Raw genomic sequence first — 526,778 nt, 5'->3', positions numbered from 1 at the left:
CAGTGTTGGGGATGGGGGTGACTGTGTCCCAGTGTGGCGGGTTGTGTGTCTATGCCCCAGGTTGGGTGTGGGGGTGTCTGTGCCTCAGTGTGGGGGGTGGGGTGTCTGTGCCCCAGTGTGGGGGGGTGGGTGTGGCTGTGCCTCAGTGTGGGGGGTGGGGGTGTCTGTGCCCCAGTGTGGGGGGTGTCTGTGCCTCAGTGTTGGGGGGTGGGTGTGGCTGTGTCCCAGTGTTGGGGGGTGGGGGGTCTCTGTGCCCCAGTGTGTATGTGTGTGTGTGTGGGTGGGGTGGGGGTGGGGGTGTTGGGGGTGACTGTGTTCCAATGTGGGGATGGTGCTGTCTGAGCCCCAGTGTAGGTTGTATCTGTGTCCCAGGTTGGGGGGTGGGGGGTAGCTGTGTTCCAGTGTTGGGGGGTGGGGGGTAGCTGTGCCCCAGTGTGGGAGGTGGGGGTGGCCGTATTCCAGTGTTGGGGGGTGGGGGTGTCTGTGTCCCAGTGTCGGGTGTGGGTGTGGCTGTGTTCCAGTGTGGGAGGTTTTGTGTCTATGCCCAAGTGTGGGGGGTGCGGGTGTCTGTGTCCCAGGTTGGGGGGTGGGGGTGGCTGTGTCCCAGTGTGGGGGTATCTGTGCCCCAGTGTTGGGGTGGGGGGTGTCTGGGCCTCAGTGTAGGGGGGGTGGGATGGCTGTGTCCCAGTTTTGGGGGTGGCTGTATCCCAGTGTGTGAGAGGGGGTGTCTGTGCCGCAGTGCGGGGGATGCGTGTGCCCCAGTGTTGGGGGGTGGGGGTGCCTGTGTCCCAGCGTGGGGGTGGGGGTGGCTGTGTTCCAGTGTTGTGAAGCGGGGGTCTCTGTGCCCCAGTGTGGGGGGTGGGGGTGTCTGTGTCCCAGTGTTGGGGGTGGGGGTGCCTGTGTCCCAGTGTTGTGAGGTGGGGGTCTCTGAACCTCAGTGTGGGGAGGGGGGTGGTGGTTGTGGCCCAGTGTTGGGGGGTGCGGGTGTCTGTGTCCCAGTTTGTGGGGTGGGGGTGGCTGTGTTCCAGTGTTGGGGGTGGGAGTGTCTGTGCCCCAGTTTGAGGGGTATCTGTACCCCAGTGTTGGGGGGTTGGGGTGGCTGTGTCCCAGTGTTGTGAGGTGGGGTTCTCTGTGCCCCAGTGTGTGTGTGTGTGTGTGTGTGAGGGGAGGGGGCGGCTGTGTCCCAGTGTTGGGGGGGGAGGGGGGTGGATGGGTTTTCGCAACGTCCCAGTGTTGGGGGGTGTCCATGTCCCAGTTTTGGGGGGTGGGGGGTGTCTGTACCCCAGTGTGGGGGGTGGGGGTGTCTGTGTTCCAGTGTTGGGAGGTGGGGGTCTCTGTGCTCCAGTGTGAAGGGGGTGGGAGTGTCTGTGCCCCAGTGTGGGAGGTGGGGGTGGCTGTGTTCCAGTGTTGTGAGGTGGGGGTCTCTGTGCCCCTGTGTGTGTGTGTGTGTGTGTGTGTGTATGTGGGAGGGGGCGTTGGGGTGGCTGTGCCCCAGTGTTGGGGGATGGGGGTGGCTGTGCCCCAGTGTTGGCGGGTGGGGGTCTCTGTGCCCCAGTGTGGGAGGTGGGGGTGACCGTATTCCAGTGTTGGGTGGTGGGGGGTGTCTGTGCCTCAGTGTAGGGGGTGAGTGTGGCTGTGTCCCAGTGTTGGGGGTTTTGTGTCTATGACCCAGTGTGAGGGGTGGGGGTGGCTGTGTTCCAGTGTTGGGGGGTGGGGGGTAGCTGTGCCCCAGTGTGGAGGTGGGTGGTCTCTGTGCCCTAGTGTGGGAGGTGGGGGTGGCCGTATTCCAGTGTTGGGGGGTGGGGGTGTCTGTGCCCCAGTGTCGGGTGTGGGTGTGGCTGTGTTCCAGTGTGGGGGGTTTTGTGTCTATGCCCAAGTGTGGGGGGTGCGGGTGTCTGTGTCCCAGGTTGGGGAGTGGGGGTGTCTGTGTCCCAGTGTTGGGGGGTGGGGGGTGTCTGGGCCTCAGTGTAGGGGGGGTGGGATGGCTGTGTCCCAGTTTTGGGGGTGGCTGTATCCCAGTGTGTGGGAGGGGGTGTCTGTGCCGCAGTGCGGGGGATGCGTGTGCCCCAGTGTTGGGGGGTGGGGGTGCCTGTGTCCCAGCGTGGGGGTGGGGGTGGCTGTGTTCCAGTGTTGGGGGTGGGGGTGCCTGTGTCCCAGTGTTGTGAGGTGGGGGTCTCTGTACCTCAGTGTGGGGAGGGGGGTGGTGGTTGTGGCCCAGTGTTGGGGGGGGTGCGGGTGTCTGTGTCCCAGTTTGTGGGGTGGGGGTGGCTGTGTCCCAGTGTGTGTGTGTGTGTGTGTGTGAGGGGAGGGGGTGGCTGTGTCCCAGTGTTGGGGGGGAGGGGGGTGGATGGGTTTTCGCAACGTCCCAGTGTTGGGGGGTGTCCATGTCCCAGTTTTGGGGGGTGGGGGGTGTCTGTGTCCCAGTGTAGGCGGTGGGTGTGGCTGTGCCCCAGTGTGGGGGGTGTCTGTGCCTCAGTGTGGGGGGTGGGGGTGTCTGTGCCCCAGTGTGGGGGGTGTCTGTGCCTCAGTGTGGGGGGTGGGGGTGTCTGTGCCCCAGTGTGGGGGGTGTCTGTGCCTCAGTGTGGGGGGTGGGGGTGTCTGTGCCTCAGTGTGGGGGGTGGGAGTGTCTGTGCCTCAGTGTTGGGAGTTTTGTGTCTATGTCCCAGTGTGAGGGGTGGGGGTGGCTGTGTTCCAGTGTTGGGGGGTGCGGGGTAGCTGTGCCCCAGTGTGGAGGTGGGTGGTCTCTGTGCCCTAGTGTGGGAGGTGGGGGTGGCCGTATTCCAGTGTTGGGGGGTGGGGGTGTCTGTGCCTCAGTGTGGGGTGTGGGAGTGTCAGTGTCTCAGTGTGGGGATGGTGCTGTCTATGCCCCAGTGTGGGGGGGTGGTGGTGTCTGTGCCCCAGTGTGGGGGGTGTCTGTGCCCCAGTGTTGGGGGTGGGGGTGTCTGTGCCCTAGTGTGGGGGGTGTCTGTGCCTCAGTGTTGGGGGTTTTGTATCTGTGCCCCAGTGTGGGGGTGGGGTTGGCTGTGCCCCAGTGTTGTGGGTTGGGGGTGGCTGTATTCCAGTGTTGTGAGGTGGGTGTCTCTGTGCCCCAGTGTGGGGAGGGAGGTAGTGGCTGTGTCCCAATGTAGGGATGGTGCTGTCTGTGCCCCAGTGTAGGGGGTATCTATGCCCCAGTGTGGGGGGTGGGGGTGTCTGTGTCCCAGGTTGGCGGGTGGAGGTGGCTGTGCCCCAATGTTGGGGGTTGGGGGTGGCTGTGTCCCAGTGTTGGGGGTGGGGGTGTCAGTGTCTCAGTGTTGGGGGCGTGGGGGTGGCTGTGTCTCAGTGTTGGGGGTGGCTGTGTCCCAGTGTTGGGGGTGGGGGTGTCAGTGTCTCAGTGTTGTGGGGTTGGGGTGTCTGTGTCCCAGTGTAGGGGGGGTGGGGGCGGCTGTGTCTCAGTATTGGCGGGTGGGGGTGGCTGTGTCCCAGTGTCGAGGGGGTGGGGGTGGCTGTGTCCCAGTGTTGGGTGGTGGGGGGTGTCTGTGTCTCAGTGTAGGGGGGATGGGGTGGCTGTGTTCCCAGTGTTGGGGGAGGGATGTTGGCTTTGGGATGGCACTGGGAGACACTATTTAACCTTGGTATGCAACAAGGTGCATACAATTTCATCCAAGTATATTCTTATTGGGGTCTCCAACAGACTACTTCTTGTGGTTAAAGACCGGCCTACAGCTCCTCTGGCAACCCTCCAGGTGAGTTGATTATAGCAGGGTATTCAGCTGGAGTGTTGTCACAGCCTGGCCTGATCAACCACTTGACAAAGACACCTCTGTTAAACAGGGAAAGCTTTAGGACAGTAATAGTGTTGAGATTGAGCTCATCAGAAGGCCTGATCTGCTCAGTGTGTTTGAGCTGCATACTGTACCTATCCTGGGAGTGACAAGTGGGAACAGCGTAAAGGTAGCTTTACTCTGGATCTAACCCTATATTGTACCTGTCTTGCGAGTGTTTGATGAAGTTAGTGTAGAGAGAGTTTGCCTGCAGTTTTAAGAGAGTACTTTGTATCTAACCCTGTGCTGCCCCTATTTGGGAGTGTTTGATGGTGACAGTGAAGATAAAGCTTTACCTTTGTTCTAGTGAACGGTCACCAGGCTGATTCCCAGAATGAAGAAACACTGGATTGACTTGGAATTTAGAAGGATGAGGGCTAATTCTCATTGAAACATATGAAAATCCAGATGGGACTAGACAGGCAGAATGTTTCCAATGTTGGGGATATCCAGAACCAGGGGTCACAGTCTAAGGGGGAAGTCATTCAGGACTGATATCAGGAAGAATTTCTTCAGAGTTGTGAACCTGTGGAATTCTCTACCACAGAATGCTGTTGGGATCAGTTTGTTAGATATATTCAAAAGGGACCTGCACACAGCCAATGTGGCTAAAAGGGTCAAGGGGTACAGAAAGAAAGCAGGAATGAGATATTGAGACTGCAGGATCAGTCATGAAGGGGCAAAGAGCCAAATCTTGCACCTAATTTCCATATTTATATGCAAAAGAGTGAACAGAGATTTACTCTGTATCTAACTCCATGCTTCCCTGTTATGGGAATGTTTGATCAGAGACATTGTAGAAGTTGCTTTACTCTGTATCTAACTCCATGCTTCCCTGTTATGGGAATGTTTGATCAGAGACATTGTAGAAGTTGCTTTACTCTGTATCTAACTCTGTGCTGTCTCAGTCCTGGGAGTTTTTGATTGGGATAGTTTAGAGAGGGCTTAATAGAGGAAGCTTTAACCCATTTTACAGATCTGTAAACAATTGTATATTTTCACCAATCTAAAAAACACTTTGAGGAACTAAGCAGTGGCATGGCAGTCAATTTTATACCCACTTTTATACTGAACCTTATGTGGCATGGATTTCAAGGGTGAATACAGATATTCTGAAAAGTTAGAAAGAAGAGTGCAGAAACAGGCAATTTGATAAGACCAGGCCTCGAATATAAATGCTCCACATGCATACTACTTAATCCTATGGTTGATATGGTCTCTGTTTAAATCCCTAACTCAGATGGTGAATTGTGCAGCCCAGACCTGTAAGCAAGAAATCTGGATGAGGTCTGAAGCTGCAATTCAGTCTCAAACTATCAATGAATTTGTGCCACGCCCTCTTCATCAATACTCATCCTATCACATTCAGCTGAAAACTACACACAAACCTAACTATTGAGGTCCCTGGATAGATTATTCACCCATTTGAGGTGCTGCTTTTAATGTCTTATAAAACTGAAACCCCCCCAATCGCCCAACTAAACCCTTCTTCGGGTGCAATATGTTCTTCAACATGCTCTTACTCCTCACCTGCTCAAATGTGTGTCATCTGGGATTCCTAACACTGAATTTTCAGTGATAGAGGGAGCACGGAGCATTCACTATTACCAAGAGTAACAAATGTCTTCAGCACCGCCTAGCACATCCCAGAACACCACCCAGTCACACTCCATCAAACACTAAACTGGTAAGCTGAGGTTCAGACCCTTTAATACTAAACTAAAATTCCTGAAGAAGGGCTTATGCCCGAAATGTCGATTCTCCTTCTCCTTTGATGCTACCTGACCTGCTGTGCTTTTCCAGCAACACATTTTTAAGCTCTATCCCAGCATCTGCAGTCCTCACTTTCTCCTTTAATACTAATACAGGGAACCATGTCATTTAGATCTCTAAAAGAGAACCAATGCCTCACTAATGTAAAGAGCAAAGCACAATGACTGGAGTCTTGCAGCAATTTTATTAATTTATGTTTTGTACAAAACAGTAGAGATAATGATTGAGCTGACCCTCCACCCCTTTGAAGTTCACAGATGTTGTTGTTGGCGACTATCTGGTCAATCAAATCCCATGCGTCGGTCTCTTTTGATGGTAGATTGAATCCTCTTCTGCCGTAGCCGTTCTCGTTGCATATTCTCCACCCTGGAATCATCACAATTTGTCAGCAAAGACTGTGTATTTTCCCTCAAGCCCATTGCTAACCTCCTTTATCTGGCTAAGTACTGGCCTATGTGGATGGGGGGGGGGGGGGAAGCTTTGGACAGGTTCCACAGAACCATTGAACCTGAACACTGAGTCAGGGAAGACCTTTACAGCTCGTCTTGCAGCTGATTATGCATCACCTATAAGTCCCTTACACTGTGACCAAAACACAGCACAGCTCAAGGTCCACAGTGGTAGTACCAAATGAACCTTCAAGGCACATGGCACTCAGCTATCAATGTGCACTGAATGCTGAGGGGGTCTTTTAAAAAAAATCTTCCAATGGAGTGAGACCTCTCTTTAAGATACTGTCTTTGAACATTTATGTTTAAGAAATTACATTTACACAGCACCTTCCATGACCTCAGAAAGCTAAAAAGAACTTTCCAAGCAATAAAATAGTTTTGAACATTTATCGAAATCCAGGAAGTTGTGTAATGCAGAAAACACAGTAATGTATGGGTGCACAGCAAGATCCCACAGTTATAGCCATCAATCTGAGACTGGTACAGTCGGGAGCTTGACAAACAGTCAGGGCAGGCAGGAACAAAGCAGAAAACTGCATTTATTTCATGCAGACAAGGGAAGGCAGACAAACTCAGGGCACGGTTAGGAACATGGGACTGGGATATCATAGCAATTACAGAAACGTGGCTCAGGGATGGGCAGGACTGGTAGCTTCATGTTCCAGGATACAAATGCTACAGGAAGGATAGAAAGGGAGGCAAGAGAGGAGGGGGAGTGGCATTTTTGATAAGGAATAGCATTACAGCTGTGCTGAGGGAGGATATTCCTGGAAATGCATCCAGGGAAGTTATTTATATGAAAGTAAGAAATAAGAAAAGGACGATCACCTTATTGGGATTGTACTATAGACCCTCCACTTCCAGATTAAGAAAATTGTCTGATTCAGTGTATGGCTGTACCTACTAGAAATTCTAAGTTGGAGGAAGGCCAATTTTGACAGTATTAGGCAAGAATTTTCAAAAGCTGATTGAGAGCAGATGTTCGCAGGTAAAGGGATGCTGGAAAATGGGAAGCCTTTAAGAATAAGATAACGAGAGTCCAGAGACAATCTAATCCTGTTAGCGTGATAGGCAAGCCTGGTAGGTGTAGGGAATGCTGGGTGACTAGAGAAAGTGAGGTTTTGTTTAAGAAAAAGAAGGAAGCATATGTCAGGTATAGACAATAGAGATTGAGTGTACTAGGTGTATTCTTAAGAGGGAAATCAGGAGGAAAACAGGGGACATGAGATAGTTTGGCAAATAGGGTTATGGAAAGTCCCCCAAAGGGATTCTATAAATACATTAAAGACAAAAGGGTAATTAGGGAGAGAACAGATCAGCAAGGCAGCCTATGTGTGGAACCGCAGGAGATGGGGGTGATACTAAACAAGTAATTTGCATCAGTATTTACTGTGGAAAAGGATATGGAGTGGAAAAAAAGATGGTGACATCTTGAAAACCGTCCACAGTACAGAAGGGGTGGTGCTGGATGTCTTAAAATGCCTAAAGATGGATAAATCCCAGGAGCTGAGGTGTACCCTAAAATTCTGTGTGAAGTTAGGGAAGTGATTGCTGGGCCCCTTGCTGAGATATTTGGATCATCGATAGTGACAGGTGAGGTGCCAGAAGACTGGAGGCTGGCAAACGTGGTGCCACTGTTTAAGAAGGGTGGTAAAGACTAGCCAGGGAACTACAGACCAGTGAGCCTGGTGTCGGTGGTGGGCAGGTTGTTGGAGGAAATCCTGAGGGACAGGATTTACATGTATTTGGGCAGGCAAGGACTGATTAGAGATAGTCAACATGGCTTTGTGCATGGGAAATCATGTCTCACAAATTTGATTGAGTTTTTTGAAGAAGTAACAAAGAGGATTGATGAGGACAGAGCAGTAGATGTGATCCATACGGACTTCAGTAAGACGTTCAACAAGGTTCCCCATGGGACACTGATTAGCAAGATTAGATCTCATGGAATACAGGGAGAACTAGCCATTTGGATATAGAACTGGCTCAAAGATAGATGACAGAGGGTAGTGGTGGAGGGCTGTTTTTCAGACTGGAGGCCTGTGACCACAAGAGTGCCACAAGGATCGGTGCTGGGTCCACTGCTTTTCATCATTTATATAAATGATTTGGATGTGAACATAGAAGATATAGTTAGTAAGTTTGCAGATGACACCAAAATTGGAGGTGTAATGGACAGCGAAGAAAGTTACTGGAGTACAACGGATCTTGATCAGATGGGCCAATGGGCTGAGGAGTAGCAGATGGAGTTTAATTTAGATAAATGTGAGGTGCTGCATTTTGGAAAGGCAAATCAGGGCAGGATTTGTACACTTTATGGTAAGGTAATGGGGAGTGTTGGTGAACAAAGAGGCCTTAAAGTGCAGATTCATAGTTCCTTGAAAGTGGAGTCGCAGGTAGATAGGATAGTGAAGAAGGCGTTTGGTATGCTTTCCTTTATTGGTCAGAGTATTGAGTACAGGAGTTGGGAGGTCATGTTGCGGCTGTACAGGACATCGGTTAGGCCACTGTTGGAATATTGCGTGCAATTCTGGTCTCCTTCCTATCGGAAAGATGTTGTGAAACTTGAAAGAGTTCAGAAAAGATTTACAAGGATGTTGCCAGGGTTGGAGGATTTGAGCTACAGGGAGGGTGAACAGGCTGGGGCTGTTTTCCCTGGAGTGTCAAAGGCTGGGGTGGGGGGTGACTTTATAGAGGTGTACAAAATCATGAGGGGCATGGATAGGATAAATAGACAAGGTATTTTCCCTATTGTGGGGGGGTCCACAACTAGAGGGCATAGGTTTAAGGTGAAAGGGGAAAGATATAAAAGAGAACTAAGGGGCAACGTTTTCACACAGAGGGTGGTACATGTATGGAATGAGCTTCCAGAGGAAGTGTTGGAGGCTGGTACAATTACAATATTAAAAAGGCATCTGGATGGGTATATGAATAGGAAGGGGTTAGAGGGATATGGGCCAAGTGATGGCAAATGATTAGGTTAGGATATCTGGTTGGCATGGACAGGGTGTGTTTCCATGGTGTACATCTCTATGACTTTATATGATAATGGTCAGATAATCTTGTGATTTCTTTTTGAGGCCGGAACACTTGGGAGATCTCCCCTGCTCTTCTTCAAATTAAAAATATGGGATGTTTTACACTTGCCTGGTGTGAGGGGAGACAAGGCCTTGTTTTAATGACTTATTCGAGGTGTGGAACTGATGACAATGTGGCATTCTCTCAATACCACAATAGGACCACCAACAGTGTGGCAGTCCCCTGAATATTGCAGTGGGACCTCTGACAGTGTGGCATTTTCTCCATACTGCACTGGAGCTCAGCCAGGATTTTGTATCCTACTGTGGCTCCTTGAAAGCAGATGTTCTGCCTCAGAGATGAGCAGGATGAGACTTCACAGCCAGAAAGGAGACAGCCTCAGGAGGGATCTGAGCAAACCTGCACCCCTCACCTCATTCTCCGAGTCTCAGCATCCTCTTTGGATGGTTGTTTGGGTTGTTGACTTGCTGCTGCCACTATGTTCCGAATCTTCTGCAGACAATCAGCAAGGTTCTTCATCTGGTACCTGCTGACTTCCGAAGTGACAATCAGCTGCCCAGCCCGATTAATTCTGTTCTGGTACTGATGAGAGGAAACGAAAAGATGAAGCACTGAAAGATAATGTGTCAAATTGTCTGTCTGAGTCATGATTGTGTGTTAGCATGTATTTGGGATTTTTAAAGAATGTAGTTTAAGGTACATAGTACTTGAGACATCAGCTGTACACAAAATATATCAGGGATTTGGAGGCTATGGCTAAACATAATGTTTAGAATTTGCAGATGATATGAAGCAGAGGGGCAATGTGTGTGTGAGGAAGATGTTCAGTACCTTAAGGAGGATATGAACAGGTTTAGTGAATGGGCAAGAACATGACAGTTGTAATATAATAAATTCATTAGATACAGGAACAAAATTAGGCCACTCGGCCCATCGAGTCTGCTCTACCATTCGATCATGGCTGATACATCTTCATCCCCCTTTTCCTGCCTTCTCTCCATTAATTACCAATTAAAAATCTGTCAAACTCCTCCGTAAATTTACTCGCTGTCCCAGCGTCCACCGCACGTTAGGGTAGCAAATTCCACAGATTCACAATCCTTTGGGAGAAGTCATTTCTCCTCAACTCTGTTTTAAACTTACTACTCGTTATCCTAATTCTATGGCCTCTCGACCCAGAGGAAGCATCAGCTCCATGTCTATTTTATCCATACCTTTTATCATCCTGAGTATCTCAATTAGATTAGGGCAGCATGGTGACTCAGTGGTTAACACTGCTGCCTCACAGCACCAAAGTCCCGGGTTCAATTCCTGCCTCAGGCAACTGTGTGTGGAGTTTGCACATTCTCCCCGTGTCTGTGTGGGTTTCCTCCGGGTGCTCCGGTTTCCTCCCACAGTCCAAAGATGTGCGGGTCAGGTGAATTGGCCATGCTAAATTGTCCGTAGTGTTAGGTGCATTTGTCAGGGGTAAATGTAGGGGAATGGTTCTGGATGGGTTGGCCTTCGGAGGGTCAGTGTGGACTTGTTGGGCCGAAGGGCCTGTTTCCACACTGTAAGTAATCTAATCTAGATCTCCTCTCACTCTTCCAAATTCCAGAGAGTTTAGGCCTAAACTGTTCAACTCTTACTTAAATCTCTGGGATCAATCTAATGAACTTTCTCTGAACTGTCTCCAATGCCACTACATCCTTCCTCAAATTAGGGGACCAAAACTGTGCACAATATTTCATGTGCTGTCTCACTAATGCCTTGTGTAGTTGCAACAATACTTCCTTACCTTTATATTCTATTCCTTTGGCTATAAAACCAAAATTCAATTCCATAATATGGGAAAACGTGAGGTTATCCATTCTGGTAGGAAGAATAGATGTGGAGAGTATTTATTAAATGGTAACAAGTTGGAAAGTATAGATGCACAAAGGGAGCGAAATGTCCTTCTCGATAACTCACTAAAGACTAACGTGCAGGTGCAGCAAGCGATTAACAAGGCGAATGGAATTTGCCTTTTTGCAAGAGGATTTGAATACAGGAGTAGCGAAGACTTAAGCAGAAGCTTGGTTAGACCAGACCAGGAGTATTGTGTGAAATGTTGGTCTCCTTCTTTCAGGGAAGATATTATTGGCGTAGGGGGAAGTGCAATGAGGGTTCACCACATTTGTTCTTGGGACGGTGGGACTGTCCTGTGAAGAGTGATTGGGCAAACTGTATTCTCTAGAGTTTAGAAGAATCAGAGGTGATCTAATTGAAACCTACAAAATACTTAAAGGGACACACGTGGTCAATGCCAGTAAAATGCTCCCTCCGACTGGGGAGTCTGGAACCAGGAGGCACAATTTCAAAATAGGAGGTTACACCAGTTACAACAAAATGAGGAGATTTTTGTTTAGAAAACTTAGAAGGTGGGGAATCTTTGGAATTCTCTATCCCAGAGGACTGTGGAAGCTCAGTCTTTGAGTACATTCAAAATAGAGATTGATAACTTTCTGATAATCAATGATGTAAAGAGCTATTGGGGATGGACTGTGTAAAAGATATTTAAGTATTTGATTATTTATCATATTAGATGACAGGGCAGGCTCAAATACTGAATGAAGGGCCAATTCTCCTGTTCCTCAAATGCTGCCTGACCTGCTGTGCTTTTCCAGCACCACACTCTCGACTCTAATCTCCAGCATCTGCAGTCCTCATTTTCTCCTAGTTCAAATACTGAATGGCCTACTTTTGTTCCTAATTGATTAGAAACTCGTTATTTATTGCAATATTTATTAAAGTTAAGTGCACTTCAGTAAGTATAAATATTTTCTGTCAATCAGTCAAGCTCGTGCTTTTGTCCTGACAGCAGTCAGTCTGACAGATTAGTCACCCTGGTGGTTTAATTGGGATTTGTTACATTGTGGAACAGTGGGGCACCATTAGCACCCTCTTCCCAGATAAGTTGTAAGGCTTCTTAACATTGATTCAATTAATGTCATTTCACTTGTAAGGTCTTCTATAAAATAAAGAACACATAGATCCTTTCACTATTGTCCATTGCAGTCTAACAGTCACAGTCAATTCTGTAGCCTACATGTGCACACAATGTTTGTCCTGTGCCGGCTCCTGCCCCAGCTCCCTGCGCTGAAGCCTGCCTCCTGCCCCAGCTCCCTGTGCTGAAGCCTGCCTCCTGCCCCAGCTCCCTGCGCTGAAGCCTGCCTCCTGCCCCAGCTCCCTGCGCTGAAGCCTGCCTCCTGCCCCAGCTCCCTGCGCTGAAGCCTGCCTCCTGCCCCAGCTCCCTGCGCTGAAGCCTGCCTCCAGCCCCAGCTCCCTGCGCTGAAACCTGCCTCCAGCCCCAGCTCCCTGCGCTGAAGCCTGTCTCCTGCCCCAGCTCCCTGCGCTGAAGCCTGCCTCCAGCCCCAGCTCCCTGCGCTGAAGCCTGCCTCCAGCCCCAGCTCCCTGCGCTGAAGCCTGCCTCCAGCCCCAGCTCCCTGTGCTGAAGCCTGCCTCCAGCCCCAGCTCCCTGTGCTGAAGCCTGCCTCCAGCCCCAGCTCCCTGTGCTGAAGCCTGCCTCCAGCCCCAGCTCCCTGTGCTGAAGCCTGCCTCCAGCCCCAGCTCCCTGTGCTGAAGCCTGCCTCCAGCCCCAGCTCCCTGTGCTGAAGCCTGCCTCCAGCCCCAGCTCCCTGCGCTGAAGCCTGCCTCCTGCCCCAGCTCCCTGCGCTGAAGCCTGCCTCCAGCCCCAGCTCCCTGTGCTGAAGCCTGCCTCCAGCCCCAGCTCCCTGCGCTGAAGCCTGCCTCCAGCCCCAGCTCCCGTTCCCAGTCCTTTCTTACTTCAAAGGCCACAATGACCACTGCCACCATAAGGAATATCTTCAGCTGTTCCCTCTTTCCCTTGCTCCCCTTGCATTGACAGCGTGGGATTGCAGCACTAATCAAACTTGGTCACTGCACAGAGCTGAGTTTTATCACTGGCTGGATTGGCCTGTCACCCTCACCTTGACCTCCTTCCACCTGTCACATCTCCATCAACCCTCCCCCAAGTCCCTCCTCCCTACCTTTTATCTTAGCCTGCTGGACACACTCTCCTCATTCCTGAAGAAGGGCTTATGCCTAAAACGTCGAATTTCCTGCTCCTTGGATGCTGCCTGACCTGCTGCGCTTTTCCAGCAACACATTTTCAGCTCTGTATTGGATTGTACTCTATTTCCTTTAGATGTAGTGTTTTTTTTTAAATTTGCAGGAACACACAGTAGAGCACATTGACAATACAGTATTTAAACTGTACATCAACTTTCCCAGGATGTGATTTCCAGCTTTAACATTAATTCTTATTAGCACCAGTGATTAACTCTAATTCATTTCACTTTATTCGGTCATTTTCAGGAAGAGGGTCGCAGCTTTAAGTGAGGAGTCCCTGCCGTGATGAATGGTTGTTTTTCAGACTGAGACAATGTATAAAGGGAGGATTACATGCCTCAGTCAGGAGGAGAGGGAGAGGGAGAGGGAATGAGTAATACAGAAGGGCTCTATGATCTGACCACTCTTTACTGTCGGCTGTCACCGGGCAGAAAGACTCACCTTGGCGGTGATTGTGCTCCGCACATCCTCAGAGAGCCAGTCAGCTGTCGCTACATGGAACCTTACTTCTGCCTTGGTGTTCACTGTAACAACAGAACCAGCGGAGCATCCATCACTCACTCACACCCAGCACAAAGAACACTCCAACTAGACCCAGTACACCCCTGAGAGACATGACACCCAACCCTGTCCCAAGGGACAGTGTCACCCAGACCCTTCCTAAAGTACAGCGCCCACGTACCCCTCCCCAGGGTCAGCTCCTCCTGTACCCTCCCCCGAGGGACAGCTCCTCCCTTACCCCTCCCCCCGAGGGAGCAACCTCCCGTATCCCTTCCCAGGGTCAGCTCCTCCCAAGGGACAGCAGTCTCCTTTGTCCCCTCTTGATGGGCTGCATCTCCTTTACCCTTCCTGAGGGACAGTGTCTCCCATACTCCTCATGATGGTCATTAACCCCTCTTACCACCCCCCGTGGGTGTTGTTCCCAGTGATACTGGGAGGCCAGGTGTCCCCTGGGTGGTCAGCCCTGCTGCTCATCTGGAGCAGAATCAGACTAAGTGCCTGGGTGGACAGAGAACTGAAAACCAGCCAGGACTCAAGCTCCTGATCATGATCCATTAAGCTCCCCAAGCAACCAGTCGGAATTCCAGAGGACAACAGGATACAGCTCAATATGTTATCACTTCCGGTTAAACCGGAGGTGAATCCCCTCAGATGAGGGTCACACAGCACTGAGGTGAGGCGATGGCGAGCTGTAGCCAGTGAGAGTAGGAAAATCAAATGTTATTGAGCAAACGGTCTCCTCACCCTTGTTGACGTTCTGTCCCCCAGGGCCACTACTCCGACAGTAGGTCACCGAGAGTCGGTCTGAGGACAAAACAAATTACCAACAGTGAGGGTCCAAGCTGATCACAATCCAAACAGAAACTGCAGACTGATGGTAGCACAAGAACCTCACACCTAAACATCTGTTGTCAGCTTCAAACGTCGATGTGATAGAAAGACCAGTAACCACAGTGTGGGACACTGAACATGTCATCCAGGTACAATGATGGTGGAGGGTTACAGACAAGGACAAGGTCATTATGAGCTAGTACAGAGGGACAAGCAAAGTCTGACAGTGAACAGGGATGAGTTAAGTGTCAGACTGGCATGGGCTCAAGCGTGCTGCCCTTAATGGTGAACTGTGTACCAGTGCTCAGTGTTTGTAAGTGACCCAGGCCTCAGTTGATACTAATCTAACCTAGGAGCACCTGTGACACCTATTGCTTCCTCCAAATTCCTTACCAAGGAAATACCTTCCTAACTCCTCACTCACCCCAATTCTATTCCACCCGTTTTGTTTCATCCCTGGAAAGCCCTCACCACCTTGAAAGGCCTCCCTCCCTCTCAGATTGTCCCACACCCTGGTTACAGCAGCTGAGTCACAGCTTCATCAGAAAAAGGAGTGAAAACAGATCCTGAAGCGAGAGACAATCGGGAGAGGGAGCAATACTTGCCAGATTTTGGGATAAAATCTCGGCCAGGTCAGCTCTGGCTTGATATACAGCAACGCTACCTGTGCACCAGGAAATCCCAGTTTTAGGGCCCACTTCAGGGCTTCAGTATAAAATCCAAGGCCGATATCCTACAGCAGCACCTTTCACTGAGATCCCCCCATTGTCTGGTCAGGTTGATGTGAAGGTCCAATTACATTAATTTGATGAAGAGCAATGTCCTCGCCAATATTTAACCCTCAATCAATATCACAAACAAAGATTATCTGGTGATTACCACACTCTTATTTGTGGGATTTTGCTGTGCATAAATTAATCAGCATGCTCCCTACGCTTTTTAGAAGTTCTTTGTTGGCTGTGAGATGCCCAGTGGTCATGAAAAGTGTCATATAAAAACAAGTATTTATTTCCTACTGCAATATAACATCGGGAATAAGGTGAAAGGTTTGCAGCATGATCAGGGCTGAGGTGCAAGAGAAAATGCAGGTAAAGTTTTACCAGAGAATTGGAGGACAATGTGAAGTCAGAACATCAGAAAAGACCTAGCGAAAAGGCAACATTTGGTTCACTAACATCCTTCAGGAAAGGAAATCTGTTCTCCTTGGCCTATGTGAGGGTGCAGACCCACAACAATGGGATTCACTCTTAGCCCTAGCAAGCCATTCAGCTCAACAACAATAATTGTCAGAAACACCCACCTCCCATGAAAGAATACACTATTTTAAATATCCACAAGCTAATCAGTGTCTGCATTTCAGTTCAAAATATATCCTTAATGAGTCTGAACTGGTGTCCCTCTCTCCGATGTGTACAATTTAATTGAATGCTCTGGATTACTTGTTCTAAACTGTTTGACTATAACTCAGAGATATCATCTCCGAAATCACCTGTTCAGGATTGATATCTTGAATTATTCACAAATACCATTTAATATTTCACATACCTATAGGTATATCTGTGCTGGAGGTATTCTGCTGTGCTCCCTCCTGCAAAGGAAACCACAAGCATTTTACAGAGTTATGTTTCACAACGCAACACATCACAGAGTAATAAGACTCACAGTTATGTAAATGATACAGGGCACCTACTTTAATAAAATTAAACCTCAACAGAAAAGTCGCTGTAGTGACCAACTTCACCCAGTGTGATGGAATGTCTTTACAACATGAACTAATGTGATACCAAACCATAGGAAGAGTTATTAGGTCAGATGGCCTAAATGTTGGTTAGAGGGTGGGAAATAGTAGCACAGAGTCATACACCTGTACAGCATGGGAACAGAACCAATTTGTCCATGCTGACTAGATATCCTAAATTAATCTCATACCATTTGCCAGCATTTGGCCCATATCCCTCTACATGCTTCCTATTCAGTTACCCATCCTGATGCCTTTTAAATGTTGTAATTGTACCAGCCTCCACCACTTCCTGTGGCAGCTCATTCTTTACACACATCACCCTCTGCATGAAAAGATTACCTTTTAGGTCCCTTCTAATCTTTCCCCTCTCACCTCAAACCAATGCCCTCTAGTTTTGGACTCCCCCACCCAGGGAAAAGATGTTGTCTATTTAACCAATCTATGCCCCTCATGACTTTATAAACCTGTGTACTTCACTATTCTGTCTACCTGCAACTCCACTTTCAAGGAGCTATGAACCTGCACTCCAACAATCCGCAGGACCTTACCATTAAGTGTATAAGTCCTGCCCTGATTTGTCTTTCCAAAGTACACGTTTATCCAAATCAAACAGCAACTGCCACTCCTCGGTCCATCTGATCTAAAGTTGAAAAATATGTTGCTGGAAAAGCACAACAGGTCAGTCAGCATCCGAGGAGCTGGACAATTGATGTTTCATGCACAAGCTCCTCATCAGGAATCATTCCTGATGAAGAGCTTTTGTCTGAAACATTGACTGTCCTGCTCCTTGGATGCTGACTGACCTGCTGTGCCCCTCCATTGCCATACATTTTGACTCTGATCTCCAGCATCTGGAGTCGTCACTTTCTCTCCATCAGATCAACATCCCGTTTTACTTTATGGTAATGTTCTTGGCTCTCCCTTACACCAAAAATGTTAGTGTCATCTTTAAACTTACTGTCTGTAAACCACACCTCCTATGTTTACATCCAAATCACTTATATAAATGACAAAAGCAGTGGACCAGCACCAATTCTTTCAGCAGACAATTGATCACAATCCTCCAGTCCAAAAAAGAAACCGTCCACCACCATCTTTATTGTCCCTGTAATCCATAAAGCGAAAGTGAGGACTGCAGATGCTGGAGATTAGAGTCGAGAATGAGGTGCTGGAAAAGCAGAGGAGGCCAGGCAGCATCCGAGGAACAGGAGAATTGATATTTCAAACCTGATGAAGGGTTTACATCTGAAACATCGATTTTCCTGCTCCTCAGATGCTGACTGACCTGTGGTGCTTTTCCAGCACCTCATTCTCAACCAGTAATCCCTAAGGCCAGGCTAATGTCCTGGAGGCACAGGTTCAAATCCCACTACAGCAAGTGGTAGATTTGATACGATTGTAAATACCCATCTGGTTCACAAAGATTCTTCAGGAAGGAAATCTGCTGTTGCTGCTTGACCTTGCCGACCTGACTCCAGACACACAACGATGTAGCTGACTCTAACTGCCCTCTGAAATAACCAAGCAAGTCATCTAGATCAAGGGCAAACAAGGAGTACAACAAATGGCCCAATACAATAAAATTATTACAGAATTTAGGGCAAGGTACCGAAAAGGCGTTTAGGGCATGACAACTAAGATGGGATTGGATGGGGGGGGGGGGGGTACACAAAGGAGCAGGATTAGATTAGAGGAGACATGAGAGAGAGAGAGAGGAGGGGGGGGGAGAGGCTCAGAAACACAGGGGAAGGTGAGGCAATGCAGGGCTTTGTCAACAATCAGCTCAGGCTAGGGGAGGGAGCGAGGGGGGTGTGGGGCCGGGGAGGGGGGTGTGGGGAGGGGATGGGGTGGGGGTCGCGGGGGAGGGGGTGGGGGGTGTCCAGCTGTGTTCCCGGGTCCCTGTCACATTTGCGGGAGGGGTCGGGAACGGGGACAGACCGCGGAGTGAGGACTTCAGAGGCCGATCAGCTTCCCTCCACCGCCCGCACCTGGCCCTTATAATCTGCTCTGCTGTTCGGGTAAAGCACCTCCAAACTGTAAACGCTGCGGTATTGGCGTTGCAGCAGCCGGGGCCCGGAGCGCACAACAGCGCCGGTAATTCTCCGCAACCCACTCCCGGCGCCCAACATGGCGCGCACACTCCGGCCCGACCTTCACAACATGGCGCACACACTGCGGCCCGGCTCGACCTTCACAACATGGCGCGCACACTGCGGCCCGACCTTCACAACATGGCGCACACACTGCGGCCCGGCTCGACCTTCACAACATGGCGCGCACACTGCGGCCCGGCTCGACCTTCACAACATGGCGCGCACACTGCGGCCCGGCTCGACCTTCACAACATGGCGCACACACTGCGGCCCGGCCCGACCTTCACAACATGGCGCACACACTCCGGCCCGGCTCGACCTTCACAACATGGCGCACACACTGCGGCCCGGCTCGACCTTCACAACATGGCACCCACACTCCGGCCCAGCTCGACCTTCACAACATGACGTACACACTCCGGCCCAGTGCGACCTTCACAACATGGCGCACACACTCCGGCCCGGCTCGACCTTCACAACATGGCGTACACACTCCGGCCCAGCGTGACCTTCACAACATGGCGCACACACTCCGGCCCGGCTCGACCTTCACAACATGGCGCACACACTCCGGCCCGGCTCGACCTTCACAACATGGCGCACACACTGCGGCCCGGCTCGACCTTCACAACATGGCACCCACACTCCGGCCCGACCTTCACAACATGGCGTACACACTCCGGCCCAGCGCGACCTTCACAACATGGCACCCACACTCCGGCCCGGCTCGACCTTCACAACATGGCGTACACACTCCGGCCCAGCGCGACCTTCACAACATGGCGCACACACTTCGGCCCGGCTCGACCTTCACAACATGGCGCACACACTCCGGCCCGGCTCGACCTTCACAACATGGCGCACACACTCCGGCCCGGCTCGACCTTCACAACATGGCGCACACACTCCGGCCCGGCTCGACCTTCACAACATGCCGCCCGAATGACCTCACTAGTTGGAGCTAACAATTTGATCCTCCGGCTGAAACAAGGGCCGACGAAACGGTCCGAGGTGTCTTTCATAGTCAATCACTGGATCAATTATTAAATATTAACAGTTCAGCTCTTCCCATTTGTTATGTTTCTGTGAATACGCTGCAGTGAATATTTTTATTATATAAAGGTGTCATCCAATTACGTTATTACCGAAAGCAGCTCAAAAAGTTAAAAAAAACTACTCCCCTATCAATGTATTCCAAATTTTATAAAGTATATTTTATCCTCCTTATTTATAAGAATATAAACAGGGCAGTGAAACAGGTTGACAATTACACATAAACCTTAATAAAGTGAAGTAATTTATGTGGATGGAAGAACAAAAGACCACAGTGTCAGGACAATCCTGATCACCTCTTTACTGAAGCTCAGAAGTGACATTCCAGGAAAACAGTCAGTTCATTTGTTGGTGATAGCAGCATAATTATAGGTTACTTTAAAATTGAAGATAAACAAGGGAAATACTTATGGACGACAAACTGAAAGACCAGTGCGAAAATTTTAAAAATCAAATTAGCAACTAACTAATTAAAATAAAGAAAGATGACGGGTCAGGCGATGTGTTGTACCTGTATGATATCTGAACCGGGTAAAATAGACACTGTTCTGTGCGGCGAGGATCGAGAGTCCCAAAGGTTGTGTTGCCTGCCTGGTGATTTCTGAAGAAGGGCTTATGCCCGAAATGTCGATTCTCCTGCTCCTCGGATGCTGCCTGGCCTGCTGTGTTTTTCCAGCACCACATTTTTCAACTCTGGTCTCCAGCATCTGCAGTCCTCACTTTCTCCTCCTTGCCTGCCTAGTGCTCAGGTTCAGGATACCTTATCTGGGCTGCAGAGGAACATGCAGTGGGAGTGGAAAGATCCAGTTACCGTGGCTCACATAGGTTTCAATGATATAGGTAGAAAGATGAAAGAGGTTTTGCTGAGGTAACATGAGCAGCTACGAACTAAATTAAAAGCAGAACCGAAAAGGTAATAATCTCCGGATTACTACCTGACCCACACGGGGTTAACAAAATTAAACACGTGACTCAAAGATTGGTATAGGAGAAATGGATATGAATTCCTGGGACATTCAGTGTTAGACAAGGAGGGAGCTATTAGTTCAGGATTCTCTGAAGGTTGATACAGGAGCAGAGATGTACTGTTGAAACTGTATAAGGCTGAGGTCAGACTTCATTTGCAATATTATGAGCTGTTTTGGGCCCTGTATGTAAGGAAGGATGTGCTGGCATCACAGAGGGTCCAGAGGAGGTTTACAAGAATGATCCTCGAGATAAAGTGTTTGTTGTATGAGGAGCAGTTGAGGACACTAGGTCCGTACTCAATAAAGCTTAGAACGATGAAGGGTGGATCTCATTGAAACTTACAGTACACTGACAGACATAGATATAGTGGATGTGGAGAAGTGATTTCCATTAGTAGGAGAGACTTGGACCTGAGGGCGCAGCCTTGGAGTGAAAGGAGTGTGTGTGTTTGTATGGGAGAGAGAGAGAGAGAGAGAGCAGTGCCAGGGATCTGGGTTCCATTCCATACTTGAGCGATTGTGTGGAAGTGTCCAGGCATGTGCAGGCTAGGTGCATTAGCCATAGGAAATGCAGAGTTACAGGGATAAGGTAGAGAGGTGGGTCTAGGTGTGATGGTCTTTGGAGGATCGTGTGAATTTAATTGGCTGAATGGTCTGCTTCTACATTGTAGGGAATCCATGATCTTCAATTCGGTAGTTGGTCAGTTGGACTTAGGTATTTCTTGAGTTAGAATTATTGTCAAAGTATCTGTGGATTGTTTCTTTTTCACTGTCAGAGGGTAAGACAGAGCGAGAGAGCTGTCTTTGCAAGCTTTCTGCATGCCTGCGAGCAACTGCTCCTTCTCATTTCTGTATGTTACATTTTTCTATTTTTTAAAAAATGTGCCATTTCAGTTCAGAATAATCTGGTGCCAGATTGTCTCACACAATTATCAAATCCAGATGCAGCAAAAGTAACATGATCTTCTGAAAGAGATTTTCAAAATTAATTGATAAATTGTTCCTTGCAAATTGTAAATGGGTGAAATTGTTTCCATTGGTAACCAAAAGTTATACATTTAAGATGACTTAGAAAGGAAGCAGAGGTGAAATGAGGAAACATTTTTTTCCCAGTATAAACTGGTTTTAGTTTGGAGTTAACCTTCCGTTGCAGCTGACCTGAAAACATATAACACTTAGTGAAGAAATGAGATTGTGTATGTGCTGAGGCAAACCAGTCTGAGGTGGATAAACTTCCAGCAAGCCAGAATAGGAATCATGACATTTTTCTTACTGAAATCTTGTCTTCAATTGTTTGGATAGACTGACCTTCAAACAGTGATTCTGGAGAGACGGGGACAGCAAAGGCATGATCAAGAGTTTTTCAATGCATACGTGTTGTGGCTTGTTATAATGCATACGTGTTGTGGCTTACTAATAACAGCTGGATGTTGCGGATAACCCAAATGTTGACCAATATGTGGGAGAAAGGAAAAGAGTGATATCGCTGACCAAAGCAGCCCCAGCAAGTGAAGAGTCCTCCTGCTCTCTCAAGCTGAAGCTTTCCTCATCATCTGTCCTTAACTACTCAGATTTACAACTTCCTTTCAAACAGCTATCCAACACCCGGAGTTCACAATCAAAGTGGATCATGCAGCATCGATGGCTGTTCTGAATTCACTGGCTCAGATAGCTACTTTTGCCGCAGCCCAGATACAGAGGTGGTCTTTTACAGGCAATGGGAAGATTATTGCAACGATGATGCATTGTTTAGATTACAATCCCCATTCAATGTAGGACCCAACAAATTTCTCATGTAAATGTGTTGTGAAACTTGAAAGGGTTCACAAAAAATTTACAAGAATGTTGCCAGGGTTGGAGGGTTTGAGTTATAGGGAGAGGTTGAATAGGCTAAGGCTGCTTTCCTTGGACCGTTGGGGGCTAAGGGGTTACTTTATAGAGGTTTATAAAATCATGAGGGGCATGGATAGGATAAATAGACAATGTCTTTTCCCGAGAGTGGGGCAGTCCAGAACTAGAGGGCATAGGTTTAGGATGAGAGGGGAAAAGATATAAAAGAGACCTAAGGGACAACTTTTTCACACAGTGATGGTATGTGTATAGAATTAACTTCCAACGAAGTGGTGAAGGCTGGTACAATTGCAACATTTAAAAGGCAGCTGGATGAGTATACGAATAGGAAGGGTTCAGAGGGATATGGGCCAAATGCTGACAAATGGGACTAGATTAGTTTAAGATGTTTGGCTGGCATGGACGAGTTGGACTGAAGGGTCTGTTTCCATGCAGTACACCTCTACGACTCCACTTGCAAGGAACCTGTACTCCAAGGTCTCTTTGTTCTGTTACAACACAGGGTAACTCCATCTGCTAATTTAAACCAGATACACAGAAAAGCTCACCTCCCGCTGTAATCTGTTAAATTTTGAATAGCAAATAACTATCCCAAATATTACTAAAGAAAAAATTAACAATTTTAAGTCCAAAAGAGAACATCTAACTACAACTATTTACAACTGCTGTCTCTTAAACCTATTTTTAGCTGCCACTCTACAATACTGGTCCAATAAATTCCCTCTTAAATTTTCAAATCAATTTTCAAAACCAGTTGTTGACTTCAGATGTCAAATATCCTCTGTAGATTCCTTGAGGTTGTCTTCAGTCTTTTGCAACTTTCTTCTGGACAGGTACCTTTCAGAGAGCTATTTTGCAGGTAGTCTGTTGGAGCTTGGCTGCTCTTTGGGTATTTTGAACAGTTGGAGAGAACAGCAATTTTATAAACCCCAAAACATCGGACCAGCTCATTAGTTTGATGTCATCCAAAACAGTAAAATTCAACTTCGTTTGGATTTTGGTGAATGGAACATAATTTAAACTGATTGGCCGAATTTGAATTTGTTGTGAACCATAGCAACGCAGCTTCAGCCATTTGTTTGACAACCAAATATTACATTTTAAAATTTTTCAGCACACTCTGTGCCGGCCAGACGTTACAGTTCCCTTAAAGGTGCAGTACACGTCTACAACTTCATAACAGTTCATCAACAGCCCCAGTGATGTTAGTATTCAGTGTATCAAGTCCTGCTTTGAATTGCCTTTCCAAAATGATGCACCTCACGTTCATCTAAATTAAACCCCATCTACCACTCCGCCACCCATTGGCCCATCTGATCAACATCTCGTTGTACTCAGAGGTAACCTTCTTTACTGTCCACTACACCTCCAATTTTGGTGAAATCTGCAAACTTACTAACCACATCTATGTTCACATCCAAATAATTTACATAAATGATGAAAAACATTGGACCCAGCACCGATCCTTGTGGCAGACAGCTGAAAAGCAACCCTTCACTGCCACCTTCTACCTTCAAGCCAGTTCTGAATCCAAATATTAAAATCATACAAGGAGCAGCACTCCAAAAGCCTGTACATCAGTTGGACTATAGCCTGGTGTTGTGTGACTTTTAACTTTGTCCACCCCAGTCCAACACTGCCACCTCCACATCATGTGTCCAAATGAAGTTTTGCAGTGCATTTTGTACATAGTACACACTGCTGCTACTGAAGTGGTGGTAGAGGCAGTGAATGTTGGTGGACATGGTGTCCAATCAAATAGGCTGCTTTGTCCTGGATGTTATTGGGAGTCGGAAGCGGTGGTACTGGAAAAGCACAGTAGGTCAGGCAACATCCGAGGAGCAGAAGAGTTGACATTTCGGGCATAAGCCCTTCAGGAAGCCCCTCATCCAAACAAGTAGGGAATATTCTATCACATTCCTGATTTGTGGTGGACAAGAAGTTTTGTTACCCTACAAGGTAGCATCTTCAGTGGGCCTCAGGCGAAGCAATGCTGAAAGTTCCTGCTTTCTATTTATATGTTTGGGTTTCTTTGGGTTGGTGATGTCATTCCCAAACATATAAATAGAAAGCAGGAATTTCCAGCATTGCTTCGCCTGAGGTCCACTGAAGATGTTACCTAGTAGGGTAACAAAATGTCTGGAAATAAATCTTCCAGCTCAGCGAGCAAACCTACATCCAAAACCTCAACCGGAGCTACAAATCTTTTCAAAACTTGCTATGGTGGACAAGACGAAGAGTCAGGAGGTGAGTTACTCACCATAGAATTCCTAGCCTCGACCCAGCTCTTGCAGACACAGTATTTATCAGGGTAAAATAAAGTCATACAGCACAGATTTCCTAAACCAAAATACTCCTATTTGCATGCATATGGCCCTAATCGCTCCAAACCTTTCCTATCCATGTACCTGTCCAAATTCTTTTAAATGCTGTAATTGTATCCACCTCTACTACTTCCTTTGGCAGCTCATTCCATACACACACACCACCCCCGGTATGGAAAAAGCTGGCCCTCACGTCCCTTTTAAATCTTTCTCCTCTCACCTCAAACCTATGTCTATCCTGGGGAAAAAGACCTGGGCCATTTACATTATATATGCCCCTCATGATTTTAGAAACCTCTGTCAGGTCACCCCTCAGCTTCCTAAATAACGAACAGCAGATGCTGGAAATCTGAAACGAAAACAAGTGCTGGAGAAACTCAGCAGGTCTGGCAGCATTTTTAGAGAGAGAAACAAAATTAATGTTTTGAGTTCAGTGACCTTCTTCAGAATTGTGCTTTCTTTCCACAGACTCCCAGACCTGCTGAGTTTCTTCAGCATTTTATGTTTTTGTTCCTTATATGGCTAGTTCCATTTAGTTTCTGGTCATTGAATTCCCCCATTATCAACATTCTGGGGCTTACCAGTGATGGTAATGCCATCGAATGTCAATGGCAATGGTTAGATTCACTTCTTAGAGATGGTCATTGTCTGGCATTTGCATGACATGAATATTCCTTGCTATTTTTCAGACGAAGGCTGGATGTTGCCCAGGTTTGAACATGTACTGTTTCAGTATCTGAGGACTCATGAATAGTGCTGAACATGTTCGCCAATGATTGCACAATCCCTACTTCAGACCTTAATATGGAGGGAAGAATCTGAAGAATTAGATCAAGACAAGGGAGACTGGTTTCTATTGGGGCAACACCTTGAAAGATGGCGGAGAAGGCTGGCATAAACCGCCCCGTGTTTACTGTGGAGCAAGGCCCACATCGGGAAAACCAGCAGTATCCATTTTAAAGCAAACTGTATTGGGAGAAGGGACCCAAAGACAGATCCAAATACACACCAGACCAGACACTAGTCAGGACTCCAGACAATGGTCATGACTCACAGATCAAAACCCACCTTATAATCTCGTCAAGACTCCAACTGACACATACCCATAACCTGATCATGTAAAACAGTCCTACACAAAAGGATGAACCTAACACTTTGGAAGTAACAAAGGGGGGTGCTAGCCTCCAGCCCTCACGGAGAGACAAGCAGATAGCACCCGGACCCATTCACATAAAAATGAACAACACACCTTTTGTGTATGCTGCCGAGGACGGCAGGAAGCTTGACATTCACACATACTCCAGCCATGAGTACCACCACTCACACTCATTCATACCCAATCTCCTACATCCTGACTCATGAAGTATATAACTTGTAACATCGCACAGGAAACGTTAGAGCAATCGAGATTCAAACCTCAATTGGTCTCCGCTGGCGTTACATACTTTAATAAAGTTACTGATTGTCGAACCGCACTCTGGGCTCGGACTGAAGATCATTTCATCTGCGCTAACAGCGGGGAGAAATTGAGGAAAGGGTGACTTGCGGATGCTGACGTGAGATGGATGTTGGGAGGTAAGTCGGGAGGGGGAAGGGAATGATGATATCCAGACAACTGCGAGGTACTGCATTCAACATTGAGAATCTGACCCAAAAATACACCAGTCACAAACACAGTCAAAATAGTAACAGCAATGTCTCCTTTTAATCTCTGAATCATACAAGGACCGAGAGGTTTAGTACTTATTCTCAATTTATTAACCAAAAAATGTTTTAAATACAGTTTGGCACTTATCTGTAACATATGCTAACCCCATGTCAAGGAGAAGGAGCAGAATCAACATCAGGGACCTCTCACACATTACAGTATCCACGTTTTGCCACTCAGTACCTACTTGATTGGATTGGATTTTACACTCTCCATCTTCCATTCCATCAACTCTAGGCAGCCCCATAGAAATGTCAATTTTGAACTGGTGATATTTGACCACAGTGTGCTTCGTCTCCAAGCTCAGCCCATTCAGACAAGCCTCCTCCACCACACTGTAAACTGTAAAACCTATAACAGAGTAAAGAATGGAGACTGGAGCTTCGAGCAACTCACTTTTTGTGCCATGCGACTCAGCCTCTGGGTTTGTTTTTGCCCTTTGATCCTGCAGAAGATGCCAATTGGCTGTGAAAATGGTTGATATGAGTCCCATGTTTCGGTGATGTCAGCCATGATCTCAAATGGAAGCAGCAGCAGCAGCAAATGAGGCCTGAGATTTCTTTCTTTCAGAATTTTTTTTCCCGACTGGGTCAGCCTATGGAATGAGATCGTCCTGTGCCAAAAATCCTCAGTGGAACAGGGTAATGGGTAAAGCTTCCCCACCTACCACAGTGCAAAGAGCCAGCCCACTCCCCCCCAAGGGTTTCAGAGAACATAAAAGGGGTTTTGTGAAGCTGTAACTGGCATGGAGACAGTAGCCCCATGTTTACTGGTGTTGCCCATTCCCTAAGCTGGTTGAGGATATCATAAGGCCTCTTGCTCCCACTTAGGCTCTCACTGACCTGTACAGCCCGAGGTCCATTCCATTCCCAAACCACATAAGCTTTTCCATCATCTCTCTACTTGCTGAGGGCATGGACCTCAAAGTTTGGCTGGGCTAGGCTCTGTTGTCAGTAAAGGCCCAGAGGGTTCCTTTCCTTAAATTTCACCATATTGTCTCTGGGAAGACAGTGCTAAATTACACAAAATACTGTCATTAGAAAGTATTGCACATTGACTAAAATACAAGCACCATTAACATAGTGAAAACTGAACCACATTAGCCCAGGAGCTGGGATTGAATGTGCACTTCTCAATGTAAATGGAGAGACACTGACACAGAACAGAGAATTGAAAGAGATTCCTGGTTAACTGTTCTCCATCTGCAATCCCACCCTCACCGTCAGGGTTTACCCGCTGGGTGAGCTCAAAGAAAGACAGTAACTTTAGGAAAGATATGGAGCAAATGAGAGAGGCTCTCTAGACCATGAAACCCATCAGATACCAATAAGTAGTGAAGGCAGAGACAAAACAAACTGGACCAAACCTTTACCCTCTCTAATGCATAATCAGGAACCAGGTCCAAAGCCAAATTACTGTCTCTCCCTCCCACCCCATACACAGAATTACATTTGTGAAAGCAAATACATTATTGCATAGCGTCCCCTCAAACACCCCCTCCCCCCACACCAGCAACCCTCATCAACCCGTCCCAACCACCCACCAAACCCATCAACAGTCACATTAGCAGAACCCAGAGAGTTGGTCTAATCATTAGGTCAAACAACAAAATGTGTAAATGCAATAAAAAAGCTCACTCTGTCCCTAACCCAAGTGGACAGGTGGTAACAGAAAGAAGATAGTGAATTGCACTGAACAGCAATGGTCGCTGCAGATGCAAGATCGATCTTCTGTCAGCCAACTTGTCAGAACCACTGACCCCCACATCTGACACCAAGTAACAGTCGCACCAAGTCTGCAACACGTTCTTGTGGTTTAAAAACCCTACAGCCCATGAAGATGATGACGGTTTTACCAGAACCTGGGTTTCAGGAGTTTGTTTGTAACACTGAACTTCGAGAAGGTAAAAGAGGCGACTGTCTGGGTGCCGTAAGCAGACACGCTGCCTTGCCAGGAATGCGGTGAAGCGGCCGATAAGAAGTTAATCCTGGAGTAATACTGAAATGGAGTGCATTCAGGAAAAAAACACAAGTGTGCCTGGGATTCAGTCCAGGGAGTGGGTACCATCACCATGGTAACAGGACAACATGCATCCTCCATGGCAGGGCAAGTGAAGATCGTGTGTGTGTGTGTGTCAGCCCCGCCTGGAAAATACCGAACACCCTAAAGAGTAAACATTTTGCGGTGTCTTTCTGTGAGGTTGTGTTTGAGTGGGAAGGGTAAGGTAACGGTCAGTAACGGATCAACCCCGTCACCTGGACATACCTAACAAAGACCTGCCTTCCGATTGGCACAGCAGTGAGAGAGAGTTCAGTAAGAGCGTCTCCTATTGGAGGGTGCCCTTGGCGCGGGGCTCGCGGCCCGGGGCACGCGGCTGTCAGTTGGAGGCGCGGCTCTTGGTCTTGCTCGCGCTGATGTCGGCCTTGGTCTTCTGGATGCGGGAGAAGATCTCCTTGAAGAGGGCCTTGTACTCGGGCTGCGAGTGGCCCAGCCTCTTGTCGGCCGCCTCCACCTGCTGGCTCAGGCTGAGGCTCTTGTCCGGGGCCTTGAGATCCGCCTCCAGGCACTCGAGCAGGAAATCCCGGCAGGAGCTGTCCCGGGAGACGGGCCGCGAGGTCTGCACGGCCGCATGGCGCAGGCCCTCCTGGTGGCGCCGGCACTTGCCCAGTAGCTCCTCGTACTTGTCGAGCAGGGCGTGGTACTGCTCATCCACCTCCCGCAGGATCGACATGCCCCGCTTGCGGACGCTGTTGGCGTGGAGCGTGTAGTTGCCCTCATGGCGGCTCACATCGTCCCGGCTGATGATGGCGCTCAGCGCGGTGTCGCTGCAGCTCTTCCTCACGCAGCTCTGCTCCGAGGCGGCGTCATCGTCGGCCGGCGCCGGGGCCCCGTCGTCCGACTCCGGCGCGTTGTTGAGGGGTTCGAGCAGGGCCTCGGACAGGCGGTCCTCGCCGCTGATCAGGTACCGCTTCACCTGCTTCATCTGCTGCAACTCCCGCAGCTCGGCCTCCAGCTCCCGCACCCGCAGCTTGCAGCTCTCCATCTGGCCCAGCCTCCGCTCCAGCTCCGTGTACTCGCCGAGCACGGCCGCGCACTCCCGCTCCGCCGCCTCCTTGCGCTGCCTCTCCTGGCTGATCTGCAGCCTCAGGGCGTTCGCCGTCAGCCGCAGCCTCTCGTTCTCCTTCTCCAGGCGCTTGTGCTCGGGCTCGGCCGGGCTGCCGGTCCCGAGTAGCCCCGTCTCCTCGGGACAGCCATACCTGAGCGAGAAACATGCCATCAATTACAACAGGGCATGGAAAGAGGCCATTCAGCCCATTGTGTCTGTGCCAGATCAGCCCCCACTCCTTCAGTAACCCTTGAAGCATCCTTTCAGATAGGTATGCTCCAGATTACCGTAACAGTTTTAAAAATAAAACAATTATTGTCTGAAAATGAAGCAACTGCAAAACATTCAGCACCATATCTTTTATCTCAATTCCACTCTCCTCCACTACTCCCAAATCCCTTTAATCTCGTGTCCAAAGATCCATTCACCTTGGTCTTTATTACATTCATCAAGTAAGCTTCCATGACTGTGTTGGGAGTATAGAATCCCAAAGATTTACAACCCTTTGTGAATAAGTTTCCCATCAGCTCAATTTTAAATGATCGCTCCCTTATCCCAAGTTTGTGCCTGCCAGACTTTCCTCTTGTGTGTTTAATAATCCCTGAACAGTGTAAACTCACTCAGAAGTCACTCAGTATCAAACTCATTCTAAACCTTGAACATTTCAGTGAGATCACTTCTCATTCTTCTAAACTCCAAGGAATATTGACCTAAAGGGTGGCACAGTGGTTAGCACTGCTGCCTCACAGTGCAAGAGACCCAGGTTCAATTTCTGCACAGTCTCCCTGTATCAGCGTGGGTTTCCTCTAGGTGCTCCGGTTTCCTCCCACAATCCAAAAATGGGAAGGTTAGGTGAGTTGGCCATGCTAAATTGCTCATAGTGAACAAAGGATGTGTAGGTTATTCAGGCGTAAACGTAGGATAATAGGGGAATGGGCCTGGGTGGGTTGCGCTTCGGCAGGTTGGTGTGGACTTGTTGGGCCAAGGGGCCTGTTTCCACACTGCAAGTAATCTAATCTAGTTTCCACACTGCAAGTAATCTAATCTAATTTCCACAGCCTCTTATCACAGGATAACCCATCATTCCAAAATCTAATGTAATGAACTTCCCCTGTACCACCTCCAGAACAAGTACATCCATTCTTAAATACACTGTGGTTAACACTGCTGCTTCACAGCGCCACAGAACCAGGTTTGATTCCAGTCTCGGGCAATTGTCTGTTTTGAGTTTGCACATTCTCCCCTTGTTTGCGTGGATTTCCTCCGGTTGCTTTGGTTTCCTTCACAGTCAAGATGTGCAGGATAGGTGAATTGGCCATGCAAAATTGCCCATAGTGAACAAAGGATGTGTAGGTTAGGCATAAATCTAGTATAATAGGGGAATGGGTCTGGGTGGGTTACTCTTCAGTGTTGGTGTAGACTTGTTGGATCAAAAGGGCCTATTTCCACACTTTAGGAATTCTATGATTCTAATTGTAGCAAGACTTCTTTATTTATTTATGTACTCAATCCCCTTGCATAAAAATCTTTAAATACCACTTGCCTTCCTAAATATTTGCTGTATCTGAATAGTAACTTTCTGCATTCCTGACAAGTGCATACCCAAGTATCTTCTAAAAGTTTATTTTCAATGTGTCAACTCCATAATAAATTAGGAAAACAGATATGTTCTAATACCAAAGAATAACTAGATGTAGGTTTGCTCACTGAGCTGGAAGGTTCAGTTTCAGATGTTTCGCCACCATACTAGGTACCATCAGTGAGCCTCTGGATGAGGCTTCGTCACCTAGTGTGGTGATGAAACATCTGAAACCGAATCTTCCAACTCAGCGGGCAAACCTACATCCAGAACCTCAACCTCAGGTATAAATCTTCTCAAAACTCACGAACCAAAGAATAACCTCACACTTCCTCACTTCCTTTATATCAGTAAATGTAGCCACAAAACTGTCTCTTTGTCCAAGTTCTTAATAAAGAGAAATAGCTGATGCCTTAGACCGATCCTTGCAACAATATTAGTTACAGAAAGTCACCTTGAAAATATCTCTACTGTTTCCTGTCCATTTGCCAGCCATCTATCCATGGTCATAGAAAGCATAACTTCATGAATATTTGCATATTAACCTGTGCGAGTCGATATGCCTTTCAGAAATCCAGTAGACTACATCCTTTTTATTTATCCTACTAGTTGGGTCCCCCCCAAAAAACTAAAATTTATCCAATACAATTTCTTTTCTGTAAAAGTATAGTATGCAACCTGATCATACTATAAATTTTTTAAGTGGATTGTCAAGGCTTCTTTAATAAGGTATTCCAACAATTTCTTGAAGATTAACTGGCTGCAGTTCTTGGTTTTATCTCTCCCTCCTCAGTGCTGCATAGTCTTTAGTGTTAACTTTCATACTACTGGAGCCATTTTAATCTAAGGAATTTTAGCTCCTGCGATGAGGATTTTCTATTTTTTAAGAACATAGAGTGTAGGCCATCAGATCCTGGAACTGGTCATCTTTAAATGTCATACATTTCCCTCAAAAGTTCTTTTACAATATTAATTACCCACACTTTCTGGCATGTAGAGTCATAATTATATAGCACAGAATAAGACCCTTCAGTCCAACCAGTACATGCCAACCATAATCCCAAACTAAACTAGTTCCACCTGCCTCTGCTTGGCACATATCCCTCTGAACATTGGGTAAGTACATGAATCAAATTTCTTAAATGTAATTGTGCCTGCACCCACCACTTTCTCTGGAAGTTCATTCCACACACGAACCACACAGTTTTAAAAAACAGATTGCCCCCAGTGTCTTTAAATCTTTCTTTACTTACCTTGAAAATATGCCCCCTAGTCTTGAAATCCCTCACCCTAGAGGAAAGACATCCTCCATATCTATACCCCTCATGATTTTATAAACCTCTAAAAGGTGATCCCTCAACCTCCTACACTCCAGTGAATAAAATTCCAGCCAACTCAGCCTCCTGATGACTCAGATCCTCCATTCCCAGCAACATCCTGGTAAATCTTTTCTGAACCCCAACCAGCTTAATAATATCCTTTCGGTAACTGGGTGACCAGAACTGGATACAGTACTCCATAAGAGGTGATCTCCAACATCCAGTACTCAAAGGTCTGAGCAATGAAGGCAAGTGTACCAAAGGTGTGGAGATCAGAGCTGAAAATGTGTTGCTGGAAAAGCGCAGCAGGTCAGGCAGCATCCAAGGAACAGGAAATTCGACGTTTCGGGTATAAGCCCTTCTTCAGGAAGGGCTTATGCCCGAAACGTCGAATTTCCTGTTCCTTGGATGCTGCCTGACCTGCTGCACTTTTCCAGCAACATATTTCCAGCAAACCATTCCCTAAGTTTACATTTGGTCTCCCAGGTATCGAGAAGACCACATCGGGAACACCTGATGCAGCAAACAAGGTTGGAAGAGAGGCAGGTAAACCTCTAGCTCATCTGGAGGGACTGTTTAGGGCCCTGGATGGTAGTATATGCTGGCTGGTTTTGCAGTCTTTTTGGTTGCAGGGGAAGGTACCTGGGGGTTGGTGGGCAGTGTGGCGCAAACAAAGGATGGTTAAAGGGAACATCCTTGCAGAAGGGGCTAAGGAGAGGGAAGATTGTCTTGATGGTGGGGTCTAGTTGGAATTGATGGAAGTGTTTAAGGATGATGCTTTGGATGCAGAAACTGTCAAGAGGTAGGTGAGGACAAGGGGAACTCTGTCTTTATATCTAACTATACTGTCCATGTCCCTCATTCTTACATGGTCTCATCTCGACCTTCTCTATTCCAAAGAAAACAAACTAAGCTTCTCTCTTTGTAGCTGAAATGGTCCATCCCAGGCAACATCCTGATGAATCTTCTTTTGCACCCTTTCAGGACTATCATATCCTTCTATAGTGTGATGATCAGAACTGCACACAGTACTCTGGCTGTGATTGAACCCAAGTTCTGTAGAGTTTCAACATGACCTCTCTGCACTTATAATCTGTGCCTTGAGTGATACAGGCAAACATGCTTTATGCCTCCTTTACTACACTATTAAACCGCCCTGTCATCTTCAGGGACCTGTGGACATGATCCCTCTGTTCCCCTTGCCATTCACTTGCTCGTCTTGTTACTTCTTCCAGAGTGCATCACCTTATATTTTTCTGGGCTAAATTCCATGTGCCGCTGATTTGTCCAATCTGTTTATATCCTGTTACCTAACACCTTTCTCCTGACACTAGTTTGTGCCATCTGCACACTTACTTAACATCTCTCCCACATTCTCATCTACATCAGTTACTAATATCACAAACAATAAGGGACCGAGCAGTGATCCCTGTGGTTTGCCACTAGCCACCACTCTCCAGCCACAAAAACAGTCTTATGCTAGCACTCTGTCCTCTCACTAAACTAATTTTGGATCCATCTTGCTAAATTAGCCTGGATCCCTTAAACTTTTATCTTCTTTATCAGTTTCCCACGTGAGACCTTGTTGAAGGCCTTGCTGAAATCTATATAAACTACATCAACTACCGAAACCTCATCCAAACACTTGGTTAAACCTTTGAAAAATTCTAACAGATTATGTTAGGGATGAGTGAAATTCACAGTGACCATGGAGAAACCTGTATGCTCACAGCAAGGGTGCAGCTTAAGTGTTTTTTTTTAAAAAGTTAAGACTACAACAGAACCTTGATCAGATGGGCTGAGGAGTGGCAGATAGAGTTTAACCTAGATAAATGTGAGGTGGTGTGTTTTGGTAGGGCAAATCAGGCGTAATACTTAATGATAAGGTCCTGAGCAGTGTCATTGGAGTGCAGGTTCATTGAAAGTGGAGTCACAGTAAACAGGGTAGTGAAGAACACTTGTCTTTATTGGTCAGTGCACTGAGTATAGGAGTTGGGAGTTCATGTTGCAGCTGTACAGGAGATTACAAAGGCCATTTTTTGGAATACTGCGTTCAATTCTGGTCTCCCAGCTACAGGAGAGATATTGTGAAACTTGATTTACAAGGATGTTGCCAAGGTTGGAGAGTTCGAGCTATAGGGAGAGACTGAATAGACTGGGGCTATTTTCCATGGAATGTTGGAGGTGGATAGTCAAGGTCTTTTCCCCAGGGTAGGGGAGTCCAAAACTAGAAGGCACAGGCTTAAAGTAAGAGGGGAAAGATATAAAATGGATCGAAGGAGCAACTTTTTCAAGCAAAGGGTGGTGTGTTTATGGAATGAGCTGCCAGAGGAAGTGGTGCAGGCTGGAACAATTACATCATTTAAAAGGCATCTGGATGTGTAGATGAATAGGAAGGGTTTAGAAGGATATGGGCCAAATGCTGGCAAATGTGACCGGATTTATTTAGGATATCTGGTTAGCATGGACAAGTTGAACTGAAGGGTCTGTTTCCATGCTGTACCTCTCTGACTCCTGCTAACTGCACCCAGATGAACTCAACCTCCCAACAGAAAGGAACCTTCAATGGACATGGACTATCAGGACTCAGTCAAAAATAGAGTGAATTAAGTGTCCATATCTTTTGAGTTTTAAATTATTCTTAATTGCAAACTCTTTTCTAGCCATCTTTTCTTTCCTTCTATGTGTGTATATAATATATATGCATGGTGACAATTGCGTGGGTTTGAATACATGAATAAACCATACTTCTGGCTAAAGTGTAAGAAGAGTTTGTGTGTTATTTAAATAACATTGTAAGTAACAGACACGAAGTATTGCCAACTGCTTACTTCTTATTGGAAAATGAATGTGTGTGCAAACTGCCATGATTTCTACCTTACAACAGTAACTGTCCTTCAAAAGGATTTCACTGGTTGTAAATCGACTCTGGTGGTTGTGAAAGGCGCTACATAATATAAGTCTTTATACTTCACACACTGTACTCCAATCCAGTTTTCTATTACTGAAAGAGTAATGGTCCCAGTACCAACCCCTGGGGATCCAGTGTATTGTCAGGCAGAAAACACTTCACTACAATCTCCATTCACTATTTACAGCTCAGAGTTAATACTGCCTCTTTACTATGTGTATTTCCAAATCGGTCTGTGGGGAGGCTCTTTACACAACACCCACTGCGTCACCTTCATCAAACCCTCTCTGCTCCTTCAGAGACTTCATGCAGTATAGTTCAACAATATTAGCTTCCAGTTAATTAATGTAGAATATCCCTCATTTACACATCCTTCTCCAATGATTAATTAATAGAGAATCACAAAACAGTATTGACATTATTCATAGATTCCTGGTATTCAAAGTGGAAACTTTAATCATGTTACATGATTTGGACTCGGGGATGACAGAGTTACAGGGCTGTATTTATCCCCGTTATCTTTATTATACAGGGCTGTAAACATTTACAACGCATCAGTCATTTGTTACTACTCCTACACCCTCCTTTAAATTATTCCCACATCTGAGGAGGATTGAAAACTGGTCAGATCGTCTGTTATTTCCAGCCGAGTTTCCTAGCAACCCAGGCTATGTCTCACTGACACGGTTTGGGGGTGGTAGGGGGGGTTTTGTTAATTTTGAACCTATTTAAGATCTCTCTTCAATCTATTTTTATCCTATCAAATACGTACTCCTGCTGTGACTTTCATCGTCTCATGCAAAAAAACTCACTCAGCACCTCGATCATGCCCTCTAACTCTGCAAGAAACTTTCCTTTTTGTAGAACTTGAATTAGCCTTTCACTGTGTGTTTATGAAAGGTTTTGGGATTTACTTTATATTACTCAATAGACTTTTCTTATATTTTGTCCTTGACCATTTTATTTTTACCTTCTACTCAATGTAACCGGTCTGATTTTCTACTGTATCCTGTCTCTAACATTTGTCCAATACATCATTTAAAAAAAAATTAATCTTTACTTTCTTTTTCATTCCGGGAAGATAGAGGTTGGAATATTGATCTTTCCTCCAATTGGACATGTTTGAAAGGCAGTCAAAAAGGGCAGATCCAGATCCACTCTTTATTCACCTATCCCCACTTTGTTTCCAGTCCCTCCCCTGCACTTCACCTGACCTCAGTGGGTCATCATGTGCCATCACTCACTCAGTGTGCACTGTTTTGAGAAACAGTAAGCTATTGAACAGTATGAGGCATCAAAGAGCAGTTCCATTATCTCCTATTTCTGAAGAACTGTAGCAGATTCAGACTTGATTGGATTTACAAGTAAGGATGTGATGGAGACCTCAGCCCTCAGTGTTTGGAGATATGATAAGTGTAAATGATGGGTGTTGTAAGATGCAGCATCACATAGCTGACTCCTACACAAGCAGCTGGCAGCTTATCAAACTATTGCTGGAGTCTCTCTCCAAGAGCAAAGACTGTTCTCAACCTTCTTACGTTCCAAAACCTTGCCCCTCCCTCAGACTCCTCACTCCTGCTCTCCCATTCGAACCTGTATATCCAAATTAACCTGAGACTCACTGGTGTTCTCTTCTTCCCTCCATCAGTACTCACTGACCATTACTTTAATAGCAGCTGAACAGAAGAGTGGGTGGCACAGTGGTTAGCACTGCTGCCTCACAGCGCCAGAGACCCGGGTTCAATTCCCGGGTTGGTGTGGACTTGTTGGGCCGAAGGTCCTGTTTCCACACTGTAAGTAATCTAATCTAATACTGCACTCAATTCCGACCCCTGTGAAGCCCAGAGTGAGAATCACTAGCCCACTGAACCAGAATAGGAATCATCTGAGAGACTCGGGCAGTCATGTACAGTTTTCAGCTGTAGAGCAAAAGGAGAGGATGTAATTAAAGCAAGAACCATGGCTGATCTCCCCGTCTGCACCCCCCCCCCATTTCTCAGAAACTGATCCCAAACCACCATCTCCCCCTATACACACTAGTTTATCCAGGGAGCTTCTAGTCTCTGAGTTGGTCACAGGCTCCGCAGCACACACAGAAGCTTACCTGGGCATGGTGCACAGTTCCTTCAGGCACGGAAATGTGTGGATAGTTTTCCGGCGTTCCCGTTTATCTCTGCGGACTCGCAGCTGATCCATGTTCCTCATTTCCTGAACTTGGCTCTGAAGAGCATCGACTTGACTCTGTAAACTTTCAATTGTTTCTGTCAACCTGCAGCCAATCACAGGAGAAAGGTTTACACTAATTCAATCTATCCAACAAAAAAAGAACTAGCATGGTATGTAGTTAGTTAGATACAGATTAAAACTCCTGCTATTCTTTTACACAGAGTAATGTTCTCTCTACGCTGTCCCAAGCAAATGCTCCAAAGACAGGGACAGCACAGGGTTAGATACACAGTAAAGCTTCCTCATCAAATACTCCCAGGACAGGGGTTGGATACAGGATAGAGGTCCCTGTGCATATAGCTCATACTTTGCTATGTAATTCCGACATAAGCCTCATGTCAGTGAGATCAAGCTGAACAGTTTATAGCTTCCTACACACTAGAAACTGGAATCTCATTTTATGCCAGATCCCACAGTGAGCAGGGAACATTGTGAACGGAGTGCCTCAGAGCATCATTGATGAGACAGAAAGAGGCCTTTCAGTCCATCATGCCTGCAGTCTCTTGCAAAGACATATCCTATTAGTGCCACCCTTTCCCCACAGGCCTGCACTTATTTATTATTTAAATACTTATCTCTTTTCCTTTCAGAAGGTCCGACTGAATCTACACCCCAGTCCAATACTAGCATCTCCAAATCATGCTTTCAGGAAGTGTAGTTTAGATGGTAATAGTCATTGTGTAAACAGATTCTCTTCATCTCTCTCTGGTTATTTTCTCATCAATCTGTGGTCACTCATCTCCTGCTACTGAAGTCACTATCAAAATCTTCCAACATCTCGTTCAATCTCCTCTTCACCTCTCTGCTCTAAAGAAAACCATCCTATTTTCTCCAGTATCTTCACATAACAGATCTCTCCCCCAACCTAGCCCTTGATTCGATTCTACTGAAACTTTTCTGCATCCTCTCTCAGGCCCTTATCGCCTCCTAAAGGGAGATGCTCAGAACATATTCCAGCGGAGACTTGAGTAATTGACGAAAGCCTGGTCTAACTAGCTTGCTTTTGTAGTCCGGACTTTCATATCTAATCAAACATTTCCCACGATGTGTGTGGTGGTGCATCAGGCTCTGCCAGCATCAGCCCAGTGTCCGAGGGTGGGTATGCTCTGCCCCAGGTGTACTCACCGGTCTATCTTCTGCTGTGATGCCTTGCTGTCCAGCACCAGCCTCTGGTTGTGGAGCTCTAGGTCCCGGGCAGTCACATCCAGCTGTTCGTACACCTTGGCATGCTGCTCGTTCATCTGCCGCAACATCTCCAGCTGTTTACTGAGGTACTGCGAGATAAGGACAGAAACTAAACTGCATGGCAGAATCAGCTAGATGGACTGAATGGCCTACTCCATTCCCACATTGAAGTAAAGTCTGATCATAGGCGGCAGCAGGAACACTGGCTGATGCTACCCCATGGCCAGCACAGAGATACTGAAGCTAATTAGCACACTCTGGACCAGACTGATTTACACAATACCTCTCATCCAGCTCTCATATTCATAGAGTCAGAAAATACAGAAGAGGCCCTTTGGGCCATCAAGTCTGCATAGACCTATCTACACCAATCCCACTTTCCAGCACCACACCCATAACCTTGAATGTTGTGACATTTCAACTCTTCATCCGAGTACTTTTTAAAGGTTATGAGATTTCCTGCAGTGCATTCCAGATTCCCATCACCCTATTTCCTCCAGTCCCTTTAAACCTCCTGCCCTTCACCATAAAATTATGCCCCTCATTACTGACTCTTCAACTAAAGGGAATGACTACTTCCTATCAACCATGTCTATGATCCTCAATCTTATTCACCTCTATCAGGTTCCCTCACCCAATCTCCAACCTTCTCTGCTCAAAAAAAAACTACCTGAGCTTATCAAGCCTCTCTTCGATGAAATTGTCCATCCCTAGCAACATCGTGACAAATCTCCTTTGCGCCCCTCCAGTGCAATCATGTCCTTCCTATAGTGCAGTAACCAGAACTTCACACAGTGCTCCACCTATGGCCTAAACAATCCACATGGCCACATGTAGTAGAGCTATTTTCCTTGGAGCAGAAAAGGCTGTGAGGAGGGTGAAATCGGATTGAGGTGTACAAAAATTATGGGGGGGTAAAAAAAGTTATCTGGGGCATAGCTATACAGTCTCTTTCTCTGGCTGAAATTTTCCAGCCTGGGCAACATCCAAGTGAATCTATTCTGAATCCTTTCCAGTGCAATCTCATCCTATTGTGAGGTGACCAGAATTGCACACAGTACTCCAGCTGTGGACTAACCTATATTCTGCACTGTTCCTTCATAACCTCCCAGCTCTTGTACTTACTGCCTCAACTAATAAATGCAAGTATCCAATAAGCCTTCATAACCATCCTGTTCAACTGTTCTGATTACTTTAAGGATCAACATACATGTACAAGTCCTCACCTGAAGATCTTATACCCCGGAATAACTTCCCACAATAAGTTCAAACATCTTTCCCAAGAGAAATTTTGTCTTGCTTTGGTAATACACCCAACTTGCCTGGTTCCCCCAACACAGGGTGACTGTACTGTGACAGTGAATGGAGAGTTCTCTCTGTCCACAAGGTCCCCAGTGTGGATAGAGGTCATTCAGCCCACTGTTTCTGTACCAGCTCTTTGAAAGATATTTCAAATTAATCCTACTCTTAACCATAGTACTTCAAGTAATTAAATAGTAACTTTTGGAAGGAAATTAGATAATCTGTTCTGAGTTCCTCATCAGGCAACTCAGTGTGTAAAATGTTGCACATGTGTCTGGAACTGATGCCAAATTCCTTAAATATTTTTTACTGAGCCTCCTGCAGGTGGAATCCTTTGCTTCCTGTCTCCTCTATCAAAGCCAATCATAATGCTCAAAATGTAAATGAAACTTTCACTCATCTTTCCATCTCAAATGAGAACTACAGATGTTTCTCCAGTAACTGAAATTCCTGACCATGGCACATAAATCTACTCTGCACCTTTTCAGAGGACTTGACATCATTGCTAAATGTATGCCCAGAGTTGGACACAGTGAAATCAAACAAACAGAATCATAGAATTTTACAGTACAGTCGGAGGCCACTCGACCCACTGTCTGGACCAGCACTCAAAAGAATTCTCCAACTCTATCTCAGAGCTCTCTAAATTAATTACTTTCAGCTATTTTTTGAAACCTCCCAAGGAATCTGCCTCTACCATTCTCCCAGGTAGCACATCCAAATCCGAAAATCTCTGAGAAAAGAAGGTTCTCCTCATCTCACTCCTAGCTGTCTTGCTAAAAATCTTGAAATTGTGACCCTTAGTTACTGACATACCAATTAGTGAAAACACAGCATAGTTTTTCACCCTGTCAAAATTGTTCATAGTTTTGTATAACTTAAGAAAGTCACCTCTTCATCTTCTCTGTTTTGAGGAGATTAAGCCCAATTTGTCTAATCTTTCCTTGTATCTACTTTCCCTCATTGCTGATATCATTGTAGTAAATCTCCTTTGCACTCTTTTAACATCCTTCCTTAAAAATGGTGCCAGGAACTGAACACTATATTCTGACCAATGATTTGAAGAGGAGAGGTGTAACATCACTTCCTCAATTTTCACACGCACTCACGTGCACGCAGACACTGGAAAAACACACATAGTAAGCTGGTTAAGACACTAAGAGCCCATGGTAGCCAAGGCAATTTGTCAAATTGTCTTCTACAAGTCAGTCAATTTTGGAACCAGAGGGCAATGGCTGAAGATTTTTTTTGTGACTGGAAGCCTAAGTTCAGCCTAGCGCAGCACAGGGTTCAGTGTGGGTCCCATAATGTCTGTTGTGAGCATTAATGATTTAGACATATATGTAGGAAGTATGATTAATAGTTTTGCAGATAACTCTAAAATCAGGGATGTGGTAAATAATGAGGAGTAAATCTCTCAACTGAGAGGTTGATACTGGACAAATGGAATTAATCTTGAAAAGCATAAGGTGATTCATTTTGGCAAGACTGACATGGTGAGAGAGTACACAATAAGGAGCCTTATAAGTACAGAGAATCAGAGGGACCTTGGTGTGCATGTCCATAAGTCATTCAAGGCAGCAGGAAAGGTAATTAGAGTCATAGAGATGTACATCACGGAAACAAACCCTTTGGTCCAACTCGTCTATGCTGACCAGATTGCTTAACCTATCCAGTCACATTGACTAGCACTTGACCCATGTTCCTCTAAACCCTTCCTATTTATATACCTATCCAGATGCCTCTTAAAATGTTGTAATTATACCAGCCTCCACCACGTCTCCTGGCGGCTCATTCCTTAATTAAGGCAAACTTGCCTTATAAGTCAAAGCATTGAACACAAGAGCAAGGAGGTTGTGATAGAGCTGTATGCAATGTTAATTAGACCACAGCTGGAGTACGTGTCCAGTTCTGGCCACCATACTGTAGGAAGAATGTGATTGCACTGGAGGGGGTGAAGAGTAAATTCACCAGGATGTTGCTTGGGATGTGTCAATTCATAAAGACTAGAAAGGCCGGTGTTGTTTTCCTCTCTCTCACACACACACACACACACACACACACAAAATAGAAAGGTCTCAGGGTCTGATCAGAACAGGGACTGAGTCAAATGTCAACTATCCCCTGCTGGAAAATGTATGCCCTGAATGGGTTTGAATGCATTTCCCCACTGTGACAACCAGTCCATTAAGGAAAGGCATGAATGGGGAATTCACAGTCATGGTGAGTGGTTGAAGTAGGTAGTATTCATGGACTTAAAGGAAAACTAGATACATCGAGAAGAAAACAAGGGTTATGATGATACACTGAGCAGAGAGAAGATTGGGGAGGCTTGAAAAGAGCATAGACATGGAGTGGTTATGCCAAATGGCCTGTTTCTGAGCTGTAAACCTGTGTAAGGTATTCAGTGTGTTAGCTCACAAAGTGACCGCTAAGCAAAGTGCTGATCAACAGGTAGTTCCTGTGAGAACAGGGCTCCTTTCTGGTTTGAGCAGATGGAGAGCTCAACAGTGTTATTTATGAATCTTCCCAGCAGTTCACCAACTCAAACTCAAAGCTAATGGCTTATAACATCAGGATCCATAATGCTTAGGAGAGAGCGGTAGCTGTGAGGAGAGGCTGAGGGAAGAGACGTAGAGGGGGGAAACGAGGGAATTGAGAAGAGAGATATGTGTGTGTGTGTGTGGGGGGGGGGGGGGGGGGGAAGATGGGAAGGAAGCAAGAAAAAGGAGGAAGAGAGAGATACAGGTGGGGGTAAAGAGAGAGGGAGGTCGGGAGTGGATAGAGAGAAAAGTGGGGGGGCTTGGAGAGAATGAGGTGAGATGTTGGGGGGGGGGGGGAAAGATGGGGATGAAGAGAGAGAGGGATTGGGGGAAGAGAGACAGCGAGGGGTGGGGACAGTGGGGAGGGAGAGAAGTTGAGGGGATAGAGAGAGAGCGCGCATGTGTGAGAGAGAGAGAAGTGGGGAGGGAGCAGGAGTGAGGAGAAAAGAGAGGTACATGGGGAGGAAGGTGGGGGAAAGAGAGAGAGACGGGTGAGGGGTGAAGAGAGGTGGGGGGGAAAAGAGAGAGAGGAGAAGGTAGGAGTAAGACACGGGGAGGAGACAGAGAGCGCGAGAGAGAGAGTGCGCGAGAGCGCGCTAGGATGTGATACAGTGACTGAAACAGAAAGAGAGAGAGGGAGGGAGGGGAGAGAAAAGGAAGAGTTGGAGAGGGGGTGGCTTCGAGGGAAACAATCCAGAGTGATGCCGACATGGAATCTCATTATTCCCAGCTGTAAGACAGGCCGTTGCTTGGTTAACAATGGAGGTGTGGAACATACAGGAACCAGAATTTTGGCAGCACGCTGCAGGGAGACAGCCAGCTGGCAAAGTGCCACCATGAAGCATTCCTTCTGCTGCTCATGCTCTCCCCATGTCTCAGCACCATCACGTTCTCCCTGTCCTATAAGTACAAACCCCAGATGTCTCTGAAATCTCATCGATAACAGAAGCTCCCTCCTGTGGCTTCCTGTATTCTTTAAATTTCCCTGGAGAGAGGTACAAGCCATGACAAGTCTGGAAGCTTTGACTCCCTATTATGGACTCTGCCGAGCTAGGAACAGTGGGCCAGGTCCAGCAGGCGTGGGTACCTCACAGGTTCATGGTTAGACAGGCTTCAGGCTACAGTCATCTACTGGATATACACATGGATAGCAGCCTGGTGAGGACATTGCAGCAAGTAGGAAACAGTGTCACATTGAATTAGTGGCCCGGTGAACCATTCCAATTTGAAGGGCAGCCAACGAGGAATTTCTGAAGATGTTTCACCCTAGTCCTCCACCTTGACTCGTTATCCAGGTATCCTGTTTTCACACACTCCCAGGCAGGGACAGCACAGGGTTAGATACACAGAGTAAAGCTCCCTCAACATTGTCCCATCAAATACTCCCAGGACAGAGAGACAATAGGATGCCTCAAGGACCACAAGTGGACATGTCTGTGCAGAACCACAGGAGATGGACAAGGTCCTCAATGAATATTTCTGCTCTGTGTTTACTGTGGAGAAAGACATGAAGATTTGGGAACTTAGTGAAGATAGTGGTTATATCTTGGGGATAATCTATATTACAGTCGAGGTTGTGTTGGATGTATTAGAATGTATGAAGGTGGATAAATCTCATGGTCCTGATGGAGATATCCAAGAACACTGCAAGAGGCTAGAGAAGAAATTGCAGGGGCCCTGGTTGATATTTTTGCATCATCGTTAGCCACAGGTGAGGTCCCAGAGGACTGGAGAGTAGTGCACGTTGTGCCCTTTGTGCCCTTATTCAAGAAAGGGGCTGCAAAGGAAAACCTGGGAAATATAGACCAGTAAGCCTAACATCTGTGGTAGGTAAGTTACTTGAGAAGATTCTGAGATAAGATATACATGCATTTAGAAAGACAGGCTTTTGTTAGGAATGGTCAGCATGGCTTTGTGTGGGAGATCATGCCTCACAAATTTGTTAGAGGCTCTTTAATGAAGTGACCAGGAAGTTGCAATGGCTGGGCGGTAGACATAATCGATATGGATGTCAGTAAGGCCTTTGAGAAGGTTCCACATGGTAGGCTGCTCTGGAAGGTTAGATCACATGGAATCCAGGGAGAGCTGGCAAATTGGATACACAATTGATTTGATGGTAGGAAGCAGAGGGATGCTGTCAGACTGGAGGCCTGTGACAGGTGGAGTGCCTCAGGGGTCGGTACTGGGCCCACTGCTGTTTGTTATCTATATCAATGATTTGAATGAGAATGTAGGCCTGATTAGTAAGTTTGCAGATGACACTGAAATAGATGGTATCATGGACAGTGAGGAAAGTTGTCAGAAATTGCAGCAGGATCTTGATCAGCTGGGGAAATGTGCTGAGAAATGGCAAATGGAGTTTAATATAGATAAGGGTGAGGGCTTGCATTTTGGAAAGTCAAATCAAGGTAGGAGTTTCATAGTGAATGGTGGGGCCTTAAGGAGTGGAGTGGAACAGAGAGACCTTGGAGTTCCGGTGCATGGTTCTCTGTAAGTGGAGTCACAGGTAGACAGGGCAGGGAAGAAGGCTTTTGGCACACTGGCCTTCATCAGTCAGGGCACTGAATATAGATGTTGGGAAGTTTAGTTGCAGTTGTACAGGATGTTGATGAGGCTGTACTTGGAGTATTGTGTAAAGTTTTGGTCACCTTGGTATTGGAAAGAGGTTATTAAACTGGAAAAAGTGCAGTACTCAAGGGTCTAAGTTATAGGGAGAGACTGGACAAGCTAGCACATGTTTCTTTAGTGTAGGAAACTACACATCTATAATATCATGAGAGGCATGGATAGGGTGAATGCACTGAGTTTTTTTTCCCCCAAGGTTATGGAATAGAGAACGAAAGAGCATCAGTTTAAGGTTAGAGGGGAAAGAATAAAAGGGAACCTGAGGGGCAACTATTTTTTTATTTACACAGAGGGTGATACACATATGGAATGAGCTACCAGTGGAAATGGTTGAGGCAAGTACATTAACAACATTTAGAACATAGAAAAGTACAGCACAGAACAGTCCCTTTGGCCCACAATGTTGTGCCGAGGTTTAATCCTAATGTAAATATAGTAATTTAACCTACGCACCCCTCAACTCACTACTATCCATGTGCATGTCCAGCAGTCGCTTAAAAGTGGCAACTTTGAGAGATCTGTGTACTTGCACACCCAGATCCCTCTGTTCCTCCACACTATCAAGAATCCTGTCTTTAATCCTATATTCAGCATTCGAGTTCAACCTTCCAAAATGCATCATTTCGCATTTATCCAGGTTGAACTCCATCTGCCATTTCTCAGCCCAGCTCTGCATCCTGTCTATGTTGCGCTGCAGCCTGCAATAGCCCTCGATACTATTGACAACACCTCCAACCTTTGTGCCATCTGCAAATTTACTAACCCACCCCTCAACCTCCTCATCCAAGTCATTTATAAAAACTATAAAGAGCAGAGGCCCAAGAACACAGCCCTGTGGGACCCCACTCAACACTGACCTCTAGGCAGAATACTTTCCATCTACAACCACTCTCTGCCTTCTGTCAGCCAGCCAATTCTGAATCCAGATAGCCAAATCTCCCTGTATCCCATGCTTCCTCACTTTATGAATTAGCCTACCATTGGGAACCTTATCAAATGCCTTGCTGAAGTCCATATACACCACATCCACTGCTCAACCTGTCTCGTCACCTCCTCAAAAGAACTCAGTAAGATTTGTGAGGCATGACCTGCCCCTCACAAAGCCATGCTGACTGCCTTTAATCACACTATGCTTTGCCAAATAGTCATAAATCCTATCCCTCAGAATTCTTTCCAAAACTTTGCTGATCACAGACATAAGACTGACTGGTCTGAAGTTGCCAAGGATTTGCCTATTACCCTTCTTGAAAAGAGGAACAACATTCGCCTCCTTCCAATCCGCCGGTACAACTCCCCTGGAGAGTGAGGAGACAAATATTCTCTCCAGCGGCTTAGCAACCTCCTTTCTCGCTTCCCGGAACAGCCTAGGATAAATATGGTCTGGCCCTGGAGACTTATCAATCTTAATATTTTCCAAAATTTCGAGCACATCAACTTCATCAATCTTGATCCGGTCAAGCTTCCCCTACCTGCTCAGACTCCACGCACAAGTTCCCTCCGCTATCCCTGATCAGTCCTACCTTCTCCCTGATCATTCTCTTATTCCTCACATGAGTAAAATGCCTTTGGGTTCTCCCTAATCCTTCTTGCCAATTTAAAAGGCAATTGGACAAATACATGGAGAAGAAAGGTTTAAAAGGATATGGGCCAAGTGGGAAATAGGGTTAGTGTGGATGGACATTTTAGTCAGCATGGACCAGTTTGGGTCTTAGGACCTGTCTGCGTGCTGTAGGACTCTATGACAGGGACAGTACAGGGTCAGATACAGAGTAATGCTCTCTCTACACTGACCCCATCAAGCACTGGGGATTGACAATGTGGTCTGCATTATTATTGAAATGGGTGAGCATTGATGATCTCTTTGTTGGGGTTTGGTGCTGTGTAACTGCCTTATCTCCATTCACTGCGGTGTAAGAGCCCTTGTTGTTAGATGGGGGCATGGGCATGGTCAAGGTCAACACGACAATGAGTAGCCTGACGGCACTGGCCAGATACAGAAAGCAGGACCTCAAGTGGGAGACAGCAATGGGGCATCGAGCTGGTCACAGGGTGGGAAAGGGTCAGAGGGGTTGGTGATAATAATGTAATCCACTGTGTTTCTGGCTACAGTGATTCCGTATATGGCACTAACTTGCAGTGAGCTGTTTGTAAATCGAATGAAAAGAGTACAAGTGCAAGGATGATATTGTGAGCCTTCAGAAATCATGAGCTTAGCCTCAGCAGAAATATTGTATCCAGTGCTCAGGACCACATTCAGGAAGGATGTGAATCAGAGAGAGAGCTGCTGAGGTTTACAGAATTGTTCCCTGGTTAGAGTGAAACTACCCTAACCAGTAATAACTATCCAGTTACGTGGATAGGTTGGAGAAGCTGCGATTGTTTTATCTGATAATGTTTTTGGGATCCTTGACAGGGAGGGGGAGCTCCCCCCAAGTCGTGGTCTACATAGGCACCAATGACATAGGTAGGAAGGTGGGGATCTAAGTCAGAAATTCAGGGAGCTAGGGTGGAAGCTCAGAGCTACAAGTCTCTGGTTTGTTGCCTGTGCCACGTGCTGGTGAAGCAAGGAACAGGGAGACAGCAGGGCTGAACACGTGGCTGCAGGGATGGTGTAGGAGGGAGGGTTTTGGATTCTTGGATAATTGGAGCTCTTTCTGGGGAAGGTGCAACCTCTACAAACAGGATGGTCTTCACCTGAACCAGAGGGGAACCAATTTGCCAGGGGGGCAAATTTGCTAATGCTCTTTGTTGGGGGGTTGGGGGTGCGGTTAAACCAATGCAGCAGAGGGATGGGAACCTGAATTGTAGTTCAGTGTAAAGAAGGAAGGTTGAGCAGAGGGAGGTCAGGGACAGGTTTATAAGGTCACAAGAGGACACCAGCAATCAGGGTGTTGGTTTGAAATGTGTGTACTTCAATGCCAGGAGCATCCGAAATAAGGTGAGTGAAGTTGCAGCATGGGTTAGTACCTGGGATTTTGATGCTGTGGAAAGAAACATCCGTAGTATCCTACAGAAAGGTAGTGGACTGGGATTGAACACCGCTTCAAGAGGGACAACAGAGTCATGATGGCCTTAATAGCCTCCATTCAATGACTATAAGTAGCTCAGCAGCACCTTCTCAAAGGCAACAAGGAATGGAAACTAAGTATTGCTTTCGCCAATGAGCCCCATGTCCCAACAATCAAAAACAAGGACAGATATTCCAGCAACTCAATGAAATGCTAGCACACAGAAGAGAGATCAAGAGCGCCATGTCAAATCAGACTCACCATTGGTTGCTATCTTTCCTAAATTCCACCAGTGACTATAGAATAACCTCGGTTATCTGAATGTCAATTATCCGAATTTCAGATTATCCAAACAAGATCTCAAGGTCCTGGAAAAACGTTATCCGAACAAAATACTCCCCACCTGTCTCATTCGGATAATTGAGGTTTTAAGATTGAGATTCCCTACAATATGGAAACAGGCCATTCGGCCCAACAAGTCCACACCAATCCTCCGAAGGGTAACCCACCCAGACTAATTCTCCTACCCTATATTTACCTCAGACTAATACACCTCACATTATGGGCAATTTAGCATGACCAATTCACCTGACCTGCACATCTTTGGACTGTGGGAGGAAATCGGAGCACCCAAAGGAAACCCACACAGACACGGGGAGAATGTGCAAACTCCACACAGACAGTCACCCGAAGCTGTAATCAAACCCAGGTCCCTGGCGCTGAGAGGCTGCAGTGCTAACCATTGAGCCACCATGCTGCCCCTCCCTTTTTTTTAAAGTGGAAGACAAGGTTGTTCTGTATTCAGCTGTAAAGCACTTTGGGACATCCTGAGGTTGTGAATGGTGCTATATAAATGAAGATTCTTTCTTCATTGACAGTCCCTCCTGCATTCACATTTAGACTGAACATATTGTTTCGTCATTCCTTTCCTACAGCTAATCCTCTTCATATTTTCTTTGCACTGCGAGTTTTAGGTTATAATTTAAACCCAAATCCTAAAATCTGTGTTTGTTTGAGACTTTAACCATTCAGAGACCAGGAGATGACCTGGTGGGGTAACTCCGGAAACTAAGGAAAGAGTCAATAGGCACAGCTTTCAGTGATTAGGGTGTGCACTGGGTGTGAGGCTGAAGTTAGGGAGTGGTGTAGGATGCCATTGTCTGGATACAGCATTGGCTGGCCAAAAGAAGACAACAAGTGGTAGTGGATGGAAAGTATTCCACCTGGAGGTCGGTGACCAGTGGTGTCCCGCAGGGAGATGTTCTCGAGTCTCTGCTCTTTCACTGTTTTTATAAATGACTTAGATGAAGAAATGGAAGGGTGGGTTCGTAAGTTTGCCGATGACACAAAGGTTGGCGGTGCTGTAGATAGCGTCAAGGACTATTGCAGGCTACAAGATATTGACAAGATACTGTATAGAGCTGGGCTGAGAAATGGCAGATGGAGTTCAACCTAGGAGGCACTGTGGCTAGCACTGCTGCCTCAGTGCCAGGGACCTGAGTTCAATTCCTGCCTTGGGCGACTGTGTGGAGTTTGCACATTCTCCCAATGTCTGCATGGTTTTCCTCTGGGTGCTCTGGTTTCCTGCCATGGTCCAAAAATGTGCAGGTTAGGTGAATTGGCCATGCTAAATTGCCCATAGTGTTAGGTGAAAGGGTAAATGTAGGGGAATGGGTCTGGGTGGGTAGCTCTTTGTAGGGTCACTGTGGACTTGTTGGGCTGAAGGGCCTGTTTCCACACTAAGTAATCTAAATGTAATCAAAAAAAATGCAAAGTGATTCATTTTGGAAGGTCGAATTTGAATGCTGAATCCAGGGTTAAAGACAGGATTCTTGGCAGTGTGGAGGAGCAGTGGAATTTTGGGGCCCATGTACATTGATCCCTCAAAGTTGCAACCCAAATTGATAGGGTTGTTAAGAAGGCATATGGTGTGTTGGCTTTCATTAACGGGAGGTTGAGTTTAACAATGTGTGGTTTCGCTGCAGCTGTGTAAAACCCTGGTTAGACTACACTTGGAATATTGTGTCCAGTTCTGGTCACCTCATTATAGGAAGGAATATCAATGCTTGAGAGGGTGCAGAAGATGTTTACCAGGATGCTGCCTGGATTGGAGGGCTTGAGTGAGCTCGGACTTTTCACACTGGAGAGAAGGAGGAAGAGAGGTGACTTGATAGAAGTGTACAAGGTAATAAGAGGCATAGATAGAGTAGATAGCTAGAGACTTTTCCCCAGGGATGTCATGAGGGATCATAATTTTAATGTAATTGGAGGAAGACATAGGGGAGATGTCAGAGGTAGATTCTTTATGCAGAGAGAGAGGTGGCTGCGTGCAATGCACACCAGCAATGATAGCAGAGTCAGAGATATTAGAAAATTTAAGCAACTGCTGGACAAGTACATGGATGGCAGTAAATTAAGGGTGTGTAGGTTAGGTTGACCTTCGATTAAGATAAAGGCTCAGCACAACATTGTGGGCCGAAGGGCCTGTACTGTTCAATGTTCTAAAGTAATACCACTCACAAATAGGCAGGGACGGGGGTGTTGTCTCTGCAGCAGTACCTTGGAATGTGACAGGCAATACAGAATGAGAAAGGGAAGGTAATCTTGAGGATTTGTCCAGGAAATGAGAGGCTGGGCTGGTCTTGGTGAGCATATCTGTGCATTGAGTTTGGGGGCAGGGTGGGGTGAGGGGAGGGGTGTGGGTGTTGGGGATAGTGCTAGAAGATCATAGTATGGACCCTGGTCTTGGTCATTGGATTAATGATTGTTGGATATAAGCACAATTGGAAAGGTGATAATAAAGATAGGGAGGGCAGTAAAGATAAGAGAAGGTTGTTTGAATCGATTACCTGACCAGACATGCAGAGAATGTGAGAGCATGTCAGAGTAACAGGGAAAAGTAAACAAACAATAGAAACTGGTCCAAGCACAACAGAAGGTGTGAAAAAAAAACTTAGGCTAACCAGGAAACAGCAATCTACTCGTTACAAAATATATTCATCAATTAACCTAATCTTTTATCCTGCCTTTATGGTACTCAAGTGTTTTTCATATTATTCTCTTTTGGTCATCTTTTGTTGTTTTTTTAAAACACGCCCCATCCCTCTGGCTTCCCACATATCTTTACCATATTGTATGTTTTCCCTTGTCATTCGATGCTATCCTTAGCTTCTCTGGTTAACCATAGCTGGTTTATCTCCTTCCTAGAATACTCCTTCCTCTAAATGATATCTCTTTGCTATGTGCCTTGAACAGTTTTCTCAAATGTCTGGTCATTGTTCCTCGACTATTTTTTCAGTCCACTCCAGTCAATTTTGCCTTCATTCCTTTGTATTTACCCTTAAGTTTACCACTGTTGTTAACCCAGGTTTCTCTTTCTCAAACTGAGTGCTAAACTTGACAGTATTATTCTAAACAAAATGGCAAGTAAACGCTCATAAAATAAAGTTAAAAACCACACAATGCCAGGTTATAGTCCAACAGGTTTAACTGGAAGCACTAACTTTCGGAGCACTCTGAAGCACTACAACCTGGCATTGTGTGACTTTTAACTTTATACACCACAGTCCAACACTGACATCTCCAAATCATCTCATAAAATAACCTCTTTTCATAGAAAAGTAACAAAAGTAGACCATAGTGAAGAGGATGTGGTCATGAACATATGAATCTTAAGAAACCAAGATATCACCCACTGAGAGCCAATCAATCACAGATTGGCCAATAAAATAAAGCAAAGAGCTGCAGATGCTGGAGATCTGAAACAAAAACAGATGTTGCTGGAGAAACTTAGTGTGGCAGCATCTGTGGCGAGAACACAAAGTTACTGTTTCAGGTCCAGTGACTCTTCATCAGAATGGATGGTAATTATGAAATGCTGAAGTGTGCAGATGTGTAGTAAGCGTGAAGCCTAGAGAGACAGAGACAACAGCAGTTCGGCAGACAGATCTATTATGCTCCCCTCCAGCCAACTATAAATGAGCCTTGATTGGACCAGTAAAAATGTCACTAATTATGCTGTGGATTATGGTTTGGAAAGAAAGTCAACAGGCACAGCTTTCAGTGTGCACAGAGTGTGAAAGTGAAGTTGGTGGAGCCCTACTGTTCGGAAAGAAATGGGTGACGGAGTGTTGACCCCAATGCCAAAGGTCAAACTGGGAATCAAAAGCTGTGCCAGCTTATAATGGCACTGTCCTGCTTTGATAGATATTACTTTATAGCCTTAGTTTCCTGAGTTACTCCAGCAGGTCATCATCTAGTCCCTGAATGGTTAAAGTCTCAAATAAACAAATTTTGGAATTTGGGTTTAAAATATAACCTAAAGTTTGTAGTGCAGAGAAATTATGAAGAGGATTAGCCATAGGAAAAGAATGGAGAATTAGTACACGGGAGACAGAAGATGGTTAAAGAAGTGGCTTCAATGTATTCAGTCTGAAAGCAAATGCAGGAGGGACTGTTTCTGCCACTGAAGAACGAATCTGCATTTATGTGGCACCATTCACAACCTCAGGATGTCCCAAAGTGCTTTATAGCCGAATAGTTATTGGTGGAATTTCGGAAAAATAGCAACCGATTTTGAGCACAGCAAAATCAAATAGAACACAATGTAATAACAGCCCTGTAACCTTTTGTGATGTTTGAGGGATAAATAAGGGCTGGACACTGGAGGTCCCTATGCTCTACTTTGAAGAAAGTTTTATAATCTTTTATGTTCACCTAAGAGTAGACAGAGATTACTTTGAGGAAGAGGAGGCAGTGGATATCATCCTGTTACCTGGGTGAAGTACAGTACATTGTATTTACTGGTCAGTATGTCGGGTAGCCATTTTAGAGCACCCGACTTAAAAGAACAGAGTGTGGTAAGGACAAAAAGGGTAACTCGGGAGAGAATAGGGCCCCTCAAAGATCAGCAAGGCAACCTTTGTGTGGAACCATAGCAAATGGGGGAAGATACTAAAATGAATATTTTGCATCAGTATTTACTGTGGAAAAGGATAGGGAAATAGATGGGGACATCTTGCAAAATGTCCAGATTACAAAGGAGGAAGTGCTGGATGTTTTGAAACGCATAAAGGTGGATAAATCCCCAAGACCTGATTAGGTGTACCCGAGAACTCTGTGGGAAGATGGAGAAGTGATTGCTGGGCCTCTTGCAGAGATATTTGTATCATCGATAGTCACAGGTGAGGTGCCAGAAGACTGGAGGTTGGCAAACATGGTGCCACTGTTTAAGAAGGGTGGTAAAGACAAGCCAGGGAACTATAGACCAGTGAGCCTGACCTCAACAGTGGGCAAGTTGTTGGAGGGAATCCTGAGGGACAGGATGTACATGTATTTGGAAAGGCAAGGACTGATTAGAGATAATCAATATGGCTTTGTGCATGGGAAATCATATCTCACAAACTTGATTGAGTTTTTTGAAGAAGTAACAAAGAGGATTGAGGAGGGCAGAGCAGTAGATGTGATCTATATGGACTTCAGTAAGGCATTCCCCCATGGGAGACTGATTAGCAAGGTTAGATCTCATGGAATACAGGGAGAACTAGCCATTTGGATACAGAACTGGCTCAAAGGTAGTAGTGGAGTCCTGTGACCAGTGGAGTGCCACAAGGATCTGTGCTGGGTCCTCTACTTTTTGTCATTTACATAAATGATTTGGATGCGAGCATAAGAGGTACAGTTAGTAAGTTTGCAGATGACACCAAAATTGGAGATGTAGTGGACAGCAAAGAGGGTTACATCAGATTACAACAGGATCTGGACCAGATGGGCCAATGGGCAGAGAAGTGGCAGATGGAGTTTAATTCAGATAAATGTGAGGTGCTGCAGTTGGGAAAGCAAATCTTAGCAGGACTTATACACTTAATGGTAGGTCCTAGGGAGTGTTGCTGAACAAAGAGACCTTGGAGTGCAGGTTCATGGCTCCTTGAAAGTGGAGTCGCAGGTAGATAGGATAGTGAAGGCGGCGTTTGGTATGCTTTCCTTTATTGGTCAGAGTATTGAGTACAGGAGTGGAGAGGTCATGTTGCGGCTGTACAGGACATTGGTTAGGCCACTGTTGGAATATTGCGTGCAATTCTGGTCTCCTTCACATCAGAAAGATGTTGTGAAACTTGAAAGGGTTCAGAAAAGATTTACAAGGATGTTGCCAGGGTTGGAGGATTTGAGCTATAGGGAGAGGCTGAACAGGCTGGGGCTGTTTTCCCTGGAGCGTTGGAGGCTGAGGGGTGATGTTATAGAGGTTTACAAAATTATGAGAGGCATGATAGGATAAATAGACAAAGTATTTTCCCTGGGGTCAGGAGTCCAGAACTAGAGGGCATAAGTTTAGGGTGAGAGGGGAAAGGTGAGAGACCTAAGGGGCAACCTTTTCACGCAGAGGATGGTATGTGTTTGGAATGAGCTGCCAGAGGATGTGGTGGAGGCTGGTACAATTGCAACATTTAAGAGGCATTTGGATGGATATATGAATAGGAAGGGTTTGGAGGGATATGGGCCGGGTGCTGGCAGGTGGGACTAGATTGAGTTGGGATATCTGGTTGGCATGGACAGGTTGGACCGAAGGGTCTATTTCCATGTTGTACATCTCTATGACTCTACGAGAGGGATGAATACATTTTTAGAAACTCAGAATACCAAGGGATCTAGGAAGATGGTATTGAAGTAGATGATCTAGAATGGCAGGGCTGTCAATGAGACACTTTACAGACTCAACAATAAATTCAACAATTTCAGATAGATCATCTACCCTAGGATGTCCCAATCTGTGGGCTGCACTCTAGCCATACAAGGCTATGGGCCAAGTGCTAGAAAATGGGACTAAAATAGTAAAGGGCTTGTTTTTGACTGGTGCAGATTCAATGGGCCAAAAGGGCCTTTTTCTGAGCTGTCAATCTCATTGACGCTTCTATAGGTCACTCAAGAACTTCCACTCTTTCTTATTAAGGTCTACCCAATCCACCCTCCCAACCACAGGTCTTCACCGATCTCCTCTCCCCACCACTCTCTTTTTTCCTCACCCTCCCTTACACGTCACTTTGCCCCACCCCCTCTTTGCCACTCATCACTCAGGATTTGGTAACCTGCAAACAATAAAAACTGGCTCACAATCTTTCCCATTAGCCTTTCCTTTTGGCTTGTACTATTTATTTTGTTTTCATCGCCCCCACTTCCCTCCCCATCCCTTTAAACCCCTCCCCCTCTCAGAGCTGCTGAACTTCTTCAAACCTCTGCTATCTCTGAAACTTTTCCATTTCTGAAGACTGATCATCGAACTGAAACAATAATTCTCTCTCTCTTTCCAGGAACTGCCAGGATTGCCAAGAAACAGGTTTCCTGTGAGAAAGGCCACATCTTTCAGATATTTGGTTAAAATAAAGTCCAAAGCAACAGGAGGAGAATTGTTCTTCTGCAATGAGTTCCAAAGATAACCGAGGAAATAGAATGGGATCATGAGAAATTTGTTGCTTCTGCCACATGAACATGCAAAAAAAATTCATTACATTAGAGGCTCATCAGCAGAGTTATAGCTCATGGAATAAATTGGATAGTAGCAACGTGGACTCGGAACTGGCTGAGGGATAGGAATCAGTGAGTAATGGTTAACAGATGTTTTTCAGGCTGGAGGAAGGAGAGTTCCCCAGGGGTCAGTATTGGAATTCTTGCTTTTCCCGAGATATATTAATAATCAGGATCTTGGCATGCAGGGGACAGTCAGAGGCCAACTCCAAGCCCCTTCCCTTCAGATCGGTCAAGCTGCTCTCGATAATCATGCCACCTCTCCTCAAACAGCTCTCACCTCAATCTCCTGGACCTGTTCCTGGTTGGTTGCATACATCTGCTGCAGTGAATCTTCCAGCTCCTTGTTTCGCTCGAGAAGGGTTTTCCCCAATTCTGCCGCGAGATGCAGGTCTGCAAGAAACACAACGTGGATAATGCAGCACAAAGCGGAAAAAAAAAACTTGCATTTATATTGTGTTTCTCATATCCCCCGAGGCACCCTAAAGTGTTTTACAGTCCATGACATTCTGTTGAAGTGCAGTCATACAAACTTAGAAAATAGGAGTGGGAGTAGGCCATTCAGTCATTCAAGCTGGCTGTACTATTCAACATGATTATGGCTAATGAGATCAATCACTGTTGTACAACAAGAAACACAGGAGCCAATTAGCAAGGTCTCAAAACAGATATCAGGTCATTATTAACAAGGTTGGTTGAGCGATAAATGTTAGCCAAGTCTCTACAGGGAACTCCCACTCACGCTCTTCTGTGTATAGTACTATGGGATCTTTCTCTCCATATCAGAGTTTTCTTTATTAACTGAAGGTGCCATTTCTGGCAAGCAGCATTTCAGTGGTGCTGCAGTGCCAATCTGGCACCATCATGTGACACAGAAGTGACAGGGATACCTTTAAGGAAAGGATTCACTCCTTGTGCAACTTGGATGTTCGCCCATTACACAAGTTTCAATGTTTGGAAGGAATTGACACAGAAAACTTAGGATGCTGGAAGCAGAAATATGCCATTCATGCCTGTTACACCACTCAGAGATAGCAGCTCATCTGACTGGGATCACACCTCCACAGGGTTAAATGGATGACTATTCTGTAACGTGGTTTGCACATCCTCACCCCTCAGATATCTCAGCTGTCATAATTAAATATTTTGTCGGTCAGGAATCTCAGACAAGTTGAATGAATTGACAGTGCTTACTAAAACTGAAATTTATTTCATATATAATGGGCTGAAGTAATTAGTTGATAAATATAAATTCACTCTGGACAAAAAGATAGGTAGACGGGTGTTCGAACAGAATTTGCCAAGGCTTGACCAGCCCTCCCCAATAAACTTGAGAATGGTAAACTATGAATTATCCAAAGTCTTTTGTAACTAATGTTGGAAAACCTCACTGCTTTCTATCTGCTTCCCCCTCTAACATAAAGTAAGACAACCAGGTGCTTACTAAGACAGATATCTCGAAGCTTTTTAACAACACAACTTACATTGCCGTAAGATCTCTGGTTTACACACAGGTTGGGTTCTGTACCTATTGATGACACTGAGCAAAGATGGAGCTGACTATTATTACCACGACCGAAGGTGCAATGGGTACCTTTATACTGGAATGGGAGATGTTGTGGTTGCCTCTAACTGTCTTAAAGGTACACTGCCTGCCTGGGATCTGTGTCAGTAGTACAACACAGTAGTAATTCTCATTGCTATCCACTCTGAAAAACAATAAAAGCCTTAGTGTTGCAAGGGAAAAGTTTCTATTCTGTCTGTCTTTTTTAACATAAGAAGGGGTGATCCAAGAGAGAGAACAAGAGACAGTGAGACAGAGATCTGAAATCAAGGGGCTTTAACTAGGCTGGTGACTGGTTGGTAAATGTTAAGTTTTTTTGAATTGGGCAGATCTTAATTAATACCAGAGAGGTGCAAATACTGGATTAAGATATATCTTAGATAGTTAATGTATTTAATAGAACTACAAATGATGTATATATCTCTAAACATGAAACATCAATTAGTTAGCTAAAAACACAATCAAGATGGCAGGCAAGCATGTGTTGCAGCTGTCACAGGTGGGAGCTGCTGGACACCTCCGTGATCCACAGCAACATATCCACAGTCTGAGGAATGTCGGAATCCAGCCTTGGACATTGTGATACATCAGGGAGGGGGATAGTTGCCAGGACACTGTGTCAGCCGTGATCAAGTACTTCCAATTAGCATTGCTGCCTCACAGCGCCAGGGAGCCGGGTTCAAGTCCCACCTCAGGAGACTGTGCAAATTCCACACAGACATTTCCCACCCCCACCCCCCATGGGTTTCCTCCGGTTTCTTCCCAGAATCCAAAGTTGTGCACGTTAGGTGAATTGGCCATGCTAAATTGCCCATAGTGTTAGGTGCGTTAGTCAGGGGTAATATAGGTTAGGGGAATGAGTCTGGGTGGGTTACTCTTCGGAGGGTTGGTGTGGACTTGTTGGGCCAAAGGGTCTGTTTCCATACCTGTAGAGAATCTAATCAATTCAGGAATATGTGGCGATATGTGAAGCATGTATGAGGATCCAGTAGGTAAAGGAGCCTCAGCCCTACTAATTATCCAACAGAGCACAAGGGCAGGGACTGCAGGGAGGATGAGCAAACTGACCTCAGCACCTTGGTACAAATGCCCACTCAGTAAAGAGGAATGTAACAGTATTGGACAGTATATGGGCTGAGGGCATCTCCCTCAGGGTTGGAGAGGAACTTGGAGTGGGAGGCAAAGTATCTGGTTGCCATGGTCCATGTGAGAACCCGTGGCACAGAGAGGATCAGGAAAGAAGGTTCTGTATAAGGAGTATGACAGCTCGAGTTATAGTTCCTTTTTAATTATCTCCAGATTACTATCTGTCCCATGAGCAAATTGGTAAAAAGTGCAAATAAAAGCAGATGTGAAAATGTGCGACTCAGTTAGATGAGCTCTGATTTCAAAGTCTCATTCTGCAGCATATATCTTGCCTTACCGCTCAAAGTAAAATCCAACAGACTGCTAGGCAATGTGCCATTGATTAATGGTAACATCATTTCCAAATATAAAGATATCCTCACACACAGGCAATGCTGGGGACACATATGAAAAGCAATAGCAAATGAAATGGAATGGCTTAATTGAAAACAAAGTTTTGGAGGTCATCAAATGTAATAAACAGCTACAGAAATATATGGAACACTGCCTCAAGTTGTATCCACGGACAACATGGTATCCCAGGAAGCCCTCAGCACCATAGAAAGATTGGCTGCCAGAGCAGAAGCTGGATACCAAGCTTATCAGGCACAGGAAACAGACACTCCAGTCTCTGATGGAGGGAGAGGGCACTGCCACAGGATGTGTGTGACGCAAAGAATGTGTACAGTAACAGGACCCTGCACAGGAACAAAAGTAATTGCACTAAATACTGGAATATCTCCCCAACGGGCATAGTGAGACAAGTGTTTAGCCTCGTTAATCTGCAGATTTTGTCTGAACTTCGCTGTTCCGAATCAGTGTGGATTCAGAACTGAAAGATCTCAGTCCAGCAGCTGCAAGAGAAACACTCTGAACAAAACAGGCCACTATACACTGCCTTGATTGTTCTCTAAGGCATGCAGCCATGTCAGCATGCTCAGGGTGTTTAAGCTGCTGGAAAAAATGAGTTGCTCAACATGAATCCCTCTCTCCAAGACAATAGGACAGATAAATGGCAGCATCGACAGTCACATCAGAATTATTCGAGTGACGTCAAACAAGGTTACATTCTGGCATTGACATTCTTTAGTGTATTCTCTATGCTGCTGTTCTAGGTTTTCAGATCTTCAACAGGATGTCCACTATGATCCGGAATGGACGAAGTTGCTCAGCCTTGCTTGTCTGAGACTCATGAAGGGCTTTTGCCCAAAATGTCTATTTTCCTGCTCCTCGGATGCTGCCTGAACTGCTGTGCTTTTCCAGCACCACTCTAATCCAGCATCTGCAGTCATTGTTTTTACCTGTCTGAGACTCAATACAGGGTGCATCAAGTCTTCATCAGCGAGCTTTTCGAAATTGATGGTTCCATAATATTATTCCATGAAAAAAAGACTTCCGCAGCAAAAAGGTACACATCCTCATGCCCATGAAGAGTGTGGTTTGATTCCCAGCATCAGGAAGAAGGGAGTCATTGACTGAGACAGCATCAATGCTGATAGACGGCAGCATTAACCTAGGCCATACAAACACCAGCAATCTGTCACTCAACGCTGAAATGATAACGTATCACAGAAACTGCTGCTATTATCTCCAAACTGGATAAGAGAGAGTGTGTGGGATCACTGTGACCCGAGTGAGAACATCAAACTGTGAATCTACTAAGCGTGTGTCCACAATGCACTCTTCTCCAGTGGATAAAGCTGAACAACCTATGCCAGGCAGGAGAAAGTTTCCCCCTTCACTGTCTCAGACCTTTGACATCTCTTGGTAGGACAAGATCATTGATTCAGTGGTTCTAGAATGTGAGTAATACCAGCATCAACCACTCCTGGCTGAGCCAACAATGTCTGCTCTGGCTCAGCCATCTTCATCAGATGGATGACAGCCATAAATCCATAGTCCTTTTGTCTGCTGAGCTGTCCACTGGGGCACAGCCTCCCAGGCACCAACAGCTCCAACTGCAACGGGCAAACTCTGACTCTGTTTGCAGGGGCATGGAAAAGGGAGGGCAGAAAGAAGGAGTTCAGCTGCAGAGACAAGGACAGAGGAAACAGAGCAGCGAGACCTACTCCTTCTCAATCTGCTCACTCAATACCAAGTGTAGCAGAGAGGGCCATGTCAGCATGGGGCCCCGAGTCACACCAGACAATACTGAACAGAGACGACCATTGTGGGATACAGACCATGTCTGAAATGAAGGCTGCCAAAAGGAGAGTTCTTCTCAGAGAATCATTCATCTTTGGAATTCTCTTCCCCAGATGAGGTTGGGTCATTGAATACAGTGAAGACCAAATTAGATAGACTTTTGATATCTAAGAGAGTTAAGGGTCCTGGGCAGTTGAGATGGAGGCTGAGGCATGTGAGTGGAAATAATGCTACAATGAAATCAGTGTAGGTTCGAGGACCCTACTGCCCCTCCTCCTCCCACTTTTTTATGATCTTATGAGCATAATCCACAACACACCCATGATAAAGCAGAAACAAGATTATCAATCTGGATCCAAACTAGGCTGTGAGATAGAAAGCAGACATTTTCCTTCGTGGATAGATTTTATTGACTGCTCCATCTTACTGTTCTCCTTCTACCCACCCCCCACATTAGAGGGGTTCCCTCCATGTACAGACGTTTTAATCAACCTATCCAGACATGTTATGACAGATGTCTGCAGTAGGTGGGACTTTAACCCACATCTTCTAGCCCACAGGCCAGGACATGAACAGCACCACAAAAGCCCCTCTTACATGTATATGCTCAGCTAATTAATAATCATTGTCTGTTTCTTCTTAATCTTAAAATGAAGAAACTAACAAACATATCAGGAGGACAGTGGGGAGCAATGATAATAACTGATCTGGATTGTCTCTATTGGTCGTTTAGTTGTAAAAAAAAGGGATGAAAGATAATTTCACTTGCTACAAACTCCAAGCTGCAACGTCTGAGTGGCACTGGACAGTTAGCTGGGACATAATATTTAACAAAGCAGATCTTCACTTGTTTGGAGCATATTCCATCAGATTTCGGGGTTGTGCACACATGTTTGGAGCAGCACAGTGGCTCAGTGGTTAGCACTGCTGCCTCACAGCACCAGAGACCCGAGTTCAATCCCAACCTCGGGCGACTGTCTGTGTGGAGTTTGCATATTTTCCCAGTGTCTGCATGGGTTTCCTCCGGGTGCTCCGGTTTCCTCCCACAGTCCAAAGATGTGCTGGTTCGGTGAATTGGCTGTGCTAAGTTGCCCATAGTGCTCAAGGGTATTTAGGTTAGATGCACTAGTGAGGGGAAATACAGAGTGATAGGGGAATGGGTCTGGGTGGGTTATTCTTCTGATGGTCAGTGTGGACTTGTTGGGCCGAAAGGCCTGTTTCACACTATATAGGGGTTCTAAGAAAAACTTCCAAGCAACAACTCCACTCTTAACATTCCATAGTGAACAGATAACAGCCACATGTCCAATCCTCAAACATTGTTGCACAAATCTTGTGGTTATGTTACGACATCAGTAATCCACAGAACAGAAGGTAAATTCCATCTTGGCAGTTTGAGAAGCTGATTGAACTTTTAAAATCCTAAATGAAAAGGCTGGAGTCTCAGCCATAGTAAGCATTTAGCTATTAGATTTCCCTAAAGTACACATTTAGTTCATGAATATTCTTAAGGAAAAAGTGAAGCAGCTATCATTCCTCCATTTGATCTATGAATTACCCCGCCCCTAATTTTTATGTTTACTCCCATTTGATTTATAATGTTTCCCCAATCAGACCTATATACCCTATACAGCGAACAGAACCACACCTATACACCCCTTACCTGATCTATACATGGCACCTCCCAGTCTGACTCTACCATCCCCCTCCAGCCCCAACCCTGTACCATTCCCTCTCCATCACTTCCCCCAGAGCGAGCAGAAACCTTTCCCCCACAGTGCGAGCTATGCAGCCTTAGTTCCACAAGATGGTCGTGTTTTACTAATTGGAACAAACTGCTTTGCTTCAAGATAGAGGCTCACCATCATCATCCTATGGAAAGAAACGAGGACCAACAGATACCCACCTGGTCAGTGGTGCTGACATTCTAATAATTACCTTTTAAAAATCGTTACCAAATATGCCAATGTTGCATTTATATTGAAGAAACCAGAACTACCACAGCCCAATGATCTTCCTTGTCACTCGCAATCAACAGGATCAATTATCAACAATAATCTTGAGTGAGAATCAATTCAGTGAACAGATATCATCGCAGATTGTAGAACTGGAGATGGAGGCTGACAGACATCCTCGAAATTGTTAGAGAGGTGATAACCTAACTAGACTGTGAGGGGCTTGGAAACACTATGATAATAAATGGTTCTAAATTCTACGTTTGTAAAACATTTCAGATAAAATTTTGAGCTATGTTTGACAGCAAACCTTTGGGATATTCAATATGAGCCTGGGGGATGTACAAGAATCTGAAAAGTAGGAATCGAGAATCTATTAAAGAGGACACATCTGAGGTATGGATGGATGGGTGGAGGTACTGAGCAGGCTCAGTGATGGAATTTAAACGGTTTCCAATTTATTTGAAAAAGTTAGATTCAAAAGGCCAAGGTACTGGCTTAATTAGAGATGGTACCAATGTGGGACAAGCAGTGGAAATAGATCAGAAATTGCAAAGTTGAGCAAAGTCAGGAAGTGAGAAGGACAAAGATGGATGGAATTTAAGCCGCACTACTGGAAAACACAGGTCATAGGAAGGGAAACTATGATGAACAAACAAACAAACTCCTCAAATGGGGTTGAATGACTGAGGTTGAAGTTGAAAGAGACATATTCAAAACTGCCAGGCAATGCAGCACAACAGTCAATGTTTCATCACATGCACTACACAGAGAGAACAAGTCACAGGAAACTGGGCTTGAACAGGACAGGGTTCTGATTAGAGTCATACAGATGTACAGTACAGAATCAGACCCTTCGGTCTAACTTGTCCATACCGACCAGATATCCCAACCCAATCTAGTCCCATCTGCCAGCACCCAGCCCGTATCCCTCCAAACCCCATTCATATACCCATCCAGATGCCTTTTAAATGCTGCAATTGTACTAGTCTCCACTTCTTCCTCTGGCAGCTCATTCCAAACATACACCACCCTCTGCATGAAAAAGCTGCCCCTTAGGTCTCTTTTATAGTCTTTCCCCTCTCACCCTAAACTTATGCCCTCTAGTTCTGGGTTCCTCTACCTCAGGGAAAAGACCTTGTCTATTTATCCTATCCATGCCCCTCATGATTTTATAAACCTCTAGAAGGTCACCCCTCAGCCTCAGACACTCCAGGGAAAACAGCCCCAGCCTATTCAACTTCTCCCTACAGCTCAAATCCTCCAATACTGGCAATATCCTTTCAAGTTTCACAACATCCTTCCTATAGGAGGGAGACCACAATTGCATGCAATGTTCCAACAGTGGCCTAACCAATGTCCTGTACAGCCGCAAAATGACCTCCCAACTCCTGTACTCAATAGACCATGTCTCGGTGCCCCGGTTGGTTCCAGTCAGAGTGGGCCTTGGGGCCCCAGATGGTGCGGGCCTTGGGCCGCAATCAGATAGTTGTATCGGCAAAGTGAATCCAAGGTATTCATTAAAATAGTTAGAATGTAGATGAAGGGATGATGTCATGGAATTTATCTTCACACAGACGGAAATGAATTTTTGAAGAGAAGAGTGAGAACAAACACTTTGGAATCAGAGAAGAAATAACTTGATGTTGCAATTGTGGTGTTCCGTGGGTGGTTAAGATTCCAAATGGGTTGAATAGCCTCCCTCAGTGTAATTACTGTGTGATTACAGAATGGAATGAAATCTCAGCTATCAAGGCAGCCCCTAGATTTAACTCAGGTTCCTGCTGAGTTAACTTGCATCAGTCAGGTATTATGATTCTAACTGAAAAATGTGTTGCTGGAAAAGCGCAGCAGGTCAGGCAGCATCCAAGGCACAGGCGAATTGACGTTTCGGGCATAACCCCTTCTTCAGGAATGCCCGAAGAAGGGCTTATGCCCGAAATGTCGATTCTCCTGCTCCTTGGATGCTGCTTGACCTGCTGCGCTTTTCCAGCAACACATTTTTCAGCTCTGATCTCCAGCATCTACAGTCCTCACTTTCTCCATTGTGATTCTGACCTAGACTTCAGGAGAGAGGGAATAATAAACAGATAGACTCAACCAAGGTGCGTGCTCATAATTCAGTGGTCTGCAGGTCAATGGAGGCAGCTGGGATGTCTTCCTTGCTGGACAAGCATGTTGACATATTCACTGTTGATATGAAGATGGGAAGTTTAGTTCAGGGGGCAGAGACAGCTGTAACAATGGGAATTCATGATGTGGGCATTAGTGGTAAAAACCATCACTTGTTGCCCTGAAAAGAAAATACAAGCCTTCTATTCAAAATAGAGGTGGCCTTACAGGTTAAGACATCGAAGTAGCAACTGGACTGAAGCCATATATAGGCTGTAATTGACTATGGGCAGCTGCTTCTAACCTATCAGTGCACCAGTTGGGGTTTTAGAACAAGTGTAAATCTTCATGATCACATTACTGACGGCAGATTTGTAAATTAAATTAAATTTGACAAACTGATAACATTCTGGCAATAGGACTGAAGATTTATGCCCCAGAACTTACCACTCCCCTGGCCAAGTTCTTTCAGTACAGTTACAACATTGGCATCGACCCTACAATGTGGAAAATTGCCGAGGTATATCCTGAATGCAAAAAGCAGGATAAATCCAACCTGGCCCATCAGTCTGCTCTTGATCATTCGTAAAGTGATCGAAAGTGTCAATAACAAAGCCTATCAAGCAGCACCTGCTCAGTAATAACCTGCCCAGTGGTGCCCAGTTTGGATTCTGCCACTCAGCTCCTGACCTCACTCCAGCCCTGGTTCAAGCATGGACAAAAAAAGATGAATTCCAGAGGTGGGGTAGAGTGACAGCCCTTGACAAAAAAGGTCACATTTGACCAAGTACGGCATCAAAACTGAGCCCTTTCAAAACTAGAATAAATAAGTATCGGAGACAAAATCTCCACTGGTTGGAGTTATATTATTGGAGGTCAGTCATCTCAGGTCCAGGACATCTCTGCAGGAGTTCCTCAGGATGGTGTCCCAGGACCAACCATCTTCAGTTGCTTAAATTTTCCATCCATCATAAGATCAAAAGTGGGCATATTCCTGATGATCGCACATTCCTCGGCACCATTCCTCAGATACTAAAGCAGGCCATGTCCAAACAAGATTTGGACAACATCCAAGCTTGGGCTGACAAGTAGCAAGTTAAATTCGTGCCACACAATTGCCAGGCAATGACTATCTCCAATAAGAGACAATCTAATTACCACCCCTTGAAATGTAATGGTGTCACCATCACTGAATCCCCCACTATGAAAATTCTGGCGGTTATCATTGATCAGAAACTCAACTGGATATGCCACATAAATACTGTGGCTACAAGAGCAGGTCAGAGGCTACGAAAACAGTGGCAAGTAATTCACCTCCTGATTCCCCAAAGCCTGTCCACCATCTCCAAGGCACAACTCAGGAGTGTGATGGAACACTCCCCACTTGCCTGGTTGAATGCAGCTTCAACAACACAAGGAGCTTGACACCATCAAGGATAAAGCAGCCCCTGCTTGACTGGCACCACACCCACAAGCATCCACTCCCTCCAACACCCACATTCAGGAGCAGCAGTGTGTCGTATCTACAAGATGCACTGCAGAAATTCACCAAAGGTCCATAGACAGCACCTTCCAAACCCACAACCACTTCCATCTAGAAGAACAAGGGCAGGAGATACATGGGAACACCACAAGTTCCCCTCCAAGCCAATCTACAGCAGATCTTATTCTTACATATCTTATAACTGTTCTCCTCTTCTAAACCTCAATTCTCCATCTATCAGAACTACTAACAACGTTCTCTAAAACCTACCTTCAGATTTAAAGAATCCATAACTGATAAGGCTAGACTACTTACGACATCGAAATCGCAAGCCCAGGAGAATTAAGGACCAACCGGCTTCCCACAAACCAACCACTTCATGGAAACCCAGACCCAAGGCCCAACCAGAGTGGGAACAAACTGACTGCAAGGCCACCTACCTATCTACCAACTCTTCTCTCCCCCCCCTCCCCACCCTCTTCAATGAGTCTGCCACTACCAAATACAGGCTACATTAGTAAGTGTGTAGAAGACTGTGTGCCAAAGAAGTTAATCCAAATGTTTCCCGACTGGAAACCATGGATGAACTGGGACATCTACTCCCTACTGAAGATCAAGTCTGAAGGGTACAAGTCAGGCAACCCTGACCTACACTGGAAATCCAGGTCCAACCTTCACAAGGCCATCAGAGACACTAAGAGGCAATTTCAAACTAAGTTTGGGATCCAGACCAACTGCACAGACACCCGTCGTTTGGGACAAGGCTAACATGACATAATGGGCTACAAAGCAAAGTCAAACAGAATCGCAGGCAACAGTACACTCCTACTCAACGCGCACAATGCATTCTATGTTCGTTTTGAACACAAGGTCAGTGAAACCATATCATCTATCCCACAAGCAATATCATCTATCAGATTCACCGATTCCCTCGGTCACTGCTGCAGTCGGCCTTCTTGAGACTGAACCCATGGAAAGCAACTGACCTAGATGGAGTCACCAGCCGTGTGTAGACCAGTTGGCAGGAGTACTTGCAGACACTTACAACTTCTCCTTATCCGAGCTGAAGTCCCCACCTGCTTCAAGAAGACCACCATCAACAGGATGCCAAAGAAAAACTATGTAGTGTGCCTTAATGAATAGTGAAGTGCTGCAAAAGGTTAGGCAAGCCTCACATCAACTCTAACCTACTAGAAGTGCCTCGATCCCTTGCAATTCATCTACCGGCACAATACGTCCACAGCAGATGCCATATCTCTGTCCCTACACTCATGCCTGGAACATTTGATAACAAGGATACCTATGTCAGGCTTATACTTATTGACTAAAAGTTCCACCTTCAGTATGATAATTCCAACCAAACCAATCTCTAAACTCCAAGATTTCAGCCTCGGCTCTCCCCTCTGTAACTGGATCCTCGGCTTCCTAACCCATAGAGTGCAAATCAGAAAAAAATGCAGGCAACAACACTTCCCCCACATCAGTGCCCTACAAGGCTGGGTATTCAGCCCCCTTACTGCACCTTCTTATACACTCAGGGCTGTAGCCAAATTCCACCCTAACTCCATTTACAACTTTGCTGATGATACCACTATTGTAGGTCAAATCTCAAACAACGGTGAGACAGAATACAGAAAAATGATTGAGTGCATGGCAGCATGGTGTGAAGAGAACAATCTCTCCTTCAATGTCAGCAACGTGAAGGAGCTGGTCATTGACTTCAGGAAGTGGGGTGGAGGGCACTCCCTTGTCTACATTAATGGTGCTGAGGTGGAGAGGGTTGCAAATGTCAACTTTCTGAGAATGACGATCGCCAACAATCTGTCCTGGTCCATCCATGTCAATGTAATTATCAAGAAAGCACAACAATGTCTCTACTTTCTCAGGATGCTAAGGAAATTCAGTATGTCCACAAGGACTCTTAACAATTTCTATAGATGCACTTATGTGAATGCATCACAGCTCGGTATGGCAATTGCTCCTCATTAGATCGCAGGAAACTACAGATTTGTGAACACAGCCCAGTCCATGTGCAAGCCATCTTTCCATCCATTGACTCCTCTATACTTCCTGCTGGCTTAGAAAGCAACAATGTGATAATAAATGAATAAGTCCATCCTGAACTGGAAATATATCACCATTCTTTCACTGTTGCTGGGTCAAAATCCTGGAGTTCCCACCCTAAGGGCATTGTGGGTCAAGCCACAGCACATGGACTGAGTCGTTCAAGAAGGCAGCTCACCACCATCTTCTCAAGAACAGCTAGGGATGGGCAATAAATTCAGACCAGTCAGCAACACCTACGTCCCATTAGTAAATAAAAAAGAAAACAAATGAGGACAATGCACATGCAGAATTAATATAGAGGTTGGGAGGATGCCTCATTTGTGTCCACTAACTGGGAAATCAGTATGGGATACATATGCTCTTAATTGGTTCCCCCAAACTGCTTTCTCCACCAGTACTGTACCCCAGTGTTATGCAGAGACAGACCTGCCCCCACCAGTACTGTACCCCAGTGTTATGCAGGGACAGACCTGCCCCCACCATTACCTTATTCCTTTTTTTAAAAAGCATTCAGGCCAGATACATTCCACGTTTGGAGGAGCTAAATATTGAATCACAATTTGAAAGGACACAACATTCCAAACTGTGTATCTCTATGACTCCATGAACATTTAACCATCATCTTACCTTCCCACATATATCCCATGACTCCTGAAAAAGCTCATTGTATGTTAAAAAGCTACTGAATTGTAAATAAAGCTGCTGTGCTCTGTATAAATCCACCCTGACATGAATAAATAAATTTGAAGGTCAAGTATGCTTGATCTACTTAAACAGCTTGCTGTCATATGATTAAGACTAACACTGGGTGAGTGCTACAGGGCATCCAGTTCACACTTGTTCCATGTACAGAACAAATAATGTCCCCTTAAACATGAGAATTTTATTTTAAACCTGCAACAGTGAAATTTCCAGCACTCAGAAAGAAAGAGTTCCCATCTCATCCTAACATACCAGTGTATATAGTCTGGATTGTCACAGAAATGCTGCCAAGCACAACACAGCATCCCCAGATGACAGCACACTCAGTGAGCAATTCTCCTTCACAGCAAAGCAAAAATAATCCTCTGAGAATTTAAACTTAATTTATCAGAATATTCATCAATTAGATACACCCAATTCAAATAAAACATTATCTCAAACCTTTAACCTATTGTATTCCAAACTAGCAGCTCATTACCTGCAGGAGGTCAGGTCTCAGCTCCTAGTGTGGTTAGTTAACACAGCATTGTCCTGGGCTGAGTGGCCTACCCAGTTCCTGCTGTCATCTCTTGCAAACTATCCTTGATTTTGTCCCCAGCACATTCCAGGGAAGAAGCAGCCTAGTATACAGGTTACATGCTCAGGAGAACTGTGCAAGTGTTGGAGGGGATTGTGCACTCATGGTATTAAAAAGGTGGCAGAAACTCATTCTCTTGCCCTTTGATTAACTATTTGGTCTGTTACTTTTGTCTGTTCTCCTTTGCACCTCTCTTCAGCTGTCTCTTTAATATTTACAATTAATCTCCTCTCCAGCATGTCGCATTTTCTTGAGTCATTCCCATGTCCTGTTTATACACCTCATCAGTTTTCTCTGCTCATCGGCTCTCCCTGTATACTCCAGTCTCTCTCTATCAGAGACACATATTTCTCATTCCTCCCTTTCCAGCAGTCCACCATCTTACACTCACTGTCTGAGGGTTTAATTCCTTTACACTATATCACACTACAGTGATTCTGTTCAGCTCCACAAACACCTAAACATATATGGCAGCTTCTAACATCTTAAGCAGATGATATTTTTATTTTTGCAAATAAAAGTAAAAATGATAGCACTTTGAAATTCTCTCTCTCCACCTCCACCTTTCTCTCTTTGTCCCTTCTCTTATTCCCCTTTCAACCATCTTTAGTGGTCTCCTATCTCACCCCTGTCTCGACACTAGATTTTCACGTTGCTGTTCTGGTGCCCTGCATTTCCATGATGTGCTGCAGTCCCGACCTTTCCCATTTCTCCCCTCCACCCTCCCTAATCCCCTCTCTCCCATTCCCCTTGCTCTGCTCACCTTGTTCCAAATCCTGCTGATCATACCAGGGTTCGTCCTCCTCAGTCTCGAAGTCGTCCATGCTGTGGTTATTGCTGATCATGGGGAAGCGGTTTGCAGGAGTGCCTGGTCCTGCCTTGGTGATGCTGAGCCCAGCTCCCGGGTTGGTCTCTCTCTCTCCCTCTGCAGGGACTGAGATGCTTTCGGTTTGATACAGATAGCCCAGCTGTCTGCAGCTCCCCCAGTCTCTCCGACGTGGCAGCAACAACAGGCAGCTGTAAGCCTGGATCTCACTGACTCATTGCCATCCTCCACAGCCCCCCACACGAAAAGAAAATCTTTTTCCAACTCGAAAGCAAGAAGTTCCCAGGGCCTCCAGCCCTGGCCTCCCAGCTCCCCACTGCCATCTAGCAAAGTCAGCTCCAACTTGCAACTCCTGCAATCCTTAACCCTTCCACCGATAGAGGAAGAACATTTCCAACATTGCAAAGCCTATCTGGTGACGAGGAATAACCTCCCCCTCCCTTCCACTCCAAATCACCATGCAACAACAATGTATATTTATATAGCGCCTTTAATGTGACAGAGTGCCTCCTATGGAGCATTGTAAAGATAAACACGGAGCTAAGGTGGGGTCAGATGCTGATTCATTTTGAGCAGTTTCTTAAATGTGGAAGGCAAGATTGAGAGATTTTGAAAGTTTAGGTCATGGGTGACTGAAGACGCCCCGCCATTGGTGAACAGATTAAAATAGTTAGAAATCACACAACACCAGGTTATAGTCCAACAGGTTTATTTAGAAGCACAAGCTTTCACAGCACTACTCCTTCATGATGCGGTTGTGGAACTGAAATCACAGGACACAGAATTTATAGCTAAATATTAGTGTCATGCAACTAAAATGATATTAGTTAACAAACCTAGATTGTTGTTAAGTCTTTCATGTTTTAGAATGGATTGCAGGTTTTGGTTCAAATATGCAACTCTCAGAACATATTTTAAGTCACACTCTACAGATAACAAGGTTTTATCCAAAAAAGTGACAATGTTAGCTAAATCACATGAGTACCTGCTGCATACATGGTGGGTGGTGTACCCATGAGGAAAGGTGGTATCCATGTTGATATTCTGACATGTCTTGCAGTAGTTGCCATGACAGGTTTGTACAGTGTTGTGGTCGATGTTGTCCTGAAGGCTGGGCAGTTTACTGTGAACAATGGTCTTTTTATAGATGAGGACGAGCTCCTTGCCAAGACCATCCCCATGCCCCTACTTCTCACCTTTAAGCAACCGCCAAACCTTTTTGGAGTCCCCCACCGCAAGGAAAATAACTTGTCTATTTATCCTATTCATGCCCCTCATGATTTTATAAACCTCTATAAGGTAACTTCTTAGCTTTCAACGATCCAGGGAAAATAGTCCCAGCCTATTCAGCCTCTCCCTATAGCTCAAACGCTCCAATCCTGGCGACATCCTTTCTGAGAATCTTTTCTGAATCCTTTCAAGTTTCACAATATCATTCCTGCAGCAGGAGAACAAAATTGAAAACACAGTATTGCAAAAGTAGCCTAACCAATGTCCTGTACAGCCACAACATGACCTCCCAACTCCTGTATTCAATGCACTGACCAATAAAGGCAAATACAACCACCTTGTTCACTACCTTACATAACTGCAATTCCACTTTCAAGGAACTATGAACCTGCAACCCAAGGTCTCTTTGTTCAGTAACATTTCCCATGACCTTACCATAAAGTGTATAAGTCCTGCCCTGATTTGCTTTTCCAAAATGCAGTACCTCACATTTATCTAAAATAAACTCTATCTGCCACTTCTCACCCCACTGGCCCATCTGATCAAGATCCTGTTGTAATTTGAGGTAACCTTCTTTGCTGTCCACTACACCTCCAATTTTGGTGTCATCTGCAAACTTACTAACCATAACTCAAGGATGACATGGTGGCTCAGTAGTTAGCATTGCTGCCTCACAGCACCAGTGACCTGGTTTGAATCCAGCATTGGTGACTGTCTGTGTGGAGTTTGCATATTCTCCCCGTGTCTGTGTGGGTTTCCTCCAGGTGCTCCAGTTTCCTCCCACAGTCCAAAGATGTGCAGATTAGGTGAATTGGCCATACTAACTTGCCCGTAATGTTCAGCGATGTGTAGATTAGATGCATTAATCAGGGGTAATGTAAAGTAATCGGGTAGGGGAATGGGTCTGGTGGGACACTTTCTCCATTCCAGTAAGCCTGCATTTCTCATGACTAATCCATCTAACCTGCACATCCCTGCACACTATAGGCAATTTAGCATGGCCAATCCACCTAACCTGCATATCTTTGGACTCTGGAAGCAAACCAGAGCACCTGGAGGAAACTCACACAGGCACAGAGACAGTCACCTGAGCATGGAATTGAACTTGGGTCCCTGCTGCTGTGAGGCAACAGTGCTAACTACTGAACCGCTATGCCATGCCATGGAATGGAAAAGTGACCATCTTTCAGAACATATCCTACATAAGACTGAGGTCATCCAAACCTTTGCAGCTGTGTCTTAATTCACACCAAGCACCTAACCTGTACCCACTAATCAACATTGGTGCTTGATCAAATAATATCTAGATTTAAACATTTTCAAACTTGTTTTCAGATTCCTCCACAGCCTGTCCACCTTCCAACATTTCTACACCTTGTGCATCTCCTATTTTAATCTGATATGGAGGTGTCAATTTTGAACTGGGGTGGACAAAGTTAAAAATCACACAACACCAGGTTATAGTCCAACAGGTTTATTTGGAAGCACTAGCTTTCGGAGCACTGCTCCTTCGTCAGGTAGCTAGTGGGGCAACATCATAGGACACGGAATTTATTGTAAAAGATCAGTGTCATACAACCGATGTGCCTGGTGCCTCAGTGGTTAGCACTGCTACCTCAGCGCCAGAGACCTGGGTTTGATTTCACCCTTGGGCTGTGAGAGGGTTTGTGTATAGTATGGGGTCATCTGCTGAGTGACCTGAAACCAAGATCCCAGTTAAGGCCATTCTCATGGGTACCGAACTTGCTATCAGTCTCTGCTCGATGACTCTGTGTTGTGTATTCCAAAGTCTGAAAATGATACCACTGGAACAAAATGAGGACTACAGATGCTGGAGATCAGAGTTGAGAGTGTGGTGCTGGAAAACCACAGCAGGAACCTGATGAAGGGTTTATGCCCGAAACATTGATTCTCCTGCTCCTCAAATGCTGTGCTTTTCCAGCACCGCACTCTAAATGCTGCGACAACCATTCTCACAATTTAAAGATTTTACAGCAATTTAGGTTTGTTCAATACATTGCATCATAGAATCCCTACAGTATGGAAACAGGCCATTTGGCCCAACAAGTCCACACTGACCCTTCAAAGAGTATCCCACCCAGACTCATTCCCCTACCCTATAACTCTACACTTCCCCGACACACACACACACACACACTCCATCATACTCATGCACACTCTCTCTCTGCCTCACATGCGCGCACATATTAGTCTATAGGGTGAAGTAATGTTTGCAGATTTGTATTTGCAGATATAGTCTATTTTGCTCAAAAAGTGCATAATCTGCAGTGAGTCAGTCCATGTGACATTTCATAAATTCTTACTTTGGAAATAGAAACAGTCTGACTCAGGCTTGGAATACAAACAGACTCTAACCTCACACCTTTAATGCATTGTCTGAGCTGAGATGTCACCTTTTTTTAAACCTTACGTTATCTCAGGAATGTGACTTGAAAGAAGCTCTGAGATTTATATATGGTGAATTGAAACTTGCATCCCCATTTTAAGTGATTAAAGACTTAACAGCAATCTAGGTTTATTCAATAAATCACATCAGTTGTATGACACTTTGATCTTTTACTATAAATTCTGTGTCCTATGATCCTGCCCCACTAGCAACCTGGCGAAGGAGCAGCGCTATGAAAGCTTGTACTTCAAATAAACCTGTTGGACTATAACCTGGTGTTATGTGATTTTTAAACTTTATATAGTTAGTTCTTTTTAATTCTTTGCAAAGTAATGAGAATGATTACATTTCATTTATCGCATGGGGGATGGGACATGACCTTGAAATTCTGTGGACATTTTTAAGTTCTCAGGCCAAAATGTGTTCTTAAAATAGGACTGATACAGCTGAAATGAGTACAGATATAAATTAAGTGGCTACCCAGACAGAGAGAGAGAGAGAGAAAGAACTGTAGAATTTAATGTCTACAGATGAAAAGAGAATGTCAAACAGCAGGTCTTCAAAACATGGAGGAGGCAAGTCAAAACAAACAGAACTGTCATCTCTCAGACTTACAAGGATAATGAGGAGCTGATAATCCCCTGCTCAACAGCACACACTGCCACTGCACAACAAGAGCTTTCTAAGGCAGGCTATATACTTCATAGGGTCCCTACAGTGCAGAAAGAGGCCATTTGGCCCATTGAAGCTGCACCAGACTTCCAAAGAGCATCCCACCACAAACTGTGCATTTACCATGGCTAATCCATCTAGCCTGCACTTCCCTGGAACACAAAGGGGCAATTTAGCATGGCCAATCCGCATAACCAGCAGATCTTTGGACTGTGGGAGGAAACCCACATAGACATGGGAAAAACATGCAAACACAGTGAGCTGCCTGAAGCTGGAATTGAACTTGAGTCCCTATGCTAACTGCTGAGCCACCATACCACCCTTGTATTTCCTTGAATATAAGTTGAGTGTAATCTAATCAAGGTGTTTCAGACAATAAAGTAATTTGGTAGGAAAAATAGAAAGCAACAGTTTCAGTGGAGAGTCAAGAACAAGGAAGATAACTTTAAAACTTGATCCAGGTCTTTCACGGTGATGTCACAGAGCACTTCTTCACACAGGACAGGGTTGGAAATCTGAATCTTTCTCCGTTAAAAAGTTACCAACAGTTAATGGACTAATTCAATATGTAGATTCTTACAGTATTGTTAGGCAAGCGTATTGAGGATTATAGAACCAAGTTGGGTAGATAGATTGGAATCCACACACAGGCTTGAAGACTGAATGGCCTCACTTGTTACTGTTTCTGAATTCCCCTGTCTACTCTCTCTCATTGGGTTCTCCTGCCTGTCTACCCTTTAGCTTATTCCTTGATTCTCTCTCATTAACTTCACTATTTGCTTCCCCCCTCATTCTCTCTCTCCTCCACCATCCTCTCCTACTCTTTCTTCCCAACAATCTTCTCTTCCTTGTTTGTCCTCTCACTCCTCCCCAATCTCACTCAATCACTCCACTCAGTCCACACTCTCCCACCCCCAATCATTCTTCTCATGTATTCCCTGGCCCATTCCCACGTTTCTTTGCCCCATCCCTCATATTCTTCTCCCTTCCATTCTCCACCCCTTCTTTCCCTAATGTGCCCCTCCCTTCCTCATATTTCTCCCTGCTGCCCTCCTACATTCCACCCCTCCCTCCCTCAAACTCCCCCCATATGCCACACCTCCCTAATATTCCCCCATTCATACTTATCCCTCCCTCCCTCATATGCCCTTCCTCCCTACATCATATTTCTCCCTCCCTCCATGCTCCCTCATATTTCTGCCCCTCTTCTCATATTCCCCCTCCCTCCGTCATATTTCCCCCCCTCATACATGCCTACTCCTTTCTTCACACTCCCCTCTGCCATATTCTGCCCCACCCTCATGTTTCCCCATCTCTGATATTTTCCCCTCCCTCTATCATATTTCTCCTTCCTTTCTTTGTAAACCTCCTCATAATTCTCCCCGACATTTTTCTCCCTCTAACTTTCATATGCCTTTCTCCATCATACTTCCTCTCACTCCCTCATGTTTCTCCCTCCCTCCTGCATATCTCCATCTTCTTTTGTATTCTGCCCTCTTTTATATTCTCTCCCTCCCTTCCATTCTTCCCCATCAAATTCTCTCCCCTCCCTCATATTCCCCCATCCTTCCCTCATATTCTCCCCACTCTCCTATATTGCCCCTCCCCTCTCATTTTCCATCCTTCCCCTATATGGTCTCACCTTCCTTCATATTCTCTCCATCATACTTCCCCCTCCATGTCATATTTCTCCCTCCCTCCCTCCCTCATATTCTCTTCCCCATATCCCTCCTCTCCCATATTCCCCCTCCCTCCCTTATATTTCCCCACCCCTTCTCATATTTTCCCCAACCTCACATTTCCCTGTTCCTCCCTGCCTCATATTCCCCTCCCTTATATTCTCTCCTCATATTCATCCACACCGTCCCCCATATTTGCCCTCATATTCTGCCTCTCACTCGTATTTCCACTTCCTTCGTCATTTTTCCTTTCTCCCTCCCTCATATTCCCCCTTCTCCCTCATATTCCCCCCACCATCACAATTCACCCCTCAGATTCCTCCTCTTCATAGTTCCACTTCCCACTGCATATTCCCCTCCCTTCCCCCCCTCTCATATTCCACCCCCCATATTCTCCCTCCCTCCATATTCCATCCCTCATGTTTCCCCCACCCTACATCTTATTTCTTCCTCGCTCATATTCGCCCAGTTCCTCCCACATATCCCGCCCTCGTCATATTCATCATCACCTTCCTCACATACCCCTCAAATTTCTCCCCGCAATTTCCTTTCTACTTCCATCATATGTTCCCCCCCATACTTCCTCTCACTCCCTCATGAGTCCCCCTCCCTCATATTCCCAACCTCTTTCATATCCTACCCTCCCTCATACTCCTGTCCTCATAATTCCCCTGCCTCCCTCATATTTCCCACTCCCACCCTCACATTCCCATCTTCCCTCCCTCATATTTTCACCTCGCTCCTATTTCCCCCTCCCACCCTCATATTTTCCCTCTTCCTCCCTCCTACTCCCTCGTATTCCTGTTCCCTCATATGCTTCCCTCCCTCATAATCCCCTCTTCCTCCCACATATTTTCCTCCTCTCTCCCATCCCCCTTCCCTCCCTCATTCCCCCACACTCCTCTCACATATTCTGTCTTTCCTCCCTCATATTCTTCACCTTATAATCCCCTCCTCCCACCCACATTTTTCGTCCTGCCTCCCTCCTATTTCCCCATTCCCCTTTTCCTCATACCCCCCCATATTCCATCCCCCTCCCTCCTAATCTTCCCTCCCTCCCTCATATTCTCCCCCCCCCATAGGAAGGATATTATCAAGCTGGAGAGGGCTCAGGAGACTTTTATCAGGATTTTGTCAGGTACGGAGAGTTTGAGTTATCAAGAAAGGCTGGAGCTTTTCTCAGTAGAGCGTAGGAGGTTGAGGGGGCAACCTGAAAGAAATTTATAAAATAATGAGAGGTATAGATAGAGTTTATGGTAATTGTCATTTTCCTGGAATGGGGGAACATTTTTAAGGTGACAGGAGAGAGATTTAAAAAAGACACGAGGGGCACATCTTTTTACACAGAGGATGGTTCGAGTGTGGAGTAACTTCCAAAGGAAATGGTGGATGTGGACACAGTTACAACGTTGAAAAGACATTTGGATGGATACATGAAAGGTTTGCAGTGATATGGGTCAGGAGCGGGTTTAGTTTGGGAGATATTCAGCATGGACTGGATAGACCGAAGGGTCTGTTTCTGTGCGTATGATTCTGTGACTCTATGACTCATATTCCACCTCCCACTCCATATCCCCTTCATATTCCACCCTCTCATTTCCCCCTTCATATTACACCTCTCTTCCTCATATCCTCCTACATATTACACTTCTCTCCCTCATATCCCTGTTCATATTCCCCCCATATACCCCCTCATTTTCTCTCTCCCTCATATTTTCATCTCCTATATTCTCCCCCTCCCACCTATTCTACTCCTCCTCGCTATCTCCCCCACCCACCCTATTTCCCCCTCCTTTTCCTCTCTCCCTCCTATTTCCCCCTTCCCTGATATATCTTCTCCCTACTTCATTTTCCTCACCCTTGACTATTCCACCCCTCTCATATTCCCCCCATCCTATTTCCCCTCCTCTCTCCCTCACGTTTACCTCCATATTCCCTCCCTCTATCCTCATATTCCCCCATATTCCACATACCCCACATCCCTCTGATACTCTCCCCCTCCCTTTCTCATATTCGACCTTTCTCCCTAATATTCCCCTTCCTCCCTCACTATTCTCCCTCCCCCATCTTCCTCCCTCCCTCATACCTCCTCCCCTCCCTCCCATTCACCCCTCACATTCCTCCTCCCTCATATTCTGCTCCCTACCCCATCCAAAATGTACCAAAAGACTGTTGCACCTAAGATGGCACTATAAGCAGTGGCTTGTACAGTTTTCACTGTACTCATTTGAATACACGTGACAATAAAGTGTTGCAAAGTTGGGTAGAGAACTTGTAGATTGAGAGGCAGGAAGTTAGAATTTGGTGTTTGTAAAGTGCTGGGGGAGGAGGGAAAGCATTGCATGGTCCCTTTAAAAGGTCATGTGCTTTTTCTGTGCTTCAGATTCAAAATGGATGTCTGTGAGCAGCAGTTTGAAAGTACGTAGAGAGCACCCTCATTTGTGTCGAAAGGCTGTACAGATAGCAGGGCAAGTAACCATTATTTTTTACCAAGACATCTGGCTTTTGAATGTAGCAAATTAATTTGAACCAGGTACTCAGATACCAAAAACCTACTAAATTTAAGACTGATAGTTTTGATAACACAGGATAATAAAAAGAAGGGTCACTTGGACAAAGACCTCAGAGCTAACGGCTGTCAGCTCTCCAGAGAGAATTGCTGGCTCTCACAGACCCCTCTATGTCTCAGAGGAAGCATCATCTAAATAATAACAGAACCAACAGCACAACTATTTAACATTCCTAATCTAACCTAATCGAATTCCTGACAGAGGAATCAATGGAGAAGGTATGAACATTGCGGAAGACACATAACCTGGCTGTAATTCAGAGAGACTAAATTTATTTCTTTATATATGAGTGGGAATTATAGTTATTGGAACAGCGTACCATTAGAATCTTGCTTTATTCGGAAATTGTTAGTAGTCAGTAGGAATCTATTTGGATTTGTTAATAGTTCAGTTAATTTGTTTACTGTTAGAGTTAGATAAATAACTTGTTACTTGTTGATTTTAAAGTGAGTGTCAGAGATTTATTTTTATTTAACCAGTAGAAGTTGCTGAAAAGCAGGTTACATCACTTTTATACACGCCTTCTACAGATTATGGCATGAGGTGTTTTTCTTTGGGTGCATGGTTTTAGATCATAGATCACAGAATCCCTATAGTGTGGAAACAGGCCCTTCAGGCCAGCAAGTCCATACCGGCCCTCTGAAGAGTAACCCATCCAGACCCAGTCCCCTACCCTATATTTACCCCTGCCTAATGCACCCGACCTACACATCCCTGAACACTACGGGCAATTTAGCATAGCCAATTCACCTAACCTGCACATCTTTGGACTGTGGGAGGGAACCGGAGGAAACGTACACAGACACGAGAAGAATGTGCAAACTCCACACAGACAGTTGTCCGAGGCTGGAATTGAACCTGGGTCCCTGGCGTTGTGAGGCAGTAGTGCTAACCACTGAGCCACCGTGCCACCCTGAGAGTTCTCAGAGGGGGGTCAGCTTCCGCTTTGTAACAAAGACTAATACAATTCATATTCCTCCCCTTTCTCATACTCTCCACTCCCTTCCTCATATACCCCCTGTATATTTTCCTCCCTCACATAGACCCCCAAACTCATTACCCCTTCCCGCTGATTCCCTCGTATTATTCCCTCTCTCCTACCACCCTCTCTCTTCTCCCCATTCCACCCCATCATACTCCACCCTCCCTCATCCCTCTCCTTTCTTTCTGCTTCTCTCTTATTCCCCCTCCACCCTATTCCCTCAAATCCTTCTCCCTCCAACCCACTCCCTATTACCCCCCTCCCTATCAATTCCCCCCTCACTCTCTCTTCCCTACTCCATCCTATTCCCCATCCTTATTTTGTCCTCTCTCCCTCCTATTTCCCTCAACTGTTCCCTCCTCCCTATTCGCTCCACCCTGACTCTCCCTCCCTCCCTCTGTGTGTGTGTGTGTGTGTGTGTGGGGGGGCGGGGCGGCCTGGGCCTGCCCCTGGGCCTGGGCCTCTCCCTGTGTCCCTCCCCTTCTCTCTCTCTCTCCAGCTGCCGGTGTCACTCGGGCCGAGGCGGTGGCGGGACGATGGGGAGCAGCGACTCCAAGCTGCACTTCAGGAAGGCGGTGATCCAGCTCACCACCAAGACCCAGGTAGGCCGCCTCCCCGGCCCTACCCTCACCCCCCCCCCCCCCCCCCCCCCCCGGCCCGCGGGACCCCGCTCCATCCCCGTCCCCACACCGAGCCCGGGCACAGCCGCTTTCAGCCCGAAGTCGGGACAGGGACGGAGGCCCAGTGCCCACCCCCGAGCCCTCCATCCCTGTTCCCCAATCTCTCTACCCCCCCCCCGGTGATGGCTGTATCTGGGGGAGGGGGCTCACTGTCAGTTCCCCCCCAACTCCATACCTTGGGGAGCCTCCTTTGGCACTTTCTGTCAGTCTGTTCTCCACCTACTGGCACCTGTTTCCAAAACATCCTCTCCACAGGGCTGCCCCTACCCCAATCCCTGCCCCTACCCCAACCCCAACCATCATCCTAACCCCAACCCCAACCCCAACAGTCATTCTAACCTCAACCCCAATCCCTGCAGTTACCCTAACCCTAACCCCAACCCCGATAGTCACCCTTACCCCAACCTCAACCCCAACCCCGACCCCAACCCCAACCGTCATCCTAACCTCAACCCCAATCCCTGCAGTTACCCTAACCCTAACCCCTACCCCAACCCAACCCCGACAGTCACCCTAACCTCAACCCCAATCCCTGCAGTTACCCTAACCCCAACCCCAACCCTGACAGTCACCCTAACCTCAACCCCAATCCCTGCAGTTACCCTAACCCCAACCCCGACAGTCACCCTAACCTCAACCCCAATCCCTGCAGTTACCCTAACCCCAACCCCAACCCCAACCTCAACCCCAACCCAGACAGTCACCCTAACCTCAATCCCAATCCCTGCAGTTACCCCAATCCCAGCCCCAACTCCAATCCCGACAGTCACCCCAACCTCAACCTCAACCCCAATCCCTGTAGTTACCCTAATCCCTGCAGTCACCCCAACCCCAATCCCTGCAGTTACCCCAATCCCAGCCCCAACTCCAATCCCGACATGCACTCCAACCTCAACCCCAACCCCAATCCCTGCAGTTACCCCAATCCCAGCCCTAACTCCAATCCCGACAGTCACCCCAACCTCAACCCCAATCCCTGTAGTTACCCTAATCCCTGCAGTCACCCCAATCCCAGCCCCAACTCCAATCCCAACATGCACTCCAACCTCAACCCCAATCCCTGCAGTTACCCGAACCCCAGTCCCAGCCCCAACTCCAACCGTCACCCCAACCTCAACCCCAACCCCTGCAGTTACCCCAATCCCAGCCCCAACTCCAACCTCAACCCCAATCCCTGCAGTTACCCCAACCCCAACCCCAAGTCACCCCAATCCCAATCTCAATCCCTACAGTCACCCCAACCCCAATCCCTGCAGTTATCCCAATCCCAGCCCCAACTCCAATCCCAACAGTCATCCCATCACCCCAATCCCAATCCCAATCCCAATCCTAATTCCTAATCACCCCAACCCCAATTCCTACGGCCATCCCAACCCCAACCCCCCCGCCTTCCCCCCACCCCGTCACCCCTGCAGATAGTCCAACCCCAATTACTGATGGGAGAAACCCCTCCTATGCCCTGCCTTTGTTTCTGGTTTAGTGTTATGTCAATGTGAATGGAGCAAGTGTTAGCCTTGGTAATGGACTGAGTCAGAGCTGAAAATGTGTTGCTGGAAAAGCGCAGCAGGTCAGGCAGCATCCAAGGAGCAGGAGAATCAATGTTTCAGGCATGAGCCCATCTTTGGGGCTCATGAAGAAGGGCTCATGTCCGAAACGTCGATTCTCCTGCTCCTTGGATGCTGCCTGACCTGCTGCGCTTTTCCAGCAACACATTTTTAGCTCTGATCTCCAGCATCTGCAGTCCTCACTTTCTCCTAATGGACTGAGTCAGTAGGGTGGTGGGTTTGAAGTGCAATCAAGAGACAGACCTCGTATGAGAAACTGGCGCACCACCACAGTACTGAGGGAATGCTACACTGTTAGAGGTCAGTCTTGGAGATGAGATGTTATATTGAGGTCCCTGGAGGCAGATGTAAAAAAAATCCATGACATAATTTAATGACAAAACGGAGGAGCCTGTATGGGACTGGGGTGGACAGAGTTAAAAATCTCACAATGCCAGGTTATAGTCCAACAGGTTTATTTGGAAGCACTAGCTTTCGGAGCGCTGCTCCTTCATCAAGTGGTTATGGAGCATATTCTGTGTCTTATTCTCCATAACCACCTGATGAAGGAGCAGCGCTCCGAAAGCTAGTGCTTCCAAATAAACCTGTTGGCCGATAACCTGGTGTTGTGTGCTTTTTAATTTACTGACAAATAGGGGAGTTAATCTTGAACAAACAGATTATCATCATATTACTGTGGAACTTTGTTGCGTGCAAATTGGCTGCTGCTTCCTACAAGTGAGTAAACTTCAAAAGCATTCCATTGAGGACTTGCCTGGATTGTTCTTTCTTTAAACATTAACCTGCTTACCATTCTCTCTCTGTGTCACCTCAGAACCAGGAGTTTGCATCTTCTCCCTTGTATTTTGTGTTCAGATTGGGGGTGGAGGAAGCTCTTCTTAGGCATTATCAAATTGTCCCAGTTGGTGATCTGCAGCACTTGCTGAAGGACACTATAACCTATGGCGTGCAGACCGATGCCAGTTTAGCAATCCTTTCAGATGTGGTGTGCAGATTCAGTTGATTTGCTGAAACAACATAAACCCTATTAATCATGTGTACACGCTGTGTGTAAACAAAGTATTCAATAAAGTTGTTACTGTGATATCTTAAGTAGTAGCTCTGGGAATTTTCAAACTGTGGTCATTTAAATTGTGAAAAATACTCAGCAGCACAATACAGTTTTAGACATCCAGCAAACCTGGATGATGATTGGAGAGAACAGTTTGTGCAGTGGAACAGTGGGGTACAGTATTGGTGGGGATAGGACTGTCACTGTACAATGCTGGGGTACAGTACTGATGGGGGCAGGTCTGTCACTACAATACTGAGGTACAGTACTGGTGGGGACAGGTCTGTCATTGTATAACACTGGTGTACAGTACTGGTGGGGGCAGGTCTGGCTGTGCATTACAGTATGAAGTGTTACCAGTCTGTGTATTTGAAGTAGCAAATGATATGGGTCTGGTAGTAGACAAATTGAGGCAGGGATAGATGCAGACAGTGCTCTGGTCATGAAGTTAAGCCATGAAAGTTCTCTGCTGGCTATGTGGTTGAATATTAATTTCATGGTCAGTAGGTCATATCACAGTTGCAAGCAATTTGATTCATCCTCAGACAATTTCACAGCTGGAGGTGAAGATGGCTGGTGAGGGAACAATGCCTGTGGCAGGAATGACAGACAATGGCTTTTTCCTTCGGGAATATTTGATTGGAAGAAATATTTGCTCATCCAGGAGTGGATGTGGGACAGGCAGTGGGTCAGATCCAAGGCAGCGGACATGTTAAGGGAGGTGATGAGGTGGAACTTTGCTGACCTAGTTGTGGCCTGCCTTCCACTGTTCTGCCTGTCCCAATGAATCCTTAACTCCCTTGTTGATGAAAATTACGTCATGGAAACAGTGGACAGACTGAGCTTGAAGAGAACGAGTGGGGAAATAAAAAGAAAACTAGACAAAATTGCAAGCTCAGGGCTAGCCTGGAGAGAGCATGGGAGGCGGTTTGGGAGAGTGGCAGTGGTAATTGATTGGATGATCTCATTTCATAAATTCCCAGTTCCCAATTGTTGGAGAGGGACTGAAGGGGCAGGTAGAGTGGATTCAAAAAGACAGGTTGCTCGAGGAAAGAAGTGGCATTGTGTTTTGTTGTAAAATAGTGAAGACGTCAAACTGAAGTGTTCCTTGATTGGTCACTAAGTGTTAGCATTGCTGGTATGAGAGAGCGCCCAGAAACCAATGTCAATTTGAACAAATCACGTGGCTGTGAAAGTAACCACAGCGAGAGGGAACCTTTCACTTAAAACATTCCCCGTGAGTTGGGAGCTTCAATGAATTTTTCCTTTTTTGTTTCCTCTGTGAAGTGTCAGAGGTTGACTCATTGTGTTAAAACACTTGATAAAATGTAAGGTTTTGATGAATGAGTAATCTGCTTGAATATTGTGGGGACATTATGTTTGCAGTACTCCTCCCTTGATAGGGAGTGAACTGAAAGTGATCATTTATCCTGAGGTTTTACTGATGTGATCAGGCCCCACCAGTCTCACCTAGAGTTATCTGATTCGACTGATGAAGGATATTTACAGTAATTACTTAATTACTATATTTAATAATGTATAGATTGTTTATTAACTAACGAGCTCTAGCATAGGGGAATGGTTAGAGATAGAAAGGGAATAAACAAGATGAATTAGGTGGTAATTATTACCTCAAAAGAAGACATTTTTAAATTAACTCCTTCTAATCCAGGCCAGAATAAAGATTGAGAGCAAAACTCGAGGCATAGCTGGTTTAGTTTCTCTCACAATTATGTCATCCCTCAACCACTATTAACTCAACTGAGCTCAGATAAATTGTCATGGACCTGAAATATATCTTTTAGATAGGATATAAAGCACAGAAACAGGCCATTTGGCCCAGCCAGTCCATGCCAGTATTTACACTTGAGCCTTTTTTCAAATCATCTAAGCCTGTCGAGAGAATCCGTTCCCTTCCTTCTCAAATTCTTGCTGTACCATTTCCCACCTCCCAAAATACATCCATCCCACACTCAACCAACCTGTGGGACTGAATTCCACATTGCTCAAACAGTAGTGGCATTCTTCTGGATTTCCTGGTTACTGTCTTAGGTTAATGGCTTCTAGCTGGACTCTTCTCCACATTTGTTTGTGAAGTAACTCCACAGAGACCAGTATCCTGACAATAAGTCACCTTTTATTTCCACCACAGTCCTTAACACTGATCCAGCCTAGCCCTGAGTGAACAGAACCTCTGACACTCCTGTTTATCCAGGGGTCCCTGATTGGACTAAATTACGAGCTCCAATTAGGGAACTTGTATTCCATGAGGTCCACCTGGCTACCTCATGACAATCACGACAGTTTGTATCATTCCTGTTCACTCTGTGGCAGCCTTCTGTCTTGTAAGACCCTGTTTTGTATCACAGTGGTCAGCTTTGTCTTAATCATAATCTGGTGTGCCTTTAGAGTCCCAGTCTGGCCTGGCACTTGATGCAGACAATGACAGTGGGCTGAGATATCGGGGAGGCAGTGCTGTTGCGGTAATATCACTGGACTAGCAGTCTGGAACCCCAGGTCAGTGCTTGAGCTTGAGCTTGAATCACACATTGACACGTGGTGAAATTTGAACTCAAAAATCCTAATGGTGACCATGTTTGATTGTTATTTTTAAAACAAAAACTCCACTTGGTTCATTTCCTCCTTTTTGGAGAAAGAAAACCGACTGTCCTTCCCAGGTCTGGTCTACCTGTGACTCCAGATCTCCAATGTCGTTGAGTCTTAAGGATGGCCAATAAATGCTGGTGTAGACAGTGACGCCCCCATCCCATGAGGGAATAAACATTTTAACCTTGCCCTCCCATCTTAAGAGGTTTAAAGTGGTGGGTGGGCTGCTTTCTATGGATGGCATCAAGCTTCTTGAGTTTTGTTGAAGCTGCACTCTTCCAGATAAGTGGAAAGTACTTTTTCATACTTCTGACTTGTGCCTTGTAGAAGATGGACAGGCTTTGGGAAGTCAGGAGGTGAGCTACAAACTGCAGAATTTCCAGCTTCTCTCCTGCTCTTGTAGCCACAGTGTGTTTATGTGGCGGGTCCTATTCAGCATCTGATCAATGTTAATCCTCAGGACGTGGATAGGAGGGAATCCAGCAAATGGTTATGTTCTGTCGTTGAAGATGGTCACTGCCTGGTACTTGTGTAGCACGAATGGTACTTACCACAAAGGATGTTGTCCAGTTCTTACGGCCAGTTTTACTCTTGTTCTTAAATTGGGTCAAATGCTGCCCTGATGTTTCCTCACCTCTGGAGTTCAGCTCTTTGTGCCGAAGTTTGAGCCAAGCCTGTAAAATGGGGGCAGGCGTTGAGTGGCCCTGGAGCAACCCAAGGTTAGTGTCAGTGAGCAGATCATTGCCATGCAATTGGTGCTTGATAGCACTGTGAAACGTTCCATCCATTACTTTGATAATTGAGAGGAGATTGATTGGGCAGTAATTGGTTTTTCTGCACAGGACATACCTGGGCAATTTTCTACATTGTTAGGAAGATGCCAGTGTTATAGCTATATTGGAATAACTAGACTAAGGGACGTGAGTACTTCTGCAACACAAATATTCAGTTCTCTTGCCAGAATGTTGTCAGAGCCTATACCCATTGCAGTTTCCAATGCCTTCAGCTGTTTCTTGATCTTATGTGGAATGAATTGAAATGTTGAAGACTGGCACTGGTATTGGTGGAAACCTCAGGGGGAGACTAAGATGAGCATCCTCATGATAATTCTGGCTGAAGGTTGGTGCAAATGCTTCAGCCTTGCCTTTTGCACTGATGTTCAAGTGTGACATTCCTACGGACATCTGGGAATCACTGGTCCAAGACCGTCCAAAGTGGTGGATGATCATCTGGGAAGGCATCGTGCATCTCGAGACTTGCTGTCGGGAGAAAATGGAAGCCAGGCGAAAACAACGAAAGGAGTGTGCTGCCCCACCAATGCCCCACCCACCCCTTTCCCGTGACCACAATGTCCTCCTCAGAGCTTGTGATACCTGTATTGGTCAGTACAGCCACCTTACAGAATCACCCTGAGAGTGGAAGAGACTCATCCACGTCTCTGAGGGCCTGATGATGACTGATGTGTTGAGCTCACCCATCACTGAGGATGGGGATATTTGTCAGCCTCCTCTCTAGTGAATTGTTTATTTGTCCACGACCATTCATGACAGGGGCAGGACAACAGAGCTTAAGCTCTGTTAGTTGTGGGATTGCTTAGCCATGTCTATCACTTGCTTCCTGGTCTATCTTGGACAAACCTTTCCTTCCATCAACAGTTTTTTGAAGAAGTGTTTTTTGCCTGAGGTTTCTACTGTCATTTTTCTTTTGTCTGTTGTGTAGAGTGTTTGTTAAATCCAGTTCCAATCATACAAATCCTAGCTATTGAACCAAACAGCCTGACCACCAAGTGAAGTGTCGTGTGGCTGATTGTATCTGGGCCTGCTCTTTGAGTAATCTCAAATGTTTCCCATAACCAGGATCAATCTGAAACTGTCCCACTCCCTATCACCCTGTGTCAATGCAAGCTAATACAATTGCTCTATTCTCTTCTCATCCTCTGTCAATCCCAAACTAATCCCTTCCCACTCTGTCCCCAAAGCTCTGCATTAATCCCAAACTAATTCCACTGGCCCTGTCCTCAACCAATAATAGCCCTTTGTTATTCCTAAACCAAGCCTGGGATTCTACTCTGTCTCCCCCCCATAACCCTGCATCAATCCCAATCTATCCCACTGCCTACTTCCTCACTGTCAACTCACAGTCTCACTAGGGCGGCACGGTGGCACAGTGGTTAGCACTGCTGCCTCACAGCACCAGAGACCCGGGTTCAATTCCCGACTCAGGCGACTGACTGTGTGGAGTTTGCACTTTCTCCCCGTGTCTGCGTGGGTTTCCTCCGGGTGCTCCGGTTTCCTCCCACAGTCACAAAGATGTGCGGGTCAGGTGAATTGGCCATGCTAAATTGCCCGTAGTGTTAGGTAAGGGGTAAATTAGATTAGATTACTTACAGTGTGGAAACAGGCCCTTCGGCCCAACAAGTCCACACCGACCCGCCGAAGCGCAACCCACCCATACCTCTACCCCTACATATACCCCTTACCTAACACTATGGGCAATTTAGCATGGCCAATTCACCTGACCCGCACATCTTTGGACTGTGGGAGGAAACCGGAGCACCCGGAGGAAACCCACGCAGACACGGGGAGAACGTGCAAACTCCACACAGTCAGTCGCCTGAGGTGGGAATTGAACCCAGGTCCCTGGCGCTGTGAGGCAGCAGTGCTAACCACTGTGCCACCGTGCCGCCTAAATGTAAGGGTATGGGTGGGTTGCGCTTCGGCGGGTCGGTGTGGACTTGTTGGGCCGAAGGGCCTGTTTCCACACTGTAAGTCTAAGTCTAAGTCTAAGTCTAAGTCCTCATCGATCCTAAACTAACCTGTTCTCTTTCCAATAATTCCACTGCCCTATCAGTCTCCTCATGTCTCTGCATCAATCCTAAAATGTTCACCGGGGTGCGATTAATTTTGATCTTGAGTTCAGTGTTGCTGACAACTATATTTATTCCCAGTAATCTTGCAAAGGTGGTGGCAAGCCACCTTCCTGAATCACTGCAGGGAGGAGACTCGAGTGGTGACGATGAAGTCAGATTGCTGTCTGCGATGATTTGGAGGGGAGAGTGTTTAAGCTGTTGCCATGTGGGGTGGGGGAGAGAGACTGGTCCCCTTGCAAGGGAGATGTTGGTGAGTTCATCCGGGCAAGTAGCTGTGCTCTCTCCTGTAGATAGTATACTTTACACCCACATTATTACCGGTGATAACGACGAGTCTGGTCTTAAGGTTGGCAATTAAGCAAACTGCTTTTTTTAAATGTGTGGAACGTCTTGAACAGTATTGCAGCTGTATAAACATATTTTGCTGCTTGTAAACTGAACCTGAGGGGGTCAGGGGTCAAGCCGGATTGAGCCACACGTCTCAGCCCTGTTTATGTAGCCAGAAATTAACTGTAGCCAGGTCATTTATTTTCTCACTAAAGGTGACCCTCAAGATATTCATGTGGGAACCTTTCCATGAATGATAAGTCTCTTGAAGGTCAATGGTTGATTGTTGGCATTTGTCATGTTAAGACCATAAGTCACAGGAGCAGAAATTAGGCCATTCAGCCCATCGTGTCTGCTCCACCATTCAATCATGGCTGGTAAGTTTCTCAACCCCATTTCCCTTTTTCTCCCAATAACCTTTGATCCCCATGATACTCAAGAACCTGTCTATCTCAGTCTTAAATGTACTCAATGACCTGTCCTCCACAGCCCTCTATAGCATTGAATTCCATAGATTCACCACTCCCTGGCTGAGGAGGTTTCTCCTTATCTCCATTCTATAAGGTCTCCCCTTTACTCTAAGGCTATGTCCTTGGGTCCTCGTGTCTGCTACCAATGGAAACATTTTCTCAACAGCCACTCTGTCCAGACTATTCAGTATTCTGGAAGTTTCACTTAGATTCCCCCTCATCCTTCTAAACTCCATCGAGTATAGACCCACAGTCCTCAAAAGTTTTTCATATCTTCTAGATGATCCTTATGAACATAAGGAGTAGGAGTCTGTGCCATCATTTAATATAATTGTGGCTGATCTCCTCCCTCAACTCCACTCTCCTGCCTGCTCCCCATATCCCTTGAATTCCTGACAGACCGAAAATCTGTCTGTCACAACCTTGGGTTTATTAAATGATGGAATATCAACAACCCTCTGCAGAACAGAATTGCAAAAAAATTTGCAGCCCTTGTGAGTGAGGAGATTTGGCCACATTGTCACTTAAATGTTCAATCTCTTACCCAGTGACAGTGCCTGTGCTTTCTAGGATCCCAGCCTGGGGAAACAATCTCCGTGTTGACCTTGCCATGCCCCTTCAGAATATAGAATGTTTTAATGCCAGGGGGGTGGTTGAGTTGTTACCAACAACTCCCCAGCCACAGTCTGAATGCTACCCAGCTTCTGTAGACCCTGTGCTACTTCTCTATTAAAGGGAGAACCTTTTTACAGTGTGTGGTAGTGGACTGGAACTCACTGCTCACAACTGGGTTGCAAGTGAAGATAATCAATGTGTGCAAAGAGAATTTAGAAATGCACTCAAGGGCGATGGGGATAGCATGGGGGAATAAGGCTGACTGAATTGATGGGGCTGAATGGTCTCCAGTGTCAGAATCACTTTGTATATGTGAATGGGATTGGCCGTTGTGTGATTGTCAGTGAACAGCTCCAGTTCTGACCTTCTGCTGAGTAGAAAAGTCATTGCTTTACCAGCTAAGGATGTTTACACAGGACAATTCCCTGAGGATCTTCAGCGCTCAGTGCTAGAAAAGGGAAAATCAGCTTTGGTCCTTGCTCTTGACCTCTCCACCGACTCCTGTTTGAAGGGGCATACCTGTGTGCGTGTCATAATCTGGCTTAGATGTGATAGCTCATGAGTTGAATAGTTGGATACACATGATTTGACATTCTAGGAATTCCTTTAACTGGTGATGTTAAGGTTTGACTGAGTGGAAACTCGACGCTTCACTGTGTGAGGCCTCATTGTGGGCAGTGGGTTACGAGAGGTGCCCACAACTGCTCCTAAAATGTAACCTCGTGAGAGTCAGGAGAGGTCCACAGAAGGAGGAAGAAAATGGAGGCATAGAGCAGCAGGGAGGGGTGCCCCTGTCAGGCTGTACAAGCAGTTTCTGCTGTGCCCTGCTGTGTAAAGGTGCTGTATTTCACACAGTCACAGCAAGTTGCTGGTGCTGAGTGCCAGCTGCTGTTTGGATTGATTGTGTAGTTCCGTGTCACAGACACTGGAGAGCGGAAGGCTGGATGTTATTTAATTAACATCTGTCCTCCTTCCATGACGTAAGGGAAAATTGTACTGTCCTGCCTGACCCTGCCACACATGAAGAGCTTCCCCAACCCCCACCGTGGTCTTTATATTCATAAATAGAAGAATAATCCACATCCGAAACCTTGCTGAAATTGTCAGATCAGTTGTCCTGCTCAATCTCTGACCTTCTGTATTAATTTGTGTGAGGTTTCTCTGGATATTGGGTGAATGTCCTGGTGGAGCTGGCCCCTGGTGGGTCAGGATGTCTGCAGAGTGCCCCCACCCTCTGTGGGTGAGGATGTGTGGGGGTCTTCCCCCTCCCCCTGTGGGTGCGGATGTATGAGGATCTTGCCCCTCCCTCTAGTGGGTGAGGGTACCCCCTCTCCCTCTCAGAACCAGGCTGTGGATGACACTGGGGAACAATTGGCCATTATTCACAGTCCAGCCTGACTCGGCCTCCCAGCTGAGCCAAATGTCATCATTTCTGACCCATGTGAGCAGACTGGGAGGTGAATGTGTTGTTCTGTTCTCCCTCCTCTCCAACACTGACATCAGTGAGAGGGCTTCTCTTGTCAAGTGACTAACTCTTTAGGTTGCACAATGTGGTGCATTGATTTCTGCTTTGAATTCGCCCACATTGTGCTAGCTGTGGACTTGGGACAGTCAGTGGGTAGAAAGCTGTGTTTCCACGTGGGCAGCTTCTGAGTACAGCCACTCCATGACCAGAACATGAAGGTGGCTTGAGGTGTTTCTGAGTGCTGGCAGGTCACCTTCACTCTGCCCACACCACCTTGTGAGTGGGTGATACCTGCTTTCTTAAGATGTGCAGTTGGATTTACCCACCAGTTTTGTGCTTGCTGATCTATACAGGCTTATGATCTGACAGTGCCTCAGTTTTAAAGTTCTCATCCACACATTCAAACTCCTCAAAGTCTCACCTGTTTATCATCTGCTTCAGTTCTGCAATCCTTTCAGATGTCTGTGCTCCCCAGTTCTCTCTTGTGCATCTGTAATGTTAATGACTGTAGCATGGCACGCTACAGCCTGTCAGATGTGAAGCTGTAGATCTCCCTGTTCTTCATCACTCCACCCAGATCACCTTCAAGGTGCACCTTTAAAACCATGTTTTTGACCAAACTTGGTCATCTTTCCTAAAATCACCTAATGTGCCTTGGGGTCGCTGTGATAAAGCAAATTAGAATATTTTACGCCGTTAAAGACTGGTGTAAGTCCAACTTATTTTTAAACCAGAAACATAACATTAATGATTGAAGCTCTCAGCAAATCCACACTTAGGACATGCTCAATACTGGCCTAGTTTCTTCAGTGCTCTGGTTTCTTCCCACAATCTAAAGGTGTATGGGTTAGGTGCATTGGCCATGCTAAATTGCCCATAGGGTTCAGGGATGTGTAGGTTAGGTGCATTAGGGGTAAATATAGGGGAGGGGGAATGGGTCTGGGTGGATTATTCTTTGGAGGTTCAGTGTTGACTAGTTGGGCCGAAGGGCCTGTTTCCACACTGTAGGGATTCTTTGACCCTCCCATAGAATAATAGAATGTTTATGTCACAGAACAAGGCCGTTCAGCCTGCTCCATCTGGACTGGCTGTCTCCAAGATCAATTCACCCAGTCCTCCTGACTCAACTTTTCCCCCATAATCCTTTGCTTTTTAAAATCTTTTGATAACTGTTCACTGCTTTGATTGAACCTGCCTCTACTACTCTCTTAAATAGTGCTTTCCTGGTCCCAGCCACACTTTGAGTGGGTTTTTTTCTCAAGTTGCTCCAACTTTTTTTGACAGTTGCCTGAAATTTGTGTGCTTAGTTCTTTAACCTTCCACCATAGTTTCATGGTTTCTCCATACCTATTCTGTCAGAGAATCACCGAATCCCTGTGGTGGAGAAGCAAGCCATTTGGTCCATTTGAATCCACACAGACTCTCCAAACAGCATCCCACCCAGACCGGCCCCATATCCTGCATTTCCCATAGCTAATCCACCTCACCTACAGATTCTTGGATGCTTTGGGCAATTTAGAATGGCCCATGCAAACATTGGGAGAATGTGAAAACTCCTGAAGGTAGAATGGAACCCAGGTCCCTGGCGCTGTGAGGCAGCAGTGCTAACCACTGAGCCACCTTGTGATGTTGAACACCTCTAACAAAATCCTTTGTGTGTCAGTCAGGACACAATCCTCATTCTTGGAAATATTCTTATGAATCCTCTGTGACCTCTGTATTGTCATCATCGCATCTTTCTGAAAAGGTAGTTTTCTGGTCTGGATGCTGTACGCTCACTGAGTCTGAATCATTGTTTTGTACAGAAGTACTGTAACATCATTTGTGATATTGAAAATTCAGAGGCAGGAAGAGATGGAGTGTTGAAGAGAGAGTGTAGGGAGAGATCCACACTCCTAGGTGAACATAAAAAAATCCCATGATCATGAGAAGAGGAGCAGGATGTTCTTCTGTGTATCCTGGCTCATATTTATCTTTCCAGCACATCATTAAACCAGATTATTTAGTAACTGTGATTGGATTATGTTTGTCGTTTTTCCTATATTAAAGCAGTGAGTACACTTCCAAAAGCAATTAAGAATTGCATCTGTGGAACATCCTGTGATCATGCAAGACGATGTAAATAAAAATCTTTCTCTCATTGTTCAGTAACATCATAAAACAAATATACCTGTTGCATGGATTTTACAGCAATGTAAGGCTCTCTACTGTTGTGAATTTTTTGATTCTTACTGATTCTAGATGTATTGTAATTAGTGATTCAGATTTACTAAGATGAGCACTGAAACTAAACCCGTTCCTGGTGGCAAAGTGGTTAGCACTGCTGCCTCACAGTGCCAGGGACCCGGGTTCAATTCCAGCCTCGGGCGACTGTCTGTGTGGGTTTCCTCTGGGTGCTCTGGTTTCCTCACACAATCCAAGATGTGCAGATTAGGTGAATTGGCCGTGCTAAATTGCCTGTAGTGTTCAGGGATGCGTCGGTTAGGTGTGTTAGTCAGGGGTAAATGTAAGGTAGGGGAAATGGGTCTGGGTGGGTTACTCTTCGGAGGGTTGGTGTGGGCTTGTTGCCTAAGGGCCTATTTCCACATTGGAGGGCTTCTAATTGTAATGGGGATCAGCAATAAAGCCCCTCAGTCCTCCCTCCCCCCACCCCTGTATTGTTCTGAATTGGGTGTTAATATGACAAAGCCTTGAGTAGGCCATTTGCTCCTTCAAGCCTGTTACATAGTAATCTCCGTGCTCATCTGGTTGCAGTGTCAACTCCACTTTTCAGTCTATCCCTCATAACCCTGACTCTATCAAAAATCTAACACCGCCTTGTTTAAATTGACATTTTTCTTCTTGGGATGAGCCTTTCATCCTAAGACTGAAGTGGGTGAGCCTTCTCTGAAGTGCTTTGAAAAGAGTTTCAGGGATCTTGGGGTTGAAGTCCATAGCTCCCTGAAAGTATCCACTCAAATAGATAGGGTGGTAAAGAAGGCATATAGCATGCTTGCCTTTATTGGTTGGGGCATTGAGTACAAGAGTCAGGATTATATGTTGCAGCTTTATAAGACTTTGGTTCGACCACGCAAAGTATTGTGCTCAAATCTGGTTGCCACCTTTATAGAAAGGATGGTTTTGGCAAGGGCACGAAAGAGGTTTACCAGGATGCTGCCTGGATTAAAGGGTATGAGCTGTAAGGAGGGGCTGGAAAGACTCTGGTTATTTTCTCTGGAGTGGCAGAGGCTGAGGAGAGACTTGATAGAAGTGTGTAAAATTAGGAGGTGCATAGATAGGGTTGACAGTCAGAATCTTTTTCCCAAGGGGCATGCATTTAAGGTGAGAGGGGAAAGTTTTTTTACACAGCATGGTAGGAGTCTGGAATGCGCTGCCCAGGAGTGGTGATGGAGGCAGATACGATAGGGGCATTTAAGGGACTTTAGAGAAACGCATGAATATGCAAGGAATGGAGGGGTATGGACCAAAGTGAGGGAAAAGAATTAGTTTAAGTTGGTATCTTGTTTGGCACAACATCATGGGGCGAAAGGCCCCTCCCTACGCTGTACATTTCAGTTTCTATGTTCTTGCCTTTTTAAATAAGGAGAGACCAAAACAGTCCATGGTATTCTGGATGTAGTCTCGCCAAAGGCCTGTACAGTTGCAGTAAAATGTCCTTCCTTTGATGCTCCATTCCCTTTGGAAAAACAGCAACATTCCATTTGTAATTGTGAACACTTGTACATACCTGCAGAATAAAGGTTTGTGATTCATGTATTTGGGCACCCAGGTCCTTTTGAAAGATTGCTGCAATTTCAATTTCAACGATATCCCGATTTTCTATTCTTTCTGCCAAAATGGACAACTTGGAAATTTACCCGAGCTCTGCTCGATCTGCCAACTTTCTGACCAGTCACTGAACCTATCTGTGTCTCTTTGCAGTCTCTCTCTACCTCCTCTCAATAACTTACTTTCTGACCTTTATTTGTGTCGTCATCAAACTGAGCCACCATATACCCTGTAATTAGTTGCTCTATTCACATGCTCATTGTAAATAGTTCAGAAACCAGCGCTGACCCCTGTGGCACTCCACTAGAAACAGCATGCCACCTTGAGAAAGGCCCACTTATCCCCACTGTCTGCTTTCCGTTGGCCAAACCATTCCTTATACCCGAATATCCCTTCATTAGAGTTTAGGTTAGATTAAATTAGATTACTTACAGTGTGGAAACAACAGGCCCTTAGCCCAACAAGTCCACACCGACCCGCCGAAGAGCAACCCACCCAGGCCCATTCCCCTACACTTACCCCTTCACCTAACACTACGGGCAATTTAGCATGGCCAATTCACCTGACCTGCACATTTTTGGGCTATGGGAGGAAACCAGAGCACCCGGAGGAAACCCACGCAGATACGGGGAGAATGTGCAAATTCCACAGACAGTTGCCTGAGAATGGAATCGAACCCATGGAATTGAACTCCTTGTTCAAGGAGCAGCTACTGCGTGTCCTCGATAGGTATGTACCAGTCAGGCATGGTGTAAAGGGCCTTGTGAGGCAGCCGTGGTTTAGTAAGGAATTGGAGTCCCTTGTGAAAGGGAAGAAGGCGGCATATGTAAAGATGAGGCGTGAAGGTTCAGTAGGGGCGATTGAGAGTTATAAGGTAGCCAGGAAGGAGCTAAAGAGGGAGCTAAGAGAAGTGAGAAGGGGACATGAAAAGTCTTTAGCTGGTAGGATTAGGGAAAACCCAAAGGCTTTCTATAAGTATGTCAAGAATAAAAGGATGACTAGGGTAGGTATCGGTCCAGTCAAGGATAGTAGTGGGAAGTTGTGTGTGGAGGCGGAGGAGATTGGAGAGACATTAAATCAGTACTTTTCATCAGTATTCACTCAGGAACAGGACACTGTTGCTGATGTGAATATGGAATCACAAATAATTAGAATGGATGCCCTGGAAATATGCAGGGAAGAGGTTTTGGGAATATTGGAAAGGATGAATATAGATAAGTCTCCTGGGCCTGATGGCATTTACCCCAGGATCCTATGGGAAGCTAGGGAGGAGATAGCAGAGCCATTGGCCTGGATTTTTATGTCGTCATTGTCAACGGGAATAGTACCAGAGGACTGGAGGATAGCGAATGTGGTCCCATTGTTCAAGAAAGGGAGTAGGGATAGCCCTAGTAACTATAGGCCAGTGAGTCTGACTTCAGTGGTGGGCAAAGTCTTAGAGAGAATGGTAAGGGATAAGATTTATGAACATCTGGGTAGGAATAACGTGATCAGGGATAGCCAGCATGGTTTTGTGAAGGGCAGGTCGTGCCTCACAAACCTTATTGAGTTCTTTGAGAAGGTGAGTAAGGAAGTGGATGAGGGTAAAGCAGTAGATGTTGTGTATATGGATTTTAGTAAGGCGTTCGATAAGGTTCCCCATGGTAGGCTAATGCTAAAACTTCGGAGGTATGGCATTGAGGATACATTAGAGGTTTGGATTAGGAATTGGCTGGCTGGAAGGAGACAGAGGGTAGTAGTTGATGGATTATGTTCATCTTGGAGCGCAGTTACTAGCGGTGTACCACAAGGATCTGTTTTGGGACCATTGCTTTTTGTTATCTTTATAAATGATCTAGAGGAAGGACTTGAAAGCTGGGTAAGCAAGTTTGCGGATGACACAAAAGTCGGTGGAGTTGTGGATAGTGAGGAAGGAAGTGGTAGGTTACAGCGGGATATAGATAAGTTGCAGAGCTGGGCGGAAATGTGGCAAATGGAATTCAATGTAGCTAAGTGCGAAGTCGTTCACTTTGGTAGGAATAACAAGATGATGGATTACTGGGCTAATGGTAGGCTACTTGGTAGTGTGGATGAGCAGAGGGATCTTGGTGTCTATGTACACAGATCTCTGAAAGTTGCCACCCAGGTAAATAGTGCTGTGAGGAAGGCATATGGTGTACTGGGCTTTATTGGCAGAGGAATTGAGTTCCGGAGTCCTGAGGTCATGTTGCAGTTGTATAAGACTCTGGTGAGGCCTCATCTGGAGTATTGTGTGCAGTTTTGGTCGCCATACTGTAGGAAGGATGTGGAAGCTTTAGAACGAGTGCAGAGGAGGTTTACCAGGATGTTGCCTGGAATGGTAGGAAAATCTTATGAGGAAAGGCTGAGGCACTTGGGGCTGTTCTCATTGGAGAAGAGAAGGTTTAGGGGAGATCTGATAGAAGTGTATAAGATGATTAGGGGTTTAGATAGGGTAGATACTAAGAACCTTTTACCGCTAATGGAGTCAGGTGTTACTAGGGGACATAGCTTTAAATTAAGGGGTGGTAGGTATAGGACAGATGTTAGGGGTAGATTCTTCACACAGCGGGTTGTGAGTTCATGGAATGCCCTGCCTGTATCAGTGGTGAACTCTCCTTCTTTATGGTCATTTAAGCGGGCATTGGATAGGCATTTGGAAGTTATTGGGCTAGTATAGGTTAGGTAGGATTCGGTCGGCGCAACATCGAGGGCCGAAGGGCCTGTACTGCGCTGTATCCTTCTATGTTCTATGTTCTATGTAACCCGGGTCTCTGGCGCTGTGAGGCAGCAGTGCTAACCACTGAGCCACCGATACATGATGTGCTCTTGAGCCTCACCATTTGAGGAGTTGACTTAACAAATACCTTTTCAAAATCCAAGTACATTGTGAATATTGCTTTGTCAAAAGACTCCAATAGGTTAGTAATACACAACTTCCCTTTTGCAATGCCATGCTAACTTTGACTGATCAGGATTTGTTTTTTTAAAATATTCTACTATAACCACCTCGATAATGGATTATAGCATCTTCCCATTGACAAATATTAGACAAACTGATTAGCATTTTCTTTTTTTTTCTGGTCCTCCCGTGCCTCCACTCTTGAATAAAGGCATTTAATTTGCAATTTTCTAATCCACTGGAATTCTTCCAGAATTAAAGGACTTTTGGAAGATTGGAACCTCTGCAGCTGCTATCTGTGCTGCCGAGATGGGATGACAGATTTTTGCATGATTATAAAAGGCCATCAGGCCTGGGGGAGGTGTCAGCTTTTAGATCCAATTGCTTTCCTTGCACATTTTTCTCTGGTGTTGGTGATTATTTTAAGATCGTCCCTCCTTATCACCTTTGATTCTCTTTGGGAGGTTTTTGGCGAATTAACAAGGTAAAGGATTACACAATGAATGGCAATACTCTGGATAGCACTGAGGATCAATGGAACCTTGGTGTGCATGCATGTGGAGCCTTGAAGTCATCACAACAGGTGGTTATGAAGGCATATTGGGTACTTGCATTTATTAGTTCAGGCCTTGAATGCAAGAGCTGGGAGGTTATGAAGGAGCAGTGTAGAACATAGGTCAGTCCACAGCTGGAGTACTGTGTGCAGCTCTGGTCACCTTACTATAGGAAGGATGTGATTGCACTGGAAAGGATGCAGAATGGGTTCAGTGACTTGAAGACAGTAAGGACTGCAGATGCTGGAAGCCAGAGTCCATAGTTGTGGAGCTGGAAAAGCACAGCAGGTCTGGCAGCATCTGAGAAGCAGGAGAGTGAACGTTGACTTTCTTGATTCTCGGATACTGTCTGACCTGCTGCGCTTTTCCAATTCCACATTTGTCGACGTAGAAAAGACTTACTTGGATGTTGCCCAGGCTGGAGCAATTCAGCCTGAAAGAAAAAGATTGTATAGCTCTGCCCCTCATAGTTCCTTTTACCCCTCATAATTTTGTATGCCTCAATCCGATTTCCACCCCCCCCAGCCTTTTCTGCTCCAAGGAAAGTAGCACGAGTCTATGCATCAATGTGGAGTTTAAACAGATTAGCTATTCTCTCACTGAATGGTACAACAGCTTTGAGGAGTAAGATGGTCTGCTCTTGTTCCTGAATTAATACATGCTGGTTGAATCTCTCCACCTTGCACGTCCCAGCCCTTCACAACTGCTGTAAAGGTGGTCTTCAAACATTTCCCACTGCTGCTGTAATCCATTTCCATTTCATAATTCTATCTGTTTCACTCCTTTAGTAATTACAAGTGCAGTGATTCTGTCTTAATGAGCTAAATCTATCCTCGTAATAGTTGTTCGTTTAAGATATATGACAGTGTTAGTGTGGGACATTTGGGAGTTTCTGTTTGTTGTATTCCATTTCACCAAAGGTTGAAAAGTTACATCCTTATTTTCAAATCCCCCTGTGATTTCACTTGTTCCGAGCTCTGTAACTCCCTCTCATCGCTATGTCCCTGCGCTGCAGCTTCTTGTGTCTCTCCAGTGCTGGCCTTCTGGACTGTGTGGATCCATTTGTCCATCATCTCTGGCCATGCCTTCAGCTGTGTAAGCCTTTGTTATGAACTTTGTGCCCTAATCCTCTCTCTTCCCTTTGTAAAACCTCCCTCTCTGACCAGTTTGTTTTTAGTCCCTGTTGTCATACCTCCTCTTTCAGGTTTCATCGGATTATATTTCCGTGAAGTGACTTAGGACATTGTGAAATGTTAAAGACAAAGTTGTTGCACAGCATTAGGTTGGGCATTGTTGGATTGTTTCGGGAGTTTCTTTTGTAAAACCAGTCTTTGTTCTGTGTTCAGGAACTAATTTTAATTTTGAACTGCCTGGGAGGTGTGATTCTGAGAATGTATTGCATACTGCGGCAAATTTTATGAAATTGTTTTCTGAAATAATGATCATCGCTGCACTCAAATTCCTCAGTTGTGTGGTGTTTCAATTGGCTTTGAAACAAGGATTGATTCACAGCGAGTCCTGTTCATCCAGTATCCCCTGGGCAGGTTGATTTACACTGGTTTCTGGTCTCGCTCCGCCTCAATTTTAAGATTCTAATCCTTGCATCCCTTCATGACCTCACCCCTGTGCTTACCTTTTCCCAGTCCTCTGGGAACTCTGTGCTCTTTCGCTTCGGAATTCTGGCATGTCCCAAATTTTCAGTTTTGGGAGTCGTGCCTTCTGCCTTGTCTGTAAACTGTGAGATTTGTGTCGCTAAATGTCGCTGTTTGTCCAGATTCCTGTCCTTTTGTTAAGGTGCTCCTTAATATTAACCTCTTTGACTAAGCCATCCTATTATCACTCTTCTTCTTCTTCTCCCCCCCCCCCCCCCGGTCAGATTTTATTCGAAGATACTGTTGTGAAATGCCTTGGGAATTCTACTAAAGGAGTAATCTCCAAAACAAGTTATATTCTTTATTCTTTGTTCATGGGAAGTGGGTGTTGCTGACTTGATCAGCATTTACTGCCAATTCCTAAAGGCCCAGAGGGCAGTTCAGAATGAACTGTATTGCTGAGAGTCTGCAATCATATGTAGGTCAGGATGATGAATTTCATTCCTGAAAAGACATCGGTGAACCAGATGGGTTTGCACAACAGTTGTTCTTGTGGATGCGATGAGCTCTTCAGTCCAGATTTTGTTTAATCCAAATTTTGCCAGCTGTATCGATGGGATCAGAACCCATACCTAAAAAAATATTAACCTGGGTCTCTGGATCACGATTCAGTGGCATTACCTCCGGGTCCCCTGTTGAGTGGTTCAGTTTGATGTTATTGTTTCTCATGCTGTTTCTTGTATTTTGCAGCCAGTGGAAGCCACCGACGATGCATTCTGGGATCAGTTCTGGGCTGACACGGCTACATCCATCCAGGACGTGTTCACCTTGGTGCCAGCAGCTGAGATCCGAGCAGTCAGAGAGGAGTCACCCTCTAACTTAGCCACCCTGTGCTATAAGGTATGGAGGCCATCTGTCCTTTCCTGTGAACTGTGAGCTCAATTGTCTGAGGAATGTTTGTCATGTGAGTCAAATTATTTCTCTTTTCTAGCACCCCTGTTGAGGAGATGTGCACCACAAGTTAGATGTAGGGTAAACCTCCCTCAACAATGTTCCCATGAAACACTTCCTGGGCAGGTACAGCATGGGGTTAGATATAGCTTTCTCTACATTGTCCCTGTCCTTGTGGTGTTTGATGGGGACAGCACAAGGTTAGATACAGATTAAAGCTGCCTCAACACAGAATAAGATGAAGCTATGATGATATTGTTTCCAGTACTGATTTAAATATTGACCCAGGAATTTTGTTGTATCTCGCATCAAGTTTTTAGAACAGTCCGAATCGTCTTATTCTGGAGCATATGCCGTTAGCATTAGCATCCCGACTGGGTTTGACAAAATCTCAATTTTAGCCAAAACAGAGATATTTTTAAACCATTGTCTAAACCAGCCCTTGATTTTTAAAGATTGTGCATTTTAAATCTAATTAAAGCTGTTTGCAATGAATAGTTTCTAATCAACCCTTTCAGAGATGTTGACATACCTCTGGAGCAGGTGGACTTGAATCCAGGTCTCTCAGTTCAGAGATAGGGACACTACCAAGAGGACCCTGTGAGAGTCGCTCCTCAACTGTGGGTGATAAGATTCAGCTAATGTCTGCAAGTCTCACTGAACTTTCAGTGAGAGACAGGAGACAGTTTGTAGCTAATCAGCTGCAATATATTAATGATTTAGGAAATGAAACATGGTACATTTTATGACATCCCAAATGAGAATGGGATAAAGTGCAATCTTCAAATAAACATTAACTGCTGTTCATTACTATCCCCTATTATCGCTGAATCTGGAAGGACTTAGCGGTCATCAATTAAGAACAGCATAATACCAATTGAAAAGGACTATTTGTCGGGTTGTGATCTCTGAGCCAAGAGATCTAGGTTCAAGTCCTACCTGCTGTAAAGGTGTGTTGTAACATTTCTGAGCAGGTTGATCAGAAAATTTTCTTTTTGACACTGATTGAAATTATATTTCTTGAACTGTCTTTTCCTTCATGTGTACTGATATCGTATAGTTAGAAGCTGAGTGTATGCTCAGACTGGCGTATTAAGAGTTTGAAATTATCCCTGTTAGTTTACCAGTCTAGAAAACAGGCGGGCTTAGTATAATCCCGGACAAACGTGTACCTCACACTCTGTGTCACTGCACCGTGTTTGGAGCATTGTTCAGTAATCCCCCCAGCTCCCAAATCCAGTATGTGAGCTTGCCCTGATCTGAACTGTCACCCAGCCAGGTCAGTTCCTTCCCCCAGTCACCTTTGGGCCAGTAGGGTCTGTCTGTAATTTCTTCCGTCCCCAAAAGCTGTGTGTATATTAGTGGCTGAATCAGCTGTCCAGTTTAAAGTCATTGGAAGCAGTGCATTCATAGGCTGAACAGGAATGAGGGCAGGCTATTGGCAGTACTGAGTGTTTTTAACACACGTTGCTTTGTCTGTTCTCTAGTATTTCAGTACAATGGTCAACAAAAGCTAAAGTTTGGCTGAGTTGTAATTCCTCTTGTGTCTAAGTTCAAGTTCAGCATATAATCTGAACCATTGATCCCATACATGACTGAACGAGGTGACTCTGTTCAAAGTGGCATTCTTTAGATTTGAAGTGAATGTGTCTGCCTGTTAGAAGAGCTGATATTGTTCTGATGCTCTGGCTAACGTGCCCCTTCCAAAGAATGCCACTTAAAAGCAGATGATTTGGTCATTTTCAAAAAAGAATCGTTCACAGGGTGTAGTCCATCTGGTCCAAGTGATTTTTTTTTCCACCTTTTAGTTTTCCCAACACCCTTCTCCTTAGTGATGACCACTACATGTACCTCTGCTTCTTGATTCTCCTGAAGTTCTGGTATGCTGCTGATGTCTTCCACAGTATGAACTGATATAAAGTACCTATTCAGTTAGAGTCATAGAGATGGAAGCATGAAAACAGACCCTTTGGTCCAACCTGTCCATGCCGACCAGATATTCCACCTGCCAGCACCTGGCCCATATCCCTCCAAACCCTTCCTATTCATATACCCATCCAAATGCCTCTTAAATGTTGCAATTGTACCAGCCTCCACCACTTCCTCTGGCAGCTCATTCCATACCCATACCACTCTGTGTGTGAAAAAGTTGCCCCTTAGGTCTCTCTTATATCTTTCCCCTCTCACCCTAAACCTCTAGTTCTGGACTCCCCTACCCCAGGGAAAAGACTTTGCCTATTTATCCTATCCATGCCGCTCATAATTTTGTAAACCTCTATAAGGTCACCCCTCAGCCTCCGACGCTCCAGGGAAAACAGCCCCAGCATGTTTAACCTTTCCATATAACTCAAATCCTCCAACCCTGGCAACATCCTTGTAAATCTTTTCTGAACTCTTTCAAGTTTCACAACATCTTTCTGAAAGGAAGGTGACCAGAATTCCACGCAACATTCCAACAGAGGCCTAACCAATGTCCTGTACAGCTGCAACATGACCTCCCAACTCCTGTACTCAATACTCTGACTAATAAAAGGAAGCATACCAAATGCCTTCTCACTATCCTATCTATCTGCGACTCCACTTTCAAGGAGCTATGAACCTGTACTCCAAGGTCTCTTTGTTCAGCAGCACCCACTACCATTAAGTGTATAAGTCCTGCTAAGATTTACTTTCCCAAAATGCAGCGCCTCGTATTCATCTAAATTATATTCCATCTGCCACTTCTCAGCCCATTGGCCTATCTGGTCCAGATCCTGTTATAATCTGATGTAACCCTCTTCGCTGTCCACTACACCTCTAATTTTGGTGTCATCTGCAAACTTACTAACTGTACCTCTTATGCTCGCATCCAAATCATTTAGGTAAATGACAAAAAGTAGTGGGCCCAGCACCGATCCTTGTGGCACTCCATTGGTCACAAGCCTCCAGTCTGAAAAACAGCCCTCCACCGCCACCCTCTGTCTTCTATCTTTGAGCCAGTTCTGTATCCAAATGGCTAGTTCTCCCTGTGTTCCATGAAATCTAACCTTGCTAACCAGTCTCCCATGGGGAACCTTGTTGAACGCCTTACTGAAGTCCATATAGATCACATCTACTGCTGTGCCCTCATCAATCTCTTTGTTACTTCTTCCTCCATCATTTCATTGTTCCCCATTACTACTTCACCAGCCTCATTTTCCAGTGGTCCAGTGTCCACTCTTGCCCCCCTCTTTCCTTTCTAAATATCTTAAAACAAAAACTCTTGCAATTTTGTTTTATATCCTGAGTTAGCTTACTGTCATGTTACTCTCCTTCCTGACCGTGCAAAATCCTCTGATATTCCATCGCGTTCCTAACTTTGTGACATCAGACTGCCCCACTTACCTACAACAGTGACCAGACTTTGGAGTATTGGGACTAATTGCAAAATCATGGTATGAATGCATATTCCACCTTTTTTTGAAAGTGGTGAGGAAAGTTCCCTACAGGCTACCTGATAGTTGCCTGTCCTGCTGTGGATTGGCAGATCTTCTTTACGGACATTGGGCAAAGCCTTAAGTGATTTGCCACACAGCCAGTGACACAAATCTGTTCATCTCCTGTGAGTGCAGCAGCCAGACAAAGACTACCCTGGCTTCCTCGTTTGTACTGAACCCATTTGCATTGTTCCTTTCCATTGTGGTAAACATTGAAGTGCTTCTGTCAGCTATGTGTCACTTGAAGAATTGAACAGCTCTAAAGGAGACCCTGAACCTATCATTTTCTTGCCTGCTTGTTTTAAGAGCCATCCACTTCGTATCCCTCCTCTGCTCTTCACCCTTAGCTGTGCAAACTTCAAACATTTCCACTTCAAGCATTTATCTCATTCCCTTTGGAACTTAGTGGGAACCCCCAGTGGGTTCCAAATTGTAATTTGCTGGGACAATAAATGTTCCCTGTTTCCCCTCTACTTTTGTAAATTATTTTTGCATCTTTGTCCTCTGGTTGTTGCTCAAACTGCCAGTGAAAACCTTGTTTACTCTGTTAAAACCATTCATGTTTTTTTACCCCTCAATTTGTTCGTTCCTTAACTTTGTCTGCTATTAAGGAGAACAATCCCAGTTTCTCTACTGTCTCATTTCCTTGTCTCTGGTGTAAACGGAAATTCTTCTCTGTATCCTCTCGTCTCACTGTTCTGTGTTTTATGTCTTTGCTGATCATGTGATTTGTGTCTCCATGGCTGCCCCTCTCCATGGTGACCACTACGTGGTTTGAAGAAACCACAACTTTTCAGGAAACGGAAATGTCTTTGTGGAGTGTTTCCTTCCTCAGTCTAATCGCAGACCCCACTTACCGCAGATACAGTATGTTGCGGTTCTAAGAAAATGCTTGGGATAAATAATGTTGTCCAGTTTCCCGTTAATAAACCAGTGATGACAACGTGCGAGTTACTTTACCAGTGAGTAATCCAGAGGCTTGCGCTTGTCACTGACAGTGTTGAACACTGACCATATCAGTTTGTGGTTGATTCAAGCAGAACATCAGGAAATATAAAGTTCTTCTCCTTGAAGTGACGGTGAAGCTGTACGGTTGTTGTAAAACCTAACTGTCCTAGCAATTTGCTTTGGAGAAGGAAGCCTAATGTACCACCCCAGCTTGATTCATATGTGACTCCTATCCCAGAGCAAGGTACCATAATAAGTAAATTAACAAATAACTCTGTATCAAATCAAGACTAGCACTTCAAGGTGAAAGCCCACCACTATCTTCTGCTGGCTTTATCAGCACCACATGCACGGCAAGAATATACCCCAGTGTTACACAGTGACCGACCTGTCCCCACCAGTACTGTACCCCAGTGTTACACAGTGACCGACCTGTCCCCACCAGTACTGTACCCCAGTGTTACACAGTGACCGACCTGTCCCCACCAGTACTGTACCCCAGTGTTACACAGTGACCGACCTGTCCCCACCAGTACTGTACCCCAGTGTTACACAGTGACCGACCTGTCCCCACCAGTACTGTACCCCAGTGTTATACAGTGACCGACCTGTCCCCACCAGTACTGTACCCCAGTGTTATACAGTGACAGATCTGTCCCCACCAGTATTGTACCCCAGTGTTATACAGTGACGGACCTGTCCCCACCAGTACTGTACCCCAGTGTTATACAGTGACAGGCCTGTCTGCACCAGTACCTGTACCCCAGTGTTATACAGCGGCCGATCTGTCCCTATCCGTACTGTACCCCAGTGTTATACAGTGACAGACCTGTCCCCCACCAGTCCTGTAGCCCAGTGTTATACAGTGGCAGACCTGTCCCCACAGCACTGTACTCCAAAGTTATCGAGTGACAGCCCTGTCTCCACTGGTAATATAGGTTGTATAAATGTGTTTTTTCTGGTCCCTCCAGGCTGTTGAGAAGTTGGTCCAAGGTGCTGAGTCGGGCTGTGCAAGTGACAAGGAGAAACAGATTATTATTAACTGCACTGAGCTGCTGACGCGCATCCTGCCTTATATCTTTGAGGATCCAGATTGGAGAGGCTTCTTCTGGTCAACAGTTCCTGGAGCAGGCCGTGCTGGGGTAAGGTCTATACCAGGTCCTTCCCTTACATTGCTTTGGAGTATTTCTCAGAACAGCCAATGCCAGCACCTTTGTTTGGGCTTTTGCTGAGTTTTTATGACCAAGGGCGTTCATTGTACATGCACAGTAAATCTACCATGGGACTTCTCAGCAAAGAATTATATAGAAGCAAGGAGGGAGAGACTGGGGGTGATGACTGAAAGCTTGGTGGTATCGACATGCATTTCTGGGTGGAGAGTGAGATGGTGAAGGGTCTGGAAATAATGTGGCTGAGTCACATCCAGCAGCAGTTTGATTCTTCTTCCCCCTCCCCCTGTGCTGAGCATCAATTTAATCCTGAGTCTGCAGTGAGTAAGATCCAGCCTTACTCACCATTGTGAGCAGGATTAGAAAATCCACTCCCTGTTATGACAAAGATCAATTTCTCTCCAGTCCAGTCTTTATTGATTGAAATCGGTTACCCTATGACCTTCGTGACCGAGTGAACCCTGTACATAGTAAGAGGGATCAAATCCAAAACCGTTGAAAACCAGGGAGCACCGACTGAAAAGGAGCCAAAGGCAACACGAGGAGAAACTTATTTTTTAGCAATGAGCGGTTATGATTTGGAATGCCTACCTGATGGGAAAGTGGAAGCAGGAGGGTTCTAAAGGGAATTGCATAAATACCTGATTGGGAAGAGATTAGCAGGCTGTGGGATTAAATTAAATTGCTTTCGAAAAGAGCCAACACGGTTTCAGTCAGCTGAATTACTATATTTTGTGCCATCCTATTTGATAATTTTATTCTGATAGTTCGGCAAATCACTTTGTTAAAAGTAGTGTCAACAAGATGAGAGTGGAGGAGAGGTTTGGGTGGATGATTGCAGAGTTTAATTTCAGATTGAGCAAGCAAGACACACACACAACCAACTCCATTACTCGTTGTGAAATCCATCAGCTGGAAATTTGTACCTAATGCACTGCTGAATTGGCTTCATGTTAAAGAGCCACACCCTGTGTCTCACACGCCCTGAGACCTCGGGCAGCTAGCTCGGGCCTTGCCACGATACTCTCTGAGAAGAAACCTTCCATTTTCAGGTTTGCCTTTACTCCACATTTTATCTGTTCAAATTGGGAATTATTTGCCAGTTATTCCTGGAACCTCCAAGAATCTTGAGACAACTGTTCAGGAACTTGGTTAGGTTGCAATGCTTGAAACAGCCACTGCTATACTACTGGCCAACTCTCAGAAGATTCAAAACGCATTGCAGGGATTCAATGCAACAGGACTTGCATTCATACAAGCAGATGTGTCAATCCTCCCCAGACGCGCACACGCACACACACACACACACACACACACACACACACACACACACATACATATAACCATACATGCAAGTATGTATATACCTGCGTGTGCACGTACACCTGTCCCCACACAGACAAGCATGCACATACATACATGCATGCACACACAAACAAGTTTGCATCTATCCCCAAGCACACACCTACACACACAAACATACATATACCCGTCTCACCACACACACATGCAGGCACACAGGCAAATGTGTCCATATGTGTATATATCTCCTCTCACATACAAGCAAATATATATCCTGCCGACACACAGGCGTGTACATGCCCCTTCCCCCAGATAAGTGTACATATTCCCCCCCCCTCTTAAAACGCAGAGGCAAGCATGTACATATTCCCTCAAACACATGGGGCAGGCGTGTACGTATTCCCCCCCTTTCCCCAACATGCGGGGACAGGCGTGTACGTATCTCCCCCCTCGCCCTTCCCCAACACGCAGGGTCAGGCATGTACGCGTCCCCCCCCCCTTCGCCAACACGTGGGGTCAGGCGTGTACGCGTCCCCCCTTTCGCCAACACGCGGGGTCAGGCGTGTACGTCCCCCCCCTTCGCCAACACGTGGGGTCAGGCGTGTACGCGTCCCCCCCCTTCGCCAACACGCGGGGTCAGGCGTGTACGCGTCCCCCCCCCTTCGCCAACACGCGGGGTCAGGCGTGTACGCGTCCCCCCCCCCTTCGCCAACACGCGGGGTCAGGCGTGTATGCGTTCCCCCCCCCCCTTCGCCAACACGCGGGGTCAGGCGTGTACGCGTCCCCCCCTTTCGCCAACACGCGGGGTCAGGCGTGTACGCGTCCCCCCCCCTTCGCCAACACATGGGGTCAGGCGTGTACGCGTCCCCTCCTTCGCCAACACGCGGGGTCAGGCGTGTACGCGTTCCCCCCCTTCGCCAACACGCGGGGTCAGGCGTGTACGCATTCCCTCCCCTTCCCCAACATGCAGGGACAGGCGTATACGTGACCACTCTTCTCCCCCCCCCACCCTCCCCAACACGTGGGGACAGGCGTGTACGTATGCCCACCCCTTCCCCAATATGCGGGGACAGGCGCGTACGTATCTCCCCTCCTTCCCCAACACGCGGGGACAGGCTTGTACATATGTCACCTGCCCCCTCCCCCCTTACCCAACATGCGGGGAGAGGCATGTACCTATCCCCTGGCGTGTACATATCGCTCCCACCCTCTCTCTCCCCCCCCCCCCCCCCCCCCCCCCCCCCCCAACACAACACGTGGGGATGGGCGTGTACGTATCCTACCGCCTTCCCCCACCCCCATGCACATATAGGCGTGTATGTATCTCTCTCAGTTTCACATACAAAAACATCCATTTTCCTGTAGTTAAAATGAAGAGAGCCACGGTGTAAATTGAGAAAGGGTTTGTGTTTAAAGTAAAGAGCATGAAGAATGTCTGAAACGTGATTCGACTGGCACTTTGAAATGCTTCGAGATTACGAACACCTCTGTTCATTTGCAAGCCTCTGTCATACCTTTAAGTGAGTCATTAACAATGGGCATTGCAAACTACAATTCTGCTTATTGTGTGCCGTCCTCCGACAAATGTTCTTGGTCCAGTAAATGTCTACAATCTTTCAACACTCAATAATCTTGAGTGTGTTTCAGAATCTGATCAGCAGCTAGTGAAGAAACAGCAGAAGCCCCTGTAGTAATAAGCTGCCTGGACTAACATACTTGATGTAGCCATAGTGGAAGTCTTGACAAAAATCATCAGTGGGCTATTTACAGCATGACCTGATCATACCAAGTGATGTCATTTCGCGGAGATATTTTAAATCAAACCATTCAGATATGCTGAGACAGAGCTCTGACTCAAAAGTTGGGACATTGCCACAGTGTCACAAGAACCCCTATTGAGATTCTGGATACCAATCTCAATAAGATACACCAAATATATTCATCTAATTCAATAAGACTCGGGCATTCAGTTCAACTGGATCTACACTAGTGTTTTACATTTGACAAGGGCTTCCCCCTAACCTATTTCATCTGAAGCCCTCAGTAGGATGTACCCTTGCTTTCCTTTAAATGCTTCTCAACTATTTGCCTTAATGTCTTCATGTAGGAGAAAGTTCCAAATTCTCACCACCCTGTGAATTCTCCTGAATTCCATGTTGGATTCATTAGTGCCTGTTTGGAACTTCATAACAAGAGGAACAATTTTATTTATCTGTCTTCATAACTTTAAAGACCTCTGTTAGATGACTCTTCCCTTTCACGAGAAATGAGACCCAACCTCTCAGTTCTAGTTTCTTGTACTCGCTCTAGTGCCTCCATGTTTTTTTCTGTCACATAGCGATCAGAACTGGCCAACGTACTCCAAAGTCTAATCAAGCTTCGAGACAAGTTTAACATAATTTATTTGCTTTGGAACAAAACCAGTAATTGCTGGCGGAACTCAGTCGGTCTGGCAGCATCTGTGGGAAGAAAGCAGAGTTAATGTTTTGAGTCCATTGACTCAGCAGCAGAACTGGGAGGAGAAAGTGAAGTCGGCAGATACTGAAGATGAGAGCTGAAAATGTGTTGCTGGAAAAGCACAGCAGGTCAGGCAGCATCCAAGGAACAGGAAATTCGACATTTCGGGCATAAGCCCTTCATCAGGAATCCTGAAGAAGGGCTTATGCCCGAAACGTTGACTCTCCTGCTCCTTGGATGCTGCCTGACCTGCTGTGCTTTTCCAGCAACACATTTTCAGCTCAGCAGCAGAACTGTGTGTTTCTTAATGAGAGCTGAAGTTAGCAGGGAATGGGTCGTCTGTGCTGAAAGCAGTCCATGCGTTGTGGTAATTGGTCTCAGTGGGTGAGAATGGGTTGGCTGTGCTAAACTTAACCCATGTCACAACAGGACTGGTTGTGGGGTTAGTTTAAAAAAAAGACATGGTGAATGTAATCAGACTGTAGAGTTATTGAACTCCATGTTGAATGGTAGAAGCTGCAGAGTCCTCAAGTGGGAAATGAAGTGTTGTTCTTGTGCTTAGGCTTGCTGCAACAGATCTGTGACAGAAATGCTGGTGTGGGAACATGTGGGTGTTTCAAAGTGACAGGCGCCTGGAAGCTTGGGTTTTTTAAAAATTGGGCACAACATGGTATACCGCAGAGCACTCACCGAGTCTGCATTTCATCTCCCCACTGTGGAAGAGATCACTTTGTGAGCAGCAAATGTAGATTAATTGAAAGAAGTACAGGTAAATCATTCCTTCACCTGGAAGGCCTGTCTGCAGCCTTGGAGACTGAGGAGGGAGGAGGGGAATGGCTGGGTGGTTACAGGGCAAGGTGCCATGCGGATGTGGGGAGATGCTGGGAATGGAGGAGCAATGGACCCAGTATGTTCTGGAGGAAACAGTCCCCTGCACAGTGTTGACAAAGGAGAGGAAGGGGATATGTGTCTGGTTGTAGCATCTCATTGGAGGGGATAAAAATGGCAGCCTACAATCGTTTGGATGTGGAGTCTGGTGGGATGGAAATGAGGATCGGGGGACCCTATCATTGCTGTGGGAGAGAATGGAATGGGTGAGGACAGAAGTGCAGGAAATAGGTCAGGTATGGCTGAGAGACCTGTCAACCGTGGTAGCAGGCAATCCTCAGTTGAGAAAAATAGGTGGATGTTTCTGTGGCCTCACTGCAGAAAGTGGCATCATCAGAACAGATGCAACAGAGATGGAGAAACTGGGAGAATGGAATGGAATCCTTACAGGATGCGACGTGTGAAGATGTATAGTCAAGGTAACTGTGGAAGTCTATGGGTTTGTAGCGGATATAGGTGGCCAGCCGATCGCCAGAAATGGAACGAAAGATATCGAGGCGTGGAAGGGGGAAGTCAAGGTGTGGGCTGGGTGGAAGTTAATTGATAAATATTTCCACTTGGGAACGAGAGAGGGATGCACCGATGACTATGAGCCTTTATTCTTTCACAAGAATATTTGATGTGGCTTTTATCAACTGCCTTCTTGAAATCTAAGTACAGATGATCCACTGGTTACATTTATTCCCAACTTGTGTTACCTCCTCAGAACTCAAGGATGATCATCTCGCCTCCACAAAACCATGTTGACTGTACCTGATTATCTTGAACTCTCCAAGTGTCCTCCTATAGCCTCTTTAATAATAGCTTCAACCATTTTCCCCTATGACAGATGTTAAACTAGCCTCGGTTTTCTGCCTCTCCTTTTTTGAATGAAGAAGTCACGTTTGTTCATTTGCATTGTGATGGGACCTTCCCTGAATCAGACAAAGTTTGCAAAATTAAAACCAATGCATTAACTGTCATCGGAAGCACACTAGCTTTCGGAGCGACGCTCCTTCATCAGATGATTGTGGAGGGCTCAATTGTAACACAGAATTTATAGCAAAAATTTGCAGTGTGATGTAACTGAAATTATACATTGAAGAATTGATTGTCTGTTAAGCCTTTCATCTGTAAGAATACAGTGATAGTTTCACTTCTTTCATGTGTAAATCACAAAACCCTTCTTTTTAAAGTTGCATTGTCGGGTTAGCTGCTAACAATGGTGATAGCTAGACAATATATTGAAGGTGTTAGCCCCCTGTGTTCTCTGTCTATGACCTGATGTTTAGATTGATTCTAATCTAATTAGTGAGATAACAGTGTTTTACATAAATTCCTGCAGTTTTTGAGCTCAGAGCTGCAGCAATTTACTTAGTACCATTGCTGGGTAATTGTGACTTTCCAGAGTTTCTCTTTCCCTATCATTTCCAGATTTATCATTTCTACTGAGATGTTAAGTATATTCTGTCATGAAGACTGATGTGAGTCGTGAATACTTTTATTAATTTCATGTGCCATTTCCTTACTTTCCTGAAAGGCTCAACACTCACTTTATTAACTTTGCTTGAAATATTTAGAGAAGCTCTTACTGTCTTTTTTAATATTTATGGCTAGCTTGCACTCTTACTCGATTTATTTTCTCTTTGTTCAGTCTTGGATCGATTTGCTGCTTTTTTCTTTGTATTCTGACCAATCTTCTGACCTTCCACCTGCCTTTACAACATTGTATCTTTCTCTTTTCATTTCATGCTCTCTTTCACTTTCCAGGTAATCACTGATGGTGGGTCTATGCCTTATTTCTTTCTTAGTTATTGTAGCATGTCTATTCTATGTATTCTGAAAAATCCCCTTAAATGTATGCCACTATATCTTTATCGACTTATCTTTAGCAAATTCACTTCAGCCAGATGTCTTTTTATGACCTCATATTTGCCCTTATTTAAATTTAGAATATTATCTTGGACCCGTTCCTCACTCCTTCGTGGCTCAGTGGTTAGCACTACTGCCTCACAGCACCTGGGTCCCAGGTTTGATTCCAGCATCGGGTGACTGTATGGAGTTTGCACATTCTCCCCATGTCTGTGTGGGTTTCCTCCGGGTGCTCCGGTTTCCACCCACAGTTCAAAGATGTGCAGGTCAGGTGAATTGGCCATGCTAAATTGCTCATAGTGTTAGGTGCATTAGTCAGAGGGAAATGGGTCTGGGTGGGTTACTCTTTGGAGGGTCGGTGTGGACTGGTTGGGCAAAAGGGCCTGTTTCCACACTGTAGGGAATCTAATCTAATCTAATACTGAATGTAAAATTCAGTCATGGTATGTTTGCTGCTACCTAGGAGCATCTTGTCTTATTGCAAAATACCACAATACCTTGAAATTTCATGTGGGAGATCCTACTGTGCTCAGTAGCCTTACGTGCTGGTTACTTCAGAGTATTTTCACAGGTTTAGTTTGCCTACGGTTGATTTTGAACTGATGAGAGCTGAACACATTTGAAAGTCACAGCAGAGAATGACCCACGATATTCAGGCAGCCAGCTCCTGAAGAGCCTTACTGCCTGTTACAGAGTTCCGGGCAGCCAGCATTGGAGATAACAAGTCTTATCATCACAATACCATCATATTTTCAATGTTATTGCTCCTAATTGCGTGTGGGCACAAAGCCAGTTGAAGTTATCCATTAACCAAGGTAAAATCCCAATCCCAAAAAGCACACATCCTGTATAGTTTGAAAACGCAGCTGGAATGTGTCTGAACACTTACACTGCCATTGTCCTGGCCTGCAATTCGTATCAAGAATAATTCCAAATGCTTTCACTTGCATAGTTTCAGTTTTAGGACAAAAAGATCCTTCTCAAAAGAGTTCCAAGTTTCTGAACTTTCAAAGGATTTATTGCAAGTCTTTTTAGTTAGGTGGTTACGAAAAACTGTCAGCAATGCTTCAGACTGTGTTTGAAGAGTGTGGAGACATGGAGCTCAGAACCTCAGACAAGGTGTTGGGTTGAGCTGGCTTTCAGTGATTACAGAGGTTCTGCTTTCTGTCTTGGATCCGTAGGTTGCAGATAAACCTGTTTTATAGCTATAATGGGAGGAATGGGCTGGTACTCAGCCCCATCAGTCCCACCAAGATATAACTCGAAACACAAAAAAAAGCTGAAGTACTGCTGGAAATCAGAAGCCAATATCAGAAATTGCTGGGAAAACTGAGCATCTGTGGAGAGAAAGCAGAGTTAATGTTTCGGATTTAGTGACCCTTCTTTAGATCTCTGAATACAACTTCCATCACTGAATTGTCTAATTGATTCTCCCTCATGTTACTTTTCAGAATGAAAGAGTTTTTTTGCCAAGCTTCTTCAATTAACTTAAGATAGTTTATTATAAGCAAAACTTATCCTTTAAACAGAAGACACCCAAACTATAATCTGGAAGTAGAACTGTAGCTCATTAAGGAAATTCTCACAATGTAAGAAGACAACGGCCTTTGCTGAGATGGTGATATTTTTTTAAAGACGAAAAGGATGAAAAGCATCCCTGTCAGCCAAGGGTCTGACGAAAAAAAAGATAGAATGTGATGACTTCCCACAACCCACCCAGACAAAGTTGAATTGCTGATAGCCTTAGATTTTCATTTTGGATTCAAATCGAGATTGATGCAAGACTTTGGAAAGTGGCAATGGTTCAGCTTTTTGAGGTTTATTAGGTAGTCAGCAATACTGGTTCCCAGGTACTTCTACTGAGGGAAGGAGAGACTTTTGCGGTATCCTTATTGATTACTCAGGTCTGTAACAGAAAACCAAGTCCAGAAATAGTTTTGAGGCAACTATTTGCATAGTTCCTGGTAGTCTTTTCAGAAACCGTTTTTTTTTAGTAACTAAGCATCGTAAACCTCATTTCTTATTTTTTTGAAAGCTTTACTAACCTTTTCTCTAAATTTAATTGATTTTCTGTAAATAACATCTGGCTTATAGCACACATTAAAACTTTGACTTTGTTTCCAAAAATAAGCCTTTTCAATGCTGGAAAATGTTGACACAGTTCAACTTCTGCCAGTTTTTCTCATTGTTTTTAAATATTAATGTGTATTTGCAATACATAGATATTGTAGTTCCATACCCCCCTAATTGAATTGGAAAAGAAACGTGAGGAGCCAATGGCATAATGGTAACTTCATTAGACTGCTAATGCAGAACCCCAGATTAATGTTCTGGGGACATGGGAGATAGCATGATTTGAATTCAGTAATAAACAGAGCCAATGGCAACCACGTAATCACTGCGGATTGTTATAAAAACCTATTTGTTTTCCCAGTGTCTTTGGGGAAGAAAATCTGTCATCCTTACCTGGTCTGGCTGACCTGTAACTCCAGACTCACAGCAATGTGGCTGACTCTTAATTAGCCTCTGAACAATTAGGGATGGGCATTAAATCCTGACTTGTCAACTCCACCTCCATCCCAGGAAATAATGTCGATGTGCTTTCAGTTAATTATTGGATCGTTCTATGCTCTGCAGCTGGTGATATACTTGTTGAAATAAAAACAAGATGCTGGAGATACTCAGCAGGTCTTGCTGCATCTATGGAAAGAGAATTTTCATGTTTAATGTCAAGAGGAAGGAAGCTTACATAAACATTGAGGCGGCAAGGATCAGACAGGACTCTAGAGAGTTTACAGGGTAGCCAGGAAGGAACTGAAGAATGGTCTTAGGAGAGATAGAAGGGGTATGAAAAAGCTTTAGTGTGTAGGATTAAGGAAAACCCCAAGACATTCTACACTGAAGTAAGGAACAAGAGGATGGCCAGAGTGAGGGTAGAGCTGATCAGGGAGAGTGGAGGGAGCTTGCACCTGGAATCGGAGGAGGTGGGGAGGTCCTTAATGATCACTTTACTTCAGTATTCACTACTGAGAGGGACCTTGACGCTTCTGAGGACAGTGTGAAACAGGTTGATGCTAAGAAGATGAAAGTGCTGAAAATTTTGAAAGACATAAGGATAGGCAAATCCCGTGGGCCAGCCAGGATATATCCTACGTTGTTACAGGAAGCGAGGGAAAAGATTGCTGCGCCTTTGGCAATGATCTTTGCTGCCCATTGGAGTAGTGCCAGATGATTTGAGGGTGGAAAATGTTATTCCTTTGTTCAAAAAAGGAAATAGGGATAACTCTGGGAATCCCAGGCCAGTCAGTTGTACGTCAGTGGTGTGCAAATTATTGAAGGGGATTCTGAGAGACAGGATTTATGATTACTTGGAAAACATAGTCTGCATGGCTTTGTGAGGGGCAGGTCATGCCTCACAAACCTTATTGAATTCTTTGAGGATGTGACAAAACACATTGATGAAGGTCGAGCGGTGGATGTGCTGTACATGGATTTTAGCAAAGCATTTGATAAGGTTACCCAAGTTAGGCTTATTCAAAAAGTAAGGAGGCTTGGGATACAGGGAAGTCTGGCTGTCTGGATACAGAATTGGCTGGTCCATAGAAGACAGAGGGTGGTAGGTGATGGAAAGTATTCAGCCTGGAGCTTGGTTGATGGAGTTGTGGATAGTGTGGAGGGCTGTTGTAGGTTGCAGTGGGACATTGACAGGATACAGGACTGGGCTGATAGGTGACAGATGGAGTTCAACCTGGAAAAGTGTAAGTGATTCACTTTGGAAGGTCGAATTTGAATGCAGGGTACAAGGTAGGATTGTTGGTAGTGTGGAGGAACAGAGGGATCTTGGGGTCCATGTCCATAGATCCCTCAAAGTTGGTACCCACGTCGATAGGCTTGTTAAGAAGGCGTATGGTGTATTGGTTTTCATTAGCAGGGGGATTAAGTTTAAGAACAATGAGATTATGCTGCAGTTCTGTAGAGCCCTGGTTAGACCACATTTGGAATATTGTTTTCAGTTCTGGTCGCCTCATTATAGGAAGGATGTGGAAGTTTTAGAGAGGGTGCGGAGGAGATTTACCAGGATGCTGCCTGGAGTGGAGGGCATGTCTTATGAAGAAAAGTTGAGGGAGCTCGGACTTTTCTCATTGGAGCAAAGAAGGGTGAGAGGTGACTTGATAGATGTGTACAAGATAATGAGAGGCATAGATAGCCAGAGACTTTTTCCCAGGGTGGAAATGTCTATCGCAAGGAGGCATAATTTTAAGGTGATTGGAAGAAGGTTTAGGGGAGATATCAGAGGTAGGTTCTTTACACAGAGTGGTGGGTGTGTGGAATGCACTGCTAGCAATGGTAGTAGAGTTAGAAACATTAGGGACATTTAAGCTACTCTTGGATATGCACATGGATGATAATAAAATGAAGGGTATGTAGGTTAGTCTGATCTTAGAGTAGGATAAAAGGTCAGCACAACATCGAGGGCTGAAGGGCCTGGACTGTTCTGTGTCCTTTGTCTGTTTTTCTGTCAACAATTGCTACTGGCCTGCTGGGTATTTCCACTTTTATTTCAGATTGAGCAACAGCTGCAATATTTTGCTTGAATGCTTTTTTGAAATGCAGTCAGTTTTTTGATGTGGATCATCTGGCGACTGGGGATGTCCAACAATCCAATGAACTCCATAGAACATAGAAAAATACAGCACAGTACAGGCCCTTTGGCCCTCGATGTTGCACCGATCCAAGCCCACCTAACCTACACTAGCCCACTATCCTCCATATGCCTATCCAATGCCCGTTTAAATGCCCATAAAGAGAGAGAGTCCACCACTGCTACTGGCAGGGCATTCCATGAACTCACGACTCGCTGAGTAAAGAATCTACCCCTAACATCAGTCCTATACCGACCACCCCTGAGGGTTAACCTCCTCAGCCTAGCAAGGCTGTCTGCAAATCATTCTCCTAAATGCAACGAGAAGCAGTCTGCCTAGCACCCTCTAATTACTTGGGAATGGCCTTCTGGACACAGCGATTTCCACTCCATGTCGGAGGTGGAGGAAGCCGGACCAGCTGTTGGCAGATTTCAGGAAGTGGTGATCTCAGGGTTATATAGATGGCCTTCAGTGGAGACAAGAGGCGAGTTCTCTGAGAGGCAGGGGAGGTTTAACACCAAAGATTGGGCAGTAGCTAGGATCTTGGTACAAAGGAATTGGGTCATTCAGCCCATCAAGTCTGCTCCAACATTCAGTTCGCTGATGGGTGCTGATTGTGCCACTTTCCTGTGCTATCCCCATATCCTACATAGAAGAGAGTCATCCTCAACCCTGAAGGACTGTCTAAGTAGCCAGTAGTACTCTCTTAATGTCTGTCCTGAACATGATCAATGGTTGAGTTTCCACAGCCTCAGAGAATATTTAGTTTGCGGTATCAGAAGAAAGAGAAAGGAAAACCTGAATTTACAAAGTGAGGGCATCACAGAGCACTTCCAGTCAATAATGCAGGTCTCGAGGTGTAATCATCATTGCTATATTTAGGAGCCAAATAGATGTGCACCAACTTGCCATGGATGGTGCTGGTGCTTGTGCTTGGTTGGAGTGGATTGATGGGAAGTTTGTTACTGTGCCCATAAAGGAAATGGGGAAGAACTTGTGTTGCAGTCTGTAATTGAGGTTTATCTGATCTCTCTGTATCCAGGCTGACGAAGGAGATGATGAGAATGCCCGGCCTCTCGCTGAATCCCTCTTACTGGCCATCGCTGACCTTCTCTTCTGCCCAGACTTCACCGTCCAGAGTCACAGGAAGTCGGGGCCGGTAAGACACACTCAGCAGCTTCTTGCCACTTCATTATTGGAGTTAATTTTGTGTTTGTCAAAGTGAAGGATGTTAATGCTGGAGAATGGCACTTTCTTCATCTCAGAAACTGCTGGAAAAGCTCAGCAAGTCTGGCAGCACCTGTGGAGAGATATCAGAGTTAACGTTTCTGAAGAAGGGTCACTGGACCTGAAGCATCAACTCTGATTTCTTTCCACAAATGTTGCCAGACCTGTGGAGTTAGAACATCGAACATTGCAGCACAGTACAGGCTCTTCAGCCCTCGATGTTGCGCTGTCCTGTAAAACCAATCTGAAGCCCATCTAACCTACACTATTCCATTCTGCCTATCCAATGACCATTTAAATGCCCTGTAAAGTTGGCGAGTCTACTACAATTGCAGGCAGTCCATTCCACGCTCCTATTACTCTCCAAGTAAGGAAACTACCTCTGACATCTGCCCTATATCTATGACCCCTCAATTTGGAGATATGGCCCCTCGTGCTAGCTATCACCATCTGAGGCAAAAGGTTCTCACTGTCCACTCTATCTAACTCTCTGATTATCTTAAATGTCTCAATTAAGTCACCTTTCAACCACCTTCACTCCAATGGAAATAGCCTCAAGTCCCCAGCGTTTCCTCATAAGACCTTCCCTCCATGTCAGGCAACATCCTAGTAAATCTCCTCTGAACCCTTTCCAAAGCTTCCACATCCTTCCTATAATGCGGTGACCAGAACTGTACACAATACTCCAAGTGCGGCCACACCAGAGTTTGTACAGCTGCAGCATGACCTCATGGTTCTGCAACTCCGTCCCTCTACCAGCAAAAGTTAACACGCCGTACACCTTCTTAACAGCCGTATTAACCTGGGTGGCAACTTTGAGGGAACTATGTACATGGTCACTGAGGTCTCTCTGCTCATCTACACTACCAAGAATCTTACCATTCGTCCAGTAGTCTGCATATCTGTTGCTGTATCAGAAGAAAGAGAAAGGAAAACCTGAATTTACAAAGCGAGGGCATCACAGAGCACTTCCAGTCAATAATGCATGTGAAATGCATACCAAAGTGAATCAGCTCTCACTTTTCCGCATTAAACCCCATTAGCCACCTTTCCACCGAGCTCTGCAGCTTATCTATGTACCTCTGTAAACTGCAACATCCTTCGTCACTATTCACAACTCTACTGACCTTCGTGTCATCTGCAAGTTTACTAGCCTGTCCTTCTATGCCCTCATCCAGTTCGTTTATAAAAATTACAAACAGCAGTGGACCCAAAACAGATCCTTATGGTACACCACTAGTAACTGAACTCCAGGATGAACATTTCCCATCAACCACCACCATCTGTTTTTTTTCAGCTAGCCAATTTCTGATCCAAACCACTAAATCTCCCTCAATCCCATGCCTCCGTATTTTGCGCAGTAGCCTACCCATGGGGAAATCGTGTCAAATGCCTTACATAAGTCCATAAACACCACATCAACAGCTTACTCTCATCTACCTGTTTGGTCACCTTGACAAAGATCTCAATAAAGTTTGTGAGGTACAACCTACCCTTCACAAAACCGTGTTGACTATCCCTAATCAACTTATTCCTATCGAGATGATTATAAATCCTATCTAATGTAAATTTTGCCAATGCTTTACCCACAACTGAAGTCTTTCCAGCAATTTCTGTATTTGTTTTTGTTTCTGATTTCCAGCATGGTTCTCGATCATTAGTAGTCTTCACTTACATTGACTCGTAAGTAGTGTGTTACAGCTCATTACCACGTGCACTGTTTAAAGAAAACATTCTTCATCACATCTCCTATTTCTCTCGCCCAAAACTTCACATTTGTGTCAACAAATGGAAACAGTTTTCCCTTACAAAAATCTGTCCTAAACTTGTATCAGTCGACCAACTCTCCCCTCAATTCCTCTGCTCCAAGGGGAAGGAAGTGAGGACTACTGAAGAGCTTATGCTCAAAACATCGACTCTCCTGCTCCTCGGATGCTGCCTGACCGGCTGTGCTTTTCCAGCACCTCACTTTTTGACTCCAAGGAGAACAACCCATCCCTAGAACCATTCTTGTAAATCTCCTCTCCACCCTTTCAAGGATCGTCCTAAATTGTGGCAACTCGTGTGGGATATAAAGTTTTAGTTTTGGCCTAACCAGAACTGTATAAAAATTCAACGTAACTTCCTTTTGCATGGAGAGTGAAAGATTTCTGGTGATGAATACCATCAAGGGATATGGAGACGGTATGGCAATATAGGATTGAGGGAGATGATTAACTATCTAGAATGACAGAGCAAGCTAGTAGGCCTGAATGGGCCACTCCTCTGATGTTCCCATGTACCCAATATACCTCTGTTAATGAAGCCCAAGATTTCACACAGTTTGCTAACCACTTTCTCAGTGTGTCCTCTCACTTTTGAAAATGGATGCCCAGGACCACTCAGATCTGCCTGTCCTTGCTACTTGCTGTCTGACCCAATCCCTTCTCCATGACGCATCAGCCTGCATTTCTGTGTATTCAATTCTATCTGCCACCTGCCTGTCCATTCTCCAGGCCTGTCGTGTCCTGTTACAGTCAGTTAAAATTGTCCTCATTTCTGAGTTTGAAATTGAGACATTGAAATTTTGTTTAATATTCCAATACCCAAGTCATTTATTGATATCAAAGAAGCACTGACCGTTTTAGAGCCCCACCATCCAGTACTCTGTAGTACCATACACCTCCCTGCAAACCAATACTTTTACATTGGACACTTACCCCCCTATTCCTTGAGCCTCAGTTTTGTGAACCATCCTCTTCTGTGGAATATTGTCAAATGTTTCCTTAAAAGCCAAATTGACAACAATCACCACATGCCCTTCATCCACATTCTCTGTTTCTTCATTAGGCATTTCAATTTAATTAATCGCTCAAGATCTACATTTACAAATTTGTGCTGGCTCTCCTAAATTAACTCCGACTTCTCCAGACATTTCTTGATATTTTTTTCTCAAAGATGATTGCTCCTTAATCCTTTGATTCCTGACGAAGGGCTCATGGCCCGAACGTCGACTCTCCTGTTCCTTGGACGCTGCCTGACCTGCTGCACTTTTCCAGCAACACATTTTCAGCTCTGATCTCCAACATCTGCAGTCCTGACTTTCTCCTTAAACCTTACTCACCACTGATGTAAACTGATTGACCTGTGGTTACTCGGTAAGATCTTGCATCCTTTCATAAATTCAAGTGTCACATTTGCCAATTTCCAATTCTTTGGTACCTCCCCTGTATCTTGTGAAGATTAGGAAGATTATAACAATCCTTTCCACTATCTCCACCTCCTTCAGCAAACTGTGAGCACCCACCCTAAACAGAGCAGCCTTTCCAGCACATTCTGCCTATCCATTTTCATGCCATCCAATACCTGTATGATCTCAGCTTCTAATGATATTTGCCAGCATCGTTTTTTTTCAGGTTCAACTGTGAATGAGAGTGGTGGGTGGCATGTGCGATGGCCTTTTGTTGTGCTTTGCGAGTCAGTGTTGTGACAGACTGGTGAAAGGAGGAACAAGCAATGTGCTGACTTTTGGTGGAATGATCCACTCATGCCTGCTGGCCACTAACTTATCACCATTTTCAGCCCATCAAAGGAAGCAGGCCACTTGCCCACTGGGAGGAATTCAGTTCTCCCAGCAGACACAACCACACCCTCTGAATAGTGAACTGTTTTGCTATCACTAGCGAGTCCTGACACCGAATGTCTTTGATGGGGACAGGGTAGAGGACCCTTCACTCGGTATCTAGCCTTGAGCTGTATCTTTCCTAAGTGTGTTTGATGTGTGAAAGATGTGAATTATCTGATTGATAATTGATGCTGGCACTGAGTGCTTAGTGTGATTAAAGGCCCCATTCGTGACATATTATACCCCACTGACTACTAAACCCAATACGTTTCTGGTTGATGATGGTGGACAGAAGGAGAGTATAGTGTACTGCTTACTAACTGGTTTTATTTATCCCCGTCAGGAAACTGCTGAGGATCTGCACTGTATCGACAGCTGTGAGTACATCTGGGAGGCTGGGGTAGGATTTGCCCATTCTCCACCTCACAGCTACATCCATGACCTAAACAGGTGAGGAGCCAGCTCCATGTAAAGGTGTGGGTCTGATTTGACTGTGGCCCATCGTTCACTTGGCCTTGGAATCTCCTGCAGGCAGTGCTCTGAATGGGCCGTGACTGGATTTGACTGGAGGGGGGGGTAACTCGAGATGAAATAAAATGCAGGCACAAATCTAAATTCTTGTTCTGCTAGCTAACTTGGGGTTTGAGTAATTCACCTCTTGAGTCTCCAAAGCCCCTCCTCCATCTTAAAGGCACAATACTCTCCACTTATCCAAATGGGTGCGGTGCCAGTAACACTCGAGAAACTCAACTCCATCCAGAACAAAACAGCCCGTTTGATTGGAACTCCATCCACCGCCTTCAACTTTCATTTCTTTCACCTCCGATGCTCAGTCGCAGCAAGATGTACCATCTACAAGATGCACTGCAGTAACTCATCAAGGCTCCTTAGACAGCACCTTCCAAATCAGTGACCCCTACCTATCTAGAAGGACAAGGAAAGCAGATCGTTGGGAATGCTACCTGCAAATTCCTCTCCAAGTTGCTGACCATCCTGTCTTGGAACTCTGTTGTCTTTCCTTAAATGTCACTGGATTTTTTTTCCGGAATAGCATTGGTCCATGTGGACTGCAGTGGTTCAAGGAGGTAACTCACCATCACCACCTCCAGGGATGGGCAATGCATACTGGCCTTGTCAGCAGGTCACATGAAGAAATTTAAAAACAAAATTGGTTTTAAAATTTGAAACCCCTGTGGTGGGATTTGATATCACATTCTCTGGATTCCTGCAATCTGAAAGATTCATTATAAAACAAAAAATATTCACAGTCATCGCTGTCCTGGTCTCCTCTGCAAAAGCCCATTAAATACTGGAGAGAGTCATTTTCAAGTTTTTGAGAGGATGGGAAAGATTGAGAAGGCTCTTTTCCTTTGAAAAGGGCAAGGCATGGTGTTCCCTATTTAAAGTCTTTATGACAAAGTAGTTCAATGTGGAGATGCTGTTTCCATTAGTAGAGTCCAGAATAATAGGCGTGAACATAAGTTCATTCCTCTAAGATCAAATACAGACTTGAGTACTGACCTGAATATGGCCCTTGCTGTCGCAGTAACCGATTGAGGCAGAGCACATGCACAGAATGGGAGGCCTGTGCTGTCAAGAAGGAGAATTGAGTGGATTAATACAGGACAGGGTGGGAAGAGGTGATTAAAATGGGAGTTCTGGGGTTTAGGCACCAGCCCAGACCTGTGAGCTGAAGGGCTGTTATTGTGCTCTAATTCTCTGGAAGGGTCATGGTGAACACTGGTGGGGCGTGAGTTGGGTGATTCAGGTATTAAAACTTGATCCCCCCATCCCTTCCTCACCGCGCCTGTCTCTTGTTCCCACAGGACAGAGCTTCTGAAGCTGCTGCTGACTTGTTTCTCCGAGGCTGTGTATCTCCCACCCACCACCGAGGGAAACATTCTCAACCCCTGGGTCCAGTTCTTCTGCTCGACAGAGAACAGGTGAGGACCAGGTAGGAGAAGGAGCTATTCAAAGTGCTGTGGGGCTGCTGTGATATTTCTGGCTGCTGTGAGTGTCTTTACTGAGGTACTCTCCCTCCCACCCAACCAACCCCCCCCCTTTCTTGAAGCCTTCTCTGATCAAATTTCCATCCATATTTTTCAGATTGGTGGGGGGAGGGATTTCAGATCTGATTGTTCAGGAGTGAGTGTGCTGAACTGGATAAAGGTCCCCCGGTTACAGCCCAGATTAGGTGGTGATACCCACTGAGAGTCGACTCCATTTGGAGGTTTTGAGAAGTTTGCCATGGCTCGCTTACCTTCATAAGATTTTAGGTGCATCACCCCAGCAGACACACTGATGCTGTACTGACAGAGTTGAAGGTGCACTGTTGAAGGTGCCGTCAGTTTGATGAGACATTAAACCAGAGGCATGTTTGTACTTTCAGGGAGTGCGGGCATTCCGAGGAGTTTACTCCCACCAGCTTGAGGGGAATTAGGGACGGGCAATAGGTTTTATTCTCACATGTCCTCAAGTACAGAAGTCAATGAGTACAGTGAAAAATTCATAATGTTGCCTCCCGTGGCGCCATCTTCGATACAAAGTGCATAGGTACAAATCTTAGATTCAAAAAGTGGAATAAAAAAGAAAAGTTGCTTTGCCTAACAGTGATTCATAGAATAAGTTAGAAATAAGGCATAGTTAAAAGGATAAACATTGCAGTCTGATAAACAGATTACAGAAAAAAGTTACACCGTAGTAGACCATAAGACATAGGAGTGGAAGTAAGGCCATTCGGCCCATCGAGTCCACTCCGCCATTCAGTCATGGCTGATGGGCATTTCAACTCCACTTACCCGCATTCTCCCCATAGCCCTTAAATTCTTGATGTCACAAGGAATTATCAATCTCTGCCTTGAAGACATTTAGCGTCCCAGCCTCCACTTCACTCTGCGGAGCGTTGGCCTAGTTGTGACGTCCACAACTTGTTGTGAATAAATAACGTGTGGCTGGACCATGGACTCTTCATGCAGTGCTATCCTGCTGTTGCAATGATTAATATCCTGTAAGGTTGAGTGAAATAGGAGTTGATGGGAAGGGTGAGGGCAGTAATAAATTAAAAATGCTATACGTGAATGCACAAAGCATTAGAAGTAAGATGGATGAGCTTGAGGCTCTTTTGTAAATTGGCAGATACGATATTGTGGGGATAACTGAGACGTGGCTTCAAGTGAACAGGGCCTGGGAAATGAATATTCAAGGCTACACGTGCTATCGTAAGGACAGACTGACGGGCAGAGGGGGTGGAGTGGCCATGTTGGTAAGGGATGATATTCAGTCCCTTACGTGGGGGGACCTAGAATCAAGGGATGTAGAGTCAGTGTGGATAGAGCTGAGAAATACTAAGGGTAAAAAGACCCTCTTGGGAGTTATCTACAGGCCCCCAAACAGTACTCTGGATGTCAGATGTAAGTTGAATCGGGAGCTGAAATTGGCCTGTCGCAAAGATGTTACTACAGTTGTTATGGGGGATTTCAACATGCAGGTAGACTGGGAGAATCAGGATGGTATTGGACCTCAAGAAAGACTTTGTGGAGTGCCTCCGAGTTGATTCTTAGAACAGCTGGTGCTGGAGCCGACCAGGGAGAAGGCAATTCTGGATCTGGTATTGTGCAACGAACCAGATTTGGTCAGAGACCTCGAAGTGAAGGAGCCATTGGGACGTAGGGATCATAATACAATAAGCTTCAATCTGCAATTTGAGGGGGAGAGGATACAATCGGAAGTGACAATATTTCTGTTGAATAAAGGGAACTATGGAGCTATGAGGGAGGAGCTGGCCAAAGTTCAATGGTGCAATACCTTAGCAGGGATGACAGTGTAGGAACAATGGCGGATATTTCTGTATATAATGCAGAAGTTGCAGGATCAGTTCATTCCCAAAAGGAAGAAAGATCCCAGGAGGAGGCATGGGTGGCCGTGGCTGACGAGGGAAGTTAAGAAACATATAAAGTTAAAAGAGAAAAAATATAACATAGCAAAGATAAGTGGGAAAACAGAGGACTAGGAAGCTTTTAAAGAACAACAGAGGATTACTAAGAAGGAAATATGCAGAGAAAAAATTAGGTATGAAGGTAAACTGGCCAGTAATATAAAGGAGGATAGTAAAAGTTTTTTTAGGTATGTGAAAGGCAAAAAAATAGTTAAGACTAAAATTGGACCCTTGAAGACAGAAACAGGGGAATATATTACAGGGAACAAAGAAATGGCAGAAGAATTGAATTGGTTCTTCAGATCTGTGTTCATTGGGGAAGACACAAGCAATCTCCCTGAGATAAATGGTTGAAGGACCTGATCTAAAGGGCATTTATATTTGCCAGGAATTGGTGTTGGAGAAACTTGGGTCTGAAGGTTTATAAGTCCCCGGGGCCTGATGGTCTACATCCCAGGGTACTGAAGGAGGTGGCTCGAGAAATCGTGGATGCGTTGGTGATTATTTTCCAGAGTTCGATAGATTCGGGATCAGTTCCTGCGGATTGGAGGGTGGCTAATGTTGTAGCACTTTTTAAGAAAGGTGGGAGAGAGAAAGCAGGAAATTATAGACCAGTTAGTCTGACCTCGGTGGTGGGAAAGATGCTGGAGTCTATTATAAAGGATGAAATTACGACACATCTGGATAGTAGTAACAGGATAGGGTCAGAGTCAGCATGGATGTATAAAGGGGAAATCGTGCTTGACTAACCTTCTGGAGTTTTTTGAGATTAGATTAGATTACTTACAGTGTGGAAACAGGCCCTTTGGCTCAACAAGTCCACACCGACCCGCCGGAGCGCAACCCACCCATACCCCTACACTTACCCCTTACCTAACACTACGGGCAATTTAGCATGGCCAATTCACCTGACCCGCACATCTTTGGACTGTGGGAGGAAACCGGAGCACCCGGAGGAAACCCACGCAGACACGGGGAGAACGTGCAAACTCCACACAGTCAGTCGCCTGAGGCGGGAATTGAACCCGGATCTCTGGCGTTGTGAGGCAGCAGTGCTAACCACTGTGCCACTGTGCTGCCCACTAGGATGTAACTGAAGATGGACGAGGGAGATCCAGTAGATGTAGTGCATCTGGACTTTCAGAAAGCTTTTGATAAAGTCCCACACGGGAGGTTAATGAGCAAAATTAGGGCGCGTGGTATTGGGGGCAAAGTACTAACTTGAATTGAAAGTTGGTTGTCTGATAGGAAACAAAGAGTAGTGATAAACGGCTCCATTTCGGAATGGCAGGCAGTGACCAGTGGGGTACCGCAGGGATCAGTACTGGGACCGCAGCTTTTTACAATATATGTTAATGATATAGAAGATGATATTAGCAATAACATTAGCAAAGTTGCTGATGATACTAAGCTGGGTGGCAGGGTGAAATGTGATGAGGACATTAGGAGATTATAGGGTGACCTAGACAAGTTAGATGAATGGTCAGATGCATGGCAGATGCAGTTTAATGTGGATAAATGTATGGTTATCCACTTTGGTGGCAAGAACAGGAAGGCAGATTACTACCTAATTGGAATCAATTTAAGTAAAGGGACAGTACAGCGAGATCTGGGTGTTCTTGTACACCAGTCAATGAAGGTAAGCATGCAGATACAGCAGGTAGTGAAGAAAGCTAATAGCATGCTGGCCTTCATAACAAGAGGGATTGAGTATAGAAGCAAAGAGGTTCTTCTGCAGCTGTACAGGGTCCTGGTGAGACCACACCTGGAGTACTGTGTGCAGGTCTGGTCTCCAAATTTGAGGAAAGACATTCTGGCTATTGAGGGAGTGCAGCGTAGGTTCACGAGGTCAATTTCTGGAATGGCGGGATTACCTTACACTGAAAGACTGGAGTGACTGGCCTTGTATACCCTTGAGTTTAGAAGACTGAGAGGGGATCTGATTGAGACATATAAGATTATGAAAGGATCGGACACTCTGGAGGCAGGAAACATGTTTCCGCTGATGGGTGAGTGCCGAACCAGAGGACACAGCTTAAAAATACGGGGTAGACCATTTAGGACAGAGATGAGGAGAAACTTCTTCACCCAGAGAGTGGTGGCTGTGTGGAATGCTCTGCCCCAGAGGGCAGTGGAGGCCCAGTCTCTGGATTCATTTAAGAAAGAGTTGGATAGAGCTCTTAAGGATATTGGAATCAAGGGTTATGGAGATAAGGCAGGAACAGGATACTGATTAAGGATGATCAGCCATGATCATCTTGAATGGCGGTGCAGGCTCGAAGGGCAGAATGGCCTACTCCTGCACCTATTGTCTATTGTCTATCCGATAGAACCATCTTGTCCCTGGTATTGGGTTTGACTGAATCCATGGGAGAGTTTTCCCCCTGAGTCCCTACCCACCTCTGATTTGCTAGCGCTTCTTGATCCCGCAGTTAGTCAAATGCTGCCTTACTATTAAGGGCAGTTATCCTCATCTCTCCCTTTGTCCTTGTCTGAGTCATAATGGTCATGAGGGCTGAGAATTACTGAACAGAATCTTTGTGGTAGTGTTACTTTTTGACTCTAACAGAACCAAATTTTTCACAGTACCTTGCATATTATCTTGGTAAAAGTGGCGACATGGTGGCTCAGTGGTTAGCACTGCTGCCTCGGATTGCCAGAGACTGGGTACGATTCCACCCTCCGGCCACTGTCTTTGTGGAGTCTGCACGTTCTTCCTCCAGGTGCTCCGGTTTCCTCCCACATTCCAAAGATGTGCAGGTTAGGGTGGATTGGCTGTACTAAATTGATGATAGTGTCCGGGGATGTGCAGGCTAGGTGGGTTAGCTATAGGAAATGTGGGCTTACAGGGATAGAGTAGAGAAAGTGGGTCTGGGTGGGATGTTGTCAGTGTGCTCCATGGGCTGAATAGCCTGCTTCCACACTGTAGGGATTCTGTAGATTATAAGTTAACAGGAAGTATTGATTTGGACCCAGCCAGCCTTGCACTACATGTGGTTACCATCTGAACCTTGACCCTCTCAGACTCTCTGCAGTCATGTTTGATACTGACCCTTGAGGAACCAGTACTTGGTGCCTCTTCCTTCCTTCTGGTATGCTGCACTCTTTCTCACCTAGACACGCACTGTTTGTACAATTAGGTATTCTCTCAACTCTCTAACTTGGCCATGGTTGATTGCTGTCTTTCAGACATGCACTGCCGCTGTTTACCTCACTGTTGAACATTGTATGTGCGTATGACCCTGTGGGATATGGCATCCCCTACAACCACCTCCTCTTCTCTGACTACCGGGAGCCCCTGGTGGAGGTGGCTGCCCAGGTCCTCATTGCGACCCTGGACCACGATGCCTCAACCAGCCTCAGCCCATCTGTGGATGGGACCACAACAAGCACGGCCATGGACGAAACAGAGGTAGGACATTCGGCACAAGCCCCAACTGCGATTGTTTCCTTCACTATAATCTCAGTGCTTCCAGTATGCACATTGTCAAGATTTGTAGGAAACTATTTTGGCTGGTGACTATTCCGTCTGACTTGGGGACACATCAGGATCTTCTGTCCCCACCCTCTTCCTCACTAACTCACTGATCATGCTGGAAAGGAAGCTGTCGCTGTGCTGTTTACTTTTGCCTACGTGACCAGTACTTTTGCTTGGAGCTCTGAGAGTGATTACCAGCAGGTAGCTGAACTCTGTGAAGAGGTACAGGATTAATAACATGGTGGAGCTGGCTAAGGGGTCTCCTTCTATTCCTCATCCCTAACTCAAACATTGAAAGTAGATGTGCACCGGGTTGGTCAACTCCATGTTAATATCTTATAAATTCTGCCCGTGTGTGTTGAAGGTTACGAGTTAAACAAGTGTTTAATATTGTTTAGTTAATTATGAAAGGGGGCTCCTGGCGTGTGCTTATCGCTGGGCCAGGAGGTCTGGGTTCAAGTTCCCTCCCACTTCCAGGAGGTGTAACATAATATGCCCAAGCAAGATGCTTACATATTTAGATGTATGTAGTTCCCAGGTGCATTTGACACTTTTCCCCTTACTAATTACATTCTGATTTAATCCCCGAATTTACTTTTCAGTTATTGCGCGCGGGTGGGCTGTTTGATTTTTGTTAATTTCAGTTACAGTGTGCTGGTGGGCTGTTTGATTTTTATTAATTTCAATTACTGTGCGCTGGTGGGCTATTAGATTTATGTTTATTTCAGTTACAGTGCGCTGGTGGGCTGTTTGATTTTTATTAATTTCAGTTACTGTGCGCTGGTGGGCTGTTTGATTTTTGTTTATTTCAGTTACAGTGCGCTGGTGGGCTGTTTGATTTTTGTTTATTTCAGTTACAGTGCGCGGGTGGGCTGTTTGATTTATGTTTATTTCAGTTACAGTGCGCGGGTGGGCTGTTTGATTTTTGTTAATTTCAGTTACAGTGCGCTGGTGGGCTGTTTGATTTTTGTTAATTTCAGTTACAGTGCGCTGGTGGGATGTTTGATTTTTATTAATTTCAGTTACAGTGCGCGGGTGGGCTGTTTGATTTTTATTAATTTCAGTTACAGTGCGCTGGTGGGTTGTTTGATTTTTGTTAATTTCAGTTACAGTGCGCTGGTGGGTTGTTTGATTTTTGTTTATTTCAGTTACAGTGCGCGGGTGGGCTGTTTGATTTATGTTTATTTCAGTTACAGTGCGCTGGTGGGCTGTTTGATTTTTATTAATTTCAGTTACTGTGCGCGGGTGGGCTGTTTGATTTTTATTAATTTCAGTTACAGTGCGCTGGTGGGCTGTTTGATTTTTGTTTATTTCAGTTACAGTGCGCTGGTGGGCTGTTTGATTTTTATTAATTTCAGTTACTGTGCGCGGGTGGGCTGTTTGATTTTTATTAATTTCAGTTACAGTGCGCTGGTGGGTTGTTTGATTTTTGTTAATTTCAGTTACTGTGCGCGGGTGGGCTGTTTGATTTTTATTAATTTCAGTTACAGTGCGCTGGTGGGCTGTTTGATTTTTGTTAATTTCAGTTACTGTGCGCTGGTGGGCTGTTTGATTTTTATTAATTTCAGTTACAGTGCGCTGGTGGGCTGTTTGATTTTTGTTAATTTCAGTTACAGTGCGCTGGTGGGTTGTTTGATTTTTATTAATTTCAGTTACTGTGCGCTGGTGGGCTGTTTGATTTTTATTAATTTCAGTTACAGTGCGCTGGTGGGCTGTTTGATTTTTGTTTATTTCAGTTACAGTGCGCTGGTGGGCTGTTTGACTTTTATTAATTTCAGTTACTGTGCGCGGGTGGGCTGTTTGATTTTTATTAATTTCAGTTACAGTGCGCGGGTGGGTTGTTTGATTTTTATTAATTTCAGTTACAGTGCGCGGGTGGGCTGTTTGATTTTTGTTTATTTCAGTTACAGTGCGCGGGTGGGCTGTTTGATTTTTGTTTATTTCAGTTACAGTGCGCTGGTGGGCTTTTTGATTTTTATTAATTTCAGTTACAGTGCGCTGGTGGGCTGTTTGATTTTTATTAATTTCAGTTACAGTGCGCGGGTGGGCTATTTGATTTTTGTTTATTTCAGTTACAGTGCGCTGGTGGGCTGTTTGATTTTTATTAATTTCAGTTACAGTGCGCGGGTGGGCTGTTTGATATTTGTTAATTTCAGTTACAGTGCGCGGGTGGGCTATTTGATTTTTGTTAATTTCAGTTACAGTGCGCGGGTGGGCTATTTGATTTTTGTTTATTTCAGTTACAGTGCGCGGGTGGGCTGTTTGATTTTTGTTTATTTCAGTTACAGTGCGCGGGTGGGCTGTTTGATTTTTGTTAATTTCAGTTACAGTGCGCGGGTGGGCTGTTTGATTTTTGTTTATTTCAGTTACAGTGCGCGGGTGGGCTATTTGATTTTTGTTTATTTCAGTTACAGTGCGCTGGTGGGCTGTTTGATTTTTGTTTATTTCAGTTACAGTGCGCGGGTGGGCTATTTGATTTTTGTTTATTTCAGTTACAGTGCGCGGGTGGGCTATTTGATTTTTATTATTTTCAGTTACAGTGCGCTGGTGGGCTGTTTGATTTTTATTAATTTCAGTTACAGTGCGCGGGTGGGCTGTTTGATTTTTATTTATTTCAGTTACAGTGCGCGGGTGGGCTATTTGATTTTTATTAATTTCAGTTACAGTGCGCTGGTGGGCTGTTTGATTTTTATTAATTTCAGTTACAGTGCGCGGGTGGGCTATTTGATTTTTATTAATTTCAGTTACAGTGCGCTGGTGGGCTGTTTGATTTTTATTAATTTCAGTTACAGTGCGCGGGTGGGCTGTTTGATTTTTGTTTATTTCAGTTACAGTGCGCGGGTGGGCTATTTGATTTTTGTTAATTTCAGTTACAGTGCGCTGGTGGGTTGTTTGATGTTTGTTAATTTCAGTTACAGTGCGCTGGTGGGCTGTTTGATTTTTATTAATTTCAGTTACAGTGCGCTGGTGGGCTGTTTGATTTTTATTAATTTCAGTTACTGTGCGCTGGTGGGCTGTTTGATTTTTATTAATTTCAGTTACAGTGCGCGGGTGGGTTGTTTGATTTTTATTAATTTCAGTTACTGTGCGCAGGTGGGCTGTTTGATTTTTATTAATTTCAGTTACAGTGCGCTGGTGGGCTGTTTGATTTTTGTTAATTTCAGTTACAGTGCGCTGGTGGGCTGTTTGATTTTTGTTTATTTCAGTTACAGTGCGCGGGTGGGCTGTTTGATTTTTGTTAATTTCAGTTACAGTGCGCGGGTGGGCTGTTTGATTTTTGTTAATTTCAGTTACAGTGCGCGGGTGGGCTGTTTGATTTATGTTTATTTCAGTTACAGTGCGCTGGTGGGCTGTTTGATTTTTGTTAATTTCAGTTACAGTGCGCTGGTGGGCTATTTGATTTATGTTTATTTCAGTTACAGTGCGCGGGTGGGCTGTTTGATTTATGTTTATTTCAGTTACAGTGCGCGGGTGGGCTGTTTGATTTTTGTTAATTTCAGTTACAGTGCGCGGGTGGGCTGTTTGATTTATGTTTATTTCAGTTACAGTGCGCTGGTGGGCTGTTTGATTTTTGTTAATTTCAGTTACAGTGCGCTGGTGGGCTATTTGATTTATGTTTATTTCAGTTACAGTGCGCGGGTGGGCTGTTTGATTTATGTTTATTTCAGTTACAGTGCGCGGGTGGGCTGTTTGATTTTTGTTAATTTCAGTTACAGTGCGCGGGTGGGCTGTTTGATTTTTGTTAATTTCAGTTACAGTGCGCTGGTGGGATGTTTGATTTTTATTAATTTCAGTTACAGTGCGCGGGTGGGCTGTTTGATTTTTATTAATTTCAGTTACAGTGCGCTGGTGGGTTGTTTGATTTTTGTTAATTTCAGTTACAGTGCGCTGGTGGGTTGTTTGATTTTTATTAATTTCAGTTACAGTGCGCTGGTGGGCTGTTTGATTTTTGTTAATTTCAGTTACAGTGCGCGGGTGGGCTGTTTGATTTATGTTTATTTCAGTTACAGTGCGCGGGTGGGCTGTTTGATTTTTATTAATTTCAGTTACAGTGCGCTGGTGGGCTGTTTGATTTTTGTTAATTTCAGTTACAGTGCGCTGGTGGGCTATTTGATTTATGTTTATTTCAGTTACAGTGCGCTGGTGGGCTGTTTGATTTATGTTTATTTCAGTTACAGTGCGCGGGTGGGCTGTTTGATTTATGTTTATTTCAGTTACAGTGCGCGGGTGGGCTGTTTGATTTTTGTTAATTTCAGTTACAGTGCGCTGGTGGGCTGTTTGATTTTTGTTAATTTCAGTTACAGTGCGCGGGTGGGCTGTTTGATTTTTGTTAATTTCAGTTACAGTGCGCGGGTGGGCTGTTTGATTTTTATTAATTTCAGTTACAGTGCGCGGGTGGGCTGTTTGATTTTTGTTTATTTCAGTTACAGTGCGCGGGTGGGCTGTTTGATTTTTGTTTATTTCAGTTACAGTGCGCTGGTGGGCTGTTTGATTTTTGTTAATTTCAGTTACAGTGCGCTGGTGGGCTGTTTGATTTTTATTAATTTCAGTTACAGTGCGCTGGTGGGTTGTTTGATTTTTATTAATTTCAGTTACAGTGCGCTGGTGGGTTGTTTGATTTTTATTAATTTCAGTTACAGTGCGCTGGTGGGCTGTTTGATTTTTATTAATTTCAGTTACAGTGCGCTGGTGGGTTGTTTGATTTTTATTAATTTCAGTTACAGTGCGCTGGTGGGCTGTTTGATTTTTGTTAATTTCAGTTACAGTGCGCTGGTGGGCTGTTTGATTTATGTTTATTTCAGTTACAGTGCGCGGGTGGGCTGTTTGATTTATGTTTATTTCAGTTACAGTGCGCGGGTGGGCTGTTTGATTTTTGTTAATTTCAGTTACAGTGCGCTGGTGGGCTGTTTGATTTTTGTTAATTTCAGTTACAGTGCGCGGGTGGGCTGTTTGATTTTTGTTTATTTCAGTTACAGTGCGCGGGTGGGCTGTTTGATTTTTGTTTATTTCAGTTACAGTGCGCTGGTGGGCTGTTTGATTTTTGTTTATTTCAGTTACAGTGCGCGGGTGGGCTGTTTGATTTTTGTTAATTTCAGTTACAGTGCGCTGGTGGGCTGTTTGATTTTTATTAATTTCAGTTACAGTGCGCTGGTGGGTTGTTTGATTTTTGTTAATTTCAGTTACAGTGCGCTGGTGGGTTGTTTGATTTTTATTAATTTCAGTTACAGTGCGCTGGTGGGCTGTTTGATTTTTGTTAATTTCAGTTACAGTGCGCGGGTGGGCTGTTTGATTTATGTTTATTTCAGTTACAGTGCGCGGGTGGGCTGTTTGATTTTTATTAATTTCAGTTACAGTGCGCTGGTGGGCTGTTTGATTTTTGTTAATTTCAGTTACAGTGCGCTGGTGGGCTATTTGATTTATGTTTATTTCAGTTACAGTGCGCTGGTGGGCTATTTGATTTATGTTTATTTCAGTTACAGTGCGCGGGTGGGCTGTTTGATTTATGTTTATTTCAGTTACAGTGCGCGGGTGGGCTGTTTGATTTTTGTTAATTTCAGTTACAGTGCGCTGGTGGGCTGTTTGATTTTTGTTAATTTCAGTTACAGTGCGCGGGTGGGCTGTTTGATTTTTGTTAATTTCAGTTACAGTGCGCTGGTGGGCTGTTTGATTTTTATTAATTTCAGTTACAGTGCGCGGGTGGGCTGTTTGATTTTTGTTTATTTCAGTTACAGTGCGCGGGTGGGCTGTTTGATTTTTGTTAATTTCAGTTACAGTGCGCTGGTGGGCTGTTTGATTTTTGTTAATTTCAGTTACAGTGCGCTGGTGGGCTGTTTGATTTTTATTAATTTCAGTTACAGTGCGCTGGTGGGTTGTTTGATTTTTATTAATTTCAGTTACAGTGCGCTGGTGGGCTGTTTGATTTTTATTAATTTCAGTTACAGTGCGCTGGTGGGTTGTTTGATTTTTATTAATTTCAGTTACAGTGCGCTGGTGGGTTGTTTGATTTTTATTAATTTCAGTTACTGTGCGCTGGTGGGCTGTTTGATTTTTATTAATTTCAGTTACAGTGCGCTGGTGGGCTGTTTGATTTTTGTTTATTTCAGTTACTGTGCGCGGGTGGGCTGTTTGATTTTTATTAATTTCAGTTACTGTGCGCGGGTGGGCTGTTTGATTTTTATTAATTTCAGTTACAGTGCGCTGGTGGGCTGTTTGATTTTTATTAATTTCAGTTACTGTGCGCTGGTGGGCTGTTTGATTTTTATTAATTTCAGTTACAGTGCGCTGGTGGGCTGTTTGATTTTTGTTAATTTCAGTTACAGTGCGCTGGTGGGCTGTTTGATTTTTGTTTATTTCAGTTACTGTGCGCGGGTGGGCTGTTTGATTTTTATTAATTTCAGTTACAGTGCGCGGGTGGGCTGTTTGATTTTTGTTAATTTCAGTTACAGTGCGCTGGTGGGCTGTTTGATTTTTGTTTATTTCAGTTACAGTGCGCTGGTGGGCTGTTTGATTTATGTTTATTTCAGTTACAGTGCGCTGGTGGGCTGTTTGATTTTTATTAATTTCAGTTACTGTGCGCTGGTGGGCTGTTTGATTTTTGTTTATTTCAGTTACAGTGCGCTGGTGGGCTGTTTGATTTATGTTTATTTCAGTTACAGTGCGCTGGTGGGTTGTTTGATTTATGTTTATTTCAGGTTCTTTTGAAAGTGGTGCCTCCTTGAGTTGCTTTATTTTTGTTTTGATTAGTTACATTTATTCAATCTCTGCATAAATGTATTGAGATGTCTGCAACATTTTAGTTTAAAATTCTCCTTTAAAATTTGGAATAAAGCCTTAGTGCCCCTAAGGTGCTGTTCTTATTTTTATTTGATTTGATCAAATTTCGGTTTGTGGACAAAACATTCCCTGGCAGTGTGTATAAAGTGCGAGGATGTGATTGTTTGAATGGTAAAATAAGGTCTTTCTCAAACAATAAACAGCCTCCGCAAGGCATTCTAGTTGTGATGAATGTTTCTTTAATATACTTACTAGTCTATAATGTTGCAGTCAGTTTCCCTCAGCGACCATCTACAAGGTCAGAAATTAGTACCATGTTGGTCAGTGCTCTCCCACAAGGCCATCAGGAAAGGAAGATGAGTTTAAGAGTCTTGGAACTGGTTACATATCCCTGAATACAGCATTAATTTCTTAAATGGTGAGGTGCTGAGAAATGGCAGGCTCCAAAGGGACTTGGCTGTCCTTGTTGGTGAGTCTTTGAAAGTTAACAGTTCGCAAATGAGAAGGCAGATTGTAAGTTGGCTCTTAATTCAAGAGGATTTGAATATGGGGGAGTGGGAGGGGGTAGCAGGCGGTGCTCCCCCTGCTATTGGGAATCTAGACTCAAAATAAGAGGCAGGTGATTAGCACTGAGATAAGGAGGTGTTTCTTAACACACAGGCTGGTGAATCTTGGGAATTCAGTGACCTTGAGGGCTGTGTGAGCTCATCTTTGATGTTTAGGAGTGAGTTGGAGGGATGATTTAAATATAACAGACAGGATATTAAAATGGGCAGGGATATGGTGTTGACTTCAAACTGTCTCATTTATCTTTTACAGCCTCTCGGCCCAGAGAATCTGTTTGTCAACTACTTGTCTCGAATACATCGGGAGGAGGTAAGTTTCCTTCATTAGTCTGCATTAACAAGGAAAGCTTCTTACACAGGGGGTGAGAGCTCCGTTGATGTAACACTGTGAGACGGACAAACCGATCTAACAGTGACCCAGTTAGTGCAGAGCCAGGTCTGAGCAAACTGAGCACCTTTAATTCAATCCAAAAGTCAGGAGGGTGTGGAAGTGTGCAGTTTCAGGTGCATCTAACAAGGTCAGCCTTGGACAAAAAATGGCACCCCAACCGAAGGACGAGGCATGAGAGTATGTGACTGAAGACTTGGCCAAAAGGGCAGAGAGGGAGGCAGAGGTTTGTGGAGGGAATTTGGAATTTAAGGCCTCAGTGGCTGAAGGCATAGGCATCAATGTTGTGGTGATAGAGCTGGCAAAAAGCCAGAATGGGAGGCGAGCGGAGGCTTCAAGATATTGAGGGTCTGGGCTCAACGATGAGAATTTAAACGCTGGCACTTTGAAGGATCAAAGCCAGTTGAGGTCTGCCCGTTCAGAGATGAGTTTGGATACAGGCAGCTGAGCTTTTGGATCAAGTTCCGTTTACAGAGAATAGAAGATGAAATGCTGAGTAGGACAGCATTGTAATTATGAAGTGAGGAAATAACAAATTCATACGTGAGAGTTCCAGCAGACAGCTGCTGAGGCAGGGCAGACGTAGATGATGTTGAGATGGCAAACATACTAGTCATTGCTGGTGACGTAATCTGATACTGGTCACTCCCTTAGTGAATGGCAAAGTGGTTACCGATGGGCGGAGACAATGGAGCAGCAGTTTCATTGATCCTGACAATGTGTATCAGAAACATCGAGTCACATTGCACTCCATCCCTCAAAAGATTGTACTGAGGATGTACACAGGTGAAGTAGTACCTTTAAACTTCAGTGTGAATGTTCAGTTATACACTCAGTTTGAAGGTTTGCCTTGGAACATTAGCAAAGGGAATTTTACAGCTTATTGGGAAGAACGTGGTTGAAGAAAATCAAACTTAACTGGGCTGAAGTAAATTGCTGGTCAGATTTGGAGTCTGATGTAACACATTCTAAATAAACAAGCCCGTTGTTTTCAGTTGGAATGGCAAGGTGTCAGAAAGGCAAGGTCACGGTGATCATGGGGGACTTCAATATGCAGGTGGACTGGGTAAATAATGTTGCCAGTAGATCCAAAGAACGGGAATTCATGGAATGCTTACAGGACGGCTTTTTGGAACAGCTTGTCATGGAGCCCACAAGGGAGCAGGCTATTCTGGACCTAGTGCTATGTAATGAACCAGACTTTATAAAAAATCTTAAAGTAAGGGAACACTTAGGAAGCAGCGATCATAATATGGTAGAGTTCAGTCTGCATTTTGAAAGAGAGAAGGCAAAATCGGATGTAATAGTGTTACAGTTAAATAAAGGTAATTATGAGGGCATGAGAGAGGAACTGACGAAAATCGACTGGAAGCAGAGGCTAGTGGGGAAGACAGTAGAGCAAAAATGGCAGGTGTTTGTGGGTATAATTGAGGACACAGTACAGAGTTTCATCCCCAAGAAAAGAAAGATTATCCGGGGAGGGATTAGACAGCCTTGGCTGACAAAGGAAGTCAGGAAATGTATCAAAGAAAAAGAGAGATCCTATAAAGTGGCCAAGAGCAGTGGGAAATCAGAAGATTGGGAAGGCTACAAAAACAAACAGAGGATAACAAAGAAAGAAATAAGGAAGGAGAGGATCAAATGTGAAGGTAGGCTAGCCAGTAATATTAGAAATGATAGTAAAAGTTTCTTTCAATACATAAGAAACAAACGACAGGCAAAAGTAGACATTGGGCCACTTCAAACTGATGCTGGAAGCCTAGTGATGGGAGATAAGGAAATAGCAGGAGAACTGAACAAGTACTTTGCATCAGTCTTCACAGTGGAAGACATGAGTAATATCCCATCAATTAAAGGAAGTCAGGGGGCTGAGTTGAGTATTTTTAAAGAGAAAGTGCTAGAAAAGCTAAAAGGTCTTAAAATTGATAAATCTCCTGGCCCCGATGGGCTACACCCTAGAGTTCTGAGGGAGGTGGCTAAGGAAATAGCGGAGGCGCTGATTGAGATCTTTCAAAAGTCACTGGAGTCAGGGATAGTCCCGAATGATTGGAAGATCGCTGTTGTAACCCCCTTGTTCAAGAAAGGATCAAGACAAAAGATGGAAAATTATAGGCCAATTAGCCTAACCTCGGTTGTTGGTAAAATTCTAGAATCCATCATTAAGAATGAGGTTTCTAAATTCTTGGAAGAGCAGAGTCTGATCAGAACAAGTCAACATGGATTTAGTAAGGGGAGGTCGTACCTGACAAACCTGTTGGAATTCTTTGAAGAGGTGCCAAGTAGGTTAGACCAGGGAAACCCAGTGGATGTGGTCTATCTAGACTTTCAAAAGGCCTTTGATAAGGTGCCACACGGGAGGCTGCTGAGTAAGGAGAGGGCCCATGGTGTTTGAGGTGAGCTACTGGTATGGATTGAGGATTGGCTGTCTGACAGAAGGCAGAGAGTTGGGATAACACATTCTTTTTCGGAATGGCAGCCGGTGATGAGCAGTGTCCCGCAGGGTTCAGTGTTGGGGCCGCAGCTGTTCACATTATATATTAATGATCTGGATGAAAGGACTGGGGGGCATTCTAGTGAAGTTTGCTGATGATACGAAGTTAGGTGGACAGGCAGGTAGTACTGAGGAAGTGGGGAGGCTACAGAAGGATCTAGACAGTTTGGGAGAGTGGTCCAGGAAATGCCTGATGGAATTCAATGTGAGCAAGTGCGAGGTCTTGCACTTTGGAAAAAAGAATAAAAGCATAGACTACTTTCTAAACGGTGAGAAAATTCATAAAGCCAAAGTACAAAGGGATCTGGGAGTGCTAGTCGAGGATTCTCTAAAGGTAAACATGCACCTTGAGTCCGTGATTAAGAAAGTGAATGCAATGTTGTCATTTATCTCGAGGGTTGGAATATAAAAGCAGCGATGTGCTACTGAGACTTTATAAGGCTCTGGTTAGGCCCCATTTAGAGAACTGTGTCCAGTTTTGGTCCCCACACCTCAGGAAGGACATACTGGCACTGGAACGTGTCCAGCGGAGATTCACACGGATGATCCCTGGAATGGTAGGTCTAACATATGAGGAACAGCTGAGGATCCTGGGATTGTATTCATTGGAGTTTAGAAAATTAAGGGGGAGATCTAATAGAAACTTACAAGATAATACATGGCTTGGAAAGGGTGGACGCTAGGAAATTGTTTCCATTAGGCGAGGAGACTAGGACCCGTGGACACAGCCTTAGAATTAGAGGGGGTCAATTCAGAACAGAAATGCGGAGACATTTCTTCAGCCAGAGAGTGGTGGGCCTGTAGAATTCATTGCCGCAGAGTGCAGTGGAGGCTGGGACGCTAAATGTCTTCAAGGCAGAGATTGATAAATTCTTGATGTCAGGAGGAATTAAGGGCTACGGGGAGAATGCAGGAAAGTGGAGTTGAAATGCCCATCATCCATGATTGAATGGCGGAGTAGACTCGATGGGCCGAATGGCCTTACTTCCACTCCTATGTCTTATGGTCTTTTGGAATTTGGGAAGCATGGAGAAGGTCTCTGTCAAATTGAAAATCAAGGATGAGAATCAAGTTTGAGATTTTGGAGAAGGTTTGAGGCTCGGGTTGTTGGTTTGCTCACTGAGCTGGTGGGTTTGTTCTCGGGCGTTTCGTCACCATGCTCGTTTACATCATCAGCGAGTCTCCGGTGAAGTGCAAGTGTTCTGTCCAGCTTGCTATTTATGTAGCTTAGTTTGTTGTAGTGGGCGATATCATTTCCGGTTCTGTTTCTGAGAGGTGGGTAAATGGGGTCCATAACGATGTGTTTGTTGGCAGAGTTCTGGTCTGAATGCCAGGCCTCTAGGAGTTCCCACATGTGTCTTTGTTTACCCTGTCCCAGGATGATTGTTTTGTCCCAGTTGAGCTGGTGTCCCTCTTTGTCTGTGTGTATGGATACTAGTGATAGTTGGTGCTCAAGTATCCTGGTGGCTAGTTTCCTGCCCGTCTGCCCAGTGTAACATTTGGTGCAGTCCTTGCAGGGTATTTTGTATATGACGTCCTTTCTGCAGGTTGTTGTTATGGGGTCCTTTAAGTTCATCAGTAGCTATTTCAGTGTGGTGGTAGGTTTGTGGGCTACCATGATGCCTAGAGGCCGGAGTAGTCTCCTAGTTATCTCTGAAGTGTCTTTGATCTATGGCAGGGTGATAGAATCTCTGGGCGTGTGGTGTCTTCCTGCTTTGGTTCATTGTTCAGGAATCAGATACCCGGTAAGCGCAGTCTGCCAATTTCTGCACAACAGACCAAAACAGGAAGACACCACATGCCCAGAGATTCTAGTCACCCTATCATATATCAAAGCCATTTCAGAGATAACTAGGAGACTACTCCGGCCCCCAGGCATCATGGCAGCCCACAAACCTACCACCGCACTGAAACAGCTCCTGATGATTTTAGATGACCCCATTCCCACAGCCAGCAGAACAAGCATCTATACAAAATACCCTGCAAGGATCACAACAAACATTACACTGGGCAGACGGGCAGGAAACTAGTCACCAGGATACATGAGCATCAACTATCTACCAAAGGACATGACCAACTATCACTAGTTCCATACACACAGAACAAAGAGGGACACCAGGATAGGCACACGAATAGGAGAGGGTTAGAGGAATATGGGCTAAATGCTGGCGAATGAGACAAGATCAGGATGTCTGGTTGACACAGATGAGTTGAGCCGAAGGGTCTGTTTGCATACTGTGTGACTCTGATACTAACCCGCTCACTGACAAATATGAAATGAAGCTGAAAGGCTTCATCCTGGCCGGACAATCACAAAGTTAAACCAGAGGACAGGGGAAGATCGACTGCTGACATTGCAGACCAACAAATCAGTGCTTCCTTGAAAGTTAATCTCTTCTGGTACATTTCAGACAAGTTCTCCAGGATAAGAAAGCTGCTGGAGGAAGCAGCAACACTCGATGCTGTGAGTTTACTCAGCTTGATGCTCCTTTAGCATGGAGAAGGGAGTTTGTTGCTGCATTCCAGTGACCAGGATGGTGTAAAAAAAAGTGGGTTGTGTTACTGAACGGTTAACCTGCAATTGCAATGGGAAAATGCGGAAAAGTATTTAACCATGACTCAGTAAATCATCAAACCACAACTGCCATTAAAGTGAAGGCAAGGCCTGGGGCCTTCATAAAATCTTGGATGACATTGTTGGGAAGGCAGAGGAATCGTGTGTGAGATATCCAAGTCCAAAGTCAATCCTATCTGGCAAAAGGTGACAAATATAGACTACTACCTGCGAGAAAATCACGTTATTTTCTAGTACATGACCTGAATAAAAGTGATGCTGGGTTGTATACTTGTGATATAGGCATTGATGGAGCAAGTGATAAGGTCACCATCTAAGATCTAAACATTGGAAAACAGCTGAAGAGCAAAGGGATTAAAGAAGATAGGAACATATCTTTTGAATGCATATGTTCTTACAGAAGTGTTGATGAATATTACTGGACTGTCATTAGGCTGTTCGTGGAAGGCAGTGAACAAATTGGCTGACATTAACCTTAGGAAAATGGCTCTGCCAGATACTGGCGGGGTAATTTTCCATGTGTGAAATCTCAGCTCTAAAGCTTCCTCAGTGGTGAAAACAAAAACAGAAATTGCAAAGCAATTGAAGAACTTGTTTGCGATAGAAGCTGAAGAAATTGCACTGAGCCTGTGAAACCTCTAAGACTGAATTTTCAGTGAAGTGGTTTAACCATAACAAAATTAGAGTCCTACATATGAAATATCTCAGCAAGGAACTGTAAACAAATTCATAATGTATCAGGTTCCATGCAAAATGATCAAGTCATCATACTACAGTATTGATCTCTGGTTCCAAAGATCGATGTTGTGCACAGGCCTAGGAGGGAAAAAATATTAGAGAGAATGCTGCAAGTCATGGCAAAGGGCATAGAAGAGTGTACATGTGAAACACAGACTTCTAAAACCGGAGCCACTGGTGTTCACCCTATTGCCTTGTACTGGTGTTCCCACTGACCCCTGTGATGTTCCCTGTATTGAATTTACCATAAAACCATTCATTTTTGTCACACAAGTGCTTTGCTCCGGATTAAATTTGGATAGGCCACAGCTGTGGCCATTCAAGATTGAGTTAAAGTGGTAATAGAGCTCCACTAAAGATGCTATTATACGATTGTGTGTTGAAGCTGTTAGTCTGTGGCAGCAAGAGCAAGCGACAAGAGACAATGGGCAGCACGGTGGCACAGTGGTTAGCACTGTTGCCTCACAGTGCCAGAGACCCGGGTTCAATTCCCGCCTCAGGTGACTGACTGTGTGGAGTTTGCACATTCTCCCCGTGTTTCCTCCCACTGTGCCCCGGTTTCCTCCCACAGTCCAAAGATGTGCAGTTCAGGTGAATTGGCTATGCTAAATTGCCCGTAGTGTTAGGTAAGGGGTAAATGTAGGGGTATGGGTGGGTTGCGCTTCTGCGGGTCGGTGTGGACTTGTTGGGCCGAAGGACCTGTTTCCACACTGTTAGTTATCTAATCTAATGCTAGCACCAGTGTGAGGGATAATGCATAGGATAGCAGGTCAGGCAGCATCCGAGGAACAGGAGAGTCAACATTTCAGGCAAAGGCCTTTCATCAGGAATGTTATAGTGTACAGGATATCACTGTGTATAGTTTTGACAGAAAACAGTACAGAAACCAGCAAAGGGCACACAGAAAGTACAGCATCAGAACAGGACGAAGGCAGATGCATGTGGAACTGTGCACATTATGAGCGCTCACTTTGAACTTTATATGTGAACTGTCAGTGTTGCCTAAATATGGGATAGGTGACATTATTACATAATGGTGTAATAAAGTGCATACTGACAGGGAGTTTGTCTGGGAATTACTCTGATGCAGTCAGTCTGTGACTGAATGATTGTGAATGATTGCATTTGTTTTTGGCTTCCCAGGATTTCCAGTTTATTTTGAAAGGTCTGGCTCGTTTGCTAAACAACCCACTGCTCCAGACATACTTACCCAATTCCACCAAGAAAATCCAGTTCCATCAGGAGCTCCTGGTGCTCTTCTGGAAACTCTGTGATTTCAACAAGGTAGGACCCCAGCCCTGGCAGGGGCACAGAAACTAGGGGAGGGGGCACTGCGTCAGACTGGGGGGGGGAACGCAGGGGGTACTGCATGAGACTGGGGGCACAATGAGTGAAACTGGGAGTGGCGCGGGGGGGCACTGAGTGAGACTGGGGGGGGCACTAATTGAGATTGGGGTGTCGCGGGGGTGCACTGAGTGAGACTGGGGAGGCACGGGGGGCACTGAGTGAGATTGGGGGAGGGGGCGGGGATCCCTGAGCAAGACAGGGGGTCATGGGGGGGTTCCTGAGTGAGACTGGGGGTCACGAAGGGGGAGCCTGAGCGAGACTGGGGGTCACGGCGTGGGGTGGGGGTGGGGGTGGGCCCTGAGTGAGATTAGGGATAACGGGGTGGAGGGAGCTCTGAGCGAGACTGGGGGTCACGGGGGGGCTCTGAGCGAGATGGGGTGAGGGGGGTGCAAGGGGCTCTGAATGAGACGGGGGGGGGGGGGGTCACAGGTGGCTCTGAGTGAGACAGGGGACTCTGACCAAGGCTGGGGGGCATGGAGCATTAAGTGAGACTAGGGTAGGATGCTGGGTGGGGGCCTGAGCGAGACTAGGGGTCACGGAGGGCCCCTGAGCAAGATGGGGTGGGGGAGGGGGTGCAAGGGGCTCTGAATGAGACGGGGGGTGGGGGTCACTGGTAGCTCTGAGTGAGACGGGGGGGCTGTGACCAAGACTGGGGGGTCACGGGAGGGGCTCTGAGCAAGACTGAGGGGGCGGGGAGCACTAATGAGACTGGGGGAGGGGTTGGGGAGGTCCTGAGTGAGACTGGGGGTCACGGGGTGGGGGGTCCTGAGTGAGACTGGGGGGCACTGAGTGAGACTCTGGCACAGTATGGGGGTCACTGAGTGAGGCCGGGTCAGGGAGAGGGCGGGGGCACAGAATGTGACAAGGGGACCCTGAGTGAGACTAGGGGAGAGACTGTTCAAGTGCTTTGATTTTCTAAAGTCTGCCATTCGATAATTCTCCTGGGGTTTCCTTTTGCAGAAATTCCTTTTCTATGCCCTGAAGAGCAGCGATGTCCTGGATATCTTGGTGCCCATCCTGTACTATCTGAATGATGCGCGAGCTGACCAATGTAAGCTCTCCTCTGGCCTATTCTCCACAACCTGCGGTGCTCTCTCACTCCCAGTCTCCAGAGTAGCTTGAGGTGAAAGGGTAAAACCTCCCATGGGAACTCGCCCGTTTGGGTGAAGTAGAGAGTGCTGAGGCGTTTTGGGAAGTAGCACTGGGTGGCTGTCGGGGTTTATTCTGGATGCTGCAACCATCCTGAGATGACACTGGCTTGCTAGTCTAACTGGTGTTGTTCATAAAACATAGAACAGTACAGCTCACAACAGGCCTTTCAGCCCACGATGTTGTGCCGACCATTGATCCTCATGTAAGGTAAACCTAATGTACAAACCCTCAAATTTCTGTGACCATATGCATGTCCAGCAGTCTCTTAAATATCCCCAATGACCTCACTTCCACAACTGCTGCTGGCAATGCATTCCATGCTCCCACAACTCTCTGTGTAAAGAACCTGCTTCTGACATCCCCTCTATACTTTCCACCAAACAGCTTAAAACCAAGACCCCTCGTGTTAACAATTTCTGCCCTGGGGAAAATGTCTCTGGCTATCGACTCTATCTATGCTTCTCATTATCTTGTATACCTCAATTAGGTCTCCTCTCTTTCTTCCTTTTTTCCAACGAAAGAAGTCAGAGCTCAGTCAACCTGATTGTTAAACTTGTCTTTGTGGAAATAATTCTTATATAAGGGTATGTGATACTAGACTAATGTTCCAGATGCCTGGGATTAAATCTGACGATGGTAGCTGGAGAATTTACCTTGACCTGCTATGACTTGTTTTTTGGTGAGTTCAGGCCTGTGGGCCTGTGGGCGGCACGGTGGCACAGTGGTTAGCACTGCTGCCTCACAGCGCCAGCGACCTGGGTTCACTTCCCACCTTGGATAACTCTCTGTGTGGAGTTTGCACATTCTCCCCGTGTCTGCGTGGGTTTCCTCCAGGTGCTCCGGTTTCCTTTCACAGTCCAAAAGTTGTGTAGGTTAGGTGAATTGGCCATGCTAAATTGTCCGTGGTATTAGCTGTAGGGGAATGGGTCTAGGTGGGTAGGGTCGGTGTGGACTTGTTGGGCTGAAGGGCCTATTTCCACACTGTAAGTAATCTAATCTAATAATGTGGATGAGTTTTAGCTTCTGTCTGAAATAGTTTCGCCAATGGTTTGGTTTTTCTAAAGGCAGCTTATCCACTTTCTCATGTCTGTCCAGAACCCCATGAATAACAAAAGAAGTGAAGCTATTGGACTGAGCGAGACTGGGGGTGCAGGGAGGTACTGAGTGAGACTGGGGGTGCAGGGGGGTACTGAGTGAGACTGGGGGTGCAGGGAGGTACTGAGTGAGACTGGGGGCGTGGGGCATTGAGCAAGACTGGGGGTGAGGTGATGAACTGAGGGAGACTGGGGACTTGGGATTGAACATTTTGGTTTGTGGAGGGGTGTGGCCTGATCTTACACTGATCTGGCATGGTTTCACATTGGCATCCTGCCAATCCCACTGTGCCCAACTCAGCCTCCGGAATCTACAATCTTTTATGTCTGTGTTGGAGCTGGGCAGCTACACACGAGGGTCATGTGGCTGACAGATCCAATACAGCAGGCATGGGGAGAGTCCGGATTGCAGGGGCACACCTAGAAGTGACTTTGCAGAGGGCTGCTGTGCCAATATTTAAAAGCTCAGGAGTAATGGCTGGACCAGGTGTATTGGATTAGTTTGTTCACTGCGCCTTAGTCGGTAGCATTCCTACCTCCGAATGTGTAAGTTCCAGGCTCAAATCCTGCTCTCGCCTTTGAGCCGAGGCTGACACTAGGGTGCAGTGCAGTGCTGCGGGAGCCTGGATGAGTGTTAAACCAGAGTTGTTAAATCTTTTCACATCTTGGAAAGGGGGCAGATTTCATCTTTTTCTTCTTACTTGGTGAGTGGGGTCCCTGTGATTGAGGTTTAGTGCAACAGTAAACACGAAACTCAAACCAAAAAACAATTCCAAGGGAATAACTTGATCAATTAAAGGTGTATTAATAAGAGTGATCCTTGAGAAGCACCAAGCAGTTGAGTGAACTCGTGAAACCTTTTGTTGCTGTTTCAGTTCAGAAACAGAACTAATTAGAGAGAAACTAGGCCCCAAACCCTGGTCACCAGAGAAGTGGGAGGAAAGTGGGGAGGATTTAAGGTTTGGGTTTAACTAACACTGATCTTACATTTGCCTCCAGAGGAGCATTCTTCAAGCTGGCCTCTGGGCTTCATTATAAAAGGGGGGGTTAGAAGTGGGTTGCCTTTCCGCCTTGGATTTCCCCCTCTCCCAGACTGCTTTGTGGAGAGCTTTCTGCAAGGGATTTGGCGAGGGAGAAGAAGAGGGGTAAGGTGGGAGTGTGTGAGCCTCACTCTGTCTCAGAGGTCTCTCGTGTGTTCTCAGCCTCACTCACTCATTTCTCTCTCTCTTTCTCTCTCTCTCTATCTCTCACTTTTGCTTTCTCTTGTGCCTACCCACATTCTATCTTTCATTGCCTCACATCCCTTACATTCACTCCTCCTCCTCTTTTCTTCACATCTGTTGTTATGCCTGCACAATCTCTGTCACGCCTTCATTCCCACCCCCCACATGCACACCTCCAGCAGAGTATCCCAACAACCATATTCTTTTACTCACTTACACCAACTTACTCTCTCATTGCCACATTCCTTCAGATCCACATGCTCTCAATCCCTCACTTCCACACATACTCTCGCTTTCTCTCATTTCCTCAGTCTCTCTCTCTCTCGCTCTCTCTCTTCCCCCCCCCCCTCGCAAGAGTGTGCACACCCAGGCACGCTCACTCAGAACACACAGCGAACACAGAACATTATAGTGCAGTACAAGCCCTTCAGTCCTCGATGTTGCACTGACCTGTGAAACTGTTCTGAAGCACACCTAACCTACACTATTCCATTTTCGTCCATTTGTTTATCCTACTTAAGTGCACCTAAGGTTGGAGAGTCTACTACTGTTACAGGCAGGCCATTCCACCACCCCTACCTATACCATCTCTCCTATATCTATCACCCCTCAATTTAAAGCTATGTCCCCTTGTGCTAGCCATCACCATCTGAGGAAAAAGGCTCTCACTGTCCACCCTTTCTAATCCTCTGATTATCTTGTATGTCTCTGTTAAATCTCGCTCTCTTTCAGTCCTTCGCTCTGTCTTTCTCTCGCTGTCTCTCTCTCTCGCTGTCTCTCTCGCTGTCTCTCTCTCTCTCGCTGTTTCTTCTTTCCCTCTCATAAACAATGAGTGTTTGGAGGGCCTGCTATGCTATTTTGATTGTAGTTCTTGAGGGGCCAGTGGTGTTGTGGGGAAGAGAGAGAATGTCCTCCTTGACCTGCTCCCAGCTCACTGGCTTATTCCCTCACCCATTGTATTTCTTGTGGTCCCCTTCCAGAGGACTCAGTGCCATTCCTGATACCCAGGCCTCAGGCTGAATGAAAGGAGGGAGCCTCACACAGTTCAATACTCTTGCAGTCAGAGGCTGTTTTGAAAGGGCAGAAATGAATTGACCTCTGACTGCATCATCATCTCCTTGCAGCATCTCCCACATGTATGTAACTGTATTTGGTGCCTGGTTGTGAGCTGGATAGGATTCATGTTGGGCTGCCTGTTTACTGAGACTGCATTAAACCAACTGTCTATTCGTGTCGATGTAAAATCTCCCATAGTAATATTGTGAAGGCACGCAGAGAGGTTATCTCAGTCTCCTGCCCCTGGCCCTAGGTGGTCATCACAGAGTTAGATTATCTTGGTGTTTTCACATTGTTAGCTGCAATTACAAATGTGGATTATAATCCGTGAAGCTGACACAACAAGGCAAAATGATCTCCAGTGCACCACTGGAACAACTCTCATCAGCAGACTGGCTTTGTACCAACCAGAATAGTGCCCCAGTGTTATACAGTGACAGACCTGTCCCCACCGTACTGTACCCCAGTGTTATACAGTGACAGACCTGTCCCCACCAGTACTGTACCCCAGTGTTATACAGTGACAGACCTGTCCCCACCGTACTGTACCCCAGTGTTATACAGTGACGGACCTGTCCCCACCAGTACTGTACCCCAGTGTTATACAGTGACGGACCTGTCTCCACCAATTCTGTACCCCAGTGTTATACAGTGACGGACCTGTCCCCACCAGTACTGTACCCCAGTGTTATACAGTGACGGACCTGTCTCCACCAATTCTGTACCCCAGTGTTATACAGTGACGGACCTGTCCCCACCAGTACTGTACCCCAGTGTTATACAGTGACGGACCTGTCTCCACCAATTCTGTACCCCAGTGTTATACAGTAACGGACCTGTCCCCACCAGTACTGTACCCCAGTGTTATACAGTGACAGACCTGTCCCCACCAATACTGTACCCCAGTGTTATACAGTGACAGACCTGTCCCCACCAATACTGTACCCCAGTGTTATACAGTGACAGACCTGTCCCCACCAATACTGTACCCCAGTGTTATACAGTGACAGGGAGGAGAAAGTGAGGACTGCAGATGCTGGAGACCAGAGTTGAAAAATGTGGTGCTAAAAAAACACAGCAGGCCAGGCAGCATCCGAGGAGCAGGAGAATCGATGTTTTGGGCATAAGCCTCATTTCCCCTCACCCCACCTTATCTCAATCCCAATCCTTGGATTCAGCACCGCCCTCTTGACCTGCAATCTTCTTCCTGATCTCTCTGCCCCCACCCCCTCTCCAGCCTATCACCCTCACCTCTTTCCCCTATCGTATTCCCAGCACCCCTCTCCCAAATTCCCTCCTCCCTACCTTTTATCTCAGCCCGCTTGGCACACCAGCCTCATTCCTGAAGAAGGGCTTATGCCCGAAACGTTGATTTCTCCTGCTCCTCGGATGCTGCCTGGCCTGCTGTGTTTATACAGTGACAGACCTGTCCCCACTAGTACTGTACCCCAGTATTATACAATGACAGACCTGCCCCCAGCAGTACTGTACCCCAGTATTATACAGGGACAGACCTGTCCCCATCAGTACTGCCTTGTCATGTTATGAAGCTCAATATTGTCTCCAGAAACCAATCTGTCCTTGACAGAAGCTGGAACACATATGAACATACAACTTTGGAGCAGGAGTAGGCCATTCAGTCTCTTGAGTTTGCTTCTTCAGAAATGACTGATCTCTTTTGTTAGTTGAGAAACTATCTGCCTGTGTCTTAAATGTCTTCATCAGCCCTGCCTTGCACTCTGTGGAGTATAGTTCTAAATACTCACCACCCTGAGAGGAAAGAATCCTTTTTTCTTTCTGAAGTGGGAGACCTGTTATTTTTAAACACCGTCCCCTAATTCTGGTCATTTGCACATTCTCCCCGTGTCTGTGTGGATTTCCTCCGGGTGCTCTAGTTTCCTCCCACAGTCAGGTCGGGTCAGGTAGATGTGCAGGTCAGGTAGATTGGCTGTGCTAAATTGCTATATGGTTAGGTCAATTAGCCAGAGAGGAATGGGTCTGGGTGGGTTACTCTTTGTTGTGGACTGGTTGGGCTGAAGGGCCTGTATCCACACTGTAGGGAATCTAATCTAATCAAAATGTTCCTGCAGCATCCACCTTGTTTGGTCATTCACGATCTTACATGTTTTATAAGGTCACCTCGCATTCTTCGAACCAGTTACTGCCAGCTTGTTCAACATTTCCTTATAACGAGGAGAAAGTGAGGACTGCAGATGCTGGAGGTCAGGGTTGAGAGTGTGGTGCTGGAAAAGCACAGTGGGTCAGGCAGCATCCAATCGACGTTTCGAGCAGAAGCCCTTCGTCAGGAATTCCTGAGGAGCAGGATGCTGCCTGACCCGCTGTGCTTTTCCCACACCACACTCTCGACTCATTTCCTCATAACTCCCCTGCCCCACTATCAATTGAGCGAACCTTTTCTGAACTGCGTCTCACGCCGTTATATTCTTTTCTAAATCAAAACTGTGCATAGCACTCTAGATGTGACCACACCAATACTTGACACATACGCAGCAAACCATCCTTACTTTTATATTCCATTCCCCTTTCGATAAACATTAACATTCCATTTGACTTCCCGTAATCTCTTGCTCTATCTGCAGAACAAAGTTTTGTGATTCGTGTAGCAGGGCTCCCAGATCCCTTGGTCCCTCTGAGTTCTGCCTCCTCTCCCCATTTAGCTGATATGCTGTTCGTCTATTCATTCTGTCAAAGCTCACATCTTCCCAGATTACACTTACATTTGCCAATTTTTTACCCTTTCATGTAACTTCTCCATATCTCTTTGCTGACTCTTTGTGCCCCCTTCACAGTTTAATACTTACCTAGCACCAGCAAATGTAGCTCCCATCAATTCATTTCCTTCCTCCAAGTCATTTAATATGAACAATGAATAGTTGAGGCTCCTGCAGATCCCTGCAGGATTTCACTCGTTACAGCTCCTCACGTTGAGATGAGGCGGCTGCAAATATTTGCTGAAAGTAACGTTCATGTCACAGAGTATGAAAATACTCTGTGGAGAACCAGAATGTTTCTGGGCCAGGATCTATCACCTGATATAAGATTACCTGTTTTTCTCTCCACAGATGACTCCCTTACTTGCATTTTGTGATTTTATTTGAGATTTGTGGTATTTTATATTAGTACAGTAGCGCCTCGATTTACGAACTTAATCCGTTCCAGGACCCAGTTCATGAACCGAGAAACCAATTTTTCCCATTGTTCGGATAGTGTAAGATGCTTGGAAGTAGCAACAAACGCTGTTCACAGCGCACGCACCAAAGACGAACTGAATGAGATCACGCGGGGCCCGAGAGCTTTTGCGTTCAACAAGCGCATAGTAAAGCAGAACTGTGAAACTACCTGGTCGCACACGGGCTTTTTCCGTTCGAACCTTCGTTCGTACCTTGAATTTCGTATGTACGTTGAAGCAAAATTTTACGTACAATCCTGTTAGTAAACCGATTTGTTCGTGAACAGGGTGCCACCCAGGTAAATAGTGCTGTGAGGAAGGCATATGGTGTACTGGGCTTTATTGGCAGAGGAATTGAGTTCCGGAGTCCTGAGGTCATGTTGCAGTTGTATAAGACTCTGGTGCGGCCGCATCTGGAGTATTGTGTGCAGTTTTGGTCGCCATACTATAGGAAGGATGTGGAGGCATTGGAACGAGTGCAGAGGAGGTTTACCAGGATGTTGCCTGGTATGGTAGGAAAATCGTATGAGGAAAGACTGAGGCACTTGGGGCTGTTCTCATTGGAGAAAAGAAGGTTTAGGGGAGATTTGATAGAGGTGTACAAGATGATTAGGGGTTTAGATAGGGTAGACACTGAGAACCTTTTACCGCTAATGGAGTCAGCTGTTACAAGGGGACACAGCTTTAAATTAAGGGGTGGAAGGTATAGGACAGATGTTAGGGGTAGATTCTTTACACAGCGGGTTGTGAGTTCATGGAATGCCCTACCAGTAGCAGTGGTGAACTCTCCCTCTTTATGGTCATTTAAGCGGGCATTGGATAGGCATTTGGAAGTTATTGGGCTAGTGTAGGTTAGGTAGGATTCGGTCGGCGCAACATTGAGGGCCGAAGGGCCTGTACTGCGCTGTATTTTTCTATGTTCTATGTTCTATGGAGCATTGACACAAAATACTATGAAATCAGATGCAAGACTTGCATAGATTTATTTTAAAAATTACCTCACTGAGTGAACTTTAAATCTGCAATGTCTGATAACTACGATGTGAGACTGATGAAGCAGAGTAAGAGCCAGAGAACGCAGTGGGACAAGAGGGGTCAGGTGCTAGAGCAGCCAGTGGAGGAGTAGTGTCTGGCCAGCAGCTAGAACATGCCTTTGCTGCCACATGGAGGAAGCACTGGGAGGGCAGCTCTGGAAAAACTGGAGGGTTTGCTACATTCTTTGACAGAAAAGCTGGTGAACACATGCAAAGACAGAAATGTGACCGTTGCTTTTCCTTTTGTCTTGCAGCTCGGGTGGGATTAATGCACATTGGGGTCTTCATCCTCCTGCTTCTCAGTGGAGAGCGCAACTTTGGTGTCCGACTGAACAAGCCGTACTCAGTCCGTGTGCCTATGGACATCCCAGTGTTCACTGGAACCCATGCTGATCTCCTTATCATTGTAAGCCTCCTCAGTGTGATGATGGAGTGGTTATGGTACTGCATTAGTAATCCAGAGAACGTGAGGTTAATTCTTAGACAGGTAGTTTGAGAATCTGAATCCTGTTTAAAAAATTTGCAAATGGAAAAGAAGGAACATATTTCATAGAATCCCTACAGTGTGGAAACAGGCCATTTGGCCCACAAGTCCACACTGATCCTCAGAAGACTATCCCACCCAGACCCATTCCCTCACCACTCTACATTTACCCCTAATTAATGCACCTGACCTAGACATCGCTGTGGGCAATTTTAGCATGGCCAATTCACCTCAACTGCACATCTTTCGATTGTGGGAGGGACCTGGAGCACTCCGAGGAAACCCATGCAGACACGGGGAGAATGTGCAAACTCCACACAGACAGTCACCCGAGGCTGAAATCGAACCCGGGTCCCTGGCGCTGTGAGGCAGCAGTGCTAACCACTGAGCCACCATTTCTCTAGCACATTTCACAAGTCTCGGAAATCCCAAATTGTTTTCCTGTCAACGGAGTACCTTTGAAATGGAGGTTACTGTTGTAATGCAGCAAAGTAAACAAACTGTGCACAGCAACATTTCTCAAATCCCGGTGTCGTCGTCACCGAATGATCTATCTTTGTGACATGAGCCAAAATGTAACCCTTGGCCAAGGCACACCAAGTCAGAGACAGGTCTGACCAGGAGCAGCTCACTGAAACCTTTGTCTGTGCTAACCATGGAAAGGCCATCCAGCCTAATCCCACTTGCCCATGCTTGCTCCATACTCCTGTAGGTTACAACATTTCAAGGCCATGTTAGATTATATTTTTAAGCGAGATTGGAATTTCTGCCTCTGCCATCCTTTCAGGCTCCCAGTTTCTCCACAACCCCTCTTTAATCACCCACCAATTACCTTCAATCGCTGCCCCCTCCACTCTTAGAGCAAACTGACCCTTCAGTCCAACACGTCCATGCTGACCTGATATCCGAAATTAATCTGGTCCCATTTGCCAGCGCTTGGTCCATATCCCTCCAACCCCTTCCTATTCATATACCCATCCAATTGCCTTTTAAATGCTGTAATTGTACCAGCCCCCACCACTTCACTTGGCAGCTCATTCCATACCCGTACCACCCTCTGTGTGAAAAAGTTGCCCCTTAGGTCTCTTTTTTTGTGTCGTTCCCCTCTCACCTTAAACCTATGCCCTCTAGTTTTGGACTCCCCTACCCTCTGACAAAGACCTGGGCTATTTACCCTATCCGTGCTTGTACCTATTTTTCTTTTACACTTTTGTTAAAGCTTTCCTCAGCCTCGTTCGGACCAAAGCGAGCATCCTGAATCTATCCCATCATTCCTGGTAACCATCATTCTCCAGCCCTGGTAATAACCTCACAAATGAAAAGAAAAAGGATAGTATAACACAGGAACAGGCCCTTCGGCCCACCACGATGTCTGCCTAAACTAAAAACTTTTTGCCTCTATGTTGTCTGTAAACTCATGTTTTCTGCATATTCATATTATCTGTAAAGGATCCTGTTAAAAGCTGCGATGGTATCTCCCTCCACTAGCTCCTTTGGCAGTGTTTGCCAAGCACTTATCACCTTCTATGTACAAGATAAAACCTTGCCTCTCACATCTCTTTAACCTCATTCCTTTTCTCCTTAAATTTAAGTCTCCTAGTAACTGATTAGATTAGATTAGATTTAGATGAGATTACTTCCAGGGTGGAAACTGGCCCTTCGGCCCAACAAGTCCACACCGACCCGCCGAAGCGCAACCCACCCACAGCCATTCCCCTACATTTACCCCTTCACCTAACACGACGGGCAATTTAGCATGGCCAATTCACCTAACCTGCACATCTTTGGACTGTGGGAGGAAACTATTTCCACTCTGGGAAAATCCCGTCTGTGCTCGCTCTGATATGGTCACATTTACTTTGTAATGCGGTGACCAGAACGGGCTGTAGTAATCTTGCTGTAGGCTCACTGATGTTTTACCTGTTTCTGTTCTTACTCTGCTCTTACTTTCAATGCCTAAACTTTTAAAGGAAACTTTGTCCCACGCTCTGTTACCTTGATGGGTTTGTGGATATTCACTCCAAGGTCCCTCCGTTTCTTCACACATCTCAGTATCTGAGCGTTTACCACAGATTCCCTTGTCCTGTTTTCTCTTCTTAATGAATTTCATTTTGCCTCTTTGACCAATGCATTTATGTCTGTCAACCATCCACCACTTTCTTCCTCCCTATCAACCACGCAACACCAATTTTCATATCACCTGCAAGCTTCTTAAGCATCCCTTCTACATTTAAGTTAGAACCCTGATGTTCAGGATTACGGGAGTAATTTGCCCTTCAGAATACTATTGAAACAGTCTTCGAGTCACAGAAACACACATTAGTGATTATGTTTTTGTTGCTTGTCGTTGAGCTGATTTTGGCTGCAATTTTCCATTTTGGTTTCTTGGAGTTTTAATTTTCTAACCAGTTTGCCATGTGAGGTACATTGTGAAAAGTCTCTGGAGATTACACCTGACTACCCTCATTGACTCCCCTTATTATCTCCTTTTTTAAAAAAAAAGGTTCAGGGGGCATGGTCAGAAACAACCTTGCCTTATCAGACTGGCTATCTTTGGTTAATCCATGCCCTTTCTGAATTACCAGTGATTCTGTCCTCTCAATCTTTTCCCAATAGCTTTCCCACCTCGGAAGTTTGATTGGTTGACCTGTGATTTACTTGGTGTTATGATTCCCCTCAGAGAACATAACTTATTTTTCAAAAAGAGAATAATTTCACGGATGGAAAGAATTGTGCAACTAGATTTCACACTTTCAGATTTTCAATCCTCCAAAGAAACTAAATCAACCGCGACTCAATGTAACTTTGGAAATAATAGATGAAATAATAGAAAATATACTTTGGTGATCAACTAATTAACACAGTCCATGGTGCACTCTCAGCAGATATGTAGCCTTGTATTTAAAGATGGTCAATGCTCCTGGCTACTAGCCAGTTTGCCTTCTCCCTGCAACACCAGCCAGTATCTTCATGGAAGTCCCTTCACCCACTTTCTTGAGTATAATCAGTTGACTTTCAGCACCAGTATGTACTGACTGAAAAGATTTGTGTATTTGTATTGACATAGACAGAAACAGGCCATTTGGCCCAACCAGTCTGTGCTGGCATTAATACTACACTCCCGTCTCTTCCATCTTTCTTCCTCTATTCTCTTCTCCCTCAGTGGTTAGCACTGCTGTCTCACAGCGCCAGAGACCCGAGTTCAATTCCCGCCTCAGGCGACTGACTGTGTGGAGTTTGCACATTCTCCCCGTGTCTGTGTGGGTTTCCCCCGGGTGCTCCGGTTCCCCCCACAGTCCAAAGGTGTGCAGGTCAGGTGATTTGGTGAAGCTAAATTGCCCGTAGTGTTAGGTGAGGGGTAAATGTAGGGGAATGGGTTGCTCTTTGGAGGGTTGGTGTGGACTTGTTGGGCCGAAGGGCCTGTTTCCACACTGTAGAGAATCTAATCTAAAAAAAATCTTGGTACGGTTTCCCATTGAGTCTGTCAATATCATTGATTTAACCATTCTCTGTGGTAGCAACTTTCACTTTGTCGCTGCACTCTGGCTAAAGAAATTTCTTCTCAATTCCCTAAAATTGAAAGCAATATCCTGGAGACGCTGTAGTATCTACCAGGTTCGGCAGCATCTGTGAAACTGTCCCTGAAGTAAAGTCACACCAGACTCTATATTAACTCAGTTTCTCTCTCCCCAGTTTCTGACAGCCCTGCTGATATCTCCAGGATTCCTTGTTTGATTTCTTGGTCTCTCTCTTATTGTAATTGTCCTTAGATATAGCAGTCCCCACATAGGGAAACATTTTCTCAAACCCACTTTATCATTTTGAAGAATTCAATGAGGTTTCCGCACAGCCTTTTTTCTTCAAGACAATAGGGGCCCAACCTGGACAGCCTCCTGAATTAAGAATCCGCTCTCGAGATTCCTTTTGCATTAATAAGGTTGACTTGCCCAACTATCATAACATCCCTGCTTACAGCTGTAATTGTTCCTTTAACCAATATAGTAACTCCCTCCATTCTTATTTCTGAATTATCTGTCTGAAAAACCTGTAATAAGGAAGTCTGAGCTGTCCTTGCAGCCTTCCTTTAAGCCACGTTTCAATGTTGGTTTTAATGTCACACTCTGCTGAAAATGTGTTGCTGGAAAAGCGCAGCAGGTTTCCTGATGAAGGGCTTATGCCCGAAACGTCGAATCTCCTGCTCCTTGGATGCTGCCTGACCTGCTGCGCTTTTCCAGCAACACATTTTCAGCTCTGATACTCCAGCATCTGCAGACCTCACTTTCTCCTTTAATGTCACACTCTTAATTTCTTGTCTTCCATTTCAGCTTTGCTCCCCTTCCCTCCAAATCTAGATGAAGGTCCTCATCGTCCTTCCAAACTAATTCAAGCAACCCCTGCCCTCCAACAGCAACAACAACAGTCCGAGCAAACATCCCCACCACAGTATGGCCCTGGTGACGTGTAACTCCTCCAGTTATACAGCTCCCATTTTCTCAGAATGGGTCCGAATATTGCAATAATCTGATGCTGTCTCTCCTGCACAGCCTGTCTGTTTTGTTGTTTCATTGCTCTATTTCCATCATCACTAATGCATGGAACCAAGAGCAGTCTGAGGTTGACTGCTTTTGTGCTCCTTATTACTAATTTCTGTACTAGGTCCATGCTCTCTCTCTGTCCTATTCCCCTAGCTACTGGATACCCTCTGCTTTTGCCTATACATTTATAGGAGCGGGTTTACTGGCTGGGCATTTATTGTTTGTCCCTAATTGCCCTAGAATAGGTGATGGTGAGCTGCATTCTTATCCAAATCATTGATACAGATAACAAACAGCATTCTTGGATGTAGATATATCCACAACATTCTGATGGAGGGAGTTCCAGGATTTTGACCCAGTGACACTGAAGAAATGGAGATATATTTCCAAGTCAGGATGGTGAATGACTTTGAGGGGAACTTGCAGGGGATGGTGTTCTTATAACATTCTATAGTAGAGAAGAGGCCCTTCAGCCCATTGAGTCTGCACTGACATGAAGTTGCTCTAATTCTACACAATTCCCATTTTCCAGTGCTTGGCCCATAACCCAAATGTTGTGACATTTCAAGCGGTCATCTAAGAACTTTTTAAAGGTTGTGAGATTACTTACCTTAACTACCTTCCCAGGTCGTGTATTCCAGATACCTACGACCCTCTGAATGAAAAATATTTTCCTCAAATCCCCTCTAAACATCCCGCCTTTCACTTGACTTCAGGTGATCCTTGGAATAAGGGGAACAGTTGCTTCCTATCTATCCTGTCCTTGCCCCTCATAATCTTAAATACCTCAATCAAGTCCCCCCTCAGCCTAAAGATGACAATCTGAGCTTATTCAACCTTTCTTTATTGCTAAAGTGCTCCATCTCAGGCAATCTCCTGGTAAATCTCCTTTTCACCCCTTCAGTGTAATCACATCCTTCCTTCTGGTGCGGAGACTGGAACTGCACACATTACTCCATCTGGGGCCAAACCAAAATCTATATAACATAACCTCCCCGGTGTTGTAGTCCATGCTATGACTGATGAAGTCAAGTGTCCTGTATGCCTCCTCAAACCCCTGTTAGCCTGTCCTGCCACCTTCATGAATCCATGAATAAGCACCCCAAGATCCCCCAGTTTTTCTAAGTTTCCTGATATCCTGTCATTCATTGAGGATTCCCTTTTCTTGTTGTTTCTTCCAAGTGCATCACCTCTCACCTTTCATGGTTCATTTCCATCTGCCACTGATAGAGACATAGAGTCCGACAGCACAGAGACAGGCTGTTGGCCCAGACTGGTCCGTGCTGACCAAACTGTCCTGCTCTTGGCCCATATCCTTCTGATCTTTTCCTATCCATATATTTATCCAAATGCCTTTTAAATGTTGTTAATGTACCTGCCTCAACCATTTCTGCTGGCAGCTCATTCCATATGCGTACCACCCTCTGTGCCCCTCAGGTTCCCTGTTGTTGTTTCCCCTATAACCTTAAACTGATGCCCTCTAGTCCTTGATTCCTCAACCCTGGGGAAAAAGACTGAGTGGATTCACCCTATCCATGCCTCTCATGATCTTATACACTTCTATAACACATCCTGTCAGTCTCCTGTGCTCTGAAGAAAAGGTCCTAGCATATAGAACATAGAACATAGAAGGATACAGCGCAGTACAGGCCCTTCGGCCCTCGATGTTGCGCCGACCGAATCCTACCTAACCTATACTAGCCCAATAACTTCCAAATGCCTATCCAATGCCCGCTTAAATGACCATAAAGAAGGAGAGTTCACCACTGATACAGGCAGGGCATTCCATGAACTCACAACCCGCTGTGTGAAGAATCTACCCCTAACATCTGTCCTATACCTACCACCCCTTAATTTAAAGCTATGTCCCCTAGTAACACCTGACTCCATTAGCGGTAAAAGGTTCTTAGTATCTACCCTATCTAAACCCCTAATCATCTTATACACTTCTATCAGATCTCCCCTAAACCTTCTCTTCTCCAATGAGAACAGCCCCAAGTGCCTCAGCCTTTCCTCATAAGATTTTCCTACCATTCCAGGCAACATCCTGGTAAACCTCCTCTGCACTCGTTCTAAAGCTTCCACATCCTTCCTATAGTATGGCGACCAAAACTGCACACAATACTCCAGATGAGGCCTCACCAGAGTCTTATACAACTGCAACATGACCTCAGGACTCCGGAACTCAATTCCTCTGCCAATAAAGCCCAGTACACCATATGCCTTCCTCACAGCACTATTTACCTGGGTGGCAACTTTCAGAGATCTGTGTACATAGACACCAAGATCCCTCTGCTCATCCACACTACCAAGTAGCCTACCATTAGCCCAGTAATCCATCATCTTGTTATTCCTACCAAAGTGAACGACTTCGCACTTAGCTACATTGAATTCCATTTGCCACATTTCCGCCCAGCTCTGCAACTTATCTATATCCCGCTGTAACCTACCACTTCCTTCCTCACTATCCACAACTCCACCGACTTTTGTGTCATCCGCAAACTTGCTTACCCAGCTTTCAAGTCCTTCCTCTAGATCATTTATAAAGATAACAAAAAGCAATGGTCCCAAAACAGATCCTTGTGGTACACCGCTAGTAACTGCGCTCCAAGATGAACATAATCCATCAACTACTACCCTCTGTCTCCTTCCAGCCAGCCAATTCCTAATCCAAACCTCTAATGTATCCTCAATGCCATACCTCCGAAGTTTTAGCATTAGCCTACCATGGGGAACCTTATCGAACGCCTTACTAAAATCCATATACACAACATCTACTGCTTTACCCACATCCACTTCCTTACTCACCTTCTCAAAGAACTCAATAAGGTTTGTGAGGCACGACCTGCCCTTCACAAAACCATGCTGGCTATCCCTGATCACGTTATTCCTACCCAGATGTTCATAAATCTTATCCCTTACCATTCTTTCTAAGACTTTGCCCACCACTGAAGTCAGACTCACTGGCCTATAGTTACTAGGGCTATCCCTACTCCCTTTCTTGAACAATGGGACCACATTCGCTATCCTCCAGTCCTCTGGTACTATTCCCGTTGACAATGACGACATAAAAATCCAGGCCAATGGCTCTGCTATCTCCTCCCTAGCTTCCCATAGGATCCTGGGGTAAATGCCATCAGGCCCAGGAGACTTATCTATATTCATCCTTTCCAATATTCCCAAAACCTCTTCCCTGCATATTTCCAGGGCATCCATTCTAATTATTTGTGATTCCATATTCACATCAGCAACAGTGTCCTGTTCCTGAGTGAATACTGATGAAAAGTACTGATTTAATGTCTCTCCAATCTCCTCCGCCTCCACACACAACTTCCCACTACTATCCTTGACTGGACCGATACCTACCCTAGTCATCCTTTTATTCTTGACATACTTATAGAAAGCCTTTGGGTTTTCCCTAATCCTACCAGCTAAAGACTTTTCATGTCCCCTTCTCGCTTCTCTTAGCTCCCTCTTTAGCTCCTTCCTGGCTACCTTATAACTCTCAATCGCCCCAACTGAACCTTCACGCCTCATCTTTACATATGCCGCCTTCTTCCCTTTCACAAGGGACTCCAATTCCTTACTAAACCACGGCTGCCTCACAAGGCCCTTTACACCATGCCTGACTGGTACATACCTATCGAGGACACGCAGTAGCTGCTCCTTGAACAATCCCCACATCTCATTAGTGTTCTTCTCTTGAAGCCTGTTTTTCCAATCCACACATCCCAAGTCATGCCTCACTGCATCATAATTTCCCTGCCCCCAGCTATAGCTCTTGCCCTGCGGCGCACGATTATCCCTCTCCATCACTAAAGTAAAAGTCACCGAGTTGTGGTCACTGTCCCCGAAGTGCTCACCTACCTCCAAGTCTAACACCTGGCCTGGTTCATTACCTAGAACCAAATCCAATATAGCCTCCCCTCTTGTTGGCCTGTCGACATATTGTGTCAGGAAACCCTCCTGCACACATTGTACAAACACCGACCCATCTAATGACCTCGAGCTATAGCTCTCCCAGTCAATATCTGGGAAGTTAAAGTCCCCCATAACAACCACATGTCCAACTTATCCCAATAACTCAGACCGCTGAGTCCTGGCAATATTCTTGTAAATTTCTTCTGCACTCGTTCCAGTTTAGTAACATACTTCCTATAGCTAGGTGACCAAAACTCCAAGTGCAGCCTCACCAATGTCCTGTATAACTACGACATAACTTCCCAACTTCTATCCTCAATACTCTGACTGATGAAGGCCAGTGTGCCTAAAACCGTCTTCCCTGCCCTGTCTACCTGTGACTCCACTTACAGAGAACCATGCACCTGAACTCCAAGATCCCTCTGTTCCACTCCACTCCTTAAGGCCCCACCATTCACCATGAAACTCCTCCCTTGATTTGACTTTCCAAAATGCAAGCCCTCACACTTATCGATATTAAACTCCATTTGCCATTTCTCAGCCCACTTCCCCAGCTGATCAAGACCTGCTGCAATTTCTGATAAACTTCCTCACTGTCCATGATACCACCCATTTTAGTGTCATCTGCTAATCATACCTTGTACATTCTCATCCAAATCATTGATATAGATAACAAACAGCTGTGGGCCCAGCACCAAGCCCTGAGGCACTCCACCAGTCACAGGCCTCCAGTCTGACAGCATCCTTCCACTCTTACCCTCTGCTTCCTTCCAATTGTGTATCCATTTTGCCAGCTCCCCCTGGATTCCATGCGATCTAACCTTCCAGAGCAGCCTACCATGTAGAACCTTATTAAAGGCCTTACTGAAATCCATATCGACTATGTCTACCACCCTGCCCTCGTCAACCTTCCTGGTCACTTCATAGAAGAGGCTCTAATAAATTTGTGAGGCATGATCTCCCACACACAAAGCCATGCTAACTACTCCTGATCAAGTCCTGTCTTTCCAAATACATGTATATCTCATCTCTCAGAACCTTCTCAAGTAACTCACCTATCACAGATGTTAAGCTTACCAATCTATGATCTGTCCATCTGACCAATCTATCTAATAAACCATCGTCCTCATTGTCATCCACCTGGCAAGCCTGTATATGATCTGCAAACGTATCAACCATACCCGCCCTCCCGCCATGTTCTTCTACATTGTTTATATATATCATGAGCAATAAGGGCCCAGCATTAATTCCTCTGGTTCACTACAGCATGCTAGGCTCCAGTGACACCATCAGCCTCCTCTTGCCATCCTCTGGCTCAGTCTCAGGAGACAATGTTGGATCAAACTTGTCATCGAAACATTTGGTCACCTCGAAAAATTCGGTGAAATTTGTTAGGGTATGAATTCCCTCTGGTGAAGCAATGCTGCCTCCCTGATCAAACCTTGCCTCTTCAGATGGAGATCAGTTCTCTCAGAATGTTTTCCAATAGTTTTCGGAGCATCCCTGGTTTGGTCACTACCACCCTTGATGTAAAATGGAACTATATGAATTGCCCTGGCCTTCTCAGGTGGTAGTGTTTTGGAAGGGGCTAAGTAAGGAGCCTCAGTGAGTTTGTGTTCTGTCTCTTGCCCTTATTGTATAGTGGTGCCATGCCCTTCATTTTGCCCCTCCTGCCCATTGGGTCCACTTGGTGAAATTCTAGCTAATACTGGCAGTGCCGCAGATTTTTCCATTATTCAAAGATTTTAAACCTCCATCTGTCTGTTCGGTGTTGGAAGTGATTCCGTGACATAAACACAAAGACTATTTCTCATAATGTTTCCTGATGTCCAGGCCAACATTAGTCCCTCAAACTAAGCTTGAGGGATCTTGCTGTGTGTAAATTGGTGCTGAGCTTTCTACATTACGTCAGTGACTACACTCCCCAGGTGCTGCAAATGCTTTTGGATGCCCTGAGAGGCCAATAAAGGTGCTATATCAATGAAATAACTTCCTTTGAAATAATTAAACATATTACATGGAACCAACAGTAACAGGCCATTCAGCCCTGCTGTTCTATACTCATGTATTCTTTGCAGCTGTCTTCTATCCTCATTCTCTTCTTTTATCTGCATTTCCCCCACGTCCTTCTGTTAATGTAGCAGAGCGTTAGTTCAGAAAGGAAGGAAAAGATTGATGTTCATAAGAGTGATGAGGTCAGAATTGGAAAGGGTGGGGTTTGAGTGGTGAAAATGTGTTGCTGGAAAAGCGCAGCAGGTCAGGCAGCATCCAAGGAACAGGAGATTCGACGTTTTGGGCATAAGCCCTTCGTCAGGAATGAGGAGAGGGTGCCAGGCAGGCTAAGATAAAAGGTAGGTAGGAGGGACGTGGGGGAGGGGCTTTGGAGATGCGATAGGTGGAAGGAGGTCAAGGTGAGGGTGATAGGCCGGAGTGGGGTGGGGGCGGAGAGGTCAGGAAGAAGATTGCAGGTTAGGAAGACGGTGCTGAGTTCGAGGGTTGGGACTGAGACAAGGTGGGGGGAGGGGAAATGAGGAAACTGGAGAAATCTGAGTTCATCCCTTGTGGTTGGAGGGTTCCTAGCCAGAAGATGAGGCGCTCTTCCTCCAACCGTCGTGTTGTTATGTTCTGGTGATGGAGGAGTCCAAGGACCTGCATGTCTTTGGTGGAGTGGGAGGGGGAGTTGAAGTGTTGAGCCACGGGTTAGTTGGGTTGGTTGGCCCGGGTGTCCCAGAGGTGTTCTCTGAAGCGTTCCACAAGTAGGTGGCCTGTCTCCCCAATATAGAGGAGGTCACATAGGATGCAGCGGATGCAATAGATGATGTGTGTGGAGGTGCAGGTGAATTTGTGGCGGATATGGAAGGATCCCTTGGGGCCTTGGAGAGAAGTAAGGGAGGAGGTGTGGGCGCAAGTTTTGCATTTCCTGCGGTTGCAGGGGAAGGTGCCGGGAGTGGAGGTTGGGTTGGTGGGGGGTGTGGACCTGACGAGGGAGTCGCGGAGGGAGTGGGATGATGTGTGTGGAAGTGCAGGTGAATTTGTGGCAGATATGGAAGGATCCCTTGGGGCCATTGCAGGTCAATTTGTGGCGGATATGGAAGGATCACTTGGGGCCTTCTCCCCGATGAGGCCTCTTCTATATTGGGGAGACGGGCCGCCTACTTGCGGAACGCTTCAGAGAACACCTCTGGGACACCCGGACCAACCAACCCAACCACCCCGTGGCACAACACTTCAACTCCCCCTCCCACTCCACCAAGGACATGCAGGTCCTTGGACTCCTCCATCACCAGACCATAACAACACAACGGTTGGAGGAAGAACGCCTAATCTTCCGCCTAGGAACTCTCCAACCACAAGGGATGAACTCAGATTTCTCCAGTTTCCTCATTTCCCCTCCCCCCACCTTGTCTCAGTCAAATCCCTCGAACTTAGCATCGCCTTCCTAACCTGCAATCTTCTTCCTGACCTCTCCGCCCCCACCCTCTCTTCGGCCTATCACCCTCACCTTGACCTCCTTCCACCTATCACATCTCCAACGCCCCTCCCCCAAGTCCCTCCTCCCTACCTTTTATCTTAGCCTGCTGGACACACTTTCCTCATTCCTGAAGAGGGGCTTATGCCCAAAACGTCGAATCTCCTGCTCCTTGGATGCTGCCTGACCTGCTGCGCTTTTCCAGCAACACATTTTCAGCTCTGATCTCCAGCTTCTGCAGTCCTCACTTTCTCCTCTGGGGTTTGAGTGGGCTCAGTGAGTGCAGGAGAATAACAGTGAATGGTTTCTGATGATCAGTGGAACATTGGGAGAAGGGGAGGAGCAGAGGGACGTGATGTGGAATCAGAGGAGCTTGAGAATTTGCAGGTTCCCGACTTCCACGGTGAGGATTTTACCTTTAAAGGGGGCTTCATGTCACGGGCAATGATGATGTAAGCGGGAATGGGCAAGGGCAGTTCCTATCAGAGTCCGCTTGACTGATCTTTCCTTTGCGACAGGTGTTTCACAAGATTATTACCAGTGGGCACCAGCGACTCCAGCCACTGTTCGACTGTTTGCTTACGATTGTTGTCAACGGTATGTCTACATCAAGCTCCTTGCATTCCAGTTTGCTGGTTGGGTCACCCAATGTAATACAAGACCTACTTACAGATATTTGCAATCTAACCAGCTGGGGCTCAGTGGGCAGCACTTCGGGTTCTGAGTTCAATTCCCACTCCAGAGACACTCCTAGCGCAGGACTGAGAGAGTGCTGCACCATCAGAGGTTGGGAGAGACGTTAAACAGTCTGCCCTCCCATGTGAATATGGAAGAAGGGTAGGGCGTTATACTCAGTGTCTTGAGCCATATTTACCTCCAGCAAGACCAAAATAAATGATTACCGGTCACTATCAGATAAATGTTTCTGGGATTTTGGTGTGACCTATTTGGCTGCTGGCTTTTTCCAACATTGCAACAATGATTATACTTTGAAAGTACCTTGTCATTTGCAATGTGCTTTCAGACACACAGGGGGCATGAGAAGTGCGATGTAAATATAAACTCTTTCTCCTCCCATCAGGATATTTTCTTCTAACCTGATGAACTTTATTCCCTCCTTTATGATTTGTTGTCTTATTGATCGGAGACTTTATCTGGAGAGAAATCAAACCTATCAAAGTAGATATTAGGGGCAGGAGTGGTCCATTTAGCCTCCTGAGTTTGCTCTACCATTCAATAACAGCCGAGGGGATCTTAAAGTAAGCTCAAAGCCACCTCCACTGAATAACCTTCTATACCATTGCTTAACAAGGGCAGCACGGTGGCACAGTGGTTAGCACTGCTGCCTCACAGCGCCTGAGACCCGGGTTCAATTCCCGACTCAGGCGACTGACTGTGTGGAGTTTGCACGTTCTCCCCGTGTCTGCGTGGGTTTCCTCCGGGTGCTCCGGTTTCCTCCCACAGCCCAAAGATGTGTGGGTCAGGTGAATTGGCCATGCTAAATTGCCCGTAGTGTTAGGTAAGGGGTAAATGTAGGGGTATGGGTGGGTTGCGCTTCGGCGGGTCAGTGTGGACTTGTTGGGCCGAAGGGCCTGTTTCCACACTGTAAGTAATCTAATCTAATCTAATTATATATCCACTTCTGCCTTAAAACTATACAAAGACTCTGCTTTCTTTGCCTTTTCAGGGAGCCTTTCCAACAACTCTCAAACCTCTTGAGAGTTTTTTTTTACTCAACTCTTATTTTTAAATAGTGACCCCAGGTTCCTCTATACAAACAAACCTCCCTTCCACATCCATTGTAAATACCATTCAGAATCCTATATGTTTCAATAAAATCCACCTGTAATCCTATAAACACCAGTGAATACAGGCTCAGCTTATCCTAGCTTCCTCAGAGGCGAAGGTACCCATTCCTGGCATTAATCCAGTAGACCTGCTCTGAATTGCTTCCAGTTCTTTAAGGAGACAAATGCTGTACATAGTACTCCCAGATGTTGTGTCACCAGTGCTCTGCAAAATGGAAGCATAATCTCTCTATTTTTGGTTTTAATTCCTTGTACAATAAATGATAATATTCTATTGGCTTTCCTAATTACTTGTTTCACCTGCATACTAGCCTTTTGTCATCCATGTAGTAGGATTCCCAGAGCCTTCTGCAGGACTGGTTAGGGATAGTCAACATGGCTTTGTGCGTGGGAAATCATGTTTCAATAACTTGATTAAATTTTTTGGAGAAGTAATGAAGAGGATTAATGAGGGCAGATAGATAGATGTGATCTATATAGACTTCAGTAAGGCACTCGGCAAAGTGCCTCTTGGGAGACTGATTAGCAAGGTTAGATCTCACGGAATACAGGGAGTGCTCGCCATTTGGATACAGAAGTGGCTTAAAGGTAGAAGACAGAGGGTGGTGGTGGAGGTTTGCTTTTCAGACTGGAGGCCTGTGACCAGTGATGTGCCACAAGGATCAGTGCTGGGTCCTCTGTGTTTTGTAATTTATATAATTGATTTGGATATGAGCATAGGAAGTATGGTTAGTACGTTCACAGATGACATCAAAATTGGAGGTGAAGTGGACAGCGAAGAGTATAATGGGATCTGGATCAGATGGGCCAATGGGCTGAGAAGTGGCAGATGGAGTTTAATTCAGATAAATGCGAGGTGCTGCATTTTGAAAAGCAAATCAGAGCAGGACTAATACACTTAATGGTAAGGTCCTAGGGAGTGTTGCTGAACAAACAGACCTTGGAGTGCAGGTTCATAGTGGAGTTGCAGGTAGATAGGATAGTGAAGAAGGTGTTTGGTATGCTTTCGTTTATTGGTCAGAGTATTGAGTACAGGAGTTGGGAGGTCATGTTGCGGCTGTACAGGACATTGGTTGGAATATTATGTGCAATTGTGGTCTCTCGCCTTTAGGGAGGATGTTGTGAAACTTGAAAGTATTCAGAAACGATTTACAAGGATGTTGCTAGGTTTGGAGGTTTTGAGCTACAGGGAGAGGCTGAATAGGTTAGGGCTGTTTTCCCTGGAGCATAGGAGACTTCATAGAGGTTTACAAAATCATGAGGAGCCTGGATAGGATAAATAGACAAAGTTTTTTCCTTGGGGTTGGGGAGTCCAGAGCTAGAGGGCATAGGTTTTAGGGTGAGAGGGGAAAGATATAAAAGAGACCTAAGAGGCAACCTTTTCACACAGAGGGTGGTACGTGTATGGAATGATGTGCCAGAGGATGTGATGGAGGCTGGTACAATTGCAACATTTAAGAGGCATTTGGATGGGTATATGAATAGGAAGGGTTTGGAGGGATATGGGTCGGATGCTGGCAGGTGGGACTAGATTGGATCAGCATCGATATGTTGGACTGAAGGATCAGTTTCTGTGCTGTACATCTTGATGACTCTGTTGTAGCTTAGCAGTCTCTGTGTTTAGATAATATACTTTTTTTTAATTCATGATGACCAAAATGTTCCTAATGTATTCTGCAGGGCAATTCACTGGCAACGCAATGTCCTGGAAACTGGGACACGAGGTTCAGTGCTGCTTGAACATTGTCCTCTGTGCTGAAGTGAATTGATAGAACAGGGGAAGACACATTTCCAGCACACACCTCTGTGTTTCAGCTCAGCTCATAGATTGAAGGGTGGATTTTATAAATCAGGGAAGTTGGAATGTCATGCAGATTCACAGCCTGCCCACTAGGTGGTGCTGAGTGAACATGGTGTAGCTTTTGGAGTCACATTCAGTTCGAAATGAGGATGTGCTGGAAAATCCTTAATTCCCAACATAAAGTGAACAGTGAAACCAGCATAAAACCTGCATGTGCTCCACAATACTGCTGTTCTCAGTCAGCATCAATTCAAAGAAGTAATTTAATGACCAGTAATCAGTATCTCTACACAGAATCTTCTGAATGTATCTATTCCCAACCAATACTTTCTCACAGTATAGTTCACGTGACGTCGCAATTTACCTGTGCTCACTCTGTTGAAATGAAGACTTATTGCTGCCCTTCCTAATGTCACTCAGAATTCCCACAAACTGCACTCTCCTGCCCCTGATGGCTTTCAAACCTGAGATGCTACTCACCCGGCCTCTCCCTATTCCTGCCCTTTGTTGTGAATCGTTTATACCCTGCACTGTGAGAGCTGAATGTGGTTGGGGACTGGGGAAGTCTGGGTGGACTTGGTTTGAATGTTTTCTGCAACAGCCCCCTCACCACTTCCCAGAATAAACCCATTTCCCTGCCTGTCCAATATCATCGTGCAAGCCTAAACACAGGGTGACAGCAGGCTGATCCACACCCATCTTGGCCCAGCTCTCCTCAGCTTCCACCAAGGCTGTTGGCCATGTGGGTGTGACATTGACTCAATGAAAGCTGTGGTTTGGTCTTGTCCTTCACTATCGAGGGGAATCGAGGCCTCTTGCAGCACCCCGGTGACTGCCCTTTCTGAGTGAAGATTGGATATTGAACCTGGACTTTGTGGATGGTGCATTTATCAGCTGATCATTGCACTTTGTCCATTGCCACGGAGACCGCTCCTGTTTTGTTTGTTCTGTTTGAGAGGGCGAAAGTTATTACCAGAATAAAATAAATGACATCTGCAACTGCAGGACTAAATTCCTAAAGTTAACTTGATTGCTGATATTCTTTGCTTTGGCCTGTTTGGTGGGATTATGAGGAGGCATGTATGGTGAGGCAGGGGACTGTTGGGTTGGGTCAGTCCGCACTCTGTGATTATGTAAGTTGGGTGATAGTGAGTTTGCACCCAGTTTGACATAGTCTGCCCTTCTCTTCACTGTTGGGGAGGGAGATGGCTAGTTCACTATTGCTTATTTCATGACACGGTTGACCCTGTACCTTCTCGATCACCCCACCCAATTCAGCAAAGGACCTTCTCACTGAATTGCTTACATTTCATGTCCACTGCTGAGTGTCCAATTTAATAATTTTGTTTTCCATTAATCTACTGTCAAACCTCTATGAAAGGTGATACCAGTAACCAAGGGGATGAGCGCGGCTCCACAATAAGTGGCAGTGGTGTCAAACTCGAGTGGATCAAACCCCTGTATCCTGTGGAGGGATGGCTGCCACAGAGTTGGACAGGATTGAACCAAATTTCATTCCATCCTTCCCAGAGACAGCAGAGAGTTTAGCTGCCTGGAGGTGACCAGGAGGAGCAGCATTCCCACCTGCACATGGGGATCGAGCCCACCCTGGAGGAGGGTGGGGCTGCACCATCATTGGGAATGGTAGGGGGGGGTGTGTTAAGACTGCACCAACAGAGATTAACATTACAACAAAATGAACTTTCTATATTTTGTCAGACGTTTTGTAGCATTTTACATCCGGGAAGCTGCTTCCAATCACTTGAGAATAACATCAGCCTTCTTTCTGCTGTCAGATAGAGATGGCGGTGACACCATAAAATGTAGGAGCAGAATTTAGGCCACTTAGCCCATCAAATCTGCTCCAGCGTTAAGTAATCGCTGAGGTATTCCTCAACTCCATTCTCCTGCCTTCTGTAATCCTTTCTCCCCTTCCTTATCAAGAACCTATCTATTGACCACCCCTGGCTGAGGAAATTCATCCTTCTCTCAGTTTGAAAGGGTTACTTTTTCACTCTGAGGCTGTGTCCTCAGATCCGTGTCTCCTACTAGTGGAAGCATCTCCACACCCACTCTATTCAAGCCTCTCCATATTCTGTAAGATTTAGTGAGATCCCCTTCATCCTAAACTCCATTGAGCACAAACCCAGACCTCAACTCACTCCCCACGTGGCAAACCCCTTCATCCCCGGGATCACTCTTGTAAACCTCCTGTGGACTCCCCCCAACACAAGCACATCCTTCCTTAGATACTGGGTCCCGAATTGCTCACAATATTCCAAATTCGATCTGATCGCGTAGTATACAACCTCAGCATCGCTGCTCTTTTACTCTTGAAATGGATGCTCCCATTGTCCTGACTTCCTAACTGCCAGCTGAATCTGCAGGAATCCTGAACTCGGAATCTCAAATCCCTTTGTGTTTCAGCTTCTGAAGCTTTTCCCCATTTAGAAAACAGTCCGTGCCTCCATTTGTCCCACCAAGGTGGATAATCCCTTGCATTCCCACATTGTATTCCATCTGCCTACTCTCCCAGCCTGTCCAAGTCCTTCTGCACTGAAAATATGTTGCTGGAAAAGCGCAGCAGGTCAGGCAGCATCCAAGGAACAGGAGATTCGATGTTTCGGGCATAAGCCCTTCAATTCCTTCCGCAGCCTCCCTGCTTCCTCAACACCACATCCTCCAACTATCTGTGTGTCATCTACTGTTCACAGGATGCTCTCCCTTGGAATAAATACAACAAATAAAGTTGGCACTGAACTGCTGTCTGAATTAGCTTCACGGGTCACACCGTTATATCAAACGGCTGTTAGTGGCTGGCTTGGAATGAGTTGCATCAATTCACTCAGTGTTTTCTGTTTGTAATTGTAGTCTCTCCGTATCTGAAGAGCTTGTCAATGGTTGCTGCTAACAAGTTACTGCATTTGCTAGAAGCCTTCTCGACAACGTGGTTCCTGTTCACAGCATCTCAGAACCACCATCTAGTCTTCTTCCTCCTTGAGGTCTTCAATAATATCATCCAGTACCAGTTTGATGGTAAGGATCACCTGGGCATTGACTCCTACTATGTACAACTTGTAAGTTAATCTCGTGTGTGATGGAATCTCCATTAATTCATGGCAGGTTAAAGATACACCGCTGTAATGGGAGAGATATTGTCAGGTTTGAGGTGAAGTGTATTCCTGGCCAGTACAAAGGGAACTTTACTATTTCTGGAATGTATATATCCTGGGAGTGTTTGATGGGTAAAAAGTGAGGTCTGCAGATGCTGGAGATCAGAGCTGAAAATGTGTTGCTGGTTGAAGCACAGCAGGTCAGGCAGCATCCAAGGAACAGGAAATTCGACGTTTCGGGCCAGAGCCCTTCATTAGGAATGAGGAGAATGTGCCAGGCAGGCTAAGATAAAAGGTAGGGAGGAGGGACTTGGGGGAGAGGCGATGGAGATGTGATAGGTGGAAGGAGGTCAAGGTGAGGGTGATAGGTTGGAGTGGGGTGGGGGCGGAGAGGTCAGGAAGAAGATTGCAGGTTAGGAGGGCGGTGCTGAGTTGAGGGAACCGACTGAGACAAGGTGGGGGGAGGGGAAATGAGGAAACTGGAGAAATCTGAGTTCATTCCTTGTAGTTGGAGGGTTCCCAGGCGGAAGATGAGGCGCTCCTCCTCCAGCCGTCGTGTTGTTATGTTCTGCCGATGGAGGAGTCCAAGGACCTGCATGTCCTCGGTGGAGTGGGAGGGAGAGTTAAAGTGTTGAGCCACGGGGTGGTTGGGTTGGTTGGTCCGGGCGTCCCAGAGGTGTTCTCTGAAGCGTTCCGCAAGTAGGCGGCCTGTCTCCCCAATATAGAGGAGGCCACATCGGGTGCAGCGGATGCAATAGATGATGTGTGTGGAGGTGCAGGTGAACGTGTGGCGGATATGGAAGGATCCCTTGGGGCCTTGGAGGGAAGTGAGGGAGGAGGTGTGGGCACAAGTTTTACATTTCCTGTGCTTGCAGGGGAAGGTGCCGGGAGTGGAGGTTGGGTTGGTGGGGGGGTGTGGACCTGACGAGGGAGTCACGAAGGGAGTGGTCTTTGCGGAACGCTGATAGGGGAGGGGAGGGAAATATATCCCTGGTGGTGGGGTCCGTTTGGAGGTGGAGGAAATGACGGCGGATGATACGCTGTATGCGGAGGTTGGTGGGGTGGTAGGTGAGAACCAGTGGGGTTCTGTCTTGGTGGCGGTTGGAGGAGCGGGGCTCAAGGGCGGAGGAGCGGGAAGTGGAGGAGATGCGGTGGAGGGCATCGTCGATCACGTCTGGGGGGAATCTGTGGTCCTTGAAGAAGGAGGCCATCTGGGCTGTGCGGTGTTGGAACTGGTCCTCCTGGGAGCAGATGCGGCGGAGACGAAGGAATTGGGAATATGGGATGGAGTATTTACAGGGGACAGGGTGGGAGGAGGTGTAGTCCAGGTAGCTGTGGGAGTCAGTCGGTTTATAGTAGATGTCCATCCATCACGAAGGACTCAAAGCCCTCCGCTTCTTCCTTTCCCGCCGCACCAACCAGTACCCTTCCACTGACACCCTCCTTCGACTGACTGAACTGGTCGTCACCCTGAGACCCCTCTCACCCACTCCAACCTCTCACCCTCAGAACGTGCAGCCCTCCACTCCCTCCGCTCCAACCCCAACCTCACCATCAAACCGGCAGACAAGGGAGGCGCGGTGGTAGTTTGGCGCACCGACCTTTATACCGCTGAGGCCAAACGCCAGCTCGCGGACGCCTCCTCTTATCGTCCCCTTGACCACGACCCCACCTCCCACCACCAAACCATCATCTCCCAGACCATCCATAACCTCATCACCTCAGGGGATCTCCCATCCACCGCCTCCAACCTCATAGTCCCACAACCTCGCACCATCCGTTTCTACCTCCTGCCCAAAATCCACAAACCTGAATGCCCCGGCCGACCCATTGTCTCAGCCTGCTCCTGCCCCACCGAACTCATCTCCGTGTACCTCGACATGGTTCTGTCCTCTTTAGTCCAAGAACTCCCCACCTACGTTCGGGACACCGCCCACGCCCTCCACCTCCTCCATGATTTTCGCTTCCCCGGTCCCCAACGCCTTATCTTCACCATGGACATCCAGTCCCTGTACACCTCCATCCCCCATCACGAAGGACTCAAAGCCCTCCGCTTCTTCCTTTCCTGCCGCACCAACCAGTACCCTTCCACTGACACCCTCCTTCGACTGACTGAACTGGTCCTCACCCTGAATAACTTCTCTTTTCAATCCTCCCACTTCCTCCAAACTAAAGGAGTTGCCATGGGCACCCGCATGGGCCCCAGCTATGCCTGTCTCTTCGTAGGATATGTGGAACAGTCCATCTTCCGCAACTACACTGGCACCACCCCCCACCTTTTCCTCCGCTACATCGATGACTGTATCGGCGCTGCCTCGTGCTCCCACGAGGAGGTTGAACAGTTCATCAACTTTACCAACACCTTCCATCCCGACCTCAAATTCACCTGGACTGTCTCAGACTCCTCCCTCCCCTTCCTAGACCTTTCCATTTCTATCTCGGGCGACCGACTCAACACAGACATCTACTATAAACCGACTGACTCCCACAGCTACCTGGACTACACCTCCCACCCTGCCCCCTGTAAATACTCCATCCCATATTCCCAATTCCTTCGTCTCCGCCGCATCTGCTCCCAGGAGGACCAGTTCCAACACCGCACAGCCCAGATGGCCTCCTTCTTCAAGGACCACAGATTCCCCCAGACGTGATCGACAATGCCCTCCACCGCATCTCCTCCACTTCCCGCTCCTCCACCCTTGAGCCCCGCTCCTCCAACTGCCACCAAGACAGAACCCCACTGGTTCTCACCTACCACTCCACCAACCTTCGCATACAGCGTATCATCCGCCGTCATTTCCGCTACCTCCAAACGGACCCCACCACCAGGGATATATTTCCCTCCCCTCCCCTATCAGCGTTCCGCAAAGACCACTCCCTTCGTGACTCCCTCGTCAGGTCCACACACCCCCACCAACCCAACCTCCACTCCCGGCACCTTCCCCTGCAACCGCAGGAAATGTAAAACTTGCGCCCACACCTCCTCCCTCACTTCCCTCCAAGGCCCCAAGGGATCCTTCCATATCCGCCACAAGTTCACTTGCACCTCCACACACATCATCTATTGCATCCACTGCACCCGATGTGGCCTCCTCTACATTGGGGAGACGGGCCGCCTACTTGCGGAACGCTTCAGAGAACACCTCTGGGACGCCCGGACCAACCAACCCAACCACCCTGTGGCTCAACATTTTAACTCTCCCTCCCACTCCACCGAGGACATGCAGGTCCTTGGACTCCTCCATCGGCAGAACATAACAACACGACGGCTGGAGGAGGAGCGCCTCATCTTCCGCCTGGGAACCCTCCAACCACAAGGAATGAACTCAGATTTCTCCAGTTTCCTCATTTCCCCTCCCCCCACCTTGTCTCAGTCGGTTCCCTGAACTCAGCACCGCCCTCCTAACCTGCAATCTTCTTCCTGACCTCTCCGCCCCCACCTCCACTCCGGCCTATCACCCTCACCTTGACCTCCTTCCACCTATCACATCTCCATCACCCCTCCCCCAAGTCCCTCCTCCCTACCTTTTTATCTTAGCCTGCCTGGCACCCTCTCCTCATTCCTGATGAAGGGCTCTGGCCCGAAACGTCGAATTTCCTGTTCCTTGGATGCTGCCTAACCTGCTGTGCTTTAACCAGCAACACATTTTCAGCAGTGTTTGATGGGGACAGTATGGGGGGAATATTACTCTGTATCTAACCATGTGCAGTTCCTGATCTGTGGGTGTTTGGTGGGCACAATGTTCAGAGAACTTTACTTCTAGTTTAAAAGTGTAGATGGAGTTTTGCTCTGTATCTAACCCCCGCGCTGATCACTTGTTCCCTTTCCAGGGAATTCAAACTTGGTGTATGCCATCATTCGGAAACGCAATGTGTTCCACCAACTGGCCAATCTCCCGACAGACCCTGCTGCCATCCAGAAAGCCCTGCAGAAGAAGAAGAAATCAACTGAGCCCATCTCACGGACCAATTCACAGGAAGGAGTGTCTATGGAAGGATCCCGGCCTGCTGCTCCAGCAGAGCCTGGCACGTTGAAAACCAGTCTCATTGCAACTCCAGGTACAGTCCGATTGCTGTCCCAGGTGCAGTCTGACCCCAACTCCAGGTACAGTCTGATCGTTGCACTGGGTGCGGCCCCTGACCCTGCCCTGGGTGCAGTCCCCTCTCTCTAGCCAGTCAGTGTTTAACCCCCTGTCTCCTGATGGTCAGTGTCCTTTTCTCCTGGGGTTGATGTTTTGGCGATAACTGAACCTGCCTCTTTGTCTCTGTCTGTGCAGGAATAGATAAGCTGACCGAGAAATCGCAGGTATCGGAAGATGGAACGCTGAGCCGTGTGGATCAAAGTCAGGCTCAGCCTGCCAGCCCGGCTGAGAGCTGTCCAGCACCGTTAGCCAGTGACACTGAGGCTTCAAGTGCGGTAAGTGAGTCACGTCAACAGCCAACAAGGTCCTTCTCCATCTCTGTTGGAGGAGCTGAATTCCATTGAAACCTGTGTGCCTTGTGATAGAGGCCTCTTTATCATCTTGATGAACAGGATTATTCAGTTTGAGAGACAGGAGAATTGTGTTGGACACTGGAAGGAATTGGACCTGCTTTAATTGATTAATTAATAGTCAGAACGTGAGTGTAAGTGGCAGGGGTAGCATTTCTCCATCCATGCCAACCTTCCCTGGTACATGATGGTGGGCCTTCTCCTTGAGCTCCCATTGAGTGGTTTGTTGAGTGATTTCAGAGGATACATCCAGTATATCAGGGAGACGGTGGCATTGTGATAATCTCACTAGACTGGTCATCCAGAGACCTCAACCAATGCTACGGGGACATGTGTTCAAATGCAAACACAGCAGCTGATGGAATTGAAATCCATCAGCTAAATTTGGAATGTAATGCTCATCTTGGTAACGGTGACTGGTTTTACAAAAACCAATCTCGTTCAGTAATGTCCCTTGAGGAAGGGAAACCAGCTATTTAATGGTCTGGCCTATATATAACCCCAGACTCACTGCAATGTGACCATTAGCTGCTGTCTGAAATGGCTGAACAAGCCACTCAGCTCAAGGGCCATTAGGAATGGACAGCAAAGTGACAGTGGCACCCACATCCCATGAGAGTTTTTTTTTAATCAAGTGACCGGAGGTCAGTCCCTGGAGGTTTAGCAGCTTTAGTAATTTTCTTCCTTTAGCCTTTGGATTTCACTCATGAGATCCCAGGGAACAACTTGAGATTGTGAAGAATTTTTCACTTTTTCTTCATGAGGTTCTGCTTCCTGCAATATTGCCATTTTCCTCTTAATAGTTGACTATATTGTTTTAGGTTCTGCTAAAACTTAGTGTCCCTGATGCAGTAACAGTGTTTATACCTCATCTAAACATCGACTTAAAAAACAGTCCTTTAAGGTGTGAAACATGGTGGAGAAAAGGAGTTAAGTCTCTGAAATCATCCTCCGAATCAGTTGTTTCAGAAAAGGGATGGGGAAACATAGAAAAATACAGCACAGTACAGGCCCTTCGGCCCTCGATGTTGCGCCGATCCAAGCCCACCTAACCTTCACTAGCCCACTATCCTCCATATACCTATCCAATGACTGTTTAAATGCCCATAAAGAGGGAGAGTCCACCACTGTAAGAGATGAGAGAGAAAGAGAGAGAGAGATTGAAACCGGTCAGAGTGTTGGAAAGGTGTTTGTCTTGCATTTTGTAATGTATGTTGTGGAGAGATCCAATTATAAAATAATCTGTTCTCCTTCTACTGCTAGGGGGACGCTCTTGCTGCCACTACCTGCAGAACTGTCTGGGTAAGATGTGATTATGTCTCCATAGATTAGTTTCTCCACACCATTCCCTCTGTAGGATTTTATTTTCTGATGTTATACTTACTCCCCTCACTCAGTGGCCAGAGTGCAGGTAGATATGGAGTATGGTGGTTACGCCACTGGGTCAATCATTCTGAGACCTGGATTTCTGCTCCATAGTCTGACTTGAAACTCCAGACTCCTCCACGGGGGATTTACTTATATTAATATCTTTTTTTAATTCTTGTATGAGATGTAGATATCACTGGTATTTGTCACTGTTTTTTATGGCATTTATTATCCATATTTAAGTGTCCTTGAACTGTGCTATTTTGGAGAGCTGTTAAGAGTCGTCCACATTACTGTAGGTTTGGAGTCATATGTAGGCAAGACCAAGTAAGGATGGCAGATTTCCTTCCCTGAAGGCCAAATGGGTTTTTACAGCAGTAAAACAGTGTGTGTTTTTCATAATGCTAATTTTTAATTTCAGATCCTATTGAATTCAAATGTCACCATCTGCCATGATGGGTTTTGAGTCCAAGTCCCGAGAGCCCTGTGAAACCCCTCTGGTCACAGGTCTCCAGTCTGAAAAACAACCCTCCTCCACCACCCTCTGCCTCTTGCCATCAAGTCAAGTTAGCATCAGATTGGCAAGCTCTCCCTGAATCCCATGAGATCTAACAACTAATGAGGAGCTGTATCAGTCTGCCTTATGTGCTGTGTAGCTGGTAGGCACTGACTAAAGAAAAAATGAAGTGGAATTGGGAACAGCTGTGATTCCTGCCGATGTTGAATAGCCTGTGGGCTTATGACAAGTGGCCTCTTGGCTAGGCATGGGTTTACCAGCTTGGATCCTGGGCTGGAGCTGCAGGAAGGCCCCTAAGAGATTTCTTGGATGGTCAGAGTCTGTTTGTGGGACAGAATGGTCTGGTCAGAACTCTCTCACTCTTCAATCTAAACGGTGGGAACTCTGAGCTGTGAAATACAGTCCCTCATCATCTCTGCATCATATTTTACAGCGACACCAATGTTTTATCTTGTGTATTCCCATTACACAGCTTGAATCTAGACAGCTAGTGCATGCTTTTTAACCCCGAGTATCACTCCCTTTCTTCTTTCTGATCTACTGTTGCGTTGGAGGGGGAAGAGGTGAGGGAAAAATGAAAGAGCTTGCATTTACATAGCGTCCTTCCCACCTTAAGGGCACCCCAACCAGTGAATTATGTTTGCCCTGTGGTCACTGTTGAAATGTTGGAATGTGATAGCCAGCAAGCTGCCACAAGGTCATGATCTGATAATGACCAGGTAATCTGATTTGGTGATGTGATTGAGGGATCATTATTGACCAGGACATCGCTGTTAACCTCCCTGCTTGGTTCTGAAGTAGTGCAATGAAATCATTTACGGTATATCGACCAGAAAGTAAGAAGGTTTAATGTTTCTTCTAAAAGACAGTGCCTTTGGTAAGGCAGCAGTTCCTCAGTACTGTACTCTTGTTAGTCTGGATTCTGGGTTTGGCCACAACAGCATTCCAGCTGACGTGCTGAGGATCTATGTTGCACAATCAACTGTCCCTTTAGACAAGTTGTTTTAGTGAAATCTACCTAGCAATGTGGAAATTTGGCCAGGTACATCCTGCCTGCTAAAAGCAGGACAAATTCCCTCTGGACACTTACAGTCCCATCGGTCTGCTTTCAATGATTACCACAGTAATGGAAGTGGTTATCGATAATGTCATGAGCAACACCTACTTGACACTGCCCTGCTCAGTGACACTATATTTGTAAAGAGCTGAATTCCAGAGGTATGGTGAGAATGGCTGTCTTTAACATCAAGGTTATAATTGCTTTAGTGTAGGACCAAAACCCTCCGTGAAACTTGAGTCAGTGGAATGTTATGGGAAATTCTACACTGGTTGAAGTCCTCTCCAAAGAAAGAATGGATGTGGTTAATGGAAGTTAGTCATCTTCAGCTTCAGGACTTCAGAGCATCATAGAATCCCCACAGTGTGGAAACAGACCATTTGGCCCAACAAGTTCCTCCAAAGACTAACCCCCTCTGACTCATTCCCCTACCTTATTACTCTACATTTACCCCAGACTAATGCATCTAACCTACACATCCCTGAACACTATGGACAATTTAGCATGGCCAACTCACCTAAACTGCACACCTTTGGATTGTGGGAGGAAACCAGAGCACCCGGAGGAAACCCACGCAGACACGGGGAGAATGTGCAAACTCCACACAGACAGTCACCTGAGGCCAGAATTGAACCTGAGTCCCTAGAGCTGTGAGGCAGTAGAGCTGACTACTGAGCCCTACTCTGCAGGAGTTCCTCAAGTAGTGACCTAGATCCATCCATCTTTAGTCGCTTCATCAATGTTCTTCTCTCCATTAGAAGGGCAGAGGTGGAGATGTTTGTTGACAATTGTGTAACGTTCAGCAGCATTTGTGCTTGCTCAGATACTGAAACAATCTACGCACACACAAAGCAGATCATGGACAAGTTGAAGCTTGCTCTGAAAAATAGAGAATACTTTTGCCACGCAAGTATGAGGCAATGACCATCTCTAACATGTGAAAATCTATCCATAACTTCTTGACATTCAATGACATTACCATCATTGAATTCCCTGTTAACAACATTCTGTGGGTCACCATTGACTAGAAACTGCCCTGGAACAGCCATGTAAACAATGGCTATAAGAGCAGGTCAGAGGTTAGGAGTACTACACCAGCTAGCTGACCTCATGACTCTCCAGTGCTTGTCCACCAATTATAAAGCTCAGGTCAGAAGTGTGATAGAATATTGCCAACTTGCCTGGATGTCTGCAGGTCTAAGCTTGATACCATCAAGAGAAAAGCAGCCCACTTGATTGGCACCACCTCCACCATCTGAAACATTCATTCCCTCCTTTATTGCCACACAGTTCTTCAGGGCAATGTCCCAGGTCCAACCTCCTACAGCTGCTTCATCAATGATTTTTCCTCCATAAAGTTTAGGAGCTCCCTACCTAAGGACATTGTGGACCTACCTACAGTGCATGGACAAAAGCAGTTCAACAAGACAGCTCAAGGGATTTAGAGATGGCAATAAATGGTGACCTTGTCCACATCCAGTGATAAGGAAAAGTCTGAGTATTCACTCCTTAGTATTGAGTCTCTAACACGTGCTCGTGCCAATGCTCAGTACTGTGAATGTTGCCACAGCTTCCAGTTCATGCAGAGAAACAAACACACCCTATGCCAGTTACTGACACAAATGGTGACAGGCCTGTAAATACTTTCTTTTTCTCTTGACTGTGACAGGTCCAGGTGAAAGTTACCTGCTTTCTTGTATGACTTTCTTCTACGTTTCTGACCCACCGTGAGGGCCAAACCAGGGGACAAGTCTCTGACTTGCAGCTTTAACTGTCTGTGTGCTGTGGGTGAGGATGACTTATATCCCAGCTACTGGACCTATGTTAGCAAAGGGTCTGTGTGCTTCCTTACAACTCAATCTAAATAGGTTCCAGCACGTGGTTTTCTGGGCTGAATGACAAAGTGTTACAAATTACTTACAGCACAGAACCCAGCTGGTCACTGCTGGAGTTACTGCTCTGTATTGACCTCCTCCCAACTTTGTCTCACCCCGTCAACAATGCCGTCTAATCTTGAGTATTGCTGGAAAACGACACATTTAGTCAAAGCTTTCTCACCTTGCACTTGTCCGGCCAGTTCTTGGAAAATAACCTCTGTATAATACTGGTTGGTTGACAAGTGTGCTCTGATTGGTTGAGGCATTCTAATGGAAAAATGGGCTCAGTTAAATAATGGTTGAAAATGTGTTGCTGGTTAAAGCACAGCAGGTCAGGCAGCATCCAACGAACAGGAAACCTGACGCCTCAGGCACAAGACAGTTCACTACAAAGCTTTGTGAAATTTCAACCGGGCAGGCTGATTCTGATTGGCCAAGACATTGCCTTAATGAGTTAAAGCAGGCACAATGAATGTGCATTTTCTTGTTGTCTGGAAAGGACAGGAACCTTTATGTTAATATATTAGATCTCCCGGTATGTTCAAATACACCACAGTGCAGCCCAACTGACAGTGTTAAATTGGTTAGCAGTGCAACTCAGCATAGATTTCAACTCCATTCCATTTCTCTTTGATATTCTAATGATTTGTCCTGATGAGTGCGAGACGAAAAGCTTTGACAAAATGCATGCATTGTTAGTAGTGCTGAAGTTGTATTCTATCTATTAGACTACCTTTCTAATCCTTAATTGGTTCACCTAGTTTATCCAGCTTTCCGTGGAATATATCTGTGCTGTTTGCCTCATCTACTCCCATGCCACACTCTAAAACATTCTCAATGAAGATATTTCTCTTGGATTTATGAATAAATATTTTCTATTTGAGCCCTCCCACTTACCTCCATCTTGACTGCATCACTCATCCATCATGACCATATTATTATATTCAAGACAGGAATTATAGGTCTCTGTGGATAATATGATAAAGTGATTTAACAAACGTGAATAGAATGTTTTACTAGAGTAATTTGATGTTCTAGGTGTGTTGAGTACAATCAATATTGAATTGTATTGCAGCAAGAGTTCGGTCCTCAGGACTAATGCACTACTGAATAGGGAGTGTTGAACTGAGAGAAACGGTGTGCCAAGGTTAAAAAGCAACATAAATCACATTCGAATTGAGAAGAAAAATGTGGCACCTTTCCAAAAACAATTGTATAAACAGCTCCAGATTACAACAGCATTAGGTGGAGATTTAGGACTCAGTCAGCCACTGAGAGAAATGGGTTGGCAGAAGTAGAGAACAAGCTCCTTATATCTGAGTGCTGGTTTTAAAATGAAAGGCATCAACTGTCCCTCCATCCAGCGTAGTCATCTCCTAAAGCCTGCGTTTCCATTTAGTTTGATAAACCAGAGGTGATTTTGTGTGTGCCTCATTAAATTGATCAGGTTTATTTTGAGGAGGTAACAGCGATGATTGATGAGGGAAAGGCAGTTGATGTTGTCTACATGGAATTCAGTAAAGCTTTTGAGAAGCTCCCTCATGGCAGACTGGTACAAAAGGTCACGTGGTATCGGGGTGAGCTGGCAAAATGGATGGCTTAGCCATAGAAGACAGAGAGTAGGGTGGAAGGATGCTTTTTGAAATGAAGGGTTGTGACTAATGGTGTTACACAAGGATCAGTACTGGGACCTCTGCTGTTCATGGTCTACATAAGTGATTTGGAGGAAAGCATAGCTTAACTAATTAGTAAGTTTGAGGCTGTTACAAAGATTGGTGGTGTTGCAGATAATGAGGAGGATTGTCAGAGGATACAGTATAGATCAGGTGGAGTCATGGGCAGGAAAATAGCAGATGAACTTTAATCCAGACAAATGTAAGATGATGCATTTTGGAAGGTCATAGACTGAATGGCAGAACCCTTAAGAGTATTGATATGCAGAGGGATCTGGGTGTGCAGGTCCACAGATCACTGCAGCTCAGGTAGGTAAGGTAGTGAAAACGGCCTATGGTATGCTCGCCTTCATTGAAGGGGCATTGAGTGTAAGGATAGACAAGCTATGCTGCAGATTTATAAAACTTTAGTTAGGCCACACTTGGAATATTGCGTACAGTTCTGGTCACCACACTACCAGAAGGACGTGGATGCTTTGGAGATGGTACAGAAAAGGTTTATCAGGATGTTGCCTGGTATGGGGGATTTTAGCTAGGAAGGTTTTCTTTCAGTGGAATGCAGGAGGTTGAGGGCTGACCTAATAGAAGTTTATAAGATTGTGAATGGCAAGAATAGAGTGGAAAATATGAGGCTTTTTCTAGGGTGGACTGGTCAATTAGAAGGGAACACAGGTTCAAGGTGCGAGGGGGAAAGTCTAAAAGAGATGTGTGAGGCTAAGCATGGAGAGTGTCTGGAACGCTGTACTAGAGGTGGCAGTGGAAGCAAACACAATAGCAGCATTCAAGAAACACCTGGAAGAATATATGAATAGGAAGAGATTAGAGGGTTACGGATCCTGTAAGTGAGCAGTTTTAATATGGAAGGGCAAAATGTGTCAGCGTAGGCTTGGTGGGCTGAAGAGCCTGTTCCTGTGCTGTCGTGTTCTTTGTTCTTTGTGATGTACTTTGGAAGAAGTAGCAAGACAGTAGGAACCTTAGAGGAACCGAGGAATCTAGGGGTACTTGTCCACAAATTCCTGAAGGTGGCAGAACAGTTTAATAGGGTATTTAAGATGGCACAAGGGATGCCTGCGTTATCGTTCAAGGTATAGATGATAAAAGTAGGGAGTTTATGTTGGAGCTGTAGCTGGAATACTGTATCGGAAGGATGTAGCTGCACTGTGGTGGGTGCAGAGGAGATTGACTAGGATGTTAAACTAAAACAAAGTACTGTGGATGTTGGATACCTGAAAACAGGAATTGCTGGAGAGACTCAGCAGATCTGGAAGCATCTGTGGAGAGAAAGCAGTGTTAACACTCTGAGGAAGGGTCTTTGGACTCAAAACATTAACTCTAGTTTCTCTCTTCACAGATGTTGCCAGACCTGCTGAGCTTCTCCAGCCATTTCTGCTTTTGTTTGACCTGACCATTGCCTGAGGTGGAGTATTTCAGCGATGAAGGGAGGCTGAATAAGCTCAGGTTGTTTCCTTTGGGACAGAGAGGTTAAGGGGGTCCTGATAGAAGGATATAAAATGATGAGGGGTTTGGACAAGATCAATAGAAGGGAACTGTTCCCCTTGGTTGAAAGATCAATAACACCGAGACATCATTTTTAAAGTGAAAAAGGAGGAGATTCAGAGGGGATTTGAGGAAAAGCTTTTTCACCCCAGAGAGTGGTGGAGGTCTAGTACTTAGATGAGCACTTGAAATGTCATAACATGTGAAGCTATAGATCTAGTGTGGGAAAGTGGGACTGGTGTTTGCGATACAGACTCAATGGGCCAAAGGGCCTCACCTTGTACTGTAGGATTCTGTGCTCGATTATGACTAATCTGTATCTCAACTTGTTACCTGTCACAACCCCCATACGCTGACCCAACACAAATCTCCAGTTCCAATCAAGTCCCAACATGCCGAGCCTTTTGTAGGGTGGGGAGGGGGAGGAGAAAGAGTTCCAGATTTCTAATGTCCACATCATAATGACATCCTTCCTGACATCACCTTTATTAAATTGCTTATTAAATGTCTGACAGCCAATTCATAAAGGAGGGGTCCAGCAATTTTTACTCAGTTTAGTATTTAGTCAGAAAGCGAAACATTGTAAATATATAACTCTGTGACAGAAGTCCTTTGGAACACTGCAGTGCCCTTCCTGAGAGCCGGAGCCCTGAGCTGAAGTCCCACGTCAGGACTTGGCTGGCAAGTGTTAACATGGCCAATCAGGCTGACTATCCATTTGTAAATCATTCCAACAGAACAGTGGCAGGTGGTAAAAACAGGAGAGATTCCTAGTCAACCATGTGACGGAAGAAAAGTTGGAGCCTTGACCATCACAATCTAACCGACAGGGTGAATGTACAAGTGTATGTTGTCATAGCAATTCAATGCCTTATGATGCAGGTTGGTGTCAACAACATGGGGATTGCACTGAAATCCATTTGGGGTGGATTCAGGACCTATCTTTTTCCCAGCAAAGAACTCAATGTGAATAAATGACTCTTTACATGTTATTTTACTTATTCTGGCAGGTTCAAGTCCCACCTGCTCCAGTGATATGTAATAACATCTCTGAACAAGTTGATTAGAAAGATCTAAAATGCTTCCTTGTTCTGGACTTGCCAGGAAAATAGCTTTTCTGGGCCGTCAAATCCTTTCATAATATTGAACTTGTGAATCTGATCGCTTCTCCATTTTTAAAAAATTCGAGCAAGTGCAGACCCAATTTCAGCAATCTGTCCACTGAGCGAGTTAACAGTTTGTAAACTTCACCTAAACTCTATTTCCAAATGTTGTAGCACAGAGCTTTTTGTTTCTTGCATGGGTGTGGACATTACGAACAATAACTACATTTGACGTCCGATCCAAATTTTTCAAACACTGAGCAGCTTTCGAGGGCTATTTAAGAAGGCAATTAAGAGTCGATCACAAACAATAGATCTGGAGTCATATGAAGGCCAGACGAGGTAAGGTCAGCAGATTTCCTTCCCTGAAGGGTACTAGTGAGCCACATGGGTTTTTACTGCAGTTAGCAAAGATCGCCATTAGGTAAGCATTTTAATTCCAGATCTTATTGAATTCAAACCCATGCCTAGAGAAAATTAACCTCTGATTCTAGATGACGATTGCAGTGATATCACCACCACTTTCCCACCTCCTCAGTGTCCTCTGACTGGGCGTGCAGTACATAGGGTATGGTTTAAATGCAGTTCCAATAAACTTTCGTTATTAATTATATCAGAACACCTGTGGAGGTTTGTTAATAAACCTGCCACTTGTCACAGTTTGTACAAGAGTGAGATCTTTATGACGTACCGCAGGGGAGTTTGTAGCAGGTTTTACAATGAGAAAGCTATTTAATTGTGTAACAGGCTGGCAGCAATAAAGGATCTTGAACCCTCTGTGTACTCCCTGGTACAAACATGTGGAGTCAGATTCTCAGTCCCAGCATGGAGCCACTCCGACCGGGAATGTAGGCTGGGAATTCCAGCCCAACACAAGGCTTTTGTACTGGAAATGTGATTGTGCCAACTGATTCGTGAGAGATCCAGTACATCCAAATTAGACACATGTTTAGAAGTCTGACTCAGTGCTACTGAATAACATTGGACTATTGGTGGGGACAGGCCTGTCACTGTATAACACTGGGCTACAGTACTGGTGGGGACAGGTCTGTCACTGTATAACACTGGGGTACAGTACTGGTGGGGACAGGTCTGTCACTGTATGACACTGGGGTACAGTACTGGTGGGGACAGGTCTGTCACTGCATAACACTGGGCTACAGTACTGGTGGGGACAGGTCTGTCTCTGTATAACACTGGGCTACAGTACTGGTGGGGACAGGTCTGTCTCTGTATAACACTGGGCTACAGTACTAGGGGGGACAGGTCTGTTGCTGTATAACACTGGGGTACAGTACTGGTGGGGACAGGTCTGTCACTGCATAACACTGGGCTACAGTACTGGTGGGGACAGACCTGTCATTTTAGAACACTGGGCTATGGTACTGCTGGGGTTTACTTGTCAATACTCACTAAGTCCACCATAAGCTGTTCATCCCATTCCTTGATGATGTTTGTGCATCAATTGAACAGGTGTGTCATACACCTAATTTGGTAAGATTCCACCCCCCTCCCCCAACAGCCTCCAACCCACACACTGCCTCAGGGAAGATTAATAGCTCCCAGAGCTGAGAGATCTGATCACTGCCAACTTGTTTAAGGTTGGACCTGTGCTTTTCACAGGCCACATTGTTCACAAACAGTCTTAAACATAAATTCTTAACAGATAGTCCTTATTGTATTTTATACACACAACGATCCCTATGTCAGGACCCAATGATCATCATCCTCTGCTGTTGTAGGTGCTGGTGGATTAATAGTTGTGACAAAGGAACAGCCTGCATTCCAAAGCTGCTTTAATGACCATTGGGCACCCCTCAGCCAATTAAATACACCTGAAATATCGTTGGTATGATCGTGTGAGAAAAATTGTGACCATTTTAAACACAGCAAGCTTCCAAAACCCACACTGGGGTTAATGCCAAAGTAGACACTAATTGAATATGTTGATTGATGGGTGCACATTAGCCAAGACACCAGGAGAACTCCCCTACTGTCAACATACATCAGAGTGTTTTATATCCATCTGTGAGGGCAGCCAGGGGCCTGGTTTAACATCCCATTTGAAAAATAAAAGATAGTGCAGCCTAGACTAGGTCCCAGTCCAGGTCTGTGCTCACTTCAAGGTACCTTTTACAGTTCATTTGGTACAGCCAGCTCTTCGTGAGCACCTTCTCATGATTGTAAAAGAGAGTTGTGTCAGATTTCATTGTGGCTGGATCTCTTATTCCTTGGTTGACTTACTAACTGAAATATTCTGGATCATGAACCCATTCTCAGTATGAAAGGTGAACCCTTTAATTGTTGACATGTCTGTCACCTGTTCCGCTCTGTTTTGCCTGCTGTGTAACTTGCTCAGTATTTTTACTTCTGTTTAGGAGGCGATGCCACGAAATCCAGAAAGGAGGAGGAAACCATCCAGTCTCTCATCAGCAAGTCTCTGGGTCCCGAGCCCTGATTGGGTGAGTAGCCAATGGACTCTGAACCCTGATTGGCCAATGAACATGGAGTCCTGACTGGGCGAGTGGCCAGTGGGCACTGGGCCCTGACTGGGCGAGTGGCTCGTGCTCTCTCTGCTCTTACTGAACTGCTTATGGACTATTCCATTGTGAGGGAGTGTCTTGGAGAAGTTGCTGTCTTGTACTCTCCCAAGTTCCCCATGACCACACTTTCAGTGAGTGACTGACCAGCCGTCAGGTCATAACCCCCTAACTGACCCACTCCTCTCAGAAGCCCTGGTGGTGGCCAATTGAGGCATCTCTGATTGATTGTTTTCCCTGATGTAAACTTACACTTCAAAACATGGTCGTGATTCGACCTGTGACCTCTTTGTTCCATCTGGCTCCGTACGGTAGAATTACGTTCAGTGAATGTTTACAATGGGGACTTCCCCATTCTACATACAACCCAGGCCGAGAGAATATCACTGATGGAATTTCCTAGTCCTGTTATCAATGGAGCTGAATTATAGCAAAAGATGGAAGGGAGCGAGGGGATGCAGGACAAAGTTTGTCCTCTGCAGTAAGAGAGAGTGTTTACACAGTGAGGAAGTGAATCTCACATCCCAGAAATGTTCCAGGTGATCGTTAAAACTGTTCCCGAATCTATCCAGTGAGCCCCAACCCTGTGTGAGTGTTGAACATGACTGTGACCCTGCCAGGTACACTCATTGCCTGAGCTCATCTGTGAAGCCTGGGCACTAGAGCCAGCTGTTAAGACAGTGGATTTCTCTGAGCCTGTGTTAGCATCAGGGCCTGTTAGAGATTTGGATCCAGCAGGCAGGGATCAAGTTGCTGTGTGGCTGGCTTTAATCTGTTGTTTCGGTTTAGGGTCTGCATGATCGCAGTTTCTATAACATTCTCTTTAACAGATGTCCTGTGGGCTGGTAGCCAGTGAGTGATACTTACCTAACACAGTGCTGTTTGTTAATAATTTACTTGCTTTATGAGTCACTGGGCTTGATTGCTCTTTTTGTTGGAACTACATGATTCCAACAGGAAAGTCTGCATCATCGTTTGGTAAATTAGAGTTTCCAGAGAAGGTAAATACCATTTGACTTGAGAGACTAATTTTGTATACCACCCTGTCACAACCTCGCCAGTTCCTCATTATCCCTCTATCACCTTCCCATATCCCTTACCCTCATACAAATAATTCCACATAATTCCTTTCCCTCACCCACCTTCCTCCTCATATATCTTGCCCTCATTTATCCATCTTACCTTCCATTACCCACCTCACCATATCCCTCATTGGCCACCTCCCAATCTATTGCCTGTCCTTCATACCTCTCACCATCTATTGTCCACCTCTCCATATTCCTCACCCTCTATTGCCTACCCCTCCATATCCCTCACCCTCTATTGCCTACCCCTCCATATCTCTCACCCTCTATTGCCTACTCCTCCATATTCCTCACCCTCTATTGCCTACTCCTCCATATTCCTCACCCTCTATTGCCTACCCCTCCATATTCCTCACCCTCTATTGCCTACCCCTCCATATCCCTCACCCTCTATTGCCTACTCCTCCATATTCCTCACCCTCTATTGCCTACTCCTCCATATTCCTCACCCTCTATTACCTACCCCTCCACATCCCTCACCCTCTATTGCCTATCCCTCCACATCCCTCACCCTCCATTTCCCACCCCTCCATATCCTTCACTTACTCACTTCAACCTCTATTATCCACCTCACCATATCCATTGTGCCCACCTACCTGCCTCACCACTCTTCCATGTCTCCACTTTCCCACCATATTCCTCACATCCTACCCACCATATCCTCTCACCACACGCCACAAACCGTCATTGTTGAGAAATCTATTTAATTGCCCATTGACGACTCCTGCCTGCCACTGCCCTTGCCTGATCATATGGTCTCCACCGTTGGTGAGGGAAATGCACTTGGATTCCATTGGAAAATGACTGCATCTGAAATAAAAACAAAGTGCTGAAAAGACTCCCAGACCTTGCAATGTGTGTGGCGAGAAGAACCGATTTAACGTTCAGACTAATGAGCTGTTGGAGATTTAATTCCAGACGGTACCAGGGGGTTGTGTGGCCTACCCCACTGTTTCACTTACTCACTCACTGCTTAGTCACTTTACTGAATCTACAGAGCGACAGTTTTCCTACAGTGTTGGAAACACAGCAACGATCTTGGCTGGAGATGATTAGTTTGATATTCAGCAATGGGATGACAAAGCGGGTTTGGCGGGACTTCACTCCTGAGGTCTTGTTTGAGCCCAGCCCATTGCACACCCCACGCTATCCTTGAGATCAAATCTCCGACATAAAACAGAAACACAACAGCCCCAACTCCCCCGATTACTAGTCTCAGTGTGAGGCAATGTACCAGAATAGGACTGATTTTCCAACTTTATTCCTGATAGAAATCTCCTGACAAGTCACAGATGAAATTATAGCAATGTTACACAAATGCAAACTCATTCACTTTTAGTTTCCCTCTCACATTCTCTCTCGCACTCTCCTACTCTCTCCCAAACTTGCCTTCACTCTCTTGCAATCACATGCTCTTTCATTCTCTTACCCTCTCTTGCACTCACTCTTGCTTGCACTCTCACTGTCCTATTTTCTTACTCATACTGATGCTCTCCTGAGCTCACTCACTCATTGTTTGACACTCTCACTTACTCTCATTTTTGTAGTCATTCTCACTCGCACTGGCACTCATTTTCTGTCTCCCTCTCTCCCTCTATGTGTGTGTGTGTGTCTCTCTCTCTCACACCCCCCCCCCCCCACTTCTACATCTCTCTCTCTCTCCCTCTCCTCCCACCCCCATGCCCCCCCCCCTTCTGCATCTCTCCCCCTCCCCCTTCCCTCCAGGTAAAAGAACTTTGTGTTGATCTCAAGCATCTGCCACAAATCAATGGACTAAAGCAGCCTTAATGCTGAACAACACTCGACCTTTTGGATTGTACTGTCGTGTGTTGGTTGGGAAAACATTAATATGCTGAGGCTGTGTAAATGAAAGTATGACGGCAACTTCTGTGGTTCATCTTTTATTTACTGAAGCAAATACAATACATCACACTTTGCACACCTGGGCTCCCAGAAATCCTCAATGGCCCAGACGGGCCTAGTTTTGAGTCTGAGGCAGAGCACTGGGGAAGATTTGGAAGAGTTTCAGTGTAAATGAGCCTGATGTAGGATTGAATCGTCAGTGGCCTTTCCAGCCCCAGCCGAATGAATGCTGTATAGTCCAGGTTGAGTTGAAGTGAGGGTCTGTGTGTGTGTGTGTGTGTGTGCCCCCTGTGAAATGCTGAGTCACTAGCTGTTAATTTCTAACCGTTCCAAGTCTGCTTTGACCTTGTTGCTGATGTTTTTGTCAAACAGTCCCATGTCTGGGGTTTTAACCTGTCAGAGTTTGCTGTGTTCTTTAATTGTCTGTGCACGTCTGCCCTTGCATGGTACTAACCCAGCGCTCACTGTGTGTGACGTTTGACCTGCAGGTAATATCATGGAAATCCAAACTGCCCCTCCAAACAATCATGCGCCTGTTACAGGTCCTGGTCCCACAAGTGGAGAAGATCTGCATTGACAAGTAAGCATGTGAACTAACAACTCCGCCTGCAGGCCAGGCGTTGCTGAGCTTCTACACCTCACCCATACAAATAGGAAATCCCTGTGTGACTGGAGTTATCAGTGTGAATGTCCCTTAGCCTCAGGCCAGACTAAAACAGTTTGAATTCATTAGTCTTGTTAAAATCTCTTCGAATCTTTTGGCAGCCATTTGCTTTCATGTTAACATGGTGGGTAACCCTCATTCTGAGATTCTTTCCCCAGTTTGCCAATCTTCTTGGTAAAATGACAGAAAGCTAGCAGCTTCCCTGCACGCTCTGTATTAAAACCACAAGGGAGCCAGATTACCTGGAGGTGCGGCTATTGGCTGAGGCAGCACCAGGTATGAGCGTGAAAACTGCCTGCTTCCAGTTTTGGCTCTTGGTTAATATGGAGGGTGCTCATTTCAGCTGCACCGATGATCTGGTTTGCACTGGCTGGGCTCAGGGTCCCCAGTTATTTTTGGGGGAGTTGAGATGGATAGTCTCACTGCTGATCCCACCCTCACCACCACACCCTTTCTCATAGACATGTTCTACCCTTATCCAAGGAGGTACCTAGACTGCATTCCCCTGGAAGGGGATGTCCTTGGTTGAAGTGTCAATAGTTTTGGAGCAAGAGGAGACTGGAATCAACTTGAGGTAGCTTGAGGAAATCCGACTCCGAGTTGATGCCTGAACTTTGAAGACTGCAGCACATCAGAGAAAGGGAGAATCTCCTGGGCATGTTTCAGGAGGTAGTCATACCCTTAGATTGACTATTTCCAATTTGTTTAGTGGTCGGGGACAGAAGGGTGTGACTATGAGTGAGGCAGGTAGAGGGATCAAGGAGGTAATCCTGAAGGAGCCTCAACCCTTAAGCTTTTCTGCTACCAGGTTTGAGATGCTTGCTCCCTGTGTAGGTGAGAGTGGGGGCTGTAGGGAGGATGAGTAAACTGACCATAGCACCATGGAGCAGGGAGCCATTCAAGAGAGGGGAGAAAAGAGAAATGCAGTTGTAATCAGGGATAGTACAGTCAGGGGAATAGACACTGTTCTGTGTGGCCAGGATCGAGAGTCCCGGGTTTGCTCCCTGGTGCCCAGGTTCAGGATATCTCATCCGGGCTGCAGAGGAACCTGGAGTGGGAGGGGAAAGATCCAGTTACCATGGCCCACGTAGATACCAGTGATATGGGGAGAAAGAGGAAAGAGGCATTTAAAGTCTGGTTGAAAATTTGTAGCTCAGGTGTCCATTGTTATGGTTCTGTTCGCCGAGCTGGAAGTTTTTGCTGCAAACATTTCGTTCCCTGGCTAGGGAACATCATCAGTGCTATTGGAGCCTCCTGTGAAGCGCTGCTTTGATGTTTCTTCCGGTATTTATAGTGGTTTGTTCTTGCCGCTTCCGGGTGTCAGTTTCAGCTGTAGTAGTTTGTATGTGAGGTCCAGATCCATGAACATCAGCTAGCCACAAAACGACACGACCAGCTATCCCTAGTAGCCATACACTCAGACAACCAGGAACATGAATTTGACTGGGAAAACACTACCATCATAGGACAAGCCAGACAGAGAACAGCCAGGGAATTCCTAGAGGCATGGCATTCATCCACAAACTCCATTAACAGACACATGGACCTGGACCCAATATACAAACCACTACAGCTGAAACTGACACCTGGAAGCGGCAAGAACATCCATCAACAGACACATCAACCTGGACCCCACATACAAACTACTACAGCTGAAACTGACACCCGGAAGCGGCAAGAACAAACCACTATAAATACCGGAAGAAACATCAAAGCAGCGCTTCACAGGAGGCTCCAATAGCACTGATGATGTTCCCTAGCCAGGGAACGAAACGTTTGCAGCAAAAACTTCCAGCTCGGCGAACAGAACCACAACGAAAGAGGCATTGCTGAGGTAATATGAGCAGCTAGGGACTAAATGAAAAAGCAGCATTTCAAAGATAATCTCTGGAGTGCTTCCTGAGCTATAATTGGCAGAGGGTCAACAAGATTAAAAAGGTAAATGCCTGGTTCAAAGATTGGTGTGGGAGAAATGGGTTCAAATTCATGGGACATTGGCACCGGTATTGGGAAAGGACGGAGGTGTTCTGATAGGATGGGCTCCACCTGAATCATTAATGACACCAGAGTCCTGACCAATCATATAACTAGAGCTGGAGGGAGGACTTTAAGCTACATAGTGGGGATGGATTCAATTGCATGGAAAACTGTAAAATCAAAGGTAAAAGAGAAGGTAAGATTACTGATTAGTGATGGGGGTGGATTGTTGGTAGAAAATAAAAGGAAGAGCCAGAATGTGTGAATGTCATATTGTCCCAAAGAGCTAGAAGAGTGGAGGGAAACTTGATAAAAGAACAAATGTAAAGGCTTTGTATCTTAATGCATGAAGCATTCAGAATGAGGTAGACAGACTAATGGTGCAAATTGGGGTAAATGGATACGATCTCGTCATCATTACGGTTACAAGGAGATCAAAACCGGAAACTTCACCTTCAGGGCTGTTTGACCTTTCAGATAGACAGGAGGGTTGGGCATAGTGGTGGGCTGGCACTGTTGATAAATAAATGAGGATAGTTGTGAGCGATGATCTGGGCTTGGATGTTGACTCCATTTGGGTTAAAGTAGAAATCAGCAAGGGAAGGAAGACTTGGAGAGGAGTAGTGCACAAGGCCCCAAACGGGAGCCAGTCTGTGGGAAAGGTGATAAATCTCCAAGTAATAGGAGTATGTGAAAAGAACAGAGCAATAATTATGGTGGCTTTATCTTCATTTTGATTGGTTAGTCAAACTGGAAGGGTAGTTACAACATCAAATTCAGAGGGCCAGCTTCTGAGCAAAATGTCATGGAGTCAGTCAGGGAACAGGCTATTCTGCTTCGGTAATGGGTTTTGAGGCAAATTCAATAAATGATCCCCAGGTAGGAAGTAGTTACCATTACGTAATAAAATTTGCTTTTCAATTTGAGTAAGAAACTTGGGTCGGGAAAAACTATTTAACTTACAAAAAGAATTCCAATAAATTGAGGATAGAGTTAGCTAAAATAGCCTTGGCAGATAGATGAGCAGGAATGACAGTGACAAACAATTAAGAAGGTAATCCATGGCTTTAAGTAAAAATGCATCCCAATAATGAGGAACGATTCTAAGAGAGGGATAAACTAATCATGGAAAATTAAGGAGAATATTAAATTTAAAAGAAAAAGCATATGAAAAGACCAAAGTCAGTGAATCCTGAACACTAGGGTAAATTCAGAACCCATCAAAGAAAGTTGCAAAAGATGATCAGGAGAGGGAAAATAATCTGAGAGGTCAAATTAGCCAGAAAAATAAAAATTAGATTAGATTACTTACAGTATGGAAACAGGCCCTTCGGCCCAACAAGTCCACACCGACCCGCCGAAGCGCAACCCACCCATACCCCTACATTTACCCCTTACCTAACACTACGGGCAATTTAGCACGGCCAATTCACCTGACCCGCACATCTTTGGATTGTGGGAGGAAACCGGAGCACCCGGAGGAAACCCACGCAGACACTGGGAGAACCTGCAAACTCCACACAGTCAGTCGCCTGAGTCGGGAATTGAACCCAGGTCTCAGGTGCTGTGAGGCAGCAGTGCTAACCACTGTGCCACCGTGCCGCCCACTATTAGCAAGAAATATAAAAAAAACTTTAAACAGCTAAAAAAAGAAACAATGTGTTGTGGAGAAAATAAAGAGAACCACCAGAAGATGCAGAGTTCTTCAAGAAATAGGTCTTTTATTTGCAAACAAAAAACCGTGATACTGAGAAAGCGGATTCTCAAATGCCCCCAAACCTCAGGGTCTGTGGATTTTTATATTTTTTTAATCATGTTTCTGTTAGCTTATCAGCATGTCCACCTGTCATGGTAGATAATTAGCTGTTCAATCTGGTACAATAGTCTCCTGTCTCAAGCTGACTCTACTGATGATTAATTAGTTAAAAATCACACAACACCAGGTTATAGTCCAACAGGTTTAATCGCAAGCACACTAGCTTTTGGAGTGATGCTGCTTCAGCTACTCCGAAAGCTAGTGTGCCTTCAATTAAACCTGTTGGACTATAACCTGGTGTTGTGTGATTTTTAACTTTGTACATCCCAGTCCAACACCGGCATCTCCAAATCATGAGTATTAATTAGCTATTTTAATGTCATGTCCCAAATACTTACGGTCCCAGTCCTGTCATAATCACACTTAACAGAGAAACTTGCTTTATTACTTGTGTTTGTCATCTCACCATAGTGACCTTTCAGCCTTAACCTTACCCTGCTAATTGGTGTAAGAATGTTCCACTATGGCTATCCCATCCTGCCCCTGCCTTCCACAGACCACAGGTGGCTAGTGGTCTTCATGCTTTAACCCTTCCCATGCTTTCATGCTCTTTATTTTCCATATTCCCCCCTTTGAGACCTACTGGTCTCACCCAGAGAAAGAAGACAATAAGCTCAGCCTCTCTTGTGCCCAATACAAACAATGTAGGTCTCAACATGGACTAAATAATTTTCGGAGTCTGAGACTTAAAGGGTTCTTCCTCCATTCCTGGGCTCCTTTGGGCCAAAAGCCTGTCCTCCAATAACCAGAACAGGAAAAAAAAACCAAGATTCCTCACTATCTAAGACCCGTGTGTTCTTCAAAGTATCATTGACTTCCCCACGTGGACATATTCCTTGCACTGTGGTGATTGTTAGATCATAATAGTAGGGCAGTGGGGTTCCATCAGAGGAGTAAGCACTTCCTGGGGTAGCTGATATGACCACAAATTGCCATGTAGTAATGCGAACTAAAAAGGACTTAATAAAAGGTAAAGTACAACAAAAGATGAAGGCAACAACAAGCAAAACTGCACCCACAATAAGACCAATCTTGACAAATCATGCTCCCCAAGGCCATAATATACTATTCAGCCAACCCAAAGCCTGATGACCAAACCCTGCATGGTCTTTTAGCTCTGGTCTTAGATTCTTTAGTTTTTCCATTGCTTTATAAGTAAAAGATCCCCCAGGGTAGTGGTGTTAGGTATAAAGGTACAGCAATGTTCCCCAAACATCTCACAAACCCCGCCTTTTTCTGCCAATACCCAATTGAAGGCTGTTTAGCCATGTCATTTTGGTAGTCAAATCCAATTGTCCTCCCAAGGTCACAAGGGCGTCGTCAGTATAATTAATAAATCTCTGGTTGTCATAAATGTAATTAATCCATTCAGCGTTCTTGCTAACCCCTATCACTGGGATGAGAGCTTCCAGGCCCGTGGCAATCTCATTGTGGGCCCTAAACTCAATAGGAATACCTCCTGGCTATCCTATGCTATCAATCCGAATTGTTGGATCAGGGACATACTGTCGCCTAGTTTGGCACAAAGCTGACTGTGACATTGCATCAAGTTACGCGTGTGGTGATATAACTACCACGTGTCGGAGCATTACACTGGCACAGCTGCCACTCCGGCCAGCCGGCAGCGTCAGGTGCAACCCTCCTTTTTTACCACACAGCCACCGAGTATCTGCCAGGGGGACGCGATGAGAATTTAAAACAGCCCCAAAGGTGGTGTCCTCCTTGAGGTCAATCGTGTTCCTGCAAAGATCCTTAAAATAGCTGACTGGTGTGGAGCCATTTCGCTTAAAACTTTCAAAACTCAACCCTTCCCGTATCCTGAAAGCAACCACTGAACATGTAATTAGTCTTACTGGTGGACCATGGGGTACTATAGCCACACCACTGTTGGAGTTGCTGCCTGCCCATGTCATCCTGCTGATAGAACATAGAGCCTTGAAATAGAAGGCACCAAAAGGGGCAATGGGATTGCCTGGAAGTTGATGAATCATCCGGGTTAAGAGATTGGCTAGAGTACTGCAAATGCCATTGAGTACAGGTGGTCAAGTTATAAGGCATATGGACAACATAGTATGAGGAGGTTGCCTTAGTACACAAGAAACAGTCCTGTCTAGCCATTATTACAGCCATATAGTTTGCCCATTGATACCAGTTATTGTCACGGGCGCGGACCCATGTTAGGGCAGCAAGGGCTGCACTTCTAATACGTCTTTGCCTCCCAGCCTGAGTGACCCTGGCATTACCAGTCCAGGTCTGCCAAGTTAATGGTCTCCGAGTCTGAGTATGCAGGCCTGGCATCAGAGAGTGGGGCATCATGGGCATCCCCCACGTCTTCCCCATCCCCACTACCAGGAGAACTATGCACCACATCTAGAATGATCAGTATCCCCAAGAACCTCACCTATACCTTGTTCGGAACCCTGCTGAGGGGTACTAGCCTCCTGTGTGCCCTGCCCGTGTCCAAGTTCCTCGGCCTCAGCTCCACTTACCTCAGTGTTAGAGTTAGTTGTGCTGGTGGGAGAGCTTTAGTACAATGATGAAGGTGGTACCATATGTGTTGTCCTTCCACTTGGATGGCGGTAGGTGATGCCTTAGTCACTACGAAAGGTCCGTCTCTCCTTGGCTCATTCCAGCATCTTTGAAAAACCCTCAGGTACACTCAATCTCCGGGTTTAATAGGTCCTTCCTCATTGACAGGTGTCGGTTCCCTTTGTGTTTCCTGCAGCTGGATAGTCTCATGTACCATATTTAGCTGCTGCATATATTGCTTACGTTCCGAGCTTAACCGCTCCAGCCTTTTCACCTGGGCACTGGCATAGACCTACCTGTGAGCATCTCATGCGATGTTAGGTTGGTCATGCAATTAGTCTGCATGCGATAACTTATCAGCACCAGCGGCAGCGCATCAACCCAATTAAGGTCGGTGCTTGCACAGATCTTGTTTATTTTGGTTTCCAATGTCCCATTAATCCTTTCCACCATACCCTGGGACTGGGAATGATACATGTACCCAAACCTCTGTTTTATCCTCAAAGACTCAGCACCAACTTTACTTTCTGAATGAAGGTAGACCCGTTGTCTGAACTAGCTTCCGATGGTATACCAAACCTTGGGATAACTTAATTCGTCAGAAATCTCACTACTGTTCCAGCTCCTGGTTTCAACCTTGTTTCCACTGGGCTAGCTGATTTCACTCTCCCAGATCTGTATCATGCTCTGACTAAAACGTGGCTGGTAATGCATCCAATTGCTCATTACCATATCTTCCTCCACTATCACTGGCATGCTCCGATGGGATGTTATCTTGACTTCCTTCGGATTCCCTGTCAAGTTGCAGCATGCTAGGATTTTAATATAGCTGCCATCCCTGGATTCCCAAACCCTTGTCATGAGCATATACCATTCCCTGACTGTTTCTACATGCCTGGCCATAGGTCCTAAGTCTTTAGATTGATGTCCCTTATTTACCAGTAAGGTTACATGTGGTGCGGTGCCTGGTACTCTATTCCACTTTTCCAGGAACACATCTGTCTATGTTTGCAGGATCACTCCCTGCTGCCCTAATACTATTGCTTCACTTCTCAAATGTTGTGGAGCAGTGACTTCCTGCTGCCACTGCCTCTCTAACACCTCACCCTGAGATCAAATATCACTGAACAGTGCAGCTCTGACTTAGGTGGTCTTGCTTTAGTCAACATCGTCAACACTTCTGCTTTCCACACCCCCCAAATGTCTTGAATATCACTTGCTATATCCCCTATCCAATAAACATTAGCATCTTTAACTACTTGCATCATTAATTATGTATTGGCCTTTTGTACGACCAAGCCCTGCTGTGTGCACTCCAATCTTACCTCTAACTGTGATAAAGCATCCCTACCTAACAAGATAATATTGGCAGAACTATCTCCCTACCTTTCATTTCTAATCTTACTGGAGCTGTAAATCGGATTAACTGTGATTTCCCTGAGAACCCTACAGTTTTAACGAATTTACTTGACATGGGAAGGTGAGAGGCATACCGTGGCTGTACACAAGTGTATGTAGCTCCAGTATCTATCATCACCGGTGTCTGCCGCCCTTCTATATTACCTTGTATTACTGGTTCTTGATCAGCCTCCCTTGCTACTACAGGGTAGTGCCCCTTCCCAACCAGGTTCTCAGGGTATCCCTAAAACATCCCATACGGGTTAACAGGTCCTCCTGGGCCTGTAGATGTCTGGGAAGTGGCCACTGGGGATTCCCGCCGTCCAGGGCCGCTGTAGGGTAGAGGGCCCGGTCCAATAAGGGCAATTCCTCCTAAAGTGGCCTGGTTGATGGCACCCTAGCAAATCATTTGTGGCCCCCCCCCCGAGCCTGATAATTTATCATGTACCTGAGTGCCCCATTCCTACCTCCCTGTCCTTGGGGACTCCTGTTCTGTTTAGTTTGTTGTTTAAATCTGCCCCGCCCCGGATATGTCACCTGCGGGAAAGCTTCTCTTAAAAACCCTCCATTGCTGGCATGGGACTTTCTGGCCCCTGTTTGGGTTACCTGATAGGGCCCTCCCATGCACCGGCACTTGGTTCACACCAGTATTTGATTACCGTGTCGGTTCTTACTGGCAACACCTTTTTAGCCTTCTCTTTTTCTTTCCTATTAAGCTCTTCGCGCTGCATTTACACCAGCTTCCTTTGCACCTCCTCCTGCTGTTCAGACAATTTCTCTTTGTCTTTTCAAAACCTTTCAACTGCATGAGCGATATGATCTCCAAATTCCCTGGTGTCTCATTGATGATGTCAGACCCACCACCCCCTCCAGCCTTGACCTGACTCGGGAGGGCATTACCTCAATGATGGAATTTCAGAACATTGTGGTCAGTAACTGATTAGTCTCTGTGTCTTGCTCTGTTTCCAGCCTCCACTTCTTTAACTGTTTCTCCAAGTAGGCAGCTGGGTTTTGACTTTCTCCCAGTGGGTCCCCTCTGAGCCTGGGGGTCCATTTTGGGTGGATAACAGTCTCTTCAGGCCCGCCGTACATTCTGTCTCACTCGATCAAACACGACCCCATCAATCATTGGATTGTCTGCCGCATTTTTCAAGCGGGTTCAGACCATTATTTCCTTTAACTGCGGGAGCCCTACCAACCTCACCAGCAGGGCCTTCAAGTCTCCTATAGCCAGCAATCGCCCTGTGGTTTCATCTTCAAAAGCCCTGATCCCCTTTCCCGCTCCCTCATGTAAACTGGGCAGCGCATTCTTCAGCCCTTCCAGATCCTGAGTTCCCCAAGGAATATGTATTGTGGGTTTCTCCCCTCTTTTATATGGAGCAGTAGCATCCTTCCCTGTTGGCCCTTTTTCCCTTTACCGACACTACTTCTCAATAAATCCCCCTTGAGCTCTGAGTCTAATGCTGTTTCCAATTCCTCCCATTCTTTATGTACTGGGGCCTTTTTCATTCCTTGTCTCTCATCATCCCTTTCTGCTTGCTCTGTGTCACTTTCGCTGCTTTTCTCTTCAGCCCACCTTTCGTATTGCCATGAGTATTCCTCAATTGCTTTTTGTTCCCTTAGCCCACGCAGCACACTAATCTCATGTTTCAGCTTTTCTTGCTCTTGTTGTACAGCTTCTATTTGCTCCTGCCTGTCCCATTTCTCTCTTTCTCTTCTTTCCCTCAGTTCAGTTTTGTCTTCCACACTTGCATCCCATTCTAACTGTCGCTCTATTTCTACTGTTCCCTTTATTACTGGACACTGCTTCAATGCCTCTTCACTCGAGTCGGGAGGAGGTCTATTCAACTCCTTCACATCTGGGTATAGAGGGTGGGGGCTGATTCCTGCTTTTCTGTTTTCCCCTAACTGCTCAGCTTGCTCTTTTCCTGGTCACCACAAGCTACCTTCAGTTCCTCACCTTCTTTCCTGAAAAGTTTCATCTCCCGATCCCTTTTTTTGGTTTCTATTTTTAGATTTATCTTTCGGCTTATAGTTCTTAATTAATCCTTCCACCTCATTGCACATGTGTACATCAAAGGTACCTTCTGTTGGCCATTTAGACAATAAATCCTTAGTTCTCTTTTCCCATTTCTCAGAAATTTTTACAATATCATTTCTTGCCACTGGAAATTTCTTAGTCAGTATCTCAACTGCAGTCCCTTTATCCACCCTACCATGTATTGCAGTCCAACTAAGGTATTATCTTTGCTCTCATAAATCACTTCCTCATACCATTCAAGTCCAGTAGTGCCTTGTTCAATAGTATAAGCAATTCCTAACTTTTTAACTTGCAACTGTCCCTTACCAATCTATCAATTTCTCAACGTCCTCAATTGCAGCTAGTTAATACAAACAACCTATTCTCATTCATTCAGCCTAAACCAATCTAACACTGCACCTTCAAAATGCATCAATCACTTATGGCTTCTTGAGAAATTTCTCTCTCAAAAAAAACTATCTTAAATTCTTATAGTGCAATATAAAGTCAAACTACCCCTGGATCCCGAGCTCCAGGGAAACAACACACAAATACTTAACCAGCAACAAACAATTATACATACAAATCAGATCACAATAATTAAACTATAATCTCTCTCGCACATGCACTCCCTCTCACACGCGCTCTCACACGCGCTCACTCTCACACGCACTCCCTCTCACACGCACTCACGCACTCTCAGACGCGCTCACTCTCAGACGCGCTCACTCTCAGACGCGCTCACTCTCAGACGCGCTCACTCTCAGACGCGCTCACTCTCACGCGCGCTCACTCTCACGCGCGCTCACTCTCACGCGCGCGCTCTCTCACACACACGCTCTCTCTCACACACACGCTCTCTCTCACACACACGCTCTCTCTCACACACACGCTCTCTCTCACACACACGCTCTCTCACACACACGCTCTCTCTCTCTCACGCTCTCTCTCTCACACACACACACTCTCTCTCTCGCACTCACTCTCTCTCTCACACTCACTCTCGCACACGCACACACACACACACACACACACACACACACTCGCGCACACACGCACACACACACACACACGCACACACACACACACTCGGCCGTAAATCAATCTCTCTTATCCAGAGCCTTACTTAAAAGACCCTTCGTTCATTTCCAAAAATCCTATTATCCTACAGGCCTTATCTAATACGTTTGATAGTCTAGTAACACTATAACATTATGACTATTCTCTGCTTTTTTCCACTACTAATTTGCTGGCTTTCTAAACTGGTCTATCAGTGCTTCCAGTAAAACAATTTCCTCTTCTTTATTCCGTCGTGAAATTTTATATTTTTTTTTATCATGTTTCTGTGAGCTTTTCAGCATGTCCAACTATATTAATCAAAGTGCCTCACTCTAGCTACACAATAAACCAGTGATGTTAGTTCCCATTATCTCTTTAGTTGTACATTCTACTTAACGTTATTCTAATGTCATGGTTAGATATATATTGCAACTTTGCTACAGTGACCTTCCATTCCAGACTAATCTGTCAAGATAGATATTTAGCTGTTCCATCTGTTATAATAGTCTCCTGTCTCAAGCTGAATATTAATTAGATATTTTAATGTCATGTCCCAAATATTTATGGTCCCAATCCTGTCATAATAACACTTAACAGAAAAACTTGTTTTATTACTTGTGTTTGTCATCTCACCATAGTGACCTTTCAGCCTTAACCTTACCCTGCTAATTGGGGTAAGAATGTTCCACTATGGCTATCCCATCCTGCCCCTGCCTTCCACAGACCACAGGTGGCTAGTGGTCTTCGTGCTTTAACCCTTCCCATGCTTTCATGCTCTTTATTTTCCTTAAGAGGTCAAAGTGATCATAAATGTCTTAGAAAATGAATCTGGGGAGAGAGTTTTGGGGAATAAGGAAATAGCAGAGGAGTCAATCAGATATTTTGCATCAGTCTTTAGTTTGAGAATCTCATTAATACTGTAGAATACGGGGAAGGAATTAAATACCATCAACATCCACCAACAAAGCAGAACTAGCAAAACTAAAGGCAGAGAAGCCCCCGGCTCTGATGACTAGCATCGAGAATCCTAAACGTGATCACTGCAGAAATAGTGGAGACATTATTGGTTATAATTTTCCAAGGGCAGCACGGTGGCACAGTGGTTAGCACTGCTGCCTCACAGCACCAGGGACCTGGGTTCAATTCCCGACTCAGGCGACTGACTGTGTGGAGTTTGCACATTCTCCCCGTGTCTGCGTGGGTTTCCTCTGGGTGCTCCGGTTTCCTCCCACAGTCCAAAGATGTGCAGGTCAGGTGAATTGGCCATGCTAAATTGCCTGTAGTGTTAGGTAAGGGGTAAATGTAGGAGTATGGGTGGGTTGCGCTTCGGCGGGTCGGTGTGGACTTGTTGGGCCGAAGGGCCTGTTTCCACACTGTAAGTAATCTAATCTAAAAAGTCTTGGGATTCTGGAGAAGTAGCAGAGGATTAGAAAATGTGACACCCTGATTCAAAAAGAGAGAGAGGCCGGTTAGATTAACATAGCAGAATATTTGGGAAATCATGATGTCTGACTAATTTAAGACATTTTTGAGGAAGTCTCAACCAGAGTGGATAGAGAGAACCCGATAGATTTGTTGTATTTGAACTTACAGAAAGCATTCAGTAAGGTGCCTAACAAAGGGGCACGTCATGAGATGCGAGCCCATGGTGTTGGAGGTAGTGTATCAGCGTGGATAGGGAATTAGGAGAAAGTGAGGACTGCAGATGCTGGAGATCATAGTCACGAAACGCACAGCAGGTCAGGCAGCATCCGAGGAGCAGGAGAATTGATGTTTCGGGCAAAAGCTCTTCATCAGGAATGAGGAATCAGGATCGAGAATTGGCAAACAAGACAGAAACAGCACGTTTTTGTGAAGGGGTTTTTGTTTCAGATTGGTGACCTGTAACCAGTGGGATTCCACAGGGATCAGCGTGGGACCATAACTGTTTATGATATTTTTAATGACTTGGAGGAAGGATGTGAACGTACTTTAGCCAGTTTTGCAGATGACACAAAAAGATGGACACATTGGTTGACAAATGGAGTATATTGTGGGAAAAAGCAAAAGTGTTCATTTTGGAAGCGAGAACAAAAAAACAAAATATTCTTTAAATGGAATGAAACTGCAGGAAGCCGCACTGCAAAGGGACTTGGAGGTACTTGTGTATGAAACATAGAAAGCTAGCATGCAGAGACAGGAAGATTCATGGAATGGAGTATACGATTAGGAAAGTCTTACTGCAACTGTACAATATTTGGTGAGACCACATTTGGAATTATGTGAGCAGATTTGGTCCCCTTATTTAAAGAAAGATATTATTTCATTGGAGGCAGTTCAGAGAACGGTCACTCAGATGATGCCCACAATGGAGGAATTTTCTTACCAGCAAAGGACAAACAGGTTGGGATTCTACTCCCTGGAGTTTAGAAGAATGAGAGGTGATCTCACTGAAACAGAGAGGATCCTTAAGGGGCTTGACAGGGTCAATAGTGAGAGGATGTTTCCCCTCATGGGGGAGTCTAGGACCAGAATAAGAGGGTGCTAATTTAATATTGAGATAGAGTCATGGAGATGTACAACACAGAACCAGACCATTGGTCCAACTCGTCCATGCTGACAAGATATCCTCAATTCATCTGGTTGTATTTGCCAGCATTTGGCCCATATCCCTCTAAACCCTTCCTCTTCATATACCCATCCAAATGCCTCCTAAATGTTGCAATTGTACCAGCCTCCACCACATCCTCTGGCAGGTCATTCCATACACGTACCAACCTCTGCATGAAAAGGTTGCCCCTTAGGTCCCTTTTAAATCTTTCCCCTCTCACTTTAAACCTATGCCCTTTTAGTTTTGGACTCCCCTATCCTGAGTAAAAGACCATGTCTGTCTATATCCCTCATGATTTTGTAAACCTCTATGAGGTCACCCCTCAGCCTCCGACGCTCCAGGGAAAACAATCCCAGCCTATTCAGCCTCTCCCTGTAGCTCAAACCCTCCAACCCTGTCAGCATCCTTGTAAATCTTTTCTGAACCCTTCATGAAATGATATTTTCATGAAGGGTCTGTTTCAGTGCTGTGCATCTCTATAACTCGAAATAATTTGTGAAGGCATAGATTCTGAAAGGGGTGGCAGTAAGGAAAAGGTGGCCAATCACCTTTCCTCCTTTAAAAGGGTATCTTAACACTTTTTAGTCCAATGAAATATTGCATAGGATATTTTTGTTTTAAGGGTAAAAAATGAGGTCTGCAGATGCTGGAGATCACAGTTGAAAATGTGTTGCTGGTTAAAGCACAGCAGGTTAGGCAGCATCCAAGGAACAGGAAATTCGACGTTTCGGGCATAAGCCCTTCATCAGGAAAGGGCTGATGAAGGGCTTATGCCCGAAATGTCGAATTTCCTGTTCCTTGGATGCTGCCTAACCTGCTGTGCTTTAACCAGCAACACATTTTCAACTATTTTTGTTTTAAGTTGAGTATGAGTTTTTTTTGTATTTTTTTCTGAGGTAATTCAGGTTTGCATATTTAGTTTCACATGGATTGTACAGTGGGGTAGAAGTTTATTACTGAGATTCTCGTTGGTTGTTGGTGTCACTCAGTAACCTTTCTCCCAGTGCCCATACAGTACTGTGATTGTAGATAGACTGGCATTAATTCGGCTCCTTCACTCAGTGCTCTGTGTCATTGATTGTATCTGCACTGGTATTAATTCCTTCATGTGATTAAAGGTGAGTGACTTTAAGGGGGATGCTGTGCACCATTTCTCTGGAAACAGGGGAGGGGTCTGTCCAGCTCCATGTTCCTAATCACAAAAGTTAAAGCTGTGATTATCGAGTGTGGGCAGTTTTGGGATCAGCTGCAGTATTCTTTCAGGATAACTAGTCTGTCTGAGATTAGCAAAACAGGAAGAAGCCATTCAGCTCTTTGAACCATTCCCTCCATTTAGTTAGACCGAGGCTGAGCTGAATCTCAACTCCTTTTGCCTGCCTCTGATTCATAATCCTTGACATTATGCTTAATAAAACAATCAATCCAGTTTAGATATTTTATCATTGATGGACCACCCTCGGAACTTTATTCTGGGCATAAGGAGGTAGAGAGGAATGGCTGACATTGCAGGGTAAGTTAACATTGCTATTAAAATCTGCAAACAGTTGCTAAGCTGTGACCTGTGCCTGTTTGAATGCAGAGGTTTGACTGATGAGTCGGAGATCCTGAAGTTTCTGCAGCATGGCACCCTGGTGGGATTGCTCCCTGTGCCCCATCCCATCCTTATCCGCAAATACCAAGCCAACGCTGGCACTGCCATGTGGTTCCGCACGTACATGTGGGGCGTCATTTACCTGAGGTGAGCAGTTCCTTACCGTCCAATGTGTTGTCTTTTCAAGGAGCAGTTTGTGTGGATCTCTCAGGCAGAGGTCACCAGTGTGACTGCACTTCAGCCTCTTGCTGTCCTCCCTGCAGCTGCATGCAGGGTTGGTGGAACACTTTAACAACTTGTATGTCCTCTTTGCATAAGTTTATAGAGAATACAGCAACACGGAAACAGGCCATTCAGCCCAACCAGTCAATGCTCCTTCCTCTTTTCCTCATCTGAATCCATCATCGTGACCATTTACTCCCTTCTCCCTCATGTGCTAATCTTGTTTTCCCTCAAATCCATGTGTATTATTCATCTCCGCCCAGTCCCTGTGAGAATGGGTTCCACTCTCTCCCCCCATTCTGGGTGAAGTCGTCCCTTTTGAATTCCTGATTGGATTTCTTGGTCCCTATCTGAGATTAAAAAATGAGGTCTGCAGATGCTGGAGATCACAGCTGCAAATGTGTTGCTGGTCAAAGCACAGCAGGTTAGGCAGCATCTCAGGAATAGAGAATTCGACGTTTCGAGCATAAGCCCTTCATCAGGGCTTATGCTCGAAACGTCGAATTCTCTATTCCTGAGATGCTGCCTAACCTGCTGTGCTTTGACCAGCCCTATCTGAGATTGAGCACCTCCTCTCCAGAGGAGGGAAGATTCTCTTTGTCCACTTGGGTCAAAATCTTCCAAGATTTTAGGTCACCCTTCCCTTATGAAAGAGAGGGGAGAGCCGGCTTTGTCAGCCCTTCCCAGAAACATGTTCCCAGAGTTTATTGCTGTATAACATCTCTGTGTACCCTCACCATCGCTTTTAAGCAGAATTACACCCAGGTTTGATGCAGGTTTAGCATAAAGCTTTACTTTTCAATTCTATCCCATTGGATATAAAGCCTCCTGTTTGTTTTTTTTCAATGATTTTGCTAAACTGTGGTACCACTTTAATACTCTGGTGTCTCTACCTGACCTGGCAGACTTGCACATTCCAGATAACAAGTGGCTGCCTTATTCTTCCTCCCGAAATATACCGCCCTTATCTTGAACTGTTCTCATCTTCATTTGTCAGTGATTAGCACGTTAGCCTGGTCTGTTTGCGAACCCTGATGAGACTTTCAGCTCGGCCTGTGAATATGACAGCAGACTCCCAGTTTTCCAGTCGGCGTCTGGTCTCTCACATCAGTGGGTTAAACTCACCCGGACTTTTCTGTTTGTTTCCATAGGAACGTTGACCCACCCATCTGGTATGACACCGATGTGAAGCTGTTTGAAATTCAGCGAGTTTGAGGCAGGAAGCTGGAAAACTCTGGCCAAATTACTTTCACTTTAATTCTCCGTCTAACAGCTGGTATCCACATCCCTTTACCTAAACTGATGTAACATGTCCTTTCACACAGTTTGTCTATCCCCTAATAAGACTATGGGCAGACCCCTTCCTCACTGAGCCAGATCCTCACTAACCTCCCCCCAGCCCCCCGTCCCTGTCACTGTCTACCTGACCAGCTGTCCCCTGTTCCCATACTGCTCTGTCTGTGGGGCTTCAGTCTGGGGCAGATCCTTCACTGAATGATGGGTAACTGTCCACTCCATAACTCTCCACTGGCTCCGGTAATAAAGCAGCAGCTGCACGGACTCTCTCTGGGAGCAGCTGCTACTATTGCACCGTTTCCCTGAGCGAGGGTGACTCCCCCTACCCCTGCCCTCCGGTGTCTCTCTCCCCTGACCCCCACTGCCTTCCCGGTGTCTTTCTCTCTCCCCTGACCACCCCCCCCGCCTTCCCGGTCTCTCTCCCCAACCCCCCTTGTCCTCCCTGTCTTTCTCCCCCCCCCCGGTCCTCCTGATGTCTCCCCCTGACACTGCCCCGCCCTCCCGATGTCTCTCTCCCCTGACTCCCCTGTCCTCCCGGTGTCTCTCTCTCCCTCTCCCCTGACCCCCCCCCCCCCCCCCCCCCCCGCCCTCCTGGTGTCTCTCCCTCTCCCCTGACCCCCCTGCCCTTCCAGTGTCTCTCTCCCCTGACCCCCCCACCCTCCAGTGTGGGGGTGTCCCCTGTACAGGGGGTGTCTGTGAAGGAGTGGGTCAGTGTGTGAGTGTCAATAGGAAAGCAATCTCCACTGGTTGTTTTGGTCAGATTGTTACATTAGTCAGCATTGCTCCCAGTCTGTCCTCCTCTTTTCTTCTCTGCACCATGTGCATTCCTCAGACACTCCACTCCACACACTGGTGGCTGTGACATTTGAAATGTGTTGTGTAGGCCACATGTTGAACTGGTTGAGTTTGCCACAACTCCATTCCTGTCACAGTTACATTACTGTTGTTTCATATATTGAATGTCTCCATTTATAACACTGGTTGATGTAGATGTTAAATATTGAGTGTTTACTACTGAAGTTCGGTAAACAGTTTGTACTACAGGCTGGTACTGGGTTGCCTCAGTTTAATGGTAGTATAGGAATATCACATTGCATCATGTGCACTTTGCGTCCACACTGTACCTGTTGTGAGCCTTACTGCTGCTCCCAGCCCTGCTTACACCCAGCAGTTTATCTGTTTGTCACCTCTGACCCCTGTTTCTCCCCTCACACACCACTGATTCCACACCATACCTTCCAGCTATTAAAACTGTCAAGCAGGGAGGATATCTTTTAGTCTGTCTGATAGATAATGCATTCAGTTGTACATTACTGCATGTTCTAGTCTCTCCAAAGGTTGGTTCATTACATTCACCAATGTTATGTTGTAAACAAACACAAGATGTTGAGTATTTTAGCAGCTTGAGTGGACATTAAGGGAATCATAAGGGAAGCCGATCAGTCTCTTTGAAAGAGCAAACCGGTCCTTCTCCTTCTGCAAGTTTCTTCTTTACAATGCCTTTTAGAAATCATTTTAAAAATGTTGTCATTAACCCTCCAGACAGCACTCCATCATCATAGTATGGTTCATCACCACTTGAGTTTCTATTGTGTAAATGATCTTAACAATTAGTTCAAATATTTAAGATCCTTTTGTTGCTAAAATCCTAGTGATGGTTCTGCTTTTTGTTGTTGTATTCTGTTGGTCTGTGTACAAACCACAAACACTAACTGTAATGTTTTAAAAAAACACTGAGAACTTTATTAATTATTAAAGACCCAGAAAAGGTCGCGTTCTGACCTTGAATGTACCCTGTATTGAATGTTTCCTTTCCCATATCATTTGCGAAATCTTCCACGCGTGTTTAGACTTATCAGAAGTTGATAATCTTAAGTGCATTGACCTGGGAACTTGCTGTCTACAGCTCAGGGTGAAAACATTGCCTGGTGAGTCTGTGTCATACACATTCAGAAAGTCCGATGTTTCATCCTCACTGTGAATTGGGGCAGGATGTGGTTACTGGCTGCTGGGTCGAGAGCCATGTATTGGGCAGTTTAATCCCAGCAAAAGCCAACCCTGTCATATTGTAGAGGAAGCTTCACTCTCTATCTAACTTCGTGCTGTTCCTGTACCAGGAGCATTTGATAGGGAGGTGAAGAGGGAGTATTACTCTGTATCTAACCCAGTGCTGTCCCCGTCCTGGAAGTGTTTGATGGGGACCGTGTAGAGGGAGTATTACTCTGTATCTAACCCTGTGCTGTCCCCATCCTGGAAGTGTTTGATGGGGACAGTGTAGAGAGGATTTACTCTGTATCTAACCCTGTGCTGTCCCTGCCCTGGGAGTGTTTGATGGGGACCGTGTAGAGGGAGTTTTACTCTGTATCAAACTCTGTGCTGTCCCTGTCCTGGGAGTGTTTGATGGGGACAGTGTAGAGGGAGATTTACTCTGTATCTAACCCCGTGCTGTCCCGTCCTGGGAGTGTTTGATGGGGACAGTGTAGAGGAAGCTTTACTCTGTATCAAACACTGTGCTGTCCTTGTCCTGGAAGTATTTGATGGGGATGGTGTAGAGGGAGCTTTACTCTGTATGTAACTCCATGTTTTAAGTGTCCTGGGAGTATTTCATACTGTGACTGGGTGCCTGGGATGGTTAACACTAGCATCCTTCACATAACGAGTAGGAATGTTGAATGTTTTGGAAATGTTTTGACTTGGGGTCAGTTCGTGCTCTGTTCCTTGCATTGTTCAGGAGTGTTTGAACATATTGTCCTGCATTGAGTGGGTTGTTCCCTGATGGACTCCCTGATATTAACACACATGTAATAGCACTTTAGAAAATACTTGGTTGTTGTAACAGAAGGAAACTTAATGGGGAAAGATTCTCTGCAGGTAACGTTTTTTCAAATGTACTCACCTGTAGAGTTACTTTTCCCTTTAAGGACCCAGTATCTACAGATCTGTGTAGTTTTAATTGTCAAGTTACACAATTATTATTTATATTGTCTCTGAAGTGATGGTATTTGTATTCTTTATGTGTATTGTTTTCACACTGTTCTCATTATTTGAAAAAAAATAAATTCTTCAAAGAGCATAGCTGAGCAAGGCTGCAGGTTTGTTCCTTGGGGTGGGTTGTATTCAATAAAGTTTGGTTAGTAAGGCAGCCACTTGCACTGCTCTCTTGAGCTGACCAGCTTCCAGAACTAGAATGTGCTTTTGCAGTGTTGCCTCTGGCCTAAAGAGGGCAGTGTGCTGCTCTTGGTTCCCATCTGGGGACTTCCTCCTGAAAGAAATGAAAGTGTGGATCCCCTGAAGCCACATGACCGAATGTTTCACTGAGGGATGCTGTGGGGCGCTGCACATGAAAGGCAGCTTATTACATCAATGGAGGTCTGAAATCCTACTCAAATGGTATACCTGACATATGTTTCCTTCTTTTTCTTAAGAAATAGAGGGTTTGGTTAAGAAAAAGAAGGAAGCATATGTCAGGTACAGACAGGATAGAGCGAGTGAATTCTTAGAGTATAAAGGCAGTAGGAGTATACTTAAGAGGGAAATCAGGAGGGCAAAAAGGGGACACGAGATAGCTTTGGCAAATAGAATTGAGGAGAATCCAAAAGAGTTTTACAAATATATTAAGGACAAAAGGGTAACTAGGGAGAGAATAGGCCCCCTCAAAAATCAGCAAGGCGGCCTTTGTGTGGAGCCACAGAAAATGGGGGCGATACTAAATGAATATTTTGCATCAGTATTTGCTGTGGAAAAGGATATGGAAGATATAGACTGTAGGGAAATAGATGGTGACATCTTGCAAAATGTCCAGATTACAGAGGAGGAAGTGCTGGATGCCTTGAAACAGTTAAAGGTGGATAAATCCCCAGGACCTGATCAGGTGTACCCGAGAACTCTGTGGGACGCTGGAGAAGTGATTGCTGGGCCTCTTGCTGAGATATTTGTATCATCGATAATCACAGGTGAGGTGCCGGAAGACTGGAGGTTGGCTAACGGGGTGCCACAGTTTAAGAAAGGGGGAATAAATTTAAGGTGAAGGGTGGAAGGTATAGGGGGGATGTCAAAGGTAGGTTCTTTACCCAGAGAGTGGTGGGGGCATGGAATGCGCTGCCCGTGGGAGTGGCAGAGTCAGAATCATTGGCGACCTTTAAGCGGCAATTGGATAGGTACATGGATAGGTGCTTAAGCTAGGACAAATGTTCGGCACAACATCGTGGGCCGAAGGGCCTGTTTTGTGCTGTATTGTTCTATGTTCTATGTTCTAAAGGTGGTAGGGACAAGCCAGGGAACTATAGACCAGTGAGCCTGGTGTTGGTGGTGGGCAAGTTGTTGGAGGGAATCCTGAGGGACAGGATGTACATGTATTTGGAAAGGCAAGGACTGATTCGGGATAGTCAACATGGTTTTGTGCGTGGGAATTCATGTCTCTCAAGCTTGATTGAGTCTTTTGAAGAAGTAACAAAGAAGACTGATGAGGGCAGAGCAGTAGATGTGATCTATATGGACTTCAGTAAGGTGTTCAACAAGGTTCCCCATGGGAGACTGATTAGCAAGGTTAGATCTCATGGAATACAGGGAGAACTAGCCATTTGGATATAGAACTGGCTCAAAGGTAGAAGACTGAGGGCGGTGGTAGGTTGTTTATCAGACTGGAGGCCTGTGACCAGTGGAGTGCCACAAGGATCGGTGCTGGGCCCTCTACCTTTTGTCATTTTACATAAATGATTTGGATGTGAGCATAAGAGGTACAATTAGTAAGTTTGCAGATGACACCAAAATTAGAGGTGTAGTGGACAGTGAAAAGGGTTACCTCAGATTACAACAGGATCTGGACCAGATGTGCCAATGGGCTGAGAAGTGGCAGATGGAATTTAATTCAGATAAATGTGAGCTGCTGCATTTTGGGAAAGCAAATCTTAGGACTTATACACTTAATGGTAAGGTCCTAAGGAGTGTTGCTGAACAAAGAGACCTTGGATTGCAGGTTCATAGCTCCTTGAAAGTAGAGACGCAGGTAGATAGGATAGTGAAGAAGGTGTTTGGTATGCTTTCCTTTATTGGTCAGAGTATTGAGTACAGGAGTCGGGAGGTCATGTTGTGGCTGTACAGGACATTGGTTAGGCCACTGTTGGAATATTGCGTGCAATTCTGGTCTCCTTCCTATCGGTTGGATGTTGTGAAACTTGAAAGGGTTCAGAAAAGATTTACAAGGATGTTGCGAGGGTTGGAGGATTTGAGCTACAGGGGGAGGCTGAAGAGGCTAGGGGCTGTTTTCTCTGGAGCGTCGGAGGCTGAGGGGTGACCTTATAGAGGTTTACAAAATTATGAGAGGCATAGATAGGATAAATAGACAAAGTCTTTTCCTTGGGGTCGGGGAGTCCAGCACTAGAGGGCATAGGTTTAGGATGAGAGGGAAAAGATATAAAAGAGACCAAAGGGGCAACTTTTTCACGCAGAGGGTGGTATGTGTATGAAATGAGCTGCCAGAGAAAGTGGTGGAGGCTGGTACATTTGCAACATTTAAAAGACATATGGATGGGTATATAAATAGGAAGGGTTTGGAGGGATATGGGCCGGGTGCTGACAGGTGGGACTAGATTGGGTTGGGATATCTGGTCAGCATGGACGGGTTGGACCGAAGGGTCTGTTTCCATGCTGTACATCTCTATGACTCTATGACCTGTGTTGAGTTGGTCACAGCCTTGGGAATAATGTAGATCTGTGCCCCATTCAAATAATGAAATAACTGGTATTGGTTGTTAGATCTCTAGGTTATCAGATCTGAAGACTCTGTTGTAGGCAGCCATGTTATGGAAGTGGTGTGTGTTTGGCAGTTCCTCTTGGGTCAGACGCAACACTGAGCGGGGCAACAGTCTGGCTTGGCTTCAGAAAGGCAGCCGTGAGCGTGATAATGGCTCAGGGATGGAGTGTGTGAAGGCACTCAAAACAACACCCCCAAGGCTGTGGTGAGAGGCAGTATTGGTTTTAATGGGGACTTCAGAAATACAGGAGTGGGTGTAAGGTAGCAAGTCAGTAGCTGCAGAATGATCATGATGAGTAAAGGACCCAAAAACAAAAAGAGAGCTGAGAATTTGAAGGTCAGTGTTAGCGTGAGGGACAGCTGTTATGTTGGAAAGAGGTGGTGGGTAGAGAAGGGATGAGCAGAGATGCCTTTTCTGTTGTTCATGATGGTAGTGGAAAAACTATAGGAGATGGTGATGCCAAGGGAGTAGCTGTGAATATAGATTAGAGACAGAAGAGCAGAGGAAAATTGTAATTACCAACGATGAGAAGCTGCTTGGAGCAGAGACTGAGGGAGAGGAGATAACTGAATGAGAAGCTTGTCATACACAGTGAGTGTGTTACCAGGTACAGCAGCAAGGAGTGGGACAGGGTAAGATGCTGAAAGGGTAAAGGGTCCCACAGGGCTGGCTAATCATACCAGTGTGTGGCTGAGAGCGAAGGAACTGCATTCACCAACAGCTCATTTGGGTTGTGATGCAAGAGTTAATTTACCTCAACAAGGGAAAATATACTTGGATAAACAGAATGAGATTTGAAAAACAAATTATTCGAAATATTAACAAACATGAGGAAGCAAAGAAATATGATGATCCTATTGTAAAATCTACCCTCACACCAAACAGTCTCTCCGTGACTAAACAAGCCCTTTCAAATTTACCCCCCTCCCCCAACCGATGGTCCAGAGGATCTGGCTGGCTGGATCTCTGCAGTGCTTCCTGTTGCCCAGAGTGCACAGAGCTGGAAGATTATGGTAGGAGCAGGTCAGAGCGCCATGCGGCATCACTGAGAGATTAATTCACTGCTCTGTCTTGGGAAGGGAAATGGCTACTGGGATGGGCAGCAGAAATACGTGAAGGGGATACAGGATAGTTTCTGGGATGGGAACTTTAGTTATGAAGACAGATCAGAGAGGCTGGGAGCTGTTCACCTTGGAGAAGGGAATCTGAGGGAGGTTTTCAAATCATGAGATCTGTGGATAGACTAGTTGGGTTGAAACTGTTTCCATTGACAAAAAGAACCGAGAATGAAACGGCAAAGATTTGAAATAATTGGTGAAGCAGCGGTTACATGCAAACATCTTCACCCAGTGAGTGGTTTTTCTCTGGAATGCCCTCCCTGAAACTGGGATCAAGTGAAACATTTAAAAAGGGAATGAGACTGTGATCTGTCAAGGAGGGAAGGTCAGGGTTCCAGGCGGGAAGGTCAGGGTTCCAGGCGGGAAGGTCAGGGTTCCAGGCGGGAAGTGGAGGGATGGCACTCGGTGCATTGCTTCAGAGATCTGCTGCTGACGTGAGTCAGTTCAGGAAACCCCAGATTTGTGTCCGGGTACATTGGGGCAGCAGCTGAGGGCTATAATCTGACAGCCCGTGCCTCAGAGAGGGGGAGAGACTATTGTCACAGTGCCTCCGATGTATCTGTGGGTAAGCTTCTAACATGTTTTCCCCCCCCCCCCATCACAGGCAGCCAATGTGATGGTTTAACGTGTGGATGAAAGCTCAAGTTCAACAGGATCAAATTCAGCATCAACGTGCACGGATTGGTTCAACCTCGGGCTGTTCTGAGGAAGAACAATGTTGCAGTTAGTTCAGGACGGAATGAGGAAATGTCGACCCTAACGACTTGCCGTGTGAAAATGTTTTTTTTAGACTTACAGTGTGGAAACAGGCCCTTCGGCCCAACAAGTCCACACCGACCCGCCGAAGCGAAACCCACCCATACCCCTACATTTACCCCTTACCTAACACTACGGGCAATTGAGCATGGCCAATTCACCTGACCCGCACATCTTTGGACTGTGGGAGGAAACCGGAGCACCCGGAGGAAACCCACGCAGACACGGGGTTTTTATTCTGTCATGAGTTGAAATATATCCCCTATCAGTGTTGTTCCTTTTACAGCAGGAACAACTTCTCCCTGTCTACTCTGTCCAGCTGACTCACGAATTTGAAAACCTCTATCAAATCTCTAAGGGAAACAGACTCAACTTCTTCAAGCCATCCTCATCACGTGAGGCTTCTCATTCCATTCTTGTAGAATTGCTTCTGTGCGCTCTCTCTCTCTCCCCCTCTCTCTTTCCCCCCCCTCCTTCCCTGACTCTCTCTCTCTCTCTCTCTCACACACACACACACACACACACACACACACACACACACACACACACACACACCTTTCCTATAATATGGCACCCACATCTCATTCACAATATTCCAGGTATTGATGTCGAACAGGTTCAACATCACCTTGTTCTGGTACTCTGTGCCCCTATGAAGCTGTGAACACGGGATACATTATGAGCTGCTCTGTCCACCTGTCCTGTCACCTTCAGTGGTCTGCACACACACAGCCCCACACCCTTTGCTCCTGTATCCCCTATAGAATATCGCCCCAAGTTTTAAAAATTCTTTCACTGAATATTTCCCAGTCTCGAATTATCCCAAATACCATACAGAGTGGTCATTGTTATTACAGGCAACAAAGCAAGCAATAAACACACAGCAAACCTCCATAAGCAGCATTGTGAGGTCAGGGATGTAGGTCAGGGATGTTGATTCTGGGCTAGATATTAACCGGGGCACTGGGCAGACCTTCCAGCTGGTTTAAAACATATACACTGTCAAACCTTCAACAAACCCATGTCAGAAATCAGATTGCCGTCTCATTGACAGTGCTGCACCCCGACCGTGTCACACCCGGGCAGTGCTGCACCCCGACTGTGTCACACCCCGACCGTGTCACACCCGGGCAGTGCTGCACCCCGACTGTGTCACACCCCGACCGTGTCACACCCGGGCAGTGCTGCATCCCGACCGTGTCACACCCGGGCAGTGCTGCACCCTGACCGTGTCACACCCGGATAGTGCCGCCCCGGTTAAATGGTGTCCCTGGATGGAGCTGTACTTGCTCAGTGCTACACCCTGACAGTACTGCACTCATTCAGTGAAATATTGCCCTGAGTTGTTTGACCCCCGGACTTGTCATGGATACAGGGACTTTCCGATTGAGAAGTGAGTGTAGTCCTTGGCTGAACCACAGCTCCCAGTGTCCGGGTCCCAATACCTGGTTGCTCAGTGTAGTTCCTGTTATTGTGCTTCAGTTCACTGTTAGTTAAATCTGAAAGACATAAGGGGCCATCACTACATCAGACACCATCAACTGCACACTGACACTATGTGCCACCTGTCCACTCTAACAGGGTCACCGCCTGAGTCGAAGAGTGTGTTGCTGGAAAAGTGCAGCAGGTCAGGTAACATTCGAGGAGCAGGAGAATCACAGTTTCTGGCATAAGCCCTTCTTCAGGAAATGTCGATTCTCCTGCTCCTCAGACGCTCCCTGACCTGCTGCGCTTTTCCAGCACCACACTCTCGACTCTGATCTCCAGCATCTGCAGCCCTCACTTTCTCCTCGGACCGGATCCTGCACTGAGGAAACTGTTCTCCTCTTAAACAAGAAAGTTTCTGTCCTAGTGTTGTAAAATTCGCCATAAACCAACTTGCACAGACCAACACTCGCAGCGTCATGCCCCTGCTGGTCTCTCCCTGTCAGCTAAAGCTTTGGCTCTGTTACTCAGCAGGTTTGAGTTCAGACAAATGTCAGTTACTGAGTAGGATCGGTGGCTTTTGATGATGGGGTGACCTTGAGTAGCTTGTTAATATTTCAAAAAGCCATTGGCGTGATTAATGTTGTTCACGTCTCGCCCTGGAGCTGATTTCTGCCTCTCCCATTATCGGGCTCTCGAACTGCGCCCTGTGTTCGTCTCTCTCTGTTTTGTTTGAGAGAGATTTATACTGTTCTTTGCTGACTTACCTGTCATTTACAATGAGTGATTGGACATTGCATTTGGAGTATCAAACATTAACATACAGTGAGGTTTATGCAGCATGATTGCACAGAAAATAACTTTTATTTTAAATTTGTTCTCTCTTCATCACTCCAATTTCTAAGCTGCTCTCCTGGATCCTCCTTCTACCCGAGATCTATAGGAACTTCAGCAAATGCACTGGATTTCCAACCGGCTCCCAAATCCAGTATTCTCCCCAATCCTGTCCATTAATCAAAATCAGCTTCCAGAGCCTACTGTTCCTAATCGATGTAATAATCAGGCAGTGACCTTTCTTCAGGAGCAGATGGATGGATCAGGCAGTCAGATAAATTTCCAGGAGGTTACCGGCAGAATGCATTCTGTAAAAAACTCCCAACGGCAGCCCAAAATTCAGGATGGCAAACCAGACGGAACATCCATAGAAATGTTTCTCAAGGCCATTTTCAAACTGGGGGTGAGCACCGAACGCTGGCATAACCCAGAGCTGGAAATGAATAAAATACTGTCACTCACCCTCTCAGGTCAGATCAGCCCTGACACCCAAACCAAGACTTAGGTATTACTGCAAAACATTGATTGTAGTGACAGAAAAACATACTGAATTCAACATGTGGTAAAGCAAATGGTTTCAGTGCAAGGGATCTCTGCTTCTAGGACAGGTCATTGAGTCCACTGAGACAGAATGGACATGAATGTTTAATGGGAACAGTGTAGAGGGAGCTTTACTCTGTATCTAATCCTGTGCTGTCCCTGGCCTGGGCGTGTATGATGGAGATAGTGCAGGGGGAGCTTTACTCTGTGTCTAACCCCATGCTGTCCCTGTCTTGGGAGTGTATAATGAGGACAGTGTTGAGGGAGCTTTACTCTGTATCTAACCGTATGCTCATACAGTCATTGCGAATACTTGCTGTGCATATAGAACATTGAACTTTTCTAGAATGGTTTCAGCTGATGGAAAGCATTTAGGAAATAATCTGAAAGACTTAACAAAAATACATTAAGCAAAAAAGATAGATCTCTGGGTTATTGAAGAAGGGAAGTGAGAACAGGGAGCTGCAGGCCAGCTAGCCTGACATTAGTTGCTAGCGAAGTGTTGGTGTCTGCTATTAAGGAAGGTCCTAACAGTATGTTTCAGAATTCAGAGTCTGATCAAATAAAGTACAAAAGGGAATTCATGTTTAATCTTTTTTTCAGGGTTTCTGAGGATGTAACTCATCAGATAGAGGGGAGCCAGTCCAAACCATAAGGCATTCCATGGAAAGTTAATACATAAGAACAGGATCCATGGAGTTGTCACGGATAGAGAATTGATTAATGGACAGGAAGCAGAAAGTAGGGCTAACTGCAGCATTGTCCACCTGACAGACAGGGAATAGTGAAAGGCTGAGTGTTGGGGCCTCAGTCTCTTTGTAGTTCTACGATATGGAGACAGGAGGAGATGTATCTGCTTATGACCTCCAACTCAGTTGGGACATGAATCACATGGAGATCACCGGGAAGCTGGGAAGTGAGCACCAGACGAAGTGAATGGCAGTTGGGGTACAATGTGGGGAAGTCAGAGTTTATTCACTTGGTTGTAGCAATAGAGAACCAGATTAGTTTTAAAAAACGTGAAACTCGTAAATGTTGATGTTCGAAGGGACTTGGGTTTATTCATACAAGGAATACAGAAAGTGAGTATCCAGGTGCTGCAGTTGTTGGGAAGGGAAATGGCACATTGACCTTTATCGCGAGTGGATTAAATGAGTAAAGATGTCTAGCTACAATTCGTTAGAGTTTTGGTGAGATCACACCCAGAATCCTGTGTGTAGTTTTGCTCTCATATTTAAGGTAAGGATGTAGTTGTGTTGGAGGTGGTAGACAGAAAGTTCACACATTAGACCCTGGAATGAGGGGTTGTCCTGTGATGAGAGGCTGATATTCTCAGGTCGGTATTCTCTGGAGTTTGGAACAATGAAAGGTGATTTCAGGGAAACATTTGACAGGGTTGGAAAGGGCTTGGCAGGATAGACCCTGAGAAATTCTCTCTCCCCGACTGGGTTATCTAGAACAGAGGGGGGCAAGTCTCAGGATAAGGGACAGATCATTTAGGACTGAGTTGAGGAGAAATTGATTAGATTAGATTAGAATAGATTCCCTAAAGTATGGAAACAGGCCCTTTGGCCCAACAAGTCCGCACCGACCCTCCGAAGAGTAACCCAACCAGACCCACTTCTCTCTGACTAATGACAATTCAGCATGGCCAGTTCATCTGACCTACACGTCTCTGGATTGTGGGAGGAAACTGGAGCACCCGGAGGGAACCCACACAGATACGGGGAGAATGTGCAAACTCCACACAGACAGTGGCCTGAGAGTGGAATCAAACCCAGGTCACTGGTGCTGTGAGGCAGCAGTGCAAACCACTCAGTCACTGTGCAGCCCAAAAGATTATGAATATTTGCAATTCTGAACTCCAGAGGGTTGTGGACTGAATATAAGTTACGTTTAGGTGAGTAATCTCTTAGGGAATTGAGGGATATGGAAAGGAGGCAGGTATGTGAATTGAAATTGTTGATCCAATAGTATCCCCCCCACCCCACTCCAAATCGAGAGAGTACAGTGAAGATTGCCCAGTTTTCATTGGAGCAGAGAGGGTAAGAGGATGTTTAACTGAGTGTTCACATTGTGGGCTCAGTGTCGAGGGGGTGTAAATTCTAAAATGGCCATAAAGACCCAGCAGAGTTAGCAAACATCTCTTTAGCAGAGGGCCATTGGATGGACAGAGTGCTTTGCCACAGGGATTAGTTAAGACAGAAGTTGCTGCAACATCTCTGGGATAACAAACAGAGGGCAACACAGAGGGAGAAAAGGGCAGTGAGGTTATCTTCCGTTTACTGTTTCAAAGAGCCAGCACAGCCATGAGATACTGAGAGATTTCAGCAGTACATTAAACATCTAAACAAATAAAGATGTCAGATCAAACTGCCTTGATTATTGATTGAGTGGCTGGTATTATTGTGAGGATAAAATCCCTACTGTGTAGGAACAGGCCCTTTGGCCCAACATATCCACACTGACCCATTTCCCTACCTTATTGCTCAACATTTGCCTCTGACTAATGCACTTAACCTACACACCCCTGAAAACTACAGGCAATTTCCCATGGCCAATCCACCTGACCTCAACATTTTTAGACTGTGGGAGGAAACTGGAGCACCCAGAGGACACCTATGCAGACACGGGGAGAGTGTGCAAACTCCACATTTTTGCTGTTTCGATAATCTTGCTAATTGCTAAAGGATATGACGGATGTGGAAAGTGTTCACATTGCACATCCTCGGGCAGCCTAATGTCCATGCATAATGTATACAGCATGATCCTACAAAGACCATACTTGGCATTTTAATTTAATGTGCTTGCATTTAGTCAACCCAATGAAATCGCTGCCAGATTTTGCTTTACTCAGCTTCATTGGAAAGTAACTGAAAGAGCTGATGCGATCTCGACATTTCCCACGGAGTGAGTTAGGCAAGATGACCTCAAAAAAGATGACTCCTGTTTTAGTGACATTGAGTAAATGAGAGAGAGAGAGAGAACCTCCTGCCTTTCATAGCGTCATATTGATGTACAGCATGGAAACAGACCCTTCAGTCCAACCCGTCCATGCTGACCAGATATCCCAACCCAATCTAGTCCCACCTGCCAGCACCCGGACCATATCCCTCCAAACCCTTCCTATTCATACTGGCAAGGGATCTCTTATATTGGCTCTCAGATTGACATCTACCCAAAATCCAGCGCTCCCACCACTGTCCCTCAGATAGTCAGCCTGAGCTAAAGGTGGAATGACCATTCAGTAAGGCATTGAGTCCCATGGAACTGTCTGGTTGCTAAACACAAGAGTGGGAACATTGTAAAGAAACCAAAGGGAACTTACGATGAGGTTGGACATGAGCATAAACATGGAGATCTCCTTCAGGAATTTCCGTCTCCAGTTGAGTTTGTTGTCCATTTGGAGGCACACTTGGGAAGTTCTCCTCAAGTCCAGGCTGGAGAAGCAGTTTGTTGCTCCATTAGGATCGCTTGAGTTGTCTTGTTCCTTTGTGTTTGTGTTGAGCGTTGCTGCTGGGTTGGGGTCATGGACACCATGAACTACCTCTAGAACCAGTGTTTCCTGCTGAGGGTCAGCAATGAGGTCCTTCTCACCCCTCTCTCCAGAGTTTGTAGCCACCTCATGTGTGGCATGTGGTCTGTGGAGACTCTGGATAATGAAGAGGTTCTGCAGCACATGCTCAATGATGATCAGCGTGGAGTAGGTCAGATTGAGAGCGTCGAGGGGCAGCTGCAGAGAGCTGAATGCAATGGCTACAATGGAGAAGTAAGAGATACAGAGCTGGCCAAGAGCAGCTACCTGTAACAGGACCACATCCAAACTCCGAGTTGGATTCTCATTGGTGTCGATCCCACTCTCCTCCCATCTGTGCACGGCTGCAGCAACCAGAGAGCACAGCGACATGACCGAGAGGAGAACAATGTGGTAACCGTAGAACAGCTCAAAGGGTTTGAGCTGTGTGGGATCTGTGGAGATCTTGACCTGGTACAGGATGAAGATACACAGTCCAATGATTATAGTTACACATCCCAACATTGGCCCCCAAATGATGCTGTGACCTCTGAACTTATGCTTTGGGGGGATCACGTGCCCATCAATGGTCCTCCCGATGTTGGTCCACATAATGTAAAGCATGGTGGAGGCAATAAGGCAGTACTCAATGTTAAATGGGTACATCAGAACCACACCCTTCTGAAAAATAGTGCACAGTTCACTCTGACAGCCGTGGCCTGTAGTATTCATGGCGTCTGTAAAATTAAAATCACATTTGGTGAGTTGAACGACAGGAAATATTTTGGTACCCATTGTCTGCGTCGAGTTACCTTGAAGATATGATCTCCTCTGGTCTTTACACAACACAACAGCCTCCTCCTACTCACTTAATCTCACCAAATCAACATGTCCTCTTTGTTTCTCCCTCATGACTTTGTCTAGCTCCTTCCTCAACTCTGTCCTTGGGCCTCTACTGTTTGTAATTTTTATTAATGACTTGGATGAGGGGATTGAAGGATGCATCAGCAAGTTTGCAGACGACATAAAGGTTGGAGGTGTCGTTGACAGTACAGAGGGCTGTTGTAGCCTGCAGTGGGACATTGACAGGATGCAGAGATGGGCTGAGAGGTGGCAGATGGAGTTCAACCTGGATAAATGCGAGGTGATGTGTTTTGGAAGGTCGAATTTGAAAGCTGAGTACAGGATTAAGGATAGGATTCTTGGAAGTGTGGAGGAACAGAGGGATCTTGATGTGCAGGTACATAGATCCCTTAAAATGGCCACCCAAGTGGACAGGGTTGTTAAGAAAGCATATGGTGTTTTGGCTTTCATTAACAGGGGGATTGAGTTTAAGAGTCGTGAGATCTTGTTGCAGCTCTATAAAACTTTGGTTAGAGCGCACTTGGAATACTGTGTCTAGTTCTGCTCGCCCTATTATAGGAAAGATGTGGATGTTTTGGAGAGGGTTCAGAGGAGGTTTACCAGGATGCTGCCTGGACTAGAGGGCTTATCTTATGAGGAGAGGTTGACTGAGCTCGGACTTTTTTCATTGGAGAAAAGGAGGAGGAGAGGGGACCTAATTGAGGTATACAAGATAATGAGAGGCATAGATAGAGTCGATAGCCAGAGACTATTTCCCAGGGCAGAAATGGCTAACACGAGGAGTCATAGTTTTAAGCTGGTTGGAGGAAAGTATAGAGGGGATGTCAGAGGCAGGTTCTTTACACAGAGAGTTATGAGAGCATGGAATGCGTTGCCAGCAGCAGTTGTGGAGGTAGGGTCATTGGGGAATTTAAGAGACTGCTGGACATGCATATGGTCACAGAAATTTGAGGGTACATACATGAGGATCAGTGGTCGGCACAACATTGTGGGCTGAAGGGCCTGTTCTGTGCTGTACTGTTCTATGTTCTATGGTCTACCTGGATTATTCACTCAAGTTTCTCCCTGTGTTAGTGAGCTTCACTCTGTAACCATGTTCTCACAAGTTCGCCTCACCATTGTACATTTGACTTCTCCCGTGCCATCACCTTTTCTCCCATTTAATCTCCCCAATTAGAGACCTTCCCTATTCCCTTCTTCCCCCTCCCTCCCCAGTATTCTCCTCTGTGTTCACTTTAAAACTCTGTCACTTTGCAAACTCAATTTCCCAATTCTAATGAAAGATCGTCAACCTGAAACCTTATCTCTGATTCTCTCTCCTGACCAAATGAGAGTTTCTAGTATTTTCTGTTTTGTGTCATTTTTCACTACATTACAAACCTGCAACATGGCCTCCAATGTTTATTATCGGGGGGTGGGTGCAGCTGCCATGTCAATTAATAAGTTTTCATGGTGCAGAGTTTTCTTTGTTTATTCATGGGATGAGGGCATCACTGGTTAGGCCAGCATTTATTCCCCATTCCCTAATTGTCCAGAAGGCAGCCCCCTTGCTGTGGGTCTGGGGTCCCATGTAGGCCGGACCAGGTAAGGTTGGCAGTTTCCTTCCCTAAAGGACATTAGTGAACCAGATGGGGCTTTCTGACAACAAGCAACGGTTTCACAGTCAACAGTAGGGTCTTATTTCCAGATTTGAAATCTACCATCTGCCACTGTAGGATTTGAGCCCAGGTCCCAAGAACATTACTCTGAATTAACAGTCCAGTGATAATGTCACCGCGTCACCACCTCCCTGTGTGGTTTATAGGTGGGAGTTGGTATTCTGAAATGTCCTCTGAAAACCTTGGTTAGTTTTTACATGTATGCTGGCCATTATCAACTCTACCAATTAGCAACCCCCCTTTCTCCAACTCCTACCGTGCACAAGGCTGCTAACGGCTTATCTGACATCCCAGAGCCGGTTGAATCATAGAATCTCGATAGTGTGGGAACAGGCCATCTGGCCCAACAAGCCTACATCGACCCTCCGAAGAGTAACCCCACCCAGATTCGTTCTGCTACCCTATTACTTTACATTTCTCCCTGACTAATGCACCTAACCTACACATCCCTGAACACTATGGGCAATTTAACGTGGTCAATCCGCCTTAACCTGCACAATTTTGGACCGGGGGAGGAAACGGGAGCACCCGGAGGAAACCCACGCAGACACAGGGAGAACGTGTAAACTCCACACAGTTGCCCGAGGCTGGGTCTCTGGTGCTGTGAGGCAGCAGTGCTAACCACTGAGCCACTGTGCCACCTGTTGTTGAGCAAAAACATTCCGCAATAAATGTTGGGAACATTAAAGCCATTGTTTTTAGTCTCCCACCAACTCCATCCCTCATGCTATCGATAGTCTGTGATGAAGTCGGTTGGTTCGGAGTTGTGGCATCATATTTGACCCAGAGATGAGCTTCCACCCTCAGCTCTGCACCACTCAGACTATCTGAATACACCTCTATGACATTATCCATCAGCACCCTGGTCTCAGCTCACGTGGGGCTGAACCTCCCATTCACATCTTTGTTAGCTCCAGGTTTGCTTCTTGTCCTGCTACTGAAAAATCAAAGCCCACTCTGTCTCCTCCTGACCCTAATTCTTATGTTCTTACATTCCACGAATTGAGTTGTTACACATATGAAGCACGACCAGTTTAGTCTCTAGAATAGTTAATGTCTGACTGTGACTCCTCTCTAAGATGGAAGGGAGCCACTCCAGGTTTTATTAATGAACAAGAAAGCCAAAACACAGACGTAGCCTTTAACTTGGTGAAACTGATGATTAATTCCGAACATCGGAGCAAGGGGCAGGGCCATTTGACCCTTCGAGTCTGCTCCATATTTAACCTCAACTCAACTTTCCTGAATTCTTTTGTAAGTTCTTCCTGATGTAGGTTTGCTCGCTGAGCTGGAAGGTTCAATTCCAGATGTTTCATCACCCTACAAAGCAACATCTTCAGTAGGCCTCAGGCGAAGCAATGCTGACAATTCCTGCTTTCTGTTGATATGTTTAGGTTTCTTTGAGTTGGTGATGACATTTCCTGTGGGTGAAGCCACTTCCTGAATACCCCCGATAATCTTTGCACAATCTTTAATCTTTTGATCACCTACCAGAGTAGTGAACTTTGTGAGTGGCTTAGTTAGTAACTTGTGGAGTCTGGTCATTCTTTGTTGTTTGGTGGGAACTGCCTGTCCATTAACTGTCAGCTCTTTCTCCTACATTTCACGAGTGACTACACTTCAACAAGCACTTCATCAGCTGAGATGTCATGAGGTGTTTGCCATGTAACTTCATGGAGTTGTAGAAAATCACAGCATAGGAGGGGGATATTTGGCCCATCATACCCATACTGACTGACACAACCATGTAGCTTATCTCACTGTCCAGGTCCTGGTCTACACCGCGAGTGAGTGTTGAAGAGCTTCTTAATTCTTTCCAATGATTTCTGCCTCTGCCGCTGCTTTGGCGCAGGTCTCAGACTCCCACCAACCACTGGGTGACAAACAATCCTCTCAAATTTAGGATGTAGCTTTGCTCGCTGAGCTGTCGGTTTGATATCCAGACGTTTCATTACCTGGCTAGGTAACATCATCAGTGGCGACCTCCAAGTGAAGCGAAGCTGTTGTCTCCTGCTTTCTATTTATATGTTTGTCCTGGATGGGGTTCCTGGGGTTTGTGGTGATGTCATTTCCTGTTCGTTTTCTGACGGGTTGATAGATGGTATCTAGATCTATGTGCTTGTTTATGGCGTTGTGGTTGGAGTGCCAGGCCTCTAGGAATTCTCTGGCATGTCTTTGTTTAGCCTGTCCCAGGATAGAAGTGTTGTCCCAGTCGAACTGGTGGTTTTTTTCATCCGTGTGTAGGGCTACGTGGGAGAGAGGGTCGTGTCTTTTTGTGGCTAGCTGGTGTTCGTGTATCCTGGTGGCTAACTTTCTTCCTGTTTGTCCTACGTAGTGTTTGTGGCAGTCCTTGCATGGAATTTTATTGGTTTTGTCCGTGGGTTGTACTGGGTCTTTTATTCCCTCTCAAATTCCCTCTAAAGCTCTTGCCTAAGTCTATGCCCTCTGTTTAGAGATCTTTAAAGGGGTTAGAATAGTTAAGTAGTTGTTTTTCTCCAGCACAGTCTTAATGGGCTAGAAGGCCGTTTGTATGTGCTGTTGACCTCAATTCCTCCATGACCTCTCATGAGTGACCTATCTATCATATTCGTTTTATACATTGCAATTAAATCTCCTCTCAGCCTCCTTTCTTTCTAACTAGCAATTCTAGCCTATCCAGTCTTTCCTCATAACTATCATTCTCGAGTCCAGACAGCATCAATGGAAGCCTCCTCTGTCTTCTCTCACATCTTTCCTGTATTGTGTCAACTGGAACAGTGCTCTAGCTGCAGCCTAACAGCTCCAGCATTATCTCCTCGCTGTCTTCCTGAGTCCACATTATCTAGCTACCTTCGATGATGTTTGGATGCATTCCCCCGAGGTCTCTTTACATTCCACAGAGAGTGGCCTCATCCTTGTGTCCCTGTTGCTATGAAGCTGAGGAACTCAATATGCACAGCCTTTTCCCTTAGCTTTGCCAATAGCTGGTATACAATGTCTTCACTTCACAGCCTGCACAGTGTCACCTGTCCCAGGGAAGTAACTAACGGGACAGAAAAAACACTCTCCTGTTTTGCAAAACCCAACTGCTGAGAAATGGAAAGCGAGGAATGGGTGTGTTGTGGCTTCTTGGATCTCCACAAACAAAATTACCTTGATGCTGTGTTCTGCTCCCATTGTGTGTGGTTTGCTCCTTGACCTCCAACTCCATGTGAATTGAATCATCAGTCACTACATTCATCCACAGCACCAGGTTTGTCGCCAGGGTCAACATTAGCCCACACCTATAGCAAGGTGAAGAAACAAGGAGTCTCACATGAACGTTTTAAAGGGATGTTGGTATGCACCAGTCCAACAATATCTCATTGTGGAGAGAATGGTGCTGAAAAAGCACAGCAGGTCAGGCAGCATCCGAGGAGGAGAGTTGATGTTTCAGGCATAAGCCCTTCATCAGGAATCACATCAGCAATTCTCCTGCCCCTTGGATGCTGCCTGACCTGCTGTGTTTTTCCAGCACCACACTCTCGACTCTGATCTCCAGCATCTGCAGTCCTCACTTTCTCCTAATATTTCATCGTGACTGATCATCCTGGACATCCACTGTGAGTTGCCTCGAATTGCCAGCTTTTAGGAAGGTGATGCTGTGTTATTCAGGCTCCAGAAGAGGCCATTCAGCCTATCTTTGGCCAACCTTTTGTTAGCTCAGTTTTCCAACACCCCATGACTGTCCATGAAGCTTGTGGAACGAGGCATTAATGTCCTGGTTCTCCAAGGGCTTCAGGAGCTTGGAGCGACCTTCCAAAGGGGTCAGAGTATAAATAGTTCAATGTAGGTGGAGCTAGAGCACACTGGAAGGAACATTCTGGAAGAATTTTACTGGAACAAGACTTTCCAGAAGAAACACCGAGAGTTATATGGTCATGAGCACAGTGAGAAGCTAGGTTAGTCCTTACATGATGTAACAATAAGTCAGAACCTGATATCTCCATGGTCTTCATGGATACCAGGATTTAATATTTAGTATTGTAAAACATGTTACTTTGAAGTCTAAGCCTGTCATTGACTTTGCCTTCTCTTTGACCAGTCTGTCTCAAACTCAAACCCTCAGTGAGATATCAAACCAAATATCCCAGCCACTGTAGCAAGCTACATCCCAGACAGAAAAAGGACCTGGGAGTCTATTAAATAATGCTTTTCTCAATTGAGGGGTTTATCATCATTTAGTCATAGAGTCATACAGCACAGAAACAGATCCTTCGGTCCAACTAGTCCATGTTGAATATAATTCCAAACTAAACCAGTCCCACCTGGCTGCACCTGGCCCATATCCCTCCAAACCTTCCCCATCCATGTCCTTATACAAATGTCTTTTCAATGTTGTAACTGTACCCACATCCACCACTTCCTCAGGAAGGTCATTCCATAAGCAAACCATCCTCTGTGTAAAACAGAAGTGGCCTCACCAATGTCCTATACAACCCCTCAACATAACGTCCCAACTCCTATACTCAAACAACTGAGCAATGAAGGCATGCGAAATGCCTTATTAACCACCCTGTCAGTATTTAAATTCTGAGAGATAGGATTGACATGCGTTTGGAGAGACAAGGACTGACTAGGGAATGCCAGCATGGCTTTGTGTGTGAGAAATTGTTTCTCATAAGCTTGAACATCCTTAGACAAACTGGTTGTAAACATATCAGATGTGGGGAGATCCTGTTTGATGGGGAAAGGGGGCGAGGAGATGGTGGAAGGGCAGTCATTTGGCAGGGCTTCCTGGAAGACGTCTGAATCCAGGCTGCCTGTATCCGCCTCACCTATTACACTCTGGATGCCATGCTTATGTAGCTTCACTGTGGAGCTGTTTAAAACAATGGTGCTTGCGACAGAAGTCATGCTAGCCAGGCTGTCATTTATTGCCCTAATTGCCCTGGAAAAGGTGATCTGCTGCTGTGGGTTGACCCACAATGCCCCTCGAGAGGGAATCCAGTCACACTGAAGGAATAGCTGTATATTTCCAGGATGGTGAGAGGCTTGGGAGGGGGGGAACTTGCAGGAGGTGGGTGTTCTTATGTATCTTCTGCCCTTGTCCTTCTAGATGGAAATGATTGTGGGTTTGGAAGGTGCTGTCTAAGGAGCCTTGGTGAATTCTGTAGTGTATCTTGTAGACAGTACACACTGCTGCTATGAAGTGTTAGTGCGGAGGGAGTGGATGATTGTGGATGTGGTGCTGTCTTCTGGATGGTGTCAAGCTTCTTGAGCATTATTGGTGCTGTATTCATCCAGACAAGTGAGGACCGTTCCATCACACTCTTGACTTGTGCCTTGTAGATGGTGGACAGGATTTGGGGAGTCAGGAGGGGAGTTACTTGCTGTGGTATTCCTAGCCTCTGCACTGCTCTTGTAGCCACTACATTTATGTGGTGAATCCAGTTGAGTTGGTCAATGGTAAGCCATGAATGTTGATTGTGGAGGATTCAGTGATGGTAACACTATTGACTATCAAGGGGTGGTGGTTAGATTATCTCTTACGGGTGATGGTCATGCCCTGGCATTTGTGTGGTGTGAATATTACTTGCCACTTGTCAGCCTGAGCCTGGAATTGTCCAGATCTTGTTGCATTTGAACATGGACTGCTTCAGCATCTGAGGAGTTGCTAATGATTGCACAATCCCCATGTCTGACCTTGTGACAGAGAGAAGTCATTGAAGAAGCAGCTGAAGATGGTTGGGCCGAGGACACTACCCTGAGGACCTCCTGCAGAGACGTCCTGGAGCTGAGATGACTGACCTCCAACAACCACAACCATCTTCCTATGTGCCAGGTATGAGTTCAACCAGTGGAGAGATTGCTCCCTGATACTCATTGATTCCAGTTTTGATGTCACGCTCGGTTGAATGCAGCCTTGATGTCACGGGCTGTCCCTCTCCCCTCCCCTGGGGGATTCAGCTGCACTGTCCATGTTTGAACCGAGGCTGTAATGGGGTCAGGAGCTGAGTGACCCTGGTGGACCCCAAACTAGGCATCACTGAGGAGGTTATTGCTGAGCAGGTTCTGCCTGATCGCACTGTTACTGACACCTTCCATCACTTTACTGATGATCGACAGTAGACTGATGTGGCAGTAATTGGCTGGGTTAGATTTGTCCTGCTTTTTATGTACAGCACATAACTTGGGCAATTATCAGGTAGGTGCCAGTGTTATAACTGTACCGGAACAGCTGGCTAGGGGAGCAGCAAGTTCTGGAGCACAAGTCTTCAGTCCTAATGCCAGAATGTTGTCAGGACCATTGCCTTTGCAGTATCCAATGCCTCCAACTGTTGCTTGATATCACGTGGAGTGAATCGAATTGGCAAGAGCCTGGTATCTGTGACACTGGGGACCACTGGAGGAGGCTGTGATGGATCACCCACTCGGCACTTCTGGCTGAAGATTGTTGTGAATAGTTCAACCTTATCTTTTACACTGATATGCTGGGCTCTTCCATTGCTGAAGATGGGGATATCCGTGGAATCTCCTCCGCCCCAGTGAGTTGTCCACCACCGTTCACGACTGGATGAGGCAGGACTGCAGAGCTCAGATCCGATTCGTTGGTAGTGGGATCATTTTGCTGTCCAGCGAAATGCTTTCAGTGTTTAGCTCCTATGTAAACATTTTGTAACTTCACGAGGTTGGGTTTTAGCTCGGCCTGGAGCTGCTCCTGGCAACCCACCTTCCATCTCCATCATCACTAGAGCGGCTTCCCCCGTCCAGTGGGAACGATCAAGTGGGGGTTGCTGTACCCCCAAATGCAGGGGTCTAAAAGGGGTCAATACTGACCGTGAGACGGTCAGATGGAGGGAGGCAAGCCTTTCTCTTAATGTACAGGCTGTTCTTACAACAGGTGACAGCAGCACAACAAACCACATCTCGTTTACTCCATAAAACTTACAGTGGCACAGTGGTTAGCACTGCTGCCTCATAGCACCAGGGTCCCAGGTTCAATTCCAGCCTCAGGCAATGTCTGTGCAAACTCCACATGTTCTCCCTGTGTCTGAGTGGGTTTCCTCCACGTGCTCTAGTTTCCTCCCACAGTCCAAAAATGTGCAGGTGTAGCAATTTCGGGCAACACAGAAGCCGGGAGCAAGCAGTGGAACCTGGAAAAAAGCAGCTAAAATGGACAGAGCAGCCACCTTTTTCTGAAAGCTTGACATGATTTCCCAGCAGGATCAGCTGGCTGCTATCTCTGTGCCTGTACAAAAGAGAGCCCAGCCCCCAAGGTGTTCTGGCAGGAATCGGCCAGACACCTAAGTGTATTGGAGGGGGGAAGTGGCCACTATGCAGGCCTGATAAGCCAACAAAGCCTGGAGTCACGATGTCTGGGATAGGCTCAGGAGAACAGAAGAGAGCCATTAGCACCTCCGTGTTAGCAAACGGAGAGATTATGAAACAATGGACACAGCCACAGAGGTCATTTCACCTGCACGGTAGGGAGGTGTGAAACACATCGGACATTGCCAGTGCCCTGGGGGCATTTCCAGGCTATAACTGCAGAGGTACCTGGGCTCTCTCGGGGGGGATCTCCTGACTGCTGGAACAGATCTCTCTCTCCCTCTCTCTTCGCTGGCTGCTGGGACAGGTCTGCTGTTCACCCTCGCACTCAATTTCAAGCCTGGCTGTAAGTTTTTTACCCAGAAGCGTGGCGTTTTCCGAGAACCATATCAGTGGTTGAGGCTTTGTGGGAAAGGGGGTTCTCCACTGTCATAGTTATAAGCATTGCTAACTTGTGTAAAGTAAGGCCTTACGTTGTGTGCGTTAGCATCTTGTTCCCATAGTCATAGTAAACTGTATAGTGTCTAATGTTTGTCTTTCTTACGGGTTCTGGTGGGTGTTGATAATAAAATGGTGTTGGACTGTCGCTCTGCGTCTTGTTTGCTCCATTGCACCCTCACCACGGACCTCTGGTAAAGTCACAGTGTTTCAAAAGGCCTTGCCATAATTCCGGAGTCAAGAATCTAGGGTTTTTCCTGGGACACCTCGAAGCCGTCCACTCAGGACTGGGTCTGGTCAGGCATAAACAGCCCAGTCCTTTTCTCTCTTCCGGGGAAACTGCCCGAGTGGGTAGACAACGGGGTGGCCATTAATCCACTGACGGAAGGGAGAATCGCCTGAGTATTGGTGGCAGTGGGTTACCTGGGTGATATAAGGGTCAGACTTGCTGTGCAGCCTGCAGCAGTTTTGACTCAGCGCTCGCCCCAGAGGGAATCCCATAGTGTGGGATTTCCCCGGTTCCTAGAACCAGCTGGTGCGAGACACGCGCAGGTGGCCACCCTGTCAGATACCGACTCAGCGCGGAGCAAAGCAGGAACAGGACCCGCTACACAGGTTAGGTGAATTGGCCGTGCTAAATTGCCCATCCTGTTAGGTCAATTAGTCAGAGGGAAATGGGTCTGGGTGGATTACTCTTCAGAGGGTTGGTATGGACTGGTTGGGCCGAAGGGCCTGTTTCCACACTGTAGGGAATCTAATCTAAACTCAGCCAACCCGACGTATTCGAGACTTCATCAGTGCTGAAAGAGCCCACATATCTCGATGAAACAAAGGGCAGAGCACACAGCCCGGTGATCACTGTGGGATCTGAAGATCTGAGGCAGCAGCAGAAGAAGGGAAATGGATGCTGCAGACAGCAAACCCTAAAACCGCGACAGAAAGCGCAAAACACTGCTGGAAATCAGAAACACAAACAGTAACTGTTGGAAAAGCTCAGCAGGGCTGGCAGCATCTGTGGAGAGAAATCAGAGTTAACGTCTCAGGTCCAGTGACCATTCCTCAGGACTGATGGCAGCTGGAAAATGTTCTTAAGTCGAAGATAGGGTGGGACAGGGGTGCGGGAGGAGTAAACGATAGAACTCAATGAGGAGGAAAAACACTTGGACAATTGAATGGCTAGAGACCAGCCGAGGAGAGTGAATGGCTGCTGTTGGGGACTGTTAGTAGTTGACAGTGGGCCATGTGCAGGAGCAGTCCATGTAATGCCAAGGCCCGTTGTGTGGGGGTGGAGGAAAGGCACTCAGGCCCTAAAGTTATTGGACTCAATATTGAGTCCAGAAGGTAGCAGGGTCCCCAAGTGGACAGTGAGGTGCTGGTCTTCCAGCTCGTGCTGAACTTCATTGGAGCACTGCAGCAACCCTGAGACAGAGGTGTTAGCCAGGGAACAGGGTCGGCTGTTAAAGTGGGAAGCAGCTGTAAGCTCAGGGTCTTTTTTTGCGGACAGAACATAGGTGTTCTGCAAAGCAGTCACCCAGTCGACATTATGTTGGGGGAAACAAAAAGGAGACCACCCTAAAAACTCTTTTGGCAACACTCAACGCTAAAGAATATTTCAAAGGATGACAGAGTGCAGTTCAGAGCTGGCCAAAGGCACTTTCCCCAGCTTGGTGAGATCAGCCTGCCCAAGAAAGTCACATTGATCCTGGCTGGGTGAGGGTGAAGGGGTGTAAAGACGGGACTTATTAAAATTGTGGAAAACAAGGCATACCTCAAGTGGTACGAAGTGAAGTTTAGGTGGAGGAGAGAGGGAAGGACTAATTCTCCTCCATGGGGTGGCTGAGTGGTTAGCACTGCTGCCTCACTGCATCAGGGTCCCAGGTTCGATTCCAGCCTCAGGCGACTGTCTGTGTGGAGTTTGCACAAACTCCTGGTGTTCATTCCACACACAAACCAGCCTCTGTGGAAAGAAATTGCCCCTCATGTCTTTTTTAAATCTTCCTCCTCTCACCTTAAAATATGTCCCCTTGCCTTAAAATCCTCCAGCCTTGGGAAAAGACACCTGACAATCACCGTATCAGTGCCCCTCATGATCTTATAAACCTCCATAAGATCACCCCTCAACCTCCTCTGCTCCTGTGAAAAAAGTCCCATCATACCCAGCTTCAACCTTCCATAGCTGGCAACATCCTGGTAAATCTGTCCTGAGCCTTCTCCAGTTTAATAATACCCTTCCTGGAGTCAGGAAGGATGAATAAATTCTTTATTTATTCAGGGTGTCACCAAGGCAGAGGCACTGTGACAGGGTAATAACCAGACTGAGGACAGGGAGTGGGGCTGGGGGTTGGGAGCTGGCCGGGATAATAACCAGACTGAGGATGGGGTGGGGGTGGGGAAGGGGGAAGAGCAGGCTGGGATAATAACCAGACTGAGGACAGGGAGTGGGGCTGGGGGTTGGGAGCTGGCCGGGATAATAACCAGACTGAGGATGGGGTGGGGGTGGGGAAGGGGGAAGAGCAGGCTGGGATAATAACCAGACTGAGGACAGGGGGTGGGGCTGGGGGTGGGGAGCTGGCCGGGATAATAACCAGACTGAGGACGGGGAGGGGGAGCTGGCCGGGATAATACTGGAGGAGAGGCTGTATGAGGGAGGGGACACGGGGAATGGAAACAAGCTGTTTTTAGTGATGAAAGAGTTTGAGATTAAGAGGGCGACAGTTGAAGATTAATTACAACCAGATGGACAGCATTAGAACCCTTCTTTACACAGAGGGTTGTGAGGTTATGGATTAGTGTGTGAAAGTCAGCGATCAAAGCTGTGATCGCATTAATATTCAACAAGAGTTTGGGCAGGTGGGGGTTGTCCCCTCTGCTCGTTTTGTCCAGTTTTCTTTTGTTTTTGTAGGAGATGAGCGGGTCACGCTGGATTCCATCTTCACCTGAGGGATCAGCGTTCCTGTCTCCTTCCCCCTCTCACTCTCTCTCACACAGAAACACACACAGACAACACATACACACCTCCTCCAGCCTTATGCTCCTTTGAAGTCTCTCTCTGCTGTCCTTTCATTCAGATCTCCATGAACTTTGCCCCACTAGGAGTGACCTTGTCTTTCATTGGCCCTGTTTTTACATCTCTCTGCTTCTCCAGTAAATTACATGGGATTATGTAGGATGCGTGCCAGAGAAATAGGCCATTCAGCCCATCCAGTTCATGCTGGTGTTTACGCTCCCACTGAGCCTCCTCCCATCTTTCCTCATCTAACTCTACCACTGTCACTCTCTGAGGCCTTCTTTCACATATCCTTTCTCCATTTCCCCTTCAATTCATTGATACCACTTACTTCAGCTACTCTCTTACTGATGGCTCAGTGATTAGCACTGCTACCTCACAGCATCAGGGATCTGGGGTCGATTCCAGCCTTGGGCAAGTGTCTGTGTGGAGTTTGCAATATTCTCCTTGCATCTGCGTGGGTTTCCTCTGAATGCTCTGGTTTCCCCACACAGTCCAAAGATGTGCAGGTTAGGTGGATTGGCCATGGGAAATTATCCATAGTGTCCAGGGATGTCTAGGCTGAATGGGTAAGCCAAGGGAAATGCAGGGTTAAAGGGATGGGGTGGGTCTGCAATGCTCATTGGAGGATCAGTGTAGATTCGATGGGCCTGTTCCCATGCTGTAGGATTCTCTGATACTTTCTTCCTGCTCTCTGGATGAAGTGGATTCTTTTGGATTGTTTGTTTAATATTGATCATATGGAGTAGGTTTGCTCTTCCCCACAATAGGAAATATTCCCTCCACATCCACTCGATTAAAACCTTTCATCATTTTAAAGACCTTAATTAAACCAAGATCATTTGATGTGAGGCCCTTACAGTCAGTGGGCAGGCTCCAGTTCTGGCTCCAACTGGAAGCCCAGTTCCAATCTCCTCCTCATTGAACACGTCAGTCAGAGGGACAGCTCTTACCTGGTGACATTACGGTATGTATGGAAGCAATCTTTCGAGTGAAACCACAAGATGTAGGTCTGAAAATAATAGAGAAGTGGAAGAGATTTTCAACTGGGCTTCAACCATTCTTGAATAAGTAGCTAAATCTCGAGAAACTTAGCAGTTTCGAGTCCAGTGACTTTTGTCAGAACTCTGTTTCTCTCTCCTCAGTTGCTGCCAGACCTACTGAGTTTCTCCAGCACTTTGTTCTTGTTTGTTTCACATCTCCAGCATCCACAGATCTTTAGTTTTAGCTAAATTTCCCCTTGGATTCTCTTGCGTATTGATTTGTAACCTGACTGAGGGATGTTTCAGTTGCCTTCTGTCTGATTGGATGACTGAAGAGATGGAGATAAGCCAGTCTTGTTGTGACTGTCGTGGGAAACTGGGCCTGTAGTAGTAGGCTTCTCATACTGAGCAATCTCAGCCTGCTCAGGTACATAAGCCCAGCTACTGGGGCTGCTGCTATTGCTGTCCTGGTGTAGAATAAAGTGCACATGATTCCCTTGACTGATGTCCTCACCTCCAGCTGGAATGTGGATACAGAGAATTGGGCAGCGATGGAGGGGAACATCAGGTTGTCATGGTGACAGCCCATTCATAATCTCAGAATTTGCAGATGGTGCCAACTGGGCTGTGATGAACACAACGGGAATCACACTGAAATAAATAACATCAATACATTTGTGCTATGGCCCTGAAATCAATGGAGGTAGAGTTTTGATGAATATGCAGATGAGTCTCTGAGGTAACTGAGGAATGAAGGCTGCAATTTAGAGCCGAGATGTTCCTGCAAGAGGTTCATAAGAAAAAGCGAACACAGTACTGGGGAGTGTCATTTCTCAAGGGAGTTAAAAACTAGACAGTTCATATTAACCTCGTGTAGCACACTTGGGTGCAGCGCACTGGGCAGGTCAGTGTTCAGAATCACAGTTGTTGTGGTGCAGAAAGTCATTCAGCCCATCATATCTGCACCAGCTCTCTGAGCATTTTGACTCAGTATCATTCTTCTGCCTCTCCCCATAACCCTGCACATTGTTTCCTTTGAAGTAACTATCCACAGCCCCTCTTGAAAGCCTCAGTTGAACCTGCTTCCATCACACCTCCAAGCAGTCTGTTCCAGACCCTAACTACCCACCATGTGAAAAAAAACTACATCTGCAGGTCACTTTAAATCTTTGGTCTCTCGTTCTTGAACCTTTTATCACTGGAATAATTTCTTCTTATCTGCTCTGTCCAGCCTACTCCCTCATTTTGAAACCGTCTATCAGATCTCCTCCTAGCCTTCTTCTCTCCCTGGAATTATTCTTATAAATTGCTTCAGAACTCTCTGCACTGTGTTCACATCCTCCCTATAATGTGGTGTGCAGAACTGTATGCAATACTGAGGTCTAACGAGTCTCTTGTTTAAGTTAAGTACCACCTCGTGCTCAATGCTCCTGTTAATAAAGGAGAGAACACTAGGTCCTTTACTAACTCCACCTGTCCTGCTGCCTTCAATAATCTGTGCACACATCAACCCAGGTCCCTGCTCCTGCACTCCCTTTAGAATTGTACCCCCTGATTTTATACTATCTTCCTATGTTCTTCCAAGGGCAACCCTAGACATTTCTCTGTATTGAACTTCATCTGCCACCTATCCACCCACTCCACCACCTCGTCAATGTCCTTTTGGAGTTCACACACTGTCCTCAGAATTTATAATTCTTCCAAGTTCCATGTCATCTGCAAATTCTGAAGACCCAGATCATTAATGCACATCGGGAAAACCAAGCGTTCTCAATATTGGGAATTCCACTACAAAGCTATCCATTACCTCGACTCGCTGTTTCCTCTCCCTCAGCCAGTCCTGTTTCTGTCCCCCTGATTCCGTGACCTGTGTCTTTCCTCAAGTCTGTTGTGTGACACTGTATCAAACACTTTCTGGAAATCCATGTAAACCACATCAACAGTGTTACACTGATCAAGCCTTTCCTCTACCTCTTCAAAACATTTTCCCCTGAGAAATCTGCAATGAATCTTCCCAACTGACACACCTTTTTCTATGTAACTATTAATTCTATCCCAAAGAACTATTCCTGGAAGCCTCTCCATTACTGTAGATAATTGAATATATAAACTAGTTTCACTGGTTGGGACTTTTGGAACTATGAGAATTAGGGCCAATCAGTACAGAAGAGATATTAGGAAATAGCTCCATACACAAAGAGTAGGAGATGTGAGGAACTCTCTTCCACAAACAACAGTGGATGTTGGATCAGTTGTTAGTTTTAAGTCTGAGGTAATTTTTTTTCGCAATGGTACGAAGGGATGTGGGCCGAAGGCAGACCACAGACCAGCCACCATTTTGTTAAATGGTGGAACAGGCTCAAAGGGCTGAATGGCCTCCTCCTGTTCCTATGTTCCTCCGTTCCAATGAATGCGCTGGTGAAGATACAAAATCGTTTACCAGAATGAGAGCTTAAAACCGAGAGCTTAAAACCCAACTGGAAAGAGGCTGGGACTGTTCACATGAGCACAGAGACAATTGAGGACTAACTGGATAGATACCTTGAATATGGCAGATGTAAAGTGTATGTTGTCATTTGTTGGAGAGACCAGCACCAAAGGCCATAGATAGACCATGGACTAATAAAGTGTCACTATGACAGGGAGTGGTTGAGATGGAAAGTACAGATATACTCAAGGGGGTGTTAGATAAGCCCTTAAGGGATATAATGAGAGTTAGAGTAAGAGTTAGGGTTAGGGCGAGGGATAGTGTTAGGGTTAATATGAGAGTTGGGTTAGAGTAAGAGTTAGGGTTCGGGTTTGAGATAGGGTTAGGATGAGACTGAGGGAGAGAATTAAGGTTAGTGTGAACCTTACGGTTGGTATGAGGGCTTAGGGTTAGAGTAAGGGTGAGGGTGAGCATTAGGGTTAGGATTAGAATCAGGGTTAGGGTTGGGCTGAGCATGAGACTTAGGCATAGAGTTAGGGCTACGTTTAGGATAGTGTTGTGATCACGGTCAGGATAAGAATGACGGTTAGGTTTAGGGATAAGGTTAGAGTTAGGGTTAGGTTTAGAATGAGGTTGAGAGCTGTGTTTTGGGTTAGAGGCAAAAGGATAGGGTTAGGATGTGGGTTAAGGTTAAGGTTAGGATTAGAATTAGTGTTAGGGTAAGACTGAAGGTTGGTGGCATGGTTATGGTATTGTTAGGGTTAACGTAAGGCTTAAAGTTAGAGATAGGATTAGGATGAGGGTTAGAAATAGTTATGGGTTAGAGTTAGAGTTAGAGTTAGCGTGAGGATGAAGTTGAAGATGTGGGTGTGGGTGAGTGAGATGATGAGGCTAAGGGATATAGTTAAGATTTGGGTAAAGTTTAGCATTAATGTTTGGGTTAGGGTTAGGGCTGGTTTGAGGATTGAGGTGAGGGTCTGGGTTAGACATATGCTCGGGGTTAGGGCTGGCGTTAGGGTTAGGTTTAGGGTGAGGATGGGGTTTGGGGTTAGAGTTAGTGCTAGGGATAAAGATAAAGTTAGGTTTAGAGTGCAGCTGAGAATTAGGGATGGGTTTAGGGTTAGACCTAGAGTTAAGATTAGGTTTAGATTGTGACTGAGAGTTAGCGTTCACATTAGGGATAGGATACGAGAGACTGGATAGGGCTAGCATAAGGATGAAATTTCAGGTAAGGATTAAGGGTGAGAGATATTGTTAGGGTCACAATGAGGGTGAGGGCTAGTATTAGAGAGATGGTTAGGTTAGGGTAGGATGGGTTAGGGTTAGGGCTTGGCGTAGGGTCAGTGTAGAGTTAGGGATATGGTTAGGGTTAAAGTTAGGTTGAGGGTGCGGATGAGGGATTTGGTCATCTTGAGGGTTAAGGTTAGGTTTAGGTTGAATGTGAGGGTTAGGGTTAGGCTTGGGGTTGAGGTAATGGATAGCTTTGTAGTGGAATTCCCAATATTGAGAACGCTTGTTTTTCCCGATGTGCATTAATGATCTGGGTCTTCAGAATTTGCAGATGACATGGAGTTACGTTTAGGTTGAATGTGAGGGTTAGGGTTAGGCTTGGGGTTGAGGTTAGCTTGAGATCAGGGCTCGGTTTAAGATCAGGTTAGCATCAGGCTGAAGGAGCAGTTTAGGGCCAGGTTTTGGTTTAGAGCTGAGGTTAGGATTAGGTTCAGGGTAAGCTATGAGTTAGGATGAGGGTAAGGCTGAGCGTGAGGGTTATAGTTAGGATTAAAGTGAGGTTGAGTGTCAATGTTAGAGGTGGAGTAGGGCGAGGGGTAGGGTGAGGATTAGGGTTAAGATTTGGGTTTGGGTTAAGTTTTGGGTTAGGGTTAGGGTTAGAGTGATGGTAAGGGTGATATATAGGGTTAGGTTTCATGCGAGGGTTAGGGTGAGGATTGGGTTAGAGCTAGGATTGGGCAAGGGTGAGGGTTAGGGGTAGGGTTAGGGTTCAAGTCAGCATTAGGTGAGAGTTAGGGTGAGGATTAGAGTGAGGGCGAGGGCTATGGTTAGTGTTAGAATTAGGGTGAGGTTTAGGTTAGGGTTAAGGTTCGAATTAGAGTATGCGTTCGAGTTAGGGTTAGGGTTAGGCTTAGAGTCAGGGTTAGTGAGAGAGTGAGATTTTGGGTTAGGGTTAAGGAAAAGGGACATCATTAGGGTTTGGGTAAAGGTGAGGGTTAGGGTGAGGTTTAGGGTGAGGGTTTACTTTAGGGTTGGGTGGTGTCGAGGGTTAGGGATAGGGTTAGTCTTCGGGTGAGGGTTAGGGTGATATATAGGGTTAAGGTTATGTTTAGGATTAGGCTAGAATCAGGTTTGGGATCAGGGTGAGGGTTAGCATGAGGGTTAAGGTGAGTGTTGTGGATTAGGATTACGTTTAGTTTTAGGGGGAGGTTTAGGGTTAGGTTTAAGGCTAGGGTTAGGATTAAGATTAGGGTTAGTTTGAGGGTTAGGGTTAGGGTTAAGTTTAGGGTTAGGTCAGGGTTAAGGTAAAGGTGTGAGTAAGCGTTAGTGTTATGCTTAGGATTAGGAATGGGTTTCAGGTTTGGGTTGGTGTTTTGGTGAGACTTAGGTTTTGGCTTCGGGTTAGGGTTAGATTGTATATTAGGGTTAATATTCGGGTTAGGGTTAGGTTTAGGGCTGTGGTTAGGGTAAGGATTAGGGTGAGGGTTTACTTTAGGTTGGGTGGCGGCTCGGGTCAGGGTGATTGTGGGGGCTCAGGTGAGGGTTCGGGTGAGTGTGGTTGTGGGTTAGGGTTAGGGTCAGAGTTACGGTTAGGGTTATGTTTAGGATTGGATTAGGGTTAGGGTGAGGGTTAAGGTTAGGTCAGAGTTAGGGCTATGGTTAGTGTTAGGATTAGGGTGAGGTTAAGGTTAAGGTTAGGGCTATGGTTAGTGTTAGGATTAGGGTGAGGTTTAGGTTAGGGTTAAGATTAGGGTTAGAATTAGAGTATGGGTTCGAATCAGGTTAAGGTTAGAGTCAGGGTTCGTATGAGAGAGATTTTGGGTTAGGGTTAAGGAATGAGGATGTCATTAGGGTGAGAGGGTTAGGGTGTGGGTGAGTACTAGGGTGTTGGTGAGGGTTAGGGTTAGGGTTCGGGTTAATCTTAGGATTAATTTTAGGATTAGGGTTACGTTAGGGTTAGGCTGTAGGTTGGAGTTAGGTCTAGGCTCAGAGTGAGTGTGATAGGATTAGGGTTAGGGTTAGATTCAGGGTTAGGGTTAGGTTCAGGGTGATAGGGTTAGCATTAGGTCTATGGTTAGGGTGAGGGTGAGGGTTAGTTTTAGGGCGAGGGCTAGGGCGATGGCTATGTTAGGGTTAGGGTTAGGTTTAGAATTAGAGTATGGGTGAGGGTGAAGGTGAGGGTAAGGGTGAGGGTGAGGTTTTAGGAAAGAGTATGGCATTAGGGTGAGAGGGTTAGGGTGTGGGTGAGGATTAGGGTGTTGATGAGGGTGAGAGAGAGGGTTGGGTGTGGGTGAGTGTTAGGGTGTTGATGAGGGTGAGAGAGAGGGTTGGGTGTGGGTGAGGGTTAGGGAGAGGTTTGGGTGTGGGTGAGGGTTAGGGAGAGGGTTGGGTGTGGGTGAGGATTCGGGTGTTGGTGAGGGTTAGGGACAGGGTTAGGGTTACGGTTTGGGTGAAGAATTGGGTGTTGGTGGGGTTAGGGAGAGGGTTGGGGTTAGGGTTAGGGTGAGGGTTAGGTTAGGGTTAAGGCTAGGGTGAGTGTTAGCGTTAGGGTGAGTGTCAGAGTTAGAGTGATGGGGTTAGTGTTAGTGTTAAGGTTACGTTTAATATTAGGGTAGAGTTAGGGTGAGCCTTAGGGTGAGAGTTAGGGTTAGGTCAGTGTTAGTTCTATGGTTTGTGTTAGGGTTAGGGTGAGGTTTACTTTACGGTTAAGGTCAGGGTTAGCATTCCAGTATAGATTCAGGTTAGGGTTAGGGCTATGGTTATCGTTAGGATTAGGGTGAGGGTTAGGTTACGGTTAGGGCCAGGGTTAGAATTAGAGTGTGGGCGAGGGCGAGGGCGATAAGTTAGGACCAGGGTCAGGGTTAGGATTAGGGTTAGGTTCAGGGTGATAAGGTTAGCATTAGGGCAATAGTTAGGGTTAGGGTCAGGATGAGGGTTGAGGATTAGGGAGAAGATTCGGGTAAGGGTTAGGGTTAGGAGGATGTTAGGATTAGGGTTTGAGTTTGGGTTAGGGCTAGGGCAAGGGTTGGGATGAGAGTTAGGATTAGGGTTATGCCTAGGGTTTGAATTAGCATTAGGAATGGGGTTAGGGTTAAGGTGAGGGTTAGGGTTAGCATTAGGATTAGGGTGGGGTGGGAAAGAAAGTGGGGGAGAGAAGGGGGGGAGAGAAAGGGGGGGAGTGAAAGGTGGGGTAGGGAAAGGGGGAGAGAAAGGGGGGAGAGAAAGGGGGGGAGAGAAAGGGGGGGAGAAAGAGGGGAGGGGGGAGAAAGGAGGCGGGAGGGTGGGTGGAGTGGGGGGAGATGAGGGGGAAGAAGGGGTGGAAGGGGGGAAGAGGATGGGTGGAAGTGGGGGAAAGAGGGGGATGGTGAAAGGGGGAGGGGAGGGGGAGAAAGGGGGGAAGGGGGTGGGGGAAGAGGGCGAGAGGGGGATGGGGGAAGTGGGGGAAGGGGGGCAAGAGGGGGATCAGGAAGTGGGTAACGGGGGAGGGGGGAAGGTGAAGGGGTGGAGGGGTGGTGGGGGAATGGGGGGAACGGGGATGCGAGAAGTTGGGGGAAGTGGGGTGTAGGGGGTTGGGGTTAGGATGGGTTAGGGTTTGAATGATGATGTAGTTTAAAGTTAGGGTTTGGGTTTGGGTGGGGATTAGGGCTAGGCTTATGTTCAGGGTGAAGGTGAGGAGGAGGTTTGGTTTAGGATTAGTTTTTCAGTTAGGGTTAGGATAAGGGTGAGGGATTGGTTAGAATTTGGGTCAGCGTTAGGGTTGTGGTCAATGTTCCGTTTCGGGTTGGGGTCAGGGTTCAGATTAGGCTTCGGTTAAGGGTTTTGGTGAGGGTTGGAGTGTGGGAAAGGATTCGGTTTATGGTTAGCATGAGGTTTGTGGTGAATGTTAGGGTTAGAGTTGGGCCAGAGTTTGCTTTAGTTTCAGCAGGAGGGTGAGTGGTAGGCCTGGGTTGAATTAGGGTTAGAACATAGAATGTCGAGCAGTGCAGCATGGGAATGGGCCCTTCGGCCTGCAATGTTGTGCCGAACATAACATCAAATATAAATAATCCCTTCTGCCTGCCCTTGGTCCATATCCCTCCATCCCTTGCCTGCTTATCTAAAAGTCCCTTAAATGCCCCTATTGTATTTGCCTCCATAACCACTTCTGGCAGTGTATCACATCTCCTTTGAACATTCCACCATTACGTCTGCCCCTTGATGTTAGACATTTCAACTCCGGAAATAGATTCTGACTGTCAACCTTATCTATGCATCTCTTAATTTTTCTACCAAGTCGCTGCTCCAGAGAAAACAACCAAGTAATTCCAGCCTCTCCTTATCGCTTCTATACCCCCCAATCCAGGCAGCATCCTGGTAAACCTCTTCTGCACCCTCTCCAAAGCCTTGACATCCTTCCTGTTATGTGGTGAGCAGAATTGAATGCAATACCCCAAGTGCAGCCTAACCAAAGTCTTGCAAAGCTGCAACATGACATCCTGGCTCATGTACTGAATTCCCTGACCAATAAAAACAAGCATTCCATACTATACTGTCTACTTGTGTGATAACTTTCAGGGAGCTATAGATGTGAACCCCAAGATCTCTCTGTACATCAGTGTTAATGTTCAGAGTCCTGCCAATAACTGTGTACTTTTCCTTAATGTTTGATCTCCCGAAGTGCAGCATCTCACACTTACCATTCCTCTGCCTATATCTGCAACTGATCTATATCCCACTGTATCGTTTGACATCCTGCTATACTATCCACCAATCTTTGTATCATCTGCAAACTTACTAACCCACCCATCTACATTTTCATCCAAGTCATTTACATACATATCACAAACAACAGTGGTCTCAGTATGGATTTCTGCAGAAGACCACTAGTCATGGACCTTCAGACTGAAAAACAACCTTCTACCACTACTCTATACCTTCTATGAGCAAGCCAATTCTGAATCCACATCGCCAGGTCACCATGGGTCCCATGCAGCACAATTTTCTGGATGAACTCTGGTCTCATTGACCACCTTTGTCATCTCCTCGAAAAATTCAATCAAATGTAAGACATTTGTAAGTAAGACATGTCCTGCCCTGCACACAGGCATGCTGACTGACCCTAATTAGACCATGTTTATCCAAATACGCATAAATCCAATTCCTAAGAATTCTCTCCAATAACTTCCCAACTACCGATATCAGACTCACCAGTCTATAGTTTCCTGGATTATCCCTATTCCCCTTCTTGAATAGGGAAACATTGCCTATTCGCCAGTCTTCTGGGACCTCTCCAGTGACTAATGAAGATTCAAAGACCTTGGTCAAGGCCCCAGTAATTCTCTCTCTTGCCTCTCTCAGTAACCTGGGGTAGATACCATCAGGCCCTGGGAACTTATCCACCTTAATGCTCTTCAAGAGACCCAACACCATTTCTTTTTTCATCTCAAAATGCCATAGCCTATTAGCATGCTTCACACAAATTTCACTATTCTCCATATTCTTCTCCTGGGTGAATTAGGATCTCATCCACATCCTCTGCCCCCAAGCAAAAGTTTCCTCCTTTATCCTCGATTGATCCTACCTTGTCCCGAGTTATCTTGCTGTTTTTAACGTATGTAAAGAATGCCTTGGAATTCTCTGTGACCCTACTAACCAAGGTCACTTCATGGCCCCTTCTTGCTCTCCTAATTCCCTGAGATGCTGCCTGGCCTGCTGTGCTTTGACAGCAACACATTTGCAGCTGTGATCTCCAGCATCTGCAGACCTCATTTTTTACTCCTAATTCCCTGCTTGAGTTCCTTCCTGCTTTCTTTATATTCCTCATGGGCACTATCCAATCTTATTCCTAAATTTTATATCTGCTTCTGTTTTCCGTTTGACTAAATTCACAACCTCACTCATTCTCCAAGGGTCCCTTACCCTGCCAGCCTTGTCCTTCCTCCTTACTGGAACATGCTGGTTCTGAACTCTCTTCAGCAGCTCTTTAAACAACCTCTAACATGTCAAATGCAGATTTGCCCGATAACATCTCTTTCCAATTAACACCCCTAGCTCCTGCCTAACACTGATGTAATTTGCCCACCCTCAAATTTAGTGCCTTCCCACAAGGTCCTGACTTACCCTTCTTCATAACTATCTTTGTGATAATTGCTTCCAAAATGCTCTCTTATTGAAAGGTCAGTAGCCAATACAAGGTCCAGTTTGGCCCCTCCTTTAGTCGGGCTATCCACACACTGTCCCAACAACCTTAACACATTCTGCCCCATCTAAGCCTCTTGAACTAATTGCCTTGGTTAAAGTCACCCACTATGACAAGTTCATTTTTTACTGCATCTTTCCATAATCTGTCTATATTTTTGTTCCCCAATGTCTTGCTGGCTACTGAGGGGCCATAATCCTGTCAGAGTAATCCTGTCAGAGTAATCCTGTCAGAGTAATCCTGTCAGAGTAATGGTGCCATCTTATTTTTGAGCTCTATCCATATTGCCTCAGTGGATGACCCCTCCAGTATGCCCTCAGTGATTACATCTGTGACGTTCTCCCTGATTAGTAATGCAACTTTTCCACCACTTTTACCTTCTTCTCCATATCATCTAAAACAACGAAACTCTAGAACGTTGAGCAGCCAATCCTGTCCATCTCTCAACCACGTTTCTGTAATAGCCACAATATCATGATGAAGGGCTTTTGCCCAAAACGTTAATTTCACTGCTCCTTGGATGCTGCCTGAACTGCTGTGCTCTTCCAGCACCACTAATCCAGAATCATAGTCCCATCTGCCGATTCCAGGCTCTAAACACATATGCCTTACCTACTATACTCCTGGTGTTGAGGGGATGGGGGTGAGGGCGGCATTGGTTACTGCTAGGGTGAGCGTGAAACATAGGCAGAGAGTTAAGGTCAATGTCAGGGTTAGTGCTCGGATTAAGGTGGGAATGAGGATGAAGGTTATGGTTAGGGTAGGGCTTAGGTTTAGGGTTACACTATCATTTCTAAGTTTTACTATCATTCCAGTGAAAAAAATACCTTTTCAGTGGTATTTTTGTGAATTAACCATATCAGTCCTCACTTTTTCTTAATTAGCCTAATGTGTGCAAATTGACAAACTTCCAAAACTGGCTTTTATTCAGCAACAGCAAAACTGTCTCAAGACTCACCTGTGCACTGATGAAGACGGCTTCCACGATGGGATAAACGACCTTCATTGTATCAGCACTGTCAATGTTCTGAAGGTAATAACCGGCCTTGAAAGTATCGAGCACAACACTGCAGACTCCGAACATCACCACTGCTCCTGAAATCAGACCAAGAATGCAACTGATTCCTGCAGCTCTGATGGGGACAATATCGAGACGCTGTCAACCATGGTCAAATCAGCGAGCCCCAACAATTCCATTACTCCAGTCAGAAATAAGAAACTTTTATTTCATCATAACCACACTTGCTCATTGTCATATCAAATTTTAATCCCATCAAGTACTTACTAAATGAAGGATGCTACATCAAAACAGAAGACTGTGGATTTAAATTCAGTGGATGACAGGAGAGAGAGAGAGAGAAACCCTGGAATGTCACATGTGGTGTCAAGAAAACGCCAAGGAATGGAGTTTAAAAGGGAGAAACATACTGCAAACTGACCTGTACTCCTCTAGGAATTATTTCAGACTGAGATATATTTTGGCAGAAATGACAGCATTCTGGGTGAGATAGGTTTTGTAGTTTCTCCCTTCAAGAATAAATAAGGAAAGGAGTTAAGAACCAATTCCCCCGTGCTCTGTGGATGCTCATGGGAGAAAGGCTATCTATGAACTGATATGCTCATGGATACAAGAGGGTTCAAGTAGTGTACTCATGCATGAGCCTGGGTTTGAGTGCTGGAGGGCTGTGAGGATCATAGCTGCTAATCACCCCTGCATTGCAAGTAAAGGACTATTTCACTCTGAGCGTGAGAAGCCAGGGCATGAAGATACAGTTCAGGGAAGTTTCAACCAACCTGCAAAGTCATGACTCTCAACATTGTCTGCTCAATATCCAGACAATGGTTGATCTACTTCTTACAAATGACCCAGAAACTGAACTGTGCATCTTTTAACTTCACTTTTGGATTGACTCCTTAATTCTAAGCTGTGTGTTTGTGTATAGTATTATTATTACTGCTTGCATTTACTAACTAATAAACCTACTCTTGGGTTAATTAAGGAAAACCTGGTTAAATTGTTCCTTTAAAACATCTGTTTATTTGGGTTTGAGAGAAAAGTATCCACATGGGATTAATGTAAATGTGAATTAACCTCATTGCACCCAACCAAGGGGGCTGATGACGAAAGCATGGGAACCTGTTCAATTCTCCTCAGCTGGGAATTTAGTGTTTTGAGGTGTCCCGTCTGGAACCCTTAACAAATTGGGAAAATTGGCCAGGACCAGCTGTAACATTTCTAATGTGACCTTCACCCCCTCAGGGTTTCACAGCATAGCCATTGTCAGGAACACGGCTACCAATTTGCACACAGCTAGTTCCACAACAGTAATGTGAACAGATCATCTGTTTTGAGACATTAATTGATAAATACAATGAGGACACCAGGGAGATCTTCCCTGATACAGTGGCTCAGTGGTTAGCACTGCTGCCTCAGTGCCAGGGACTGGAGTTCAATTCCAGCCTCAGGCAACAGTCTGTGTGAAGTTTGTACATTCTCCCCGTGTCTGCGTGGGTTTCCTCCTGGTGCTCCGGTTTCATCCCACAATCCAAAGATGTGCAGGTTAGGGTAAATTGGTCATGCCTAATTGCCCATGCGGTCCAGAAATATGGAGGCTAAGTGAGTTAGCCAGGGGAAATGCAGGGTAAGAGGGATAGGGTAGGAGTGTACGTCTGTGTAGGATAATTTTGAAGGGTCGGTGTGGACTCAATGGGCTGAATGGCCTCCTTCCATAATGTAGGGATGCCATGATCTTCTTCGAGCCTTACATGCCAATTTGCTGTACGTTCTGTTCACACGCCTTCACCATGACTAAGGCTGCCATCTTGGTGACATTGCCTGATCTTGCCCTCCCACTCCTTACTGCAGTTTACCTGCTGCTGAAACTCTCACCCTTATCTCTATCACCTCTGGATTTGAACGCTTTAACTTTAGATTCCTGATCTTCTTTACAAATCCCTGCACTGATTGGCTTCCTATAATTCTGAACCTCTCCAATAGCTCAATAGTCATCTAATTCCTGTCTCTTTTCCATCTGGTCTTTTCCTTGCACCATCATTGTTGGCTGCTGTTTGGTTATCAGGTCCCCAAACTTTAATGACGTGACATTTTTTAAAATCATTGTCTTATTAGGAAATGAAAGAAAAAAAAAGGCTGCTGATGTCAAGGAGAGTTTAAAAAATTCACTGTTCTAATGGTTGCAATCACTGTTCATTGACACTTGCAAATGTCCAGATTTCCAGAGTATTAAAATTATTTCAGTAAAGGGTTCTGAGATCACAGTTTGATTGATGGTTCAAACAGGCTTCTAAAGAATTAGCTGTGTTTAATGGAGGGTAATGAATAAAAGTTTATTTTTATAAAAGGTTAACCACTTGAAATCTAAAAGGCTTTGATCTTCTGCAAATGGTAATACAGTCAAGACTGAATTATATTGCTGAACATGATTTCATCTCAGTGCTCTAGTTGAGGTCTGCCCAGGGTGGGTAATGGGTGAATTTGCATTGTGTGTGTTAGGGATAGATTGACAAGAGGCCTTAAAGGCCATAGGTGGGTGGGGAATGTGAATTGGTAATAAGTTGCAGTGGAGGTTGGAGCTGACATGGGGACTGTGTGGAGTTGCAGTGATGGATGGGGCCTGGAGGCTCCAGAATGGAACCATCCTATTGGGTCAAAGTCCCAGAAAAGTGAGGGGGAGCCTTTGAACCAGCCCAGAGGGAGTTGGAGGTGATGAATGTTGGTTGGTCTCCATGGGGATGTGGGGAGGACAATGACTGTTTCTGGAATCCGTCCAGGTGGAGTTGAAAATGCCGTGATCTTACCATCATCAAACAAAGCCTGGACACCTCACCGGGGTGTATTTCAGTCTTGGCAAGTAGAACCCGAGGAAGGGGCACTTATCCCTCACTGAAACCTCCTCTCTTCGCGTATTTCAACAAAGCACAAGCTGTCAGTATTTCTCATCACTTTGTGCCCTTCCTCACTGAGCTCTCTCCTTTGTTCCTCACTTTTTCTCCAGTCCTTCACTGAGATCTACATCCCTACAGCACAATGTACTGCATCCAGTCCTGCAGAAAACCCCATGTGGATACTGTCAACCGCTAACAGGCTATGGCTATAACCTTTTCACTCACCCCGCAGCCAGATGGCACCGGCATGGTGATCCTGGTGAGGAACAAAGTGGGTCATGGATTTATGGAACGTCATCCAGCCAACAGCCAGGGCACTGAGGACCATGAGGAGGATCAGGACATGGGTCCCTGGCACAGCAGCACTGTTGAAGACGGCACTGAGCGTGATGGCAACTCCCAGGAACACAACATTCATGGCCAGGAGGCCAGACAGGAGCTTGCTGCTTTTCTCAGCTGCTGGCCTGGCCTGGCGGGCTGCCTCACTCCCCACCATCACTGCGTCGGGCAGGCTTGCTTCTGTTGTTCCGGCCTCCTCTATTCCAGCCATTTTCTGAGCTTTCTCACACTCTGAGCAGCTGCTTCTGGAAGAGAGACAAGGCTGAGTACTGGGGAACTGCCTGGAATGACTAGGGCTGGGGTGGAGGGATATACAAAGAGTGGTCATTAATAACAGGGTGACCTTTTATCACTGAGTCATACAGCACGAAAACAGATCCTTCAGTCTATCCAATCCATGGTAAACATAATCCCAAATTAAACTCGCCCTCCATGCCTGCACTTGCCTATATCCCTCCAAACATATCTTACTTATGTACTTACCTTCATGTCTTTTAAACATTGTAATTGTACCTGCATCCACCACTCAGCTGGAAATTCATTCCACACACAAACTACTCTCCGTGTCAACAAAATGCCCCTCATGTGTTCCTTACATTTTTCTCCTCTCACCTTAAAAATATGCCCCCAGTTTTGAACACCCCAGTCCTAGTGGAAAAAGCATTAGCTATTCATCTTATCCACACCCTTCCTGATTTTATAGACCTATGAAAGGGCACCCTTCAACCTCCTACCCTCTATTGGAAACAGTCCCAGCCTCTCCTTATTGATTAGATTCCCTACAGTGTGGAAACAGGCCCTTCAGCCCAACAAGTCCACACTGGCCCTCCGAAGAGTGACCCACCCAGACCCATTTCCCTCTGACTAATGCACACCTGAACACTATGGGCAATTTAGCATGACCAATTCATCTCACCTGCACATCTTTGGACTGTGGGAGGAAACCGGTGCACCCAGAGGAAACTCACGCAGAGAATGCGCAAACTCCACACAGTCAGTTGCCTGAGGCTGGAATTGAACCTGGGACCCCCAGGTGTTGTGAGGCAGCAGTGCTAACTACTGAGCCACCCTACTCAAACTCCCAGAGACTGAATCCCTCACATGAGCAAATGAATCCTATGAAGCTCTCTTTAGCAATTGGCCATTCAGCCCATCAAGTCTATTCTGCTGATCTATGGCTGATCGATTCTATTGACTCTCCTTTAGGAATGCAAGAGTGTGGAGTGGGAGTTGTCCCTTTGCTTGCAACAAAAAGCTGCCCATTTCAGCCTTAAACCAGCAGGAGTCCCCCAGTACACATGGATTTTCTAGGGGGGCATATTTCCATTACTTTCACATGAGGAAATTTCTCCTAACATCACCTCCTCTCTTCCCTCAACGGCTTACTCTCATTTTAAGAGTCTGCTCCCCCCACCCACCTTGGACACTCTCCATTGGAGCAAATAGCTTCTCCCTCTCTTCCCTGTGGAATCCTCCCAACATTTCCAACACTGCCTTCAGATCCTCCCTCAGCCTCTTTCGCTCAAGGAGCAGAAGCCAAGCAGGAGTAGTCTGTCCTGAACTAGCTGCCAGTAACTCCTTACCCAAGGGCTTCCACCCTGCAGCATGGGGTGGAATAGGGAGTGCTGGAAGGAGAGAACTGGAGGGAGAGAAGGAAAGAGAGAATAGGAAAGTGATATGGACTTAACTCCATTCTTCAGCCCCCTGGACAGTCCAACCATTCAGATCATGCATCATATCCCCATTTATCCACCTTTACTCCAAATCCCTTGTTAATTTCCTGTTACAAGTCCCTTGAGTCTCCATGGTAGACCTTTTGATGCCCTCAGGAGCTTTGGTGAGAGATTTCACAGGGAGACTGTGTCTGTGTTGAGCAAGGCACTGCCTCACTTGTCCTGTCCTCCATCCCACAGTCAACACTCTTTTAAAAGCCCCCTTCAGTGCACAGCTTCTTGGCTGCTGTTCACTAACCCAGACTGAGAATCAAGATCTTTTGGACTGACTGTGTGAATGAGCTGGTAAATTGGAGAGGGGAGCAGGGAATTTAAATCCTGTGACTCATCACGTTCCAGAACAGAGAATCCATCATTTCCAATGACACTGACTGGTCAGCAATAATCTCATCAAACAAATACGACAATAAATCCAGCGCACACTGACAGCTCTCAACAGACTCTAACCATGGTAGAAATTACTCACGAACTAGAGTGAAGCCTTTCTGCTGCGTATGTGAAGGGAGTGGACATTAATTATTCACTGGAAGGCAACTTTTGTTTTTCTGAACAGAAACAAATCACAGTGCTTACCTGTCTCCATAGACCGTACTAACCTGGGTGTGTCGCGGGAGAATGCTCCTTAACTCTGCCCAGATAAAAAGGAGTACTATTCAGGAGTCAGTCAGTGAATAGAATTGTAGTTGTAACACTTGCCTGTCACAACATGACTAGTTTCGGTCAACGAACCTGTTTCGCTTGTTGATCTGCAGCAGAAAGCCACTTGGAGCTCCACTGAAGAATAGGATCTCCCTGACCTCCCTTCTGTGCCCGCCCCACTGCCTGCTCTCCCACCCAATCCTGGCAATGCATTCCCCCTTTCTCAGGCTACAGTCCATCCCCCACACTGCCCTCTGCTCCGATAATTTAAAAATGTCTAAAATAATAGTTGGGTAGAATGATTACACACCGTGTCGGTAATAAAACTACTGCTATCACCGCGTGGGTCAATCAGCTGAAGCTAAGCTGCTGATTGTATGCAGGTTTGCAACATCGGGCTGTGTTTTATGGGGGTCTGACATCCGGTCTTGGCTACTGAACTCAAGGTCCCATACACCAAGTGTGTTAATCACCTCTTCAGTGCCAACATCTAAAATCCTCAGAACGGAACATAGTGTTTACACTGAGAGGCCATTCAATCCCTTGAATCTGTTCCTCATTCAGTGAGATCAAGGCAGGGCTGTGCATCAGCTCCATCCCTCATTATAAATCCTTTTGTAATATTGGTTAAAACAAAATTTATCAACTTCATGAACTTCACCAACGTCCATTGTTTTCTTAGAGTTGTACAGCACGGAAACAGACCCTTCAGTCCAACTCATCCATGCCGAGCAGATATCCTAAATTGACATAGTCCCATTTGTCAGCACTTGGCCCATATCCTTCCAAACCCCTCCTATCCATATATCCATCCAGATGACGTTTAAATGTTGTAATTATATCAGCCTCCACCTGGCAGCTCATTCCATACATGCACCACCCTCTGCAACAAAAGTTTGCCCCTCAGTTCCCTTAAATCTTTTCCCTTTCACCTTGAGCATATGCCCCCTAGTTTGAGACTCTGCTGCGCTGGGTAGAGTCCTGATCTATTTAGCCTATCCATGCCCCTCATGATTTTATCAAATTGGAAGAGCTCCAAACTCCTACTGGGGTTAATGCAAAGATGTATTTTCTAAACTTCCTCTTGAACAATCTGACTCTGATGTTACATTCATTTCTGTGTCCAAGACTCTCACGCTGGCTGGATTAGTTTCTCTCTATCCCTCTTGTTCATTCCTTTCGAAACCTGACACACTTGCAGATCGTGAGGCCTGCAGATGCTGGAAAGCCAGAATTGATAAGGTGTGGGGTTGGAACGAGCACAGCAGGTTAAACAGCATCAGATGAGCAGGAGAGTCGATGGTATGGGCAGGATTCCCTATCAGGATGCCCAAAACATCCAGTACGGTTACAACACTGGCACCTCCATAACAAGGTGGAAAATTGCCCAGGTATATACGGTACATAAAAAGCAGGACAAACCCAACCCAGCCAATTACCATCCCATCAGTCTACTCTTAATCATCAGTAAAGTGATGGAAGATATAGTCAACAGTGCAATTGCGCAGCACCTGCTCAGCAATAACCTCCTCAGTGATGCCCAGTTTGATGTCCACCAGGGTCACTCAGCTCCAGACCCCATTACAGCTTTGGTTCAGACGTGGACAGTGCAGCTGATTTCCAAGGTGAGGTGACATCAAGGCTGCATTTGACTGAGCGTGACATCAAGTAACCCTCGCAAAACAGGAATCAATGGGTAATGTCAGGGGGCAAACTCTGCACTGATTGGAGTCACACATGACACATAGGAAGATATTGAGGTCAGTCATCTCAGCCCCAGGACATCTCTGCAGGAGTGTCTCAGGATAGGGTCTTAGGCCCAACCATCTTCAGCTGCTTCATAGATGACCTTCCCTCCATCGTAAGGTCCAAAGTGGGGATGTTCGCTGATGATTGCACAATGTTCAGCACCATTCATGGTTCCTCAGATAACTCAAACAGTCCAGATGCAGCAAGATCTGGACAATATCCAGGCTTAGGATGATAGGTTTCAAGTAGCATTTGGATTGCAGGAAATGGGCCAAATCAACTCAGAGAGAATCTGGATAGATTCAATGTCCAGTAGTATTACTGTCACCACCAACAAAAGCCATTGGGGTTATCAGTGACTAGAAACTGGATCTGCTTCCTATCTACAATGGCTACAGCAGCAGGTCAGAGCTGGGGATTCATAGTATCTGTTACCGACCCTAGTTGCCCTGGAATAGAGTATCTTGCTCAGCCGTTCCAGAGAACAATTGGGGGCAACCCATTTCTGTGTTCTGGAGTCACGTGGAGACTGGGCTGTGTAAGAATATCAGACTCCCTCTCTAAACGGCATTAGTGAATCAGATGGATTCATACAATGGCTGACAGTTGTCATGGTAACCATCACAGTTTGAGTTTGGAGCTCCTTAGCTCAGGCCTCTCACTTACTAACCCAGTGACATAGTTATTGTGTCTCCATCTCTCTGAAGCAGACTGATTGACATAAAGTTAGTAAGTTTATCTTCCTTTCTTTATTAAATCAAGGCAACATTTGCAATTCTCCAGTCCTCCAGCACCAAAACATCAGAGTTTCCCCAAGCAATTGAGGATGACTCCTATCTGGACTGGATTTTAAAAATGTTTAATGGCTCTAATACTCTTTTAAATATCCTTCTTTTTAATGTTTATTAAACATTTTGAAGTTCTCTCTTATGGGCAACATGGTGTCTCAGTGGTTAGCACTGCTGTCTCATAGCACCAGGGTCCTGGGTTCAATTCCAGCCTTGGGTGACTGTCTGTGTGGAGTTTGCACATTGTCTGCTTGGGTTTCCTCCCACAGTCCAAAGATGTGCAGGTCTTGTGGGTTAGCCATGCTTAAATTGTCCCATAGTGATAAGGGATGTGTAGGTTTAGTGCATTGGTCTGGGTGGGTTAGTCTTTGGGGGGTTGATGTGGGCCAAGTGGCCTGATTCCACACTGTAGGAAATCTATGATGCTGCTCATTATTTTTCTCTTATACTCTTCCTTAGTCCTTCTTGTATCTTGATTCAATTTTCTCTGAACTCTCTTTGGTCTTGAACTGAATTCTGTAGTTGACTTTTGGCATCAACTTCCTTTTTCTGCCTCCTCGTACTTTGCTTTATAATCAATGCTATCTCTCTCCTGAAGGCCTGCCATTTCTCATTCCCCATTTTCCTGACCGACATTGTTTCCAATCCACCTGAGCTGGACACCTTGTCACTTCCTGAAACGATCAGCCGTCCATTTTGCATGTTTAATTGTTCTTTATCTCTTCTCATAAAGGCTTTAAGCCGGATGGGATGATCACTATTGTCCAGCTGCTTTATTTGCTCAACTTCATCCTCCAGAATCCAGTCCTGCTTAGTTTCTCAATGGATCAGAAAATTGAGAAACGTTTCCTGTAATATGTTAGCATCTATTCACCTTTGAATGTCAAAGGGTGGTATTTAGATGATCTTTTATTGGTTGTAGTCTGACCTTTTTTGTGGGACAAGTGTTACTTGCTGCTTGTCAGCTCAAGTCTGGATACTGACCAGATTTTGCATTTGAACATGGACTGCTTCAGTACCTAAGGAGTCAGGAATGGTGCTGAACATTGTGCAATCATCAGCGAACATCCCACTTCTGTTCTTATGATGGAGAGATGGTCATTGATGAAGGGATTCTGTTCTATGAATTCTATGATGGTTGGGCTAGGACACTTTTCTAAGGAACTCCAGCAGACGTGGCCTGGAGCAGAGACCTCCAAGAACCACAATCATCTTGCCCATCTTTCACATGATGCCATCAGACTTCATGGGATCTGGAGTCAATGTAGAGGACTTCCAGGGCAACATCCAGCTGACTGTGCACCACTGTGCCACCACTCTGCCATTGGGACAAGACATACCCAGTAATGGTGATGGTGGGGTGTCTGGAACAATGTAAGATATGATTCCAAGAACATGGCTATACCAGGCAGTTGTTTCACTAGTTAGTGAGGCAGTTTTCCCGATGTTGGCACTAGCCCCTAGATGTTAGTGAAGAGGACTTTGCAGGATTGACGGAGCTGTTCCAGTGCCTGGATTGATGCCAAGTGATCTGTTCAGTTTAATTTCTTTGAGACTTTGTGGTAATTGGTACAAATGAACAAAATGAACAAATGAACAGAGGGCAACTGGGAGTCAACCACATTACTGTGGGTCTGGAGTCACATGTAGATCAGACCATGGCAGACCATGAAGGATTTTTTTTCATCAAAGGGCAATGCTGTGTGCACTCCTTTTTATTCTTTTTCTTCTTTTTTTTGCTTTAAATTAACCCCCACACTCCCGCCTAACTGCGGTAGTACTTATTTTTTCCCCCAGCACCCATGGTGTGTGTGTGCAGCTGAGAGACACAGTGAGAGACACATAGTGCACAAATCTTTATTTAATTTCCACCACCAGGAAGATAGGAAAACACCCGAGTGGCCAGTGACAAGCAGTGCCCTTCACATCAAAGGGCAATGCTGTGTGATCAAAACAGTGAAGGGGAGGGCAGAGACTAAATCAAAATAGCGTTGGAGGGGGAAATGATGCACTCCACTCCCTGCAACGCCCACCTCTCCCTGAACAACTCCAGGGTGTTGGTGGACACCGCGTGCTCCTTCTCCAAGGAAACCCGGACCATAACGTAACCGCGGAAGAGGGGCAGGCAGTTGGCCCTAACGATCCCTTCCACGGCCCGCTGCCTGGACCTGTTTATGGCCAGTTTGGCCAGGCCCAGGAGCAGACCCACGAGGAGGTCTTCAGGTATATCAGAGAAAGCAATGTTCCCAATGCTGACCTCTCAACTACCTACCCCCAGCCCCAACCCCCGGCCCATTTATCTCTCCATCTTCGAGGCTCCCAGCCTCATTCCTGATGAAGGGCTCCGCCCCGAAACGTCGATTTTCCTGCTTCTCGGATGCTGCCTGACTTGCTGTGCTTTTCCAGCGCCACTCTCTCAACTCCCAATGCTGACCCTCCTAGAACTCCACGACAAGCCAGGGCATCATCCCTGGTTCAGTGGATAGGGCAGGAGGGCAGACCAGGAGAAGTCAAGATTTGAATGGTGCTGGAAAAGGGCAGCAGATCAGGTAACATCCAGGAGCAGGAAAATCGACGTTTTGAGCAAAAGCCCTTCATCAGGAGCAGTACCAGGTGGACCTAAAAATGAGGTGTCAACCTCGTGAAGCTACCAAATGGGACTACTTGCATGCCAGACAGACTTCCTCACTCCCCAAAGCCTGTCCACCATCTGTAAGGCGCAAGTCAGGAGTGTGATACCATGAGCAGTACTGTACCAGAACTTGGCTCAGGGAGTGGCGATTACTGGAGTACAAGTCTTCAGTACTATTGCCAGAATGTTGTCCGGGCCCATAGTCTTTGCAGTATCTAGTGTCTCCAACTAGCCCTTGGTATGACGTGAAAGGAACCGAATTGGCTGAAGTTTTGTACCTATGATGCTGAGGACCAATGGAGGAGGCCAAGATGGATTAACCACTCAGCACATCTGACTGAAGATTGCTGTGAATGCGTCAGCCTTATCTTTTACACTGATGTGAGAATGGGGATAATTGATTTGGATGATCCGCCATGATCAGAATGAGTAACAGAACATCCTCAAAGGGCCAAGTGGCCTAATCTCGTTCTGATGTTCGATCTTTCTAGAACAAGAGGTGATCATATATGTCTATGTATAAGACTGTGAGGGAACTGGAATGAGTAGTCACCTACAGAATATTTCCTCTTGTGGGGGAGATTGGATCTGGGCAAAACAGTTTAAGATTTAAACGTTCCTCAGGGAGGACTGTTTTCTCTTAGAAGGATGTCAGTGTGTGGATTCTCTTCCCGAGATGGAATGGAAGCTTGGTCTTCACATTTATTCAGTCTGAGTTACAGAGATGACTGATTGACAAGGGAGCTCAGGGATGTGGGCTCCAGACAAGAAAATGGAGCTGACACCGCCATCAGATCAGCCCTGGTCTTATTGAGTGATGGGATAGGCTCAAGGCTGAATGGCATATCCCTGCTCCTAGACTCTGTCCAGCACAAAGACCAGCTCCTTCCACTTCCATCTTGGTCTCCACGTCAGCTCCATCTTGGTTTCCTCCGGGTGCTCCGGTTTCCTCCCAGAGTCCAAAGATGTGCGGGTCAGGTGAATTGGCCATGCTAAATTGTCCGTAGTATTAGGTAAGGGGTAAATGTAGGGGTATGGGTGGGTTGCGCTTCGGCGGGTCGGTGTGGACTTGTTGGGCCGAAGGGCCTGTTTCCACACTGTAAGTAATCTAATCTAATCTAATCATTGCTGAAACATTCATTTGTCACGTCCTTATTCAATGATTAAAAAGATTGAGTATCGCCCCCGTGTCTTCCACCCTATATTAATGTAAACAGAGGTTCAATACAGAGTAAATGTCCCCATCATACCATTCTAAATCTGAGTAACTCATGGTGCAGTGAATTTGTGGGATACTTTCTGATTGAAATGCTCTTTTCCAATTTCTTTTTAAGTTTTCTTTGCAGAATATGTCAGCCACCAATTTGTGTTGGCATTTAGCTGTTACTGAAGGCGCCACCTCCTTTGAGCTGAATTGATAGCAACGTCATCAACTTGGGGGTGAACTTGAAAAAGAAATGTGAAAACCAGACGAACAACAACGATAATGGGTGCTGCCTCAGGCTGGTCTTGAACAGTTTGAAAATAGTTAGCTGGTGCACTTTGTTTCCAAACTGATATTTAAAAACTGTGCCCAACTGATTAGAGGACCCATAAACTTCCTTAACTGATGCAGAGATACCCACACAGCAAATAACTTCAAGGATCGATATTGAGAGTGCACTTGGAGACACAGCTCTCGCCAAGCCCTAAAGCTAGGACTAAACTTTGACCCAAACTATTCATTTTTCAGCTATTACAAAGAAGAGAAATATCTGCATTTATATAGCGCTTCTCAGGTCCATCAGATGTTTCAAAGTGTGTTATCACCAATGAGACTCAGCAGTAGGAGCCTCCCAGTCAGTACTAGGTTTCAAGATGGCGGTGCTATAGGGCTCCTGAGCTGGAGCTCAACCACTCAAAACGTCAGTTTCTTTTTTATATTCTATCGTGTCTTTTTTCCCACTTATCTCTCAGCCTTGGATGGCATCGGTGGTGACAGATTGAGGCCCAACGCAGTCTGATGGTGGCAGAATCGGAGGCCAAGACAAAATGGCACCAAAACATGGTGACATAGTTCTGCAATGGCAGTGTGGTGAGGGGACTCAAGGTAGGCAGATTGCTTCATGCTGATGATGGAAGAGCCCAGAACCAGGCCCATGCCTTAACAAGGACTGCAATGTTGATCTTTTAACTTTGTTTCTTTATTTTCCCACTTTATAACTAAGATTTTGTACCTTGCTACCTTTGTACCTAAGATGCCAGAGAATGGTGACTTTGTACACTTTTCACTGTACTCCTGTATCTCTGTATTTGAGTATGTGTCACAATAAAATCTAATCCTAATTCTTATTGCACTTAATTTACACTCAGCATCTCCCACAAACAACAAAGTAATCCTGACTAGCCAATCTGCTTTTTGTTTCTGATAGTGTTTAAGGGATAAATATTACCTTGGATACAATAGACAATAGACAATAGACAATAGGTGCAGGAGTAAGCCATTCAGCCCTTCGAGCCTGCACCGCCATTCAATATGATCATGGCTGATCATTCCTAATCAGTATCCTGTTCCTGCCTTATCTCCATAACCCTTGATTCCACTATCTTTGAGAGCTTTATCCAACTCTTTCTTAAATGAATCCAGAGACTGGGCCTCCACTGCCCTCTGGGGCAGACCATTCCATACATCCACCAGTCTCTCTGGGTGAAGAAGTTTCTCCTCATCTCTATCCTAAATGATCTACCCTGTATTTTTAAACTCTGTCCTATGGTTCGGCACTCATCCATCAGCGGAAGCATGTTTCATGCCTCCAGAGTGTCCAATCCTTTAATAATCTTATACGTCTCAATCAGAAGCCCTCTCAGTCTTCTAAACTCAAGGGTACACAAGCCCAGTTGCTCCAGTCTTTCAGTGGAAGGTAGTCCCGCCATTCCAGGAATTGACCTCGTGAACCTACGCTGCACTCCCTCAATAGCCAGAATGTCTTTCCTCAAATTTGGAGACCAGAACTGCACAGTACTCCAGGTGTGGTCTCACCAGGGCCCTGTACAGCTGCAGAAGCACATCTTTGCTTCAATATTCATTTCCTCTTGTTATGAAGGCCAGCATGCTATTAGCCTTCTTCACTACCTGCTGTACCTGCATGCTTACCTTCATTAACTGGTGTACAAGAACACCCAGATCTCTCTGTACTGTCCCTTTACCTAAATTGAATCCATTTAGGTAATAATCTGCCTTCCTGTTCTTGCCACCACAGTGGATAACTATACATTTATCCACATTAAACTGCATCTGCCATGCATCTGCCCACTCACCTAACTTGTCCAGGTCACCCTGTAATCTCCTAACATCCTCATCACATTTCACCCTGCCTCCAGCTTTGTATCATCAGCAAATTTGCTAATGTTATTGCTGATATCATCTTCTATATCATTAATATATATTGTAAAAACAAGGGATACTTCTCGGTGCAATTGTCCAGAGTAATGCCCTGAGACTTCATGCATGATAGGATAGTGAGGATGGTGATTGGGATGCTTTCCTTTATTAGTCAATGCATTGAGTCGAGGAGTTTGGAGGTCACTTTACAGCTGCACAGAACATTGGTTTGGCCGCTTTTGGAATATTGTGTTCAATTCTAGTCTCCCTGCTTTCAGAAGAATATCATGAAACTTGAAAAGATTCAGAAAGATTTACAAGAATGTTGCCAGGTTTGGAAGGTTTGAACTATAGGGAGAGGCTGAATAGGTCGGGGCTGCTTTCTCTGGAGCATTGGAGGCTGAGGGGTGACCTTATAGAAGTATATAAAATCATAAGGAGCATGGATAAATAGGCAAACTTTTTTCCCCAGGGTCAGGGAGTCCAAAACTAGAGGGCATAGGTTTAAAATGAGAGGGGAAAGATTTAAAAGGGACCTAAGGGGCAACTTTTTCACACAGAGGGTGGTACGTGTATGGAATGAGCTGCCAGAGGAAGTGGTGGAGGCTGGTACAATTGCAACATTTAAAAGTAATCTAGATGGGTATATGGATGGGAAGGGTTTAGAAGGATATGGGCCAAATGATGGCAAATGGGACTAGATTGGGTTGGGATATCTGGTCGGCATGGATGAGTTTGGACCAAAGGGTCTGTTTCCGTGCTGTACATCTCTATGACTCTGAGTGTAAAAAGAGGCATTTGTCTCACATAACAATATAGTTTATTGCATCATAGCACAATGTAAAGTTTAGTGTAATGATTGGGACTATAAGAAACACACTCAGTCCTCTTAGGAGCACGTGTAGATCTCAGCCAACACAGTGCAAAGACTATTTAACACCATCAGATGGGGTGGAGGGCTCTGTCACACAAATGTGAATTCCTTCAGAACTACCAGCCTGCACACTATTCGTGTCCACTGTTGTGTTTTGGGTGCAGTGCTGAGGGAGTGCTGCATTGCCAAGGTGCTGATGTTCAGGCGAAACGTTCAGTCACAGCTGAGTCTGAATCCTGGGAAGTTGTAAAACATCTCATAGGTGCTATTCAAACTAGAGCATCAAGAGGTTTCTGCCTGGGATTCTGGCCTGTTGTATTAACGTAATTAAAACAAACAATCACATTTCTGTCGACGGGATTTTGCTGTGCACAAATTGGCTACATATTGGCTTCCCAATACTATAATAGTGGCAACATGTCAAAAATGTACACTGTTGTTTGTAAATTGCTGTGGAACATCCAAAAGGTGTGATATAAATGTGAATCTTCCTTTCCAGAGTGCAACCCCTCGTGAGAGATCACCAGATTTCATGGGATAATAATCAACTGCCAAGTGCAAGAGACAGAGGGTCCAGTTATAGCAGAGATCAGAGATGTTAGATTCCGTTTTGGAATTTGTGATTCCTGCTGAGCATACCAGGATACTGAGTCCTTGAGTTTCCAACCCGTCTCCCTTCTGTGATCAGGCAGTGCTATTCCTAACCAATAGGATAGGTTTTGAAACCAGATCCTGACTCACATCCAACAACGAAGAGACATGCAATATGGCATTTTAAAAACAAGTTTTATTTCACAAAGAAATGACGGTTACAATTAAAAACCCTTTACATTATTTTGCTCATTATATTATGGTGTCTTCATAATTAATTATTTTGTAGACTTAAGTTTGAAGATTTGTGGAAACCAGGATTTGTTTTAAAAATGAGGTCAGTGAAAGACAGTGGATTTTTTTTAAGTAAGGCATTGCTTGGAAGTTACATGCCTCATTATGGCAGCTTGTTTATTGGGTTTATGGAGTAGTGTTTCCAAGTTTGTTTGGATTTTTCAGTTAGTAGCCAGACCAGGAAAGGGTGAAAGCTTCCCAGCTCAGCTGTCCTGATTCTGAAAAAAAACCCCTTTCGATGTTGTTCCAGTATTGCACTGTGGTTCCATCTGAACCCTGACTGTCCCTCTGATGAGCAGTACAGGGTTTCCATATGAAGAGTTATTGGCAAAGATCACAGAGACAGCTACATCCATTGACTCATCTACACATCCCAGATTGACATCTGTCTGAACATTCCACACTGCCTTTCTTTGTCTTCAAGACCTAAGATTTATTGGGCAGATCTGTGTATTTTCTTCCAAAAGTGAATCATTGAAAAGAAAAGTCAATTAGCTACCCTTTACCCAGTGTATTTGTGAGGGAGTGTCTGGAGTTAATTGAAGGTAAACATTTATATTTTCATATCATAAACAGTTAATCACTTTGCACCTTCATCGATTACATTTTGTTTTATAATCAATCAACACTTTGGAATTTATGAACTAAATCTCCTTGATCATAGAGTCCCTACAGCCATTCAAGTGCACACTAACCTTCTAAACAGCATCCCACCCAGACCCATCCCCCTATCCCATTTCTGTAACCCTGCACTCCCCATTGCTAATCCATCAAGCCTATACATTTCTGGACACAATGGATCAATCTAGCAAAGCCAATCCACCAAACCGGCCCATTTTTGGACTGTGGGAGGAAACCAGAACACCCAGAGAAAACCCATACTGACACAGGGAGAACGTGCAAACTCCACACAATCACCTCAGGGTGGGATTGAAGCTGGGTTCTTGGCACTGTGTGACAGCAATGCTAACGACTGAGCCATTGTCCCACCTACATAGCTCTTTCAATGTTTAATAGAGAGAAAGCAGAGGATTGGCCATTTTGGGAATTGGGTGAAAGAATTAAATTGGTTTGTGACATTTGGAGTATTGAGATTGGAGTGAATCAGTGCTTCATCTCCAACCTCGACCATAATAATTACCACTGCTGGGCTGAAATTATTCTCTTTAGAATTTGACAGCACACCTTTTCCTCTGTGTGTTGTGTTCAGCTTGTGACAGGTCCACATAGTGCATTGTTTAAGTTGTTCATGGGCAGCGGTACGACAGGACACATAATGGATCAGCGGTCAGTCAGCACTTAATTCAACCTGGTGCCTTTTCCCTCAATGAGCACACTGTACCCAGGAGGTGAATGGCTGGGGACAGTGAGGGGTGGGACTGTACAACATTTCACTCTGTTCTGCTCAAACCTGCCAAGGGTTTGGTGATGAGGGAGGGATGATAGCCCAGGAGAAACACATTGGTTCTGCTGTAATCAAATAAAACCTTCCCCCCGAAGACTGGAGAGACTGGAATCAGTTACTGGAATCAGTTACTCAATTCCCTGACAGTCCGGACTCCTCTCAGATGGGTTTGACTGGCCAGTTGCTGGTGACCTCTGTGACTGGGTCCATTCTGGGACAGTGGTGATTGGTGGCATTATTGAACCATGAGGGGAATCACAGTCAGGCTCCATTCTGTCCTCAATAAGGCTAACAGAGAGTGCGGGAGCAGCAGGAATTCTGTTTATCCAGCTGCTCTGGTTATTTACAGGAAGATGGCGGTGGAGTAGGGCTTTGAGACTGGGGCTCATCTGCTCCATCTGCTTTTCTCTTCAAGTTTTTAAAAATGTTTTTCTCTCTTTTCTCATTTCTTTTATCTTTTTGTTTTCAATTACCTCTTGTTGAAGAGCTTGATTGCGGCGATGACATCGTTGGCAGTGAGTGGGCCTAGCCGCATGGATTCGTGACAGCAGTGTTGGAAACGAGTTGGGTTGCCGGTGGCTTCTGTGTTGTTGAGATGGTCCCAGCGGCAATTCATCACATGCAACAACGGCTTCCCAGTGGCATCCACGGCTAGCACGGCAAAAGGGACATGTGCCCGCCCAACAGGCCTTTGGCTCATGGCAGAGCACTTAACAAAAAGGTCTCTAACATTGGACCCCATTTTTTCTTTATTTCATTAGCCTTTTTTTGCCTTCATGTTCTATGTTTCGGTTTATTTTTCTGTGTTTTGAGATGGCGCCGGACAGTGGCGAATCTGCACAACACTTCACACAATAATTATGATTTTTGTAAATGACTTGCATGAGGAAATGGAAGGGTGGGTTAGTAAGTTTGCTGATGACACAATGGTTGGTGGAGTGGTGGGTAGTGTGGAGAACTGCTGTAGATTGCAACGGGATACTGATAGGATACAGAACTGGGCTGAGAAGTGGCAGATGGAGTTCAACCTGGAAAAATGTGAAGTGATTCATTTTGGAACATCAAATTTGAATGTAGAATATAGAGCTGAAGGCAAGATTCTTGGTAGTGTGGAGGAACAGAGGATCTTGGGGTCCATGTCCATAGATCCCTCAAAGTTGCCACCAGGTTGATAGGGTTGTTAAAAAGGCATATGGTGTGTTAGCTTTCATTAAGGGGTTGAGTTTAAGAGCCGCGAGGTTATGCTGCAGCTCAATAGAGCCCTGGTTAGACCACACTTGGAATATTGTGTTCTGTTCTGGTCGCCTCATTATAGGAAGGGTGTGAAAGCCTTAGAGAGGGTGCAGAGGAGATTTACCAGGATGCTGCCTGGAGTGGAGGGCGTGTCTTATGGAGAAAGGTTGAGGGAGTTAGAGCTTTTCTCATGGAAGTGAAGAAGGGTGAGGTTCAGGGTGAGAGGGGAAAGGCATAAAAGGGACCCAAGGGGCAACTTTTCATTCAGACGGTGGTACGTGTATGGAATGAGTTGCCAGAGGAAATGGTGGAGGCTGGTACAATTGCAACATTTAAAAGGCATCTGGGTGGGGATATGAACAGGAAGGGATTAGAGGATATGGGCCAAGTGCTGGCAAAGGGGACTAGATTGGGTTAGGATAACTGGCTGGCATGTATGAGTTGGACCAAAAGGTCTGTTTTTGTGCTGCACATTTCTATGATAGAGGTGTACAAGCTGATGAGAGGCACAGGTAGAGTGGATAGTCAGAGACTTTTTTGCAGAGTGGAAATCCCAAGGGGGCATAATTTTAAGGTGATTGGAGGAAGATTTAGGGAAGATGTCAGAGGCAGGTTCATTGCAGAGAGGGTGGTGGGTGTGTGGAATGCACTGATGGCGGTGATAGTAGAGTCAGAGACATTAGGGACATTTAAGTTTGGAGAAGCACATGGAAGATAGTACAATGTAGGGCATGTGGGTTAGTTTGATCTTAGACTAGGATAAAAGGTTGGCACAACATCAAGGGCCAAGGGACCAGTGCTTGTGCTGTACTGTTCTATGTTCGAGGTTCTAATAAATGAATCAAATCAATCTCTGATCATTATTATTGATAGTCACAGGTGAGGTGCCGGAAGACTGGAGGTTGGCAAACGTGGTGCCACTGAATAAGAAGGCGGTAAAGACAAGCCAGGGAACTATAGACCGGTGAGTCTGGCATTGGTGGTGGGCAAGATGTTGGAGGGAATCCTGAGGGACAGGATGTACATGTATTTGGAAAGGCAAGGACTGATTAGGGATAGTCAACATGGTTTTGTGCGTGGGAATTCATGTCCCACAAACTTGATTGATTTTTTTGAAGAAGTAACAAAGAGGATTGATGAGGGCAGAGCAGTAGATGTGATCTATATGGACTTCAGTAAGGCATTTGACAAGGTTCCCCATGGGTGACTGGTTAGCAAGGTTAGATCTCATGGAATACAGGGAGAACTAGCCATTTGGATACAGAACTGGCTCAAAGGTAGAAGACAGAACATGGTGTTAGAGGGTTGTTTTTCAGACTGGAGGCCTGTGACCAGTGGAGTGCCACAATGATTGGTGCTGGGCCCTCTACTTTTTGTAATTTACATAAATGATTTGGATGCAAGCATAAGAGGTACAGTTAGTAAGTTTGCAGATGACACCAAAATTGGAAGTGTAGTGGACAGCGAAGAGGATTACTTCAGATTACAACAGGATCTGGATCAGATGGGCCAGTGGGCTGAGAAGTGGCAGATGGAGTTTAATTCAGATAAATGCGAGGTGCTGCACTCTGGAAAAGCAAATCTTAGCAGGAATTATACACTTAATGGTAAGGTCCCAGAGAGTGTTGCTGAACAAACAGACCTTGGAGTGCAGGTTCATAACTCCTTGAAAGTTGAGTCGCAGGTAGATAGGATAGTGAAGAAGGTGTTTGGTATGCTTTCCTTTATTGGTTAGAGTATTGAGTACAGGAGTTGGAAGGTCATGTTGCGGCTGTACAGGACATTGGTTAGGCCACTGTTGGAATATTGCGTGCAATTCTGGTCTCCTTCCTATTGGAAAGATGTTGTGAAACTTGAAAGGGTTCAGAAAAGATTTACAAGGATGTTGCCAGTGTTGGAGGATTTGAGCTACAGGGAGAGGCTGAACAGGCTGGGGCTGTTTTCCCTGGAGCATTGGAAGCTGAGGAATGACCTTATAGAGGTTTATGAAATCATGAGGCACATGGATAGGATAAATAGGCAAAGCATTTTCCCTGGGGTTGGGGGAATCCAGAACTAGAGGGCATAGGTTTAGGGTGAGAGGGGAAAGATATAAAAGAGACCTAAGGGGCAACTTTTTCACATGGAAGATGGTATGTATATGGAATGAGCTGCCAGACGATGTGGCGGAGGCTGGACAATTGCAACATTTAAAAGACATCTGGATGGGTACATGAATAGGAAGGGTTTACAGGAATATGGGCCGGGTGCTGGCGAATGGGACTAGATTAGGTTAGGATAACTGGTCAGTATGGACAAGTTGGACTGAAGGGTCTGTTTCCATGCTGTTCATCTCTATAACTCTAAATCCTGCTGTCAGAAGTAATGTGTTTTGGTATGTTGGCCTTTGTAGTAAGAGGATTTGAGTACAGGTGCAGGGATGTTTTGTCACAATTGTACAGGGCCTTGGTGAGACCACACCTGGAGTATTGTGTGTAGTTTCGGTCTCTCTATCTCGGGAAGGATATTCTGGCTATGGACAGAGTGCCACAAAGCTTCACCAGGCTGGTTCCTGAGACAACAGGCCTGAAGAGAGACAGGATCAGTTAGCATGATATTCACTTGGAGTTTAGAAGAGTGAGGTTCCTAGAAACCTACAAAAGTCGAACAGGAGGAGACAGAGTGAATCCAAAATGGGTGGTCCTAATGAGTGGGGTGTCCAGAAGCAGGGGTCACACTCTCAGGATACAAGGCCTCATTTAGGACTGAGATGTGGAGACCTGGAGCCTGTGGTATTGTCTGCTGCAGAAAACGGTTGAGGCTGACACACTGAAGGAGCTCGATACAGCTGTTTGTGGTGAAGGGACAGAAGAGAGTGGGGAGAGAGCGGGAACAGCGAGTTGGTTTATCAGCGATGGTCTTACTGAGTGGCAGACCAGCCTCAAAGGGCCGAATGGCCTGCTTCTATTTTCAAGGTTGCTGAGTCATGGTTTTCCAATTGCCTGTTGAGTTAGAGGGTGAGCTGAACATGGTCTGGTATCTGTTTTAGCAAATGAGGTAGACCTCGAGTAGGCAGGCAGCTGAGTGCATCCTGTAGAATATTCCCAACGGAAGGCCAATATTGACTACAGTTGCCCAGATTTGGAAGCCGTAAAAACTTTCTTCAAGACCGTTAGCAAAATGCGGTCGAGCCCCAAAAGCCGGCAGGATCCAGAACTAAGGAGAGAAAGTCAGAATTTCAAAATCCTGCTAAACCTTAGATAAAGAAGTCAAGGACAGTCAGCCCCCTCGTCAATCTCTCTCTCTCTCTCTCTCTCTCTCTCTCTCTCTAACCCATTGTAACCTGCATCCTTACATTACTGCAGATAAAGCTCAAATTAATGGATTTCCTTCAGGAAACAACTTGCATTTATATAGCCTTTTCAAAATCATAAAACGTCCCAAAGAGCCAATCAGATGCACAGAGACAGTGAGCCACTGAAGGATACCAAGTTTGACCAGAGTTCAAGTTTGACCAGAGAGGGTGCTGAAGGGAATCAGAGAGAGGAAGTGAAGCAGAGAGGTTTAGGAAGGGAATTCCACAGCTCTGGAACTCTGAGAGTTGAAGGAAGGTTTGCTGGTAGAGGGGTGAAGGAAGTGGGAAATGGAGTAGAGGTTCAGATTTCAAATGCTGCAGAGACCTTGGAAGATATTAGACAGACATGGAGGGATGAGGCCATATTGAAAATACATGCAAACCAGGAATGAGAGGAGGCCATTGAGCCCTTTGACCCCGCTCTGCTATTCAATATGAGCATGGCTGATCTGATTGGAACCTCAATTCACATTCCCATTTCCCCTGAGAAGCTTTCAGCTCCTTGTGGGTCAAGATCTATTCCACCTCTATCTTACAAATATCAAGGACACAGGAAAGAGCTCAAAAGATTCATGACCCTCTGCCTAATCTCGATTGTAAATGGGCAGTCCCTGGTTTTTTAATAGGTGACTCCTAGTTCTCGATCCTCCCAGAAGAGCAAACCTCCTCTCCACATCCACTTGTCACATCTAACTCTTCCAACCTCCAGCAGGTACAAGAGTAGTCAATTCAACCTTTCTGTGCGTATTTGTCTACTAAACCTTCTCTGAACTATTTCCAACACATTAACATCCCTCAATACGTACACTGGCCAATGCTGTACACAGGACTCCAGACACAGTCTCACCAACACCCTCCCTACTCCTGCATCCAATTCCCCTCACATTAACCACAACATTCTATGAGCCTTCCTGATTACTTGCTGTACCTGCACATGAACCTCCTGTGATTCATGCACCAGGATAAACCTGTTTGAATCTCAGAACTTTATGGTCTTTTAACCTCTCACCATTTAGATAATATGTTTTTTTTCCCCATTCTTTCTGCCAGCATGGGTCATATTTCCCAGATGCCCACGTGGTACTCCATTTGCCAGATCTTTGCTCACTCACGAACCTATCCACATCCTTTTGCAGGTTCCTTCAGTCCCCTTCACTACACGGTTTCCAATCATTCTTGGTGTCATCAGCACACTTAACTCCACACCTTCAATTACCTCATCATTCCTGTAAATTGTAAAGAGTTCAGGCCCCAGCACCAGTATCTGTGCCACGCCAATCATCATAGCTCACTCATCTGAAAAAGACCCATTTATTCCGACTCTTTGCTTCCTGTTTGCCGGCCAATCTTTTGTCCATGCTAATATGTTCCACATGACCTTTTAATTTCTCTAATAACCTCTGATGTAATACCTTATGGAATGCCTTCTGGAATTCTAAATGCAAGATATCGGCTAATCCCTGTTTATCAACAACACAAGTTTCTTTGTCAAAGGACTCCAATAAATGTGATTTTCCTTTGACAAAACCATGATGACTCTGCCAGATTTACTCGAGTCTTTCGGTGTAGTCTTGTATATTAGCTTCAAGTGTTGCCCTATGATAGACATTAAGCTAACCTGCCTGGAGCTTCCTGCTTCCTGTCTCCTTCCCTTTTTATATGAATAACTTCCATTTGCTACCTTCAATCGAATTGAACATTTTCTGCATCAACTATCTCAGGAGCTTCATCTTAAAAGACCGGAGAGATCCATCAGACGCAGGCACTTGGCAGCTCCAGTAATTTACACTCTACCTTCTCTGGTCATTGTGAATTTGTTGCTCCCTCACTTTCATTTCCTGATTTATTGCTGCTTCTGGAATGTTACAGAAGAGTACAGCTGACCATTCCTGATGAAGGGCTCTGGCCCGAAACTTCGAATTTCCTGTTCCTTGGATGCTGCCTAACCTGCTGTGCTTTAACCAGCAACACATTTTCAGCTCTGATCTCCAGCATCTGCAGACCTCACTTTTTACTACCAGCTGACCATTTAGCCCATCATATCTGTGCTGACCATGATGCTATTCTAATCTAATCCCATTTGCCTTGACATGGTCCATATCCCTGTATTCTCTGCTTGTTTATGTCTCTGCTGAAATGCCATCATAAACATTGCTATCGCGTCTGCTTCTAACCAGCGCCCCCCCCCCCCAAGCACATTCCAGCCACCTACCATCTTCTCTGTAAAAAAAAACTTTCCTCGCACATCCCCTTTGAACTTTCCCCTCTCATCTTAAACCTATGCCCCCTAATATTTAACATTTCCACTCTGGGAAAAATACTCTGACTATCCACCTCCTCATCATTTTTTATACATCTAACAGGTCATGCCTCAGCCTCATGTGTAAACAATCCAAGTTTGTCCAACCCCTCTAACCCTGGCAATATCCTGGTTAAACCCTCTCTGAAGCATCTGCATCCTTCCCATAGCATGGTGACCAGAACTGCAGGCAATAGTGATGACTGTTAAATAATACATCTTCAATTCATCAGCCATTTCCTGATTTTCCATGATTAACTCCCCAGACTCACTTTCCAAAGCGATCAATACCTTATTGTGTTACCTCACAAATCAGTTTGTGTCTTTTTCATCGGGTTCCGCGGTGGGTTTCTGTGTAATGGAGTCATTAGCTATAATCACAGAGTTTTCCCTGGTCCCATAAACACAGTGGGAACATGAGAGTTTTAAAGTATATAGACCTCATGGTGGCTTGCACAGAATCTGACAGAGACCTGGAATGCGTCGGAGAGATGATCACAGATTGGTTGCTCATTGATGGATGAACTCAGCTACTTTGGCCCTCTCAGTGAGATATGTCCAGTCCATTGCCCCCTGCAGGTGGGGGCAGGCAGCTACATTACTGAACCTTACCGTCTGAGCCTCAGCACTGACCCCATCACTGGGGAAACGAGTTGAAGTGATCTGGCATAAATGGCTCACAATCTTGATACATTTGTGGGTGATCTATTGAAAGATCCCAGAGGGGCTCCCCCAGTGGCTCCCTGGAATGAGCCAGTCACATAACAGTCCAACAGCAACAGGGATAGAATGGCCACCCATTTCATGGTTTACAGCTTAGTCACTGAATCCTGGGACATCCACAGCCAGTGCTGACATTGTCCCTCGCTTAGCAGAAGGAAATAGCCCTGAGGACAAAAGTCTCTAGCCTTCCTGTGCCTCCAGCACTTCCTGAGGGCCCTTCAGCTGTGACCCCTTCATGTTGAGGCTGCTCAGGTTCTGCTGGAGGTTACTGCCATTCTGGGCTTGCTGCTGCATTACAGTGAGAGGTGCTAGTGCAATGCAAAGTGTAGCATGGCCTTGCAGATACAGACTGTAAATGGATCAGTGCCATGATGGTGCAGTGAGGCTGGCACATGGTGGATGCCAGTGTCCATGGACATGGAGTATGCATGCGTGATCCCTGCTCATGGAACAGACCCTGAGACGTTGGTCTTGATGTCCAAGATGGCGACCTGAGAAGCAAGTGGCAACCTGGAATCTTTCATCTTGGGTATTCTAAGCAACCTTCCTATGTGGCAGGTGGTGGAATGGGAGGCTGCAGGTTAATGAGGTATGGTTTATTAAGCTGTTAACGAATGATAAACCATATTAATCAGCATCTCACCACTCACCAGTGAGAATTCCGTCTCTATATCCAACACGTATTTGGAAATTGGGACTCCTTGCTCTTGACATTGAGGAGGTCCTCGTTGAACATCTTGCCTGATTTTCCAAAATTCCTTGCCATGACTGATATCATTCAGGGGCTGGGAAATTTTCTCCCCTTGCATTTCAAATATTTGTAGAAACTCTGACCATCTCTTTTTATATTTCTAACTGACTTTCTCTTGTATTCTAATTCTTCCCGATTGTCATTTTTGCTGTAATCGGTCGTAGAGCCGTACAGCATAGAAACAGACCCTTCCGACTAGTCCATGCTGAACATAATCAAAAACTAAATAGTCCCACCCTGCCTGCTCCTGGCCCATATCCCTCCAACCCTTTCCTAGTTATGTGCTTATCTAAATGTCCTTTAAATGTTCTAATTGTATCAAATCCCCCACTTCCTCAGGGGGTTCAATGTATGTGAACTTCCCTCTGTGTTAAAAATTTGCTCCTCATGTCTTTTTATAATCTCTGCCCTCACACTTTAAAAATGTGCCCCTTTGTCAGGAAATCCCCCACTCGTGGGAAAAGACAGCCACCATTAACTGTATCCATATGCCTCATTATTTTATAAACTTCTCTAAGGTCACCTCTGAGCCGCCTACGCTCCAGTGACAAAATTCTTTATATTCGGTCGAGTTTCTGACCTGCCATCTGTCCTTTCATGATTCTAAGCTTTTTCTTTAAGTTTCAAATTACTTTTAACCTTTCCAACCAACCACAGATGGTGGATTTTCCCTTTGAATTGTCCTTACTTGTTGGAATGTATTTATTCTGTATTTCTGAACAATCCCTTTAAAATGAGCCTCTGTATCTCTATTGAATTATTCTTTAGAACATTTCATTTTGTTAGTTTTGCTTTCATGTCTTCAGGTACACCAGCAACAGTTCTCTTTCAGGCAACCCCAGGGCATCAATGTGGACTTCAACAGTTTCCTCATTTCCCCTTCCCCCACCTCATCCTAGTTTCAAACTTCCAGCTCAGCACTGTCCCCATGACCTGTCCGGACTTGTCCTACCTGCCTATCTTCTTTTCCACCTATCCACTCCACCCTCTCCTCCCTGACCTATCACCTTCATCCCCTCCCCCACTCATCCATTGTACTCTATGCTACTCTCTCCCCACTCCCACCCCCCTCTAGCTTATCTCTCCACACTTCAGGCTCACTGCCTTTATTCCTGAGGAAGGGCTTTTGCCCGAAACATCGATTTCGCTGCTCGTTGGATGCTGCCTGAACTGCTGTGCTCTTCCAGCACCACACAATCCAGAATCTGGTTTCCAGCATCTGCAGTCATTGTTTTACCATACTCACCTTGGACCCACTCTTCTCTCCCTCAAAGCAAAAATTAACTGTGTTATCACTCCTCCCACCGAGAGGCACCTTCTCTGTGAGATCATTAATTAATTCTATCTCATTATACACTATCAGCTGGAGTGCAGCTTGCACACTGGTCAGTCCCAGAAAGGGATGTTCTCAGAAATTAAAATCACCTGATTATTGCTATATCTTTCTGAGAAGCTTCCATAATTTCTTCCTTTTTGCCCCATGCCACCCCTCACTGGGATAACATGCTGGAAATCAAGTCCCACTAACCCCAGAGTCTTCACAAAAGTTACAGTTTTATATTAATGTGCATAAAGTCCCTATTGTACCTGACAGACAGACTCAGGTTGACAGAGTGTATGGACCAGGTTTCTGTATGAACCAGAAACTATTACAAATTATTCTCCTAATTTTCCTCTGACTAATGCACATAACCTACACATCCCTGAACACTATGGGCAATTTAGCACAGCCAATTCACCCAACCTGCACATCCATGGATTGCGGGAGGAAACTGGAGCACCCGGAGGAAACCTACACAGACACGAGGAGAACGTGCAAACTCCACACAGACAGTCACATGAGGCTGGAATTGAACCCGGGACTCTGGCGCTATAAGGCAGCAGTGCTAACCAGTTTTGTTGAGGCTGTACTCATCCAGGCAAATGTGGAGTATTACATCACATTCCTGACTTGTGCCTTGTCAAGATGTGGACAGGCTTTGGGGAGTCAGGAGGTGAGTTATTTGCCTCAGTATTCCTTACCTCAGAAGTGTCCTTGTAGCCACTGCATTTATGTGGTGAGCCCAGTTGAGTTCCTGATCCTAAATAATGATATGGTGGGGGGAGGGGTGTGGTGGTGGTGGCGGGTAAATGATGGTAGCACCATTGAATGTCAAGTGGTGGTGGTTAGATGGTGATGGTCATAGCCTGGCAATTGTGTGCCATAAATGTTATTTGCCATTTGACATGGACTGAGGAGTCACGAATGGTGCTGAACATTGTGCAATCATCAGTGAACATCCTCACTTCTGACCTTACAATGGAGGGAAGGTCATTGATGAAGCAGCTGAAGATGGTTGGACCTAAGACACTACCCTGAAGAACTCCTGCAGAGATGTCCTGGAGTTGAGATGACTGACTTCCAACAACAATGACCATCTTCCTATATGTCAGGTCTGACTCTAACCAGCAGAGAGTTTGCCCTCTCATACCCATTGATTCCAGCTTTGCTCGGGCTCCTTGATGCCACACTCGGTTGAATGTAGCCTTGACTTCAAAGGGCTGTCCCTCTTCCCTCCCCTCTGGAATTCAGCTGCACTGACCATGTTTGAACAGAGGCTGTAATGGGGTCAAGGAGCTGAGTGACCCTGGTGGACCCCAAACCGGACATCACTGAGCAGGTTATTGCTGAGCTGGTACTGCTTGATAGCACTGTTGATGATACCTTCATTTTACTGATGTTTGAGAGTAGGCTGATGGGACGGTAATTAAGTGTTGTTGCACAATAGAGACCTTAGAGTTCAGTTTCTTAGCTTCTTGAAAGTAAAGTCGCAGGTAGGCAGGACAGTGAAGAAAGCAATTGGTATGCTTGTCTTTATTGGTTGGTGCATTGTGTTGCAGCTGTACAGGATATTGGTTAGGCTGTTTTTGGAATACTGCATTCAGTTCTGGTCTCCCTGCTATAGGAAGGACGTTGTGAAGTTTGAAAGGGTTCAGAAAAGATTTACAAGAATGTTGTCAGGGTTTGAGCTAAGGAGAGAGGCTGAATAGGCTGGGGCTGATTTCTTTGGAGTGTCAGAGGCTGAGGGTTGACCTGATAGAGATTTATAAAATCCATAAGGGGCATGGAGGGGATGAATAACCAAGATTTTTTCCCCAGGGTAGCAGAGTCCAAAGTTAAAGGACATAGGGTTAAGGTGAGAGGGAAAAAGTTTAAAAGGGACCTCAGGAGCAATGTTTTCACGCAGAGGGTGGTGCATGTGTGAAATGATCTGCCAGAGGAAGTGATGGAGGCTGGTACAATTACACCATTTAAAAGACATATGGATGGTTTATGAGTAGGAAGGGTTTAGAGGGATATGGACCAAATGCTTGTAAATGGGACCAGATTTAGTTAGGAAAACTGGTTGGCATAGAGGAGTTGGATCGAAAGGTCTATTTCCATGCTGTACAGCTCTATGACTCTAAGATTCTACAGGTAAATTATTATGAACAGTTAATGTATAGCTACTGATTAAAACTGTAACTACTTCATGTACTCACTGTCCTATCCATGTGTTCAGACAGGTATAGATGACAAGGCATTGGTGTTATGGCTGTAGGGAGAAAAGCCATGAGAAGGTCCCTGTTGGTCCCTGTTGACAGGGAGTTTAATGGTCCCTGTTGACAGGGGTCACTGAGTTGATCCTTTTGGTTTGTCAGGAAAGTGCTCCTCAGTATTCCTATCCCAGGATTTTCACTTGATGGAGGAGGCACAGAGCGACTGGTTCACAACTTATAAAGTCTCTGACTTATTGGTTAAAAGCAGCAGCTGATAGCAACTGGTGAGAGAAAATAAATTGGCTTTCTTCAGCCCTTTGGGTATTTTCTACTTCAGACAGACATGCCACTTCCCCTTCTGGATGTCCAAAGGCTTCTGGTCATATCATGCAGATGAACAGGTTGGTCAGTAAGCCGGGAGCCAATCGTATCACTGTTAGCAGGCAGTCGAATCCTCTTACAAGGATGCCTTCCTTGAAGAAGCTCTCTTCCTCCCTCTACAAGGATTTATTCCTGATGAAGGGCTTATGCTCGAAACGTCGAATTCTCTATTCCTGAGATGCTGCCTAACCTGCTGTGCTTTGACCAGCAACACATTTGCAGCTGTGATCTCCAGCATCTGCAGACCTCATTTTTTACTAGCAGGCAGTCATTGTCATCCACAGCTAACCAAGTCAGCTGCTAACGTCAGCCAAATCTCACTTCGCACGCATACTCAGTGCCAGCCTGTTTGCAACCAACCGCACCCACTACTTCAACAAAACGGCAGTGTAAACACCACTCACAATGAGTTCCACTGACTTGCTTTTAAAAGCTGCAGCAACCTCTCTCGTAATTCCTGGGTTTTTAAAACATATCTTTGCCCATTTCAGCATGAACACGAAAAAGACCAAAAGACACGGTCTTCCCATCATCATACAAATGTACTTCCTGTTAAGAGGAGTGCACATCACAACTTTGATGTATCATTTCTCATTTCTAACCAAACACTTTCTGTTTTCCAGAGTTAAAGCCATCCATTTCTACAGTATAATCCCAGCATTAATGAACAGAGCCATCCCTCTACTTTTCCCTACCTTCCCGTCCTTCCTAAGTGTCCTGTACCCTTCAGTAACTCGAACTCCCCGAACAAAGCTACTAAGGGTCTACAGAAAACATCACAGCCAAGGCTGATCGATCTTATTTGGGTGAGGCATATTAGACCAAAGATTCAGAAGTTGAATCAGTCATGACCTTGTTAAATTGTGAATAGGCTGGAAGGGCTGACTGGCCTCTCCCCGGCCTTGTGTTCCTCTAACTATATGTTGAAAAGGAGGAGACGGTGCCAATCACTGGAAAAGACTCAAACATTTCATTCAGGTAGCTGTGCTTCAGAGACACCCCCACCAAAAACAAACTGACCAGTCACTCATCTCAATGATCCCTTATAAGATGTTGCTAACTCTTAGCCTGTCAGCTCTATGACAGTTACCACACTTTGGAAGCAAAGCCATTGGTTCTCTTGATGTTGCAAAAAGCTCAAGCACTCAAACTTACAATGACATTGGACAAGAGTAAAAATGCAGACACCTCCTTCAGGATCCGTCGTTTGGAGCTGAGCCTGTTAGCAGGGACAAAGAGTTGATCTTCCTGAGTTTGGGATGTACTCTCCAGATGGCTTGAACCAGTTTCCTGATGAACGATGATTCCGGTTGGGTTGGAGCTAGTTTGAGAAAGGGGATTCTGGATGCAAAATTCCATGGCATCCCCAGTGAGGCAATGGGTAGTATTCACAATGGCAAGACCCTGACTGTTAGAATTCCTGACATCAGGGTGAGTCTCCTCCGCAAATGGTTTCCTACTTAAACCCTCGGTGATGAAGGCGTTCTGCAGAACATGTTGGGAGATGGTGAAGACAGAGAAGAGCAGGTTCAGGGCACTCAGCAGCTCGAAGGGTTGGATGGATACAATCGCCACCAGGCTGAAGTACGAGATTAGAAACTGGCCCAACGCTGCCCAAAGCAAGAGTGCCAAGTCCAGATGCCTGGCTGGGCTCTTGTCACTGTTACTGCCCCTTCGGTCAAACCGGTGCACGCAGCAGCCCACCACGGCAACGATGGTGGACAGAGCAAGAGCCACAATGTTAAAGAGGTAGTAAGCAGTCAGAGCCCAGCTCTCTCCTCCTTCATCCGTCACTTCCACCTCGTAGAGAATGAAGATTGCCAGACCAATCAGGATCTCAGCAGTCCCGAGGCTTGGGCCTAGCAAGAGGCCATGGAAATGGAGTTGGCGATGGGCCGGGTGCTCCTGTTCCCCGATCGACCTGCCCACGTTCTTCCACATCACACCAAGCATGGTGGAGGCAAACAGACTGTACTCAATGTTGAAAGGGTATAAGTAGTAATAACCAGTCTGGAAGATGAGGCAGATATTGGTGGAGCAGAGACATCCCTCGTCCACACCACCTTAAAGAGCAAAAGGAGACATTGTTTTCAGTAAACAGCTTCTGTATTCGCAGAGGAGAAAAGTAGCTGGGGTTTTCAGTTGAGATGTTAAGGTTCTAGAATGTGTTAAGACTAATAAGAAGGAGTTATTTGACATTTTAACAGGCATAAATCCCCAGGACTGGATGAGATGTATCCCAGGCTGCAATGGGAGGCAAGGGAAGAGATTGCTGGGGCTCTGGCAGAGTTTTTTAATGTTTCACTGGCCACAGGTGAAGTGCTGGATGACTGGAGGAGAGCTAATGTGGTCCCTTTGTTCAAGGAGAGCAGCAGGGATAGGCCAGGTGGTGACAGGCCTGTTAGTCTGACATCAGTGGGAATTATGGGAAAATATTCTGAAGGACAGGATTAATCAATACTTGGAAAGGCAGGAATCGATCAGGTGTAGTCAGTACAGATTTGTTAGAGGGATATCCAGTCTGACAAATTGACTTTTTTGAAAAGGTGACTAAACATGATGATGAGGGTATGTAGTTGATATGGTTTACATAGTCTCAAAGGAGAAAGTGAGGTCTGCAGATGCTGGAGATCGGAGCTGAAAATGTGTTGCTGGAAAAGCGCAGCAGGTCAGGCAGCATCCAAGGAGCAGGAGATTCGACGTTTCGGGCATAAGCCCTTCATCTGGAATCCATAGTCTCAGTAAGGCTTTTGACAAGGTCCCACATGGAAGGCTGATCCAGATCCAAGGCAAGTTGGCAAACTGAATCCAAAATTAGCTTACAAATAGGAGGCAAAGGGTAATGGTGGAGGGTTATGTACCACAGAGTTTGGTGCTGGGACCCTTGCTGTTTGTTATGTACATTAATAACGTGGATTTGAATGTAGAAAGTATACTCAGTAATTTTGCAAATGTCATAAAAATTGATGATGTTGATAACAAGGAGGATGGTCTCAGGCTACAATCTGACATTGATCAGCTGGTAAATTGGGTAGACAAATGGCAGATGGAATTCAATCTGGACAAGTGTGACATATTTTGGGAGGTTTAGTAAAGGCGGGAAATACACAATGAGTGGTAGGTGCCTGTGGAGTACTGAGGAACAAAGAGACTTTGGTGTACAAGTTCACCGATTCCTGATAGTGCCAGCGCAGTCAGACAGGCAGGTGAAAATTCCACATAGGATGTTTGCCTTCATTAGCTGGGGCATAGAATATTGGAGCAAGAAAGTTTTGTTCCCCCTTCATAAAACACTGGTGAGGCCACGGATGGAACACTATGTGCAATTCTCGGAAGGACATGATTGTATTGATGAGCAGGCAGAGGAGGTTCACCAGGATGTTGTCTGGGATGGAAAGTCTCCGTTATGAGGAGAAACGGGATCGGCTGGGCATGTTTTCCTCAGAGCAGAGGGAATACAGATTGAAGTATAAAACGTATGAGAGGCACAGACAGGGTAGATTGTTAGAATCTCATCCCCATGCCTAAGACCAGAGGATATAAGTTTAAGGGGAGGAACATGTGGTTTGGAGGAGATCTGGGAGAGTTTTGTTACCCAGACAAGGGTAGAAATATAGAACGTGCTGTCCGAGAGGATGCAGGATGTAGAAACTTCCACACTATTTCAGAATCATCTGGATAAATAATTAAAATATCAGGTCATGGACCAAGTGAGGGTCGATGAGATTAGTGATTATTTTTTATTAGTTCACAGGGTGAGGACATCTCTATCTAGGCACCATTTATTGCCCAGTGAGCAGTTAACGGTCAAACACATTGCTGTGGGTCTGGGGTCATGTGTAGGCTGGACCGGGAAAGGATAGCAGATCATTTCCTGAAAGGGGCATTATTGGGTCACACAGTCTCAATATGGTGTTTGTTGGTCAGTATTAACACTGTGAGCCAAAGATTCTTTTTCTATGCTGTACGACACTATGACTTTTTGACTCCAGTACTAGTGAGGGCAGGTCTGTCACTCTATAACACTAGGGGACAGTCCTGATGGGGGCAGGTCTGTCCCTGTATAACACTGGGGGACAGTCCTGATGGGGGCAGGTCTGTCCCTGTATAACAATGGGGTACAGTACTGATGGGGACATGTCTGTCCCTGTATAACACTGGGGTACAGTACTAGAGGGAGCAGGTATGTCACTGTATAACACCGGGGTACAGTACTGATGGGGGCAGATCTGTCCCTGCATAACACGGGGTACAGTACTGGTGGGGGCAGGACTGTCCCTGTATAACACTGGGGTACAGTACTAGAGGGGGCAGGTCTGTCCCTGTATAACACTGGGGGACAGTCCTGATGAGGGCAGGTCTGTCCCTGTATAACACTGGGGGACAGTCCTGATGGGGGCAGGTCTGTCCCTGTATAACAATGAGGTACAGTACTGATGGGGGCAGGTCTGTCCCTGTATAACACTGGGGTACAGTAGTAGTGGGGGCAGGTCTGTCACTGTATAACACCGGGGTACAATACTGATGGGGGCAGGTCTGTCCCTGTATAACACTGGGGGACAGTCCTGATGGGGGCAGGTCTGTCCCTGTATAACACTGGGGGACAGTCCTGATGGGGGCAGGTCTGTCCCTGTATAACACTGGGGTACAGTACTAGTGGGGGCAGGTCTGTCCCTGTATAACAATGGGGTACAGTACTGATGGGGACATGTCTGTCCCTGTATAACACCAGGGTACAGTACTGATGGGGGCAGGTCTGTCCCTGTATAGCACTGGGGGACAGTACTAGAGGGGGCAGGTCTGTCCCTGTATAACACTGGGGAACAGTCCTGATGGGGGCAGGTCTGGCACTGTATAACACTGGGGTACAGTACTAGTGGGGGCAGGTCTGTCCCTGTATAACAATGGGGTACAGTACTGATGGGGACATGTCTGTCCCTGTATAACACCGGGGTACAGTACTGATGGGGGCAGGTCTGTCCCTGTATAGCACTGGGGGACAGTACTAGAGGGGGCAGGTCTGTCCCTGTATAACACTGGGGAACAGTCCTGATGGGGGCAGGTCTGTCCCTGTATAACACAGGGGTACAGTACTAGAGGGGGCAGGTCTGTCCCTGTATAACACTGGGGGACAGTACTGATGGGGACATGTCTGTCCCTGTATAACACTGGGATACAGTACTAGTGGGGGCAGGTCTCTCACTGTATAACACTGTGGTACAGTACTGATGGGGGCAGGTCTGTCCCTGCATAACACTGGGGTACAGTACTAGTGGGGGTAGGTCTGTCACTGTATAACACTGGGGTACAGTACTGGTGGGGGCAGGTCTGTCCCTGTATAACACTGGGGTACAGTACTAGTGGGGGCAGGTCTGTCACTGTATAACCCTGGGGTACAGTACTGGTGGGGGCAGGTCTGTCCCTGTATAACACTGGGGTACAGAACAACTGGGGGCAGGTCTGTCACTGTATAACACTGGGGTACAGTACTGGTGGGGGCAGGTCTGTCACTGTATAACACTGGGGTGCAGTACTAGAGGGGGCAGGTCTGTCCCTGTAGAACACTGGGGGACAGTACTAGAGGGGGCAGGTCTGTCCCTGTATAACATTGGGATACAGTAAAGGTGGGGACAGGTCTGTCCCTGTATAACACTGGGGTGCAGTACTGATGGGGACAGATCTGTCCCTGTATAACACTGGGGTACAGTACTGGTTGGGACAGGTCTCTCATTGTATAACAATGGGGTGGAGTACTGGTGGGGACAGGTCTGTCCCTGTGTGTCCCTGGGGGACAGTACTGATGGGGGCAGGCCTGTCAATGGATAACACTGGGGTAAAGTACTGATGAGGGGAGGTCTGTCACTGTACAAGACAGGGGTACAGTACTGATGAGGACAGGTCTGTCACTGTATAATACTGGGGTGCAGTATGGGTGGAAGCAGGTCTGTCAACGTATAACATTGGGGTACAGTACTGATGGGGGCAGGTCTGTCACTGTATAACACTGTGGTACAGTAATGATGGGGTCTGGTCTGTCACGGCATAATACTGGGGTACAGTATGGGTGGAAGCAGGTCTGTCACTGTATAACACTTGGGTAGAGTACTGATGGGGACAGGTCTGTCACTGTATAACACTGGGATACAGAACTGATGGGGACAGGTCCGTTACTGTATAACATTGGGGTATAGTATTGGTGGGACAAGTCTGTCACTGTATAACCCTGGGGTACAGTACTGGTGGGGACAGGCCTGTCCCTGTATAACACTGGGGTACAGTACTGGTGGGGACATGTCTGTCACTGTATAACACTGGGGTACAGTACTGATTGGGACAGTTCAGTCAATATATAACAGTGGGGTAGAATGCTGATGGGGATAGGTCCGTCACTGTATAACATTGGGACACAGTACTGATGTGGACAGGACTGTCACTGTATAACACTGGGGTAGAGTACTGGGGGGGACAGGTTAGTCACGTTTTGACACTGGGGTACAGTACTGGTGGGGACAGTTCAGTCACTGTATAACTCCCGGGTACAGTACTTGTGGGGACAGGTCTGTCATGTATAACACGAGTACAGTACTGGTGGGGACAGGTCTGTCACTGTATAACACGAACACAGTTCTGGTGGGGACCGGTCTGTCACTATACAACACGAGTACAGGACTGAAGGGGACAGGTCTGTCACTGTATAATACAGGGCTACAGTACTGATGGGGACAGGTCCATCACTGTATAACACTGAGGTACAGTACTGGTGGGGACAGGTCTGTCACTGTATAACACTCGGGTACAGTACTGATTGGGACAGTTCAGTCACTATATAACAGTAGGGTAGAGTGCTGATGGGAATAGGTCAGTCACTGTATAACACTGAGGTACAGTACTGGGGGGGTCAGGTCAGTCACTTTATGACACTGGGGTACAGTACTGGTGGGGACAGTTCAGTCACTGTGTAACGCTGGCATACAGTACTTGTGGGGACATGGCTGTCAGTGTATAACACTGGGATACAGTACTCGTGGGGACAGGTCTGTCATGTATACCACGAGTAAAGTACTGATGGGGACAGGTCTGTCACTGTGTAACACTGGGGTACAGTACTGTGGGGACAGGTCTGTCACTGTATAACACTGTGGTACAGTACTGATGGGTACATGTCTGTCTCTGTATAACACTGGGGTACAGTACTGGTATGTACAGGTCTGTCATTGTATAACTGTGCTACAGTACTGGGGGGACAATTCTGTCCCTGTATAACACTGGGGTACAGTACTGGTGGGGACATGTTTGTCACTGTATAACACTGGGGTTGATTACTGATGCGGACACGTCCGTAACTGTTATCACACTGGTGGGGAGATGTCTGATCCCTTTATAACACTGGGGTAGAGTACTGGTTGGGACAGGTCTGTCACTGTATAACACTGGGGTACAGAACAGATGGGGACAGGTCAGTCACTGTATAACACTGGGGTACAGTACTGGTGGGGACAGGTCTGTCACTGTATAATACAGGGGTACAGTACTGATGGGGACAGATCCATCACTGTATAACACGGAGGTACAGTACTGGTGGGGACAGGTCTGTCAATGTATAACACGGTGGTACAGTTCAGGTGGGGTCATGTCTCTCACTGTGTAACACTGGGGTACAGTACTGGTGGAGACAGCTCTGTCACTGTACAACACAGGTTTAGAATACTTGGTGTGGACAGCTCTGTCACTGTATAATACTGGGGTACATTACTGGTGAGGACAGGTCTGTCACTATATAACACTGGGTTACAGAACAGATGGGGACTGGTCAGTCACTGTATAACACTGGGGTACAGTACCGATGGGGACAGGTCTATAGCTGTATAACATTGGGTTACAGTACTGGTGGGGACAGGTCTGACACTGCATAACACTGGCGTACAGTACTGGTGAGGATAGGTCTGCACTTTATAACACTGGAGTAGAGCACTGGTTGGGACAGGTCTGTCACTGTATAACAGTGTGGTACAGTACTGGTGAGGGCAGGTCTTTCACTGTATAACCCTGGGGTACAGTACTGGTAGGGACAGCTCTGTCAATGTATAACACTGTGGTACAGTACTGGTAGGGATAGGTCTGTCACTGTATAACAGTGTGGTACAGTACTGGTGAGGGCAGGTCTTTCACTGTATAACCCTGGGGTACAGTACTGGTAGGGACAGCTCTGTCACTGTATAACACTGGGGTACAGTACTGGTGGGGATAGGTCTGTCACTGTATAACACTGGGGCACAGTACTGGTGGGGACAGGTCTGTCACTGTGTAACACTGGGGTAGAGTACTGATGGGGATAGGTCAGTCACTGTATAATACTGGGGTATAATACTGGTGGGGACAGTTCAGTCACTGTATAACGCTGGTGTACAGTACTTGTGGGGACATGGCTGTCGTGTATAACACTGGGGTACAGTACTGGTGGGGACCGGTCTGTCACTATACAACACGCGTACAGTACTGGTAGGGACAGTTCTGTCACTGTATAACACGAGTAAAGTACTGGTGGGGACAGGTCTGTCACCGTATAACCCTGGGGTACAGTACTGGTGGGGACAGCTCTGTCACTGTATAACACTGTAGTACAGTACTGGTGGGGATAGGTCTGTCACTGTATAACACTGGGGTAGATTACTGGTGGGGACAGGACTGTCACTGTGTAACACTGGGGTAGAGTACTGATGGGGATAGGTCAGTCGCTGTATAACACGGAGGTACAGTACTGGTGGGGACAGGTCTATAGCTGCATAACACTGGGGTACAGTACTGGTGGGGGCAGGTCTGTCACTGTATAACACTGGGGTACAGTACTGATTGGGACAATTCAGTCAATATATAACAGTGGGGTAGAGTGCTGATGGGGATAGGTCCGTCACTGTATAACATTGGGACACAGTACTGATGTGGACAGGACTGTCACTGTATAACACTGGGGTAGAGTACTGACGGGGATTGGTCAGTCACTGTATAACACTGGGGTATAGTACTGGGGGGACAGGTTAGTCACGTTTTGACACTGGGGTACAGTACTGGTGGGGACAGTTCAGTCACTGTATAACACCCGGGTACAGTACTTGTGGGGACATGTCTGTCATGTATAACACGAGTACAGTACTGGTGGGGACAGGTCTGTCACTGTATAACACGACCACAGTTCTGGTGGGGACCGGTCTGTCACTATACAACACGAGTACAGGACTGATGGGGACAGTTCTGTCACTGTATAATACAGGGCTACAGTACTGATGGGGACAGGTCCATCACTGTATAACACTGAGGTACAGTACTGGTGGGGACAGGTCTATAGCTGTATAACACCGGGGTACAGTACTGGCGGGGACAGGTCTGTCACTGTATAACATTGGGGTACAGTATTGATCGGGACAGTTCAGTCACTATATAACAGTAGGGTAGAGTGCTGATGGGAATAGGTACGTCACTGTATAACACTGAGGTACAGTACTGGTGGGGACAGTTCAGTCACTGTGTAACGCTGGGGTACAGTACTTGTGGGGACATGGCTGTCAGTGTATAACACTGGGATACAGTACTTGTGGGGACAGGTCTGTCATGTATAACACGAGTAAAGTACTGGTGGGGACAGGTCTGTCACTGTATAACACTGGGTACAGTACTGATGGGGAAAGGTCCGTCACTGTATAACACTGGGGTACATTACTGATGGGGACATGTCTGTCGCTGTATAACACTGGGGTACAGTACTGTGGGGACAGGTCTGTCACTGTATAACACTGTGGTACAGTACTGATGGGGACAGGTACGTCTCTGTATAACACTGGGGTACAGTACTGGTATGTACAGGTCTGTCATTGTATAACTGTGCTACAGTACTGGGGGGACAGTTCTGTCCCTGTATAACACTGGGGTACAGTACTGGTGGGGACAGGTTCTTTGCTGTGTAACACTGGGGTACAGAACTGGTGGGGACAGGTCTATCACTGTATAACACTGGGGTACAGTACTGGTATGTACAGTTCTGTCATTGTATAACTGTGCTACAGTACTGGGAGGACAATTCTGTCCCTGTATAACACTGGGGTAGAGTACTGATGCGGACACGTCCGTAACTGTATAACACTGGGATACAGTACTGGGGGGGACATGTCTGTCCCTTTATAACACTTGGGTAGAGTACTGGTTGGGACAGGTCTGTCACTGTATAACACTGGTTTACAGAACAGATGGGGACAGGTCAGTCACTGTATAACATTGGGTTATAGTACTGGTGGGGACAGGTCTGTCACTGTATAATACAGGGGTACAGTACTGGTGGGGACAGGTCTATAGCTGTATAACACTGGGGTACAGTACTGGTGGGGACAGGTCTGTCAATGTATAACACGGTGGTACAGTACAGGTGGGGTCATGTCTCTCACTGTGTAACACTGGACTACAGTACTGGTGGAGACAGCTCTGTCACTGTACAACACAGGTTTAGAATACTGGTGGGGACAGCTCTGTCACTGTATAATATGGGGTACAGTACTGGTGAGGACAGGTCTGTCACTATATAACACTGGGTTACAGAACAGATGGGGACTGGTCAGTCACTGTATAACACTGGGGTACAGTACCGATGGGGACAGGTCTATAGCTGTATAACATTGGGTTACAGTACTGGTGGGGACAGGTCTGACACTGCATAACACTGGCGTACAGTACTGGTGAGGATAGGTCTGCACTTTATAACACTGGAGTAGAGCACTGGTTGGGACAGGTCTGTCACTGTATAACAGTGTGGTACAGTACTGGTGAGGGCAGGTCTTTCACTGTATAACCCTGGGGTACAGTACTGGTGGGGACAGCTCTGTCACTGTACAACATTGGGGTAGAGTACTGGTGGGGACAGCTCTGTCACTGTATAACACTGTGGTACAGTACTGGTGGGGAAAGGTCTGTCACTGTATAACATTGGGATACAGTACTGGTGTGGACAGGACTGTCACTGTGTAGCACTGGGGTAGAGTACTGATGGGGATAGGTCAGTCACTGTATAACACTGGGGTATAGTACTGGGGTGGACAGGTCAGTCACTTTATGACACTGGGGTACAGTGCTGGTGGGGACAGTTCAGTCACTGTATAATGCTGGGTTACAGTACTTGTGGGGACAGGTCTGTCATGTATAACATGAGTACAGTACTGGTGGGGATAGGTCTGTCACTGTATAACACGAATAAAGTACTGGTGAGGACAGGTCCGTCAGTGTGTAACACTGGGGTACAGTATTGATGGAGACAGGTCCGTCACTGTATAACACCGGGGTACAGTACTGGTGGAGACAGGTCTGTCACTGTATAATACTAGGATACAGTACTGGTGGGGACAGGTCTGTCACTGTATAACACTGGGGTAGAGTACTGATGGGGACAGGTCCGTCACTGTATAACAGCGGGGTACAGTACAGGTGGAGACAGGTCTGTCACTGTATAACACTGGGGTATAGTACTGGGGTGGACAGGTCAGTCACTTTATGACACTGGGGTACAGTGCTGGTGAGGACAGGTCTGTCACTGTATAACACTGGGGTACAGTACTGGTGGGGACATGCCTGTACCTTTATAACACTGGGGTAGAGTACTGGGTGTGACTGGTCTCTCACTGTATAACACGGTGGTACAGTACTGGTGGGGTCACATCTCTCACTGTGTAACACTGGGGTACAGTACTGGTGGAGACAGCTCTGACACTGTACAACACAGGTTTAGAATACTGGTGGGGACAGGTCTGTCACTGTATAACACTGGGGTACAGTACTGGTGGGGACAGGTCTGTCACTGTATAACACTGGAGTACAGTACCGATGGGGACAGGTCTATAGCTGTATAAGGTTGGGTTACAGTAATGGTGGGGACAGGTCTGTCACTGTATGATACAGGGGTACAGAACTGATGGGAACAGGTCTGTCACATTATAACACTGGGGTACAGTACTGATGGGGACAGGTCCGTCACTGTATAACACTAGGGTACAGATACTGGTGCAGACAAGCCTGTCACTGTATAACACTAGGGTACAGTACTGGTGGAGACAGGTCTGTCACTGTATAACACTGGGGTACAGTACTGGTGGGGACAGGTCTGTCACTGTATAATACTGGGGTTCAGTACTGATGGTGACATGTCTGTCACTGTACAACCCTGGAGTACAGAACTGATGGGGACAGGTCTGTCACTGTATAACATTGGGGTATAGTATTGGTGGGGACATGTCTGTCACTGTATGACCCTGGGATACAGTACTGAAGGGGACAGGTCTGTCATTGTATAACAGTGGTGTACCGTATTGTTGCGGACAGGTCTGTCGCTGTATAACACTGCGTTACAGTACTGGTGGGGAATGGTCTGGCTCTGTATAACCCTGGGATACAGTACTGGTGGGGACAGGTTCTTTGCTGTGTAACACTGGGGTACAGAACTGGTGGGGACATGTCTGTCACTGTGTAACACTGGGCTACAGTACTGGTGGAGACAGCTCTGTCACTGTACAACACAGGTTTAGAATACTGGCGGGGACAGGTCTGTCACTGTATAACACTGCGTTACAATACTGGTGGGGATAGGTCCGTCACGGTATAATACAAGGGTACAGTACTGATGGGGACAGGTCTGTCACTGTGTAACACTGGGGTACAGTACTGGTGAGGACAGATCTATAGCTGTATAACACTGGGGTAGATTACTGATGGGGACAATCCTGTCACTGTATAACAATGGGGTACAGTACTGGTGGAGACAGGTCTGTCACTGTAGAACACCGCGTTACAGTACTGGTGGGGATAGGTCCGTCACTGTATAACACTGGGGTACAGATACTGGTGCAGACAAGCCTGTCACTGTATAACACTGGGGTACAGCACTGTTGGGGACAGGTCTCTCACTGTATAACCCTGGGGTAGAGTACTAATACGGACACATCCGTAACTGTATAACACTGGGGTACAGTACTGTTGGGGAGATGTCTGTCCCTCTACAACACTGGGGTAGAGTACTGGTTGGGACAGGTCTATCACTGTATAACCCTGGGGTAGATTACTGGTGGGGACAAACCCGTCACTGTATAACACTAGGGTACAGTACTGATGGGGACAGGTCCGTCACTGTATGACACTAGGTAAGAGGTACTGGTGAGGACAGGTCTGACACTGTATAACACTGGCGCACAGTACTGGTGAGGATAGGTCTGTCCCTTTATAACACTGGGGTAGAGCACTAGTTGTGACAGGTGTGTCACTGTATAACACTGTGGTACAGTGCTGGTGAGGGCAGGTCTTTCACTGTATAACCCTGGGGTACAGTACTGGTGGGGACAGCTCTGTCACTGTATAACACTGGGGTACAGTACTGGTAGGGACAGGACTGTCACTGTGTAACACTAGGGTACAGGTACTGGTGCAGACAGGCCTGTCACTGTATAACACTGGGGTACAGTACTGGTGTGGACAGGTCTGTCACTCTATAACACTGGGATACAGTACTGGTGGGGACAGGTTCTTTGCTGTGTAACACTGGGGTACACAACTGGGAGGGACAGGTCTGTCACTGTATAACACTGGGGTAGAGTACAGGTGGGGATAGATCTGTCACTGTATAACACTGGGATACTGTACTGATGGGGACAGGTCCGTCACTGTATAACACGAGGGTACAGGTACTGGTGCAGACAGGCCTGTTACTGTATAACACTGGGATAAAGTACTGGTGCGGACAGGTCAGACACTGTATAACACTGGGGTACAGTACTGGTGGGGACAGGTCTGGCCCTGTATAACACTGGGGTACAGTACAGGTGGGGACAGGTCTGTCCCTGTACAACACTGGGATACAGAACTGGTGGGGACAGGTCTGTCCCTGTATAACACTGGGATACAGTACTGGTGGGGACAGGTTCTTTGCTGTGTAACACTGGGGTACAGAAATGGGAGGGACAGGTCTGTCACTGTATAACACTGGGGTACAGTACTGGTGGGGACAGGTCAGTCACTAAATAACACTGGGATACAGTCCTGGTGGGGACAGGTTCTTTGCTGTGTAACACTGGGGTACAGAACTGGTGGGCACAGGTCTGTCACTGTATAACTCTGGCGTACAGTACTGGTGGGGACAGGTCTGTCCCTTTATAACACTGGGGTAGAGCACTGGTTGGGACAGGTCTGTCACTGTATAACAGTGTGGTACAGCACTGGTGAGGGCAGATCTTTCACAGTGTAACACTGGGGTACAGTACTGGCAGAGATAGCTCTGTCACTGTATAACATTGGGATACAGTACTGGTGTGGACATGTCTGTCACTGTATAATACAGGGGTACAGTACTGATGGGGACAGGTCTGTTACTGTATAACACTGGGGTACAGTACTGGTGAGGACAGGTCTATAGCTGTATAACATTGGGTTACAGTACTGGTGGGGACAGGTCTGTCACTGTATAACAGTGGGGTACTGTATTGTTGCGGCCAGGTCTGTCACTCTATAACACTGGGTTACAGAACAGATGGCGACTTGTCAGTCACTATAACACTGCGTTACAGTACTGGTGGGGACTGGTCTGGCACTGTATAACACTGGGATACAGTACTGTTGGGGACAGGTTCTTTGCTTTGTAACACTGGGGTACAGAACTGGTGGGGACAGGTCTGTCACTGTATAACTCTGGCGTACAGTACTGGTGGGGACAGGTCTGTCCCTTTATAACACTGGGGTAGAGCACTGGTTGGGACAGGTCTGTCACTGTATAACAGTGTGGTACAGCACTGGTGAGGGCAGATCTTTCACAGTGTAACACTGGGGTACAGTACTGGCAGAGATAGCTCTGTCACTGTATAACATTGGGATACAGTACTGGTGTGGACATGTCTGTCACTGTATAATACAGGGGTACAGTACTGATGGGGACAGGTCTGTTACTGTATAACACTGAGGTACAGTACTGGTGAGGACAGGTCTATAGCTGTATAACATTGGGTTACAGTACTGGTGGGGACAGGTCTGTCACTGTATAACAGTGGGGTATTGTATTGTTGCGGACAGGTCTGTCGCTGTATAACACTGGGTTACAGAACAGTTGGGGACTAGTCAGTCACTATAACACTGCGTTACAGTACTGGTGGGGACATGTCGGTCCCTGTATAACACTGGGATGCAGTACTGGTGGGGACAGGTTCTTTGCTGTGTAACACTGGGGTACAGAACTGGTGGGGACATGTCTGTCACTGTATAACACTGGGGAAGATTACTGATGCGGACATGTCCGTAACGGTTATCACACTGGGACACAGTTCTGGTGGGGAGATGTCTGATCCCTTTATAACACTGGGGTAGAGTACTGGTTGGGACAGGTCTGTCACTGTATAACACGGTGCTACAGTACTGGTGGGGTCATGTCTCTCACTGTGTAACACTGGGCTACAGTACTGGTGGAGACAGCTCTGTCACTGTATATCACTGGGGTACAGTACTGGTGAGGACAGGTCTGTCACTGTATAACACTGGGTTACAGAACAGATGGGGACAGGTCCGTCACTGTATAACACTGGGTTACAGTATTGGTGGGGACAGGTCTGTCACAGTATAATACAGGGGTACAGTACTGATGGGGACAGGTCTGTCACCGTATAACACAGGAGTACAGTACTGGTGGGGACAGGTATGTCACTGTATAACACTGGAGTACAGTACTGCTGGTGACAGGTCTATAGCTGTATTACACCTGATTACAGTCCTGGTGGGGACAGGTCTGTCACTGTATAACACTGGGGTACAGTACTGGTGGGGACAGGTCAGTCACTGAATAACACTGGGATACAGTACTGGTGGGGACAGGTCTATAGCTGTATTACACCTGGTCACAGTCCTGGTGGGGACATGTCTGTAACTGTATCACACTGGGATCTAGTTCTGGTGGGGAGATGTCTGATCCCTTTATAACACTGGGGTAGAGTAATGGTTGGGACAGGTCTGTCACTGTATAACACGGTGCTACAGTACTGGTGGGGTCACATCTCTCACTGTGTAACACTGGGGTACAGTACCGATGAGGACAGGTCTATAGCTGTATAACATTGGGTTACAGTTCTGATGGGGACAGGTCTGTCACTGTATAACACTGCGTTACAGTACTGGTGGGGATAGGTCCGTCACTGTATAACACTGGGGTACAGTACTGGTGGGGACAGGCCTGCCACTGTATAACACTGGGGTACAGTACTGATGGGGACAGGTCCGTCACTGTATAACACTAGGGTACAGATACTGGTGCAGACAAGCCTGTCACTGTATAACACTGGGGTACAGCACTGTTGGGGACAGGTCTCTCACTGTATAACACTGGAGTAGAGTACTAATACGGACACATCCGTAACTGTATAACACTAGGATGCAGTACTGTTGGGGAGATGTCTGTCCCTCTACAACACTGGGGTAGAGTACTGGTTGGGACAGGTCTATCACTGTATAACCCTGGGGTAGATTACTGGTGGGGACAAATCCGTCACTGTATAACACTAGGGTACAGTACTGATGGGGACAGGTCCGTCACTGTATGACACTAGTTAAGAGGTACTGGTGAGGACAGGTCTGACACTGTATAACACTGGCGCACAGTACTGGTGAGGATAGGTCTGTCACTGTATAACACTGTGGTACAGTGCTGGTGAGGGCAGGTCTTTCACTGTATAACCCTGGGGTACAGTACTGGTGGGGACAGCTCTGTCACTGTATAACACTGGGGTACAGTACTGGTAGGGACAGGACTGTCACTGTGTAACACTGCGGTAGAGTACTGATGGGGATAGGTCAGTCACTGTATAACACTAGGGTACAGATACTGGTGCAGACAAGCCTGTCACTGTATAACACTAGGGTACAGTACTTGTGGAGACAGGTCAGTCACTGTATAACACTAGGGTACAGATGCTGATGGGGACAGGTCAGTCACTGTATAACACTGGGGTACAGTACTGGTGGGGACAGGTCCGGCCCTGTATAACACTGGGGTACAGTACTGGTGGGGACAGGTCTGTCCCTGTATAACACTGGGATACAGAACTGGTGGGGACAGGTCTGTCCCTGTATAACACTGGGATACAGTACTGGTGGGGACAGGTTCTTTGCTGTGTAACACTGGGGTACAGAAATGGGAGGGACAGGTCTGTCACTGTATAACACTGGGGTACAGTACTGGTGGGGACAGGTCAGTCACTGAATAACACTGGGATACAGTACTGGTGGGGACAGGTTCTTTGCTGTGTAACACTGGGGTACAGAACTGGTGGGGACAGGTCTGTCATTGTATAACTCTGGCGTACAGTACTGGTGGGGACAGGTCTGTCCCTTTATAACACTGGGGTAGAGCACTGGTTGGGACAGGTCTGTCACTGTATAACAGTGTGGTACAGCACTGGTGAGGGCAGATCTTTCACAGTGTAACACTGGGGTACAGTACTGGCAGAGATAGCTCTGTCACTGTATAACATTGGGATACAGTACTGGTGTGGACATGTCTGTCACTGTATAATACAGGAGTACAGTACTGATGGGGACAGGTCTGTTACTGTATAACACTGGGGTACAGTGCTGGTGAGGACAGGTCTATAGCTGTATAACATTGGGTTACTGGTGGGGACAGGCCCGTCACTGTATAACAGTGGGGTACTGTATTGTTGCGGACAGGTCTGTCGCTGTATAACACTGGGTTACAGAACAGATGGGGACTAGTCAGTCACTATAACACTGCGTTACAGTACTGGTGGGGACTGGTCTGGCACTGTATAACACTGGGATACAGTACTGGTGGGGACAGGTTCTTTGCTGTGTAACACTGGGTTACAGAACTGGGAGGGACAGGTCTGTCTCTGTATAACACTGGGTTACAGTACTGGTGGGGATAGGTCCGTCACCGTATAATACAGGGGCACAGTACTGGTGGGGACAGGCCTGTCACTGTACAACACTGGGGTACAGTACTGGTGGGGACAAATCTGTCACTGTATAACACTGGGATACAGTACTGATGGGGACAGGTCTGTCACTGTATAACATTGGGATACAGTACTGGTGGGGACAGGTTCTTTGCTGTGTAACACTGGGGTACACAACTGGGAGGGACAGGTCTGTCACTGTATAACACTGGGGTAGAGTACAGGTGGGGATAGATCTGTCACTGTATAACACTGGGATACTGTATTGATGGGGACAGGTCCGTCACTGTATAACACGAGGGTACAGGTACTGGTGCAGACAGGCCTGTCACTGTATAACAATGGGATAAAGTACTGGTGCGGACAGGTCAGTCACTGTATAACACTGGGGTACAGTACTGGTGGGGACAGGTCCGGCCCTGTATAACACTGGGGTACAGTACTGGTGGGGACAGGTCTGTCCCTGTATAACACTGGGATACAGAACTGGTGGGGACAGGTCTGTCCCTGTATAACACTGGGATACAGTACTGGTGGGGACAGGTTCTTTGCTGTGTAACACTGGGGTACAGAAATGGGAGGGACAGGTCTGTCACTGTATAACACTGGGGTACAGTACTGGTGGGGACAGGTCAGTCACTGAATAACACTGGGATACAGTACTGGTGGGGACAGGTTCTTTGCTGTGTAACACTGGGTTACAGAACTGGTGGGGACAGGTCTGTCACTGTATAACTCTGGCGTACAGTACTGGTGGGGACAGGTCTGTCCCTTTATAACACTGGGGTAGAGCACTGGTTGGGATAGGTCTGTCACTGTATAACAGTGTGGTACAGCACTGGTGAGGGCAGATCTTTCACAGTGTAACACTGGGGTACAGTACTGGCAGAGATAGCTCTGTCACTGTATAACATTGGGATACAGTACTGGTGTGGACATGTCTGTCACTGTATAATACAGGAGTACAGTACTGATGGGGACAGGTCTGTTACTGTATAACACTGGGGTACAGTACTGGTGAGGACAGGTCTATAGCTGTATAACATTGGGTTACTGGTGGGGACGGGCCCGTCACTGTATAACAGTGGGGTACTGTATTGTTGCGGACAGGTCTGTCGCTGTATAACACTGGGTTACAGAACAGATGGGGACTAGTCAGTCACTATAACACTGCGTTACAGTACTGGTGGGGACTGGTCTGGCACTGTATAACACTGGGATACAGTACTGGTGGGGACAGGTTCTTTGCTTTGTAACACTGGGATACAGAACTGGTGGGGACATGTCTGTCCCTGTATAACAATTGGATGCAGTACTGGTGGGGACAGGTTCTTTGCTGTGTAACACTGGGGTACAGAAATGGGAAGGACAGGTCTGTCACTGTATAACACTGGGGTACAGTACTGGTGGGGACAGGTCAGTCACTGAATAACACTGGGATACAGTACTGGTGGGGACAGGTTCTTTGCTGTGTAACACTGGGGTACAGAACTGGGAGGGACAGGTCTGTCTCTGTATAACACTGGGTTACAGTACTTGTGGGACAGGTCAGTCACTGAATAACACTGGGATACAGTACTGATGGGGACAGGTCCGTCACTGTATACAACCAGGGTACAGATACTGGTGCAGACAGTCCTGTCACTGTATAACACTGGGTTACAGTACTGGTGGGGATAGGTCCGTCACCGTATAATACAGGGGTACAGTACTGGTGGGGACAGGCCTGTCACTGTACAACACTGGGGTACAGTACTGGTGGGGACAAATCTGTCACTGTATAACACTGGGATACAGTACTGATGGGGACAGGTCTGTCACTGTATAACATTGGGATACAGTACTGGTGGGGACAGGTTCTTTGCTGTGTAACACTGGGGTACACAACTGGGAGGGACAGGTCTGTCACTGTATAACACTGGGGTAGAGTACAGGTGGGGATAGATCTGTCACTGTATAACACTGGGATACTGTATTGATGGGGACAGGTCCGTCACTGTATAACACGAGGGTACAGGTACTGGTGCAGACAGGCCTGTCACTGTATAACAATGGGATAAAGTACTGGTGCGGACAGGTCAGTCACTGTATAACACTGGGGTACAGTACTGGTGGGGACAGGTCCGGCCCTGTATAACACTGGGGTACAGTACTGGTGGGGACAGGTCTGTCCCTGTATAACACTGGGATACAGAACTGGTGGGGACAGGTCTGTCCCTGTATAACACTGGGATACAGTACTGGTGGGGACAGGTTCTTTGCTGTGTAACACTGGGGTACAGAAATGGGAGGGACAGGTCTGTCACTGTATAACACTGGGGTACAGTACTGGTGGAGACAGGTCAGTCACTGAATAACACTGGGATACAGTACTGGTGGGGACAGGTTCTTTGCTGTGTAACACTGGGGTACAGAACTGGTGGGGACAGGTCTGTCACTGTATAACTCTGGCGTACAGTACTGGTGGGGACAGGTCTGTCCCTTTATAACACTGGGGTAGAGCACTGGTTGGGATAGGTCTGTCACTGTATAACAGTGTGGTACAGCACTGGTGAGGGCAGATCTTTCACAGTGTAACACTGGGGTACAGTACTGGCAGAGATAGCTCTGTCACTGTATAACATTGGGATACAGTACAGGTGTGGACATGTCTGTCACTGTATAATACAGGAGTACAGTACTGATGGGGACAGGTCTGTTACTGTATAACACTGGGGTACAGTACTGGTGAGGACAGGTCTATAGCTGTATAACATTGGGTTACTGGTGGGGACGGGCCCGTCACTGTATAACAGTGGGGTACTGTATTGTTGCGGACAGGTCTGTCGCTGTATAACACTGGGTTACAGAACAGATGGGGACTAGTCAGTCACTATAACACTGCGTTACAGTACTGGTGGGGACTGGTCTGGCACTGTATAATACTGGGGTACAGTACTGGTGGGGACAGGTTCTTTGCTTTGTAACACTGGGATACAGAACTGGTGGGGACATGTCTGTCCCTGTATAACACTGGGATGCAGTACTGGTGGGGACAGGTTCTTTGCTGTGTAACACTGGGGTACAGAAATGGGAAGGACAGGTCTGTCACTGTATAACACTGGGGTACAGTACTGGTGGGGACAGGTCAGTCACTGAATAACACTGGGATACAGTACTGGTGGGGACAGGTTCTTTGCTGTGTAACACTGGGGTACAGAACTGGGAGGGACAGGTCTGTCTCTGTATAACACTGGGTTACAGTACTTGTGGGACAGGTCAGTCACTGAATAACACTGGGATACAGTACTGATGGGGACAGGTCCGTCACTGTATACAACCAGGGTACAGATACTGGTGCAGACAGTCCTGTCACTGTATAACACTGGGTTACAGTACTGGTGGGGATAGGTCCGTCACCGTATAATACAGGGGTACAGTACTGGTGGGGACAGGCCTGTCACTGTACAACACTGGGGTACAGTACTGGTGGGGACAAATCTGTCACTGTATAACACTGGGATACAGTACTGATGGGGACAGGTCTGTCACTGTATAACATTGGGATACAGTACTGGTGGGGACAGGTTCTTTGCTGTGTAACACTGGGGTACACAACTGGGAGGGACAGGTCTGTCACTGTATAACACTGGGGTAGAGTACAGGTGGGGATAGATCTGTCACTGTATAACACTGGGATACTGTATTGATGGGGACAGGTCCGTCACTGTATAACACGAGGGTACAGGTACTGGTGCAGACAGGCCTGTCACTGTATAACAATGGGATAAAGTACTGGTGCGGACAGGTCAGTCACTGTATAACACTGGGGTACAGTACTGATGGGGACAGGTCCGGCACTGTATAACACTGGGGTACAGTACTGGTGGGGACAGGTCTGTCCCTGTATAACACTGGGATACAGAACTGGTGGGGACAGGTCTGTCCCTGTATAACACTGGGATACAGTACTGGTGGGGACAGGTTCTTTGCTGTGTAACACTGGGGTACAGAAATGGGAGGGACAGGTCTGTCACTGTATAACACTGGGGTACAGTACTGGTGGGGACAGGTCAGTCACTGAATAACACTGGGATACAGTCCTGGTGGGGACAGGTTCTTTGCTGTGTAACACTAGGGTACAGAACTGGTGGGGACAGGTCTGTCACTGTATAACTCTGGCGTACAGTACTGGTGAGGACAGGTCTGTCCCTTTATAACACTGGGGTAGAGCACTGGTTGGGACAGGTCTGTCACTGTATAACAGTGTGGTACAGCACTGGTGAGGGCAGATCTTTCACAGTGTAACACTGGGGTACAGTACTGGCAGAGATAGCTCTGTCACTGTATAACATTGGGATAAAGTACTGGTGTGGACATGTCTGTCACTGTATAATACAGGGGTACAGTACTGATAGAGACAGGTCTGTTACTGTATAACACTGGGGTACAGTACTGGTGAGGACAGGTCTATAGCTGTATAACATTGGGTTACAGTACTGGTGGGGACAGGCCTGTCACTGTATAACAGTGGGGTACTGTATTGTTGCGGACAGGTCTGTCGCTGCATAACACTGGGTTACAGAACAGTTGGGGACTAGTCAGTCACTATAACACTGCGTTACAGTACTGGTGGGGACTGGTCTGGCACTGTATAACACTGGGATACAGTACTGGTGGGGACAGGTTCTTTGCTTTGTAACACTGGGATACAGAACTGGTGGGGACATGTCGGTCCCTGTATAACACTGGGATGCAGTACTGGTGGGGACAGGTTCTTTGCTGTGTAACACTGGGGTACAGAACTGGTGGGGACATGTCTGTCACTGTATAACACTGGGGAAGATTACTGATGCGGACACGTCCGTAACGGTTATCACTGGGACACAGTTCTGGTGGGGAGATGTCTGATCCCTTTATAACACTGGGGTAGAGTACTGGTTGGGACAGGTCTGTCACTGTATAACACGGTGCTACAGTACTGGTGGGGTCATGTCTCTCACTGTGTAACACTGGGCTACAGTACTGGTGGAGACAGCTCTGTCACTGTATATCACTGGGGTACAGTACTGGTGAGGACAGGTCTGTCACTGTATAACACTGGGTTACAGAACAGATGGGGACAGGTCCGTCACTGTATAACACTGGGTTACAGTATTGGTGGGGACAGGTCTGTCACAGTATAATACAGGGGTACAGTACTGATGGGGACAGGTCTGTCACCGTATAACACAGGAGTACAGTACTGGTGGGGACAGGTATGTCACTGTATAACACTGGAGTACAGTACTGCTGGTGACAGGTCTATAGCTGCATTACACCTGATTACAGTCCTGGTGGGGACAGGTCTGTCACTGTATAACACTGGGATACAGTACTGGTGGGGACAGGTCTATAGCTGTATTACACCTGGTCACAGTCCTGGTGGGGACATGTCTGTAACTGTATCACACTGGGATCTAGTTCTGGTGGGGAGATGTCTGATCCCTTTATAACACTGGGGTAGAGTACTGGTTGGGACAGGTCTGTCACTGTATAACACGGTGCTACAGTACTGGTGGGGTCACATCTCTCACTGTGTAACACTGGGGTACAGTACCGATGAGGACAGGTCTATAGCTGTATAACATTGGGTTACAGTACTGATGGGGACAGGTCTGTCACTGTATAACACTGCGTTACAGTACTGGTGGGGATAGGTCCGTCACTGTATAACACTGGGGTACAGTACTGTTAGGGACAGGACTGTCACTGTGTAACACTGCGGTAGAGTACTGATGGGGATAGGTCAGTCACTGTATAACACTAGGGTACAGATACTGGTGCAGACAAGCCTGTCACTGTATAACACTAGGGTACAGTACTGGTGGAGACAGGTCTGTCACTGTATAACACTGGGTACAGTACTGATGGGGACAGGTCTGTCACTGTATAACATGGTGGTACAGCACTGGTGCGGTCACGTCTCTCACTGTGTAACACTGGGCTACAGGACTGGTGGAGACAGCTCTGTCACTGTATAACACTGGGGTACAGTACTGGTGAGGACAGGTCTGTCACTGTATAACACCGGGTTACAGAACAGATGGGGACAGGTCCGTCACTGTATAACACTGGGTTACAGTACTGGTGGGGACAGGTTTGTCACTGTATAACACAGGAGTACAGTACTGGTGGGGACAGGTCTGTCACTGTATAACACTGGAGTACAGTACTGCTGGTGACAGGTCTATAGCTGTATTACACCTGATGACAGTCCTGGTGGGGACAGGTCTGTCACTGTATAACACTGGGGTACAGCACTGGTGGGGATAGGTCAGTCACTGAATAACACTGGGATACAGTACTGGTGGGGACAGGTCTATAGCTGTATTACACCTGGTTACAGTCCTGGTGGGGACATGTCCGTAACTGTACCACACTGGGATCCAGTTCTGGTGGGCAGATTTCTGATCCCTTTATAACACTGGGGTAGAGCACTGGTTGGGACAGGTCTGTCACTGTATAACACGGTGCTACAGTACTGGTGGGGTCACATCTCTCACTGTGTATCACTGGGGTACAGTACCGATGAGGACAGGACTATAGCTGTATAACATTGGGTTACCGTACTGATGGGGACAGGTCTGTCACTGTATAACACTGCGTTACAGTACTGGTGGGGATAGGTCCGTCACTGTATAACACTGGGGTACAGTACTGGTGGGGACAGGTCTGCCACTGTATAACACAGGGGTACAGTACTGGTGGGGATAGGCCTGTTACTGTACAACACTGGGGTACAGTACTGGTGGGGACAAATCTGTCACTGTATAACACTGGGATACAGTACTGATGGGGACAGGTCCGTTACTGTATAACACTAGGGTACAGGTACTGGTGCAGACAGGCCTGTCACTGTATAACACTGGGGTACAGTACTGGTGGGGACAGGTCTGCCACTGTATAACACTGGGCTACAGTACTGGTGGGGACAGGCCTGCCACTGTATAACACTGGGCTACAGTACTGGTGAGGCCAGGTCTGTCACTGTATAACACTGGGGTTCAGTACTGGAAGGGACAGGTCTGTCACTGTATAACACTGGGGTTCAGTACTGATGGGGACAGGTCTGTCACTGTATAACATGGTGGTACAGCACTGGTGGGGTCACGTCTCTCACTGTGTAACACTGGGCTACAGTACTGGTGGAGACAGGTCTGTCCCTGTATAACACTGGGATACAGAACTGGTGGGGACAGGTTCTTTGCTTTGTAACACTGGGGTACAGAACTGGGAGGGACAGGTCTGTCTCTGTATAACACTGGGTTACAGTACTTGTGGGACAGGTCAGTCACTGAATAACACTGGGATACAGTACTGATGGGGACAGGCCGGTCACTGTATATAACCAGGGTATAGATACTGGTGCAGACAATCCTGTCACTGTATAACACTGGGTTACAGTACTGGTGGGGATAGGTCCGTCACTGTATAATACAGGAGTACAGTACTGGTGGGGACAGGCCTGTCACTGTACAACACTGGGGTACAGTACTGGTGGGGACAAATCTGTCACTGTATAACACTGGGGTACAGTACTGATGGGGACAGGTCCGTCACTGTATAACACTAGGGTACAGGTACTGGTGCAGACAGGCCTGTCATTGTATAACACTGGGGTACAGTACTGGTGGGGATAGGTCAGTCACTGTATAACACTGGGGTACAGTACTGGTGGGGACAGGTCTGTCACTGTATAACAGTGGGATACAGTACTGGTGGGGACAGGTTCTTTGCTGTGTAACACTGGGGTACAGAACTGGGAGGGACAGGTCTGTCACTGTATGACACTGGGGTAGAGTACAGGTGGGGATAGATCTGTCACTGTATAACACTGGGATACAGTACTGATGGGGACAGGTCCGTCACTGTATAACACGAGGGTACAGGTACTGGTGCAGACAGGCCCGTCAGTGTATAACACTGGGATACAGTACTGGTGCGGACAGGTCAGTCACTGTATAACACTGGGGTACAGTACTGGAGGGGACAGGTCCGGCACTCTATAACACTGGGGTAGAGTACTGGTGGGGACAGGTCTGTCCCTGTATAACACTGGGGTACAGAACTGGGAGGGACAGGTCTGTCTCTGTATAACACTGGGTTACAGTACTTGTGGGACAGGTCAGTCACTGAATAACACTGGGATACAGTACTGATGGGGACAGGTCCGTCACTGTATAAAACCAGGGTACAGATACTGGTGCAGACAATCCTGTCACTGTATAATACTGGGTTATAGTACTGGTGGGGATAGGTCCGTCACTGTATAACACAGGGGTACAGTACTGGTGGGGATAGGCCTGTTACTGTACAACACTGGGGTACAGTACTGGTGGGGACAAATCTGTCACTGTATAACACTGGGATACAGTACTGATGGGGACAGGTCCGTTACTGTATAACACTAGGGTACAGGTACTGGTGCAGACAGGCCTGTCACTGTATAACACTGGGGTACAGTACTGGTGGGGATACGTCAGTCACTGTATAACACGGTGGTACAGTACTGGTAGGGACAGGTCTGTCACTGTATAACACTGGGATACAGTACTGGTGGGGACAGGTTCTTTGCTGTGTAACACTGGGGTACAGAACTGGTGGGGACATGTCTGTCACTGTATAACACTGTGGAAGATTACTGATGCGGACATGTTCGTAACGGTTATCACACTGGGACACAGTTCTGGTGGGGAGATGTCTGATCCCTTTATTACACTGGGGTAGAGTACTGGTTGGGACAGGCCTGTCACTGTATAACACGGTGCTAACGTCCTGGTGGGGTCATGTCTCTCACTGTGTAACACTGGGCTACAGTACTGGTGGAGACAGCTCTGTCACTGTATAACACTGGGGTACAGTACTGGTGAGGACAGGTCTGTCACTGTATAACACTGGGTTACAGAACAGATGGGGACAGGTCCGTCACTGTATAACACTGCGTTACAGTACTGGTGGGGACAGGTCTGTCACTGTATAACACAGGAGTACAGTACTGGTGGGGACAGGTCTGTCACTGAAAAACACTGGGATACAGTACTGGTGGGGAGATTTCTGATCCCTTTATAACACTGGGGTAGAGTACTGGTTGGGACAGGTCTGTCACTGTATAACACGGTGCTACAGTACTGGTGGGGTCACATCTCTCACTGTGTAACACTGGGGTACAGTACCGATGAGGACAGGTCTATAGCTGTATAACATTGGGTTACAGTACTGATGGGGACAGGTCTGTCACTGTATAACACTGCGTTACAGTACTGGTGGGGATAGGTCCGTCACTGTATAACACTGAGGTACAGTACTGGTGGGGACAGGTCTGTCACTGTGTAACACTGCGGAGGAGTACTGATGGGGATAGGTCAGTCACTGTATAACACTAGGGTACAGATACTGGTGCAGACAAGCCTGTCACTGTATAACACTAGGGTACAGTACTGGTGGAGACAGGTCTGTCCCTGTATAACACTGGGATACAGAACTGGTGGGGACAGGTTCTTTGCTGTGTAACACTGGGGTACAGAACTGGGAGCGACAGGTCTGTCTCTGTATAACACTGGGTTACAGTACTTGTGGGACAGGTCAGTCCCTGAATATCACTGGGTACAGTACTGGTGGAGACAGGTCTGTCACTGTATAACACTGGGTACAGTACTGATGGGGACAGGTCTGTCACTGTATAACATGGTGGTACAGCACTGGTGGGGTCATGTCTCTCACTGTGTAACACTGGGCTACAGTACTGGTAGAGACAGCTCTGCCACTGTATATCACTGGGGTACAGTACTGGTGAGGACAGGTCTGTCACTGTATAACACTGGGTTACAGAACAGATGGGGACAGGTCCGTCACTGTATAACACTGGGATACAGTACTGGTGGGGACAGGTCTGTCACTGTATAATACAGGGGTACAGTACTGATGGGGACAGGTCTGTCACCGTATAACACAGGAGTACAGTAATGGTGGGGACAGGTCAGTCACTGAATAACACTGGGATACAGTACTGGTGGGGACAGGTCTATAGCTGTATTACACCTGGTTACAGTCCTGGTGGGGACATGTCCGTAACTGTATCACACTGGGATACAGTTCTGGTGGGGAGATTTCTGATCCCTTTATAACACTGGGGTAGAGCACTGGTTGGGACAGGTCTGTCACTGTATAACACGGTGCTACAGTACTGGTGGGGTCACATCTCTCACTGTGTAACACTGGGGTACAGTACCAATGAGGACAGGTCTATAGCTGTATAACATTGGGTTACAGTACTGATGGGGACAGGTCTGTCACTGTATAACACGGTGCTACAGTACTGGTGGGGTCACATCTCTCACTGTGTATCACAGGGGTACAGTACCGATGAGGACAGGTCTATAGCTGTATAACATTGGGTTACAGTACTGATGGGGACAGGTCTGTCACTGTATAACACTGCGTTACAGTACTGGTGGGGATAGGTCCGTCACTGTATAACACTGGGGTACAGTACTGGTGGGGACAGGTCTGCCACTGTATAACACTGGGCTACAGTACTGGTGGGGACAGGCCTGCCACTGTATAACACTGGGCTACAGTACTGGTGGGGACACGTCTGTCACTGTATAACACTGGGGTACAGTACTGGTAGGGACAGGTCTGTCACTGTATAACACTGGGGTATTGTACCGATGGGGACAGGTCTGTCACTGTATAACACTGGGGTTCAGTACTGATGGGGACAGGTCTGTCACTGTATAACATGGTGGTACAGCACTGGTGGGGTCACGTCTCTCACTGTGTAACACTGGGCTACAGTACTGGTGGAGACAGGTCTGTCCCTGTATAACACTGGGATACAGAACTGGTGGGGACAGGTTCTTTGCTGTGTAACACTGGGGTACAGAACTGGGAGGGACAGGTCTGTCTCTGTATAACACTGGGTTACAGTACTTGTGGGACAGGTCAGTCACTGAATAACACTGGGATACAGTACTGATGGGGACAGGCCCGTCGCTGTATAAAACCGGGGTACAGATACTGGTGCAGACAATCCTGTCACTGCATAACACTGGGTTACAGTACTGGTGGGGATAGGTCCGTCACTGTATAATACAGGAGTACAGTACTGTTGGGGACAGGCCTGTCACTGTACAACACTGGGGTACAGTACTGGTGGGGACAAATCTGTCACTGTATAACACTGGGGTACAGTACTGATGGGGACAGGTCTGTCACTGTATAACACTAGGGTACAGGTACTGGTGCAGACAGGCCTGTCATTGTATAACACTGGAGTACAGTACTGGCGGGGATAGGTCAGTCACTGTATGACACTGGGGTAGAGTACAGGTGGGGATAGATCTGTCACTGTATAACACTGGGATACTGCACTGATGGGGACAGGTCCGTCACTGTATAACACGAGGGTACAGGTACTGGTCCAGACAGGCCTGTCACTGTATAACACTGGGATACAGTACTGCTGCGGACAGGTCAGTCACTGTATAACACTGGGCTACAGTACTGGTGGGGACAGGTCCGGCACTGTATAACACTGGGGTAGAGTACTGGTGGGGACAGGTTTTTCCCTGTATAACACTAGGGTACAGAACTGGGAGGGACAGGTCTGTCTCTGTATAACACTGGGTTACAGTACTTGTGGGAAAGGTCAGTCACTGAATAACACTGGGATACAGTACTGATGGGGACAGGTCCGTCACTGCATAAAACCAGGGTACAGATACTGGTGCAGACAGGCCTGTTACTGTACAACACTGGGGTACAGTACTGGTGGGGACAAATCTGTCACTGTATAACACTGGGATACAGTACTGATGGGGACAGGTCCGTCACTGTATAACACTAGGGTACAGGTACTGGTGCAGACAGGCCTGTCACTGTATAACACTGGGGTACAGTACTGGTGGGGATAGGTCAGTCACTGTTTAACATGGGGGTACAGTACTGGTGGGGACAGGTCTGTCACTGTATAACACTGGGATACAGTACTGGTGGGGACAGGTTCTTTGCTGTGTAACACTGGGGTACAGAACTGGTGGGGACATGTCTGTCACTGTATAACACTGTGGAAGATTACTGATGCGGACATGTTCGTAACGGTTATCACACTGGGATACAGTTCTGGTGGGGAGATGCCTGATCCCTTTATAACGCTGGGGTAGAGTACTGGTTGGGACAGGCCTGTCACTGTATAACACGGTGCTACAGTCCTGGTGGGGTCATGTCTCTCACTGTGTAACACTGGGCTACAGTACTGGTGGAGACAGCTCTGTCACTGTATAACACTGGGGTACACTACTGGTGAGGACAGGTCCGTCACTGTATAACACTGGGTTACAGAACAGGTGGGGACAGGTCTGTCACTGTATAACACTGGGGTACAGTACTGGTGGGGACAGGTCAGTCACTGAATAACACTGGGATACAGTACTGGTGGGGACAGGTCTATAGCTGTATTACACCTGGTTACAGTCCTGGTGGGGACATGTCCGTAACTGTATCACACTGGGATACAGTTCTGGTGGGGAGATTTCTGATCCCTTTATAACACTGGAGTAGAGCACTGGTTGGGACAGGTCTGTCACTGTATAACACAGTGCTACAGTACTGGTGGGGTCACATCTCTCACTGTGTAACACTGGGGTACAGTAGCAATGAGGACAGGTCTATAGCTGTATAACATTGGGTTACAGTACTGATGGGGACAGGTCTGTCACTGTATAACACTGCGTTACAGTACTGGTGGGGATAGGTCCGTCACTGTATAACACTGGGGTACAGTACTGGTGGGGACAGGTCTGCCACTGTATAACACTGGGCTACAGTACTGGTGGGGACAGGCCTGCCACTGTATAACACTGGGCTACAGTACTGGTGGGGACACGTCTGTCACTGTATAACACTGGGGTACAGTACTGGTAGGGACAGGTCTGTCACTGTATAACACTGGGGTATTGTACCGATGGGGACAGGTCTGTCACTGTATAACACTGGGGTTCAGTACTGATGGGGACAGGTCTGTCACTGTATAACATGGTGGTACAGCACTGGTGGGGTCACGTCTCTCACTGTGTAACACTGGGCTACAGTACTGGTGGAGACAGGTCTGTCCCTGTATAACACTGGGATACAGAACTGGTGGGGACAGGTTCTTTGCTGTGTAACACTGGGGTACAGAACTGGGAGGGACAGGTCTGTCTCTGTATAACACTGGGTTACAGTACTTGTGGGACAGGTCAGTCACTGAATAACACTGGGATACAGTACTGATGGGGACAGGCCCGTCACTGTATAAAACCAGGGTACAAATACTGGTGCAGACAATCCTGTCACTGTATAACACTGGGTTACAGTACTGGTGGGGATAGGTCCGTCACTGTATAATACAGGAGTACAGTACTGTTGGGGACAGGCCTGTCACTGTACAACACTGGGGTACAGTACTGGTGGGGACAAATCTGTCACTGTATAACACTGGGGTACAGTACTGATGGGGACAGGTCCGTCACTGTATAACACTAGGGTACAGGTACTGGTGCAGACAGGCCTGTCATTGTATAACACTGGGGTACAGTACTGGCGGGGATAGGTCAGTCACTGTATGACACTGGGGTAGAGTACAGGTGGGGATAGATCTGTCACTGTATAACACTGGGATACTGTACTGATGGGGACAGGTCCGTCACTGTATAACACGAGGGTACAGGTACTGGTCCAGACAGGCCTGTCACTGTATAACACTGGGATACAGTACTGCTGCGGACAGGTCAGTCACTGTATAACACTGGGCTACAGTACCGGTGGGGACAGGTCCGGCACTGTATAACACTGGGGTAGAGTACTGGTGTGGACAGGTCTGTCCCTGTATAACACTGGGGTACAGAACTGGGAGGGACAGGTCTGTCTCTGTATAACACTGGGTTACAGTACTTGTGGGACAGGTCAGTCACTGAATAACACTGGGACACAGTACTGATGGGGACAGGTCCGTCACTGCATAAAACCAGGGTACAGATACTGGTGCAGACAGGCCTGTTACTGTACAACACTGGGGTACAGTACTGGTGGGGACAAATCTGTCACTGTATAACACTGGGATACAGTACTGATGGGGACAGGTCCGTCACTGTATAACACTGGGATACAGTACTGGTGGGGACAGGTTCTTTGCTGTGTAACACTGGGGTACAGAACTGGTGGGGACAGGCCTGTTACTGTACAACACTGGGGTACAGTACTGGTGGGGACAAATCTGTCACTGTATAACACTGGGATACAGTACTGATGGGGACAGGTCAGTCACTGAATAACACTGGGACACAGTACTGATGGGGACAGGTCCGTCACTGCATAAAACCAGGGTACAGGTACTGGTGCAGACAGGCCTGTCACTGTATAACACTGGGGTACAGTACTGGTGGGGATAGGTCAGTCACTGTATAACATGGGGGTACAGTACTGGTAGGGACAGGTCTGTCACTGTATAACACTGGGATACAGTACTGGTGGGGACAGGTTCTTTGCTGTGTAACACTGGGGTACAGAACTGGTGGGGACATGTCTGTCACTGTATAACACTGGGGATGATTACTGATGCGGACATGTTCGTAACGGTTATCACACTGGGATACAGTTCTGGTGGGGAGATGCCTGATCCCTTTATAACACTGGGGTAGAGTACTGGTTGGGACAGGCCTGTCACTGTATAACACGGTGCTACAGTCCTGGTGGGGTCATGTCTCTCACTGTGTAACACTGGGCTACAGTACTGGTGGAGACAGCTCTGTCACTGTATAACACTGGGGTACACTACTGGTGAGGACAGGTCCGTCACTGTATAACACTGGGTTACAGTACTGGTGGGGACAGGTCTGTCACTGTATAACACTGGGGTACAGTACTGGTGGGGACAGGTCAGTCACTGAATAACACTGGGATACAGTACTGGTGGGGACAGGTCTATAGCTGTATTACACCTGGTTACAGTCCTGGTGGGGACATGTCCGTAACTGTATCACACTGGGATACAGTTCTGGTGGGGAGATTTCTGATCCCTTTATAACACTGGAGTAGAGCACTGGTTGGGACAGGTCTGTCACTGTATAACACTGGGGTACAGTACTGATGAGGATAGGTCAGTCACTGTATAACACTAGGGTACAGATACTGGTGCAGACAAGCCTGTCACTGTATAACACGAGGGTACAGTACTGGTGGAGACAGGTCTGTCACTGTATAACACTGGGTGCAGTACTGATGGGGACAGGTCTGTCACCGTATAACATGGTGGTACAGCACTGGTGGGGTCACGTCTCTCACAGTGTAACACTGGGCTACAGTACTGGTGGAGACAGGTCTGTCCCTGTATAACACTGGGATACAGAACTGGTGGGGACAGGTTCTTTGCTGTGTAACGCTGGGGTACAGAACTGGGAGCGACAGGTCTGTCTCTGTATAACACTGGGTTACAGTACTTGTGGGACAGGTCAGTCACTGAATAACACTGGGATACAGTACTGATGGGGACAGGTCCGTCACTGTATAAAACCAGGGTACAGATACTGGTGCAGACAGTCCTGTCACTGTCTAACACTGGGTTACAGTACTGGTGGGGATAGGTCCGTCACTGTATAACACAGGGGTACAGTACTGGTGGGGACAGGCCTGTTACTGTACAACACTGGGGTACAGTACTGGTGGGGACAAATCTGTCACTGTATAACACTGGGATACAGTACTGATGGGGACAGGTCCGTCACTGTATAACACTAGGGTACAGGTACTGGTGCAGACAGGCCTGTCACTGTATAACACTGGGGTACAGTACTGTTGGGGACAGGTCTGTCACTGTATAACACTGGGATACAGTACTGGTGGGGACAGGTTCTTTGCTGTGTAACACTGGGGTACACAACTGGGAGGGACAGGTCTGTCTCTGTATGACACTGGGGTAGAGTACAGGTGGGGTAAATCTGTCACTGTATAACACTGGGATACTGTACTGATGGGGGCAGGTCCGTCACTGTATAACACGAGGGTACAGGTACTGGTGCAGACAGGCCTGTCACTGTATAACACTGGGATACAGTACTGGTGCGGACAGGTCAGTCACTGTATAACGCTGGGGTACAGTACTGGTGGGGACAGGTCCGGCACTGTGTAACACTGGGGTAGAGTACTGGTGGGGACAGGTCTGTCCCTGTATAACACTGGGATACAGAACTGGTGGGGACAGTTCTGTCCCTGTATAACACTGGGATACAGTACTGGTGGGGACAGGTTCTTTGCTGTGTAACACTGGGGTACAGAAATGGGAGGGACAGGTCTGTCACTGTATAACACTGGGGTACAGTACTGGTGGGGACAGGTCAATCACTGAATAACACTGGGATACAGTCCTGGTGGGGACAGGTTCTTTGCTGTGTAACACTGGGGTACAGAACTGGTGGGGACAGGTCTGTCACTGTATAACTCTGGCGTACAGTACTGGTGGGGACATGTCTGTCCCTTTATAACACTGGGGTAGAGCACTGGTTGGGACAGGTCTGTCACTGTATAACAGTGTGGTACAGCACTGGTGAGGGCAGATCTTTCACAGTGTAACACTGGGGTACAGTACTGGCAGAGATAGCTCTGTCACTGTATAACATTGGGATACAGTACTGGTGTGGACATGTCTGTCACTGTATAATACAGGGGTACAGTACTGATGGGGACAGGTCTGTTACTGTATATCACTGGGGTACAGTACTGGTGAGGATAGGTCTGTAGGTGTATAACATTGGGTTACAGTACTGGTGGGGACAGGCCTGTCACTGTATAACAGTGGGGTACTGTATTGTTGCGGACAGGTCTGTCGCTGTATAACACTGGGTTACAGAACAGATGGGGACTAGTCAGTCACTATAACACTGCGTTACAGTACTGGTGGGGACTGGTCTGGCACTGTATAACACTGGGATACAGTACTGGTGGGGACAGGTTCTTTGCTGTGTAACACTGGGGTACAGAACTGGTGGGGACAGGTCTGTCACTGTATAACTCTGGCGTACAGTACTGGTGAGGACAGGTCTGTCTCTGTATAACACTGGGTTACAGAACAGATGGGGACAGGTCCGTCACTGTATAACACTGGGTTACAGTACTGGTGGGGACAGGTTTGTCACTGTATAATACAGGGGTACAGTACTGATGGGGACAGGTCTGTCACCGTATAACACAGGAGTACAGTACTGGTGTGGACATGTCAGTCACTGAATAACACTGGGATACAGTACTGGTGGGGACAGGTCTATAGCTGTATTACACCTGGTTACAGTCCTGGTGGGGACATGTCCGTAACTGTATCACACTGGGATACAGTTCTGGTGGGGAGATTTCTGATCCCTTTATAACACTGGGGTAGAGCACTGGTTGGGACAGGTCTGTCACTGTATAACACGGTGCTACAGTTCTGGTGGGGTCACATCTCTCACTGTGTAACACTGGGGTACAGTACCAATGAGGACAGGTCTATAGCTGTATAACATTGGGTTACAGTACTGATGGGGACAGGTCTGTCACTGTATAACACTGCGTTACAGTACTGGTAGGGATAGGTCCGTCACTGTATAACACTGGGGTACAGTACTGGTGGGGACAGGTCTGTCACTGTGTCACACTGGGGTACAGGTACTGGTGGGGACAGGTCTGTCACTGTATAACACTGCGTTACAGTACTGGTGGGGACAGGCCTGCCACTGTATAACACTGGGCTACAGTACTGGTGGGGACAGGTCTGTCACTGTATAACACTGGGGTATAGTACCGATGGGGACAGGTCTATAGCTGTATAACATTGGGTTACAGTACTGATGGGGACAGGTCTATAGCTGTATAACACTGCGTTACAGTCCTGGTGAGGCCAGGTCTATAGCTGTATAACACTGGGGTTCAGTACTGGTGGGGACAGGTCTGTCACTGTATAACACTGGGGTTCAGTACTGATGGGGACAGGTCTGTCACCGTATAACATGGTGGTACAGCACTGGTGGGGTCACGTCTCTCACTGTGTAACACTGGGCTACAGTACTGGTGGAGACAGGTCTGTCCCTGTATAACACTGGGATACAGAACTGGTGGGGACAGGTTCTTTGCTGTGTAACACTGGGGTACAGAACTGGGAGTGACAGGTCTGTCTCTGTATAACACTGGGTTACAGTACTTGTGGGACAGGTCAGTCACTGAATAACACTGGGATACAGTACTGATGGGGACAGGCCCGTCACTGTATAAAACCAGGGTACAGATACTGGTGCAGACAATCCTGTCACTGTATAACACTGGGTTACAGTACTGGTGGGGATAGGTCCGTCACTGTATAATACAGGGGTACAGTACTGGTGGGGACAGGCCTGTCACTGTATAACACTGGGGTACAGTACTGGTGGGGACAAATCTGTCACTGTATAACACTGGGATACAGTACTGATGGGGACAGGTCCGTCACTGTATAACACTAGGGTACAGAACTGGTGGGGACAGATCCGTCACTGTATAACACTGGGATACAGTACTGGTGGGGACAGGTTCTTTGCTGTGTAACACTGGGGTACAGAAATGGGAGGGACAGGTCTGTCACTGTATAACATTGGGGTACAGTACTGGTGGGGACAGGTCAGTCACTGAATAACACTGGGATACAGTACTGGTGGGGACATGTCCGTAACTGTATCACACTGGGATACAGTTCTGGTGGGGAGATTTCTGATCCCTTTATAACACTGGGGTAGAGCACTGGTTGGGACAGGTCTGTCACTGTATAACACGGTGCTACAGTACTGGTGGGGTCACATCTCTCACTGTGTATCACAGGGGTACAGTACCGATGAGGACAGGTCTATAGCTGTATAACATTGGGTTACAGTACTGATGGGGACAGGTCTGTCACTGTATAACACTGCGTTACAGTACTGGTGGGGATAGGTCCGTCACTGTATAACACTGGGGTACAGTACTGGTGGGGACAGGCCTGACACTGTATAACTCTGGGCTACAGTACTGGTGGGGACACGTCTGTCACTGTATAACACTGGGGTACAGTACCGAGGGGGACAGGTGTATAGCTGTATAACACTGCGTTACAGTACTGGTGGGGATAGGTCCGTCACTGTATAACACTGGGGTACAGTACTGGTGGGGACAGGTCTATAGCTGTATAACACTGGGGTTCAGTACTGATGGGGACAGGTCTGTCACTGTATAACATGGTGGTACAGCACTGGTGGGGTCACGTCTCTCACTGTGTAACACTGGGCTACAGTACTGGTGGAGACAGGTCTGTCCCTGTATAACACTGGGATACAGAACTGGTGGGGACAGGTTCTTTGCTGTGTAACACTGGGGTACAGTAATGGTGGGGACAGGTCAGTCACTGAATAACACTGGGATACAGTCCTGGTGGGGACAGGTCCGTAACTGTATCACACTGGGATCTAGTTCTGGTGGGGAGATTTCTGATCCCTTTATAACACTGGGGTAGAGCACTGGTTGGGACAGGTCTGTCACTGTATAACACGGTGCTACAGTACTGGTGGGGTCACATCTCTCACTGTGTATCACAGGGGTACAGTACCGATGAGGACAGGTCTATAGCTGTATAACATTGGGTTACAGTACTGATGGGGACAGGTCTGTCACTGTATAACACTGCGTTACAGTACTGGTGGGGATAGGTCCGTCACTGTATAACACTGGGGTACAGTACTGGTGGGGACAGGCCTGCCACTGTATAACTCTGGGCTACAGTACTGGTGGGGACACGTCTGTCACTGTATAACACTGGGGTACAGTACCGAGGGGGACAGGTGTATAGCTGTATAACACTGCGTTACAGTACTGGTGGGGATAGGTCCGTCACTGTATAACACTGGGGTACAGTACTGGTGGGGACAGGTCTATAGCTGTATAACACTGGGGTTCAGTACTGATGGGGACAGGTCTGTCACTGTATAACATGGTGGTACAGCACTGGTGGGGTCACGTCTCTCACTGTGTAACACTGGGCTACAGTACTGGTGGAGACAGGTCTGCCCCTGTATAACACTGGGATACAGAACTGGTGGGGACAGGTTCTTTGCTGTGTAACACTGGGGTACAGAACTGGGAGGAACAGGTCTGTCTCTGTATAACACTGGGTTACAGTACTTGTGGGACATGTCAGTCACTGAATAACACTGGGATACAGTACTGATGGGGATAGGCCCGTCACTGTATAAAACCAGGGTACAGATACTGGTGCAGACAATCCTGTCACTGTATAACACTGGGTTACAGTACTGGTGGGGATAGGTCCGTCACTGTATAATACAGGGGTACAGTACTGGTGGGGACAGGCCTGTCACTGTACAACACTGGGGTACAGTACTGGTGGGGACAAATCTGTCACTGTATAACACTGGGGTACAGTACTGATGGGGACAGGTCCGTCACTGTATAACACTAGGGTACAGGTACTGGTGCAGACAGGCTTGTCATTGTATAACAGTGGGGTACAGTACTGGTGGGGACAGGTCTGTCACTGTATAACACTGGGATACAGTACTGGTGGGGACAGGTTCTTTGCTGTGTAACACTGGGGTACAGAACTGGGAAGGACAGGTCTGTCACTGTATGACACTGGGGTAGAGTACAGGTGGGGTAAATCTGTCACTGTATAACACTGGGATACTGTACTGATGGGGACAGGTCCGTCACTGTATAACACGAGGGTACAGGTACTGGTGCAGACAGGCCTGTCACTGTATAACACTGGGATACAGTACTGGTGCGGACAGGTCAGTCACTGTATAACACTGGGGTACAGTACTGGTGGGGACAGGTCTGTCCCTGTATAACACTGGGATACAGAACTGGTGGGGACAGTTCTGTCCCTGTATAACACTGGGATACAGTACTGGTGGGGACAGGTTCTTTGCTGTGTAACACTGGGGTACAGAAATGGGAGGGACAGGTCTGTCACTGTATAACACTGGGGTACAGTACTGGTGGGGACAGGTCAATCACTGAATAACACTGGGATACAGTCCTGGTGGGGACAGGTTCTTTGCTGTGTAACACTGGGGTACAGAACTGGTGGGGACAGGTCTGTCACTGTATAACTCTGGCGTACAGTACTGGTGGGGACATGTCTGTCCCTTTATAACACTGGGGTAGAGCACTGGTTGGGACAGGTCTGTCACTGTATAACAGTGTGGTACAGCACTGGTGAGGGCAGATCTTTCACAGTGTAACACTGGGGTACAGTACTGGCAGAGATAGCTCTGTCACTGTATAACATTGGGATACAGTACTGGTGTGGACATGTCTGTCACTGTATAATACAGGGGTACAGTACTGATGGGGACAGGTCTGTTACTGTATATCACTGGGGTACAGTACTGGTGAGGATAGGTCTGTAGGTGTATAACATTGGGTTACAGTACTGGTGGGGACAGGCCTGTCACTGTATAACAGTGGGGTACTGTATTGTTGCGGACAGGTCTGTCGCTGTATAACACTGGGTTACAGAACAGATGGGGACTAGTCAGTCACTATAACACTGCGTTACAGTACTGGTGGGGACTGGTCTGGCACTGTATAACACTGGGATACAGTACTGGTGGGGACAGGTTCTTTGCTGTGTAACACTGGGGTACAGAACTGGTGGGGACAGGTCTGTCACTGTATAACTCTGGCGTACAGTACTGGTGAGGACAGGTCTGTCTCTGTATAACACTGGGTTACAGAACAGATGGGGACAGGTCCGTCACTGTATAACACTGGGTTACAGTACTGGTGGGGACAGGTTTGTCACTGTATAATACAGGGGTACAGTACTGATGGGGACAGGTCTGTCACCGTATAACACAGGAGTACAGTACTGGTGTGGACATGTCAGTCACTGAATAACACTGGGATACAGTACTGGTGGGGACAGGTCTATAGCGGTATTACACCTGGTTACAGTCCTGGTGGGGACATGTCCGTAACTGTATCACACTGGGATACAGTTCTGGTGGGGAGATTTCTGATCCCTTTATAACACTGGGGTAGAGCACTGGTTGGGACAGGTCTGTCACTGTATAACACGGTGCTACAGTTCTGGTGGGGTCACATCTCTCACTGTGTAACACTGGGGTACAGTACCAATGAGGACAGGTCTATAGCTGTATAACATTGGGTTACAGTACTGATGGGGACAGGTCTGTCACTGTATAACACTGCGTTACAGTACTGGTAGGGATAGGTCCGTCACTGTATAACACTGGGGTACAGTACTGGTGGGGACAGGTCTGTCACTGTGTCACACTGGGGTACAGGTACTGGTGGGGACAGGTCTGTCACTGTATAACACTGCGTTACAGTACTGGTGGGGACAGGCCTGCCACTGTATAACACTGGGCTACAGTACTGGTGGGGACAGGTCTGTCACTGTATAACACTGGGGTATAGTACCGATGGGGACAGGTCTATAGCTGTATAACATTGGGTTACAGTACTGATGGGGACAGGTCTATAGCTGTATAACACTGCGTTACAGTCCTGGTGAGGCCAGGTCTATAGCTGTATAACACTGGGGTTCAGTACTGGTGGGGACAGGTCTGTCACTGTATAACACTGGGGTTCAGTACTGATGGGGACAGGTCTGTCACCGTATAACATGGTGGTACAGCACTGGTGGGGTCACGTCTCTCACTGTGTAACACTGGGCTACAGTACTGGTGGAGACAGGTCTGTCCCTGTATAACACTGGGATACAGAACTGGTGGGGACAGGTTCTTTGCTGTGTAACACTGGGGTACAGAACTGGGAGTGACAGGTCTGTCTCTGTATAACACTGGGTTACAGTACTTGTGGGACAGGTCAGTCACTGAATAACACTGGGATACAGTACTGATGGGGACAGGCCCGTCACTGTATAAAACCAGGGTACAGATACTGGTGCAGACAATCCTGTCACTGTATAACACTGGGTTACAGTACTGGTGGGGACAGGCCTGTCACTGTATAACACTGGGGTACAGTACTGGTGGGGACAAATCTGTCACTGTATAACACTGGGATACAGTACTGATGGGGACAGGTCCGTCACTGTATAACACTAGGGTACAGAACTGGTGGGGACAGATCCGTCACTGTATAACACTGGGATACAGTACTGGTGGGGACAGGTTCTTTGCTGTGTAACACTGGGGTACAGAAATGGGAGGGACAGGTCTGTCACTGTATAACATTGGGGTACAGTACTGGTGGGGACAGGTCAGTCACTGAATAACACTGGGATACAGTACTGGTGGGGACATGTCCGTAACTGTATCACACTGGGATACAGTTCTGGTGGGGAGATTTCTGATCCCTTTATAACACTGGGGTAGAGCACTGGTTGGGACAGGTCTGTCACTGTATAACACGGTGCTACAGTACTGGTGGGGTCACATCTCTCACTGTGTATCACAGGGGTACAGTACCGATGAGGACAGGTCTATAGCTGTATAACATTGGGTTACAGTACTGATGGGGACAGGTCTGTCACTGTATAACACTGCGTTACAGTACTGGTGGGGATAGGTCCGTCACTGTATAACACTGGGGTACAGTACTGGTGGGGACAGGCCTGCCACTGTATAACTCTGGGCTACAGTACTGGTGGGGACACGTCTGTCACTGTATAACACTGGGGTACAGTACCGAGGGGGACAGGTGTATAGCTGTATAACACTGCGTTACAGTACTGGTGGGGATAGGTCCGTCACTGTATAACACTGGGGTACAGTACTGGTGGGGACAGGTCTATAGCTGTATAACACTGGGGTTCAGTACTGATGGGGACAGGTCTGTCACTGTATAACATGGTGGTACAGCACTGGTGGGGTCACGTCTCTCACTGTGTAACACTGGGCTACAGTACTGGTGGAGACAGGTCTGTCCCTGTATAACACTGGGATACAGAACTGGTGGGGACAGGTTCTTTGCTGTGTAACACTGGGGTACAGAACTGGGAGGAACAGGTCTGTCTCTGTATAACACTGGGTTACAGTACTTGTGGGACATGTCAGTCACTGAATAACACTGGGATACAGTTCTGGTGGGGAGATTTCTGATCCCTTTATAACACTGGGGTAGAGCACTGGTTGGGACAGGTCTGTCACTGTATAACACGGTGCTACAGTACTGGTGGGGTCACATCTCTCACTGTGTATCACAGGGGTACAGTACCGATGAGGACAGGTCTATAGCTGTATAACATTGGGTTACAGTACTGATGGGGACAGGTCTGTCACTGTATAACACTGCGTTACAGTACTGATGGGGATAGGTCCGTCACTGTATAACACTGGGGTACAGTACTGGTGGGGACAGGCCTGCCACTGTATAACTCTGGGCTACAGTACTGGTGGGGACACGTCTGTCACTGTATAACACTGGGGTACAGTACCGAGGGGGACAGGTGTATAGCTGTATAACACTGCGTTACAGTACTGGTGGGGATAGGTCCGTCACTGTATAACACTGGGGTACAGTACTGGTGGGGACAGGTCTATAGCTGTATAACACTGGGGTTCAGTACTGATGGGGACAGGTCTGTCACTGTATAACATGGTGGTACAGCACTGGTGGGGTCACGTCTCTCACTGTGTAACACTGGGCTACAGTACTGGTGGAGACAGGTCTGCCCCTGTATAACACTGGGATACAGAACTGGTGGGGACAGGTTCTTTGCTGTGTAACACTGGGGTACAGAACTGGGAGGAACAGGTCTGTCTCTGTATAACACTGGGTTACAGTACTTGTGGGACATGTCAGTCACTGAATAACACTGGGATACAGTACTGATGGGGATAGGCCCGTCACTGTATAAAACCAGGGTACAGATACTGGTGCAGACAATCCTGTCACTGTATAACACTGGGTTACAGTACTGGTGGGGATAGGTCCGTCACTGTATAATACAGGGGTACAGTACTGGTGGGGACAGGCCTGTCACTGTACAACACTGGGGTACAGTACTGGTGGGGACAAATCTGTCACTGTATAACACTGGGGTACAGTACTGATGGGGACAGGTCCGTCACTGTATAACACTAGGGTACAGGTACTGGTGCAGACAGGCTTGTCATTGTATAACAGTGGGGTACAGTACTGGTGGGGACAGGTCTGTCACTGTATAACACTGGGATACAGTACTGGTGGGGACAGGTTCTTTGCTGTGTAACACTGGGGTACAGAACTGGGAAGGACAGGTCTGTCACTGTATGACACTGGGGTAGAGTACAGGTGGGGTAAATCTGTCACTGTATAACACTGGGATACTGTACTGATGGGGACAGGTCCGTCACTGTATAACACGAGGGTACAGGTACTGGTGCAGACAGGCCTGTCACTGTATAACACTGGGATACAGTACTGGTGGGGACAGGTCAGTCACTGTATAACACTGGGGTACAGTACTGGTGGGGACAGGTCCGGCACTATGTAACACTGGGGTACAGTACTGGTGGGGACAGGTCTGTCCCTGTATAACACTGGGATACAGTACTGGTGGGGTCAGGTTCTTTGCTGTGTAACACTAGGGTACAGAAATGGGAGGGACAGGTCTGTCACTGTATAACACTGGGGTACAGTACTGGTGGGGACAGGTTCTTTGCTGTGTAACACTGGGGTACAGAACTGGTGGGGACAGGTCTGTCATTGTATAACTCTGGCGTACAGTACTGGTGGGGACAGGTCTGTCCCTTTATAACACTGGGGTAGAGCACTGGTTGGGACAGGTCTGTCACTGTATAACAGTGTGGTACAGCACTGGTGAGGGCAGATCTTTCACAGTGTAACACTGGGGTACAGTACTGGCAGAGACAGCTCTGTCACTGTATAACATTGGGATACAGTACTGGTGTGGACATGTCTGTCACTGTATAATACAGGGGTACAGTACTAATGGGGACAGGTCTATTACTGTATAACACTGGGGTACAGTACTGGTGAGGACAGATCTGTAGGTGTATAACATTGGGTTACAGTACTGGTGGGGACAGGCCTGTCACTGTATAACAGTGGGGTACTGTATTGTTGCGTCCAGGTCTGTCACTCTATAACACTGGGTTACAGAACAGATGGCGACTTGTCAGTCACTATAACACTGCGTTACAGTACTGGTGGGGACTGGTCTGGCACTGTATAACACTGGGATACAGTACTGGTGGGGACAGGTTCTTTGCTTTGTAACACTGGGGTACAGAACTGGTGGGGACAGGTCTGTCACTGTATAACTCTGGCGTACAGTACTGGTGGGGACAGGTCTGTCCCTTTATAACACTGGGGTAGAGCACTGGTTGGGACAGGTCTGTCACTGTATAACAGTGTGGTACAGCACTGGTGAGGGCAGATCTTTCACAGTGTAACACTGGGGTACAAAACTGGCAGAGATAGTTCTGTCACTGTATAACATTGGGATACAGTACTGGTGTGGACATGTCTGTCACTGTATAATACAGGGGTACAGTACTGATGGGGACAGGTCTGTTACTGTATAACACTGGGGTACAGTACTGGTGAGGACTGGTCTATAGCTGTATAACATTGGGTTACTGGTGGGGACAGGCCTGTCACTGTATAACACTGGGTTACAGAACAGATGGGGACTAGTCAGTCACTATAACACTGCGTTACAGTACTGGTGGGGACGGGTCTGACGCTGTATAACACTGGGATACAGTACTGGTGGGGACAGGTTCTTTGCTTTGTAACACTGGGATACAGAACTGGTGGGGACATGTCTGTCCCTGTATAACACTAGGATGCAGTACTGGTGGGGACAGGTTCTTTGCTGTGTAACACTGGGGTACAGAACTGGTGGGGACATGTCTGTCACTGTATAACTCTGGCGTAGAGTACTGGTGGGGACAGGTCTGTCCCTTTATAACACTGGGGTAGATTACTGATGCGGACACGTCCGTAACTGTTATCACACTGGGATACAGTTCTGGTGGGGAGATGTCTGATCCCTTTATAACACTGGGGTAGAGTACTGGTTGGGATAGGTCTGTCACTGTATAACACGGTGCTGCAGTACTGGTGGGGTCATGTCTCTCACTGTGTAACACTGGGCTACAGTACTGGTGGAGACAGCTCTGCCACTGTATATCACTGGGGTACAGTACTGGTGAGGACAGGTCTGTCACTGTATAACACTGGGTTACAGAACAGATGGGGACAGGTCCGTCACTGTATAACACTGGGTTACAGTACTGGTGGGGACAGGTTTGTCACTGTATAACACAGGGGTACAGTACTGATGGGGACAGGTCTGTCACCGTATAACACAGGAGTACAGTAATGGTGGGGACAGGTCAGTCACTGAATAACACTGGGATACAGTCCTGGTGGGGACAGGTCCGTAACTGTATCACACTGGGATCTAGTTCTGGTGGGGAGATTTCTGATCCCTTTATAACACTGGGGTAGAGCACTGGTTGGGACAGGTCTGTCACTGTATAACACGGTGCTACAGTACTGGTGGGGTCACATCTCTCACTGTGTAACACTGGGGTACAGTACCGATGAGGACAGGTCTATAGCTGTATAACATTGGGTTACAGTACTGATGGGGACAGGTCTGTCACTGTATAACACTGCGTTACAGTACTGGTGGGGATAGGTCCGTCACTGTATAACACTGGGGTACAGTACTGGTGGGGACAGGCCTGCCACCGTATAACACTGGGCTACAGTACTGGTGGGGACAGGCCTGCCACTGTATAACACTGGGCTACAGTACTGGTGGGGACAGGTCTGTCACTGTATAACACTGGGCTACAGTACTGGTGGGGACACGTCTGTCACTGTATAACACTGGGGTATAGTGCCGATGGGGACAGGTCTATAGCTGTATAACATTGGGTTACAGTACTGGTGGGGATAGGTCCGTCACTGTATAACATGGTGGTACAGCACTGGTGGGGTCACGTCTCTCACTGTGTAACACTGGGCTACAGTACTGGTGGAGACAGGTCTGTCCCTGTATAAAACTGGGATACAGAACTGGTGGGGACAGGTTCTTTGCTGTGTCACACTGGGGTACAGAACTGGGAGGGACAGGTCTGTCTCTGTATAACACTGGGTTACAGTACTTGTGGGACAGGTCAGTCACTGAATAACACTGGGATACAGTACTGATGGGGACAGGTCCGTCACTGTATAAAACCAGGGTATAGATACTGGTGCAGACAATCCTGTCACTGTATAACACTGGGTTACAGTACTGGTGGGGATAGGTCCGTCACTGTATAATACAGGGGTTACAGTACTGGTGGGGACAGGTCTGTCACTGTACAACACTGGGGTACAGTACTGGTGGGGACAAATCTGTCACTGTATAACACTGGGGTACAGTACTGATGGGGACAGGTCCGTCACTGTATAACACTAGGGTACAGGTACTGGTGCAGACAGGCCTGTCATTGTATAACACTGGGGTACAGTACTGGTGGGGATAGGTCAGTCACTGTATAACACTGGGGTACCGTACTGGTGGGGACAGGTCCGGCACTGTATAACACTGGGGTAAAGTACTGGTGGGGACAGGTCTGTCCCTGTATAACACTGGGATACAGAACTGGGAGGGACAGGTCTGTCTCTGTATAACACTGGGTTACAGTACTTGTGGGACAGGTCAGTCACTGAATAACACTGGGATACAGTACTGATGGGGACAGGTCCGTCACTGTATAAAACCAGGGTACAGATACTGGTGCAGACAGTCCTGTCACTGTATAACACTGGGTTACAGTACTGGTGGGGATAGGTCTGTCACTGTATAACACAGGGGTACAGTACTGGTGGGGATAGGCCTGTTACTGTGCAACACTGGGGTACAGTACTGGTGGGGACAAATCTGTCACTGTATAACACTGGGATACAGTACTGATGGGGACAGGTCCGTCACTGTATAACACTTGGGTACAGGTACTGGTGCAGACAGGCCTGTCACTGTATAACACTGGGGTACAGTACTGGTGGGGATAGGTCAGTCACTGTATAACACTGGGATACAGTACTGGTGGGGACAGGTTCTTTGCTGTGTAACACTGGGGTACAGACCTGGTGGGGACATGGCTGTCACTGTATAACACTGTGGAAGATTACTGATGCGGACACGTTCGTAACGGTTATCACACTGCGACACAGTTCTGGTGGGGAGATGTCTGATCCCTTTATAACACTGGGGTAGAGTACTGGTTGGGACAGGTCTGTCACTGTATAACACGGTGCTACAGTCCTGGTGGGGTCATGTCTCTCACTGTGTAACACTGGGCTACAGTACTGGTGGAGACAGCTCTGTCACTGTATATCACTGGGGTACAGTACTGGTGAGGACAGGTCTGTCACTGTATAACACTGCGTTACAGAACAGATGGGGACAGGTCCGTCACTGTGTAACACTGGGACACAGTACTGGTGGGGACAGGTCTGTCACTGTATAACACAGGAGTACAGTACTGGTGGGGACAGGTCTGTCACTGTATAATACTGGAGTACAGTACTGCTGGTGACAGGTCTATAGCTGTATTACACCTGATGACAGTCCTGGTGGGGACAGGTCTGTCACTGTATAACACTGGGGTACAGTACTGGTGAGGACAGGTCAGTCACTGAATAACACTCGGATACAGTACTGGTGGGGACAGGTCTATAGCTGTATTACACCTGGTTACAGTCCTGGTGGGGACATGTCCGTAACTGTATCACACTGGGATCTAGTTCTGGTGGGGAGATTTCTGATCCCTTTATAACACTGGGGTAGAGTACTGGTTGGGACAGGTCTGTCACTGTATAACACGGTGCTACAGTACTGGTGGGGTCACATCTCTCACTGTGTAACACTGGGGTACAGTACCGATGAGGACAGGTCTATAGCTGTATAACATTGGGTTACAGTACTGATGGGGACAGGTCTGTCACTGTATAACACTGCGTTACAGTACTGGTGGGGATAGGTCCGTCACTGTATGACACTGGGGTACAGTACTGGTGGGGACAGGCCTGTCACTGTATAACACTGGGGTAGATTACTGATGGGGACAAGCCTGTCACTGTCTAACACTGGGGTACAGTACTGATGGGGACAGGTCTCTCACTGTATAACACTGGGGTAGAGTACTAATACGGACACATCCGTAACTGTATAACACCTGGATGCAATATTGTTGGGGAGATGTCTGTCCCTCTACAACACTGGGGTCGAGTACTGGTTGGGACAGGTCTATCACTGTATAACACTGGGGTACAGTACTGGTAGGGACAGGACTGTCAGTGTGTAACACTGCGGTAGAGTACTGATGGGGATAGGTCAGTCACTGTATAACACTAGGGTACAGATACTGGTGCAGACAAGCCTGTCACTGTATAACACTAGGGTACAGTACTGGTGGAGACAGGTCTGTCACTGTATTACACTGGGGTACAGTACTGATGGGGACAGGTCTGTCACTGTATAACATGGTGGTACAGCACTGGTGGGGTCACGTGTCTCACTGTATAACACTGGGTTACAGTACTGGTGGGGACAGGTCAGTCACTGAATAACACTGGGATACAGTACTGATGGGGACAGGCCCGTCACTGTATAAAACCAGGGTACAGATACTGGTGCAGACAGTCCTGTCACTGTATAACACTGGGTTACAGTAGTGGTGGGGATAGGTCCGTCACTGTATAACACAGGGGTACAGTACTGGTGGGGACAGGCCTGCTACTGTACAACACTGGGGTACAGTACTGGTGGGGACAAATCTGTCACTGTATAACATGGTGGTACAGTACTTGTGGAGACAGGTCTGTCACTGTATAACACTAGGGTACAGGTACTGGTGCAGACAGTCCTGTCACTGTATAACACTGGGGTACAGTACTGGTGGGGATAGGTCAGTCACTGTATAACACTGGGGTACAGTACTGGTGGGGACAGGTCTGTCACTGTCTAACACTGGGATACAGTACTGGTGGGGACAGGTTCTTTGCTGTGTAACCCTGGGGTACACAACTGGGAGGGACAGGTCTGTCACTGTATAACACTGGGGTACAGTACTGGTGGGGACAGGTCAGTCACTGAATAACACTGGGATACAGTCCTGGTGGGGACAGGTTCTTTGCTGTGTAACACTGGGGTACAGAACTGGTGGGGACAGGTCTGTCACTGTATAACTCTGGCGTACAGTACTGGTGGGGACAGGTCTGTCCCTTTATAACACTGGGGTAGAGCACTGGTTGGGACAGGTCTGTCACTGTATAACAGTGTGGTACAGCACTGGTGAGGGCAGATCTTTCACAGTGTAACACTGGGGTACAAAACTGGCAGAGATAGTTCTGTCACTGTATAACATTGGGATACAGTACTGGTGTGGACATGTCTGTCACTGTATAATACAGGGGTACAGTACTGATGGGGACAGGTCTGTTACTGTATAACACTGGGGTACAGTACTGGTGAGGACAGGTCTATAGCTGTATATCATTGGGTTACTGGTGGGGACAGGCCTGTCACTGTATAACACTGGTTTACAGAACAGATGGGGACTAGTCAGTCACTATAACACTGCGTTACAGTACTGGTGGGGACGGGTCTGACACTGTATAACACTGGGATACAGTACTGGTGGGGACAGGTTCTTTGCTTTGTAACACTGGGATACAGAACTGGTGGGGACATGTCTGCCCCTGTATAACACTGGGATGCAGTACTGGTGGGGACAGGTTCTTTGCTGTGTAACACTGGGGTACAGAACTGGTGGGGACATGTCTGTCACTGTATAACACTGGGGAAGATTACTGATGCGGACACGTCCGTAACTGTTATCACACTGGGATACAGTTCTGGTGGGGAGATGTCTGATCCCTTTATAACACTGGGGTAGAGTACTGGTTGGGATAGGTCTGTCATTGTATAACACGGTGCTACAGTACTAGTGGGGTCATGTCTCTCACTGTGTAACACTGGGCTACAGTACTGGTGGGGTCACATCTCTCACTGTGTAACACTGGGGTACAGTTCCGATGAGGACAGGTCTATAGCTGTATAACATTGGGTTACAGTACTGATGGGGACAAGCCGTCACTGTATAACACTGGGGTACAGTACTGGTGGGGACAGGTCTCTCACTGTATAACACTGGGGTAGAGTACTAATACGGACACATCCGTAACTGTATAACACTAGGATGCAGTACTGTTGAGGAGATGTCTGTCCCTCTACAACACTGGGGTAGAGTACTGGTTGGGACAGGTCTATCACTGTATAACCCTGGGGTAGATTACTGGTGGGGACAAACCCGTCACTGTATAACACTAGGGTACAGTACTGATGGGGACAGGTCCGTCACTGTATGACACTAGGTAAGAGGTACTGGTGAGGACAGGTCTGACACTGTATAACACTGGCGCACAGTACTGGTGAGGATAGGTCTGTCCCTTTATAACACTGGGGTAGAGCATAGTTGGGATAGGTCTGTCACTGTATAACACTGTGGTACAGTGCTGGTGAGGGCAAGTCTTTCACAGTATAACCCTGGGGTACAGTACTGGTGGGGACAGCTCTGTCAATGTATAACACTGGGGTACAGTACTGGTAGGGACAGGACTGTCACTGTGTAACACTGCGGTAGAGTACTGATGGGGACAGGTCAGTCACTGTATAACACTAGGGTACAGATACTGGTGCAGACAAGCCTGTCACTGTATAACACTAGGGTACAGTACTGGTGGGGACAGGTCTGTCACTGTATAACACTGGGGTACAGTACTGATGGTGACATGTCTGTCACTGTACAACCCTGGAGTACAGAACTGATGGGGACAGGTCTGTCACTGTATAACATTGGGGTATAGTATTGGAGGGGACATGTCTGTCACTGTATAACCCTGGGATACAGTACTGAAGGGGACAGGTCTGTCACTGTATAACATTGGGGTATAGTATTGGTGGGGACATGTCTGTCACTGTATAACACTGGGATACAGTACTGAAGGGGACAGGTCTGTCATTGTATTACACTGGGATACAGTACTGAAGGGGACAGGTCTGTCATTGTATAACAGTGGTGTACCGTATTGTTGCGGACAGGTCTGTCGCTGTATAACACTGCGTTACGGTACTGGTGGGGAATGGTCTGGCTCTGTATAACCCTGGGATACAGTACTGGTGGGGACAGGTTCTTTGCTGTGTAACACTGGGGTACAGAACTGGTGGGGACATGTCTGTCACTGTGTAACACTGGGCTACAGTACTGGTGGAGACAGCTCTGTCACTGTACAACACAGGTTTAGAATACTGGTGGGGACAGGCCTGTCACTGTATAACACTGCGTTGCAATACTGGTGGGGATAGGTCCGTCACGGTATAATACAAGGGTACAGTACTGATGGGGACAGGTCTGTCACGGTATAACACTGGGGTACAGTACTGGTGAGGACAGATCTATAGCTGTATTATACCTGATTACAGTCCTGGTGGGGACAGGTCTGTCACTGTATAACACTGGGGTACAGTACTGGTGGAGACAGGTCAGTCACTGAATATCACTGGGATACAGTACTGGTGGGGACAGGTCTATAGCTGTATTACACCTGGTTACAGTCCTGGTGGGGACAGGTCCGTAACTGTATCACACTGGGATACAGTTCTGGTGGGGAGATTTCTGATCCCTTTATAACACTGGGGTAGAGCACTGGTTGGGACAGGTCTGTCACTGTATAACACGGTGCTACAGTACTGGTGGGGTCACATCTCCCACTGTGTATCACAGGGGTACAGTACCGATGAGGACAGGTCTATAGCTGTATAACATTGGGTTACAGTACTGATGGGGACAGGTCTGTCACTGTATAACACTGCGTTACAGTACTGATGGGGATAGGTCCGTCACTGTATAACACTGGGGTACAGTACTGGTGGGGACAGGCCTGCCACTGTATAACACTGGGCTACAGTACTGATGGGGACAGGTCTCTTACTGTATAACACTGGGGTAGAGTAGTAATACGGACACATCCGTAACTGTATAACACTAGGTTGCAGTACTGTTGAGGAGATGTCTGTCCCTCTACAACACTGGGGTAGAGTACTGGTTGGGACAGGTCTATCACTGTATAACCCTGGGGTAGATTACTGGTGGGGACAAACCCGTCACTGTATAACACTAGGGTACAGTACTGATGGGGACAGGTCCGTCACTGTATGACACTAGGTAAGAGGTACTGGTGAGGACAGGTCTGACACTGTATAACACTGGCGTTCAGTACTGGTGAGGATAGGTCTGTCCCTTTATAACACTGGGGTAGAGCACTAGTTGGGATAGGTCTGTCACTGTATAACACTGTGGTACAGTGCTGGTGAGGGCAAGTCTTTCACAGTATAACCCTGGGGTACAGTACTGGTGGGGACAGCTCTGTCACTGTATAACACTGGGGTACAGTACTGGTAGGGACAGGACTGTCACTGTGTAACACTGCGGTAGAGTACTGATGGGGACAGGTCAGTCACTGTATAACACTAGGGTACAGATACTGGTGCAGACAAGCCTGTCACTGTATAACACTAGGGTACAGTACTGGTGGAGACAGGTCTGTCACTGTATAACACTGGGGTACAGTACTGATGGTGACATGTCTGTCACTGTACAACCCTGGAGTACAGAACTGATGGGGACAGGTCTGTCACTGTATAACATTGGGGTATAGTATTGGTGGGGACATGTCTGTCACTGTATAACCCTGGGATACAGTACTGAAGGGGACAGGTCTGTCACTGTATAACATTGGGGCATAGTATTGGTGGGGACATGTCTGTCACTGTATAACACTGGGATACAGTACTGAAGGGGACAGGTCTGTCACTGTATAACAGTGGTGTACCGTATTTTTGCGGACAGGTCTGTCACTGTATAACACTGCGTTACAGTACTGGTGGGGACTGGTCTGGCACTGTATAACACTGGCATACAGTACTGGTGGGGACAGGTTCTTTGCTGTGTTACACTGGGGTACAGAACTGGTGGGGACATGTCTGTCACTGTGTAACACTGGGCTACAGTACTGGTGGAGACAGCTCTGTCACTGTACAACACAGATTTAGAATACTGCTGGGGACAGGTCTGTCACCGTATAACACTGGGGTACTGTACCGATGGGGACAGGTCTGTAGCTGTATAACATTGGGTTACAGTACTGATGGGGACAGGTCTGTCACTGTATAACACTGCGTTACAATACTGGTGGGGACAGGTCTGTCACTGTATAACACATGGGTACAGTACTGGTGAGGACAGGTCTATAGCTGTATAACACTGGGGTAGATTACTGGTGGGGACAATCCTGTCACTGTATAACAATGGGGTACAGATACTGGTGCAGACAAGCCTGTCTCTGTATAACACTGGGGTACAGTACTGATGGGGACAGGTCCGTCACTGTATAACACTGGGGTACAGTACTGGTGGAGACAGGTCAGTCCCTGTATAACACTGGGATACAGAACTGGTGGGGACAATTTCTTTGCTGTGTAACACTGGGAGGGACAGGTCAGTCACTGAATAAAACCAGGGTACAGATACTGGTGCAGACAGGCCTGTCACTGTATAACACTGGGTTACAGTACTGGTGGGGATAGGTTCGTCACTGTATAATACAGGGGTACAGTACTGGTGGGGACAGGCCTGTCACTGTACAACACTGGGGTACAGTACTGGTGGGGACAGGTCCGTCACTGTATAACACTGGGATGCAGTACTGGTGGGGACAGGTTCTTTGCTGTGTAACACTGGGGTACACAACTGGGAGGGACAGGTCTGTCACTGTATAACACTGGGGTAGAGTACAGGTGGGGATAGATCTGTCACTGTATAACACTGGGATACTGTACTGATGGGGACAGGTTCGTCACTGTATAACACGAGGGTACAGGTACTGGTGCAGACAGTCCTGTCACTGTATAACACTGGGATACAGTACTGGTGCGGACAGGTCAGTCACTGTATAACACTGGGGTACAGTACTGGTGGTGACAGGTCCGGCACTGTATAATACTGGGGTACAGTACTGGTGGGGACAGGTCTGTCCCTGTATAACACTGGGATACAGAACTGGTGGGGACAGGTCTGTCCCTGTATAACACTGGGATACAGTACTGGTGGGGACAGGTTCTTTGCTGTGTAACACTGGGGTACAGAAATGGGAGGGACAGGTCTGTCACTGTATAACACTGTGGTACAGTACTGGTGGGGACAGGTCAATCACTGAATAACACTGGGATACAGTCCTGGTGGGGACAGGTTCTTTGCTGTGTAACACTGGGGTACAGAACTGGTGGGGACAGGTCTGTCACTGTGTAACATTGTAAGATTACTGATGCGGACACGTCCGTAACTGTTATCACACTGGCACACAGTTCTGGTGGGGAGATGTCTGATCCCTTTATAACACTGGGGTAGAGTACTGGTTGGGACAGGTCTGTCACTGTATAACACGGTACTACAGTACTGGTGGGGTCATGTCTCTCACTGTATAACACTGGGCTACAGTACTGGTGGAGACAGCTCTGTCACTGTATATCACTGGGGTACAGTACTGGTGAGGACAGGTCTGTCACTGTATAACACTGGGTTACAGAACAGATGGGGACAGGTCCGTCACTGTATAACACTGGGTTACAGTACTGGTGGGGACAGGTCTGTCACTGTATAATACAGGGATACAGTACTGATGGGGACAGGTCTGTCACTGTATAACACTAGGGTACAGGTACTGGTGCAGACAGGCCTGTCACTGTATAACACTGGGGTACAGTACTGGTGGGGATAGGTCAGTGACTGTATAACACTGGGGTACAGTACTGGTGGGGACAGGTCTGTCACTGTATAACACTGGGATACAGTACTGGTGGGGACAGGTTCTTTGCTGTGTAACACTGGGGTACACAACTGGGAGGGACAGGTTCTTTGCTGTGTAACACTGGGGTACAGAAATGGGAGGGACAGGTCTATCATTGTATAATACAGGGGTACAGTACTGGTGGGGACAGGTCAGTCACTGAATAACACTGGGATACAGTACTGGTGGGGACAGGTCTATAGCTGTATTACGAGTAAAAAATGAGGTCTGCAGATGCTGGAGATCACAGCTGCAAATGTGTTGCTGGTCAAAGCACAGCAGGTTAGGCAGCATCTCAGGAATAGAGAATTCGACGTTTCGAGCATAAGCCCTTCATCAGGAATAAGAGAGAGAGAGCCAAGCAGGCTGAGATAAAAGGTAGGGAGGAGGGACTAGGGGGAGGGGCGATGGAGGTGGGATAGGTGGAAGGAGGTCAAGGTGAGGGTGATAGGCCGGAGTGGGGTGGGGGCGGAGAGGTCAGGAAGAGGATTGCAGGTTAGGAGGGCGGTGCTGAGTTGAGGGAACCGACTGAGACAAGGTGGGGGGAGGGGAAATGAGGAAGCTGGAGAAATCTGAATTCATACCTTGTGGTTGGAGGGTTCCCAGGCGGAAGATGAGGCGCTCCTCCTCCAGCCGTCGTGTAGTTGTGTTCTGCCGGTGGAGGAGTCCAAGGACCTGCATGTCCTCGGTGGAGTGGGAGGGGGAGTTAAAGTGTTGAGCCACGGGGTGATTGGGTTGGTTGGTTCGGGCGGCCCAGAGGTGTTCTCTGAAGCGTTCCGCAAGTAAGCGGCCTGTCTCACCAATATAGAGGAGGCCACATCGGGTGCAGCGGATGCAATAGATGATGTGTGTGGAGGTACAGGTGAACTTGTGGCGGATATGGAAGGATCCCTTGGGGCCTTGGAGGGAAGTGAGGGAGGAGGTGTGGGCGCAAGTTTTACATTTCCTGCGGTTGCAGGGGAAGGTGCCGGGGGTGGAGGTTGGGTTGGTGGGGGGTGTGGATCTGACAAGGGAGTCACGAAGGGAGTGGGATCTGACAAGGGAGTCACGAAGGGAGTGGGATCTGACAAGGGAGTCACCTACCACCCCACCAACCTGCGCATACAACGTATTATCCGCCGCCATTTCCGCCACCTCCAAACGGACCCCACCACCAAGGATATATTTCCCTCCCCTCCCCTATCAGCGTTCCGCAAGGACCACTCCCTTCGTGACTCCCTTGTCAGATCCACACCCCCCACCAACCCAACCTCCACCCCCGGCACCTTCCCCTGCAACCGCAGGAAATGTAAAACTTGCGCCCACACCTCCACACTCACTTCCCTCCAAGGCCCCAAGGGATCCTTCCATATCCGCCACAAGTTCACCTGTACCTCCACACACATCATCTATTGCATCCGCTGCACCCGATGTGGCCTCCTCTATATTGGTGAGACAGGCCGCTTACTTGCGGAACGCTTCAGAGAACACCTCTGGGCCGCCCGAACCAACCAACCCAATCACCCCGTGGCTCAACACTTTAACTCCCCCTCCCACTCCACCGAGGACATGCAGGTCCTTGGACTCCTCCACCGGCAGAACACAACTACACGACGGCTGGAGGAGGAGCGCCTCATCTTCCGCCTGGGAACCCTCCAACCACAAGGTATGAATTCAGATTTCTCCAGCTTCCTCATTTCCCCTCCCCCCACCTTGTCTCAGTCGGTTCCCTCAACTCAGCACCGCCCTCCTAACCTGCAATCCTCTTCCTGACCTCTCCGCCCCCACCCCACTCCGGCCTATCACCCTCACCTTGACCTCCTTCCACCTATCCCACCTCCATCGCCCCTCCCCCTAGTCCCTCCTCCCTACCTTTTATCTCAGCCTGCTTGGCTCTCTCTCTCTTATTCCTGATGAAGGGCTTATGCTCGAAACGTCGAATTCTCTATTCCTGAGATGCTGCCTAACCTGCTGTGCTTTGACCAGCAACACATTTGCAGCTATAGCTGTATTACACCTGGTTACAGTCCTGGTGGAGACATGTCCGTAACTGTATCACACTGGGATCCAGTTCTGGTGGGGAGATTTCTGATCCCTTTATAACACTGGGGTAGAGTACTGGTTGGGACAGGTCTGTCACTGTATAACACGGTGCTACAGTACTGGTGGGGTCACATCTCTCACTGTGTAACACTGGGGTACAGTACCGATGTGGACAGGTCTATAGCTGTATAACATTGGGTTACAGTACTGATGGGGACAGGTCTGTCACTGTATAACACTGCGTTACAGTACTGGTGGGGGTAGGTCCGTCACTGTATAACACTGGGGTACAGTACTGGTGGGGACAGGTCAATCACTGAATAACACTGGGATACAGTACTGGTGGGGACAGGTTCTTTGCTGTGTAACACTGGGGTACAGAACTGGTGGGGACAGGTCTGTCACTGTATAACACTGGGGTACAGTACTGTTGGGGACAGGTCAATCACTGAATTACACTGGGATACAGTACTGGTGGGGACAGGTTCTTTGCTGTGTAACACTGGGGTACAGAACTGGTGGGGACAGGTCTGTCACTGTGTAACATTGTAAGATTACTGATGCGGACACGTCCGTAACTGTTATCACACTGGGATCCAGTTCTGGTGGGGAGATTTCTGATCCCTTTATAACACTGGGGTAGAGTACTGGTTGGGACAGGTCTGTCACTGTATAACACGGTGCTACAGTACTGGTGGGGTCACATCTCTCACTGTGTAACACTGGGATACAGTACCGATGAGGACAGGTCTATAGCTGTATAACATTGGGTTACAGTACTGATGGGGACAGGTCTGTCACTGTATAACACTGCGTTACAGTACTGGTGGGGATAGGTCCGTCACTGTATAACACTGGGGTACAGTACTGGTGGGGACAGGCCTGCCACTGTATAACACTGGGGTAGATTACTGATGGGGACAAGCCTGTCACTGTATAACACTGGGGTACAGTACTGATGGGGACAGGTCCGTCACTGTGTAACACTAGGGTACAGATACTGGTGCAGACAAGCCTGTCACTGTATAACACTGGGGTACAGCAATATTGGGGACAGGTCTCTCACTGTATAACACTGGGGTAGAGTACTAATACGGACACATCCGTAACTGTATAACACTAGGATGCAGTACTGTTGGGGAGATGTCTGTCCCTCTACAACACTGGGGTAGAGTACTGGTTGGGACAGGTCTATCACTGCATAACCCTGGGGTAGATTACTGGTGGGGACAAACCCGTCACTGTATAACACTAGGGTACAGTACTGATGGAGACAGGTCCGTCACTGTATGACACTAGGTAAGAGGTACTGGTGAGGACAGGTCTGACACTGTATTACACTGGCGCACAGTACTGGTGAGGATAGGTCTGTCCCTTTATAACACTGGGGTAGAGCACTAGTTGGGATAGGTCTGTCACTGTATAACACTGTGGTACAGTGCTGGTGAGGGCAGGTCTTTCACTGTATAACCCTGGGGTACAGTACTGGTGGGGACAGCTCTGTCACTGTATAACACTGGGGTACAGTACTGGTAGGGACAGGACTGTCACTGTGTAACACTGCGGTAGAGTACTGATGGGGATAGGTCAGTCACTGTATAACACTGGAGTATAGTACTGGGGGGGACAGGTCTGTCACTTTATGACACTGGGGTACAGTGCAGGTGGGGACTGTTCAGTCACTGTATAACGCTGGGGTACAGTACTTGTGGGGACATGGCTATCACTGTATAACACGAACACAGTACTGGTGGGGCCAGTCTGTCACTATACAACATGCGTACAGTACTGGTGGGGACAGGTCTGTCACTGTATAACTCTGGGTTACAGTACTGTTGGGGACATGTCTGTCACTGTACAACCCTGGGGTACAGAATTGATGGGAACAGGTCCGTCTCTTTATAACATTGGGGTATAGTATTGATGGGACAGGTTTGTCATGGTATAACAGTGGGGTACAGTACTGGTGGGGACAGGTCTGTCTCTGTATAATACTGGGTACAGTAGCGATGGGGACAGGTCTATAGCTGTATAACATTGGGTTACAGTACTGATTGGGACAGGTCTGTCACTGTATAACACTGCGTTACAGTACTGGTGGGGACAGGTCCGTCACTGTATAATACAGGGGTACAGTACTGATGGGGACAGGTCTGTCACTGTATAACACTGGGGTACAGTACTGGTGGGGACAGGTCTATATCTGTATAACATTGGGTTACAGTACTGGTGGGGACAGGCCTGTCACTGTATAACACTGGGGTAGATTACTGATGGGGACAAGCCTGTCACTGTATAACACTGGGGTACAGTACTGGTGGGGACAGGTCTATATCTGTATAACATTGGGTTACAGTACTGGTGGGGACAGGCCTGTCACTGTATAACACTGGGGTACAGTACTGGTGGGGACAGGTCTATATCTGTATAACATTGGGTTACAGTACTGGTGGGGACAGGTCTGTCACTGTATAACTCTGGGTACAGTACTGATGGGGACACGTCCGTCACTGTATAACACTAGGGTACAGATACTGGTGCAGACAAGCCTGTCACTGTATAACACTGGGGTACAGCACTGTTGGGGACAGGTCTCTCACTGTATAACACTGGGGTAGAGTACTAATACGGACACATCCGTAACTGTATAACACTAGGATGCAGTACTGTTGGGGAGATGTCTGTCCCTCTATAACACTGGGGTAGAGTACTGGTTGGGACAGGTCTGTCACTGTATAACACGGTGCTACAGTACTGGTGGGGTCATGTCTCTCACTGTCTAACACTGGGCTACAGTACTGGTGGAGACAGCTCTGTCACTGTATATCACTGGGGTACAGTACTGGTGAGGACAGGTCTGTCACTGTATAACACTGGGTTACAGAACAGATGGGGACAGGTCCGTCACTGTATAACACTGGGTTACAGTACTGGTGGGGACAGGTCTGTCACTGTATAATACAGGGATACAGTACTGATGGGGACAGGTCTGTCACTGTATAACACTAGGGTACAGGTACTGGTGCAGACAGGCCTGTCACTGTATAACACTGGGGTACAGTACTGGTGGGGATAGGTCAGTGACTGTATAACACTGGGGTACAGTACTGGTGGGGACAGGTCTGTCACTGTATAACACTGGGATACAGTACTGGTGGGGACAGGTTCTTTGCTGTGTAACACTGGGGTACACAACTGGGAGGGACAGGTTCTTTGCTGTGTAACACTGGGGTACAGAAATGGGAGGGACAGGTCTATCATTGTATAATACAGGGGTACAGTACTGGTGGGGACAGGTCAGTCACTGAATAACACTGGGATACAGTACTGGTGGGGACAGGTCTATAGCTGTATTACACCTGATTACAGTCCTGGTGGGGACAGGTCTGTCACTGTATAACACTGGGGTACAGTACTGGTGGGGACAGGTCAGTCACTGAATAACACTGGGATACAGTACTGGTGGGGACAGGTCTATAGCTGTATTACACCTGGTTACAGTCCTGGTGGAGACATGTCCGTAACTGTATCACACTGGGATCCAGTTCTGGTGGGGAGATGTCTGATCCCTTTATAACACTGGGGTAGAGTACTGGTTGGGACAGGTCTGTCACTGTATAACACGGTGCTACAGTACTGGTGGGGTCACATCTCTCACTGTGTAACACTGGGGTACAGTACCGATGTGGACAGGTCTATAGCTGTATAACATTGGGTTACAGTACTGATGGGGACAGGTCTGTCACTGTATAACACTGCGTTACAGTACTGGTGGGGATAGGTCCGTCACTGTATAACACTGGGGTACAGTACTGGTGGGGACAGGCCTGCCACTGTATAACACTGGGGTAGATTACTGATGGGGACAAGCCTGTCACTGTATAACACTGGGGTACAGTACTGATGGGGACAGGTCCGTCACTGTGTAACACTAGGGTACAGATACTGGTGCAGACAAGCCTGTCACTGTATAACACTGGGGTACAGCAATGTTGGGGACAGGTCTCTCACTGTATAACACTGGGGTAGAGTACTAATACGGACACATCCGTAACTGTATAACACTAGGATGCAGTACTGTTGGGGAGATGTCTGTCCCTCTACAACACTGGGGTAGAGTACTGGTTGGGACAGGTCTATCACTGCATAACCCTGGGGTAGATTACTGGTGGGGACAAACCCGTCACTGTATAACACTAGGGTACAGTACTGATGGAGACAGGTCCGTCACTGTATGACACTAGGTAAGAGGTACTGGTGAGGACAGGTCTGACACTGTATTACACTGGCGCACAGTACTGGTGAGGATAGGTCTGTCCCTTTATAACACTGGGGTAGAGCACTAGTTGGGATAGGTCTGTCACTGTATAACACTGTGGTACAGTGCTAGTGAGGGCAGGTCTTTCACTGTATAACCCTGGGGTACAGTACTGGTGGGGACAGCTCTGTCACTGTATAACACTGGGGTACAGTACTGGTAGGGACAGGACTGTCACTGTGTAACACTGCGGTAGAGTACTGATGGGGATAGGTCAGTCACTGTATAACACTGGAGTATAGTACTGGGGGGGACAGGTCTGTCACTTTATGACACTGGGGTACAGTGCAGGTGGGGACTGTTCAGTCACTGTATAACGCTGGGGTACAGTACTTGTGGGGACATGGCTATCACTGTATAACACGAACACAGTACTGGTGGGGCCAGTCTGTCACTATACAACATGCGTACAGTACTGGTGGGGACAGGTCTGTCACTGTATAACTCTGGGTTACAGTACTGTTGGGGACATGTCTGTCACTGTACAACCCTGGGGTACAGAATTGATGGGAACAGGTCCGTCTCTTTATAACATTGGGGTATAGTATTGATGGGACAGGTTTGTCATGGTATAACAGTGGGGTACAGTACTGGTGGGGACAGGTCTGTCTCTGTATAATACTGGGTACAGTAGCGATGGGGACAGGTCTATAGCTGTATAACATTGGGTTACAGTACTGATTGGGACAGGTCTGTCACTGTATAACACTGCGTTACAGTACTGGTGGGGACAGGTCCGTCACTGTATAATACAGGGGTACAGTACTGATGGGGACAGGTCTGTCACTGTATAACACTGGGGTACAGTACTGGTGGGGACAGGTCTATATCTGTATAACATTGGGTTACAGTACTGGTGGGGACAGGCCTGTCACTGTATAACACTGGGGTAGATTACTGATGGGGACAAGCCTGTCACTGTATAACACTGGGGTACAGTACTGGTGGGGACAGGTCTATATCTGTATAACATTGGGTTACAGTACTGGTGGGGACAGGCCTGTCACTGTATAACACTGGGGTACAGTACTGGTGGGGACAGGTCTATATCTGTATAACATTGGGTTACAGTACTGGTGGGGACAGGTCTGTCACTGTATAACTCTGGGTACAGTACTGATGGGGACACGTCCGTCACTGTATAACACTAGGGTACAGATACTGGTGCAGACAAGCCTGTCACTGTATAACACTGGGGTACAGCACTGTTGGGGACAGGTCTCTCACTGTATAACACTGGGGTAGAGTACTAATACGGACACATCCGTAACTGTATAACACTAGGATGCAGTACTGTTGGGGAGATGTCTGTCCCTCTATAACACTGGGGTAGAGTACTGGTTGGGACAGGTCTGTCACTGTATAACACGGTGCTACAGTACTGGTGGGGTCATGTCTCTCACTGTCTAACACTGGGCTACAGTACTGGTGGAGACAGCTCTGTCACTGTATATCACTGGGGTACAGTACTGGTGAGGACAGGTCTGTCACTGTATAACACTGGGTTACAGAACAGATGGGGACAGGTCCGTCACTGTATAACACTGGGTTACAGTACTGGTGGGGACAGGTCTGTCACTGTATAATACAGGGATACAGTACTGATGGGGACAGGTCTGTCACTGTATAACACTAGGGTACAGGTACTGGTGCAGACAGGCCTGTCACTGTATAACACTGGGGTACAGTACTGGTGGGGATAGGTCAGTGACTGTATAACACTGGGGTACAGTACTGGTGGGGACAGGTCTGTCACTGTATAACACTGGGATACAGTACTGGTGGGGACAGGTTCTTTGCTGTGTAACACTGGGGTACACAACTGGGAGGGACAGGTTCTTTGCTGTGTAACACTGGGGTACAGAAATGGGAGGGACAGGTCTATCATTGTATAATACAGGGGTACAGTACTGGTGGGGACAGGTCAGTCACTGAATAACACTGGGATACAGTACTGGTGGGGACAGGTCTATAGCTGTATTACACCTGATTACAGTCCTGGTGGGGACAGGTCTGTCACTGTATAACACTGGGGTACAGTACTGGTGGGGACAGGTCAGTCACTGAATAACACTGGGATACAGTACTGGTGGGGACAGGTCTATAGCTGTATTACACCTGGTTACAGTCCTGGTGGAGACATGTCCGTAACTGTATCACACTGGGATCCAGTTCTGGTGGGGAGATGTCTGATCCCTTTATAACACTGGGGTAGAGTACTGGTTGGGACAGGTCTGTCACTGTATAACACGGTGCTACAGTACTGGTGGGGTCACATCTCTCACTGTGTAACACTGGGGTACAGTACCGATGTGGACAGGTCTATAGCTGTATAACATTGGGTTACAGTACTGATGGGGACAGGTCTGTCACTGTATAACACTGCGTTACAGTACTGGTGGGGATAGGTCCGTCACTGTATAACACTGGGGTACAGTACTGGTGGGGACAGGCCTGCCACTGTATAACACTGGGGTAGATTACTGATGGGGACAAGCCTGTCACTGTATAACACTGGGGTACAGTACTGATGGGGACAGGTCCGTCACTGTGTAACACTAGGGTACAGATACTGGTGCAGACAAGCCTGTCACTGTATAACACTGGGGTACAGCAATGTTGGGGACAGGTCTCTCACTGTATAACACTGGGGTAGAGTACTAATACGGACACATCCGTAACTGTATAACACTAGGATGCAGTACTGTTGGGGAGATGTCTGTCCCTCTACAACACTGGGGTAGAGTACTGGTTGGGACAGGTCTATCACTGCATAACCCTGGGGTAGATTACTGGTGGGGACAAACCCGTCACTGTATAACACTAGGGTACAGTACTGATGGAGACAGGTCCGTCACTGTATGACACTAGGTAAGAGGTACTGGTGAGGACAGGTCTGACACTGTATTACACTGGCGCACAGTACTGGTGAGGATAGGTCTGTCCCTTTATAACACTGGGGTAGAGCACTGGTTGGGATAGGTCTGTCACTGTATAACACTGTGGTACAGTGCTAGTGAGGGCAGGTCTTTCACTGTATAACCCTGGGGTACAGTACTGGTGGGGACAGCTCTGTCACTGTATAACACTGGGGTACAGTACTGGTAGGGACAGGACTGTCACTGTGTAACACTGCGGTAGAGTACTGATGGGGATAGGTCAGTCACTGTATAACACTGGAGTATAGTACTGGGGGGGACAGGTCTGTCACTTTATGACACTGGGGTACAGTGCAGGTGGGGACTGTTCAGTCACTGTATAACGCTGGGGTACAGTACTTGTGGGGACATGGCTATCACTGTATAACACGAACACAGTACTGGTGGGGCCAGTCTGTCACTATACAACATGCGTACAGTACTGGTGGGGACAGGTCTGTCACTGTATAACTCTGGGTTACAGTACTGTTGGGGACATGTCTGTCACTGTACAACCCTGGGGTACAGAATTGATGGGAACAGGTCCGTCTCTTTATAACATTGGGGTATAGTATTGATGGGACAGGTTTGTCATGGTATAACAGTGGGGTACAGTACTGGTGGGGACAGGTCTGTCTCTGTATAATACTGGGTACAGTAGCGATGGGGACAGGTCTATAGCTGTATAACATTGGGTTACAGTACTGATTGGGACAGGTCTGTCACTGTATAACACTGCGTTACAGTACTGGTGGGGACAGGTCCGTCACTGTATAATACAGGGGTACAGTACTGATGGGGACAGGTCTGTCACTGTATAACACTGGGGTACAGTACTGGTGGGGACAGGTCTATATCTGTATAACATTGGGTTACAGTACTGGTGGGGACAGGCCTGTCACTGTATAACACTGGGGTAGATTACTGATGGGGACAACCTGTCACTGTATAACACTGGGCTACAGTACTGATGGGGACAGGTCCGTCACTGTATGACACTAGGTAAGAGGTACTGGTGGGGACAGGTCTGACACTGTATAACACTGGCATACAGTACTGGTGAGGATAGGTCTGTCCCTTTGTAACACTGGCGTAGAGCACTAGTTGGGACAGGTCTGTCACTGTATAACACTGTGGTACAGTGCTGGTGAGGGCAGGTCCGTCACTGTATAACCCTGGAGTACAGTACTGGTGGGGACAGCTCTGTCACTGTATAACACTGGGGTAAAGTACTGGTGTGGACAGGACTGTCACTGTGTAACACTGCGGTAGAGTACTGATGGGGATAGGTCAGTCACTGTATAACACTGGGGTACAGTACTTGTGGGGACATTGCTATCACTGTATAACACGAACACAGTACTGGTGGGGACCAGTGTGTCACTATACAACACACGTACAGAACTGATGGGGACAGGTCCGTCTCTTTATGACATTGGGGTATAGTATTGGTGGGACAGGTTTGTCACTGTATAACAGTGGGGTACAGTACTGGTGGGGACAGGTCTGTCACTGTATAACACTGGGGTGGAGAACTGATAGGGACATGTCCGTCAGTGTATAACACTGGGGTACAGTACCAGTGGGGACAGGTCTGTTTCTGTAGAACACTGGGGTAGAGTACTGGTGGCGTCAGGTCCATCTTTGTATAACAATGGGGTACAGTACTGGTGGTGACAGATCTGTCTCTTTATAACACTGGTGTACAGTACCGGTTGGGACAGGTCAGTCACTGTATAACACTTGGGTAGAGTACTGGTGGGGGCAGGTCCGTCACTGTATAACATTAGGATACAGTACTGGTGGGGACAGGTCCGTCACTGTATAATACGGGGGGGGGGTACAGTACTGGTGGGGACAGGTCCGTCACTGTATAACACTGGGGTACAGTACTGGTGGCGACAGGTCTGTCACTGTATAACACGAGTACAGCACTGGAGGGGACTGGTCTGTCACTGTATAATATGAACACAGTACTGGTGTGGACCGCTCTGTCTCTACACAACACGCGTACAGTACTGGAGGGGACAGGTCTGTCACTGTATAACCCTGGGGAACAGTACTGATGGGGAAATGTCAGTCACTGTATAACATTAGGATACATTACTGGTGGGGACAGGTCCGTCACTGTTAAGATTGGGGTACAGTACTGGAGGGGACAGGTCTGTCACTGTATAACACTGGGGTGCAGTTCCAGGTGTGTCAGGTCTGTCCCTGTATAACTCTGGGGTACAGTATTGGTAGGGGCAATTCGGTCTCTGTATAACACTGGGGTACAGTACTGGTGGGGACAGGTCTGTCACTGTATAACACTGGTGTACAGCACTGGTGGGGGCAGGTCTGTCTCAGTGTAACACTGGGGTACAGTACTGGTGCAGACAGGTCTGTCACTGTATAACACTGGGGTACAGTTCTACTGGGGGCAGGTCTGTCTCTGTGTAACACTGGGGTAAGGTACTGGTGGGGGCAGGTCTGTCACTGTTTAACGCTAGGGTAGAGAACTGGTGTGGACAGGTCTGCCACTGTATATCACTGGGGTATAGTACTTGTGGGGACAGGTCCTTTACTGCATAACCCAGGGAATACAGTTCTGGTGGGGACAGGTCTGTCACTGTATAACAATGGGGTACAGTACTGATGGGGACAGGACTGTCATTGTGTAACATGGGTAAAGTACTGGTGGGGTTCGGTCTGTCACTGTTAATTACTGGTAGGTATAGGTCTGTCAGTGTATAACCCTGGGGTATAGTACTGATGTGGACAGCTCTGTCGCTGTATAACACTGGGATACAGTAGTGATGGGGACAGGTCTGTCACTGTATAATTTTGGGGTATGGTTTGGTGGGGACAAGTCAGTCACTGTATAACACTGGGGTACAGTACTGGTGGGGACAAGTCAGTCACTGTATAACACTGGGGTACAGTACTGGTGGGGGCAGGTCAGTCCCTGTATAACATTGGCATACAGCATTAATGAAGACAGATCTGTCACTGTGTAACACTGTGGTAGAGAACTGTTTGGGACAGGTCAAGCCCGGCATAACATTGGCATTCAGCACTAATGGGGACAGGTCTGTCCCTGTATAACACAGGGGTACAGTACTGGTTGGGACAGGTCAGCCCCTGTATAACATTGGCATACAGCACTAATGGGGACATGTCAGTCACTGTATAACACTGGGGTACAGTACTGGTGGGGACAGGTCTGTCCCTGTATAACACTGGGGTTACAGTACTGGTTGGGACAGGTCAGCCCCTGTATAACATTGGCATACAGCACTAATAGGGACATGTCAGTCACTGTATAACACTGTGGTACAGTACTGGTGAGGGCAGCTGTATCGCTGTACAACAGTGGGGTACAGTACTGGTGGTGACAGGTCTTTCACTGTATAACATTGGGGTACAGTACTGATATGGTCACGTCCGTCAGTGTATAACCCTGGAGTACAGTACTGGTAGGGACAGGACTGTCACTGTGTAACACTGCGGTAGAGTACTGATGGGGACTGGTCTGTCACAGGAGAACTCTGGGGAAGAGTACTGGTGAGGACAGATCTTCACTGTGTAACACTGGGGTACAGTACCAATAGGGACAGATTTGGCAGTGTATAACATTGGGGTACAGTACTGGTGGGGACAGGTCTGTTACTGTATAACACTGGGGTACAGTACTGTTGGAGACAGGTCTGTCACTGTATAACACTGGGGTACAGTTCTGCTGGGGGCAGGTCTGTCTCTGTGTAACACTGGGGTACAGTACTGGTGGGGGCAGGTCTGTCACTGTTTAACGCTAGGGTAGAGAACTGGTGTGGACAGGTCTGCCACTGTATATCACTGAGGTACAGTACCGGTGGGGACATTCTGTTTCTGTAGAACACTGGGGTAGAGTACTGGTGGGGTCAGGTCCATCTTTGTATAACAATGGGGTACAGTACTGGTGGTGACAGATCAGTCCCTTTATAACACTGGTGTACAGTACCGGTTGGGACAGGTCAGTCACTGTATAACACTGGGGTACAGTACTGGTGGGGACAGGTCATTCACTGTATAACACTGGGGTACAGTACTGGTGGGGACAGGTCCGTCACTGTATAACACTGGGGTACAGTACTGATGGGGACAGGACTGTCATTGTGTAACACTGGGGTACAGTACTGATGGGGACAGGTCTGTCATTGTGTAACACTGGGGTAAAGTACTGGTGGGTTTCGGTCTGTCACTGTAAACACTAGGGTACATTACTGGTAGGTATAGGTCTGTCAGTGTATAACACTGGGGTACAGTACTGATGTGGACAGCTCTGTCGCTGTATAATTTTGGGGTATAGTATTGGTGGGGACAGGTCAGTCACTGTATAACACTGGGGTACAGTACTGGTGGGGTCAGGTCAGTCCCTGTATAACATTGGCATACAGCATTAATGAAGACAGATCTGTCACTGTGTAACACTGTGGTAGAGAACTGTTTGGGACAGGTCAAGCCTGGCATAACATTGGCATTCAGCACTAATGGGGACAGGTCTGTCACTGTATAACACTGGTGTATAATACTGGTGGGGACAGGTCTGTCCCTGTATAACACAGGGGTACAGTACTGGTTGGGACAGGTCAGCCCCTGTATAACATTGGCATACAGCACTAAAGGGGACATGTCAGTCACTGTATAACACTGTGGTACAGTACTGGTGGGGGCAGCTCTATCGCTGTACAACAGTGGGGTACAGTACTGGTGGTGACAGGTCTGTCACTGTATAACATTGGGGTACAGTACTGGTGGGGGCAGCTCTGTCACTTTATAACACAGGGGTACAGTACTGATAGGGTCAGGTCCGTCAGTGTATAACCCTGGAGTACAGTACTGGTGGGGACAGGTCTGTTACTGTATAACACTGGGGTACAGTTCTGATGGGGACTGGTCCGTCACAGTATAACTCTGGGGAAGAGTACTGGTGGGGACAGATCTTCACTGTGTAACACTGGGGTACAGTACCGATAGGGACAGATTTGTCAGTGTATAACACTGGGGTACAGTACTGGTGGGGTCAGGTCAGTCCCTGTATAACATTGGCATACAGCATTAATGAAGACAGATCTGTCACTGTGTAACACTGTGGTAGAGAACTGTTTGGGACAGGTCAAGCCTGGCATAACATTGGCATTCAGCACTAATGGGGACAGGTCTGTCACTGTATAACACTGGTGTATAATACTGGTGGGGACAGGTCTGTCCCTGTATAACACAGGGGTACAGTACTGGTTGGGACAGGTCAGCCCCTGTATAACATTGGCATACAGCACTAAAGGGGACATGTCAGTCACTGTATAACACTGTGGTACAGTACTGGTGGGGGCAGCTCTATCGCTGTACAACAGTGGGGTACAGTACTGGTGGTGACAGGTCTGTCACTGTATAACATTGGGGTACAGTACTGGTGGGGGCAGCTCTGTCACTTTATAACACAGGGGTACAGTACTGATAGGGTCAGGTCCGTCAGTGTATAACCCTGGAGTACAGTACTGGTGGGGACAGGTCTGTTACTGTATAACACTGGGGTACAGTTCTGATGGGGACTGGTCCGTCACAGTATAACTCTGGGGAAGAGTACTGGTGGGGACAGATCTTCACTGTGTAACACTGGGGTACAGTACCGATAGGGACAGATTTGTCAGTGTATAACACTGGGGTACAGTACTGTTGGAGACAGGTCTGTCACTATATAACACTGTGGTACAGTACTGGTGGGGACAGGTCTGTCACTGTGTAACACTGGGGTAGAGTACTGGTGGGGACCGGTATGTCACTGTAAACACTAGGGTACATTACTGGTAGGTATAGGTCTGTCAGTGTATAACACTGGGGTACAGTACTGATGTGGACAGCTCTGTCGCTGTATAACATTGGGTACAGTAGTGATGGGGACAGGTCTGTCACTGTATAATTTTGGGGTATAGTATTGGTGGGGACAGGTCTGTCCCTGTATAACACAGGGGTACAGTACTGGTTGGGACAGGTCAGCCCCTGTATAACATTGGCATACAGCACTAAAGGGGACATGTCAGTCACTGTATAACACTGTGGTACAGTACTGGTGGGGGCAGCTCTATCGCTGTACAACAGTGGGGTACAGTACTGGTGGTGACAGGTCTGTCACTGTATAACATTGGGGTACAGTACTGGTGGGGGCAGCTCTGTCACTTTATAACACAGGGGTACAGTACTGATAGGGTCAGGTCCGTCAGTGTATAACCCTGGAGTACAGTACTGGTGGGGACAGGTCTGTTACTGTATAACACTGGGGTACAGTTCTGATGGGGACTGGTCCGTCACAGTATAACTCTGGGGAAGAGTACTGGTGGGGACAGATCTTCACTGTGTAACACTGGGGTACAGTACCGATAGGGACAGATTTGTCAGTGTATAACACTGGGGTACAGTACTGTTGGAGACAGGTCTGTCACTATATAACACTGTGGTACAGTACTGGTGGGGACAGGTCTGTCACTGTGTAACACTGGGGTAGAGTACTGGTGGGGACCGGTATGTCACTATAACCCTGGGGTACAGTACTGGTGGGGGCAGGTCTGTCTCTGTGTAACACTTGGGTACAGTAATGTTGGGGACAGGTCTGTCCCTGTATAACACTGGGATACAGTACTGGTGGGACAGGTCCGTCAGCGTATATCCCTGGGGTACAGTACTGGTGGGGACTGGTCTGTCACTGTTTAACACTAGGGTAGAATACCGGTGGGGACAGATCTTTCCCTGTATAACACTGGGGTACAGTATTGGTGGGGACAGGTCTGCTCCTGCATAACACTGGGGTACAGTACTCTTGGGGGACAGGTTTCGCTCTGTGTAACACTGGGGTACAGTACTGGGTGGATTCACTACTAATGCTTATTGTCAATGATCTCTGCCAATGAGTATTCTACTGACCTCAGTCCCAGTCCGACATCTGCCAGCTTCATTATGTGAATGCATTCAGTCAACAGATGGATACACCTGGGAACTAATCCAACTCAGTACCCACCCTTAGGAATGCCTTCTCGAGACTCTTTTGTGTCTCCCCCCATGCTGTCAAAGTCCTGGGAGTGTTTGACTGGGGACAGGGTAGAGGAATGTTTACTCTGTATCTAAGCCCGTGCTGTCCCTGTCCTGGGAGTATTTGATGGGAACAGTGCTGCCCATGTCCTGTAGACACTGAGGAGCGATGAACCTTCATTGCTATGGGGGTGGATGGGACAGTTACCTGTTTGAGTGTGACTCCTGTTCTCATGATGTTTCTCACCCGCTGGCCCGGTCTGATGTAGAGACTCTTCTGTCACAGCTTCCATCCACAGCAACAAGTTACACACCAAGGACAGAGCCAACCCAAACCTGCAAACAACGCACTCGTGAGGATCATCATAACCTGGGCAGAGAATGCACTGCACACTGGGACATGAAGGTGAAGCGAAGATATGGATTTATAATTGTATCTGCATTGGAGAGGAATATCTCACTGGGCTACAGCAAGAACATGAAGGAAGATTTCAGCAACGTTGGGGCGATTGGACTCAGTGAGAAAAGGTTAGTTAATAGACAGTTTAATGAAGGATATAAGTTCTAGAGGTGGCTTTATCCTGAAAATGTGTTGCTGGAAAAGTGCAGCAGGTCAGGCAGCATCCAAGGAGCAGGAGAATCAACGTTTCAGGCATGAGCCCTTTTTCTGGAAAGAGAAAAGAGCAGGTAGCAGGGGTGCTGGTGGGTGTGGGCTGCTGGAAGGACTGGGGTCTGTAGGAGATTGCAGATTGTGGGATGGATGATTCACAGCTGTGGAACAGACTGAACACAAGGGGGGGATTCAACATCTGATTGCAGAATCCAGGGTGTCCTGTGGCCACGGTGTAACATACCTCCTATTAACAAACCCAAGGACAGATAGTGATTATCTCCTGCTCCTGGGTGGGTGAGTGAGTGACAGTGAGTGAGTGAAAGTGAGTGAGAGTGAGAGTGTGTGAGTGAGTGAGTGAGCGATTGAGTGATAGCGAGTGAGAGTGAATGAGTGAGTGAGCAATTGAGTAAGAGTTAGTGAGTGTGTGAGAGTGGGTGTGTGAGAGTGAGTGAGTGTTAGTGAAAGTGAGTGAGGGAGTTGTGAGTGAACAAGTGAGTGAGTGAGTGACCATTGCTTAATATGAAACTGGGAGATGTGGAGACTGAACTGTCTGCCTAATGTCATGTCTATGTACGGTGTTTCTGATCAATGTGGGCAGGACCTACCCAACTAAAGCCTTGCTGCTGATTCCTGACCATATCATGGTCACGATTAAACGACTCCATGGGCTGGCCAGCTCAGGCTTTCTCCCAATCCAAACCGACTGAACGGAGCAAGTGAGGTCTTAGCCTTTGTCCCAGAGAGGACTCCCAGTCAGAAACAACAAGGTGAGAGAATTCTTCCCTGGCCTCCAGCAGCTTTATTTCACTTGCTCCTGAACCACGCTGAGGGTTCATTGTCAGTTCTTCAACCAGTGACTGTTCTGATCTGAGGTAACTTCATTCTGGACTCAATATCACCTTGTGGAGTGACCCTTCGCAGCTGACACAGCACAGACCCTTCGGTCACCATGTCTGTGCTGATCATGACATCATTCTAAACTAATCCCTGCACGTACTCTGCATCCCTTTATTCACTCCCTGTTCTTGTGTCTGTCTAAATGTCTCTTGTGTCTGTCTAAAAAGCCTGATGTTGAGCTCCTATTTTAATTACACACCATCAACTTTCAACACATGGATGATTCATTGAGTCTTTGTCTTGAAATCCACCTCAACCTGACATTGTACAGCCCAAAGCTGCATGGTTTCCATCATGTGGTCAATGAGTTTCTCTCCTTGGCTGTCCTCTGTTGTATTTGATGGTTTATCCTCCAATGACCTGGTTTCTCCCAGAGTCTCATCACTCACCTGCTCTGATCCTTCTCTATGTCGGTGACCTCATCCAAGAAACCTTACTACTGCCTGGCCTTCCACTTGTACCCTTAGTGCACGCATTCAGTCCTCGTTCGGATGATCCACTCATCAGCTTACTGTTCAAGTGGTCAATGAGAATGATGCGGTACTGGGTGGGGGAGGGGGTTCAGATTCCTGGCCTATTAGGATTGGTTTTTGTGGGCAGGTGAGACCAGGTCAAACTGGACATGTTACCACTGGGCAGGACCGGGACTGCTGTCCTGGTATTTGCTAGCCTGACTGGGGAGGATTTAAACTAACTTGGCAGGGAATGGGAACCTATACAAGAAATCAGCAGATGGGGGCAAGAGCAGAAGACACGAAGGGGAATAAGTGAAGCAACACACAGAGGTCTCAAAGGCCAGAACCAAACAAGGCCACAGTAAAATAAATAGCTGGAACGGGAGAGGAACCTTAAATAATCATTCTTGCAGGCTTTGTGGCTGAATTAATCACAGAAATAGATATAAACAGGTATGGAATAGTTGGGAATTACCAAGACATGGCTGCAGGATGACCAGAGATGGGAACTGAACATCTCGGGGTATTCAGTATTTGGGAAAGACAGACTAAAAGGAAGAGGTGGTGGTGTTGCATTACTGGTTAAAGAAAATATAAACACAATATTGTGTTTATACATCAGCACAGACAATGTCCAATCAGTGTGAGTAGAAGTGAGAAATACCAAGGGACAAAAAACATTAGTGAGGGTGGTACATGGTCTCCAAAACTGTGAGGATGTTGGGAATGGCATTAATCAGGAAATCAGAGACGTATGTAGTAATGGAATATCCATAAGTATGAGTGACTTTAATCTGCATATAGATTGGGCAAATTAACTCAGTCACAATACCATAGAGTAGGAACTCCTAGAGTGTGTATGGGATGGTTTTCTGCACCATTATGTTGAGGAACCAACTAGAGAACAGGTCATCTTAGACTGGATGTGATGCAGAGAGAAAGGAATAAACTCGGTAATGTTGCTGACAGACATCTATCGGGGATGAGCGACCATAATATGACAGGATTCTTTATCAGGATGGAGAGGGAGTAGTTGATTCTGAGACCTGGGCCCTGTACCTTAATATGGGTAACAACGATGGTATGAGGTGTGAGTTGGCTATGGTTTGGGATGTTAGTGAAAGGAATGACAACAGGTGGGCAATGGCAAATAGTCAAAGAGAGAATGGATCAATTAAAATATTGTTTATTCCTGTCAGGTGTGAAAGTGCAAAGAGAACATTGGCCAAACCACGACTTATGAAAGGAGCTAAAAGGAAAACAATAGAACTGAAGCTTGGGAACAGCTTAGAAGTCGGCAAAGGAGGACCATGGGATTGACTAAGGAGGGAAAATAGAATATGAAAGAAAGTTTGCAAGGAATCGAAGTTTGTGCGAAGATTTGTAGCTCGGGTGCTTGTTGTAGTGGTTCTGTTCGCCGAGCTGGAAGTTTTTGTTGCAAACGTTTCGTCCCCTGGCTAGGAGACATCATCAGTGCTGTGGAGCCTCCTGCGAAGCGCTTCTTTGATGTTTCTTCCGGCATTTATAGTGGTCTGTCTTCCGGGTGTCAGTTTCAGCTGTCCGCTGTAGTGGTTGGTATATTGGGTCCAGGTCGATGTGTCTGTTGATGGAATTTGTGGATGAATGCCATGCCTCTAGAAATTCCCTGGCTGTTCTCTGTCTGGCTTGCCCTATGATAGGAGTGTTTTCCCAGTCGAATTCATGTTGCTTGTTGTCTGAGTGTGTGGCTACTAGGGATAGCTGGTCGTGTCGTTTCGTGGCTAGTTGGTGTTCATGTATGCGGATTGTTAGCTGTCTTCCTGTTTGTCCTATATAGTGTTTTGTGCAGTCCTTGCATGGTATTTTATAAACTACATTAGTTTTGCTCATGTTGGGTATTGGCTCCTTTGTTCTAGTAAGTTGTCTGAGCGTGGCTGTTGGTTTGTGTGCCGTTATGAGTCCTAGGGGTCGCAGTAGTCTGGCTGTCAGTTCTGAAACGCTCCTGATGTATGGTAGTGTGGCTAGTCCTTTTGGTTGTGGCATGTCCTCGTTCCGTGGTCTATCTCTTAGGCATCTGTTGATAAAGTTGCGCGGGTATCCGTTTTTGGCGAATACCTTGTATAGGTGTTCCTCTTCCTCTTTTCGCAGTTCTGGTGTACTGCAGTGTGTTGTAGCTCTTTTGAATAGTGTCCTGATGCAGCTTCGTTTGTGTGTGTTGGGGTGGTTACTTTCATAGTTTAGGACTTGGTCTGTGTGTGTTGTTTTCCTGTGTACCCTTGTGGTGAATTCTCCGTTCGGTGTTCTCTGTACTATCACGTCTAGGAATGGGAGTTGGCTATCCTTTTCTACTTCTCTCGTGAATCCGATGCCTGTGAGTGTGGCGTTGATGATCCGGTGTGTTTTTTCTATTTCCGTGTTTTTGATGATTACGAAATTGTCATCGACATATCTGACCCAGGGTTTGGGTTGAATTTGTGGTAGGGCTGTTTGTTCTAACCTTTGCATAACTGCCTCTGCTATGAGTCCCGAGATTGGTGATCCCATGGGTGTTCCGTTGATTTGTTCGTATATCTGATTGTTGAATGTAAAGTGTGTAGTGAGGCATAGGTCCAGTAGTTTAAGTATGCCGTCTTTGTTGATAGGTTCCGCCTCCTGTTTTCTGTTCTGTATGTCCAGTAGGTTGGCTATTGTTTCTCTGGCTAGGGTTTTGTCAATCGAAGTGAACAGTGCCGTCACGTCGAATGAGATCATGGTTTCTTCTTTGTCTATGTGTGTATTCCTGATGGCGTCCAAGAATTCCTGTGTTGATTGTATGGAGTGTTTGGATCCGCTGACCAGGTGTTTCAGTTTCTGTTGTAGTTCTTTGGCCAGTTTGTATGCTGGTGTCCCTGGTAGTGATACTATGGGTCTGAGTGGGATGTCTGGTTTGTGTACTTTGGGTAGTCCATAGAATCTGGGGGTGTTGTTGCTTTCCGGTTTCATTCTTCGTAGGTCCGCTTTTTTTGTAGATTCCTTAGAGTGTTATTTATTCTATTGGTGAGTTGTGGTGTGGGGTCCGAATCCTTCATTTGGTAGGTGTTGGTGTCTGCTAGTAGGTGTTGTGCTTTTTTGATGTAGTCTGATTTATCTAGGATGACAGTCATTCTGCCTTTATCTGCTGGTAGTATGATTATGTTCTTATCATTTCTTAGTGCTTTCAGTGCTTCCCTCTCCTTGGTGTTGAGGTTATGTGTTTGTCTTTTTCTTATCATCATAGGTACGACCGTTTGTCTCACTGTTTGTTGTGTCTCTTCAGTCAGTCCATTGTTCCTGAGTGTGCATTCTAGTGCTGCTAGGAAGTCTGCTGTCTTGGTGTCCCTGTGGTTGTAGTTGAGTCCCTTGGTCAGTATAGTTCTTTCCGTGTCTGTGAGCTGTCTGTGGGAGAGGTTTTTAACCCATGTGTGTGTTGTAGTGTCCTCTTTTTTGTGTGTTAGTTTGGCCAGTTTTTCTTTTTTTTGCGATGTGTTGTCCTGTTCTGTCCTATAGTGACAGCCTGTTCTATGGTCCAGGTCCATTCATGATTAGCGGTCTTTGAAATTAACGACTTTTGGCACGCAATTTCTTGTTTGTATTTGTGCAGTCGGTTGTGAGCGTCTGTGATCATTACCTGGATCATCCTGAGTGCGTTCTGCTTGGCTGTTTCCCTGGCTTGTGGATTATTGACTGGTGGTCTGTACCTGACACATTGTGGAAGGATTTGATTCTTTCGGCATTCGTGTAGAAACCGGAGTTGTTCATATGTTGCGCTTAGGCGGTTAGCGCAGGATTCCCATTTCCTGGCTTGTCTCAGTGTCTCTCGCCCGTAAGTGTTCAAAGTTTGTGCGAAGATTTGTAGCTCGGGTGCTTGTTGTAGTGGTTCTGTTCGCCGAGCTGGAAGTTTTTGTTGCAAACATTTCGTACTACCAGCAGATAAAGGCAGAATGACTGTCATCCTAGATAAATCAGACTACATCAAAAAAAGCACAACACCTACTAGCAGACACCAACACCTACCAAATGAAGGATTCGGACCCCACACCACAACTCACCAATAGAATAAATAACACTCTAAGGAATCTACAAAAAAACGGACAGATAACCAAAGCGGACCTACGAAGAATGAAACCGGAAAGCAACAACACCCCCAGATTCTATGGACTACCCAAAGTACACAAACCAGACATCCCACTCAGACCCATAGTATCACTACCAGGGACACCAGCATACAAACTGGCCAAAGAACTACAACAGAAACTGAAACACCTGGTCAGCGGATCCAAACACTCCATACAATCAACACAGGAATTCTTGGACGCCATCAGGAATACACACATAGACAAAGAAGAAACCATGATCTCATTCGACGTGACGGCACTGTTCACTTCGATTGACAAAACCCTAGCCAGAGAAACAATAGCCAACCTACTGGACATACAGAACAGAAAACAGGAGGCGGAACCTATCAACAAAGACGGCATACTTAAACTACTGGACCTATGCCTCACTACACACTTTACATTCAACAATCAGATATACGAACAAATCAACGGAACACCCATGGGATCACCAATCTCGGGACTCATAGCAGAGGCAGTTATGCAAAGGTTAGAACAAACAGCCCTACCACAAATTCAACCCAAACCCTGGGTCAGATATGTCGATGACAATTTCGTAATCATCAAAAACACGGAAATAGAAAAAACACACCGGATCATCAACGCCACACTCACAGGCATCGGATTCACGAGAGAAGTAGAAAAGGATAGCCAACTCCCATTCCTAGACGTGATAGTACAGAGAACACCGAACGGAGAATTCACCACAAGGGTACACAGGAAAACAACACACACAGACCAAGTCCTAAACTATGAAAGTAACCACCCCAACACACACAAACGAAGCTGCATCAGGACACTATTCAAAAGAGCTACAACACACTGCAGTACACCAGAACTGCGAAAAGAGGAAGAGGAACACCTATACAAGGTATTCGCCAAAAACGGATACCCGCGCAACTTTATCAACAGATGCCTAAGAGATAGACCACGGAACGAGGGCATGCCACAACCAAAAGGACTAGCCACACTACCATACATCAGGAGCGTTTCAGAACTGACAGCCAGACTACTGCGACCCCTAGGACTCATAACGGCACACAAACCAACAGCCACGCTCAGACAACAACTCACTAGAACAAAGAAGCCAATACCCAACATGAGCAAAACTAATGTAGTTTATAAAATACCATGCAAGGACTGCACAAAACACTATATAGGACAAACAGGAAGACAGCTAACAATCCGCATACATGAACACCAACTAGCCACGAAACGACACGACCAGCTATCCCTAGTAGCCACACACTCAGACAACAAGCAACATGAATTCGACTGGGAAAACACTCCTATCATAGGGCAAGCCAGACAGAGAACAGCCAGGGAATTCCTAGAGGCATGGCATTCCACAAATTCCATCAACAGACACATCGACCTGGACCCAATATACCAACCACTACAGCGGACAGCTGAAACTGACACCCGGAAGCGGCAAGGACAGACCACTATAAATGCCGGAAGAAACATCAAAGAAGCGCTTCGCAGGAGGCTCCACAGCACTGATGATGTCTCCTAGCCAGGGGACGAAACGTTTGCAACAAAAACTTCCAGTTTGCAAGGAATGTTAGAGACAACTGTAAAAGTTTCAACAAGGTACATAAAGGAAAAAGATTGGTGAAAACTAATGTAGATCCATTACAGTCAGAATCAGGGAACTTTACAATGAAGAACAAAGAAATGGCCGCCAAAGTAAATTTGTGGTTTACTCCCCTGCCTTCATGATGGAGATCTCAAATAACATAGCAGAAATGATGGGGAAAGTAGGGTTTAGTGAGAAGGAGGAATAACCAAATCTGTTTAGTAGAGAAATGGTGTTGGATGGGATTGAAGGCTGATAATCCACAGTGCCTGATAAGTGGACAACTTCTGAGGTTCTTCAGACTCTGGGACAGTTCCTGCAGATTGAAGGGCAGCGAATGTAACCTCACTGTTTAAGAAAGAGGGTAGAGAGAAAACAGGGAATTATAGATCAGCGAGTCTGCTGTCGGTACTGGGGAAGATGCTGGAGTCCATTTTCAAGGATTTTATAGCGATGCACTTAGAAAACAGTGGTAGAACCAGACACAGTCAGCCTGGATTTACAAAGGGAAAATCTTGAGGCAGTTGGTTAGCTCTCCGGGCTGTTGGGTTACTGTGCAGATGTTTCATTAACATGCTGGGTAATGTCATCCATGAAGTGCTGTTGTTCTGTCCATTTTGCTCTTTTTTAATGCACGATAACCCGAGCCTTTCAGCAAGCTAGCTTCCAGGCGTGGAATACTGCGAGCAGTGTAGGTCTCCTTATCGGAGGAAGGATGTCCCTGCTGTAGAGGGAGGGCAGCAAAGGTTTAACTAATGGATTCCTGGGATGGCTGGACTGCTGTGTGAGGACAGACTGTGTTGGTTGGGATTATATTCACTGAAATTTGGGGGATTGATGGTGGGGGAGGGGGGGGGAGTTCTCAGAGAAGTCTGTAAAACTCTAAGAGGACTAGACATGGTTAATGCAGGAAGGATGCCCCCAGTGGTGGGGGACACCAGAGCCAGGGGTCATTGCTTTAGGATAAATCTTTTAGGACAGTAATGAGGAGAAATTTCTTCACCCAGAGAGTGCTGAGGCTGTGGAATTCACTATTCCAGGAACATGATGTGTTTTCAATACAGAGATAGATATACCTCGTGTGGCTAAAGCGTCCAAGCGTTAAGAGGGAGGGTGGGATTAGGATATTGAGCTCGATGATCAGCCATGACCATATTGAATGGCGGAGCAGGCATGAGGGGGTGGACGGGCCTACCCCAGCTCCCCTCTCCTCTATGTTTCTATGCTTTTTGTGTCTTTGTTTCTATTGCTTTGATCTTTAAAGAGAAATGCAGCCTCCCCAAGTCTAACCCACAGCACCACTGTCTCCTTGAGAAACAGTCTGCACAAGTGCCCATTGTCCAACTTCAGTGGATCTGAGGAAAGACCCGAAAGGTAATCTCTGTTTCACTTTCTATTCACATTGCCAAACCTGCTGAGCTTTTCCAGCATTTTGCTGTTTCCATTTCAGATTTCCAGTATCTGCATGTATTTTGATTTTGGTTCTCATTGACCTCTGACCTCTGACCACTGACCTCCTATGGAATCCCTATGTCATTTACATGGCCAATTCATCCCCTGCAAAGTTTAATTTGCTCTTTTTAATGTCAATCCTCAACTTTCTCCTGAACCATTCTTAACTCTCCCTAAAGGCCCAATTCATCCTGATAAACACCTCATTTAAAACACCTTTCCCATCCTCCTTAATTTGGTAATGTCCTGTACTGTGCTCTTGACCCTGCACCTACCTGACTCATTATACAACTGTCTTGGGAGAGACAGAAAGACACAGTTCTCCAAGTCAGCAACACCAATTACAAACTTGGAACTATTCATTCATAATCCACTTCCACTACTCACTAAACATCATCAATGTAAAACTTTACCTCTCAACCAGCTTATTTTATCTCCCTCAGAAAATGGAAATGGACATTCAGCCCCTCAAACCTGTTCCTTTCTTCAGTTAGGTGATCCTCTTATCTGCCTTTCCCCATATCCCTGGATACCCAATGGAAACCCAAGATTCCAGTCTTGAAAGTTCCGAATCCCATCATTCATAAGTCTCCCGATTTCCAGATTTCTATTATTCAGTAATAATTTCTACTTCCCTCCTCTAAATGGGGATTGTGGCTCCTCATTTTGGATCCGCCCCCCCCCCCTCCCCCCCCAGCGGTTTGCTCAACCTCCATGTGCAGGAAGGTCGGAGGTTCCAGAGATAAAGGGTGGAGCATTTGAGATCTCCCTGGTCATCAGCCAATGGCCTGGCAAAGATGGCTGCACTCTCTCCCAAAGACCCATCATTGGTCACCCCCTACAGGCTGACATTTTTTCCTTCAGAAACTGGGGGAGCAGCTGAACTTAAAGGAAGCAAAACTCACCTTGTGACATCCTGATGGAGTTGAATGCAGTCTTTGGAATGGGCCCATAGGAAGTAAGACTGGATTAGGGAACAAAAAGAAAAACTTGCATTGATTTCACACCTTTCATGACCTCAAGATTTTCTATTGAGCAATTAAGTGCTTTTTTTAAAGTGTAGCCACTGCTGTAATGTAAGAAAATGTAAGTTTCTGTACAGCAAAGAGCAATGTGATAACAGCCAGAGAATTTATTTTGGTTATGACGATCAGGACATTGCATATAGCTACATTATAATCCAAAATAATTTACATTTACAATCATCTCCACACTTTGATGTAAGAGCTTTATTTCAGCTAAACCACAGGCCATAAACCTCACTGTACTGATTACCATCGCTGGTATCCAGGCTGTATGCTTTATTCCATCAGTAAATCACTATGGTACCCTTTTATCTATTAACCACCAGCAGTAAATCACTCATGTTTTCCAGTTGGTTAATTTATATGCAAAGCCCATTAAGGGCATTGCAGACCATCAGAATCATAGAATCCTTACAGTCCGGACACAGGCCATTCTGCCCATCAACTCCACTCCAATTCTTTGAAGAGCCTCACAGCCCACTCATCTCATGGCTAACCACATCCCTGAACACTATGGGCAATTTAGTGTGGTTGATCCACCTCACCTCCACATCTTTGGACTGTGGGAGGAAATTGGAGCACCCGGAGGAAACCCATGCAGACACGGGGAGAACGTGCAAACTCCACACAGTCAGTCGTCTGAGTCTGGAATTGAGCCCGGATTCCTGCATCAGTGCTAACTACTGGGCCACTGTGCTGCCAGGCAGTGAGGGAGAGAAAAGGAGAGAGGGAAGGGGTAAAATCACAATGCAGTTAGCTGGGGAAATAAAACACTCTGCTTCATCCTAGTGTCCACATCTCTCTAAAGGCATTGAGAGTATTGATGGACACTCCAAGGACACTGGGGCAGTATATCTGTGGAACAGGGCTGAGAGTCAGGAACTCCAACCCCCTGGACCTGTTAACAACCACTCTGGCCAGGCCTACTGATTCCAAGCACCCCATTTTTATACAGCTGGCTCAAACCCAACAAACCCTTCATGAATATGTCCATCTTCCATTCGGTCTCACAAGTTCATCAGACCACACTAGACAATGACAAACTATCCCAATCTTCAAAACTTGTTTTACATCCCCCTGAGACAGACAGACTTTAACATCTCAGCCAACTGCGCAAAACTCCCACGCGCTGCAGGCAAGTGTCAGGCTGAGGTGATGGAGCTGAAATCCTGGAGGGGCACTTGAACCTGCAAACTCACAGATCAAGACCAATCAGTGTTGGCCCTTTCCATAGCGCACAAAACGCCGATGCAGAGCAACAGGGAAGGATTTCACAGGAATTACCCACCTCCCACCCCCTTACCACCATCCATCTGCAGGGGAGCGTCAGCACTAGGGTAGTGATCTCTGTCACAGGTCTGATACAGTTCCCTGCTGGGGGCATGGATCAGTCCATCAGTCACAGCTCAAACAGAATTAGCTGGAGAAACTCAGCACGTCTGGCAGCGTCTGCAGAGAGAGAAACAGGTCCAGTGACCTATCAGGAGAACTCTGCTTTCTCTCTCTCTCTCTGCCAAGTTTCTCCAGCTATCTCCGTTTTTGTTTCAGATTTCCAGTCTCTGCTGTTCCAGGATCTGTTTTACTTCAGATCAGCAAATCACTCACCTGCATGAAAGTGAACAGGAGCTGAGTGATGGGGAACAGAAATTTGACGGGATGCTCGCAGCCTTTAAACCCAGCAACGTGGACAATCTTGAAGACATCAAGCAGCAAACTGCAAGCTCCAAACAGCAGCAAGCCTCCTGTAAACCAGAACACAGACCGGAGGCTCAGGGACAGAGACCAATGTCAAACATTGCTGGTGCCAACAATCTCAAAGTAAACCCAGCCTGCGAGAAACAATCAGCGAGTCAGGCAGAGTCTGCAGGAAGAGAGAAACTTGGCTGGGGTGGCTCAGTGGTTAGCTTTGCTGCCTCACAGTGCTAGGGACCTGGGCTCGATCCCAGCCTCAGGAGTCTGTGTGGAGTTTGCACACTCTCCCCGTGTCTGCGCGGGTTTCCTCCGGGTGCTCTGGTTTCCTCTCACAGTCCAAAGCTGTGCAGGTTAGGTGAATTGGCTCTGCATTAGTGTTAGCTGCATTAGTCAGAGGGAAATTGGTCTGGGTGGGTTACTCTTCAGAGGGTCAGTGTGGGCTTGTTGGGCCGAAGGGCCTGTTTCCACTCTGAAGGGATTCTAATGTTTCAGGTAGATGAGACTTCATGCCTTGTCAATGGAACCTAGTTTTAGTAATGGGCTAGGCCGACATTGTTCATTCCTCCAGGCAACAGGCTTCCACCTGGAGCACTGCTGGGGTTGGGGAGGCCAGGTAGGGAGAAGGATTGAAGAGCTCTTACATCTGGGCTTGACTGGGCCTGATCCCTGGGATGTTGTTGGCTGTGAGGGTGAATGGGGTATTTGGCCTCTCGCTCCAACTTTGCTTCGTAGATTGACTTTCCAACTCGGGGTGGAGAATTCTTCCAGGTGATATGGCACAGGAGGCTCCCGAGGGAAGGCAGTGAGAGAGGCCATGTTTTTTGGCCTGGGGAAGGGGTACAGTCCTTGGATCCATCAGTCAGGCCCCATGATCAGTCACCATCGGAGACCATCCCCCTGCCTCTACCCCAGCCCCTCTCAGTGTGGGGGTGGGAGGGAGCAGGACCAGAATTACAAACTGGGCAATGGACCTGAAAGGTGCAGGTGGAGAGGGGAGCTCAAGGGTAGGCGAACGTGTGGAGACTATTTTTCTCGGTATTTTATGTAACTCTATAGATATTTGGCTTGCTTTAAATTGATTTGGTTTATTATTGTTGCATATACTGAGATACAGTGAAAAGTATGGTTTTGTGTGCTATCCAGATAAATCATAGCTTACACAGGTACATCTGGGCAATAGAACAGAATGCAGGTTACAGTATTACAGCTACAGAGAAGGTGTAGAGAGAGATCAACTCTTAAGTCTATTAACCCCTTATCAATGGAACTACAAATGTGTGGAACTTCTCAGTAATTGTCAGAGAGTGAAGATTTTATTAAAGAAGTTGTTCTTTCATACCTCTCAGCCATACTGGCCCAGCATGGGGGTCCTCAGAAACAATAACTCCCTTCTGCCGAGCAGTACACAAAACGTAGAACAGCATCCAGCCAACCACTAGGCCCATCACGACAGTGAGTGATAGCAGGACCTCAGTGTGCCCCACTGGCACCTCACTGAAAGCCCCTGCACAGATCAGAGCTGTGCCCAGACAGAGGGCATTGACAGCCACTGGGCCAGACAGCAGCCTGGAGCCTGGTCTGGGCTCCTCCAGGGCCTCCCTTCGCACTGACTCGGGAGAGTTAGCGCCCTTCCCACGTCCGTATTCCACTTCCAGATGTGAGGTCACTGCCTCATTGGTCAGCACACCGCCGTCGATCATTTCCGCAGCGAGGCTGAGGAGATTCTGAAATATTAACAGACAGAAAGAACTCTCAGCCACTGGAACAGGCACCAACTGCTTTCTAACAGGCCAGCACCTACCTCACAGCAGGACGGTCACCTTCAACACCTGCTCAGCGTAATGTACACTGGACCTTCCTACCTCAATGATAGCCCCCAATCTATTCTCATCCCTCAGTCCATTCTAACATATCCCCCAGCCCATTCCCACCAGACTGCCAGTCACTCTGTTACAGAGGGGTCTCAGCCATCACCACTACTTCGAACCCTGGTGTTGTTGAACCGATTGACTTACCCTGAAGAAGTGAGTGGCTCTTTAGTCTGTATCAGTGTTCCCGCTGACTCAAAATTAGCAGAGTATTTACACAGGGCAGTGTGACATATTTATAGACAGAACCTCTGCAAATCACAGCAAAACAATAATTGTCATAAACATTGACTATGCGATGGGACTGAAAGTTCTGGGACTGGGTGAATTTTGCAGGATGTTGCAATCATGCCAAGTGATTTATAACCATAATCTATCAAAGACAACATCCAATAGGTGGTCAAGATGAGAGATATAACTGCAATTGAGCAGAGAGGGACTGGCTTTTCAAAAGTTCAAAGAAGAGAGAGCTTTAACAAAAGGTCTGCGATAACACAGCATTTTCTATCCAGCGTTTGTCATTTGCTGATGACGTAAACTAACAGGTAAATTATAGCGTTACAAATCACAAGCAAAATGGGTTAACGTTCCCTTCCATCAAAACCAAACACTCCCAGGGCAGGGACAGCATGGCTTTAGATAAGGAGTGAAGCTCCCTCTACATTTTCCCCCATCAAACTCTCCCAGGACAGGGACTGTGCAGGGTTAGATACAGAGTAAAGCTCTCTCTACACTGTCCCCATCAAACTCTCCCAGGACAGGGACTGTGCAGGGTTAGACACAGAGTAAAGCTCTCTCTACACTGGCCCCACCAAACTCTCCCAGGACAGGGACTGTGCAGGGTTAGATACAGAGTAAAGCTCTCTCTACACTGGCCCCACCAAACTCTCCCAGGACAGGGACGGCACAGAGTTAAATAAAGTGCAAACCTACCTCTACTCTTTTAAATAGAAAATAAACTCCTCTCTACCACATTCCTACAGATACTCCCCGAAGTGCACAGATCAAGAGGCAGATGGCCCCCTCACAGTGAGCCCCTTCTCCAGGGTGAGGCACTGCCTTCCTGATAGCTTGGATGCAATGATGATGGCTGTCCCCTGCCGATGGCCACAACGTATGCCTTGATAGGAATTCAAGGATGGGCGTTAACACTGCCCCTCATGCTGGTAGGTCTGCAGGGAGAAAGGTGACGAGATCCCCAGAGGTACAGGAGCTATAGAAGATGCAACACGTGCCCCCACCCACCTCTAACTAAAGTAGGTTCGGCTGGGCCTTATCTCTGAGGGTGATGATGATAATCCTGGAGTTTTCCTTCCACCCGAGTGCCACCCTCACTCCCTTTATAAATGGTTCAGTCTCATCAGGCAATAGCTGCCTCTCAGCCCCCATCACCTCATCAGAAACTAGCCCCAGGTCCCAGGTCCCGGGCCTTCAGGTGATTCATGCTGCTGGTTGCTTCGATCATTAAGTGCCTAATACTGACTGGCTCCCGGATGTGGATAGTACCAGCAGCAGAAGGAGAGGCTCCCAGATCCCACACCGCGTGGGAGCAGGTGAGACTCCAAGCTCCATGTCCTACCAAACAGCAACAGCAGCAGAGTAAAGTCCCCTTTATCTTTTACACTGAAAGTAAAGCTCCCTCTACACTGATCCATCAAACACTCCCAGGACAGGGACAGCACGGGGTTAAATACAGGGTAAAGCTCCCTTTACACTGACCCATCAAACACTCCCAGGACAGGGGGAGAACAGGGTTAGATGCAGAGTAAAGCTCCCTCTACATTGACCCCATCAAACACTCCCAGGGAAGGGGCAACACGGGGTTAGAAACAGAGTAAAGCTCCCTCTTCATTGATCTCATCAAACACTCCCAGGGCAGGGACAGCACAGGGTTAAATACAGAATAAAGCTTCCTCTAATCTGACCCCATCAAATACTCCCAGGACATTACATTCCCTACAGTATGGAAACAGGTCCTTTGACCCAACAAGTCCACACTGACTTCTAAAGAGTAATCCACCCAGACCCATTCCCCTACCCTCTATTTCCCTCTGACTAATGCACCTAACACGACGGGCAATTTAGCATGGCCAATTCACCTGACCTGCACATTTGTGGATTGTGGGAGGAAACTGGAGTACCTGGAGGGAACCCACACAGACATGGGGAGAATGTGCAAACTCCACACAGAGAGTCACCCAAGACTGGAACCCGACCAGGTCCCTGGTGCTGTGAGGCAGCAGTGCTAACCACTGAGCCACCATGCCGTCCCAACGACATGTAGGAGTCTTTGAAAGATCAATAGACTAGAGTTCAGTACTGAGACACAACAAATGCTGGAGATCATAACAGGTTCAGATAGCATCCATGGAGAAAAAGCAAGCTAGTGTTTAGGGTCTAGATGATGCTGTCTGACCCCGTTGTGATCTCCAGCATTTGTTGTTTCTCAGTACAGATTCCAGCATCTGCAGTAATTTGCTTCCAGATCAGAGTTCAGCATTGGCACATTCCTATGAGGCTGAAAGTTACTGATGGTAAAATTCAGGAACTTTGGATGACAAGAGGTATTGAGAGTCAAAATGAAAAAGGGAATCATTGGAAGGTTTAAGAAATCAAAATCAAGCAAAGTCCTTGAGAGGGATAAAGGAAGCAGAAAAGGACTTAAACAAGACATTAAGGAGGCAAGAGGGGGCTATGAAATGAACTTGGCAAATAGGATGAAGGAAAACCTCGAGGCTGTATATTTGGAGCAAGAGGGTGGTTATGTAAGCCCACTTAAGGACAAAGGAGGGAATCTATATGTGGAGCTGGAGGAAGTGGCTGAGGTTCTGAATGAGTACTGTACATTGATATTCACCAAGGAGAATAACATGAATGTTGGTAAGATTAGAGAGAAATATGTTAATATTCTGGGGGATGTTGATATTAAGAAGGAGGAGGTGTTGGGTGTCTTCAAAACATTAAGGTAGTTAAGTCCCCAGGGACTGATGGGATGTATCTCAGGATACTGAGGGAAGCCAGGAAGGAGATTGCTGGGGCCTTGACAGAGACCTTTGTATTCTCTTTAGCCACAGGTGAGGTCCCAGAGGGCTGGAGAATAGCCACTGTTGTTCCTTTGTTTAAGAAGGGCAACAGGGATAATCTGGGAAATGATGGGCCAATGATAGGATTTACTTGCATTTGGAAAATAGAGGATTTATTAAGGCTCATCAGCATGGCCTTGTGATTGAGTTTCTTGAAGAAGTGACAAAGATGATTGAGGGTAGGGCAATGAATGTTGTCTCCATGGACTTCACTCAGCATTTGACAAGATTCCTAATGTTAGGCTGGTCCAGAAAGTTAAGTCACATGGGATCCAAGGTGAGTTGGTAAATTGGATGCAAACTTGACTTGATAATAGGGCACAGAGGGTAATGTGGAGGGATGCTTTTCTGACTGGAGGCCTTTGACCAATGGTGTTCCACAAGGATCAGTACTAGGGCCTATGTTACTGTATATACATTTATAAATGATTTGGATGAAAATGTTGGTGTCTGATTAGTAAGTTCACAGATGACATGAATATTGGTGGAATTGTCATTAGTGAGGAGGGTTATCTAAGAATATAGATCTGTTGGAAAGTTGGGCAGAGTAATGGCAGATGGGGTTTAATCCAGCCAGTTGTGAGGTAATGCATATTGGGAGGTCAAATGCAAGAGGAACATATAGAGTAAATGGCAGGCCCTTAAGAGCTTAATATATAAATAAGCATCATAATTCCCTGACGTGGAAACACAATACCTCACATTTACCCAAATTAAACTCCATCTGCCTCTCCTCAGCTCATTAACCCAATTGATCAAGATCTCTTCACTGTTCACTAGACCACCAATTTTGGTGCCATCTGCAAACTTATTAACGATGCCTCCTAAATTCTCAATCAGAACGTTTATTTAAATGACAAACAAAAATAGACCCAGCATCAATCCCTGCGGAACACAAGCCTGTGGTCCTGGGTTTCCAATCCAAAAAGCAACCCTCCACCCTTTTAAAAGAAAGTTGTAAACAGGAAAAAACCAAGACCTCCCCCACCCCATCCCCCTGCCACCAACACTGCCCCCTCTCCCCCCTCCCCATGACACTGCCCCCATTCCTAGGACAGGGACAACACCAGGTGAAATACAGAACAAAGCCAATGCTACTCTTTCAAAACAGAAAATAAACCTGCCCTGACATTGTTAAACAAAAGGAAAGGCCCTATTACTCGTGGGAGAAAACCAAACAAATAAGCAAGCAAACAAACAAATCGCTCACCCTTGATTCCGTCCCCACCAACCTCTTTTAGGTAGGAACCACAGGGGGGCAAAACGTGTTGTTGGAAAAGCGCGGCAGGTCATGCAGCATCCAAGGAGCAGGAGAATCAATGTTTCGGGCATAAGGAATGCCCTTTCCTGATGAAGGGCTCATGCCCGAAACGTCGATTCTCCTGCTCCTTGGATGCTGCCTGACCTGCTGCGCTTTTCCAGCAACACATTTTCAGCTCTGATCTCCAGCATCTGCAGTCCTCACTTTCTCCAGGAACCACAGGGGGCTAAAATTGAAATAAACTCACGCAAAATAAAGAAAAACAAATAAATGAACAACCAAATAGATCAATCCCCTCTGCTCCATCCCCATTGAACACCCCGGGGCAGGAACAATAACGGTTTAATGTCCAGAGGAAGGTTCCCTGCTTGTTTCAACTAAAGTTAAAATTCTTCTCACACCAATCCCCATTAAACACATCCAGAACAGAGACAATATGGCATTAAAACAAAATCGGAATAAAGGGAAAATAAAGCAGCCTTCTTCCCAGGGCACCAACTGAAAGCAAACATAAGAACTAGAACTTAAGAACTCGGAGTAAGAGTAGGCTGCCTGTCCCCTCAAGCTGCTCCACCATTCAATATGATCATGTCTGATCTTATCGTGGACTCAGCTCCACTTACTCACTCTCTAAGAGTATCCCTTAATTCCTTTATTTTTAAAAAAAACTATCTTAGCTTTAAAAACATTAACTGAAGTAGCATCAACCACTTCACTGGGCAGGGAATTCCACAGATTCACAACCCTCTGGGTGAAGAAGTTGTTCGTCCTCAATTCAGTCCTGAATCTGCTCCCCCCCATCTTGAGGAAGTGCCCTCTTGTCCTAGTTTGTCCTGCCAGTGGAGACACCCTCTCTGCTGCTATCTTATCTATTCCTTTCATAATTTGATGTGTTTCTGTAAGAACCCTCCTCATTCTTCTAAATTCCAAAAATTTTATTCCCAGTTTACTCCGTCTCTCCTCATAAGCTGACTCTCTCAACTCTGGAATCAACCCAGTGAACCTCCTCTGCACCCCCTTCAGTGCCAGCACATCCTTTCACAAGTAAGGAGACCAAATCTGCACACAGTACTCCAGGTGTGGCCTCACCAGCGCCCTGTACAGCTGCAACATATTCTCTCTGCTTTTAAACTCAATCCTTTTAGCAATGAAGGACAAAATTCCATCTGCCTTCTTAATTACCTGTTGTACCTGCAGACCAACTTTCTGTGGTTCATGCACAAGGGCACCCAGGTCCCTCTGCATAGCAGCGCGCTGCAACATTTTATCGTTTAAGTAATAATTCTTTTTACTGTTACTCCTACCAAAATGGATGACTTCACATTTATTAACATTGTATTCCATCTGCTAGACTTTTGCCCATTCACTGAAAGTACCTATGTTCCTCTGCAAAGTCTCCCAGTACTCTGCACACTTTGATCTGCCACTCATCTTAGTGTCATTTGCAAACTTTGACAAGCTACATGTGGTCCCCAACTCCAAAGCATCTCTATATATTGTGAATAATTGTAGTCCCAACATTGATTGCCGACCAGAATAATACTCATTTATCCCCACTCTTTGCTTCCTGTTAGTCAACCAAACCTTGATCCATGTTAATACTTTACCCCAAACACCATGTATCCTTATCTTATGTAGCAGCCTCTTGTGCGCCACCTTGTCAAAGGCCTTTTGGAAATTTAGGTACACCACATCCAGTGGGTCCTCATTGTCCACCATGCTCATAATGTCTTCATAGAATTCCAAAAGATTTGTCAAACCTATACCTGCCCTTCACGAACCCATGCTGTGTCTGCCCAATGGGTTAATTTCTATTGTGATGCCTTGCTATTTCTTCCTTGATAATTGGCTCAAATATCTTCCCCACAACAGAAGTTAAAGCTAACCACTCTATAATTCCCCATCTTTTGTCTACCTCCCTCTTTATACAGTGGCATCACATTTTCTGTTTTCCAATCTGCTAGGACTACCCCAGAGTCCAGTGAATTCTGGAACATTAACACAAGTGCTCTTGTTATTTCTTCCACCATCTCTTTTAGTATCCTGGGATGGATTCTGTCAGGGCTAGGAGACTTGTCTATCCTTAGCTCCATTAGCTTGCCCAACTCTACCTCTTTCGTGATAATGATTGTTTCCAGGTCCTCACCTGCCTTAGTCTCCTTGTCAGTTACTGGCATGTTATTAGTGTCCTCCACTGTGAAGACTGACACAAAAATCAATGTCTCGGCCATTTCATCCTATGGCATAATTAGATGCCCCTTCTCATCCTCTAAAGGACCAACGTTTACTTTAGCCACTCTTTCATTTTATATGGTGATAGAAACTTTTGCTATCTGTCTTTATATTCTGCACTAGTTTTTTTCTCATGTTCTGTTTTACTTTTCTGTCTAGATCTTCTTGTGCCTTTCTGTTGACCTTTACCATTTTCTCGATCTTCCAGTTTCCTGCTGTCCTTGGCCACTTTGTAAACCTTCTCTTTCAATGTGATAGCCTCCCTTGTTTCCTTCAAGACCCATGGCAGATTCCTCCTTTTCTTACAGTCCTTCCTCTTCATTGGAATATACTTTGCTGAGCACTTTGAAACATTGCTTTGTAAGTCCTCCACTGTTTGTCAACTGTCCCACCATAAAATCGTTGTTTCCAGTCTACTTTAGCCAAGTCCTCCCTCATTCTATTGTGGTCTCCCTTGTTTAAATGTAAGACCCTAGTATTGGATTTTATCTTCACACTGTCCATCTGTATTCTAAATGCAACCATACTGTGATCACTCCTTCTAAGAGGATCCCTAACTCTGAGGTCATTAATTATTCCTGCCTCATTATACAGGACCAGATCTAGGATAGCTTGCTCTGGTTCCATTCCATTTCTCTTCAAAAAAACTATCATGGATACACTCATCAAACTCCTCCTCAAGGCCACCCTGGATGAGATGGTCCAACCAATCTTTATGCAGATTAAACCCCCCGAGATAATTGCCATACCATTTTTACAGGCATTAGTTATTTCTTTGTTTCTTGCCCGCCCTAACGTGATGTTATTATTTGGTGACCTTTAGACTACGCTTATCAGTGACTTTTTCTTAGAATTTCTAATGTCCACCCAAATGGATTCACCTTATTCTCCAAAGAACCTAGATCATCTCTCAGCACTGCCCTGATGTTGTCCTTGAGCTACAGCACCTACATTACCTTCCTGTCTGTCCTTCCGGATAATCTGCTACCCCTGGATATTTAACTGCCAGTTGTAACCACCCTGTAACTATATCTCCGTAATGGCTAATAAATCAAATTCATTCGCGATGATTTGTGCAGGTAACTCATCGACCTTGTTAAGAATGCTACGAGCATTCAGATAAAGTGCTCTTATGCTAGCTTTCTTATCCTCATGATTCCAACATCTCGAATAATATCTCCTGAGTTATCCTTCCTTTTTATTTCTTTCATACTTGTACTTAATCACTTCTGCACACATGCTAACCTGTTACATACCTTCTTATTTACCATCATACTTCTTGTCATTTTCCCTTTCCCTTCCCCATGACTCACAAGTTTAAAGTCCTAGTGACCACCCTGTTTATCCTTTTAGCTACAACACTGGTTCCAGATTGGTTCAGGTGGAGACCATCCCATTGGTACAGATTCCCCTGGTTCCAAAACTGATGCCACTGCCCCATGAAGTGGAACCCCTCTTTCCCACACCACTCCCTTAGCCACATGTTTACTTCCCTAATTTTCTTATTCCTAACCCAATTTGCACGTGGCGCGGGCAGTAAGCAGGAGATTATGATCCTTGAGGACCTTATTTTCGTTCCTAGTGCTTGATAATCTCCAAACAGCCTTGCCTATATTATTGTCCCAATGTGCACCACAACAACCGGATCCTCCCCCTCCCGGTCCAATATCTTTTCAAGCCGGTCAGAGATGTCCTGCACCCTGGCACTGGGCAGGCAACACACCTTGCGGGACTCCCGATCCGTCTCACAAAAGGATACTATCTGTTCCCTCTAATTATAGAATCTCCTATAACTACCACTTGTAGTATGCAAACTCTAAAGGCAAAACAGAAACCTATACTGTAGAAACTATGAAATAAAACAAAATATCTTTATCCAGGTTATTGCACTCCAGCTCCTGTGACACCCAGTGGTCTTGCAAGGTCCCACTGTGCAGTGAGGGTCACATACTCCCTCCCCAGGGGCACCCGAGTATGAACGTGAAGGAGGGACAGTCAGGAGCAATAAGCCCCTCTTTGAACTGCTGCCTGGACCTGGTAATGGCCACCTTGGCCAGGCCCAGGAGTAAATCCATGAGAGACCCAAAGACTCAAGCCCTTTGAATCAGGTATCTATAGATCAGGAGTATGGGGTTGAAGTGCAACCAAAATTTTAACTGCAGCCCCCTTCAAAAAACTAAGAAGAGGCCGCAGACGAGCACGCTTGACTTACAAGTGGAAGAGCATCTCCTCCAGGTCACAGAACGTGCCTGTGGTCTGGCACCCGGTAAACTTGCTTAGTCGCCGGTAGCTTCGAGACCACCACGCCCAGCTCTCTCCACCCCAGATCCCCAATGAAGAGGGGAGGACCCTATCGTAGAGGGCCCTCCACTGGGGATCTCTGCTAGTAGAGGGCAAAACGTTACGCCAAGGCATGTTGGGGCAGTGGGTGAAGGTGGAGAATGTGCAGCATCAATCCGTCCAAATCAAGGCTCCATGCTGTTCAAACAGATACCATACCCTACTCATTCCTTGCCTCTCCAAATGGATGTAAATCCTATCTTTTAGAATCCCATCCAACAACTTACCCACCACCGATGTCAGACTCACAGGCCTATAGCTCTCAGGCCTCTCCTCATAGTCTTTCTTAAATGAAGGCACAACATCAGCTATCCTCCAGCCCTTCTTGGTTATAGATGAGACAAATATTTCTGCATGGAAACCCCAAAATTTCCTCCCTAACTTCCCACAACATCCTGGGATACATTTCATCAGGTCGAAGAGATTTATCCATCTTTATATTTTCTAATATCTCCAGTACTTCCTCTTCTGAAATGTGAAATGTATTTAAAGCATCAATGTTTATTTCCCTGAGTCCCTAGCCTCCATTTCTTTCTCCCTAGTACAAGCATTGAATATCTCTCCCATCTGCTGAGATCTAACACAACGGCAACCTCTTTGATTTTTAAGGAGCTCTAGTCTCTCTCTGGTTGCTTTCTTGCCCTTGCTGTACTTGTAGAATCCTTTTGGGTGACCTTTAACCTTAACTGCAAAGGCTCTCATATCCCCTCTTTGCCTTCCTTCTTAAGAATGCCCCTACAATGTTTACTCTCTTCAAGAGATTCAGTTGATCCCAAGGGTCTATATTCAATGTATGATATTTTTTTATTAGAACAAAGAACACGACAGCACAGGAACACGCCCTTCGGCCCTCTAAGCCTGTGCTGACACGTTTTGCCCTACCATATTAAAACTGTCTTCACTTACAAGATCCATATCCCTCTATTCCCTTCCCATCCATGTATTTGTCCGGGTGCTTCTCCAATGCTGCTGTTGTGTCTGCTTCCACCACCTCCACTGGCAGTGTGCTCCCAGCACTCACATCTATTGTGGGAAAAACTTGCCTTGCACATCTCTTTTAAACAATCCCCATCTGCACCTTGAACCTGTGTCCCTCAGTAACTGACCCCTCCACTCTGGCAAAAAAAACCCAAACTTTCCACTCTATTCATGCCATTCATAATCTTATGAGCTCCTATTGGGTTACCAACCACCCCCCCACCCCCACCACAAGCTGCTGCGTTCCAATGAAATCAAACCCCGTCTATCTAACCTTTCTTCCTAGCTAAAGTTCCCCATACCAGGCAACATCCTGATAAACCTTTTCTGTACCCTCTCCAAAGCATCCACATCTAATCTAGAATCTCCCTCTACATTGTCCCCATCAAACACTCCCAGAGCAGTGACAGCACGGGGTTAGGTACAGAGGAGAGCTCCAGCAAAAGTGAGGACTGCAGATGCTGGAAATCAAAGTCTAGATTAGCGTGGTGCTGAAAAAGCACAGCCGGTCAGGCAGCATCCGAGGAGCAGGAAAATCGAAGTTTCGGGCAAAAGCCCTTCTTCAGGACTGCTTTGAAACATCTAGACACAGAGTAAAGCTCCCTCTACACTGTCCCCATCAAACACTCCCAGAACGGTGACAGCACGGGTTTAGAATACAGAGTAAAATTCCTTCTACACTGTTTATGTCAAACACTCCCAGGACAGAGACAGCACAGGGTTAGATACAGAGCAAAGATACACAGGAGTGTTAGATAAATTGTGACAGTGTGCATTATGATCAGTCCACATTAAATGCCAATAAACTCATGCTAAAGAAATGTCTGGTTGAAGAGTTGCTTTCTTGGTTTCAATTCAAACAGTAAACCACGTCAACATTAATACCAGAAGAATCTGTTTCCAGGGATGATTGGATTCGAGCGCTGAGGGCACTAGGACCTGGTGGCATGCTCAGCTGGCTCTATCTATCATCCTGTGAGCTGCTGTTGTACTGCTCAGATTACCAGCACCGTGAAACAGGAAAGGCAGTGTGTACGGCCAGCTCCTGAGCACAGCTGTCCGGCACCCAGGAACACCCAGCTCTCCCGCATTGAGAAACAGCCAGCTCCTGGGCACCAGCTCTCTGGCACTGTGGTCCGGGGCACAAACTCTCCCACATCCAGCTCTTGGGCACAGCTGTCTCGCACTGAGGAACTCTCCAGGGTACAGCTCTCCCGCACCGAGGAACAGTGTGCTGTGCCAACTCTCAGATGATGCCAATGAGCTTGCCCTCTCCACGGGGCTGTTTGTTCATAGACTCCTGATGCCTCCAAAGGCTTGCAGCAAACGCAATGAGTGACAGGTATCACAAGGCTGCTCGGGATGGTTACCTGGATCTGCTGAAAGAGGCGACCAAGAAGGAACTGAACTCCCCCGATGAGGATGGCATGACTCCTACCCTCTGGGCGGTTTACCATGGCAACCTGGAGGCGGTCAGGCTGATCGTCAGCAGAGGGTAGGTCATACCATGGGTCCACTTGCTCCAAACCTTTCCCTGGGACATCTTTTATCTCACATTGATTGAAAGAATCCTCCAATACATAAAGAGACGGGTCAGCCCACTGTGATTGTGCCAGTGTTTTCCAAGGTCCAGGAAATTATCTCACTCTCCCTGTGCTTCCAATAATACTCACATTTCAAATATTTCCTCTGAAGGATGTGCTTTCTCTTCCCCGGAGTGGCTTTTGTTTGTTTTCTATGGTCTGGGTGGTTTAGTGAGTAGCACACTTGGACACAGAGGTCCCTGGGCCCACAGTCCTACTGCAGACAGTGCGAGAGAGTGCTGTCCTGTCAGAGGCGCTCCCTTTCCCATCAGTTAAAGAGAGGGCCCTGCCCTGGGAGATGTTCACAAGCCCCTTGCAGAGTTTTGAAAGAGGAAGGGAGAATCATCTCTGGTATCTTGACTGATGTCCACCCCTCAATCTACAACCATGGCTGTCTGGGGGATCTTGCTGTGTGCAGTCTGGCTGCCTCATTTTCTACATTGCAATCGAAACTTTAAAAGGAAATCTAAAGGCAGAATATGAAAGTGTTGTGTTGTCAACAGGACTTTATTGGCTGTGCAATCAATTAACGCTCCATGTGAATATGGATAGGCCAGCATTTATTAATTTATTATCCAGAGGGTAGTTAAGTGTTACCTCCCTTAGCGTCAGTGCTATTTTCAGGCAGTGTACTCTGGAACATTACTAAACTATTCCCCACCTTGCATCTGACAGTTCTGCCAATTCTCCTCAACCTGTGAGCATCTGGTCACTATCCCTGCAGCCTATGGAGCTAATTGCTCTTCATTCACTCCATCAACAACCACCCCCTAACCCCCACCGAGTCCCTCCATCAGATCTCCCCCTGCCTCCTCTAAGTAGAACAACTGTATGAATTCATAAGTAAATCTCTTGAAGAGTATAAGGAGGAGTCGGGGTGTTATTGAGAGGGAAATCAGAATGGTGGAAAGGGGCTATCTTGGCAGATAAGGTTAAGGATAATCTAAAGAGATTCGACAAGTACATTAAGAGCAGAAGAACTAGGGAGAGAATAGGACCCCTTTAAGATCAACTATGTGTGGAACCACAGATGATAATAGAGATACTAAATGAGTATTTTGTGTCAGTTTTTACTGTGGAGAATGATGGGGAGACTAGGGAACTCAGGGAAAGAAATATTGACGTCTTGTAAACAGTCCAATTACAGAAGAGGAGGTGCTGCTGCTCCTAAAAAACACAAAGTTGGACAATTCTCTGGGACCGGTTCAAGTGTATTTCAGGGAAGTTAGGGAGGAAATTGGGGGGCCCCTAGCAGAGATATCTGTATCATCTACAGCCATGGGTGAGGTGCCAGTGGACTGGAGGGTGACTAATGTTGTGCCTATATGTACGAAAGGCTGTAAGGAGAAGCTGGGAACTATAGACTTGTGAATCTGACATCAGTGGTGGGTAAGTTATTGGAGGGGATTCTGAGAGATAGGATTTACATCCATTTGGAAAAGCAAGGACTGATTATAGCTTTGTGCATGGGAAATGTGTCTTACAAAGTTGACAGAGATTTTGGAAGGTGTGAAAAAATGATTGATGAGGACAGAGCAGTAGACGGATGGATGTTAGTGCAGCCTTTGATGAGGTGGAGAAGGTCAAAAGTCACATGACACCAGGTTACAGTCCAATGGTTTATTTGAAAACACAAGCTTTTGGAGCACTGCTCCTTCACCAAGTGATGGCAGACCATTGCTAACAGCCGACGAAGGAGCAGCTAGTGATTTTAAATAAACCCATTGGACTATAACCTGGTCTTGTGTGATTTTTGAAGAGGTTCTGCATGGTAGACTAATGAATAAAGTTAGGTCACATGGGATTCAGGGTGAGCCTCCCAATTGGTTACAAAATTAGCTTGACAGTGGGAGGCAGAGGGTTCTTGGAGGATTGTTTTTCAGACTGGAGGCCTATGACGAGCAGTGTGCTGCAGGATCAGGGCTCAACCCACTTTTGTTTCTGATATGGATGAGAATTTAAGAGGCATGGTTAGTAAGTTTGCAGATCCTGCCAAAATTGGTGGAATAGTCGACAGTGAAGAAGATTATCTGACTTTGCAAAACAAACTTGATCAACTTGGCCAATGGGCTGAGGAGTGGCAGATGGAGTTTAATTTGGATAATGTGAGGTGTTGCATTTTGGCAAAGCAAACAAGAGCAGGACTTAGACAATTAATGGCAGAGCCCCGGGTAATGTTGTCAAACAGAGAGACCTAGGGGTTCAGGTACATAGTTCTTTGAAATTTGCGTCACAGGTAGACAGGGTCGTGAAGAAAGCATTTATCATGCTCACCTTCATTACTCAGACCACTGAGTATATGAATTGGGATGTTATGTTGCACTTGTACATTAGTGAGGCCTCTTTTGGAATACTGTCGTTCTACTGTAGCATTAAATTGGAGATGATTCAGGAAAGATCAACAAGGATGTCCTGGGACTGAAGGGTTCTCAGGAGAAGTTGGATAGGCCGGGGCACTTTTCACTGGAGTGTCGGAGGTTGAGAGCTGACTGTTTAGAGGTTTATAAAATAATGAGGGGCATCGATAAGGTGAATAGTGGAGGTTGTTTTCCCGAGGGGTAAAGTTCAAAACTAGAGGCCATATTTTTAAGGTGAGAGGAGAAAGATTTAAAAAGGAGCTGAGGGGGTCACATTTTCACGCAGAAAGGAGTCCGTGTGTGGAATGAACTGTCAGAGGAAGTGGCAGATGCAAGTGCAGTTACATCATTGAAAAGGACAGGTACATGAATAGGAAAGGTTTAGAGGGATACAGACCAAACGTAGGCAAATGGGACTAGCTTAGTTTTGGAAACGTGGCCAGCATGGGCGAGTTGGGCCAAAGGGTCTGTTTCTGTGCTATATTACTCTATAACTGAAGTTCTTCCCCAATGTCTTAATCCGCAGTCCTCCCCATCCCTTGTGTTCTGAAATGTTTGATTGTCTTCACAAACCTTTTCAAACCTGTTCACATTTGTGATTGGTAAAGCACCCCGGTCCTTCACCTTGGAGGGATGCTGAGGATAGGGGTACCCTCAGCTATGATGCCTTCTGTGATCCAATAGCCCACCTGCATACACCCATGAAAGGCAGGGGCCTGGTGAGCAGCTGCCACTCGCCCTCAAAACCTACCCATGCCTTTGGGGGGAGGGCAATGGGAGAGGTCAGGAGGTTGTGAGTGAAAGGGAAGGATGAAGAGTGGCCATTGCTGCAAATGCCCCCTCGCTTTGTAATGGTAAATGTTGTGCTGTACCTCACTCATGATAGCCCTTCAGGATTTGCTTGGTATCCGTGGAATCTCACTGTGCATTGGGAAATCCTGTGCATAACCGACTGCCGCTGCCATGTGGGAAACACAGAGTTTGGAAGATCAATAGTTACAGAAAGAGCGCAGCTGGTCAGAAATTGATTTCCCCTTCTCTGGTCTCTCTTGTACCTTGGGGCAGCTCATAGTTCCTCAGCCATTCATCAGCCAGCTCAGTCCAGGGGTCTTGGAACCTGTGAGTCTCTACTGTGTACAGGATCCCAGGCTCTTTATTCTGCTTTCTCCCAGAGCAAGTGACAGTCAGTGTTTGCTGAGGCAGAGAGAGCCACACTGAAACATTAATGATTGTGACATAATCTTTGCAAGTTTACTGAGCGAGAACCAACCGCTAATGACTGAGAAATAAAAGACAGAGTGTAAATATTATATAATGCAGCCAGAACCGAGGTCAGTACCAATAAGAAAATGCTGGGTGAGATTGTGTGTAAATTCTCTGGCAGTTATCAGGGCTCTATTTAATAATCCATGTACGTTATATAAATTGCACAGGATGGTGATCTGGGGGAATCGACACTGCCAGATCTCCACTATATATACGGCAGGGACAGGGAATCCTTTATCCAGATGCTGTCGGTGACGCAGTACACAGTGTACAGTGGGAACACACATGGCTGATAGAGTTCAGTCTCTGCAAATATGAGGTCTCTCATTCTGTATCAAAGGAAAGAGAGATCAGAGTTTATTCTCAGTGTTAAATTGCTGGGAAGTGTGCCAAAGCAAACTGGGATAATATTGCTCCAAGTGATTTTTTTGTTTCACCCATGGGACATGGGTGTTGCTGGCTGGGTCAGCTCTTACTGCCCACACCTAGCTGCCCCTTGAGTAGGGACCATTCAGTCAGTCACACATGTGCCAATGTTGTGAGGGAATGCTCCATTTCACTCCTTTGCCCCAGTTCTGCAAACTTTTCTTTTTGAGAATTTTGAAGGTTCTTACTGAGTTCCAACGAACTACTGAGCTCATGCTCATCTCCCACATGGTTCTGCATCCAGCTCCCACAGCTGATCAGTGTCTCCTGGTGACTGACTCTCCCGTCAAAAACAGTTCCTCCCTTTCTTGTTCACCAGCACCATTCAAATGTTTAACCATTGACATTTAATCTCTCGTTAGCCTTCTCAGCTCGAAGGGGATGTTCATGCTTTCTTAATAATCTCTGTTTAATTGAATCCTGTCTTCCTAGGGCTATTCTCCTATATCCCCTGTCTGTCATCTCCAAGGCCTTGCCAACTTTCTGAAGAGTGCTTTTCCAGGTTCTGAAGATGCCCACTGCTGCAGCTGAGGCTCAACCCAGAGTTGTCTTTTATTCATTCCCCGGATGTGGGCATCACTGGCTAGACCAGATCTATTACCCATTCTGAGTTGCCCGTTGATAAGATGGTGGTGAGCTGCCTTCTTGAACCGTTGCAGTCTGCATGCTGTAGGTTGACCCATGAAACCCTTAGGGAGGGAATTCCAGGATTTTGACCCAGCAACAGTGAAGGTACGACGATATATTTCCAGGTCAGGATGGTCAGTGGCTTGGTAGGGAAATGGCAGGTGGTGGTGTTCCCATATACCTGCTGCCCTTGTCCTTCTAGATGGAAGTGGTCATGGGTTTGGAAAGTACTGTCCAAGGATCTCTGGTGAATTTCTGCAGTGTATCTTGCAGATGGTATACACTGAGGTACCAACTGACAGGGTGTTTGTGGTGAAGGGAGTGGATGTGGTGCCAATCAAGTGGCTTGTTTTTCCTGGATGGTGTTAGGCTTCTTGAGTGTTGTTGGAGCTGCACCCACCCAGGCCAGTGGGGAGGGTTCCATCACACTCCTGACTTGTGCCTTGTAAATGATGGACAGGCTTTGGGGAGTCAGGAGGGGAGTTACTTGCTGTGGTATTCCGAGCCTTTGACCTTCTCTTGTGGCTACTTTGCTTAAGTGGTGAGTCCAGTTGAGTTTCTGGTCAATGGTAACTCCAGGAGGTCAGTACTGGGGGATATTGGTGATGGTCATAGACTGGGATTCTGGAAACTGTTCTGTTGCCATTTCAGTCCACTATTAAAAATACAGAAAAATAAAAAGATGATGTGTCGTTACAGAATTGACCAAAATACTTCAAACATAGTGTGAATAACAGATCTGTTGGGAGATAGCAAGAGGATCAGCCATGATCATATTGAATAGTGAATGGGCCAAATGGTCTCCTTCTGGCCCTATTGGGAAGCAATGGCTTAGTAATTTCGTCACTAGACTAATAATCCAAAGACCCCAGTAATGGTCTGAGGGCTTGGGTACAAATCCTACCTTGCTGGATGATGTAGTTTGATTCAATTAAATGTCTGAAATTAAGAATCTAATGATGACCATGAATCCATTGTTGATTGTTGGAAAAACCCATCTGGGTCACTAATGTCCTTCAGGGAAGGAAACTGCCACCCTTACCTGGTCTGGCCTACATGTGACTCCAGACCCACAGCAAGGGGGCTGACTCTTAATGCCCTGTGAGCAATTATAAATGGGTAATAATTGGCGGTCCAGCCAGTAGCACCCACATCCCTTACATGAATAAAACGAAGTTAAAAATCACACAACACCAGGTTAACACAAGCACACTGTTTCCAATTAAACCTGTTGGACTATAACCTGGTGTTGTGTGATTTTTAACTTTGTACACCCCAGCTCAACACCGGCATCTCCAAATCATGAATAAAACAAAATTTCTGTTCTTATTTTAGAAATGCTATTTTAGAAATGCTATTTTTCGGACAACTCTTATATTTTAGACAGCAACTTCTCAGAGAGTGTGCCTGTACAGTAAACAGAGCATCTGTCATAATGACTATCTCCAGGGAGTCCATACACTATTGGTCTGATTGTCTGAAAATCATCTCCCACTACACCTGCCCCTTCACCAAGCCTAAGCCATACAGCCTCTGTCCCAGACATCTCATAAATCTAGGATTTTCTCATTTTTATTGAGACATGTCCATTAATTCATTGCAGTGGGTGGCACGGTGGCTCAGCACCAAGGACTGGGTTCAATTCCATCCTTGGGCGACTGTCTGTGTAGAGTTTGTACATTCTCCCCGTGTCTGCATGGGTTTCCTCCGGGTGCTCCGGTTTCCTTCCACAATCCAAAGATGTGCAGGTTAGGGGGATTGACCATGCTAAACTGCTCATAGTGCTCAGGGATGTTCATGGCTAGGTGGGTTAGCCATGGGAAATGCAGGGAGGGGGTTTCTGGGGTGGGATGCTCTTCAGAGGGTCAGTGAGGACTCTTTGGGCTGAATAGCCTGTTTCCATGTTGTCGGGATTGTATGAATTGGTGGGTGGAGTTTTTAGGTAAGTTTGTTAATGCAGTGCCTGGAAACCAGGCTCTATACCATGAGGGCACGATCCTGTGTATCAGGTGAAAGTGAATCAGTAACCTCACAAACTATTGGCTAAGGCATTTCCTTGCACACAGTGTCCTTCACTGTAGAGGTGAAGTGTCCACCTTTTAGGACAGGGCATGCTAACAGGGGCGAGGATAGCATAGTGGTAATGTGACTATATCTACAATCCTGAGACCAGCAGCAGTGCTCTGGGGGAAAAAGGCTCACATCCCACCAGGAGAGCTGGAGAAGTTGAAATTGGAATTGAGATCTTGTCTCAGCGATGATGACCACAAAACTGTCATTGATACTTATAAAGCTCCATCATGTTCATTATTGCCTTTTATAAATGATCCTTTGGAGAGGGGGGAGGGGAATCTACTGTCCTTACCTAGTAATTCCTGATGAAGGGCTTTTGCCCAAAACGTTGATTTTCCTGCTCCTCGGATGCTGCCTGACCTGCTGTGCTTTTCCAGCACCACTCTAATCTAAACTCTGGTTTCTAGCATCTGCAGTCCTCACTTTTACAGAGTCTGGTCTATGTGTAAGTCCAGGCCCATGGGTTGACTTGTTGTCTACCCTCTGTAATAACTGCAATAAATGGTGACCTTGCTAGCAATCCCAATAAACAAAAAATATTGACCATGGGGATATTGCTGAGGAGCTGACAGCATCATGATCTACCTCAAACACAGTGAATTGGGAATTAACCCACAGGAAGAAGTAGCAAAGCTGAAAGGCCAGTAGGCCTCAGGCTTTGGTTGTTGAACCATGGATCAGTGAAGCAAAGTCAAATAGGGCACTATCAAATAGGGCTTCGCTATTCAGGACTAGCCACTTTTTATTGGCTGAGCAATGATTGAGTCCGTTACTAAGGAGTTCTAGCTCCCTCATACTTCTCCTCTCCAATTCTGTTCTAGTGAAAGGTGCTATCAAATGCAAGTCTTTCTGTCCAGTTTGTTTTATTCGTCATAAAGAAACCCTCCAGGACAAGCCTGGCCAGAGCTCCTGCTGCCATCTTTCTCTCTCCTTCGCTTGAACCTGTTTCTGGATTCCAGCTGCATGCTGGGACTTTGGATAGTTCTCGGGATGGAGGAGATGAGTTATTTACCAGTCTGTTCAGAGATGTTATAACACACTGCCAAGGGGGCTGGGTCTTGAACCTGGGCCCCTAGTTCCGAGGCAAGGGCACTACCACAGTGTTAGGGGAAGACTGCCTATATGCCGAGCCCTTTCCCAGCTGGGTTGAGCAATATACTCTACATGCAGTTTCCGGGTGATTCCCATTCCCTATTCCAGTCCCTGGGCCCGCTCCCAGCTGGACAGTTGATGCTCATGTCAAGATGGAAAGGATTTAACAAAATGAATCCTTTCACTGTCTCCAGCAGCTTCACATTCCCGTTCAGTCAAAGCCCTGCAGTTCCTGCCTGCATCTCATTTACATTGAGGCTGTAACTCATGTCAAAGGGAGTCCTCTCGAATCTCTCTGGAAGCATTCAACCATCTACCATCATACAGTGACTGAACAGGAACCAATCTTCAGCAACCCGATTTTAATTTGCTTTTAGAGTGATTGATTGATTGGGAGCATTGCTCTCTGACCTTTACTGATTGAGATGGCTCACATTTTGAAATAAATGATCAAGAAGCCAGTGCATCTGCCAATAACTGCTGGCTCTGCCTTTATCTGCCTGGCCCTAAACTCGGGAATTCTTAAACGTTTAGAGTCATAGGGATGTACAACACAGAAACAGACCCTTCAGTCCAACTCATTCATGCCGACTTGATATCCTAAATTAACCTAGTCCCATTTGATAGCACTTTGCCCATATCCCTCCAAACCCTTCCTATTCATATACCCATCCAAATGCCTCTTAAATGTTGCAATTGTACCAGCCTCCACCACTTCCTCTGGCAGCTCATTCCATACACATACCACCCTCTGCATGAAAAAGTTGCCCCTTAGGACCCTTTTATATCTTTTCCCTCTCACCCTAAACCTATCCCCTTTAGTTCTGGACTCCCTGACCCCAGGGAAACGACTGTGTCTATTTATCCTATCCATGCCCCTCATGATTTTATAAACCTCTATAAGGTCACCCCTCAGCCTCTGACGCTCCAGGGAAAACAGCCCCAGCCTGTTCAGCCTCTCCCTGTAGCTCAAATCCTCCAACCCTGGCAACATCCCTGTAAATCTTTTCTGAATCCTTTCAAGTTTCACAACATCGTTCTGATAGGAAGGAGACCAGAATTGCACACAATATTCCAACCAATATCCGAACCAATGTCCTTTACAGCTGCAACATGACCTCCCAACTCCTGTACTCAATACTCTGACCAATAAAGGAAAGCATACCAAACGCCTTCTTCACTATCCTATCTACCTCCGAGTATCTTTCTCTTTCTTCATCTGTTAGAGACTCCATAAAGACAACTTTTTTAATTTGCCCATCATCTCCCTGTGGGGTTTGGTGTCATTTTGATTTTATAAATATTTCCAGTAAAATGCTTCAACATTTTTTAGTATCTATAAGGTGCTGTGTAGAGTCAGGTTGTTGTTGCAGTCTGAACAAGTTCAGAACAAGCGCTAGCTGATGTTAAGCAGGAGACTGGCTCACAGACTGTCCACCAAGCTCCTCATGAGTTGAGGAGTTGGGATGCCCTGTTGATGTTGTACAAGACATTGGTAAGACCTCTTCTGCAGTAGTGTTCAATTCTAGTTGCTCTGTAATTGGAAGGATATTGTTCAGCGGGAGAGGGTTCTGAAGAGGTTTACCAGGATGTTGCCAAGAATGGAAGATTTGTGTTATAAGGAGAGGCTGTATAGGCTAGGACTTTTTTTAACTGAAGTGTAGGAGGTTGAGCATAGACCTGATAGAGATTTTTAAAATCATAAGCGGCATACCATAAGGCATCTCTTCCCTAGGGCAGGGAATTTCAAGGTGAGGGGCATGCTTTTAAGGTGAGAGGAGAAAGGTTTAAAAAAGATGTGAGGGGCAACTTTTTTTACACAGAGAGTGATTTGCATGTGGAATAAACTTCCAGGGGAAGTGCCAGATGCGGGTAGAGTTACAACATTTAAAAGACATTTGGATAAGTTAATGAATAGGAAACATTTGGTGGGATATGAGCTAGGCTCAGGCAGTTGGGACTAGTTCAGTTTTATGGACTAGTTGGACTGAAGGGCCTGTTTCCATGCTGTATGACTCTCTGGTGGTGTCAGGCTGCTAGCAAAGTGCAGGGCATCACTTAGTTTGGAGAGACAGAATTGAGCAGTATGGAAGGAGAAAGTTCAGCATCCTGTGCTGGCTCTTTAAAGCAGTTGTCCAATTGGGTCCACTCGCCACTGTCTTTTACCGGAATCCTTCAAATCTTTCCAAGTATTTGCCAAATGGGTTTGTGAAAGTTTGAATCTACAGCCAGCAGCCTTTGCAATGGGATTCCGAATGGCACCAGCTCACTGTGCAAAAGAGCTCCTCCTCACCTTCCCTTCTGGCCACAGGGAAGATCATTTGTTCCCTGATTATCTGTAACCATCCTCCTCAGGTCCATAGCCCTCCCACGTGTGGAACCAGTGTCTCCTCATTCACTCTATCAAAATCTTCCAACATTTTCAACAACGTGACTTAATCTTCCGATAACCTCCTCTGCCTGAAGGAAATCAATTCCAGTTTCTCCAATCTCTCCACATCTCTGATCTCTCTCATCCCTGGTGCCACACTAAGGACGTACAGATACTGTCACTGGACAAAGAGTCCCAAATCCTGGGCTAAGGTTCCGGGGAACACAGCGACTGCTGGAGAAACTCAGCAGGTCTGACAGCATGTGTGGAGAGAGAGAGAAGAACAGAGTTTATGTTTTGAGCTTGCGATGACACCTCCTCAGAACTGAATATTCTGGGGATATCTGTTCAAATCTCTCCATGATGGGCTTTCTTTTCCAATAAAAAAATTGGAAGGATAAATGTGTATCTCAGTTGTAGTTCAATCATCTCCTCTAGGAAGGAAATCTGCCATCCTCACCTGGTCTGACTTACATGTGACTGAAGACCCACAGCTATGTGACTGACTCTTAACTACCCTCTGGGCAGTTAGGGATGGGCAATAAACATTGATCTAGCCAGTGATACCCACATCCCATGAACAACTTTTTAAAAGCCCTCTTTGCAAAAGGGCCATGTTTTGTCAGCTGATCCAGTCATTACCTCTGAGTCACAGGTTCAAATCCTGCCCCAGAAATGTTTGACCACAGAAGATGAAGGATTTGATGTGGTTCAAACACTGATTTGATTTGGTTTGATTTATTTTTGTCACATGTACCGAGATACAATGAAAAGTATTGTTTTGTGTCTTATCAGGACAAATCATACCTTACATAAGTACATCAGGGAAATTGAACAGACTGCAGAGAAGATGCAGAGAAAGATCAACTCTAACAAATGATAGGTCCATTTGTAAGTCTGATAACAGCAGGAGAGATGCTGTTGCTATGTGGTTTCAAACTTTTACATTTTCTACCTGATGGAATGGTGCGGAAGACAGTATAACCGAGGGGGGGGGGGGGGGGAGTGTGTGTGTGTGTGTGTGTCTCTCTCAAGGTAGCAATAAGTTTAGAGTCAATGGATGGAAAGATGGTTTGCATGATGGACTGTGTTCACAACTCTCTGCAATATCTTGTGGTCTTGCCGCATCAAGCTGTGAAGCATCTGGATAGGATGCTGTCTATGGTTCACCTTCCCGCACCATCCCCCGAAGGGAAAGAACCGTGTGCTGAGAGATGAAACAAACTTGCTTCTTGAATTCCTGACGAAGGGCTTTTGCCCGAAACGCCGGCTCTCCTGCTCCTCGGATGCTGCCTGACCTGCTGTGCTTTTCCAGCACCATACCCTCGACTCTTGCTTCTTAAATTGGCTTGGGGACACCAAGAGCAAGGTTTTGGCACCCGTGAGGGGTGAGTGATGAGAGGATTTGTTCACCTGGGCAGCGTGCTAGTTTACCAGCACCATCCTGCTCTTGTGCCGTCAGTGGGTAGCTGGTTAAGGCACGTTGGCCATTTACAGGGACTGCCTGGGCTTTTCCCTGTACAGTGGTAAAACGGCAGCTGGGCCAGTGTTGTAATTGGATCATGCAGAGAGGGTGCCTTGGGTAGGTGGACCCTCTCCCTCTTCTTGGACTGGGCTGCAGCATCTCCTGCTAACTTCCCAGCTGGCCAAGTTCACTCACTGGCCTTAATAGGACGGTGAACCACTAACAAATCGAGCATTTTGTTATTCATAAGATAGAGGCCTTGCTGGCTGGAGCCAAAATTTATTGCCCATCCCTAGTTGCCGCCTTAAGAAGGTGGTGGTGCCTTCTTGAACCAGTGCCATCGGCCTACTCTAGGTTGACCCACAATGCCTTTAGGGAGTGACACTGAAGGAACGGCGATAAATTTCCAAGTCAGGATGGCGAGTGGAATTTGCAGCTGGTGGGGTTGCCATGTTCTCCCTGTAGTAAAGGTTGCAGGTTTGGAAGGTGCTGACGAGAGACCTTGGGTGAGTGGCTGCAATGTGCCTTGTAGAGGATGTGAATCGGGGAAAATCACAACCAAGTGACACTTCCCTCAGTCCAAATCTTTGAATATAATGGCCAACACTCAAAATCCTCTCTCAAGGTTTGTGTTTAAAAACCTGTGAGATCTAAGGAGAGCAAGGAAAGGGAGGGACTGGGAAAGGGCACTGATAGCTCTGATCACATAGTGCCACACACATTTGACTGGCATCTGTCAATGAAGTGATTTCCCTGCAATCCGTCTCAAACCTGTCAAACCCTCTCAAACCTCAATCCCTCTCAAACCCGTCAAACCCTCTCAAACCTGTCAATCCCTCTCAAACCTGTCAAACCCTCTCAAACCTGTCAAACCCTCTCAAACCTCAATCCCTCTCAAACCCGTCAATCCCTCTCAAACCCGTCAAACCCTCTCAAACCTCAATCTCTCTCAAACCCGTCAATCCCTCTCAAACCCGTCAAACCCTCTCAAACCCGTCAAACCCTCTCAAACCCAATACTCAATTGCCTTTGATCTCAAACAATATTCAAATCATTTTCAGCCGACAGGATCCCAGGATGATTTTCGGAGTACATGAATGCTCTCCTTGGTCACCTGGCTGATTTATAACTCAACCAAAAACAGGGAACAGGTCTTTATTGCGTGCTCATTGTGGGATCTTACTGCACAGCTTGGCAGGCAGCTTCCCCCATGATATAACAGTGAACCTCACTCCAACAATCCTTCATTGGCCCCTCAGGGGAGTGCAGGAACATGCTAAGACTGGGACTGCAGCTATATAAGTACAACTATTCCTTTCACCACATAAAACTCCTTCAGGTGGGAATGGTGGGATGATGAGACTGTGGAATCAGAGGAGATTTGTCACGGTTAAAGGCTGAGATCTGAGTGGTGGGAAGATCAGTCACCCTTCACTCTCACACAGTCAGCACATGGACTGGCGAAGGTATCACATAAGGTTGGTCAAAGGGATATGAATCATTGCAAGATCTCATGATGAAGATTGTTCATCGTTCTGCCCAGATTATGAACCATCGCTGGGGTGGAATGCTAAGAGGGACGTTTGGTTAATACAGTAATCACTTTCCCTTTGCTCAAGATATTTGTCCAATTTTGGTCGCCCTGTTACTGGAAGGATATTATCAAGCTGGAGAAAGTTCAGAAGCGTTTTACCAGGATGTTGCCGGGGATGGAAGGTTTGAGTTATAAGGAAAGGCTGGATAGGCTGGGTGTTTTTTACTGGAGTGTAGAAGGGTAAGAACCTTATAAATGTTTATAAAAACGTTAGATAGGGTTAATTGTCTTTTCCCCCAGACTGGGGGATTTCAAGACCAGGGAGCGCATTTTTAAGGTGCGAGGAAAAAGATTTAAAAAAGATATGAGGGGCAAATATTTTACACTGGGATGGTTTGCATATACAATGAACTTCCTGAGGAAGTGGTGCATTTGGGCACAGTTTCGGGCACAATTGTGTGTGGCACAGTGGCTCAGTGGCTAGCGCCAGGGGCCTGGGGTTGATTCCAACCTTGGGCGACTGTCTGTATGGAGTTTGCACATGCTCCATGTGTCTGGGTGGGTTACTGTTCAGAGGGTCGGTGTGGACTTGTTGGGCCGAAGGGCCTGTTTCCAAACTGTAGGGATTCTAATCTAATTGCAACATTTCAAAGAAATTTGGGTATGTACATGAATAGGAAAGGTTTGGAGGGAGCAGGCAGGTGGAACTTGTTTAGTTTGGGATTATGTTCAGCATGGACTGGTTGGACTGAAGGGTCTGTTTCTGTGCTGCATGACTCTATGAAGCTGAACATTGTGTGGATAATTCCACTCCCCAGAGAGTTAATTCAGGATGAACAGAATTGCTATAAAGTCTATTTTATTTTATGCAGGTGACATTTGATGCTGGTCAGTTATGAGTAATGAGGATGTTTTGCTGCTCAGTGTGCCTGCTGGTCAAAGTCATTCCTCAACTGGAGTGATGTTCGGGAACATATTAACATCAGAAATTTAGTACCACTGTTATTTATGACCCAGACCAGAACAGATAAACCTGGCCTGGCCTCAGTGAACCCAACAGACTGAAATGTCACACACATGAAGTGAATCGTTACTTAACCAACAAATTAGCAGCTCCTCTTTATAGATTCCAAACGCAGGATAAGAGAGTAGGGAGCTTCTAGTTTAAACCTCCAGGTACAACACTCAACCTGCAGCAGCGAGGAAACCGCCTCAAAGTCATTTTTGATCAAATTCCTTCTCACCTGGATTTTCACTGGTTTATAGTGTCACATACGCAGGCTCTGCAGCTGGTGATGTTCACCAGAATACAATCCACATTACCCTTGGAGTGAGAGCATCAGGTGTTGAGTAGAATTAGACCATTCAGCCCATCGGGTCAGCATCCACAATTCGATCATTCTTGTTATGTTATGCCGCACTGTTGGAGGGTCAGTACTGAGGGAGTGCCGCACTGTTGGAGGGTCAGTACTGAGGGAGTGCTGCACTGACAGACGGTCAATGCTGAGGGAGGGCAGCACTGTTAGAGGTTCAGTGCTGAGGGAATGCCACACTGTCAGATGGTCAGCACTGAAGGTGTGCCGCACTGTTGGATGGTCAGTGCTGAGGGAGTGCTGCACTGTCAAAGGGGCAGTACTGAGGGAGTGCCACACTGTCAGAGGGTTAGTGCTGAGGGAGTGCCGCACTGTCAAAGGGGCAGTACTGAGGGAGTGCTGCACTGTCATAGAGTCAGTGCTGAGGGAGTACTGCAGTGTCAGAGGGCCAGTGCTGAGTGAATGCTGCACTATCAGAGGGTCAGTACTGAGGGACTGCTGCACTGTCAAAGGATCAGTACTGATGGAGTGCTGCACTGTTGGATGGTTAGAGCAGAGGGAGTGCTGCACTGTCAGATCATCAGGACTGGGGGAGTGCCGGACTGTCAAAGAATCAGTGCTGAAGGAGGACTGCACTGTCAGAGGGTCAGTGTTGAGGGAGTGCCGGACTATTGGAGGGTCTTGACTCAGGGAGCGCTGCACTGTTGGAGGGTCAATCCTGGGGGACCGCGGCACTGTCAGAGGGTCAGAACTGAGGGAGTGCTGCACTGTCGGAGGGTCAGTACTAAGGGAGTGCTGCACTGTTGGAGGGCCAGTACTGAGGGAGTGCTGCACTGTCAGAGCATCAGTGCTGAGGGAGTGCTGCACTGTCAGGGCATCAGTGCTGAGGGAGTGCTTCACTGTCAGAGGGTCAGTACTGAGGGAGTGCTTCACTGTCAGAAGATCAGTACTGGGGGAGTGCTGCACTGTCAGAGGGTCAGTACTGAGGGAGTGCTTCACTGTCAGAAGATCAGTACTGGGGGAGTGCTGCACTGTCAGAGGGTCAGTACTGAGGGAGTGCTGCACTGTTGGATGGTCAGTGCTGAGGAGGTTCTGCACTGTCAGAGGGTCAGTACTGAGGGAGTGCTGCACTGTTGGATGGTCAGTGCTGAGGGAGTGCCGCACTGTCAGAGGGTTAGTACTGAGGGAGTGCCGCACTGTCAGAGGGTCAGTGCTGAGGGAGTGCTGCACTGTTGGATGGTCAGTGCTGAGAGAGTGCCACACTGTCAAAGGGGCAGTACTGATGGAGTGCCGCGCTGTTGGATGGTCAGTACTGAGGGAGTGCTGCACTGTCATAGAGTCAGTGCTGAGGGAGTACTGCAGTGTCAGAGGGCCAGTGCTGAGTGAATGCTGCACTATCAGAGGTCAGTACTGAGGGAGTGCCGCACTGTCAGAGGATCAGTACTGAGGGAGTGCTGCACTGTCAGGGCGTCAGTACTGAGGGAGTGCCGCACTGTCAGAGGGTCAGTACTGAGGGAGTGCTGCACTGTCAGAGGGTCAGTACTGAGGGAGTGCCGCACTGTCAGATGGTCAGTACTGAGGGAGTGCTGCACTGTCAGATGTTCAGAACTGAGGGAGTGCCACAATGTCAGAGGGTCAGTACTGAGGGAGTGCTGAACTGTCAAAGGATCAGCACTGAAGGAGTGCAGCACTGTTGGATGGTCAGTACTGAAGGAGTGCTGCACTGTCAGAGGGTCAGTAGTGAGGGATTGTCGCACTGTCAGAGGGTCAGTACTGAGGAGGGCCACACTGTCAGAGTGTTGATACTGAGGGAATGCCACACTGTCAGATGGTCAGCACTGAAGGTGTGCCGCACTGTTGGATGGTCAGTGCTGAGGGTGTTCCGCACTGTCAGAGGGTCAGTACTGAGGGAGTGCCGCACTGTTGGATGGTCAGTATTGAGGGAGTGCTGCACTGTCATAGAGTCAGTGCTGAGGGAGTACTGCAGTGTCAGAGGGCCAGTGCTGAGTGAATGCTGCACTATCAGAGGGTCAGCACTGAGGGACTGTTGCACTGTCAAATGATCAGTACTGATGGAGTGCTGCACTGTTGGATGGTTAGAGCAGAGGGAGTGCTGCACTGTCAGATCGTCAGGACTGGGGGAGTGCCGGACTGTCAAAGAGTCAGTGCTGAAGGAGGACTGCACTGTCAGAGGGTCAGTACTGAGGGAGTGCTGCATTATCAGAGGGTCAGTGCTGAGGGAGTGCTCCATTATCAGAGGGTCAGTGCTGAGGGAGTGCTGCACTATTGGAGGGTCAGATCTGAGGGAGCGCCGCAACGTCAGATGACCAGTACTAAGGGAGTGGTGCACCGTCAGAGGGTCAGTGTTGAGAGAGTGCCGGACTATTGGAGGGTCTTGACTCAGGGAACGCTGCACTGTTGGAGGGTCAGTTCTGGGGAACCGCGGAACTGTCAGAGGGTCAGAACTGAGGGAGTGCTGCACTGTTGGAGGGTCAGTACTAAGGGAGTGCTGCACTGTTGGAGGGTCAGTACTGAGGGAGTGCCACACTATCAGATGGTCACCACTGAGGGAATACTGCACTGTTGAATGGGCAGTGCTGAGGGAGTGCCGCACTGTCAGACTGTCAGTGCTGAGGGAGTGCCGCACTGTCAGACTGTCAGTGCTGAGGGAGTGCCGCACTGTCAGAGGTTCAGTACTGAGGGAGTGCCGCACTTTCAGAGGGTCAGTACTGAGGGAGTGCTGCACTGTCAGAGGGTCAGTACTGAGGGAGTGATGCACTGTCAGAGTGTCAGGACTGAGGGAGTACTGCACTGTCAGAGTGTCAGTATTGAGCGAGTACTACATGTCAGAGGGTCAGTACTGAGGGAGTGCTGCACTGTCAGAGGGTCAGGACTGAAGGAGTGCCGCACTGTCAGAGAGTCAGTACTGATAGAATGCTGCATTATCAGAGGGTCAGTGCTGAGGGAGTGCCGCACTGTTGGAGGGTCTGTACTGAGAGAGTGCTGCACTGTCAGAGGGTCAGTGTTGAGGGGATGCTGCACTGTCAGAGGTTCAGTACTGAGGGAGTGCCGCACTTTCAGAGGGTCAGTACTGAGGGAGTGCTGCACTGTCAGAGGGTCAGTACTGAGGGAGTGCTGCACTGTCAGAGGGTCAGTACTGAGGGAGTACTGCACTTTCAGAGGGTCAGTACTGAGGGAGTACTGCACTGTCAGAGGGTCATTACTGAGGGAGTGCTGCACTGTCAGAGGGTCAGGACTGATGGAGTACTGCACTGACAGAGAGTCAGTATTGAGCGAGTACTACATGTCAGAGGGTCAGTACTGAGGGAGTGCCGCACTATTGGAAGGTCAGTACTGAGGGGGTGCTGCGCTGTCATAGAGTCAGAACTGGGGGAGTACTGCAGTGTCAGATGATCAGTACTGAGGGTGTGCTGCACCGCCAGACGGTCAGTGTTGAGGGAGTGCCGGACTGTTGGAAGGTCTGGACTCAGGGAACGATGCACTGTTGGAGGGACAATGCTGGGGGAGTTTTGCACTGTTGGAGGGTCAGTACTGAGGGAGTACTGCACCGTCAGAGGCTCAGTAATGAGGGAGTGCATTAGTACTGAGGGAAAGCTGCATTATCAGAGCGCCAGTGCTGAAGGAGTGCTGCAATGTCCGAGGGTCTGTACTGAGGGAGTGACGCACAGTTGGAGGGTCAGTACTGAGGGAGAGCTGCACTGTAAGAGGATCAGTACTGAGGGCGTGTTGCACTGTCAGAGGGTCAGTACTGAGGGAGTGCCACACAGTTGGAGGGTCAGTGCTGAGGGAGAGCCGCACTGTCAGAGGGTCAGTACTGTGGGAAAGCTGCACTGTCAGAGGGTCAGTGCTGAGGGAGTGCCGTACTGTCAGAGTGTCAGTAATGAGGGAGTGCTGCACTGTCAGAGGGTCAGTACTGAGGGAGTGCTGCACTGTCTGATGGTCTGTACTGAAGGAGTGACGCACAGTTGGAGGGTCAGTACGGAGGGAGTGCTGCACTGTCACAGGGTCAGTACTGAGGGTGTGCCGCACAGTTGGAGGGTCAGTGCTGAGGGAGAGCCGCACTGTCAGAGTGTCAGTACTGGGGGAGTGCCGCACTGTCAGAGGGTCAGTGCTGAGGGAGCGCCGCACTGTCAAAGAGTCAGTACTGCGGGTGTGCTGCACTGTCAGACGGTCAGTGATGAGGGAGTGCCGGACTGTTGGAAGGTCTGGACTCAGAGAATGATGCACTGTTGGAGGGTCAGTACTGAGGGAGTGCTGCACTGTTGGAGTGTCAGTACTGAGGGAGTGCTGCACTGTTGGATGGTCAGTGCTGAGGGAGTGCTGCACCATCAGAGGATCAGTGCTGAGGGAGTGCTGCACCGTCAGAGGGTCAGTGCTGAGGGAGGACCACACTGTCAGAGGGTCAATATTGAGGGAGCGCCGCACTGTCAGAGGATCAGTACTGAGGGACTGCCGCACTGTTGGATGGTCAGTACTGAGGGAGTGCTGCACTGTCGGAGGGTCAGTGCTGAGGCAGTACTGCACTGTCAGAGGGTCAGTACTGAGGGAGTGCTGCACTGTCAGAGGAACAGTGCTGAGGGAGAGCCTCACTGTCAAAGGGTCAGTACTGAGGAAGTGCCGCACAGTTGGTGGGTCAGTACTGAGTGTGCACCACAATGTCAGTGGGTCAGTACTGAGGGAGTGCTGCACTGTCCGAGTGTCAATACTGAGGGAGTGCTGCAGTGTCAGAGGGTTAGTGCTGAGTGAGTGCTGCACCGTCAGAGGGTCAGTGCTGAGGGAGGGCCACACTGTCAGATGGTCAGTATTGAGGGAGTACTGCACTCTTGGATGGTCAGTACTGAGGGTGTGCCGCACTGTCAGTGGTGCAGTACTGAAGTAGTGCCGCACTGTCGAATGGTCATTACAGAGGGAGCGCCACACTGTCAGATGGAAGTACTGTGGGAGTACTGCACTGATGGAGGGTCAGTACTGAGGGAGCGCCGCACTGTCATAGCGTCAGTGCTGAGGGAGTGAGGCATTCTCAGAGAGTCCATACTGTCGGATGGTCAGAGGTGAGGGAGTGCTGCACTGTTGGATGATCAGTGCTGAGGGAGTGCTGCACGTCAGAGGGTCAGTGCTGAGGGAATGCTGCACTCTCAGAGAGTCTGCAGTGAGGGAGTGCCGCACTGTCAGAGGGTCAGTACTGAGGGAGAGCCGCACAGACAGAGGGTCAGTACTGAGGGAATGCTGCACTCTCAGAGAGTCTGTACTGAGGGAGTGCCGCACAGTCAGATGATCAGTAATGAGGGAATGCTGCACTGTCAGAGAGTCAGTACTGAGGGAGTACCGCACAGTTGGAGGGTCCGGGCTGAGGGAGCGCTGCACTGTCGGAGGGTCAGTACTGAGGGAGCGGGCACTGCCCATCTGGGTCAGTACTGAGGGGGTGCTGCACTGTCAGAGGAACAGTGCTGAGGGCGAGCCTCACTGTCAAAGGGTCAGTACTGAGGAAGTGCCGCACAGTTGTTGGGTCAGTACTGAGTGTGCGCCACAATGTCAGTGGCTCAGTACTGAGGGAATGCTGCACTGTCGGAGGGTCAGTGCTGAGGCAGTACTGCACTGTCAGAGGGTCCATACTGAGGGAATGCTGCACTTTCAGAGGGTAAGGGCTGAGGGAGTGCTGCACTATTGCAGGGTCTGTGCTGAAGGTGTGCTGCACTGTCAGAGATTCAGAAATGAGGGAATGCTGCGCCGTCAGAGTGTCAATGGTGAGGGAGTGCTGCACTGTCAGAGGATCAGTACTGAGGGAGTGCTGCACTGTGGGATGGTCAGTGCTGAGGGAGTGCTGCACCATCAGAGGGTCAGTACTGAGGGAGTGCCTCACAGTCAGAGGATCAGTACTGATGGAGTGTTGCACTGTCCGAGCGTCAGTACTAAGGGAGTGCTGCACTGTCAGAGGGTCAGTGCTGAGGGAGTGCAGCACTATCAGAGGGTAGGTGCTGAGGGAGTGCTGCACTATTGGAGGGTCTGTGCTGAGGGTGTGCTGCACTATCAGAGATTCAGAAATGAGGGAGTGCTGCGCCGTCAGAGTGTCAATGGTGAGGGAGTGCCGCACTGTCAGAGGGTCAGTACTGAGGGAGTGCTGCACTGTTGGATATTCAGTACTGAGGGAGTGCTGCACCGTCAGAGGCTCAGTACTGAGGGAGTGCCGCACAGTCAGAAGGTCAGTACTGTGGGAATGTTGCTCTATCAGAGGGTCAGTGCTGAGGGAGCGCCGCACTGTCAGATGTTCGGTACTTAGGGAATGCCGCACTGTTGGATGGTCAGTACTGAGGGAGTGCCGCACTGTCACGGGATCAGTACTGAGGGAGTGCTGCACTGTCAGAGGGTCAGTACTGAGGGAGTACTACACTGTCAGACGGTCAGTACTGAGGGAGTGCTGCACTGTCAGAGAGTCAGTACTGAGGGTGTGCTGAACTGTTGGATGGTCAGTGCTGAGGGAGGGCGCACTTTCAGAGGGACAGTACTGAGGAAGTGCTGCATTGTGAGAGTGTCAGTACTGAGGGAGTGCTGCATTGTCAGAGGGTCAGAACTGAGGGAGTGCTGCACTGTCAGAGAGTCAGTATTGAGCAAGTACTACATGTCAGAGGGTCAGTACTAAGGGAGTGCCGCACTATTGGAAGGTCAGTACTGAGGGAGTGCTGTTCTGTCAAAGGGTCAGAACTGAGGGAGTGCTGCACTGTTGGATGGTCAGTACTGTGGGAGTGCCGCACTGTCAGAGGGTCAGTACTGAGGGAGTGCTGCACTGTCAGAGGGTCAGTACTGAGGGAGTGCCGCACAGTCAGAGGGTCAGTGCTGAGGGAGTGCCGCACTGTCAGAGGTTCAGCACTGAGGGAGTGCCGCACTGTTGGATGGTCAGTACTGAGGGACTGCTGCACTGTCAGAGGTTCAGTGCTGGGGGAGTGTCACACTGTGAGAGGGTCAGTACTGAGGGATTGCCGCGCAGTCTGAGGGTCACTACAGAGGGAGTGCTGCACTGTCAGAGGGTCGGTACTGAGGGAGTACTGCACTGTTGGATGGTCAGTACTGAGGGAGTGCTGCACTGTTGGATGATCTGTACTGAGGAAGTGCTGCATTGTCAGAGTGTCAGTACTGAGGGAGTGCCGTACTGTCACAGTGTCAGTAATGAGGGAGTGCAGCACTGTCAGAGGGTCAGTACTGAGGGAGTGCTGCACTGTCAGAGGGTCTGTACTGAAGGAGTGATGCACAGTTGGAGGGTCAGTACTGAGGGACTGCTGCACTGTCAGAGGGTCAGTACTGAGGGAGTGCCGCACAGTTGGAGGGTCAGTTTTGAGGGAGAGCCGCACTGTCAGAGGGTCAGTACTGAGGGAGTGCTGCACTGTCAGAGGGTCAGTACTGAGGGAGTGCTGCACTATTAGAGGGTCAGTACTGAGGGAGCGCCGCAATGTCAGAGGGACAGTACTGAGGGAGTGCTGCACTGTTGAATGGTCAGTATTGAGGGCGTGCCGCACTGTTGGAGGGCCAGTACTGAGGGAGTGCTGCACTGTCAGAGGGTCAGTTCTGTGGGAGAACCACACTGTCAGAGGGTCAGTACTGAGGGAGTGCAGCACTGTCAGATGTTCGGTACTTAGGGAATGCCGCACTGTTGGATGGTCAGTACTGAGGGAGTGCCGCACTGTCACGGGATCAGTACTGAGGGAGTGCTGCACTGTCAGAGGGTCAGTACTGAGGGAGTACTACACTGTCAGACGGTCAGTACTGAGGGAGTGCCGCACTGTCAGACGGTCAGTACTGAGGGAGTACTGCACTGTCAGAGGGTCGGGAATGAGGGCGTGCTGCACTGTTGGATGGTCAGTACTGAGGGAGTGCCGCACTGTCAGGGGATCAGTACTGAGGGAGCGCTGCACTATCAGAGGGTCAGTACTGAGGGAGTGCTGCACTGTCAGAGAGTCAGTACTGATAGAATGCTGCATTATCAGAGGGTCAGTGCTGAGGAAGTGCCGAACTGTTGGAGGGTCTGTACTGAGAGAGTGCTGTACTGTCAGAGGGTCAGAGTTGAGGGGGTGCTGCACTGTCAGAGGATCAGTACTAAGGGAGTGCTGCACAGTGGAGGGTCAGTACTGAGTGAGTGCTGCACAGATAGAGGGTCAGTGCTGGGGGAGTGCTGCACTGTCAGAGGGTCAGTACTGAGGGAGTACTGCATTGTCAGAGGTTCAGTACTGAGGGAGTGCTGCACTGTCAGAGGTTCAGTACTGAGGGAATGCCACACTGTCAGAGAGTCTGTACTAGGGGAGTGCCACACTGTAAGAGGGTCAGTGCTGAGGAAGAGCAGCTCTGTTGAATGGTCAGTACTGAGGGATTGCTGCACTGTCAGATGGTCAGTGCTGAGGGAGTGCTGCACTATCAGAGGTTCATTACTGAGGGAGTGACACACTGTCAGAAAGTCAGCACTGAAGGAGTGCCGCACTGTTGGATGGTCAGTACTGAGGGAGTGCCGTACTGTCAGAGGGTCAGTAATGAGGGACTGCTGCATTCTCAGAGGGTCAGTGCTGAGGGAGTGCCGCACTGTCAGATGATTAGTACTGAGGAGGTCCTGCACCGTCAAAGAGTCAGTGCCGAAGGAGTACTGCACTGTCAGTGTTGAGAGAGTGCTGCACTGTTGGAGGGTCAGTACTGAGGGTGTGCTGAACTGTTGGATGGTCAGTGCTGAGGGAGGGCGCACTTTCAGAGGGACAGTACTGAGGAAGTGCTGCATTGTGAGAGTGTCAGTACTGAGGGAGTGCTGCATTGTCAGAGGGTCAGAACTGAGGGAGTGCTGCACTGTCAGAGAGTCAGTATTGAGCAAGTACTACATGTCAGAGGGTCAGTACTAAGGGAGTGCCGCACTATTGGAAGGTCAGTACTGAGGGAGTGCTGTTCTGTCAAAGGGTCAGAACTGAGGGAGTGCTGCACTGTTGGATGGTCAGTACTGTGGGAGTGCCGCACTGTCAGAGGGTCAGTACTGAGGGAGTGCTGCACTGTCAGAGGGTCAGTACTGAGGGAGTGCCGCACAGTCAGAGGGTCAGTGCTGAGGGAGTGCCGCACTGTCAGAGGTTCAGCACTGAGGGAGTGCCGCACTGTTGGATGGTCAGTACTGAGGGACTGCTGCACTGTCAGAGGTTCAGTGCTGGGGGAGTGTCACACTGTGAGAGGGTCAGTACTGAGGGATTGCCGCGCAGTCTGAGGGTCACTACAGAGGGAGTGCTGCACTGTCAGAGGGTCGGTACTGAGGGAGTACTGCACTGTTGGATGGTCAGTACTGAGGGAGTGCTGCACTGTTGGATGATCTGTACTGAGGAAGTGCTGCATTGTCAGAGTGTCAGTACTGAGGGAGTGCCGTACTGTCACAGTGTCAGTAATGAGGGAGTGCAGCACTGTCAGAGGGTCAGTACTGAGGGAGTGCTGCACTGTCAGAGGGTCTGTACTGAAGGAGTGATGCACAGTTGGAGGGTCAGTACTGAGGGACTGCTGCACTGTCAGAGGGTCAGTACTGAGGGAGTGCCGCACAGTTGGAGGGTCAGTTTTGAGGGAGAGCCGCACTGTCAGAGGGTCAGTACTGAGGGAGTGCTGCACTGTCAGAGGGTCAGTACTGAGGGAGTGCTGCACTATTAGAGGGTCAGTACTGAGGGAGCGCCGCAATGTCAGAGGGACAGTACTGAGGGAGTGCTGCACTGTTGAATGGTCAGTATTGAGGGCGTGCCGCACTGTTGGAGGGCCAGTACTGAGGGAGTGCTGCACTGTCAGAGGGTCAGTTCTGTGGGAGAACCACACTGTCAGAGGGTCAGTACTGAGGGAGTGCAGCACTGTTGGATGGTCAGTGCTGAGGGGGTTCTGCACTGTCAGAGGGTCAGTACTGGGCGAGTACTGCACTGTCAAAGAGTCAGTAATGAGGGAATGCTGCATTATCAGAGGGCCAGTGCTGAGGGAGTGCCGCACTATTGGAGGGTCAGTTCTGAGGAAGTGCTGCAGTGTCAGATGATCAGTACTGAGGGTGTGCTGCACCGTCAGACGGTCAGTGTTGAGGGAGTGCCGGACTGTTGGAAGGTCTGCACTCAGGGAACGATGCACTGTTGGAGGGTCAGTGCTGGGGGAGTTTTGCACTGTTGGAGGGTCAGTACTGAGGGAGTACTGCACTGTCAGTGCATTAGTACTGAGGGAATGCTGCATTATCAGAGGGCCAGTGCTGAGGGAGAGCTGCACTGTCCGAGGGTCAGTACTGAGGGAGTGACGCACAGTTGGAGGGTCAGTACTGAGGGAGAGCTGCACTGTCAGAGGGTCAGTACTGAGGGAATGCTGCACTGTCAGACGGTCAGTACTGAGGGAGTGCTGCACTGTCCGAGGGTCTGTACTGAAGGAGTGACGCACAGTTGGAGGATCAGTACTGAGGGAATGCTGCACTGTTGGGTGGTCAGTGCTGAGGGAGTGCCGCACTGTAAGAGGATCAGTACTGAGGGAGTGGCGCACTGTCAGAGGGTCAGTACTGAGGGAGTGCTGCACTATTAGAGGGTCAGTACTGAGGGAGCGCCGCAATGTGAGAGGGACAGTACTGAGGGAGTGCTGCACTGTTGAATGGTCAGTATTGAAGGCGTGCCGCACTGTTGGAGGGCCAGTACTGAGGGAGTGCTGCACTGTCAGAGGGTCAGTTCTGTGGGAGAACCACACTGTCAGAGGGTCAGTACTGAGGGAGTGCAGCACTGTTGGATGGTCAGTGCTGAGGGGGTTCTGCACTGTCAAAGGGTCAGTACTGAGGGAGTGATGCACGGTTGGAGGGTCAGTACTGAGGGACTGCTGCACTGTCAGAGGGTCAGTACTGAGGGAGTGCCGCACAGTTGGAGGGTCAGTTTTGAGGGAGTGCTGCACTGTCAGAGGGTCGGTACTGAGGGAGTACTGCACTGTTGGATGGTCAGTGCTGAGGGGGTTCTGCACTGTCAAAGAGTCAGTACTGAGGGAGTGCTGCACTGTTGGATGATCTGTACTGAGGAAGTGCTGCATTGTCAGAGTGTCAGTACTGAGGGAGTGCCGTACTGTCACAGTGTCAGTAATGAGGGAGTGCAGCACTGTCAGAGGGTCAGTACTGAGGGAGTGCTGCACTGTCAGAGGGTCTGTACTGAAGGAGTGATGCACGGTTGGAGGGTCAGTACTGAGGGACTGCTGCACTGTCAGAGGGTCAGTACTGAGGGAGTGCCGCACAGTTGGCGGGTCAGTTTTGAGGGAGAGCCACACTGTCAGGGGGTCAGTACTGAGGGAGTGCTGCACTGTCAGAGGGTCGGTACTGAGGGAGTACTGCACTGTTGGATGGTCAGTGCTGAGGGGGTTCTGCACTGTCAAAGGGTCAGTACTGAGGGAGTGCTGCACTGTTGGATGATCTGTACTGAGGAAGTGCTGCATTGTCAGAGTGTCAGTACTGAGGGAGTGCCGTACTGTCACAGTGTTAGTAATGAGGGAGTGCAGCACTGTCAGAGGGTCAGTACTGAGGGAGTGCTGCACTGTCAGAGGGTCTGTACTGAAGGAGTGATGCACAGTTGGAGGGTCAGTACTGAGGGACTGCTGCACTGTCAGAGGGTCAGTACTGAGGGAGTGCCGCACAGTTGGAGGGTCAGTTTTGAGGGAGAGCCGCACTGTCAGAGGGTCAGTACTGAGGGAGTGCTGCACTGTCAGAGGGTCAGTACTGAGGGAGTGCTGCACTATTAGAGGGTCAGTACTGAGGGAGCGCCGCAATGTCAGAGGGACAGTACTGAGGGAGTGCTGCACTGTTGAATGGTCAGTATTGAGGGCGTGCCGCACTGTTGGAGGGCCAGTACTGAGGGAGTGCTGCACTGTCCGCTAATGGAGTCTTTACCGCTAATGGAGTCAGGTGTTACTAGGGGACATAGCTTTAAATTAAGGGGTGGTAGGTATAGGACAGATGTTAGGGGTAGATTCTTCACACAGCGGGTTGTGAGTTCATGGAATGCCCTGCCCGTATCAGTGGTGAACTCTCCTTCTTTATGGTCATTTAAGCGGGCATTGGATAGGCATTTGGAAGTTATTGGGCTAGTATAGGTTAGGTAGGATTCGGTCGGCGCAACATCGAGGGCCGAAGGGCCTGTACTGCGCTGTATCCTTCTATGTTCTATGTTCTATGTCAGAGGGTCAGTTCTGTGGGAGAACCACACTGTCAGAGGGTCAGTACTGAGGGAGTGCAGCACTGTTGGATGGTCAGTGCTGAGGGGGTTCTGCACTGTCAGAGGGTCAGTACTGGGCGAGTACTGCACTGTCAAAGAGTCAGTAATGAGGGAATGGTGCATTATCAGAGGGCCAGTGCTGAGGGAGTGCCGCACTATTGGAGGGTCAGTTCTGAGGAAGTGCTGCAGTGTCAGATGATCAGTACTGAGGGTGTGCTGCACCGTCAGACGGTCAGTGTTGAGGGAGTGCCGGACTGTTGGAAGGTCTGAACTCAGGGAACGATGCACTGTTGGAGGGTCAGTGCTGGGGGAGTTTTGCACTGTTGGAGGGTCAGTACTGAGGGAGTACTGCACTGTCAGTGCATTAGTACTGAGGGAATGCTGCATTATCAGAGGGTCAGTGCTGAGGGAGTGCTGCACTGATGGAGGGTCAGTGCTGAGGGAGTGCCGTACTGTCAGAGTGTCAGTACTGAGGGAGTGCTGCACTGTCAGAGGGTCAGTAATGAGGGAATGGTGCATTATCAGAGGGCCAGTGCTGAGGGAGTACTGCACTGATGGAGGGTCAGTACTGAGGGAGCGCCGCACTGTCGGACGGTCATTACTGAGGGAGCGCCACACTGTCAGATGGTAGTACTGAGGGAGTACTGCACTGATGGAGGGTCAGTACTGAGGGAGCGCCGCGCCGTCATAGCGTCAGTGCTGAGGGAGTGAGGCATTCTCAGAGAGTCCGTACTGTCGGATGGTCAGAGTTGAGGGAGTGCTGCACTGTTGGATGATCAGTGCTGGGGGAGTGCTGCACGTCAGAGGGTCAGTGCTGAGGGAATGCTGCACTCTCAGAGAGTCTGTACTGAGGGAGTGCCGCACAGTCAGATGATCAGTAATGAGGGAATGCTGCACCGTCAGAGAGTCAGTACTGAGGGAGTGCCGCACAGTTGGAGGGTCCGGGCTGAGGGAGCGCTGCACTGTCGGAGGGTCAGTACTGAGGGAGCGGGCACTGCCCATCTGGGTCAGTAATGAGGGGGTGCTGCACTGTCAGAGGAACAGTGCTGAGGGCGAGCCTCACTGTCAAAGGGTCAGTACTGAGGGAGTGCCGCACTGTCGTAGGGTCAGTACTGAGGGAGTGCCGCACTGTTGGATGGTCAGTACTGAGGGAGTGCTGCACTGTCAGGGGATCAGTACTGAGGGAGTGCCGCACTGTCAGAGGGTCAGTACTGAGGGAGAGCTTCATTGTCAGTGGGTCAGTACTGAGGGAGCACTGCACTGTCAGAGGGTCAGTACTGAGGGACTGCCGCACTGTCAGAGTGTCAGTAATGAGGGAGTGCTGCACTGTCAGACGGTCAGTACTGAGGGAGTGCTGCACTGTCCAAGGGTCTGGACTGAAGGAGTGATGCACAGTTGGAGGGTCAGTACTGAGGGAGTGGTACACTGTCGGTGGGTCAGTACTGAGGGAGTGCCGAACAGTTGGAGGGTCAGTGTTGAGGGAGAGCCGCACTGTCAGAGGGTCAGTACTGAGGGAGTGCTGCACTGTCAGAGGGTCAGTACTGAGGGAGCGCTGCACTGTCAGAGGGTCAGTACTGAGGGAATGCTGCACTGTCAGAAGGTCAGTGCTGAGGGAGTGCCGCACTGTCAGAGGGTCAGTGCTGAGGGAGTGCCGCACTGTCAAAGAGTCAGTACTGAGGGAGTACCGCACTGTTGGATGGTCAGTACTGAGGGAGTGCCGCACTGTCGGAGGGTCAGTGCTGAGGGAGTGCCGCACTGTCAAAGAGTCAGTACTGAGGGAGTACCGCACTGTTGGATGGTCAGTGCTGAGGGACTGCTGCACTGTCAGAGGGTCAGTGCTGAGGTAGTGCCGCACTGTCAGATGATCTGTACTGAGGGTGGGCTGCACTGTCAGACGGTGAGTGTTGAGGGAGTGCCGGACTGTTGGAAGGTCTGGACTCAGAGAATGATGCACTGTTGGAGGGTCAGTACTGGGGGAGTGCCGCACTGTCAGAGTCTCAGGAATGAGGAAGTGCTGCACTGTCAGCGGGTCAGTACTGAGGGAGTGCTGCACTGTTGGATGGTCAGTCCTGAGGGAGTGCCGCACTGTCAGAGGATCAGTGCTGAGGGAGTGCTGCACCATGAGAGGGTCAGTGCTGAGGGAGGGCCACACTGTCAGAGGATCAGTACTGAAGGAGTACCGGACTGTTGGATGGTCAGTACTGAGGGAGTGCTGCACTATCAGAGGGTAAGTGCTGAGGGAGTGCCGCACTATTGGAGGGTCTGTGCTGAGGGAGTGCTGCACTGTCAGAGTGTTAGTACTGATGGAGTGCTGCACTGTTGGATGGTCAGTGCTGAGGGAGTGCCACACTGTAAGAGAATCAGTACTGAGGGAGTGCCGCACTGTCAGAGGGTCAGTGCTGAGGGAGTGAGGCATTCTCAGAGAGTCAGTACTGAGGGAGTGCCACAATGGCGGATGCTCAGTGCTGAGGGAGTGCTGCACTGTCAGTGGGGTAGTGTGAGGGGAGTGCCACACTGTCAGAGGGTCAGTACTGAGTGAGTGTCGCACAGTCAGAGGTTTAGTACTGAGGGAGTGCCGCACTGTCGTAGGGTCAGTACTGAGGGAGTGCCGCACTGTCAGAGGATCAGTACTGAGGGAGTGCTGCACTGTCAGTGGGTCAGTACTGAGGGAGCACTGTACTGTCAGAGGGTCAGTACTGAGGGAGTGCCGCACTGTCAGAGTGTCAGTAATGAGGGAGTGCTGCACTGCCCGAGGGTCTGTACTGAAGGAGTGACGCACAGTTGGAGGATCAGTACTGAGGGAATGCTGCACTGTTGGGTGGTCAGTGCTGAGGGAGTGCCGCACTGTAAGAGGATCAGTACTGAGGGAGTGGCGCACTGTCAGAGGGTCAGTGCTCAGGGAGAGCTGCACTGATGGAGGGTCAGTGCTGAGGGAGTGCCGCACTGTCATAGCGTCAGTGCTGAGGGAGTGAGGCATTCTCAGAGAGTCAGTACTGAGGGAGTGCCACAATGGCGGATGCTCAGTGCTGAGGGAGTGCTGCACTGTCAGTGGGTTAGTGTTAGGGGAGTACCACACTGTCAGAGGGTCAGTACTGAGGGAGTGTCGCACAGTCAGAGATTTAGTACTGAGGGAGTGCCGCACTGTCGTAGGGTCAGTACTGAGGGAATGCTGCACTGTCAGAGGGTCAGTGCTGAGGGAGTGCCGTACTGTCAGAGTGTCAGTAATGAGGGAGTGCTGCACTGTCAGAGGGTCAGTACTGAGGGAGTGCTGCACTGTCCGAGGGTCTGTACTGAAGGAGTGACGCACAGTTGGAGGATCAGTACTGAGGGACTGCTGCATTGTTGGGTGGTCAGTGCTGAGGGAGTGCCGCACTGTAAGAGGATCAGTACTGAGGGAGTGCCGTACTGTCACAGTGTCAGTAATGAGGGAGTGCAGCACTGTCAGAGGGTCAGTACTGAGGGAGTGCTGCACTGTCAGAGGGTCTGTACTGAAGGAGTGATGCACAGTTGGAGGGTCAGTACTGAGGGACTGCTGCACTGTCAGAGGGTCAGTACTGAGGGAGTGCCGCACTGTTGGATGGTCAGTGCTGAGGGGGTTCTGCACTGTCAGAGGGTCAGTACTGGGCGAGTACTGCACTGTCAAAGAGTCAGTAATGAGGGAATGCTGCATTATCAGAGAGCCAGTGCTGAGGGAGTGCCGCACTATTGGAGGTTCAGTTCTGAGGAAGTGCTGCAGTGTCAGATGATCAGTACTGAGGGTGTGCTGCACCGTCAGACGGTCAGTGTTGAGGGAGTGCCGGACTGTTGGAAGGTCTGAACTCAGGGAACGATGCACTGTTGGAGGGTCAGTGCTGGGGGAGTTTTGCACTGTTGGAGGGTCAGTACTGAGGGAGTACTGCACTGTCAGTGCATTAGTACTGAGGGAATGCTGCATTATCAGAGGGTCAGTGCTGAGGGAGTGCTGCACTGATGGAGGGTCAGTGCTGAGGGAGTGCCGTACTGTCAGAGTGTCAGTACTGAGGGAGTGCTGCACTGTCAGAGGGTCAGTACTGAGGGAGTGCCGCACTGTCGGACGGTCATTACTGAGGGAGCGCCACACTGTCAGATGGTAGTACTGAGGGAGTACTGCACTGATGGAGGGTCAGTACTGAGGGAGCGCCGCGCCGTCATAGCGTCAGTGCTGAGGGAGTGAGGCATTCTCAGAGAGTCCATACTGTCGGATGGTCAGAGGTGAGGGAGAGCTGCACTGTTGGATGATCAGTGCTGAGGGAGTGCTGCACGTCAGAGGGTCAGCGCTGAGGGAATGCTGCACTCTCAGAGAGTCTGTAGTGAGGGAGTGCCGCACAGTCAGATGATCAGTAATGAGGGAATGCTGCACTGTCAGAGAGTCAGTACTGAGGGAGTGCCGCACAGTTGGAGGGTCCGGGCTGAGGGAGCGCTGCACTGTCGGAGGGTCAGTACTGAGGGAGCGGGCACTGCCCATCTGGGTCAGTACTGAGGGGGTGCTGCACTGTCAGAGGAACAGTGCTGAGGGCGAGCCTCACTGTCAAAGGGTCAGTACTGAGGGAGTGCCGCACTGTCGTAGGGTCAGTACTGAGGGAGTGCCGCACTGTTGGATGGTCAGTACTGAGGGAGTGCTGCACTGTCAGGGGATCAGTACTGAGGGAGTGCCGCACTGTCAGAGGGTCAGTACTGAGGGAGAGCTTCATTGTCAGTGGGTCAGTACTGAGGGAGCACTGCACTGTCAGAGGGTCAGTACTGAGGGACTGCCGCACTGTCAGAGTGTCAGTAATGAGGGAGTGCTGCACTGTCAGACGGTCAGTACTGAGGGAGTGCTGCACTGTCCAAGGGTCTGGACTGAAGGAGTGATGCACAGTTGGAGGGTCAGTACTGAGGGAGTGGTACACTGTCGGTGGGTCAGTACTGAGGGAGTGCCGAACAGTTGGAGGGTCAGTGTTGAGGGAGAGCCGCATGTCAGAGGGTCAGTACTGAGGGAGTGCTGCACTGTCAGAGGGTCAGTACTGAGGGAGTGCTGCACTGTCAGAGGGTCAGTACTGAGGGAGTGCTGCACTATTCGAGGGACAGTACTGAGGGAGCGCTGCACTGTCAGAGGGTCAGTACTGAGGGAATGCTGCACTGTCAGAAGGTCAGTGCTGAGGGAGTGCCACACTGTCAGAGGGTCAGTGCTGAGGGAGTGCCGCACTGTCTAAGAGTCAGTACTGAGGGAGTACCGCACTGTTGGATGGTCAGTGCTGAGGGAGTGCTGCACTGTCAGAGGGTCAGTGCTGAGGTAGTGCCGCACTGTCAGATGATCTGTACTGAGGGTGGGCTGCACTGTCAGACGGTGAGTGTTGAGGGAGTGCCGGACTGTTGGAAGGTCTGGACTCAGAGAATGATGCACTGTTGGATGGTCAGTGCTGAGGGAGTGCCGCACTGTCAGAGGATCAGTGCTGAGGGAGTGCTGCACCATCAGAGGGTCAGTGCTGAGGGAGGGCCACACTGTCAGAGGGTCAGTATTGAGGGAGCGCCGCACTGTCAGAGGATCAGTACTGAGGGAGTACCGGACTGTTGGATGGTCAGTACTGAGGGAGTGCCGCACTGTCGGAGGGTCAGTGCTGAGGCAGTACTGCACTGTCAGAGGGTCAGTACTGAGGGAGTGCTGCACTATCAGAGGGTAAGTGCTGAGGGAGTGCCGCACTATTGGAGGGTCTGTGCTGAGGGAGTGCTGCACTGTCAGAGTGTTAGTACTGATGGAGTGCTGCACTGTTGGATGGTCAGTGCTGAGGGAGTGCCACACTGTAAGAGAATCAGTACTGAGGGAGTGCCGCACTGTCAGAGGGTCAGTGCTGAGGGAGTGAGGCATTCTCAGAGAGTCAGTACTGAGGGAGTGCCACAATGGCGGATGCTCAGTGCTGAGGGAGTGCTGCACTGTCAGTGGGGTAGTGTGAGGGGAGTGCCACACTGTCAGAGGGTCAGTACTGAGTGAGTGTCGCACAGTCAGAGGTTTAGTACTGAGGGAGTGCCGCACTGTCGTAGGGTCAGTACTGAGGGAGTGCCGCACTGTCAGAGGATCAGTACTGAGGGAGTGCTGCACTGTCAGTGGGTCAGTACTGAGGGAGCACTGTACTGTCAGAGGGTCAGTACTGAGGGAGTGCCGCACTGTCAGAGTGTCAGTAATGAAAGAGTGCTGCACTGTCAGAGGGTCCGTACTGAGGGAGTGCCACACAGTTGGAGGGTCAGTGCTGAGGGAGAGCCGCACTGTCAGAGTGTCAGTAATGAGGGAGTGCTGCACTGCCCGAGGGTCTGTACTGAAGGAGTGACGCACAGTTGGAGGATCAGTACTGAGGGAATGCTGCACTGTTGGGTGGTCAGTGCTGAGGGAGTGCCGCACTGTAAGAGGATCAGTACTGAGGGAGTGGCGCACTGTCAGAGGGTCAGTGCTCAGGGAGAGCTGCACTGATGGAGGGTCAGTGCTGAGGGAGTGCCGCACTGTCATAGCGTCAGTGCTGAGGGAGTGAGGCATTCTCAGAGAGTCAGTACTGAGGGAGTGCCACAATGGCGGATGCTCAGTGCTGAGGGAGTGCTGCACTGTCAGTGGGTTAGTGTTAGGGGAGTGCCACACTGTCAGAGGGTCAGTACTGAGGGAGTGTCGCACAGTCAGAGATTTAGTACTGAGGGAGTGCCGCACTGTCGTAGGGTCAGTACTGAGGGAATGCTGCACTGTCAGAGGGTCAGTGCTGAGGGAGTGCCGTACTGTCAGAGTGTCAGTAATGAGGGAGTGCTGCACTGTCAGAGGGTCAGTACTGAGGGAGTGCTGCACTGTCCGAGGGTCTGTACTGAAGGAGTGACGCACAGTTGGAGGATCAGTACTGAGGGAATGCTGCATTGTTGGGTGGTCAGTGCTGAGGGAGTGCCGCACTGTAAGAGGATCAGTACTGAGGGAGTGGCGCACTGTCAGAGGGTCAGTGCTCAGGGAGAGCTGCACTGATGGAGGGTCAGTGCTGAGGGAGCACCGCACTGTCATAGCGTCAGTGCTGAGGGAGTGCTGCACTGTTGAATTGTCAGTATTGAAGGCGTGCCGCACTGTTGAATGGTCAGTACTGAGGGCGTGCCGCACTGTTGGAGGGCCAGTACTGAGGGAGTGCTGCACTTTCAGAGGGTCAGTTCTGTGGGAGAACCACACTGTCAGAGGGTCAGTACTGAGGGAGTGCAGCACTGTTGGATGGTCAGTGCTGAGGGGGTTCTGCACTGTCAAAGGGTCAGTACTGAGGGAGTGCTGCACTGTTGGATGATCTGTACTGAGGAAGTGCTGCATTGTCAGAGTGTCAGTACTGAGGGAGTGCCGTACTGTCACAGTGTCAGTAATGAGGGAGTGCAGCACTGTCAGATGGTCAGTACTGAGGGAGTGCTGCACTGTCCAAGGGTCTGGACTGAAGGAGTGATGCACAGTTGGAGGGTCAGTACTGAGGGAGTGGTACACTGTCGGTGGGTCAGTACTGAGGGAGTGCCGCACAGTTGGAGGGTCAGTGTTGAGGGAGAGCCGCACTGTCAGAGGGTCAGTACTGAGGGAGTGCTGCACTGTCAGAGGGTCAGTACTGAGGGAGTGCTGCACTATTCGAGGGTCAGTACTGAGGGAGCGCTGCACTGTCAGAGGGTCAGTACTGAGGGAATGCTGCACTGTCAGAAGGTCAGTGCTGAGGGAGTGCCGCACTGTCAGAGGGTCAGTGCTGAGGGAGTGCCGCACTGTCAAAGAGTCAGTACTGAGGGAGTACCGCACTGTTGGATGGTCAGTACTGAGGGAGTGCCGCACTGTCAGAGGGTCAGTGCTCAGGGAGAGCTGCACTGATGGAGGGTCAGTGCTGAGGGAGCGCCGCACTGTCATAGCGTCAGTGCTGAGGGAGTGAGGCATTCTCAGAGAGTCAGTACTGAGGGAGTGCCACAATGGCGGATGCTCAGTGCTGAGGGAGTGCTGCACTGTCAGTGGGTTAGTGTTAGGGAAGTGCCACACTGTCAGAGGGTCAATACTGAGGGAGTGTCGCACAGTCAGAGGTTTAGTACTGAGGGTGTGCCGCACTGTCGTAGGGTCAGTACTGAGGGAGTGCCGCACTGTTGGATGGTCAGTACTGCGGGAGTGCTGCACATTCAGGGGATCAGTACTGAGGGAGTGCCGCACTGATAGAGGGTCAGTACTGAGGGAGTGCTGCATTGTCAGTGGGTCAGTACTGAGGGAGTGCCGCACAGTTGGAGGGTCAGTGTTGAGGGAGAGCTGCACTGTCAGAGGGTCAGTACTGAGGGAGTGCCGCATTGTCAGAGTGTCAGTAATGAGGGAGTGCTGCACTGTCAGAGGGTCAGTACTGAGGGAGTGCCACACAGTTGGAGGGTCAGTGCTGAGGGAGAGCCGCACTGTCAGAGGGTCAGTACTGAGGGAATGCTGCACTGTCAGAGGGTCAGTGCTGAGGGAGTGCTGCACTGTCAGAGTGTCTGTAATGAGGGAGTGCTGCACTGTCAGAGGGTCAGTGCTGAGGGAGTGCCGTACTGTCAGAGTGTCTGTAATGAGGGAGTGCTGCACTGTCAGAGGGTCAGTACTGAGGGAGTGCTGCACTGTCAGAGGGTCTGTACTGAAGGAGTGATGCACGGTTGGAGGGTCAGTACTGAGGGACTGCTGCACTGTCAGAGGGTCAGTACTGAGGAAGTGCCGCACAGTTGGAGGGTCAGTTTTGAGGGAGAGCCGCACTGTCAGAGGGTCAGTACTGAGGGAGTGCTGCACTGTCAGAGGGTCGGTACTGAGGGAGTACTGCACTGTTGGATGGTCAGTGCTGACGGGGTTCTGCACTGTCAAAGGGTCAGTACTGAGGGAGTGCTGCACTGTTGGATGATCTGTACTGAGGAAGTGCAGCATTGTCAGAGTGTCAGTACTGAGGGAGTGCCGTACTGTCACAGTGTCAGTAATGAGGGAGTGCAGCACTGTCAGAGGGTCAGTACTGAGGGAGTGCTGCACTGTCAGAGGGTCTGTACTGAAGGAGTGATGCACAGTTGGAGGGTCAGTACTGAGGGACTGCTGCACTGTCAGAGGGTCAGTACTGAGGGAGTGCCGCACAGTTGGAGGGTCAGTTTTGAGGGAGAGCCGCACTGTCAGAGGGTCAGTACTGAGGGAGTGCTGCACTGTCAGAGGGTCGGTACTGAGGGAGTACTGCACTGTTGGATGGTCAGTGCTGAGGGGGTTCTGCACTGTCAAAGGGTCAGTACTGAGGGAGTGCTGCACTGTCAGAGGGTCTGTACTGAAGGAGTGATGCACAGTTGGAGGGTCAGTACTGAGGGACTGCTGCACTGTCAGAGGGTCAGTACTGAGGGAGTGCCGCACAGTTGGAGGGTCAGTTTTGAGGGAGAGCCGCACTGTCAGAGGGTCAGTACTGAGGGAGTGCTGCACTATTAGAGGGTCAGTACTGAGGGAGCGCCGCAATGTCAGAGGGACAGTACTGAGGGAGTGCTGCACTGTTGAATGGTCAGTATTGAGGGCGTGCCGCACTGTTGGAGGGCCAGTACTGAGGGAGTGCTGCACTGTCAGAGGGTCAGTTCTGTGGGAGAACCACACTGTCAGAGGGTCAGTACTGAGGGAGTGCAGCACTGTTGGATGGTCAGTGCTGAGGGGGTTCTGCACTGTCAGAGGGTCAGTACTGGGCGAGTACTGCACTGTCAAAGAGTCAGTAATGAGCGAATGCTGCATTATCAGAGGGCCAGTGCTGAGGGAGTGCCGCACTATTGGAGGGTCAGTTCTGAGGAAGTGCTGCAGTGTCAGATGATCAGTACTGAGGGTGTGCTGCACCGTCAGACGGTCAGTGTTGAGGGAGTGCCGGACTGTTGGAAGGTCTGCACTCAGGGAACGATGCACTGTTGGAGGGTCAGTGCTGGGGGAGTTTTGCACTGTTGGAGGGTCAGTACTGAGGGAGTACTGCACTGTCAGTGCATTAGTACTGAGGGAATGCTGCATTATCAGAGGGTCAGTGCTGAGGGAGTGCTGCACTGATGGAGGGTCAGTGCTGAGGGAGTGCCGTACTGTCAGAGTGTCAGTACTGAGGGAGTGCTGCACTGTCAGAGGGTCAGTACTGAGGGAGTGCCGCACTGTCGGACGGTCATTACTGAGGGAGCGCCACACTGTCAGATGGTAGTACTGAGGGAGTACTGCACTGATGGAGGGTCAGTACTGAGGGAGCGCCGCGCCGTCATAGCGTCAGTGCTGAGGGAGTGAGGCATTCTCAGAGAGTCCATACTGTCGGATGGTCAGAGGTGAGGGAGAGCTGCACTGTTGGATGATCAGTGCTGAGGGAGTGCTGCACGTCAGAGGGTCAGCGCTGAGGGAATGCTGCACTCTCAGAGAGTCTGTAGTGAGGGAGTGCCGCACAGTCAGATGATCAGTAATGAGGGAATGCTGCACTGTCAGAGAGTCAGTACTGAGGGAGTGCCGCACAGTTGGAGGGTCCGGGCTGAGGGAGCGCTGCACTGTCGGAGGGTCAGTACTGAGGGAGCGGGCACTGCCCATCTGGGTCAGTACTGAGGGGGTGCTGCACTGTCAGAGGAACAGTGCTGAGGGCGAGCCTCACTGTCAAAGGGTCAGTACTGAGGGAGTGCCGCACTGTCGTAGGGTCAGTACTGAGGGAGTGCCGCACTGTTGGATGGTCAGTACTGAGGGAGTGCTGCACTGTCAGGGGATCAGTACTGAGGGAGTGCCGCACTGTCAGAGGGTCAGTACTGAGGGAGAGCTTCATTGTCAGTGGGTCAGTACTGAGGGAGCACTGCACTGTCAGAGGGTCAGTACTGAGGGACTGCCGCACTGTCAGAGTGTCAGTAATGAGGGAGTGCTGCACTGTCAGACGGTCAGTACTGAGGGAGTGCTGCACTGTCCAAGGGTCTGGACTGAAGGAGTGATGCACAGTTGGAGGGTCAGTACTGAGGGAGTGGTACACTGTCGGTGGGTCAGTACTGAGGGAGTGCCGAACAGTTGGAGGGTCAGTGTTGAGGGAGAGCCGCATGTCAGAGGGTCAGTACTGAGGGAGTGCTGCACTGTCAGAGGGTCAGTACTGAGGGAGTGCTGCACTGTCAGAGGGTCAGTACTGAGGGAGTGCTGCACTATTCGAGGGACAGTACTGAGGGAGCGCTGCACTGTCAGAGGGTCAGTACTGAGGGAATGCTGCACTGTCAGAAGGTCAGTGCTGAGGGAGTGCCGCACTGTCAGAGGGTCAGTGCTGAGGGAGTGCCGCACTGTCTAAGAGTCAGTACTGAGGGAGTACCGCACTGTTGGATGGTCAGTGCTGAGGGAGTGCTGCACTGTCAGAGGGTCAGTGCTGAGGTAGTGCCGCACTGTCAGATGATCTGTACTGAGGGTGGGCTGCACTGTCAGACGGTGAGTGTTGAGGGAGTGCCGGACTGTTGGAAGGTCTGGACTCAGAGAATGATGCACTGTTGGATGGTCAGTGCTGAGGGAGTGCCGCACTGTCAGAGGATCAGTGCTGAGGGAGTGCTGCACCATCAGAGGGTCAGTGCTGAGGGAGGGCCACACTGTCAGAGGGTCAGTATTGAGGGAGCGCCGCACTGTCAGAGGATCAGTACTGAGGGAGTACCGGACTGTTGGATGGTCAGTACTGAGGGAGTGCCGCACTGTCGGAGGGTCAGTGCTGAGGCAGTACTGCACTGTCAGAGGGTCAGTACTGAGGGAGTGCTGCACTATCAGAGGGTAAGTGCTGAGGGAGTGCCGCACTATTGGAGGGTCTGTGCTGAGGGAGTGCTGCACTGTCAGAGTGTTAGTACTGATGGAGTGCTGCACTGTTGGATGGTCAGTGCTGAGGGAGTGCCACACTGTAAGAGAATCAGTACTGAGGGAGTGCCGCACTGTCAGAGGGTCAGTGCTGAGGGAGTGAGGCATTCTCAGAGAGTCAGTACTGAGGGAGTGCCACAATGGCGGATGCTCAGTGCTGAGGGAGTGCTGCACTGTCAGTGGGGTAGTGTGAGGGGAGTGCCACACTGTCAGAGGGTCAGTACTGAGTGAGTGTCGCACAGTCAGAGGTTTAGTACTGAGGGAGTGCCGCACTGTCGTAGGGTCAGTACTGAGGGAGTGCCGCACTGTCAGAGGATCAGTACTGAGGGAGTGCTGCACTGTCAGTGGGTCAGTACTGAGGGAGCACTGTACTGTCAGAGGGTCAGTACTGAGGGAGTGCCGCACTGTCAGAGTGTCAGTAATGAAAGAGTGCTGCACTGTCAGAGGGTCCGTACTGAGGGAGTGCCACACAGTTGGAGGGTCAGTGCTGAGGGAGAGCCGCACTGTCAGAGTGTCAGTAATGAGGGAGTGCTGCACTGCCCGAGGGTCTGTACTGAAGGAGTGACGCACAGTTGGAGGATCAGTACTGAGGGAATGCTGCACTGTTGGGTGGTCAGTGCTGAGGGAGTGCCGCACTGTAAGAGGATCAGTACTGAGGGAGTGGCGCACTGTCAGAGGGTCAGTGCTCAGGGAGAGCTGCACTGATGGAGGGTCAGTGCTGAGGGAGTGCCGCACTGTCATAGCGTCAGTGCTGAGGGAGTGAGGCATTCTCAGAGAGTCAGTACTGAGGGAGTGCCACAATGGCGGATGCTCAGTGCTGAGGGAGTGCTGCACTGTCAGTGGGTTAGTGTTAGGGGAGTGCCACACTGTCAGAGGGTCAGTACTGAGGGAGTGTCGCACAGTCAGAGATTTAGTACTGAGGGAGTGCCGCACTGTCGTAGGGTCAGTACTGAGGGAATGCTGCACTGTCAGAGGGTCAGTGCTGAGGGAGTGCCGTACTGTCAGAGTGTCAGTAATGAGGGAGTGCTGCACTGTCAGAGGGTCAGTACTGAGGGAGTGCTGCACTGTCCGAGGGTCTGTACTGAAGGAGTGACGCACAGTTGGAGGATCAGTACTGAGGGAATGCTGCATTGTTGGGTGGTCAGTGCTGAGGGAGTGCCGCACTGTAAGAGGATCAGTACTGAGGGAGTGGCGCACTGTCAGAGGGTCAGTGCTCAGGGAGAGCTGCACTGATGGAGGGTCAGTGCTGAGGGAGCACCGCACTGTCATAGCGTCAGTGCTGAGGGAGTGCTGCACTGTTGAATTGTCAGTATTGAAGGCGTGCCGCACTGTTGGAGGGCCAGTACTGAGGGAGTGCTGCACTTTCAGAGGGTCAGTTCTGTGGGAGAACCACACTGTCAGAGGGTCAGTACTGAGGGAGTGCAGCACTGTTGGATGGTCAGTGCTGAGGGGGTTCTGCACTGTCAAAGGGTCAGTACTGAGGGAGTGCTGCACTGTTGGATGATCTGTACTGAGGAAGTGCTGCATTGTCAGAGTGTCAGTACTGAGGGAGTGCCGTACTGTCACAGTGTCAGTAATGAGGGAGTGCAGCACTGTCAGATGGTCAGTACTGAGGGAGTGCTGCACTGTCCAAGGGTCTGGACTGAAGGAGTGATGCACAGTTGGAGGGTCAGTACTGAGGGAGTGGTACACTGTCGGTGGGTCAGTACTGAGGGAGTGCCGCACAGTTGGAGGGTCAGTGTTGAGGGAGAGCCGCACTGTCAGAGGGTCAGTACTGAGGGAGTGCTGCACTGTCAGAGGGTCAGTACTGAGGGAGTGCTGCACTATTCGAGGGTCAGTACTGAGGGAGCGCTGCACTGTCAGAGGGTCAGTACTGAGGGAATGCTGCACTGTCAGAAGGTCAGTGCTGAGGGAGTGCCGCACTGTCAGAGGGTCAGTGCTGAGGGAGTGCCGCACTGTCAAAGAGTCAGTACTGAGGGAGTACCGCACTGTTGGATGGTCAGTACTGAGGGAGTGCCGCACTGTCAGAGGGTCAGTGCTCAGGGAGAGCTGCACTGATGGAGGGTCAGTGCTGAGGGAGCGCCGCACTGTCATAGCGTCAGTGCTGAGGGAGTGAGGCATTCTCAGAGAGTCAGTACTGAGGGAGTGCCACAATGGCGGATGCTCAGTGCTGAGGGAGTGCTGCACTGTCAGTGGGTTAGTGTTAGGGAAGTGCCACACTGTCAGAGGGTCAATACTGAGGGAGTGTCGCACAGTCAGAGGTTTAGTACTGAGGGTGTGCCGCACTGTCGTAGGGTCAGTACTGAGGGAGTGCCGCACTGTTGGATGGTCAGTACTGCGGGAGTGCTGCACATTCAGGGGATCAGTACTGAGGGAGTGCCGCACTGATAGAGGGTCAGTACTGAGGGAGTGCTGCATTGTCAGTGGGTCAGTACTGAGGGAGTGCCGCACAGTTGGAGGGTCAGTGTTGAGGGAGAGCTGCACTGTCAGAGGGTCAGTACTGAGGGAGTGCCGCATTGTCAGAGTGTCAGTAATGAGGGAGTGCTGCACTGTCAGAGGGTCAGTACTGAGGGAGTGCCACACAGTTGGAGGGTCAGTGCTGAGGGAGAGCCGCACTGTCAGAGGGTCAGTACTGAGGGAATGCTGCACTGTCAGAGGGTCAGTGCTGAGGGAGTGCTGCACTGTCAGAGTGTCTGTAATGAGGGAGTGCTGCACTGTCAGAGGGTCAGTGCTGAGGGAGTGCCGTACTGTCAGAGTGTCTGTAATGAGGGAGTGCTGCACTGTCAGAGGGTCAGTACTGAGGGAGTGCTGCACTGTCAGAGGGTCTGTACTGAAGGAGTGATGCACGGTTGGAGGGTCAGTACTGAGGGACTGCTGCACTGTCAGAGGGTCAGTACTGAGGAAGTGCCGCACAGTTGGAGGGTCAGTTTTGAGGGAGAGCCGCACTGTCAGAGGGTCAGTACTGAGGGAGTGCTGCACTGTCAGAGGGTCGGTACTGAGGGAGTACTGCACTGTTGGATGGTCAGTGCTGACGGGGTTCTGCACTGTCAAAGGGTCAGTACTGAGGGAGTGCTGCACTGTTGGATGATCTGTACTGAGGAAGTGCAGCATTGTCAGAGTGTCAGTACTGAGGGAGTGCCGTACTGTCACAGTGTCAGTAATGAGGGAGTGCAGCACTGTCAGAGGGTCAGTACTGAGGGAGTGCTGCACTGTCAGAGGGTCTGTACTGAAGGAGTGATGCACAGTTGGAGGGTCAGTACTGAGGGACTGCTGCACTGTCAGAGGGTCAGTACTGAGGGAGTGCCGCACAGTTGGAGGGTCAGTTTTGAGGGAGAGCCGCACTGTCAGAGGGTCAGTACTGAGGGAGTGCTGCACTGTCAGAGGGTCGGTACTGAGGGAGTACTGCACTGTTGGATGGTCAGTGCTGAGGGGGTTCTGCACTGTCAAAGGGTCAGTACTGAGGGAGTGCTGCACTGTCAGAGGGTCTGTACTGAAGGAGTGATGCACAGTTGGAGGGTCAGTACTGAGGGACTGCTGCACTGTCAGAGGGTCAGTACTGAGGGAGTGCCGCACAGTTGGAGGGTCAGTTTTGAGGGAGAGCCGCACTGTCAGAGGGTCAGTACTGAGGGAGTGCTGCACTATTAGAGGGTCAGTACTGAGGGAGCGCCGCAATGTCAGAGGGACAGTACTGAGGGAGTGCTGCACTGTTGAATGGTCAGTATTGAGGGCGTGCCGCACTGTTGGAGGGCCAGTACTGAGGGAGTGCTGCACTGTCAGAGGGTCAGTTCTGTGGGAGAACCACACTGTCAGAGGGTCAGTACTGAGGGAGTGCAGCACTGTTGGATGGTCAGTGCTGAGGGGGTTCTGCACTGTCAGAGGGTCAGTACTGGGCGAGTACTGCACTGTCAAAGAGTCAGTAATGAGCGAATGCTGCATTATCAGAGGGCCAGTGCTGAGGGAGTGCCGCACTATTGGAGGGTCAGTTCTGAGGAAGTGCTGCAGTGTCAGATGATCAGTACTGAGGGTGTGCTGCACCGTCAGACGGTCAGTGTTGAGGGAGTGCCGGACTGTTGGAAGGTCTGCACTCAGGGAACGATGCACTGTTGGAGGGTCAGTGCTGGGGGAGTTTTGCACTGTTGGAGGGTCAGTACTGAGGGAGTACTGCACTGTCAGTGCATTAGTACTGAGGGAATGCTGCATTATCAGAGGGTCAGTGCTGAGGGAGTGCTGCACTGATGGAGGGTCAGTGCTGAGGGAGTGCCGTACTGTCAGAGTGTCAGTACTGAGGGAGTGCTGCACTGTCAGTGGGTCAGTACTGAGGGAGTGCCGCACTGTCGGACGGTCATTACTGAGGGAGCGCCACACTGTCAGATGGTAGTACTGAGGGAGTACTGCACTGATGGAGGGTCAGTACTGAGGGAGCGCCGCACTGTCATAGCGTCAGTGCTGAGGGAGTGAGCCATTCTCAGAGAGTCCATACTGTCGGATGGTCAGAGGTGAGGGAGTGCTGCACTGTTGGATGATCAGTGCTGGGGGAGTGCTGCACGTCAGAGGGTCAGTGCTGAGGGAATGCTGCACTCTCAGAGAGTCTGTAGTGAGGGAGTGCCGCACAGTCAGATGATCAGTAATGAGGGAATGCTGCACCGTCAGAGAGTCAGTACTGAGGGAGTGCCGCACAGTTGGAGGGTCCGGGCTGAGGGAGCGCTGCACTGTCGGAGGGTCAGTACTGAGGGAGCGGGCACTGCCCATCTGGGTCAGTACTGAGGGGGTGCTGCACTGTCAGAGGAACAGTGCTGAGGGCGAGCCTCACTGTCAAAGGGTCAGTACTGAGGGAGTGCCGCACTGTCGTAGGGTCAGTACTGAGGGAGTGCCGCACTGTTGGATGGTCAGTACTGAGGGAGTGCTGCACTGTCAGGGGATCAGTACTGAGGGAGTGCCGCACTGTCAGAGGGTCAGTACTGAGGGAGTGCCGCACAGTTGGAGGGTCAGTTTTGAGGGAGAGCCGCACTGTCAGAGGGTCAGTACTGAGGGAGTGCTGCACTGTCAGAGGGTCAGTACTGAGGGAGTGCTGCACTATTAGAGGGTCAGTACTGAGGGAGCGCCGCAATGTCAGAGGGACAGTACTGAGGGAGTGCTGCACTGTTGAATGGTCAGTATTGAGGGCGTGCCGCACTGTTGGAGGGCCAGTACTGAGGGAGTGCTGCACTGTCAGGGGATCAGTTCTGTGGGAGAACCACACTGTCAGAGGGTCAGTACTGAGGGAGTGCAGCACTGTTGGATGGTCAGTGCTGAGGGGGTTCTGCACTGTCAGAGGGTCAGTACTGGGCGAGTACTGCACTGTCAAAGAGTCAGTAATGAGGGAATGCTGCATTATCAGAGGGCCAGTGCTGAGGGAGTGCCGCACTATTGGAGGGTCAGTTCTGAGGAAGTGCTGCAGTGTCAGATGATCAGTACTGAGGGTGTGCTGCACCGTCAGACGGTCAGTGTTGAGGGAGTGCCGGACTGTTGGAAGGTCTGCACTCAGGGAACGATGCACTGTTGGAGGGTCAGTGCTGGGGGAGTTTTGCACTGTTGGAGGGTCAGTACTGAGGGAGTACTGCACTGTCAGTGCATTAGTACTGAGGGAATGCTGCATTATCAGAGGGTCAGTGCTGAGGGAGTGCTGCACTGATGGAGGGTCAGTGCTGAGGGAGTGCCGTACTGTCAGAGTGTCAGTACTGAGGGAGTGCTGCACTGTCAGTGGGTCAGTACTGAGGGAGTGCCGCACTGTCGGACGGTCATTACTGAGGGAGCGCCACACTGTCAGATGGTAGTACTGAGGGAGTACTGCACTGATGGAGGGTCAGTACTGAGGGAGCGCCGCACTGTCATAGCGTCAGTGCTGAGGGAGTGAGCCATTCTCAGAGAGTCCATACTGTCGGATGGTCAGAGGTGAGGGAGTGCTGCACTGTTGGATGATCAGTGCTGGGGGAGTGCTGCACGTCAGAGGGTCAGTGCTGAGGGAATGCTGCACTCTCAGAGAGTCTGTAGTGAGGGAGTGCCGCACAGTCAGATGATCAGTAATGAGGGAATGCTGCACCGTCAGAGAGTCAGTACTGAGGGAGTGCCGCACAGTTGGAGGGTCCGGGCTGAGGGAGCGCTGCACTGTCGGAGGGTCAGTACTGAGGGAGCGGGCACTGCCCATCTGGGTCAGTACTGAGGGGGTGCTGCACTGTCAGAGGAACAGTGCTGAGGGCGAGCCTCACTGTCAAAGGGTCAGTACTGAGGGAGTGCCGCACTGTCGTAGGGTCAGTACTGAGGGAGTGCTGCACTGTCAGGGGATCAGTACTGAGGGAGTGCCGCACTGTCAGAGGGTCAGTACTGAGGGAGAGCTTCATTGTCAGTGGGTCAGTACTGAGGGAGCACTGCACTGTCAGAGGGTCAGTACTGAGGGACTGCCGCACTGTCAGAGTGTCAGTAATGAGGGAGTGCTGCACTGTCAGAGGGTCAGTACTGAGGAAGTGCCACACAGTTGGAGGGTCAGTGCTGAGGGAGAGCCGCACTGTCAGAGGGTCAGTACTGAGGGAATGCTGCACTGTCAGAGGTTCAGTGCTGAGGGAGTGCCATACTGTCAGAGTGTCAGTAATGAGGGAGTGCTGCACTGTCAGACGGTCAGTGCTGAGGGAGAGCCGCACTGTCAGAGGGTCAGTACTGAGGGAGTGCTGCACTGTCAGAGGTTCAGTGCTGAGGGAGAGCTGCGCTGTCAGAGTGTCAGTAATGAGGGAGTTCTGCACTGTCAGACGGTCAGTACTGAGGGAGTGCTGCACTGTCCAAGGGTCTGGACTGAAGGAGTGATGCACAGTTGGAGGGTCAGTACTGAGGGAGTGGTACACTGTCGGTGGGTCAGTACTGAGGGAGTGCCGAACTGTTGGAGGGTCAGTGTTGAGGGAGAGCCGCACTGTCAGAGGGTCAGTACTGAGGGAGTGCTGCACTGTCAGAGGGTCAGTACTGAGGGAGTGCTGCACTATTCGAGGGTCAGTACTGAGGGAGCGCTGCACTGTCAGAGGGTCAGTACTGAGGGAGTACCGCACTGTTGGATGGTCAGTACTGAGGGAGTGCCGCACTGTCAGAGGGTCAGTGCTCAGGGAGAGCTGCACTGATGGAGGGTCAGTGCTGAGGGAGCGCCGCACTGTCATAGCGTCAGTGCTGAGGGAGTGAGGCATTCTCAGAGAGTCAGTACTGAGGGAGTGCCACAATGGCGGATGCTCAGTGCTGAGGGAGTGCTGCACTGTCAGTGGGTTAGTGTTAGGGAAGTGCCACACTGTCAGAGGGTCAATACTGAGGGAGTGTCGCACAGTCAGAGGTTTAGTACTGAGGGTGTGCCGCACTGTCGTAGGGTCAGTACTGAGGGAGTGCCGCACTGTTGGATGGTCAGTACTGCGGGAGTGCTGCACATTCAGGGGATCAGTACTGAGGGAGTGCCGCACTGATAGAGGGTCAGTACTGAGGGAGTGCTGCATTGTCAGTGGGTCAGTACTGAGGGAGTGCCGCACAGTTGGAGGGTCAGTGTTGAGGGAGAGCTGCACTGTCAGAGGGTCAGTACTGAGGGAGTGCCGCATTGTCAGAGGGTCAGTAATGAGGGAGTGCTGCACTGTCAGAGGGTCAGTACTGAGGGAGTGCCACACAGTTGGAGGGTCAGTGCTGAGGGAGAGCCGCACTGTCAGAGGGTCAGTACTGAGGGAATGCTGCACTGTCAGAGGGTCAGTGCTGAGGGAGTGCCGTACTGTCAGAGTGTCTGTAATGAGGGAGTGCTGCACTGTCAGAGGGTCAGTACTGAGGGAGTGCTGCACTGTCCGAGGGTCTGTACTGAAGGAGTGACGCACAGTTGGAGGGTCAGTACTGAGGGAATGCTGCACTGTTGGGTGGTCAGTGCTGAGGGAGTGCTGCACTGTAAGAGGATCAGTACTGAGGGAGTGGCGCACTGTCAGAGGGTCAGTGCTCAGGGAGAGCTGCACTGATGGAGGGTCAGTGCTGAGGGAGCGCCGCTCTGTCATAGCGTCAGTGCTGAGGGAGTGAGGCATTCTCAGAGAGTCAGTACTGAGGGAGTGCCACAATGGCGGATGCTCAGTGCTGAGGGAGTGCTGCACTGTCAGTGGGTTAGTGTTAGGGGAGTGCCACACTGTCAGAGGGTCAGTACTGAGGGAGTGTCGCACAGTCAGAGGTTTAGTACTGAGGGAGTGCCGCACTGTCGTAGGGTCAGTACTGAGGGAGTGCCGCACTGTTGGATGGTCAGTACTGAGGGAGTGCTGCACTGTCAGGGGATCAGTACTGAGGGAGTGCCGCACTGTCAGAGGGTCAGTACTGAGGGAGTGCTGCATTGTCAGTGGGTCAGTACTGAGGGAGCACTGTACTGTCAGAGGGTCAGTACTGAGGGAGTACTGCACTGTCAGAGGGTCAGTGCTGAGGGAGAGCCGCACTGTCAGAGGGTCAGTACTGAGGGAATGCTGCACTGTCAGAGGTTCAGTGCTGAGGGAGTGCCGTACTGTCAGAGTGTCAGTAATGAGGGAGTGCTGCACAGTCAGAGGGTCTGTACTGAGGGAGTGCTGCACTGTCCGAGGGTCTGTACTGAAGGAGTGATGCACAGTTGGAGGGTCAGTACTGAGGGAGTGCTGCACTGTCGGTGGGTCAGTACTGAGGAAGTACCGCACAGTTGGAGGGTCAGTGCTGAGGGAGTGCCGCACTATAAGAGGATCAGTACTGAGTGAGTGCCGCACTGTCAAAGGGTCAGTGCTGAGGGAGTGAGGCATTCTCAGAGAGTCAGTACTGAGGGAGTGCCACAATGGCGGATGCTCAGTGCTGAGGGAGTGCTGCACTGTCAGTGGGGTAGTGTGAGGGGAGTGCCACACTGACAGAGGGTCAGTACTGAGGGAGTGTCGCACAGTCAAAGGTTTAGTAATGAGGGAGTGCCGCACTGTCGTAGGGTCAGTACTGAGGGAGTGCTGCACTGTTGGATGGTCAGTACTGAGGGAGTGCTGCACTGTCAGAGGGTCAGTACTGAGGGAATGCTGCACTGTCAGAGGGTCAGTGCTGAGGGAGTGCCGTACTGTCCAAGGGTCTGTACTGAAGGAGTGACGCACAGTTGGATGATCAGTACTGAGGGAATGCTGCACTGTTGGGTGGTCAGTGCTGAGGGAGTGCTGCACTGTAAGAGGATCAGTACTGAGGGAGTGGCGCACTGTCAGAGGGTCAGTGCTCAGGGAGAGCTGCACTGATGGAGGTTCAGTGCTGAGGGAGTGCCGCACTGTCATAGCGTCAGTGCTGAGGGAGTGAGGCATTCTCAGAGAGTCAGTACTGAGGGAGTGCCACAATGGCGGATGCTCAGTGCTGAGGGAGTGCTGCACTGTCAGTGGGTTAGTGTTAGGGGAGTGCCACACTGTCAGAGGGTCAGTACTGAGTGAGTGTCGCACAGTCAGAGGTTTAGTACTGAGGGAGTGCCGCACTGTCGTAGGGTCAGTACTGAGGGAGTGCCGCACTGTTGGATGGTCAGAACTGAGGGAGTGCTGCACTGTCAGGGGATCAGTACTGAGGGAGTGCTGCACTGTCAGAGGGTCAGTACTGAGGGAGTCTGCATTGTCAGTGGGTCAGTACTGAGGGAGCACTGTATTGTCAGAGGGTCAGTACTGAGGGAGTACTGCACTGTCAGAGGGTCAGTACTGAGGGAGTGCCGCATTGTCAGAGTGTCAGTAATGAGGGAGTGCTGCACTGTCAGAGGGTCAGTACTGAGGGAGTGTCACACAGTTGGAGGGCCAGTGCTGAGGGAGAGCCGCACTGTCAGAGGGTCAGTACTGAGGGAATGCTGCACTGTCAGAGGGTCAGTACTGAGGGAGTGCTACACTGTCCGAGGGTCTGTACTGAAGGAGTGATGCACAGTTGGAGGGTCAGTACTGAGGGAGTGCTGCATTGTCGGTGGGTCAGGACTGAGGGAGTGCTGCACAGTTGGAGGGTCAGTTTTGAGGGAGAGCCGCACTGTCAGAGGGTCAGTACTGAGGGAGTGCTGCACTGTCAGAGGGTCAGTACTGAGGGAGTGCTGCACTATTAGAGGGTCAGTACTGAGGGAGCGCTGCACTGTCAGAGAGTCAGTACTGAGGGAGTGCCACACAGTTGGAGGGTCAGTGCTGAGGGAGATCCGCACTGTCAGAGGGTCAGTACTGTGGGAATGCTGCACTGTCAGAGGTTCAATACTGAGGGAGTGCTGCACTGTCCGATGGTCTGTACTGAAGGAGTGACGCACAGTTGGAGGTTCAGTATGGAGGGAGTGCTGCACTGTCACAGGGTCAGTACTGAGGGTGTGCCGCACAGTTGGAGGGTCCGTGCTGAGGGAGAGCCGCACCGTTGGATGTTAAGTGCTGAGGGAGTACTGCACTGTCAGAGCGTCAGTACTGGGGGAGTGCCGCACTGTCAGAAGGTCAGTGCTGAGGGAGTGCCGCACTGTCAGAGGGTCAGTGCTGAGGGAGTGCCGCACTGTCAAAGAGTCAGTACTGAGGGAGTACCGCACTGTTGGATGGTCAGTACTGAGGGAGTGCCGCACTGTCGGAGGGTCAGTGCTGAGGGAGTGCCGCACTGTCAAAGAGTCAGTACTGCGGGAGTGCTGCACTGTCAGAGGGTCAGTGCTGAGGGAGTGCCGCACTGTCAGATGATCTGTACTGAGGGTGGGCTGCACTGTCAGACGGTGAGTGTTGAGGGAGTGCCGGACTGTTGGAAGGTCTGGACTCAGAGAATGATGCACTGTTGGAGGGTCAGTACTGAGGGAGTGCTGCACTGTCAGAGTGTCAGGAATGAGGAAGTGCTGCACTGTCAGCGGGTCAGTACTGAGGGAGTGCTGCACTGTTGGATGGTCAGTGCTGAGGGAGTGCCGCACTGTCAGAGGATCAGTGCTGAGGGAGTGCTGCACCATGAGAGGGTCAGTGCTGAGGGAGGGCCACACTGTCAGAGGGTCAGTATTGAGGGAGCGCCGCACTGTCAGAGGATCAGTACTGAGGGAGTACCGGACTGTTGGATGGTCAGTACTGAGGGAGTGCCGCACTGTCGGAGGGTCAGTGCTGAGGCAGTACTGCACTGTCAGAGGGACAGTACTGCGGGAGTGCTGCACTATCAGAGGGTAAGTGTTGAGGGAGTGCCGCACTATTGGAGGGTCTGTGCTGAGGGAGTGCTGCACTGTCAGAGATTCAGAAATGAGGGAGTGCTGCGCCGTCAGAGTGTTAGTACTGAGGGAGTGCTGCACTGTTGGATGGTCAGTGCTGAGGGAGTGCCGCACTGTAAGAGGATCAGTACTGAGGGAGTGCCGCACTGTCAGAGGGTCAGTGCTGAGGGAGAGCTGCACTGATGGAGGGTCAGTGCTGAGGGAGCGCCGCACTGTCATAGCGTCAGTGCTGAGGGAGTGAGGCATTCTCAGAGAGTCAGTACTGAGGGAGTGCCACAATGGCGGATGCTCAGTGCTGAGGGAGTGCTGCACTGTCAGTGGGTTAGTGTTAGGGGAGTGCCACACTGTCAGAGGGTCAATACTGAGGGAGTGTCGCACAGTCAGAGGTTTAGTACTGAGGGTGTGCCGCACTGTCGTAGGGTCAGTACTGAGGGAATGCTGCACTGTTGGATGGTCAATGTTGAGGGAGAGCCGCACTGTCAGAGGGTCAGTACTGAGGGAATGCTGCACTGTCAGAGGGTCAGTGCTGAGGGAGTGCTGCACTGTCCGAGGGTCTGTACTGAAGGAGTGACGCACAGTTGGAGGGTCAGTACTGAGGGAATGCTGCACTGTTGGGTGGTCAGTGCTGAGGGAGTGCTGCACTGTAAGAGGATCAGTACTGAGGGAGTGGCGCACTGTCAGAGGGTCAGTGCTCAGGGAGAGCTGCACTGATGGAGGGTCAGTGCTGAGGGAGTGCCGCACTGTCATAGCATCAGTGCTGAGGGAGTGAGGCATTCTCAGAGAGTCAGTACTGAGGGAGTGCCACAATGGCGGATGCTCAGTGCTGAGGGAGTGCTGCACTGTCAGTGGGTTAGTGTTAGGGGAGTGCCACACTGTCAGAGGGTCAGTACTGAGGGAGTGTCGCACAGTCAGAGGTTTAGTACTGAGGGAGTGCCGCACTGTCATAGGGTCAGTACTGAGGGAGTGCCGCACTGTTGGATGGTCAGTACTGAGGGAGTGCTGCACTGTCAGGGGATCAGTACTGAGGGAGTGCCGCACTGTCAGAGGGTCAGTACTGAGGGAGTGCTGCATTGTCAGTGGGTCAGTACTGAGGGAGCACTGTACTGTCAGAGGGTCAGTACTGAGGGAGTACTGCACTGTCAGAGGGTCAGTACTGAGGGAGTGCTGCATTGTCAGAGTGTCAGTACTGAGGGAGTGCTGCACTGTCAGAGGGTCAGTACTGAGGGAGTGCCACACAGTTGGAGGGTCAGTGCTGAGGGAGAGCCGCACTGTCAGAGGGTCAGTACTGAGGGAATGCTGCACTGTCAGAGGTTCAGTGCTGAGGGAGTGCCGTACTGTCAGAGTGTCAGTAATGAGGGAGTGCTGCACAGTCAGAGGGTCTGTACTGAGGGAGTGCTGCACTGTCCGAGGGTCTGTACAGAGAGAGTGATGCACAGTTGGAGGGTCAGTACTGAGGGAGTGCCGCACAGTTGGAGGGTCAATGTTGAGGGAGAGCCGCACTGTCAGAGGGTCAGTACTGAGGGAGTGCTGCACTGTCAGAGGGTCAGTACTGAGGGAGTGCTGCACTATTAGAGGGTCAGTACTGAGGGAGCGCTGCACTGTCAGAGGGTCAGTACTGAGGGAGTGCCACACAGTTGGAGGGTCAGTGCTGAGGGAGAGCCGCACTGTCAGAGGGTCAGTACTGTGGGAATGCTGCACTGTCAGAGTGTCAGTAATGAGGGAGTGCTGCACTGTCACAGGGTCAGTACTGAGGGAGTGCTGCACTGTCCGATGGTCTGTACTGAAGGAGTGACGCACAGTTGGAGGTTCAGTACGGAGGGAGTGCTGCACTGTCACAGGGTCAGTACTGAGGGTGTGCCGCACAGTTGGAGGGTCCGTGCTGAGGGAGAGCCGCACTGTCAGAGCGTCAGTACTGGGGGAGTGCCGCACTGTCAGAGGGTCAGTGCTGAGGGAGCGCCGCACTGTCAAAGAGTCAGTACTGCGGGAGTGCTGCACTGTCAGAGGGTCAGTGCTGAGGGAGTGCTGCACTGTCAGGTGATCTGTACTGAGGGTGGGCTGCACTGTCAGAAGGTCAGTGCTGAGGGAGTGCTGCACCATCAGAGGGTCAGTGCTGAGGGAAGGCCACACTGTCAGAGGGTCAGTATTGAGTGAGCGCCGCACTGTCAGAGGATCAGTACTGAGTGACTGCCGCACTGTTGGATGGTCAGTACTGAGGGAGGGCCGCACTGTCGGAGGGTCAGTGCTGAGGCAGTACTGCACTGTCAGAGGGTCAGTACTGAGGGAGTGCTGCACTATCAGAGGGTAAGTGCCGAAGGAGTGCCGCACTATTGGAGGGTCAGTACTGAGTGAGTGCTGCACTGTTGGATGGTCAGTGCTGAGGGAGTGCCGCAATGTCAGAGGGTCAATGCTGAGGGAGGGCCACACTGTCAGAGGGTCAATACTGAGGGAGCGCCGCACTGTCAGAGGATCAGTACTGTGGGAGTGCCGCACTGTTGGATGGTCAGTACTGAGGGAGTGCCGCACTGTTGGAGGGTCAGTGCTGAGGCAGTACTGCACTGTCAGAGGGTCAGTACTGAGGGAGTGCTGCGCTGTCAGAGGAACAATACTGAGGGAGTGCCGCACTGTTGGATGGTCAGTACTGAGGGAGTGCTGCACTGTCGGTGGGTCAGTACTGAGGGAGTGCTGCACTGTTGGATGGTCAGTGCTGAGGGAGTGCTGCACTGTCAGCGGGTCAGTACTGAGGGAGTGCTGCACTGTTGGATGGTCAGTGCTGAGGGAGTGCCGCACTGTCAGAGGATCAGTGCTGAGGGAGTGCTGCACCATCAGAGGGTCAGTGCTGAGGGAGGGCCACACTGTCAGAGGGTCAGTATTGAGGGAGCGCCGCACTGTCAGAGGATCAGTACTGAGGGAGTACTGGACTGTTGGATGGTCAGTACTGAGGGAGTGCCGCACTGTCGGAGGGTCAGTGCTGAGGCAGTACTGCACTGTCAGAGGGACAGTACTGAGGGAGTGCTGCACTATCAGAGGGTAAGTGTTGAGGGAGTGCCGCACTATTGGAGGGTCTGTGCTGAGGGAGTGCTGCACTGTCAGAGATTCAGAAATGAGGGAGTGCTGCGCCGTCAGAGTGTTAGTACTGAGGGAGTGCTGCACTGTTGGATGGTCAGTGCTGAGGGAGTGCCGGACTGTAAGAGGATCAGTACTGAGGGAGTGCCGCACTGTCAGAGGGTCAGTGCTGAGGGAGTGTCGCACTGTCATAGCGTCAGTGCTGAGGGAGTGAGGCATTCTCAGAGAGTCAGTACTGAGGGAGTGCCACAATGGCGGATGCTCAGTGCTGAGGGAGTGCTGCACTGTCAGTGGGTTAGTGTTAGGGGAGTGCCACACTGTCAGAGGGTCAGTACTGAGGGAGTGTCGCACAGTCAGAGGTTTAGTACTGAGGGAGTGCCGCACTGTCGTAGGGTCAGTACTGAGGGAGTGCTGCACTGTCAGGGGATCAGTACTGAGGGAGTGCCGCGCTGTCAGAGGATCAGTACTGAGGGAGTGCTGCACTGTCAGTGGGTCAGTACTGAGGGAGCACTGTACTGTCAGAGGGTCAGTACTGAAGGAGTACTGCACTGTCAGAGGGTCAGTACAGAGAGAGTGATGCACAGTTGGAGGGTCAGTACTGAGGGAGCACTGTACTGTCAGAGGGTCAGTGCTGAGGCATTACTGCACTGTCAGAGGGTCAGTACAGAGAGAGTGATGCACAGTTGGAGGGTCAGTACTGAGGGAGTGCTGCACAGTTGGAGGGTCAATGTTGAGGGAAAGCCGCACTGTCAGAGGGTCAGTACTGAGGGAGTGCTGCACTGTCAGAGGGTCAGTACTGAGGGAGTGCTGCACTGTCACAGGGTCAGTACTGAGGGAGCGCTGCACTGTCCGATGGTCTGTACTGAAGGAGTGACGCACAGTTGGAGGTTCAGTACGGAGGGAGTGCTGCACTGTCACAGGGTCAGTACTGAGGGTGTGCCGCACAGTTGGAGGGTCCGTGCTGAGGGAGAGCCGCACTGTTGGATGGTCAGTGCTGAGGGAGTACTGCACTGTCAGAGCGTCAGTACTGGGGGAGTGCCGCACTGTCAGAAGGTCAGTGCTGAGGGAGCGCTGCACTGTCAAAGAGTCAGTACTGCGGGAGTGCTGCACTGTCAGAGGGTCAGTGCTGAGGGAGAGCCGCACTGTCAGATGATCTGTACTGAGGGTGGGCTGCACTGTCAGAAGGTCAGTGCTGAGGGAGTGCTGCACCATCAGAGGGTCAGTGCTGAGGGAAGGCCACACTGTCAGAGGGTCAGTATTGAGTGAGTGCCGCACTGTCAGAGGATCAGTACTGAGGGACTGCCGCACTGTTGGATGGTCAGTACTGAGGGAGGGCCGCACTGTCGGAGGGTCAGTGCTGAGGCAGTACTGCACTGTCAGAGGGTCAGTACTGAGGGAGTGCTGCACTATCAGAGGGTAAGTGCCGAAGGAGTGCCGCACTATTGGAGGGTCTGTGCTGAGGGAGTGCTGCACTGTTGGATGGTCAGTGCTGAGGGAGTGCCGCAATGTCAGAGGGTCAGTGCTGAGGGAGGGCCACACTGTCAGAGGGTCAATACTGAGGGAGCGCCGCACTGTCAGAGGATCAGTACTGAGGGAGTGCTGCACTGTTGGATGGTCAGTGCTGAGGCAGTACTGCACTGTCAGAGGGTCAGTACTGAGGGAGTGCCGCACAGTTGGTGGGTCAGTACTGAGTGTGCGCCACAATGTCAGAGGGTTAGTACTGAGGGAGTGCCGCACAGTTGGAGGGTCAGTGCTGAGGGAGTGCTGCACTGTCAGCGGGTCAGTAATGAGGGAGTGCTGCACTGTCCGATGGTCTGTACTGAAGGGGTGACGCACAGTTCGAGGTTCAGTACGGAGGGAGTGCTGCACTGTCACAGGGTCAGTACTGAGGGTGTGCCGCACAGTTGGAGGGTCCGTGCTGAGGGAGAGCCGCACTGTTGGATGGTCAGTGCTGAGGGAGTACTGCACTGTCAGAGCGTCAGTACTGAGGGAGTGCCGCACTGTCAGAAGGTCAGTACTGAGGGAGTGTCACACAGTCGGAGGGTCAGTGCTGAGGGAGAGCCGCACTGTCAGAGGGTCAGTACTGAGGGAATGCTGCACTGTCAGAGGGTCAGTGCTGAGGGAGTGCCGTACTGTCAGAGTGTCAGTAATGAGGGAGTGCTGCACTGTCAGAGGGTCTGTACTGAGGGAGTGCTGCACTGTCCGAGGGTCTGTACTGAAGGAGTGATGCACAGTTGGAGAGTCAGTACTGAGGGAGTGCCGCACAGTTGGAGGGTCAGTGTTGACGGAGAGCCGCACTGTCAGAGGGTCAGTACTGAGGGAGTGCTGCACTATTAGAGGGTCAGTACTGAGGGAGCGCTGCACTGTCAGAGGGTCAGTACTGAGGGAGTGCTGCACTGTCAGAGGGTCAGTACTGAGGGAGTGCCACACAGTTGGAGAGTCAGTACTGAGGGAGCGCCGCACTGTCAGAGGATCAGTACTGAGGGACTGCCGCACTGTTGGATGGTCAGTACTGAGGGAGTGCCGCACTGTTGGAGGGTCACTGCTGAGGCAGTACTGCACTGTCAGAGGGTCAGTACTGAGGGTGTGTTGCACTATCAGAAGGTAAGTGCTGAGGGAGTGCCGCACTATTGGGGGGTCTGTGCTGAGGGAGTGCTGCACTGTCAGAGATTCAGAAATGAGGGAGTGCTGCGCCGTCAGAGTGTCAGTACTGAGGGAGTGCTGCACTGTCAGGGGGTTAGTACTGAGGGAGTGCCACACAGTTGGAGGGTCAGTGCTGAGGGAGAGCCGCACTGTCAGAGGGTCAGTACTGAGGGAATGCTGCACTGTCAGAGGGTCAGTGCTGAGGGAGTGCCGTACTGTCAGAGGGTCAGTACTGAGGGAATGCTGCACTGTCAGAGGGTCAGTGCTGAGGGAGTGCTGCACTGTCCGAGGGTCTGTACTGAGGGAGTGACGCACAGTTGGAGGGTCAGTACTGAGGGAGTGCTGCACTGTCAGAGGTTCAGTACTGAGGGAGTGCTGCACTGTCAGAGGGTCTGTACTGAGAGAGTGATGCACAGTTGGAGGGTCAGTACTGAGGGAGTGCCGCATAGTTGGAGGGTCAGTGTTGAGGGAGAGCTGCACTGTCAGAGGGTCAGTACTGAGGGAGTGCTGCACTGTCAGAGGGTCACTACTGAGGGAGTGCCACACAGTTGGAGGGTCAGTGCTGAGGGAGAGCCGCACTGTCAGAGGGTCAGTACTGTGGGACTGCTGCACTGTCAGAGGGTCAGTGCTAAGGGAGTGCCGTACTGTCAGAGTGTCAGTACTGTGGGAATGCTGCACTGTCAGGGTGTCAGTAATGAGGGAGTGCTGCACTGTCACAGGGTCAGTACTGAGGGAGTGCTGCACTGTCCGATGGTCTGCCCTGAAGGAGTGACGCACAGTTGGAGGTTCAGTACGGAGGGAGTGCTGCACTGTCACAGGGTCAGTACTGAGGGTGTGCCGCACAGTTGGATGGTCAGTGCTGAGGGAGTACTGCACTGTCAGAGCGTCAGTACTGGGGGAGTGCCGCATTGTCAGAGGGTCTGTGCTGAGGGAGCGCCGCACTGTCAAAGAGTCAGTACTGCGGGAGTGCTGCACTGTCCGAGGGTCAGTGCTGAGGGAGTGCCGCACTGTCAGATGATCTGTACTGAGGGTGGGCTGCACTGTCAGAAGGTCAGTGCTGAGGGAAAGCCACACTGTCAGAGGGTCAGTATTGAGTGAGCGCCGCACTGTCAGAGGGTCAGTACTGAGGGACTTCCGCACTGTTGGATGGTCAGTACTGAGGGAGTGCCGCACTGTCGGAGGGTCAGTGCTGAGGCAGTACTGCACTGTCAGAGGGTCACTCCTGAGGGAGTGCTGCACTATCAGAGGGTAAGTGCCGAGGGAGTGCCGCACTATTGCAGTGTCTGTGCTGAGGGAGTGCTGCACTGTCAGAGATTCAGAAATGAGGGAGTGCTGCGCCGTCAGAGTGTCAGTACTGAGTGAGTGCTGCACTGTTGGATGGTCAGTGCTGAGGGTGTGCCGCACTGTCAGAGGGTCAGTGCTGAGGGAGGGCCACACTGTCAGAGGGTCAATGTTGAGGGAGCGCCGCACTGTCAGAGGATCAGTACTGAGGGAGTGCCGCACTGTTGGATGGTCAGTACTGAGGGAGTGCCGCACTGTCGGAGGGTCAGTGCTGAGGCAGTACTGCACTGTCAGAGGGTCAGTACTGAGGGACTGCTGCACTGTCAGAGGAACAGTGCTGAGGGAGAGCCTCACTGTCAAAGGGTCAGTACTGAGGAAGTGCCGCACAGTTGGTTGGTCAGTACTGAGTGTGCGCCACAATGTCAGAGGGTCAGTACTGAGGGAGTGCCACACAGTTGGAGGGTCAGTGCTGAGGGAGAGCCGCACTTTCAGAGGGTCAGTACTTGGGAATGCTGCACTGTCAGAGGGTCAGTGCTGAGGGAGTGCCGTACTGTCAGAGTGTCAGTAATGAGGGAGTGCTGCACTGTCAGAGGGTCAGTACTGAGGGAGTGCTGCACTGTTGGAGGGTCAGTGCTGAGGCAGTACTGCACTGTCAGAGGGTCAGTACTGAGGGAGTGCTGCACTGTCAGAGGAACAGTACTGAGGGAGTGCCGCACTGTTGGATGGTCAGTACTGAGGGAGTGCCGCACTGTTGGAGGGTCAGTGCTGAGGCAGTACTGCACTGTCAAAGGGTCAGTACTGAGGAAGTGCCGCACAGTTGGTGGGTCAGTACTGAGTGTGCGCCACAATGTCAGAGGGTCAGTACTGAGGGAGTGCCACACAGTTGGAGGGTCAGTGCTGAGCAAGAGCCGCACTGTCAGAGGGTCAGTACTGTGGGAATGCTGCACTGTCAGAGGGTCAGTAATGAGGGAGTGCTGCACTATCCGATGGTCTGTACTGAAGGGGTGACGCACAGTTCGAGGTTCAGTACGGAGGGAGTGCTGCACTGTCACAGGGTCAGTACTGAGGGTGTGCCGCACAGTTGGAGGGTCCGTGCTGAGGGAGAGCCGCACTGTCAGAGGGTCAGTACTGAGGGAGTACTGCACTGTCAGAGGGTCAGTGCTGAGGCATTACTGCACTGTCAGAGGGTCAGTACTGAGAGAGTGATGCACAGTTGGAGGGTCAGTACTGAGGGAGTGCCGCACAATTGGAGGGTCAATGTTGAGGGAGAGCCGCACTGTCAGAGGGTCAGTACTGAGGGAGTGCTGCACTGTCAAAGGGTCAGTACTGAGGGAGTGCTGCACTATTAGAGGGTCAGTACTGAGGGAGCGCTGCACTGTCAGAGGGTCAGTACTGAGGGAGTGCCACACAGTTGGAGGGTCAGTGCTGAGGGAGAGCCGCACTGTCAGAGGATCAGTACTGTGGGAATGCTGCACTGTCAGAGTGTCAGTAATGAGGGAGTGCTGCACTGTCACAGGGTCAGTACTGAGGGAGTGCTGCACTGTCCGATGGTCTGTACTGAAGGAGTGACGCACAGTTGGAGGTTCAGTACGGAGGGAGTGCTGCACTGTCACAGGGTCAGTACTGAGGGTGTGCCGCACAGTTGGAGGGTCCGTGCTGAGGGAGAGCCGCACTGTTGGATGGTCAGTGCTGAGGGAGTACTGCACTGTCAGAGCGTCAGTACTGGGGGAGTGCCGCACTATCAGAAGGTCAGTGCTGGGGGAGTGCCGCACTGTCAGAGGGTCAGTGCTGAGGGAGTGCTGCACTGTCCGAGGGTCAGTGCTGAGGGAGTGCCGCACTGTCAGATGATCTGTACTGAGGGTGGGCTGCACTGTCAGAAGGTCAGTGCTGAGGGAGTGCTGCACCATCAGAGGGTCAGTGCTGAGGGAAGGCCACACTGTCAGAGGGTCAGTATTGAGTGAGCGCCGCACTGTCAGAGGATCAGTACTGAGGGACTGCCGCACTGTTGGATGGTCAGCACTGAGGGAGGGCCGCACTGTCGGAGGGTCAGTGCTGAGGCAGTACTACGCTGTCAGAGGGTCAGTACTGAGGGAGTGCTGCACTATCAGAGGGTAAGTGCCGAAGGAGTGTCGCACTATTGGAGGGTCTGTGCTGAGGGAGTGCTGCACTGTCAGAGATTCAGAAATGAGGGAGTACTGCGCCGTCAGAGTGTAAGTACTGAGTGAGTGCTGCACTGTTGGATGGTCAGTGCTGAGGGAGTGCAGCAATGTCAGAGGGTCAGTGCTGAGGGAGGGCCACACTGTCAGAGGGTCAATACTGAGGGAGCGCCGCACTGTCAGAGGATCAGTACTGAGGGAGTGCTGCACTGTTGGATGGTCAGTACTGAGGGAGTGCCGCACTGTTGGAGGGTCAGTGCTGAGGCAGTACTGCACTGTCAGAGGGTCAGTACTGAGGGAGTGCTGCGCTGTCACGGGAACAGTACTGAGGGAGTGCCGCACTGTTGGATGGTCAGTACTGAGGGAGTGCCGCACTGTTGGAGGGTCAGTGCTGAGGCAGTACTGCACTGTCAAAGGGTCAGTACTGAGGAAGTGCCGCACAGTTGGTGGGTCAGTACTGAGTGTGCGCCACAATGTCAGAGGGTCAGTACTGAGGGAGTGCCGCACAGTTGGAGGGTCAGTGCTGAGGGAGAGCCGCACTTTCAGAGGGTCAGTACTTGGGAATGCTGCACTGTCAGAGGGTCAGTGCTGAGGGAGTGCCGTACTGTCAGAGTGTCAGTAATGATGGAATGCTGCACTGTCAGAGGGTCAGTGCTGAGGGAGTGCCGTACTGTCAGAGGGTCAGTACTGAGGGAATGCTGCACTGTCAGAGGGTCAGTGCTGAGGGAGTGCCGTACTGTCAGAGTGTCAGTAATGATGGAATGCTGCACTGTCAGAGGGTCAGTGCTGAGGGAGTGCCGTACTGTCAGAGGGTCAGTACTGAGGGAATGCTGCACTGTCAGAGGGTCAGTGCTGAGGGAGTGCTGCACTGTCCGAGGGTCTGTACTGAGGTAGTGACGCACAGTTGGAGGGTCAGTACTGAGGGAGTGCTGCACTGTCAGAGGTTCAGTACTGAGGGAGTGCTGCACTGTCAGAGGGTCTGTACTGAGAGAGTGATGCACAGTTGGAGGGTCAGTACTGAGGGAGTGCCGCATAGTTGGAGGGTCAGTGTTGAGGGAGAGCCGCACTGTCAGAGGGTCAGTACTGAGGGAGTGCTGCACTGTCAGACGGTCAGTACTGAGGGAGTGCTGCACTATTAGAGGGTCAGTACTGAGGGAGCGCTACACTGTCAGAGGGTCAGTACTGTGGGAATGCTGCACTGTCAGAGGGTCAGTAATGAGGGAGTGCTGCACTGTCCGATGGTCTGTACTGAAGGGGTGACGCACAGTTCGAGGTTCAGTACGGAGGGAGTGCTGCACTGTCACAGGGTCAGTACTGAGGGTGTGCCGCACAGTTGGAGGGTCCGTGCTGAGGGAGAGCCGCACTGTTGGATGGCCAGTGCTGAGGGAGTACTGCACTGTCAGAGCGTCAGTACTGAGGGAGTGCCGCACTGTCAGAAGGTCAGTACTGAGGGAGTGCTGCACTGTCAGAGGGTCAGTGCTGAGGGAGCGCTGCACTGTCAGACGGTCAGTACTGAGGGAATGCTGCACTGTCAGAGGGTCAGTACTGAGGGAATGCTGCACTGTCAGACGGTCAGTACTGAGGGAGTACTGCACTGTCAGAGGGTCGGGAATGAGGGCGTGCTGCACTGTTGGATGGTCAGTACTGAGGGAGTGCCGCACTGTCAGGGGATCAGTACTGAGGGAGCGCTGCACTATTAGAGGGTCAGTACTGAGGGGGTGCTGCACTGTCAGAGAGTCAGTACTGATAGAATGCTGCATTATCAGAGGGTCAGTGCTGAGGAAGTGCCGAACTGTTGGAGGGTCTGTACTGAGAGAGTGCTGTACTGTCAGAGGGTCAGAGTTGAGGGGGTGCTGCACTGTCAGAGGATCAGTACTAAGGGAGTGCTGCACAGTGGAGGGTCAGTACTGAGTGAGTGCTGCACAGATAGAGGGTCAGTGCTGGGGGAGTGCTGCACTGTCAGAGGGTCAGTACTGAGGGAGTACTGCATTGTCAGAGGTTCAGTACTGAGGGAATGCCACACTGTCAGAGAGTCTGTACTAGGGGAGTGCCACACTGTAATAGGGTCAGTGCTGAGGAAGAGCAGCTCTGTTGAATGGTCAGTACTGAGGGATTGCTGCACTGTCAGATGGTCAGTGCTGAGGGAGTGCTGCACTATCAGAGGTTCATTACTGAGGGAGTGACACACTGTCAGAAAGTCAGCACTGAAGGAGTGCCGCACTGTTGGATGGTCAGTACTGAGGGAGTGCCGTACTGTCAGAGGGTCAGTGCTGAGGGAGTGCTGCACTGTCAGAGGGTCAGTAATGAGGGACTGCTGCATTCTCAGAGGGTCAGTGCTGAGGGAGTGCCGCACTGTCAGATGATTAGTACTGAGGAGGTCCTGCACCGTCAAAGAGTCAGTGCCGAAGGAGTACTGCACTGTCAGTGTTGAGAGAGTGCTGCACTGTTGGAGGGTCAGTACTGAGGGTGTGCTGAACTGTTGGATGGTCAGTGCTGAGGGAGGGCGCACTTTCAGAGGGACAGTACTGAGGAAGTGCTGCATTGTGAGAGTGTCAGTACTGAGGGAGTGCTGCATTGTCAGAGGGTCAGAACTGAGGGAGTGCTGCACTGTCAGAGAGTCAGTATTGAGCAAGTACTACATGTCAGAGGGTCAGTACTAAGGGAGTGCCGCACTATTGGAAGGTCAGTACTGAGGGAGTGCTGTTCTGTCAAAGGGTCAGAACTGAGGGAGTGCTGCACTGTTGGATGGTCAGTACTGTGGGAGTGCCGCACTGTCAGAGGGTCAGTACTGAGGGAGTGCTGCACTGTCAGAGGGTCAGTACTGAGGGAGTGCCGCACAGTCAGAGGGTCAGTGCTGAGGGAGTGCCGCACTGTCAGAGGTTCAGCACTGAGGGAGTGCCGCACTGTTGGATGGTCAGTACTGAGGGACTGCTGCACTGTCAGAGGTTCAGTGCTGGGGGAGTGTCACACTGTGAGAGGGTCAGTACTGAGGAATTGCCGCGCAGTCTGAGGGTCACTACAGAGGGAGAACCACACTGTCAGAGGGTCAGTACTGAGGGAGTACTGCACTGTTGGATGGTCAGTGCTGAGGGGGTTCTGCACTGTCAAAGGGTCAGTACTGAGGGAGTGCTGCACTGTTGGATGATCTGTACTGAGGAAGTGCTGCATTGTCAGAGTGTCAGTACTGAGGGAGTGCCGTACTGTCACAGTGTCAGTAATGAGGGAGTGCAGCACTGTCAGAGGGTCAGTACTGAGGGAGTGCTGCACTGTCAGAGGGTCTGTACTGAAGGAGTGATGCACAGTTGGAGGGTCAGTACTGAGGGACTGCTGCACTGTCAGAGGGTCAGTACTGAGGGAGTGCCGCACAGTTGGAGGGTCAGTTTTGAGGGAGAGCCGCACTGTCAGAGGGTCAGTACTGAGGGAGTGCTGCACTGTCAGAGGGTCAGTACTGAGGGAGTGCTGCACTATTAGAGGGTCAGTACTGAGGGAGCGCCGCAATGTCAGAGGGACAGTACTGAGGGAGTGCTGCACTGTTGAATGGTCAGTATTGAGGGCGTGCCGCACTGTTGGAGGGCCAGTACTGAGGGAGTGCTGCACTGTCAGAGGGTCAGTTCTGTGGGAGAACCACACTGTCAGAGGGTCAGTACTGAGGGAGTGCAGCACTGTTGGATGGTCAGTGCTGAGGGGGTTCTGCACTGTCAGAGGGTCAGTACTGGGCGAGTACTGCACTGTCAAAGAGTCAGTAATGAGGGAATGCTGCATTATCAGAGGGCCAGTGCTGAGGGAGTGCCGCACTATTGGAGGGTCAGTTCTGAGGAAGTGCTGCAGTGTCAGATGATCAGTACTGAGGGTGTGCTGCACCGTCAGACGGTCAGTGTTGAGGGAGTGCCGGACTGTTGGAAGGTCTGAACTCAGGGAACGATGCACTGTTGGAGGGTCAGTGCTGGGGGAGTTTTGCACTGTTGGAGGGTCAGTACTGAGGGAGTACTGCACTGTCAGTGCATTAGTACTGAGGGAATGCTGCATTATCAGAGGGTCAGTGCTGAGGGAGTGCTGCACTGATGGAGGGTCAGTGCTGAGGGAGTGCCGTACTGTCAGAGTGTCAGTACTGAGGGAGTGCTGCACTGTCAGAGGGTCAGTACTGAGGGAGTGCCGCACTGTCGGATGGTCATTACTGAGGGAGCGCCACACTGTCAGATGGTAGTACTGAGGGAGTACTGCACTGATGGAGGGTCAGTACTGAGGGAGCGCCGCACCGTCATAGCGTCAGTGCTGAGGGAGTGAGGCATTCTCAGAGAGTCCGTACTGTCGGATGGTCAGAGGTGAGGGAGTGCTGCACTGTTGGATGATCAGTGCTGGGGGAGTGCTGCACGTCAGAGGGTCAGTGCTGAGGGAATGCTGCACTCTCAGAGAGTCTGTACTGAGGGAGTGCCGCACAGTCAGATGATCAGTAATGAGGGAATGCTGCACCGTCAGAGAGTCAGTACTGAGGGAGTGCCGCACAGTTGGAGGGTCCGGGCTGAGGGAGCGCTGCACTGTCGGAGGGTCAGTACTGAGGGAGCGGGCACTGCCCATCTGGGTCAGTACTGAGGGGGTGCTGCACTGTCAGAGGAACAGTGCTGAGGGCGAGCCTCACTGTCAAAGGGTCAGTACTGAGGAAGTGCCGCACAGTTGTTGGGTCAGTACTGAGGGAGTGCTGCACAATGTCAGTGGCTCAGTACTGAGGGAATGCTGCACTGTCGGAGGGTAAGGGCTGAGGGAGTGCCGCACTATTGCAGGGTCTGTGCTGAAGGTGTGCTGCACTGTCAGAGATTCAGAAATGAGGGAATGCTGTGCCGTCAGAGTGTCAATGGTGAGGGAGTGCTGCACTGTCAGAGGATCAGTACTGAGGGAGTGCTGCACTGTGGGATGGTCAGTGCTGAGGGAGTGCTGCACCATCAGAGGGTCAGTACTGAGGGAGTGCCTCACAGTCAGAGGATCAGTACTGATGGAGTGTTGCACTGTCCGAGCGTCAGTACTAAGGGAGTGCTGCACTGTCAGAGGGTCAGTGCTGAGGGAGTGCAGCACTATCAGAGGGTAGGTGCTGAGGGAGTGCTGCACTATTGGAGGGTCTGTGCTGAGGGTGTGCTGCACTATCAGAGATTCAGAAATGAGGGAGTGCTGCGCCGTCAGAGTGTCAATGGTGAGGGAGTGCCGCACTGTCAGAGGGACAGTACTGAGGGAGTGCTGCACTGTTGGATATTCAGTACTGAGGGAGTGCTGCACCGTCAGAGGCTCAGTACTGAGGGAGTGCCGCACAGTCAGAAGGTCAGTACTGTGGGAATGTTGCTCTATCAGAGGGTCAGTGCTGAGGGAGCGCCGCACTGTCAGATGTTCGGTACTTAGGGAATGCCGCACTGTTGGATGGTCAGTACTGAGGGAGTGCCGCACTGTCACGGGATCAGTACTGAGGGAGTGCTGCACTGTCAGAGGGTCAGTACTGAGGGAGTACTACACTGTCAGACGGTCAGTACTGAGGGAGTGCCGCACTGTCAGACGGTCAGTACTGAGGGAGTACTGCACTGTCAGAGGGTCGGGAATGAGGGCGTGCTGCACTGTTGGATGGTCAGTACTGAGGGAGTGCCGCACTGTCAGGGGATCAGTACTGAGGGAGCGCTGCACTATTAGAGGGTCAGTACTGAGGGGGTGCTGCACTGTCAGAGAGTCAGTACTGATAGAATGCTGCATTATCAGAGGGTCAGTGCTGAGGAAGTGCCGAACTGTTGGAGGGTCTGTACTGAGAGAGTGCTGTACTGTCAGAGGGTCAGAGTTGAGGGGGTGCTGCACTGTCAGAGGATCAGTACTAAGGGAGTGCTGCACAGTGGAGGGTCAGTACTGAGTGAGTGCTGCACAGATAGAGGGTCAGTGCTGGGGGAGTGCTGCACTGTCAGAGGGTCAGTACTGAGGGAGTACTGCATTGTCAGAGGTTCAGTACTGAGGGAGTGCTGCACTGTCAGAGGTTCAGTACTGAGGGAATGCCACACTGTCAGAGAGTCTGTACTAGGGGAGTGCCACACTGTAATAGGGTCAGTGCTGAGGAAGAGCAGCTCTGTTGAATGGTCAGTACTGAGGGATTGCTGCACTGTCAGATGGTCAGTGCTGAGGGAGTGCTGCACTATCAGAGGTTCATTACTGAGGGAGTGACACACTGTCAGAAAGTCAGCACTGAAGGAGTGCCGCACTGTTGGATGGTCAGTACTGAGGGAGTGCCGTACTGTCAGAGGGTCAGTGCTGAGGGAGTGCTGCACTGTCAGAGGGTCAGTAATGAGGGACTGCTGCATTCTCAGAGGGTCAGTGCTGAGGGAGTGCCGCACTGTCAGATGATTAGTACTGAGGAGGTCCTGCACCGTCAAAGAGTCAGTGCCGAAGGAGTACTGCACTGTCAGTGTTGAGAGAGTGCTGCACTGTTGGAGGGTCAGTACTGAGGGTGTGCTGAACTGTTGGATGGTCAGTGCTGAGGGAGGGCGCACTTTCAGAGGGACAGTACTGAGGAAGTGCTGCATTGTGAGAGTGTCAGTACTGAGGGAGTGCTGCATTGTCAGAGGGTCAGAACTGAGGGAGTGCTGCACTGTCAGAGAGTCAGTATTGAGCAAGGACTACATGTCAGAGGGTCAGTACTAAGGGAGTGCCGCACTATTGGAAGGTCAGTACTGAGGGAGTGCTGTTCTGTCAAAGGGTCAGAACTGAGGGAGTGCTGCACTGTTGGATGGTCAGTACTGTGGGAGTGCCGCACTGTCAGAGGGTCAGTACTGAGGGAGTGCTGCACTGTCAGAGGGTCAGTACTGAGGGAGTGCCGCACAGTCAGAGGGTCAGTGCTGAGGGAGTGCCGCACTGTCAGAGGTTCAGCACTGAGGGAGTGCCGCACTGTTGGATGGTCAGTACTGAGGGACTGCTGCACTGTCAGAGGTTCAGTGCTGGGGGAGTGTCACACTGTGAGAGGGTCAGTACTGAGGGATTGCCGCGCAGTCTGAGGGTCACTACAGAGGGAGTGCTGCACTGTCAGAGGGTCGGTACTGAGGGAGTACTGCACTGTTGGATGGTCAGTGCTGAGGGGGTTCTGCACTGTCAAAGGGTCAGTACTGAGGGAGTGCTGCACTGTTGGATGATCTGTACTGAGGAAGTGCTGCATTGTCAGAGTGTCAGTACTGAGGGAGTGCCGTACTGTCACAGTGTCAGTAATGAGGGAGTGCAGCACTGTCAGAGGGTCAGTACTGAGGGAGTGCTGCACTGTCAGAGGGTCTGTACTGAAGGAGTGATGCACAGTTGGAGGGTCAGTACTGAGGGACTGCTGCACTGTCAGAGGGTCAGTACTGAGGGAGTGCCGCACAGTTGGAGGGTCAGTTTTGAGGGAGAGCCGCACTGTCAGAGGGTCAGTACTGAGGGAGTGCTGCACTGTCAGAGGGTCAGTACTGAGGGAGTGCTGCACTATTAGAGGGTCAGTACTGAGGGAGCGCCGCAATGTCAGAGGGACAGTACTGAGGGAGTGCTGCACTGTTGAATGGTCAGTATTGAGGGCGTGCCGCACTGTTGGAGGGCCAGTACTGAGGGAGTGCAGCACTGTCAGAGGGTCAGTACTGAGGGAGTGCTGCAATGTCAGAGGGTCTGTACTGAAGGAGTGATGCACAGTTGGAGGGTCAGTACTGAGGGACTGCTGCACTGTCAGAGGGTCAGTACTGAGGGAGTGCCGCACAGTTGGAGGGTCAGTTTTGAGGGAGAGCCGCACTGTCAGAGGGTCAGTACTGAGGGAGTGCTGCACTGTCAGAGGGTCAGTACTGAGGGAGTGCTGCACTATTAGAGGGTCAGTACTGAGGGAGCGCCGCAATGTCAGAGGGACAGTACTGAGGGAGTGCTGCACTGTTGAATGGTCAGTATTGAGGGCGTGCCGCACTGTTGGAGGGCCAGTACTGAGGGAGTGCTGCACTGTCAGAGGGTCAGTTCTGTGGGAGAACCACACTGTCAGAGGGTCAGTACTGAGGGAGTGCAGCACTGTTGGATGGTCAGTGCTGAGGGGGTTCTGCACTGTCAGAGGGTCAGTACTGGGCGAGTACTGCACTGTCAAAGAGTCAGTAATGAGGGAATGCTGCATTATCAGAGGGCCAGTGCTGAGGGAGTGCCGCACTATTGGAGGGTCAGTTCTGAGGAAGTGCTGCAGTGTCAGATGATCAGTACTGAGGGTGTGCTGCACCGTCAGACGGTCAGTGTTGAGGGAGTGCCGGACTGTTGGAAGGTCTGAACTCAGGGAACGATGCACTGTTGGAGGGTCAGTGCTGGGGGAGTTTTGCACTGTTGGAGGGTCAGTACTGAGGGAGTACTGCACTGTCAGTGCATTAGTACTGAGGGAATGCTGCATTATCAGAGGGTCAGTGCTGAGGGAGTGCTGCACTGATGGAGGGTCAGTGCTGAGGGAGTGCCGTACTGTCAGAGTGTCAGTACTGAGGGAGTGCTGCACTGTCAGAGGGTCAGTACTGAGGGAGTGCTGCACTGTCGGATGGTCATTACTGAGGGAGCGCCACACTGTCAGATGGTAGTACTGAGGGAGTACTGCACTGATGGAGGGTCAGTACTGAGGGAGCGCCGCGCCGTCATAGCGTCAGTGCTGAGGGAGTGAGGCATTCTCAGAGAGTCCATACTGTCGGATGGTCAGAGGTGAGGGAGTGCTGCACTGTTGGATGATCAGTGCTGGGGGAGTGATGCACGTCAGAGGGTCAGTGCTGAGGGAATGCTGCACTCTCAGAGAGTCTGTACTGAGGGAGTGCCGCACAGTCAGATGATCAGTAATGAGGGAATGCTGCACCGTCAGAGAGTCAGTACTGAGGGAGTGCCGCACAGTTGGAGGGTCCGGGCTGAGGGAGCGCTGCACTGTCGGAGGGTCAGTACTGAGGGAGCGGGCGCTGCCCATCTGGGTCAGTACTGAGGGGGTGCTGCACTGTCAGAGGAACAGTGCTGAGGGCGAGCCTCACTGTCAAAGGGTCAGTACTGAGGAAGTGCCGCACAGTTGTTGGGTCAGTACTGAGTGTGCGCCACAATGTCAGTGGCTCAGTACTGAGGGAATGCTGCACTGTCGGAGGGTCAGTGCTGAGGCAGTACTGCACTGTCAGAGGGTCCATACTGAGGGAATGCTGCACTTTCAGAGGGTAAGGGCTGAGGGAGTGCCGCACTATTGCAGGGTCTGTGCTGAAGGTGTGCTGCACTGTCAGAGATTCAGAAATGAGGGAATGCTGCGCCGTCAGAGTGTCAATGGTGAGGGAGTGCTGCACTGTCAGAGGATCAGTACTGAGGGAGTGCTGCACTGTGGGATGGTCAGTGCTGAGGGAGTGCTGCACCATCAGAGGGTCAGTACTGAGGGAGTGCCTCACAGTCAGAGGATCAGTACTGATGGAGTGTTGCACTGTCCGAGCGTCAGTACTAAGGGAGTGCTGCACTGTCAGAGGGTCAGTGCTGAGGGAGTGCAGCACTATCAGAGGGTAGGTGCTGAGGGAGTGCTGCACTATTGGAGGGTCTGTGCTGAGGGTGTGCTGCACTATCAGAGATTCAGAAATGAGGGAGTGCTGCGCCGTCAGAGTGTCAATGGTGAGGGAGTGCCGCACTGTCAGAGGGTCAGTACTGAGGGAGTGCTGCACTGTTGGATATTCAGTACTGAGGGAGTGCTGCACCGTCAGAGGCTCAGGACTGAGGGAGTGCCGCACAGTCAGAAGGTCAGTACTGTGGGAATGTTGCTCTATCAGAGGGTCAGTGCTGAGGGAGCGCCGCACTGTCAGATGTTCGGTACTTAGGGAATGCCGCATTGTTGGATGGTCAGTACTGAGGGAGTGCCACACTGTCACGGGATCAGTACTGAGGGAGTGCTGCACTGTCAGAGGGTCAGTACTGAGGGAGTACTACACTGTCAGACGGTCAGTACTGAGGGAGTGCCGCACTGTCAGACGGTCAGTACTGAGGGAGTACTGCACTGTCAGAGGGTCGGTAATGAGGGCGTGCTGCACTGTTGGATGGTCAGTACTGAGGGAGTGCTGCACTGTCAGGGGATCAGTACTGAGGGAGCGCTGCACTATCAGAGGGTCAGTACTGAGGGAGTGCCGCAATGTCAGAGGGTCAGTACTGAGGGAGTGCTGCACTGTTGGAGTGTCAGTACTGAGGGAGTGCCGCACTGTTGGATGGTCAGTCCTGAGAGACTACTGCACTGCCAGAGCGTCAGTACTGGGGGAGTACTGCAGTGTCAGATGATCAGTACTGAGGGTGTGCTGCACCGCCAGACGGTCAGTGTTGAGGGAGTGCCGGACTGTTGGAAGGTCTGGACTCAGGGAACGATGCACTGTTGGAGGGTCAGTACTGAGGGAGTACTGCACCGTCAGAGGCTCAGTAATGAGAGAGTGCATTAGTACTGAGGGAAAGCTGCATTATCAGAGGGTCAGTATTGAGCAAGTACTACATGTCAGAGGGTCAGTACTAAGGGAGTGCCGCACTATTGGAAGGTCAGTACTGAGGGAGTGCTGTTCTGTCAAAGGGTCAGAACTGAGGGAGTGCTGCACTGTTGTAAGGTCAGTACTGTGGGAGTGCCGCACTGTCAGAGGGTCAGTACTGAGGGAGTGCTGCACTGTCAGCGGGTCAGTAATGAGGGAGTGCTGCACTGTCAGAGGGTCAGTACTGAGGGAGTGCCGCACAGTCAGAGGGTCAGTACTGAGGGAGTGCCGCACAGTTGGAGGGTCAGTTTTGAGGGAGAGCCGCACTGTCAGAGGGTCAGTACTGAGGGAGTGCTGCACTGTCAGAGGGTCAGTACTGAGGGAGTGCTGCACTATTAGAGGGTCAGTACTGAGGGAGCGCCGCAATGTCAGAGGGACAGTACTGAGGGAGTGCTGCACTGTTGAATGGTCAGTATTGAGGGCGTGCCGCACTGTTGGAGGGCCAGTACTGAGGGAGTGCTGCACTGTCAGAGGGTCAGTTCTGTGGGAGAACCACACTGTCAGAGGGTCAGTACTGAGGGAGTGCAGCACTGTTGGATGGTCAGTGCTGAGGGGGTTCTGCACTGTCAGAGGGTCAGTGATGAGGGAATGGTGCATTATCAGAGGGCCAGTGCTGAGGGAGTGCCGCACTATTGGAGGGTCAGTACTGAGGATGTGCTGCACCGTCAGACGGTCAGTGTTGAGGGAGTGCCGGACTGTTGGGAGGTCTGAACTCAGGGAACGATGCACTGTTGGAGGGTCAGTGCTGAGGGAGTTTTGCACTGTTGGAGGGTCAGTACTGAGGGAGTACTGCACTGTCAGTGCATTAGTACTGAGGGAATGCTGCATTATCAGAGTGCCAGTGCTGAGGGAGAGCTGCACTGTCCGAGAGTCAGTACTGAGGGAGCGACGCACAGTTGGAGGGTCAGTACTGAGGGAGTGCTGCACTGTCAGAGGGTCAGTACTGAGGGAATGCTGCACTGTCAGACGGTCAGTGCTGAGGGAGTGCCGTACTGTCAGAGTGTCAGTACTGAGGGAGTGTTGCACTGTCAGAGGGTCAGTACTGAGGGAGTGCTGCACTGTCCGAGGGTCTGTACTGAAGGAGTGACGCACAGTTGGAGGATCAGTACTGAGGGAATGCTGCACTGTTGGGTGGTCAGTGCTGAGGGAGTGCCGCACTGTAAGAGGATCAGTACTGAGGGAGTGGCGCACTGTCAGAGGGTCAGTACTGAGGGAGTGCTGCACTATTAGAGGGTCAGTACTGAGGGAGCGCCGCAATGTCAGAGGGACAGCACTGAGGGAGTGCTGCACTGTTGAATGGTCAGTATTGAGGGCGTGCCGCACTGTTGGAGGGCCAGTACTGAGGGAGTGCTGCACTGTCAGAGGGTCAGTTCTGTGGGAGAACCACACTGTCAGAGGGTCAGTACTGAGGGAGTGCAGCACTGTTGGATGGTCAGTGCTGAGGGGGTTCTGCACTGTCAGAGGGTCAGTACTGGGCGAGTACTGCACTGTCAAAGAGTCAGTAATGAGGGAATGCTGCATTATCAGAGGGCCAGTGCTGAGGGAGTGCCGCACTATTGGAGGGTCAGTTCTGAGGAAGTGCTGCAGTGTCAGATGATCAGTACTGAGGGTGTGCTGCACCGTCAGACGGTCAGTGTTGAGGGAGTGCCGGACTGTTGGAAGGTCTGAACTCAGGGAACGATGCACTGTTGGAGGGTCAGTGCTGGGGGAGTTTTGCACTGTTGGAGGGTCAGTACTGAGGGAGTACCTCACTGTCAGTGCATTAGTACTGAGGGAATGCTGCATTATCAGAGGGTCAGTGCTGAGGGAGTGCTGCACTGATGGAGGGTCAGTGCTGAGGGAGTGCCGTACTGTCAGAGTGTCAGTACTGAGGGAGTGCTGCACTGTCAGAGGGTCAGTACTGAAGGAGTGCCGCACTGTCGGATGGTCATTACTGAGGGAGCGCCACACTGTCAGATGGTAGTACTGAGGGAGTACTGCACTGATGGAGGGTCAGTACTGAGGGAGCGCCGCACCGTCATAGCGTCAGTGCTGAGGGAGTGAGGCATTCTCAGAGAGTCCGTACTGTCGGATGGTCAGAGGTGAGGGAGTGCTGCACTGTTGGATGATCAGTGCCGGGGGAGTGCTGCACGTCAGAGGGTCAGTGCTGAGGGAATGCTGCACTCTCAGAGAGTCTGTACTGAGGGAGTGCCGCACTGTCAGAGGGTCAGTACTGAGGGAGAGCCGCACAGTCAGAGGGTCAGTGCTGAGGGAGTGCCGCACTGTTGGATGGTCAGTGCTGACGGAGTGCAGCACTGTCAGAGGTTCAGTGCTGGGGGAGTGTCACACTGTGAGAGGGTCAGTACTGAGGAATTGCCGCGCAGTCTGAGGGTCACTACAGAGGGAGTGCTGCACTGTCAGAGGGTCGGTACTGAGGGAGTACTGCACTGTTGGATGGTCAGTGCTGAGGGGGTTCTGCACTGTCAAAGGGTCAGTACTGAGGGAGTGCTGCACTGTTGGATGATCTGTACTGAGGAAGTGCTGCATTGTCAGAGTGTCAGTACTGAGGGAGTGCCGTACTGTCACAGTGTCAGTAATGAGGGAGTGCAACACTGTCAGAGGGTCAGTACTGAGGGAGTGCTGCACTGTCAGAGGGTCTGTACTGAAGGAGTGATGCACAGTTGGAGGGTCAGTACTGAGGGACTGCTGCACTGTCAGAGGGTCAGTACTGAGGGAGTGCCGCACAGTTGGAGGGTCAGTTTTGAGGGAGAGCCGCACTGTCAGAGGGTCAGTACTGAGGGAGTGCTGCACTATTAGAGGGTCAGTACTGAGGGAGCGCCGCAATGTCAGTGGGACAGTACTGAGGGAGTGCTGCACTGTTGAATGGTCAGTATTGAGGGCGTGCCGCACTGTTGGAGGGCCAGTACTGAGGGAGTGCTGCACTGTCAGAGGGTCAGTTCTGTGGGAGAACCACACTGTCAGAGGGTCAGTACTGAGGGAGTGCAGCACTGTTGGATGGTCAGTGCTGAGGGGGTTCTGCACTGTCAGAGGGTCAGTACTGGGCGAGTACTGCACTGTCAAAGAGTCAGTGATGAGGGAATGGTGCATTATCAGAGGGCCAGTGCTGAGGGAGTGCCGCACTATTGGAGGGTCAGTACTGAGGGTGTGCTGCACCGTCAGACGGTCAGTGTTGAGGGAGTGCCGGACTGTTGGGAGGTCTGAACTCAGGGAACGATGCATTGTTGGAGGGTCAGTGCTGGGGGAGTTTTGCACTGTTGGAGGGTCAGTACTGAGGGAGTACTGCACTGTCAGTGCATTAGTACTGAGGGAATGCTGCATTATCAGAGTGCCAGTGCTGAGGGAGTGCTGCACTGTCCGAGAGTCAGTACTGAGGGAGCGACGCACAGTTGGAGGGTCAGTACTGAGGGAGTGCTGCACTGTCAGAGGGTCAGTACTGAGGGAATGCTGCACTGTCAGACGGTCAGTGCTGAGGGAGTGCCGTACTGTCAGAGTGTCAGTAATGAGGGAGTGTTGCACTGTCAGAGGGTCAGTACTGAGGGAGTGCTGCACTGTCCGAGGGTCTGTACTGAAGGAGTGACGCACAGTTGGAGGATCAGTACTGAGGGAATGCTGCACTGTTGGGTGGTCAGTGCTGAGGGAGTGCCGCACTGTAAGAGGATCAGTACTGAGGGAGTGGCGCACTGTCAGAGGGTCAGTACTGAGGGAGTGCTGCACTATTAGAGGGTCAGTACTGAGGGAGCGCCGCAATGTCAGAGGGACAGTACTGAGGGAGTGCTGTACTGTTGAATGGTCAGTATTGAGGGCGTGCCGCACTGTTGGAGGGCCAGTACTGAAGGAGTGCTGCACTGTCAGAGGGTCAGTTCTGTGGGAGAACCACACTGTCAGAGGGTCAGTACTGAGGGAGTGCAGCACTGTTGGATGGTCAGTGCTGAGGGGGTTCTACACTGTCAGAGGGTCAGTACTGGGCGAGTACTGCACTGTCAAAGAGTCAGTGATGAGGGAATGGTGCATTATCAGAGGGCTAGTGCTGAGGGAGTGCCGCACTATTGGAGGGTCAGTACTGAGGGAATGCTGCACTGTCAGACGGTCAGTGCTGAGGGAGTGCCGGACTGTCAGAGTGTCAGTACTGAGGGAGTGTTGCACTGTCAGAGGGTCAGTACTGAGGGAGTGCTGCACTGTCCAAGGGTCTGTACTGAAGGAGTGACGCACAGTTGGAGGATCAGTACTGAGGGAATGCTGCACTATTGGGTGGTCAGTACTGAGGGAGTGCCGCACAGTTGGAGGGTCAGTGTTGACGGAGAGCCGCACTGTCAGAGGGTCAGTACTGAGGGAGTGCTGCACTATTAGAGGGTCAGTACTGAGGGAGCGCCGCAATGTCAGTGGGACAGTACTGAGGGAGTGCTGCACTGTTGAATGGTCAGTATTGAGGGCGTGCCGCACTGTTGGAGGGCCAGTACTGAGGGAGTGCTGCACTGTCAGAGGGTCAGTTCTGTGGGAGAACCACACTGTCAGAGGGTCAGTACTGAGGGACTGCAGCACTGTTGGATGGTCAGTGCTGAGGGGGTTCTGCACTGTCAGAGGGTCAGTAATGAGGGAATGGTGCATTATCAGAGGGCCAGTGCTGAGGGAGTGCCGCACTATTGGAGGGTCAGTTCTGAGGAAGTGCTGCAGCGTCAGATGATCAGTACTGAGGGTGTGCTGCACCGTCAGACGGTCAGTGTTGAGGGAGTGCCGGACTGTTGGAAGGTCTGAACTCAGGGAACGATGCACTGTTGGAGGGTCAGTGCTGGGGGAGTTTTGCACTGTTGGAGGGTCAGTACTGAGGGAGTACTGCACTGTCAGTGCATTAGTACTGAGGGAATGCTGCATTATCAGAGGGTCAGTGCTGAGGGAGTGCTGCACTGATGGAGGGTCAGTGCTGAGGGAGTGCCGTACTGTCAGAGTGTCAGTACTGAGGGAGTGCTGCACTGTCAGAGGGTCAGTACTGAGGGAGTGCCGCACTGTCGGATGGTCATTACTGAGGGAGCGCCACACTGTCAGATGGTAGTACTGAGGGAGTACTGCACTGATGGAGGGTCAGTACTGAGGGAGCGCCGCACCGTCATAGCGTCAGTGCTGAGGGAGTGAGGCATTCTCAGAGAGTCCATACTGTCGGATGGTCAGAGGTGAGGGAGTGCTGCACTGTTGGATGATCAGTGCTGGGGGAGTGATGCACGTCAGAGGGTCAGTGCTGAGGGAATGCTGCACTCTCAGAGAGTCTGTACTGAGGGAGTGCCGCACAGTCAGATGATCAGTAATGAGGGAATGCTGCACCGTCAGAGAGTCAGTACTGAGGGAGTGCCGCACATTTGGAGGGTCCGGGCTGAGGGAGCGCTGCACTGTCGGAGGGTCAGTACTGAGGGAGCGGGCACTGCCCATCTGGGTCAGTACTGAGGGGGTGCTGCACTGTCAGAGGAACAGTGCTGAGGGCGAGCCTCACTGTCAAAGGGTCAGTACTGAGGAAGTGCCGCACAGTTGTTGGGTCAGTACTGAGTGTGCGCCACAATGTCAGTGGCTCAGTACTGAGGGAATGCTGCACTGTCGGAGGGTCAGTGCTGAGGCAGTACTGCACTGTCAGAGGGTCCATACTGAGGGAATGCTGCACTTTCAGAGGGTAAGGGCTGAGGGAGTGCCGCACTATTGCAGGGTCTGTGCTGAAGGTGTGCTGCACTGTCAGAGATTCAGAAATGAGGGAATGCTGCGCCGTCAGAGTGTCAATGGTGAGGGAGTGCTGCACTGTCAGAGGATCAGTACTGAGGGAGTGCTGCACTGTGGGATGGTCAGTGCTGAGGGAGTGCTGCACCGTCAGAGGCTCAGGACTGAGGGAGTGCCTCACAGTCAGAGGATCAGTACTGATGGAGTGTTGCACTGTCCGAGCGTCAGTACTAAGGGAGTGCTGCACTGTCAGAGGGTCAGTGCTGAGGGAGTGCAGCACTATCAGAGGGTAGGTGCTGAGGGAGTGCTGCACTATCAGAGATTCAGAAAGAGGGAGTGCTGCGCCGTCAGAGTGTCAATGGTGAGGGAGTGCTGCACTGTCAGAGGGACAGTACTGAGGGAGTGCTGCACTGTTGGATATTCAGTACTGAGGGAGTGCTGCACCGTCAGAGGCTCAGGACTGAGGGAGTGCCGCACAGTCAGAAGGTCAGTACTGAGGGAGTGCCGCACTGTCGGATGGTCATTACTGAGGGAGCGCCACACTGTCAGATGGTAGTACTGAGGGAGTACTGCACTGATGGAGGGTCAGTACTGAGGGAGCGCCGCACCGTCATAGCGTCAGTGCTGAGGGAGTGAGGCATTCTCAGAGAGTCCGTACTGTCGGATGGTCAGAGGTGAGGGAGTGCTGCACTGTTGGATGATCAGTGCCGGGGGAGTGCTGCACGTCAGAGGGTCAGTGCTGAGGGAATGCTGCACTCTCAGAGAGTCTGTACTGAGGGAGTGCCGCACTGTCAGAGGGTCAGTACTGAGGGAGAGCCGCACAGTCAGAGGGTCAGTGCTGAGGGAGTGCCGCACTGTTGGATGGTCAGTGCTGACGGAGTGCAGCACTGTCAGAGGTTCAGTGCTGGGGGAGTGTCACACTGTGAGAGGGTCAGTACTGAGGAATTGCCGCGCAGTCTGAGGGTCACTACAGAGGGAGTGCTGCACTGTCAGAGGGTCGGTACTGAGGGAGTACTGCACTGTTGGATGGTCAGTGCTGAGGGGGTTCTGCACTGTCAAAGGGTCAGTACTGAGGGAGTGCTGCACTGTTGGATGATCTGTACTGAGGAAGTGCAGCATTGTCAGAGTGTCAGTACTGAGGGAGTGCCGTACTGTCACAGTGTCAGTAATGAGGGAGTGCAACACTGTCAGAGGGTCAGTACTGAGGGAGTGCTGCACTGTCAGAGGGTCTGTACTGAAGGAGTGATGCACAGTTGGAGGGTCAGTACTGAGGGACTGCTGCACTGTCAGAGGGTCAGTACTGAGGGAGTGCCGCACAGTTGGAGGGTCAGTTTTGAGGGAGAGCCGCACTGTCAGAGGGTCAGTACTGAGGGAGTGCTGCACTATTAGAGGGTCAGTACTGAGGGAGCGCCGCAATGTCAGTGGGACAGTACTGAGGGAGTGCTGCACTGTTGAATGGTCAGTATTGAGGGCGTGCCGCACTGTTGGAGGGCCAGTACTGAGGGAGTGCTGCACTGTCAGAGGGTCAGTTCTGTGGGAGAACCACACTGTCAGAGGGTCAGTACTGAGGGAGTGCAGCACTGTTGGATGGTCAGTGCTGAGGGGATTCTGCACTGTCAGAGGGTCAGTACTGGGCGAGTACTGCACTGTCAAAGAGTCAGTAATGAGGGAATGCTGCATTATCAGAGGGCCAGTGCTGAGGGAGTGCCGCACTATTGGAGGGTCAGTTCTGAGGAAGTGCTGCAGCGTCAGATGATCAGTACTGAGGGTGTGCTGCACCGTCAGACGGTCAGTGTTGAGGGAGTGCCGGACTGTTGGAAGGTCTGAACTCAGGGAACGATGCACTGTTGGAGGGTCAGTGCTGGGGGAGTTTTGCACTGTTGGAGGGTCAGTACTGAGGGAGTACTGCACTGTCAGTGCATTAGTACTGAGGGAATGCTGCATTATCAGAGGGTCAGTGCTGAGGGAGTGCTGCACTGATGGAGGGTCAGTGCTGAGGGAGTGCCGTACTGTCAGAGTGTCAGTACTGAGGGAGTGCTGCACTGTCAGAGGGTCAGTACTGAGGGAGTGCCGCACTGTCGGATGGTCATTACTGAGGGAGCGCCACACTGTCAGATGGTAGTACTGAGGGAGTACTGCACTGATGGAGGGTCAGTACTGAGGGAGCGCCGCACCGTCATAGCGTCAGTGCTGAGGGAGTGAGGCATTCTCAGAGAGTCCGTACTGTCGGATGGTCAGAGGTGAGGGAGTGCTGCACTGTTGGATGATCAGTGCCGGGGGAGTGCTGCACGTCAGAGGGTCAGTGCTGAGGGAATGCTGCACTCTCAGAGAGTCTGTACTGAGGGAGTGCCGCACAGTCAGATGATCAGTAATGAGGGAATGCTGCACCGTCAGAGAGTCAGTACTGAGGGAGCGGGCACTGCCCATCTGGGTCAGTACTGAGGGGGTGCTGCACTGTCAGAGGAACAGTGCTGAGGGCGAGCCTCACTGTCAAAGGGTCAGTACTGAGGCAGTGCCGCACAGTTGTTGGGTCAGTACTGAGTGTGCGCCACAATGTCAGTGGCTCAGTACTGAGGGAATGCTGCACTGTCGGAGGGTCAGTGCTGAGGCAGTACTGCACTGTCAGAGGGGCAGCACTGAGGGAGGGCCGCACTGTTAGAGGGTCAGGTCTGAGGGAGTGATGCACGGTCAGAGGGTCAGAACTGAGGGAGTGCAGCACTGTCGGAGGGTCAGTACTGAGGGAGTGCCACACTGCCAGAGGGTCAGTACTGAGGAAGTGCTGCAGTGTCAGAGTGTCAATGGTGAGGGAGTGCTGCACTGTCAGAGGATCAGTACTGAGGGAGTGCTGCACTGTGGGATGGTCAGTGCTGAGGGAGTGCTGCACCATCAGAGGGTCAGTACTGAGGGAGTGCCTCACAGTCAGAGGATCAGTACTGATGGAGTGTTGCACTGTCCGAGCGTCAGTACTAAGGGAGTGCTGCACTGTCAGAGGGTCAGTGCTGAGGGAGTGCAGCACTATCAGAGGGTAGGTGCTGAGGGAGTGCTGCACTATTGGAGGGTCTGTGCTGAGGGTGTGCTGCACTATCAGAGATTCAGAAATGAGGGAGTGCTGCGCCGTCAGAGTGTCAATGGTGAGGGAGTGCCGCACTGTCAGAGGGACAGTACTGAGGGAGTGCTGCACTGTTGGATATTCAGTACTGAGGGAGTGCTGCACCGTCAGAGGCTCAGTACTGAGGGAGTGCCGCACAGTCAGAAGGTCAGTACTGTGGGAATGTTGCTCTATCAGAGGGTCAGTGCTGAGGGAGCGCCGCACTGTCAGATGTTCGGTACTTAGGGAATGCCGCACTGTTGGATGGTCAGTACTGAGGGAGTGCCGCACTGTCACAGGATCAGTACTGAGGGAGTGCTGCACTGTCAGAGGGTCAGTACTGAGGGAGTACTACACTGTCAGACGGTCAGTACTGAGGGAGTGCCGCACTGTCAGACGGTCAGTACTGAGGGAGTACTGCACTGTCAGAGGGTCGGGAATGAGGGCGTGCTGCACTGTTGGAGGATTAGTACTGAGGGAGTGCCGCACTGTTGGAGCGTCAGTCCTGAGAGACTACTGCACTGCCAGAGCGTCAGTACTGGGGGAGTACTGCAGTGTCAGATGATCAGTACTGAGGGTGTGCTGCACCGTCAGACGGTCAGTGTTGAGGGAGTGCCGGACTATTGGAAGGTCTGGACTCAGGGAACTGTTGGAGGGACAATGCTGGGGGAGTTTTGCACTGTTGGAGGGTCAGTACTGAGGGAGTACTGCACTGTCAGTGCATTAGTACTGAGGGAAAGCTGCATTATCAGAGCGCCAATGCTGAAGGAGTGCTTCACTGTCCGAGGGTCTGTACTGAGGGAGTGACGCACAGTTGGAGGGTCAGTACTGAGGGAGTGCTGCACTGTAAGAGGATCAGTACTGAGGGAGTGCCGCACTGTCAGAGAGTCAGTGCTGAGGGAGAGCTGCACTGATGGAGGGTGAGTGCTGAGGGAGTGCCGCACTGTCATAGCTTCAGTGCTGAGTGAGTGAGGCATTCTCAGAGAGTCAGTACTGAGGGAGTGCCACAATGGCGGATGGTCAGTGCTGAGGGAGTGCTGCACTGTCAGTGGGTTCGTGTTAGGGGAGTGCCACACTGTCAGAGGGTCAGTACTGAGGGAGTGCCGCACTGTTGGATGGTCAGTACTGAGGGAGTGCCGCACTGTCAGGGGATCAGTACTGAGGGAGTGCCGCACTGTCAGAGGGTCAGTACTGAGGGAGTGCTGCACTGTCAGTGGGTCAGTACTGAGGGAGCACTGTACTGTCAGAGGATCAGTACTGAGGGAGTGATGCACAGTTGGAGGGTCAGTACTGAGGGAGTGGCGAACTGTCAGAGGGTCAGTACCGAGGGAATGCTGCGCTGCTGGTGGGTCTGTACTGAGGGAGTGCCGCACTGCCAGAGGGACAGTGCTGAGGGAGGGCTGCATTGTCCGAGGGTCAGTACTGAAGGAATGCTGCACTATCAGAGGGTCAGTGCTGAGGCAGTGCCGCACTGTTAGATGATCTATACTGAGGGAGTGCTGCACTGTCAGATTGTCAGTACGGAGGAAGTGCCGCACTGTCAGAGCGTCAGTACTTAGGGAGTACTTCACTGTTGGATGGTCAGTACAGAGGGAGCACCGCACTGTCAGAGGGTCAGTAATGAAGGAGTGCCGTACTGTCAGAGTGTCAGTGCTGAGGGAGTGCTGCACTGTCAGAGGGTCAGTAGTGAGGCAGCGCTGTACTGTCAGAGGGTCAGTACTGAGTGAGTGCCACACTGTCAGAGGGTCAGTACTGAGGGATTGCCGCAGTGTCAGCGGGTTAGCGCTGAAGGAGTGCTGCACTGTTGGACGGTAAGTGCTGAGGGAGTGGCGCACTGTCAGAGGGTCAGTACTGAGGCAGTGCCGCACAGTTGGAGGGTCTATACTGAGGGAGTGCTGCACTTTCAGAGGGTCAATGCTGAGGGAGTGCTACACAGTCTGAGGGTCAGTACAGAGAGAGTGCTACACAGTCAGAGAGTCAGTACTGAGGGAGTGCCACACTGTCAGAGGGTCATGACTGAGGGAGTGCTGCACTGACAGAGGGTCAGTACTGAGGGAGTGCCACACAGTCAGATGGTCAGTACTGAGGGAGTGCTGCACTGCCAGAGGGTCGGTACTGAGGGAGTGCCGCACTGTCAGAGGGTCAGTACCGAGGGAGTGCCGCACTGTCAGAGGGTCAGTACTGAAGGAGTGCCGCACTGTTGGATGGTCAGTACTGAGGGAGTGCCACACTGTCAGAGGGTCAGTACTTAGGGAGTACTGCACTGTTGGATGGTCAGTACAGAGGGAGCGCCGCACTGTCAGAGGGTCAGTACTGAAGGTGTGCCGCACTGTCAGAGTGTCATTACTGAGGGAGTGCCGCACTGTTGGAGGGTCCGTACTTAGGGAGTGCCGGACTGTTGGATGGTCAGTGCTGAGGGGGTGCTGAACTGTCATAGGGTCAGTCCTGAGGGAGTGCCGCACTCTCAGCGTGTTAGCGCTGAAAGAGTGCCACACTGTCAGAGGGTCAGTGCTGAGAGTGTGCCGAACTGTTGGATGGTCAGTACTGAGGGATGCTGCACTGTCAGGGGTTCAGTATTGAGGGAGTGCTGCACTGTCAGATGGTCATTGCCGAGGGAGAGCTGCACTGTCAGAGGGTCAGTACTGAGGAAGTGCCACATTGTCAGAGGGTCAGCACAGAAGGAGTGCTGCACTGTTGGAGGGTCAGTACTGCGGGAGTGCCACACTGTCAAGGTATCAGTACTGAGGGATTGCCGCACAGTCAGAGTGTCAGTGCTGAGGGAGTGCTGCACTGTCAGAGGGTCAGTACTGAGGGAGTGCCGCACTGTCAGAGGGTCAGTACTGAGGGAGTGCAGCACTGTCGGAGGGTCAGTACTGAGGGAGTGCCGAACTGTTGGAGGGTCAGTACTGAGGGGGTGCTGCACTGTTGGAGGGTCAGTACTGAGGGAGTGCAGCACTGTCGGAGGGTCAGTACTGAGGGAGTGCCAAACTGTTGGAGGGTCAGTACTGAGGGGGTGCTGCACTGTTGGAGGGTCAGTACTGAGGGGATGCCGCACTGTCAGAGGGTCAGTACTGAGAGAGTGCGGCACTATCAGAGGTTCAGTATTGAGGGAGTGCTGCACTGTCAGAGGGTCAGTACTGAGGGAGTGCCACACTGCCAGAGGGTCAGTACTGAGGAAGTGCTGCAGTGTCAGAGGGTCAGGACTGAGGGAGTCCGGGACTGTTGGATGGTCAGTGCTGAGGGGGTGCTGCACTGTCAGAGGGTCAGTCCAGAGGGAGTGCTGCATTGTCAGCGGGTCAGTACTGAGGGAGTGCCGCACTGCCAGACGGTCGGTACTGAGGGAGTGCTGCACTGTTGGAGGGTCAGTACTGAGGGAGTGCCACAGTGTTGGACGGTCAGTACAGAGGGAGTGCCGCACTGTCAGAGGGTCAGTACTGAAGGAGTTCCGCACTGTCAGCCGGTTAGCGCTGAAGGAGTGCCACACTGTCAGAGGGTCAGTGCTGAGGGAGTGCCGAACTGTTGGATGGTCAGTATTGAGGGAGTGCTTCACTGTCAGGGGTTCAGTACTGAAGGAGTACTGCAGTGTCAGATGGTCATTGCCGAGGGAGAGCTGCACTGTCAGAGGGTCAGTACTGAGGGAGGGCCACACTGTCAGAGGCTTACTTCTGAGGGAGTGCCACATTGTCTGAGGGTCAGCACTGAAGGAGTGCTGCACTGCTGGAGGGTCAGTGCTGAGGGAGTTCTGCACTGTCAGAGGGTCAGTACTGAGGGAGTGCTGCACCGTGAGAGGGTCAGTGTTGAGGGAGTGCCGCACTGTCGGAGGGTCAGTGCTGAGGGAGTGTTGCACCGTGAGAGGGTCAGTTCTGAGAGAGTGCTGCACGGTCGTAGGTTCAGTACTGAGGGAGTGCTGCATTGTCAGAGGGGCAGCACTGAGGGAGTGCCGCACTGTTAGAGGGTCAGGTCTGAGGGAGTGATGCACGGTCAGAGGGTCAGAACTGAGGGAATGCTGCACTGTCAGAGGGTCAGTACTGAGGGAGTGCCGCACTGTCAGAGGGTCAGTACTGAGGGAGTGCAGCACTGTCGGAGGGTCAGTACTGAGGGAGTGCCGAACTGTTGGAGGGTCAGTACTGAGGGAGTGCCGAACTGTTGGAGGGTCAGTACTGAGGGGGTGCTGCACTGTCAGAGGGTCAGTACTGAGAGAGTGCGGCACTATCAGAGGTTCAGTATTGAGGGAGTGCTGCACTGTCAGAGGGTCAGTGCTGAGGGAGTGTTGCACTGTCAGAGGGTCAGTACTGAGGGAGTGCCGCACTGTCAGATGGTCATTACTGAGGGAGTGCAGCACTGTCGGAGGGTCAGTACTGACGGAGTGCCGAACTGTTGGAGGGTCAGTACTGAGGGGGTGCTGCACTGTTGGAGGGTCAGTACTGAGGGGATGCCGCACTGTCAGAGGGTCAGTACTGAGAGAGTGCGGCACTATCAGAGGTTCAGTATTGAGGGAGTGCTGCATTGTCAGAGGGTCAGTACTGAGGGAGTGTTGCACTGTCAGAGGGTCAGTACTGAGGGAGTGCCGCACAGTCAGATGGTCAGTATTGAGGGAGTACTGCACTGTCAGAGGGTCAGTGCTGAGGGTGTGCCGCACTGTCACAGGGTCAGTACTGAGGGAGTGCCGCACTGTCAGAGTGTCAGTACTGAGGGAGTGCCGCACTGTCAGAGGGTCAGTACTGAGGGAATGCTGCACTGTCAGAGGTTCAGTGTTGGGGGAGTGCTGCACTGTCAGAGGGTCAGTACTGAGGGGGTGCTGCACTGTTGGAGGGTCAGTACTGAGGGGATGCCGCACTGTCAGAGGGTCAGTACTGAGAGAGTGCGGCACTATCAGAGGTTCAGTATTGAGGGAGTGCTGCACTGTCAGAGGGTCAGTACTGAGGGAGTGTTGCACTGTCAGAGGATCAGTACTGAGGGAGTGCCGCACTGTCAGATGGTCAGTATTGAGGGAGTGCCGCACTGTCACAGGGTCAGTACTGAGGGAGTGCCGCACTGTCAGAGTGTCAGTACTGAGGGAGTGCCGCACTGTCAGAGGGTCAGTACTGAGGGAATGCTGCACTATCAGAGGGTCAGTGCTGAGGCAGTGCCGCAATGTTGGGTGGTCTGTACTGAGAGAGTGCTGCACTGTCAGAGGTTCAGTACTGAGGGAGTGCCGCACAGTCAGAGAATCAGTACTGATGGAGTGTTGCACTGTCAGAGGGTCAGCACTGAGGGAGTGTTGCACTGTCAGAGGGTCAGTACTAAGAGAGTGCTGCACTGTCAGAGGGTCAGTATTGAGGGATTACTGCACTGACAGAGGGTCGGTACTGTGGTAATGCCGCACTGTTGGATGGTCACTATTGAGAGAGTGCTGCACAGTCAGAGGGTCAGTACTGAGGGAGTACTGCACTGTCAGTGCATTAGTACTGAGGGAAAGCTGCATTATCAGAGCGCCAGTGCTGAAGGAGTGCTTCACTGTCCGAGGGTCTGTACTGAGGGAGTGACGCACAGTTGGAGGGTCAGTACTGAGGGAGTGCCGCACTGTCAGAGGGTCAGTGCTGAGGGAGAGCTGCACTGATGGAGGGTGAGTGCTGAGGGAGTGCCGCACTGTCATAGCTTCAGTGCTGAGTGAGTGAGGCATTCTCAGAGAGTCAGTACTGAGGGAGTGCCACAATGGCGGATGGTCAGTGCTGAGGGAGTGCTGCACTGTCAGTGGGTTCGTGTTAGGGGAGTGCCACACTGTCAGAGGGTCAGTACTGAGGGAGTGCCACACTGTCAGAGGGTCAGTACTGAGGGAAAACTGCACTGTCAGAGGGTCAGTACTGAGGGAGCGCAGTACTGTCAGAGGGTCAGTACTGAGGGAGTGCCACACTGCCAGAGGGTCAGTACTGAGTGTGTGCTGCACTGTCAGAGGGTCAGAACTGAGGGAGTGCTGCACTGTTGGATTGTTAGTACTGGGGTGGTGCTGCACTGTCAGACGTTCAGTACTGAGGGAGTGCCGCAGTGTCATGGGTTAGTGCTGAAGGAGTGCCGCACTGCCAGAGGGACAGTGCTGAGGGAGTGCTGCATTGTCCGGGGGTCAATACTGAAGGAATGCTGCACTATCAGAGGGTCAGTGCTCAGGTAATGTCACACTGTTAGATGGTCTATACTGAGGGAGTGCTGCACTGTCAGATTGTCAGTACTGAGGGAGTGCCGCACTGTCAGAGCGTCAGTACTTAGGGAGTACTTCACTGTTGGATGGTCAGTACAGAGGGAGCACCGCACTGTCAGAGGGTCAGTAATGAAGGAGTGCCGTACTGTCAGAGTGTCAGTAGTGAGGGAGCGCTGTACTGTCAGAGGATCAGTACTGAGTGAGTGCCACACTGTCAGAGGGTCAGTACTGAGGGATTGCCGCAGTGTCAGCGGGTTAGCGCTGAAGGAGTGCTGCACTGTTGGACGGTAAGTGCTGAGGGAGTGGCGCACTGTCAGAGGGTCAGTACTGAGGCAGTGCCGCACAGTTGGAGGGTCTATACTGAGGGAGTGCTGCACTGTCAGAGGGTCAATGCTGAGGGAGTGCTACACAGACAGAGAGTCAGTACTGAGGGAGTGCCGCACAGTCAGATGGTCAGTACTGAGGGAGTGCTGCACTGTTGGAGGGTCAGTACTGAGGGAGTGCCACAGTGTTGGACAGTCAGTACAGAGGGAGTGCCGCACTGTCAGTGGGTCGATACTGAAGGAGTGCCTCTCTGTCAGAGGGTCGGTACCGAGGGAGTGCCGCACTGTCAGAGGGTCAGTACTGAAGGAGTGCCGCACTGTCAGAGGGTCGGTCCTGAGGGAGTGCTGCACTGTCAGAGGGTCAGTACTGAGGGAGGGCCACACTGTCAGAGGCTTACTATTGAGGGAGTGCCGCACAGTCAGATGGTCAGTACTGAGGGAGTGCTGCACTGTTGGAGGGTCAGTACTGAGGGAGTGCCACAGTGTTGGACGGTCAGTACAGAGGGAGTGCCGCACTGTCAGTGGGTCGATACTGAAGGAGTGCCTCTCTGTCAGAGGGTCGGTACCGAGGGAGTGCCGCACTGTCAGAGGGTCAGTACTGAAGGAGTGCCTCTCTGTCAGAGTGTCGGTACCGAGGGAGTGCCGCACTGTCAGATGGTCAGTACTGAGGTAGTGCCACACCGTCAGAGGGTCAGTACTTAGGGAGTACTGCACTGTTGGATGGTCAGTACAGAGGGAGCGCCGCACTGTCAGAGGGTCAGTACTGAAGGTGTGCCGCACTGTCAGAGTGTCATTACTGAGGGAGTGCCGCACTGTTGGATGGTCAGTGCTGAGGGGGTGCTGCACTGTCAGAGGGTCAGTCCTGAGGGAGTGCTGCACTGTCAGAGGGTCAGTACTGAGGGAGGGCCACACTGTCAGAGGCTTACTATTGAGGGAGTGCCACATTGTCAGAGGGTCAGCACTGAAGGAGTGCTGCACTGTTGGAGGGTCAGTACTGCGGGAGTGCCACACTGTCAAGGTATCAGTACTGAGGGATTGCCGCACAGTCAGAAGGTCGGTACTGAGGGAGTGCTGCACTGTTGGAGGGTCAGTACTGAGGGAGTGCTGCACTGTCAGAGGGTCAGTACTGAGGGAGTGCTGCACTGTCAGAGGGTCAGTACTGAGGAAGTGCTGCACTGTCGGAGGGTCAGAACTGAGGGAGTGCTGCAATGTTGGATTATTAGTGCTGGGGGGGTGCTGCACTGTCAGACGTTCAGTACTGAGGGATTGCCGCAGTGTCAGCAGGTTAGCGCTGAAGGAGTGCCACAGTGTCAGCGGGTCAGTACTGAGGGAATGCCGCACTGCCAGAGGGACAGTGCTGAGGGAGGGCTGCATTGTCATAGGGTCAGTACTGAGGGAATGCTGCACTGTCAGAGGGTCAGTGCTGAGGCAGTGCCGCACTGTTGGATGGCCTATACTGAGGGAGTGCTGCCCTGTCAGATTATCGGTACTGAGGGAGTGCCGCACTGTCAGAGCGTCAGTACTGAAGGAGTGCTGTACTGTCATAGTGTCAGTGCTGAGGGAGTGCTGCACTGTCTGAGGGTAAGCACTGAGGGAGAGCCGCACTGTCAGAGGGTAAGTACAGAGGGAGTACTGCACTGTTAGAGGGTCAGTAGTGAGGGAATGCCGCACTATTAGAGGGTCAGTGCTGAGGCAGTGCAGCAATGTTGGATGTCTGTACTGAGGGAGTGCCGCACTGTCAGAGGTTCAGTGTTGGGGGAGTGCCACACTGTCAGAGGGTCAGGACTGAGGGAGTGTTGCACCGAGAGAGGGTCAGTTCTGAGAGAGTGCTGCACGGTCGTAGGTTCAGTACTGAGGGAGTGCTGCATTGTCAGAGGGGCAGCACTGAGGGAGTGCCTCACTGTCAGAGGTTCAGGTCTGAGGGAGTGATGCACGGTCAGAGGGTCAGAACTGAGGGAATGCTGCACTGTCAGAGGGTCAGAACTGAGGGACTGCTGCACTGTTGGATTGTTAGTGCTGAGGGGGTGCTGCACTGTTGGATTATTAGTGCTGAGGGGGTGCTGCACTGTCAGACGGTCAGTACTGAGGGATTGCCGCAGTGTCAGCGGGTTAGCGCTGAAGGAGTGCTGCACTGTTGGAGGGTCAGTGCTGAGGGAGTTCTGCACTGTCAGAGGGTCAGTACTGCGGGAGTGCCGCACCGTGAGAGGGTCAGTGTTGAGGGAGTGCCGCACTGTCAGAGGGTCAGTACTGAGGGAGTGCAGCACTGTCGGAGGGTCAGTACTGAGGGAGTGCCGAACTGTTGGAGGGTCAGTACTGAGGGAGTGCTGCACTGTCAGAGGGTGAGCACTGAGGGAGGGCTGCGCTATCAGAGGGTCAGGACTGAGCGAGTCCGGCACTGTTGGATGGTCAGTGCTGAGGGGGTGCTGCACTGTCAGAGTGTCAGTCCTGAGGGAGTGCCGCACTGTCAGTGAGTTAGTGCTGAAGGAGTGCCACATTGTCAGAGGGTCAGCACTGAAGGAGTGCTGCACTGTCAGGGGTTCAGTACTGAAGGAATGCTGCAATGTCAGATGGTCATTGCCGAGGGAGAGCTGCACTGTCAGAGGGTCAGTACTGAGGAAGGGCCACACTGTCAGAGGCTTACTACTGAGGGAGCACTGTTGGATTGTCAGTACTGAGGGAGTGCCGCACTGTTGGAGGGTCAGTACTGAGGGAGTGCCACAGTGTTGGACGGTCAGTACCGAGGGAGTGCCGCACTGTCAGAGGGTCACTACTGAAGGAGTGCCACAGTGTCAGAGGGTCAGTACTGAGGGTGTGCTGCACTGTCTGAGGGTCATTACTGAGGGAGTGCCGCACTGTTGGAGGGTCCATACTGAGGGAGTGCCAGACTGTTGGAGGGTCAGTACTGAGGGTGTGCTGCACTGTCAGACGGTAAGTAGTGAGGGAGTGCTGCACTGTTGGATTGTCAGAACTGAGGGAGCGCTGCACTGTCAGAGGGTCAGTACTGAAGGAGCGACGCAATGTTGAACGGTCAGTGCTGAGGAGGTGGGCAGTGTGGGAGAGTCATTACTGAGGGAGTGGCAGACAGTCAGAGGGTCAGTACTGAGGGAATTCTGCACTGTCAGAGCGTCAGTGCTGAGCGAGTACTACACTGTTAGACGATCAGTACTGAGGGACTGCGGCACTGTTCGAGGGTCAGTACTGAGGGCATGCTGCACTGTCAGAGGGTCAGTACTGAGGTAGTGCTGCACTGTTGGATGGTCAGAACTGAGGGAGCGCTGCACTGTCAGAGGGTCAGTACTGAGGGACTGCAGCACTGTCAGAGGGTCAGTACTGAGGGAGTGCAGCACTGTCAGAGGGTCAGTACTGAGGTAGTGCTGCACTGTCAGATGGTCAGTGCTGAGGGAGCGCCGCAATGTCATAGGGTCAGTGCTGAGGGAGTGCTGCACTGTCAGAGGGCCCGTGCTGAGGGAATGCTACATTGTCAGATGTTTATTACTGAGGGAGTGCTGCACTGTCAGAGAGTCGGTACTGAGAGAGTGCTGCACTGTTGGATGGTCAGTGCTGAGGGCGTGCTGCTCTGTCAGAGGGTCAGTACTGAGGGAGTGCTGCACTGTTGGATTGTCAGAACTGAGGGAGCGCTGCACTGTCAGAGGGCCAGTACTGAGGGAGGGCAGCACTGTCTGAAGGTCAGTACTGAGGGAGTGGCGCACATTTGGAGGGTCAGTGCTGAGCGAGAGCCGCATTGGAAGAGGGTCAGTACTGAGGGTGTGCTGTACTGATAGAGGTACAGTGAAGAGGGAGTACCGCACTGTCAGAAGGTCAGTACTGAAGGAGTGCCACAATGCTGGACGGTCAGTGTTGAGGAGGTGGGCAGTGTGGGAGAGTCATTACTGAGGGAGTGGCAGACAGTCAGAGGGTCAGTACTGAGGGAGTGCTGCACTGTCAGAGCGTCAGCACTGAGGGAGTGCTGCATCGTCTATGTATCAGTGCTGAGGGAGTGCCGCACTGTCAGAGCGTCAGTGCTGAGCGAGTACTACACTGTTAGACGATCAGTACTGAGGGACTGCGGCACTGTCAGAGGGTCAGTACTGAGATAGTGCTGCACTGTTGGATGGTCAGAACTGAGGGAGTGTTGCACTGTCAGAGGGTCAGTGTTGAGGGAGCGCCGCACTGTCAGAGGGACAGGACTATGGGAGTGCTGCACTGTCAGAGGGTCAGTGTTGAGGGAGTGCTGCACTGTCAGAGGGTCAGTACTGAGGGAATGCTGCACTGTCAGCGGGTCAGTACTGAGACAGTGCTGTACTGTTGGATGGTCAGTGCTGAGGGCGTGCTGCTCTGTCAGAGGATCAGTACTGAGGGAGTGCCGCACAGTCAGAGGGTCAGTACTGAGGGAGGGCAGCACTGTCTGAAGGTCAGTACTGAGGGAGTGGCGCACATTTGGAGGGTCAGTGCTGAGCGAGAGCCGCATTGGAAGAGTGTCAGTACTGAGTGTGTGCTGTGCCGACAGAGGGTCAGTGCTGAGGAAGTACCGCACTGTCAGAGGGTCAGTACTGAAGGAGTGCCGCAATGTTGGACGTTCAGTGCTGAGGAGGTGGGCAGTGTCGGAGGGTCAGTACAGAGGGAGTGGCAGACAGCCAGAGCGTCAGTGCTGAGGGAGTGCTGCTCTGTCAGAGGGTCAGTGCTGAGGGAGTGCTGCACTGTCAGAGGGTCAGTACTGAGGGAGTGGCGCACTGTTGGAGGGTCAGTACTGTGGGGGTGCTGCACTGTTGGAGGGTCAGTACTGAGGGGTTGCTGCACTATTGGATGGTCAGTGCTGAGTGAGTGCTGCACTGAGGGAGCGCAGAACTGTCAGAGTGCTGCACTGGATGATGGTCAGTGCTGAGGAGGTGAACAGTGTCCGAGGGTCAGTTCTGAGGGAGTGCTGCACTGTCAGAGGGTCAAGGGTGCGGGACTACTGTGCTGTCAGATGGTCAGTAGTAAGGGAGTGCTGAACTGTCAGAGGGCCAGTGCTGAGGGAATGCTACATTGTCAGATGTTTATTACTGAGGGAGTGCTACACTGTCAGAGGGTCAGTCCTGAGTGAGTGCTGCACTGTCAGAGGGTCAGTACTGAGGGAGGGCCGCACTGTCAGAGAGTCAGTACTGAGGGAGTGCCGCACTGTCAGAGGGCCAGTGCTGAGGCAGTGCTGCACTATCAGAGTGTCAGTGCTGAGAGAGCGCCGCACTGTCAGTGGGTCAGTACTGAGGGAGTGCCAAAACATTGGAGGATCAGTGCTGAGGGAGAGCCGCACTGTCAGAGGGACAGGACTGAGGGAGTGCTGCATTGTCAGAGGGTCAGTACTGAGGGAGTGCCGCACTGTTGGATGGTCAGTACTGAGGGAGTGCCACAGTGTTGGATGGTCAGTGCTGAGGAGGTGGGCAGTGTCCTAGGGTCAGCACTGAGGGAGGGCCGCACTGTCAGAGGGTCAGGGGTGCGGGAGTACTGTACTGTCATATGGTCAGTAGTTAGGGAGTGCTGAACTGTCAGAGGGCCAGTGCTGAGGGAATGCTACATTGTCAGATGTTTATTACTGAGGGAGTGCTGCACTGTCAGAGGGTCAGTACTGAGCGAGTGCTGCACTGTCAGAGGGTCAGTACTGAGGGAGGGCAGCACTGTCTGAAGGTCAGTACTGAGGGAGTGGCGCACATTTGGAAGGTCAGTGCTGAGCGAGAGCCGCATTGGAAGAGGGTCAGTACTGAGGGTGTGCTGTACTGACAGAGGGTCAGTAATGAGGGAGTGCTGCACTGTCAGAGGGTCAGTGCTGAGGGAGCGCCGCACAGTCAGTGTGTCAGTACTGAGAGAGTGCTGAACAGTTGGAGGATCAGTGCTGAGGGAGCGCCACACTGTCAGAGGGTCAGTTCTGAGGGAGTGCTGCACAGTTGGTGGGTCAGTACTGAGGGAGTGTTGCACTGTCAGAGGGTCAGTACTGAGGGCGTGCCGCACTGTCAGATGGTCAGTGCTGAGGGAATGCTACATTGTCAGAGGGTCAGGGCTGAGGGAGTGCTGCACTGTCAGAGGGTCAGTACTGAGAGAGTGCTGCACTGTTGGATGGTCAGAACTGAGGGAGCGCTGCACTGTCAGAGGGTCAGTACTGAGGGAGGGCAGCACTGTCTGAAGGTCAGTACTGAGGGAGTGGCGCACATTTGGAGGGTCAGTGCTAAGCGAGAGCCGCATTGGAAGTGGGTCAATGCTGAGGTTGTGCTGTACTGACAGAGGGTCAGTGCTGAGGAAGTGCTGCACTGTCAGAGGGTCAGCACTGAGGGAGTGCTGCACTGTCAGTGGGTCAGTACTGAGGGAATGCTGCACTGTCAGAGGGTCAGTACTGAGAGAGTGCTGCACTGTTGGATGGTTGGTGCTGAAGGCGTGCTGCACTATCAGAGGATCAGTCCTGAGGGAGTGCTGCACTGTTGGATGGTCAGAACTGAGGGAGCGCTGCACTGTCAGAGGGTCAGTACTGAGGGAGGGCAGCACTGTCTGAAGGTCAGTACTGAGGGAGTGGTGCATATTTGGAAGGTCAGTGCTGAGCGAGAGCCGCATTTGAAGAGGGTCAGTACTGAGGGAGCGCCGCACTGTCACTGGGTCAGGACTGAGGGAGTGCCGCACTGTCAGAGGGACAGTGCTGACGGAGCGCCCCACTGTCAGTGGGTCTGTTCTGTGGGAGTGCCGAACAGTTGGTGGGTCAGTGCTGAGGGAAAGCCGCACTGTCAGAGGGACAGGACTGCATTTGAAGAGCCGCATTTGAAGAGGGTCAGTACTGAGGGTGTGCTGCACTGTCAGAGGGTCAGTACTGAGGGAGTGCAGCACTGTCAGAGAGTCAGTACTGAGGGTGTGCCGCACTGTCAGATGGTCAGTACTGAGGGAGTGCTGTACTGTCAGACGGTCAGTACTGAGGGAGCGCCGCAATGTTGGATGGTCAGTGCTGAGGAGGTGGGCAGTGTCCTAGGGTCAGTACTGAGGGAGAGCCACACTGTCAGAGGGACAGGACTGTGGGAGTGCTGCACTGTCAGAGGGTCAGTGCTGAGGGAGTGCTGCACTATCAGAGGGCCAGTGCTGAGGCAGTGCTGCACTATCAGAGGGTCAGTGCTGAGGGAGCGCCGCACTGTCAGTGGGTCAGTACTGAGGGAGTGCCGAACAGTTGGAGGATCAGTGCTGAGGGAGCGCCACACTGTCAGAGGTTCAGCTCTGAGGGAGTGCCGCACTGTCAGAGGGTCAGTACTGAGGGAGTGCTGCACTGTCAGAGGGCCAGTGCTGAGGGAATGCTACATTGTCAGATGTTTATTACTGAGGGAGTGCTGCACTGTCAGAGGGTCAGTACTGAGGGAGGGCAGCACTGTCTGAAGGTCAGTACTGAGGGAGTGGCGCACATTTGGAAGGTCAGTGCTGAGCGAGAGCCGCATCGGAAGAGGGTCAGTACTGAGGGAGTGCTGCACTGTCAGAGGGTCAGTACTGAGGGAGTGCTGCACTGTCAGGGGGCCAATGCTGAGGCAGTGCTGCACTATCAGGGAGTCAGTGCTGAGGGATCGCCGCAATGTCAGAGGGACAGTGCTGAGGGAGCGCCGCACTGTCAGTGGGTCAGTACTGAGGGAGTGCCGAACAGTTGCTGGGTCAGTGCTGAGGGAGTGCTGCACTGTCAGAGAGTCAGTACTGAGGGCGTGCCGCACTGTCAGATGGTCAGTGCTGAGGGCGTGCTGCTCTGTCAGAGGGTCAGTGCTGAGGGAGTGCTGCACTGTCAGAGGGACAGTGCTGAGGGAGCGCTGCACTGTTAGTGGGTCAGTACTGAGGGAGTGCCGAACAGTTGGATGGTCAGTGCTGAGGGCGTGCTGCTCTGTCAGAGGGTCAGTGCTGAGGGAGTGCTGCACTGTCAGAGGGTCAGGGCTGAGGGAGTGCTGCACAGTCAGAGGGTCAGTACTGAGAGAGTGCTGCACTGTTGGACAGTCAGTGCTGAGGGCGTGCTGCTCTGTCAGAGGATCAGTACTGAGGGAGTGCTGCACTGTCAGAGGGTCAGGGCTGAGGGAGTGCTGCACAGTCAGAGGGTCAGTACTGAGGGAGTGCTGCACTGTTGGATGGTCAGAACTGAGGGAGTGGCGCACATTTGGAGGGTCAGTGCTGAGCGAGGGCCGCATTGCAAGAGCATCAGTAATGAGTGTGTGCTGCACTGACAGAGGGTCAGTGCTGAGGAAGTACCGCACTGTCAGAGGGTCAGTACTGAAGGAGTGCCGCAATGTTGGACGTTCAGTGCTGAGGAGGTGGACAGTGTCGGAGGGTCAGTACTGAGGGAGTGGCAGACAGCCAGAGGGTCAGTACTGTGGGAGTGCTGCATCGTCAGAGGGTCAGTGCTGAGGGAGTACTATACTGTCAGAGGGTCAGCACTGAGGCACTGCTTCACTGTTCGCGGGTCAGTGCAGAGGGCGTGCTGCTCTGTCAGATGGTCAGTACTGAGGGAGTGGCGCACATTTGGAGGGTCAGTACTGAGGGAGTGCTGCACTGAGGGAGCGTAGAACTGTCAGAGTGCTGCACTGGATGATGGTCAGTGTTGAGGAAGTGAACAGTGTCCTAGGGTCAGTACTGAGGGAGTGCCGCACTGTCAGAGTGTCAGGGGTGCGGGAGTACTGTACTGTCAGAGGGTCAGTAGAAAGGGAGAGCTGAACTGTCAGAGGGTCAATACTGAGGGAGGGCAGCACTGTCTGAAGGTCAGTACTGAGGGAGTGGCGCACATTTGGAAGGTCAGTGCTGAGCGAGAGCCGCATTGGCAGAGGGTCAGTACTGAAGGTGTGCTGTACTGTCAGATGGTCAGCACTGAGGGAGTGCTGCATCGTCAGAGGGTCAGTGCTGAGGGAGTGCTGCCCTGTCAGAGGGTCAGTGCTGAGGGAGTGCTGCACTAACAGAGGATCAGTGCTGAGCGAGTACTACACTGTCAGAGGGTCAGTACTGAGGGACTGCGGCACTGTTCGAGGGTCAGTACTGAGGGTGTGCTGCACTGTCAGACGGTCAGTACTGAGGGAGCGCTGCACTGTCAGATGGTCAGTACTGATGGAGTGCCGCACTGTTGGAGGGTCAGTACTGTGGGTGTGCAGCACTGTCAGACGGTCAGTACTGAGGGAGCACTGCACTGTCAGATGGTCAGTGCTGTGGGAACGCTGCACTGTCAGAGGGTCAGTACTGATGGAGTGCCGCACTGTTGGAGGGTCAGTACTGTGGGTGTGCAGCACTGCTGGAGGGTCAGTACTGAGCGAGTGCCGCACTGTCAAAGGGTCAGTACTGAGGGTCTGTGGCACTGTCGGATGGTCAGTACTGAGGAAGAGCCGCACTGTCTGAGGGTCAGTACTGAGGGAGTACTACACTGTCAGAGGGTCAGCACTGAGGGAGTGCTGCACTGTCGAATGGTCAGTGCTGAGGGAGAGCCGCACTGTCAGAGAGTCAGTACTGAGGGAGTGCTGCACTGACAGAGGGTCAGGACTGAGGGAGTGCTGCACTGTCAAAGGATCAGTACTGAGGAAGCACCGCTCTGTCTGAACGTCAGTACTGTGGGAGTGCTGCATTGTCAGAGGGTCAGTGCTGAGGGAGTGCCACACAGTCAAAGGGTCAATGCTGAGGGAGTGTCGCACTGTCAGAGGGTCATTACTGAGGGAGTGCTGCACTGTCAGAGGGTCAGCACAGAGGGAGTGCCGCACTGTCTGAGGGTCATTACTGAGGGAGTGCCGCAGTGTTGGAGGGTCAGTACCGAGGGAGCGCCGCACTGTCAGAGAGTCCGTACTTAGGGAGTACTGCGCTGTTGGAGGGTCAGTACAGAGGGAGTGCCGCACTGTCAGAGGGTCAGTACTGAGTGAGCGCCGCACTATCGAAGGGTCAGTGCTGTGTGAGTACTGCACTGTCACAGAGTCAGTACTGAGGGAGGGCTGCACTGTCAGAGCATCCGTACTGAGGGAGTGCTGCACTGTCAGATGGTCAGTACAGATGGAGTGCTGCACTATTGGTGGGTCAGTACTGAGGGAGTGTTGCACCGACACAGGGTCAGTACTGAGGGAGTGGCGCACATTTGGAGGGTCAGTGTTGACCGAGAGCCCCATTGTAAGAGAGTCAGTACTGAGGGTGTGCTGTACTGACAGAGGGTCAATGCTGAGGGACTGTTGCACTGTCAGAGGGTCAGTACTGAGGGAGTGCTGCACTGTCAGAGGCTCAGGACTGAGGAAATGCTGCACTATCAGAGGGTCAGTACTGAGGGGGTGCCGCACTGTTGGCGGTCAGTGCTGATGGAGTGCTGCACCGTCAGAGGGTCAGTGCTGAGGAAGTACCGCACTGTCAGAGGGTCAGTACTGAGGGAGCGGCGCAATGTTCGACGGTCAGTGCTGAGGAGGTGGGCAGTGTCAGAGGGTCAGTTCTGAGGGAGTGCCACACTGTCAGATTGTCAGTGCTGAGCGAGTACTACACTGTCAGAGCGTCAGTGCTGAGCGAGTACTACACTGTCAGAGGGTCAGTACTGATGGACTGCGACACTGTTCGAGGGTCAGTACTGAGGGCATGCTGCACTGTTGGAGGGTCAGTGCTGAGGGTGGGCTGCTCTGTCAGAGGGTCAATACTGAGGGAGCGCCGCAATGTTGGACGGTCCGTGCTGAGGAGGTGGGCAGTGTCGGAGGGTCAGTCCTGAGGAAGTGCCACACTGTCAGAGGGGCTGTCCTGAGGGAGTGTTGCACTGTCAGAGGGTCAGTACAGAGGGAGTGCTGCATTTTCAGAGGGTCAGTGCTGAGGGAGTGCTGCACTGTCAGAGGATCAGTACAGAGGGAGTGCTGCATTTTCAGAGGGTCAGTACTGAGGGAGTGCCGCACTGTCAAAGGGTCAGTACTGAGGGTCTGTGGCACTGTCGGATGGTCAGTACTGAGGAAGCGCCGCACTGTGTGAGGGTCAGTACTGAGGGAGTACTACACTGTCAGAGGGTCAGCACTGAGGGAGTGCCGCACTGTCGAATGGTCAGTACTGAGGGAGTGCCGCACTGTCAGATGATCTATACTGAGGGAGTGCTGCACTGACAGAGGGACAGGACTGAGGGAGTGCTGCACTGTGAAAGGATCAGTACTGAGGAAGCACCGCTCTGTCTGAACGTCAGTACTGTGAGAGTGCTGCATTGTTGGATGGCCAGTACTGAGGGAGTGCTGCACTGTCAGAGGGTCAGGACTGAGGGAATGCTGCAGTATCAGAGGGTCAGTGCTGAGCCAGTGCCGCACAGTTGGAGGGTCTATACTGAGGGTGTGCTGCACTGTCAGAGGGTCAGTGCTGGGGGAGTGCCACACAGTCAAAGGGTCATTACTGAGGGAGTGCTGCATTGTCAGAGGGTCAGCACTGAGGGAGGGCCGCACTGTCTGAGGGTCATTACTGAGGGAGTTTTGCAGTGTTGGAGTGTCAGTACCGAGGGAGCGCCGCACTGTCAGAGGGTCCGTACTTAGGGAGTACTGCGCTGTTGGATGGTCAGTACAGAGGGAGTGCCACACTGTCAGAGGGTCAGTACTGAGTGAGTGCCGCACTGCCGATGGGTCAGTACTGAGTGAGTACTGCACTGCCAGAGGGTCAGTACTGATGGAGGGCTGCACTGTCAGAGCATCCGTACTGAGGGAGTGCTGCACTGTCAGATGGTCAGTACAGATGGAGTGCTGCACTATGGGTGGGTCAGTACTGAGGGAGTGTTGCACCGACACAGGGTCAGTACTGAGGGAGTGGCGCACATTTGGAGGGTCAGTGTTGACCTAGAGCCCCATTGTAAGAGAGTCAGTACTGAGGGTGTGCTGTACTGACAGAGGGTCAATGCTGAGGGACTGTTGCACTGTCAGAGGGTCAGGACTGAGGAAATGCTGCACTATCAGAGGGTCAGTACTGATGGAGTGCTGCACCGTCAGAGGGTCAGTGCTGAGGAAGTACCGCACTGTCAGAGGGTCAGTACTGAGGGAGCGGCGCAATGTTCGACGGTCAGTGCTGAGGAGGTGGGCAGTGTCAGAGGGTCAGTTCTGAGGGAGTGCCACACTGTCAGAGGGGCAGTACTGAGGGAGTGCCGCACTGTCAGAGCGTCAGTGCTGAGCGAGTACTACACTGTCAGAGGGTCAGTACTGACGGACTGCGGCACTGTTCGAGGGTCAGTACTGAGGGCATGCTGCACTGTTGGAGGGTCAGTGCTGAGGGTGGGCTGCTCTGTCAGAGGGTCAATACTGAGGGAGCGCCGCACTGTCAGAGGGGCTGTCCTGAGGGAGTGCTGCATTTTCAGAGGGTCAGTGCTGAGGGAGTGCTGCACTGTCAAAGGGTCAGTGCTGAGGGTCTGTGGCACTGTTGGATGGTCAGTACCGAGGGAGTGCCGCACTGTCGAATGGTTAGTGCTGAGGGAGTGCTGCACTGTCAGAGGGTCAGTACTGAGGGAGTGCCGCACTGTTGGATGGTCAGTACTGAAGGAGTGCCGCACTGTCAGAGGGTCAGTGCTGAGGGAGTGTCGCACTGTCAGAGAGCCAGTACTGAGGGAGTGCCGCACTGTCGGATGATCTATACTGAGGGATTGCTGCACTGTCAAAGGATCAGTACTGAGGAAGCACCGCTCTGTCTGAACGTCAGTACTGTGGGAGTGCTGCATTGCTGGATGGCCAGTACTGAGGGAGTGCCGCACTGTCAGAGGGTCAGTACTGAAGGAGTGCCACATTGTTGGATGGTCAGTACTGAGGGAGTGCCACTCTGTTAGACGGTCAGTACTGAGTGAGTGCCACAGTGTCAGAGGGTCTGTACTGAGAGATTGCGGCACTGTTGGAGGGTCAGTACTGAGGGAGTACTGCACTGTCAGAGGGTCAGCACTGAGGGAGTGCTGCACCGTCAGATGGTCAGCACTGAGGGAGTGCTGCACTGTCGGAGGGTCAGTGCTGAGGGAGTGCTGCTCTGTCAGAGGGTCAGTACTGAAGGAGTGCTGCACTGTCAGAGGGTCAGTGCTGAGGGAGTGCTGCTCTGTCGGAGGGTCAGTACTGAGGGAGTGCCGCACTGTCAGAGGATCAGTACTGTGGGAGCTCCGCAGTGTCGGAGGGTCAGTGCTGAGGGAGTGCCGCACTGTCAGGATGACATGCAGTGAAGCGAAAAAGCACAGACTCTGATTGTCCTCACGTGAAGCTCTTCCATCGTTGTTTAACTGGCTGTGAAGCAGCTTGTGACCTCCTACAGTCATCAAAGGTGCTTTGTAAATGCAAACTTTTCTTTAAAAATCTTTCTTCAATAACTGTGGTGAGCTGTGGTGAGATTAATAATGAGTAATGGAGTGGTAAGCTGGCTGGTTGATCATGACTTTCTGCCCAATATGTTTCTTACCCAGTGTCAGCATTAGCAACACTGGCTCTGCCTTATGAGCTTCTCCGGTGATCAGTCATATCCCATTCTGACAGACAGCCATCCCCAGTTCCCTCAGTTACACAGGCCTCACTGGGGTAGGTGTTAGTTAGGTGTTCTTGCTGCGCATTCGTCAATGTTACAACAATGTCTACATTTGAATTGGTGGTTGTCCTGCTCTTTGAGGTGTCCCAGGGATGTGAGAAACAGATCCACATTGCCAATTGAAACCCTGGGTAACATGTCGACAATCTATTCCGCTGTGTCAGTTTGAGTATTTAGTCTCTATGTGGCAGTAGACTGTATTAAAACCCAGTGTTTCCAGGTGTCCCATTCTCCCACTGTTAGACACAGATTGGAGTCATCTTTTAACTCTTAAGATCTCACCTCGTCATCAGCCTCCAGCCATTACTCCTTACCAATTCAGACCTGTCTGTGTTTGGCTTGCAGGCAACATAGGAGGTGATGGTTTAATGGTATTATTGCTGGACTGTTAATCCAGAGACCCAGGCAACGTTGTGGGGACTGGAGTTTGAATCCTGCAAGGCAGATGGTGGGATTTGAGGTTCAAAAAAACAAATCTGTGATTAACAGTCCGATGATGACCCTGAATCCATTGTCTATTGTCAGGAAAAAACCCCACCTGGTTCACTAATTCCCTTTAGGGAAGGAAACAGCCATCCTTCCCTGGTCTGGCCTACATGTGACTCTAGACCCACAGTGATGTGTTTGGCAGTTCAGGATGGGCAGGAACAATAAGGCCAGTGACACCCTCATCCCAGGAATGAATTTAAAAATACTTGTGTATTTTTAATTTAATATTTAATTTTTAATTCAAAAATACTTGTATAATAGCCCAGTGGGTTACCCAACATCAAGACTGTTGTCTCCAAAGGCAGTGGGTAGGCTGCAGCACATGTTTGACATGAAGATGAGCAGAATAGCAGTGATCCAGCGAGGGCCTGCTGCTTTTGGTGGAGCCTGGGGCCTCATTCTGATGAGTGAACGCAAAGAGAGGAGGTGAGGGACAGAGAGTCTGACTGCAGTCGCAATGAGTCATGTTGATCAGGGCATGGACTCGAATTGCATTCAGAGCTGAGGATCAGATTCCCTGCAGAGTCTCTGGACTCTCAGAAACCCTACTCCCAGTGGCTTGTATTAAATTTCACACAATAAGGCATGAGATAGCTGACCCTCCCTTGGCTTTTCTTTAACCTGTAGCGGGCTATCGCTCAGCTGACTGAACATGGGCAAGTGGCCCATCAGCCCCTGCTTTCCCAGGGGACCATTTTGTTGAGAAAGTTGTGTACTGCAAGAGCTCTGTGTCAAAACTCGATTGGGTTTGAAGGGCCAAACAAAAGACACAGACTGCGTGTATTCAAATGGGCTGCAGTCAAATATTGTTTGCCATCCCATTATAACTCAATGTTATCTGACTCCTCATAATCCCTGATCTTTGGTGACACAAGAGCATTATTACAAGCAAGAGCTTATGTTCATGGAGGTAAACATAAGGTAAGGACGACCAGAGAGGTCACTTATTACAGACTAACTAACAATGGCTCTGATCTCTAAGAGAGATAGCCCTGCTTTGTACCTACTCGAGACAGACCTATTTACTTGTGCTGCTTGGTTTCCTCCCTATGTGCGGGCTAAATAATTCATTGAGGAACGAAGGGCATGAATTATTGCTTTGCTGTGGCTCCCTGAGGTACCTGAGGAAGTGACATTTTAAAGACCCCACCCGGCAGGAGGTCCCTCAGCCTGAACGGAATGAAGGGAAAACATTGATTGTCATGAGGGAAGAACTCGCATTTCCATCGCACCGATCCCAACCTCAGGACACTCCAAGTGAAGGGAAATGTGGGCAATTCAACAGCTGGCTTGTACACAACAAACTCCCACAAAAATACACACGGCATTAAGGGATCGGATATCTGCTTTGTTGGTCGGAGAAACCTCACAACCTACCTGCCAACACCATCCCTCTCCCCCGGTAACAAGCTCAGACTAAGTTAACCAACTGACACTCTCTATGGCTCATTGGATCCAGGGTCTCATATTCACACCATATCTCAACACCTACCAGTATCCACCACCAGAACATCACCTGACTTCACTCCCAGTCTTCATCGCCTTTAGACTCAACTATTCCTATCCACTGGTCCACCCCACCACCCCACAACCTCCCCCTGCCCATACACCTGAGCCTGACCAAACCTCTGCGGTCTGTGTCTTAACTCTGACTGAATCCCAATCCCCTCTCGCCCCTGTGCTCACTCACTTATATTGGCTTCCAGTCAAATAATTATCAGTCATTTTAAAATTCACTTTGTTGGTTTCAAATTTCTCCACGGCCTAAACCCCTCCGTGTCTCTATAATCTCTCCCCAGCCCCACAGCTCTCTGATAGATCTGCACTGCTCTAATTCCAGTCTGGCGATGGCTGGATTTGAACTCTCGCAATTGGGCAGCTCTGCCCTCAGTTGCCTGGGGCCCGAAGCTCTGGAAATTCCCCCACCCCCAGCCTACCCGGACCCTGGACCCTTGTCTTTGTTCCAGACATTCTAGAACTGGTGATCATTCTACAACCATCTCCTTCTATGGCTCAGGGTGAATGTGTTTGTTTGAGAGTGCTTTGGTTCACCTGTTAGACATCCATCCATTGCACATCTACATCCACATGATACACATCCATTCGTTATATCACTGTCTATACAACTGCCAATAGCACACCCACCCGTTTGTTATAAACACCCTCCCATTGTGCACCTACATAGAATCCCTACTGTGTGGAATCAGGCCCTTCGACCCAACATGTCTACACCCACCCTCCGAAGGATATCCCACCCAAACCCATTCCCTATTACACTACATTTACCCCAATTAATGTACCTAACCTACACATCCCTGAACGCTACGGGTAATTTAACATGGCCAATTCACTGAGCATGCACATTCTTGGACTGTGGGAGGAAACCAAAGCACCCGGAGGAAACCCACACAGACACTGGGAGTCATAGAGATGTACAGCATGGTAACAGAGCCTTTAGTCCAACCTGTCCATGCCGACCAGATATCCCAACCCAATCTAGTCCCACCTGCCAGCACCCGGCCCATATCCCTCCAAACCCTTCTTATTCATATACCCATCCAAATGCCTCTTAATAAATGTTGCAATTGTACCAGTCTCCACCACATTCTCTGGCAGCTCGTTCCATACACATACCACCCTCTGTATGAAAAACCCTCTCACCTTAAACCTATGCTCTCTAGTTCTGGACTCCCCGACCCCAGGGAAAAGACTTTGTCTATTTATCCTATCCATGCCCCTCATGATTTTATAAACCTCTATAAGGTCACCCCTTAGCCTCCAACACTCCAGGGAAAACAGCCCCAGCCTGCTCAACCTCTCTCTGTAGCTCAGATCCTCCAACCCTGACAATATCCCTGTAAATCTTTTCTGAACCCTTTCAAGTTTCGCAACATCTTACCGATAGGAAGGAGACCAGAATTGCACACAATATTCCAACAGTGGCCTAACCAATGTCCTGTAAATCTGCAACTTGACCTCCCAACTCCTGTACTCAATACTCTGACCAATAAAGGAAAGCATCCCAAACGCTGCCTTCACTATCCTATCCACCTGCGACTCCACTTTCAAGGACGAGGCTGGAATCGAACCCGGGTCCCTGGCACTGTGAGGCAACAGTTCTAACCACTGAGCCACGGTGCCACACCTGACTGGGCTCCCAGCCAAACTCTTTATTTTGCGGTGCTGTGGAGTCCGTGGTTCATGTGCGTGTTGTGTTAGACAATAGACAATAGCCAATAGGTGCAGGAGTAGGCCATTCAGCCCTTTGAACCTGCACCGCCATTCAATATGATCATGGCTGATCATTACTAATCAGTATCCTGTTCCTGCCTTATCTCCATAACTCCTGATTCCACTATCCTCGAGAGCTCTGTGGGTGTTTGCACTCCCTTTGACTTTATTTGTGGTTTTAGTTGCATGTCAGCCCCATGTTCCTGACCTTTGGGCGCCCAGTGCAGAGGGGATGTGGCCAGGTTGGAGGATCTCCTCTTGGGGCAGGCCAATAACAGGTCCCAGCAGTGGCCATGGACTGGGTGAGGGGAGGGTTAGTGGGGGGGGGGGGGAGAGTCCCCTGCCGACTGCCTGCCCCTCATCCCTGGTTACATTCAAGCCCGGGTGTCCTTGGAGAAGAGCACGCAGTGTCCACCAGGGGGATACAGAGCTTCATCAGCCCCTCCAACTCCATTTTAATTTTGCCCCTTTCATCTGTCCTTACCCCTCCATCCCCCCCCTTCACTATTGATGGTTTGCGTTGTCTTCAACGGGCTTTGCATTTGAATATTGATTTGGCTACACAGCAGTTTTTAACTGCTGGTGAATAATAGTTGAAAACAAAATCACAAAAATAAGTCACAATGATTTTGATGGTGGGAAGGTGCGTGATAACATCTCTGGCTACAGAGAAGATATACATCCACCCATTTCAACAAAGTCTATCAATCAGTCTGTTAGACACCAGGCTATTTCATACCCATGGCCACGAAATAGTTTGTTATGTACACCCACATTACACACATTCCTATTCCACTTGTTATAGAATCTCTCATCACCTGTTATACACCAGTCTGTTCTATAGGAGAAAGTGAGGTCTGCAGATGCTGGAGATCTGAGCTGAAAATGTGTTGCTAGAAAAGCGCAGCAGGTCAGGCAGCATCCAAGGAGCAGGAGAATCGACGTTTCGGGCATGAGCCCTTCTTCAGGATTCAGGAGCCCGAAACGTCGATTCTCCTGCTCCTTGGATGCTGCCTGACCGGCTGCGCTTTTCCAGCAACACATTTTCAGTCTGTTCTATACCCTCCCATACATCTCCGTTACATGAGTATGTTAATTTTGGCCTTGCAGCAATTTATGATACTTTTCTGAGCCGAGAAATGGAGGAAATATTTCAATTAATGTGGCGCACTGTAAAACATGGTCACTAGACCACAGCTGTGCCAATGAGGGATCTGCACAATGATACCCACAGCAACTAAGTGGAAAATTTCCCACGGGAAGCTGGTGATATTATTTATTCGTCCCCAAAACGATTGACCCTCTTTCTGAATAATTGTTGAATTTTATATTTGAGGGAAAAGCCTTTTATTAAACTACAAGATCAAAGTAAAGATGTATAAGAGGACCCAATGGTCTCCAGGGGAAATGTGTACAAGCTGCCAAAGGGAATAGGAGATGCAAGTACAGTTACAACATTTAGAACATAGAACATTACAGCACAGTACAGGCCCTTCGGCCCTCAATGTTGCATCGACCTGTGAAACCAATCTGAAGCCCATCTACACTATTCCATCCTCATCCATATGTTTACCCAATGATCATTTAAATGTCCTTTAATGTTGGTAAGTCTGCTCCTTTTTCAGGCAGTGCATTCCACACTTTTACTACTACTCTGAGTAAAGAACCTACCTCTGGCTTCTGTCCTATATCTATCACCCCTCAATTTAAAGCTGTGTCCCCTTCTGCTAGCCACCACTGTCCAACAACTCCACCAATTTTAGTGTCATCCACACATTTACTAACCCATCCTTCTACACCCTCATCCAGGTCATTCATGAAAATGACACACAGCAATGGTCCCAAAACAGATCCTTGCGGTACACCACTAGTAACTGAACTCCAGGATGAAACATTTCCCATCAACCACCACCTTCTGTCTTCCTTCAGCTAGCCAATGTCTGATCCAAACTGCTAAACCGCCCTCAATCCCATGCCTCTGTATTTTTTGCAGTAGCCTATTGTGGGGAACTTTACCAAACGTTTTGCTGAAATCCATCTACATTATATCAACTTCTTTACCCTCATCCACCTGTTTGGTCACCATCTCAAAGAACTCAATAAGATTTGTGAGGCATGACCTATCCTTCACAAAACTGTGTTGACTATCCCGAATCAACTTATTCCTCTCTCAGTGATAATAAATCCTTTCTCTTATAACCTTTTCCAACATTTTACCCACAACCGAAGTAAGGCTCACTCGTCTATAATTACCAGGGTTGTCTCTACTCCCTTTTCTTGAACAAGGGGACAACGATTACTCTCCTGCACTCTTCTGGTACTATTCCTGTAGACAATGACAACATTAAGATCAAAGCCAAAGGCTCAGCAATCTCCTCCCTGGCTTCCCAGAGAATCCTAGGATAAATCCCATCCGTCCCAGGGGGCTGATCTATTTTCAGACTTTGTAGAATTGTTAATCCCTGCTCCTTGTGAACCCCAATCCTACCTAGTCTAGTAGCCTGTTTCTCAGTATTCTCCTCATCAACACTGTCTTTCTTCTGTGTGAATACTGACAAAAAGATATTCCTTTAGCACCTCTCCTATCTCTTCGGACTCCACACACAGCTTCCCATTACTGTCCTTGACTGGCTCTAATCTTACCCTAGAATAGAGTGGTGCTGGAAAAGCACAGCAGGTCAAGCAGAATCTGAGGAGCAGGAAAATAGATATTTCAGGCAAAAGCCCTGCATCAGGAGCTTACCCTGGTCATTCATTTATTCCTGATATATCTATAGAAAGGTTTTCCTTGATCCTACCTGCCAAAGACTTCTCATGTTCCCTCCTGGCTCTCCTTAGCTCTCTCTTTACGTTTTTCCTGGCTAACCTGTAACTCTCAAGCACCCTACCTGAGCCTTCACATCTTATCTTTACATACGCCTCCTTCTTCCTTTTGACAGAAGACATGTGGACAGCTACAGGAGTGGGAAGGGTTTAGAGGGATATGGGCCAAATGCTGGCAAGTGGGACTAGCTTAGTTTGGGAACATGGAGATGGGCCAAAGGGTCTGTTTCCATGCTATGTGACTCTATGATGGAACCAAAATAAAAGGGGTCTGGATGTTGAAAATCAGAAATTGTTGGAGAAAATCAGCAGGTCTGGCAGTATCAGTGGAGACAAAGTTAATGTCAGTTCTGTAGAAGGGTCACTTGACCCAAAATGTTAACTCTGTTTTGTCTCCACAGATGCTGCCAGAGCTATGAGTTTCTCCAGCAATCTCTATTTGTTTCTCTGTCTGTCATAAGCACACTGTTATATAACTGCTAGTTAATACACCTGGCCAGTTTAAACCTGTACCTAATATCTCCATTTTTAACACACTCAATTGTTATATATAACCACCAGTTACAAATTAGTTCATTACACAGCCACGCTTTTTACATCTGCACATTTCTAAAACACACACACACACACACACACACACACACACACACACACACACACACACACACACACACACACACACTTGCATGTTATACACAAAGCCATTACACACCTATGTGTTAAACTGAACATTTGGTATTCACCTGTCCATTACATGTAACTGCGACACACTCGTTTGCTATAAACTGGCCTGGTATGCACCCAACATTACACACCTGCACATTACACACCTGTCTTTTAGATACGCACCTATTATAAAATCAAAATACTACTTAAATGGAGAATGTCTGCAGAACTCCGAGGTGCAGAGGGATTTTTGTGTTCTTTTGTGAGTGTTAGTGTGCAGATACAGTGAGTAATTCAACAGGTTCATGGGATGCCATCCTGTATTTCATGAGGGATTGAATTGAGGCAGGTTAGACATCAGTTACACAGGGTGAGAGCACTTTTCGAATCTGTTTCGGGCTCCCTATTTACAGTATGATGTAAATGTGTTGGAGATGGTTCAGAGGAGGTTTGTACCTAGACAGCTGGAATGAGTAAGTGATCCTCATGAGGAAAAGTTGGACAGACTGGGCTTGTTTCCACTGAAGTTTGGAAGAGTGATTGAAGATCCCGGAATGATGTTGGAATGGGTGTGGGAAGGAGAGAGTGAATACCAGCTCACTGTGCCGGCCACCCCAAAAAGCACCACTGGTGACTGACAACGTCTCTCTCTCTCTCTCTCTCTCTCGCTCTCTCTCTGTTGTGTTTTCTCCAGTGGCGACCCTGACAAATGTGACATCTGGGGGAATGCACCCCTTCACCTGGCAGCTGCCCATGGGCACCTGAACCTGCTATCTTTCCTGGTGTCATTTGGTGCAAACATCTGGTGCCTGGACAATGACTACCACACGCCGCTAGACATGGCAGCCATGAAGAGCCACATGGAGTGTATCCGCTACCTGGACTCCATTGCTGCCAAGCAGACCCAGCTCAATCCAAAGTTGGTGAGCAAACTGAAGCGCAGGGCCTTCCGTGAGGCGGACAAACGCATCAAGGAATGCGCCAAGCTACAGGAGAGACACCGCCGCCGGATGGAGAAAAGGCACAGGAGGGAGACTTTGGACACCTCGGACACCGTCAGCTTCTCCAGCTTCGCCAGTGGCAGCAGCCTAGGCCGCAGGCTTCAGGGCCTGGCCTCGGGGCCTTACTCACTCGGGCCCTCGGCTTCGGCCACTGCCAAGGGGGGCAAGAGCAAGATACAGAGGAGGCTGGAGAGGAGGAAGCAGGCGGAGGGAACCTTCAAGGTGTCGGAGGACGGTCGGAGGAGTGTCCGCTCGCTCTCAGGCCTGCAGCTCAGCAGTGAGGTGATGTCAGTCAGGCCACCTGGGCAGCATTCCAGTCCCCGGGGTAACAGCCGCCGCAACATCCGGGACATGTTCAGCCCCGACGGAGCCAGCGAGCCAGGCCTAGGCCCTACAGAGGCTGCCGGCTCCGAGGTCAGCACTGACTCTGGACACGAGTCCCTCTTCAACAGGCCCGGTCTGGGCACTCTGCTCTTCCGGAGGAGCTATGCGAGTGGTGGGCTGTTTGGTCTAGGCCTGGGCTCAGGCCAGGGGGATGAGGAGGAGCCAGACCCTGAGGAACAGACCCCAGGCCTTTGCCGCCCCCCCAGCCTGGACGACAGCATCGGCAGTGCCCGGAGTCTGCAGGAGGCCGCTGAGGCTGAGGACCAATCATCTTGGCTGGGCCTGGAGCTGAGCCCTGAGCCTGACGTTGACAGTAGCCCCTTGGAAACGTTCCTGGCCTCCCTGAGCATCTCCGAGTTGGTGCCAGTCTTCAGCAAGGAGCAGATTGACCTCGACGCTCTGGTGCTCTGTTCAGACGAGGATCTGAAGAGTATTGCCATCCCCCTGGGGCCCAGGAAGAAAATCCTGGAGGGTGTCCAGAGGAGACAGCAGGCCCTTGAGCAGCCTGACAAACTGGAGGACACCAGCCTGTGAGGGGGGCCCCATTGTGAGCAGGGAGACCGGGGTCCCTCGCTGGCTGCTGTTTCTGACAGGAGCTTCACACCAATCTGACTGGCAGCCAATGAGCATCGAGGGTGACAGCAGTGTCCTGAAGGAGGGATGTGTCAGGTAAGAACAACTCCATCTGTGTGTGTCTCTGTAAATTTTAAATAGAATCCTTACAATGTGGAACCAGGCCATTTGGCCCATCGAGTCTGCAGCAAGTCACTGGAAACCTCCCACCCAGACCCACCCCTTTACACTATCTTCTTACATCTTCCAAGGCTAACCCACCTCACCTAGACATCCCTGGATACTATGGGCAATTGAGCATAGCCAATTTACCTAACCCTGTCCAACTTAGGACCATGGGAGGAAACCCACGCAGACACGGGGAGAATGTACAAACTCCACACAGACAGTTGTCTGAGGCTGGAATTGAACCCGGGTCCCTGGCGCTGTGAGGCAGCAGTGCTAACCACTCAACCACTGTGGCACCACGTGCCTCTGTTCATTACTGTGTCTCTGTCTGTGTCTCCATTTGTCTGTGTCTATCTCTGTCTCTGTCTCTGTGTGTCAGGATGATGCCCACACTGCCAAATATCTAGCGGACCCAGTCAGCCCCCGGTGCCATGATAATGTCCTTCTTTTCCATGTTGGGGTTTTCTTTCATGACACATTCATAGTTGGCCAATAATTCTTATTCCCAGCACGAGCTCAATGGCATGAATGGCCATCTGCTGTTTTGCAACCATTCTCTGACTGCTCACAGGCTCTATCCTTCCTAATAAAATCCTATTGCTGAATCCTCACTCTCAATATTCTCCACTGTCTGAAATCGCTCACTGAGTCTCACTCATCACATCACATCCAGTCATTACAGCATGTGAGGAGGCCATTCGATCCATTGAGCTACTGCCAGCTCTTGGCAATCCAGACAGTTCCCATTCTATTTTAACCAGGCCTCAAACCTGAGCTGCTGTCAAATCTCTTTACCTGCTTTTGTGGTAGTGCTTAAATTTTCCTGGGCAGCCATGTTGTGTGTGTGTGTGTGTGTGTGTGTGTGTGTATGTGTGTGTGTTTGTGTGTGTGTGTGAGTGTGTGTGTGTGAGCGTGTGAGTGTGTGTGTGAGTGTGTGTGTGTGAGCGTGTGTGTGTGTGTGAGCGTGTGTGTCTGTGAGCGTGTCTGTGTGTGTGAACGTGTGAGTGTGTGTGTGTGAGCGTGTGTGTGTGTCTGTGAGCGTGTGTGTGTGTGTGTGTGTGAGCGTGTGTGTGTGTGCGCGCGTGTGAGTGCGTGTGTGGGTGTGAGCATGTGAGTGTGTGTGTGTGTGAGCATGTGTGTGTGTGTGTGAGAGTGAATGTGTGTGAGCGTGTGAGTGTGTGTGTGTGTGAGCGTGTGTGTGTGAGCATGTGGGTGTGTGAGTGTGTGCGTGTGTGTGAGTGTGTGTGCGAGAGTGTGTGTGTGTTTGTGTGTGTGAATGTGAGTGTGTGTGAGTGTAAGTGCGTGTGTGCATGTGTGTGTGAGTCCATGTGCGTGAGTGTGTGCGTGTGAGTGTGTGTGTGAGTGTGTGTGTGTGCATGCCTGAGTGTGTGTGTGTGTGTGTGAGTGTGTGTGTGAGTGTGTGTGTGAGTGTGTGTGTGTGAGTGTGTGTGTGAGTGTGTGTGTGTGCGTGTGCATGCCTGAGTGTGTGTGTGTGTGAGTGTGTGTGTGAGTGCGTGAGTGTGTGTGCATGTGTGTGAGTGCATGTGTGTGTGTGTGTGAGTGTGTGTTCACGTGTGCGTGAGTGCGAGTGTGTGAGTGCATACTTGTGTATGTGCATGTGTGTGAGTGCGTGTATGTGCGTGTGCGTGTGTGTCTGAGTGCGTGTGTGCGTGTGTATGTGAATGTATATGAGTTTTGAGTGTGTGTGTGTATGTGAGTGTGTGAGCGTGTGAGTGTGCGTGTGTGTGTGAGTGTGTGTGTCAGTGCGTGTCTGTGTGCATGTGCGTGTGTATATGAGTGTGTATGTGCGTATGTGAGTGTTTTTGTGTGTGTATGTGAGTGTGAGTGTGTGTGTGCATGTGTGTGCATCTGTGTGCGCGTGTGTGTGCCTGTGTGTGAGTGTGTGTGTGAGTGCGTGTGCGTGTGTAAGTATATGTGTGTCGGTGTGTGTATGCGAGTGTGTGTATGTATGTGAGTTTGAGTGTGAGTGTGTGTGAGTGCGAGTGTGTGCGTGTGTGAGTGCATGAGTGTGTGTGTGAGTGCGTGTGTGTGTGCGTGTGTATGTGAGTGTGTATGTGAGTGTGCTTGTGTGTGTATGTGAGTGTGAGTGTGTGTTCATTTGTTTGCATCTGTGAGTGTGTGCGTGTATGTGCGTGGGTGTACGTGAGTGTGTGTATGTGTGTGTGTAAGTGTATGTGTGTGGGTGGGTGTGTGTGTGTGAGTGTGTGCATGTGTATGAGTGTGTGTGCGTGCATTTGTGTATGTGTGTGAGACAGTGTGTGTAAGAGAGTGTGTGTGTACGTGTGTGTGAGTGTGTGTGGGTGATTGTGAGTGTGTGTGTGCATGTGTGTGTGACTGTGTGCGTGCATGTGTGTGTAAGTGTGTGTTTTTGTCTGAGTGTGTGTATGTGTGTGTGCGTGCACGTGTATGTGAGTGTGTGAGTGTGTGCGTGAGTGTGTGTGCGTATGTGAGTGCATGTGTGTGTGTGCGCGTGTGTATGTGTGTGTGCGTGCGTGTGAGTGTGCGCGTGTGTGTATGTGTGTGCAATTGTATGTGTGTGTGCGTGTGAGTGTGTGTGCGTGCGTGTGTGTGTGTATGTGAATGTGTGTGTGTGCATGTATGTGAGTGTGTGTCTGTACGTGAGTGTGTGTCTGTATGTGAGTGTGTGTGTGTGAGTGTACGTGAGTGTGTGTGTGTGTGTGAGCGTGTATGTGTGTATGTGAGTGTTTGTGTGTGTGTGCGTGTGCATGTGAGTGTGTGAGTATGTGTCTGTCTGTGAGTTTGAGTGTGAGTGTGTGTGAGTGCGTGAGTGTGCGAGTGTGTGAGTGTGTGTGTGTGTATGTGAGTGTGTATGTGAATGTGCTTGTGTGTATGTGAGTGTGAGTGTGTGTGCATCTGTGAGTGTGTGCGTGCGTGTGCATGTGCGAGTGCGTGTGTGAGTGCATGTGTGTGTAAGTGTATGTGTGTGGGTGTGTGTGTGTTTGAGTGTGTGTGTGTGAGTGTGTGCATGTGTATGAGTGTGTGTGCGTGTGTGTATGTCTGTGAGACTGTGTGTGTATGAGAGTGTGTGTGTACGTGTGTGTGTGAGTGTGTGGGTGATTATGAGAGTGTGTGTGTACGTGTGTGTGTGCACGTGTGTGTGACTGTGTGCGTGTGTGCGTGCATGTGTGTGTGAGTGTGTGTTTGTGTGTGCGTGTGTGTATGTGAGTGTGTATGTGAGTGTTTGTGTGTGTATGTGAGTGTGAGTGTGTGCGTCTGTGAGTGTGTGCATGTGTGTGTGAGTGTATGTGTGTGGGTGGGTGTGTGTTTGAGTGCGTGTGTGTGAGTGTATGCATGTGTATGAGTGTGTGTGCGTTTGTGTATATGTGTGAGACTGTGTGTGTATGAGAGTGTGTGTGTACGTGTGTGTGAGTGTGTGTGGTTGATTGTGAGTGTGTGTGCATGTGTGTGTGCGCACGTGTGTGTGACTGTGTGCGTGCATGTGTGCGTAAGTGTGTGTTTGTGTGTGAGTGTGTGTATGCGTGTGCGCGCGTGTATGTGAGTGTGTGTGTATGTGAGTGTGTGAGTGTATGTGAGTGTGTGTGCATGTGTGTGTGTGCGCATGTGTATGTGTGTGATTGTATGTGAGTGAGTGTGTGTGTGCGTGTGTATGTGAGTGTGTGTGTGTGCATGTATGTGAGTGTGTGTGTGTGTCTGTACGTGAGTGTGTGTGTGTGTGAGTGTATGTGCATATGTGAGTGTGTGTGTGAGTGTATGTGAGTGTGTGTGTACGTGAGTGTTTGTGTGAGTGTGTTTGTGTGATTGTGTGAGTGCGAGTGTGTGTGTGAGTGTGTGTGTGTGTGAGAGTGTGCGTGTGTGTGTGCAGGTGTGAGGCACAGTGAGAGACAAACAGGTTTACAAATCTTTATTCAGTCAAATCTCTGTCTTGGCTGATGAGAATGATCTGCTCAACAACCACATTAATAGGAATCAATGTAAATACTTCCTTTTTTTTTACAAATAGAAACCAAGCAGCCCTCAGTTTTGGGAATGATTCTGTGTTGGCTGCGCCAGTTAGTGTGTTCCTGCTTTTGAACGAAAGGACAGCCATCAAATTATTGTCAACAATGTGTGTGTACAACATTAGCTCATGCCATGTCCATAGCTCAGAGAAAGTCTTATGTCTATGAATGGACACAGACAGCTACAGCACCTTCCCCAGGCCTGATCTCGGTCACCTCATCGTATCCATCTCCTCTCAGACTCTCCCCCTCAGACTCTCCCCTGCCCCTCAGACTCTCCCCTCCTCAGACTCTCCCCTGCCCCTCAGACTCTCCCCTCCCCTCAGACTCTCCCCTGCCCTCAGACACTCCCCTCCTCAGACTCTCCCCTCCCCTCAGACTCTCTCCTCCTCAGACTCTCCCCTGCCCCTCAGACTCTCCCCTCCCCTCAGACTCTCCCCTCCCCTCAGACACTCCCCTCCTCAGACTCTCCCCTCCTCAGACACTCCCCTCCTCAGACTCTCCCCTCCTCAGACTCTCCCCGCCCCTCAGACTCTCCCATCCTCAGACTCGCCCCTCCCCTCAGACTCTCCCCTCCTCAGACTCTCCCCTCCCCTCAGACTCTCCCCTCCCCAGACTCTTCTCCTCTCACACTCTTCCCCTCTCAGACTCTCCCCTCCTCTCAGACTCCTCTGCCTCAGACTCTCCCCTCCTCAGACTCGCCCCCCCCTCAGACTCTCCCCTCCCCTCAAACTCTCCCCCTCAGACTCTCCCCTCCTCAGACTCTCCCCTTCCCTCAAACTCTCCCCCTCAGACTCTCCCCTCCTCAGACTCTCCACTCACCTCAGACTCTCCCCTCCCCTCAGACTCTCCCCTCCTCAGACTCTCCACTCACCTCAGACTCTCCCCTGCCCCTCAGACTCTCCCCTCCCCTCAGACTCTCCCCTCCTCAGACTCTCCCCACCCCTCAGACTCTCCACTCCCCTCAGACTCTCCCCTTCCCTCAAACTCTCCCCCTCAGACTCTCCCCTCCTCAGACTCTCCACTCCCCTCAGACTCTCCCCTTCCCTCAAACTCTCCCCTTCAGACTCTCCCCTGCCCCTCAGACTCCCCCTCCTCAGACTCTCCCCTCCCCTCAGACTCTCCCCTCCCCTCAGACTCTCTCCTCCCCTCAGACACTCCCCTCCTCAGACTCTCCCCTCCTCAGACTCTCCCCTCCCCTCAGACTCTGCCATCCGCAGACTCTCCCCTCCCCAGACTCTTCCCCTCTCACACTCTTCCCCTCTCAGACTCTCCCCTCCTCTCAGACACAAACCCCCCGCAGACACTCCCCTCCTCAGATTCCCCCTCACCTCAGACTCTCCCCCTCAGACTCTCCCCCACCCTCAGACTCTTCCCCCCCTTAGACTCTCTCATCCTTACCCTCACACATTCTCCCCTCCCCTCAGTCACTCTCCCCTTCCCTTCAGATACTCTTCTCCTCTCCTAAGAGTCTCTGCCCCTCCAATCACAATGCCCCCCAGACTCTCTGCCCCTCCCCTTAGATATTCCCCCCCAGACTGACTTCCCCCTCCACTCAGATTCACTTCCCCTCAGACACACCCACCCCCAGACACTCTCCTCCTCCCCTTGAGACACCTCCTGTTGAATGACCATCCTCTGAGGCAAAAGATTGAGGGTGACCTTATAGAGGTTTATTAAATCATGAGGGGCATGGGTGCAGTAAATAGAAATGATCTTTTCCCTTGGGTGGGGGAGTCCTGAACTAGAGGGCAAAGGTCCAGGGAAAGATATAAAAGAGACCTAAGGGAAACCTTTTTCACACAGAGTGTGGTACGTGTATGGAATGAGCTGCCAGAGGATGTGGTGGAGGCTGGTACAATTGCAACATTTAAGAGGCATTTGGATGGGTATATGAATAGGAAGGGTTTGGAGGGATATGGGCTGGGTGCTCGCAGGTGGGACTGAGTGTTGTCAATTTTTTTTGTTTTAATATGGAACAGGTTGGTCTATTGCCTCCTGCCAATGCCTGTGCAAACAATGCTGCCCTCATGGCACCAGTATTTCGACTGTCAATGGAGCTGGTTCCTATTGTATTGGTGCTTCCAGGGCCCTCAATCTAGATTTGGTGGATGCTGCCAGTGTGTCATTTGTCAGTGTGAACACCACAGTCCCACTGTTGCTGATGCCAGTGTATTTTTTTCTTATATTTTGCAGATGTAGAGAAGTGTCATGGGGTATGTAACTATTTCCTGCCTGGGCCACGTGACCAGAGACATCCATCCTCCACGTTCTGAATTCGACAGCCGTCGGTGTTCCAGTTCTTCCTGTGGATTCAACTCAGACTCAGTATCGATAAGGGATTTCCATGCCAGCGGGAGGGAGTACAGGACCCTGCAACTCCTACCCAGCAATCCACCCCCCCTCAAAAAACCCCAGCACTGTAACCTCCCATCCACTGTCCCTCCACCATCCCTCTGACCTGACCCTGCCGAACCACCCAAGCCTGACTGCCACCTTCCCATTGTGGGGAGGCTGTCAATGGGGAGGGCAGGGGGAGGGGGCTGTTGGTTTATCCGGCCCTGTAGGGGACTGTTCAACTCCTTGGTTGTCCTCGCTGGGTCACATGGCCTAGTGCCTCGATGGCCCCTCCCCCCACCGCAGGGCAGGGTACAGACCCACACTGAGTATCTGTGACCCCCATCCATATGAACTCCTTTCCCATGTGTACCTCTCAGTGATGGAGCAGTACACACACTGTTGTTGTGACTGTTTCATACAGAGCCATATTCTCCTCGTCATTAGTCTTCCAGAAAAATGCAGCGTGTATTCGTGCAAATTGCCAGTAACTAACAAAATGACTATCTTCTGAGGTAGTGTACATCGTCCTAGCTTGCTGTAAACAGGGTCAGGGACTAGCTCCCTGTTCCTGAAGCCTGATATGAAGACTGAGACATGGGGTAACATGAACAGTCCAGTTATAGACTGCAGCAGAGGGTCTCCCTGCTCTCATGCTGATTGCCAACACCATTAAAACATGATAGGTAAGGGGCCATTTATTTCAGATTAACACTGAGGCCAATTCTGAAGTTGCGGAAGAAGATCTACATTGTATCCAACTGTCGCTATCCTAAGAGTGTATAATGGAGACAGTGTAGAGATAGCTTTACTCTGTATCTAATCCTGTGCTGTCCCTGCCCTGGGGGTGTTTGAGGGGGGGACAGTGTAGAGTGAGCTTTACTCTGTATCCAACCACATACTGTCCCTGCCCTGGGTGTGTTTGATGGGGACAGTGTAGAGGGAGTTTTACTCTGTATCTAGCCCCGTGCTGTCCCTGTCCTGGGAGTGTTTGATGGGGACAGTGTAGAGTGAGCTTTACTCTGTATCTAATCCTGTGCTGTCCCTGCCCTGGTAGTGTTTGATTGGACAGTGTAGAGGGAGCTTTACTCTGTATCTAACCACATACTTTCCCTGCCCTGGGAGTGTTTGTTGGGGACAGTATAGAGGGAGTTTTACTCTGTATCTAACCCCGTGCTGTTCCTGTCCTGGGAGTGTTTGATGGGCACAGTGTAGAGTGAGGTTTACTCTGTATCTAAGCCCGTGCTGTCCCTGTCCTGGGAGTGTTTGACGGGGGACAGTGTAGAGGGAGCTTTACTGTGTATCTAACCCTGTGCTGTCCCTGTCTTGGGAGTGTTTGATGGGGGGACAGTGTAGAGGGAGGGTTACTCTGTATCTAACCCCGTGCTGTTCCTGTCCTGGGTGTGTTTGATGGGGGACAATGTAGAGGATGCTTTACTCTATATCTAACCCCGTGCTGTCCCTGTCCTGAGAGTGTTTGTTGGGGACAGTGTAGAGGGAGCTTTAATCTCTATCTAACCCCGTGCTGTCCCTGCCCTGGGGGTGTTTGATGGGGACAGTGTAGAGAGAGATTTACTCTGTATCTAACCCCGTGCTGTCCCTGTCCGTGGGGGTGTTTGATGGGGGGACAGTGTAGAGGGAGCTTTACTCTGTATCTAACCCCGTGCTGTCCCTGTCCTGGGAGTGTTTGATGGTGATAGTGTAGAGGGAGATTTACTCTGTATCTAACCCCATGCTGTCCCTGCCCTGAGAGTGTTTGATGGTGGGCAGTGTGGTAATGGGGTAAGCTGGCACTGTAAATAGGAAGGTGACATGGTTGACAAGCTTGGATCTTTGGCACAGTTGGTCTGGGTAGTGAGTATTACAGATCCCCTGACTGTTGTGTCCCTGTTGAACAGGGACGAGGGGAAAGCGGGGCGAACCTGCTGATAGAGCTCTGAGGGCGAGCTGCTGCTTTCTCTTCCTGTTTGAACGGTGCCCCCTGAGGCCCAGCTGCTGTTTGTGACAGTGGACAGGGTGGAATCGGGTTCTGTGCTCTTTGTGGCCAATGTGGGCCATTTGAGAATTGCAGTTCTGCTCAATCTGTTTAACAGAAACTGTAAATAGAACATGGTGTCTCAGCTAACAGCCCCGCGAGATCAGTAACGGCCTTGCCTAGTCTGGGAGGAGTCCTGGAACAGGTCATTGGCTGTTCGCTGCCTGTTGAGCTGGGCCTGACAGAGCCTGGATGTCGGGGTATTACTGGGCCCTAGACCCCAGCTACGGCAGAGACGTACCACCCAGAATGAGTGCATCAAGCCTCCTGTTTGATGGTATATTGTGGTTCTGTTTACATCAGAACGTCCTGAGTTAGGAGCATGTTTGAAATGCCACAAGATTTTTAATCCGGAAGGGAACCAAGGGCTATGGAGAGAAGGCTGAAAGGTGGAGTTGCTCATCCATGAACTGATTGAACAGTGGAATAAGTTTGATGGGCTGAATGGCCTACTTCTGCTAGGCTTATGTTGGCATGGAACAAGTAATGGAGAGTACACAGCTCAGCTGGGAAGCCACTGGAACCGTTCCTTCTGTAACCCTTATAGCTTTATGAATATTTCAGACTTTTGTGTCAGCTGTAGCCAGGCATTACCGAGGACCATAGATTCCCTACAGTGTGGAAGCAGGCCATTCCGTCCATCAAGTCAACACTGACCCTCCAAAGAGTATACCACCCAGACACACCCTATCCCTGCATTTCCCATGCTTAATCCGATTGTCTGCGCATCCTGGACACTATGGACAATGTAGCATGGCCAATCCACCTGACTTGCACATCTAAGGACAGTGGGAGGAAACTGGAGCACCCGGAGGACCCACACAGACACGGGGAGAATGTGCAAACTCCACACAGATAGTCGCTCAAGGGTGGAATCGAACCTGGGTCCCTGGCGCTGTGAGGCAGCAGTGCTAACCACTGAGCTCACCAATCACCAGCTTCTTCTGACACAGTCGGTTTCACAACCCTGCCCTTCTGAGGAAGAAATAGCGAAGCTCAAGTGCAGCAGGTTGAATCCTGGAGAGCGTCTTGTGGCAAAAGGTGTTTCAGTCAGGAAAACCGCACCCAAGGAGTGGGGATGAGTTACCTGACTCACTGGTGTCTTCGTGAGGAACCCCTAACCTATTACTGAGCTGCGCTGATTAACATCCACATCTCACATCGGTCCCAGTGCTCAATTGGGATTCTGGTAGCAACAGAACAGATCAGTCAGGGGGACGTCCCAGCTCTGATTGCTGAGCACAGCCTCCTGATGGTTTCCAGGATTGTCCACACTCTCAGCACTGTTTACTCCGCCTACTCCACATGGAGGCTGGAGAGTCTCTGGAGAATGGGGACGTGGCGCTGAGGAAGAAGGGGTCATAAGAATGACTGACAACCCCAGTACAAATGGGAAATCAAGGACAAAGTTAGGTGGAAGATAAATTTTGCAACGAGCTGTTCTGTGATATCGGGACTGTATGGGGAATGCATCAGAATACTGAACCCTGTCTGGCAACTGCTAAATTAATTCGTTGACATGATAACTGTGTGCACTATGTTGCAAGTAATGCCAGTGGCAATGTTTTTGTTAATTAAAAATTTGCAATAAGAGCTTAATTGTGTGGCTTTACTCATTGTTTCCATGGTGACCAGTGTTTGGGATAATGCATCAACAACATCTGGCATTCTATAGCACCTTTCTGATGGAAATGAGGGGCTAACCTGAACACAGAGCCTCTGAGACAGGATGGGAAGAAGTGAGCAAGCACTTACTCAAAAAAAGGGAAACTTAAAGAGCATTTTAAAGCAGCACAGGGCAACAGAGAGTTTACAGGGCAGTCTTAGAGCATTGACACCAATCAGCTTGAAGCAGTGCCCCATTAGTGGGGCAATTAAAATTAGAGAAGGATGACAGACCTGATGAAGAGGAGAGCGGACAGCACAGATGGTGCAGGGGCTAGCGGGGAGCCCAGATATAGACAGGAAATGGTTACGAAATTCAAACTGAAGGTGAGAACAGAAAATCGAGGCGCAGGCGACAAGGTAAGGGAGAGCAGGGTAAAGGGACAAGGAGTATATCAAGGATATCTGGAGAGCACAAGAAGACAGTCAACTAGAGGGAACAAAGGCATGGATGAAACAAATTCAACTTTTCACAGAGGGCAGACAATCAGAACCATCGTTGAAGGTGTGGGTGATAACAGTGTTCCAGCTGTGGGTGATAACCGTGTTCCGGGTGTGGGTGATAACAGTGTTCTGGCTGTGGGTGATAACCGTGTTCCGGGTGTGAGTGATAACAGTGTTCTGGCTATGGGTGATAACCGTGTTCTGGGTGTGGGTGATAACAGTGTTCTGGGAGTGGGTGATAACCGTGTTCCGGGTGTGGGTGATAACAGTGTTCCGTGTGAGGGTGATAACCGTGTTCCGTGTGAGGGTGATAACCGTGTTCCGGGTGTGGGTGATAACAGTGTTCCGGGTGTGTGTGATAACAGTGTTTCGGGTGTGGGTGATAACAGTGTTCCGGGTGTGTGTGATAACAGTGTTCCGTGTGTGTGTGTTAACAGTGTTCTGGGTGTGGGTGATAACCGTGTTCTGGGTGTGGGTGATAACCGTGTTCTGGGTGTGGGTGATAACAGTGTTCCAGGTGTGTGTGTTAACAGTGTTCTGGGTGTGGGTGATAACCGTGTTCTGGGTGTGTGTGTTAACAGTGTTCCGTGTGAGGGTGATAACAGTGTTCCGGGTGTGTGTGATAACAGTGTTCTGGGTGTGGGTGATAACAGTGTTCCAGCTGTGGGTGATAACAGTGTTCCGGGTGTGTGTGTTAACAGTGTTCTGGGTGTGGGTGATAACCGTGTTCTGGGTGTGGGTGTTAACAGTGTTCCGGGTGTGTGTGATAACAGTGTTCCGGGTGTGGGTGATAACAGTGTTCCGTGTGTGTGTGTTAACAGTGTTCTGGGTGTGGGTGATAACCGTGTTCTGGGTGTGGGTGATAACAGTGTTCCGGGTGTGGGTGATAACCGTGTTCTGGGTGTGGGTGATAACAGTGTTCCGGGTGTGGGTGATAACAGTGTTCCGTGTGAGGGTGATAACCGTGTTCCGTGTGAGGGTGATAACCGTGTTCCGGGTGTGGGTGATAACAGTGTTCCGGGTGTGTGTGATAACAGTGTTCCGGGTGTGTGTGATAACAGTGTTCCGGGTGTGGGTGATAACAGTGTTCCGTGTGAGGGTGATAACAGTGTTCTGGGTGTGTGTGTTAACAGTGTTCCGTGTGAGGGTGATAACAGTGTTCCGGGTGTGTGTGATAACAGTGTTCCGGGTGTGGGTGATAACAGTGTTCCGTGTGAGGGTGATAACAGTGTTCTGGGTGTGGGTGATAACCGTGTTCCGGGTGTGGGTGATAACAGTGTTCTGGCTGTGGGTGATAACCGTGTTCTGGGTGTGGGTGATAACAGTGTTCTGGGAGTGGGTGATAACCGTGTTCTGGGTGAGGGTGATAACCGTGTTCCGTGTGAGGGTGATAACAGTGTTCCGTGTGAGGGTGATAACCGTGTTCTGTGTGAGGGTGATAACCGTGTTCCGGGTGTGGGTGATAACAGTGTTCCGGGTGTGTGTGATAACAGTGTTCCGGGTGTGTGTGATAACAGTGTTCCGGGTGTGGGTGATAACAGTGTTCCGTGTGTGTGTGTTAACAGTGTTCTGGGTGTGGGTGATAACCGTGTTCTGGGTGTGGGTGATAACAGTGTTCCGGGTGTGTGTGTTAACAGTGTTCTGGGTGTGGGTGATAACCGTGTTCTGGGTGTGTGTGTTAGCAGTGTTCCGTGTGAGGGTGATAACAGTGTTCCGGGTGTGTGTGATAACAGTTTTCTGGGTGTGAGTGATAACAGTGTTCTGGGTGTGGGTGATAACAGTGTTCCGGGTGTGTGTGTTAACAGTGTTCTGGGTGTGGGTGATAACCGTGTTCTGGGTGTGGGTGTTAACAGTGTTCCGTGTGAGGGTGATAACAGTGTTCCGGGTTTGTGTGATAACAGTGTTCCGGGTGTGGGTGATAAGTGTTCCGTGTGTGTGTGTTAACAGTGTTCTGGGTGTGGGTGATAACCGTGTTCTGGGTGTGGGTGATAACAGTGTTCCGGGTGTGTGTGTTAACAGTGTTCTGGGTGTGGGTGATAACAGTGTTCTGGGTGTGGGTGATAACAGTGTTCCGGGTGTGGGTGATAACCGTGTTCTGGGTGTGTGTGATAACAGTGTTCCGGGTGTGGGTGATAACCGTGTTCCGTGTGAGGGTGATAACAGTGTTCCGGGTGTGTGTGATAACAGTGTTCCGGGTGTGTGTGATAACAGTGTTCCGGGTGTGGGTGATAACAGTGTTCCGTGTGAGGGTGATAACAGTGTTCTGGGTGTGTGTGTTAACAGTGTTCCGTGTGAGGGTGATAACAGTGTTCCGGGTGTGTGTGATAACAGTGTTCCGTGTGAGGGTGATAACAGTGTTCTGGGTGTGGGTGATAACAGTGTTCCGGGTGTGTGTGTTAACAGTGTTCTGGGTGTGGGTGATAACCGTGTTCTGGGTGTGGGTGATAACAGTGTTCCGGGTGTGGGTGATAACCGTGTTCTGGGTGTGGGTGATAACAGTGTTCCGGGTGTGGGTGATAACAGTGTTCCGTGTGAGGGTGATAACAGTGTTCCGGGTGTGGGTAATAACCGTGTTCCAGCTGTGGGCGATAACAGTGTTCCGTGTGAGGGTGATAACCGTGTTCCGTGTGAGGGTGATAACCGTGTTCCGGGTGTGGGTGATAACAGTGTTCCGTGTGAGGGTGATAACAGTGTTCTGGGTGTGGGTGATAACAGTGTTCCGGGTGTGTGTGTTAACAGTGTTCTGGGTGTGGGTGATAACAGTGTTCCGGGTGTGGGTGATAACAGTGTTCCGTGTGAGGGTGATAACCGTGTTCCGTGTGAGGGTGATAACCGTGTTCCGGGTGTGGGTGATAACAGTGTTCCGGGTGTGTGTGATAATAGTGTTCCGGGTGTGTGTGATAACAGTGTTCCGGGTGTGGGTGATAACAGTGTTCCGTGTGAGGGTGATAACAGTGTTCTGGGTGTGTGTGTTAACAGTGTTCCGTGTGAGGGTGATAACAGTGTTCCGGGTGTGTGTGATAACAGTGTTCCGGGTGTGGGTGATAACAGTGTTCCGTGTGAGGGTGATAACAGTGTTCTGGGTGTGGGTGATAACAGTGTTCCGGGTGTGTGTGTTAACAGTGTTCTGGGTGTGGGTGATAACCGTGTTCTGGGTGTGGGTGATAACAGTGTTCCGGGTGTGGGTGATAACCGTGTTCTGGGTGTGGGTGATAACAGTGTTCCGGGTGTGGGTGATAACAGTGTTCCGTGTGAGGGTGATAACAGTGTTCCGGGTGTGTGTAATAACCGTGTTCCAGCTGTGGGCGATAACAGTGTTCCGTGTGAGGGTGATAACCGTGTTCCGTGTGAGGGTGATAACCGTGTTCCGGGTGTGGGTGATAACAGTGTTCCGTGTGAGGGTGATAACAGTGTTCTGGGTGTGGGTGATAACAGTGTTCCGGGTGTGTGTGTTAACAGTGTTCTGGGTGTGGGTGATAACGGTGTTCTGGGTGTGGGTGATAACAGTGTTCTGGGTGTGGGTGATAACAGTGTTCCGTGTGAGGGTGATAACAGTGTTCCGTGTGAGGGTTTAGATTAGATTAGATTACTTACAGTGTGGAAACAGGCCCTTCGGCCCAACAAGTCCACACCGACCCGCCGAAGCGCAACCCACCCATACCCCTACACTTACCCCTTACCTAACACTACGGGCAATTTAGCACGGCCAATTCACCTGACCCGCACATCTTTGGACTGTGGGAGGAAACCAGAGCACCCCGAGGAAACCCAAGCAGACACGGGGAGAATGTGCCAACTCCACACAGTCAGTCGCCTGAGTCAGGAATTGAACCCGGGTCTCAGGCGCTGTGAGGCAGCAGTGCTAACCACTGTGCCACCGTGCCGCTCACAACAGTGATAACAGTGTTTTGGGTGTGGGTGATAACAGTATTCTCGGTGTGTGTGATAACAGTGTTCCGGGTGTGGGTGATAACAGAGTTCTGGGCATGGGTGAAAATAGTGTTCAGGGTGTGGGTGATAACAGTTTTCTGGATTTGGGTGATAACAGAGTTCTGGGTATGAGTGATAACAGTATTCTCGGTGTGTGTGATAACAGTGTTCCGGGTGTGGGTGATAACAGAGTTCTGGGCATGGGTGAAAATAGTGTTCAGGGTGTGGGTGATAACAGTTTTCTGGATTTGGGTGATAACAGAGTTCTGGGTATGAGTGATAACAGTCTTCTGGGGGTGTGTGATAACAGTGTTCTGGGGGGATGTGATAACAGTGTTCTGGGGGTGTGTGATAACACTGTTCTGGGTGTGTGTGATAACAGTGTTCTGGGGGTGTGTGATAACACTGTTCTGGGTGCGGGTGACAGCAGCATTGTTTGTGTGGGTGATAACAGCGTTCTGTGTGTAGGTGATAACACTGTTCTGGTTGTGGATGATAACAGTATTCTGGGGGGGTGTTGTCAACCAAAACCACAACACTGTTATCAAACACACCCAGAACACTGTTCTCATCCACATCCAGAACACTGTTATTACCCTCAACCAGAACTATGTTATCCCCTTCACAGAACACTGTTATCACGCACACCCTGAACATTGATATCACCCACACCAAGAACATCGCTATTACCCACAACCCGGACACTGTTATCACTCACAACCAGAACTGTTTTATCACGTACACACAGAACATTGTTATCACCCACACCCAGAACAGTGTTATCACACACACACACACACAGAACATTGATATCCCCAATACCCGGAACACCATTATTACCCAGAACCTGAACACTGTTATCACACTCACAAACAGCGCTGTTGTCACCCGCACCTGGTATATGTTGTCACACACACCCAGAACACTGTTATCACCCTCAACCAGAACAGTGTTATCACCTACACACAGAACACTGCTCTCAAGCAAACGCAGAACGCTGTTATCACATACACCCAGAACACTGTTATCACATACACCCAGAACACTGTTATCACACACCCAGAATTCTGATACCAATCACAACCAGAACACTGTTATTAAACACACCGGGAACACTTTCATCACCCAAACGCTGAACACTGTTATTACACACAACAAGAACACTGTTATCTCTCATACCCGGAACACTGTTATGACCCACAATCTGAACACTGTTATCACTGACATAAAAAATGCAGTTATCACCCGCACCCGGAACAGTGTTATCACACACAACCACAACACTGTTAAAATACGCAGAACACTGTTATCACACACACCCCGAACATTGCTATCACACACAACCGGAACATTGTTATCACACACACCCGGAACACTGTTATCACCCACACCCGGAACACTGTTATTACCCACAACCTGAACACTGTTATCACCCACACCAAAATAGCACTGTTATCACCCACACCCGGAATATGTTTTCACACAAACGCAGAACACTGTTATCACACACACCCAAAACATTGTTATCACCCACACCCAGAACAGTGTTATTACGCACAACCAGAACAGTGTATTCACCTACACCCAGAACACTATTATCACATACACCCAGAACACTGTTATCACCCACACCCAGAACGCTGTTTTCACCCACACCCAGAGCATCATCATCACCCACTCCCAGGACACTGTTATTACCCACAACCAGAACACTGTTATCACCTACACAGAGAACACTCTTCTCACACAAACAGAGAACACTGTTATCACACACACCCAGAACACTGTTATCAACCACAACCAGAACGGTGTTATCACCTACACGCAGAACACTGTTATCATATACATCCCGAACACTGTTATCACCCAAACCTGGAACACTGTTATCACCCACACCCAGAACATTGTTATCACACACCCAGAACATCATCATCACCCACTCCAAGAACACTGTAATCACACACACCCACAACACTATTATCAACCACACCCGGAACAGTGTTATCACACACAACCTGAACACTGTTATCACTCACATCCAGAACATTGTTATTACCCTCAACCAGAACACTGTTTTCACCCACACCCAGAAAACCGTTATTACCCACGCCCACAACATTGTAATCACTTTTATCACCCACACAAACAGTGCTGTTATCACAAGCACCCGGAATATGTTCTCACACAAACCCAGAACATTGATATCACACACACTCAGAACATTGTTATCACACACACCCAGAACACTGTTATCACATATACCCAGAACACTGTTATCACCCACACCCAGAACACTGTTATCACACACAACCTGAAGACTGTTATCACCCACACCCAGAACATTGTTATTACCGTCAACCAGAACGCTGTTATCACACACCCAGAATTCTGATATCAACCACAAGCAGAACACTGTTATTAAACACACCCGGAACACTTTCATCACCCAAACGCAGAACACTGTTATCACACACACAATCAGAGCTATTATCACCCGCACCCGGAATAGGTTGTCACACAAACCCAGAACACTGTTATCACCCACACCCAGAACACTGTTATTACCCACACCCAGAACACTGTTATCACCCACACCCAGAACACTGTTATTACCCACACCCAGAACACTGTTATCACCTACAAACAGAACACTGCTATCACCCGCACCAAGAACACTGTAATCATACACCCAGAAAACTATCACCCTCAGCCAGAACACTGTTATCACCAATATTCAGAACGCTGTCATCACACACAATCTGAGCACTGTTATCGAACACTCCCAGAACACTCTCATCACTCACACGCAGAACACTGTTATCATCCACACCCAGAACACCATTATTACCCACAACTAGAACAGTGTTATAACCTCCACACAGAACACTGTTATCACCAACACCCAGAATACTGTTCTCATACACCCAGAACACTATCACCCACAACCAGAACACGCACAAAAAGAACAGTGTTATCACCTACTCACAGAACACTGTTATCACCCACACCCAGAACACTGTAATCACACACACCCAGATCTCTGTTATCACACACCCAGAACACTATCACCCTCAGCCAGAACACTGTTATCACCCACACCCAGAAAGCTGTTATCACACACAATCTGAACACTGTTATCACACACACACAGAACACTGTCATTATCCACAAGAAGAACACTGTTATCACCCACCCCCAGAACACCGGTACTGCACACCCAGAAAACTATCGCTCTCAGCCAGAACACTATCATCACCAATACCCAGAACGCTGTCATCACACATAACCCGAACAGTGTTATCACCCACACACAGAACACTGTTATCTCACACAGCCAGAAAACTGTTATCACACATTCCCAGAACACTGTTATTACCCACTACGAGAACAGTGTTATCACCTACTCACAGAACACTGTTTGTTATCACACACACACCCAGAACACTGTTATCAACCGCACCCAGAACACTGTTAGTACCAACAAGAAGAACACTGTTATCACACACACTCAAAACACTGTTATCATCCACACCCAGAACACTGTTATCACCTACAACCAGAACACTGTTTTCACCCAAACCCCGAACACTGTTATCACCCACACCCAGAACACTGTTATCAAACGCACCCAAAACACTGTTATCACACACAACCTGAACACTGTTATCAACCACACCCAGAACACTGTTATTATCCACAACCAGAATACTGTTCTCACACACCCAGAACACTATCACCCACAACCAGAACACTGTTATCACCTACACCCAGAACAGTTTTATCACCCACACCCAGAATCGTGTTATCACACACACCCAGAACACTGTTATCACTCACACCCAGAACACTGTTACCACACACACCAAGAACACTATTATCACCCCCACCCGGAACACTGTTGTCCACACACCCAGAAAGTGTTATCACACTACCCTGGAACACTGTTATCACCCACCCCCAGAACACTGTTATCACCCACACCCAGAACACTGTTATCACCCACACTCTGAACAGTGTTATCACCCACACCCAGAACATTGTTATCACCAACACCCAGAACACTGTCATCACCCTCAACCGTAACGCTGTTATCACACACACCCAGAACAGTGTTATCACACACCCCCAGAACACAGTTATCATACACCCCCAGAACACTGTTATCACACAATCCCAGAATACTGTTATCATCCACACCCAGAACAGTGTTATCACACACACCCAGAACACTGTTATCACCCACACTCTGAACAGTGTTATCACCCACACCCAGAACACTGTTATGACCCACACAAAGAACACTGTTATCACCCCCACCCGGAACACTGTTGTCACCCACCCCCAGAACACTGATATCACACTCCGCCGGAACACTGTCATCACACACACCCAGAACAGTGTTATCGCACACACCTGGAACACTGTTATCACCCACCCCCAGAACACTGTCATCACACACAATCAGAACAGTATTATCACACAACCAGTCCACTGTTATCACCCACACATAGAACACTGTTATCACCCACACCCAGAACGGTGTTATCTCTCACACCAAGAACACTGTTATCACCTACACCCAGAGCACTGTTATCACCCACAACCAGAACAGTGTTATCACCCACACCCAGAACACTGTTATCACACACACCCAGAACACTGTTATCACACACGCCCAGAGTACTGTTGTCACCATACGCAGAACACTGTCATCACCCTCAACGTAACACTGTTATCACCCACAACCAGAACAGTGTTATCACCCACACCCTGAACACTGTCATCACCCACACCCAGAACACGATAATCACACACACACAGAACAGTGTTATCACCCTCACCCAGACCATTATTATCACCCACACCCAGAACAGTGTTAGCAGCCACACCGTGAACACTGTCATCACCCACACCCAGAACAGTGTTATCACACACCCCCAGAACACAGTTATCACCCACACTCAGAAAACTGTCATTACCCACACCCAGAACACTGTTATCACCCACACCCTGAACACTGTTATCACCCACACCCTGAACACTGTTATCTCACACACACACCTGGAACACAGTTATCACCCACATCCAGAACACTGTCATTACCCACACCCAGAACACTGTCATCACACACTCCCAGAACACTGTTATCATCCACACCCAGAATTGTGTTATCACACACACCCGGAACAGTGTTATCACCCACAACCTGAACACTGCTATCATCCACACCCAGAACATTGTTATCACCCACACCCAGAACATTGTTATCACCCACACCCAGAACACTGTCATCACCCTCAACCGTAACGCTGTTATCACCCACACCCAGAACACTTTATGACCCACACAAAGAACACTGTTATCACCCCCACCCGGAACACTGTTGTCACCCACCCCCAGAACACTGTTATCACACTCCGCCGGAACACTGTTATCACACACACCCAGAACAGTGTTATCGCACACACCTGGAACACTGTTATCACCCACCCCCAGAACACTGTCATCACACACAATCAGAACAGTGTTTATCACACAACCAGTCCACTGTTATCACCCACACATAGAACACTGTTATTACCCACACCCAGAACACTGTCATCACCCTCAACATAACACTGTTATCACCTACACCCAGAGTACTGTTATCACCCACAACCAGAACAGTGTTATCACCCACACCCAGAACACTGTTATCACACTCACCCAGAGTACTGTTGTCACCATACGCAGAACACTGTCATCACCCTAACCGTAACACTGTTATCACCCACACCCAGAACAGTGTTATCACTCACACCAAGAATACTGTTATTACCCACACCCAGAACACTGTCATCACCCTCAACGTAACACTGTTATCACCCACACCTAGAGTACTGTTATCACCCACACCCAGAACAGTGCTATCACACACCCCCAGAACACAGTTATCACACACACCCAGAACACTGTCATTACCCACACCCGGAACACAGTTATCACCCACACCCAGAACACTGTCATTACCCACACCCAGAACACTGTCATCGCCCACACCCAGAATTGTGTTATCACACACACCCGGAACAGTGTTATCACCCACACCCGTAACACTGTCATCACCCACACCCAGAACACTGTCATTACCCACACCCAGAACACTGTCATCACCCACACCCAGAACTGTGTTATCACACACACCCGGAACAGTGTTATCACCCACACTCTGAACACTGTTATGACCCACACCCAGAACAGCGTTATCACCCACACCCGGAACACAGTTATCACCCACACCCAGAACACTGTCATCACCCACACCCAGAACACTGTCATTACCCACACCCAGAACACTGTCATCACCCACACCCAGAACTGTGTTATCACACACACCCGGAACAGTGTTATCACCCACACTCTGAACACTGTTATGACCCACACCCAGAACAGCGTTATCACCCACACCCATAACGCCGTTATCACACACACCCAGAACAGTATTATCACCCACACCCTGAACACTGTTATCACCCACACCCAGAACACGGTAATCACACGCACACAGAACTGTGTTATCACCCACACCCAGACCATTGTTATCACCCACACCCAGAACAGTGTTATCACACACCCCCAGAACACAGTTATCACCCACACCCAGAACACAGTCATTACCCACACCCAGAACACTGTTATCACCCACACCCAGAACAATGTTATCACCCACACCCTGAACACTGCTATCATCCACACCCAGAACACTGTTATCACACACACCCAGAACAGTATTATCACCCACACCGTGAACACTGTTATCACCCACACCCAGAACAGTGTTATCACACGCCCCCAGAACACAGTTATCACCCACACCCAGAACACTGTCATTACCCACACCCAGAACACTGTTATCACCCACACCCTGAACACTGTTATCACCCACACCCAGAACAGTGTTATCTCACATACACACCCAGAACAGTGTTATCACACACACCCGTAACACTGTCATTACCCACACCCAGAACACTGTTATCACCCACACCCAGAACATTGTTATCACCCACACCCTGAACACTGTTATCACCCACACCCAGAACAGTGTTATCACCCACACCCATAACGCCGTTACCACACACACCCAGAACACTGTTATCACACACATCCAGAACAGTATTATCACCCACACCCTGAACACTGTTATCACCCACACCCTGAACACTGTCATCACCCACACCTGTAAAGCTGTTATCACCCACACCCAGAACAGTGTTATCACACACACCCAGAACACTGTTATCACACACACCCAGAACAGTATTATCACCCACACCCTGAACACTGTTATCACCCACACCCTGAACACTGTCATCACCCACACCTGTAAAGCTGTTATCACCCACACCCGTAACACTGTTATCACACACTCCCAGAATACTGTTATCATCCACACCCAGAACACTGTTATCACACACCCCCAGAACACTGTCATTACCCACACCCAGAACACTGTTATCACACACTCCCAGAATACTGTTATCATCCACACCCAGAACACTGTTATCACACCCCCCCAGAATACTGTTATCACACACTCCCAGAATACTGTTATCATCCACACCCAGAACACTGTTATCACACACCCCCAGAATACTGTTATCACACACTCCCAGAATACTGTTATCACACACACACAGAACAGTGTTATCACCCACACCTGTAAAGCTGTCATCACCCACACCCAGAACAGTGTTATCACACACACCCGGAACACTGTCATCACCCACACCCGTAACACTGTTATCACCCACACCCAGAACACTGTTATCACACACTCCCAGAATACTGTTATCATCCTCACCCAGACCACTGTTATCACACCCCCTCAGAACACGGTCATTACCCACACCCAGAACACTGTTATCACACACACCCAGAACAGTATTATCACCCACACCCAGAACAGTGCTATCACACACCCAGAACACTGTTAACACTCACACCCAGAATACTGTTATCATCCACACCCAGAACACTGTTATCAGCCACACCATGAACACTGTCATCACCCACACCCAGAACACTGTTATCACACACTCCCAGAATACTGTTATCATCCACACCCAGAACACTGTTATCACACACACCCAGAACAGTATCATCACCCACACACAGAACACTGTTATCACCCACACCCGGAACAGTGTTATCTCACATCCCCAGAACACTGTTATCACACACACCCTGAACCACTGTTATCACCCACACCCAGAACACTGTTATCAGCCACACCCAGAACACTGTTATCACCCACACCCGGAACAGTGTTATCACCCACACTCAGAACAGTGTTATCACCCACACCCGGAACAGTGTTATCATCCACACTCAGAACAGTGTTATCACCCACACCCAGAACATTGTTATCACCCACACCCAGAACACTGTTATTACCCACACCCAGAACACTGTCATCACCCTCAACCGTAACGCTGTTATCGCACACACCCAGAGCACTATTATCACACACACCCAGAACACTGTTATCACCCACACCCAGAACACTGTCATCACCCTCAACCGTAACCCTGTTATTACACACACCCTGAACACTGTTATCACACACACACAGAACAGTGTTATCACCCACACCCAGACCATTGTTATCACACACACCCTGAACACTGTCATCACCCACACCTGTAAAGCTGTCATCACCCACACCCAGAACAGTGTTATCACCCACACCCGTAACACTGTTATCACCCACACCCAGAACACTGTTATCACACACTCCCAGAATACTGTTATCATCCTCACCCAGAACACTGTTATCACCGCCCCCCCCAGAACACGGTCATTACCCACACCCAGAACACTGTTATCACACACACCCAGAACAGTATTATCACCCACACCCAGAACAGTGCTATCACACACCCAGAACACTGTTATCACTCACACCCAGAACTGTGTTATCTCACACACACACCCGGAACAGAGTTATCAGCCACACCCTGAACACTCTTATCACACACATCCAGAACACTGTTATCACACACACCCAGAACAGTATTATCACCCACACCCTGAACACTGATATCACCCACACCATTAACACTCTCATCATCCACACCGGTAACACTGTTATCACCCACACCCAGAACACTGTTATCACACATCCCCAGAACACTGTTTTCACCCACACCCAGAACACTGTTATTACCCACACCCAGAACACTGTTATCACACACACCCAGAACACTGTCATCACCCTCAACCGTAACGCTGTTATAACACACACCCAGAACACTGTTATCACACACACACAGAACAGTGTTATCGCACACACCTGGAACACTGTTATCACCCACCCCCAGAACACTGTCATCACACACAATCAGAACAGTGTTATCACACAACCAGTCCACTGTTATCACCCACACCCAGAACGGTGTTATCTCTCACAACAAGAATACTGTTATCACCCACACCCAGAACACTGTCATCACCCTCAACGTAACACTGTTATCACCTACACCCAGAGTACTGTTATCACCCACAACCAGAACTGTGTTATCACCCACACCCCGAACACTGTTATCACACACACCCAGAGTGCTGTTGTCACCATACGCAGAACATTGTCATCACCCTAACCGTAACACTGTTATCACCCACACCCAGAACAGTGTTATCACTCACACCAAGAATACTGTTATTACCCACACCCAGAACGCTGTCATCACCCTCAACGTAACACTGTTATCACCCACAACCAGACCAGTGTTATCACCCACACCCAGAACACTGTCATCACCCACACCCAGAACACTGTTATCACCCACACCCTGAACACTGTTATCACCCACACCCAGAACACTGTCATTACCCACACCCAGAACACTGTTATCACCCACACCCTGAACACTGTTATCACACACACCCAGAACAGTGTTATCTCACACACACACCCAGAACACTGTTAACACACACACCCAGAACTGTGTTATCACACACACCTGTAACACTGTCATTACCCACACCCAGAACACTGTTATCACCCAAACCCAGAAAATTGTTATCACCCACACCCTGAACACTGTTATCACCCACACCCAGAACAGCGTTATCACCCACACCCATAACGTCGTTATCACACACACCCAGAACACTGTTATCACACACACCCAGAACAGTATTATCACCCACACCCTGAACACTGTTATCACCCACACCCTGAACACTGTCATCACCCACACCTGTAAAGCTGTTATCACCCACACCCGTAACACTGTTATCACCCACACCCAGAACAGTGTTATCACACACTCCCAGAATACTGTTATCATCCACACCCAGAACACTGTTATCACACACCCCCAGAATACTGTTATCATCCACACCCAGAACACTGTTATCAGCCACACCCTGAACACTGTCATCACCCATACCCAGAACACTGTTACCACACACTCCCAGAATACTGTTTTCACCCACACCCAGAACTGTGTTATCACACACACCCGGAACAGTGTTATCACCCACACTCTGAACGCTGTTATCACCCACACCCAGAACACGGTAATCACACACACACAGAACAGTGTTATCACCCACACCCAGACCATTGTTATCACACACACCCAGAACAGTGTTATCAGCCACACCCGGAACACTGTCATCACCCACACCCAGAACAGTGTTATCACACACCCCCAGAACACAGTTATCACCAACACCCAGAACACAGTCATTACCCACACCCAGAACAGTGTTATCACACACCCCCAGAACACAGTTATCACCCACACCCAGAACACAGTCATTACCCACACCCAGAACACTGTTATCACCCACACCCAGAACAATGTTATCACCCATACCCTGAACACTGCTATCATCCACACCCAGAACACTGTTATCACACACACCCAGAACAGTATTATCACCCACACCGTGAACACAGTTATCACCCACACCCAGAACAGTGTTATCACACACCCCCAGAACACAGTTATCACCCACACCCAGAACACTGTCATCACCCACACCCAGAACACTGTTATCACCCACACCCTGAACACTGTTATCACCCACACCCAGAACAGTGTTATCTCACATACACACCCAGAACACTGTTAACACACACACCCAGAACAGTGTTATCACACACACCCGTAACACTGTCATTACCCACACCCAGAACACTGTTATCACACACACCCAGAACAGTATTATCACCCACTCCCTGAACACTGTTATCACCTACACCCTGAACACTGTCATCACCCACACCTGTAAAGCTGTTATCACCCACACCCAGAACAGTGTTATCACACACACCCAGAACACTGTTATCACACACACCCAGAACAGTATTATCACCCACACCCTGAACACTGTTATCACCCACACCCAGAACAGTGTTATCACACACTTCCAGAATACTGTTATCATCCGCACCCAGAACACTGTTATCACACACCCCCAGAACACTGTCATTACCCACACCCAGAACACTGTTATCACACACCTCCAGAATACTGTTATCACACACTCCCAGAATACTGTTATCATCCACACCCAGAATACTGTTATCACACACCCCCAGAATACTGTTATCACACACTCACAGAATACTGTTATCATCCACACCCAGAACACTGTTATCAGCCACACCATGAACACTGTCATCACCCATACCCAGAACACTGTTATCACACACTCCCAGAATACTGTTATCATCCACACCCAGAACACTGTTATCACACACACCCAGAACAGTATCATCACCCACACCATGAACACTGATATCACCCACACCCAGAACACTGTTATCACCCACACCCGGAACATTGTTATCACCCACACCCAGAACATTGTTATCACCCACACCCAGAACACTGTTATTACCCACACCCAGAACACTGTTATCACCCTCAACCGTAAAGCTGTTATCGCACACACCCAGAACACTGTTATCACCCACACCCAGAACACTGTCATCACCCTCAACCGTAACCCTGTTATTACACACACCCTGAACACTGTTATCACACACACACAGAACAGTGTTATCACACACACCCAGAACAGTATCATCACCCACACCATGAACACTGATATCACCCACACCCAGAACACTGTTATCACCCACACCCGGAACACTGTTATCACACACACACAGAACAGTGTTATCACACATATCCGGAACACTGTCATCACCCACACCCGTAACACTGTTATCACCCACACCCAGAACAGTGTTATCACACACCCCCAGAACACAGTTATCACCCACACCCTGAACACTGTTATCACACACTCCCAGAATACTGTTATCATCCTCACCCAGAACACTGTTATCACACCACCCCAGAACACTGTCATTACCCACACCCAGAACACTGTTATCACACACACCCAGAACACTGTTATCACACACACCCAGAACAGTATTATCACCCACACCCAGAACACTGTTATCACTCACACCCAGAACTGTGTTATCTCACACACACACCCGGAACAGAGTTATCAGCCACACCCTGAACACTGATATCACCCACACCCTGAACACTCTTATCACACACATCCAGAACACTGTTATCACACACACCCAGAACACAGTCATTACCCACACCCAGAACACTGTTATCACCCACACCCAGAACAATGTTATCACCCACACCCTGAACACTGCTATCATCCACACCCAGAACACTGTTATCACACACACCCAGAACAGTATTATCACCCACACTGTGAACACTGTTATCACCCACACCCAGAACAGTGTTATCACACACCCCCAGAACACAGTTATCACCCACACCCAGAACACTGTCATCACCCTCAACCGTAACCCTGTTATTACACACACCCTGAACACTGTTATCACACACACACAGAATAGTGTTATCACCCACACCCAGACCATTGTTATCACACACACCCTGAACACTGTCATCACCCACACCTGTAAAGCTGTCATCACCCACACCCATAACACTGTTATCACCCACACCCAGAACACTGTTATCACACACTCCCAGAATACTGTTATCATCCTCACCCAGAACACTGTTATCACACCCCTCCAGAACACGGTCATTACCCACACCCAGAACACTGTTATCACACACACCCAGAACAGTATTATCACCCACACCCAGAACAGTGCTATCACACACCCAGAACACTGTTATCACTCACACCCAGAACTGTGTTATCTCACACACACACCCGGAACAGTTATCAGCCGCACCCTGAACACTGATATCACCCACACCCTGAACACTCTTATCACACACATCCAGAACACTGTTATCACACACACCCAGAACAGTATTATCACCCACACCCTGAACACTGATATCACCCACACCATTAACACTCTCATCATCCACACCGGTAACACTGTTATCACCCACACCCAGAACACTGTTATCACACATCCCCAGAACACTGTTTTCACCCACACCCAGAACACTGTTATTACCCACACCCAGAACACTGTTATCACACACACCCAGAACACTGTCATCACCCTCAACCGTAACGCTGTTATAACACACACCCAGAACACTGTTATCACACACACACAGAACAGTGTTATCGCACACACCTGGAACACTGTTATCACCCACCCCCAGAACACTGCCATCACACACAATCAGAACAGTGTTATCACACAACCAGTCCACTGTTATCACCCACACCCAGAACGGTGTTATCTCTCACAACAAGAATACTGTTAACACCTACACCCAGAACACTGTCATCACCCTCAACGTAACACTGTTATCACCTACACCCAGAGTACTGTTATCACCCACAACCAGAACTGTGTTATCACCCACACCCCGAACACTGTTATCACACACACCCAGAGTGCTGTTGTCACCATACGCAGAACATTGTCATCACCCTAACCGTAACACTGTTATCACCCACACCCAGAACAGTGTTATCACTCACACCAAGAATACTGTTATTACCCACACCCAGAACACTGTCATCACCCACACCCAGAACACTGTCATCACCCACACACGTAACACTGTTGTCACCCACACCCAGAACAGTGCTATCACACCCCCCCAGAACACAGTTATCACCCACACCCAGAACACTGTTATCACCCACACCCTGAACACTGTTATCACCCACACCCAGAACACTGTTATCTCACACGCACACCCAGAACACTGTTTTCACCCACACCCTGAACACTGTTATCACCCACACCCAGAACAGTGTTATCACACACTCCCAGAACACTGTTATCACCCACACCCAGAACACTGTCATTACCCACACCCAGAACACTGTTATCACCCACACCCTGAACACTGTTATCACACACACCCAGAACAGTGTTATCTCACACACACACCCAGAACACTGTTAACACACACACCCAGAACTGTGTTATCACACACACCTGTAACACTGTCATTACCCACACCCAGAACACTGTTATCACCCACACCCAGAACATTGTTATCACCCACACCCTGAACACTGTTATCACCCACACCCAGAACAGCGTTATCACCCACACCCATAACGCCGTTATCACACACACCAAGAACACTGTTATCACACACACCCAGAACAGTATTATCACCCACACCCTGAACACTGTTATCACCCACACCCTGAACACTGTCATCACCCACACCTGTAAAGCTGTTATCACACACACCCGTAACACTGTTATCACCCACACCCAGAACAGTGTTATCACACACTCCCAGAATACTGTTATCATCCACACCCAGAACACTGTTATCACACACCCCCAGAATACTGTTATCATCCACACCCAGAACACTGTTATCAGCCACACCCTGAACACTGTCATCACCCATACCCAGAACACTGTTACCACACACTCCCAGAATACTTTTTTCACCCACACCCAGAACTGTGTTATCACACACACCCGGAACAGTGTTATCACCCACACCCTGAACACTGTTATCACCCACACCCTGAACACTGTCATCACCCACACCTGTAAAGCTGTTATCACACACACCCGTAACACTGTTATCACCCACACCCAGAACAGTGTCATCACACACTCCGAGAATACTGTTATCATCCACACCCAGAACACTGTTATCACACACCCCCAGAATACTGTTATCATCCACACCCAGAACACTGTTATCAGCCACACCCTGAACACTGTCATCACCCATACCCAGAACACTGTTACCACACACTCCCAGAATACTTTTTTCACCCACACCCAGAACTGTGTTATCACACACACCCGGAACAGTGTTATCACCCACACTCTGAACACTGTTATCACCCACACCCAGAACACGGTAATCACACACACACAGAACAGTGTTATCACCCACACCCAGACCATTGTTATCACACACACCCAGAACAGTGTTATCAGCCACACCCGGAACACAGTCATCACCCACACCCAGAACAGTGTTATCACACACCCCCAGAACACAGTTATCACCCACACCCAGAACACAGTCATTACCCACACCCAGAACACTGTTATCACCCACACCCAGAACAATGTTATCACCCACACCCTGAACACTGCTATCATCCACACCCAGAACACTGTTATCACACACACCCAGAACAGTATTATCACCCACACCGTGAACACAGTTATCACCCACACCCAGAACAGTGTTATCACACACCCCCATAACACAGTTATCACCCACACCCAGAACACTGTCATCACCCACACCCAGAACACTGTTATCACCCACACCCTGAACACTGTTATCACCCACACCCAGAACAGTGTTATCTCACATACACACCCAGAACACTGTTAACACACACACCCAGAACAGTGTTATCACACACACCCGTAACACTGTCATTACCCACACCCAGAGCACTGTTATCACCCACACCCAGAACATTGTTATCACCCACACCCTGAACACTGTTATCACCCACACCCAGAACAGTGTTATCACCCACACCCATAACGCCGTTACCACACACACCGAGAACACTGTTATCACACACACCCAGAACAGTATTATCACCCACTCCCTGAACACTGTTATCACCCACACCCTGAACACTGTCATCACCCACACCTGTAAAGCTGTTATCACCCACACCCAGAACAGTGTTATCACACACACCCAGAACACTGTTATCACACACACCCAGAACAGTATTATCACCCACACCCTGAACACTGTCATCACCCACACCTGTAAAGCTGTTATCACCCACACCCAGAACAGTGTTATCACACACTCCCAGAATACTGTTATCATCCACACCTAGAACACTGTTATCACACACCCCCAGAATACTGTTATCATCCACACCCAGAACACTGTTATCAGCCACACCCTGAACACTGTCATCACCCATACCCAGAACACTGTTACCACACACTCCCAGAATACTGTTTTCACCCACACCCAGAACTGTGTTATCACACACACCCGGAACAGTGTTATCACACACACTCTGAACGCTGTTATCACCCACACCCAGAACACGGTAATCACACACACACAGAACAGTGTTATCACCCACACCCAGACCATTGTTATCACACACACCCAGAACAGTGTTATCAGCCACACCCGGAACACTGTCATCACCCACACCCAGAACAGTGTTATCACACACCCCCAGAACACAGTTATCACCAACACCCAGAACACAGTCATTACCCACACCCAGAACAGTGTTATCACACACCCCCAGAACACAGTTATCACCCACACCCAGAACACAGTCATTACCCACACCCAGAACACTGTTATCACCCACACCCAGAACAATGTTATCACCCACACCCTGAACACTGCTATCATCCACACCCAGAACACTGTTATCACACACACCCAGAACAGTATTATCACCCACACCGTGAACACAGTTATCACCCACACCCAGAACACTGTTATCACCCACACCCTGAACACTGTTATCACCCACACCCAGAACAGTGTTATCTCACATACACACCCAGAATACTGTTAACACACACACCCAGAACAGTGTTATCACACACACCCGTAACACTGTCATTACCCACACCCAGAACACTGTTATCACCCACACCCAGAACATTGTTATCACCCACACCCTGAACACTGTTATCACCCACACCCAGAACAGTGTTATCACCCACACCCATAACGCCGTTACCACACACACCCAGAACACTGTTCTCACACACACCCAGAACAGTATTATCACCCACTCCCTGAACACTGTTATCACCTACACCCTGAACACTGTCATCACCCACACCTGTAAAGCTGTTATCACCCACACCCAGAACAGTGTTATCACACACACCCAGAACACTGTTATCACACACACCCAGAACAGTATTATCACCCACACCCTGAACACTGTTATCACCTACACCCTGAACACTGTCATCACCCACACCTGTAAAGCTGTTATCACCCACACCTGTAAAGCTGTTATCACCCACACCCAGAACAGTGTTATCACACACACCCAGAACACTGTTATCACACACACCCAGAACAGTATTATCACCCACACCCTGAACACTGTTATCACCTGCACCCTGAACACTGTCATCACCCACACCTGTAAAGCTGTTATCACCCACACCCGTAACACTGTTATCACCCACACCCAGAACAGTGTTATCACACACTTCCAGAATACTGTTATCATCCACACCCAGAACACTGTTATCACACACCCCCAGAACACTGTCATTACCCACACCCAGAACACTGTTATCACACACCTCCAGAATACTGTTATCACACACTCCCAGAATACTGTTATCATCCACACCCAGAATACTGTTATCACACACCCCCAGAATACTGTTATCACACACTCACAGAATACTGTTATCATCCACACCCAGAACACTGTTATCAGCCACACCATGAACACTGTCATCACCCATACCCAGAACACTGTTATCACACACTCCCAGAATACTGTTATCATCCACACCCAGAACACTGTTATCACACACACCCAGAACAGTATCATCACCCACACCATGAACACTGATATCACCCACACCCAGAACACTGTTATCACCCACACCCGGAACATTGTTATCACCCACACCCAGAACATTGTTATCACCCACACCCAGAACACTGTTATTACCCACACCCAGAACACTGTTATCACCCTCAACCGTAAAGCTGTTATCGCACACACCCAGAACACTGTTATCACCCACACCCAGAACACTGTCATCACCCTCAACCGTAACCCTGTTATTACACACACCCTGAACACTGTTATCACACACACACAGAACAGTGTTATCACACATACCCGGAACACTGTCATCACCCACACCCGTAACACTGTTATCACCCACACCCAGAACAGTGTTATCACACACCCCCAGAACACAGTTATCACCCACACCCTGAACACTGTTATCACACACTCCCAGAATACTGTTATCATCCTCACCCAGAACACTGTTATCACACCCCCCCAGAACACTGTCATTACCCACACCCAGAACACTGTTATCACACACACCCAGAACAGTATTATCACCCACACCCAGAACAGTGCTATCACACATCCAGAACACTGTTATCACTCACACCCAGAACTGTGTTATCTCACACACACACCCGGAACAGAGTTATCAGCCACACCCTGAACACTGATATCACCCACACCCTGAACACTCTTATCACACACATCCAGAACACTGTTATCACACACACCCAGAACACAGTCATTACCCACACCCAGAACACTGTTATCACCCACACCCAGAACAATGTTATCACCCACACCCTGAACACTGCTATCATCCACACCCAGAACACTGTTATCACACACACCCAGAACAGTATTATCACCCACACCGTGAACACTGTTATCACCCACACCCAGAACAGTGTTATCACACACCCCCAGAACACAGTTATCACCCACACCTAGAACACTGTCATCACCCTCAACCGTAACCCTGTTATTACACACACCCTGAACACTGTTATCACACACACACAGAACAGTGTTATCACCCACACCCAGACCATTGTTATCACACACACCCTGAACACTGTCATCACCCACACCTGTAAAGCTGTCATCACCCACACCCAGAACAGTGTTATCACCCACACCCGTAACACTGTTATCACCCACACCCAGAACACTGTTATCACACACTCCCAGAATACTGTTATCATCCTCACCCAGAACACTGTTATCACACCCCCCCAGAACACGGTCATTACCCACACCCAGAACACTGTTATCACACACACCCAGAACAGTATTATCACCCACACCCAGAACAGTGCTATCACACACCCAGAACACTGTTATCACTCACACCCAGAACTGTGTTATCTCACACACACACCCGGAACAGAGTTATCAGCCGCACCCTGAACACTGATATCACCCACACCCTGAACACTCTTATCACACACATCCAGAACACTGTTATCACACACACCCAGAACAGTATTATCACCCACACCCTGAACACTGATATCACCCACACCATTAACACTCTCATCATCCACACCGGTAACACTGTTATCACCCACACCCAGAACAGTGTTATCACACATCCCCAGAACACTGTTTTCACCCACACCCAGAACACTGTTATTACCCACACCCAGAACACTGTTATCACACACACCCAGAACACTGTCATCACCCTCAACCGTAACGCTGTTATAACACACACCCAGAACACTGTTATCACACACACACAGAACAGTGTTATCGCACACACCTGGAACACTGTTATCACCCACCCCCAGAACACTGTCATCACACACAATCAGAACAGTGTTATCACACAACCAGTCCACTGTTATCACCCACACCCAGAACGGTGTTATCTCTCACAACAAGAATACTGTTATCACCTACACCCAGAACACTGTCATCACCCTCAACGTAACACTGTTATCACCTACACCCAGAGTACTGTTATCACCCACAACCAGAACTGTGTTATCACCCACACCCCGAACACTGTTATCACACACACCCAGAGTGCTGTTGTCACCATACGCAGAACATTGTCATCACCCTAACCGTAACACTGTTATCACCCACACCCAGAACAGTGTTATCACTCACACCAAGAATACTGTTATTACCCACACCCAGAACACTGTCATCACCCTCAACGTAACACTGTTATCACCCACAACCAGAACAGTGTTATCACCCACACCCAGAACACTGTCATCACCCACACCCAGAACACTGTCATCACCCACACCCGTAACACTGTTGTCACCCACACCCAGAACAGTGCTATCACACACCCCCAGAACACAGTTATCACCCACACCCAGAACACTGTTATCACCCACACCCTGAACACTGTTATCACCCACACCCAGAACACTGTTATCTCACACGCACACCCAGAACACTGTTATCACCCACACCCTGAACACTGTTATCACCCACACCCAGAACAGTGTTATCACACACTCCCAGAACACTGTTATCACCCACACCCAGAACACTGTCATTACCCACACCCAGAACACTGTTATCACCCACACCCTGAACACTGTTATCACACACACCCAGAACAGTGTTATCTCACACACACACCCAGAACACTGTTAACACACACACCCAGAACTGTGTTATCACACACACCTGTAACACTGTCATTACCCACACCCAGAACACTGTTATCACCCACACCCAGAACATTGTTATCACCCACACCCTGAACACTGTTATCACCCACACCCAGAACAGCGTTATCACCCACACCCATAACGCCGTTATCACACACACCAAGAACACTGTTATCACACACACCCAGAACAGTATTATCACCCACACCCTGAACACTGTTATCACCCGCACCCTGAACACTGTCATCACCCACACCTGTAAAGCTGTTATCACACACACCCGTAACACTGTTATCACCCACACCCAGAACAGTGTTATCACACACTCCGAGAATACTGTTATCATCCACACCCAGAACACTGTTATCACACACCCCCAGAATACTGTTATCATCCACACCCAGAACACTGTTATCAGCCACACCCTGAACACTGTCATCACCCATACCCAGAACACTGTTACCACACACTCCCAGAATACTTTTTTCACCCACACCCAGAACTGTGTTATCACACACACCCGGAACAGTGTTATCACCCACACTCTGAACACTGTTATCACCCACACCCAGAACACGGTAATCACACACACACAGAACAGTGTTATCACCCACACCCAGACCATTGTTATCACACACACCCAGAACAGTGTTATCAGCCACACCCGGAACACAGTCATCACCCACACCCAGAACAGTGTTATCACCCACACCCGTAACACTGTTATCACCCACACCCAGAACAGTGTTATCACACACCCCCAGAACACAGTTATCACCCACACCCAGAACACTGTTATCACACCCCCCCAGAACACTGTCTTTACCCACACCCAGAACACTGTTATCACACACACCCAGAACAGTATTATCACCCACACCCAGAACAGTGCTATCACACACCCAGAACACTGTTATCACTCACACCCAGAACTGTGTTATCTCACACACACACCCGGAACAGAGTTATCAGCCACACCCTGAACACTGATATCACCCACACCCTGAACACTCTTATCACACACATCCAGAACACTGTTATCACACACACCCAGAACAGTATTATCACCCACACCCTGAACACTGATATCACCCACACCATTAACACTCTCATCATCCACACCGGTAACACTGTTATCACCCACACCCAGAACAGTGTTATCACACATCCCCAGAACACTGTTTTCACCCACACCCAGAACACTGTTATTACCCACACCCAGAACACTGTTATCACACACACCCAGAACACTGTCATCACCCTCAACCGTAACGCTGTTATAACACACACCCAGAACACTGTTATCACACACACACAGAACAGTGTTATCGCACACACCTGGAACACTGTTATCACCCACCCCCAGAACACTGTCATCACACACAATCAGAACAGTGTTATCACACAACCAGTCCACTGTTATCACCCACACCCAGAACGGTGTTATCTCTCACAACAAGAATACTGTTATCACCCACACCCAGAACACTGTCATCACCCTCAACGTAACACTGTTATCACCTACACCCAGAGTACTGTTATCACCCACAACCAGAACTGTGTTATCACCCACACCCCGAACACTGTTATCACACACACCCAGAGTGCTGTTGTCACCATACGCAGAACACTGTCATCACCCTAACCATAACACTGTTATCACCCACACCCAGAACAGTGTTATCACTCACACTCAGAACACTGTCATCACCCTCAACGTAACACTGTTATCACCCACACCCAGAACAGTGTTATCACTCACACCCAGAACACTGTCATCACCCTCAACGTAACACTGTTATCACCCACACCCAGAACAGTGCTATCACACCCCCCCAGAACACAGTTATCACCCACACCCTGAACACTGTTATCACCCACACCCAGAACACTGTCATCACCCACACCCAGAACAGTGTTATCTCACACGCACACCCGGAACACAGTTATCACCCACACCCAGAACACTGTCATTACCCACACCCAGAACACTGTCATCACACACTCCCAGAACAGTGTTATCAGCCACACCCGGAACACTGTCATCACCCACACCCAGAACAGTGTTATCACACACCCCCGGAACACAGTTATCACCCACACCCTGAACACTGTCATTACCCACACCCAGAACACTGTTATCACACACACCCAGAACAGTGTTATCTCACACACACACCCAGAACAGTGTTATCACACACACCTGTAACACTGTCATTACCCACACCCAGAACACTGTTATCACCCACACCCAGAACATTGTTATCACCCACACCCTGAACACTGTTATCACCCACACCCAGAACAGCGTTATCACCCACACCCATAACGCCGTTATCACACACACCCAGAACACTGTTCTCACACACACCCAGAACAGTATTATCACCCACACCCTGAACACTGTTATCACCCACACCCTTAACACTGTCATCGCCCACACCTGTAAAGCTGTTATCACACACACCCAGAACACTGTTATCACACACACCCAGAACAGTATTATCACCCACACCCTGAACACTGTTATCACCTACACCCTGAACACTGTCATCACCCACACCTGTAAAGCTGTTATCACCCACACCCGTAACACTGTTATCACCCACACCCAGAACAGTGTTATCACACACTCCCAGAATACTGTTATCATCCACACCCAGAATACTGTTATCACACACCCCCAGAACACTGTCATTACCCACACCCAGAACACTGTTATCACACACCCCCAGAATACTGTTATCATCCACACCCAGAACAGTGTTATCACCCACACCCATAACGCCGTTACCACACACACCCAGAACACTGTTATCACACACACCCAGAACAGTATTATCACCCACACCCTGAACACTGTTATCACCCACACCCTGAACACTGTCATCACCCACACCTGTAAAGCTGTTATCACCCACACCCACAACAGTGTTATCACACAAACCCAGAACACTGTCATCACTCTCAACCGTAACCCTGTTATCACACACCCCCAGAACACTGTTATCACACACACCCAGAACAGTGTTATCGCACACACCTGGAACACTGTTATCACCCACCCCCAGAACACTGTCATCACACACAATCAGAACAGTGTTATCACACAACCAGTCCACTGTTATCACCCACACCCAGAACGGTGTTATCTCTCACAACAAGAATACTGTTATCACCCACACCCAGAACACTGTCATCACCCTCAACGTAACACTGTTATCACCTACACCCAGAGTACTGTTATCACCCACAACCAGAACTGTGTTATCACCCACACCCCGAACACTGTTATCACACACACCCAGAGTGCTGTTGTCACCATACGCAGAACACTGTCATCACCCTAACCATAACGTGGGTTTCCTCCGGGTGCTCCGGTTTCCTCCCACAGTCCAAAGATGTGCGGGTCAGGTGAATTGGCCAAGCTAAATTGCCCGTAGTGTTAGGTAAGGGGTAAATGTAGGGGTATGGGTGGGTTGCGCTTCGGCGGGTCGGTGTGGACTTGTTGGGCCGAAGGGCCTGTTTCCACACTGTAAGTCTAGTCTAGTCTAATAACACTGTTATCACACACACCCAGAACAGTATTATCACCCACACCCTGAACACTGTTATCACCTACACCCTGAACACTCTCATCACCCACACCCGTAACACTGTTATCACCCACACCCAGAACAGTGTTATCACACACTTCCAGAATACTGTTATCATCCACACCCAGAACACTGTTATCACACACCCCCAGAACACTGTCATTACCCACACCCAGAACACTGTTTTCACTCACCCCCAGAATACTGTTATCACACACCCCCAGAATACTGTTATCATCCACACCCAGAACAGTGTTATCACACACCCCCAGAATACTGTTATCACACACTCCCAGAATACTGTTATCACCCACACCATGAACACTGATATCACCCACACCCAGAACACTGTTATCACCCACACCCGGAACATTGTTATCACCCACACCCAGAACAGTGTTATCTCACATCCCCAGAACACTGTTATTACCCACACCCAGAACACTGTTATCACCCACACCCAGAACACTGTTATCAGCCACACCCTGAACCACTGTCATCACCCACACCCAGAACACTGTTATCAGCCACACCCTGAACCACTGTCATCACCCACACCCAGAACACTGTTATCACACACCCCCAGAATACTGTTATCACACACTCCCAGAATACTGTTATCATCCACACCCAGAACACTGTCATCACCCACACCCGTAACACTGTTGTCACCCACACCCAGAACAGTGCTATCACACCCCCCCAGAACACAGTTATCACCCACACCCAGAACACTGTTATCACCCACACCCTGAACACTGTTATCACCCACACCCAGAACAGTGTTATCTCACACGCACACCCGGAACACAGTTATCACCCACACCCAGAACACAGTCATTACCCACACCCAGAACACTGTCATCACACACTCCCAGAACAGTGTTATCAGCCACACCCGGAACACTGTCATCACCCACACCCAGAACACTGTTATCACACACACCCAGAACAATGTTATCACCCACACCCTGAACACTGCTATCATCCACACCCAGAACAGTGTTATCACACACTCCCAGAACACTGTTATCACCCACACCCAGAACACTGTCATTACCCACACCCAGAACACTGTTATCACCCACACCCTGAACACTGTTATCACACACACCCAGAACAGTGTTATCTCACACACACACCCAGAACACTGTTAACACACACACCCAGAACAGTGTTATCACACACACCCGTAACACTGTCATTACCCACACCCAGAACACTGTTATCATCCACACCCAGAACATTGTTATCACCCACACCCTGAACACTGTTATCACCCACACCCAGAACAGCGTTATCACCCACACCCATAACGCCGTTATCACACACACCCAGAACACTGTCATCACACACACCCAGAACAGTATTATCACCCACACCCTGAACACTGTTATCACCCACACCCTGAACACTGTCATCACCCACACCTGTAAAGCTGTTATCACACACACCCAGAACACTGTTATCACACACACCCAGAACAGTATTATCACCCACACCCTGAACACTGTTATCACCCACACCCTGAACACTGTTATCACCCACACCCAGAACAGCGTTATCACCCACACCCATAACGCCGTTATCACACACACCCAGAACACTGTTATCACACACACCCAGAACAGTATTATCACCTACACCCTGGACACTGTTATCACCCACACCCTGAACACTGTCATCACCCACACCTGTAAAGCTGTTATCACACACACCCAGAACACTGTTATCACACACACCCAGAACAGTATTATCACCCACACCCTGAACACTGTCATCACCCACACCTGTAAAGCTGTTATCACCCACACCCGTAACACTGTTATCACCCACACCCAGAACAGTGTTATCACACATTCCCAGAATACTGTTATCATCCACACCCAGAATACTGTTATCATCCACACCCAGAACACTGTTATCAGCCACACCCTGAACACTGTCATCACCCATACCCAGAACACTGTTACCACACGCTCCCAGAATACTGTTATCATCCACACCCAGAACACTGTCATCACACACAATCAGAACAGTGTTATCACACAACCAGTCCACTGTTATCACCCACACCCAGAACGGTGTTATCTCTCACAACAAGAATACTGTTATCACCCACACCCAGAACACTGTCATCACCCTCAACGTAACACTGTTATCACCTACACCCAGAACAGTGCTATCACCCACACCCAGAACACTGTTATCACCCACACCCAGAACACTGTCATCACCCTAACCGTAACACTGTTATCACACACACCCAGAACAGTGTTATCACTCACACCGAGAATACTGTTATTACCCACACCTAGAGTACTGTTATCACCCACAACCAGAACAGTGTTATCACCCACACCCAGAACACCGTCATCACCCACACCCAGAACACGGTAATCACACACACACAGAACAGTGTTATCACCCACACCCAGACCATTGTTATCACACACACCCAGAACAGTGTTATCAGAAACACCCGGAACACTGTCATCACCCACACCCAGAACAGTGTTATCACACACCCCCAGAACACAGTTATCACCCACACCCAGAACACAGTCATTACCCATACCCAGGACACTGTTATCACCCACACCCTGAACACTGCTATCACCCACACCCTGAACACTGTTATCACCCACACCCAGAACAGTGTTATCTAACACACACACCCAGAACACTGTTAACACACACACCCAGAACAGTGTTATCAGAAACACCCGGAACACTGTCATCACCCACACCCAGAACAGTGTTATCACACACCCCCAGAACACAGTTATCACCCACACCCAGAACACAGTCATTACCCATACCCAGGACACTGTTATCACCCACACCCTGAACACTGCTATCACCCACACCCTGAACACTGTTATCACCCACACCCAGAACAGTGTTATCTAACACACACACCCAGAACACTGTTAACACACACACCCAGAACAGTGTTAACACACACACCCAGAACACTGTTATCACACACACCCTGAACACTCTTATCACACACATCCAGAACACTGTTATCACACGCACCCAGAACAGTATTATCACCCACACCATGAACACTGATATCACCCACACCCTGAACACTCTTATCACACACATCCAGAACACTGTTATCACACACACCCAGAACAGTATTATCACCCACACCATGAACACTGTTATCACCCACACCCTGAACACTGTCATCACCCACACCTGTAAAGCTGTTATCACCCACACCCGTAACACTGTTATCACCCACACCCAGAAGTGTTATCACACACTCCCAGAACACTCTTATCACACACATCCCCAGAACACTGTTATCACACACCACCAGAACACTGTTATCATCCACACCCAGAACACTGTCATCACCCTCAACCGTAACGCTGTTATCACACACACCCAGAACACTGTTATCACACACACCCAGAACAGTGTTATCACCCACACCCGGAACACTGTCATCACCCACACCCAGAACATTGTTATCACCCATACCCAGAACACTGTTCTTACCCACACCCAGAACACTGTTATCACCCACACCCAGAACACTGCCATCACCCTCAAACGTAACCCTGTTATTACACACACCCAGAACACTGTTATCACACACACACAGAACAGTGTTATCACCCACACCCAGACCATTGTTATCACCCACACTCGGAACACGGCTATCACCCACACCCAGAACACTGTTATCACACCACCCCCCCCAGTACACTGTCATTACCCACACCCAGAACACTGTTATCACACACTCCCAGAATACTGTTATCATCCACACCCAGAACACTGTTATCACCCACACCCAGAACACTGTCATCACACACAACCGTAACATTGTTATCACCCACACCCAGAACAGTGTTATCTCACACACACACCCGGAACACAGTTATCACACACACCCAGAACACTGTCATCACCCTCAACCGTAACCCTGTTATTACACACACCCAGAACACTGTTATCACACACACACAGAACAGTGTTATCACCCACACCGAGACCATTGTCACCACCCACACCCGTAACACTGTTATCACCCACACCCAGAACAGTGTTATCACACACTCCCAGAATACTGTTATCATCCTCACCCAGAACACTGTTATCACACCCCCCGCCAGAACACTGTCATTACCCACACCCAGAACACTGTTAGATTAGATTAGATTAGACTTACAGTGTGGAAACAGGCCCTTCGGCCCAACAAGTCCACACCGACCCGCCGAAGCGCAACCCACCCATACCCCTACATTTACCCCTTACCTAACACTACGGGCAATTTAGCTTGGCCAATTCATCTGACCCGCACATCTTTGGACTGTGGGAGGAAACCGGAGCACCCGGAGGAAACCCACGCAGACACGGGGAGAACGTGCAAACTCCACACAGTCAGTCGCCTGAGTCGGGAATTGAACCCGGGTCTACAGGCGCTGTGAGGCAGCAGTGCTAACCACTGTGCCACCGTGCCGCCCACCTACTGTTATCACCCACTCCCAGAATACTGTTATCACCCACACCCAGAACACAGTTATCACCCACACCTAGAACACTGTCATCACCCACACCTAGAACACTGTCATCACCCTCTATGTAACACTGTTATTACCCACACCCAGAACACGGTAATCACACACATCGAGAACAGTGTTATCACCTACACACAGAACACTGTTCTCTCCCTTTTCCCTCCTCCCTGGCCATCCTCCCTGTCTCCCGGTTCCTCCTCCCTCTCTCCCTGTGCGCTTCCTCTCTCCCTGTTCCCTCCCTCTGTCCTGTTTCCCTCCCTCTCTCACAGTGCTCTCCCTCCCTATCTCCGTGTACCCACCTCCCTCTCTCCCTGTGCCCTCCTTCCCTCTCTCCCTGAGCCCCCTCCCACTCACCCTGTTCTTTCCCTCCTCCCTCTCTCACTGTGCCCTCCCTCCCTATCTTCCCATGCCCTCCTCCGTCTCTCCCCTTGCCCTCCCACTCTCCCCGTGCCCTCCCGCTCTCCCCGTGCCCTCCCACTCTCCCTGTGCCCTCCGTCCCTCCCCATGCCCTCCCTCTCTTCCTGTTCCCTCCTCTCTCTCTCCCTGAGCCCCACTCACTCTCACCCTGTTCCTTCCCTCTTTCCCAGTGCCCTCCCTCCCTATCTCTCCGTGCCCTCCTCCCTCTCTTCCCTGTTCCCTCACTCTCTCCCCATGCTCTCCTCCCTCTTTCACTGTGACCTCCTTCCTCTCTCCTTGTTCCCTCCTTCCCTCCCTGTGCCGTCCTCCCTATCTCCCTGGCTGTCCTTCTTCTCTCACAGTTCCTCCTCCCACTCTACCTGTACCCTCCTTCCTCTCTCCCTGTGCCCTCCCAATCTCACTATGCCCTCCCTCTCTCCCCGTGCCCGCCCTCTCTCCCTGTGCCCTCCTCACTCTCTCCTTGTGCCCTCCCTCCCTCTCTCCCTGAGCCCCCTCCCTCTCTCAATGTGCCCTCCCTCGTTATCTCCCCATGCCATCCCTCTCTCCCTGTGCCCACCATCTCTATCTCCCTGTTTTCTCCTCCCTCTCTCCCTGGCCCTCCTCCCTTTCTCCCTGTTCCCTCCCTCTATCATTGTTCCCTCTCTCTCTCCCCCTGTGCCCTCCCTCTCTCCCCAAGCCCTCCCTCTCTCCCCAAGCCCTCTCTCTCTCTCCCTGTGCCCTCCCTCTCTCCCCAAGCCCTCTCTCTCTCTCCCTGTGCCCTCCCTCTCTCCCCAAGCCCTCTCTCTCTCTCCCTGTGCCCTCCCTCTCTCCCCAAGCCCTCTCTCTCTCTCCCTGTGCCCTCCCTCTCTCCCCAAGCCCTCTCTCTCTCTCCCTGTGCCCTCCCTCACTCCCCAAGCCCTCTCTCTCTCCCCCTGTGCCCTCCCTCTCTCCCCAAGCCCTCTCTCTCTCCCCCTGTGCCCTCCCTCTCTCCCCAAGCCCTCTCTCTCTCTCCCTGTGCCCTCCCTCACTCCCCAAGCCCTCTCTCTCTCCCCCTGTGCCCTCCCTCTCTCCCCAAGCCCTCTCTCTCTCCCCCGTGCCCTCCCTCTCTCCCCAAGCCCTCTCTCTCTCCCCCTGTGCCCTCCCTCACTCCCCAAGCCCTCTCTCTCTCTCCCTGTGCCCTCCCTCACTCCCCAAGCCCTCTCCCTCTCTCCCTGTTCTCTCCTCCCTCTCTCCCTGTCCCCTCCCTCTCTCCCTGTACCCTCCCTCCCTCTCTCCCTGAGCCCCCCTCTCTCTCAACCTGTTCCTTCCCTCTCTCCCTGTGCCCTCCACCCTTTCTCCCTGTGCCGTCCTCCCTCTCTCTGTGGCCATCCTCCCTCTCTCCCTGTTCCTCCTCCCACTCTCCCTGTTCCATCCTCCCTCTCTCCCCGTGCCCTCCCTCTCTCCCCGTGCCCTCCCTCTCTCCCCGTGCCCTCCCTCTCTCCCCGTGCCCTCCCTCTCTCCCTGTGCCCTCCCTCTGTCCCTGTGCCCTCCCTCTCTCTCCCTGTGCCCTCCCTCTGTCCCTGTGCCCTCCCTCTGTCCCTGTGCCCTCCCTCTCCCTGTGCCCTCCCTCTGTCCCTGTGCCCTCCCTCTGTCCCTGTGCCCTCCCTCTCCCTGTGCCCTCCCTCTGTCCCTGTGCCCTCCCTCTCTCTCCCTGTGCCCTCCCTCTGTCCCTGTGCCCTCCCTCTGTCCCTGTGCCCTCCCTC

General features: G+C 48.4%; 6 protein-coding genes across 8 annotated transcripts; 2 read left to right on the top strand and 4 right to left on the bottom strand.

Moving 5' to 3' along the window:
• Window positions 1–5,741: 5,741 nt before the first annotated feature.
• mrpl58 (mitochondrial ribosomal protein L58) lies at window positions 5,742–18,422 on the bottom strand. 2 transcript variants are annotated; one of them, XM_060844628.1, is made up of 6 exons: window positions 18,239–18,422; window positions 16,055–16,097; window positions 14,423–14,482; window positions 13,619–13,701; window positions 9,480–9,649; window positions 5,742–5,942 (listed from the first exon to the last, which is right to left on the bottom strand). In XM_060844628.1, the coding sequence occupies exons 1-6, from the start codon at window positions 18,377–18,379 to the stop codon at window positions 5,858–5,860; spliced, it is 582 nt and encodes a 193-aa protein (XP_060700611.1). In that variant the 5' UTR covers window positions 18,380–18,422; the 3' UTR covers window positions 5,742–5,857. The 2 variants fall into 2 exon arrangements, with proteins under 2 accessions (XP_060700611.1, XP_060700612.1); XM_060844629.1 differs by having other exon boundaries at window positions 18,278–18,422.
• A 7,820-nt stretch (window positions 18,423–26,242) lies between these two features.
• On the bottom strand, window positions 26,243–70,516 carry cdr2l (cerebellar degeneration-related protein 2-like). The gene is made up of 5 exons (XM_060844368.1): window positions 70,063–70,516; window positions 55,850–55,962; window positions 38,514–38,662; window positions 37,267–37,431; window positions 26,243–29,504 (listed from the first exon to the last, which is right to left on the bottom strand). The coding sequence occupies exons 1-5, from the start codon at window positions 70,142–70,144 to the stop codon at window positions 28,625–28,627; spliced, it is 1,389 nt and encodes a 462-aa protein (XP_060700351.1). The 5' UTR covers window positions 70,145–70,516; the 3' UTR covers window positions 26,243–28,624.
• Window positions 70,517–80,092: 9,576 nt separating this feature from the next.
• Window positions 80,093–209,590, top strand: LOC132827693 (protein HID1). 2 transcript variants are annotated; one of them, XM_060844366.1, is made up of 20 exons: window positions 80,093–80,267; window positions 100,878–101,027; window positions 106,453–106,623; window positions 118,834–118,950; window positions 122,966–123,072; window positions 124,449–124,565; window positions 129,746–129,968; window positions 137,628–137,684; window positions 144,710–144,850; window positions 145,874–145,964; window positions 153,917–154,068; window positions 166,590–166,668; window positions 172,552–172,716; window positions 176,625–176,852; window positions 177,071–177,210; window positions 178,549–178,587; window positions 188,756–188,839; window positions 192,354–192,445; window positions 207,498–207,656; window positions 208,883–209,590. In XM_060844366.1, the coding sequence occupies exons 1-20, from the start codon at window positions 80,202–80,204 to the stop codon at window positions 208,944–208,946; spliced, it is 2,442 nt and encodes an 813-aa protein (XP_060700349.1). In that variant the 5' UTR covers window positions 80,093–80,201; the 3' UTR covers window positions 208,947–209,590. The 2 variants fall into 2 exon arrangements, with proteins under 2 accessions (XP_060700349.1, XP_060700350.1); XM_060844367.1 differs by lacking the exons at window positions 192,354–192,445; window positions 208,883–209,590 and having other exon boundaries at window positions 207,498–207,606.
• Window positions 209,591–218,934: 9,344 nt separating this feature from the next.
• Window positions 218,935–253,501, bottom strand: LOC132827872 (proton channel OTOP3-like). The gene is made up of 7 exons (XM_060844627.1): window positions 253,488–253,501; window positions 251,175–251,533; window positions 248,002–248,138; window positions 237,178–237,236; window positions 228,622–228,752; window positions 222,782–223,704; window positions 218,935–219,346 (listed from the first exon to the last, which is right to left on the bottom strand). Exons 2-7 carry the CDS (start codon window positions 251,497–251,499, stop codon window positions 219,176–219,178), a joined length of 1,746 nt encoding a protein of 581 aa, XP_060700610.1. The 5' UTR covers window positions 251,500–251,533; window positions 253,488–253,501; the 3' UTR covers window positions 218,935–219,175.
• Window positions 253,502–269,611: 16,110 nt separating this feature from the next.
• LOC132827717 (proton channel OTOP2-like) lies at window positions 269,612–362,353 on the bottom strand. Its single transcript, XM_060844401.1, has 6 exons — window positions 361,993–362,353; window positions 360,567–360,703; window positions 358,842–358,900; window positions 349,037–349,164; window positions 278,750–279,657; window positions 269,612–269,782 (listed from the first exon to the last, which is right to left on the bottom strand). Exons 1-6 carry the CDS (start codon window positions 362,351–362,353, stop codon window positions 269,612–269,614), a joined length of 1,764 nt encoding a protein of 587 aa, XP_060700384.1.
• An 11,393-nt stretch (window positions 362,354–373,746) lies between these two features.
• On the top strand, window positions 373,747–481,263 carry LOC132827871 (pre-mRNA splicing regulator USH1G-like). The gene is made up of 2 exons (XM_060844626.1): window positions 373,747–373,910; window positions 480,039–481,263. The coding sequence occupies exons 1-2, from the start codon at window positions 373,747–373,749 to the stop codon at window positions 481,261–481,263; spliced, it is 1,389 nt and encodes a 462-aa protein (XP_060700609.1).
• The last annotated feature ends 45,515 nt before the right edge of the window (window positions 481,264–526,778 follow it).

Source organism: Hemiscyllium ocellatum, chromosome 25, assembly GCF_020745735.1.
Source record: "Hemiscyllium ocellatum isolate sHemOce1 chromosome 25, sHemOce1.pat.X.cur, whole genome shotgun sequence".
NCBI classification, from domain to species: domain Eukaryota; kingdom Metazoa; phylum Chordata; class Chondrichthyes; order Orectolobiformes; family Hemiscylliidae; genus Hemiscyllium; species Hemiscyllium ocellatum.
The sequence above is the reverse complement of the archived record's forward strand: the minus strand, read 5'-3'. Positions and strand labels throughout refer to the sequence as shown.

Excerpts from the sequence above, each read along its gene's own strand:
- LOC132827693 (XM_060844366.1), top strand. The coding sequence starts at position 80,202 with ATGGGGAGCAGCGACTCCAAGCTGCACTTCAGGAAGGCGGTGATCCAG. Across the intron at positions 106,624-118,833 it reads CTGGAGCAGGCCGTGCTGGG|GCTGACGAAGGAGATGATGA; the intron begins GTAAGGTCTATA and ends CTCTGTATCCAG. Across the intron at positions 129,969-137,627 it reads CGGCCATGGACGAAACAGAG|CCTCTCGGCCCAGAGAATCT; the intron begins GTAGGACATTCG and ends TATCTTTTACAG.
- mrpl58 (XM_060844628.1), bottom strand. The coding sequence starts at position 18,379 with ATGTTGGGCGCCGGGAGTGGGTTGCGGAGAATTACCGGCGCTGTTGTG. Across the intron at positions 16,098-18,238 it reads GAGCAGATTATAAGGGCCAG|GAGGGAGCACAGCAGAATAC; the intron begins GTGCGGGCGGTG and ends TTTCCTTTGCAG. Across the intron at positions 9,650-13,618 it reads GGAGCACAATCACCGCCAAG|TACCAGAACAGAATTAATCG; the intron begins GTGAGTCTTTCT and ends TCCTCTCATCAG.
- LOC132827871 (XM_060844626.1), top strand. The coding sequence starts at position 373,747 with ATGAGTGACAGGTATCACAAGGCTGCTCGGGATGGTTACCTGGATCTG. Across the intron at positions 373,911-480,038 it reads AGGCTGATCGTCAGCAGAGG|TGGCGACCCTGACAAATGTG; the intron begins GTAGGTCATACC and ends TGTTTTCTCCAG.
- cdr2l (XM_060844368.1), bottom strand. The coding sequence starts at position 70,144 with ATGATCAGCAATAACCACAGCATGGACGACTTCGAGACTGAGGAGGAC. Across the intron at positions 37,432-38,513 it reads TCACAGCAGAAGATAGACCG|GTTGACAGAAACAATTGAAA; the intron begins GTGAGTACACCT and ends GATTGGCTGCAG. Across the intron at positions 29,505-37,266 it reads GAACTGTGCACCATGCCCAG|GTATGGCTGTCCCGAGGAGA; the intron begins GTAAGCTTCTGT and ends TTTCTCGCTCAG.
- LOC132827872 (XM_060844627.1), bottom strand. The coding sequence starts at position 251,499 with ATGGCTGGAATAGAGGAGGCCGGAACAACAGAAGCAAGCCTGCCCGAC. Across the intron at positions 237,237-248,001 it reads CCGTCTTCATCAGTGCACAG|ACCTACATCTTGTGGTTTCA; the intron begins GTGAGTCTTGAG and ends TATTATTTTCAG. Across the intron at positions 228,753-237,177 it reads ACATACCGTAATGTCACCAG|GTGTGGGCTAATGTTGACCC; the intron begins GTAAGAGCTGTC and ends ACCTTGCTATAG.
- LOC132827717 (XM_060844401.1), bottom strand. The coding sequence starts at position 362,353 with ATGATCGACGGCGGTGTGCTGACCAATGAGGCAGTGACCTCACATCTG. Across the intron at positions 360,704-361,992 it reads TGGGCCAGTATGGCTGAGAG|GAGGCTTGCTGCTGTTTGGA; the intron begins GTATGAAAGAAC and ends TCTGGTTTACAG. Across the intron at positions 358,901-360,566 it reads TCCTGTTCACTTTCATGCAG|TCTTACTTCCTATGGGCCCA; the intron begins GTGAGTGATTTG and ends TCCCTAATCCAG.